Consider the following 521,512-nt stretch of genomic DNA (forward strand, 5'->3'; position numbering starts at 1 on the left):
TCTTCAGGATGGAGTGTGTCTGGCTCTCCTGTGCCAAGTGCTCCACGCAGTAATTCTCTGCACCATGCCATCGTTGGCAGGCACTGTGATACACAGGAGCACTGTCTCATTTTCTGCCAAGCGCCTGCATGGGAGACATGGGATGGCATTCACTCCTGTTCCTATTACTCCCTAGAGACAGTCTTGAATTGTTAACACCCCTGAAAGATTATGTTTCACATCACAGTTTTCTTGTCCTAGGATACGTTGCTGTAGTACATCTCTCAGTGGCATGGGGTTAGCTTGCATCATCACTAGATCGCTCCTCAGTCAGTGACTCGTTGCATTTGGCAAATCCCATTTATTATCATTCTACCTTGCTCCAGGTAGCCCAAGTCCTGCTAACCGTGCTGACAGGAGGGTAGGGAAGTTTTTTCATTTGTGATGTTGAGGAGAGGGGGTTCTACCCAAAACAGAGGGCAAATTTCTTGAACCAGCAACCTGATGAACTGCTCTGGCCACACTATCATTTATTACACTGTCCAATGCCAGTGGAGGCTTTCCCAAGTGGGCAAGTGGGAGCATCTTTTTCTGATCCTTGATACACTATCCAGTGTAACTGATCTATCCAGTTACACTGGATAACTCTCAGATCTTCTTCCCCCTTCCCCTTAAAACTGTCAATAGCATGTTCAAACACTGAATGCTATAAACTAAGGTGTCAGGATATCTTACAGTCAGTTTATCTCTGTAATATATGCTGAAAAGATTTCTTCTGCCTTTTATTATATGATACAGGTTCAACTTTTTAAAAATATATTCCTTCATTCAAAGAATAGATATTAGGGCTGGGGATTGTAAAGCTTTTTTAATACTATTTACTGCCAATTCTCTATAAAATAGTAGGTAGAATAAATATTTGTGCCTCTCTATTTAAGAGCAGGCTTGTATATGTTTTACACTGCACTAGTATATGCAATGCTGAGAGACAGTCATGGTCACCAAGGTCAGCTTCATTTCATTGCAGGATTTCCTGCATTTCTCATTAGATTTAAAACAGCTTGAGGTACCACACACCATGATTTCCATTGAAAATACTGGCTCATGGCCTATGTACAAAGTATTTTTTTCCAGTGATGGGTGAATATCAACTGTTCTTCTTAAAGAAAAAGGTAGCTGGTGTCACTATTAAAAGATAATGCTTAAGAGCAAGAAGAAAATGTAAATGGAAGAGGAAAGGGAAGGGAAGGGAAGGGAAGGGAAGGGAAGGGAAGGGAAGGGAAGGGAAGGGAAGGGAAGGGAAGGGAAGGAAGGAAGGGAAGGAAGGAAAGGAAAGGAAAGGAAAGGAAGAAAGGAAAGGAAAGGAAAGGAAAGGAAAGGAAAGGAAAGGAAAGGAAAGGAAAGGAAAGGAAAGGAAAGGAAAGGAAAGGAAAGGAAAGGAAAGGAAAGGAAAGGAAAGGAAAGGAAAGGAAAGGAAAGGAAAGGAAAGGAAAGGAAAGGAAAGGAAAGGAAAGGAAAGGAAAGGAAAGGAAAGGAAAGGAAAGGAAAGGAAAGGAAAGGAAAGGAAAGGAAAGGAAAGGAAAGGAAAGGAAAGGAAAGGAAAGGAAAGGAGGGAAGAATACAGCTAGCTCTGATACAGCTTGCTCATAGGTCTCAGCCAAGGATTATCGCTGTCTCTGGACTGCACCATGGGACATGAAGCGCTCCAGCCATGTTTGCACAACAGGAGCCCATCTTGCACCGCTGCTGACACCTGGCCCCCTGGGCAGGGGCAGAAGAGCTCGTGCTGCACCGACCCAGCCGTGACTCTGATCTTCCCACTTCAAAGGAGGAAGACTCCTGCAGAGGTCAGGCTGGCATTCCTAAACTGTTTTTCACACAACAGATGAGCAGCGTTTGATAAACCAGAACATATAGTATAATTAGGCCTCAAACAACATATACTAATTACAAACACAGAATTATGCACATTTCTAATGAGGGTGCTGGAGAGGTGCATAGGGAGAGGAACTCCAGCAAGCGCAGACGATCCCCAGCAGCCACAGCCACAGTGCAGAGGAGCTGTGCCTGGAGACGTGATGCTACAGGGGAAGGGATACTGAGGAGGAGCACGACAACCAAGCTGTTTAAAACAAAATTTTACAGTGTTTAGGCATTGTTGTAACCAGGAACAGGCAAGGGGGAAGGTTAGCCAGAACATCATGCAGCACATCCAGCTCTCTCTAACAGCCTCACAACTTCATGTGCAGAAGATGGCAGAAGGACTTGCAGTTGAGGACACAGGCAAGGCATCTTCAGTGCAGCCTGTGTTGACAGATAACATGGTCCGCTGAGGCCTGCTGTGGGTTTGCTAGGCACACCACAGAGCCTGTTAGCCCCTGGAAATCAAAGTTTGGGGCCTGTGAAGTGCTCACAACATGCTCCAGCACAGCACAAGATAGGTGTACTCAGGGTAGTTCATATCCACCAGTTCTGGTACTGGCCACAGCATGATGGCTTTCACTGTGGCTTTACAGTACGTGCTGAACAGCACTGAATATCAGCTCAAGTGGAGGCTCTCAGCTGGGGTCCAGAGTGGGACAGGGACCCTCAAAACAACCCCAACATATCAACTGTAGAACAAAAAAGGTGACGATCAGCAAAACTGGGCCTGAACACAAAGGTTTATTTTCCAGCATCCCTGTGAATAGTGTTGCTCCACCCAGATCAAGTTGCTCAGAGGGACTTAACCTGCTTTCAGGAAATCCTAAAGGTCTCACAACCAACTATCCAGCATGAGGCATCACTGCGATCCCCTTGCCACACCTGCCCCTTGTACCAGGGGCAGGGGTTACCACCAGAAGGCCTTTTACCCCAACCCTTCACTACCTTCAGATCCAGAACTAAAACTGCTATTTCAGTTTGTGCTCAGCCTTACTCTTCCTTTGCCTTACCCAATAACCCACTTCTCTGAAGGTTCCTTTGCAACCCATCCTGAGGTCAGTCAGGTGCATGTCTTGCTCTAGCAGCGGCATAAATCCTGTGTGTGACTGTGTGGGTGTTGTCACCTCCTGTTATGACCCTCAGAAGTGGGTTTACCCACACGATGTGAAGAAGGAAACACAGAAAACCCCACAGAGAAGACAGAGATCAAAGTTAGTGGTAGGATTACCAGATTTTACAATGACTCTATAGTTCTGGAATATACAGGGAAATTAATAACCTGTATGTTTTAATACAGGACACAGAATTTGAGACTATAATACAGGAAATCCCATATTACATGGCATGTCTGGCAACCGTAACGCTATTCTAGGAAAAGCAAATTTTATGCATGAGCGTGCCACAGAATTCTTCTGTGATGCTGAGTAAGTCGCTCTGAGCAGATTTTCCCTCATCCTGTGTTCCTCGATTTTGCATCCTTCCCATTCCCCTCAGGTTGCCTCCATCTCTTCATTGCTAGGGTAGCAGAAGGAAGAACAGCAGGAGCAGAGGATATTAGACCTTGCTATTAGATGCTGTGCCATAGCCGTACGTGGTAACAGGAGGAGAAATTACAGGGAAAGTCATGTTCTTCTCCTGTAGCCTTGGGACAGAGGATGCCCAGTGCAGATGGCATCTTTGGAAACCTAAGCGCCAATTTCTGCGAGGTCACTGCTGAGCAAATAAGAACTGAGGTTTCAAGAAACACATAACTTGGCCAAATCTGGCCACCTCTTTACAGATAGGAAGAAAAATGCACACTGTTTGTGATGAAATTTCCAAAAGACCTCACGGTGAAGTCCCTACCCCACATGGAAAATATAAGTGTGTTCAGGCCATTTGACATAAGTAGCTGAAAAATGGAGTCTTGTAATGGAAAACCTTAAACCAAAGAGACTTTCACTTGCCTTGCTCCTAATAGTTATATTAAAATAGAGGCCTTATACAGTACTTATTATTTGTACTTAAGGTTGTGGTCAATTTTTAAGCACCATTAGACTGAATTTAGAGGGTGAAAAAAGCTTTTGTATGAAGAAATGAAGTAATTTACACAAGATCCCATGTGAGGTTGATGGCAAAACCAGACACAGAAACGATGAGTGGGATCCTGCACTTAGGAAAGTAAAAGGAAATTTTGTGACTGATTTCCACAGGATCAACCTTTCTATACATGGTCACCCATTAATAGTCCAGATTCATTTTGCTCATCCCTGAAAGACAACTGACTCTCACATGAAATGCAAAGGCTTTTTTAGCAGTATTCCTCAGTTTAGGACAGGTGGGGATAAATAATGTTTTTATTTAACTGAAATGTCAAAAGATATTTTATTTAAGCATGTGTAATTATTCAAACTGGAATTCGGCCAGGTCACTACAGTTAGTGTCCCTCTTTCATTATGCAAAGACATTTCTCCCTGTTTAATGCTGGGTCTGACAACTCCAAATCAGAGGAACTAATTAAACTATTAAGGAAATATAAACCAAAACCTTAAAAACTAAAATTTCCTGACTTTCCCTTTATAAAAGGGAACCTGCCACGTTTTCAATACATTCAAATGTTTTTCTTGCATTTAGACGGATAATATTCTTTTTTTTATGGAATTTGTATGAGGTTCTAAAAGAAATGCCCTATGCATAGGAAGTCCACATGGTACGATTACTTTGGCATGGAATCAGAAGGTCTTTCTGGTTTGATCTTTAACTTCTCCTGAGCCTATTAAATAACTGTTAAACTCTATTTCTAGCTAGTTAAATTCCTGTACTGGGTCAGAAGCTATTTCTCACAATAAGAAAAAAAAAAGTTTAATAATAACTTGTGATGGACAGGTAGTGAAATACCTCTTTCTTCCACTCTTGGAACTTGTGGGTACCTCCAAAATACTTGACAAATGTCTGGTAACCATATCTGTCTAATATCTCAGTGTTCACTCATGTATCTGATGTGTATCCAAAGCAAAGTCAAAAGATATTACCAAGACTGCTGCAAGATGGGTATTATGAATGCACAAAACTTTCACCAAAATAAAAAAAAGACACCCTCTCTAGACCACACAGACCTTTTTGATCTCTCCTACTGCTGCCACAGAGCCAGAAATCTGAGTCTGGCCCCTGCCTGTGTGGGAAGGCAGAGGGCTCAGTGTAGAGCTCTGGGAAGTGCCACACTGAAACACGCGGTTATCTGCAATCTCCTCCCAGTGCCAGGGACGTGCCCAGGAAGAGGGGGCGGTTGGCACGAGGCTGTGCTCCAGCACCATGACTCCAGCGTAACAACTGCAGAGAGGATTTGCTAGCCAGGAATCATTAGGGTGGTCCCTAGGACAGGGATGTCCTGAGCCACCTCCCATCCAAACTTACAGCCCACATGGTCTGCCAGCCAGTCTAAATCTGTGAGAGCAGCAGTATCCTATGGCCTTACTCACCCAGGAAATCCTGCAGGCATCATGAACAACTTCTGAGGAGCAATATTAGCACATTAAAGAGAGGAAGGCTAAATGAAGTAAACACTACCTCTCATGAGTCTAAGACTGTTTAAATAAGCTTGCAAAATACTCTATTTTAAATAGGCTTTAAAGTGAAATTAGATTAATTTTCTCCATTTGAAAATCTTGATGTATTCCTGAAGATCTGGTAAATGCTTTTACATATATTCCTCAAAGAGGAACCTGAATTATTCTTTGATGTTACATTCAAGGAACACGAGAGGTCTAGGTTAGTACTATGAGGGTTAAAGGAGAGATCATAGTATGAAAAAAAGAATAAATATTAGGAGTGGCAAATTTACAAAAGCCTTATGCATGTTTCTCTCATATAAGTATTTCCTGATATTGCTGCAGATTATATATTAAAAAATAATAATCCTGGTACAATATCAAGGCTCAATTAATGTGTACTCAAACTTGAAAATTACAAAATCAAGGAAAAATTTTCTCTCTTGTAGTTCCAGGTTATCTTAAAACAAAAGAAAGTGTTCAGAAGAAAAGATTTCTGGGGAAAATAGCTGCTTCTTTGAGACAAATATATCTGACATTGTCAGGAAGTAAATCCTATTGCTGCCTTGGCAGAAAGTTTTCTTCTCCATCTTTGCTGAAGAGCCAGATTTGAATTTTCATGGTGCAGAATACAAACCCTTTGAAGCTTGTACTCTTCCAAGGAAATCCACTCCGTCATCTCACACTACTAAACTGATCTGCACTCTCTGCATACGAAAGCCCTTTGTGGGTCCATGGAGATAATCTCCTTGACTGATTTTATTACAAGCAGAACGTTCATTCAGGAAAGACGTAATTGGCACACAATGATCAAACATTATAAAGCTATTTGCAGTAAAACAAACTCCATATAGAAACTATGGAAAGATTATGTAAATAATTTATTTTAAGACGAGTCAGCTAAAGTTATGGCTAAGATCAATGGGGGAAATATGATTCTAAAAAAGCAAGATGACTACAGTCAAGAGGGAAATACTATATTCTTTTTTATATGTATAAAATGAACAGTAAGTTTAGTCATAATTGAGGTAATCATGATAATAATATAGCAGATTTGGCAAATAGCATATCATGTTTTGTAATGCTAAAGAGGCCATGCCACATTACCTTTTATTATCCAAAGATCATAGATTTGTTCAGGTTGGAGGGGACTTCAGAAGGTCTCTAGTCCAACCCCCTGCTCAAAGCAGGATCAAGACTGAATTCAGACCAGGCTGCTCAGGGCTTTGTCAGCCCTCTGTAAACCTCCAAAGACGAGGTTTCTCAACCTCATGAGGCAGCTTGTTCCAATGACTGACTGTCCTCATGGTGTATCTTTTTACTCCCCCTTATATCCAGACACCCTCCAACCCCTCTTTCAATTCAACAAATCTCTTCTTTCTCCTTTGTGCACCCCTGTGAAGAGCTCAGCTTCGTCTCCTCGGTGACAGTTCCATAGGCACTGGGAGCTGCTGTTAGGTCCCTCTGAAGCCATCTCTCCTCCAGGCTGAACAAGCCCTGCTCCCTCAGCCTCTTCTCACATGGTAAGTGCTCCAAGATCCAAACAGGTAAAAAGAACAGCATCCCAGGTGCAATCCTAAGTGCCTTTTCTTCTTTCCCTATGCCTTCAGGATCCAGGACTACTTCTATATGGAATTAATGGCTTACATACTCCTGTGTAGATATGTAGCCTGGAGGCTTTTTGATTTTCCTATAAAATGATAAAATATTTTAAGTTACTAAATCATATAGTCCCTATCAAAAATAATTGCATTGTTACTTTGCCTGTCTTCCTAGCTTCATAACCATTCTGATCACTACCATGTCAATGCTGCACTGGATACAAGACCCCAAAAGATCCATGAGGTTTCATTTACGTACTTTCAGGAACAATATGCTATATATATATGTAGATTAACATTAATTGTAAACGTTGGAAGGCAATGTCTCTGTGTGACACAGCTACTCTCCCTTTTCAAACTGCAGACAGTAAGACGTGCAGTTATCAATCTTACTTAAAAGATGAGTAAATAAATTAATCAGCAGGAAAGTTCTTGTTACTGTAACAAAAGGTCATAGGGGCATTTGCTGCATCACATTAGTCCCTTTACATCCAAATAGTACTGGTCAGCCTGTTTCCACTTTCACTTGCAGTCATTACTTCTGTGTCATGTGTGCAGAAGGTCCATGCAATTCACTGTGGAAGAAATGAGCGTGACCCACCTTCTCTTTCCAGATCAAACAATAATTGCACTCTTTCCATTCAGCCTTCTTGGCCAGAGAAAAGCTTTCCTAATGTCCAGAAGTTTCCAACTGTATGGAAGGGTCGTATCCACGGAAATTCAGCATCAGTTTCTCACAAATCCTGCTCAGTTTGTCATAGGTTATCAAAAGTAATAGATAAGCTAACATCCCCAATGGATTTCTCTCAAAAATAGGTCAGCAATCCTGACCACAGCTGCCACATTTCATTGAAACATTCAAAAATAGGTATCAGCTGCTTCCTCTGTGTACAATAAGAGCTGTCTAAATCACGGCAGTTTCTTTCACTATAAAACATCTTTTTAAAAAGAATAAGAAATGTCTCTTCAGAATTTTTTTTCTCCAGTCAATTTGGCTTTTTGCAAAAGGCTGACTCCATAAAGACCAGCATTATGTCATCGTCGTGTCTGATGGCCAAGTCTGCACTGTATACAAGGTGTTTTGGACACAGATTTTCTTCTCATCCTCACTTGAAGTGAAATCTCATTATAGTTTATGATCTGTGATTTACAAGTTTGAATTGAGTTAAGATCAATCTCAGCATATCGTTTCTGATCCAGTCTAGGTACTCTGGTTCATGTAAGTCTCCACTGACACGAGGCCAAGGTATGCAATCACTCGTTACCTATGCCATCGCCCCATTGATGAATTACTATGAAAGAAGTTGGTTCCCAGGATCCTCTGTGTCAGGGCACCATGGGGGCCGGGGACTCCCTAAGGGCCGGGAGCAGTGGAGGTTCCCGGGGTGGCAGGGCCCAGCAGCCAGAGCCTGTCCCACCATCCCAGCCAGGAGCAGGGCAGACGAGGGGTAGCCTGAGGGGCTGACATGGGTCCTGGGCTGTGGGCAGGGTGGGGAGCCCTGAGTGGGGCCAGGCAGGGCCGTTAGAGCCAATGGTGCCCTCCGGGCCCTGACACTGATACTGTCAGAGAAGCTTGCCTACAGTTCAGCTACTTGTTTTTCCTCTTTTAGTGAACACCTCTTGGGAGCACAGGAATTACGAAAGTCCCATTGCACTGCCTAAAGCTGCACTGTAACTGATAAAAGGTCATGGTGTCCGACACTGGAGCTGTACATGGCTTTCAGACGGCTGATGCTGATTTCTTGAACTTTACCTACCCTGCTTTTTGGCTGCTTCAGTTCCTGAACTACATGTCTCATGGCTGGCACTGGACTTCCTTTAGTGACTCCTAAAAGAAAAGCCCCTTGCATAGATCTTACTTGGGCATTTCCTTCCCCGTGTCACACCTGTAAGGATATATAATTCATTCCTTTCCACACTTTCCGCAGAAGGATCCCAGCTCTTGGAGTAGGACATCGGTGGCCACCTGAGCTGCTCCCTGCAGGTGTACCAGGAGCACAATGCAGGTTCCAGAAACACCATCATTAGGCTGGACTTTTCTTCAATTTGTTGGGTACAGGATATGTGCAGAGAGAAAAAGGAAATGGTAAATACAGGTTTTTTACCCTCCAGAGAACTGGACCGCAGAATCTCTCCTGCACTGAAGGAGCCTACGCCATGATGCCTCAGAGCTGATACAGCAGATTGTCGTGGTTTAACTCCAGCCAGCAACTAAGCACCACACAGCCGCTCGCTCACTCAGTCCCCCTGGTGGGATGGGGGAGAGAATCAGAAGAGTGAAAGTGAGAAAACTCAGGGGTTGAGATAAAGACAGTTTAATAGGTAAAGAAAAAGCTGCACACACAAGCAAAGGAAACGAAGGAATTAATTCACTGTTTCCCATCGGCAGGCAGGTGTTCAGCCACCTCCGGGAAAGCAGGGCTCCATCACGCATAACGGTTACTTGGGAAGACAAATGCCATAACTCCGAACATCCCCCCCTTCCTTTTTCTTCCTCCAGCTTTGTATGCTGAGCATGACGCCATATGGTATGGAATAGCCCTTTGGTCAGTTGGGGTCAGCTGTCCCAGCCGTGTCCCCTCCCAACCTCTTGTGCACCCCCAGCCTCCTCGCTGGTGGGGTGGGGTGAGAGGCAGAAATGGCCTTGACTCTGTGTAAGTCCTTCTCAGCAATAATGAAAACATCCCTGTGCTATCAACAGTTTTCAGCACAAATCCAAAACATAGCCCCATATTAGCTGCTATGAAGAAAATTAACTCTCTCCCAGCCAAAACCAGCACACAGATCTAACAGCCCCTCAACCATCCCTGCTCTGCATGAAACATGGCAGGAGACTCTTCAGAGGTGTCACCAGGCTGCTTCTGCTTTCACCAACACATGGACCTGCTGGAGAAGTATTAACATACATTGACATATCAATGTCCATTCCTTCCTTGTTTAACCACTCCCAGAGATAACCTTTCCTCCTCTGTACTACACTAGAGAGCAGTCCTAAAGGCTGAGTCTGACCATCTGTATTACTACACAGCAGCCCACAGTGGCTATCTATCTGAATCCAGATAGCTGTGAATAGTATCTTTTGCCCAGTCAATTATCTCTTGATTTAAAGCAAACCCAAAAGAGGTGGAGAAGAATAATTTCCATTCTAGCTATTCAGCCAGAAAGCAAGTTAAAAGACTAATAGATTCACCCAGAAAATTATTCTTCCATAGACCAGAGCTGCTCTATACTTACAGTTAAGCTCTCTTTTAAGATGTTAAAATTGCAAATAGAACTAAATTAATATAAGCAGAATGGAAGGAAGTAAAAGTCACAACAGTATTTAACTCCACTGTCCATAATGACTGGATACATGCTTCTGAGTGACCATAAGATACAATCATTAATCATTGGAGAAAACATGAGAACATGACTTAACTTCAAAATAAAGGAAGCAGAATGGAATGTTCTATGGAAGAATGTAGTAAAAATGCCTCAAAACATCAGAATAAAAAAATACTGGGCCTGCTCACATATACTGATGTGAAGCAGGAATAAGTCTGTTGGGACAGTGGTAATTATTAACAGGCTGATACACACAGGTTTTGAGTGAATAGAACTGGGCTGTGATTAAGTGCACAGAGTTCACTTATTCCTCAGCATTAGAAACATCAGATAATGGAACTGGCAAGGGCTGGTGTGTGAGTGAGAGGTGAGCAGGAAGAGGATAGGGTTTGAACTTTACAAAATTATACAGTTCCTATTAAACTTTTGATGAGAAGTGGTAATTTTGGTCTGGCAAGTTCATCAGTTGAGTGTTATATACTCAAAACCACAAATGGTTTTATCTATGTCCCAATTTACCAAAATCCTTAATTTCAGGGGAATTTGATATGTATGACTTTGTCTTTTGGTTTTATTTTTATGTAATCTGTAGCATTCTAACCCATAATATGTATATGCAATAGTTCTGACAGAGTGACCTTTCAAATTAAAGAGATCTTATGACTCCATGTATCTACGCTCCAGAATTCCATCACAGTACTCCCACTGAAGTTCAGGCTCCCACAGCAGATTCCCACTGAAGTTCAAGTCAGGAAGTTTTTAGATCCAAAATCTTCCCCAAGAACCAGGTGTACAAAAGCACCAGATCTTGCAGAATTTCAGGGCTCAGGATTTGAATATTAATCCATGGAAAGTTCCCCTTTGTTCTTGCTTCCACAGAAACTTTTCCTCTCAGCATCGCTGGGGTGAGATCTTGTAGCAGAAGAGAGAAGAGTAGCATGGATTAGGTCAGTATTCTAACAATAGTGTCCCTGATTCTGCTGCTGTCCTTGTACCCCGCTTTCATGTAATAAACTATCTGAGTGAGAAGACCATTAGATCCTCTAGACATCTTACATTTCATCTGGTCTTCAACCAGTTACCCCTATATTGAGTTTAATATCTTGACTAATGTTTTTCTTTCAGAAAAGCAGCCAATTTCAAACCCACTTAGTCTGGTTTTGTTTGGTCTCCACTTCCAGCTGAGGGTCCTTGTCTTCTCTCCATCAAAAAGCAGATAGTATTTTCCCCCTTAGAGGGTGCTAACACACTGAAATCAGGGTATCTTGCAACGTCTGTTTTGGCAAATGCTTTGGCTTCCAGTCACTCACCAGCAGGCCCTTTTCCCTGTCGCTTTTTGCTCCAGCCTCTGCAGTCTCACCTCTTTGAATGTGGACATGCCAAGATAGTACACACTATGCAATTAGCAGTAGCTAATTAGCTAACATGCAGAGAAGTAAAATCATGTTCTCCTTCTTACTCAATCATCACTCCTCTAGTCATATAGGGAAAACTCACACTATGCCATGCTAGAGCTCATTTTCAGCTACTTCATCTGTCTGGCCCAGAAATCTTTGCCAGAGTTGCAGTTTACCAGGTTATAGTCTACTTCCTGCAGATAGTAGTACCTGCCCTCTTTATTTCCCTGCTCTTGACCATATCAAAACACTTTTTCTGACTGAATTTACTAGTGGACTCAAGTCACTCTATGTGACTGCAGTCTGCAGTAATTAAGACTCCCACATCTTTGTGTCATTTGTAAAATTTAGCAGGATTTCAGAGTCCTGACTAATGCCCATTGTGTTACTGAAAGATAACAGATTTTAATGCAACAAGATGACCATTATAATCATTTAGTGGACTGATATTCTGCATAAAATCACAGGCTAGGAAATCTCACCCAACAATTTCTGCATTGGAACACAAATTTCAGATTTGTTTCTTCTTAGAAATATAATCCCAGGTTAAAGTGTTCATTGATGGAGCATCTGCAATATCCTTTGTTGAGTTGTTCCAATGTTTTCTTAGGATCATGCTGTTCTGCTCATATTTTGTTATACTCATGCTAAAAATATGTGTCTGACCACCTTTTTGAATTTGTCCGTCTTCATCTCTGAGCTGTTTGACCTTATAATTCTGTTTTCATTGTGCACCCTTACATTTCATTTTAGAAATGCCATGTAATTCTTCCTAAGTGATGATCATATTAAGGACCATAAATGAACACCGAATAGAGACAATATAGTGCACTGTAACATGTCTATTGTTGATAGAAACATTGCTGAAGGAAAAACAATTTTCGTATATATACTTAGCATTATATAAAAACATAAGGCTAGGCAAAAGCCATTTTTTGTCTCAAGTTTAGACCAAAGCTCTGTAGTTCAATTTGCACAAACCAGGATGTTTATAACAGTAAGGTAAAATTATTTCCTTTTTCTTTTTTTAAAGCTGTAAATAATGGTACTCGTTTTTTAGTGTATTTTTAAATTTAAAAAAAGTCTGAGATTTGGAAATATAAGTATATGTTTGTTAATTTAGTGCTTCAGTGTTAAGCCAAGGGAGCTATATTGTGGAAATATTCCTGTACAACAGAAGTAAATGGGAGTTTTTACTTTGATTTACATGTATGCAGGATGCATGTGTAAAATTAAGACAGCAGTTGCCATCCTAGATCAACCAGGAAAAGAAAAATCTGAAATTAGAGGCTGAAAACCTAACCATCCTGGCCCTTTGACATCAATACATCAACTAGAAAGAAATGTTATACCAGCTTATTGAAAAAAACCTATCGACTAAAGCCCTGATGCAAGATGCATTTATTCAAGTTCATTATTTAAGCACATGCTTAGTTTGAAACACAGGCCAGAAGCTCTGTAGGCTCTGACAGGATTTAACCAGATACTTAAGGGTCACTTAAAACCCAATTTCAAATACAGTTCTGACTCAGAACAAAAACTTTAAAGAAGAGTCTTTGCTTCAAAAATAGTATGAGCTGTCCTGCCTTGACCATGACAGTCAGAAAGATAAGGGGAGATTTCAAATTATTACTCTTAGAGATAGAAATGTTTAGTTAAACCACAAGCTACAATAAATATGGACTGAAACATGTGACAGACATCATAAAAAGAGAGTTTTGAAAAGATTTCACCGACATGCCCCCCACCAGACACAAAGTAATATTCCTCTCTGGCTGTACTTATCTTGTGAGTCTCCCCACATGTACAAACACACTCACCTCCCAGTGAGATCCTTGGAAAGCCAGTATAGGGAATATTTCTAGGCTCTGGTTCCTTGCTGTATTGCTGACAAGAGAGGAGCTATTTACAGAAGGAGGTTTTACCCCATGGAAAAAGGAGCTGCAGAGCTGAATGTGTGCACTGAATGTGTATCCTTCATCTCTTATGAAACTTTCTATTTAAGAACAAAGATGATGCTGAACCTCTTATTAGAATCGAAGTTATAATTCAGTGCTCCTGCATTTCCTCTAGAGCATTTCAGATGGCTTCATAGTAGGGGAATACTTTGATCTTGGGATTGGGTGAGACCATAATTTCAGGGAAACAAAGAAAAAAATTGGCATTGGAAATCCATGAGTCACTCTATGATATTTATAGCTGTGCTTTGCACTGGGGTAATAAATTGTGAGTAAATAATAATCATTGAAATGAAATATGTATGTGTTGGATAATATTTTCTTACTGTCACACTTTAAGTTTGATTTTGTTTAGCAAATTGTATTGATACCGAATATTTATATCATGCAGCTTTCAATTATCAGGTCATATATTTAATTTTAAAATAACACAAAGCTTTGTCTGACTTTCCTCTTTAGAAACATACTGCATTTTCCTCCATTGCCTCCCATTTCTAAATTTTCAGCTTCCACCATTATGATTAAACTGATACCGTATGTATTGAATGAATTGCTCTGAAGATTTTCATCATTCCATTGTTTCACACCTTCCCCAATGTAATCATGTGCAACCCACTCTCTAGCTAAGCCATCTTCACTGTGTCTCTACTATATGCTGGTATCACATAGGCTCTTACACTGCCTTGCACCTGTAGTGCACCTGATCACTTCTTAACGATATGCTAGTCAAAGCAAATTAATACCCTTGTGTACGGTTTGTCCTCTTTGTCTTCCCAGGCAGAAATTGTCTGGTGGGAGAAGTCTCTTTCAGTCATGATGCTCTGCTCGATTTTTTGTTTGACTGCTTAGCTTTTCATTTTCTAAGGTGCATGTTATTTTGGGTGGGATTCATGTCACCTAAATTCGGGCTTACAACATGGATGTCTACATCAGAGATGCTAAGCCAAGGTTGCTTTAGTGGGCTGTGAAAAAAGCGTGCACTTTAGGGACACAAATCCTCCTATCTGTTTTAAGTATCTATACATGAATTTTACCTTAAGATTTCATTGACCATTCTCTCCATTGACTAGAAGTGTGACCAGTTCAGTAGCAGACACTTACAGATATCTGTACTGGCTAAGAGTCCACCCTTCCATGTAGATGGAGAAGACAAGGTTAGAAAGCATTCCCAATGCAGGAACAAGGATGCCATTTGCCATAGTCCCTAATACCAAAGATGATCCTTTTGACAGCATCCAGCAGGTTCCTGAGAGGCATGTTTTTCTCTCCTGCCTAGAAAAGGTTTTGTGCTATGAATGTATTTCTCATTGTGCCACAGGAATAAAGTTTTTTATTCCAGTCTTTACCCCACACCAGCTGATTTGTAGATGAGCTGGACTAAGCCCACTGAGCCTCCTGAAGGCACAGCCAAGGCCCTCAGCCTAACCTGCTGGTCCCTGGGAATCATATGTACAGGGCAGGAAAGGGGTCTCTGTGCTCCCAGAAGCTCATGTTGGGGAAGAAACATGCTCCTCTCTTTCAGGCTTTCCTGTGGGCTGATGGATTCGTAAGAATGAAGATCAGCGAACATCTATTTGTAGCTCACATTCCTCACTCTTTAGGTTAAGTTTTGATTTTGTGTAAAATTACTAGTTTGTGTTATTAGCAGTTATCTCAGTTTGACTTACAAGGAATTAGTGCATCACTGGTTATTTTGCTGTCTCTAGTGTGTGCTTTTTCTACTTCTACTGCAGCTTGAGTTGATAGAAATATTCTGTAAAGATAACAAGTCCAAAATCTTCTCTCTCCTTCTGCTGCTGGACTGCTTGTGGGTGGATTGCCATTATACCAGCTTGTTGCCAGCATCAAGAAATTCCTCCAACATGCATGAGATGCTCTGAATGTCCAATCTGTTTAAGTAGGAAAAATAGGGGGAAGGAGGATAAAAGGAAGAATGATAACAAAATTTGACAGTATTTAATGGGCCATGGTAGCTGCTCTTAAATGTGGATATAAGAACTTTCTTCTCTGTCTGCTGTAGCAGGAGTCAAACAGAGGTAAATACTGCATTTTATATAACTGACTTTCAGCAATGTCCAGGAAATATTTGTTTGTTTCTAAATAAAGTAACACATTAGGTGACACATGCATTTTTGGAAAATACTTCTGACATGAAAAGCACAGAGTAGCAGTTTAACAGGCTTGAATTAATGCTTTCAGAGCCCGTACAATTTTCTGACCTCTTGTTCTGGACAAAAGGGAAAAAAAGATGGATTTGTTGATATTCAGTAACCTACAGTCACTACCCAGAGTACCATGTCTGAAGGTTAATCGGCAGCCAATATAAGCTGCACCCAAAAGCAAAGATGACCACTTACTTACCTTTATGGCCATTCAAAAAATCTGAGAAATAGCCCCACATTTCTCCTTGCCCTGCAGAGGGTTGTACTCCTTGTCCTCTTTAGCTTGTGCTGGCAACACTGCTAACTAGAGTGTGACCCAGCCTGGCCTCAGCTGGAAATTTCATGAGAACCAGCTTGTTTCCTCTTGAGGATACCACTGTATGGTCAGAAAAATAGAAGGTATGGTCTTTCCCATGGTGTTTTGGCACTACTGCTTGTAGTCTCAGCTGCAAGTCACAAGTGGACAAGCCAATGGAAGTGGAAATTAAAAAACAAGAACAAAAAAAATGCACACAGTTATAGAAGCTTTCTCAAGCCTCAAGAAAGGATTTGATTAAAGTGAAACCATTGTTTTGGTATCTTTTTTATCTTGTCTATTCCCTGCTCCTTGCTTGTCATATCTTTGCATGCAATGGACTCATGGCTGTGGCTGGAAAGTCCTTTTGCTGAAGTTTCTTGCCAAGCCAAGCTGCTCTGCTGAGGCTGACAGGCTTTATGGAAAAGTGACCATGCTGACTTGTGGGGAGGAGGTTTCTAAGATTGGAGGGAAAGAGAGAGAGCAGACAGAAATTTGATCTTTTTGATTCAAAAATGTATTTTTCCATGCAAATAGATTCTGACAAAATCCTTGGAAGGTTTTGTTTTCATTCCAATATAGGAAAAAAATCAGTTCTGCAACCTTCAAAGTTATCATGAAGTGGAACTGCTGTTCTCTAGCCAGCTTTAAATGCATCGTTAATGGATTTGGTTTTGATCTCGCTGCACAGGTGCTAAGCTGGCAAGACTCCACTGTCATTAGTGAGTTACCCCAGGCTAACACCTGGCTGAAATGAGATTAAGGCCCACTGCCCTTAGACTTTCTCCAATGTACTGCATGTGTTAGAGCACACAGCGCCTCTCCTTTGTTTGCAGAGGAGAAACCGAATATATACTGTGTACGTCACTTCCTAACCTGTACCTAAAGTTTAGGTGTATAAGTAAGCTGTCCCCTGAAAGAAAGTGCCAAATTTCCTATATAGTCAGTGGAGAGAAGTAGGTGTTTGTGAATGCTACCAGAGGGCAAATGTCTCTGTCTCTGCCTGGAAACTTTGCAGGCTTTCGGACTCTTTCCAAAAGAGAGAACTCAGGCAGTAAACTTCAGGATGACTGGTTCACTGGGTGCCTAAAATTTAGTCAGAATCAGTTCTTGCTTTCAATAGATTGGACCACATCTACTATGAATCTGAGGGGAGCAGTACCTTTGCATAATATGTCCATTATTAACACTACCATCAAAATTATCACTGAAGTAAATAGTATAAAAGCAGTGTAAAAGGATACAATTCCAAAACCTGCTTAACTGCAGAAGTTCGTTTCAGCACCGAATCTGTTTCAAAGCTTCTGTAACTCATGATATTATGCCAATGTCCATACCTCTGCCTAGAGTGGATTTATGTCATTAGTAAGAGGACAACAAGTTTAGCATAATGTTAAAAAGCGTCTGTAGCTTGCAAAGGGGTATCCTTGATACTGGTTGATGAACCAGTTTTTTATATTTCACAAAAATACAAAAAGAAAATCTCTAAAGCCAGAGGAGCAGAAATTCCATGTTCTTTGTGTTTAGCTTGATCCAAGGAAGCTCCAATCTCAGAAGGCCCAGTAGACCAAATAATTAATAACCCTCTCCTAAAGTACATTGTTTGTTTCTTGACAATCATAAATCTTTCAGAATTATTTACACAGTAAAAAAAAAAAAAAAGACTGCTAGAAAAGGGATGTTTTCATATTGAAAAATATGAAAAATCCTTTTATTTCATGTTTGCCTGTAAGCCAAGTCCACAGTAGCTGCATGTTTCCTTCTGTCTTCCAGGAGCCTAGACTGTTGAGTAATGACCACAAGCGCATCATCTGGTTGGCCTGACAGGTGATGCTTGTAAGAGATATCCTGCATCGATTAAGAATGGTGATTCCTCCATCACTGTCTTTGATCACCATTCATCATAAAAAATTTCCTCTTTTCCCAATATTATATAACTTCATCCAGCCTCTTCCAGCAGAACCATCTTAATCTGTAAGTAACGAAAAGATATGCATAGCCTTATAGTCTTTGAATATCATTTGCCAGTTTTCTTTTTTTTTCTCATCATCTTGGTTCTGGTCAGAAATGCATTTAACCTGACATAAAATTAAATACTTTAAAAGAAAGCTAATTTTGTAAAGTTAAGTATAATCCACTGTCAGCCTGTGTTACACAAGCACAAACTGTGTCTAAATACAGCATGTTGAAACATACCAAATTATGAAGACAAGCATAATATTAACTAAGTACTTGTTCCTCATTACCATCTTCCTTAAGTCAGAGTCCTACTGGAATATCAAGCTATTATAAACTTTTGTAAAGCATACCCAGAAAGGGGATAAATTAAATTTCCAGCAGCAGTCTTCATTTCTGTGGTTTGTGAGTTCTGAATGTTTGACTTTGCAACCTTCACAATTTTATTTGGTGTATATATATAATTATTTTTTTTACTGTACAATAATCTGTCCAGCTATACAATCCTTCCCATTCTTAAACACATTCAGGGGTCCTCAGAAGCCTCAGAAGCTCCATCACCCCTTTGACCCCTGATGCTGAGCTAACACCAGCAGCTTCAAGAAGCTGTTCTCTTCTGTGGCAGGTCGTAGGTTTACTGAATCATCTGCACAGAGACTAGTTAAAGTGTGCCATGGTTCCCAACCAGCCCTTCCGCCTCTTGCAGATTATCTCTGCTCTCTAGTGTGCCATAATCCCTTTGCTCTCCCCCACATCCCCACCATAGTGTGCCACTTCTCTTCCTGGGGAGGCTTCACTACACAATCACAAAGCTCATGGCAGCAGCAGACAGGTAGATTCATGGGCCAGGATTTTTGCCTCCTGTTCTCTACTTTTGTATTCTTCTTGCTACTGAAAACAGGAGCATGCGAATACGAGGTCACACACCCGTCAAGGGTGTGTAAAAAGTAATTTTGCTACTCAATATTACACTGGGAAGGCATTTCAAGTGTGGTCCTACGAGGTTCTGTAATGTTTACTCTATCTGATATTTTTGTTAATGATTTGGATAATGGAAAAGAGAAAAAAAATGTAGAATTTGCAGATGATGTCAAGCTGGAGGGAGCTGAAAGCTTTTAAGAGGTTAGGATAAGAATTCATAATTACCTTGATAAATTGGAAGCATTGTCTAAAATTAACCAAATGAAATTCAGTAAAGACAAATGCAATGCCCTATGCTTAGGAAGAAGAAGTAAAATGCTGGTAAAACTAGGACTAAATGAGCAGGCAACAGCACCAGGAAGAAGGTCACAGTGCAGGACAAATCGAATATGCAGGACAAATGAATATTCGTTATAAATATCAAATTTATAATGTGAAGCTGATACAAAAAAAAGCTAATTTAATTCTGGGTCTTATTGGAAGGAATATTGTATGTGAAGCAGGAGGGGTAATTATTCTGCTTTACTGCTATTGTGTCCAGTTTGGGGCACTGCACAGTAAAAAAAAGATGTAGATATACTGGAAAGCAGCCAGAGGGGGAGTAACAAGAACGATAAGAGGTTTAGAAAACTGGAGCTATGAGGAAAGGTTGAAGGAATGGGGTTTGTTTAGTCTAGAAAAGAGAAGACTGAGCAGGGACATGATAACAGTCTTCCAATACATAAAAGGTTATTCTGAAGAGGACAGTGATCAGTTGTTCTTTATGTCCATTCACTGTAGTACAAGAAGAATTTAGCTTACTTTACAGCAAAAAAGATTTTAGCTAGATATTAGGAAAGCCTCTCTCTCTCTAATGAGAGTTAAGTACTAGGACAGGCTACTTTAGGAGGCTGCAGAATAGCAGCAGAGGTTTTAACTGAAGGTTAGGCAAACATCTGTGACCTTGTGATTTGCAGGGGCTCCAAACCGAGCCAAATTTGAACAAATTTTCTCAGGCATAGCGTAAGGCACACCCCTGGCAGCAGTGCATGTTTCCTGACAAAGCCCTAGTCTCTGGTGCAAAGCAGGCAAATGCTAGCAATTGTCAGTGAAACCATTTCAACTGTTTTCGTGCAAACTGTTTTCACATGAGTTTTTTTCCTTAGACCTGTTCTGGGAAGCAGCTGAACACTCCAGATGAAACTTTACTTAGAAAAAGATTCCATCCCAGGCAAGTACCTGAGTAATTTCAGTCTAAATAGTTAATGTGGTAAATTATATGCAACCAAAAACAGGATCTTAAAATACAGAGGGTTAGGAAACCTTAATTATAGGTGGTGTTACCAAGCTCCACACATAATTTTTATTACAGTATCAACCCAAAGATCTGGCCAGGGTCACCATCCTGAGAACTCAGTGAAGGACTGAGATGAAGGAGCTATTAAAATAGGTACATGTGCTAATAACAGTCAATAAACTCACAACAACTCTTCGTCTTAAGAAGCTTGGTAGACCATTCTGTCTCTTGATATGGTCAGTCCTTAGCCACCTTCTGGAAATGGGCTTAGTTCATAAGCTTAGTTCAATAATCTTATTTTTATTATTATTTTTCTTCTGTGCTTTTCTTTGCCTCTTGATCCTGCTGGAACAAGCCGAAGTTTTGAAGATTTTTTCTTTATAAATTTAGGAGCTAGAAATACCCCTTTGAAAAGAAAAAAATAGGGGGGAAAAAAAAAGAAAAAAGAAAAAGAGAAAAAGAAAGAAAGCTGAGACCTTCACCCAAGCACCTGCCCTGAGGAGTTAGGACTTCAAGTGAAATACTATGAGACTCATAATAATAGCGTGAGAGTTGGCAATCCTACTTAAGGGTATAATTTCCATTTCTACTAAACCCCCTTTTTACTAGCAAAGTGGTCACACTGTAAAGAAGACTAGACCCCTAATATTAGGAGTAATCCAACACTTTTCCAGTGCAAAGTAAACTTCTCAGCAGTTTAACCATTTTTCAAATGCAAAACCTGTGACAGTGTCTCTGACATATGTAGGGTCACAGCTGAAATTCCATTCCCAAGCTAAAGGATGGTTGCAGTAATTGAAAAGATTACATAGGATCTTTCTTAAGATATTGGGGGGGCTGTAATTAGTGGAAATGTATCTCTGCACACTAGAGAAAGGAAGAAGGTGTAATTGTTTTACATGCTAAATTAAAAAGGGTGAAATAAGACAGGGGAGTAATAGAAAGATTTTGATTAAAGAGTAGAAAGAGTCTGAATACATGGAATATGCTTCGTTTTGTATGTTTGAACTCTGGCCATGAAAAGCCAGTTAGTGTTGGAGGCTTGTTAGAGCTTGTACCACAGCAAGACAGTAAACACGAGTGAGTGGATTTCTCTCCGGAGGGACTAGCCCTGCTGCAGCAGGTGCACCCCGAGCAGGTAACCGCAGGCACAGGCTCCCGGCTGCACCCTTCCAGCACGGAGCTGGGCACGGCAGCCAGGGACTGAAAGCCTGTCGCTGACTTCTGCAGGGTTTGGATCAGACCCTAGCAAGGCTGTTTGCTTAAGTTGGGCTACTTTGCAAGGGAAGTGTTTTCAGATGAAATCTGGCCTTTCCTTTTGACGTATATTTTGCCCAACAAAAAGGAACACAGTGCCAGGCAGCATACAATATATTTCACTGTAAGAGACTTCTGTTCAGACATCATGCCAAAATTTTGATACAAGTATTGCAGAGGTGATTTCTCTGCCAGGCCACTCCCTTCCGTTCATGATATTCTTTTGTTATCAAGTCATCTCCTGAATGAATGTGTGAAATGAACTGAAATTTGTTTTCTTGTCATGTTTGCAAAATATCCCTTGAAGACTTAGAGCATATGTTTTCACTTAAAATTATTCTCAGTGTGCTTAGAGCCTCAATCCATCATCAGAACTCACACCCACCTGTGCCTCTGTAGTTACAGAGTAGGATGAGTTCAAGGAAATCCAGCCTCCATCTGAAGGATACTTCCACAGCCAACAGTCTTGAACCAGGAGCTAACCACCCTGCCAGCACAACCCATCCCAGCAGAATCAAAGGGCATGAAATCAAGTCATTTTGGAGTTTGATTCACCCTGGCCTCCAAGGTTTTTGATGCAATCTGCTCCTAGAACTCAAGTATTTAACAAGGCTATGCAGAAGGATCAGGCAAGTGTTTGATATTTTGATCTCAGTCCGAAGGAGAAAGGACAGTCAGGTCTCCAACTACAAGAGAAGGAGTTTACTTCAGCCAGAGAGCTTTGCCTCTCCTACAGAACCAGGTTTTGGGGTGGGATGAGGCCCCTTAATTCCCAGTCATCCTTGAAGGAGATAAAGCTCCTGGTGTTTCTGTGGAAGCATTTCACAGAGGAAGTTCTGGCATGAGGTGGACATATAGGTACTTTATAATTGGGCATTTAGAGAATTTTGCATTTGTCTGGTTTTATCTTGCTATGTTCAGTGGCAAGAAGTTCAGAAATCCAAGCCCCTTTACCCACATCTGGATGGAAAATGCCAAAGGACAGGACTGGTACAGACGATGATTCCAAAAGCTAGAAGGAGCTATGTACTTCTTAAGTAAATGTCTAAATACCTAATTCCAGATGTGTAACTAAATCTTTGCTAGGATAGAAGGGTTTAAAATTAAAACGAGCTTTAAACAAACATTTTAGGGAACGTGCCATCGAAATGTTTAATCTTTTTTGGACATTTTCAAGTTTTATAGGCCAGGTATTACTTTTCTCAAAAGGTAAGTTTTCTCAGTGTTCTCTTAACCCTTGAAGGGTTTATTTTAAGTATTCTATATCTAAGTAGAGTGTCCCAGGTGGGTAGAATAATATAATATCTTCTAGCTCTACATGCTCTCCATGATTGCAAGCAATCAAATTGCTGCTAAAATTTTCAGCATAATGGCTATCTTTGCTTGGTGAGCAATTTTTCATCTTTTATTCATAAGCAGAGACCTGGAAGTTTGCAGGATTTCATACCACTGCTCTGGAATTCTCTCTCAACTCAGTCTTGTGCCTCAGCTCCATGCTGATGCTGTGGGATTTGATCCATTTGCACGGGGAACTGTGTCTAATTCCTGATGGCATGCAGCTGTATTTTACTTTTAAGGCCATATGTCTTTAGTTCTATATTAATGTTGTCTGAGATCTATCAGCTATTTGCATCATAACAAATTACTTTTTGATAGGAGATGAAATTTATTTGGAAGCACCTGTTCCTGCTATTGCAACACACCCTGTTTTCATATTAGCAACAATACTTGCTTCATAACTCACCCTTGCACTTTCATGTCAGTTGTGCAAGACTTTTAGCCTAGGACATCTTGTATTGAGATTTCTGTTCTGTATGTAACTCAGTGCAGCTCCTTAAGCATTTTGTAGCCATGAATCCTTTGTGATGTTAAATAGCATCATGGTGTACGGGCAAGTCTATATTGTAGAGGCAAACTATTCCCAAACTACCCCACAAGGTCAGTAAAATCTGTTGATGTCCACTGAGATTCTTTAGTGCTTGCAGATCACATCCATCTTCTCTCTCAGTGAGCCACTTTTTATTCATTAAATGTTGTGGCTTAGAAAATGACCTTCAGTAATGCAGAAGGAAACTACTGTGAAATGGACACCTTTTGGGTTAAAGGAAATTTTCTGGATTTGGTCAAGAACTACTGAAAAAGTAGAGTGCCTTTTTCACCCTCTTCTCTTTGAGCAAAATTTCCTTCCTCTTCCCCCCAGCTCAACCACAGACACAAATCTCAACAACAAGAATCACCTTCCAGATTCCAGTAAAATATCTATACATAGTAAGAGAGTAGATTTATATGTGGGGGAAAAAAAAAGATAAGGACAAGCAAATGTCAGAAATTTGTATATATTGGTCATTCAGTATCTTCAGAGGTATCAAATATTTAACCTCCAGAAGCAAAAAAAAATCAGAGTTTTGTCACAAGTTCACAGATTCTTACAAACTGGTGTAGATTAACTGAACAGGACTAAAGTAACCTCCAGACCATGGAGATCCTGTGCTAGCTTCTGCCTCCTCTGCTTGCATGCTCCAGACAGGGTGGGTATGTGCTGTAAGAGTCAACAGGGAGCACTGCTGTTAACTTGTGATGAGGTCTTTTTTGGCCTATTTAAAACACAGAAAAAATGTGGAACATGAAGAAGCCTCCAAAGCATTAAGTGGGGGAATATCCCCCCTGAGCAGACCCCATGGGAACAGGAACATGGTTGCCTCCTGATGACTCCTTCAGAAGTCCTTGGATGAAGCAGATCAGAGGATGGGGCTACTAACAGGAGGCACATGTTGAAGGAAGAGGAGATGTGTAGTACCTAGCTTAGAAAGAGAGCAAGTAGTTTCAGAGCCCATGCTGGCTGGGCTGACACATCCAGGCCTTGTGGGTTTGCTTACATTTGAAATAATGGGTTTTCCATGACCTGGAGCAGTCCAAGATCTCTAATACTCAGAGAGGATTACAGTACCTTAATTTAGTCAAGCATATAACTGCTGTGCAAGTCTTGGACCTGCAGCATAAGGACATCTTGCTTTTCAGGGCAAAGAGCTGCAATACAGTGCTCGCAGAATACGAGAACTGAACAAGTTTAGCTAGTTAGCTGGATACAAAATTAGCAATGGAAGTGAAAATAAGCATCTTTCTCTTTCACAAGCTCTTGCTTCAGAAGCTCTTTCATTTGTTGTTATACTGCCATCTTAGATAAAATCTCCAAGGCTGATTTCTCACTGACTGCCATCCAGGAACACTACCTGCAACACAGGATCTGGCCTCACCCGAGCTCTCTCTGAAATTAATGAGACTTACTTTCAGTTACTTTGCATACGCTCCCTCTAGTTTCCTTCTAGTGTGGGACTAGGACTTAAAATTACTTTACTAACTAATAATGGGAAATAGCAGCTATTGCCACAAAAAAAGACCCGATGCTGTACAAGTTCCAGTGACATACCTGGGTGAGGTGATTCCTACCTCATCCCTACAGCAAGCACAAGACATGTAGAAAGGATGGAGTAATGTGGTAGGCTTTTAAAATTCCCTTCCTCTCAGTACAACACACAGTGAAAGCATAATATGGGCTTACAGGCACCTGCCAAAGCTCTGACTGCTCCCTCCTCTACCAAGCTTCAGGGAAACTTCTCTAACTAGGAAAAAAAAAAAAAACAACAAACCAGAAAAGCATCCTGTTACCATACTACCATATTTCCCAGTGGCAGTACTCAGTTGCTGAGAAAGTATCAAGTCTTCCTTCTGCCTCCTCAAGGACTGGCTCTCCCTGCTCTCTCCTTGTATGCTGCATTAATGAACATGCCCTTCTGTTCCTCTCCCTCGCTGCAACCTTTCAACTCATCCGTCTGTCACTTGGCAGTAGCTTCAGGAGGGCTCTTCCCAGGGACATTTCATGTTTATTCAAGTGTTGCTGTGCTGTGAGACTAAAGAAGCAGATCTGTTGCTTCCAGCTAGATCTGTTTATTTCCCATCACCACAGCACCACGTATTCCCAAACCAAAGGCAGGATGGCAGATACCAAGTTGGAAACAAGTCAGGGGACTGTTTTCCTTTCTCATATTCCCTTTAGTTGCACGTGGCCTTTCTATTCAGGTGGTACACAGTGAATTCAAACAGGGTTTGCAGAACCCTTGTGAAAACAGCCTCTCTTTTTCTCCATGACATTGTGATTCCTTTGCTTTTACCACAAGACTCTGCTGAGCTTAATGTATAGGAAGAAAGTACAAATGTATGGAGTGAGGCCAGCCTTTAGCCCTGTAACGGAGCCTTTAGGGACCTGGTAGACCCACTGACCCCATTTTGTAATGTGCTGGACTTGCTCCTCACCAATACATTTAATTGAGGTCCAGACAGAGTAGGAGGAGCTGTATGTGCATAGTGTGGGTACCATGGGGTTATCTTGGGATAGAAAAGCTCTTTCTCCCATGTTAAATGTAGGTGGTGCTTACTGTTGCATGACCCGAGGTAGGGCACAGGCCTTTTGTTCCTCAGCCTGGCTTGTCCTATTTCCCTTGTGCTTGGAATGAAGCCTGGGTAAGGAGCCTTCTTTGAAGTGAGGTGGTACTTGTTATCCTGGCCAGACAGGAGATTAAATGAGTCTGTAGATAACTTAAGAAATTGCTTTAGAGTTCTTACTTTTTCAGGAGGCTCTGCAAGAGAGCGTACCCAGCCCACCGTTGGCTAAGCAATACCATGGCAGCTGTGCTATGGGGCATGCAAAGCCTGCTTTTGGCTACACAGAGTAAACATTCTTGGATTACTTTTTGTATTCCACAGGGTAAGAGCCTGTGCAGAAACACCTACTGAAGAGTAGTTTATGTGCTGTGACATGCTGAAACAGCAGTTCCTGCTCTCTCTGAGCCCACAAAAAAGCTGTATGTGGAATTGCTCATGGTGGCAAATATGGGAAATTAAGATAATGCTTGGCATTCAGAACAAGCTACAAGAATAGCAAAGGATTATAGCTCTCTACACGCATACAGTCCTAGGTGAGCATGTATGATATGGAGGCAACAGGATAACTGCAGAACTACCAGCAAAAATGGTAAAAACTACAATCAAAAAATTACCTCTATTAAAATCAAGCTTTAAAAAGGTGCATATGCTAAAAGGATGCCAGAAACCATTTCATTAGCATTGCAAGAAAACCCACAACTTAAACAGGTGAAATTCAAAGCTTGCAATAGTGAGCTATTCTGCATCGTGGGAATACATGAATTAAAGATTTATGTAAACACATTAGAAAATACAGACCAAAAGGAAAACTGACAGAAGAGGGAATAGCCCTTGCTGCCTGCAGTGCACACTCAACAAGGTTACAGGCTGATTGTAAAGGGGATTGTGATCAAGAAAGAATGAGAGGCTGGAGCAGTCCTTGGAACAGAGAGCTTCATCCAGCAGCGAGGGCCAGCAATCTGCTAGGGCTGTCCTGCCAGCTACGCAGTGGCAATGGGATGCACAACAACTTTGAGAAACTGCAAGAGTTAAAGAATCTCTGGGTCTGAAGTACCAACGTGGTAGTCTCAAAGACTACTCCAGAATAGAGCTAGGTCTGGACCAGTAAAGACTGGGGAGCAGCATTTAAAGTTTGAGACCCAGAAATGCGAATGCCAGCACTCTCTTGTTGAATGTTGGATTCATACCAAGGAATCAAAAGACTGGATTGGTAGAAAGAAGGTCAGCTGGCTGTGAATGGCTTATCATCAGCTCTAGCTAACAAAAGGAGCTACATAAACATTGTTTTTTCCTGTGTCTCACAAACATGAAAACTAACTTTCAGCGTACAAATTTACAAAAGCAATAAAAACCTGAAAGATCTACTGATTGCAGACATGGTTCCTCAAGTTTGTGAAACAAAGCTAAAGGTAGATTGTATACCTCCTCATCTGATTAAGAAAAACCTGTTTGCAAACAAAACATGGATTGTGGTTGCCAGAACTACAACTGAGACCATGGTAAATTATCAGACAATTAGTATAGGGCAACCCACAAGGCACACTTCCTACCCTGTTATCAGCTAAAGGAGGAGCTCTGAATATTAGATGTGATTTTATGTGCAGGCTCCAGGATAGCAAATTTTCCTGTGTAACAGGAAAGGGTATTAAACCCGCCCCTCACCCTCACACACAAAATCAACTGGAATCATTCAAATATTAGAAAATAACTGAGGATGTTTTATATTGGCCCAAATTAACAGTGACATAGGAAAGCTGGCATGTTGCAAATGCCAAAAATATAGTCAAGGCAAAGAAAAGAAACAAGCTTAGTGGTTGGTTGAAGTACCATCAAAGCAAATTAAAATGTTAATAATATGATTAGCTACGATAGCTGGTTGTGAAGCTAGGCACCAGGTAAAGTTAATTCTCAAAACCAGCAATGAATCTGGATGAACCCAGATGGCTATGGTTTTTTCTGTGGCTTTCTTTTTGCATACAAGAATAGGCAACGTATTATCACAGAACCTGAAGATCTACAACTCAGTCAAATGAATAATTCTTCTCTCAGTTAGATGCAATAAAAATGTTGTTTGTTCCTATTGTTTTATTTCCCAGGATGGCTACCATTTTGCACTCATATTGCACATCATATTGCACTCTTTACATTCTGCATCTCTCCTGCTACCTGGAATCCACTCTGGGCTACTGAGCACTGCTCAGAATTGAATGTGAGAGCTGCTTTTTGTCATCTTTATTGGCAGGAAGACAAAGTTCAAACATGTAGCTACACTACCTAAGAATAGATATACTGATTCACACCACAGGTCAATCCAGCCTATTGTCCAGTTCCAGCAACTGATGCATAGGGAAGAGTACAAGAACAAGGCAAGCATGGAGTAAGACTTCATCCTCTCTAGACCTCATCAACTTGCAGCTGGGATTTCCTTGGCTGGAAACATATCTATCTATAATGGCTCTTGGTAGATGTTTTTCTCCCATGAATATGCTCAATTGTGTTTGAACCCATGTAAACCGTTAACAACCATGGTATTTTTCAGCAAGGAGTTCCATGGCTTAACTGTGTTTCTCAATGAAACCATCTCCTTTTGTTTGCTTTGAAACTGCCCCTACTAGTTTCATTTAATGATTCCTTGTCCTTATATTTTAAAAGAAAGCAAACACTTGCTACCTACCTATAGTATCTGTTTTGTTCTATCATATGCCCCATCCTCTGGTTCATATCTTCAACATCGATCAACAGCTTAATATCCTCAAAACTAAAAGATCCATAAGCAATTGAAGCAGAAAAACTTATTCCAATTAGTGCAGAAAAGCTCAGTAAGGGAATATTTCATATCAGGACTAAATCTGCTTCTACCCAATTCCCACATAATTGAAGGAGAAACAGTACCTCTTGCCATCTCCTTAGAGGGCTTAGTTCCCATTGAACTCAGTACCTTTCAAGACCAAGCTTTGAGATTAGAAGTGTCTTCCACATCAGGTTCCACCAGGCTCAACATCGACTAGGTACAGTTCAGTCTGACCACAGGCACAGGATCTTGGACCCATCAAACAGTAACAGTCAGGGGTTTCTGGTCTGAAGGGAAAAACCTTTTCCCATATTTTTTGCTGTATTGGTAGTCAGGCACCGAGGCACAATAAAGATATATCTATGAGTGGTATAGTAGATACCTTCATGTGTCATCTGATTTACAATGAAAATAAGTAAATTAAAAGAAAAAATCTTAAAGGAAAAATACTTCTGTTATCTGAAAATAATATTACACAAGTTTCTCTTTTTGGAAATTATCCATTCATTTTCTTCATAAACATTTACTAAGGAGAAAAGTATTTTATGAACATATGGCACTCGTCTCTGTTTTGGATGTAAAAACGTCTGGTATTTTGCTGACTTCATTTCATTGTGAGTCACTGTGTAGCTTTGTATAAACACCAGGGTATTTTCATCAATTAGAAATAACTGAGATTTTCAACATAACATTCCCATATTTACTTGTGCTTGAATAGTTCTGCTAATATCCTAGACAATATACTTATAGATATATATACTGCACACACAGGATCCCTGTTCCTAAAAATTCCAGTCAAAGAAATAATGCCTGAGGAGCCATGACTCTGCCCTAAAACTCCACTGTATCCATTAGCAAAAACCCTACAGATTTTCCCTGTAAGTGAGTGTTCTTCATCAGTTAGGATACTGTGGTCAGGAAAAAGAAATAGTCTTTGAAAATCTCATTCTAATGGAAAAAAATACTATTATCAAGTGGCTGGGCTATTTCTTAAGATAATTGGAGCATATACAGAATCTAATCTGATTGTTTCAGAGAACTCTTTCATTATAATACGTTCCTGCATGTTGTTGGTAACTGGATACTCAGAGTGAGCAAATTAATTGCCCTATCAATACTCCAAGAACTAGATTGATCCTGTCCCAGTTCTGGAGCACTGCAGGAGAAAGACACCAGAAGTCCTGCCCACCTCAGGAAGCTTGTAAAAACGCTCACTTTTGTCATGATCCAAATCACTGGCACAACACAGAACCAAGACAGCAATCCAAGTCGCTGTGGTGGCATCTCTAGAAGTGGCAAAGATGTGATCACATATGGCAGGACAAGCATCAGAAACAGGTTAGAAGCAGAACGTGCTTATCCTTCTACTGAGGGTACTTTCATGGGAGATAGATGATGTGGGTTCAAATCCCTTCAGGAAAAAAGAGTGTCTATAGCCCAAGGCTCCTGGATAACTGCTCCAGCCTTTGAGATAGCAGGTAAAATGGCGATAAGAGCTGTGTGAAGCTAGCTTGTTCCATGGCTGAAATCACACTTTCTAGTCAATTTACTTCTCAATGCAAAAGGGGAGCATCTTCTCTGACCTCGTCAGAGTGAAAACAGGCACAACCTTTGCTATTTGTCCTCCCACGAGGTGACACTAGATGGCAGCAATTGAAGTGGCAGCAGGAGCTGCAGATCTCTGCGGCCCAGAAGGCACTCTGGCAACCAGCTGGCGTGGAGTCCTTGGGGCCACCTGATAGTCCCCGCTCCTCTCTCTGCCTTACTGCCGCAGGGGGTGCCACGGGGCTCGGGCAACTCGTGGGATGGGGTACAGACATGGAAACGAAGTCACCTGTGCCCTGACTTTCCTGCTTCATTTTTATTTCACGCTTTTCTCTATGCTGACTTGCCCATATCTGGTTGGTCCGTTTTGCGCCTGAGGCCTCTTTGCCTGCATTAAAATGACAGCTTTTCCCAAACTAATGTGATAGAAGGTCTATTGATAGCCAGTCTATTGTTCTGATTGCTTCTTTGGAGTTAAATGGGTTAGCTTTTGCACGGCATTGTAGAAATACTCTCAATAATGGCCCTGTTAGTAACAAGTCCAGAATCAACAAGCACGGTAATAGATTGATAATGTCTCAACTGCTGTTCAGACAATTTGTTGCATAGCTTCCTATTTCTAAAGGAAGCCGATGGAGGAAAAATCTGAGACTCTCTAAAACATAACAGCACCAATATAGGATATGTTCCTCTTGTTCTAATAAGACAAGACCTCACTGCCAGCAAAATCAGAGGCTATGCAAAGTTTAGCAAAGATGTATCAAAAGGCAATGAGCAGCAACAGCATTAGTATTGCTTTTGGAATATTCACACGCATGTCCTCTGCATGCCAGTTTTGTCCAATATCTCTGTCACAGTTAAAGCTGTCTCACTGCTCCGTTATACCTGTCTTTCCCAGGGGGGTTTATTGCCAAGTTCTGAAAATGTGTTTGGGGCTTAAATCTGGAATTCAGGCACTCGGCTTGGGAAAAGAGCATCGTTTACACAGTAATTCAGATTCTGACTTTGAGCTAGTGAAGACAAAATCCAGTGCTTAGTCACTGATGGGAACTGCAGTCATTTTATTCAAGACCTCAAAACTCAATTGCTAGCTGCAACTTCTGCTGCTGCAGTGTGGGGTAGTCACCTAAAGATAAGTGCCTTATAAGACAGCAAAACCATTTACATCTTTGGTTGAGCAATTCTGGCAGTGGCCATGCTATCTGTCTGCCAAGCCGCAGGGAAGTGGAAGGGAGGGGTGGAGACATGAATTGTCACTGTGCATAAGCATACAAGAGGTGGAAGCACTGGCAGGTGACCTGGGAGGATTACTGAGACACTGTCTGAGTATGCAGGAACAGGGTTTTGGAAGCCAAAGACTACCAGAACTTGAATCTGAGGAGGGACATAAAGGGTGACAAGAAAGGCTTCTACAGGTATATGAGCAGCTAAAGGAAGACTAGGGATAATGTGGGCCTGCTGCTGAAGGGGGCAGGAGACCTGGAGACAAAGGATGTGGAGGTTCTCAATGACTTCTTCGCCTTGATCTTTACTGGTAAGAGCAGCCTTCAGCAATCCCAGACCCTGAGACCAGAGGGAGTCTGGAGCAAGGAAGATTTACCCTCAGTAGAGAAGGATCAGGTTAGGGAACATTTAAGCAAACTGGATATAAACAAGCCCATGAGACTTGACAGCACACACCTACAAGTGCTGAGGGAGCTAGCCAATGTCACTGCAAGGCCAATCTCAATTATCTTTGAAAGGTCATGACAATAAGCAGAAGTTCCTGACAACTGGAAGAGAGCAAATGTCACTCCAATCTTCAAGAAGGGCAAGAAGGAGGATCTGTGAAACTACAGGCCAGTCAGCCTCACCTCAGCCCCTGGGAAGGTGAAGGATCAAATCCTTCTGGAAGCCATTTACAAATATGAAGGACAAGAAAGTGATTGGAAGTAGTCAGCATGGATTTACAAAGGGGAAAACATGCCTGACCAACCTGATAGCCTTGTATGTTGAAATTACTAGCTTGGTGGATGAGGGGAAAGCAGTGGATGTTGTTTATCTTGATTTTAGCAAGGGTTTCAACACTGTCTCACATAACATCTTCACTGACAAACTGAAGTACTGGCTAGATAAGTGGATAGTGAGATGGATGGAAAACTGGCTGAACTGCCACGCTCAAAGGTTTGTGATCAGTGGCATGAAGTTCAGATGGAGGCTAGTCACTAGTGGAGTACCTCAGGGGTTGGTACTGAGGCCAATACTGTTTAGTATCTTCCCATCTGGATAATGGGACAGAATACACCCTCAGTAAGTTTGCAGACAATACAAAACTGGGAGGAGTGACTGATACACCGGATGAGCGTGCTGCCATTCAGAGTGACCTTGGCAGGGTGGAGGAATGGGCTGGCAGGAGTCTCATGAAGTCCAGCACAGAGAAATGCCTAGTCCTGTCCCTGGGGAGGAATAACCCCAGGCCCCAGGACAAGCTGGGGTATGACCAGCTGCAAAGCAGGTTTGCAGAAAAAGACCTGGGGGTCCTGGTGGACATCAAGTTGAACATGGGCTGGCAATGTGTCCTTGAAGCCAGTGGCATCTTGTGCTGCATTAGGAAAATGTTGCCAGCAGGCTGAAGGAGGTGACCCTTCCCCTCCTCTCAGCACGGGTGAGACACATCTGGGGTGCTGGATCCAGGTCTGGGCTCCCAGTACAAAAGAGTCCCTTACATACTGGAGTGACTCCAGCGAAGGACCACAAAGATGATTAAGGCACAGGAGCATCTGTCATACAAGGAGAGGATGGGAGAGCTGGGACTGTTTAGCCTAGAAAAGAGAAGACTCAGGGGAGCTTACCAAGGTATACAAATACCTGATAGGGCGGGGAGGTAAAGAAGATGGAGCCAGGCTCTTCTCAGTGGTATCCATGAAAGGACAGGGGCAATGCACACAAACTGAAATACAGGAAATTTCACTTAAACATGAGAAAAAGCTTTTTTATTGTAAGAGTGGTCAAACATTTGCCCAGAGTGGTTTCCCAGAAAGGTTATGGAGTCTCCACCCTTGGAGATATTCAAAACCTGACTGGACACAGTCCTGGGCAGCCTGCTGTAGGTGACCCCGCTCTGAGCAGAGGAGTTGGACTAGGTGATCTCCAGAGCTCCCAGCCAACCTCAACCGTTCTGTGGTTGTGTGAATCTGTGATTCTGTGTCAAACAGCTTAGTCCTCAGATGTCCCTCATTGCCTTCTACACTGCAGAGGCCACCCAAACTCTGCAAGACGAGCGCTGCAGGGCTAAAGCTATGCCTGCCATGCTGCATACAGTAAGCACACACAATCATCTGCACCTTATTGTGCATGCCTGATTTGTTCGTGTTGTGATCGTTGCACCAAACAGAGAAGGCCCAACAAGAGGTCTGTGCAGAGATATCATTTTTTTAACAGTAGCAGGAAATGAAAAATCATCTTCACAGTCCAGAGACAAAGCATCTTTTCTGGCAGCTCCCTGGGGAGCTGGCTTTGGCTCACTGTCTCGTTTCCTCAGCAGTACAAGACACTGTAGGATCAAGAAAATAACAGGAAAAGATTAGCAGGCACCTTCTGGAGTCCTGTCTGTAAGATATCTGGTGCTCTGTTGGAGCTGTACATATATGACTTTTTAAAGGAATAATTGTGTTTCTGAGGAAACAATTACTCAAAACTTGCTAAAAATTACAGTAAATTGAGATTAGTCTGAATTTGGAGCTCTCTGCCAGTAAAACACCTTTCAGCATGAATAAACATTTGCTAAACTGACAGAACCTATGTGCAAAACTAATTATCACCTGCACTGTGATATTAATGGCAGACAGCATCTTGGTGATGATACTGTGCTACTTGAGACTGACAGGGCCCAGTTGTGCCAACTGACACACTTTCATCAGAAACACTGCAATATTTGATGTTTTCCCTCAAAGCTACCACAGCTCCTAAAATCCTATGAATGCTGTGAATGCATGAAAATCTCACTGAAAGTATCCAAACCTTGTAACTACTGGCAGAAGCTTGAAAAGACTCTGAAAGCTCAAAAGTCTAAATGGCAACAATAGTCTGGATTATTGGTGATTTCAGAGAGCCTGATTCATGTAATTTGAACACATGGGACTGGCAGTGTTCCTTACAGTTCCTCCTCTCAGGCACAGAAGAGAAATCATCCATCTTTGCCATTGTGGGGCTCAACCCTCTGTACAAGGCCACTGTCATCTCTTTTTTTTTGACAGTCAGGTAGGGGTGTTCTTCATGAAATGAGGAGACCAAGGTGTTGAGAAACCTCTTCTTACCATAGCTCCAAGTCATTTCTTCCTTAAATCAGAGCCTATTGTCACACACTGTCTAGCTTTATAAACTTATCATTTTTGCTAATAAATACCCTGTAAGATTTAGTAGCAGCTTCAGTGGCTCCGTGTGTTACAACTAGAAAGATTTTCAGCTTTTGGTCAACTCTCAACTTTATACTCATGATATCTTATTCAACTTCTTAAGGTTTTAATAAATATCAGGCTGTGCTAAAAATATTTTTATTTGTCAGATGGCATTTTTAAAAAAAGTTTTGGATGGATCTCTCAAACAGCATATGCTCATGCCATTTTTCCCTTTTACAAAAAAGTATCCTATTGAAATGTTTTGAGAATATTTTTGACTGCCAATGCACTATGAACAACAGGAGACCTTGCTGACCTCACCAGAGATTAATGGGTCGGAATCTGTGTCTTTCTGTGGAATGGAAGATGTCAACACTAAAAGCTCCTTTACCCCACAGATAGCTGGTCCCAGTCCTGTTGTTTTTTCCAGTCTTCAGAAAAATCCTTGGCAAGAACTGTCAAATTTCCAAGAATCTTCTCTTCACATCTCTCTTCTTTTCTTTTGAAGGACTCTCTCATCATAGTAATGCAGACCTCTTGCAAGAATGTGGGTCAGACGTGTGTGTAAGCCAAATGGCTTATGCCTGGAACAACAGCGAATGAACAATGAAATACAGCAACAAGATGAAAAAGAAGATTTACAAGGATATTTTTTTTTCCATAAATGTTTCTCACTTTTTAATTGATTTGACTCAACTGTGCAATTAGCTCTGGCCCACTGGAAGGCCATCGGATCACTTGTGGACACAATGACCTGTGCCACTTTATACACATTTGAAATTGATTTGTCAAAACTGGCAGCACTGCAGAAGTTTTTTCACACTTTAACCTAAGATAGAACAGGCAGAACTTTTTTCTTCCTTTTTTTCTCAGTCCAGATATATCAAAAAAAGCTTGTTTCTTCTAATTGACCACCTGACTTCCTATAAATGAGTGAGCATGTTGTTGCCCTCTACTGACAGGCCTATATACACTAAAATAGACCTATTACTAAGTTCTTTCAATAGTATTGGTCCTGTTAAAATGGCAAAGAGTTTTGATTTTTTGGCTGTCCTTCTGCAGGTGTGAGGCTCTGATTTATAAAATTAGACCCATGGTTTTAGTTTAAAGTCTGGATCCAGCAAAATGCCTTAGTAAGTGTTTAATTTTAAATCAGCTGCACTGCACAAACTCTTAAACGTGAACACACATTTAACTGCTTTAATAGTGAGAGACCTCATTTGGGGTGTTCAGTTTTAAGCAACTGCAGTCTGATTTTCAGATATACTCATGAATTTTGTCCTATATTATTCTTCTCCATTTTTCCACTCCTCTGATGCTCTCCTGCCTCTGGTAAGTTAAGAAATGGAAGACTACCTCTCTTCTACATATAGTTGTATCTCACCGAACACCCAAAAATCAGAAATGCCAGTTTTTAGTGAATGCAGATAACTCTAAGGATAATGGATCCCTCAAGTTAATGGAGTTAATGGAGTTAATGGATCCCTCAAGTTCTCGCCCTCATATTTACATCTTAGTTCAGACGACTAAAAATTAAGAGTTCCTATATATGAAGAACATTACAGTCAGGCAAACATAACTTCAGAAAAATGGAGGAGGAGGGGTACTACAGAATAGTCAGCATCACCTTAGTCTCTGTAAAGATATCGGAGAACTCCTCACAGGAGCCATTTTAAGGAAGGAAGAGAAGGTGACTGGGAACAACCAGCATAGATTTACCAAGGATAAACTGTGCCTGGCCAACCCAATTGCCCTCTACAATAGGATGACTGATTTTTGTGGACAAACGGAGAGCAGCACATGCCATTTGCCTCAACTTTAGCAAGGCTTTTGACATGGCTTCCCATAGCACCCCTAAAGACAAACTGGGGAGACATGGACCATGTGCAAATTCCAAGATGGGTGAAAGACTTCCTAGACTGGTGGGCTGAGAGAGCAACAGTAAACACTTTGAAGTAATGACTGTTTAAGAGCAAAGTTCCTCAAAGATTGATACCACGGCTGATATTGTGTGTCATCTTCAACAACTTGGGCAATGGCATGGACTGCACCCTCAGCAGGCTGACATCAATTTGGACAGGGAACAGGTGATACACTGGAGACCAGGGCTGCTGTTAAAGCAGGCTCAGAAGGCTGGAGCCAACAAGAACTTCACAAAATGTGTCAGACAAATGCAAAATTTTGTACCTGGGAAGAATAAACCTGATGCAGGAGAACAGACTGAGGACAGCAGCTCTGCAAGAAAGGACTGGGCTGGTCTTGGACAACAAGTTAAATATGAGCAAGCAGTGCACCCTTCAAAGACTAACCAGACATTGGCTACATTAGCAAGATGGTAGCAAGAAGACTGAAGGAAGAGGTTACCCACTCTATATGGCATTTGTGTGGCTCCATCTGGAGTATTGAGCCCACCTGGGGACTCCCCAGCATGAGAGAGATTTTGGCAAGCTGGGAATATCTCCAGCACAGGTTAGGGGGCTGGAGCAGCTGATGTTTGAGGAGAGACTGAAGAAGGTGAGCTTTTTCAGCATGGAGTACCTAGAGGGAGGTTTTAGAGAAGACAGACTCACAATCTTCTCAGAGGAACACAGGAAGCAACAAGAAGCAGCAGTAACAGGCTGCAACAAGGGAAAATCTGACTGGATCTGGTGAGGATGGTGCAGCACTGGACCAGAGGCTCAGAGACGTGATGGCATCTCCATCCCTTGAGGTATTCAAAATGCATCTGGACTCCGAGCAATCAAACCTATCTATAAGTTAGAATCACAGAATCATAGAATCACAGAATCATAGAGTATCTCGAGTTGGAAGCGACCCATAAGGATCAACAAGAACAACTCCCTGCTCCTTGCAGGACTACCTAAAACTAAATCATATAACTAAAAGTGTCGTCCAGATGCTCCTTGAACTCTGACAGGCTTGGTGCCATGACCACTTTCCTGAGGACCTTGTTCCAGTGACCAACCACCCTCTCAGTGAAGAACCTTTTCCTAATGTCCAATGTGAACTTCCCCTGACACAGCTTCATTCCATTTCCTCATGTCCTTATTAACCCTGATTTGAGCAGGAATTTTGCCCCGACAACCTCCAAGGTCCCCAGCAACTGCAGTTATCCTGTGTCCATGGCTCTAAGAATATTTTAGGTCCCGTTTCCCATAGTGCACTGTGGAGCAACAGTTGTCACAGCCAGGACCCCAAGGACTGTTAAGGCAGAGGACCTAACATCCTTCCTATCTATAGAAATGTCTCTCTAGTCATATTTGAAAATACTTGTCCTTCTTTACTGCTCTTGGAAAACAGCCAAAATCCAGTTTAACAGCCTAACTGGGAAGGACTGGGAGGAAGAATTCCTCAGAGTAGAATAAAGGAGCCTGGGATGCCACAAAGCCAGTAAAATGACCTTTTTATCTTTCCTGGTCTCCCACGGAGGGGGGTGTAAGTGCAGTGGCAGGGCATGGGCTGCCCCTGGACCCAGGGGCCAGAGCACCAGCTGGGCCACAAACAGCCCCCTTCTGCCAAGCCACCCCATGTCACACCGCCCACAGCCGCAAGCAGGTGATTTGGGTCAACCCGGCCCCTTTCCGCCATCACCATGCTCTCTCCCAACGCAATAAATAGAAAGGCTATTTTGTCAAGCCCGGCTGTTTTTATTCAGGAACTTCTCAGAGGAAGCTTGAGTGCGTAAACAGGAAAGCAGGGGCTGTTTTTACTTCACCCATCTATAGCCGGTACACGCAGGCTGACATCAGGCGAGGGCCAGCTGCACTGAGCGCACCCAACAATTTGCTCCCGAGGCAGCAGTGCCAGCGCCGGGGCAGGCACGGCCGGAGGGAAATGCGGACAAACACGCTGCCCCTCCGGAGCCACCGCCTCCCCAACACCCCTGTGGCTGCTCCAGCTGCCCCCCCAGGCCCCCGCCCATGCTGGGGGCAGCGGGGAGGTGAAGGGGTGCCTGGAGGAGCACCCTCACTCCTGAAATTCATCAGCAAGTGGTTTTTTTCCTGCAAGACTGCCAGCCTCTTGGTGCAGCTTGCTAATCATGGGGGGGCCTTGTCACAGTCCCCCAGCACCCCCATGCTCGCACGATGTGAAGCGCTGCAACCGGGGAGCACCGGGTGCCTATTTTTAGCCCTCGTGGACTGGAATTGCAGGCTGCACTGCGGATCTCCCTGCAGAAACACTGGTGGGAAGGAAAAGCGGCACCACACTGTAATTTTGTCTCTAGTGATGGGGTTTTCTTTCTAAATCCTGAGTATCAGTTTCATTCACTGCTCCAGGCTACAAGAAATACGCTTCACCTACAGCCATAATGTCTTCTCTCCTGCCTATATGTCATCGTATAATAAAATGTGCAGCAGTTTTACAGTCACTGTAGAGTTATTACATGACATATGTGTACAAAGCACACTGGCTTATATGACCACCCAAGCGATTAATAAAACTGGTTGCCTGATAGAAGTGATCTTTAACTAAAGGTTGAACAAAATTGGTCTGGAAACCCTGAGAGTAATTTAGAGTGGTTGCTTAAATCACAGAGACGCAAAGTCTGCAGGAGGTGGATCTTCATGCAGCTTTCATCATTAATGTTTTTCTCTCCATGGTCTCAACACCTTTAAATAGGACATCCTACCAAATAATATTTATGTTAATTTGTTTATGTGCTACCATAGAAAAAAAACAACTGCAACAACAGTGCTAAGGGAACAAGCGTGAATAGTAGTGAAGAAGTGCCTTGGTTATGAGTAATTTCTCTCTCTATTTTAAACATAGTGAGTAAATTCTGCTCAGTTACACCAGCCTAAATTGGAAAAAGGTGAATTCTGTGAGAATTGAGGACAAAATTTAGCCCACAGTTTCAAATTACTGCTTCAGAAAATAACAAAATCAAGTTATTAATTTTATTAATCACCCTCAGCTTATTTTATATTTTCCTTGTAGTTAGTTACATGCATAAACTGAACATAAAATTAATTTCATCATGTTTTTTACTACTTGTTAATAACTTGAAATCCATAATTGTAGTGATCTTAATTTATATCAGAGAGTACAACAACCATTAGTTCTGCAACAGAAAATGACGGGAGGTGCGGAAACAGCAAGCACTGCTCTGTCAGGACAGTACCACCTTTTGCTTGATTTTATTGTACAAATCAGATTGTAGTATGGAGTACAGTGAGATCCCTCAGATGATAAACAGATTTACCCCACGGCTTTCTGGATCTTCAATTCACTGGAAATAGAACTGCACTGAGACTTTTTGGGAGACATTAGTTTTTCTGCATTTATCCTATCAGTAAGGGGGCTTACTCATTTTCTACCCTGTCTTTAACCTGGAACGGATGAAAAATAAGGAAACAGTAAGTTTCAGGCTAGATTATTCTCTGCTGTTGACCAGCTGAGTTCATGTCATACTGGCTCCCAGTTAATGCCCAGCTGCCTTTTCTAAACTCCCCTTCTGCTTTAATTCCATACAGTCCATCTGCCAGGCAGGAGTTGTATATGATTCCCAGAGAGTCACTGGATAGACTTCAGCATTTACTAACTTTATTTAAACTCATCAGGGACCACTATAAAGAGCTGTACAGAACTAACATGAGTCTTGGGTATTTGATCCAGAGTTTAATGTTACAGTTTCCAGCAAACACACAGTTTTGCTGGGGTTTCTTTTACAGTAAAAAGGCCAAAATTTCTGGGTTTGGCAATGCAAATTGAATAGGTGACAATAGATATTGGCTGTTCCAGCTGAGTTTGAATTTGTTGAATTTATATCATGGAAATAAGTAGCCTAAGACAACTCCTCCTAGGATTTCAAGTGGTGTAAATCAAGTATAAACCACACAAAATCAGTGAAGTTACAAGCTCATGCCTGGCTGTATTGCAGCATCCTTTCCAGCTTCCTTCTGTGTCAGCCATTCAGAAGTGCAGTTATTGAGCCTCTTCTCATCCCAGCACAGGGAGACAGACTGCAGTGGCCAAGATAACATGATCCAACAAGATTTCAAGAGTCTCTGCCTTTCGCTCCCCCTGACCTCCAAAAGCCTAAGACAAGGCATCTCATCCCTTGTTTCTCTGAGTATGGAAGGGAGGCAGAAAGTGCCATTTTACTGTGAAAAGTCAATATTTCAATTTAAAAAGAAAAACAGTAAGGCAGTTCAATAGATCTTGCCTAGTGCACATTTATGAAAGCAATCAGTTTCTTTAGGAGAAAAAGTTGGGAGGTTGGGTGGTGAAACCACAGACTAAGCAGGGGAACTCCAGAACAGAGCCTTTTGCTGCCTCAGCCTGTAAACTTTGAGATTTCATAAAATCCTGCCCCCTCCAGCAAAATCAACTCATCCGCAGGTAAATAAGAGCACAGCAGCACATGGCAAGAGAAGCAATCGGCTCCTACATATTCACACAGGCTGAAATTTGGAGCAGCTGTGTTGTCAGTTCATGCACTAGGGAATGAAAGTCATGCGGCTTTTCTGGGTCTGGGAATAAGAGAGTTGCCAGTGTGAAAACAAAGGAAGACATGGTAAAAAGCTAGGAGCTACCCACAGAGTCCTGAGGTACCTGTTTTCAGAAAACAATCAATTCTGGGATGCAAGGGAAGAATTAAAAAACTCCCTGGAGCTCCACTGCAGCGTTCAGTACTGTTCCTCATGGTACCCAGTACAAATAAAATGTGAACTAAATAGGCCCATGTAAAGCATATTCAAGCTCACTTTTTCCTTTCCGTTTAGGTTTCTGTTTCAAGGTTTTTTTTCTTTGATTTCTGAATGAAATTTCTGCCTTGCCTTTGTGGCCAACTATGCCAGCCATCTAAAGGTCTCTTGAGAATGAGACTCTTTTCAAGAATTAGTAATCATGTGCGAAGAATTTTGGTCATAAATACTTCAAGGATGTTGTCAAGAATAAGACACAACTGAAATAGGAAAGTTAAAAAAAAAAAAGTAGGAGCAGTCTAACAGAGCCAACTGCTCTTCCTTCTGTCACACAGTCCTTCATGTATCCTTCAGCACAGGGCAATTCAAGAGGACCCCAATAATTTCATCTGCAGGAATAAGCTGCTGGTCATATCCTCAAGCAACACAAATCTTCCTGTGTTAATGGACACAGTGCTAAAATTGACATTTTAAAGACGTGTACATGTTACCCATCTTCCATGAACTATCATCTGTACCACAGGTAAGTACCAAAGAGATTTAAGAGACAGTCCCTAGCTAGCAAACACCACTGACTTAATCCTACACTTACAGTTTCTGAAACTACTATATGCTTTCTCTATCTGCAATGAAAAGGCATCTCCTTGTGCACTGAAAAGGAGACCATAACTTGGAAGATCGCAGCAACAGTGTGCCCATATGAATGATAACAAAATCAAATGCTCAGCCTGCCTTTGCTAGTAGTCTGGTATTCTGTGCCTCACCCGTCAATATGAATGCCAAAGGCATCCTTAAACCATCACTTCTCCTCTGCCAAATAGGCTGCGGCATGCGTTGTCACCGGGTAGCATCCTACAGCCACTGCAGCGACAGGTGTGGCCCTGCCTGGGGAAAACACAGCGTGGTCAAGCCTAAGGACCTTTGTGGGAATTCAGTCAGCCTCGCTGCAGTCCAGCAAAGTTACAGCCAAAGGCCGAAAACACAGAGATGTTACATCTTGTTTAACGCTTTTCACCTGTGAAAGAGCACTTTTTAACAGCAGAGGATCCTCGGGAAAGAGCAGCCAGTCTCTAAGCCCCTCTAAGAAAGTATTCAGCATTCCTTGCTACAGTGCAGGTCTCCTTTTCTAAACAAATATTACTTCATTTCTGAAACCCATCAGATTTCTGCTTTGTATTATTTTACAGAGACTCTCAAAGTATCCCTGAGCAATTTTGGAGTGGTGAGTTTATATGAAGTTCTCTCTGTAGCTGTGGTTCTGTCTTGTCACTAACAGATGAGGCAGAGAGATTTTTCCCTCAGTTGTTTCATTCCACCCAAAGTTCTGGCTCAATAACATACCTAAATAAAGCAGTCCTGTACCCTTTTTTTCCCCTTTATCTATTGTTATGATGGAGCAGTTCATTACTTCTGCCAAAGCTCCAGTCATTACATCATGACTGAAGTCAGATGCGAGAGAGACAGCATGTTTACTATTAGGCAAAACCTGTGCACAAAAGTGGGTTTTGTACCAGGCTTTGGCTGTGGCAAAGCAGGTGGTCACTACCATGAGAACTGATGTCTGGAGGGCAGAGAGTTCCTTTCCAACAACTAGGAGTACCAGGTGAACTGAGACTCCCTTAAGTGTCTAAAGAAATAGCCATATTTAATGATCAGAATATCCTTGCAGGCAGTCTGGGAGGCCAAATGAGAGTCAAAATCCAGGAGACACATTTACAACATCCAATGCATTTCCAGTGAATCTGATTCATACATCATAATCTGAAGGCAGAGCAAAGCACTCAGCAACTACTGCGCTGCTCAAAGTAACAAATGACTTTTCTCAAGGTTTGGGCAAGTAAATAGATGTTCTTATTACATGTTTATATGAATCATTTGAAATGATTTATTGGTTTGTTTTGTCATTAAAACTACAGGGTCTGATTATCACTCAACTTCTGCTGTATGTGTTAAATTTTATCAGTCACATGCACTTTAATTTGGCTCTATTAATGGCTCCAGCTTCTTGAGTTTGAAGAGGCCATGGGGAGTAATGCAAGGATCTATTTTAAGTCTACAGCTATTTTCTATTTTGGCAAAGAAATAACTGACAGTAAATAAATATCATGCCATCGTTTAGATACATGTAGATGATTCTGGATGACCTTACGGAGCCCAACAAAATAGGAAGCAAAAAAAATCAGCAGCCAACATAAGGAATGTGTAAAGATGAGCATAATACCATTAAATGGCTAGTAAATGGAAGCATGGCTGTATTGAGCTAACTTGAACGAATTATTTGATCACTTCTTCCTGTGTTACCTTTTCAAACTTGAGTCCAAAATTAGTTGTTATTGCTGGACTCACTCCAGCAATAACTTCGGGCCTGCTTCTTGAAATAAAACTATTCATGATATTTTATTCACAATACAGAAATTAGGCCATTTTTATATTTTTTTCACATACTTCAGTTACTAACATCTGAAGTAGATAAGGATGCATTTGGAAATCTGGGTCTTTGTGCACTACAATACATCTCTCCTGTTGTCCTATACTTCCAGTTTAGAGATGCACAGTGGCCCCATCTCCACCCGGAATAAGAAAGAGGAGCCATCTGATAACTCTTTTGCTGCTTATCTTCTGTGCTGCCTCATCAGACCTTAAAAGCAGCCACAGTAGTTAAGGCCTCCAGCAGTGCCCAGGAGTAAATACCTAGGGAAAAATCTAAGAAACACAGGTAGAGTGCAACCCCAACAAATTATTCTCTTGAATTTGGGAGCCACCACTACCTTAGAGACATCATTCCATCAGGAGGTGGCATTTGGTTCTTGTGTTACAAGAAATGCAAACAACTGTGCCATATTCACTTTCTCCTGCCCTTTGTGATTTTCTAGACAGTCCCTTCTTTCCTCCCAAGCAACGGGCCCAGTAATTAGCACTCTTTAAAATACAGAGAGCAGTTCCTACCTCTCAGGTAAACCCAGCTATATGCCATCCCTTCCTTCTCCCTCTACCCACACCAGCCCTTTGGTCCCACAACACAACACTGCTGTGCCAACACAGCCATGGCCTTTCCAACACCACCCAGTAAAATGTATCAGCAGAGTGATCTGTGGTAAAAATGTCCTGCCATCCAAAGCCCCATATGGTGATACTCCAACCTAGCAACTGAGAGGTGAAATCCTGGTTTACATCAACTAAAGTAGACATCAGTGTGTGTGTGTACCATTCTGGCTGAAGATGCCACAGCCTGTAAGGCTATGGCTATCCTTTTTTCTGATTAGACCAGTCTATGGTCATCACATGATAATAGATGCATGAGTTAAAGTGCTGCTTTAGTCTTTGAAAACATTCTTGTGAAGTGGGACTTTATTTCCCTTCAGACCATCCAGCTCCCACTCTACTCTTATTTCCACAGAGGTCTTGAACCTCTACTTCACGAGTAACCCTCAAAATATGGGAGAGTATGAAGCTCTGAATAAAGATCTTGTTCATTACAGTACAGATAACTAAACCAAACTTGATGCTTCATCTCTTCAAAGTTTGCCTCATCTGCTGGCAAAGTAAAAATAATTACAAAATAAAAGTCTTACCTCTTTCCAGGCCACCTTAATGACCCGTTAGTAGAGAAATAACTGGTTTAAAGATACACTTTTGTAAGGGTGGATGTAAGAAGGAACACATTAGATAGGGGGTGGCAGGGTGAATTTATTCTGTTGCGCAGTTTCTCTTTCACCCATTTCCCAGCTTGTCCTTATCACCACCAAGATTACATAAGTCTTTCCCCTACTAGGAATTGGTCTTGCTTTAGCTGGTAGTGCTCCAATTAATGTTATCTTTCTCTCTGGAATTGCTAGAATTCCTTAGAAATCCTATGTGGGATGATATTAGCTTATTTGGCCAATACTTTTAGAATATTTGTTTGTTTTCACTCAGACAAAAATATTCAGGCCATTATGCTGTCCAGTGCATTAGAGCTGAGCTCACTGCCTCTGCTCCAGAAGACATCAGGACTGGCAAGGGCTACCCACAGGACAAACCACCTCCTCTCGGGCTGTGCTGGTGACCTGCCCAGCACAGCCGTCACTGCTGTCATTGATGGTGCCACACAGGCAGTTCCCTTCCCATGACAGAGCAAGCCGTAGAGATACCTGAGCAAACAAAGTTCAGCTCTCAGTTACGTAAGATTGTCCGATGATAAATGCAGAAGCCGTTTATACATCTGTTCTTGTACTCAGTTCTCCCCCAAACCTTCTTTGCTCTATTTCTCTACTTAGAGGTATTGTACTGTATCCATTTGTGCTGGTTTTGGCTGGGATAGAGTTCATTTTCTTCATAGTAGCTAGTGTGGGGCTAGGTTTTGGATTCGTGCTGGAAACAGTGTTGATAATACAGAGGTGTTTTAGTTGTTGCTAAGTAGGGCTTATACTAAATCAAGGACTTTTCAGCTTCCCATGCTCTGCCAGGTGCACAAGAGGTTGGGAGGGGACACAGCTGGGACAGCTGACCCCAACTGACCACAGGGATATTCCACACCATATGACATCATACTCAGCGTATAAAGCTGGGGAAGAAGAAGGAAGGGGGGGACGTTCAGAGTGATGGCGTTTGTCTTCCCAAGTAACCGTTATGCGTGATGGAGCCCTGCTTTCCTGGAGATGGCTGAACACCTGCCTGCCCATGGAAAGTAGTGAATTAATTCCTTGTTTTGCTTTGCTGGCGTGCGTGGCTTTTGCTTTACCTATTAAACTGTCTTTATCCCACCCCACGAGTTTTCTCACTTTTACTCTTCCGATTCTCTCCTCCATCCCACCAGGGAGGGAGGGAGTGAGCGGCTGTGTGGGGATTAGTTGCCAGCTGGGGTTAAACCACGACACCATTGCTATGTCATACCACAGAGAAAATCAGAGTGTTTAACACTAGTCCTAAGAGCCAAAGCTCTTGAATACAAATCAAGAGTTAAACCTGCAGTAGGTACAAATTGATATATCTCCATTAATTCCTTTGGATCTATGCCACTACTCTGGTTTTCATCAGGATATCTAGTGGGAAAATTTTCAGATGGGTTGTTTTTTAATACTAAGACATAGCAAAATAGTCCAGCCGTAGATCTCTTCCATGGAACAGTCTTCATTTTGAAACACAGATCGTCAGCTTACTTTTAAAAAAATAATGTAACAACAGCCTTTCAGTTCACTCATGGGTTACTTTTTTTTGCTATTGAGGTTTTGTGTCACTGGATTGTTGTTTATTTGTGGGATTTTTTTAGAAAGCTTATAATTCATATATATCCACACCTTTCAAAAATCACTCCATTGTTCTTAAGGAACTTGCTTTCAAAATAAAGAACTCATCCGCATGTCCTATCCTGGTGCTGGAGTTGCTGGAGTGGAAATCAGAGCTGTAGCCAGTACACTTTAAAGCTTTTTTCACCTAACAGACCACTTAGTTTACACAAATTGCATACTTTCTGGTTTCACCTGTCCAAATTGCAAAAACAAACATCTACAAAAGAGCCAAAGTAAAATCCGAGCATGCATTCAGAAGATGAATGGCACCAAAATGCAGCTGTTCATGGATGGAGAGCATTTACACTTGCATTCAGTGCAGTTATCAATGTGACGGCTTCCTTTTGTTACTGCTATGTATTGGCTTCGATTATAAACCACCGCAGAGCTGAGGACAAAGAAAAACTTCCACATTTCCCAAATTATTTCTGGAACACATGAAGGTCAAAAGGGCAGATTTTGCTCCACACCCACCAGCCCGACACCAGTGGAGCGGCTCTATTGCAGAAGAGCAGGCTGGCCTGTGCAGAATTCACTGAGAGATTTTAAAGGAAACTTTTTGATAGCTGGGTTACACCAGTTTACCTAAGATGCTACAGGGAAAGAAAAAAACCAAATTCTGTTTATACTGGGTAAAATCTCCCAGTTCAGTAGTTACAGGCTTGAGTGCTACAGGAGATCTTTTTAATAACAAGTGTGTTTTTCTCTACTGGCTATACTTCCTATATCTCTTTGCTGCCATGAAGCTGCATCCCTTCCCAAGTCTCAAAGGACCACATGTTCTTCCTCTTTAGCCTCCACCACCTCGTTTCAAATATTCCTCTCCTGCTGTAACTGTGGCTATCAAAGCATCTCCACAGCAGGCATGCGATCAGCACCCAGGGGAACATCACAGCTCTGGAACCCCTCCTGATACTACACATGCAGTTTCCTCAATCCCACTGCATTTTTTTTTCTTTCTCCTCCCCACCTTTCCCCAGGCTCTCTCCCTTCATATTTATTGCAAAACACCAGACTTTCTACAATAAAGCAGGAAGAAAACTGAGTCCATCACTAAATGCAAGCACTGTTTTTATTCCTTCTGCCACTGGACCCCATATGCGCCTTGCATTTCACGCTGTCATGTAATGGAGGGTTCAGGTGTTTCTGATGTTGCTGCCAGGCACTAAAAGCAAAGTGATACAAACGTGAGCTAAAAAGGATCCTTCGGTCCCTAACTGCAATTGCGGATAAAGCTGGGAATTCTCCAGCACATGCCGAGCAGCTGCTGCTGTGAACAGGCTCCAGGGATGTACTTTGGTGCATTCCTGGCCTGACTTAGTGCCTCATGCTAACTCGGTTTTCAGCCACAGTCATTCTTGTACTGGCTTATTATTATAGCACTGTAAAAATAAAATGTTTGGACAGTACTGAAACTTCCTCCTAGCTGCTGCTCTCATTTGCCTAGCAGGCTACTATTCTGTATAATAGGGTGGCAGTTGTTTCCATCCTATTGCTTCTCTGATTTTCCTGTCAGATTATGTTTCCATCTAATGCCCTCCATACACCTCTAGCACAATTAACAGGGTGGGTACTTGATCTCTGAATAGCAAAAGTCACACTCAACTCAGCAGGAGTTGAGTAAAAGAAGCATTGGATCTTCTGGACTTGATCTTGTTAACTGACTTGCTAACTGAGATAACACTGAATTTTAATATTAACAATGTTCCAAAGTATTTTTCTTGCATTTTTATGTTTCTAGAAAATATCATATTATTATGTTGTAACAGTTAGGAAATATATGTTTTCACATGATTAACGACTTTGTAAGTATTTATGCACCTAAAGGGAATGAATTTGGTATGTGTTTTAATTTGGGTATTTAACAGGCTTTTCAGCATTTCGTGGAGTGAGTTTTATCTGCTCTTGACACAGATATTTTTATGGAGTGTGACACATTTTTGTTTTCTTTCAATTTCTGAATAAAATGGATAGGAAAAGAAACAACTACAAGCAAGACATTACAGTCCTCACAACTATAAATCTCTCTGGCTAGTGAAAATGCTCAGCAAATGTGGATTCCTTATTCCAGAACTTGCTCAGCAACACACTTCCAAAATATCTTCATTCTTGTTAAAGTCACTGATTCTAGTCACTCCAGTGAAGGCCTTCTGACTAAAAAATTAAGGAAAATTTAGTCCTTTATCTTTATTTGATGTTTGCATTACAGTTTTGCACCTCAGTGGCACCTTTGAGGCAATTGATACTTTCCAAAATCACCTTTAAGGAAAGACCGAGAAAAAAACCTTCTGCAAACAGAAACAAAAATACAGTTAGATGAGAGCCTGTGTGGGAACCATGAATGTCTTCTGTAATATACAGTCTTTTAGAAACAGTCCTCGGTGCTTTCCAAGCTGCGTATAAGACTGAGACCCGCTAACCCAGGAAAAGATTTGACATATTAATTATTGTTGGCTATTTCTAAACTGGGGAATGCAGGAACACTTCCAAGCTCAGTTTGACCTTGTGGTTGCAATTTGACTTATATCAAGGTGAATCTAAGGTATGCACAAGTCACCCTGCCTGGATGTTCAGTTCCCATACAAAGGACACCTGGGTGAGTATGTTGGAAGACATTCACACCACCCTACTCTGACCAGATCTGGACAAATGAGACCCAGGCCTCTGGTCAGCACATCTATTCTTGATAAGGATTTCAGGCAATGTCCTCAATAGCATCATGTTATTAATCCTCCAAAGATGCTGCAGTACAGTATAATTTTGATATGGCCATCCTTATTGGTCCAGAACAAAAGACATTTTACATATTATCCATATTGTCCTGGGCAGTCCATATCTATAAATAAATAAAGCAATGAAGATGCTTACAAAAACAGTATTGAAAAAATTAGGAGCAAGTTGGTTTTCACAGTGACCAAAACCAAACTGTAATGGAATTAACTGTATTTAAAAAGAGAAGTATTGGTGAGAGTTCAAGTGAGATATGGTCTGAGCTTTTTGGCCTGGACTGCTTTTGTTTTCAAAGAATTGTGTTTGCCTCCCAGAGCAGGTGAGGAATAGGAATGTGGAGAAGAGTGATCAAATTTCATCAGAAAAAGTACTGAGGAATAAAAGCAGCCATTACATTAATCCTCATCTTCAGACAAATTCTACTTCGTGTGAAGTTGGTGAAGGGAGTCAGCAAAAGGTGACAACAGGGTAATCTGCCCTTTCCATGTCCTTAAGCCTCTTGAAATATCCACTATCCTTGTCTTCACAAGAGTTAGACTTTTAACCCTTCAGCCGATGTACAGGAGTTACACTCTTTTTCAAAGAAGGAGGAAACTGTGCTTTCCCCATCTGGAAGGTGCCTTGGCACCCTGTTAGCATCCTGACGGCCATTTGTGTCAACGATTGCACTCACCCTCACTTTTGACTTGCAGGTAAAACCTCTGAGTCTCTGGCCCAGAATCAATTCTCTTTTATCTTGGTGGGAAGATTTCTGTCAGCCGTCTAAAAGTTAGACCCCTCATCCAAACAGGTGGCCCAGGCATATGTGATGGCAGTCCCACTCCAACCTAAATGTCTAAACTGGCTTAAGTCCAGAGAAGGCTCCCTCTTTGCACTGATTATAGAGTAGGCTAGACCACTAGCTTAAACCAGACCTGCAGCTTTTACACAGCTAATGCTGGATTAAATTAATCCCACCTCCCTGACTTGTGTGGTCTTCAGACAGCCTCCAGCCACTCTAGCTCCATTTTGTCTTGAGTGTCCTGACCACTGTATACTGAGAGCCAGTTGTACCTACATTTTTTAAGAAAATGCTACAGCACTACAGACCAGTGTAGTATCTGCCTATTGAACCATGCTTGAAGTGGTCCTGAGGCAATTTACAAATCCCTGTTCCCTTTTTAGGGTATTTTTATACAATATTTACATCAGAGTAACTCTAACACCTTCATTAATATTATCTGAAGTATTGAGGTTACTCCTGACCTTTAGTAAAAGTAGCATAAAGCCAAGAAATTTTTGAAAGAGAAGCTCAGCAGAGCCTGTTTTCATGCAAGTCGTACCTATAAAATCTCTACTAAAAACAGAGCACTCACTGACTTGAAAACCATCGGATTCTTAAACAATATCCCAATCCAAACAAACTGATCTTTAAACTGGACCTTGTAATTCCTTTTGCAAAATCAGCCCTACCGTTGAGGTACATCTGTTGAGCATGGAGTCAGATTATTTTTTCTGTGCCTGAGTATTTCAGTAAGCTTGCAGATGAACTCTGTAAGCTCTGGTGCAATTTAAAAGCTGTACACTGAATATGCTCTTTTTAGGCCCTGCCAAACTCCAGCTCACTGCAGGATTAACATATACATAGCATTCAAGCTGTAGGCTGTCTCTGAAGGACAGTTCAGCATAGTCCTTAGACTACAGTACTGCCATAACATGCCTTCTAGTCACATCTAAACCACATCAACCTTGCCTACAATTAAGCACACGTGAACGAAGGCTGGAGAGCGAGTGGGCTAGTGACCTAGTTGTCTAGACCCTCCCCAGAGACAACAGAGGGAGATAAGCACTGCCCCAGGGTAACACATCTTGGATGGGACAGGATGGGGTGGGAAGAATCACCCTCTGGAAGTACCTATTCACTGTTCCCTGTGCAAGGATTGAAGACAACTATTTCAGGATAGACCTCTGACTTTTAGATGGCTAAAGTCTGTTAAGATGAAACCCATGCATCCCTGGACAGGAGACGCTCACATTCCTGTTTTTTCAGCCAGCTTGTTTGTCTTTGCCCTGAGATGAACTTTCATTAATCTTAGAGTAAGTTGTGGCTAAGAAGTAGTTTGTGAATCTGCTTTTTATCTTTACCACCTTTCAGCTCTCATTTACCAGCTTCCAGCTCAGCCCGGGTCCCTGGCCGTGCCCATGTGCATAGGCATGCTAGCAGGCACGCCAGCACTGTTCTCAAGACGGGGCCTCAGCCACCGACCTGCATAGACACAGCCTTTGGCATCTCACTAAAGAAAGGACAATAGAAACTTTATATTCCTGGAATGGCCTTGCTTCCTTATAAGAATATCTCAAGTGATACTTATTTTCTGGAGTTTTTCTTCCTGGGAGACTACTCACTCTGTTTGTAGTCACTCATGAGAAAGGGAAGAGAAATAAATGCCATAGCGATAGGACATGAAGAAGTGTATGTAATTTGGCGAAGACTGTCTGAGTGCTGAACTCAAGTACTACTGGGGCCATAGCATTTACTAAGCTTTACATTCAGGGCAATACCCTAAGCTCTATTTTCTCTGTGTTATGTTCGTCCTGGCTATTAATAGCCTATATGACACCCATATGACCAAATAAATCTGGCCACTGTGGAGGACCCCAAAGAAGTGGCTTGGTTGTGCTGCGTGTGGGCTGAGTTTATGAGCAGGTTTTGAGGAAGCTGTTCAGGGGTTTCACCGCCCTCCAGGGAAGCATCCTGCACAGCAGCTTTCAGGGTAGGAGGGAGAGGAGAGGAGGGAAGCAAGACCCCCTGTGTGGTGGCAGTACCTCTGGCTGCTGCCGGCCCAGGGCCAGAGTGGGTCTGGGACCTTTGCAGTCCAACCCTGGTGCCTAAAATGCCTGGTCTTGGGGGCCAGGGGGAGCAGTCTCTACCCCTGAGTGAGAATTTCATTCTTTGTTTGTAATTTTACTTCATTCCATTTTGAAGCAGTGAAAGAGTAAGACAATACAGTAAATAAAATCTGGAGTTGGTTATTCAGTTTTTACTTCTTTTCAGTTTGTCTCCTAAAAACTAAGGGCAAGTTAGTTTGTTACGGCTAAGGGCTTGGATCATTAGGCTTTTACATTTTTTTTTTCTTAGCAGCAGAGTAGATGCCAAAGTGTTAATAATATTCCTTGCTAAGGTTTGAAAAAATATATTTTTTCTGCAATTAAGCAAGGTTGGGTTTTTTTTTTTCATTTTACCTACAAAACTGGTAATGGAATTAAAAAATGGTCTGTGCTTTGCCTTCCCCCAAGAGACCTTGGCTAAGTACTACTTCAGATAGCGGCAAAACATACAAGTAACTTGCTAAAGGGACTATCCCAGCACTGAATTTACTGCAGAACAAACAAATGCGACATAAGCAAATAGGTGAACTCCTGACAAGGGGCTGGGCAGGGCAAAGACTTGAGGTTTTTTTCATTGGTTTCTCTGGTTCAAAAGGCTTAATTTCTCAGCAAAAAACTAGCAGTGCATGGCCAGGCAGTAGCAACTAGGTATGTTAACTAAATAAGCAATTTTAAACCATTCAATCAAGCTAGCCAAGGGGAGTGGATGAAAAAGGTATTTTTAAAAGCTATTCTGTGCACTTGAAGTGTCTTTTTTCATTCCTCCGGTCTCCAGATTCCAGGACACGTCTTTGCATGTCACCGAAATCTAGATGAAATCTCAAAGACTGAAAATCTCTGCTGGGGGCTTAGGTAGAACTTGAGTGGTCATAAACCTTGAATGGGCTGCTACACTGGAGGAATTTCATTCAGAGAGTTCCTTTCCATTTTACTAAGTATATTTTATTTACATTTTGTAACTGTATCTTCTGCCTGCACTACCAAAACCTCTTAGCAACTTTTCAGCAATGAATCTTCTCTATAATGTGCTTTTTAAAGCTTCCTGAAATGAACTCTTCACACTGTATATATTAGAGAACTAATATTGTACTAAAACTCTCTTTTGACTGCATGTTTTTCGAAGGGGCAGAGGAGTTCATTCTTCCTATGCCTCTCAATGGTACGTATCTCACAATCATCCATCATGTGCAGATCAGCAAGGTCGTCATCAGAATGAAGAAATAAGAGTTTTAAATTGCAGTCCTACCACCTGAGAAATACCCTGGCTTTAAGACTTAGCAGAGTGTTTGCATTCCTGTCACGTAACCTTGCACATCCATTTAAGGTTAAGGCTCTGTCTGAAATATGGCATTCTGCAGGATTAGCTATACGGATCACAGCATGGCTGATGTATGGATGAAGTGGCATTTTCTTTGTACCTTTTATGTTAGAGGATCACTCTGATGCTGGAATTTTACCATCTGCAGTGTATTTTGTTGACAGTTCAGACGAGCAATGCTCATGTCCTCTAAGAAGCAAGTTAAGTTGTCAGTAGGTAAAGGCACAAGTGTATGCCATGTTGCTATTCTATGCAGATAGGCTTGGTTGGACTGGCCGCATTTCCTCAGTATGATCAGACTGTACTCACTAGCCATATAAATGTCAAGAAGAAATAAACTAATTTTGTAATGTGATCAAAAGGCAACCATTTCTGTGGCATGACAATGTTCTATGAATTATAGCTTGCATACGGCTTACTTAAAAATTGCTACCTTCGGAGGTGTTTTATATGGGAAATATATGAAGATATCATTTATAGGTATTTCAGATGAAATTAATGAAAGATATGAGCCCATGCACATGAATAGAACAAAATTAAAACAGGGGCTTCTGGAAATCCCCATGAAATGGGGTTCCCTCTCTGTATTAATTTTTCTGTGTGTTCTGGAGTAGGTTTCTAAAGGCTGCCACAACCAGCAGGCTCAGCAGTAGCCATAGTTAAGCCTGCTCAGGTAGAGGATTATGCTATGTTCGAACAGGTTCTGATACGTTCTGCCCAGCCCTGTTCTTGGCATCTGGTGTCCTGAGAGACATTAATACTGGTCCTTTTCGAGGTTACCTCTTCATTCCTCAGTCCCATACTTTTAACGTCCTTGTAACTGTCTGCCTTTTCCAGATGTAAGACAAAGCATTGCTTGAATTTGGCAGAAGAGAATAGAAACCTGTAGTTGCTTTTACTGCAGTGTTTTCTTTAGCTCTAACAAGGAGCAGGCAGTATAAAACCATATCAGCAAATCTGTTCTGTTTCAAACTGAGTCTGTCTTTTCTTTCCCTTGGTGATATTTAGACGTACTTAAAGACCATGACTAACAGTATCATATGGTTAATCAAAAGATTTTTCTATATGGTACCCACAATAAAATCTTTTCTTCCAAAACACAACAGAGAATATATACTGGACATATATGCTGCTTGTATACTTAAGCGGTATGTACTTATTCGAGCCATCACACAAGACCCAATACAAAAGCAGATGCCACTAAAAATCAACACCTCCTAAACATTGCTTCATTCCATTAGCTGAGAGACAATTTTTACCAGCACAAGGGTTCAGATATGCTATTTAGTGTAATAACTAATGGTAAATATTTATAAAAACAATCCTAAACACAGGACATATCTGTAATATTTCCTACTCACCCTTTTTCTTTCCTTTACCTCTACACTCCCACTGTCCCAAATGCCTCTATTCACTCCTCATGGATTTCAGGATCCTGTTCTAACCTGCTTCCTTTGCACTTTTTGAAGGGGGTTGAATTTCACCCACTTCATATCACATGCTTTGACACTTGGGTGCTACAATAGAAGATGGAAAGTAGGCAATGCATATTCACAGATCCTGAAACAAAAGAAAGCAGTCAAAGACATTAGAATTGTAAAACGTGGCAAAAACCCCACATTATTCCCCAAGGGAAAGGAACTATTATTTTTATCTTTGTGTGGAAGAAGGTGATGCTGCAGTCACCTAACACATTGGTAAGATTAAAGGCTGTTGATATTACTCTTTGGCAGCATTCCGAAGGTGAAAAAGGCACACGACAGTCATATGAGGAATACAGAAAGGTGGCAATAAAAACATCTGCATAGTTGCCACCCTAGCTTGGAAGTCTACTGGCAAAACACAGAAGTGTTTTTTACACTAGAAAAATCTTGAACTATATTCTGCTCAGCTATACCTTTGTAAATCCTGTCACTGAGATAGCTGCTAATCGTTTGCACTCCTGTAAGCCAAACTGGAACCCACAAATGTGTATTCACAGCTTTACCTAAATAAGAACTAGTAAACTCACCCAAAAATTACAAAGAAGGCAAAAGCCATTGTTCAAACTTTTGGGGAATAACCAGCCACTAGAAGTAATCTTAAGATTTTGTTCTGATTTTTATACTAGGCCACACAGAAATAAAGAAATTATAAAGATATATTAGGTAAAAGTGATCGTATTGCAAAAGGAGAATAAGCCAAAACATGTCTGTAAAATACTGGTTTTATTGTGTTACATGTTTAATATCTAAAAATAAAGCCTTGTTTATTCAGTTTTGATGATAACATTGACTCACCTACCACGCAGCAAACCAAAGATTTCTCTATTGCGTTTGTTTTGCAGAAGTAACTTGCAAAACAAGAAGTCCTTTTAGTGACAATAACATTTTATAATTGCAGGAGGGCTGTCATTTTTTGGATTGGAAACATAAAATAGCACTTTATGTTTACCGTGTTCATACTTATAAATGTAAGTACCCTGGAGTGGAAGACTTGAAAGGCTTTACATATAAGCTGCCTCACAGGGCATCACACATGTTCCCTCATTTGATATAAACAGCTTCTGCTTTCCCCTGGATTGTTCTTTCCTCTATTTGGCTTCACCCCTTCTGAAGTCAGAGATGTATTGTGATGATCTCTGCGTGATGAGGGAGGTCAGCCATGGCCATTTGGAGATGCAGAAGCTGGCTCTGTGCATGAATCATGCTGTAAAGAAGACGACAGTCTGTCCCTCAGCTTTTATTCAAAATTCCCACTGACTTCAGTGAAGCTTCTTGTTAACAGCAGACACTTTAGAAAAATGCAAGTGGACTAGACCTGTTGCTTCGATTGAGACTACATCTCCTTAACACAGTGAGATATGTTGCTGAGGTGCCTGGTGATATGCTTTAGGTGTATAGCCCTGCACCTCCAAACATTTCTGAGTAATAATAGGGGTTTTTAAATTTCTTCTGATTTCCTGTGAGAACAACTGCAGAAGTAAATTAACTGAGCTAATAGAAAGAGATCATTAGACTCCTTTAACCTGTCCTAGGCCAAGCCTTTCTTAAACCAAAATGTCCAGCCAGCAATAAATAAGAGTTGCATGACTGTACCTGTATAGCATTTGTCCCATGATGTGGGATGACAAGGAGGAAAGGCCAAGTACACTGAAAGCAGAGGAAAAGTTTGGAGATACAGTTAACCTGAGACCAGGAGAGCTGGATTCGGTTCCTGGCTTTGCCACAGGCTTTTTCTGTGACATCAGATAAATCACCCAATTTCCCTGTGCTCCAGTTCCTAGACATAACATCAGGATAATGCATGAGGAGGTTCACAAGGAGAAGAGTTGAGCACAACACAGGCTGCAGTCTCCTATTAGCATCTTATCATTCTGCAGCTCACACACCTGGCAAGTAACACTGCACTTGAGTCAAGCTCTGCTTTTTTTTCTTCTGCCCTCTGCTTGTCTTGTTCACCCAGCAGCAGGTCCATCTGGGCAGTGGTCAGCCCTTCCTACATGCAGTGCAAGGTCTTGCAGGCACAGTCGTACTGTGAGCAATGAAGAGGACCTGCACAGGGGCCCATGTGAAAGCTACATGGTGACACACCTGCCCTGCTCCTGTAGGCACACACACAAGGGCCATGTTTGAGTTTAGTGATGTACCAAATCGCTGAGCAAATGCCTGTGCTCAGGGTGGCTACAGCAGTAGCCACTACACAGTGAAATAGGTTATTCAGGTTTGGCGGATGTCTCTACACAAGGACCATTGCATCAGTGTCATTAGTGATTAGCACCAGGCAGGCAGCTCCCTTCTCCTGGGCCCAATGTTCCAGCTCAGAAAATAGGTGTGGGGGTGTGAAATGGGCAGTTGCATCATAAGGCGACAGCAGCTACCCCAAGCTTGCAGGTTGGAAGAGGCATTGGCCAGAACACGTTCCTTAGGAAAACTGCAGCCCTGAGTGCTCAAAAGAGGAGAATGCACGCACACCCTCAGCACAGGGGACAGGGCTTGCCTTGCAGCCTACACAGCGCCTGCAAATACATGGGAGTGAAATTCAATTGTTGAACACCACAATCGTCTCACTTATTCAGTTGGAAAACCAGCCTTCAGCCTAATCCTCCTTAGAGACTAGTTAGGAGGAACGTTTCAGCTTGTAATGTTGTCATTTTGGTTATGCACGTGAAGACAAAAAAAAGGAACAGCTTGATTTGAAGTGTTCAGCACCTGCAGCTCCTATTGACTTCAGTGAGATTTCTGACTGCTTGACACTTCTAAAAATGAGACTACTCATTTCACAGCAGAAAAGGATTCTTTTTTTCTTCCTTGTAACCAGAACTTGTGTATAAATCATATATAAACTAGGGGAAAAAAGCTTCAGGGCTGAAATCATGCAGAGAATTTTCAGCCAAAAAGTGCAGTTATCAGCATATAGAGACACAGGTATTTGTAGAAGTCTCCACTTACACTGCAATATGGTGTTCCACTGCAGTACAAAAATAGAAATGGTAAGAGTATGACTATTACTCTAAGAAGTTATTGTAGCTGTAATAAGTGATTACAACAGTTAGCAGATTGTTTTAAGACTCATTTTAACTTCACCTCCTCACTAGTCTCCCCGGGATTTTTTGTTTTGTTATTCTTTCAAGTAAGTACAAACTGTTTTTTGCCTTTTACAGGCCCTAATGTTCAACTCCATTTTTATATCTCTCAAAAACAGCAACTTTTGATTTAAATGGCTCTGAGCAGGCATTCATAATTGAATTCCACTACAATTTTTGAATAAAACCACAGATAGGCTGTTTGTTTTTTCAAGCTAAAATTAGTTGTAGCCATCAATACAAATGGTCTGCATACATGCAGGTTTGTGTGGTGGGCTGCCCACAGCACCCGCATGGTGCCAGATACAAACTTAAACTAGTAATTTGGAAGGATTTCAACATCAGCCTTCCCGATTTCCCTGTCTAGGGGCTTTCTGAGTAATTAAAGATTGCCTGGCTCTTGCTGGAGGCCACCAGTGCATTAGCTAGTATCAACACTGAGCTTTGGAAAAGTGTGGCTACCTGTATTTAGTGTCTGTATTCCATGACTTGTGAAAGGGTGACAGGGCTCATGGTAGGGAAGAAGAACCAGTCACCACACACCTTGCCATTAGTGAGGCTTTGCAGCTGCTTCAGGGGATGATCTCAAGCAAACTGGGAAAACACTAGAGGAAACTATCATAAGATGTATGCAAGTTTGATTGGAAATGCTACCTTCAGAAAGCAGTTTTCAATACTTGTCTATCAAAATGGAAGGACATCCTAAAGCAAGGTCTGGTACTGCTCCATATTTTCATGAGAGGTGTGGGCGACTCAGTATAATGTATGTTTGAGTTTGCAGACGATATCAAACTGACAGAGGCTGCACACCTGTTAAAGGATAAGCATTCAAAAGTATCTTGAAAAATAGGGAAAAAGTAGTCTTAAAAGAATAAGATGCAGTTCCAGAAGGTACAAAGTTATAGATTTAGGGAGCAATAGCAAATCCCTCGAGTATGAGAGTTTGATGGGCAATGGCAGTTTAGACAACAGTTCCTCAGAAGAATATCTGCAGCCTACAGTAGATCACAAGGTGAACACTAGTGAACAGTATCATGCTGATGTAAAAAAATAAATACACTGAAACACTTTGTTAAATTATGTGTAAAACCTTAATTAAGTTTCCTGCCGTCCTCAGAAAAAACTAAATGGGAATGTTCTGTATAGTTCTCAGCCATAAAGTTCAAGGAAAACACAGAGAAGTGGAAAGACCTCAAAGGAAAGCAATGAGAATCCCCAGAAGCACACAGTCTCTGAGGGACGGTTGAAGGAAATCAGGCTGTTTAGGGAGGAGAAATGTGGAGGGACGTCTAATAACCATCTTCAAAAACAAAAAGGTAATTGCAAAGAAGAAGCAAATAGATTGATTTCATTGTCCAATGTGGAAAAATAAGAAAGAAAAGCCAATGAAAGTCAAATAAAAGGCTGGGGAAATCTTTCTAGTGAGAAAGTTGCTTAAGTCAAGGAACAGATTGTCCTGGACACAGGTGTGGGATCTCCACCACTGAAATGGCTGGGAGGAGACTGGACAGGCATTTTCTAGGAATAAGGTGGATCCTGCCCTTGGGTGAGGAACAGAGCTTTCCATTGTGTTCTCCACAATTTCTGTGGATGCCCAAGGCATTCCCAGCCAGCTGACAATGCACAGGAAAGAGTAAGAAACTCAGCTTCCAATGACTTTTAGTTATATGTTACCCTCTAAAACCTGACAGCAACCCCTAAAATTACACCCTACTGCAAGTCTATGAATTGTTTGATATTCCACTCCCTCTAGTGTGGACTTCTTCATTCACTGTGACTTCTCGATGCAGCTGTAGTCCAAATGTCCCTGAAAAATATATTTGTGTTTGACTCTGAAGATCCTTAATAAAATAAGGCCATATGTTTGGACGGACCCGTGAAGCAAGCCTTGGGCCAGTGTCTTCCTTCACCATTAGATAACTTTATCAATATGACTTTATTATATCTAGTTTTTAACATGATAACTGAAAGCACAGTTCTTTGGATGGATGGATGCATGGTTACCCTAACAGACTGTTCATAACTTCTTATAAAAAATTTTGGTGGGAAAAAGTTCTTCCAGGAACTCAAATGCCTTCAGGCTGAAATAAAACAATAATAGCATCACAGGAAAGAGAGCAAAAGCTGCACAGGGAGGAGATAACTTAGACCAACTTCGCCACTTCTGCTGTGAGAGAAACTAAGCGTAGACTGGTGTGAAAATCTTCCTGCATCAAGGACACCAGGGCCAGGGTGCAACCAGGGGGAGAAAGGAGAGTAAAGAGAGCCAACATTACCAGTGGGAAGACAAGAGCATATGAAAATTTAAATTAGGCCAGTACCATTTATTATTGACAAGTTTTCTTTTAAAAAATACCACCTTCTTATTTGGAAAGAGCCTGAGAGTGAACAGTAGTGCTTATGGCCCTGGGGCTGGGAGGATGAGAAGGTGAGGAAGGGAACAGAGCTGGGGAGGTGGGACAAAGTCCTCAACAGGGATGTGGGTGAGCGTGAGTCAGAGCTGTGGCTGGGGGGAGGCACACACACCTCCCGAGGGCTGATGGCAGTGGCCAGCCTCCATCACTGTCACCAGGCAGCCTGATCGGGGCTGGACAGGTGAGAGCACAAAATAAAATTAATTCATCAACCTAATTTTCTCTTAGCAGCTGACACACTGCTCACTAGGAGAGGGTGGTGAGTAAGGTACTTACATAAGCATTTATAAAGATTGGTATCTAAATTATTATAAACAGGTAATTTTGTTTCCAGGCAGGAAAGGGCAGATAACTATTAAACTGAGAAACGATAAGCAAGTTTTCATGAAAATTTCCTCATACAAGCTGAGCAATGCTTGCAAGATATACACCAGATCTATTAGCAGACGGCAGTCCTGCTGGGGAGGGGCTTGATTCTCTGACCAGTCAGTAAAAATGGCCATTTCTTATCCTAAAATGATATAAAGATGGGACCACGGGAGCACAGACTCAAAAAATCCTGTGCTGCCATGTGTGTTATTTTCTTTGAATTTCTTGTGAGAATATAGCTAAATTCCCATAGAGGAATAAGCTCTTACCCATTTGGACTTCTGCAGTAAAGGATGTGCTAACACGATGTGCACCTTCTGCCCGGGGCAGGGGAATACACCTATTCCTACTTTGGTTCATTGGCAGCTCCCAGCACAGCAAGCCATTTCCTATGAGCTCTGACTCATTTTGGGAAGGAGTTTTGGGAACATTTTCTTAAAGACCACTTAGAAGGCATTAACCGGTGTAACCCCCAGCAGGTACATCTCACAGGTCCCACTCGGGGCTCGATCCGGAGAGGCACAACTCAGGAACAGCAGGTACAGTCACGGCGCAAATGGGAGCCGTGGGTACCTCACACCCCAATGCGCTGTGTCCCACTAAGGAAGAACAAACCCCTTGAGGGACCCAAGCTTTCCCCCCCTCAATCCCCTTAGCAAATACACTTTTGGTAGCACCTGCCTGCTTCAGTCCTGCATCTTTGCCATTCAGCTCCCTCGTGACAACCTGGAGAGCCATGGTGCAAGCAGGCGGTTGCAGGGGCTCCAGGTTGGACACCTTTGCTTGGGGCACCTCGGTCACCCCCTGTGGGGTGCTTGAGGGCCACCTCGGTGGACTGGACACCAAGGACATGAGCTCTTTCAGTCCCCAGCTACAGCTTGTCATCTCCAGGGCAACAGCTCATGCTTTTAGCTCTGGCAGTCCCTATAAGCCTTGTACATCAGAAGAGACGAAACCCTGTATTATAGATGTTATTCTGCTCTGGCTAATGAAAGAAGACCCCACATAGCCTCACTGGATGCTCAAAATCTTTTAGAAAATGCAGAAATCTCTAAAATTCCATATAAAAGGACCTTCCTCAGTACTTCATATTAGTGTAAGTGAATTTTCTTGGTGGTTCTATTAATGAGACTGATATCATGCTATTTTGTTAATTGTCTCAGAAAGACTTGCTCAAATAATGCAAAAATGAATTAGCCAAAATCATCATGAAGATCATAACATGTTTACTTACCTGTTTCTGTGCATCTATAATATTAACTATCCACAACTACTCAAGTTCCTCCTGGTTGTTTTCATGACACTTTGATGAACACCATGCTGTATAAGATGCATGAGCTGTTCAGCTACAGGACACGTTTTGAGAGCACGCTACTTGTTATGCTGCAGTTTGAAATGTTCCCATCATCCTGTCTGGCTGCAGAAGAGAACCAGTTGATACGGTCAATCACTACTCGGCTGTCCAATGTTGCGTACATTAGCGCTGGGTAACAAATAATGTCCAAATAATCTATTAACACAAGCCATTGATAACTAATTGGAAATCAGAATCAGTTCATAAATGACTCATAGGTAGAAATAAGGCCTATATTTGAAGTTGCTAACATTTACAACAGATAATGTGCATTCTGTTCTCAGCCACTTTCCACAGACTTCTGGATTCCTACCAATTCGTAGCTCAGTGTCTTTTGTTTTCAATTTTTTGTAAGAACCACAAGAAAAGGGTGTTTATGTGAGATAAGGCACCAAATGACTAAAATCTAAATGGTTCTCTGTCTTGTAGTGAAAATTAAGTAGTGGCTAATTTTCAAAGGCTGTAAGCAAAATATTCCATATTGCATGAACTGCTCTGCAAAACCCAATTTATGCAAGAAAATATGCTGCTGCTGTTAGATCAGTTTTTTACAGAGCCCTCCAGTTGCTCTCCCCTCTCCTTTTAGATGCAAAGCATGTAATTCCTGAAAGTCAGCTAAGACACCAAGAGACATTACCCTTTGGTAAAATCCCAAAGTGCTATATGGGGAAAGTATTTATAACTGAATATACAAACCTGGCAAACCTGCAAGTAAACTGTGAACTCTGACTCAGGGAAGCCTCATATTGTATTAATTTAATGTGAAGGGATAGTACAGAAATTTAATGAGCTTCTACTGGAAACACAGGAATGCCCATTTAATCCTGGGTTGAGTAGGTGGCCTGTCCTGCCATGCGTCTAACCCAGCAGCCACAGTCTGAAGAGAGGCGGTAGCAAATACATCAGAGGCAGGTACAGTTAGTCTTATTTTAAGTAGCTATGAAGCAAAACACCAAAGAGAACATTTCTTCCTAGCCCTAATCATATTTGTATAACTTTAAAGACTTTAAAACACGTGAAATCCAGAGGCCATAGTAATAGGGAAATACATTCTTTGTATGACAGTTTTTAAGCATTTAATATTATGCAAAGTTGCCAACATTCTAGACTTATTTTTACAAGTACATAGAGGTGATGACTACTTACTAGAGTCTACAGGATTTTTCCACAAGGGGATCTTTGGCTGAGCAAATTAATTCCAAGTCCAAAGTTTGTAACAAACAATGAAACAAACCAGTGCAATGTCACTGTGAGCTTGGTGTTGGCATTAGGATCATCACTGATAAATCCAGCTTTAACATGCTGAAAGCCTCTTAAAGAAAGCAGATTGACTTGATGATTTTGCAAAAATTTGCATAAAAATGAACATTACTACTGAGAAAATTGTTTTGTTAATTTATTCCAACTTGTAAAATCCTTTAGGTATGAAAATGTAAATATTTACCTAGCCAGAAGTGCTTTTCCTAAGTCTCTCTTCAGACAAAAAAAACTTATACAACTATTGTTTGTTATATAAAAATAGGAACCACATTGGAACATTCAGCAAACTGCTCTCAGTTACCCCAGTGCAGCCCAGTAGGTTAGGCATAAAAACTTTAGACAGGAACTGGCAGGAGATATTTCATTGCATTTGTGTGACATTCTTTAACTGGTTTTCGTACATTCCAGTTTCATGTAAATATAGCCATGTAGAGCTAATGCTGTGCTACAGGTAAATGTTTGAGACTCTGCAAAGATTAAAGGGATACTGTTAACCTCACTCTTGCCTTTAGCTGGAATATTTCCTGAATTTTTTGGAGCTTTTATGTATTTCTTCTTTAATTTAAGAGCAAAAATAACTAAAACGGTTCTTTTTCTGGCAATTCCTTGTCATTTGAATCCTAGAAGCCACAAACATATTATAGGAACCAAGTAGCCTTGACATTGTGATACTAAGAGTCTTAAAATAAAGGAGAAAGGAATAAAATAACCCCCTGAACCTCATTTTAATTCAAAAGAGAAAAAATATTCCAGGCCTGTTAACATAAACAGTATGTGCAAATATGCATAAGACAACAGCCCCTTGGTAACATTTTTCCCACAGGAGAGAATTCCAGCAAAATTGTAGGCTATGTACAGATACTTTATTTTCTAAACAAAAATTGCATTATGCCAAAAGACATATACATTTCAACTACTATTAGAGTGTAATTAAATTATGTTAGTTATCTTTGTTTGTAATACAAGGAAAAAGATTTCTGTTGAAAGCACAAGGCGCTCCTAAGTTAATATCCTTTCATCTCACTAAGTGTCACACTGTAGGTGGTCTGCAGTGCTTTCTTTATACAGAACTTTTCACAGGATTTGCTTGATTCAATGCTACTTTTTAGCTTTTGGGTCAAGTGAAAAAAATAGCAGGAAAGCCACAAGAGGACAAATTCGCCTTTCACTTACACCATGTAAATCCTGTTGAATGGGGAAAGCAGGACAAAGACTGAATACTGTGCCTTTGACATAAGGAGAAATACAAATATTTCATGAACAGGGCAACAAATGTCTTTGAAATTTACAACAAAGTAACAATTTCAGTAAAACTGCAGAGCCCATTATTTCCTATTCATTGAAAACATATGTTGATGCTGTTGCACATCAGAAACAATCAGAAGTCATTTTATTTCTTATTTCAAAGACTAAAACAGTAGCTTACTTTTTAATACATAACCAATTGTTACAAAACATCTGGTGAGCTGTACCTTTCATAGTTTATAGACAAATTCTTTCTTTAAAGGCAAATTGGAAAATTTTATGCTTTCTTTTCCCTATAAATGTAGTATTTCCTCAGCCCCTGTAGAACTCCTTTGCCTTGCTTACTCACTCTTTCCATGCCGCTGGTGGACGTGGATATTGTGTATATGTCTTTAAAAAGAAAAAACATATTTTCTGGGGCAAACTCTTCCTCTCCCCCTCTTCACCTCCCACCTCCCTCTTTTCCTTGCACCTCTCCATGTCACATTTTGCTCCCTCAGTTCATTGCCCAGCATGCCACGCAGCAGCCTCACCGGCTTGCACTGTACGGATATTAGCTCAAAGTCTTCCATGTATAAAGAAGAAAACTAGTGCCATGCCAAAAACTTCCAGTGTAAAATGTGAAACCGCCTTCCTTTAAGAAGGCGCTGCTAAGTTTTATGTACTCCGAGGTCATAAATGCTAAGATATGTTACCCGGGTCTCTCTTACTGTATTAAATCTTAGAAAGCTTTCTGCAATATTGCATTTGCCTCATAAATCTCATCCTAGAGCCAACGATCCTCATATCAGATGACCCTATTGTAATTTCAAAACTCACTTGCCAACTCATTGACATACAGAATTTGAGTTTCCCGGAGGTTTATGTAATGCACTGAGGTCAGATGTGCTGAAGTAGCAGCCTCCAAACACGCAGAGCAACCTTTTGATTGCTAATGATGCCACTAAACTAGATTATCAAGGAATAATCCAAGACGCCCAGCCAAGCCTTTACAATTGCCAAGGCCAGAAGGGCCAGGAGGTACGAAATGTCAGGTCTCTCCCGACAAGAGGAGATGCCCCTGCGGGTTACTGCAGCGGTGCAGGGACACCTCATCGGAAAGCAGCACACAGGGAGCAAGGGAGAGAGTACACACTGTACAGCATCAGTCTGACAGATAACCCAGAAAAGAGTAGAGGAATGCAGATCCATGAAGTGCAAAGTATGGGCTCGGTAATCCTCCGGTAGCAGAAAGAAAAAAATCCTGAAGAGAGAAAGATGTTAAAAATTATTCCTAAACAGGAAAAGTGCAAATGGCACCAGATCCATGTTTAGTTGTAACATGAGCAACAACCAGAGGATGTGGTTTTAGTAAAGACAGACGTTACGCAGAAGGATGAGGCAACGGTTATCTAAATACAGCAAAAGAACTTAGGTTTCCCGAAGGCCCAACATACACCAAGTTGCGCCATAACCCAAAATTTCAGCAATCAGCTCAGATATGAAAGAGCTCTACTATTGACAATTTGCTCTTGGGACCATCTGAAACAGGTACACATCAACTAATATTAACTACAGATGAGGGAAAGTAGCAATGTAATCTAAAATCCACGGACATATCACAGCTCATAACAATATAGGTAAATTTGTGGTTTGCAAGACTATGTGTTTGATAGATTTGAATGTGAAAACAAGGAACATGAAAAATAACAGGAAATTATGTTATAGGTACCTCAATATAAGAGGAAGACCTTGGAAGAGGTGGTTCTGCAGAGAAGGAAAGCATTCAACAGATGATGCCAAGAAAGGCCAAGTGTTTCATGCCTTTTTGCTTTCTGTTGTCACTAAAATGGCAGCTGACACAACTACAACAATTGACAAAGGTAAAAAAAAAAAAAGGCTAAAATAAGGAATGGAAAGTACTTAGGTGACTTGCAAATCAATGGGCCCTGTGAAAGTCACCAAGAGATGTCTGGAAAACTGGTTCATACAATTTCTGAGACATTATCAGTTATGTTTGGAAAGCTGTAGAGGACTGGTGACATTCCAAGTGACTGGAAAAGGGCAAACACAGTGCTTATTTTTCAAACAGATGCAAAAGGGCAGCTTGGAAATAATAGGCCAGTTCAGCTTTTAAGTGCCCTTTCAGTAATGGAACAAATAATTTCCTAAAAATACACCAAAGAAAGAAAAAAAGTGAAAAAAAAAAAGAAAGAGAAACTGGTAGCAGCAGACATATTTGTAAACGTCCAACCCTGCAAAACTAATCTAATTTCCTGCAACAACAGGCAAACCTGTTTTGCAGATGAGGAAAGGAGCATGGGGAAAGAAGACAAATAGTAAATGTCATATAGCTTAACATTGGTTAACATATAGCTTGACATTAGTAAAGCTTTTGACACTGCCTAACATGACATTCTCATAAGTAAGCTCAGAAGTGCTCTACTGTAAGTGCTATAATTCACAACCGAATGCAGAACCAGACACAAAGCAATTTTCAGTGGTTTACTGTCAAAAAAAAAGGTGTATTGAATATGGTCCAGTACTATCAAATATCTTCCTGAATGACATGGATGATGGAGTAAACATACATCGCTATATACATATATACACAAGAGAGATGCAGATACATTGATATATTAATATATATAATGTATTTCTGAATTAACTGCAGGTAACAACAGTCGCAAAGAGCTGGAAGCTCAATTAGGGACGGGGCTAAAGTCCAGAATTATTTTTTCAGAAACTCGATACAGATTGCAAAAGATGAGGATGTGATTAAATAAGGACAATTACAAAGTTTTATAGGTAGGTAGAAATAACCAATTACGTAAGTACAAATAGAGAATGAAAGGAAAGCATGGTTATAGGAAAGCAAAAGTGGACCATGAGTCACCATTTCTGCCAAAACCCAAACCTCACTCTGGACGTACTGGCAGAAGGGATCACTCCGAGGCAGCTGAAGTCATTCTCCCACCCTTCTTGGTACTGGAAAGGCATCAGGCAGAGTCTGAGTTTGTGTCCAGTTTGGGGCACCAGTTTTCAGGAAAACATGAGATTTTGGGTAGATTATGATTGGAGATCTGTCCACAAAAGTGGAAGAATTTGTGCTATTTTATCTGAGGGAGGACATGAGACAACATAAATTTCTGCAGAGGAAATTCTGAAAAAAATTCTAATGTTGCAGATCGTTAATAACTACAATAGATTACTCTGAAAGGCTGTGCTATCCTATCACTGGCATTACTCAACTTGTTGGACAAGTATCTGCAAGAAAAATTTAAGCGAAATGGTGCTGACTTTGAGCAAGGGAATGGACTAACTGACTTGTTGACATCTGTTCCAACCCCACTGCCTGGGATTTTGTAGCAGGTTTTGACAGTAACTACTTACATGGAATTGATATCTTCTGCCTTATCTGTGAGTGAGTGTCTGATCTTGCCTGACTGTTAATTGGCCCATTTCTTGTTTTGTTAAAACCTTGGAAATTTTTTCTCTGATATATCCATATACCATGTAGACAACCTTATGGACTCCCTTGTTCATGGAAGAGTAACATCTTTACTGCCTTTTTCAACCCTTTCCAAAAGAAGTCTGAAAAACAAGCTATGTAATCCAAAGCATTCCCTGCAGGGCCCACGAACATCTATCTGGTCCTCAGTCTTCATGAAGGAAGGCAGCCAGTTGTCCGATGTGCCATGACAGTGGCTGATGGCTCCATGGTCAGTGCTCACTGCTATCCCATTTCCCTCTCACCTTCTCCTTGCCTGAATCTGTCCACCAGCTCCATTCCTGTCCAACATGCAATGAGTTCTCTGGGGTGAAGCTGTCTTTTCTTCTCTTTCTTCACACAGTTGCTAGCAGGATGACTCCTGAAAGAAATTCCCAGGCGCTACAATTAATTCATTATTGTTGATCATAGTTGCACTAAAATTTTCTGTTTACAATTACTCACATGTAGTAATTACATACATTCTTATTTTCAGTTTGTACAAAATATACATTGAGAGAGAGAGAGGTGATATTTAATCTTTTCTAAATAACCTATTTGCAAGATTATTTCAGATTTTCAGATATGAAATATTGTGTTCCTTCTACATGAAGTACATGACTCCCCCAATTGATTTGGGGAAGGCAGAGATAAGGGAGGGGACAAGGCCTAAGTCATTTGTTGTCCTTCTTAAGTCTTCAGTGAACTCTTCTAGGGAAATATTACTCTACTTGTTATTCTTATAGCAGACAGATATTAATTCTTATCTTGCATCCACCTGCTTATCTACCACATTACAGAGGGGTCCTGCCCACATTTAATCTACTGGTTAAATGCCAGTTTAATTCTTCTATGCTGTAGGCCACAAGAAATGTGTTCAAAGGACAGCCCCTCATATACACACCACAGTATAAACAATTTAATGAAAGAGAATTTTTTGTAGGAGGAAAAAAAGTTCCTTTGCTTTGAAAATAATGAATAAGCTCCCATTGAAATGAAGCCTTTATGTATATCTTTATGTTTCTGATCTGGCAGCTTTGAAGAGCTGATATCATCAGTTTTAGAATCTGGAGTCTGGCCACCATTCTCTGAAACATGCTTTACAATGGAAAAGACCGTTTGAAAGCAAGTAAAACAATAAAGAGCAAAAAATTCAGGTACTTTTCAAAGCTTGCAAACTTTTTATTACTTTGCAACCTTTTTTCCTAACATATGAACCATTCTGTGTCTCTCACTTACCCATACCAGTGCCCCGCTACTCCGCTGCTGCATTTAGGATACTAGAGCTACCAATGGCAGAGTTTAACTGCAACTTTACTCTTCCATTGGAAACTGTTTGTGTAATTCCCACTGCGTGATGCCACGCAGTTGTTCTTGCCAGAGCTTACGCTGCATCTGCCCAAGCAAGTACATACTTCTTCAGTTCCTCTCATTTGTAAGCACAAAAGAACACTGGTTTAAGTCTGACTGCACTGAAATCAAAAGCAAACTCATATGTGGGCTTCAGCAGAGATGGGAAACTTGCTCTAATAGTGCTAATTTTTTACATGGCACTTCTCACAGGAGCCACCTCAGTTCATAAATTTAACTCTTTTCTACAGACAGAGGAACTGAGGCAGAGGCCATAAGGCTCAGCAAGCCTCAAAGGTTGAGCACTGAATTCAACAGGAGCAAAGACAGTGCTTTTCAATCCTTTCCTCCCTTGACCCATGCAGTTCACTTACCCAAAGCCGCAGCGAGAATCAGAGCTGGGGTCAGGATTAAAGTACACAATCTTTCTGCACACAGACTGTAAGCCATGACTTACTACATGCACCTGCAGGGCAGCTTTTCAGATTTTGAGCCACAGCACTCTCCAGCCCACCGCTTGTGCTGATAGTCCCTGCTGGTTCCTGGCTGGGCTGAGGAGAGCCAGCCTGACCCTCCCTGCGGACTCCCAGCGCTCCTCCTCCCATGGCAGCTCACCCTCCTACCGCCACAGGGCTCCAGGCACCCATCACTCCAAAACTGCCCCAGATGAACCTGGGGTCTCTAAACGTAAGAGTAGGTTTAAACCATCACAAAATGCACCACAAACTGAGCTTCCACAAAGGTTTAAATCATCCAAGTGCTAATAGGCTTTTTTCTCATAACGAAAAATTCAAAATCAATTTCCTTCTCCTTTTATAATCATTTCACAGGCTTCCAAAAGAGCAGAACCTGTATCTAAATGTGCTCTTGCAACTGCAACTCATTTTGACGGTCCTGAGTCCTGAAAGGCACAGCTCCTTTTCTGTACATACTGGTCAGATACATGTCAGAAGAAAGACAAAAGCTTTCAAAAGTACTCTTTAAATCTTCTGTGGTGCCAACAGGAGACAAAAATTGGATCAGATGTCTGAAAACGAAATCACAAGAAGCTGAAGAAAGACTTCTGGGGTAATCCAAGGAGACACCACTGACTCCAGCAACCCACATTCTCCAGTGAATCTCAAAGGCCCTGGGACACGGACCATCCGCCTCTGCTGATGAACTGCTTAGTTGCAGCAGAATTTAAGAGTACTGAAGGGCTCCTCTACTTTCCACAGTTAGCCTTATCCTACTGGAGCTTGTGCAACTGAAGGGTCAGGCAGCATGGAGCACAGCTCTTCTGAGCTCGCACACTAATTATCCCGCTCTCAACACATCCCTTCCTCCCACTTACACCAAGGGGGAGGGAGCAGCAGGCAGAAAGGTGGCTCCATAAATTCAGTAGATCAGAGTCCCCATGAATATTCTCTGGATTTATAGTTACAAGCAGCATCTAGCCTTGGGACCACAGGAATTAGTCTCTGGGGTCTCCACTCCCCAAATTTTGGAAGTTTGTTGTGTTCACATAAATGCTCAGCATAATGGACACTGGATTATTCCACTTGCAATCAACTTTAATAACAACCCTCTAATCCTGAGAGCAGGTGAAAAGATCACACACAGCAGGTTTCAGTATATAGCACTGTTCTCTTGTACCTGAGGTTGTTTTGTGTAACTAAGCTCAGCTCTGAGGCATCAGGACTCTGCTCTTGCCCACTGGTTTGGTATGAACCCAGAGATGACCCAAGGACCCCCATATTCCTTCTGCTCTGCATCCCACAGCAGTTCTGAAATGTGCAAAACCATCACATACTCTGTAAGAAAGGTAATAGGCCAGGCATGGCTGGATTCGTCTCCTGTCATGGTGCTGGTCTCTCCATCTCAGCCAGTCCCACCTGCCACAGTCATGGGAGAAGCACAGGCACTGCCAGAAAGCTATTCCTCTCATACATAAGACATCTAAAACTGGCCAGATATGTTTCTCTCTCACCCAGAAAGAGAATCAAGGCTCAGATGTAGACATCAACATTTGGCCACATGAGCCCCACACGCTCTCTCTGAGCCCTGACTCCCTGAAAGCCCCCTATTTCCCTCCTCCCCTTTGCTCCCCCTTCACTCAACAGCTCCTGCAGCCTACAGAAACATCAGGCCTACAAACAAACACTGCAGCATGAAAAACACAAATGAACATGTAATCCCCACAGCTTGCAACTACTTGGTGATATTTTCTTCCACCTCCCATGGATAACTCATAGCAGGACCACTTTGTGCTCTGTTCAGCTCCTGCACACAGTCCGTGTTGCTCTTTGCAGAAGGATTATGACCTTTGCTGGTAGCTCATTTGCTACGTGTATCTCTACATAGGGTGGTTGACAGGCTCCAAGCAAGGAATAAAATGGCCTGTAGTGCATCAAAGTCTGCTGGACAGCCTCCAGTGTTTTGCTTCAGCCAAAGTTCAGTGTTACTAGTTCATTTGTAGAAGATCCCTTCTACATGATCATGTAAGACCAAATTATTCTCTCAGTTGCAGTAGTGGAAATTATGACAGTAATGGATGTGCAGTGAAAAAGACGATCAGAGCTGCAGTCCCTGCTGGAATAGCAATCTTGTTGGCCATCCTCGGTCTCCCTTGCATCTCTGCTCCATGCAAATGCACAAGGCAGAGCAGCCCAAAAGGCAGCCCCAAAAAGCAGGCGCAAGGTGGGTGCAGTCCTCCTCTCAAACATGGACTAAGCAAACATGGTCAGACACTCCAGCAGAGAAGACATATCTGAAAATCTGGAAGGATGTGCACAAAAACCCATGACAAGCTGAGCTGCCTCAAAACATTTTCTGTGATTTTCCAGAAAAAGAAATGAAAAAAGTCTGTTATGATTATGGTCAGTTATTGGGTTTTTTCTTCCATTGTTCCATTGGCCTCACTCAAACACTTTCTTCTCCCAGATCTCAACTAAAACTGCTCAACCATGTTTTTCCTTTAATAATACTTCTTTTTTTTCAGAGCAAAAGTCTGCTCTTTTTACACTTGCTTTACAAGGCAAATTTGGCATACAGTTCAGTTGCGTATCCTGATGTCAGCTTATTGAAGGCAGGTGCACACTTTAATATATATGGGCACAGAGACCCCCTTCCAGACTATAAAAGAATACTGGGCATGTCCTCATGTGCAATATCTCTAATTTTTTTTATTCATAAACCTAAAAATATGAGCTGTTCTTTTGCCTATACACATTACAAGTGAGTGTGAACAGGCAGGCACCGTATTTCTACATTACACAGAGATGGTGTTAAAATGGCTCCATTAGCGTTTTTTCTAGCATATTGTCTTTATGTGACAGTAATGGGAAAAGGAAATGTTACTGTAATGTTGCACTTTCATTGCTAACAAGAGAGAATCATGCAAGAAAATGTAACATGGCAAAGTAGCTTCAGCTAGCCCAACTGCCATCATTTTATTTAGTCTGGAAAGAGGTGATACCGCAGGCTGTCAAACAAAAATCCTTCACTTACTAGTTAGCATTTTTATTGCATTCATAATATACAGTGGACAATAATGAAGAACAATTATTCTGTTTGTAATTAAATAAACATGGTCCACATTATGTCATCCTCCGAGATCTTTAGTGTGGTGTCTTTTTAATTTTGATAGGTCTATATGTAAAATGAGTCCACCTGTGGATGTTAGAAGAACATTTTTTACTTTCTAAAAGTCAAAGAAAATAACAGAGATTAAATGGTTTATATAATTTTATTCCCATTTTCTTGTGTTCACTCAAACCTCTCTAAAGGCCAAATCTACGCAGGCTGTAACCCCATTCAGCTGACATTGTGGCTGTGCCAGGCCATCTCCTGGTCACCTAGACCAAGGACCTGCTGGAGCAAGGAGCTCTTTGTCTCCAAGGCACTTGTTTATGTTCCTCTCCGTGAAAAACCAAGATAGAAGGAAAATGGAAAGAGGCAGTGGGGCTGTGCCCACGTAGGGCTTCCCTCGCCGTGGGATCAGGGTGCAGCTGGAAATCAGAAGTGCCCCAAGCTCAGATACGTCTGAAGATATTCAGCAACATATTTCTCACTGATTCCTGGGGCATCTAAATACCTTTGTGAGCCTATAAGGGCATCTACACCAGTAACTGAAACAGGTCAAAGGCATGTCCCTGGGCACCACAATTCAGTTGTCCAACCTGCTAAATTCTTAGCATGGTCTCTGATATGGATTCAGCCCACACCACCTAGCTGTGCCCAAAGATGCCCGAAGTTTGGGAAAGAATGTGAGTCAGGGACCATTCTCAGGAGGGAGCAAGAAAGCAGCTCCCCAGGTGCAGAGGAGAAGAGAGCAGAACCATATCTGCACCTGCCCTTTGGTGCCAGGTGTCTTCAGGCCCAGAGGGTGGCTCTGAGCACAGTCACAGCCTGAGAAATTCAGCAGAATGTGTTCAAAAGTGGATTTGGTGCTCAATATTTGTATCTTTTTTTTTTTTTTTTTAACCGGGGATGGATTTGAGAGCTAGGACATGTGACTGAGCAATAAACCCCTACAGTGGAAGAAGGTTCAGAGGAGATGGGCAAGGAAAATATACCCATGAAGCTCAGAGAATAATGCAAAGCAGATTACTTTATCTCAACACAAAGGGGACAGAAGGGGAGCTTTGTTTTAGATAAACAGCTATCAACAGTTGAGTGGATCAACAAGTGGTATAAATGTCTCCCTGAGTTATCCAGACCAGTATGGAGGAGTGAGCCCAATACAGACTATAAAAACTAAACAACTAACAAAAGAATTTCAAAGAGAACAATAGGCTTGAACTGGCTTCAACACAGTCATTCCTTCCCAGCAACTGGGGATGCCCAGAGTCATGACAGTGAGTCATAGAATCACAGAATCACAGAATATCTCAAGTTGGAAGGGACCCATACGGATCATCGAATCCAACTCCCTGCTTCTCGCAGGACTGCCTAAAACTAAACCATATGACTAAGAGCGTCGTCCAAATGCTCCTTGAACTCTGACAGGCTTGGTGCCATGACCACTTCCCTGGGGAGCCTGTTCCAGGGACTGACCACCCTGTCAGTGAAGAACTTTTTCCTAATGTCCAATCTGAACTTCCCCTGATGCAGCTAATACAGTGAGCATATTATATAGACCAGTAATGGGAATCACATTGGTATTGTTACTGAACTGTGTATTGCAATTGCTATATTTTGCTAAGTGTGACTTACATTAGTATTGTGTTTTCAGTATATTTTGTATCACTCTGCTAAATCAGAAATCCCGTGTAACATCAACGATCTTCAAATAACTAATTTGATATTAAACATTATGCCTTCCACATGTGGAATATCTAAAAGAAGCTGGTCAGTGAGTATCGGACTCTGCCAGGAAGACCATACCTTTTCCTTCCACATAGCAAAGACTGCAGCACCATGGAGCACCCTCTCTGAATTTGGGCTTAGTTGTATCAGCTGCCAAGAAGTTTGCGCTCCTTAATCCTTAAATCATACTAAATAGGGAACTGGGCTTCTAAGTCCCCTATGCATAAATACAAGTTATACCTATAGTCTTTGATTCGATCATCTCTTAATTCCAGTCAGTTTGCCTATGGTGACATCAACACTGTGTTGTGTTCTGGTTCAGATGGTAATTACTTTTTACCACTTTAGGAGGTTATTTTTCCCCTTCTCAAATCCAAACCTACAGTACATTTCTCCTAACTCATGGGTTGTAAGGGCAGCCCATGATAAAGTCCCGTACTTCGTGGAAAGCACAGGGCTGTACACAGCAGACCTGCCTTGGATCTCTGCCAAGGAGCAGCAGGCCCCTGCTCTGGCCTAAAATTTGCACTTGAGCACAGACATACACTCACACAGCATGGACAGGAGATGAACCTGGGCTCCAGCCAGAGCTCAGACCTAGGCTGACTCCTTAGCTGAGCATACCTACGATTACCACACCGTTACATTAGATCAAAACCAGTCAACTTCATCATAAACATTTCATCCCATTCTTAAAAGATTTGGAGGTCATCTGGGGAGTGAAAACAGGGAGAACAACCTACTCATCTAGAAAACAAATAGAAAAAAGTGGTGCTGTACTGCTGCAAAACTCAAGGAGTGCAGCCATGATGCATCAGCTCACTTCCCTACCACATCGCTTCTGTGCTTACACCTCCTTGCCCACTGTACAACTCATGTGAATGATACTAGACTCTTCTGATAAAACCTTGATGACATCAACTGTCAAAGAATGGGCTTCTTAAAAGAGCTATGTAGTTCAATATTTGTTCTTCCACTGAAAGCTGCAGCATTCCTGGTTATGCAGCTAATACATGCAGTGAGCTCCACAAAATTTTATCCCCTGCTTCATTGCTATTGCATCACAGCAGTATGATGGGAATGTCTTACTCAAAAAGCTCTGTTATATCTATTTTTTGCCTTCTTTTCCTGCATCCATTTTTTTCACTGGTAACTGAATAGGCATGTGTAAACAATTTGTTAGCTGCTCCAGTACTAAAAAGTTGTATCGCTCTTCCAGATCTCCAAGTGTTACAAAAGGAATAGCAAAGACACAGACATTAAAAATGCTTATTTTTAACTATCTGTCTGAGGCTGACAGAATAGAGATTGGAAAACCTGTTATTGTGTACATGCATAATTCATGAGCCAGAAAAAGTCGCATCCTTGGTCTCTCACCATTGATACAAAATGCAGAAAATATTTTGTAGGCAAGGCTACCTTGTGGGTATCTGTGCTCCTTAGCCATGTTAGAAATTTGTCCTTTGAAATCCCATGAATTCTGTATTTTAAACTTTGTGCTATGGGGGAAAGTGCATTAAGGCACAATTCTGCTCCAATAAATTACTGTAAAATCAGCACCTTTTCTCTCTGTTTGTCTTCCCCATGCATGTATTCAGAGACATCTCTTCTTCCATTAGTGATAATGGATACTTTTTCTGTTTTATTCCTTTTATCACTGCAGAGGTCATACTGGTAAGATAGCTATACATCATTAACAGCATTACAAAGCCAAGCACTAGCTCCCACACAGAGAGATAGAAGTACAAACTGGAGGCAATGGGGCGACATAACCCAAGTCTCTGAAAGGAGAGTTTTGCCTGAGCAACATTAGTCCTGGGACTGAGGAGGTTCAAGACAGCAGGACTAGTTTTGCTTTCACTCCCCTTGTTGCGTTTATAGATCTGATTGTCAGAGAGAGCAGAGAGAGCTTGTCTCTTCACAAACTGGGAAGTTTTTGAATTAGAAATATCTGAGTTACAATAATATAAAATGCCATGAAATCCCTTTAATCATTTTTCTGATCAAAGCTGAACACTCAAAAGTTAGACCTGAGACTGTCCTTGTCACCAAAACACTCTTTCTGCTTCCAGAGATGATCCCATTTCTGAGCCCAGCAGAAATGTCAGGCAACAATTTCACAGGCAGCTGACTCAGTGTAACATCTCGTTTCCACTAAAAAGAGGGCATTTTGCTCTTCCTCTCTGTTCACACTCCTCTCCCTTCCCTTGTTTTACTTGAATGATTTTCCACCAGAGTGGTTGGTTAAATCAGTTCACAGAAGGGCCTGATGAGCCAGCACAACGTAAACAGCAAGAAGATGACCAGGAGTGATAGAGGAGGGTGGAGGAAGGAGGGACCTTACCCTTTCAGCAACAATAAGCTGTTAAAACAGTCACTACCTCTCAGGGAACCACAGCCTAAATTAGATGTGAAGAACTGGGCTGCGTCTATCTTTTTCCATGGACTCTAGGCAGATCCTAGAGCACTGGTTTAGCTCAGACATCCGGCTTTTAGACAGCTACACTTAGGGGAGATCAACCCCCACCAGAAGCACTTGAACTGCCAAGGCAGGGTGGACTTCATTTTTGGCAAATTTGGCAAATTGAGGCAAATTTGAGCAAACATTTCAGACAGGGACACATCTTTGGGTCCTTTTCCGTTTGTACTGAGGAGCACTGCAGTGATGAAGAAAAGAGTAAAATGTAAGTAAATATTTACAGAGGACCCTGGGATTTTAGCCTCACTCTGGAGCACTCTGAGTGCAGTGCAGGCGTCCCCAGTAGGACACTCAGAGGCCTGATCGTGAACTCACATCTCTTTTCACTTATTTCTATTTTCATTTATATTTTTACAGGAAAATTAAGTCCATACATTCAACAGAGTTGAACAAGATAAGAGAAACAAGCCCACTATTTCAAAGGAGGAGAAGGCTAGTGCCAGGAATGAAGGCGTGCTGACTGGCATAGTGTGTGGTAGGGCCAGATGTTCAACAATATTTATGCACTGAAAGCAGGTCAGATAATCTGCAAGAGATGAAAATTTGTCCTTTTGACTACTCCCTTCAAAACCACTGGTCTGTGTTTAGTGATCTGATTCAAGTGAGATTTCTGTGGAAGTACTGGTGGAAAACAAGGAAATGTAATACAGCGTCTTTTGTAAGCACACATTTGCACTACAGACTTGGATTTTCTAAAGATGGAAGAAAGAACTGCATGTCAAACCTGCACCTCTTGAGGCTGTCTCAGCATAACTGCCTCTAACTTGCTGACCATCTTGGGAACTTGGACTCATAAAAAGATGTTCAGGGCATTTTTATGCCAATATAACAGTAGATCCACAAAAAGACCAGCGTGTCATACATGAAATGGAAATACCAAGAGTTCAAATGTGAAAGCAATGGAGTTCAAGTGAGCAGAACCAGAAGAAAAATAGGTCCAGGAAATGCAATAAGCACATCTTGGAGAAATCAGTCTTTTTTTTCTCCATGGTCCAAGTGCAGTTGGACTGCCCTTTTGAGGAGGTAACCAGATACTATGTGCTAAAGTGGATCGTCCTGGAAAGCCTTGTGTGGTATTTTCTGTGACTCTCATACAAAAAGTATTTGAAGAACACTGATTGAAAATCTCCTGTGCTGTGGAAGATAGTTCCAGGGTTCCATAATTCAGGCTGTATGCACAAAAATATTTGTGATTACCTGAATCAAAGGGGGCCATTCTTTATTGAAACTATTTCATTTGATGCTAATAAACCATTGATACTTTCATTGTTGAATACTGCAAATATCTTTTCCTTTTAAGCACAATCTTTTAAGAGAACTGTTTACAACATGCCTTGGTAAGAAACATTTTTCTTGGGTTTTCTCCAACCATTCTTGCTAATGTGCTAAGTTCTTCCATCCATTACCTTAGGAATAGGCAATGCACTTTAATCTAGAAGGTGGTTTCCTGTCTCTTGATGATCTGGTTCTTTAGCAAATCTTTCTGTGTTAAGCTTTGTTTTTATTACTAACTGACTACATTAGGACTTAAAAATTTTGTACAGTCGAAGTAGGTGTGGTACTATTTATAAATCAAGGGCAAGTTATGCAGTTTTCATAAGGTGGTTTATATTGCATATTTGAAATCTGGAGGTGTTTCAGGAATGTATCATAAAACCACCTTCCATAAACTGTCTCTCAGGAAACAGTAATGATAACAGAGGCAGACAGATCTCACTTTAAACAAGTTACCTCGTACCCTTGATTTACTAAATATCTGGAATTTTTTTTAACCAGATTGAAAATCTTTCCAACTTTTGAAGTCTTATCAGCTGAATTTTCAGAAGATTCACTTTACTGCTAGGATTTCCAAACACTCAATAATGTGAAGCTATATAGCCATATAAATCTTGCCTCATAAGTTTTACAGATTTATGAAAATCCTAATTGTATACCATATACTGGATAAAAGTAAAAATAATTCCATATATAAAATAATAAAAGTATACTTATTAATTAAGCTGCCAGACCCCAAAATGGTGAATTTATAACTGCCAGAAAAAGATTTGACATCTGTGCAATTTAGTGAACATGAACTGTAACTTTTCTGGATTTTACCTCACTTCTTATTTTCACAGAAAAATGTGTGCAAAGCTTCATGGCTGACGATGTGGGTGTCAGAAGCCTGAAAGGGTGAAACAAATTGGAAAAGTAGAATGAAAATATATAAAAACCTGTAAAATTACTATGTTCCCTGACTGTAGGCAAGAGCTATATTTAGATCTGGTAACCATAATGAGACATTGGTCAGAAGATGAAGGACAAATTTCAATACATGTTCATTACTTTAAAGAAATTACACCTTGGAGTAAGCCTTTTATATTGAAAAAGTACAGCAGTAAAAAAAAAACAAAAGTTTTTGTGCAGAAAGTAGTTTACCTAGCCCTATATTCTTCTGTGTTCATTTTGCTGTTATTGAATATATATATGTGTAAATAAGAAATGCCTTTCACAGCTGAGATTCTCCATTTGCTCCATCCTTCAGTGAAGCCAGTTCATAGCATCACAACTGGTTCTTGTGTGAAGAAGCCCTGGGAGGGTTTTATTTTATTTAGCTATCCTGAAATATTTTTCTTGCTTGTTCATTACCCAAGGTCTAGTAAAACCTATCTAGCATTTGACATTTATCTCATTTGGGTTTTTTGTGGAGGACCTTGAAGGCCCAGAGAAACAGCTAGGAGACCACAGATAAAACTCAGATACTGATTTTTAACAAAGCAGCATTTCTTCCAACTACTTCCTAAGTATTTGAGTTTAATGTGTTTTAGTTGACATGCAGCACACAAATAAAGTACAAACTCAATTATTTTATTCCTCTATGCAATTCTAATTCCCTCTTTTTACACCTATGTCATAATCATACTGACTACACCAATATCTATTGAAAACCACCTGGATTTGTAAAATTAAATACAAACAAACACCCATAAACCAGAAAATCAGCAGTAATAAAAATAAACTTTTCCAGATTATTTTATAACAGACAGGAACTACTCCTTTGAGGAACTCTTTTTGTGTAATAGTTTAGAGAAATTATATTATGGAGTTTAGATTATAATATACATGTCAACACAGCTTGAAATTAATATGTTATGAAAGACACCATGTCACAGCTGCTTAAAAACACTAATAATGAAATAAAAACATTAAAAATAAAAAAGCTTCATATGACTGAATCTGATCCAACAGGTCCGGTTTCCATCATGATGCACTTGACGTGGAGACAGAACAAACAGTAAAATGTCCAAAAGGAGGTCATTTATCCTCCCACCTCCTCTCCCTCCTCTCCCCATTCTCAGCCCTGTCTCCCATGGGCCAGCTCTGAGGGTTGGTTTAGTGAGTTGAACTGGAGGGGTCTGGCAGGAGGCAGAGCCAGCTCAAGTTAAAAGTCAGGAGTGGATGGTGAAGAGCGAGGGGGCAGCGAGAAGCTGAACTCTTGCCTTTTGGGTAGGATGGCCATCCTCCCTGTGAAGCGGTACCCTCAGCTCTCTGACACCGTAACGTTGCTTATGCAGACACCAGACCTGAGGCTTCAGAGATTAGTTCCAAAGTGAAGTCACAAATCAAAATGAATCAAAATCAAAATGAAATTAAAATGCACTTCAGTCTCAATGTGCCTTACAAAGAATTTGGTGACCTTACACTTCCTTAAAGATGGGAAAAATAAGACATAAGGAGGTCATTAGGGTAGAGCAGGGACCAGAACTTATGTCACCTGAAAGCTAGTCCTGTCCTCTGGCTGCCAGGCCAGAGTTATGATCGTGATTAGGGCTAAAGAGCCGAACACAGCCAGACAGGTTAATCCTGCTGCATCTGTCAGAGCCCAAAAAGGCTAGGGAAAGGATTGAAGGTGGTGGGACCTGGCCCTGCTGTTGTGACACTGAAGTTGGCTACAACTCCTGGTTACAGGAGAGCTTACATGTGACTGCCAGGTTCCAGCCTGATACGTTCCTCTCCTGCCTCTTAGCTTTGTGCAATGAGGTATCAAAAGAAACTACAAAAACTAAAGTAATGAACAAGAATCAGGTATTCAAAACCTGGAAATCCTTTCCCAAAGTTCAGGAAAAAAAAGTTGTAATCTCTTCTCCAGCTTTCATGTGATGATTTGGGCTCCCTCTGGAGAGCTCAGGAGGTGGAGGAGGAAAAATCAGAGCTGTGTGTCTTGTCAAATCACCAGTGCCACCCTACCATGCGGCTGAGAGGACTGTGACTGCAGCCGTCCTCCTCACCCTGTGGCTATGTGAAGGACAGGTACATTGCAGCCTGTCTTGGATGCTGCTTGCTCGGCAGAGGCCACCCAACCTCTGGGTACAGCGAAGGACTCGCCCCTGCTCAGCTGGGCATCTCCCAAGGAGCTGGGGCTCCCATCAAAAGGCTTTGGAGTGTTTTCTGTCTTGGTGTCTCTGTGTAACTATACCGTCAGGGCTGGTTGCTTCCAAGGGAGCTGTGGAGCTGTGGGTTAAGGGGTGACCCTGGGACTGGCGGTGCCCTCACCAGTGGGGTGCAGCCCCACAGGGGTGAGCACAGTGGGCAGAGCTGCAGGCTGGCAACAGGGTCCATCAACAGCCCCCAGCCATGGCCAGTGATGTCCTGACAGTCCGGTCAGGAGCAAAAGGAGATGGGGCCAGAGACAGGCTGGAGACAAGTCTTCAACATCCCATCCAGGAGACAGGCGGCCTACACGCGAGGTCTGAGGTCTGTGCTGGGGGCAGCGCCAGGGACAGGGCTGGAGACCAGCACTGCTGTGGTGTTGCTGGGGCAGGGACTGATGCCCCCGGGGGGCCAAAATGGGGTCCTGGGCCCTGGGCAGGGTTGAGGGGAGGGACACAGAGAGTGCTATTAATGACATCTCTGTGCAGCAGCCCATGGCTTGTCACCCATAGACGGGGCATTCCCAGTCACAGGAGCCATTTCAGATGGGCAGCGGGTGGAAAACAGCCATGCACAGGGTGCTTCGCTGCAGAGGCTGTTCATGGCTGGCCCTATGTGAGCTGTTGGGGCTGGGTTGAGCTGCTGGTGGCTGCAGGCCCTGAAACTGCTTTCGTTTGTCTGAAAACACAGAACAGAAGAAAGGAGGCTTCATAGACAGCTAAATATTTTCTGAAAGTTTTCAGACCTAAGGTCCCATAGGCCAGGTTGGTAAATGAGAAAGATGGGCATAAAAGCACATGATCTTGAAGACTAGGGCAAGGAAGTGACTGAGGTAACAAAGAAAAAAAACTCTTACCAAAAAAAAAATCTTTAGTTGTACAGGAAAAGCAAAGACATAACAGGAAGAAAGAGAAGATAAGCGTGCAAGGATGAAAGAAAATGTACCCTGCCTCAGCTGAAGAAACACTGGAGACCACCAGGCCCAGGAACCCCAGCACAAAGAGCTCTATAAGAGAAGACAAAGGAAAGAAAGGTGACACAAAACCTGAGATGACACAAAACATGGGCAAGAAGCAGAAGCATCTGACTGAGGACTGCTCACAAGGAAAAAACATTAAGCTTCTTAAGAGAATGGATCCAAAGAGCAGTGGTGTGCCAGCTGCCACACAGGGACCAGGGTATGACATAAGGTAGTTCTATTATAAAGACATAGAATGTCAGAAAGCTCTGTGTAAAGACACAGAATGTCAGAAGTGTGCTATGAAGCTGAAGTCAGAAGAACTTTAGGTGCAGACCTAAGAACAAATGCTCCCATCACCTGGAGGACTCAGATCTTCTCAAGTGAACAGTGGAGGGTTTTCTTCACCAAAGAGTCACTCCACCAGCCACAGCTGATCATGTTTTAGGCCTACAGAAGAGCTTTTCATAGAAATTAGCTTGGAAAGTAGCAATCATGAGGCAATTCTGTTTTACATACAATGGGAGTTTGAAAGTAGGCCAACAATTCAAGTGTGGCTGTTTAGGAGGGAAGAATGATGAACCCCACAACTCATCAGCTATAAAGTTTTAATAAATGGGCCAGCTATTTTCAGGTTGTGTCTAAAGGATGCCCTTAGGAAAAGCTGGCATGTGGATAGACAGCAGCACAGGCAGAGGGCTGGCAGACTGCCTTGAGGTAGGTCCCAAGCCACAAACTGAGAGAAGTCACATAAGGAGAAAAAGCCTGAGACACAGTGAGGCCACTGCATGGAGGAGGTGCCTATAAGCACACAAGGGCTGGGGAGGGGGGATCAGCCCAACAAAGGAGCAAAGGGATGTAGGAGCAGATGTGGCTGTTTAGGTATTTTGTGAATAAGTAAGCTGAAGAAATGCTGGCTTTGAGCCTAAAGGACTAGTGAACCCCGGAGTATACCATCCACCAGGCTTCACATTTTGGTGGGACTGGAGGAGGGATGGGACCCCAGTGACAGAGATGACAAAAGGTAGGAATGCTAAATGCCAGTGCTGGGGTGCCTACCCCCATGATGGGGTGCTTCGCCTGCCGATGGAGACTGTGAAGCATCAGGATGATTTTGAGGAGCCAAGTTTGGGATACTAACTACACCAAAGAGGAGAAGGGGTGCATGGTCCCTGAACGTCCACAAATCAAGGAGCAAAGGGGAGGACTCTCCAGAAATTGCATCCCAGCAAGTAAAAAAAAAAAAACAAAACAAACAAAAACTGTAAAAAAAATTGAATAATCACATTAGAAGGATACTAGGAGCAAGAAGAGTGAAAAGGAGGTACAGAAAGCCAAAAGCTCTCAGAATAACAAGAGGATTGTCAAAATGCAAGTTGAGTTTGACCTTGCAAAGGCAATGAAAGCAAATGGCCAAAAAAATGTATTTCTACAGTAAAGAAGATAGAAGGAAGTAGTTGGCTTTGCATTGAGAGGACAGAGTCAAGATAATCTGTATATTGCCCAGAACTACATGAGTATCTTGCCTTCTTTTCAGTGCAGCTGACAGTGCAAATCTGCTCCATGATCAAACAGGGAGATGCATGTGGTCATCAAAGTGGTGGCCTCCACAAAGGACACAGTTCCAAGCACTGAAAACACCCCTTGTTATTTGGTTAGGAGCAGGCAGGTGGAGAACCTGACAACCTGTCTTCTGCTAACGTTTTCACTATGGTGTGAAAACTTGAACATAAAAATGTACACATAGCATGGGATTCTGGTAAATCCATCATACCAAAAAGCCCAAGAAAGTAGGATGCACAGTCCTTAATGTGGAGGCAAAAGGAATGATCTAGACATTTGGAACCTGATAGTTTGAACTCAACACCATGCACAACTTGAAAACAAAATGTATGAAGGGAATAATTAAAGACATGGAGATAACAGAAGATGGGATAAAAGGTTACTGAAAGTATCATACCAGATTCAAAAGAACTCTTGTTCACAGAATCACAGAATCGTATAGGTTGGAAAAGACCTTTAAGATCATCGAGTCCAACCGTAAACCTAACGCTACGACGACCACCAATACACCATGTCCCTAAGCACCTCATAAAGACTAAAAAGTCTTTTAAATACTTCCAGGGATGGTGACTCAACCACTTCACTGGGCATCCTGTTCCAATGCTTGATAACCCTTTCAGTGAAGTAAAATTTCCTAAAAGGGTTCTGAGATGTTAAATTTAAAAAATAAATTTATGTGGGGGATATAATCTTTCTTTGTGAAATTAATCTGGAATAAGTGGGGATTAATACAAGAATTGTAAGGTGCACAAGGAACCAACTAAAGGCAACCAGCAAGTGGGGAAGTACCTTGCCACAAAAATGTTGGCTTGCTAATGAAATATTCTGATAACAGAAATTTGGAAAGCATTCTTATTAGGGAGGAGAATCTGAATAAACAGGAAGAACTAGATGACCTTAAGGAGTGAAGCAATTAAAATGGGATAACATTTAATGGTATCAAATGGCATGCTCTGTACCTAAGGATTTATAAAACAGATTTATGCAATAAACTAGGAGCACATCAGTTCAAAAGGTGAGGAGAACACCCTGAATGTGCTAACTATCCACAGGATCTGTTGCCAATGTAATGCAACCAAGACGAAGGTAGTGCAAACCTAAAATGTACCAAGGGCCATTTCAAATCCAATTACGAAAGTATCAGTGCTATTGTTAAAACCCTGGGAGATCATGTTTGGACTATTGTATACTGTCACAAGGAAAGATTCCTCTACCCTAGATTAGGCATCTAAAAGTTAAGTATTTTAGTATGAACAAGTCATCCAAGGCTCCTTTACATACGGTGAAAAGAAATCCAGAAAGCCATTCATCTCAGCCTATAATAGTGTCTAATACAAGTCTAATGCAATGGCTTTTGGAGGTTTCTCTCTTCTCTTTCTCATCTTTGAGTATAAGGGTGGTCAAGGCTGAACACCTCAGATGTGTGAAAATAGGTGAGGTGAATCTGGGTCAGGAACAGAGGCTAACAAGCACTGTCTGACCCATGGGATGAATTTCACCAGGAACAAAAAGATATAAATTGACTTGATAAAGTCTGAAAATAAAAAGGTGTACTATCACAGCCATGAGGGTTTACAGCCATGGTGCAAAAAGATCTAACAGGTTTTAAGATGAAGACCAGTGTTGAAGGAGACTAGCAGAGAAAGAAATGAGATTGAATGACTCCATTCAGTCCCATGGTGCTACATTTAAACCTTGCTAGTTATCAACTCATTGTTTAATCAAATTTATGCTTTACGGGCCATTTAGAGATAGTCATTCAATAGTATAGACAACTTTATGACTTCACAGTACTTGCAGTATATTTATAGCGTACTTCTTCCTAAAGTAAAACACTATGTAAACAAAATTGTCCTAGACAAGCCTGTTCATATTTGTCAGCGGCTGGCAAACCACAGTGTTTCTCAGTTTGCTAAAGTCATCTTTGTTTTACCACTACTTTTCTTTGTCTCTCCTCTAGTCACAAATTGGCTAAGATTCTGGATGAAGTTAAGTATCAGTACTAAAATGTTGTGAAAAATACTGCTTAACACACTCTAAGCAGACTTATTGTTCATGTCAATAAACGTAATTTTTTTCCAAATAACCAATATAAGTCTTTGAAAACACCCTGCAAAGTAAATGATGGGACTTCAAATAAAACTGTCCTGCTTGATATAAGGCTATTATTCCATTCCATTATTATGAATTGTGTATCAGCACATATGTTTCTCAAATACTCTATGTTTCTGCACATGTTTCTCAAATAGTGTGTGTTTCTGCATTATTTTGCAATCCTGTGACCTAGTTAGCATTAAATCATAAAAAGTTCAGCAGCTGAGTTTTATCCTTGCCTATAGAGCACACGTACCATTACTGTTTCATAAACAGAAATAAGGCATTTAAACATCCACACTATATATCCATACAGCTATTTACATTTTGCCTCTTTCTTAAATATGATAGCTAACATGTGACATTAAGAATCATCAGATTCGTGTATCCTTTCAGCGTCTCATGATTTTCAGAAAGAATAAGAGGGGGCACTAGAAGATTTGCTTATGATCACATCCTTCCCAAGCTCTAACCACGGAGCTGTCCTTTGGCCAAACAACTGAGATGATTGAACCTTTTACCTTCTGTATTTCTTTCTTGCTAATGCAAGCTGAAATATAAAACCAAGGATAAAGCCTTCTTTCTAGGTATACAGCAGAGCCCTTATGAAGACCCCAGTGGGGTGGAAAATTCCCAGAAAACAGCTAATGTATTTGCTGTGGTAGTTTCAATATTCTGCCTGAGGGTGCCCATGCTCCATCATGCCTCCCTGTAATGGCTGACCCATAAAAACTCTGCCAACCAGTTACAACTGGTGGATAGTGGAGCTATTGCTTGACCTCAGCAGTAACAAACTGCAAGGTATTTATTCTGTTTTTTTAAGAAAATCAAGCATATGTGATTGCAATGTCAGGCTCCCCTGATAACTCCTGAAGCCACTGGCCAACTTCAGCCAAATCTGGAAGAGCTTCAAAAACAAATTAAGCTCCTGCAAGTCTGTGGGGGAGTGGTGGTGAGATAGAGGAGGGAGAGCCCCAGGGTTGTCCCTCTGGAAGGGGAAGGGCAGGAGGGCAGCGCAGGGGAGCTGCAGCATTTGGTACCGTTTGCTGGGGAGCAGCAACCTCCAGATGGGTATTCTGACAAGCAAAATCCAGCACCATCTTTTACTCTTGGAAGCCAAATTCATATCTGATCTGAAAAGATGCACAGCAACCAGTCAGTCAGTGGAAAGATCTGCTTAGCTAAAATCCCCTACAGAAAGCTTCAGCCCAGGCACCGCAGGCACCGGCACCTCCAGTGTGGCCTGTTTCTCCTCCTCAGCAGCAGTGGAGGAAGAGCAGATAGTGACCTCCCTGTCTTAGCATCGCTCTTTGGTATAGCCACCCAACTGAATCACAGCAGGATAAATAGCCAGATAATATAATGACTGCTTTCCCCTTTTGTTTAGCTTACAAGAAACAAAATTTACACCCTGCTGATGTGCCTCCTCAAGAAATCTCTCACTACACTATGAAGATTGTAGTTTCTTCCAAAACTGACTTCAAATGCTACAACATACACCAGTGATACCATTTGGATAATGGTAGACTTCTGGAAAAGTCTGGAAAACTCTTAAAAAAAAACCTCTTAAAAAACTTCTGGAAAATGGTAGACTTCTGGAAAAGTTCAGCATCAGTTTTCAGAGAATGGGGTACAAGATTTTGGCATGTTCAAGGCAACCCTGTTTTACAGTATCACCAGTGAATGAGCAGATTCCAAGGAATGTTTGAAAGAAGGATCCTTAATTCCATCTCCAGTTTAATGTGACCAGCTCTTGGATGCTTATGGGTGTGTTTAAATTAAGCAGAGTTCTCCAAACCTGCAGAAAAGGGAATGCTTCTGTGTCAGCTGGATTCCCATATGATCAAACTCTCCAGGGAAGGAGGGAAAACTTTTTATTATTTCATGCAAATATTTCTTTCTGTGGAAACTAAACATATATGGATTAGCAGACTGAAATTGCTGTGAACAATTCCAGTTCAGGGACAGGATCAGAGCGGACTCCTGAAATTTATTACAAATACCAAAGGCCGAAGGGGGATGAGCTGCACCTCAGAGGTGGAAGGAAAGAATCTCCCAAGAACAAGCCACAGTCAACATGTCATCTAGGCAAATTAATATCCCTGCTCCCAGACAGAGAATTTTTTCGAAAGGGAGGGAGAAGGGGTGCTATTTTGATTTATAGGGATACTTCAGAATTCAGGGCTTAATTGTACTTTAGCCACACAAGCTTGTTTAAGATATCGCTTCTTTCAAATATTTCAGACCTTCCTTCCTTGAAAGCTCACATCTTCAAAATGACATCCAGTAATGCTTCATAAAGTACGTAAGAACAAACTGAGATAGAAGTCCAGACTGCAAACACTGAGATTAAGATCATTACCACAAAGAAAAACATAAAGCGTGTTCCGCTCCCAAACAAACAATCCGTCCTTTTTACTTCCTAATTCACCTATCAAAGATAACTGGGGGGAAAAAAACAACCCTGTTTATACCTCCACGCTGGATGCCACCCTCTGGGCGAAGGCCTGGCACCTTCCCGCAGGTGCCGCTTTCCTGGATCCATGTCAGACACTTGGAGTCAACAAGGAAACCCCTGGGGAGAGGCAGCATGGGGCAGACGGGGCTGGCGCTGGCACACGGGCTCTGCACCCGCCTCGTACCCCGGCACCCCTCCTTCTCCCTGCCCTTTGCACGCCCCAGGTGTGATGGGCAGGGGTGTTTTTCTGAGCAGGTCGTATTGTTAGAGTTGGAGGCAGAGATTTTTTTCCTGCCGTGTGTTTGCACAGCACCTAGCAGACGGGATTTGTATTTCAGTAGGGCTACTGGAATAAAAACTTGAAAATAACAAGTAGCAATAGAGCTGCAGATACTCATCCGGCGCATTTACCCTCCGAGTCCAGCAATGTTGAAAGTTCACTGTGTTACCAAGGAGTTCCTTGAATGTCACAGCTCCTTGCTCTGATAAATTAGTGTCTAATCCTAAAGGTGGCTCATTGGTTTTCAGTATTAGGCCCTTAATCTCCTTCCCTAGCTCAGGAATCTTCTCACCCTACACCCGCAGAGATCATCAGTCATTCCTTTGCCCAGAGTTACCAAACAACATCCAATTTTTTAGTAAAGATGTCAAAGTGTCTGTCTAAACATCTTCTGGTTTTGGCCTGAAACTGATATGAGTTGAAAGTGTCCAGCTCTTCTCTAAATCCTGACAGTTAGCTAACAACAAATAAGAAACAGCCCAGTGATTTACTATGTCGATCCCACATTGTTGTGCTCTGTGTTTCTTTAAGAAAGGTGTGAGTGTATGTGTAAGAGTCTTGAAATACAGTGGTTGCCATGGCAATTATCTGTGTTTAGAGAGTGGAGGGGAGTAAAGTTCCATGTAAGTGGCCAGAGTAGAGTGCAAGTTAAACATGCCTCTTTGCAGGTCTAAATTATGTACTTTTCTCCACCCCCCCGCTAAAAATATTTGTGAAAATATGCATAGATTGTCTGATGAGCTCCAAACTATTCTTGCAACAACACCAGCTTTCCCCCCCTCCCCTCAATATTCCCACTCGCCTGTAAGTCCTGGGAGAATAAAGCACAAGCCTGTGGGGCAGGGGAAAGAGGAGTTTGTCTGAATACAGACTGCAGAATTGCCCGACCGTGCTCCCATCCAGGAGTTTGCTTATCTGGTTCATTTCTCCTTAATGGGACTGAGTGCATTACTCTTAAAAAGCTAACAGATCAAAAATATAGGTATAGCTAAATGGCTGTAAATTTAATTGGAAGAGAATGTTATATAAGTATATATCATCAGGACAAATATCTCTTAGCATTTATATTGTGCTTTACATTTTCTAACTACTCTGTGGATTTGTTGCTTTTGAACAAATGTGCATTGTGCCTGGAGCTGGAAAGTCTATACTTCATAAATCTTTGTCCTCACATTCTCTCTCATTTTCATTTATCAGCCTAGATTTTTCCCCCTTTCCTCACCTTCACAATAAGGGTATGATTCCCAGCCTCCACATGCATGCACACAGTCTGTGTATTTATTTGCCAGGTGTTCAACTCTTGATGCTGGCTCTAAGGCCCTGCATGGGGCTCTTTTGCTTTCACAGAGGAATATTCTAATGCTTAAGGACAGTGATCACTAACAGAAATTGTGCAGTCTGATGGCTGCCTGCTCTGATTTCACAGGGATAGTGTTCACCTCAGACTCCACAAAATGAACGGTGATTTTCAAAATATCCACAGGCAAGACTCCATTCTGCCACCTCCTGCATACCACTTCTCCCAAATGGTCTGTGATGGACACTGTTAGGGTAACGAAACTAGAGCACACACTATGCAGTAGGCCCGTGTCAGGAGCAATGGTAACACTAGGAATAAGTCATTCTTTAATGGTTATTTAGAAGTCACATACAACACTTACGTGCTCCACTTGACCATCTAGCAAATTCAGCAAAGGAATTGATACCATGACAGTTTGACATAGACACTCTTGAAAATGTGTTCCTAGGGGCTTCTTTAAATACTAATGGGTAAACTGCAAGATGGAAATACATGATTAGGTCATTTTGAAAAAGTGGATCCTGAGGCTCTGACAGTTCCCAAGCAGCTGTTAGTAAAGGAGCCATGGGTTCCAGCAGCTCTGAAATAAGGAAAGGGAGCTGTATTTACTCCTAGATCCGGCAGTGCCACGTTGGATGACACTGAAGTAATTTCATCCCTTGGTTTCCCTCCTTTACCAGTGTTTTAAAAGTTATATTATAAGTTACCAGTGTTTTAATATAAATTACCAGTGGTTTAAAAGTTTGCTTCCTCTGCAAAAGAATGGTATTTTTTTTATTGAACTCAAGAGTAAGCTTTACCAAAGAATCAGAAATTATTTGGTCCTTGCCTCACTGTGTTTACTCTTCAGTTTTACACGAGGCAACTGGTGACACTGATAAACAATTCAGCTGATGAGGCAAGGAAAGCCAAAGATTACCAAAATATGATCACAGTTAATTAAGGTGTGTGACCAGCATGATGGCTCCACGGCAAGGTGGTTGGTTTGGTAAATATACTCCCTTCTGGTAGGCAATGTGGGAAGGGTGGCGTTTTAGGAGGGATCTAGGCAAGAAGAGGGTGGTGAACAGGTGGAGAATAGATGTGGGAAAGGTCTTTCATGATTACAGGTGTACTACCATCAGCGGAGCAAATATGCCTATGCTGGGTTTGGCTGGGGTAGAGTTCTTCATAGTAGCTAGTGTGGGGCTATGTTTTGGATTTGTGCTGAAAACAATGTTGATAATACAGGGATGTTTTCATTATTGCTGAGCAGGGCTTACACAGCGTCAAGGCCTTTTCTGCTTCTCACCCCACCCCACCAGCGAGGAGGCTGGGGGTGCACAAGAGGCTGGGAGGGGACACAGCTGGGACAGCTGACCCCAGCTGACCAAAGGGCTATTCCACACCATATGGCATCATGCTCAGCATATAAAGCTGGGAGAAGAAGGAAGGGGGGGATGTTCAGAGTGATGGCATTTGTCTTCCCCAGTAACCGTTATGCGTGATGGAGCCCTGCTTTCCTGGAGATGGCTGAACACCTGCCTGCCGATGGGAAACAGTGAATGATTTCCTCGTTTTGCTTTGCTTGCATGTGCAGCTTTTGCTTTACCTATTAAACTGTCTTTATCTCAACCCCCGAGTTTTCTCACTTTTACCCTTCTGATTCTCTCCCCCATCCCACCAGGGGGGACTGAGTGAGTGGCTGTGTGGGGCTTAGTTGCCAGCTGGGTTTAAGCCACGTCAGTCTTTTTCGGCACCCAATGCAGGGCTTGAAGGGCTCGCGATAACAACAGGTTTGGTTGGAATGTGCTAGATCGAATTTATAGCTGTTATTGCTGTTTAGCTATTAATAGGCAGGCTCCTGTGCTTGCCATGGGGCTTGCTTGCCTTACTTGTATATTAGAGTCTAGTGCTCATTAGTGGCTGCTTTTTGCTTTCACTGCTTGCTGCTTGCTGTACTGTTTATCATCTTACTCTGCTGTGCCTGGGAACATTTTGATAACAGCAATGGACATGCACCTGGGCTGGCAGATGGCCAGGGCATCGCTGCTGTTTCTGTGCTGCTGTACTGGGCAGGCTGAACTCCAGTGTGAACTTGAGTCGAAGGGACTGTGACCTGTGGATGAGTCCACACAGGAGCAGGACACCCTGAAGCAACTGTGGCCGTGGATAAGTCCACGCCAGAGCAGGTATACCTTGAAGTGTCCATGGCCATGGTTATGTCTGTGCCGCAGCAGGTATACCTCTGAAGGGATTGTGGCCCAAGGATAAGTCCATGCTGGAGAAGGTACACCTCGAAGCATCTGTGGCTGTGGGTAAGTCCATGCTACAGCAGGTACACCTTGAAGCATCAGTTGCTGTGCATGAGGTCATGTTGGAACACCTCAAAGCATGTGGCCATGGATAAGGCTCCACTTGGAGCAGGTACACCCCTAAGACACTGCAGTCTGTGGATAACTCCAAGCTGGAGTAGGGGCAAGGGGAGGAGTTCATTGCAATGTTCAACCTGATGGTCTGGTCCATAGTGACCAGGGGTGGAGACTGTAATGGAAATAGCTTTAAATTGTTGTAACCCAGGATTTGAGTTGCATGTTATAGGAATTACTACAGCAGGAACCACCTGAACCAATGGAGGAGAAGCCTTACAAGAAGCAGTGCAAGTGCAGCAGTGACCCCCACTTGAGCTGGCTTTGGTGCCCAGTAACTCCATGCAACACACCACCTCTCCTGTCCTGAGTGACCACCATAACAGATGGAGCCCAAAGTCGTGGACTAAATTAACTCAGTGGACACTTTGTGGACATTTGTGGACATTTTAAAGACATTTTATAGGGGTGGTCCATAGACTGAGGGAATGATATCTGTGTATTTTATCAAAAGATGGGAAGGGGGTGGGTGGTTAATGAGGATGTATTGGATAGTGTGGGACCTGAGCATGACATAAATAGTATGGAATAAGGGGTGGAGAATGTGCTAGTTTTGGCTGGGATAGATTCCATTTTCTTCACAGTAGCTAGTATGGGGCTAGGTTTTGGATTTGTGCTGAAAACAGTGTTGATAACACAGGGATGTTTTCGTTATTACTGAGCAGTGCTTACACAGAGTCAAGGCCTTTTCTGCTTCTCACCCCACCCCACCAGTGAGGAGGCCGGGGGTGCACAAGAAGTTGGGAGGGGACACAGCTGGGACAGCTGACCCCAAAGGACCAAAGGGATGTTCCATACCATATGGCGTCATGCCCAGCATATAAAGCTGGGGGAAGAAGAAGGAAGGGGGGGACTTTTGGAGTGGTGGCATTCCCAAGTAACCGTTACGCATGATGCAGCCCTGCTCTCCTGGAGATGGCTGAACACCTGCCTGCTGATGGGAAGTAGTGAATGAATTCACTGTTTTGCTTGCTTTGCGTACACGGCTTTTGCATTACCTATTAAATTGTCCTTAACTCTACCCACAAGTTTTCTCACTTTTACCCTTCTGATTCTCTCCCCCATCCCACTGGGGGGGAGTGAGCAAGCAGCTGTGTGGTGCTTAGCTGCTGGCTGGGGTTAAACCACGACAATGCCATAGGGGTAAATTGTGTCCTTTGCCGCTACAATAGGGATTGTATTTCCAGACCCTGAAGAATGGCAGGTCACAAGCATCACACCATCTACTCACTTGCAAAGAATGCGCTGCACCAGTTTGAACTTCCCTCGAAGCTAAACAGATCCAGTAATACAAACACTCAATTGAAAGGCTTTTCCAAAACCACCATCTCAGAAAAGTCACATTTTACAACTAAGCAATGCACTCTCTTCCCTACCATCTGATTTACTGCTCAGCTATTGCTCTTCAGATTATTCTCTCGAAATATCTAGCTTATTCAATGAGCATGGGAGCATGACATAGACTCAGTGGACAGATTGATGAGTCTGGGTGTCGTTGCTTAGAGTATCTCAGAATGTGTCATGTGCTTCTCAAGGTCGATAAAGACCCTGCCCCATAGATCCTGCTGCCTAATTGTTCTATAATTATGGTAACCTTTATGAAAGCTTAGCAATAAATAGCGCTTTCCATGAGGCTAGTTCTGTTTCAAAAAGTAATCGCTTGCATATGCACGGTATGACTGTTTCTCCATAAGCTGAAGTCACATCATCTCCTCCACTTTGTTCCCGTAGCAGCACGCAGCAAGCAGCTGTATGCTAGTCTGTGGTTTAACCCACTTTCTGAGGACACGGGCTAAATCTGTATTGTTCTGCTCATGTATATGCACGGGGGCTGAAAATATTCAAAGAAAAAAGTGCAGGAGCATAAGATGGGTGGAAAAAGACAGTGTGGCAGAGAATAAAATGTGAAAACTGTCCTGGTAACCAGGCAGTCCCCCCATTGCCTGGGGGTACCTCAGACTTACCAGTTCTGTTTTAAAGAGGCAGGTTAGAAATGCAGAAGCTGTCTTGGAGAGGGAAAAGGTCCATCTCATCTCAAAAGTATTCTTCACATTAGTGCGATTCAGTGAAAATGTGTATAGCTAACTGTCCTCTTAGACTCAGGAAAGAAGGTTTATGAAACTCTAAATGACCGTGTTAGCACAGGGCCACGTGTGGTCTGGCCCCCTCCACCATGTGCCTCCCGGGAATCCTATCCTGCCACGCTTGCCAGGACTGCAGGTCAATTTTAACTTTAGTTTACCCTCGCACCTTTGCAGCCCTCCCAAGCCAGGGATTAACCCTCTTGTGGGTGCCATGGTGGCAGGACAACCCTGCTAGATGGACCCAGCAGTTTCCTTTCTCCTGGGGGAGCCTTAGGAGCATTAGTTATGGGTGGTTCAGTCCTCCCTCCCCCTCCAGACATGAAGCTATGCACAGCCTGAGATACAGCCCATGTGCTGCTCTTTCCTAGCCCTCAACATTGTTTTAGCTTTATGGAAAGTATTACAAAATAACCTGTAGATGAGACCATGACATAAAGAACCTTATATGATTTCATTAACTGTCAGTTTCCTAAAGTCCTGAGCATTTTGGCCCTATCTTCCAAAATACCTACGGTGTGTTCTGCAAAATACTTGCAGCCTTGCAGGATAACCTCTATTTTTTTCAAGACTCTTTGCATGCTTGCAAAGTGCTTTGCTGGATTAGGCCGCAGACACTCGGGTACTCTTTAGCTCATTCGCGTGCTATAATGAGGTAGTTTGTACTAGATTTTCAATTTAGTTGTAGAGCTTGGTCCATTTCAATAAACTTTCTTCATTAAATAGGTAATATAAAGCTAGAAGCGTTATGATACCATGACTGTGAAACACCAAGTACCTGCATTTCAGTCTACTTTAGAAAAGAAATAGCGTCTGTAATTTGTAAATTTTAAGATAAATTAAGTGCAGTGAGGAAGGTATTAAAAAGAAACGCCTTAAAAACAAGTGGGGAAACTCAGTCTTTTTCATTCTGTGAAGAGATTGTGACAGCATATGGTACATAGTGGGTGGTTGTTCTAAACATAACATGTATGTGTTCGACCTAAAATGTTTTATTGGTTCCTACTTATGAGAGCAGCAGCTAAAAATGACTGATGACTGTTCTTTCTATATCAGCAGCGTGTAAAGGCCCAAGGAAAAAAAAAATCAGTCTTTATATTCATAAACATTTTTAAACAGCCATAAAACTCTGTTTAACATAATGTGTTCTCCAAGGTACCCGAAAGTTTAATGTTTCCTCTTCATGAAACCGTAACACTACAGTATTATTAATTATTACTATTATTTCTAGATCATCCTAAAATATGTCAAAAAAAAAGGGGAATAATCTTCCCTTCCCCCAGAGTTACTGTAGCTCTCATGGGGACAATATCCTTTGAGAGTATAGGTATCTAGCACTACACACCCAGGTTAGCTTACTACAAGGGAAAATGCAAGTCATGACTACAAGTCTCCTAGATCTATAGGAGAAAACAATTATATCCCCACCATCACTGCGACCCAGTACCTTATAAATGTGAAAGCTGCACAGAGAGCAAAATCTCATCGTTGTCCCCTCCTTTCTGCCCTCTGAGAGTTATTATCATGGAAGGAACTGAGGCTGAAACTGGGAAATCTTACACTGTGCTCCAAATAAGGCCAGTTTGTTACTAACCTGTCCTCCTGTGGCAGCAGTTCCTGTGTCTGAGGCCAGCTGCCAAGCATGCTCCTTCTTCCTCCCACATGAGTTTCATCCTTGTGGTCAGCTGTTTCTCGGAAGCTGAGGAGCATAATTGATATTGCAACTATCAAGCTGTGCGCAGAATGAGCTTACACAACTTTGTGAACATGCTTTTCTTGCCCTCTCCACCCACCTTTCTCTAAAGCTATGTGTTTGTTGGTAAAAACAGGATTCGGTTGTCAGTTTTATGGGTGGAGCTCAGGTGCTTCTGCAGACGTGTCTCCTAATCTGGGGAACAGACTGCACCCAGGTGACTCTCCCCTTTGAGTGAGCTCAACCCAACGCACGAGGGGCCCGATCCTTGCACCCTGCACCATCAGCAATGCCGGCGTTACTGGCTGGGAGGGACCTCTCAGTCTAAAGGGAGTCCCAGCAGGTAGCCTGCTCGCTGGGAAAGCAGAGATGTTGCGCATGTGCCTTCTGAACCTGTCTCGTCTCTGAACTTCACCTCCCGTGTAGCTGTCCTAGTGTCTATGGAGGCCCTTTGGTTACCTGGGTTCAGAAAACCAAGTCTGCCCCAGCAGGTGTGGGATAATTCCCTAAAGCTCTGGCTGTGAGAGACATGAAGCACATTTTGTGACTTTGTCCCAAAGCGGCACAGCAAATTTAGGAGGGACATGGGCTTTGGAACAAATTCAAAACTGTCTGTTTGGGTTTTGTGGCTGGTTTTGTGGGGTGTTTTTTCAGTTGGGTGGGTGGGTTGTTTTTTTCTTGTTTTTCACCAATATGTCACAACTGCAAGTCTTTCCAAGGAAAGGACTGCAGAGCCATTCAGCAGACGGTGCCTCACCCTCGGAAGGACTGGCCACTGAGAGCTGTGCAAAAGGATTCTGGGGAAAAAATTCTGCTTTGTGTTTGTGCAGTCTTACCCTTGAGAAAGGAGAAAACGCACCCAACCTGCTGTAGTAATGACTTTTATCAGAATTAGAGCATGAAAAAATCATTCTTCTCTATCTTACTGTGATTTGTCCAAGTCTGGAAAAGGAGACACTGCTGAGATATTATGTCCTTTAATCATTACTGTCATAAGAACGTCAAATCTTCTTATTCATAAAAAAACATATCCAGCCCCACATGCGGAATTTTTATTAAAATTATTTTTTTTCTATTAAGTGTTGATCTGACAAAACATTCAGATATCCTGAGTATTATGAAATCTGTGCATCCTAATTTCATTATTTATGATGTATATAACCTCAAACACTTGTGCATGCTGCTTAAAATGCCTGAGAGATTCTTGCCCCAAAAGATGCTAATCTCTGTAATACGCAAATCTCTGAGTGAAGATATGCAGACTATTGTGGGGGAAAAGCAAAAGAAAAACAGTCACAACAGAGACAAGTGTGGGAATCTGGTTGCAATAACATTATGTGATCCCTGTTAATATACACATCATCTCATGTACTTTCCCCAAATGAATTAGATAAGGTTAGATTTATATAGCACCTTTCAATTATTTTACTGATGCCAAATATGTTTACACAGGGGGTGTCTACAGAGCTACTTGGGAAACTTTACATAGCACTGCAGTACACTGGGGAGATAAATCCTGAGTATACAGGACCAGCATTATCCCTGCCTATTGCAGCACTGGGAAATGAAGTCACTTATGATGTAGAAGGAAGCGTCATGTCATGCAACACCTCAAAAGACTGAGGAGACAAGAAAGGCTGTCAAAGAGTATTCACCTTCTTAGAAACTAATCCCCCAGCTATATAATATTCAGTGATAGTAAAAAGAATCTTTTGCTTATAAAATTCACTATATTTAGGCCCTTGGTAGTGCGATTATGCAAACAGACAGATTTCAGACTCACTTTATTATAACTCAGTGGTTAATGACAAAATTTCCAGTAGTGTTTCAGAGATGTTGTTTGACAGTATCTGTATTTCTAGCAAAGAGTTTGCTCCAGTGCTTTTCTTCAGTGGGATTAAAGGAGTTCTTCTATATTAAAAGTTTTATATTTTGATGGATATTAAAATTAAAGTCATACTTCATTAAATCACTGTAATATAGGAAATGTAATGAAACATGTTTTAAATTAAATGGTTTGGAAGGAAAATCTGTGTAACCATTGACAAACAACGTTCTCTTCAAAAGTAAAATTGCAGTTTTAGTATACAATTCTTTCTGAGTCTTATATGAATTGTCCAGTTTTTCAGTATTAAAAGACTGAAGAAAGCATAGAAAGTGTTCATGTGGAATGTGTTCTCTTTCGTCATTTTTAAAGCAGTTTTGCCTAACTAGTTCAAACACTAATTTAAACTGCATAAAATTGAGAAAAAATCACTAAACATCTGCAAACAGGGAAGAACGTGATAGGTGGCATTTATTGGATGTCCTCAATAAAACACAATTATATTTTTCAATGGAAAAGGCTACGAAGCAGGTTAAATTGCCCAACTGAGTGAATGCAGTCAGCTTCTCTTGAACCAGTCACAGTGGATGAGGCCTGACATAGATGTTTGTTTTCTTTTAATAGGTTTCTCCAGGTTCTAACCATGATTTATTTCAAGTGGGAGTACTGACAGCAGTTAAAATGAGAGAAAAATCATTTCACAGTTTTATTGAATGGACTCCATCAATAACATTGAGAGAAACAAATTAATACAACAGTCATTTAAAAGCTAGTGAAAACAAATCATGCACCAAATCACAACTTTAATGATTATTTAATGATACACTGCACAAAGAAAATGTGTTGTATTTCTTCTGCCTGGTTTCCACTGGGCACCTGGTGTAGTGCCACACTGGAGATGCTGTGTGGATGAGGATGAGCACAAAACCCTTGAGATGGGCAGAGAAGAGGCTCATGGAGGTGTCCGTGGGTTATGCAGGTCAAGGAAGCTGCAGAGCCAAGGCAGATGAGAAGTGGAGCTTTGCAAGAGCTGCTTTTGGGACACATCTCTGTGCAGCAGTGCCAAGGATGGCTTCAGCACAGAAAGGAAGAGTACGTTAATGAAATTCACTGCTGACATGATGCTGGGAGGCATCTCATGTGCATAGGAGAGACTTTCTCCCTAAAGGGGTGGGGGCTGCTCAGAAGGTCTTGTCTCCAGCTCTGAGAAACATGGGCACCAGCATTTATAGCAGGCACTGTGGCTGGGTCAGTGGCTCAGCACTTCCAGAATGTGGCTGCCCCAGGGTTGAGCTACCTTCTGCTTGTGTTTCTTTCTGCAGGATCCTCTGGGATAGACTGTCTATCACAACACCAATTCTTCCTCTCATCTTTGCAGCCCGTTCAGTCAAAGAGCTCTCAGACATAACTGATGGGCACTTAGAGGAGTGTTTGTGTCAGTACTTCCCAAGCCCTCTCCTTTATCAGGTACTCAGAGTTAAGCACATGCTTAAATATTTTACTGGATCCAGGCCCATTCTCACACACGTAAACCAGACAGGGACAACTAGAAGTGGTCAAGAAATGACAGGACAGTGCTCACCAGGAAAGCACATGAATTGCCATTAAACAGGGGATAAATTGCAAGAATTTAAAAAACACTGATGCCATAATCCAGCTGTTGAGTGACCAGGTTCCCAGTGTGCACACACTTCCAAGAAAAATTAAAATATGGACACGAGGCAAGCAGTTGCCTAGTGTACTGCTGAGTGCACGGGATTTATGTCTGAGTAGTTAGTATTATATTACACTCACAAAGTAGTATCCAAATATCAGCAGCTGTGTCTTGTATCCATTATTTCCCTTCTCCCCCAAATATAAACCTTCCTCACCTTTTTAATTAGAAAAGCTGTTTATTGACTATGACATGGAAATATTTTACATGTTGTTGTCCAAAAATGCCATTATTAAATAAGCAGGAAAATATGTTTGGTGGTAAATAGAGATGACCTTTAAAACAATGTCAAGCCCACACACCCCATGATTTGTGCGTAGGTATGTGTTACTTTAAGTCGCTGTATATTACCAGTAGCGTGACATAGAAGGCTGCTATGGAAAGTATCTTTGGTTAAAGAACTGTAGGGTAAATTAATAATTAAAAGCTAAAATGCATAGTCAACTTACCTAGTAAACTAATAAATTCAAACCTGTTCATGGGAGGCCTGACTTTATATTCATGGCAACATGAATAAAAATCAATTTGGTTTTTATCTTGAAAAATATTTTATAGCAGTTGACTGAGGTCAGGACATCTCTTACTTTCTTGGCTGACTCATTCATCACTTGTACAGCAGCCTTCTCATGCGTAACAGAGAAGTACCAGTGTCACACAACAAGAGAAGTGGCACTGAGAAACCCAGGAAGAGAGGCTGAATTCACCTGTGTAAAATAATGTCATTTTTCAGAAAAGATCTACAGAAGAAAAATTAATTAGGCAAGAGTGCACCCTATCCTTCCCCCATGCCATTCCAGTGAAATGGAGGGGGTGTGTGGAGTTATTCCAGGAAATCAGCAAAGATTTTTGCATTTTATCATTGTTGCTCTTGCCATTTGTTTCAGTTTCGGTTTGTATTTAGAGAGGAGGGATAAGAGGCAGAGAAGGAAGAGCAGGAAAAGCTGTCTTTAGGGCAAAACACTTACTTTGAGTGTCAAATTATTTCAAAAGTATTGTGAACTTTTACCAAGAAGCCTCAGTAAGCTGCTTTAATGTAGATGCAAATATAACTGGGTAAGAGACCCCTGATCTCATATCTCACATGCTGGTGGCAATCCTACGTCTGCAAGAGTTTTCCAGGAGTCACCACAAGGATATCCAACCACAAAGTCTGTGCTGCTAGGCATCTCTGCCAGCACGTATTTCTATCATTATCAAGAATACAGTCATGTAACTCTATGGGCATTTTATTTTGTTAGCTGCAATGGACAGTACCTGTTGTATTTGTTTTACTTTACTTCTTTTAAAAAGCTGTGGCTGGGTGGGAGAAGCAAGGCAGCTCGTTGCCTTGGACGTTGTGTGGGGCTCAGGTAAGGGAGGGGACCCTGAGCCTTCCCAGGAGCACCCGCACGTGGGGAAAGCAGGGGAAAGCATGGGATGAGGCAGCTGGGAGACGAGGAGAGCCACAGACTGGTATTCCCCATGTGCTGACACTTGCAAAGCCATGTTTGGGAGAGTGCTGTGAGCAGCATGGAGCAGGCATCCACCAGAGATGGCCAATGGATGGATGGACGGATGGATGAGGCTCACTGCCATGACACGGACAGGCTGTATGGTGTCACAGCACCTCCAAAAGTCACCAAGCTGGTGGTATGCAGCCAAGCCTGGAGGAGAAGGCCCAACTGCAGAAACTCAGCATGCAGAGGAAGACCAGTTCACAAATCTCTTATTTTCACTTTGTCTCACCCAACAGATTTTAAGCTTTGTTTTTAAAAATTTTCCTGTTACTATTCCTGTTCAAACCACCCTGGATTTTGAGTTTAAGAGCCCTTTCCATAGTTCAGGTGTGCTCTGTCTTAGTGAAGGCTTCCAGGAAGCCTGACCCAAAAGCTCTGCCTGAGGCGGGGTCCCACCACCCTCACTCTCCATTGCAGACCCCTTGGCTGGCCAGGGTGCCCGGGCTGTGCACCACTGCTCAGAAAGCACCATGGGGATGAAGCCGTGGGAGAGCAGGTCAGACTGAGCTCCAGCACACCTGGGATCTAACCAGACCCTTATGTAAGGAAGGGAGTGTGCAGGTCCTCGTGGACAGACTTCAAGCTCAGTGCAACCCTAACACGATAGCTGAATATTTTACAGGATACTTGTACCATGAGAACCGCACATGGAGGGCAAGGGTTGATAGAAAGAGGCAGCAAGATGTAAATAAATAAATGTTCTTATTTTGTAAATGTGAGAGGTCTGTGGAGAGAGGGGCAGCAAGACTCCCTCACAAGAGACAGACCAGAGGGCAGCGCAGGTATGTAAAGGCAGTCCCTCTCAGGTACTTACCCAGAGATTTGGCAGAGAATTTTTCAACTGAGCAATTCTTTACTGGAAAACAGTGATTCAGCAAATCACCAGTTTTCACAGAAACTTACCTGTTCTGATTAAAGTTTACTCAGAAAGGGGTTCACTAGGTGAAATATGGGGACAAAGAAAGGGAAAGAGCCCTTGCAACATGTTGGTATTCAAAGCATCCAGTTAGGAGGGAAAAAAAGGTTTGGCTCAGTCTAGAGCAGAAGTTTGAGCATGAGTTTTCCTCCTCATGAGTGAGTCCAATGACAACCATCAGATCCAGGAGAGCTCTTTTTTCTCTTTTCCCAAGGAAAGCAGCAATATATCTTGAGGATATGTCAAACTGGAACTTCTTTTAAATCTCAGAGCTTCATGGGATAAGAAGATCATTTCCCAGCAAAGATATCTGCTCTCTGGTAGTTTTCTTTTCACACTGCAATGTGAGCATCACTTTGAGCAGGCACCCAAAAGCCGCAAACAGCCCATTCCCATGCGAAAGCATGCTAGCTGGGGGGAGACCACGCAGACCCTCCTGAGGTAGGTGTCCCCAGGTCCCCGCTACTCTCCAAATGTGCACATAGTGACAGTAAATTTTCTGACAGCTCTACTTGGGCAGTTTTGAATGGCGGCAGCCACAACCTGCAGGTCATGAAGGGCCAAGGAGGAAGAGTTTTAAGCTGTAGGCTGCATCTCAGCACAGGGGGCAGGGGAGCTGCTTGTACTAACCCTGAGACAATGCAAAATTGCTCCAACTTTCCCAAACTAAGAAAGGAGTTCAGAGGGGTGGTTTCTTGGTTCCACAAATGACCTGCATTTTGAACCGCCCAGCTCTCATGGTGGGCATCATGAACTGCACTCCGATGTGGATGAGATGAGCAGAAATGAGCAGAATGGCATGTGCTATGCCTCTCTCCTCTTGCCAAACGGCTGTTCCAGTGGGAAGCACCAGCTCAGGAAGGGGCAGAGAGGTAGGAGGAAAGTCCAGGAGCCAAGGCCATACCCTCCAATGCACAGCTCATGGGAAATCCAACAACAATCCAGGAGTAAAGGTTGAACCTTGGACTCCTTCAACAGCACAAGCTGTGAACAATGACACAAAGATGACAGCCCATCCTCCTGTGTCTCTGTGGCTGTTATTCCTTCACTTACCTGAAATGAGTTTTAAGCAGCCCCATGGTCAGACCATCATGGTCTTCAGTTGATAAACAGAAAAGGCAGAGATCCCGCAAAAGAGCTAGAGATTGAAAATCAACTGGACTTAAATTCTTCATCTGCTCCCCTCCCAGGCGTTTTGTTCTTTATCATGTTTCTTGTCTCAGTCACCCCAGAGATCCTGGACAACCCAACCATGTCCTCCTACCACCTCTGTTGCCTTTGCTCAGGACTTTGCTCCTTCCGCCTCACACCCCGCCACCCTCACCCACTTCCAAATGCCCCAGTCTTGGTCGTCATTTCCAAGCTCCACTTCCCAGTAGAACAGCCCTCCCCAGCAACTGAATGTCATTGCTTTTCTTCTAGAGAAACAATCTCCTCTGCAAGTCCTTCCCATCTTAGTTTATTCTCTATTGCTGCTTCCACACCTGAATTTTTTGCCCATTTTTCCTCTGCCTGTGCTAAATTATATACTCTACTGCGAACAAGGACTCATTTTATTTGCTTTGTAAAAACATCCACATACATGGATGGAGCTGTATAAATAATTAATACATGCCTTAATCTAAAGATTATGAAGAAGAAGGTGGTGATTGCTGCAGAAAGATTAATGTGAATGAAATAACTCAACCAGACTATAATTTTCTCTGGCGACCCATGAAAGAATTAACCCAAAGTAGGCCCCCTTAAGTACTTTTGCAGATAGCCCAATGAATTCCAGGTATGGCTTCACTTTGCATTCTTCATTTTCCTCTTTCTTCCAAGATATATCTGCCTATCTTATATGCAAGCATACACATATCCTTGCCTGTTCCTCTGCAGATAGTTTCTCAAAGGCCTTTCATGCTTTGGCTCCTGCTAAATAGTGTAATTCTTTTCATGGTGCAGACAGGGTAGGTGAAGAGCAGGAGGGGCAGTTACCTACATACCTTCTTGCAGAGATCTCAAGTCATACAGTATATAGCTCTTAAAATAAGGACTCAGAGCTGCAAGCTGGGTGCAGAAATGCTTGCTGGTCCTAGGCTTCTTATTTTCTAAATGTATCCTCAACCCTTGAGCTCAGTTCCTGCTGGGAAGTAGGATAGGCAGACCAGCACAGGCAAGGTCTGTCAGCAAGCTGCACAGACCTCTCCAGGATAATTTTGTCAGCCCAGCATTTTGTCCAAGTTAATGAATCTTGTAGAGGGACAGAACTCATTAACAAGCAGTAGGCTGGTAGTGCCAGCCAAGCTACACTGTTTCCCAGATCCCAAACTCAATACTTCTGTACCTACCAGCTTATTTGGATTCAGCTTGGATCTCCCTGACCCTTAGGAGACTTCAGACAAGTGGGTGGGAGCTGTGTGTGTATTGGAGTGCAGAGGTTTTTTGACCCCCAGCCAGAAAATCTCCAAGAACTCTCAGCGTGACTGCTCAGCGACCACCAACAGCAGCAGAAGTCTTAGCCGTGCTTTTTTCCTGGGGTCAGCCCAGTGTTTCTTTGGTAAACCTTCCATTTTCTCTGTCCTTTCCTCCGGGAAGCTGTGAGAACAGAGGCTGGATGGGCTGAGGGGACTGTAAAGAAGGAGGGGACACAGAAAGGAAGCACCTGTGGCTGGGGCAGCTGAGGCGAATCCAGCCAGTCCAACGCAGCTGTGAGGGGAAAGGTCTCTTTTTGCCCTTCTGTCTTTCTAGCAGTGCCTTACGAGGAAAAAGCAATTTTATAATGGCTGGAGCTTTCCGATGCCAAAGAGGAATGAAGGAAAGTTATTTAAAAGCCAAGAGCAGGCTTGCACCAGACGTTGTGGTAGCAGCAGCCGAGTGGACGATGGATACTTTCCACCCATGGAAAAGCCTTCAACAAGGAGCAGGACAGAAGTGGTTTGGGCCCTCAGTGCTGGTAAAAGAAGCTGAGCACATACAAGCCTGAGGTTTTATGCTTAAGATGGGGTCTCGGTCCTGTTAAGGACTGTAGGGTGGGAACTTGGGGAGAGCATACACAGCTGGATTAGGTGTCTCAGTGAGATGCAGCTGTGTGTTGTCTGATGACAATGACGAAATGCAGAGGACAGGTGAAGCTGGCACAGAGAAGGGCCAAGTCTGAAAGGCTTTTAGGCACCCCAGCAGGCCCTTGCACCCATTTGCCTATGGGTCCCTACATGAGCACATCACTGCCGGTTCCTGCTTTCTTTCTGTCAGTGCCAGCTTATGCCTGGGTGGAATAGTTAAATATGAAACTTGATATGATCAGGGACCACAGAGGATAATGCAAAACATTGAGAGCTGTTTCCAGCTTTGCTAAAATTCATTTATCTGGTTTTTTTTCTGGGTGAGACCTTCTGCAAACTCTGCACCACGTGCAGACACACGGCATCTGCACACCTTCCTGGGCAGAAAACAGGAGCAGAGCTTGCTGTAGGGAGGGGCACCTGCCCACCTACTGAGGACATCGTCACAGCAAATCTGTCCCTTTCCTGCCCTTTGTGAGGATGGGGAGGAAGCCCAGAGACCGCACAGTGTGGCTCCTGCAAGCCCTCATTTAACCAGGTGTCTGTTAACTCACTCTCTCCCTTCTAGCCCCTTTGAGTCTCTCATTGCTCAAATGTCACAGCTTGGTTTTTTCTCTCCCAGGATTTTGATCTTCCTTCCAGATCTTTCTAGAACTTTCCTCTGATGTCACAAAAACACCTCCAGTATTTTGAATACAATAAATCACCTAAGCCTGCTGACTCAACTTTTTGCAGCAGACATTCAACTTCCATTGATTTCAGTGGGAGTTCAGGTTATTCAGTGCTTTGCAAGATCAAACCTCAAAAGCAGCCTTAATGGTAGTCCCTGAAGCTCAGCTTTCTCCTTTGGTTTACATCAAGTGATGATTACCATTTGTTCTCTTTTTCTATAAATTTGCAAAACTTCACTAGAGATACTGATTTTCTTGCTGGTGTAATCTACCATGTTCCATTTATCAACCTATTAAAAAAAGATGGGTACAGGAATTTCTTATATGGATTAGGTGTCTCAGATAATTCCCAGATACTGCTTTTCTATTTTGCAGGTTTCTGTGCTCACCTGCAAGCTCTGCCTTGATCCTTTTCTCTGCTTGGCTCCCGCAATTGTCCAAACACACATTCCTCAGTAACAGTTTACATTAACTTCTCTCTGCTTATCCTGTAATTGCAGTGTATGTACTCTGGCTCTTTGCATTCGTGTTTGTGGAACTAGATGTATCTCGTGTGTACCTGTTTTATCTATCGTAACACCAAGAAAACAGAGACACTTTGAAGTACACATTTGGAAAGTGCACAACCAAACTGTTCATAAATATGCTGGTTAATCACTTCATCCATGGGTGAAAAAGTCTTGAGAAATGTTGGGTGTACGGGGCATTCTGTGTAACTACTTTTCAAGATCCAGAAGACAGATTAAGCTGTGAAGATTGTTCTTACGTATAATTTTTGGCCTTTTGGTTTACAACCAATGCCAGTGTTTGGGATACAAAAGAGTCACCAGCAGTAACGGTTTCTGATCATACAATTAAGTTCTCATGACTACACAATAACTGAACCATGCTGCAGTTTCAATTAACATGATGGTCTCTGTCTCCAATCCAAACACGTTGTCTAAATAGTGGTGCATTAAGTTAACTAAATTGAATAAAGAGATAATGGCATTAAATAACTGCTAGGGTGAATAAAATGCCTTTTAAATAAAATGAGAGGATCGATGCTCCCTATGTGCTTGACTATACTGTGCATTGCAGCATGCCTATCTATCCAGTTTCGGATAGAAAGGTTCAGCATGCCTATCATCTATCCAGTTTAGGATAGAAAGCTTCAGTCCTGCAATGTGCTACATGTTCTGGATGCTCCCCAGAAAAGCCCTAAGCACAGTCTTGATTTCAACCAAATTAATAGCCCCCCCAAACAAATACAGCTACGTATGCACTCTTAAGGATGAAGGCCATGGTTCCCACAACATTGCAGGATCCAGCCCTTGGCAAGGAGAAATTCAATATGCAGCAGTAAGCACCACAGGCTAACATCATAGGGAGCTGGGGAGTGGGAGGAAGGCAGGGACCTGCTCCCAGAAACAGTCTGTGCGCAGGCTCCCGTTGAAGTCAGTGATTCGGGATCAGATCAAAAGGGATTTAAGCTATAGCTGAAAAACAGATGGGGAGTTGGTGAAGTGGAAAGAGAGAGAGAGCAATTAATCCAGACAGCTGGCACGGCAGCGAGGCGGGCCTGACCACCAGCGGTGGAAGGGAGCGAGGGGAGAGCCAAGGGACGGCCGGCGCGGGAGGCACTGGGCTGCACGGATGGGCTTGCACAAGTGCATGAGATACAGACACAAGAGGCTTCAGAGCATGATTCTTAGAGTAGAAAATGAAATTGTTAAAGCTCATACTAATTCTGAAAACCTTCTCGCGCTGCTGGTGGGAACCTCAGATATCAGTGATGCCCCTAACTAATGTGGGGGCCCCCCGCTTGGGCAAGCAGGGGAGGACCCAGCAGCAAATGCCTGGCATTTGTGGGGCTCTGGAAAAGTGCCCAGGGAGGAGCAGGAGTTAAGCAAGCATGAAGTGTCCACTGTTGAAACGAGTGATCCGCAGAGCATACATCAAAGCCAGGGAGCTGGACCTGCAGAAAGGCAGCTTGCCTTGTAGAAAACAAGATGTCAGTCAAAGCATCCTCCTGTCACCTGTGTGATGGGGCTTGCACAAGTGCCACTGACACCGCAGCAGGGACATACAAGCAGAATATATGCTAAGTCCGTGCTGACATGGGGATACGAAACATTGTGAGCAAAATCATATGCAAGAACCTCTCTGCCCACAGGGAGCTGCCTGGTGCACCAGGAAGCCTGTGGGCTTTCCTGGCCTTCCTGGGAGAAGCTGTACTTCCTGGCACCCAGGGCAGTTTTTATACAGTAGAGTTTCAGCCACCACTTTCATAAAGCTGACAGTCTGGAGCCCTGCTGATTATGGAGAAAAGCTTGAAAAGTCTAAATCAAGAGCTTCAGAATCCCAGTCAAAAAATGACAATATTTACTTGTATTTGATGACATTATGGGGCTTGTGGTGGTTTGGGAGTGCTGGGGACGGGCGATACAGCAGCAGGCAGGAGGCTGAGCCACAACATCCTACCGCAAGCGTGTGGGCAGCCCGGCTGCGCTCCAGGAATGGTGCCTGGTCATCTGTGCACAACATGAGTCCACAAAGCAGCTCCTGGCTTTGGCTGTCCCAGGCAACAGAGCAAGCTCTGATTGATTGATCACATTTTAGCGGGTGGAATGATCGTTTCCGCTATTCGGTAAATATTAACTTCAGTCAGTGTGGACTTCACTTGTATTTCCTTTTTTTTCCCCTCCCTCTCTTTTTAATCAGGAATGTACGTGCTATACAATTAGTCTGTATTCGATATCAAAGGCCCTGCAGAGGGGAGAATGCTTTCTGAAGACTCATGAATCCCTTTTGAAGGGGACCCTGTGATGTGGTTGCCTGCGGTAGCAAAGACTGGATTCAGTGACCTTAGAAGTCCCCTCTGGCCCTATCTATTCCTTCCTCCCTCCATACAGTTTCATTCTGGGGTATTTTATTTTTAAATACAAATTCTTAAGAAGTTTTTGTGCAACATTTAAAAGCTGCTGAAAAATCTATTAAACCACAGATTGTGATCTAATTTGTGAAGTAGACTTCAAAATATGTGCATCCCATCATCTGATCCACTAAACCAACTCAGCTAATTCCAGTCCTTCAGCATTAGCAGCAGAGCACTATGACACTGTAAGAGCATTAAAAGGTATTTCCTTGCCTAATAAAATGATGTGCCAAAGCTAGGGAGAATTGGGAGACAACAGTACCGTGAGGATGCAGTTAAGCATGACTTCACTTCTCTAGTACTTATCACAGCAATGCTGTAATGCATTTTAGCTCAAAAACTTCAGCAAAAACAAATCAAACTACCTCTTCGAGCTTCTGGTTTCATATGGCTGCTTTTGATAAAACTCTCTAGAATTTCAGGGTCCAACCACAGCTAATTCCATTCTAACTAAGGTTTTTACTGGCTGAAACTCACTGTATAAATATAAACATTTGGTTATATGTTATTTTAACATTCTGCAGTAAAAATAATTTTTTGGAAATAAATAAAACAAAACAAACCCCATGAGTCTAAATTATTAACGGTTTATGCCAGTACAATTGCTGAAAGCAGTACAATTAATCCAATTTTCAGCAGTTGTATGGTGTGAAGTAAAGCATGTATTCTAAGCTGTTAAATCCTTTTTAGTAGTATAAAAATTAAACTTAAGCAAATTTCTTTTGTGCCACCTCGAAGTAGAAATGTTTATTTTAAATTAAAGCAGCTAAACTCAACATTGGAGGTTTTTTGATATGTAACTTAATTCTAATAAATTATAATGGCCGTTATTTTTCATACGTAGCATGTGGAACTTGTTAATTAAAAGCTACTTCCTTGTGTTAGGTCTTGATCACGTTCCAGCATCTCATACTTAATGTGCTATTAAAATCACTCTTTGACAGCCCAGACCTGGGAGGCGCTGAATACCATCAACTCCCAGTGAACTTTCTAGGTTGCTTTGCACTTTGGAGGTTTTCCTTGGGTTAGTAGTCAGGCTGGACTGTTGTGATTGTCCCAGCTGGATGAACAGCTATCCCCCCCGCTCTGCATACCCCTAGAAGCCTCAAGTCCAGGGCTGTTCCCCCACCAAAATTAAATTTTGAGTCATTAGGAGCAGGCGTAGAGTACACACGTTAGCCACGCTTACCTGATGGCTCACTGGTTTTGCTCAGGGACTCCCAAAGGAAGAACTGCAGATACTGACCTCGGACCTCAGAGCTTTTGAAAATAAAATTATTATTTTATCAGCTATGGAGAAAAGCTTCGGGGGAAACAGGCTACAGAGAAGTGCAGTTCTCTTACCTTCCTCCACTGGTATCTTGAGGACATTTATATCCTTTGGCTCCTGGCTTATTGACATCATCTTGGTACCCTCTGCCCATGTGTAGGTCCCCAACGACTGCTCCTCCTCTGCAGAGACAGGGACTCTCCAGTCAGAGTGCCCTGTCCTTGGCAATTCAGATTTAAGTCCTGACTGCACAAACCAATGGAGGAGACTCAGCGTAAAGTCTAGCCAGGTTCCCAAGATGCCTCTACTCCATCGCTGCCTTTCCAGCACTCACTGCGGCTTCTGCTCTTGTTGCATCCTTCCCTTTCAGCTAGCCCAAGGCTCTGCCAGAAGCAGAGGCGAAGTCAGGCTCAGGTATTAGCATGGCCAGGTCAGTGTATGGCATTCCCAGACCATGCCAGAGCAGCCCTGGCTTTAGTGTAGTGGACATCTAGTTGGAGTCCCTGCATAAAGCTCACCACAGAATTTACCGCAATGGTTCCTCAGTCAAGAGCAATATCTTCCTAGGGAGACTACAGACAGTATTTTAAGGTTTCTAGTCTTCATTTAAAGCCTTCAAGTGATGCATTCTACTACATGTCCTTCATGAGCCTTCCCAATGATTAATTGCCCATGCCATTAAGACGCCTATCATGACTCTGTGTTGTTCTAGCAGGTTTCATCTTTCCATTTCTCAATTCTGCAACCTTAATTATGTTTTTTAGTGTATTTTTCTACATGGCTTCCTTGCCATTTGAAAAAGGAACAGCAAGTAGTTCTTTATCTCATGCTGCTTCTTCCACGTCTCATTTACCCTTGCAGATTTTCATTCTTGGTCCTCTCTGTTGACCCTCAGTCATTCCCCGTTCACTATCCCAATCCATTTTCACCTTCCCTTTTTTCACTGCGAACCCAGTTCCTGGGGTGCTCACGCACAGTGGTCCCACCCTCTGGTCCCATCTTGAACTTACAGCTACTACCAGTGGCGTGGTGAGCACTCAATGTGCAGACATCTGAAATAGGACCTTCCAGCCCTGCCTCGTACAGCTGCTCCAACCTGCATGGTCTAGTTATTCCTTGGGCTGGAGAAGTGTGGTTACGACTTTGCAACCTGGGCTTAGCGCCCTTGGAAGCATCAAAAGCTAGATTCAGTTTCTGCTCCTCTGCTACTTAATATAAAACTATGAAATAGTGAAACAGAAATTCAAGTCTATCTCAAATCTTTTCCTGCACAGGTAAATAGCTTCCTCTCTAAGGAAAGAAACGCTGCATGAAATCTTCTCTAATTAACTCAAACTTGGAGGTAATCTCAATTCATAACAAGGACTGAATTAAAGACTCTTTGCCCTTGCAATATGAGGAGAGGGGGTCAATCAGCATCTACAATCTGCTGATGTGCCTTCCTCCCTCATTCCTGCCTTCCCTCGCTTCTGAGCAGTTCAGCTGTACTTAGCCAGGTACTCGCAGAGCTGGAAGACCAGCCGCGCCTGGCACAGCCACATACATTTCGTGGAAGCCTGGCTCTGCACACAAGGGTCCTTGGCAGCTGGCACCATCCCCAGGTCAGTGCCCACTGGTCTCTCTGTAGCTTGGGAGGGACTCTGCTGAAATGAACTTTTTTGAGGCAAACCTCCGGGTGAGTGCTAAAGGTCAGGATGCTGGCAGGGAAAATATATAGCAAAGCATAAAGGAGCTTTTCTGCGGAAGTGCTCTTGGATAAATATACTTAGTTCTGAGGAAATGCCAGAGTAGGCAGCGAGGGGATTGAAAGTCATCCCATTAACCAGGGAAGAGGCAGCAGCCGCTCGCCTGCCTCCCGACCTGCCCCGCGCTGGCAGCACCTGGCAAGGCCACCTGAGCAGAGGGGCACCCAGCTGCATGGCCCCCATCGGCCCAAGGATAAAAACTATTGGGAGAGCTTGAAAGTGCCAGCGGGATCATTGGGGATGTGCTAACAAATGAACTCCCAGCATGGACTCATTTTCCTCCAGCCACTTAGCAAGTGTCATCAGATAGCGATGATATTTGCTTGCTACTGAGCTGCGCTGGATTCAAACCCTCCTCCCGGTGCCCAGAGGGGCTTCCTGCCACCCAAAATCTTTTTTTAAAAAAGGAAAGTGGTTACCAAGATGTATTACGCATGGCAGGTTAAGATCAATGCTATCGTTTTTACCAAACAAATAGCCATGCATTGCTAAAGGTCAATAAACTGGCAAAGGAAAATGTACAGCTAGTCATAAAGAAGCTTTTCTGTGAAAGTGTTCTTGGATAAATAAACATGAGTTCTTGTAAACACTGTGTACTCTCCAGATGTAAATATTCAGAAGGTGTGCTCAAAAAGCCTGAGATGGTTCCAGCTCAGCATTTTATTAATAGGAGATGGTGAATTTTTGGTCAGCTATTAAGTACAACTTAATGTGAAAAAGTGTTTGTTTACCTAACAAGACTTATTGCTTACACCAAGCTGCCTCCAAGATTTTGATAAGAGTATTCATAACAGTAAAAGATACTTTGGATGTTAGCAAACACCTTGTGCAATATAGTGAGATTAGATACGGAGCAGGTCGCAGGACGCAGGCTGTGACGGAGAACGGGGGGGTGTGGTTTACAGAGTTCAAACAGGGGTAGGACGGGTTTGGTTGTGAGATATTGTTTCATATCATCAGAAAATTATAGGCTAATTTTCTACTTTTGCCTTTTGAATTTGAGCTTTACTCCAGCCTGGGAGTTGTTTGAACCCAGGATTTATACTTGCTGTGCAAAAGATGGAAAATTTGTTCACAGGACAGAAACCCTGCTGGGCTGGGAGGGCAAGGTGACGTGTTGTTCCAGTTCAGAAGCACACCTGAAGGGACAGGTATAAAAACTCCGGGCTGCTCCGAGGGTATAGAGGAGGTCTGAGGCATCACCGGAGCACGCCACTGAAGCAGCCGCCTCTCGAGGGCTGGCACCCTCGCCGTGGCCCCACGGGGAGTTTCAGGAGGGAACGCTGCCCCGTGGGCAGCCAGGCAGTCCAGCCTTATTAAACACAGCGGTTGTTTTCCTAACTTGTCCTCAGAGTCTTAATTACTGTTGCTCTAAGCACATCACCACCCTCCTTCCACAAAAGCTGGACAGAAAGCACCTGCTGGGGTCAGGCAGTTCACCTCCCTCCTGGTTTGGGATTGATCCTACTGTACACTTTCTGGCTTTTCTTCCCCCAGAATAACTCCAAAACCTCTAAGCAGCAAGGCTTCTGTGACCTCCTCCGCAAGCCTGGTGCTAAGGGCTGGGAGAGCACATTGCCCTTCTTTCCCCATGCAGAAGCTGGGATTGCCCATCCTGTACGCCCTCAGCTCAAAAATGGGAGGTTGGTTTGCATCTCGATGGAGATACTGTGCAAAAATAACTGTATGTGGTTGGACTCCAAACCAGCATAAGATATACATCATACATAGCACATATGCAGCCTGGGGCTTAAACACAGGGTGGGTGTAAACAATGCAGAAATGCATTACAGAGCCTTGTCATGCAAACAACACTGACATCCGTGTATGGCCTTGTGTCATGTCTCCTTCTCCGACAGGAGGAATTCAGCACACATGGCACCGGGCTCATTCTGGGACCTGGAGCCTACTTTTCCCCTCCGAGCAACACAGAGTGGTTCCCAGCAAAGGCACTGCCAAAGGGCTGAGTCTCAAAGGGGGCGGGGGGGGGGCGGGGGTGAGCCCCTGGGGAGAGTCCAGCTGTGCACAAAGCCCTTTAAGGGGGCTGGATCAGGTGTCATATAGCAACATATCCTAAGGCAACTGCTGAAATGCCTCTGACCCCTCTGCTCCGGCCCCCATCATAGCTGTTTTCCAAGCCACACACAAGTCTTCTAGTGACCAGAAATAGAGGTCATTATCCTGCGCTGTAGAAAGCTCTGACAAAAGACCATCAGAGTGTGTAACCCGGCCCCAAGGACAGCCCAGAGCAAGGCTCTGAAGATGAGGGTCCCACTGGTGCTCTCGGTGCCCACTCTCTGGTTTGGCTCCTGCTGGCACCAAGCTGCGCCACGGTCCTGCTGCTCCTGCAGCAGCAGCTCCCAATTTGCTGCCTCAGGTCCCTTGCTCCCATCCATGTCCTGCCTGGGCATCCCAGCATGCCCCCACATCACTCATCCCCGTACCCCTGCCAGGGCAGAGCCAAACGGCAGCGGTCTCCCCACAGAGCTCCCCGGCGCCGGGTGCTGCACTGCTGCGTGCGCTGCACCCCGTAAGCATCGACACTCGGACGGGTGCTGCTCCTGCTGCTTGTTAGGTGATGTGTGCTTCACCGCTTCTCTCTTTATTTGCTGAAAAATAGGGAAAGAGGAAACTAGCACCGTTTTAGTCGCAGTGTGAAGAGTTTTGCGTCGTTTCAGAGCCTGGGAATTTCCCCCAAACACACTCCCACACAGAGGAGTCCAGGAGCGGGTGGGGAAAGAGTGCCTGTGGGAGAGGAGGCTGAGCCGGCTGCCTTGCACAGCAGCCCGAGATCCCCATCATGGATGCCAGAGGAGACACAAGAACCCACCCCACATGGCACGTGTCCCGCGGGGAGGCCCGGGGTCCCTGCGCACAGCTCTGAAGTCCTCGGCCGCCAGCCCTCTTTGGTGCTGCAGCAGAGCTGGGCGGCTCTGGGATACCCGAAGCTGCTGCAAAGGGCACATACTTGCCAGGAAAGGTCTAAAAACATCTTCCACTCCTACAGCGTAGGCCGGGTCTCCTTTGCAGTGATGGTTGACCTTGGAGGACAGAAGTAGGAGGAAAACTTGATAGACATGAGGTCGGCTTGCTTTTCTTCTTGCCATGTACCGGAATGACTTTTTATGTTTTTAAATCCGTTTTTATACCAACCAGAACGGAGATTATTTCCTTACTGCTTCTCTGCAGTAAGGACATCTCCTTCTTTCTTTTTAGTCAGAGACCAAAAATATTGACCAAAATCTAAGAAGAAACTCACTGTACTGTTTGATAGAAATGTATATCTTTACCTTATGAAGGGTCATGTTACCAGGGGTCCCCCTTCAAGGTAGGATGAATGTGTGATACTGTCCCTTGTGTTCCCATCTTTATTCCCAAGATGAGAGGACTTCAGCCTCAAGGCAGGCTCAGTATAGGAAACTGCTGAAAAATGGAAAACTCTAGCTAGATCTGGAGATTTAACAGATTTGCACAAGTCCTCTTTCGCTCACGAGCTCACATTTGAATTCAAATTAATTCTTCCTCTCTCTTTTCCAAGATTAAAGCTGAATTTAGGGAAAGCCTAAAGCAAAAGCATAAAATGGAAGAAGCAGAAGCAGAGAAAGCGCAGTCCTCACAAAGAACAGCGAAAGCTGGAGAGAAAAACCAATCATTTCAGAAAGCCAGATAGCCTTCATGCACTGGTTATACATTTGGTCCCTTTTTAGATAGCTGCCTCCATCCAGCTCACAGTTGTTCACCGCCCACCTGAACATTATCCTCCCCCTCGATCTGGGGGACTTTCCATTTCTTCCTCCCCAGCACAGTTACAATGACCTTTCATCACCAGGACGAGCCGCCTTCCTCCATCTCACTGCAGATAGAAGCCACCGGGGATATCATCCATTAGCCCAGTCTCTCCTCCCCTCCTCCTCCTCAGAAAGCTGGCAGAGACTGCTGTCTCCGTCCTTTTCTCCAAAGCAGGGCTGTTCTCCCGAAAGGGTCTCCATCTCACTTCAGGCATGCCCTGGAAGTACCTGCCTGAAGCAGACTGAATTGCACCTCAGTTTGAAGCCTGACATAGCCTAAAGCAGACGGCGTGAGCCAAATCTCTCCTATTTTTTCCCCTGGATCATATATTGGTAAACTCCAGACATCCCTTATTATACTACTTTAAATCATAGCATTCAAGATTTTTTAGTTTATTGACTGCTGCCACAAATCCTTTATATACTGTGGCATAAGAGGCAGTTTTTGGCTCATTCCTCACTTCTTTATGTTTAGAGCAGAGAAACAAAGGAAGGGGAGGGTGGAGTAATCTTTACACTGTCTATTTAAAGGCAGTGATGGCTGCGTGCAAATCAAAGCACACAGCAATGGGAATTACATGGCTGGAGAAAGCAGTTGGATGGGTGTCTTCTATGACAATTTTTTTCCTAATGTGTAGTGAAGGAGAAGAGGCACACAATTCACACAGTACGCAAACTACAACAATTGTTGAGAATGTACTAATGAGAATTAAATGCTGCTAGGTGCTCTCAGATGTCATCTGAGAAACTGAAGTGGTGAGTACCAGAAATAGGTTGCCAGCTGTCCCTGGTCATATTCTTTGTACAAGAATGCTAACAGTTCCCCCTCCTATACTCCCAGGGACAAACTCTGCCATTGTGTAAATCCATGCAAGCCTCCAGCTTCTCCAGGACTGCACAGCTGTAAAAGGAATCTCAGTTTTATCAAAGGCTGAGAAAAAACACTTGGCACTGCTGCCTGCTATCAGCTACCACCTTTCTGGGAAGTGCTAGCGGACCAGCCCGACTTGCAGCATCTCACCCCCCACAGCAGGCTCAGCGTGTTCAGCACATCAGGATGGCAGTATTTTAACTCGCCACAGTATGGGCAAAAATGCCCCGCACAGGGCAAAAATGAGAGGGGTGCCAGGCATGCTGAATGTAAGTCAGCCAGGTTACTCGTGGTTGCGTGATTCCCTGTGCTTGCTCTCTCCCTGGGTGCTGCAGCCCTCTCCGTGCTGCACTGCAGCTCTCTGCTGTGCTTTGCTGCTGCTGCATGGGGAAACCCATCCAGGTCTGGCAGAGCGCAGACCCCGCTGCTGCCTTCTCTGCAACACCCGGCACAGCGGACAGAGCTGTCGCGAGGTGTGTATCCTCAGGACCTACGCCCACGTACATGTGAGAAAGTTATTTCCAACAGCCCCATCATTCTCCATGATGACGGTGCCAGCTCGACTCTCACTGTGACAGGCCACATATTTCATTTTGGAAATGAATATGCTCTGATTGAAGGCTGAACTGATTATCTTATGAACACCATTTCTTGTTCCAGACTTATAGATGCCTCCACAATAATTGTATCTGTGGTTTCAAAATTGCCTAACTGGAATATCCTCTGCCACTAGCTTGGTCCCAGCCCTCCTCTGTGTACAAAAGATACAGGAATAATTTTCAATTTTACTTATGGTTAACAGTTACTGGAAAAAAATCCCCCTTCCTCTCCTGTAGTTTCACCAATTATTTCTGCTTCACACCCCATTTCTAAAGAATTTGCCATCTATGAATATCCCCTTTCCATCTGCTGTTCTTTAGTACCCAGACTTTTTGCAACTTGATTAAGTAGCCAAACTCCAGTGTCCTACATGTTGTTTCCTTTGGGAAGAGAATGACGCAAACAAGGATTTATTTTATTTTCTGCTGTAATCCTGTTTATTTAAAGACTGTACATAAAGCCCTGCTGCCCTGAACCCAGCAGGACTCAAACCTGAGGACATGGTTTCTTTGCTCACTGACCCAGTGATTGTCCCATCCCCCAAGGCACCCCAAATTGTGTCTTTCCCCAGTCCCTTGAAGGCTTCCCCACTCACCCGCAGCCCTTGCCCCCTTCTCCACCCGCTCCCCTCCAGTTTCCATTCCTTGTCCCATACAGGCAAGCTGCCACCACACAAGTTTGCCCAACATTGGCTTCCTGGGCAGCCCATTCCACTAGCCCAACAGGGACGTTAAGCCTCTTTGGCAGCTCCCGGTGCTTTAGCAATCTGTAAGGCAAAAGCCACTTCATTCTCATGTTAAGCTTCAATTGTACCTTGTTATACCCACCAGGACCAATGAGGCTTCTCCCAGGTTATCAATTAAAAAAATATTGTCTGTATTGTATTGTTCGCCTCCATTTTCCTGATGGCTCTTGGCTGTGTTTACTGGAGCTCTAATGAAGTTCTCAGTACTTCAGTATTTACGGCGGAGGGGACAGCATTACCACGGCTGGGTAAAGCCCGACACGCTGGATGCTGTGTCAGCTCCCCTGCAGTCAATCTGACATTTTCGGAGGCAATGAAGGAAGCTTGTACTGGGCAAGCTGTGCAAAACAAGCAGGAACCTTTTCTTTGATAAAAACCTCTAACAAATGGGAATTGGAGGAAACGTTACCGAGATGTTCTTTTGAAGGTGGAAATTGCTGCCTCCTAAAAGTAAATTGCACAAAGCTGGACAAAGAAAGATAGCAAACCACGTGCCAAACTGCCACTCGGCTAATACATTACTTTCTAAATATAAAAACAACCTACTGCTTCCACTGACAGTTCAGCACATAAGCAAGAAGGGAATGATGTATAACACCAGACTGAGCTGAGGCTGCAGAAGCACATACTCATCTTAGTTTCCTTTCTGTAATTATTTATGAAAGAGTGCTGGGGAGATAGGGGAAAGCGTGTCCAAAGAAGAGGAGCAGCAGCACAGAGGTTGCTCAACTGAGCCCCTTTTCACAACAGGGGTTGTCCAAACCCATAGCTGACACCGGTGGCAGAGGGACTTCTACCCCATTCCCCCCCCACAAGACGATTTCTTGCCTTGTTCCTTTATGTAGCTGCTTAGAAACACTTAGAAAGAAATGCCTATAAGCCACTGACATGCTTGGGTAGCTTCTGACATGCTTGGCCACGAAGACAACCTGATCTCTCCCCAAAGTTATCCTGAAACCCATTTGTGGAGAAAAGCAGCATATAAAATGCTCAGATGTTCATACCCTTCCTTATTCCACTCAGCTCATTCAGCACTGCAGATAACCTTCTTCAGTCTTAACCAATGTCAAGTATAGGACACCCTGTAGATTGACAGCTTTCTCATTTTATTCCAATTCCCTAGTCTCATGCAGCCAGACAGTAAGACAGTGAGAAGAAGAAAGGAGCAGATAATTTTCTTACACTTAGTTCTGTAACCTTAATTTCTCTTCTCCAGCCCCACCAGAATGCCATTCCTACATTGGGCTTCTCTTTCCTTTTCAAATTATAATAAAATCAATTCACTTGTGTATGAAGTTATTTTTAGATCTAGTTAAAAAAATACAAATCCATCTATAACACTTCTTTGTAGTTGAATTTCGTAAAAAAACAGCTTTCTGAGAGACCATGACCCATAGTACTGAAGCTCACATATAAAATTCTCTGGTTGCCTAAAAACTTATGGAATTACATGCACTTTTGTTTGAAATCTAAAGCAAAAATTCAGATCTTGGGAAACCTTGAAGATCTCTGATCAGCTATAAGTATGTTGATGCAAAATGAAATCCTTTTTCTTTAGGGGAGAAAATGGATTCACTTTGGCCAGCAGTTCATGAACTACTAGATTTTACCCTCATGCTGCTCCAGCATCATCATACTTTCTCCTCCAAACTTCAGCTCTCGATACCTTTTCAAGGCTGCACTCTGAAACTCTGAGAACTAGAAGCATCGTGGTGTCAGTCATCAGCTCCAGTAGCTGCTGCGGCAGCTAAAGTTGGGTTAAACTGAGAACGGGAGCTGAGAGCATTAAGGGAGCTGGGAGTAGTCCTACTTTAAAGTGTATGCTTTTAACAAAGGAAGGTAACACATTAAAATAGATTTTACATGGTGCTGAATGTTAGTGTTATAAAAATTAATAGTTCACAAAACCTAAATTAGGAAGGTTCCTATTTGTCCTTTTTTGTGTCCCTATGCCAGCCAAGCACAAAAACACAGGTTACTGTGAACCTGAAGGAAGCTGAACATGAAAGCTCTTGCCTTGCCTGCACTTCAGTGACTGTTTGCACAGACAGGTTCTGCCTGCAACAGGGTCTCAGTGAAGCCACTTAGGTTTGGAGAGAGAAGAAGGCAGCTTTCTGAATATTCATTTCTCTAAATTCCAGGAAATTGTTGATACTTGACACAATTTAATGTGGCAAAAATGTAGATAAATTATTCTGATTAATTAGATATCTCCTGCATTTTGAGGCTCAGCATTGCATAACCTGTCTGGGCTAGGAATATTTGGGTACATCAGGACAGATAATTTTCAGGATCAATTTTGACAGAGCAGAAATGACAAATCTGCAGCACTGACTTCCTAGAACCTTTTCTAGTGAACAAACCTGAAAAAAATTAGTTTAGTTTCACGAGTCCTTTCAGCAGCTGGATCCCCAGCCAGCGAGAGTGCTTTGTATTAATTTCAAACGCCTGCATCATGATTCTAACATGTTCCTATGCCAAGTGGTTTCCACTAAGTTAACAAACAGAAGTATTCAGCCCCATGCTGGAAATCTATTCACATTCCAGAGGACTTGAGTGGATGGGCACCGGGTTGTCATTCACATACTCTGTCTAGCAAAACAACGTTCCCAGCGTACTTACACAGAGCAAAAGTGTTCTAGGAATTTGCAAGTGTGGTGTTCTTAGAAACAGCGACCTGCGGCCACTTCTCCTGAAAGCATAAGCGTTACTGGTGGTTCGGGGACAGATGCTCTGGGGGGAACATTTGCATTGGAAAGGTCAAACAAGTAAGGGGTGAATAGCTTCAGGAAAGTCATAGTGCTACTCTTCCCCGGGGGACATCTCACAGGCTTGTTAGCACTGGATGCAGGATGATTCATATCAGGATGAGGCAGGGGGAACTCTCACCCCAATGTCCGTCTTTCTGTCTGTCTAGCTGGAGGCTGTAGGTGAACAGGGGTGAAACCTGATGATCCCGTACAGGAAATACCATAACTATGCTAACAATAAGTAGAAAGATACTGTCAAATGGAAAACACAAGAAGACAAATCAAACTCAGGACGGAGCTGGAAGGAATGAACTGTTTGTAGCACTGAGCCCTTCGTGTAACTCAGGCTCCAGACGTGCAGGTATCAGATCCCTGCATTTCCTTTTTTGCAACTGAAATGGCATCAAAGTAGGACACATCAGATACACTGCTGCCACGCGCAGATGGTTCCCACCTTAACGCAAGTGTTCGGCCTGTGAGGGGGAAATGCCACCTCCTGTTTCTTCCAGTTTTAAAATAATGTTGCATCAGATAGTAACTCACAGATTTGCTCCTTCTGGACTGCCGTAATAAGAATGACAAAACAATTCAACATTTTGCGACTCAGTCCTTTAGACTTCCTTGTGGGTTACAGGAACTCTCAAAATCCCTCTTTGAATTTCTCCATCTTGTTTTGTCCCCTGTGGAAGAAAAAGGTATGTAAAATGAGGTAGGTAGCATGCATGGCCTTCCATGAGCTCAGACTCCAGTCTTACTGAAAATGTCTAACTTAAATATTGTCCAAATGTTACATATCCAAAATATCTTTTCCACACAGGACTCTCCTCTTGAACTGTCTAGCTGAGCTAAAGTTTTCTCATGGAAGATTCTGGTTACTATTGTTCTTCCACTGCTAGCAAATGAGGACTCCTCTGCCTCTGAGATGGAGTCTTTTCATTTTAGAGGGTTTAAAATGTTAACAAATCCAGTAAGAAATAATCCTAGTTGTTGCACAATGTGCTAAGAAGGTGGGTTTTTTTTTTTCACATCTGTGGTACATATTTTCGGATATAGTGTGTCAAGTTCAAAAAAAATATGGACCACTTTGAAATAACAGTGACCTTTGTGTATATTTATAATGAAATTATTTGGCAGAGTAACTAGTATAGCTTCCCTCTTTTTAGATACAAAAAAGAGAAACACAGACCCTGCTGAAGCCAACAGCAAAACTCTGATTGGCACAAACAGCAACAGGCGCTCACCCGTAATCTATATCATAAAACCATAATCGGCCGTCTCCATTAGGACTAAAGTAAGAGGAATGTTGTAGGTCAGGACGAAGGTGTATTTGCAGCCTGCATAGTTTCTGCACACATTAATAGTCCTTCATGAGTATTATGTTCACATTTTTCAGAATGTATTTGTGGTATTTTATTTGCTAAAGCCTGGTCGGGTGGTCACTGCTGTCTGAGACAGAAAATTATGACAGTCCTGGCCTAATCAACAAAACTAAACAGCGGCTGAGCTCGCTCAGGTTGCTTGGTAAGCCATACCTGGTCGGGAGCAGTGCTGCCTGTTGAGTATCTTTCTCTATCTGTGTTAGTTAGAACATAAGGAATTAGAGAGAAGAAAAATCTCTTTGCAAAGGATGAGAAATGCTGAGAACGCACAGTATCTACAGCAGCAGAACTGTACAGTTTGCTTAATTCGCCTCTCTTTCTGTCCCAGCAGGAGAGGAAGCTGAGTTTACAGAACGGCAACTACCTAACAGCAGGGAACTTGCTTAGCCAAATCCTGACTCATGCTGCTGGTCTTTCTTGGGGTCAGGAGCTCTGCTTTTGCTTACTCACTGCAGAAGCAGTCAAAGAAAATCAAACCTGGCACATTAGACAAGACCCAGTGTTATGCCTGGCAGCTGTCATAATGTTTGACTTGCAGGGCCGAATCATCAGCCTCAGTAGGTATTTTTTGGCAGCAAAAAGAAGGGCAAGCAAAGGGTGCCCTGAGCAGGAGCTGAGGTGAAGCCCATCTCCAAGCCTGCAGGACCCTTCCCAGTGCCCCCGCGATGCCCAGCTGCATCCCCGCCGCAGGAGCCGCCACCTCTGTCTCCGCGCTCCGCCAGCCCCTCAGGCACCGCTGGTCCAGCAGGGCTGGGTGTTGAGGACCACTTTGCGTGCTGGCCTTGAGCTTCAGGCTTCCCTGCATACCGACGAGCCTGTTTCACACAGGCAGGCTCTGAGAGCAGCAGCATTGCCCACCTCGGTGGGCTTCAGCATTGCCACCTCAGTGCCACGCGCCCGGGCTCACAGCTACTGCCTCCCCACTAGCTGCAATGTGGAGTGAGCGAGTCTCTGTAGCACTAAAGCAATAAATGTCACATGAAAGGAAATTATATTTTTATCTATTTCTCTGTGCTTTGCTTTTCAGCTACCTTTTCATGCAATTCAGATAGGTCAGTCCAAAAACTGGCAGTTCAAAAACTCCGGTAAAACCAACACACGTGAAAAAAATGGGAAAATTCCCCTAAAATGCCCCTGGTCCAGTTTCCACAGTAAGTATGGACCCTTTTTCAACTGCTTCTCCTTAAATATGTGTTGTCATGAACACAAATTAAAACCATGCCCTCTAACTGCAGATTAATTAACATTCCAAATGATTTTTTGTTTGTTTTCAGAGGAAGGATTTTGCTACTGAAGGTCACTTTGCTCTGAAGAAGCTGGGAAGAACACATTCTGCTGCACCAAGCTCTGCAGCAAATGCAGAGATTCAGTCCTGTCAACCAAGCACTTCTAGCACATCTCCACCTTTTGATATGCCTAAATAACTGGACATGATGCTCTAATCCAGTGCTTTAAAGCAGGAACAAGGAAGAGGATGAGGATTCAATAATTGCATCTCGTGGTATGAAAGGGACTTGGCTCATTGGAGGCCCCTTATTTTTAATAAAGGAGATAGGGCATGTCTGCAGTGCAAAAAATTGGGGTGTATGGGGAAATGCTGTGCCCAGTTTTGCACCGCATGTATACAGAGGGATATCAAGAAACTGGAGAGGGTCTAAATTGGAGAGTTACCAATAGTTACAACAAATGACCTGCAAGGGCAGGGGAGCATCCTACAGCTACCTGAAGGGCAGGGACAAGGAGACCTGAGCCAAGATGGGAGCAGAAAATAAACCAGGGAGAAGCCAAGGGGCTTCCAAGACTGTGTAAATAAAATAGCTACTTAGTGAGCGCTGCTGCCGTTCGGACCCTTCCGCTTCAGCTCACTAAGCAGCTATTCATTTTTCCGGTTGCTGTTTAAGTGAATTTTCCCATGACTTCATGACTTCAGGAGCAAGCAAGCTGGCTTTTATGGATCTTACAAGAGTTTTGGCACTGAATGCTCAGCCCCAAAAAGATTAGGATAAAGCATATAGTCAAATACAGGCTGTGTGATTGCAATTTTGAACAGCTGCCTCCCAAAATTACAACATGCATTCAGGTATTGGCTCATCAACTACTGTCCCCTTGCAATGATTTGGTTTGTGCAGGTTATTTCTGAAACTTATGTATAACTCATTAGTCGCAAAGTGAGAACTACCTGTGTGTTTTCATATTTTTTTGGAAGTGCCCCCATCCAGGTCTTCCCAGAACCAGGGACTAGTGCAAAATTCCCAATCCTTCCTCCTCAAAGTAAAATGGAGCAGGCAATTGCATGTGGTTCCCTGTGATTTTTCAAAGCAATTCAGGGCCAGCTTCGGCTCAAAATCTCATAGTCTGATATATTTAAGATCGCTATCAAAATAAATGTTCCCTATGAGAGATCAGGGGCTACACAAAGAGCCATAGCCTACTTAGGCAGGGTGGCAATCTGCTATTTTCAAGTGTATTCACGTGGGGCAGTTTGGTGGCTGTGCTGTGACTTTGCTTCCCAAGAACAACTGCAGGTGAGCTGCTAAAATACTGCCAGTTCGGCCAAGCTGTGTAGAAGACACTGAGCCAATCTCAGTCTTTGAGTTTGATTTATCCTGCTGTTACCTCAGCTGAGTTAGTTTGTATTTCCACCAGTTTAAATGTCAGACTCTTGGCCCAGGCTTTCTTTGGATGTTGGGGAAAGGGAAGAAGAAGGTTCTTGTGCATCTCAACAGGAGCCGTTCTGTTTGGATGAGTGACATCTTTGCCTGCGTCACGGAGAGCACACACCTTTTAGCCAGGGCAGGAACAGCAGCATGAAGCTTCATGGTCAGAGCATGAGCAGCAACACAGGTTCAATAAATGAAGAATTGCCTACTCTTACGGGAGGTGAACGGAGGGGTAGCGAGTAATACAAGATCTTGTAAGCTGCAGCTCCTGATGAGGAAACAATACCAGAAAATGCAAGTTTTCAGGTAAGATCTAAGGGTAGTTTCTTTATTTGCTTTGGGCAGGATGATTGATTTAAGAAAGGTGAATTTGTTGTCTGGATCTTCTATAAAACATAACAGGTGACAAGCTAGGTGCTTCTGATATTTCTCAGCATAATAACAATCATCTGCGATAAGGAATGGGTGAAAGCAGAAGCCTTTTGCTTCCAGCTCAATATCCAGTAACCACTGCAGGTGATAAGACACTTGGTGGTCAGTGTTTGGAGAGATTATAAAGGGAATCTTTCTCCCTTATGGGAAGCAGAAGCAAGTCAAAGTGTCAGCTTTACTCCTTAACCTTGCATCTCCTGCCTTGTTCCTAGAAGAACCACACTGCAATGGATTTCTGTTAGCCTTTAAAGGCCCTAATTTAGGCATTAGCCTTATGGGCATGATTAAAGCCTTGTCCACCCTAATTACCTGCAGATACAAATTTTCAGTTTGAGATTGGGAAGAAGAGGCAGAGAGAGTTCATGGAAAGCTGCTGTTTGGCTGGGTTTTACTAGGAAAGGTAAAATACAAAGAAAAGAGGAAAAAAATTTGTTGATCAAGGGACATGCCTGATAGCTTGAAAGAATAACACTGTGGGACATAAATTTTCCCATTTATCTTAATCAAATCTTAACTCTAGGAGAAACCCCCATTTTTAAACAGAAGTTAATTCTGAAATCAAGGGAGCTCTTGCTGAGAGAGAGCTCAGGGACATTGATGCCAGCATTGAAATGGCTTTGGTCCTGCCCACCAGTGCCACTGCTTGAGTGCATGGAGTCTGGGAGAGCTGGTCCTTGGTTCCTCTGAAGCAGAGGGCCACCGCATCCCTCCTGTACCAGCCCTTACCCCCAGCACAGCAGGAGGGGTGAGTCAAGGGCAGGGAGAGTGCCCCATGGGGCACTGTACACCCTGCCTGCCGCCTGCTGCTGCCCACAGAGACATGCAGCAGGTCCTGGGGACAGCAGTGGTGAAAGAAGCCTAAGGTTACCAAGATGTCCTGCTTCAGATATTTGATTTTTGGTTCAGGCCAATCTAGATCTAACTGTATCTTATTTTCATGTTATTTTCACCCTATGTGATGTTCACAATGTTGTTTTCATCCTATGTATTTATTTCTACAGCAGGCTATAGCTCCAATAATACATCCTAACTGGCTGTTGAAGACCAAGCAGCGACCCTAGCAAGAGGAACACCTCTTGATTGATTCATGTCTGTGACAAGCAGTATTATGGAAGAAAGGAAAACTTCAAGGCTGTCCTACCTTCTCTCACTATTAAGCCTGACTCCTTAGTTGCATCAGTTATACCGATCATACAGGTTTTCATTTCCTCCAAGCCAGGGCTTAGCTGTAAACTCATTTATGTGAAGATAAATTAAGAACAAATTGCCCACACCTTCAGTAGCTGCCTGTGGCCATCTGGGGATTTTTCAAAGAAGGAGCACAGACGTCTCCTGACACCAGGCATGGCCCCTGCTCAGCAGCCACCTTCATTGCCACCACCACAGCCCAGCACACACCTCGGCACACCAGGCTCTGCAGCGCCCGCTTATGTCAACTGCCAGGCTGTTACAGACCTCAGTGTATGGAGGAAGGGCCCCCTAACCCCAGCAAGGCAGGACTGCTTGCAAACCAAACCCCCTCTATGGTCTGAATCTTTTCAGTGCCACTCAAATTACAGAACTAGCCCTTGAGACAGATCTCTCATTAAAGGCGTGCAATGCATGATCTTCTGAAGTTGCTAAGAAGCACGAGTTATTTCAACTACAACTCATGATAGCTGGAAAGTGAAGAAGAGCGGGTGTGCTTGGGGGAAAAGGGGCAGCACACAGGCAAAGCAGGGAGAAGAAACAGAAAAAATTGTATTTCTGTATTCTGTATGTCTCTGTCCCTGTTTCCACCCCGTGCTCATTTTCCCCTGGCACCTTCCTTGTACCCCTTCTTAGATGAACCCTGCTTTCTCCATGTCTCCCTTTGCTGCGTCTCTCTCCTCTCCACAGGGACATGGCTTCCCCTGTTTCAGAGAGACCTTCCCTGCGGCACGGACAAGCGCCTCAGCCTGTCTGAGCAAGCACTTTGCCCCAGTGGAAGTTCAATCTCGCAGCTGGGCGACAGGCAGCTGAGGGGAAGGTTTAATGGGCATCTGTAGCAGGTGGGTAGTAAGCACTTTTACTGTGCATTAGAGGCTCCACATATCCATGCAACAGCTGAATATGGTCTCCAAGACTACATTTCTGTGAACAAATCACATTTTCCATCGAGAAAGAAACGGGTGTTCGGCTGCACATTGCTTCATAAGCTGTGGAGCAGTTACCTGACTATTATCACAACTGAAACTATGACTACAAGTAACACAGCTTTGAATTCAAAATTTCAGCTCCAGAGTATCTTGGCTGATTTTTAATTGGTTATTTAAGTAATGCAAGAGAGTAATGCAAAAACACTGATGTCAAGAAACAGAAATTGCCTGTGGCCAAGGCAGGGTGTGAGAACAGCCCCTTAGCAGAGCATTCAGGGAGTTCATTGTACACGAACTTTATAGATATTGAAAAAAGCTTTTGATAGGATGGCAGAGAATAGCACTTGGAAAATAATGGGACATTACAGAACCCCAGAAAGACAATTAAGAGCATGGAAATCTCTTAAGCATGAGCAAGTTCGCATTAGCTCTCCTTCAAACCCACTTGGGATAAGGGGTAACATCATGCAGTTTTCTTCTCCTTCACTGTTTCTTCCAGTTTTTTTACTGGATAAAGACTGGCTTATTAGAAATGAGAGTACACTGTACCAAATCACAGCAATTACAAAATACAAGTTCCATTGACAGTATCTGCCTCAACACCCAAATACCACAAAATGATATTAGGAATACTAAGGTGGTAGGAAGAAGCAGCTAAAAAACCCTGTTTAGAAGATAATAAAAAGGAAAAGAGCTAATACAGGAGAGTGGGTGATACAGCAGGCCATTTGGAGTGATGTACATGCACATTGAGAAGGCCAAAAGAACTGCTTTCCTCTGAAGGACAGCAGGGTGGACTGGCACCAGTGAGGAGAATATCTTTACTGGAACTGGGGATGTGTACGTGACTTTTGTTCTTCAGAAAACTGTTCAGGTCTTACAACAAAACTGACTGACAACCAAACTTTGCATCTTTAACACACATGTCAAATCATTATGATTAAATGAGTTGCAAACATGAAGTAATACAAAGCGGCTGATTAAGAGATTTCAAGCTAATAAGGTGATGTCCACGATGGACTTTAGATATTAACTGATCTTAATGGATAACAAACAAGGGCTTACACAGAACACTCTGTAGAGGGAGAAATGGAAATGGATAAGCCACATCTGAATAAACTCACATTATATATGGAACAACCTTCTAATGATCCTGTTGGGAACACAGGGGAGATAAAGACCCAAACCATCCTGAAGAGGAAGATACGAGCACTGATTCCATCTGGAGTCAAATCAAACAATGTCTCAAGGATGAAAACGCACAGAGGATCGTTACCAACAAGTCTGCTGCTTCCCTGGAATGAAAAGATGGGACTCACAGTCTTACCATGGAGGTTCTTTGTGAAGGTTTGTGAGACTACAGTCCACGAATAAAAAAGACTGATTGTGGCAGGAAGAAGAGAAAAGAAAAAATAAGGGTCCTAGCTGAAAAGTTACTGTCTTGCCTGCCAAAACACAAGAGGACCAGAAAGAGAAAATTGGCTTAACCAAAGAAGACAGAGGTACATAATTTGGCTGTAACTAAGTCAACGTGTGTAGGACATTCATAACAAGCATAAAGGTTTCTAAAAAGCCATAGAAATTATATTACGTAAGAAATATAAAGTAAAGAAGTATGCATTCAAGAGCACAGCTGTGAGGGAATATTTCAAGACACTTTCAATGTTTACATCTATTCTCTCAACAAGGGTAGGAATAATAATAATTTTAATTAAAGCTACACTTTGTGGGGGGAGGGGGAGGTTGTCAATAAAATGAATGAGTTACAACATTACAGAAATGCTCTTTTCACCTAGACTTACTGCCTCCAACGGTAAGATATACATAAATCCAGGCCCTCTGGACATGGAAAAAACAAAATCTACAGGGCATATTTTGCATGTCACCATAATTTGATGGTCTGTGATTTCTCAAGAAAACAGAAATGTGAGAAACATGTTGGCAGTTCAGTCTAATTCCAGAATTCTTTTGACTTTGCCGTAGTTGCTGCTTGTGAGTCCTGCACATAAAAATAACTTCCCTCAACCTAAAGAAAAGGGATTTTTTTTTTTTTTTTTGCTATGAGGTGAAATCCCTCTGCATCACTAAGTGATATGGACCTAAATTCTACCTTATACACTGCTCTCCGTGACAGGATATTTGTGAGCGTGAGAGCGAAGAGACAGATACAGGTTTAATAAAGCCTGCATGACTTGAGGATCATTTGAAAAGATGTCTCCTATGATAACAACAGCATACAATGTATTAAGGAACAAATAATGTTGTAGCCCTCTGTGTGATGGCTACAACAAGACAAGGTCATCCTATGGACTGTGCCAGCTACTCTTAGCACAACAGCAGCATTTTTGTAACACACGTGATCCTCGTCCTAATCCAGGATCACATGGCGACTTTCCTGCCCCAGGGTTCAGACCAGAATAACTCTGAAAAATTATACAAAGAAAGACAGCTGGACTTCAGAAATAATGAATGAAAAATGAAAGAGTCTTTCCAATATCATCAGGTAGAAGAAAACGCACACAAGCTATTAAAGATATATAACCATCATGGAAAAAAGCAACAAGACTGGGTTTTATAAACTCCTTTGCAGGTAGAACTTGATTATTATTCTCATTTTAAATTTCCTGACCATTAAAAAAACATTTTCTGCTTTCAGACTTCATGTCAAGCACACAACCGAGCTGACAAGACACCTTGTGCAATAGCATTTCTTTGTTTTTAATTGCTAATAGTCTTTTTTATCCTTGATGGATAAATTTTATAAATCCTAAATTTAAAAGATGCTAATTAGCCATGCCCTGCTCACTTCACAATGCCAAACTGTTCAGCAGCAAACTGTCGGGCAAGCCAGTCCAGCTTCTTGACAAAAGGAGATGAGGTTATACTACTGGTACTTATTTCGGCCAAAACCACCTTGTAGTGTTACGGTAAGGTGGAAGATAACACCAAGGCAGGATAGAAGTGACCTGTGAGCAACCCATGGAGAGCTCTAACAGTGTAAGAACAGAGATAAAATTCTGGGAAACAGAAGTCTTCTGGTTTCTATTCTCAGATCAGTAAATGAAATGCCATGTGGAAAAAAATACTGAGGATGATTTTTTTGGTTACTTCTTCCCCCAGGCTCCCTACCTCCAAATACGGCTGCCTACACATACACAGCTACATGACCAGGGGTTGAGTTTCCAAGATTTCATCAAAATTTCAAAGAATCCAGAACCTCACATTTCTGCAAAACAAACTGCAGTTGTAAGGAGCCTGGCCATATCCCCGTCTCCATGTTTGCTAATGTACCTCACAGGGACCTTGTGAGAATTCATTAGCTGGGACAGGAGTTCACACAAAAAGGTATTCAGCATGGCTCGCAGCCCATCTTTTTCTACTCCTATAATCATGGGTAACAGAGCTGGACCGTACATTTGCTTCTTTACTTGATACAAGAGTATGCAGAGCAGAGCATAAGCTAAGAAGATGATGCAAGGGACTCTGAAAGACATGCTGCAGATGCACCTTCTCTTACCTCCTGCCATATTCTGTCTCCAAAGAAACTTAGATACTGCCTTGGAAGCAGTCTTTTCAAGTCCCTCCTTTTTGTGTGTTTCTTAAACACACATTTATCTTCTTCCAGCGGGACAATAGCAATGCTTGACTTTTTACACCAGTGTCCCACCTCCAGCCTCCACATATTACACCCCATCATTTACGAAAGGCATCTTTTTTTCCTTCCAGTTGCCAGGCAGTTTGAGTTCTGCAGTGCTTGGTGACAATTTAAGACAATTTTCCTCTTTCCACTCTCTGCACTGCCCAGCTTTGCTAGGTTTCATCCACCCTGCTTAAGTTTGGGAGCGCTGCCTTAGACGTTACCAGATGCAGCTCAAAACCAGCCCATACAATAACATTGCTCTGGAACTCCATCACCTTTTTGCCCATGTTCCTTGCGCAGACAGATGTGCTTCAGGTGAAATGCTAATTAAATTCTTGCCAAAAAGATACCCCTCCACTTTTTGCCAATTTAGCAAAAAAGACATAGAAAATATTTATGGTTTTGGTCTTCCTGGAATTTTCTCACACCCTTTCTAGGCATAAGAAAGGACATCTTTTTGCAATCCCGTTATTACACATGTGTATGGTTATAAGAAAATGCTCTGAAGGGACATCAAGCAAATAATACCAATTTTCAAAATTCTATAGCAATGTATTTATACAAATTACAGAATTCTGTATGTATTTACACACCATTACAGAATATCAAGGAAATAACACCAATTGTTCTTTTGTTTTTCCCTCAGATTTTTCTTCAAGTGAATTTTAGTGCTCAAGAAAGGTGCCAGATGGACAGCACTAGAAAATGAAGACTTCTGTTTGTCCACAGCACAGGAGGAGCGGCACTGCAAGCCTCATGTCAGCTCTCTCCAGTCCTGTTTTAGCAGGATCACGTAAGGAGCGGGAGGGCATCCGTACCCCTTCACGCCTTGGCAAAGGAGCTAAGCAGCACTCCGGTGACGATGGCTTTGCCCATCCCCCACCAGAAAACAAACAGAAATAACTCATTTTACACAAGTGACTGAACAGAATCTGTTGTTCGCTACCCAAAACAGGCTGAATTTGACCCAGTGAACCTGCAGGGAGTGGCAAAGTGCCAGCTCCTAGACCATCCAGTCTCACAATAATGCCTATGTTAAATTACATGTTTCTATATTTACATAAAGTCAGTATTTACACACCATTATGGGTTATTCGAGTAAATCGGTTACAGTTTATTTATATGGACTGCCATAAACTCATAACATTTTTCTTGGGTTTAATCCTTTCTTTAGAAAAATACAAAAAAATAAATTAAATAAAACATGTTAACTAGTAGTAATGACTTGCCTATGACTAAAAATCCAAGTTGATTTAACATTAAGACTCAAACGATGGCCTAGTATTGTGGCCTCAACTCATAGTATTTTTAACCTTTGCAATTAATTTCCCGGTGTATGTCAGATTTACTGAAAAAGCAGAGAGTTGTAACCTCCCTTCCTTGCGGCAGGATTGATCTGGTTAACACTGAGAATGAACCCTAGTCCTGCCCAGAAGCTCGCTTCCCCATCCTACAGTCCAGCACGGCTTTGCACCGCCTGGATTCAGTGATTCAGCACCCGGTTAACCCACAGCAGCCAAAATGCCTGCAGGTCTCAGCAGCTCCAAAGGGTTAAAAATAAACACGTGAGCTGCAGTCGAAGGCTGTAAATTCCCAGGCAATAACAGTCCCTAGCCAAGTATGTCTAATGGTATCCTACAAATCAACTAACGTAATTTACATATCTTTATCATTCAAGAACAATTATAATAAAATGCCACATTTAATTTAAGATTACTGATATTGCCAGTTGAGACGTGGCCCCTCCTACCTGCTTGAGTACAGAAAGGTCACGTTCATTCAGGACACCAAGCCAGAGGTTATTTCAGAACAGAATTACATTTCAAATAATATATATCACATGGACGAGAGTGCCTTAGAGCAAAAAATTACTTAATTACGAATAGGCTACAAACTTATGTATAGCTCCTCCAAAGTACATCTCCACTCAGCCTCCGTGCCTCTGCGGACAGCCAGGGGTGTCAGGACCAGCCACGCTCCCGACAGATCCAATGGCAAAGGTTACACTCAACTTAATGGCACCAGATTCAAATCCTAAGGGATACAACTACAAAATGCATTTGTCATATGATCCTTACGTGATTTTTCTCTTTTTTTTTCCTGCAGGGTACTGGGGAAAAAATGCCTCTTCCTAAGGGTTAATTCCCAAGTGGTAACTGCTAATCAACGTGTTTGCGTGCTCCACATAAAATGCTACAATTCCTTAAATATTACATACTGTCAGCTCACTCACAGTTCATGAATATTTGAACATATTTTAGGAAAAAAGAAACAAGTCTAATACTGTCCCTCTCATTGTCATTATTGATAGAGATTTATTAGTTTCATTTTGCAAGTTTTACTTTAGGAAGGGTGCTAATATCATGTATTATGACAGTTCACACTGAAAGCAATTTTCCATAAAAGATGTTACAATGACCCCTATGGAACTTGTATAATTTCATAGTAGATAGTCAAGTGCACAAATAAACATGTTTACAAGAGTGATCCTGTTAACCTGGTTCTTGCCCTCTGAAACCGTTATGTGCTATTTGTGGAATCTTAAAATTAGTACAATTGTTGATATTACTTATGTTGTTTCTGGCATTCTGCTTTAGGAAAAAAAAAAAGCATATTTATCATTTAGCTTTGGTATAATCTGCAATAGGTTTTAACAACTAGAATATATTCCAACCCCTATATTTTCCACAGCTGTGAAGTTTACAACAATGTAAGAAGTCACTTTATCAGAGAGGAAATATTACAGACACAGAAAAAAAGTTGAAGACCCAGTTTTCTCTTTAATCCTCTGGGGGTAAGCTATGAAACAAGCAGTCAGAAGAGTGAGGACTCAGTGTCATGAGTGGTGTGCATACTTGTACAATAATACAGGCACAAAAGAGATTGTCGCCTTTAGTACATGAGGGTCACTAGAATTTATTATTATTATTACCTTTTTATTGTTGGTTTTTTTACCCATGCACCTTTATATTTACTTGCATGAATTTACCACAGGTTCATAGTGGCCTTTGCCATTTTAATGCTTACAGAGCCTAAAGCTTCCAAAATGCCTATCTGGCCTGTACATATTTCATTAAAAATAAACTCTATATAATAAATAAATATATAAAATAAATAAAATGTTGCCTTTGGAATTTCTATAAATAAATTTAACTTTTTATTTTTATTTTTTTACTAAGAGGTCTTTGCTTTAAACTCTGTGGGCTGAGACCCAGAGAGCGATTAACTGAAAAGTCTCTTGTTTAAGTAAGACTGCACCCTCCATGCCTTTGTAAAATGCAGCGTACACTTGAGCAGGCCACCAGCCAAAAATCCTGATGAATCAAAGTATGGCAGCTATGCTGATATATGACGAAGTACAACTGATCAAAAATTTAAAAGCGTGTCTATTCCCCAGCATGCATCAGGCCTTCCTCCTCCTCCTCCCCTTGGCTCCTCTCTCTCGCGCTCTCACTCCCATTCATCCTCTCCCTTTCTCTCTCTCTCTCTCACTCACTCTCTCGCGCTCCCTCTCGTACTAAATCAAGCGAGTGGGCATAGGCTCTCCTCCAGGAGGACAAACCTTTAAGTGCAGAACAAAATCAGCATGTTCCATCCAAGCCTCCATCATACATTATGCATGCGACAAAGTTTGGCAACAGTGGAGCTGATGTGATGACACAGCTAATCAATAAGAACCCACCGCATGAAACCTTTATAGTGGTTACTTTTTAAGGGCTCAAGTGAAGGAATTGTCTTTGTCAACTTTGGCTTAAAATATCCTTATATAGTTCCGGTACTTTCTCAGGGTCCACTGGTCTAGGTAAAAAATGTGTAAATTTTTGATGCCGTTTAGTCCTAGTCCCTTCTCTTGGAGTCCCATCTTTATTTAACGCAACGTAGTATCGTCTTCCAGTGTCCACGTGTTTATATAGATTTGATGAATATGTGTTATACCAGTTTTCTTCAAACTGCTCTCTGAATACACACTCCTGGGTTAATTTTTCCTATGGAAAGAAAAGAAAAATCAGTAAGGAGATAGATAGCCACAAAAATAAGCTATTTTTAAAAGAATTACTATTTTCACAGCTTGAAATCACTACCTCCTTGTTCAATTCGCAAAATGAACCATTTCAATATTCCCAGTTTCAGCTAAGTACACCTGTATTGCTGGGTATTTCATTAAGCAGTCACAAGGGTAGATAACTCTATGTGAAGCAAAAATTATTCTCCAAAAGCCTCATTGCCCAAATCAAAACAGCAACAACAAAACTGAAAACAGATATTTTAATTTCTGATCATTCCCAAGCAGCTCACAAGACATTACTGGACTTGTATAACTAATTGTTTCAATCAATCATGAGTGCGGGCATTCAGACAAACAGACATAAATAAAGAAAACTAGAACTGGTTTGCAGGGCTCTCATACAATTTAGGGCCTTAAAATCTCGTATATCCTTTCATTGCATGGAGAACTTGATGCATTTCATTAATTTAAAAAGATACAAGTTCCTACCCTTTGTTTGGTTTATTATTTGTATCACAGAACCACAACCCAAGAGAGCTTCAAACAGGAGCACAAACCCCAGGTGCTGAGATGAAGTTAGGTGAGGAAGCTCCTCCAGGCTTGCTTTACTAGGGTTGTCCTCATGTCCTGTCCTACTCATGGGACCCACTGAAGACATCAACCATTCATCATATCCCCCTGCCACAGGCTCCCACTCCTTCCAGTTCACCCACTTATTCAGTCTGTGTGTAACCCTCTACATCCTTTTTGTCTAAATAGATGGGGTTTGCTTAAAAAGCAGCCACCTGGTAACCAGATTCATTTTAGGAAGGACTCACACAAGTGACTGAGCAGGAAGACTGGAAAAAAGGTGATGAGCATGGCAGAGCTGATGGAAAGCTGGGAAAAATAAGCCTGGAAATAGTCTTCTCAGCTGGCACAAAAAATATAATAATGATAATTTAATACATTTTTTCGTAGCAAGAGTTCTCACTTGAATAGCACTCACATCTACCAAACTCAGCTTCCAGCTGAGGATCAATTTCTAATTATTACAAAGCTCCACACAACGCAGACTTCTGTGCATGTGTTTTACACACATTAAATCTTAAAACAGTCCTCTTAGATAGATACACAGAGAAGGGAAAACTGAGACCAAGGCCCAGATGCAGCAAAGCATTTATGGCACCTAAGCTGTAAATGTGTGCCTGAACACAACTAAGGAGCTCAATATCCAGTACCCCCCAAGAAGCCACCATCCATGGCTTAATCCAGGAGCTTCCCAAAACCCACCATCACCAAAACTTGCAGCTTGCCCTGGGGCTGCAGGCACCTTTGGGGCCACCTCTGCTGCTCGGGACTCAGCTCACAACCCTTTCCCAAAGTGATGTGCTGCAGCCCAGATGTTTTGCTGCTGCTTTGCATGGCAAGCTTGCTGCTCCCAGGGTAGAGCTCTGCAGCCAGCCGGGGCTGGGGACCGGGGTCCCCGCCAGGTCCAAGGAGCCCTACGCACCTTACAGGAGTCACCCAGAAACCATCCCACCCGAGGAGAGCAACCCCTGCGCACGTGGGGAGAGCAAGCCAGCACCCCTCTGCACCCCTACGAACTGGGTACTGCAAAGCCAGGGTCCTCCTCAGTGCCTAAAGGTTTGGGATTTGGAGACTTCTTCTAAATTCAGCCTATGGCAACTCCAATAGGCAAGAAAAGCAGCAAGCAAGCAGCTTCTGACTTTCTCTCTGATGGGCACTGGGAACCTCTTCACCCCTCAGGAAGGAGAAATCTGCTACAGGACCAGGTGTGGGACGTTAAACACTTGAGTATTCGCTACAGCAGTGGCCATGTCCCGGCGTGGACCCGGCTGGCTGCGGCTCGCACAGTCGCAGGAGCAGCCCGTGGCGGAGGACAAGATGGCAGTCCCGTCCCTCGCACCCTCTCCTGCAGTCCGACCAGGAAATTGCCCTCCCTGCGGGTCCAGCTGAGCAGCGTGTGCAGAAACATCAGCACATGCGCAGGCTGGCTGTATATAACAATTTATTTTAGAGGTGTTTCCGACTATAACATTCTTAATGTGCAAAGTAGCTCAAACACAGCAACACTCCATACTGGTTATAAGGAAAGGAAGCACAAATCTGTTTGCATGAAATCCTTATCTGTGGGCCAGATCCTGCAACCTCCTATTGATAACTGCCTCTATGTCCTTTGACAGCTAGAAACTGCAGCAGTAATGAATATTACTGGACCTCAGCATCAGCTGAAAGTTAGACACATGCAGTAGCCCCCTTGTACAGCCTCAGCCTACAAACTATTATAAAAATTATTCAGCTCCTACAAAGATTATCTTTAAGTAGACCTTTCATTAGTGTTTTCTTTTGCATGAGGTTTAAAATCACTTTGCTTTAAGGCAGAAGCAGATGCTAAGGGGTATTATATGCTTGGCCTATAGGTCCACAGGGAAACAGAAACTAATTCAAATTGTTTTCCTGCTCTCACAAGGCAATAGGATCACATGACAACACTGCAGAAGCACTCCCTGCTAAAAATAGCAACATTTTAGGAAGATATTTCAGTCCTGACTTGAATTCATTAATTATTCACTTCATCTGCATTTTTTTTAGTATCATCATAAATTTCTATCTTTGCAAGAACAGTACTTCCCCATGCCCTGAAGGAGAAATTTTAAAATAGCCTCTCTTTATCTGGCAGGTTTGATGGATCATGACAGTGCTGTGGTACACTTAACTAGCAGACCTTGAATAAGGGGGTTTGCATTGTACTGTGCTCTGGATGAGTTCAATGGATTTCAAGCTTACAAATTAAATCTTTATTTTACAAGCTTATCCTGGTTTTACTTTTCATCCTCTTACAACACAGCTACATCTCTTTTGTCCTTCATCAAAATTCTCAGAAATTCATGTATTGACAGTAGGCAAATACTTCAACATGAATTTGACAGAGCAATCAGGATGCAGGTTCAGATTTGTAGGGACACTAATGATCACTTTCAGAGAAGTGAAGTAATTTCTATAAATTTATCAAACCATTTCCTTCTAGGACACCTAGAAATTCTGGTTGTAGTCAGAGACCACTGGAGGAAATCAGTGTTGGTGAATTTGGATCAGGCCCTGTAAATAATGTGGGAACCAAATTCCCAGCATATCCTTCTTCTCATGCCCTGGGAGATCCTTACACTAATGGCTCATCTAGTACCATGACAGACAGAAACCAATATCCACTAGGATGGTCATCTATCTTACATCTATCTTGTGGTGATGGTCACCACAACACTACTTAACACTAGCTTACACTCACGTTTTGAGCACACATGCCTTTATTCAAGCCAATGAGCATAACACAGGGGTGAGGCTAGTCCATCCTGCCAACAAGCACCTTCTTGCCTCACCAGCTTAGGATGAGAAAGTCTTGCTGAAAGTCCACTCTCCCAGTAGGAGAAGGAGATGGTGTTTCCTGATCGCAAGTGGCTTGCATTTCCCCTTCTGGCTGTGACTTTTAGAAAGTCCCTGTATGCACAGTCAAAAAGCAAGATTTAGCCGTAGAATACAGCAATTTTTCCATACTGTTATTCTAGCAACTGACTTCTCTATCATTTTTCCAGTGCCAATACTTCCTTGCACCATACTTAATGTCACTAGACATCTTTGTCAAAGGCTGACACAGATACCAAACATACCCAACTGAAACAGCTGTGGAAAGTAACCGGCATTCCTGTGAAAGAGGAGGTTGCCTGCCTTGATCAAATTGTTTAATTCAGGGGCCAAATAAAGAGGTCACCTCAAAATTATATGAATCAGATGTTGCACCACATACCACATGTTTTCTATGAGGACTGTTCATAGAGCATTCCACTACAAAGTGATTGATTCTCATTTTACTACATTTCCACACTTTACCTGGGTTTTTTAACCTGTTATTTAACTCAGAATGTTCAAATTGGACCTTGCAAGGTCCTGCACCTGGGCCGGGGCAACCCCTGGTATCAATTCAGGCTGGCGGATGAAGGGATTGAGAGCAGCCCTGTGGAGAAGAACTTGGGGGTACTGGTGGATGAAAAGCTGGACGTGAGCTGGCAATGTGCACTCGCAGCCCAGAAGGCCAACCGTATCCTGGGCTGCATCAAAGAAGCGTGGCCAGCAGGTCAAGGGAGGTGATTCTGCCCCTCTGCTCTGCTCTGGTGAGACCCCACCTGGAGTACTGTGTCCAGCTCTGGAGCCCTCAGCACAAGGAGGACATGGAGCTGTTGGAGCGGGTCCAGAGGAGGGGCACTCCTCTGGGGGAGCACCTCTCCTGTGAAGAAAGGCTGAGAGAGTTGGGGTTGTTCAGCCTGGAGAAGAGAAGGCTCTGGGGAGACCTTGCTGTGGCCTTTCAATACTTAAAGGGGGCTTATAAGAAAGATAGGGACAAACTTTTTAGTAGGGCCTGTTGTGATAGGACAAGGGGTGATGGTTTAAAACTAAAAGAGGGTAGATTCAGACTAGATCTAAAGAAGAAATTTTTTACTATGAGGGTGGTGAAACAGTGGAACAGGTTGCCCAGAGAGGTGGTAGATGCCGCATCCCTGGAAACATTCAAGGTCAGGTTGGATGGGGCTCTGAGCAACCTGATCTAGTTGAAGATGTCCCTGCTCATTGCATGGGGGTTGGACTAGATGACCTTGAAAGGTCCCTTCCAACACAAACAATTCTATGATTCAATTCTATGATTCTAAATAACTGAATTGTGCAAAGATGCACATATCACAAGGGTGGAAACCCAAGGCAGGTTTAATTCAGAAGTCTGCTCATGCCTGGTCAGTGTTAGCAAGCTCAGAATCCCTTTTCCTTCCTACATTCTCCACCATCTAACCAGGGAGAAAAATAATTATGCTATCCTATGTCCAGGTAGATGGATTAGAAGTGAGATTGTAAATTAATAAAGTGGATTGTTACAGCCATCACAACAAAAGATTTGCCAGATTGTTTAAAAATAGATATCCCTCTGAAGCAGCTAATTGGAAATAAGTGGAAATAGGCAAAACACATGTACACTGCCCAGAGAATGGTTTCATGACTCTAAAGAATGGAAAGACATTTGTGCTGCTTAGTAGTTGAAAGCACAGTACAGGCAGGGTCCTGTATAAAACATCAATATTCTTTTTTCTTTTAAATAACCTTACAGAGCTAAATCTCCAATTTATTTTGTAACATGACAAAAGGAAACCTCTTCAGACCATCATTCCTAAAATCACAACAAATACATTTCATGTCTAGCAAACTATTCTGTTCTATGCCATGGATAGTTTTCCCTTTTGCAAACTGCTACACTGATTCAACAGGGACACTTCACAAGAAAACACCTAATCCAGAAGTCCAAACAACTATTAACAAGAAGTGTATCTGATGTAGTCAGCACTTGACCTACATACCTGCTGCACGTTATCACCGTGTTAATCCACCCTGTTTTAATAAAATCATGTTTAAATAGTCTCCTAAATAAGTTCATGCAAATCCCTCATTATGGCTATATGATATTAATAAAAACTGCGTATGTAGTGAAGAGAAACAACAAAAAAACCCCCTATTCTCTTCCAAAGTCGTTTTCTTTGCTGTTCTGCCTGCAAACACATGCATTTTACATGCAGTTGGCCCTGCCCATGCTGTAATGCAAACAGCCTCTAGAACATACTACGTTCAGCTAATAATTAACACTCATCCAGAGTTGTCATAAATAAAGGTGTAGTTTAACATTTGCCGTGGTGTTGTCTGATCTCCCATGTTAAGCCTGTTAGTCTCTGGCCGAGTGGACAACCTCCAGCCACGAGAAGCCAAACACCGGTGTCCGAGCAGCACCACTTTCCTTTCCGCGTTAGACAGCAGTGCGAGGCAAGCCCTGCACATTGAGCGTCTGACTTTGCAAATGTCGCAGAGTTTTCTTTCAACAGTTTCTCCAAGCAGTGTTTTTTTCAGAATGCTGTTTGTTTTAATAATTTGACAGAACACAGAAAAAAAGAAGAAAAAAAAGTCTGCAAAAAGGACTAGCAGACATTTTTCGTGTGTTTGTGTCAGTGCTCCTCCACGAGCACTGCGGGGCCAGAAGAGAGACCAAGCAAATAGCCAGGCACCCACGCTGCCACTCACATGCATTTCATGCCCTGTGGCACTTTTTGTAAGATAGGGAAATTCGGCAAGGTGTTCTGGCAAAACCACAGTTGGGCAATTGCATTCTCCCTACCTGAGGTCACCTTGTACTTTCACAGAGATGGAGTATTCCTCTTAGTTTCTCCTCCTAAACCTCTAATTAATTTGTATAAAGGTTTTATTATACATAAATCCCCACTTACCAAAAAAAAACCAAAAAGTGTGACTGTTCTGTACTGCTGCCATGGAGCAGTTGTGAGAGTGCTTAAAAATTAATAACTTTCATACAAAAAGCTTGTAAAGTTCCCAAGACCTGGCAGAACCTGGTGCCCTTAGGAGCGTTATCATCAAACGCCGCAGTAGCTACACAGATACAGACACCGTGGTGCTTCCATGTCCCGATGAAGGCAACAGAAAAGCAGAGCTTCCTGAACAAAGCAAGGAGGCTTCAGCATCAACAATAAAATCCCTGGAGACTGTTAGTGCAGCAGGGATTTCATTGCTTCTCCCTTTTGCCCCATTGCCCCTCTTTTCCCACTCCCATGCCCTCCACACCATCATGGACCTCCTCTGGAGGGACCAGACTGGGATCCAGCACTACGCTATCCCAGACTTGTTTACAGAGCTCTTCTGACATGAGCTGCAGGAGGATGAGATGCCAATTAAGCCTCCATCCATTTTGCCACTGCCAAATCCACAGCTCTTGCTTTTACTGATATCCACTCCTTTGAGATTTCAAGTTTGCAGCATCTGTCAAGCTTTAAGCATGCCCTTCCTGGACATGAAATCATTCTAGGAAGAGTAACCCCACTGTGCCTGAGCTCACACCTGCCAGCACAGGCTGCCTCCCAGCAGCCATGCTTACGTCCGTAGAGGTTTGATTTAGATCTGCCCAGCCAAGTGCATTAAATGAAAACTCATTTTCACCTAAACACCCAGGGTCTGCCCGTGCTGCTGTTGGAAGTTATGACAAAGCTCCAGGGACAGGCCTTGGGCCACGTAAGCTGTCACGGCACCATTTCTCTGGGAGCTGAAGAGCTTCCTTCTCCACGCCACAACGGAGCAGGACCGGGATGAAGTCAACTCTCAAAAAACAGACGAACAAGCAGGTGTGTTCCCCTCCCTTCCGCGCCAGCAGGACCGGGCCCACACTGTGCCATTTACTAGTCACACTTCTGACCTCTATTTTATTTTTGGTTTCCCTGGCACAATCAAGAACTGCAGTCATCAATGTTATCTAAGCATCTAATTCATAATGCTTGGCTGAACCCTTCCAAGAATCAGAAAGCAAGGTGGTATGCAATCTGATACGGGGGCCGGAGCCAATTTTTAAAGAAGACAGGAGAAAAGTTCCCATCAGCTTAAATGGAACTTGGATCAGGCTTGCAATGATAAAAAGGCAACATATATTTTAAAACACTAAAAGAACCATTTCAGGCACGCTCAGATTTACTGAAAGCTGTAACCTGACCTACCCCAGCTCCACTCCACAAATTCTCTTCTGTCAAAAGACAACGTGTATGTCAAACCAGGGCTGTTATCCTACAGCTACACACACCCCCTTTAGCCTGAAATACTAGTTAAGTTTTTAACCGAATAGAGATTTTTAACTAAAACATGTTTTCCTTAAATACAACTAAGATGGAGCATAGCATCAAAGTGTTCTGTCAGTATTTTTTACTTTGTTTTGTGGTTCTCTAAGCACAGAACGCTGGGTTAAAGGAAAGATAGCCCTCCTTTAGCCAAAAGTACTGCCTTTTGCAAGAGCAGCTAAACTCACAGGCTGAAAGACATTGTAAAGTGGGTGATAAAAAGTACTTAATCTGCATGAGTCTTTACACTGAGTACCACCCAAACTGGATTTATCCATTGCTAGAGAAGCACCTTATCCCTCAGCTACAAGGTGTCATAAAAATAGCAGAACGCTCGAGGCCCTTCATAAAACACTTTGCCACAGGGACCAAACAATTATGACACATATGTAGTGATAAAAATGTACGCTATGGAAGTACTTCATGTTTTATTCTTTCAGCAAGATTATTTGGTCAAGGACTGATGAACAAAAGCCCATCTCTGTATTTTGTTATTGATTTTATGTAAAGCTACCTGCTAGGTTCTAGCTCAGAGGACAGGGACATTACTGACCACAGTGTCATTCTGGATGGGGATCATCAAACCAACAAAGCATCACAGGCTATCACATTTTGGAAAGAACCAGTCCTCCTCGCTGAAATGCCAAACATCCACGGGAGTCTTGGAAACCAGTAAATTTGCCAGAGAGATTTTAAAAATCTACAGTGCTTTGGTGGGCAATGCAGCAAAGGGCTGGTGGCACTCTCAAATCTTTACCCAGCAGGACTCGATTGCATATTTGGTTTAAATTGTTTAAAAATGAGGTCTTTTAATTTCCCACCTTTTTTGGACACGAAGGCCAGCATTTCGAAGAGCTGCTGCTGAAGAAAACATGTCACATCAGCCCTTTTACACAACAGTGCTCCTCTGCTGACAAGCATTTCTCATCAGGGGTCTCTCCAGAGATGACTCTTTGGGCACTTCCCCCATTCCTTTTCCTAGAGGCAATCCCACCATAAAGTAATGGATCTAGATACACAATTTTTAGCATTTCACTTTCTGAGTAGGACAAAAAAGATTTCCCTAAGATTTCTCAGAAAATCCATGTATCTTTGGTGCTGCTATGCCCTGCCTTAGGTTCTCAGTGATACAGCTGACCCTGCGCCTTTGGAAAACGCTGGAGGAACTCAGGTGGCTCGGCTCCTCTGCGAGCCCCCTACTCCTCACACTCACATCAGTGGAGCCTGTCTTTCAATGGGCCAAACTTTAGCCATGCAGTTAATTTCAGCTTTGATGACAGAAGTTGTCAATCTGGCTGAAAAAAAAAAATAGATATATAATAACAACTTCAACAGAATTGGTGATTGAAGAGCTCAAAGACCAGGCAGTTGGTCTACCAGGTAGCAGCAGCACACGGACCTTCCAAAGAATTCAGATTTTTAAAGTATAAAGGAAAAAAAACCTGACTATTTGGTTTAAGCTTTACCACATTTGTATTTTCTAAAATGACTCAAAGGATTTTCCTGAAGTCCTCCCCAATAAGTTTCCTGTTGTGAGTCCAGATTATACACTAGATGCTGCCCTAACAAGGGCATCAGCAGGCCAAAATTCCTTTGCTATCCAAAGGCAATAAAAATTTACATGTTAAAAGACTGTCTTTAGAATGCAGACTCTTACAGGCAGGAACCCTGTCTAGATTTAGGTTTTTAAAATTATGAATACAGTAGAACTCTTACTTTGATCGGGGTCTGCTGACACAACCATAAAATTAATCGGTGGTTTTACAGGAGCAGGTCCAATTCTGCTTCTGTTAAAGTCAATAGCATTTCAACCGTAATAGAATCAAGCCAAAATTTCTCCTGAGTCACAGTTACAGTGCCTCCATAATTGTGTTAAATCTAAAGAGTAAAGTTTAGCAGATTGAAGATGCACAGCCTGGGCCAGACCTCAAAAGCATGGAGCATCCACAACAGAAGCCAAGTTTTCCTCAGCAGCAGTCATGGAACATGGACACAAAATCTGATCTTCAAATCAAAAGTAACGGCAGAGGTCTGCCTTTATAAACGGAATGAAAAAGAAACCAAAGGGCTTTATAAAAGGGGAAAAAATGGATTTGCACTGTAACAAGCTTTATTTCTTAAGCTTTTTGAACACGACACAAATGAACTGCGTTACCGCACATCACCAAATCAGCCTGAGCACATTCAAACTGCAAAGCAAATCTCAACCTAGACAAAATCCCTAACGAAGTCCCCGCAGGGCAGACTTCTTCTACTCTGTCTTTGAAAATGATGAATGGTAAAGCGGGAAAGAGTGCCACGTTCACATCCCACTGGCTCCTGAGTCAGAAACAGAGCACATCAGATCTTTATCTGATGCAGCGAATAATCCCCAAGCGTATCTCAGTATGTCACTGCTGATGATGCTCTTTTAGCATGTCACTTCAACATAGTATTCTCAGATCAACTGAAGATGCTGAACCTTTTCACACCTCCATATCATTAACACGGCTGGCTCCAGAAACATTGAGGGCTGCAGCAACTGGGGAGCTACACAACTGCAAAGAAGTGAATCTGAAGACATTCAAACTGAACATGCCCAGCACTTGCTCGCTGGGTAGGATTTGGGTTTGCAATGCAGTTATGCCGTTCTAACACCTACCCGCTGCCGACAGCACCGTACCCAACCTCTCTCCCATCCCGCACTGCAGCTGATTCCTCCACTGAGCACTAGTCCTTGCCCAAACAGGCAACAAGCCAGTGCAGGGAGCTAAACCGGCAGAGAAGCAACCCTACAAAAAAAAGGCAAGCTTTCTTCTGTGGCTTTAGATCCCTAAATTAGCCTCCTGACAGGTCAGATGAGTGCTGGTGTCAGAGCAAGGAAGGAAGCAGAAGCACACAGTGGAGGGAACCAGGACTGCCCTTTCTGGAAGGGGGTTTCTGCAAGGTGTTAGATCACCTTGGCTGGCTCCTCAAGCAGCACCTCTAATCTCCCGGTTTTGTAAGAATACAAAATTCCAGACATCTTTAATTAGGGAAAAGCAAACCATTAAATTAAGGTTCGGGTAGGATCTTGCTTTACCAAAGCCCAGCTTTATATACACACGCATGCACACATAATTTATGTAGGAGATATTCTAACACTTTCCTGTTCCAGGCTTGTAGTGAGAATCCCAGTTCAGCACAGAATTGCAGACCAAGGTAAGGAGATCACTGAGGCTTTTCTCTCATATAAAATTATCCTCAGACCTAGCAAGCATCTGGAATGAAGTCCTCTGAGGAAAATCAAAGACCTGAGGAAAACTGTAGCATCTATCCCACAGGACACTACTAGCAGGTATCCCTCTTTGGTGACAGGTGTTATAATCTGTGAAATTCTGATTTTAAGAAGACTGAAGTCTTAGTTTAATAAGAACCACAGTAGTTTCAGTTTCACAAAGAGCTTTCTCCCTGATCACCCAGTGTTAAGTGCATGGATTCACCTACCAATTCCTCCTATACCAGTACCCACATCTCAAAAGCCCCTTCTTTTCTACAAAGTCCTTCATACCTTGCTATCATTTTGCTGACTGGGTTGCAGTTTCTGGTACCTGTGAGGAACACCATTTAACAGTACCCAGCTTTCAGCAAGGCTGCCCATCCAAATTCAGAGAGAGGCTATCTACAAACGTGAAGTAGATGAGGTTGTAGACAAATCTTCCCAAGTAACTAAAGTTTCAGGGCTTTTCTCAGACCTATGCCTTCCACAAAGAAAACGTCCACAATTACAAAGCTGTTTCCTACCGTGCAGTGCAGAGAGAAAGCACTTTATGCTTCATCTCCCACCTCGCTGCAAAAATTGCTCAGGCCAGCTCAAAATCTCTCTTCCTCATGACCTGAAACTTCCTCATTATCCAGCCTAAGCTTTCTTGTTACCCATTCAAACCAATTTGTTCTTGTCCTCTATTTCAAGAGCTTTTTTCCTCTCCTTGACGTTAAACCTCAGTGTATTTACAGAGGCCAAGAGCGTACCCTCTCAGTTTTCATTCTGCAGGCTAAATAAGCCAAGATCTTCAGACTTTTGATAGTCTTTTCATCCCTCTGATCAGCCCAGTAAGCCCTTCCTGCACCTGTTCCAGTTTCAATTCATCTTCTTTAACACAAGTAACCATAACTGCACTTTGCATTTAGAATGGATCCTACCAGTGCTGTATGCAGTGGCACCGATAGAGCTCTCCATGAGCCCCATGTGTAAATATTTTGGGCACTTTAGGTCACCAAGTCCCTTCTGCGAGGCAGCCTTCTGTGCTGAAAATACTTCCCAACTTTGCAACATCTGCAAATTTCAATAACACACTACTATTTTTTTATGACAAGATGTTTAATGTCCCTAATAAAAATAGGGAATAAAACCAGACCAAGGACCAATCCATAAAAACTCCACTAATAGCTTCACTCCAGCCTGATACTTTTCAACACTCCCCACTGCTGTCTTCTCTTCAGTTCTTTCACCATCTATCATACAAGTCTCCTAACACCCATTCCACCCACTGTAGCAAATGCTCTCTTCTGCTGGGTCGTACCTAGCACAGCCCTGCAGACCAGCGCAACCATAATTCCCATTTCTAGAAAAAGAAATTCCTACCAAAAATAAAATACTAGGCTTGCCTGAAACTATTCATCCAACTTCAGTACACTCACCTTGCATGTACTTTCAGGCCCTCCTCTATTCCTTCATTCAAGTGTGTTCCTACGCCCTGAGCACAACCCAGGTCAGACTGACAGCCCTGCAGTTTCCTAGGTTGTGCCCCTGGCCAAACACAAACCACACAGCCAGAGGTCCGCAAACACTCGAGGCTGGCAAACACCTGCATTGCCTCGGAAAGAAGCGATCCCTTCCTCACCCGGGCTTGCTCCCACCTTTGCACCACATCTTGCAGTGACCTGGAGGGGAACCACTGTGGCTGAAGACAGCCCTTCTGCTTGGCCAGATTGTTTTCCAGTTCCCCGCTTCACTTCACCAGGCAGCAACAGAAACACTTGTGCCAGCAGAAGACAGGGGATGGATGGCTGGAGGGAAAATAGCCACTTCTTTTAGCAGTGGTGTCAGCTGCCCCTGCTCCCTTTGTTCATCACAAGACAGGGAATCTCCCAGCCCCATGTTACCACCCCAAGAAGTCTATCTGAAATACTGGCTAGCCCAGTTAGCAGCCACATTCAGACTATATTGCATTTACACTCCTGCCTGAATACACTGTGTTTGTAAAGACTCCTGTTCCCTTTTCATTTATACAGCTTTAAAAGTTTTTGCCTTATATTTTAGTATATGTTTCAGGGCCCCAGTTAGCTTTACTGAAGCAATTTCCATTTTATCCCTGTGCTTCTACACCCCTAAGACGTCCTTTTCTGCAACCTGCCCTTCTCCCATTCCTCATAGACCCTCTGCCAAGCACCCTCAGCCTATTAGTCTCCAAAGCCTTCCCAGCAGTTTCACCCTTGCTGGGATACCGTTTCCACAGGATTTCTGCATCTCTGACAAAGTTTCAAGTTTCCTTCACATTCAGAGCCATAAGCACCTTTTTGAGCTGGTCCTCTTCAGATCTCGAAGTTTGCACTTTCAAATTAGCTACAGGCCTGCTTCTTGCAACTCTTCTGCTTAAAGTGGATTTACTCAGGAAGACATGAGTCGCTGTCACTGCTAAAAGATACCATCAGGTTTTTGATCATGGCAGTGCCAGGTTTTCCTGAGCAACGCTGCTCGTGCGGAAAGCCTGACCACTCCTCGCAACTCAGCTGTCCCAGGAACTGCCCTCTGCCTCTCCACCTTTTGTACTATTTACCAAAAGGCACTTTATTATTTTACACACAACCAGAAGGGTGTTAAAGCTGCTGCCGTAGCTATTATCCCTCCTGGGATTTGACCACTCTCAGCCTAGAAGTCTGCGCCTTCACTCAAGGAAACTGCATTTAATTCTACCTCCAAAAATTGTTGTGTGCTGCAACTGTCCTGTGAGTTTCCAGGCTCACCTCAGCCACAGGCGCCTGCGTGTACACTGACGGACAGATAATCCAAGATTATTATTAAAAAAAATCAATCAATCTGAAGCGTATGGAATCGCTTTAGATCAGAGGTGTTTAACACTAACAGGAAAGTCTGAATGATACTTCAGGGTAATTTATTTATCTATCCTATTCTTAGATATCTGCAGTGACCATATACTTGGCCCAAATGCTGTTCCCAACATGCACCTTCAACTTGTTTATTTTCTTCACGTTGTTTCCGTGCACCTTGACCTACCATTTGAAGGGCTGAACAATTCCCCTCCCGTATTTGCACGGGAACATAAAAGATATTTTTAGAACACAGCAAAACAAATCCTTACCTACACCAAGCAATTTTCAGTAAACTATGAAAAATTGTCCCTTTTTTGTCAAAAAGATTTCTGTTCACCCGTCTCTGTAGCTGCATAGTCCTTCCAAGACTGTGGGGACCCAAACAAAAGCACAAAACACTGCAGGTGCAGCCCTGCTGGGACAATAAAGAGGCATATCGTCACCTCCCTGCACACTTACTGGGAAAACATGTTTCTTCAAGGACAGTACACTCTCTCTCCTCCTCCACCACCCTCTCCCCAGTAGTTTTAGGAGCAAAAGGCAGGTTTAGTGTCCCAAAAACATTGGGACAAACAAGTTTTCAGTTAATTTTTTGAAGGACAGCAATTTATTACCCTGTTATAAGCAGTCCTAAATCTCACTTTGCTGCACACACCCTGTAAGTCTGAAACCCAGAGGTGAGGAGCCTCCCTCCCTGGCTCCAGATCTGGGCTCTTTGGCTCTGTCCCAGCTGCTCTGTGGGCATATGAAGTCTCTCTTCTTCTACCCTCCCCTCTCCTTCCAAGCACTCCTAGCCCTCTTCCCCTTCCCCGACAACTCCACCATCTCCACTCCTGCCTTCCTCCTCCCCCCTGCACAGTTCCCCTTGTAGCTGCTCCAGATCTTCCAGCTCCCAATTTTCCTCCTGAACATCCAGCCTCAGCTGCCTTTTGCCACCTGCCAAGGACACAAGGAGCAATGGAGACACCAGCATTTCATAGAATCACAGAATGGTTTGTGTTGGAAGGGACCTTTCAAGGTCATCTAGTCCAACCCCCGTGCAATGAGCAGGCACATCTTCAACTAGATCAGGTTGCTCAGAGCCACGTCCAACCTGACCTTGAATGCTTCCAGGGATGGGGCATCTACCACCTCTCTGTTCCAGTGTTTCACCACCCTCATCGTAAGAAATTTCTTCCTTAAATCTAGTCTGAGAATAGGAGTGGGGCAAGTCCATGTCCATGGGAGGTCGGTGGGGCAGGGATGCCAGCAGTGGGATGTAGCACAGCTCTCGACTGCAGGAGAGCCTGGGACAGCGAGAGCAGCTGAGGCGAGGGTGTCCCATGGTCCTGCTGTGCTCAAGGTAGCACAGGGCTGCCTCGGAGGACAGCCTGCAGTGAAAACGATGGGCACCCCATGGTGTGGGTGCTCATCACTGCCTGCCATGTGGGTGCCAACTCTTGATATTCCCAAGGGCAGCGCTGCAGGGCAGCGTGAGGGTGGGGACAGCCCATGAAGGCATGAAGGTCATGGGAGTGATCAGAAAAACCTCCCTCACTCCATGGCACATCACTGAGGAGCACAGCTAAGACGCATTTGCTAACACTCTTGCCAGAGGTGTTGGCAAGAGCCGTTTGGCATTCAGGAAGGAAAAAGGTCTTCGAGTCTTGTCTTAACACCCTTCGGGTCCTATCTGTAGTTTGGATTTTTCCTCCTAACCAGTGACAAGCACAGTAGCTGTTGTGAAACATGATGAGTCATAGCTGCAGGCTGCAAGGGGAAGGCAAGGTAAAGGGAGAGCAGGAACAGAGTGAGATGGGAGGGAAAGCTGCTGTCACTAACCAGCCTCCAAGTCATTGCTACATGGCTACCACTGGCTTCTCTGCAGTAGCACCCACAGATATCTTCACCTTTCCCTGGATAAATCCATGGGATGAAGAGGAACTTGAGAACAGCCACCCTATGTTATACGTTGCTGCCTGAGAGCAGCATGAGAGTCACTGTGCTCTTTTAACCAGAAGATGCAGTAGGAACTGCCCTCGTAACGGTGGCAAGTTGGGAAGATTTTGTCAGGCAGCTAATCTAGGAGGAAAGCGGCACTTTGAGAAGGCCAAGAGGAACATGTCTGGATCAAGATACGCTGAAACTGCCTTTACTGTTGCCTTTCATGAAAATTGGCAGCGATCACCCATCCTGGCTGCTCTGCTTCGCCATATGTCCCATCTCCAGTGGCACCACAAATATGCTGGGAAAAATCTTCCTGTGCCAAATGTTTCAACACAAATATAGGATAGAAGTCTTTTAGGTCGCTGGTTTGATTCACACCTAATATATTTTTCATGCAGTAATTTGAATATAAATATGATAGTGTTATAGACACAGGGTATCTATTCCAGCAGTGTCAAGTGCTGCAGTACTGAATGCCTGCAGAAACACACCTGCAGGATCTACACCTGTGGGTCTAACCACAATGCTGATGTAGAGCAGGACCAAGTATTTCTTAGATTGCTATTCAGCTGTGCATGGGAAACAGTTTTCCCACCTTAGAAAACACGTTCACAGCCTCGTAAGTGTACCTGATCCATGACAAAGCTGGTGCTATTCACGGCCCTTAGTGAAGAAACCAAGACAGAGGGACCCACCTCCCAGCACAGGCAGCACAAGGACAACTTGCTGGTGCGACAGAACACTTCAACTCAAGTGACCGCTCCACTTAATTCAGGTGAAAAATTTGAACCTCAGTCTATCACGTATCAGTCTCAAAACTAATTTCAGTTAAACTGGTCTTCTCTCTCGCCAGAAAGATAATTCTGTACTGGATTGTGCCTTGCTTCTGGTTCAAACTGAAACATTTATTCCCATCAGAGAACTTCATTTTCAATTAATTGTATTTTTTTGACCAAAACCAAAAGGAAAACACTGTCACTTAAAAATGTCCAGCCAATTCTACACAAAAATCTGCTCTTAGGCCTGCCTATCTCAGTGTTTCCATGAGAGCTGACAGTTGCTGAAATATAGGCACTAGGATTGCTAGTGTTGACAAGGCTTTAAAGCATCATCACACTGAGTAGCCATTAGAGGTTATATTTCATTGGAAGTAATGTAATTCAATTACCATCACTCTTTAGTACGTCCCATCTCTGGAGGCTGACAATAAGCCATATCATCCATCAGATTTTAACCTGAACTTTGCATTCTGGCCCTATAGATTGCCAGTTCTCCATTATGAATAGCTTCATATTTTTAGCGTAATTTCTTAGGGAAAAGAGGTTATCCAATTATATTGTACATCCATCTGCCTGCCTGCCTGTCCTTCCTTAGCTTTTCAACCAGTTTCAATCAGGAGGCAAAGGTCTTCAAGAAAATTAAGTTCCTATCAGTTTTGCAACTAATCAGAGGCAGGGTAAAGAAGAGAAATCATTGGCATGTCCCACTTGGGACTGGTGAGCTATGTAATCCCTGCAAACTGACAGTCCAGTGAGCATGGACAGCTAACACTGTCTCTTTCTCCATGCAAGAAACACAAAAGGCTGGGGAATTTGTGTTACTGCAGGGACAGAAGGTCAAGGAGACCCATGTCTTGGACTGTGAGACACAAACCTCTAGGAAAGCAGGCTCCTTTAGAACTGGTGTTCATGGAGCAACTATTTTATTAATGCAGTGAGCTTAGTAATTTACAAAGAATTTGTTGTGCATATTTCTTCAGCAAAGAATGTTTTGAGTAATCACTGACAGTCAAACATATTGCAAACACAAAATACAAATCACACAGAAAAGCGATGTAACATTTGCTTTCCCAAGCCTATGCATTTAAGCTCTATCAGTAACCACATTTTCTTTTTCTTAATATCTGAAGTGTAGAGTAACTGATTCACTATGTTTATCTGTTTAAACAATTACTCTTCCTATTGATTATCAACATTACTGATTCATATTACTGTTGTTCTGCCTTTTTGCTGCCTAACTGAACCATAAAAGTACTTCACGACTTCGCCAGTTCTTTATCCCATTCATCAGCTGCACAAGGATTGTGACTTATGACAACTTACTCACTCCTCACAGGCAGCTTGTTTACATCTGTTATTGCATCCATTCCCTTTCTCTCTTCCTCTCCATCCTTCCAACCTTTTCCTCCTCCATATTGCCATTTATGCTAAATCCCTTTTCTTTGGCCTTTCCCACTCACTGGTTCTTACCATCTCTGCATCTCCCCTTCTCCCATGTCCACACATTCTCCATCCCAGCCTTGCCCCTCATTCTAACACCTCTTTTTCTGCCTCCCACGTACACTGTCACGATCTGTACCTTCTGGCTTCCTCCCCTAGCCTGCTTTTTGCTCAGAAGACAGTCCCCTTCCCCTCTCTACCTTCCCTCTCTCACACAAAATGTTACTAGAAAGGGATCAGTGAACCTGGACACCCCCATAGAAACACTTCTGCTGGACCTTCCTGGTCTCGCTTCCTCACACTCCTCCATGGATCACATATATGGAAGCTGGACTTCCCTCCTACACCTTTTGTTTTCACCTGCCCACTCATCACCATCTTCGCATGTTTCCTCCCACTCTCACTGCTGTCCCACCCAGTTCCCTTCCCACCCTTTTCCCAGTTACCGTTACTCCCCTCTGACACAGGTATCTTCAGCTACACCCAAAGCCACGCTCTATCACTTTAACTCCTTTTTGAGTGTCTCTCTTTGCAACGTTTACACCATCAGTCGACTACTGTCACCTTCTCCTCCATGCTTCTAATGAACCCCAGTGAATACACAGCCTCCCTTGACTTTAGACATCTGCTTACCCTTTGAACCTGCCATCTTCTTCCTCCAATACAACTGCTTCTCTAGTCCTTTTCAACTTTGGAGGTTGATACTTTACTGCTAAAGTATCAAAGAAGAGGTTGCCTTCTACTGTTTGGGGAGCTACCTGCTCAATTTCAGATTCCCCTTGCCCACGATCTACCCAGGCTATGAACCCCAGTGTACATCAGATGTCTCAAGTATTCCCAGGTAAGGGTCACATCACACACACAAACACACACGCACGCACACACACACACACACGTGCAGGTAGCCTGGTTTGCCAGCCTAACCCACATCTGAAATACCAAGTTTTACTCCTCTCTCACACCCGTTACTCACTCCTGCTGCCATCCCACAGGGACCACCAGCTGAAGTTTCAGGACAAGACCGCCAAGCCTCTTGCCCTCATTCCTAGACTTTTTATAACTTTTATCCACTCCTATTTCTCATTTTCTCACCCACATATGCCACCCTTTACCTCCCCCTCTACTTTCTTTTGTCAATTCCTAGAAAGCTCTCTGCCTACGCACGAAAGGCAGCGACTTTGTCTCTTTTTAGGTCTCTACAGAAAGGACAGGTTTACAAATCTTACAGTACATCCTTTAGTCTTCAGTGACCAGCTCTGGGCATCAGTCTTCATTGCTTGCATCTAAATTGTCGTCTGTCTGCATTGTTACTCATTCCTGATTTCGTCACCTTTTCCCTCTCCCGTATTTGTTATACCACCCACAGGGTCTTGTTTCTAATTAGACTGCAAGATACTTAAAGCAGAAACAGTGCTTGTACAGCACCTAGTGCAACAGGGGCTTGTAGGAGCTATCAAGTTTTTTTTCCCACAGAACATAAGGATCATGACTGCCCAAGACAAGCGGGAACTTACCGAGCCGTACAGTTCCCCTTTCTCATTCATTCCAAGGTAGAGTCCACTGTCGACTCCTCGGATGCTGACCAAGCCCACTGCTATACTGATAAATTCCAGTATACCTATAAAATGCAGGAAAAAACAAACAATGTACATGTTGTTTCCATTGAAAGATTTTTTTTTTCAGATGTGACTGATCCCTGAGCAACAAGCAGCTATTTTCAAAGGTGTTTTCCCATTTTCAGAGTTGTTTGGAGGAAGATGAGGAACAAATAAATATATCTTGAAGTACAATACTTGAACAGTGAAGTTCTCTGAGTCTCTGCTAGAATGATGCATTGCAGACAGCATGAACATACCAAATTAAAAGATTGCTCTCAATCTTTCTCATAATTTCTAAACACAAATCTAAAGCTCAGTCATATTCTGATTTGCACAACAATTAATACAGTCAAAGAAAAAAAACCCAAGTTTTTAGATTGCCAAAATTAGCAGTATTAAAGAACCTATGAAATTTGTCTTGCAAAATAAATTCTGAAAAAATACATTTGAATCAGAATTGTGAGATGAAAACAGTGTTACACAGGGAACCAACAGATCTACTTCCACGCATCAATGAATCAGGAATATGTGGAAAGATTTACTCACAGTATGATCTTCCAGAGGCTTGAGAAATGAAAATCCTTAGTATAGTCCAGAGTCTCACACATTTCTGTCTAGATTTTAACCATCTCTCTGGTGTGTTACTTTTTACTCATCTCAAGTTTGAAAATTAAAATATTCTAAACCTAAGTAATAGTGTATAACTTATTAAGTCTTCCTGTAACAGCAAGCTCACACAGACATTTGTGCACTAGAGATAAGGACATTTTGCAAAGAAGCACTGCTTCTCCAAAGCTCCTAGGTTCAGCATCAATGCGCATGGTACAGCAAGTGTCTGTATCAAATATCAGCTCATCTGGTTCTGAGGGTTTGGGGTTTTTTTGGCACCCTTCCCTGCAAATTGCTTACCTCCTTCAGTGAGGATGCTACCAGCCAAACCTTGCATAAACCTAGAAGTCTTGTGGAAAAAAATGGGATTGCTTCCTATTTGGGAGCGTTCGTGTTAGACGGTAATAATCTCACACGAGTTATCCAGCAGCATTCAGAAGCACACTGCTGCGTTATGCTACTTTCTGAGCCACAAAATAAAGCACAGAGTAGCATTTTCAAGATATTTTGTGAATTTTCATGTCTAAGCACACCACGTAACTATTTTTAAAGCTTATTGGAAACTATATTTACATGAAATAATAAAATAACATTATAGTATGTGTTGAGCCTCACGTGGCCAATAAAAAAGCACTTTTGTGGATTTTTTGAACAATTAATTTGGCATCTCCCGCAAAACAGTCGGGCACTAATCAATAACATACATGAATCCCATAAATCTAACACAGCACAAGTTGAAGCCAATAGGGAAAATTTACAGCCAAGCTAATGTAAAGATGAAATGTATTCCCTGCAAGGGACTATTGATCATTACCTTATCTATTATTCAGTACTACAAACACCATAGTGTTATTGTTTTGATAACTCTGTTTTAAGGCCTGGGCATCTTAAATTATTCTCTACAAATGCACAAATCAAAAACACTAGGAGGAAATACTTAGTAATTATGGATTTTGACGTAATAAAAAGTGGTAGCATGCTGTTTATCTGGTATATGTAGTATCTCAGATACAATCGATCCATTGAAACAATTTAAACATTCCCATTGTATCTGGACATGAAATACGTCTAGATTTCTTACTAAGTTTTTTTCTGTAAAGCTTTTACAGAACTATCATATTACCTGATACATATTACTAAGCAATTTTAACTGAGGTTAAATCTTACGTTAAGTGTGTAATATACTGTACTACAGCTAAGTTACTAAGTCTGGCATCTTTCTCATCAGTATAAATGTAGACTTTAATTGCTGTCCTCATTTCAAATATTTGGGTGCATGCTGCTTAGTGTGTCAAAAGAACAAAAAAGCACTGTCACATCCTATTGTAAGTGCAGAAGATGGATTTAAGGTACTTGGCAAAGCGCATCCACGTATTTGAGATCAGAATAGAGACTTGTTCATTTGAAATATTCAAAAGCCTATTCACAGCAAGTTTTATGTGCCATGCTGTTAAGTCCTTCAAGAGATTATCTGGGACCAAGCATGCAATCTTACACAAGTCTTGCCAGTTTAAGGACTGCATGATTTGGCCCAACACTCCTGTGAATATTTTCACTGTATAGTTTCTATAATATACAGATAGTACTTAGCACCTGAACCAGATATTAAAATAGACATTCCTCTTCAAAATGAGGCTGGATCAAATGAAAATCAGGACAGCTCCAAACTTGGAAAGCTAGGGCCCTATTTATAGCTAAAAATGGGGAAGAGAAGAAAAGGAGAGAGGAAATAACTGTCTCAGTACATGGGATGTTGAACATCCATCTTCTTGTCAGACATTGAACATTTTCTTTAATGAAACCACTTCAAGGCAAAGACCCACTCCTCCACAAAGAGGTTAGGAAGAAAGTTTTGGGGAAAGTTATTCCTGACACGTCCACATCAGCCCTTCACGCACCTTCTCCCACGTGATCCAACTCTGACCATGCTGAATGGCAGCAGGACACCAGCCTGACCGTGAAGGCCAGTCCTGCTCTCCTGCCAGGCTCACAGGAGAGAGGAAGTGGGTCGTCCACACAACGTGAGGTTTTAACTTTCATCTAGTTTAGCTCTGGTGAAGAACAGACCTACAGAAGCATTTGCCTTGGCTTTAAGCAATGAACATCCCTGCAACTACACATCTTTTTGTTGTTGCTGTTCCGCCCTTTGCACATTTTTGTCTTTGGCTATATATAGTCTTTCTTTGTATTGCTGGGTTGAAGCAGTTTAGCTTCCACTTAGCACCCTAACCCACCATCTACGACAACGAATACGGTAAACAAGCATCTCTGCCAGCCACTTCTTTGTGCGACTTCCAAGGGGAAGCAGAGAGAAGGGAAGCGGCAGAGGACCCGCAGGCAGAGCCGGTCGCTGGAGCCGGGCTGCCGTGTATTTAGCAAGCAATCATTCACCCAGGGAAGAGCAGAGCGGCGAGGAAAGCAGAGCCCCTCGGGGCTAAGAAGCTGCGGGAGCTCAGCCCGGTGGAGGGGCGAGGGCAGGGGCTTCCCCGGCGCCCCCTGCCCCCGCCGCCTCCCTCCCGCCCGCCGGCCGGGGCTGCGGCGCTCGGCGGCGAGAGCGCTCCGCCGGGATGCGTCCCGCCTGTCGCAGCTGTCACCGCTCCGCCCGCTCCCCCACATGATGCCAATTAAGAGACGGGAGCGCAGACAGCCACAGCCCCCCAGGAGGCAGCCGGGCCCTGCTTCAGTTTCAGGCTCTTACAGCGCCCTTGCCCTCCCCCCCCCCCCCGCAGCCGTCCCGCATCCCCTCCCCTCTGCAACGCTCAATAGCGAGGGAGACTGCGGGGGCTGCTCGGCGCCCTTCCTCCCCCTAAAACCTGGCCCCCAATTTCCACTCCCGGGGGCCAGACTCCTCCGCATGCATCACACCGCCCTCCCGCCCCGCTCTGCCGGCTCTCCCCGGAGACAGCACGGGGCGGGGGGGGGGGGCAGCCCCGGCCCCCCGCATCCCGCAGCAGAAGCGGCGGCCGCCCGCAGGGCCCCCCCGGCCGGAGCCGCCCCCCGCGCCCTCCCCGGCGCTGAACCCGCCTCGCCAGCCCGAGCGCCGGAGCAGGCAGGGCGAGTTGGAGAGGCGGGAGGGCGGGCGGCTGCGCGGCTCCCGCAGATGATGAACGCAGCGGTTCCTTGTAGCAGCAGGTCCCGGGGAGCGGAGGTCACCTGCTGACAAGCTTTTTTTTTTTTCCTTTTCCTGCATGCTCCTATTTTTTTAATGCTGTGCATGCAGTACTTGTGCTGACGCACAGAGGCACGCCTCTCCGCTGTTACAGAGTTCCTGAATTTACAATGACTCCACTGTCTAGCAAATGCCCTAGACTAAAGGAGACCGCATCAAAAAAAAATTTCTTTTGTCACCCAGGAGAGATAAGGCTTTGATCACCTGAGATCGCATTACGGGGGGGACCGAGCCGGGCTCTGCCGGGGAGCTTTTCTTTTAGAGATGGACATCTTGCTGCAGGAATTGCGAAATGCCAGGGCTCCCAGAACCGGGCGAGTATAGACACACAATATGGCTCGGTTTATTGTATGCAATAGGCACACATCCAACATAGCATCACAAAAGAATTACTCTTATCTGATGTCTCTCCAGAGGTGTGTGCGTGTGTGTGTGTGCGGGGAGGGGGATTCCCACAGGGCAGAGCCCAGAGAGGAGTTTACGCGCAGCCCCCGGGGTTTTCTCTTTGTCCTCATTATTCCTGGAGGAAAACTTCCTTCTGACTCGCCCCCCCGCATACACACACACACACACGCACACGCAGGTTTCCCTCACACGCTCAGAGGAGACCAAGTTAGCCCGCTCTCCCCCGGGCAGCTCCCGAGTTAGGATGCAGACCTGCCCAGGATAATCAAAGGACTTTACAATCACCAGAACCCAAATAGCATCTGCTATTCGGTGACCTCCCGACAAACACAACAGCAATGTCACGGCACCGATACAAAAGCACCAAGATCCCTTCCCCGCCCCCAAATAAGCCGGGAGCCCCGACGCATCCCATGGCTTTGCCGTGCCCGGTCTGCCCGGCCCCGGACCGAGCAGGGGCATCACCGGCGCGCTCCACGGGGGAAGAGTTATCACGAGGGTGCGTCCCGGGGCGGAGAGGGCCATCAAGCCGGGAAGGAAACAATACATCTATGTAAAGCCGAGGCGCTGCAAGAGCTGCCCCTCGGAATCGTCAGCCTCCTACAACTGCGGCTGGAAAGCCATTTTTAAAAATAGACGCCGCGAATGCCGTGGTCACCGCCGCCTTGCGAAGGGAACAGCTGGCGGCCCTCCTCCGCGGGCGGCGGGGCCCCGCGGGGTGCCGGCCCCCCGCCGCCCCGGCTGCCGGTGCGCGCAGCGGCGCGGCCGCCCTACACCTGCCGCCGGCCCCGCACCGCGCCCGCCTCCGGCTGCCCGCAGCCGCGGCGGGCAGGGGGAAAGCCGCGGCGGTAGCTCAGCAGCTACGCACGGCGTCTGCCTGTGCCGAGGAGGACGCCCGGGGGCACGACTCCCCCGCTCCCCGCACTGCGCGGCTGCCTGAAACACTTTCCGCGCTTTTTCCCGCCGGCAAGCGTGGACGTTGCGCCCCCGGGAGAGCCGCGACGCTCCCCCTCCCCCCCCGGGGACCCCGGGCGGCGTGGGAGGGAGGCAGAGCCTGGCAGCAGCGTGAGAGTGTCGGGGAGCAGCGGCCGGCGGGGGATGGAGGGTAAAGCTGCGACCATGCGAGCCGGCCCCCCCCGCCCCTTCCCTTCTGCGCCCTTTGGAGATCATCTCCTACAACACCGGTATTATCTAAACAGCTTCGCGAAGCAATAAAATACAGTTTCGATATCGTTCAACATCTGGCATTAAAATACGAAGAGGGAGGAAAAAAATCACCACCGGACTTTGTTTTTACGACCGAATTTAAGTGCTGTCAGGTCGGTTCACTCACAAGTTAACTCCTTCCAACAGCTGGGAGCGTGGCGAGCTAACCTGGCATATTTTCCTCACCCCTCCTTAAAAAACCAAAGGATCAGCTCATCCAGGCTCTTTTAGTGACTTTCGTACATTGGGTCTGCCGGGCCTTTACCAGTTTCCCTGGCAGCAAAGAAGCTGCGGGCCCTCTTGACTCGCGTGTGCGTGTGCATGTGTGCACGCACCGGCTCTCAAGAGTGGCCGGAGCCCCGAGCCCTCCGGCCCTCGCTGCCGAGTCACAAACCGCGTCCCCTGGAAATGAAATCCAGGGAATGCTCTTTCGAATTCGCTGCCGGCCTGACACGCCACATCGCTGGGGAAAGGCAGGTTTGGCTTCCCGGCGGGTTCGGGTGAGCACGGACCCCACCTGCGCTCCCTCCTCCCCGGGGCGCCGGGCACCGGCAGCGCCGTGCGGCTGCGGGGTGCGGGGCCGGGGCGGGGGCCGGGGCCGGGCTCGGGCGGGCGGCGAGCCCCGCTGCGGATCGGCGGGCGCTGCCGGTGAATCCTCGCCGAGGAGCGAAATAGGCTGGGTTCGCAAGTCAGGCAGTTACTAGGGCAGGTAATCGGCAGAGAAAACGAAAGAAAAGCCCTCGTTAATTTGCGTACAGGACGACGGCCACTCCCTTCAGGAAACTCGGTGCATTCTAAATTGTAGTGGTTAATGATTAAAACCCCTTTAAACTCGCGAAATCAAATCGTTCAGCAGAAACGTCCCGAGCAAAAATTCCACCGCCACCGCCACCACCTCCCAGTACGTATCTGCTCTTAAGCAGAACTTGGGGCTACACAAACATCGCTACCAAACACCCGGCGACTTCGGCGAGGGCTCCTGCTCCGCTGCGGTGGTGCCGCTTGTGTACATCTGCAACCCCGGACACATTCATTTTTCCCCTCGGCGGATCAGCCATCAGCACAAACCCCCTCCCCGCCCGCCTCGCACCCCCCCGCCGTCCCCCCGCCCGCAGTTCTGCCCCATTATTTCATCACATGACCCCTAAAGGGTTAAGGATAATACCTACCAAATCTGCTGTGGTCTTGCCTGGTTCCCTGGATAGTACCATTGGGGAAGATTTCTAAATGAAATCCAGTCCTGCAGTATAGCTGCCTCCGCCTGAGGATCCCCTTTAAATGGTCCAAGTCCGTGACCGCAGGCCCCCTGGGTAGCCCACCTGCCTCAGACTGACCCAGGTGGTCACTTAACAAAACCGGACTATCCACCGGCAAAATGGGCACATTCCCAAAGGGTACTGCATCCTGCACACCGAAATAGTTCCCAACTTCACCTAAGGGAGCCATCAGAAGATTCTGCTTTTAGAGAATAAGAATAAACAATAATGATGGTGCCAAACCCAGGAGATATAAGATTAGGTATATTCCACTCCTCTCCCCTCCCTAGCGCAGTTACAGAGAAAATGTTCCTTCTTCAATCCATTAAATGCATAAATAAAAGTAATATTCTGTTTTGACTGGTACAGGTTCAAGGTCAAACCAGTTAGTCTAAGAAACCACCACTTTATACTCACACACTGACATATTTATAAACATATAGATGTGTATATCTATATAAATGCATATATCCCCAGCTCTTAGCAAGCAACACGGTCTTCAGCCCATCCAACTGTAATAAAGAAAAAAATCCGTAGTTTCTCCATTTGGTTTAAGATAAGAATGACCATAGCAACTTAAATACCTAGGCGTTATAGGGATTTTTTTTTAAGATGCACAGGCTACGTCAGGATTTATGGATTCTGACTCCAGAAAGGCATGCGCTGTTTTTACTCTATAACAGACTGCATACATCAGCATGAATCCTGCAAAGGGGGAGGGGGGAAATCTCACGTTGTTGGCTGAGATAAATCCAAAAAAAAAAAAAAAAGAAAAAAGAAAAAGGAAAAAAACTTTTGACGTCCAAATCTATTATCCAGAATTCTCAGGAGGCTCAGCAGATGTCCACTGGTTTAGGATTTTTGACGATCCACAAGCAAAGCAGCAACATACAAGTGCTTGTGTCTTTCTTGGCTGGCTCGAAACAGGTGTTGCTTCTGCAGGGCTCCCTGTGAAATGTTGTACTCCAGCACTGAGCTGCAGCTCTTGACTGTGGATCTCCATCCAGCACGCAGAGTGGCGCAGGAAGAGGCATTGGGCTGGGTTTAAGGTAGTCCTGATTGCTGCTGGAAGGATTCTCCGAGGTCCTAGCGCTCCGCCCTACCTGCTGCAATACAGAGCCGCTTCCAACGCCAGGCACGGCGCGGAGCCGCTCTTACTGCTCTGCGGCAGCGCGGCGCAGGCAGGCAAATAAATAAATAAGTGGGCGAAACTTTGGGGGAGGAAAAAAGCGGCGCGATGCTAAATATACCGAGCCCGCCCGCTGCGGGCAGCGGGCTCCTCGGGAGATGCCCGCAGAGCCCGAGTCCCCCTTGACATTGGCGGGGGGAGCGGGGCGGGCAGCGCTCCGCCGGCGGAGGCCGGCCCCGGCCCCGGCCCCGCCGCTCGGCCCCGCCGCAGGGGAGGCGGAGGCGCAGCCGCCCCGCAGCGCAGCCGCGGCGGCAGCCCCGGCCCCAGCCCGCGGCCGGCCGGACCGCGCCTCAGGTAACCGGGCTGCCGCTGTCCCAAGCGGGGCTGAAATTCAGCTCCGGAAGGCAAACGGCGGGGTCGCGGGAAGTTCGGGAGACGGGAGGGGGGGGCGTCGTGGCCCACGCCGCATTTTGCTCCTTCTCCGCTCTGGCCCCCCACCCAGGCAGCCCGCAGCGCTCCCGCTCTGCCCCTGCGCTGCCGCGGGCGCAGCCGGGGCCCGAGGGGGGCAGTTTCGGGGATGCCGCCGCGGGAGCGGGTAGCGCCGGGGCCCCGCCGCAGCCTCCGCCGCCCGGGGCGCTCCGGGGCGAACCGCGGCTCCCCGCGCCCGGGCTCGGCCCGGGTTGTTAAGAGCGCGGTGGAGGGAAAGGAGAGGCGGGCGGGAGGTGGCATGGGGGGAGGCGGGGGTGCCGATGCTAAGGACGTGTTCTCCCCCCCCCCCCCCCAAAGAAAAAGAAGTTATTTAAAACCGCCAGGAGAGACCCGGCGAGGGGGCAGAGGATTTCCGATTCTTCTGATGCCGAGGATTGATGTTACTGTGGTTTTGCCGCGCTCCGACATAGCTGCGCTAATTAACAAAGGGACAGAAAGGTCTCCTGCCTTTGCAGAAGGGCTGCTAGGGCAGAGCTCAAAGACCGGGCACGATGCAGAGCCTTGCATGAGGGAGGGGACGGCTCCGGCAGCCCCTAGAATTAACTGGAAAACCTGAAGACAGGCTCTTTTGGGGCTGGTGGGGGGAGAGAGGCTGGGAGAAAAGGAGAAGGAACATCACGTCTTAGGGGCTGGGAGGAGAGGTTGCATGGTGTGAATGACGATGTGCACCGCTGAGGTGGCGGGGCCCACGAAGGTCACTGGTGGGGGCTGGAAACAGAGCTCCGGAGAATTTTGCAAGGGGGTTAATTAAAAATAATCGACTCTCTGCATGGCCCCCTGCTCAGTGGGCATGCAGGGGAGGGGCCGGCTCTCCTTGCCTTCCCCACCACAAAAGCCAGCAGCCCAGCTCCGACTGGTGCAGCCTTTCTGCATCCCTCCACTTGCCACCGTGACTTAACACTGGAGAGGAGGGAAACAGACTTCTAGTTTCCACGTCTAGCAGGGAAACTGCAGCAGGGAAAGGCTCTGTCCTGAACCCGCACGGACCTTTAGGGAACTGACACCCTCCATGCCAGTGGCGCGTGAGCCACCTCCCTTTCATTTGTCTCCATCGGTCTTTATTACTACTTGAAGGGATGCAGAAGCTTCAGAGCAGGGTCCCATCACGCTAGTTCAGTACAAACCCACAAAAAGAAACAGTTGCTGCGTGTCAGTCCGTGCATTTCAATGTGCAAGAGCAGACGAGCCCCCCAACCCCAAAGCAGGAAAGTCAGCACTCTCCCGTAAATAGTTCCATAGCATTTACCCTGTATATCGGGTTTAAGGACACTGCTCACACACGCACGCTCGTTATACCAGCGTGAACAACTGCAGAATGACTTGGGAAAAACTGCAGAACTCACCATGTCAAAAATCATTCTTCTTTATCAACTGGATCATGGCAGCACCCAGAGGCCCCGTTGAGGGCTCACAGTCCCATTGTGTCGGATACTGCAGACACATGTAATAAGAGAGATGGTCTATGCCCAAAGAGCTTATGATCTTAACCCATGATGAAAGACAACAGGTGTATACTACAGACCCATGGGGGAAGGATAAGGGAAAAGCTGCCTCGAGAATAAAAAGCAACAGGCTTGGCCAATGACAAGTGTTTGGTGTCAGAAGGAAGTTTTAAGGAGATTTGAAGGAGAACAATAAAGGAGCTTTATGGTTATTACTGGGGAGATTTTTCCATGCGTAATGGCTAACTTGGAAGAGAACATAAAATTGCTCGTTAGGAAATTGGACTGCTGAAAAGTGAAGGTTTGTGCCACTGGCAAAGCAGAGGAAATATTGCAGAGTGACTGAAGGGCCTGGTATCTGGTGTGCTCTCAGTCTAGAAACAACTGGGAAAGAGGCTCCCAGCTCCTTTCCAGTGCTTTAAAATTTACATTTCTAGTCCAGGTGAAGAGTATTATATGGAATTTAAATTTTTTCTCCAGTCCAGGCTTCAGTATTTTCTATGTTGTACTTCACACCAGCATACCTTATGAAAAATATCTGAAGGTAAAGAAGAAAGTATTGGTATAGTTACTTTTTTTTTAAAGGAACTTAAATGACAGTCCATAGAGTATTGGCTATAGGAAGTTTAGTGTTATAAAAGTGTTATCTAAGTTGAGGCTTTGATGTCTGAATTACTCATAAGTATCAAAGCCACACATGAATTATGCAGGACATCCCCAAAATTATACCCATCTGTGAGTAGGTGGTGTTCCAACCCTGCTTCACATAAAATCTAGGTGTGATGTGTAATGTCAAACTTACCCCTTACAGAAGTTTGGCTCTACTGATAGCTGGGGCTGTATTAAAAACCTACACTTTTATCCCCAAGACACTGAGGCAGGAACATCCCTACCCCTAGCTCCCCTCTACTCGAGATTCACACCCACTTCTCTTATACCCTCCTGGAATTAAAGACTGCATCTGCCACAGTGAGTCATCAGGAGCTTACTCATCAGCTTTATGCAGGATTTTAACTCCTGAGAGCAGAGCAGGTCAGAAGGATCCTGCATTTCTTGAGGAGTTCCTGGCACACCTCCTCCTCACACGTACCACGCTAAAGTGACATCTCTGGCAAGTCTTAGACATTATGACTTTTTAAAAAAAAAAACAAACTGTTTCACCTGTACTCTGCCAACCAGTTCAGCTTTACATGAACTTTTCACATATCAATTTTTGAGTGTCATTCAAAAAAAAAATCAGCCTGCCATTAAAAAATGTGTTGGTTTTTTTTTTAATTCCCCCAGATTCCATAATTTCACCAAAAGTACTGGATCCTATTCTGGACCTACAATGTACCTAACTCATTTTTTTCCCAGCCTTGCAGATGGAGAACTGGAAGACTTAGATTATTGAAAAGAGAGGTGCTACGACTTTCCCATGAAACACATGGCATTTGCCATTTTTACTCTAATGTCTTGAGTCAGCAAACTTTAAAAGCTGCTTTTTTATAAATTGAGAATAATATAGAAAGTAATGCTATTTTCAGTTTTCTTTACAAATAAGAATTTTTAGGGTACTTTGAAGCATGATATAAACCTGTATATGATAAAAGTATTAATTCATCTCACCTGACTTGAGGCTGCTACAATGGAGACATTGAGATCTGAACTACTTGTTCTTTAACGCAGAGAAATAGGAGCAATTTTAGGGCACAAATCATCTGACCTATTCTAGGCGTCTACTTTAGGATGACATGACTCATGCTCTAAAGATGCTTAATTCTTCCTCGTGTATGAAGGGAGCCTATATTAGATGTAGACTTCTACATGACAGAGGTCTAGATAGGACTGGATGGATCCCACCTGCTGCTGGTCTATACATGTGATTCAGCATTTCCCCAGAATGGCTGGTGAGGGCACTAAACTTAATATAGCTGCACAAATTAATCCTCCAAAGAAAACTCATGTCATCTTAGCAATGAAAAGTTACTGAAAATCATGATTAGATTGCCTGGAAATAAATAAAATATTTGTGAAAACCTATTAGCCATGTGATTCAGGTTAACTGGATTAACATAAGAAGTGCCTACAAGTTTAGAAAACTTGAGCTAGAGGAATGTATTTGCTTTCTCACTTCAGAAACTGTAGAAAAAATAGCAGTATTTATGACAAAAAAAGTTACCTATAAGAATCCCAGAAAACAACATGAAAGGGCCTGTTTCCCAGTTCACCAAATTTTCAGACCAGAGGAGTGTAGAACATGCAGTTTAGATGGAAAACTCCAAGAAAACACCAACATCAATATAACGATGCGATACACAGCCACAGCAGGGTATCTGATGTGGATTTCTTATAGCGTTATGGTATTTTGCTGCATACAAGAATTAGTGAATCTACGTTAAATAAGCATTGGCAGAATATGATCTTTGTGACCGTCCTAGGGAGGCAGTTACCAGGTTACATGTTTTAAGATATCTTAATTTAAGTAGAAAAGTAATAATGCCATTATTGGTCAGATACAGTCGAATGCATTGACACGGGTGCTGATACAGTCTTTTGGAATGTGTGTCCTTGCTGGTGATACTTGAAGGTAGATAGGGTGATGTAAGTGTGAAAGCTGCCAAATATGTTTAAAATTTCTCCGATGCATGTATTTGTACATGGCCTGTATCTGCTGGTTTTAGTAATGAATTGATTGTCCATGATGTTGCAAGTCCCTCCAGCTCAAGAGCCAAAGTGCCGTTGATTGGAAGGAGAAAAGGGGAAGAAATCAGAGTTGCCATGTGTGCAGGTGACCGTAGAGGCCTCCGCATGGCAAGCGATTTGTGTGGCACGGCTCACAGGACTGCTCACTGTGAGAACGGGTCTGCCGCTGCCCACCCTTTGCCTCGTGCACTGTTCCTGCCCAAGCACACACAGTGTCTAATCAAAGAGGTTTCTGCCTTCTTCATCCTCCCATACTGTTGGTGCTCATTTGCGACTGCAGGCTCGGCAGGGTTTGCCAGCAGGCTGCAGGCTGTCCCTGAGGTTCTTCCTCATACTTCTTCATACCCAGACCATCAGCTGGATGCTACTTACCAGCGCCAGACCAGAGCTGCAGCCAGCAACCAGCTCGTCGTCACCTCCCTGGGGGCAGGGAGAAGGTGCCTCCCGGAGCTCGCCCAGCTCAGCAGGAGCGGGGTGCGTGCCCCCACTTACCGCTCTGCGTGCGCTGCGGCAGGCACAGCAGCCGGGCGTGCCTTCGCCGCGATGGAGAAGGTGGTCCGTGCCAGCTCCCTGATGGCTCCATGCCCGCTTTCTGGAACGGCCAAAGGCGTCGCTAGCTTTCCCGATGGAAGCGATTACCTCTCTTATCTACGGCACCGTGGCCATCCAGGACATTTCCTCCCGCGTCGCCCAGGCGAAGGCCTCAGGCCCGCCGGCTCTCGCCGCCTCCAGGAGGCACCTCCGCGGGGGCTCCTCGCCTGAGGAGCAGGCGGCGGGGCCGCGCCTGGCTGCCTGCAGCAGCCGTCCCGGGGCGGCTCCCCGCGGGGCCGCGGCGCCGAAACCCCCCGGAGGCCGGAGCGGGGCTGGGCGAGGCGGGCGCCGAGGGCTGCGGGGCAGGGGCAGCCGCCCCGCCGCGCTTGTGCGGGGCTCTCTTGCCCTCTAGCGGGCAAAGCCAGCGGGGCGGCCCCGCCGTGCCCCCCGCCGCCGCCATCCCGGGCCAGCGCTCCCCGTGCGACGCCAGAGGCCGGGGCCCGCCCGGCAGCCCCGGCTCCCGTACCGGGGACGGCCCAGCCACCCCACTCCGGCGAGCGGGCGGACGGGGGCAGGAGGCCGGCGGCCGAGCCCAGCCCCGCCGTGCTGGTCCCCTGGCTGATGGGCAGTTGTGCTGCGGGTGGTGGACAGCCTGGCTGGGGAGCACAGCAAGAGGGGCGCACCGTGAAGAGCACCTGTCCAAGATGCCACCACCACTGCTCAGCCAACAGCGGGGAGAGGGACCCAGTGCCGCAGCCCCAACAAGCAGCACGAAGAGCTGATGAGCAAGACCATGATGGGGCAGTCGGGGGCACCATTCGTCTTAGATGGGTGTGATCCCCTCAGCTGGTCATTGTGGCTGACCATGTCCCCACTGCTAGGACCAGAGCCAGCCGAGCAACGGATGGGCCCCAAGGGGAGCATGGGGCTATGCACCCCCAGTTGCTGGGCAGACATTGGGTGCCCGCTGCTGCTGAGGAAGGGAGCAGTCGCTGAGGACAAGGGTGCCCCAGGCATGGCCCTGCCACACAGGGACCTGGAAGCAGCTCTGCAGTGAGCCCACGGCTGAGTGGGGATGGAAGTGGAGCTGGAGGCTGTGCTTGGGGAAGGGAGGACGTCCGTGCTCCTCCATAGGAAGGAGTGCTCTGGTGTACCATAGGAAGACCAATTCTTTAAGTTGTCTATCCTGTGTTTACTAAAAATTCTCCTTTTTTGCTAATGAATTAGAAAATATTTCAGTATCACCATCTCCATTATCTTCTTCCTTCCCAGATCCAAATCAGTAAAAACTTTTTCCTTTCCTACATTATTTTAAATGCACTATCTCCATCTAACAAAAGATCTTACACCATCACTAGAAATTCTTGCTTTACAAATATGTTTTAGAAAGTTTGCATTTCTTTTTGAACCTGTCAGTGAGTGACTTTCTTCCTGTAGTCTTCAGCTTGACTTTACCACTTTTCCCCATCTTGTAAATTGATTTTACACCTTTGCTCCCTCCCCATTTTTAAAATTATTTTCAGTATTATAGATTGCATTTTTGCTCTGACTGCTGTTGTAACCACTGAAGCACAACAGGCTTAAAAGTTATCCTTTCTATGAAATATGGCTTGTTAGCCATCTAACAGAATTCAGAATTTGAGTTTGTTTTCTTCCTCTCTAAAGCTTTCCTCTTCTCACTCTCATTTTAACTTCCCATTGTTTGGGAAACCCTGATACCTCGGGGTGACCGTCCCCGCTCGTTGCGGTTCTTTGAAATAGGGTAGCGATGACGAAGTCCTCTGTTTGCTGGTAGTGAATATTGTCGGGTCACTTGGAATGTAGTCACTTGGAAACTTCCACTCTCTGCTACAGTTATTATAATCCTTTGTAATATTTTGCATGCCTGTGTCTGTTTCATTTGCTTAAACGCTATCCAATTACTTTGTTGATAACTAACATATTTTGCATGGTTTTGCCTGTTGATTTCCTTAATTATTCTGTTACTATTTCACCAATGACTCAACAGTATGTAACTGCACTCTGATTCAGTGATGTGAAGGGACAGAAAATAATATGATCATTTTCTTCAAATAATTACCCTGGGTATGTACTAATGTTTTCCTTCTGACTGGCCAAGACAAAAGCATCTCTGACTAGAATCTCGCTTTGTTTCTCCTCAACTTCCTGCTTTTACAGCAAGACTGGAGACCCTTCTCTCTCGTATGGGGAGGAAAGGGGCTGCTCTGGAGAAGCCAGTAGTTGTGGGGAGCTGAGGGACTGTAAGATTACTAAGCCATTCCCCATAGAGGACTGCCATCTTCTGTTTAAGCTATTTCTGTTTGCCCAACCTGAAGAGTTTATAAAGGAACTGGGCAAAAGTATGAGAATGAATGCTTTATGTTTTGTAGAGAGTGGAATGTCATGGAAAATGCATGCCATCTTTTGGGTTTGAGAGACAGTGTCTGATCTGTTTGGTTCTCCAGTTAACGTAAGAGCATAAGAACATGGTTACAGCAGACCGGCGTACAGCTATGCTACTACCTTCTCTATGACAGTGGCAGTGGGAAGCACTATTTAGGGAGTACCTGTGTTCCTGGCCACTTTGTGCAGTCTGATCCCCTTGCTCTCCCCCAGCAACCACAGTCACCGGATTAGGGATGTTAGAAGGTAATACGCTGCATACTGCCTTTAATATCTGCTTATAGACCTGCTGTCCCTGAATTTGCCTAACCCTGCTTTGACCCTGCCTCCATAGTCTCCTATGACAACAAATTCTGGAAGTTCATTACTCTCTGTGTAAAAAAGAACTTTCTTCTATCAGTTTCAAACCAATCTCCTGTTAGTTTCATTGAGTACCTCCTAATCCTTGTGCTGTAACTGTTGAGTAACAAGTGAATAATAGTTACTCATTCACCTGATACATTCCCTTCATGATTTTGTAAACCTTACTTTTTTGCTCTCAGCCTTCTCCTCTCCAAACTGAAGCGTCCCGGTCCATGTAGCCTCTCATCAGGCACCCAGAGGTGCAAGGCTCTTATTTTCCCTTGAGGAGACAATAAACAGTACAAACATTACTGCAAACTTACGCAATATCAAGCTAAACTGAGGGATGATAGAAAATGGGCTCAGTGAGCGGGCTTATGTGATGTCTTATGTGCAGCTCACATGTAGCAGATTATCAAAATCATTTCAGCCAGAAGAATCCCAGGGACATGCTTTTATTTGCTGTCAGGTCAGTTCTCCAGGAAAACCTAAGTTTTGTGTACAGTACGTCAAATGTTTTGTGGAACCAATAAGTGCTAAATTCCTTAACAATATCTGCAATGTGACCATCATCACAGATACAGCAAGCAGTGGACCCTTCATATAATGGATCTTGTAGTGTACCAGAGAAGTATCCAGGTGTTAACCCTTATATAGCTCTGGTGAATATAGTTTTAACCATGGGGACTGTATCACAAGCTTATCTCAAGTCTTGATTGCTTGGCGAACTGCTAATGCTGTGTGCAACAAAAAATGTTTAAGTTTGACCCTAGAAGGAAATTCAATGGCGGTCAAGACATTAACATGGTGGAGTGCTGATCCTCAGACAACAGCAACATCACACGCCAGTAAATGACATGGGTTAGACTTTTTACGTTTGATGGTATTCACCATCTTAAGGCATTCAGTGCTCTTTCATCAGTGGCCAGACTATAGTCCTAACACTGCCAACTGTTAGTGAACTACTACACTGACAAGGTGAAGGGGGAGAGAAGGGACTGCACTGTACAAATTGCTATCAGGGTAATCTTTTCACATGCTGTTGTGAGCCACCAAAAGTATTTTATATATTATCCCATGTGTTGGTGAAGAATTGGAAATGCCTGTGATCTAGCAACTACTAAGGTGTTTCAGATAAGGAGTTTTTCTCCTCCAGATCTTTGTCATGCACAGCTGCAACCTATGTTTGATGTTACACAGGGAGTTAACCAATGGTAACAGGGGTCTCTTCTAGGTTTAAAATATGTGAAAAATAGGCTTTCAAGAAAAGGAAAAAGCAACCAACACCAGTGGTTCTGAGCTACTACACAGCCCTCAGTGTGACTCTCCCTCCCTCTCTCTGGCTCTGAAGGCAGTGCTTTTATGAGGGTCACCAACACACTTCTGAGTACCAGGCTGCATCTTTATCCCTTCCTGGGATACCTCCCTACAGAGGAGCAGAACAGAAAAGTCTCTACTCCTCTGCCTCCACCCCTCAAAATTCATACTGGGTTTCCACATCCTACCCTTCATTTCTCAGAAAAAACGGGACAAGGAGATGAAAAGTTCTTTACTGACAAGAGTTTGCTTCTCTGCCTTCATAGCTGCTCTTGATAAAAAACAGCTTTCCCACCCTGTTGTTTAGAGATTTCATCAAAGTCTGTGAACCTGAAATCCATCGTGGGGATTCCAGTCCCCTCCTAGCAGCTGTTATTCCAAGAGAGCTTAGAAACTCACCAGAGGGTCTGAAAAACACATCAGCACTGGGAATCCACAACTAGGATTTCACACCAGAAATAGATGCCGTCTGAACTGCTTTGCTTTTTCTAGTCATTGCAGTGAAATCACTGACAGGCAACGGGGGAAGAAACCGTTCAGGAGGTTCCTGTGCTTCCTCCGCTTTAAAGATTGCTCTACATTTGAGGAGGAGAATTACAATTACCATCAGGGATTCTCAGGGACTGGCTTTACAGCACAACCAAGCACTGAGAAGTCACTTCTGCAGATACGGACAAATTGGCTCCGACTACCTTGCCCTTACTGCAGTAGCACTGCAGCCAACAGAACTATGCATGCAAATGTTGAGACATCAGGCAGACCTCTAGTATTAGGTATCCTGCTTTTTTTAATGGGGGACAGGCTTGTGAAGAAACACATGGCAAAACTGAAGGAAAATTATCTTGCCAAGCCTTGTGTTATGCTATTTGTATAAATCTTGATATGAACAAGCAGAAGGAATTTGCTTGCACTTTCTGGAATTCATACCTTGTATTCTTGTAATCATCTGATCGTTCCAGCTCTGTATCTGGGAACCTGCTTCTGCTGCCCTGCTGAGGGCTGCTAAGGAGAGCTCAGACATACAGAGCTTGTAAGCTTGCTCCCTTCTTTAGAGTATGTGTTTTCTGGTTGTGTCTTCCAGTGGGGTAACAGTGATGACACTGCAAACCCTGTTCCTCCAAAAAACTGGAGCAGATTCTCAGCTTAGATAAAGAGGTGGTGGTGTCACCACCTTCATCTTAGGTGGTGTCACAGTACCACCCCGTTGCTGGAGCTCTGACGATTGATATGAATAGAAGCACATTTGGGTCTTTTTTTTCCCTCAGGTAAAAACCCTCTTACAGTTCTTCATTGCAAACCCTCTTACAGTTCTTCATGGCAAACCCTCAAAATTCACGGGCCATTCTCGGCCACAGCTTCCATAATTATGGAAAACTGTGGAAGTCACCATAGAAGGATAGATGAAAGCAAAGCCCGGGTACACCAAGCATAGGGAAATGAGTAAAACATCTAAGAACTGCTTAAACATTTACAGAGCCACTCAGTGAATTTCTGGAAAGAGTGTCTGCAGTCCAGCTGCTCAAAATACTTGACCCTCAACTGTAAAAGTGTGAGGACTGAGTCTTTAGTAAATATTCTTGAATAATCCTCTCTGTAGATTTGACTGTCACTAAGTTTTTCCTGCATGCACATTTTGGTCCAGTAGTCCCCATATTTTATTTATAATTTGAGTCATATGCTGCTTTCATAATTTTTTGTCTAGTCATTTTAAACATCTTTGTACAGTATTCAGACAACAAGAGCAAATCGTGTAGCTATTATTATATTTGCAATTTCCCTTGGGTGTAAGCAAAGTCTATATAAAGCAGAGTCTATCAAATATTTCAAATTTATTGCATTCCAAAGCTATTAAAAAGTTGAGGCATTAGAGTTCTCTATTAACTTAACAGTGAGAATGAAGCTTATTTCTTAGCATTTCTGAAAGGTAAAAATAAATCTCTAAGACACACAAATGCCACACTTGAAAAATAACAGCATACTGGTAAAATGCTTGAAAAGAGTCGGTCATTTATAAGTATGCTTTACAAGTGGAGTCTGTCTTCAGGAAAAGAGAATTAAATAACTGCCATTACTGAAATGATTTGAAATTATGTGTTTTATAAGGCCAAGGGCAAATATTCAAAAAACAGAGCCTAAATTGAGACTGAAAGGCTAAGATTCTCAGAACTGCTCTTTGGTGTCTCTTTTTGGGCAATTACATTCAAAAACTCTGCAGATGCCTCATATGAGTGCTCAGTAAATGAACTTCAGAAAGTACATAGAGAAAATTAGGCCCATTAAGATCTCTTCAATGTCTTTAACTATTTACTTATGTCCTAAGTAAGGATAAGGATTTCAGTGCCTGATTTTAAGCTCCCGCTCTTTTAAATTCCTGGCCTCATCTTTCTGTAGTGAGATTACACTTTCATTAATCTGTGGCATTTTTTTCACATGTGAAAATTTAAAATACTTGCTTTACATCACTTCATACCTCCTTAGCCCTTCTGAAAATTATGTCAACCACATCTAAATCACTAAAGGTTTCCTATTTCATAGGATATACAGAAATCACTAAAGGTTTCGTATTTCTTAGGATATACAGCTATGATCTTTGCTTTAGAGTATTTGGGTAGTCATAGGGGTAGTCCTGCCAGGTTATGGAGAACAGACGTGAGCTGCAAGAAGGCTGATAGGCATGGTACTTTTTTATTCATGGTACCTCTTTATTCACATGATTCTTCTTAAGCAAACTGAGAAGAAAAGCTGGTGCAGGCAACAAGACAGCAGCATGCCTGTATGCAATATAGATCACAACACAAAGAACATTAGTTTAATACTAAATTCTGCCTGTAACTGGCTTTGCAGCCTGACCTTACTAGCAATTCCTTTTAAGAGCAGTCCTTAGATAAACTACTTCTGAGTAGAAGGTTGTAAAATGATGTAATTTTTTTGCATATTTTGAACAGCATTTAAGCACAGAGATCACAGTCTTTACTCCTTTCCCTATTAAACACAGAGCAGTCTGCCTCCTCCCCCCTCACTTTAAATGGGCAGCATGGGCATAAAGCTCGCAGCTATTGCGTGTTCAGGGACTCTTCCTGACTGGGGCTGAATGTGGGTGCTTCGACCCTCAGGACTTCAGCCACCTTTGGCAGGCTGCAAATTCAAATCCTGCTTCTGTCCACTGGGCAAATATTAGGCAGCAACCTCAAACCTCCTGGAGGGAAGCTTCACACAAGTGGCTCCAGTTGCAAGTGCTCGATGCTATAGAACTGCATGAGCTTAACCAATTTCCAGCCTTACTCCAAAGGGGAATATAAACAGCTCAACTCAAGGTCAGTTATGCCTACATCATGACAAAACATGAATTCACACTGAGCTGGAGAGGAACTGTTCCTGACATTGCACTCCTTGAATATATTCACAAATGCAGGCACCCCTGCTAGTCCTAATGCTGATATTTAGAACATATGTAACCGCTGAAAATTAATATCCATTAAGCTGCATTTATGAAAAAGACTGTTCCAGCTTCACTGAGGACCAGATTGGGTATCTATTGACACAAAAGAAGGGAAAAGCTAAAATTCCTATCTAATGAGAGATACATGTCCTGGTCCACAAAACCATCAGTTTAGACTGACAGGCAAGGATTTCTCTCACGTTGCAGAATGCTGTCTCATGCTCTTCTGAGGACATCTGTTCCCAGTCACTACAGCCTAGTTGGTTCCCATCAGTTCCAGCATTTCAATAGTACTAACTGCTGCCGCATGGCAATTACTGTTGAGTCTGCAGAAATCCATCCAATCTCTTTTTGCTGACAGCATAAGCTGTAAGATTGCAGTGTCATGTGAGCTGTTTTCACATCTTGTCTTCTGGATTTTGTTTTCTCCCTCTGATTTCTTATAATTATTGAGAGGTTCTTACCCTTCCCTGCTTCTTTACCTTTCAAGAAGATGCAATCAACGCAATTCAGTCATCTTTGATTTCATCTCCAGTTCTGCTCTCAGTGTGGAGCTATCTCATCAGCTCCACATTCCACCACAGCCTTGCCTTTCATCTTAGTCATCCTTTGGTGTGTCTGTTTGATGACTGGAGCAAGAAATGCTCATTCATGTATGGAGTCCTCAATCTCTTAATCACTGAGCATTTTTAGAGCAGAAATTCTAGTATTTTGCCCTTAATAATAATACCCAGTGACCTTGCACTGGGTATTACATTTCATCTTGTTCCTATCCTTCTACTAAAAGTTCATTTAGTTCTTCTTGTGTAACAATCTGATCTGATCCTCTTCCATTTTTCTTATCAAATTTGTCATCCTCAAACTATGAGATTCCTCAAAGAACTATGTGTGTAAAACAGAGACTAAAAGAGCATGGCATTCTAGAGTGAGACCCTGTATCTTCGTAACAGCTATGGCCCTCATGCCATAACCTCGTTGTCAAAGCTACCTTCAGCATCAAGGGCTCTGCATTGTAGTATACACATCTTCTGAAATGCCAGAAGGAGTTAAGGCATCCTGCTCCTCCTCCCCTTCATGATATGAACATTCTCAGCTATGGAGGGTTAGAGCTACAGCAGAGCCAGGTGAACAGTTGACTTATTCTGTCCTGCCGATGATGTGCCACATCCATACAGAGACAATCCCCCTTCTGCAAAGAGCTCAGTAGGAATGCTCAAACCTCAAGCTCTTTCTTCAGTTAAGCTTGCTCTTTCTTCAATTAAGCTTTTCAAAGTCAAGCAAAATTTCCTAGGCCTTTTGGTTTTTTCTTTTTATGGGACCGTTATTCTCAGTGTTTGGTAGGTGGCAATGTACCTTCAGGAAATAAATACTTTATGGTATCCTGGTTCTCTGGGATACTGCTTTTTTATTCTTCTTTTACCCCTTTGCTAGTTTTAGTACAGCCAACATTCTTTAACAGACAATAAATCAAAGAGAACCACAACTTCAGATTTTAAATACATGACAGTCAGTAGAAGACCTTGGGAAAAACAAAGACTCTGCTTAAGCTTAAATTGTGTACACAAAAGCTTGCAGCACCTTTTGGAATTAAAAATCTCCACAGTAGAAATGCACTAATGTGCAACTAACAAAATAACAGGCCACATTAACACATATCTGTAAATAAAATATGATCTATGTCACAGACTTCGTTGAGGGGATTGGGAGACTGAGACTCAGAGGAGACTAATGTAAGTAACAGGAAAAGGAAAAGACTGCTTTCTGTTGGGTTTTTTTGTTTGTTTTTGAGCAGGCCTTTCATTGAGCTCTTTCTGACATGAAAACCTTGATCCAGAAGCCTTCCAAGCACAACCTCACACAGAATTCAGCAGAAATTCTGTGGATGCAGAACTCACAGGATAACATCTGGTACGCAATATACAGTGGCAAGTGCTCATATATACACATAAACAAGAGCATCTACTTCTCTAGCAGTAATTTAGAGATTTGTAGGCAGAATTGCAGTGCTAGGTTATAAAGGCATACTATAAGTCACAGAAAAATCTAAAAAGAGGACACTCTTTCCCCTCAACTGAAGCTTTGGGCTGAGGTTCTAGCCTTCATTTCAGCTTGCACAACATGTGAAAGACACCGAGAAAGAGAATTCCTCTTCCTCTTTCTCTCATCATCATAACACTCTTGATCACAACATTATTAGACATTTTTCAGGCTGCTAATTCAATGCCCGCTGGCAGTTCTGCTCTTTCCTCTTCAAGTACATTTTAATGGTATCTCATCTGAAAGTCTGGTAAATATAATAAATTTGTCTGTAACTTAGATTCCCTAGTTATTAGTTTCTTTTCAGAAAGAGTGCTGAATCTAAAGGAGAAAAAGCTGCAAATTATACCTGACAGCTTTAATGCTCTTATAACTATTTTAATAAAAGATGTTGTGATTCATCACAGATAATATGTCTTGCAAAAAAACAATTTGGGTGAACTGAGAAAATAGTGCTAATAGCTTTGCAAAACTACTTACAACTTAAAATAATTTGGCTGGCGGGGAAAATGTGGCTGATTCTGAAGACTACAAAGTGTTCCAAACTACATTAAATTTTCTCTTGCAGAACCTCTGTTTTTGTGTAAAACAATAGCAGTAATTTCTAGTTTCATAACTGCCAAGGTAATATCAAGTATGGAGAAACTAGGCAAGATACCTTTTGTGAGTAAACATCTTACCATTTTTCTGATTTGCTCAAATGAAAGATGTGGTTGACAGTAAACCCTTACTTCATATTCATAAGCCTAACACATAATATTATTACCTATGTGACAATAGGGTTGTGTATTGTACAGTATTAATATTATACATCCAGGATTCATAGGAGAAGGCAGGGCAGATGACTTTAATGACACATTAAAGGACTCAGAGAAACCAGTGGAAATGTAAAGTACAAATAATGGCATTCTTGTCCTTTGCCCCAGAACTCAATCACCTGAACCAAGCTGCATCACTTCTGTTTATGGATGTCCTGGAATTACTTGCAGCACACCTAGGGGGAGCAACTTTTTATTTATGCCAATTAGATAGAAAGCTTGAGATTAAAAAAAAAATCAACTGTATCTAGCAACAAAAAAAAAAATTAATATTATAATCTTCATACTTCAAGATTTAATATAAGAAATTAAACTAAGGGCTAGACTCTATCATCCAGAATTTTCCCATTCCATTTTCATAGGGGAAAAAATCTTTAAAGATCTATTTTGTATCATTTGCACATCTATGTACAGATTTCATAGAATCACAGAAATTTAGGGCTGGAGGGAATCTCACGAGATCACTTTCTCAAACTACAGCACTGAGGCAGAATGAAGTCTGTAAAGAACAGTCCCAAGAGATAGCTACCTAATTTGTCGAGAAAAAAAATTCCCATGAAGGGTATTCTGCAGCCCTTCTACATAGCTTGTTCCACTGCTTCCCTGTATTCATAACGGAAAGGATTTTTCCAACCTCGAAATTAAGCTGATTCTCCTTGCTTTTCCCTAAATGGCCACTGAAGAACAACTCATCACTATTCTTCTTAGAAAAGTCTTTTCCATACTGGGAGATGTCAGCACTTCCCTCCTCTATTTTCCACTGTCTAGACTAAACTAAATTGCACTTTTTCCTTTTGTCTTACACTGTTGCACTTCGCTGAACTCACTTCTATTTATTTATATTTTTTAAAGTTTAGCATCCCAGACTGCATACAGTAAACCAGTTCAGGCCTCTGGAAAACATCTCATCTAGGCTTCCTTTCCTACAAAAGGTTGGACCAGATGATCTTTCAAGGTCCCTTCCAACCTGAGCTGTTCTATCATTTGTAGTGGAGTATTCAAGTATGATGAGTATGATGAGTATCTTTCATACTCATCATGTATGACAGTACGTATCATACATGAGAACTGGCTTGAGGTCACAAGATCACATTTACGGATCTCATTTAGTTTGTAAGTTTCTTCAGATCTATGCTTTCTTCTTTGCAGTCTTCCTGTCCCATCTGGGGTTTTTTGTCTGTTTGCTTTTGTGCAATTGATTCCTCCATCCGCCTAAGAACCTGTATTTATTGCGCTTGTTGGCTTTAAGCCATATCTGCAACTTGGGAGGATCATGTTACCATTCTGATCCCTTTTTCCAGTGTATTTCCAACTTCTCCCAGCTTAACATAAATTTTGAAGTTTATAAGCGTATAGTCTAGTCACTCATCCCATCACATTGAAGAGAACTGTCCCCAAATTCCTAAAGCCTACATGAAATGCCATCTCAAATTGACTGTAAGCCACCAATAACCACTTTTCCAATGCAGTATTTTTTGATCAGTTGCCCTCATCCATCCTTACCTTCTAGTGATTTCATCTAGGCCGTATTTCCTTAGTTACTTATAAAAAATAACAGGGAACAGAGTCAGAAACCTTACTAAAATCTAAGTAAGTAATTTTTCCTGCTTCATCTATATCTACTAGGCAATATATTGAAGAAGAAAATTAGTTTGGTTTGACATGATATATTCTTGACAGAGGCACGTCAGCAAGTTTTTATCACCTTATCATGTTCTAGGCCTTTAGAAACTGCTTATTTAGTAATTTGTTCCAGAATCCAGGGGTGGAAGTTAGTTAGGCTACCTGGCTACCTTGGGTTCTCTTCTATCTCTTTTTCTAAAAGCTGTTATGTTTCCCTTTTTCAGTCTACTGTCTCCTCTGTCCTCCATGAGTTTTCAAAGATATGTGAAATACCTGGAAACGATTCAGTGCTTACTTGGGCTAGTTCCTGAATTACTTTAGAAGGTAGGTGCAGGAAATGTGAATGTATCTATCTTACCCAAGTGTCTTCTCTTTCTTAAAAATTATTTTGTTAAATATCCAGACAGCAGTAACCTTTATTCTGAGTTTTGAAGACTAGCTGACGTTTGAGAAGTGTTAGAAACTTTGGCTTGTCTGCATGATATCCATAATATTTATTACATGTGGACATCCAAATTAGCCAGATATATGGTATGCTGGCTAATGAACAAGTTTACAGCTTTGAAAAAAGTAAGTTACCAAAGGAAATCCTAACTAATTCAAATATTTAACATATTCCTTAAGAGGCAATTGCAACCTAGTAATTTTTTTAAAGCTACTACATAATGATCTGGGGTTTTGCTAGTTTGAGGTCAAAACATGATTCAGATCATGACAGCATGACACTGTTTTTGCAGAATAACTTTATGGAATCTAAAACCACTTCTGCAGGACATTCACTATTTGTTCTGGCTAAGCTATTTCTAAGGCTAGGGGAAAAACAAAGATGATTAATAAGGCGAGTTAAGTTTTAGGCTATCAAGTGTACATAGAAGTACAAAAGATAAGTTCTGGACTGAAGTCCAGAATAGTTTTGCCAGTGACTTCAAGTAGATTAAAATCTTAGAGATTGTCTCAGAGTCTTAGGGAATATAAGGGACTTTTAACTTGTGTCATTTAGATACCAAGGAACTAGAATAAGGTGCACTAAATAAGACATGAAGTTAATGGTAGAGGTTCCCAGCATGCTTTAGCCATTGCTTTCTTACATCTTCTTGTTACTTGCTTTTATTGGACCATAGTCTGTCCTGTCTCTTCAGAATGAAAGTTACAACAAATTAGAATCAGTGGAGTTATAGCTAGGAAAATTTAAAAATTAAGTGTAAGGTGGATGTAAGACAGTAGATGAATAGTAGCATAAGACAGACACAGACCTCCTTGGGTTTAAAATAAAATGTGGACCCGAAAAGTTCAGTAATGCAGAAATTTTATTTTTTAAAAAAATTGCAATAATCAACTGGAAACCATCCAAATAATGCAATATTTGCAGAAAATGTTACAGATAGCTTTTGCCTTCAGAGATTATTTCCAGCTCTGTCACTGCCTTGCTTTAAGACCTTAGACAAGTCATTTCAGACCACTGCGCTTTATGGTACCAAAAGAAGGCAGTCAACCTCTAGTGACCCTTCACAGATGCTGTAATACCTATTTCTTGATGAGGTACTCTAACCCTTCAGAGTAGCAGAGTCCCCTGTTGCTCTCCCTGCAGGGAGTCTGGTACCTCCCCAACCACCAGTGGCAGTTGAGTTTCTGGTGATCAGCAAGTAAACCTAGTTGCTGAATACACACAATATGACTTATAATAAAATAGAGATTATATAAAAAGAGATTAAGGAGCAGAGCAGACTAAAAAGAGGAGAAGAAAACAGACACAGATTGCATGGGCGTTAAGTCATTTTGATCCTACTTAGTCTGTAACAGCAACTGCTAACCTACAATTTATTCAATATAAAAATGCAATACTTATCCCTCAAACTTGCCTTCCACTTTGTCCATCCAGGTCTGGTAAGAGTAGTGGGCTCTTTTGAGTGCCGGGATGTTATCAGGTGTAACAGACAGCTGTCATGGGTACATTTAGGGTAAGACCACACCATGGACGGTCCCTGGTTTCCAGCAGGTGGCTTACAGGCTCTGCTAGTCCTCAGTCCTCCACTGCTGCCACAGCTTCCTGGAGCTTCTCAGGGCTTATGGAGTGGGAGGCTCCAGGCTGACCTCCAGTCCTGTGAGTCAAAATGGCAGTCTCTCTTGCTGCTGTGGAGAACAATAAACAGCTTGCTTTCATCAGTCACCCTCTCCCTACTCATAGAGCCCCACCCAGCTAAGCTTAAGGGCAGCCTAGCATGGTAAGCCTAGCACTCCTAAGCGCCTTCAACCACCACAGGCAAGTAGCCAGGTAGCCTCTGCAACACTGGACCATCTGCCTTTGTGAGCTCTCTCTGAGCTCTCTCTGTAGCAGATGATAGGAGTGATGTCTGAACTGACAGAGGATATGCGTATTTTTCATACAAGGCAAGACACAAAAGAGATGTAAATTCCAGTGTTCCCAAATATGGATGCTCATAAGTCTAATAACAAGTTAGTACTTAGGTAGGGTATCATAACTTCTCACGTGCAACAGCAATAAGACATTCTTCTCTCAGCTGCACCTTGAAGTAACACATCTGTGCTTCCACCTGTCATCAGGGTGGCACCCCATAATCAAACCGCGTCTGACTATCTCCTTTTTTGCCAACCCAAACAGCGTACATGCCCAACAAGTTTGATATCCAGATCTGCAAAAGTTCCTTTCCAAGAATATCTGCAGCAACAGTAAGCAGTAAATGAAAGCAGCTTACAGTATAGATATTTACTGCTGAACTAAAATCATCTCAGTTCCCCTTACAGACAGGAAGAGTGAAATCGGTATTTCTTTGGTTGAGATTCATCTGGGCCACTTTAAACATCTATCTTAGGATGAGATGAACCATGACGCAGAGATGCATACTTCTCCCCATTGACTATAACAAGGGTATAAGGCAGTTAATTCAGGTGCAGACAGCTCTATGTAGACATTGATTTTTTGCCAGACGAATCCTAGCCATGTCTTACGTACCCTTGCCATTCTGCACAAACCTATGTTACCCATGGTTTAGTCTCACCAGTCCCCTTTCCTCAGAAATAAAGTTACAGCTGATTTGCTGTGGATCCTGACCAATGCTGTATGGGTGCATCTTTTGTACTACATAAAAGAGAGAGAGGGACTGAGCTCAGGGACCGGAACCAGCACCATGCTGGTGTCCTGGCTGTGCTCTGGGCTGCTGCAACTAAATCTCTCCACTACAGACCAGATACAGGGAGGCCATACCTAAGCTGTGTGAACATGAAGACCCATAAATGCCATGAATGCCATGTGAACAGGAGACCCCCTAAGTTTTGTGAACATGAGCCGGTCTCTGTATCTTGACTTTCTACTCTTGGTATAGCTTATGCCTTCTTGGACACATGCAATTCGGATAATGCAGAGTACCAAGTCCCTCAAGACCCTTCTGTTTTCTAGAGGAGGGTCCTGTAATGGACTGGAAATCCTCTCTGGGTGTACTCAGCCAACAGCTCCTGCCTGAATGGTGCCAAGTGGGGACCGTTCCCTAAAGAGCAGCTTTGTCCACAGTTTCTTCAGAGATTTTTATTAGTGCCATTATTACTATACCTTTGTGAGTGGCTCCAACAGTCCCTTTTGATGTAGCTACAGACTAAGGAACTCTCACTAGCAAATATACCAAGACTACCCACAATATTTACACAAACAGTATAGCTATTTTTCAAGTCTGTAAGATCCAAATGCAGACATCAATGGAAACAGAAAGACTCTGCTGACCACAATGAACTTTGTATTAGGACTTTCAACTTTTTAATGAAAGGATCGCAGAACCTTTTATAGTGAAGGTATGCGTCTACCACACACTCATGCTATTAGCTTAGATCAGACCCTATACTAATTTTAGTTACTAAACACACATATTTGGAAAATAATCATGCCTTCCCCTGCTTATACAAAAATAGGTGCAATCAAAGATCATAAATGGTATTCTGAGCAAAAGAAGTAAACACTACTTAAATAATGGAATACATTACAGAAAACAGTAATTTAGAGTTTTATAATTCCTTTCTTTTTCAAAGAAATAATTATATACACTTCACCATCTTCAGCAGTATTAAAGATGTTATAATTTAAGATAACTTTCATTAATAATCACAGTAGTACTACAAAGTGTTATTAATAGTAGCTTTAGACAGTGGTCTGGGAAAAGAAACAAGAAAGAAGGTATACAATGCTGCTTCTACTTCAACATTTCCAGAAAAACATATATTTAAAAAATATTTTACAGGTTAAAATACTGATAATTCTATATTTGTTTCTTTAGTAATACCGTGAAGTAATGTCTTTGCCATCTTTATTGTATTTTTTTAACTACATAACAATCATTATTTAAAATTTTATCAGTCACATTGCATTTAAAAATATAAAGTCTGAGTCTCTAATAAATCCTTCTGTTTTTTCAAGTAACACAGATAAAATTAACTTTGCTAATCTTGACTTGTTTTATTGTACCCTTATATACCATTTCTATCCCTCTCTCTTTTTAAGTACAGAATCTATACAGTGGAGAGTGTTAGGCAACCTTAACTATAGTTATTGCTGCCAGCTCTTCCTATAAAACTTAGGATGAAATACTGGTATAATTAAAATTGATGGTGATGCTCACACTGATTTCAGAGAATGAAAGAAAAGAGAAGAAACACTCCCTGAAATACAGTAAGGTCCCCACAATAAAATTTTATATTTACATGGGAAGCACTAGTAGTAAGATTTCAGGAAATCCTACAATTAATATATTATAGGCAAAATACATACAGTAATGTATATATATGTATGTATATGAAGATATAGGTAAAAAGTCAAAATTATAGGATTTCACTTAGATATGGGTCTACCTTTTTAATCAGTGCTAGTAATACTACAGAAGAATGTTTGGAAGGGAAGAAAAATAAAGTATAACTTATTCAGCTGGAACTATGAGGAAAATATTAACGACTAAAGCGCATAATGTAATTCCATTACTTAAAATGTTTTCAGGGGACCGTGGGACCTCTATTATTGTTGCAAAAGTGCCATGGGATCTTATCATTAAAAGATAAAACAGCAGTTGTACCACTGTTCTCATCTAATAGCAAGCAAGTTCCCAGTCTTCAAAGATTTATGTATACAGTTAATTTTATGCAGTAGGAGTAGTCTTGCTTCAGACCACAAAACTTTTCAAAATGCTTAAAATTAGGCATAATATATGTAACTCTTCACAGAACTGAGACCTACAGCCTAACTTGGAGAGCCATAATGAATATACTTTTCAAATTAAAAAAAATTCATGTTCCTTCACAAGAGAGTATCAGTTTTGACCTGCATTTTTTTATTCACATAAAAGCAGTATTTCAACAGTCTGCGTATCATTTCTTTTATGAATCAAATATTTATCACAAAAAGGTCACTGCCATCTTAGAAACTGTATTTTTAAATCTTTCCAATTACATTACTAGTATCTTCAATTCTCAAATTTATTTTTTTTTAAATAAGAATTTTGCTTTCAACTTTTCTCTCAGATTTTTCAACTTGACTTAAAAAAGTAATGGTTCTGAAGTTTGAGGGAACTTGTTACATAGGCCAGCAAGGTGTTTAGCTGAAAGCTAACTGCATAGGAACAGTGTGGGAAGACGGTTAGTGTGTTAGAAAGGTCAATATAAATTAATGCTATGAGAGGTATTTGGGGACGTCTTAGATAAATTTTAATTCTTTCCTTTTCAATGGACTCTATCATAATAAGCTTTCAAATAACTTTAGCAAGTTGAAAATATTTGAAGATAAGCTATATTTATGGCCTAGGTCCTAAATGCAAAGATTGCTCTGAACTCTTATTTACGAGCTGAATTATGTTATCTGGCCACAAAATGTTCACATTTATTTTCAGTCCTACTAGTGGATGAATGTTGACTGTCTGGTAATTAGTTCCATTTCCATCAACTCCAAAGCCTATAAAATAACTAGACTTTCTGTAAACTAACAGCACATTGTCATCTTAAGGCTTCTTCATCAGAGGAAGGTATTTCAGCTTCCTTGAAACTGGTCTCTCATCTGTTTGTTGGGGTTTTTTTTCTTGTGGAGGAGGGATGGGTAGAAATCATGGAAACATTCAAGGTCAGGTTGGAGGGGGCTCTAAGCAACCTGATCTAGTTGGAGATGTCCCTGCTCTTGCAGGGGGGTTGGACTAGATGACCTGTAAAGGTCCCTCCCAATCCAAACCATTCTATGATTCTATCAATAATAAGTCTCTCTAGTATACGAAGCAGCTTTGGAAATCGCTGAAGTCAACTCCCAACCTTCACCATAAACAACCTTGGTACAGGACCTTTGAGACTCTGGATAGAGATCAAGGTATCAGCCGGCCAACTTTAACGACTGTCCAGTTTTATCCAATCACCCTGTAGTTTTCAAAGTGCACTAGGATTATTTCATTTTCTCACTTTTAACAAAACTTGTCTTCCTTGTGCTTATACCCTTATCTGCCTCAGAGTGTTTTCCTTGTAATCATAGGCAGACAGATTGCTCTCACATCTGTTAAAGTAAAATACAAGTGATATTCTTAAGAGGACCCATGTAATCTTGAAGGGGCTAAAGAAGGCCTGGCTTTTTGAGACCTTCCATTTCAGTCTTCTGTCTGACTTTGGGCAGAATTTAATCTATGGTCCAGTTCTTCACCTACAAAACCAAGCAGTGATATTTCCTGTCTTTCAATTAGCTTGTCTGTCAGCTTCTCCAGGAAAGTATTGGAAATATTGTTAGCACAGTGCCTAGCCCACTAAAATCTTGCTTTTGGTTGGAGCTTACTGTCAAATGTACATACGGTAAATAAGTCAGACCACCCCCATGCTACATCTCATGAAATGGGGTCATGTATATAAAAGGTGGCTTGCCAGCCCCTCCCTCAGTTCACAGCTGGCTGGTCATCGCCTTCCCCAATCCAGTTTACACAGCATTTGAAGTCCTGAAAGACAGACGAGCATGATGGGTGTCCTTCAGACTGGATGACTGAATCCATCTCTTAACTCGTACTCTATCTAAAATAGTAACAAAGGGTTTAGACTGAATGTAACAGGCACTAAGCCTAATGCTCTTGAGGGGACTGGAGTTCTAGCAGAGTGAATCCCTGTTGGAACTTGCTCTAACGCTCTTAAAAGACACTGAGACATGAAAGAGGACCTTCAAGCATGTGAAGCTGTAGGTTTACTTGGTATTTTTAATTTTTTACTTTGTAACAAAACTTAGAAGAAATGGAGTTTCTGCCAAACATGGTTTCCTACGAATCACAGGAGTCACAAGGGTTTTATTTCATGGTAGTATGTTTTCATCTTTTGATGTGACTTCACATTATGTTAATTATGCCTAACAAGAAATGACTGCATTTAAGTATTGATGTAACAATTCAGTGGAACATTGGATCTTACAGGAAAATTACATTCTTAAACATTTAAGAAAATATTTTACTAGGCTTTTCATTTGCTTTTGCAAATTTTCAGCAACGCAAACATCTCTAGAACAAAGTCTGAAGTCAACATGTAGAAAGCACTTGTTAAAAAAACAGGTATGTCAGCTTGCTAAATGTAATGATTTCTGCTTACACAAGAGCCAAGGAAGAGCAAAATGTGCAGGATGGGAAAGGGAGCCTCTGAACTAACATTTTAGTGCCACAGGGCATAGTAGTTTGTCACATTTGTCACCATGTAGCTCAATTTTTCTGATGAAACTCCTGTTATATTTACCAGACTGTCAGTGTCCTTTCTATAGACTACAGCAATCTTTGCTTTCTGTCATAAACTACTCCTGCAGTGATACTGCATGAGGTGAAACAGGACTATGTCTTAACAGACAAGGGTTTTCTAGCTACTTAGGCATATGTTCCAGCACCCACAAACATACCAGCCTGGTTACTGCAACACAGGTGTGAGCCATGTTAGCGCAGCAGTAGCTTTGCACTCCTGGACACTGCACACACGGGGTGAATTTACTGCAACGAGGGAAGGGGTGGCTAAGGACACTTAACTTCCCCATCAGCATTGCGTGCTTGCAGTCATATGAGAATAGTTCTCCATTCACATTGCAGTTGTATCTGTTCCAGTCGGGAATGTCATCTGAGGAAAGACAAATGACCTACTTACTCATTCTTACTCAAAGAAAAACTGAAAATGCCTGGCAGAGTGCTGAACTAAACCTGCTTACCTGTGTTGTGGTCACGTGTTCAACATCAAGGGATCTGGCATTCAGAATTCAAATCTCTCAGCCATCCTTTACAATGTTTCTGGGATGTTGCCAGCATTCATGAAGTGCTTGTTATTGGCTGATACAGAAAGGGAGGTACTCTTAATGTGTTTGTGCAAATATTCTGTGTCAAACTGTAAGACTGGGATGGAAAATATTCTCTCTGTCTAGAGGGAAGTAAAAATAGGGGACGGGAATTTGCTGCCAGTTTTACACCTCTACAGCAGAAGTGGGATTTTGCAGTGTGTGTTTGTGTGTGACGATAGAGGGATTTTGCTGCTACGTTTTACAGTATCTGGGGATTAGAAAGGATCTTTCTGTATGAGTTACTTTCTAGGTCTCTGGGGATAGGAAAAAGATTTTGCAATGTACATTAGTCTGTGGAGATGGAAACCATTCACCCTGCATGTTGCACTCTTGGGTGAGATTTTGCAATGAGCAGCCATTTGTGTTCCCCAGATAAGGTGTTTTTGAAGGGTTTGTATCCTGCTAAGGACTCAGGTGGCACATTCCTGAAGATGTCCCAAACACTTCAGAGAATGACACTCAGTGAACAACACATGCTAATGGAAGACTGGATAAATTCTGAGATGCCATTAGTTAAATGACTGAAATTACCATCTATGAAACTGAATTCATGACTCTGAATTCAGGTCAGGGAAGGAGAGTGAACTAAAATTACTTTAGTGGCGCTGATGGATGATCACTGTTTGTCAGTGGATAGAGAACAAAAAGGCATATTCCGTGTTTCAGAGCCTGTACCACAGCATTTGTAATGTTGACAACACAGTACTGGCTGTCGTATAAGAAAGAGGTGAAAGATACAGTTTGCTAAAATGGACTGAGTACTTTCCGAAGGCCTTTAACCAAAGACCAAAATAATGAAAAACTGCATGCAGCAGTTCTCTCCCCAGTCTTTTCCCACATTCACATGGAGTCCCTAGGTGAACTACTCTGAAAACATGGATACTGGCACTGGCAACCTGCAAATTACATTTAGCTTCCTCTCTGCTTTAATTCATGTGACTGTATCATTAATTTTCAGATGGCCCAATGTTTGAACGTGATCAACTAACTAATGTTTGAGTGTGATCAACTAACTCAATCTAACCAAGGCCTAGAGAGCTTTGTTAAAACTATGGTAGTGGACAAAAAAGCACTTTGAAACATTCACAGTGAATAGTTGTCTTTGACACAAGTGATTACTGCTGGTCAAGTCAATCTGTAATGCTTTTCAGTTGTCACCTCTGCCAAGACCAGTATCTTCTGCCATCTGTATTTCATGAGAAACTCTACTTTTCCTTTGAAAAGGATGTTCCAAACTTATTCATGCTTTTGTTCTTTCTCATCTGGAACATACGCAATGCATCCATACACGCCTCCAACACTTAGAAAACCCCAACTGCACAGCACCTGGCGCCAGGTCAGCCCTGCTAGTGCAAGCTCACCAAACCTGCCTCGCCTTGTACACTGGACTTCCCGCAGGGTTTCAAACCCAGTTCATGACCCATTGCTCTTCATGTACTCAGCAGTGGCTTAAAGCTCTGGAAGAAGAGTCACATCAGTGAATAACATGAAGCTGAGCTCTGTGAGGCAGAGAGGGGCACCTTCGGGACCAGAGGACCGTTACAAGCGTCGCCACTTTTCACTCCCTACCGCACAGGCAAGGCCTTCGGTGGTCCCTTCCCTGACACAAACAAAACGCCCGACCCCTGCCACCGCCTTCCCTCTCTACGAGGAACCCGCCAGGCGAGCCCGATCCTCGGCCAGGCCCTCTCCCCTTCCCGCGGGAGGGCCAGGGGCAGCTACAGCCCCCAGGGGCCCGGCCCGGCCGCGCAGGGCCTCTGCTCGCCGACCCGCCACTCCATTTGAGCTCTTTTCAGCGAAACGCTTGAAGCGGGGACCCTGCCGCCTCCCCTCACCCCTGAGGCCACTGCCCGGCCCGGGGCCGGGAGCCGGGCGCGTTTCCAAGACGAGAAGGCGGCCCTGCGGCGCCGGTCACTGCTGTGAGACCCTGCGCACCTCTGCCGGCGTTACCTCTCAGCCAGGACCGTCCCCTCCGATTTGTGGGTAGCTTTCCTCCCGCTTGCGGAGTGGGGCCAGCGCGCTGCGCTCTCACAGGGGACAGCACGATCCCCACGGGACAAGGTCAGTCCCGTCCCGTCCCGCCCCGCCGGGCGAGCAGCGAGCGGCCCTGCAGCCTCGGGCCTGGCGCTGCGCATGCGCCCTGCGGCGCCCCGTGGCCGCCGGCGGCGGCGGCGGCGGCGGCGGAGGGGCCAGTTCGATGTCGGCGGCGCCAGGGCGGCTTCCGGGAAGATGGCGGCGTGGAGAGCGGCGCTGTCGACGGGCGCCCGCGCTCCGCTGAGGGGGCGGCTCGCCGGGCTGCGGCCCCCTCGGAGCCAGCGGCGCCCACCCAGCTGGAGGGTGGCCGCCGCCGCTGCCCTGGTCGGGGGAGGCTCCCTGGCGGCGTGTTACAGCGGGCGGCCGGGGGTGTTCCCGACGGTCCTGGCTCAGGTAAGGCGGCAGCATTCTCGCTCCAGCAGCCTCGCCTCCCGCCGGCGGGCAGGGCCGGGCGGCCCGCAGGGGAGGGCCGGGGCCTGGCGCCGGACGTGGGTCCGCGGGTCCCGGGGGCGGCTGTTGGCGGGCGCGGAGGAGCAGCCTGCGGGTGGGCCGGGATGCGTGATGGTCAGACCTCGTCTACCTCAACGCCGTGAGGTAGGACCCGGCTGTGGGAGCCCTCATCGCTCAGGTGGTCCAGCAGGTAATGCGCGTCCCCAGCCCCCTTGGCAGTAGCCGGCATCAGCACTGTCACTTAAACTGATCCTGCCTCACCTCATTGACGGGAACTTTGCCATCTTCTTCAGTGGAAGAAGGCAGGGGTTTGCTTTAGCACCGAGTGTTTCCCCCGTCCGTTTGACAGCTCTGGTCGTGCAGCCTGATGAACCTCTGCGGTTTGCACGAGCACACGGCCTGTACTGAGCTCCTCGTTTTGCTGGTAACTTTCAGAGCTTATGTTCCTTCCACGATGCCTGGTCTACACGTTGGGTGCTGTTAGACAGTCGTGCACCATTTTTCCCTTTAAAAAAGAATATTTCACGAAAATAGTGCTTTTATATTTTATACTTTGTCTGAAATGCATCACACGTAACAGGAAGATTTCCTCTTAGTATGTTCAAAATGTGTGCTATGGATGTTAAAATGTAGTTTGCCTTGGAGCATCAGTGCACACTCCGAAGGTTATGTTCAAGGACAGATAGTCATTTACAAAATAATCTTTGCAAGTTCCAAAATACCCTTATGCTTCCCAACTTTATTCTTTTCATGGAGGTAGTGAACTCTTTCCCATTCTTCCGTCGGAGAAGCTACTGTCAATTAGAGTTGGTTACATATTTCAAGACTGGAAGACCTAAATGTTTTTTAGGCCAGAGGGTTTAAGTAGGATGAGGGGAGGAGGTCAGTATATGCTTGCAGTACTGTTCATCTACTTATATGTAGGAAATTTTGGAAGTGTTCAACAGTTTGTATGCTTCAGTGTCTTGTCTCTTAACAGATACTGAACAGACTGAACTGCAGGCAGGTAAATAGCAACCTTATTCCTGAGTCAAGAACAAAGAATGATTTTTTAATATATATATATTGCAGTCTTAATTGTGGAGAATTTATAAGCTGCATCTCCTTAGGAAACTCATTTTTTTAAAATAAGCATGTTTCTAAATAGATTAACTATTAGTCCTGATTCCTTGGACAGCGCATGTTAAAACTTTGGTTTTCTGTATACAGCTCCTAGTGAGGAAGGCATCTGCTATTCCACTAGAAATCCTACTGGAAATGTATCTCCTTGTAGTAAAGAGCCAACATAATATGATTTTACATTTAGTTATGTGACATTTTTCAGCAACATTGCATTATGTTTAAAAAGAGACACCAATTTCATGTATGTGTGGAACTCTTCCATAGGTAGACATGTATGTAGTTATATATAAAAAGCATTAAATGCAGGAAGTAATAACTTCTAAAGGGTGTTGAGTGAAGCAATCTAGTTCTGGTGCTGATGTGTTCATGGAGGAGCTTCCATGTAATGCATGGACAGTCCTACAAGTACTTTTTAGTTCTCTGGGGAACTCCAAAATTCTACAGCTTATTTAATTGACTATTTTTGGAGACAGTAAATTGCTGGACTCTGCAAATGTTAAGCAGTTTATTCAATTTAAACTTTTCAGTTTTCCAGTAAAAAGACTGTTGGAGATGCTATCATAGTACAGGCAAAAGTTCTCTATGTGTTGTACTCCATGTTGCTGCAATTAATGTATTGAGCTTTTTAAAACTACCTAAGAACTGACCATGCTGAGCGTGTCACTAAGGCCAATAAACTGAAAGTGGAACCGGATTGTAAAAGCTATGAGGAGCAGAGTGATAGAGCCAAAGTAGCATGCTGCAAGTCTTTTAAGCAGTTTAGATGCTACTTGTGGCTTCTTATTGACAGAAATAGGACATACTCAAAAGCAAAACAGTGTTGAAACAAGTACATCACCTTTATTTTATGTTTTAGAGTGATCTTTTTTTCAGTTCAGAGCTTGTGCAATCCTGTTAAATGGAGATACTTTTTGCATTCTAACAGTGGATAACTTTCCATTATTACTCCTTTTCATTATAATTGATCTTAAGCAGCTTTGCTTGAGATTGTGCTGGTAAACAATTCTGAGCTGTTTGTGTTGCAGTATGTTATGTAGTGGAAATGTTTGCGCATAGCTATGTGAAATATTACAGGTTAAGGCAAGTATTTGACGTTAAACAGCATAATTTTCATTATCATTGTGGTAATAAAGGAATATGTAGTGGAAATGTTTATACTTCTATCTCATCAACCAGGCCTAGCATTTGCTATTGAGAATGCAGAGAGATTATATTACAGTGCTTCCCAGTTTTCCTTGGTAATATAGTCTTCACTGTTGAATCGTAAGAATGAATTGCTGCAAAATGGGAGGTAGTTATTTAAAATACTTGACAAAGTGACAATGTATCTCCATGCTGTAAACAGCCAACAGAATATGATTTTGTGTTTAGTTATGTGACAGTTTTCAGCAGCATTGCATTATGTTTAAAAAGTCCTGTTGTTAAGACCAATTTCATATATGTATGGGACTCTGGTGTAAGCATAATTTGAGCCAGTGAGTAAATTCTTATTCTTGTCCGAAGTGAGATGTAACAACCATTAATAGCTTTGTTGCAGAATCAAAGTCTTCATTGTAAATACTTGCTATTTGTTTAGTTTAAGTAGTTGAAGTTGATAACTCTATTTAGATTTTCCATTAGTCTCAATAAAACTAGTCTCTATCAAACTGTTGAAGCTGGCAAACAACAAGTCAAAGCTAAAGTTCTGTAAATTCAGTATTTATTCTTTTTTTCTTCTAAAGATATTAATTATTTTAAAATCATAGACTAATACCTTTGGCACCTAGTTTCTTAAATCTTTATTTAATTCCAGTCCTCGCATGCTGCTGCAGTGGGTTTAATCCTGCTCATATTGGTTGTTGGCACTTCTGACTTCGGCTCAGAGTGAATGAAATCAAGCCTGTCTATAAGTCTTTGCAAAATCAAAGGTCCTGCAGGGTCAGCAAATCTGTTTTGCTTTTGTGAGTAGTATGGATAGTGTCTGTTTTATTTTGGAGTGGCTTATGTTTTGTTATTGTGTTCTAATATAATTGTTTTTTATTTTGGCAATATATTTTCAGTTGGGGGGGGGTAATCTTTTTTTGGCCCAGTTTTTTATCAGCATTTTCACTGCTGCTTATCTGTTCTGACAGCTTACATTAAGTAGGTAGCATATTAATAATAAAACTTTCTGTATTTAATGTAAGATTACCTCAGATGTAATCTTTCATACTAACTGTTGCTTTAGAGCTTCAGTAAGTGATTTGTGAGTTATTTTCATTCTCTATCTTCATTTGCTGACCTACTGTTTAGAAACGTACAACTAATATATGTTGGAATAAGTCCTTAGTGCTGATTTTAAATCTCTCCTGTACAAAGATTTTTATAGCAAAATTAACATCTTTTTTTATTTTTTATAGATACCAGGTTTTAGTTCTATCTGCACTTGTTATTTACCAGTGAAGCTACACTGACAATATTCTAGACCAGATATAGCCTGTGCTGGGAAAAACTAGATAATTTTTTTCAAAGGAAATGAGCTAGTCAGCTTCTATAAAGAGGGGGGGAAAGGGGGGGGGGTAAGAACTTTTGTTCTACCATTGTAACTTAGAATGGGGATTTATGTTGAAGTTCACTAAAAGTGTTTCTTCTGTTATCCAAACCAACACAGCCAGGTCAAAAATGTACACACTGCAGTGATAAAGTGATACAGGCTGCTTTTCTTCTTTAGTAGTCTAATTCAAATTACACAATGATATATGATTTGTAACCTTGATCAGTATTGTCTACTGTGTCTTCATTATCTCAGAGCTTGCAGTTTGCAATAATAATGCGGCATTATATGGCCTAAAGCTGTTGCAATTCTTAGGTTAAAGTGTGCTGTTTATTGCAAGTCAGCATTGCAGTCAGGTAGGTTACCTTTATCAGGGTCAAGAATCAAGTACGTGATTGCCAAAGAGCGTGCAAGTGAATTTGGAATGGCACACATCAGGAGGCTGTAGCATTTTGTGAGAGACAATGACTCCTGCCTCCCCACTCCAACTAAATTTGGAACTTGCCAAGTGACCATAGTGTTGATCTTGTACACGCACAGACTGTAAGTGATAAGAAAGCTCTGAGAAGCAGCAAGCTGCCAGAGGCAGCATCTCCTGCCCCTGCTGATTTTTTTATGGACACGTTTAGACACTAGCTTCAGAAAGAAGAATATAATTTGATTCACCCTTGAAAAGTTGCCATCCCTGTGGAGTGCTGCATTTTGTGCTGAGTCTAAGTCACTGTTTTCCAAATGAGACTGACTGGCGTTGTTACTAGGAGATATATGAAGTTATACATGTGCAAAGCCCTGTCTGGTGCCAATAAATGTGATTTTGTTTCAGCATTCTTCTTGTAGAATTGTGGGAGCATTAGTTGGTACTTAAATATTTGATACTGCTTACCTGAGGTAAAGAGGAAAACACAACTTACTAACAGCATTTTTTTTTTCTGTTCTTATTAATATGTTCTGTTACATGATGGTAGTCTAATTGGTTTTCTTTATCTTACCTTTTCTACTGCTGCTTGTGTTGCATCAGCAATGTGCTACAATTTTTTCAACATAAGAAGAGACTAGATTCCTGTCCTGGAGGTCTTAAACAAATACATAAATTGTATTTGATCATACTGAAAATATTAGGATAATGCCTATAACAATGGTTAACAAACCATTTGTGCCAAATTTTTTTGTGTCTGATATTTCTGAAATTCTCATTTTATTTAAAATGTGTTTACTGAAACAGTCCTCTTTTGGACTGTGTTAAATGTTTTATTTCACCTTGAACTACATTGAATGTTTCACCCTTTTGCGGTTTTCCAGTGTTAACAACTCTTAAGAGAAGCAAAGATAGCCACACATGGTAGTGGTGACTTTGTGTGTTGCAATGATATGAAAACTGTTACTCCAAGCAACTGTGCGTAAAATACTTCTAATGATCAAAACTGGAGCTTAAATTAGTTTTCTGGGGTTACATGTGTAACCACCACAAAAATTTATTTTAAAAATGTATTATTTTGGAACTATTGCCTAACACTGTTTAAAGAACCCAGAATACTGTAAAGGATTCCTCAAACACTAGTTTTGTTCAGGGAAGACCCTTTTGGTTCTGGCACTACAGAAAAGGCAAAATAATCCACTGGAGGACCTCTTCACAAATCCTAGGGGTACAGAGAACTTGGGAAGGGCCACAGTTCATAGGATAATCTAGGGAGAGTGCTTAAATTAAATATAATTGTAAGTTTATCAGGGTTTTAGTAGAAGTCTCTGGACTCCCAGACTTGGAAGCTGATAAAAATGGTTTTAAAAGTTCTGAAGTCCTGTCTGTGTTTCTTGGTGACACTTTGAGACATGCACTGTGTCTCCAAAGAGGTGAATGTTCAGTTAGAGTTGTTTTAGACAAGTTCTGATATATTGTGCATGGTTTTCACTCGGGTAAAATTTCCAACCCAAACTAATAGATGATTTGCAAAATTATGTCTACTATAAGCACGTTACCTGTTTAGCATATTTTTAGTTGATTGGTAACTTCCGGCATAAACATGTGTAAAATATGTTCATGGTGTTGTCAGTAGCCCTCGTTATACACTTCCAAAACAAATGTAATCCGTTGCATGCGTGTCAAAAGCAGCATGGGTTTAAATCATTTGAAGTAATTTCTTAAGACCAGTGGAAGGAAGAAGTGTGTAGCTCTGGGATTTTCATGTTTTTTTACACATCCTTTGTATCCAGGACCACTTTGTGACTTAAGTTATGCCTACACTACTTTTAGCCCACACTTTCTCACTCAGTATATTTCTGAATATTTTTTTGTAATAGATGATGTTACTTAGGAAGGTAAGCTGTGCGTAATAACTGCATGTGAAGGATTTTTGGTATTGGCAGATAAAAAGTATCATAGAATCATGAAGGTTGGGAAAGACTGCTAGGGTCACCTAGTCCAACTGTCAACCCAACACCTCCATGCCTACAAAACCGTGTCCCAAAGTGCCACATCTACACATTTTTTTAACCTATCCAGGGATGGTGACTCCACCACCTCTCTGGGCAGCCTGTTCCAATGCTTGACCACCCTTTCAGTAAAGAAATTTTTCCTAATATCCAATCTAAACCTCTCCTGGTGCAACTTGATGCCATTTCCTCTTGTCCTATCGCTAGTTACTTTGGAGAGAAGAGACCGACACCCACCTCCGTACAGCCTCCTTTCAGGTAGTTGTAGAGAGTGATAAGGTCTCCCCTCAGCCTCTGCTTCTCTAGACTGAACAACACCAGTTTCCTCAGCCGCTCCTCATAAGACTTGTTCTCCAGACCCTTCACCAGCTTCGGTGCCCTTCTCTGGACATGCTCCAGCAATGTCCTTCTTGTGGTGAGGGGCCCAAAATTGAACACAGTATTCGAGGTGCGGCCTCACCAGTGCCAAGTACAGGGGGACGATCACTTCCCTAGTCCTGCTGGCCACACTATTCCTGTTACAAGACAGGATGCTGTTGGCTTTCTTGGCTACCTGGGCACGCTGCCGGCTCATGTTCAGCCAGCTGTCAACCAGCACCCCCAGGTCCTTTTCTGCTGGACAGCTTTCCAGCCACTCTTCCCCAGGTATGTACGTGACATTTGAATTCGGTCACCAAATAGAAAAAAAAAAATAGCTTATTTCTTTGTAGCAACCATTGTCTAATCTATAAGTTACGTGTAAGTGCTTTAAATTGTGGGACATCAGCAAATCTTGCTAGAATGGGAATTTTTGTGGGGGTTTCTTTGCAGTCTGTTTTAAAAGCCTGGTTCGTGCTGAGGGAAGGACATTGCTATTGAGATGAGGTGTCTTGATAAATATAGAACCTGGGATAAAATTGCATAAGGATTTGTAGTGATGTATGGAATCGCCTGGAGGGAGGAATGTGTTTCTAAAATAAAACCAGAAAGAATATGTGCAGTCTAATCTGAGAAATATACAGGAAGATTCTTGTGCTTACTCTGTCATAAAAAGAAAAAAATTGCCTGCTTTTGTTGGATCAAAAATCCTAGAATAGTTTTTGTGTCCTAAGTAATATTTTAAAGTGTTTATCTCTGAGCCTTTATTTGATTAGAAATTAATTGAGAATGCAAATATAGCAGCACATATAATAGGTTACTAGGATGCTCACAAAGTAAAATTAAGTGTGTATAAAATAAGTCTGCAGTGTAATGCTTTAACAGGCTTTTCAAACTTAATGCAAATATTTTTAATCCACATCAAACATGCTACTCAGTGATAGCTTGCAGGCCTCAGAGAAGCCTCATATTTGAATTCAGCTGGTGCAAACCTGACCACATGGTCAGATCATTAATACCTAAAATCTATGTAGTAAAACAAGGCCATGTAAAAATCATTAAAATTACTATTGCTGTTGTGGGTTGGAGCATCTTTAAGTAAGGATTATAATTAAAAAAAAAAAAAACCAACTCTTCCCTGCTTTACCTTGTCCCTTCCTTAAAATGTTGACCTTCCATTTTTTGCGTCTTATTTTGCTGCTGGCCGTTGTTCTGTCTGCGTGACAGAACTTATTATGCTGTACGGAGTGGACCAGGACACAGCACACGGAGCCAGGTAGCAGTCCCCTGCACAGCGTTAGATTTCTGTTCTGCTTGTAGCATGGTTGGAAACGTGTTAGAGGATTTCTTGCTGCATCTTCAGGTTGGGTCCTTGAACCTTCTGCAAGATGGTGCCTTTAAATCTTCTTCCCACTGAAGAATCTGCAAAACTGGCAGCCTTTGGGGGGGGGGGCAGTTTGATGCAAGGTGCTTTGAACCTGTGACATTTCTGTACAGCAGTGCCCAGTGCAGGAGAGGCTCGTTGTTGAGGCACGGTGAGCCGCAGTCAGTGCTCTTGTCAGCTTGTAGTAGCATCCCTCTGCCAACTTTGTGTTTTACTTTCCACTGTATCTTTACTGCTGTATTTACTGTCTCAATAAATATTACCAAAAACGTTGTCTTAGATCATGACAAGGCAGTCAACTTTGTGGGTAAACGCATTAAATACTTCCTCTCCTTGAAGAGGAAATGAGTAGTCAGTTTTTTATTACGTGACTGAGATATCAATAGTCTACGGCTACATAAGAGACAGTTTAACACAGTTCATGCATATGCCTTCTAACTCTGGTATATCGTGTGAATATATTCCTATTAAGTTTTTTCTTTACCATGCATCTAGAAGTAAACTGAAGTACTACAACAGAATTGATTTGGTTCTGTGCATTTAAATGCCTTAATAATATTGTTGCCTCCTAATTAATCTAGAATGAATGAGTTTCAGTTAATAGTCCCAAAATATTATGAAAATAGTATGTGTTCAAAAAATGCCTTTTAAAACAACATTCCTCCAGTTTTTAAGCATTAATAAATATGAATCTCTACTGCAAGAAGAGCTCTTTGGAATTAGATTGCCAGCTCAGGCTACCCTAATCTTTTTTCTTTTCCTTAAATATACTTCAGTCTTTCTGAAACTGTTCCTCTTGTGCAGCCAACCAGGGTAACCTTAGCTACCTCTTGTTTAATTCTGTATTCCACTGTGTTATGGAAATACTGTATGTATCAGGTATCCACCAACCAGCCTAAATCAATAACCGAGATATTAAATATATCACAAACATCATTCTCGGCATTAGTGACATACAGACATTGTCATGTTGTGTGCCTAAAATAGAATGTGGTATAGAGAGTATGGAATCTGTAGGACCATGATGTTATAATTAATTATAGACTTAAATATTACTTATGGATGTGCATTTGTTTCTCAACCTTAAATATATGGTATTCTTTTCAGCTTTTTGAATGTGAGATATTTATATCCTGAAGTTTTGGCTTTGAAAATATTTACATTTATTCCCTTCTCTGTGTGCATGGAGATTCTTTGTGCAGGTGTCTTCATTGATACTAAAACAACATGATGTCAGATGTAATCTTAGGGGTTGAGGTTAAAATTTAACTATCTTTCATCTGATCTGTCACCTTTTACTTGAATTCAGTTTTGCTATATGACTTCAGTGATTAAATAAAATCTAACTAACATACTTTCTAGGCACTTTGATACATGTGGACAGATGGGGTGAGTTAAGCTGCACAGTTTTGTTGTGGTTTTAGCTACTGTTTTAATTGCAATGTAATAAAAGGTTAGTGTTTGAGAGTGTTTGGCTGTTTATGTTAGTGGACAAACAAACAAGAAAATGACTTGCCTGAAAATAAAAAATCTTTGCGTAGAAAGAATTGCACAAAATAATATTCTGATTTTTAACAAAGATCCCAGAGAAGAAACATTTATTTATTTTTCTGGGGATACGAGACTTTTCCTCCAGTAAATACTCTAGATGGTTTCAAAATAGATATTATAATGTTTCTTCATCTGCTTTCTTAGATGGAAGCCATGTTGGGTTTTTTTCTAAAAACTTTGAACATAGTGATAATTAGCTTTTTTTTTTGTAAGAAATGATCTGTTGTGTACAAGCAGTAGCAGCTATTCTCCTGTTGATGCTGTGTTGTACTGTTTTTCACATATATGTGCTGGATTAGTGTGAGAGCACTGTATTGCACTTCCTTGCAGACCTTTGTGTAAAGACTGTGGCTGGCTAAATATGGCTATTCCTAATAAGCAGGTCAGCATCTTGGAAACATAAGGTAGCCAGAAAAAGAAGAAATAACTCAGAATCTGGTTTAATTTGTGCTGTGGAGAAACTTACATAAACTTCACTGGTGATAGCTGTAACAATAGCATTAGGGGTATTTATTCCATCTCCTGATTTTCTGCATTGGGTACTTTTAGGTCACTAAATTTTGGTACATTGTAATGTTGTCTAATTTTCTTTTTACTATGGTTCTTATTATAAGGTTACTTAACATAACTAGGCTTAATTTTGTTTGAATAATATTCCAGAAAGACACTAGCTAAAATAATCATCAAAGATAAATGACAGATAAAACTGTGTGAAATGGTCATTCAGAATACTGTATCTCCTTACTGCTACTCCTGAAGGTTTTTATTACACTGTGAACTGAAAGACAAGAGAAGGGAGTCTTGCCAGCTTTAAACACCAAACAGGATTTAAAGTAGTTCCTCAAGGTTTGTCCCCCTTTCAGGGTAGGAGAGATTTCAAGAGTGACTGTCTTGCACTGATGGAGTCTATAAAAAGCAGTTAGCAGATGTAGCTAATAAATATTATCTTATCAGAACTGATACCTTCCCTACTCCTTTGCCAAATCAGCAGAGAAACTCCTTCATCTGCCTCCAAAAACTGCAGAGGCTAACTCTAGCATAGATGAAAAATTTACATGAAATTAAGGAAATCACTGTTTCCAGAAATAATTTTTTTTCTTAATCTTTCTTTTTTTAAAAGTAGGCATTTTCTTGATAATGCCTATTATTGGAGATACTGTAATTAATAATCTATTGACAAATTATAATGCAAAACTAAAATAAAAGACATTGAACTGCATATAAAGCTATATCCATATATATTTATAATGTAAAATTATATATAAGTAAGCATATAATAGTATGCATATGTATAAAATATACTTAAAATACAGACTGTGAATGCAGTAACAAAAAATAAATAGAATACTGTGTTGTTAATGAAGTTATGGGATTTATTTTGAAAGTTTCTAATCTAAATTGTCAGATATGCTCAGAATTAAAAGGATGGATTCTGCCTGAAGTTCCATCAAAGGCTCCTTCTGGTGGCCCTGTATGAGGCAGACAGCTGTGTGCTGCCAAGTCAGGCCAGGCTTTGAACTGGACTGCGTGCGCATGCCGATGTGAAATCTTGCCAAGGAGAAAAGTGGAAAGTTCTGTGCTGTCATATTGCTCACCATGGTGAAACGGACTTGGTAATAGTATTATATTCTCTCACAAAGTTGCCAAAATGAACTTTATTTTTCAGTACAAAAGTCTTAACAGCTATATATTGACCACGTTATTTGATGGTCTGCTTCTCCTTTTCTAAAACTGTGAAAATTAGAAGACACCAGAACTTAATGCTATAACTGACAGAAGAATTGGTTTGGGGCTGCACTACAGCTTCTCTACCAGTTCTCTCTAGGTTTGTTTTTGAAGCAACTGTGGATTTGTCTGGTAATTTGGTGGTTTTTTAAGGAAATGCAAAATCAAAATGATACTTGGCATGGAGACTAAGATACTGCTTTTTACCTTTACTTTATAACCTTAAATTGTTTAAATGCAAAGTGACAGTGGTCTCAGTAGTCTGGAATTATCGCAAAATGAAATGTTTTCCCTTGCTCATTTACCTGAGGGGAAGGCATGGGAGTATGGTTCTTACTTAGGAACGCAGTAAAGCTGATTGATAAAACGTCTGGCACCCTTTTGCACTGAAAAATACACTTGATGGTCTTAGGAATAAGGGAATACAGTAGTATCACTGCTGTATTTGGGAATAAGTAAAAAATGACAGGCTTCTGCTGAAGATGTGAAACAGCAGGAATAAACATTGTAATCTCCAAAAGACAAAAAAACCAATACGAATCATGCATCAATTTAAAACCAGGGTTTCCCAGAGCAATTTAGATGCTTTTATCTAATGTAAAGCATTAATATAAAATCTGTACTTTTCAACAGGGAACAAATGAGGAGAATTGATACTTGATTTAGTTGTTCACATTAGATGGACTTCCAGTTCTTAACACATAACCGTTCTTCATGAGATCCATCTCCACTTAAGAGTAGCTTTTTGCAGTGAATTGTGTCCACGGTAGAACATCCTGGGGAGTTGTTTGGTTTTTTTTTTAGTATTAAAAAAAAAGAGTTTTGGTACTAACATGCATAGATCAGAGAAAACGTTTTTTCAGTGCTTCAGACAAGATCTGGTTTGTCTTCCTGAAATTTTTGTGTCACTAATGTAATTTAGAGGAAGGCTTTTTTAAAATTTATTTTAATGGTGCAATTACAGCAGCTACCTAGAAATGTGGATGTGTTTTAGTAAGTTTGCAGTTGGAAAAATGTAGTCTTTCATATTCTGATTCTACAGAAATCCTGTGGTTAGGCCAGGGATGTTTCTAAGCACGTGAGAACCAACTGAGTGATGGAAATAGAGCTACTTAAACAATATGCGGATTCCATTTGTTTGAGCTCAGTTGGGTGAGCTCTACAATATGCAGATGCTTTTCTTGTGCTGTGACTTATTTTGTCTGAAATAATTTTCTTCTAACCCTCCACCAGATTATCTGGAAGTGCATGCTGCTATTTTTTTCTTTACTTAAGTGGCAATTTTTTTAAGCTCTGCAAACCCTTTTCATTTAAATTAGATGTAGCCAGACCTTCCCATATGGAAGCTTCTCAACAAAATCTTAAAATATGTTGAGATTAATTTATAATAGCTAAACATGCTCTATTTTGTGGTATACAGTTAAAATGTGTATTTTAATTTGCCATTCAAGGTAAGTTTCAGTATTATCTCAGAGCTGGACTTTGTTTTTATAACTTGGTGGTTATTGTGTGTGTGTTACTGCTGCAGTATTTCTCCTTCTGGGAAAAAGTAATTGTTAATTTTTTCACATAGGGCTGTAGTTAAGCACTTCTGTAAAGAAATTTGTGCTTGTCTCTCTTGAGCTCTCTCCAGCAACTTTCTTGAAAAGAGTACTAAAGACCTAAAAGTCACAAGTAACAGCATTTAGGCTATGACCTCAATGCTGTTACTTATGCTGATCCTACAATGCTTACTAGGGAAGGACTCAGCATGGAAAACAAAACCAGCAAAAACTAAAGCAACTCTTCTGTTTCTGGATTTTAAAAAAAAAAAATCCGTTAAAACTTTAAATTTTCAGCTTAGCTGAAGAACCATCATGGACAATAAAGAATATGAAGTATATAAAATTACTTTTCCTAGAATACAGTGTTTTCTTTTATTCTGAATATGGCTGTTGTATGGAATGTTCCTACTCAATCTCCCAGAAAAACATTGTAGGAAATTGCTGACATACTTTTTCCCAGCTGCTGTTAAATTTGGAAAACTGACAATGTCATATTGCCAAATGGTGTTGTATTGTTATTCTTTAATTTTAAGATTAATATTCTTACTTCTCTTCAGCCTCAAAAGTGAAAAACGTAAAGAAAAATCTAAAGATTTAGGTGCACCAGAAATGTAGCATGTGTTAATTGAGCAGACTTTGTGTAGCAGTAAATACCAGATTCTTTATGTGAACACCTCTATAAAAACAATCCGCTTTCATCTGTTAATATGCCACCTGTTTACTGAATGTTTATCATAGGTACCTCATCTTAGAATTTGTGATGAAGAGGTCCCCTGACAATACTGCTTCTTGAAATGACAGCAATTGGGATCAAGATGCATTGTCAGAAATAGTGATTTGTAGTCAGTTTCCTAGGTGTAAAACTCTTAAAGCAGTGTATAATGTTCCACTACAGATAGCTTTTTCTTTGCAGTGTACACTCATGCTCTGTGGCAGTGGTAGGAGGTACCACTTCCAGTATTGTAGAGTACTCATACTGACAGCAAAGAAGGAATGATTATTCTGAGAGTCATCACTTATCTGAATCCTCTGGGGGAAGGATTTGTGAGACTGTAGTTGTGGGAGTAATGGGGCATCTTTCTTGCTTCTTCATCCCCTAATTGCTTGTTAATTAGACCTTTGTGGTGGTCTGGGAGTCTTCCCTGCAGGACTCCTTCCTCCTGGCAAACACTGCAGGATGAAGTTGTGCAGAGGGTCCTGGGTCCTCTCTCCTTCACGTAGCCTGCAGGTTAGGTCACTCTCCCTCCATCACTTCCAGGACCAGCAGACTCCACGTGTGGGACTACTGTGCACTGCCGCTTGCCAGCAGGAAGCAGTGCTTGCTGCTACTCCCTCCATTGCTGAAGCAGAGGACCTGGACTGGGCTCGGGCTTGAATGCAGAAGGTGGTGGGTAATGGGAAGTAGACACACTGGCTCTGGGCCAGGCTGTGTAGGGATTAAATTCTGGATGTGGTGTTAATATGATGGAATCAGACCCTTCCGTATGGTTCAGTTGAGTGTGTGTGATTGCATATCACCCCTATAAATTCATGTTATGTACATCTGCTTCTGGCCATCAGAAATACCCAGTTGATCTGACTAGATGACCGCAAGTGGATATAGAAGTTGCTCGCAGTTCTTTGAAGTGTATTACACTTCATGCGTACAGTGTTCCTTGTCATCCTGGAGGTCATATCTGGGCTGTTATTTTGCCACTTCAGACCTGGAGATTGTCAAGCTTCCCATCACTGCATGCTTGAGGGACACTTCTAGTCCATTTAGTGTTCCTGTGAATGTGTTTGGCAAAACAAAGTTGATAGAGCCAGTATCCTTTATTAGACCAGCTGCTGTAACTGGGAAGATTACAGACGCTTTTGGTCACCACACCAAGCTGTAGAATGTGTCTTCTCTGTCAGTGAACTTTGAATAGACAGATAATGAGTTACTGATGATGGTTCAGGTTATGTTGAGGTAGCCATGAGACAGTTGTGCTGTGCTTTTGATTGTGGATAGGGTATTGGTCCTAGAGGCTGTACTTTGCAAAGAGCAGAGTCCATGAACAGTTTCATAAGAATCTGAAGTTAACACGCGGGCAACACTCATGCCTATACATCAGCTGAATAATTTTTCATGTTCAGATATTTCACTGAATGTGAGACACTTCTGCTATAGGCAGTTCATAAAAGCAGTAGTTCTGCTTTTGCAGTAAAAATGTATTTTATTCAGTTTTGGTCCTGCAATCTTTCTATTCAATATAATACTTTTTATGGTGGGAAAGCAGGGGAGGAGAAAGTGGATCTGCTCTCTTCCAGAGTTTGCTCTACTATATTTTTGGAACTGATGTATGCATAAGGCACTGAGTAAAGCACCCTGTGTTATTGTAGTTGTCTCAAAAAATGTTTTTATGCAATAAGTATATACAATAGCATAATTAATTTTCAATTATAAAATAAGTGTCTATGAAATGTCTGACATTCAAGGAAATTAAAGTGCTGTTATATACATTTATAAGCAATTTATCTCCCACATAGCCAACCTGTTAATGGTAAAACAAGGCTTTGACAAGACACTAAGTTGAACTTCATGGTAGGGTGATGGTACGGTCATAAGTGTTCAGAAATCATAAATCAAGCCTTAAAATTGAAGTGGCTGAAGATGTAAGGTTTTTTATTTAAGATCATGTGGATTCTTTTTATTGATTTTGAACCTCCAGGCTTGAAAATTCTGAATTGTAAGGGCTAGAAGTTTTTCAGTGACAGCTGAGATACTTTCTCAGTATTGTGAACAATAATGTGACTTTAATGATATAAAATGCTTTGCTAGTATTCATGATGAAACTAAGTGGCAGGATCAATGTATATGTATATCTTGTATACACTTGAGAATGAAGAGTAGCAAGAGTCTTGATGAATTCTTTGGTGGCATTTGTTAAATCTTGAGGTGAGAAACTTTATTGAAGTGCCAAGTTGCACTACTTACACAGTGAAAAACAAGCCTTTATTAATAGAAAAAAGGCTGTAAAAACTGATGACTGCTTTCTTCTTGTGGAATTCCTAGCTGGTTATCCGTTTCATATCCTATCTCCTTTCCTTATACTATAAGTTTGCTCTGTATGGCTTATTTTCTTGATTTGTTAAGTTGAGGGCTAGTGACCTTCAGGTTCCTCCAGATGGAAGGGGGGAAAGGATCACTTCCCACACAGAAGAAACTTGAGAAAAATCTAAGTATTAAAAAAAAAGGGGGGGGGGGGAATTTTCGTTACATGGAAATAATTTATCTAGCAAATATAACCTTGGATTGTCTTTGTGTCTGTTGTTTTTGTAAAATGTCTTGTATGTTGAGATCGTTGTTCATGACAGGGTTCTCATACACTGCAGCAAAACAGATATAAGCATATGTTACCTGAGCCATGAATTCTGGGTTGAGTTTTGTTGGGGGAGTAAAAGCTCCCCCTTTTTTTTGTGGGGGTGTAGTGTTGCAATTCATTTTTCTCCAATTCTCCTCCTTATCAGCATGGGAATAGCTGTGTTCATAATGCCAAGTTTGGTGTGGGATTTTAGTGGCCTTGTGTTAAAAGTAACAAGGCCGCACTTGAGCATAATGATAACTACACTAGGAAATCCTGCGCATCTGCATTTGAGTACAGAAAGCTTCAGACTTTCCTGTAGTAGTAAGTTTGCTGGAGAACTGGAGGAGGTTTTTTCAATTAATTTTTTTTCCCACTCAAAACAAAGCAGGTTTTTGTAGTCTACAACATAGGAAAATGTCTGTTTTGACAATATTAGGAAGATTTCTACTGCCTAAGACAAGAAGAGAAAGGAGAGGTAATTTTTCAGAATAAGGAGAGTCTGAAGGTTGGGATATGAAATATCTAGGCTCAAATCCATGATCTGGATAGAGCACAACACAAAGCTCAGTCTGCATCTTTCATATCAGAGGTAAGTGTCTTATCAACCAATTTATTAGGTGTTCTAGGGTGATTTTTTTTTTTTTAAGTTGAACAACATAAAAAAAATTTCTCAGATGTACTGAAACTGTGGTCTTTTCCTGCCAGTCCAGGTACTTCAGGACTTAAAACCAGTCTTACATTAAGTATATATATGGCCAATTTATAAAAAGAAAAAGCTTTGTGGAGAGTTGTCTTGTTTGTTTGTTTTTCTTTAAGTAAAAATATTTAGATTCTTATGGTATTGTTTATCTGTGATAAAAATATTATTCTTTTAGGGCCAGAGTGAAAGAGAGGCACAGAATTTCAAAGGTATACTATTTCTCAACCAGATTTGGATATAAGTGGATACAGCAAATACTCACAACTGAAGAAAAAACAAATCAATTTTGAAAGGAAATGTATCATCAGCTTTTCTCTATCCTCTCAGTTTACCAAGAACTTCCTGAAGAAGGACTAAGTTTTTTCTGAGGCTTAGAGTCAAAATAATTGTTTTTATGGAGCGTTTAAAAGGTTCACGCACAGATAACTTGGTATGCAAAGTACAGTTGGTTCAGTGTAACTCATGTAAACATTTGTGTGAACTGCATCATTAGTTTAATTCGCCTGTTTTAAAAACAGTATTAGATTAGACTTGGAAAGATAATGCAAAAATTTACCAAGTGCTAAACTGGGTTTAAAATCCTCCTTAATGGTATAGCCCGAAGTATGTATCTCAGTTGTGTTAAAGATACAAAAGTTAAAAATAAAGGGGAGGAGGAAAGGCATATCTGTGGTGTCAGCAAGGCATGTGGTAAGCTGATGTATAAAGGGAAGGTAATGGATCTGCTTGGATTCCAGCCAGCAGTGCCGGACATGGGCATTCTGCCGAGGCACATTCCGGGGCATTAAGTGCAATCCCTTCTCTGAGCGTGCTGAGCCCTCTGTGTAATTCATTTTCCCTGCGGTCCACTCTGCCAGGGGCTGGACATACAGCTTAGCTAGTTTCATTACCAGTGCAACTTCTTGGTAGTGATTTTTTCAATTCAGGGTAGCGTTTGACTTCTGAACACTTACACCGGGGTAGCTCTGTTTGAATCTACTATGCAGGCATTATCTTTCAACTTGCTGTTACTTTGAATAGGGTATTGGAATCTTGTTTCTGCTCTTAATTTCCGGTTGTCAGCAAATCATCTTAAGAAGATGGCTTTTTAATCTATGCTTTTTAATTTATAAGCGCTATTGGTGTTAGCATGCAAAATTAAGTGTTGGTGGGATTTCCTTTTAACCTCTGTCATTTTAGCAACTTATTCTGATACTACAGCTGTTTGCTACCTTATAGCAACACTGGAGGAAAAAACTGTATGATCCATTTTTGTGAACACAAAGAAGAAGAGCAGAAGGAAAAAGGAACTCTTCATCAGTGGAAGGCACCTATATATTTCAACAAGTAATCAAGCGCTGCAGTAAAACGCACTCCCTAAAGATGTCCAAGATGGAAGTTTACATCCTCCAACCTCTGAGAAGTATCATTCCCATTTTCCTCACCCGCCTAATTTTCCACCTTTTCCCATTTTCTTGGCCATTTAAAAGCAAGATGAATTAGGCGTACAAGTCCCTGTTACGCCTCCTAGAGTAAAAACTTTAAAGACATTCAGAAATGTTTGCAGGGTTGGCCTCCTACTCCTTCCTATGCTCAGAGGGATGGGTTACCTCAGATCTCCTGATGACAAGCATACACCATTTTGTGAAATGAATTCCTTCAACGCTGTCTTTGACTACCAGGATTATTTGGCCACTTGTTTTACAGAATTACCAGAGCGAACCTGAATGTATAGACTGTAGCTTTGTATGTTGATTGTGTGCACCCCATTTATAAAAAAGAAATGTTATGAAAGCATTTAACAAAATATAAATATTTATAATATTATAGCTTCTAATATCAACTTTTCATGCTAACAGCTATGATTACTTTTCATTGTTATTGAAAAGCTGTTTTGTAACAAGAAGTTTCGGGTAAATATTTAATGTCAAGCTGGGCTGAGATTAATCTAAAGCTATTAATATGCCCAAGGTAACTGTGACCTGCACTTCGTTGAGATGCTGTGCCTTGAAAATGTAAAATGACCTGCATATCTAGCATGAGTGTTTATATTAACTTTTTAAGAGCCTAATGGCCAAAATCTATTTTTAAAATAGCTTGTTTTTCTGACATGTTGATAGCAATTAATCTTTATTCAAAGAGCTACTATTACAAGCTAAACTTGTTAAATTAAACTGTTTGATTTACCTTTCACTTGTCCTGCCTTCTTAGAAAATCTTCCTACTTTAAGTGCTACATAATACTGTTTATAGTTGTGGATGCAAAGAACTAGAAACACTGGACAATGGAAAGCATATAGGAAGGGATGGCATTTTCCTTCTCTAGCATTGGGAACGTAGTGCACTGATGTCTGTCCTCCTCCATTCCCGCAGCCTTGCTTAAAACGAAGCCAAGATCCAAAAAACTTGTGTTTGATTTGATGCTGTCACTTAACATTCTCCATGATTCTAGAACAAAGCTATTTACGCGTGGGACCTAAATAGCCATTCACAGCTGCTGACAGCTTATACCATGGTGATGGTTATAGCTCCTCACCCTAACACTGGAGAGACTTCTTTTAAATATAGTATTTTGATGAACACTGTGTTTCTTGGTTAGAGCCCTTGTCTAACCCTGTTCATGTTTCACACATTTAGGAGAACTGACATTAAGCTCATCTCTGTTAAATATGGGGAGCCATAAGCACTTGAGAAGACAAAGAGTTTTTAGTAACAAAGAGATGTAATTCAGCAATAGTAGTGTGAAATGTTATAAAATGTGCCTTACACTACATAGTCTATTGTGCAAACAGGAGAGTCATGCTTCATTTTTGGCAAGTTCCTCTGGTTCTGATAGTAGACATTTTTTGTTACTGTGGTTGAACTACTCTGTGCCAGCTGTTTAACTGTACTTTTCTAGTAACTTTTACTGAGGTTTCCCAAGCATTTAGAGCGTTGGGTATCTAAAGAGAAATTAATATGAAGCTAAACCAAAGGCAGTAGTGTTTACATTGATTAAAAAAAAAATATAACACTGAGAAATAGCTTGTCTTCTCTTTCTCAACTCTGTTATCTATTAATTCCATAATCCTATCAAAATAAAGGTAAGAAAATAAATATCTGAATCTTATGTTGGTGCTCTTGTGTAGTGTAGAGTGGGGAAAATGGCCCACTGGCACTTCTGACCTGGTGTTCTCTCTTCCCAGGTAAGAATTTTCTAACTCTTTGTTCCAGTTGGCTTTTATGTTGCCTTCCTCTTGCCTCTGAAGGGCATCCTCAGCCACCTTCTTCCTGCTTTGAACTTCCAGTCTCTCTTTGTGTATTTTGATTTAAAACAAGCATTTATTTGATGAAGAATGAAGAGCAGTATCCTAAACTAAAAAATAACTATGAAGAGTGAGTTACAGACAATGGAATTGTTTTCTTTCTACAGAAAGTAGTATAGCTTAGTATCATTTTAAAGAGCCAAAATAGTGCTTTGAGTTGTCCATGTAGTAACCAAAGCAATTAACTTTTTAAAAATTTAACGAATTTGTACAGATATTGCTGTACCAACCAAAATGTAGTGTTATGTGATTTACATTTTGGAAAGTATACAGAACCATAAATTTCAAACTTCTTTTATGATAGAATGAATAATGAGCACTTGCGTATCTTGGTAAATTGGTGCAAAATGTTAACTATAAATAATGAAAATACGCACAAAATATTAATTGGAAAGGAATGTTATTTTTTAAGAGTTACTTTGTGTTGGCACTGAAAGTAATTATATACATTCTGTTTAGTTGCCTTCTGTAATGCGTTAGGGTTTTTTAGCTACCGTATTAAAGATAGCTTGGGCTTCCCTCAGTAGAAGCTTTAATGACTAGCTTGAAGCCATTTTCTTTTAAGGAATTAATATTTAGACATAACATTAGGTATGGGGGTAATTAACAGGCTTAGAATAATTAATGAATAAAATTGCAAGGACTGTAATTTGCATTGCCTAATATCAACTTTTAAAGCTTTCTTTAAAGGTTTTGCTAATTAAAATGCTAAATTGGTTTTATTTCATGAACAGGATGTGGAAAAATATTGCTGTAATTTCTTTGTAGGCTCCATTTGACTTGACACTTCATTGAAATCAAGCCTGGATTAATAATTTACTCTTTTCTCTAAGCAGATACACTAGAGGTTCAAAAAACCTCATTTGGTATTGCTTATTTTAAAACCTCTAAAATTTAATTTTATTTTGTGAATGGATTTTCTTGGTTTTATAAGAAATAAATATTTTACCTTTTAGTGTGTATTGGTGGGGAGAAGGGAAAGGAGTGAGAGATGGGCTTTTGGATGGGCTTTTTAGTTCATTTTTGTGCCAAAACCGGTTCCTCACAAGGGTGGAAAAAAAAACCTTTAACTGGGATATCAAATGCTTGCATCATGGTTGGCACGCTCCATTGATGTTCGAATTAAACCAAGTTGATAACATTCATACCTGAGAAAAACTAGAAGCACAACAGATATTTTAAGCCTGCACGTTGTACCTAACTTTCTGTAGTTTGGTGTTCCTCCAAATTCATAATTGTACTTAGGAAGTTCCTTTCTGGTCTTCCAAATCATTATAAAACATGGACATTGCTAACTGATGTGGGAGTGGCATCCCAAAGCTTCTGATCTCTGGTGTTCAATCTTTTGAAGTAGAAAAAATAATAGCTTAGAAAAACTTGATTAAAGATTACTACAAGAAAAATGGATTTAATAAGTGGTTGCTTGATTGAGATGCGACCTGTAGGGTTAGAGATGCCAGACAGCAAAACTACAGTGAAAGAGCTGGCTAAACTTTGTTTAAATAATGCTTTCAGATGCTATTATACATACAGATTGTAATCAAAATGACTGTTTTATCTAAAGCCCAGGTAGAGACCATAAGAATTGGTACTTTATAATTATCAGTAAATTGCTCAGGCTACTGCTCAGCCCAGCTAATTGCTTTCCTTTCTATACTTTATTCTAATCAAAGAGGAAACAAAAGTATGACCCAGTTTAGTAATGGCCAACATTGTGTCGTAGGAGCTGTCACGCTCACTGGTGTTTCACTGGCGAAGCAAGTTTTGTGCTACCTGTCTGAAAGAGGTGCTTTTGGTTATAAGGCAATTATCCTCCTTGAATATTGCTGGGTATGGCAGGGCCTTGAGTGGTTATTTGGGGATACCTCTTTCCCATCCCTAACAATATATTGACTGTATGAAGTTGCTTCATTTGTAGAATGCTTTTAATTTCTATATATAAATGAAGTAAATTACCAGTTGGGTTTTTTTCCAGTCTTTTAAGTATTGTCATGCTTCTAAAAAAAATTGGTGACTTTTTACTATGCTGTTCATGTTTTTACTTCAGGGATTTCAGGGATAAACTAAAAGTTCTTGCTTTTCTTGAATTACTCTGTCCGTATGTGTCTGTACTTGATGCCTACATCTTAAAAAGGATAAGGCTTGATGATTACTAACATTTTATTAGCATTGTTATGTGATGTGATGGCACGTAGCAGTTGTGAGAGAAGGTACTGTTCTCTGACACATTAATCCTGTGTTATGCCGGGCCATTCACAGACCATTCACATAGTCTTCATTACTTATCATTAATCTTCCATGTCATACTTTCTTCAAATCTTTTGCCTGTGATCATTCCTTACTTGGAGTCCATATTTAAATATACGGAATGTGGAATTTGTGAGTAATGTGGTGCCCAGGGAGGATTAACACAGCACTCTTGGTTCTTCTTGATCTGGGTTTTCATCTTAATCATTGGATTGTTTTTTCAAACCAGACAGTCAAATTCTGTTTCCTAGTTTTTCACATAAAGTCACAAATAATTGCAGGCTTTCCAGACATCACCTATAAAATTACTTATGAAAGTACAGTGATTCTTATCAGGTTTGTGTGTGTTTAAAAAAAACCCCAAACCTACGTTGTTTTTACAATCACTTGTTCTGCTTCACTCTCCTAGCAACAATTAATGGATTTAATTGGAATCTGTGAAGTGATTCGTAATTTTTCTACGTCTGTTCTTCATCCATTCAAAACCACTAGGAGATGGAAAAAAATAAAAACAATTTGTGCTTATGATTAAATATGGAAGAATTAATATATATTCTATCAATATCTCTATTGTATCGTTAATACTGTGATTCTCTGGTGTTCCTTGATCAAATACCTCTTACTGTGTTAGAAAACAAGAAATTGCTGTCTGTGTAATAGTGCTTTTATGAAAAGATTAATTTTCATTGTAGCACATGCCTTTCTCAGTACCTTTAAATAAGTGTGTGGATTGTTTTCTTAAGCTGTTAGTAGCTTAAGTAATTTAAATAACTATTAATATTTAGGTGGTCTCATTTTAATTATGAGTAAAATTACAGTGCTTTAAACTGGTATGGCAGAAAGATGACCAAAATTAGTGCTGCACGTCATTCCAAAGGACAAGAAGCAGCATTGATGCTGTTGTGTTGTGTTGTGTGTGCTTGGGAGTGAGCAAGACCTTTTTCATGCAGAGCATAGAATATGAAATTGGGGTTGTACTTGTGTTGTGGAATTGCGGGGGGGGGGGAGCGCAAATTAGTGTGTGTGTGTGGGTTGGGTTTGGGGTTTTTTTGTTTTTTTAATGCAAGGGCTTTTACTCCTAGTTTTACTCTTAGGAAGCAGTTCCAGTCATTCATATATTTTTCTCATTGACAAAACAGACCTGCACTTGATGAGCAACTGTAAAAATTACATGCAGATATTTCAGAGGACTTAGCCAAGTTGCTTGCTAGTAAAGGTGTATTTAATTTTGCTAGTAACGTTTCTAGGTATTTATAACTCTTGCAGATGTAATAAAATACGTAGATAACTTTAAAATAAAAATGTTTCCTATTGTACATACATAGAGACTTGTTATTGGTAAAGTACTGATGGTAAGTACCATTGATTAGTACGTTCAAAGAAAGCTGTGGAGCAGATCAAAAAGTAAATGGTATGAATAATAATAGAAGTCTTGAGGTCTGTAATTCTTTCATGGATTAGATACATGATATTTTGCTGGCATTAAGTTCCAAAATCTTTACTATTTGTAATTTGACTTCAGTCATGCATAGACTTGTTGACAGCTATTTACTAGGAGTCTACTTTTGCAAGAGACTAGTACCCTGCTGTGTAGCAATAAAGATACCAACATACCAGCTGCAAGAACTATTTTTCAGCTGTATTAATATGTAAGCATTAGAGAATGGGAAAGACACACACTTTGAGCAAAAGTGTGCAAATACACTTAATTTCTCATATTAATTGCTTGTCTGCCTGATTATGCTGTTTTCATTAGAGTTGTGCTTTATCTTGTATATCTTTATTAAATATCAGTATTCAAATTACTTTTTCAAGTTATCTATATTTAAAAAATGGTCCTGCCTAACAAGTCCTAAGCTATGTTTAGAGCCTGATGTGTGTTATACGCTCTTGTTAGTAACCTGAAAAGATACGTTCTATGGTTTTGTCTGTCCATGGAGGTGTTAGCGTATTTGACACAGTGCAACTCATGGTATATACCAGACAATGTAATTTTGTAAAAGACATTAACAAAACTTTTGAGTTGGCATCAAATAAATGAAAACATTTGTTTATAAACTTCTGCAAGTTGTAATGTCACCATTAGGAGAAAGCTGTGCTTTTCTTGCCTCCTGCCACACACATACTTTGAGGGTACGCTGATAACTGGGTTCACTTTCTCTGGCTTTCTGCTCTGTGGACTTAAACGTTAACCTTTCCTCTGAGCACATCAGTCCAGTCTGTTTTGCTGTATCGCTAAACTGGGAGACATGTCCAATCTAATGATTTCTTTTTTGGCATTTCCAGTTGAATTCATTTTGGTAATTAGTAGAAGTTAATGTTCTCATTTTGAGGCTGCCACTTTTAAAAGTTTACTGATTCTTTTGATCGTACGTCCAGAGCTAGGAACAGTAAACCTAGGTAACCTAACTGTTTCTGTTGTGTTGCTTTGTTTTGTTTATTTGTCCTGTATCTAGAAGCTAGCCCATACCTGTAATAGTCCTTGTCGTCTCTGTATCTTTTCTGGCTCTGTGTTCACATTTTTAAGATGTTGAAGAATTGTGTACAGTATTCAAAAATGTGGGTACACTAGTGGCGCAGTGATTTTCTTCTTTTTTTTTTTATTCTTTCATCATTTCCTGATGATCCTAGATTTGTCTTTTTGATCACTATGGGGATTTTAGCTGATGTATTCAGAGAACCATGTATGATGATTCCATTTTTCCCCCCCAACTAGTGACAGAACTGGTATCATTCATCACGTGTAATTTCTTTTTCTATGTGCTTTCTTTTGCATTTACATGGAATTTTATCCTTCAGTCATTTATACTTTTTGATCAGATTTATTTTTGATTACACCAAATAATTTTGTCTAATTGGTAAGCCTTTTGACTTTTTTTTTAACTAGCTTTCTAGATCTTAGATGTGCTGAACCACATTGACCCTTTAGGAACTCTACTGGCAAAATCTTTCATATGAAAAACTGTTCATTTCCGCTTTTGCTTTGCTTTTGTTTTAACGAGTTCTTTAATTCTGTGAGGACCTTCCCTTTTGTCCTCTGTTAGCACAGTTTGTTTAGGAGATTCCTTACCTTTTGTTAGGTAGCTTGTCCAAACTTCTTGAAAACTCAAATCTGTTCTGTCACTAAAATCACACTTATAAAGCTGCTTATCAATCCTTCAGCTACTACTAATAGTAATGACTTCCCTCTGCAAAAGTTGTTGACTCTTCCCATATACTTATCCATATGCTCTTGCTGTTTTTGCTATAGTTTTGTTATAGTTTTGTTTTGTTATAACTGTTTGTTTCGGTGCAGGCCTGACTTATCTGTACCAAAATTCCCTGACTGCTCCCAGAAAGCTAATTTTTTGTTTAAATGATAAGTATTTGACTCTGTCATTGCTGTCTTATAGTGTAGTTTCAAGGAATAAATTTCACAGCACAGTTGTTAGATCATTGGTTTCATATTTCTCTGGAAATTTTGGGTAAATACTGTCTGATCCTGACGACTTGGTGTTAATGGCTTTATCTAGATTATCTTCTGCTGATGATTGCTTAAAATGCTTTCTCTGTTCCACCCCTCTGGAGAAAGACTGTTGAAGCAACTTCCATCAGCTCTTCTATAGTGAGCATCGGGGGGGGGGGGGGGGATCAATGTAGCTTTTCTGGTACTTTTGTTCGAGCTCTTCCTTCATGTCTCAATCGCATATTTATCCTACTGATTCTTTTTTATCTTCATGCTTGTTCTTGGAACATGTTTTAATTGTGAATTGAGACAGTTATTAGAAAGTTAGTTTTAAAACTCATTTTTGTTCTACTTTTTTACAATTTCTAATTAACTAGCTAAAGTTTATGGGGAGTCTGCCCCCACCCCGTTCTCACTGCTTAGGAGCAACGTCCATTTTTAAAAAGATGCTTTTCTACCTAAAATAGCCTTCTTAATCAGACTGGCTTTTCTGGGGCTCTTTCGTTATTTTTGCTTGCTTGTTTTTAATCAGCGATATGTGTTTACTGTGAGCTTCTAACCATTTTGCAGATGATCTGTGTCACAGGCAAGCATTTACGGTTCGAGGTGCTCCTTTTAACAAGCCTCTTCATTTTCATATAGCTTACTTTTTTGAAATTTAACTTTATAAGAATGGATATATTTTTTGTTACATGAAGACATTTAATATGAATATATTACAGTTACTATTAGTGGCTCTTTGATTAAAGATGTAACTGACTTTGTGAACTGTTTGCTCCTGCATCAAAAGTTGTTTCTACTTTTTATGACAGCTTGCAGAAGGAATAATTTATGGTGTTTAAAATACTGCAATTCTCACAGTTGTGTTGTATTTACGGATCTAACAGTGAGAGATTGCAACTACTGAGTAGTTGCTTTTCTGCTTTCATAACTTCTGCAGTTTTCATTAGTGTGTACTAGTATATTAACTCTTGGTCACATGGTTTATAGTACAGCTCTTAATTTCATGCTTGGAGGATGCTGTGCTTACAGACCTGTTGGCTTTCCTGTGGATTTGTGGATAAGGGGAGAACAGGGGGAGCCATTTACTTCAAATTTGTGTGAGGCCTTCAGCACTGTATCTCACAATATTCTTGCCTCCGAGATACTACAGTCTGGATGGGTGGACAAGATGAGTGAAACAATGGTTGAATGATCAGCCTCAGAGGGTAATGGTTAATAAGTCATACTTGACCTGGAGGCCAGTGAAAGTGGAGTACTGTAGAGGTCTGTCCCGGGACCTGTCCTGTTTAATATCTTTACCAATGAACCAGAGGAGATGACAGGGTTCACTTGTCAAGTTTGCAGACAACAGCAAATTGAGGGGAACCAGTTGATACACAGACCTGCCATTTAGAGAGATCTATATAGCCTGGAGGAATGGGACAACAGGAATTTCATGAAATTCTAAAAACAAATGCAAAGTTCTACACCTGCAAAGGAAGAATTCCTTGCAGCAATACTGTCTGAGAAGCAGCTCCGTGGAAAGGGATAGCGTTTGGTGGGTTTTGGTAAGGATTTTGGTGGACAGCAACCTGAACATAAGTTAGCAGTGTGCCCTGACTGCAAAGAGGGCGAAGAATCCTGTGCTGTATTAACAGTAGATTGAGGGAAGGAAAAGGATTATCCCCCTGAACTTGGCTTTCTTTAGACAGTATCTAGAACACCACTTCTAGTCTTGGACTTTCTAGTACAAGAAAAGTGTCGACAAGCTGGAGTGAGTTCAGTGGAGAGCCACCAAGATGGTTGGGGGCTGGAACGCTTGCTCTGTGAAGAGAGGCTGAGGGATCTGGGCTGCTTAAACCTGGAGAAGAGGCAGTTTCAAGAGGACCTGATAGCATCCTTCCAGTGCCTAGGAGGAGGTCATCAAGAAGATAGAGCCAGGTTCTTCGCATTGATGAATGGTGGAGAGGACAAGACACAGTGGGCATAAGTTCAAATAAAGAGGATCTAGCCAGATATTTAAAAAAAAAAAAAAGAAAAAAAGTAACAAGTATGGTGGAGGTGCACAGTGGGATTTTATGGCTCTTGCATTAATGTTGAATTTTTGGCCCCTTTAACTTTGAACTGGTTAGCACGGTAATTCTAACTGTCTTTTAACATTGTATTTCCTAAAATAAAAGGAACAGATACTGGAAAAAGATAGGAATGTTTTGGGCTGCTGCTGTTGCAATTAGATGGTGTTCCCATTCCACAGTACTTGGGTTAGAATGTTGTTCAAGATGTACAATCTAATAGTGTTGTTGGACTGTACCTGGTCCTGCGGTTTTTGGGTTCGGTTTTTGCAACTTATCTGTCTTGATGCAGAGTAATAACATTTAGAATTATGGAATCCACAGGTAGTCATTATTTCAGCGTTAATGTTCTAGCTATTCAGAAAACAGATTTAGAGAGTTACGAATACAGACGTGAAAACAAAATCTTACCAGAAAATATGTGTAGGTAAAAACAATTCCTTTCAGGCACTTCCAGACTTGCAAAAGTGATGGAAAATATCATTAGATCTCAGTAAGTAACTTGGAGACGTCAAATACACAGGAGCCCTACCTTTATTTGTTGTGGAAAATCACATAATGTTTAATCTTTCATTTAATATAGAAACTTCATCTGGACTATTAGTGAAAACTTGCTGTTGTCTGAACTGTTCTTAACTTGTAGAGACAGTTTTATTTCCTCCGTTATATCCTCAAACATATTTTTCAATTGGAATTTGGTACTATACAATAGAGCCTCCTGAGGAAGCCCTCTTAACCTCTGATTATAGTTGTGCTAGATGGTAGCTGCCTTTTCTTAAACTTGGAATAAAAAAGTAAGATGGGTTTCACTGTTGTTCTTGGTTGCCTTAACAGAAGTCTATCACCTGAAATTCTCTGTAAGACATATTTTGATTATTGATAATTTTAAGAAAGTGATTCATATAGCTAAAGTGTATCAAAGCTTCTTTTAATTTGTGCTCTGCTGACTGAACTCCCTCACATTTCTGATTTCACAGTCGAGAAGTGTTCCTTTACTCATAAAAACATGAGAACAGCCATACAGGTTCAGCCAAGAAAGAAAAGAGGAATTGGGCAAGTGTATATGGCACTTTTTCTAGTATTCTGGCCACTTGTCGTTTGGCAGCCTAAGGAGGAACCATCTTTGGCTCAGGATTTACTGGCTTTCAGGGTTGTTTTTTTTTTTTTTCGTTTCAATGAACATCTCCAGATTTCACTTGAATGCAAAAGTTTTTAGTGTCTACAGCATAAAATGGCAGTGTTTAACAGCTGGTTGTGTCACGAACCATCTCTTATTGGTTTTAAGCATTTGGCATCCAAGACAGCTACCCCTTTTTAATGTTTCAGGTATAAGTCAAAATAGAAGCTAGAAACAGACTTTAATGTTTTATCCAAATTCTGTATTTGCAATTGAATACAGTGCAAAGTATCTCAAGTGTATAATTAAAAAGTATAAAGTTAAATTAAAAGCTTCTTTGTAACAGGAATGTTACCTTTCATAATGAATCTTATTTGTAATAACTAATGGAATTGTGAATACGGAAATCTTTCAGAAATCTAGCACAACTGATTGCAGAAATATGCAACAGCAGATGTTTATGCCGCATTCCTTTCTGTTTGTGAATATGCTTGTTCTATACAGGTTGGTTGAACATAATGATGTGCTTAGTCATTGCATCCTATCTTCAGCAGTTTTCTTAGAGCAAGAAATAACGCAGATTGCCGTTGCAAGGCAAGGTCACTTCTTGTGTTCTTTACACAACATAGAGAAAATGATGGATTTCTTGAGGTTAGTCTACATTGTGATCCCAAAATTGCAGACTAATCAAGAGATGTAGAAGCAAAGTTTAAACTGGCTTGCTGGTAGCCCGGAATCAGGAGCATGTTTATCACCACAGCATGACTGTTCGGTCCTGCTGAGAACCTTCAGCAAAATATATACTCAGGGGAAGTTTGAATTGTCTTTGATTGCATTTAACAAATGAAGAAACAGCTGCATTGGAATTGGGGAGTACTGTATGCTGTGCTGAAAACCTTTTTCTCTTTCTTTATATAGGTTAAATGATCCTTTGTCCATCTGTAAGCTTTAGGCAGCAGTTGCCAGTTTTGGCTCCAGCAATGAATGTCGAAAGCGCAATAGCCAACATGTTCTCTTTTTAAAAGCAGGTAATAGGTTCCAGTTAGGCTCCACACTACCAGAATTCTGGTAGTTTCTAAGAGCATAAGTATTATGCTTACTTTCTATTGTAATTTCAACAGAAATGCTCAGATAATTCTTAAATTTGGTAAAGATTTCAAAGCCAGGAAGGATTGCAGTTACCTGCAGTACAGCACAGTTCACCTAGTCCTTTGTTAAAGTCAAGTTAACCAAACCTAAATAGTAAGCTTTCTTAGCTAAGTGGTAGCCTTGCTAATACACCTGCACTTGTAGGGGAAGCAAAAATGATCATTTCTGTGTTATCAGGTGAACAAGGATATATTATAAATTCTAATCCTATTTTGAAAATTTATGTGGCCCATGATCTGCTGCCTTCCTGCATCCAAGAGGGCCCTAGGAAAAGGGACAGCAGTGAGCACACTACACTGAGTGTAGTGATTTAGTCTGTCAAGCTGTGCTGGGCATTAGGTAATATATTCTTAAGGGTGGCTTAGAATTTGAGCTTTCTCTGTTGAGTATAATGTTCTCATGTTGGTAAGTGTCAGTAATGATTTCATGTTGTTGAATGAATGGTCTTTCTCCATAAATTTCTGTGAGCAATTTTCTCATTTTGTTAAGAAATTAATGTTCTCTAATGTTAAAAGTGATATTCTGATGCTAAGATTTCCTCTTTTGCCCAGTTTGTCACCATCTATATTAAAAAAAAAAAAAAAAAATACTCATAGGGATTAGGGCCACCAGTATGCTAGAAAATTATTATATTAATGAAAAAATTCCCTGCCTTTAAACAGCTTTTCTACTAAAAGAACTTATCTATCATTGTCTATAGACCCATTTATAAACTTACGTGCCATTACTTCAATACCCAGCAATCGTAGTGCTTTTGCAGAATGCATTAATTCTTTTTTTGTTTGGTGGGGTTTTTTTGCAGCCCATGCATTCTTTTTTATATTGTAAAGCGTCTTTTCTGTGTCCTGAAGCATGCTTTTTGCATTGCTCTTGTTTCCCCTTTCAATGGGACTCCTTGGTCTGGCATTTGCTGATTATCAGTCACATTCCAAGGCATAACTTGGGAAGGAAATACACTCAAGCTTACCTCTCTAGGACTGTGCATGATTCTGTGTGATTTCTTCTTCCATTTAATTTGCCTGGATTTTTTTTTTCTTTTCTTTTGTCAGTGGTATTTAAAAGCAGGCTGTTGCTTGCACCATTTTGTTGAATGTCAAAGCTATGAGGCTGCTGCTGCTATGCTACAGTTTGTTGGTGAATAAAACCTGAAGCTCTTCAAAACCAGATATGTCTTGGGATGATTTGTTGCAACTAGGGAGTCTTTTGATCAGAAGTGGGGAAAGGAATCACAGCTCACCGTGAAGCAATCAGCTCTTGAGGTGGCTGCATGGCTGTGCTGCAGTAGTTCTGGTCAAGTTTGAGAATAGCGTACCTTTGTGGATCCTGATTAGTTGGTAGTGAACAACTTTTATAATGTATCGCATCTCTGTTCTTTTTAAATAGAGGAGTAAAAATAATTGAATTTTCTACCTGTATTAAATTTTTTAGTTAAAATCAGTCCTTGTTTAGCAATTTGTATTATTGGTGACCACTAGTGAACCATCTCTTTGTTCTTTCAGATCACTTAGCATCTCCTTTTCTTTGCTCTTTTTTTATTTCTGTCTGGTTTTATGCATGACTTCCTTCCATCCTCCTTGGTTAATTTACATTGAGCTTATTAACATTTGATTTCAGCTGTTAGAAAATTTTTTTTTGCTTCATGTACAGTTAGCCCTAGCTTGTGGGGAGCATTAGAAAATTCGTGTCTCTCAAATGCCCTTGTCCTTATTGCAGTCTGGTGTGGAGCTTACTTTTGACAAAATTATCTGAGTTGAAGAACCTGGCTGAACTTACATTGCTGGTAAGGGTTATGACCTGTGAAATTTCAGACATTTACATCTCTAGTGACATTATTTAACCATGAATGCCACCCACTACCTACAAATTCTCTTTTTCTGCTATCCCTCTTGTGCCATACGATGTTTTGTTGCAGTTGTGGTTTTTATTTATCATTTAAAGCTATTGTGTTTAAAATTTTTACGGAAAACTCTGTATCAGTGTTCATGTATTTCTCTACTAGTTTTCTACCTGTATAGAATCTTACTGTTCACTTATTCCTATTACTCGTATTACTTTGGATGTCTAATTAATTAATTTTCCCCTTGTATTTCCCTCAGGATCTGTCCTAACGTTTCTGAAGATCTGTTCTCATATTATGGCATATTTTGTTCCTCAATGCCTTCAAATTTTTCCACTTGTCTTCTCTTTCTAGTATTGTTTGGTCTGATTTACTGCTTCTCTTTATAGCTTTTGGAGTTGTTATTGCCATTGTTAATTCTGTGCTCCAGCAGTTCCCGCTCAACAATGACAATGGTTTAATCAAATTAGAGTGGATAACATTAATAGGTGCACTCCCATTGTTAGAAGTCAAGGAAAGAAAATACAGTTTAGTGTCTTAATTTAATATTTTACGATTCTTAAGTACATTTAGTCTGTCATTGTTACTGTGGTTGTTTTCCAGACCTTCATCTGTTGTGAACAGATGACTCAACAAAAGTAATGTTTCAAACATCTTTTCTTGCACATTTGCTATTTGTAGTGTATGTATCTTTGGAGAAAGTGGTATGTAAGTCTATAGTTTGGGATGTCAGATTATAGCAGTTTTGTAGCAGTTGAAATATATAAGTTGCCTGGTCCTACAGTGAAGTGGAGAAGACAATACAGATAAACTATACAGGGACATCTCCAGGTTAGTGGTTTCTGTGGGATTGTACGTATGTTGGTGCTTGGAGGTATATTGCTGTTCTAAGCTTGAAATATTCTCAAACACAAATTGTCTGGGAGTAAGAGATTGCTGGTTCCCTTGAAAAAAAGGGTGAAAAAACTTATGCAATTTGCTTGTCTATGTATGCCAAAGCCATATACATAGAATCCATTTCAAATTCAAGTGATGTTTTGCCAAATGTCAGTTGTAAAGAAATAGTTTCAATATAACCTCTCTCTTTCTGCACTTTATTCTACAATTTTTATTTCTAATAGAATTTTACTGCTCTGTTTCAAGGGGTAGTTAGAAGGCAAGTAAATATTTTTAAGTATCAGTTTTTGAAATTTTCCATCATATGGAAAAAATTGCTATTCTATTAAAAAAACCTGCACACAAAAATACTTAACACTATGTACTTCATAAACTGCTTGTTTATACCAATGCCGTTATTTTCCAGTTAACAGAATGCTGTGTACAGCTGTTTATCGGTAGCTCCTTGTGTAAGTGTGCTTGTGTTTGTGTATGTACACACACACAGAATAAGATAACTGTGATTTTTATCAGGAGGAAGGGAAGTAATTATATGTTTCTTTACAACTAACAGGCATGTAATTTTGAATAGAGATTGTGTTGCATTTTATTCTCACAAGCAGTTCTGACCCCAGGTTGGGCCCAAGCCCTTAGTCCCTGAGGTCGCATCAATTGGCTCTATATTATGTTAATAATTTTCATGTATATAAGCACTCTACTTTGTTGGATTTGAGAAAAGACAAGCTTTAAAAAGTCTCTCGTACACTGTTTGTGAGAGGGAGAGAGGCATACTCCCAGGTAAGGTAGTACATGGCTTAAGGCAGCTGCCTGGTGTGGTTCCAGATGTGTATGTTCAGCATTTAGGCTGTCTATGACACAGTGCGTCTAACATCTACGTTATGTATAGTGATTGGCTCGTGTATGAAGCTTGATGTTTCAGGCTCCTGATCCTGGGCAGCTAGTGTGCATTAGCCTTCTGGATTTATAGGAATTTTAGCACTTTAACCAGTTCCAGTGATGGTCTTTTCCAGTGTTACCTGTCTTAAATTATTTCTGCAAGGCATGAAAGAGCAGAGCAAGGTATATATTGCCATCTTAAACACCTTGTTGTTTTTCACTTGCTTGTTGTAGATCCTGAGAAAACCATCTTCATTGCTCTTACAGATATGGTCAGTTCACCTGTTTACTGTTGTTTATGCTTCCTCCCCAATCTGAAACCTGCATCTTCTTGTTTAGTCTTGTTATGCCTGTAGCTTATACATGTCAAAACAAAGCAGCTTTAATATTTTTCTAGGTAAGAGCAAGACTAAAATAAATTACTCTCTGATCTTTTTAGATGGGAGAAATAGATTGAGCTCTAGATATGTTTTACAATATTGAATCATTCTTGTAGCTCATCTTTGAACCTTATCTGCTTCTTTTTTTTCTTTTAAATGAGTTCAAAAATTAAACTCAAGTGTTTGTGGTTTCATGAACTCATATGTGAAGGCAACATGATATCCATATTCCTAGTAAGGATTTTTCTTCTTTTCTTGTTTTTCTTGTTTTTTTTCTTGTTTCTTGGATGTATCCTGACTAAATGCCTGAGGCAAATTGCTTCTAGATTCTGGGACAGAAGGTCCAGTACAAACTAAGAGCAAGGAAGAATTTGAAAGTTTGAGAGAAAGACATAGAAATTTCTTTGCCTGGTCTTTGTACCCTGGAGGAAGAAGTAAAACAAATGAGAATATAGCTGTAAAGGAAGAGATGAAAGTAGGACACGAATGGCAGAAAGCAAGGAAAATATAGAAGCGATAGGTAGGTAACATTTACTTCATGGGCAGACTTTCTCTTCTGTACCACGTTTCTTGGAAATGTGACCACCTCTAATCATTTTTTCACCATTCATCAGCTGGCAATTGCTCTCCCCACAGCCAAACTGTGTGAGCATTCCCCATCCTGCTTCAGGCAAAATTGACTACATTAACGCATATCACTGGTGATAAAATTGTAATGAACAGTGGAAAAGAGGGAAGGAAAATAGCCTCCTTAGCTGAAACATCTGTTTGCATAGTGGATGTCTGTGATCTTAATGAAAGGGCACTGTATCCGTTTCAAAGGAGAGACCTGCAATATCCATAGGCCAAGGCACGGAGTCAAGAAAATAGGACTAGAGCTACTGGATCAGGTAAAGAAAGAGATGCTAATGGTACACGGTTAATTTGTCTTTTGTGTATGAGGCACAAGCTGGGGAGAGGGAAAGCAAATGTCTGAAAAAGTAAAACAGTTTGGAAAGATCAGTAGATCTTTAAGAACCTGCGAGCTGGATAGGGTCCTTTGGGACCTCAAATCTAAACCCCTTCTGTAGCAGGTAAGCATATCGCATGTAATTCGAGTCACACATTGCGCAACCTCCGTTTTAACTCGTTATGGCTTGTAGCTTGTGTTTTCCTAATCTTTTAATTGGAAGACCGTTCCAGAATTTCATGTTGTTTGGGACCATCTTATTTTTAAGCTACCTTTATTTCAGGTCAGTGTTGTGCCCTCACATTAACATTTTTTAAAACTATAATCATTCTTCTTAATAAGTGATGCCTTTCCCTCATTACTTTATATTTTTATATGGAACAATTTTATCTCTTTTAGCTTTCTTTTTGCTAGGCCAAGGAAGCCAAACTTCTTTAATGTATTTCACTCTCAATACGTTCTTTGTTATAGTAATAGCTCAGCTCATCACCTATAACATTAGAAAGTGTGCTTTAGACCCTCAGGGTTTGATTTGGATTTGAATGGAAATATCTTTTTGAGAAAGAGATACTAACAGAAATCACAATAGAATCATTTTCCCCAATTATAAACTGGCAAACAAATGCTAATAATAATGGTAAAGCCTGTGTGTTCCTGGGTGTAACAGCTTCCACATTTTTTCACAAAATAGGTGTGTGCCTGCAAAGGAGTATGCTAGTTGTAGACTAGATCTTGGTCAGTGAGGACATTGTAGAAGCTTGACCAACAGTATATAGATGTAAAAATAAGTTTTAATGGAAAATAATAATAAATTTTTTTAAAGTGCATAAGTGTTTTGGTTTGATTTAGTTTCTAATTCAAACACAAACTTTGAGAAATTAAATAAAGCAGTGATTTAAGAGCATAGGAGCTCAGTTATGGAGGAAGCGCAGAAAATAGTTGGAATTTTAATACCAAACAAGAAAGAGGAACTTCCAGGGAAGGACTCCAAACATAAGGGAAGATATAAGCACCTCAAAAACCAGAAGACTAGAGCAGGAGCTTGACTACACGGAAGGTCAGAGAGCATAGTGAGACATGCTAGCAGTCAAGCATATTAAGCTTTATGAAAAGTATTTAAAGATCCTCCTATCTGAAGACAATGAAAAGGCTGGTGTTAGATATTTAAAATGTTGTAATGAATGAAACACTTGGCTAAAACTGACATGAAAAATTTTGTCTCAATTTTAGATTAGAAAAATACAATAAGATGTGATAGAAAAGGCAGGAGGTCTCTATATGTATTAGCACCTTCAAAGTGGAAGCAAAATCCAGATCTTGATATGCTCCTACCAGAATTGTCTGTATCCGAGTGCCCCTTCTACCTGACCGTATGCTCCTAATGGTGGAACTTAAGTGGGAAAAGTGGTGCAGGTGGTTATAATCCTCACCAGTTGGATTTACCTCACCAGTTTATGATTTTTGGAAGAAACTTAAGTGGAAAAAAGTCATTAAGAAAATAGGTGCAGGTGAGACACATGATAAAACACAAGGAACTTACCGTGTTTAGATGATTTCAGACTAATGCAGTATTTTTACAGTGGTTTTATTGGAGGTACGGAGGCAAATACACTGCTCCTTGGAAAAGTTCTCGCTTCCAAATTCCCTTTCTTGAGATTTTTCCCAGGTGGTGCCTAGGTGGGAAATATGAGAAGGAAGGATAAAGCCATATTAAGTCATCTGGGGGCAGTGCTGCCAACATTTGCTGCTTGAGTTAACCAGATCACCTCCTAAGTCATTTAATAGCAGCCTTATCTTTGAGAAAGGGTGCAGGATGGATTAAATACTGGAGGACTGGAAAGGATAAATGTACCAGTTGTCAAAGCAGGGAGAGGAGTCAAGGAGTCACCTTAATATTGACATCTCCCCTCCCCTCCCTCCCCACCCCCCCCCCCAAAAAAAAAAGAAAAAGTTTATCAGACTGTTTTTATGTATCTGCAAGTTAATGAAGAGATGAATAATTGCCAGCATGGGCTTATCAAGAATAAATAATGTCAAACTAGTTTAATTTCTCTCTATGATAAAACAGTTGAACCTGTGAACAAAGCGTAGCTTTCACGTATTTTGACTTTATTTAAAGGCTTTAATAAGACTGTCTTTTCTGACATTTTTGTAAGTAAAGCAGAGAAATGGGGTCTAGGAGAAACTAGTGTACAATAAGTGCAAAATTGATTGGATTAGTACTGCTATTGAGTAATTGTCAATGTATTGCTCTCAAAATGAAAAGATATATTGAGCAGGTTTTCTTTAGAGACCTGCCTGGAGTCTGGTGGTTCTTCCTATTTTTTACCTAGTGAACTGAAAGATAAAATAGAGAGTAACTGGAGTCATTCTGCAGATGACACAAAACTGGGAAGGGACTGTGCTGGAGAATAAGATCACATTTCAGAATGATCTTGCAAAACTGGAAAAATAATCTGCAAACCAGTAGGTGAAATTCGGTGGAGATGAGAAGATGTGACACTTATTCATGAATAAATCGTAGCAGTCCTTCAGAAAAGGATTTGCATTTTTTTTTATTTGATAGCACTATCCTGTATCAAAAGGTAACCCTTCCACTGGCATGTACAGATAGAAGTGTAGCCAGTAAAATGAGCGAAGTCAACCTTATTCTTAATTCAGCATTATTGGAGTCACTGCTGGAACACTGTATTCCACTTGGAGTCACATTTCAAGGAAGTCTTGGACTCCTTGGAGGCTGAACAAAGGTATCACAGGGGCATCACAGGTGATCAGAAGCATAGGAAGCATCCCTTGAAGGAAGAGTAAACCATTTTCATTTGTTTAGCCTGCAGAAGAGAAGACATAGGAGAGTGTGGTTTTGTAATATGTAAAAGGCTGTTGCAGAAGAAATAAAGGAATAATCTCTTGTGTCAGTGGTGACCATGATAAGTAAAAAGGGTCCAAACTCAACAAAGAAAGACTCAAAGGAGATATTAGAGAAACCAGATTAAATTATTGAAATGCCAGATTAATTAAGTAGTAAAGCAGATTGCCTGAGAAGGCTTTGAATTTTTATCATTGCTAGGCTTTCAAGAGCTAGTTAAAGACATGTGTAGCTGTAGTTTTTCCCACTTTAGAGAGTAAGGTGGAAATGCTTCTTTTTTTTTTTTTTTTTTTTTAAATTTGTTTCCTTAACCTGTATTTTTCTTAGGGGGGGCGGGGGGGGGAAGGGGAAGGGAAGTTCTTCCAAACTGTAGAAATCTTCTTTCTTTCAGGAAGATTCTTATTCATATTGGCCAAACTGATAAACTTTTCTCTTGATTCAAACATAATATATTTGATTCAAGAGACATTTTATTTTGAAATATCTTTTTAATGCTCTAGTAAGAATTTGAATTCTAGCAGTTGATATCCTCAGATTAGTTTTAGACAATATATTTTTGTTTGTATAATCATAGCTTTCAGGCAGAAGTCTGTCCGTCACCTTTCTCTGATTTGAATTTGAGAGGGATCTCTTCAACATGACTGTCAAGATTATTTTAGCTTTCTAACACTAACTTTACTTTCTCCGTGTCTCCAAGGGTGGTCATCTATGTGCTGTAATTTGTATATACAGAAGATGACCTGTATAGCTTAGTTAAAAATTCATTGCCGTTTTATGTTTGACAAAAAGCTAAACAATGCATTAGACTAAATTGTCCATTACACTTTTATACAAGGCAGTGTAATTATGTGAAAAATAGCTTTAACAGTAAGAATAAAATTTATCATAGGATAGTGCTAATGCATTTATATGCAATGAGAGCAGGTTTAATTATAGTACATTTAAGATTGGTATGCCAAGGGCAGTAAACTTCACAACAACATTCAAAAGTTTAATAAGCATGAAACATCATAAGAACAATGTAGACTAAACCTTCCTTGCATCCGAAAAGCTGAAATGCAAAGAAGTTTTTATTTATTGCCTCAGGTAAAAAAGTCTGTAGAAACAGATAAGTGATGACAAAGCTTTGATGTTAATAAACCCAAATGGAAGTCAAAAATCAAAGTGCGTAAACGGCTAGGTTATAAAAAGAAAGATGACAGAGTTATACCCTGTAATTAGGTGTAATTTGTGCTTTTGGCACAGCTATTTGTCCTGCATGAATGAGAGGTTGTCTCATGTTTTCTTGTCCCTGTATAATAGAATTGCAGTACGGGCACATCCCACTTCAAACCTCCCTAGGTTTGTTTTTTTTTCAAGAAGTATTTGAAAGCAGCATGTGTATTGATCCCCTCTTATGTGACTACTAGAGTTGGCTTGCCCTTCCTAGTACTTGAAAATAATCATAAGCTGAGTGTTTATAAAACACTTAGAGCTAGAAATAAAGTAATAATTTTAGAAAAATGCAACCAAATCACAAAATGAGTTTCTGCCTTGATTATAAATCACAGACTTATGTCATACAAGTAAATTACATCAAAACTAGAAAACTAATAATCCAATTAAATTATTTAATGAGTTGTTCTGTTTAGCAGCTGCATAATTGGCTGTCTCATCCATATTTTAAACTGTTGTAGAACAAATTGCTATTAATTAAATAATTTAATTTAATTGATTCCTGTTTTGTGGTATCTCTGCATGAGACATCAAATTTTCAGTGCTGAAACCTATTTTACAACCATCTCTTTCTGACATGCACTGTGAAAATTTAAAAGAAATCGTTTCTTCTACTTTCTATGTTGCAAAGAAACTGAAATAGTGTGTTGATTCAGGGAAAACTGCAGATTTTACTAATGGCTATATGTCATGACAGGTATCAGTTCTTAAACTTTCCTGTTTAGGAATAATTACTGTGGTTTTAGACATGCTAAATTCTCTGTGTCTTTATGAAATTACCACAAGGTTTGGTACTGATGTGTGGTTTTAATCTCTCTGATGTTAAGTTCACAGCTCTCATTTGGTGGGATGTGAAATACCCTCGCAGAGCACCTTTCAGTTAGCTGCGCTACGTTTAAGATTGTAAATCCATGATATGCAATGCAAGACTTGACTGCTCCAGCAGTGCAAAGCCACTTGCCAAAGCTTATATTTCTTATACATGAAAACGCATGAAACAAAATGCAAAATGAGTATGATTCTTTTTTTATCTTGACCTAAATATATTTTTGGTTTGTTTTCGATGTCTCCTTTTTTTTATTTGAAATTCAAGTCTGACATGTTCCAAAGTTGTGAAATTATTTCTGTGAATGCTGCAGTGTGGTTGCATGTCAGTGTTCGCTGGTGGCATGAGTTAGCTCTCTGCCTCTTGTGGGTATCTTTTGTCTTCTGGTACATCCTTGAAAGGGTGTGTACTTGTACTGCACTGCATAAATCTACCCCTTTCTTTCCAGTTCCTGAAGCCTTTTTCATGAATTCTACCTTGAAGGACAAACTCCCTGGTGGGGAAAAGCGCGCTCTGATGATTCAGACATTTCCTTTCTGTATGGGCCAGGGGGCCTGCAGTTTCCCTTCTGGGGGTCTGTGCTCATTGAAGGGTGAGGGATTCCTTCCTCCCACCCCAGCGTCACTCCTGACACTGTTACATGCCTCTCTTCCTCCTGATGTCATACCCTACTCCAGAACTGCTACAAACTATATTGGGGAAAAGGATTTGGCAGGTCTGTAGCTTCTTATGGTGTTAAAGGAATAATCTTCTTGTTACAAAACCAGTTATGTAAGTATTTCATTTCAGAGGTCACATTTGGTAAGCTGAAGAGGTTGGCTAAAATTTCTGGAAGCCTCTGTGGGATACCATTTCAATAAAATTTAAAAAAGCAAATCCTCAAACAGTATTATTTCAACCTCTGCCCATGCTGGCAGTACTTTAAAATATCTTCAGAAGATTTAAGTGAAAAGTCATAACATATGAACAGGATGCTACTGAAGTAACTTCAGCTCTTCTGGTGAGATTGGGTGGGATTCAGTAGAATTCCAAACCCCTGTGGGATGTGACGAGAGCAGAACTTCCAACAGAAATTCAGTAACAGTCCAGTGATTTAGTAGTTATAAAAGTAGATGCCTATAGCCAGGTTTTAAACTAGTTTTCCACATCACCATGGGATTTCTGCAGCCTTAAAACTTGAATAAAAATTTAGAAAACCCTGTATGCTGTGTATGTTCAACAAGTGCCAAAGATGCACGTTTTTCTACCTTACCTGTAAAACCACTCTGACTTTTAAATGTGTTCTGATCATTATTGGGTTTTATCTTTTATGGTAAATGTGATAGTTAGTGGCACAGGGATTAATATTTCTTATATAATCTCAGACGTTAGAAAGTTGATCTCCAGGAGAGTTCTGTAAGCGTGCTTCATGCTGACTGGTTACTTAAAGGCTTTTTGTTTTCCTCTTTTCCTCCCACTGAAGTCCGCTTTTTAATTTTATCTGTAGCTTTTAAGCTGCATTTTCTAACTGCAGTGGAGTGAAAAGATGTGACCTGTACTTCTCTCATAAGTCAAGTGGTAGAGCCGTGCTCCAAATGGCTCAGCTCATTGTCTTTTCTCCTGCTAACATTGTGAGTTAAGCTTTCCCAGACAGACTTGTTTAAATCTGTTTCTTGGGCCCAAATATCTGCTCACAATTGTTGCTATACTTGAAGTGCTGGCACTTTTTGAAAATTATCATGGTTTCTGAACTGCTGGCACTGTTCACTCCTAACCAGATGACAACTCATGTGTAGTTAACAAAATCAATTCTAAGTTTTCTTAAGCCCACAGTCTGTAGTCATAACAGTGTACCCTAGCTTAGGGTTGGTCTTTCCCTCTGTTTCTGATCATTATTTGCTTTCCCCTTTTGCTTCCCCTTTTCCCCCCAGTTAATTAGAAACTTCTTTCATGAGTCTCAACTTTCCAGATGTGTCAGAACTGAGGTTCTTGCTCTCTCTGGACTATCCCAAGCCAGGTTCAATTTTCACCTGAACCATCTCCCACACCAGCCAACAGGATATGAGGCAGGCAGTACATGGACCTCCTCTGAGCCGGAGCAAAGCTGTGAACCCCTGGTCATGCCAGCTGCCACCTTTGTGTCAAGTTGGTCTGGTTTGCGGAAGGACAGAAGTGCATGGAGCGTGGCTCCCTAGCCAGATGCCATTGCTCCGCAACTCTTCAGGTCAAACCCAGCAAGTCTGTATTACTTTGGAGGAATGACTAATAATTTATTTGGGACTTCCAGGTAGTCTTACTGTAGAGAACTTGCTTTGCCTGTCAATTGCCTGAATTCATTATTTTGTGGAAAAAAATCTGAAAATTCTTTTTTCTAAGTTTTCTGTCTGTTTGAGGTGAATGAGTTTGTGAGATTTCTCTCTAATTCCAATATATAAAACAGAACTTTTTTGCTTGTTTTTAAGTGGAGCCATTTCAAATTAAACCATAATTAATTTTGAATTAAGAATTCAAAAATGAGGGTGTGGAGTGGGAATTTAGAAGCATACTTTAGTATGACTTCTGCTGTTTGGAAAAAATGCTAGTTTATACATCTGAAGTGTTGGTATTTGACAGCTGTGAAATTTTTGTGTGATTTCTTCCTAAACTGGTATACACACAGTATGATAGTAACATTCTCTATTAAAATTAATTCTTTCCATTGTCCTCTTACTCCATTGAGGTGCTTCTACTTGTTGAGAACTGGGAAGATGCCTTAAGGTGACGGGAGAATTGGACTCCCTGTGCACAGAATTGTAGCTTTGCTTAGAGACTTATGTTAATCTTTTTTTTTTTTAAATCGTAAGATTAATCTAGATGTGTGGTTACAAAGATTTTTTTTATAATGATTGGAAGAATGTATGTAGATTAAAACTAGAATAATGGATAAATTATCCTTTTTTAAATATTTAACTGTATTTACGTTAGATTTATAGATATAATATTTCTTTCTATTTGTTCTCTCTCTGGAGTCTTTATCAGTTGTGGAGTTCTTTGTGTCTTTTTGGTGGTCTGTTTTTTTGAGTCATTAATTTGATGAATGTCAAAGCCTTGGCTTTGTTTAAAGTGTAATAACATCTGTATTTGAGAATGCATGAGGATGTTATAATCTGGAAATGACGGAAGACAGATTTGTGTTCTTTAAAGCACTTTTGTTCCAAATGATAATGACTTTTGTTCTAAATGGTACTTTCAGAGTACGGTTAGGTCAGTGACTCCAATCGTCATACCAAATCAGTTCCCTCCAAAAGATGATGATTGCTGTAAATCAGACCTGCTTAGGTCATAATTTCAAATAGATGAGGACTGCAGTCCCTGGCCCAGTGTAAGGAATTAAGTTATTCTTTGTCAGGGAAGCCTTAATTGTTTTAGGCCCAAGAACGGAAGGTGTGTACTTGAGGGGGACTAGCAGGAGTTGCAGAAGTGTGGTTGACTTACTAATTGTGACTCCGTAGTAACTTATTTTTACCACTTCAGATAGCTGTGGATTTGATGAGTAAAATTTAATGTCTACTGATTAAATTCAAATTTTTGTTAGGATAATTTCATGTGTTTTTTCTTTTCACTTTATCTTCTTTCCTGTAATGCTAGGTGTGCATTTGCATTACAGGTAAAGTAGTAGAGAAAGTGCAGTAAAAGTTTATTTGAGTAAGGATGCATTTGATCCTCTTAAAGTCCTAGGTATGGAGTTTTACAGTTGAGATATAGTTTAGTTTTTCTTAAGTGTACTGATTTAAAAAAAAAAATCAAAATACTTGTTCTGGGGCAGATAAGCATTTTTGAAACTAGCAAATAGAATTGAGAATTTTGGGTTATGTGAAGGATTCTAACAAAATGTGTTACGGTTTTTTGATATTTTTTTTAAATAAAATTAGGGATTTGAAATGAAATTATGCAAAACCAAGATGGGATTTATTTCAGAACATTCATATACTAAAGTTTTGAGTACTATATAGACAATTCGGCAAAATCAATAAATATATATATACACACATGTATGTGTATGTATATATCTGCTGATGCTTCCACATCGAAACCTGCTGAGAAAAAAGGCAAGAAACTTTCCATGGCATTTTTGTCCCAGTAATATGCCTGCCATGGAGGCAGCACCTACCTAATTTAGGATAGATTGGTGTGGTTGTCTTACCTGCTCCGTCTCTGCCTTTCCTGTTGAGAACGTTTTCTTTGTTTAAATAAAAATCCTGTCCTGTTTTAGAAACGTAAGCTTTTGCATGAAAATTGTACCATGTTTTTTTCAGTAGGCTATAACTTGGCTTTCTCATGCTTTGATGTCAGTGTTTTCTGCTTCCAGACTGTGACCCTGAATGCAGTAAAAATGTACTGATAATAGTTCTTTCAGAGAACCTTTTATTTGTTTTGGTTATGAGAAAATTTTTTTCATTGTTCCAGAAGGAAAACACCTCTATTCATCTCTGTCATTTCACCTATTCCTGTAGTTCTGTAATTTATATTTTCCAGTGTCTTTGGATAGAATCCTGGTGAGTTCTCATGAGATTTTTGCATCTGAGGTTATGATATTTAGGTCTCTCCAAAATCAGCTTTCAGAATTAGCATTTTACTGAGTTACTTGTATCTGCCAGTATTAAGTAGGCCGTAAGTATTCTATTCTGCTTTTTAAAACAATAACAAATTTTGTCCCTTTAAATGGAAGTGAGAACAGCATTATATAATTGCTGTTGTTTTTAGCTCAAATTTCTGGAGTGCACCACAAATAAAATCCTAGCTTTTCTGTGGCCATTGAAAGTGTCGAGGAAAACGTAACGACCTTGATGATTTCTGACAGACAAATGAGGGTTACTTATGGCAAGCCAGCATTGTTGAATTAGAAGCTATATTCCAAGCCTGCTTGTAAGTCTTCACAAATCCTATCACAATGGAAGCCATGGAGTAACAAAAATATTGTGAAACAAATGCCTCCTGGGTGGCTAATTATTGGCATTCTTTCCTTTTTACTCAAAGGGAAGCTCTGTATCTTCCCTGTAAAATGCTGTCTGACTCGAGAGCAAGAATGCTTTGGGGTGGGGAGCTGGAATCTCTTCAGTGGTTTATTTGTGAGGGATTTCTTATTTATGCTCTTATTTTATCGAAAAACATAGTTCTTAAAAGTAAGTGTATTAAATCCTTACTGTTAATCCTTACTGTTAATACCTTGGCTTTCTCTATTAAAATATCATGTAAACAATTATTGCATTATTTGTTCTGGTTCATGGATGTTTTCCAGTTTGAAATAAATGTTGACTTCAGAAGAACAGTTAATACACAATCTTAATTTAACATATTTTGTTTAGATGAACTAATGGAGTGAGAGGGCTTTTCAATTTATTATACTTCCTTTTTAAGTGAATGGCAAAGCTTTTCTGTTGGTTTGAAGTAAGAACTTATGATCATATTACTGTTTATCATGCGCTGTAGAGGTTGCAATTATTTCCTTTCTCTGAGTATTCCTGGATCAGCTTGATTATGAAAAGCTTTAGATGCTATAATGTTAATTAGGAAATGACAATGGTGTAATTGCATTCTCATCTTCATGGAAAAGTGGCAGTTCTCAGAGAAGGAAAGAAAAAAAGGCCAATATATGCCTTCCTATGTCTGCCTGGAGGTGGCTCATGTTATAGAAGCTTTTCAAGGAGCATGAAAAATTAGAGCCTCAAAGTTGAGACAAATTTAGAAACATTGTAGAAAATAAACTCTCTCTAGGAAGTCTAAATTTGAGCGAAGAAAAATAAGTTTCCCCAAATTATGCTTTTATATTGGCCATGCAAGTCACTAAACCCTTTCTCAATTAGTTATTTTTAATTTAATAGGCCATCACTTGTGTTCCATTAACTTCAGTCCTTTACAGAATCTGGGGAAAGATTGCTGTAAATGTGAACAATAACCATCTCTGGTGACACCTTGATGGCCTGACTTTCTATTTTTGGCTCTCTTCCGTTGTGTTGTGCTTCCTAGGAGATTAGAAATTCATTATTGTGCATCTGTTCTTCCTTCTTTGTGAAAGCTGTCAGTCCAATATTTTGATTAGGGTTATGATTTGTGGGAAGAGAGGATTTATTGTTAGGGAAGAGAGAATCTATTCTCTTCTGACTGTGCTGCAAACAGGTTTTGTTACAGCATTTTCCTGTGATGATTTTCCAACCCCCCCTGGAGAACTAAAGCAAAAAAGACAGAGATCCAGCATCTCTGACATTAGAGATGTGAAGTTTGTCTGTTTCACATAGCTTTGGTACATATTCTCAGGTTGCAGGGAGCTTTTCATTCTGTTACTTTTCTTGGTCCTAATGGTGAAGGGTAGAAGAGGTTTTTTTACTGCATGGTAACAAGTGTTTTTCTTGTTCCATGAATGTGCAATACTTGTCCTAAATCTGTTTTAAACAAAAGAAGAAAACCCTCATGTGTTTTACAAGAAAAGCTTAGTGACCCAAGTCTGATCACATCACTGGCTTGTTGAAAACTGCACCAAGGGAAGAGAATTTAGTTCTAACTTCACAGTGAAATAGCTCACCTCATCAGCAGAAAGCTCTCATAGAGCAACAGAAACCTATGGCAGACAGCTATGAAAACTCTTGCAATTTCTTCCATATTTTTGGCATTAATGAAGAAACAGGTTTATAATTTAGAAGTAATTGAATAGTTTAATCATGGAATAGATAAGCAAAAAACCCCTCCTTAATTCAAACAGTGGCTTGCAGTATTTATTTTAAAATCCACAATTAATTTACCATATGTTCATTTTTTAAGACTATTAGGATTATTTTTGTCTCTTCTCTTAATTGTGTGTATCTGTGTATGTGTGTGTATATATATTAAAATAAAAGCGTAATTGTTTGTCCAAATGTGTATGTTGTAGGCTGGTGCTTAGTAATCTCAGAGTAGTACTTCAAAATCAGTCAGGCTTGTAATTTTTTTATACATTAATAAAAATGAAATAGATTCTCTGATCTGTAATCAGGATAAATCCACTGACTTCATCTGAGATTTCTGATTTATACTAGCTTCACCAGGTTTACTAAGAGAAAAATTGAGCAGAGACCAGACAGCAAAAAGTGGGAGAAGGTAGGTGGGACAAAATGAAAATGTCCTACAGTCACTTTGAAGATTAAATATAAAAAAGCAGAAAGTTGAGTGAGGAAATCATGCTCCCTGACCTAACCTCGGAATGCAGAATATGGGGAAAATGTAAAAATGGCCTGGGAATTTCTCTGGGCAATGTCATTTAGAGAGACCAGTATGTGTGTATACACAGAGTATCACACATTTGTTACACAGTTTTTATACTTCGTTTTCAAATGTGGTAAAACAACTCAGCTAAGAAAGCAGGCTAAACAACTTTTTTAAAAAAGAGATCTTCACATTGTGCTTAATCCCTGTTTGCTTAAGTCCTGGTTAAACTAATTGAGCATAAATATGTCCGTAAAGCTGAGCACAGATTTAAGTGTTTTGTCAGATGGAAAGAGACTTAAACAAGTTTTGCATGTGTTTAAATGTTCTGAGCTGTTGTGATCTACTGAGTACTCTTACCTGTATTCCTGAGTCTAATAAAAACGCGGTCTGTTAGGTTAGAGATGTAGGGTCAAAGATGTTTGGCTTTAATGTCTTACATTCTCGTCACAACCTGTAGCAGTAGGCTGCCTTCATAGTATTAAAAAGCGCAGAAATGGAAACCTGGTGAAGTGTGTGGTATTCCTACAAACTCCTGCCCTCAACACTTCTCAACTAAATTATCATCATCAAACATCAGTATTTACAGAGCTAAGTACAAAATAAGTTATCAAGTGAAAATAGAAGAATTGAATATCCATTTTCAGCCTCTTTTACATTTAAATCCTTCTCTAAAAGAAAATTAAGGGAGCTGTGACCGCACACAAGCGTTAGAGTTGTTGGTGAAGCCTGACATGGGCAAACAGTCCTGCTGAATTGCTTAGAGAAATGGGGTGAAGGGTTGGCATGGAGTTGGGAACACAATCATAAGAAACTAGAAAAACTATAATTTGAAGTTCAGGTGAATCATACTGTTCCTTCAAATATTAAGCTGATAAAATCATGCCCTGTATTGAATGTTCTCCCCCTCTCTTTATCTGTGTGTGTGTGTGTGTGTGTATATACATATGTAAAATGCAATACACTTGTTAGTAGTGTGTGTGTGTGTGTGATATACACACATATATGAAAATCCCAATCTGGATATGTGGGGTTTTTCTTCCAGTAATTAAAATTCACCCTTCTGAGTCCATTTCATCTCCTACCTCCCTGCCCCCCTCCCCCCCCCCCCCCCAGGTATTTTCATGCTTCAGTATCACCAAATGAAATGTATCTAATCCAGGAAAGGGCAAGTACTGAAACCAATGATGATTGCTTTGCAAAAGTAACATAACTGTCAAAAGTATTAATAATTTGTGGAGTATGTCAGTTATTTATTTACTTTTGACCTTTGGAAGTAAGAAATAGTGGTTATTCTGAAGAAGCACATCTTTTTATTTTTAATGGTAGCATTTTCCAGACTCAATAGGAGCAAAAGCTCAGTTAGGAGCAAGACATTTGGAATATTTTAGTAGAAGTAACTGATTCAAGTGGATGCATATTCCAAAATGTGGTAGTTTTGCTGCCTCCCAGTCCTGCTTGTAGATGCTGTTGATCATTAAAATTTATAACAAATTTCACAGCTGCTGTTGATGAGTTAACTAAGGTAATAGCCTGTGTTAAGCTGTAACTGGATTCTCCCTGTCATCTTCACTTGCAACATTTTGAATTCTGTTAAACATTATTAAACTTGTGACACCCTGTGGCGGTGGTGAGCCATTGCATATCATGTATTGCTGCAAAAGAAGTATTTTGGACACACTTTTGGGATAGAGGCTCTGCTTTTCAAAGCTAGACCAACTGCAAACTATTTTTGGCCTCCCAAAACAGGCACTCCCCTCAGAGACAAGGGTAGAAGTCTAGCTTGTAGAAAAATATTCAGCATCCTATGTTTTACAAATAAACTTATTTGCTGGACCAAGTAAACACATTGTGTTTCACCTGTCTTATTTTGGAACTGCCTTTTTATCATTGATGTTTCTGAAACAGCCTTCTGTCTATGCACAGTGGCAGTCCAAGAAACAGCAAGGGCAAGTAGATGCTTCTGAGAGGCATGGTCTTCATTGAAATTATTTTGTAAAGCAGCTGTTAGCAATAGTTGTATTATCAACTAATCAAGTAAGGTAGCTAAGACAGTGTTGTATGGACTTTTAAATCATTATACTGACAGTGCTTTTCAGAGATTCCTGAAAGAGATTGTAATAACTATGTATGTCATGTGTTGGCAGATGCTAGAGGGTGAGTCCGTGTGGACAACTCTTACCACATCTTGAAATATTCACCATAATGTTTGCAACTCTCCACTATAAAGAAGTGTTTCCCCACAAAACCATGTTTTGCTGAAGCAAGAATTCAGTTTGTCAAAACATTGTATCCTCATCTGCTGATAACTATTTACTGGCAATTTAATGATTTTGCTTCATATCAAACCCAACAGAAATGGGAATGGGATACGCTTTTAGTGCCTCCATGGTTAAACCCTGGTGTTCTGATACATCATGGTAAAATACTTGACATTTTTTGCCAATAAATATTTAGCTTGGACAGAGGACATATAAACTGTGAAATTTTATTTATGTATCTACATGCACACAGATACTTACATACACATATATGTGTGCTTTTAGGAGGTGGGGCAACAGTTGTGCCCCAACACTTGTATGGGGCAACATAAAAGTTAATGGGCTTCTGAAGTTGCAGGTGCTTACAGTTTCCAGGTAGCTCCAGTGGCTTTGCTGATAGATAAAGGTTACTCAACCTTTTTCTTTACAAGCCTGTTTCCAGTTGTTCACAAGCGTCAAAACGTAACTGCTCACTCTGAAATTCTCTGCACCAGGAGTCAGCCTTAGAACAACCACTGAAACTGTTCAGTGAAGATGAAATGAAAGGTACAAGTGCTTTCAGGAAAGTGTCTTAAGTGCAGGAGACAGGAATGGGGCAGACTCAGATCAGGAGATGGAGGGATAAAACCAGCTGCTGAGGCGGTAGCTGCAGGGTTGGTAGAGGGATTAGCAAAGGGGAAACTGAATAGCTGAGGGACTGGGCAGTGGAGATGGGGCAGTAACTGGGGCAGGACAGTCTCTGCCAAGTCCAGGTTCTGGAAGGTCTGGTCTTGGTATGTGCCTTTGCTGTCTGTAAAATATGAGGTGTGGGGTTTTATTCCCCTCAGTCAATCAAAATAAGATCCTGTTGAATCTACCAATTACCCCTTCAGCTCAAATGGTGGAGGCACATGCTGTGGTGAGAACTAAGTGCAGTTACGGAGTGAAGGTGGTGCTATATAACAGAACTTGGGGGTTTTATTGTGTATTTTAGAGTCCTGAAATAACTGAAAGAACTTTTAGAGTTGTATCACTACATTATATACATAAGAGGGAAGGCTAAGTTATGACTGATCTAGTAGTTATAATGAAGGCAATTTTTTGAGTCTTTGATTTTGTGGCTTTAATGCTCAACAAACTGGACTGTTCGAAAACAGTGCCACTGGAAGGATGAAAAACAGTTACACTATAAAATGTAGTTATTAGAAAGGTGAAGTAGCCCAGATGCTAGAAATTGAGTGCAAAGCTGAAGAGTTGAGGAGATGACACTAAACAAAACATTCAGCACAATTCATGATCTTAGCTGTCATTTTTGTGGAGGGAAGTTGGGAAGCTCTGAATATTAAAGGATCAAGTCCTCCCTAAACTGTATCTATGTAAAAAGAAAAAAAAGAAGTAGCAAAGGTAGTTGTCTGACATAACAGATGGGTCTAGAGGATGTCTCCTTGTTTGAAAATTTGAACAATGGGATTGATAACATTAGTGCAAAGAATGATATGGGGAGTAGAATTCATATAAAAAGAGAAGGAGCTGGGTCTGAGTCATTTCAGGCGTAAGAAGATGGGCAGGCATCCAAGAGTGGCCAGCAGAGATTGGGACTGAGCTGTGGATTGAATTAGTCAAGGTTAGTGGCAGAAAGGTAATTTATGCATCATCAGCAAACCATGATGTTTGAAGACACAATAGACAAAGAGCAGCTCAAGCATTTAACAAAAAAAGAGTGGAGGGACCTGGTAATTCTGTAGTGACAGAGGAGAGGAAGTGTCCACCTTGCCTGTGTTGGCCAGACCTCACCAAGTGGGCTGCAGGCAGTAGCCTGCTCACAGACTACAGCTAACATACTGAGCAAGGCATCTCGAATTCTGAGACTTTTCCAAGCTCCCCACCTTGACCTTTGCTTACAGAACGGCCATTATATACATAGCTTTTTATTGCTTTGTACTTTGTCCACCTATCCCGCTTTGTCAAAAATGTTAATACATTATTGATTTGAAAATAATTGTGTGGTAAAAACAGTGTTTAGGAACAAAGGCCACTTAACATTAAGATGTAATGAAGAATACCTTTTAGTTGGTTTTGTGTCTTGCTGCCTTTTGCGATATGATTTTTATCTCCAAAGAGTAAGCAGTCTATTAAACCCTGCATTTCTCTTTCAAGAATACTTTGTTATGATAATTACATTCTCTTTCTAGGTTTGGCAGCTTAATGCTTTTTATTGAAGCATCACACTACAAACCTGTATTTTCCATGTGTTAGTATGCTGACAAAAGACAACTTCAGGCTATGATCAGATCCTTGCATAAGAGAATCTAAAAGTTCAAAACAAATGAGAAGACAGACTCCAGTTGTTAAATACTATACTTAAAAATCCTTTGCTCTGTTGTTAGCTGTGTTTGGTCCCTACTCTTTCATTTGGTCCTTCCAGTTAAAGACCTGTCACCAGCTCCGTTAGGTTGTTGATTCTCCTTGTTCCTAAGGCAAAAGTTGTAGGTTAGGCCTGCTACACTAAAAGAAAACTTTTGGGAGCCTCATTTGTTCCTTTTTCATCCTGATTGTAGATTGATTTAATTGTCTTTAGGATTATTTTTGTCTCATGAGCAGAGGAGTGTATTCTGTGCCAGGGATATACAGATTCTTCGTTACAGTGATGTTTTCATCTTGCATGGTTAACACAACTGACAATCAGTTTTTCTGTTGAAAAGTACAGAAAGACAAGAAGATTTTACCATTTTTCTCCCTAAATATCATTTTGCCTATGATAGTAGGTACTTACAGGTGCATTAGCTGATGGTATAGCTGTGTTTTGTCCACTTTTTCATGTGACATCTTGATCGCACAAGGCGCTCCTCAGATCTCATGAAAATGAAGGATGACTGAAGAGCAGTTGCTCTGAATGTAATGTTAAAATGTCAGTTAGAGGAATTAAGATAAAAGAGTGGTTGGTACCTGCAGGGCAGAGGGACATGCTGATAGGGAGAGTGTTACTGGCTAGCTTTGAACAGAGAAGCAAGCAGTGAGTTACACCTATGGTTAACACAACCATAGGTGTGTGGAGGACTGTAAGACCCATAAGACGAGTGTTGATATTAACATTGTTCTATTTAGTGTACAGTAAAATTATAAATTCTAGTTTGGAAGCTCATTTTCTGGAAATATTTTGTAAGCCTCCTTTTGAAGGTCGAGACTGAAAGGTCAGAGATGGAGAGATTCGGGTTTGGGGTTTTTTTGTTTTGAGAAATGGTCTGCTGGCAACTGGCTGTTTCTGCTTTAATTTGTGTGAGTTCATCCTGCTGTGCATTGGTTAGTGGGTTTATTTTATGGTCTCCATGAAATCATTTGTTGCATCTGGTATGTACTCATATAGGAAATGTGAACTATGAATCTGTATTGGGAGACATTTATAGTGATTATTGTGGAGACAGTGACAAGGATGGTTAATTCTTGCAAGATCTTGTGTTCCACAAACCACTGGAGATTTGTTACCGATAATGAGTTAGGTAAGGCTGAAGAAGTCATAAGAGTGGGGTTTGGAAAACATACCTTCCATTATACACCCTTTTCCAAGTATGTATTGGTTGTTCTCTGATGCTTTTTGTCCCGTATGGCTTCCACCATGGGGCAGTTTGACAGGTAGGGACATGTTAGCAGGAAGGACGTGAGGCAAAAATCTTCTTGTACTGCAGGAGGTTACTATGCAATATCTGTGTCCTGTTTGAAGACAACATCTTTTCCTGCTGGGATTATTTTTGTTGGGCAGAGCTTATCCTTAGGCTGGTTAGGGTGTAGTGAGTGGCTCTACTCAGAGCAGAAGTGATGAAGTTGCTGGTTTTATGTAGGCAACTGTGTTGTGCCGTGGGCTCTTTGCTTGTGGTAGCAAGGTGTTGTATTTTGCATGTCTGTTTTGGTGCCTAGGAAATTGACCTTAGAGCAGGACTGTATCAGAGGGTGATTTGGTGAAGGGAGGAGGTTGAGGTCTTTGCGGTAGAAATCAGTGAGGAAGTTTGTGGTTTTGATTCAGATGATGGAGAAAGGAATTTTGTGTGTTCTGTTTATAGTGTAATTTTGCTAGTGCAGTTACCTAGAAAGTCATTCTTGAGGTGGTCCATCAAGAAATGGCATATTACAGGTTTGCTCAGGGGCCTGTAGTTTGAAGAAGACGACTGTTGTTAATCTTTGATTGGACTACTGATTTCTGTGCCTTAGGGTATGTGAAAAATGGCTTTTGCAGATGTGATAATAGAAGAGGACAACTGCTTGGCAGTAGGTCTTGGATGCCAAGAAGGTGACTCCCACCCATGAGTTGCACTCATGTACTCGTGCAGTGGAAACCATAAAATTACTCTGATTTTCTGAGCCCTGCTGGAGATAAGCTGTGTAGCAGTTCATTTTATTAAAACCTGAAATTACAAAGAAAAAATTATGAATAAGCTGCAGTGTATTTCCCATCAGTTGCATACTCTGTTCTTGTTTTAAATATCTTTAGCATAATTTCTTTCTTGCTAACTCTTAAGATCTACCTTTTGTTTCCTGTCTATTCAGGGAAGGCTAGGTTAAGTTGCAAGGCTTCTCTTACTTGTAGCTTTGCTTTCCAGTTAATCAGTATTGAACAAGACTACAGGCACTGATTCTGCTCTTGTATAGTTGCAGGCATGAAGTAACCTCTAATAAAGATTTAAATACTGATAACTATGAAGCTCAGAACAGGTAAATACTATTAACTGATATTTTACTTTTTTCAGCTATCAAATTGGATTCATGCTTATGGCTTTAAATCAAGTACTGATTTTCTTTTTTAATTACTTTATAAATAGCTGTTAGAGTTGAGCTTTTCTGAAGCCTTTTGTGAGTGTCTAAAGATTAATAATCACAGAAATTTTTAAAATAGCTAGCTGGCTTATTTCTAGCATGCTTTCTTTTGCAGATGGCTTTTGAAAGCACTCTGTATTTAAAACCCTAGCATGGATTTAGAATGGCTTTGAAATAGTTTTCAAGGTGGCAGAATAGAAGGAGTGTGACATGACTACTTAATCTCTAGCTGGGGCCAAGGGTTCTTTTTACATAATCCCATCATTCTTACAATATGTTAATGCAATGGATGGAGTAACTGACCAACGGTTGCAAAAACAATTTACAATAAACCGATTCTCCATAATTTGGGACTCTAGTATACAAGAAGTTGGTTTTGAGGAGCCTTGTTATTGGTGAATTTAAATGCACTTGTCCTTTTTTTATTATTATTATTATTATTTCCTTTTCTTCTTACAGATGACAATTAGGCTAACATTGGCTTAAAGGTGAAATATATATATAGCTTTAATGTTCCTTCCACTAATGTTTACAACCTGGTAGCATGAACTGAATCATCAACAGGCTGTAAAATCAGAATACATATTTCTTTAAATAGTGTGTTGAATCTGCTATTCCATCATAAACAAAACAAAACACTTATTTTCTAATGTAATTGTGACTATAAGGTGAAATGAAAACACTTAATTTTACAAATTTGTACATTGGCATTCACTTTAGTTGTGTTTCATAAATGTTTGGTTTGGTACAAAAGTCTACATTGCGATTTTCACCACACCTCAATCTTGACTAACTAATTCAAGTTTGTTTTGCCAGATCATTTCTGTGAATCTAAGTCAAGATCAGTAGGTTGAAAATTGTCTAAAGAAAAGAAATCCACCTGAACCTTAAAAATCAGTTCTACAGAGGTGATTGAGTTTGTGCTTTTTCTTTAAAGATCAAACTTCCTGTAGTAATTCCCATATAATCCCTGTGTAGTTAAATAGCACAGTAGTCATAACATGCTTGAAATGTATGCAAGGCATCAGCCCAAAAGTTTAACTCTTAATAACAGAAGGATCAAAGAACTTCACTGACACAATTTTATTTTAAAATAAAACATGATACAGACATAAATGTTAGTCTGAGTAAAAGGCTTTTATAGCATGCATTTTGGATATTTTATATTGTAGATTAAAACCAGTTCTCCTTGTCTCAACCACAGAAAGAAATCTCACACACCTTCATCATCCTAAAACAAATGTCATTTCAGTTTGTTCACCAGTTGCTGGGTCTGTGCTGGAAAATGATGCTTCTGAGAAAAGGGAGACGATCTGTGACATGCAGCTTCTTTCACTCTGTGCAAAAATAAAGTGTGTATGTTTGAAAATGTGCTTTGATGTCTTAAAAAAACACTCTTAACGGAGGGATCTTGTATGTTTTTAACTTGCCATGTAACTCAGTAATTAAGTAAACTTCCTTTGAAAGTAACTATGTTGCTGTAGGGTACTGGAAATAATGGAAGCTACAATATCCCATTAGTAATTTGAGTGAATTATAAAGACAGCTCAATGGATTTTTCCCGTACTGAAATTTGTCTTTAGAGAGCCAGTTGTGTGGGCTTACACAATTGGCTTGTGGTCTTTAGACAACTCCTGCTAAGATGAACTAAATCACAAATCTACTTAAAGAAACTGACTTTAACCAGTGTCATTTTTTGGTTCATTAAAAGTGAGATGCTACGTTTGTAGGAAGTTTGCATCCACTTCTTACAAGCTGTTATTCTGAAATGTCAAATTATGAAATAGCTTCTGCTATGGTGAGGTGTATTTTGTCCCGATTCTTAGAGATTTTAAATTTCTAGAAGTGTTCCGCATCATTAAAGTAGACACTCTTTCTTTTTCAAGCTAATGCAGTGTCAAGTTTACATTTTAATATTTAAATTAAATACTTCCTATCAAACATTTAGAGACACCTTTCAATGTTGAAAGTGGGAACTGATTAATCAGTGCAGAGATTCACTTTACTGTTGATGACAAGCGGAATATTTTTTTCTCTGTTTTGCAAAAGAATATATTGCATATGCAGTGTGATTAACTGCCAGGTTTTGTAGTTTAGTAAGTTTTTATTCTGCTAGAGCACAATGTCTTATTCTTATAAATAGTGGTAGTATGTGAAGAGAGTCCTAACAATTCCCAGGTACAAAATGATTTGCAAGGAAGGGAGGAAAGGATGTGAATTGCTTGGAGTTCTTTATTTGAAATGATGCTATGTTTTTTGATACGTACAAAGAAACACAGTGCTGTCTGTCAGGCACATGAGTCTGATTTTTATTTTTATTTGTTAATTTTCCAAGCTGGGCCTTTATCTGCCTGTCAATTGTCCTCTCATAGTGTGTTTGAAAAATAGCTATTATTCTTCACTCATACTTAGCTTACTGTATTCTTCAGAGGCAGGGACACTGGTATGTGTCCATCAGAACTAATTTTTTAGTAATTTTTTTTCTGCTTGCAGGAGATTAAAAATGTGTCAAGCCCACTGGGGAGGTGCTGTGCCTGTGAGGTGTGCTGCTTCTCTGGCTCCTCTTCTCCTGAGCCCTTTTTGGCACAGAGCCCCTCTCCCCCTCCTCGGGCAGTTAGCCTCGCGCTTCTGCCCATCCTCATTGCCTGCTTCCATGTAAGACCATCTCCCACCTTACTCTGATCCAGGATTTGGAAAGCCTTAAGATAAGTGTGCAAGAAGAGGGACCTTTTCAGTTCTTACAGTATCTCTTACTAACAGGGTTAAAGTCTGGCTCAGTCGGTCCCTGAGAGGTTCTTTCCCCCTTGTTTTATTAAAAAAACATTCTGTCTTGGGATGTTACAAGAATAACTTTTTATATTTCTGTTCGCAAATTTAGGAGAAACTGCAAATGTAATGTGAACTTCTGTTATAGATGAGAGAGTCTATTGGGCAAGTAATTGCTTGGTAGGACTGGAATTAATAGAAAAAAATATGTTACAGTGTTTCTGATACGCAGTATTTGTCTGCGTCTTCTGTGAACCACTGGTAGGCTGGGATCGGTTTCCTCTCACAGGACAGGAGAATGATCAAAGCAGGGCCTGCAATGCATGTAAAATCTGCTGTCCTGCCACAGCTGAAAGCACTGGCACGAGAAAGTTGGGGTGAGCTCTCGCTGGTCAGCTGGACAGGCAGGTTTCCACATTTCCACAGGGTCCATGGAGGTCTGCTGCTCAAAATCAAACTCTTGTTTGCAAGGAATGCCTTCTTTGCTGTGCCACTATGTGTGAAGTTCACTTACTTGAATTTTTAAAAAATTAATCTTTCGGGCAGGATATTATGCTGGTTTGCTAGGTTTTTAAAGATCATTCAAATTTTAATTAGTCAAACTATACAGTCATTTGGAAAGTAATTCACAGTTGGTGACTGGGCCCTTAGAAGCTGGTAAAACATGCTGGCTCTTTTGTAATGTAACTGTTAGTAATGGAAAATAAATTAATCCATAAAAATGGATTTTCATTTTCATTTTTCAATTTAATATTTAACATGTAAGATATATAAAAAGAGATTCTATGTTCAGTATAACAGATACATATACATTTATCTTCTTTTCTCCTGAGTAAAGAGGACTCTCTTTAGTAACCCAACATAGTATGTTCCTGTTTTTCTAGTACGTCAAAAAAAGGTGCAGCAACTTTTCCATACTTAACAGAAATTACACAGATAATGTGTTTTTTAACAGGGAAGTTGAGATAAAGCTTTAGAAAACACCACAGAGAAACCCTACTTGGAGAAGTCGGATGACAGGATAGGTCCCTTCATTTCCTAAGCAGGAAGATGGATAGAGAAAAAAAACTCAGCATAGCACAGGGTCTGGGCATTTTAAAGGATTGTGCAGACAATGTGTAACATGAAACTGTTTCATTTGTATTCTCAGAGAAATCCAGAGGTAATCAAAACTGCTAACACAATGAGTTTTGTTAAATTTGTTAGAAAAAAAGAGTAAGAGCCCTTAAGACTGCTTTGAAGTTTTGCTCGCACACAGTATAGCATCGTGATAGCCATCAGGTGTAATAGGGACAAAAGGGACTTTGATCTTCTTGTCTTTCCAGAGTGGACTACCTTTTGAGGCAGGATCTCAGCTTTTCTAGCTTAACAGATGCTCAGAGAAGGGATTAGCTTCAAATTTATTTCCAGATTATACTTTCTTATTTCAGACTTTGTGCATTGTAACTGCATTGTCAGTTTTGTAATTGAAGTCTTAACTCCTTGCTACAGTAAATTTTATGGTTTTCTGCTTTGGTTGCACGACAATTTAATAAAGACACTGTTCTTAGAGAAACATAATATATGACTGATGATGTAGCAGAATCTCTCCAGTATAGAAAAGCTGAAATAGCTGCCTGACATATTGTATGTCCACTCTCAAAGTGCTATATGTAAAACTCAGCAAAATTGATTTTCACTTTCTCAGCACTCATGCTCGGGGTCATATCTATCACAAACGGCCTGTTATTACCTTTCCTATCACAGAGTGAAATTTCCCTTGTTGCAGTGTATGAGAAATGTTTGCTTTCCTTTTTGCTGCAATAAAATATTAAAGTAATGACTTGCCAGTGTCTTATAATATATACTTCACTACATGAAGGGTTCCCAAAATTCATACCAATGGAAACTCAGATACCAGTGGCCTTAGGAGGAATTTCTGGCTTTGTGCTACTTCACGGGCATCTGCAGGAGGGACTCGTTGCTCCATGTCATCAGCATCCTCCCCTTCAAGTTCAGGACTACAAACTCATGTACCTGTACTTACCCTGATTTGTTGATGTGTGGTAGCTGCCAGTGTGAAAAAAGCTTTGCCTACACACTTCAAATGGTCCAGGTACCACTTGTGCTGTACGTCTGTCAGGTTGGGCCTATGTTGAGGTAATTGAGTTAATTCAGCATTTAAAGATTCTACCTGGATGCCAACAAATTTCAAATATATAGCTCACTGTTTCTATTAAAAATCTCACTCCCTAGCACTGCCCGAAGTTGTAAGTGGATGCAGACAGAGAGTCTTATCTTAGTACACCTCTTTATGGAAATGTCCCCTGATGCCACTTCTGGTAGCGGGTCTTTATTTCCCCCTCGGCGTGTTTCCTTTACCCTAGCAGCTTCTTGCATCTTATATTGTGAGGGTTATGAGAGATTTATTTTCAAGTACTGATACTGTTAGAGTTTGTAAAGTATTGTTTACTCCTCCAGATAAAGTTCTTTGAAATGAAGTTTGAAAGCTATATTGTCATGGCTTGTTAGTGTGTTCAAATAGTAAAATGTTTATTACATTTTAAGTAGTAATTTGTTGCAAAAGATGTGATATAACACCATCTCTATCTTTTCAGCTGAAGAGTCAAAGCACCTTTTCCATAGATCATGCAGAAACTCTGTAGTATTCATTTCTGTCTCCTATGACTGTGAAGAAAGTCTCCAAATATAAACATGATCAGTGCTCTGCTTATCTTCTATTTTTCTAGATTTTCTGAAACCATAAATCTGCAGGAATGGTTGTTCTTTTAGTCATTTAAATGAAGTGCTGAATGCTGAAAATACAAGTGGGGGTGATAACTATGTGGTTGCTGATCAAAGCGACTAGAGAGAGTGCAAGTCCTATAATGACTCAGGTGATTTTTTTTTTGTTGTAAAGTCCCCAGGAGCCCGAGGCTTAACCATGCAAGATAATTGTACTTTGAACACATGTAAACTCACCCTGTGTTTTCCATTTTGACTTTTTTTTCAGATGCACCTGGTGGTTCCTGAAAAGATAAGCAAAGGACTAGACTTGGTGATCTAAGAGGTCCTTTCCAGTCCTATATGTTCCTAATTTTTCTATTTCTCTCCACTGTTACATTTTTCTTCTTTTTCTCCTTTTGTTAGAAGCTATTTAGATGGAATGGAGATTCACCTCCCCCTCCCCGATCTTACGAAACTGTGCTCCTTGGGTTCTTTTTGGGGTTTTGTTTTTTTTAAGACAGAGATGTGCTTGCAAGTCATTATGCTAAACAAAGGAGGAGTTCCTCTCCAGTTTTTCACCCATTATAAAACGTTAATTGGCTACAGAAAAGAATTTAAACACAACGAGCATGTCAATCTTGGCTCTGTCCCTTGGGACATTGGAGGACGGCATGCTTTCTGCACTATGCACAGTCTCAGATTTTAAAATGGGAAAATGTATTGTCATTATCAAAGATGAGCTAAAAAGGAAACAAAATATGCTATTCACAATGCTCATTATGGTGCATCCTAATACATGTTCTTCAATGAAAAAACACTTAAGTAGTAGGTATGCTTTGATGAAGTTGGGTATACTTTTAGGGGCTTGGTAGAGGGCAATGTCCTGCTAAGTGGGTGTTTCAAAGCCAGTTTTTTGCTTTCAACAGCATCCTATTTAAAACAGTTGATTCTTTACCAAATAAGCTGTAACTACATCTATTTTGATAGTGATATGGGTGTAACAGCAGAATGTTGTCACTGTGTTTGCAGACACCATTGGAGCGCTCTCACTCAACAGCTGGACCTGAAAAATCCCTTAAGTCAGTCATACGTGAGGCTTGAAATCTGTACAACTACTTTGTTCATAGTTACAAAATCACAGTGTGAAACAGTGGGTGCAATCCAGTGTCTGCAGGTTGCATGGTTTCTACTACAGCTAAGATGGGGATAGGTCCTGTTGGACAGTGAGCAGTGGTACCACCCATCTGTCAGCGGGTCTCTCTTCCTTTCATTGCCTGGGTCCCTGGGGTGGTAGTACTCGGCAGGGCGCAGTGATCTTGTGTGCAATGGCAGGCTGTAATTGTGTCCGTCCACTGACAACTTCGAGTTTGGAAGGACAATCATCATCTGCGTATTCTGCTGAGATGTGTTTTTACAGTGGTATAATGGGTCATGTTCACACTTCCAGTCAAAACCAAAAACATTTAGTCATCTAGCACATTGCTTGGAGTGGCAGCTGATGGCCGTGACAGAGTTGTATTTACTCTGAGTTCCAGACAAATAGGGTAGAATAATGAAAATGAAGACAACTTCTTAGTCCAAGACATAGGGAATATTTATGAGCAAGTGTCTGAGGGAAAAGAATTACAAAAGAGCAAATGACCTACTATTTCATTTTAAGCAAAAGAAAAAAAAATAAAAATTGTACATTGATCACTGTGATTTATTTTAGACTTTTAGAAAATATAGCATGTATAAGACCTTAAAAATAATAGTAAACAAAAAAAAAACAGACCAAGACAAACCTTTCGGAAAAATCAAAACTCTCTGTTTTTCTCTGGATAATGAATGTAGGAGTTAATGCAAGATTTCCTGGTGGGTTTTGATAACTTTGGGATTAGAAAAGTAGAGGACAACATTAATTCCTGATATAATTCCTTTGGTTTTTGACCAAATTTATCCATAATTGAGTAGTGCTTGCTTCTAGGATGTGTCCTCAATTTATGCTTCCATAAAGAAAAACAAAACTAGTTTTTAATGTGGGAACAGGTTGGAATAGGCATTTCTCATTTTCTTCTCTGCCCACAGAGCTACAACTGCTGTGGTTGCTGTGAGCTGGGTATTCTAGTCTTTTTCCTGAGTTATGTCAAGAAAGTGATAGTGCTTGTGATTTTTATTTTCCTCAACAAAGGTTTCCTGCTTATTCATATGAGCTGTAGGCTACATATGAATGGTATTGCTGATTTCTGTACTCTGTCCCATTTTTTAGTATACCTAGTTAGCAAAGAGTTAAGTCAGATTTATCAGAGGATAAATGAAATTTTAGGTGTCTGAATACTATACTAAATACATCTTTCTCTGAGCCAGGAGGAGTCTAAGGTAACAGAGTTCTCACTCTTTAGGCTGGATCTGGAAATGTCATGAGCATGTAGACAGCGATCTGTGAACAGTGTTCTGCAGTCTTTGAGCTTAGGACCTGTCTGTCATCCCAGACATACCTTGCTTAACTATTGTTCAACATCCAAAGAGAAATTTAGTCTAATCTCAAACTAATTAATTTCTCCTTGTTTGCTGCTGTGGCCAGAAATTACTGTCTCTACCTCCTCTCCTTATACTTTATTTTCTGAGAAATGAATTTATATCTAGCTTTCTCTAGTGAGGCTTCTGCCTCAGTATGGCTTTCAACTCCTTCTTGGGAATTCTTGCACTTTTATTTAACACCATAAGTAATTTTAAAAATGGCACTAATGCAGCACTTCAGTGCCCCGCCAGCGGAAATGGTCTTTGCAGTTTGTAAACTGCAAGGAAGGGGGAGAGAAAAGATGTTAACCAGTCAACTTCTCTGTTCATTGGTGTTCTGTATTATAAAGGATGGTTGAACTTCTTCTGTTTGGAGATAACTTATACTTAATGGTTTCCAATAAAACATTGAAATGTTGGCTCATATTAAAAAAAAATAATAAAAATCTACTTGAAATTAAAAAAAAATGCAGGAGAAAACTGCTTCATCAAATGTCAGACAATTGACAAGAATTATAGTCAGGTGGCTCAGATTCTGCAGCCTTAATGGATTTTTGGCAGAAACCATAAGTAATAATTAAAGAAAAAAACCTCTAAAGTAATTTTTTTCAGTCTGTTTAAGCACAGACTGCTATTTCAAATTTCTATAAATAAAAAGCAGAGCACATTTAATTTGGGAGTTGAAGATTACTATTCTGCAGCATTTCTGTAGCGTAGGTAGAACTAGCGTGTTGCCAAATACTGATGCTCTACTGCATGCAGTCTTCAAAGCTAATTCATACCCCACACCGTTTTTGCCATCAAATCAGTACGAGTTTATATCAGGTTTTAGATTTAACTAGTATTTGTTCTTTTAAAATCATTTTCTTGTAATGCCCCAGGAATGGCATCGCAGGCGTATCATTTATGGTTCTTTAAAACATGTCTTTGATAGTCTCAAGTGTAAAACTACAACAGCCATACTGTTTTATGAAAGAGGAATTAATGGCAAAGAACAGGGATTGGATGGAAGAAATGACGGAAACCTGCAAGTTCTGTTAAAGCTTTCTCTGAGCTGATAGCGCGGCGAGTAACAGGCACTGTAGCACTGGTAAAATGTTCCCTGACTTGATAGCCTGAAGAGTAGCAGGTGCTTCAACTTTGTTATTTCACACTGGAAGAAAAGGGTGATTATATAGTGATGCTGGAGGCTTTCAGCTACTAGGTGAGTTCAGTAGACTTGCCCGTTGAGGTAGGGGGTGGTAGAGCATCATTTAAAATATGAATTGTAAGTCCACAAGCTTTGAAATGGAAATACTTGTTGCACTAATGCAATGCAAAGTTCTGCATCAAGCTTCCAGAGTTTAAAATTCATGAGGAAGTGGCAATTTAGGACTTTCTTTAGAGGAGAAGCAAATGTACGGAAAGACCAGGCTGTACGAGTGCTAGCAATTTATGTGATTTATCTGCCCTCCCCACATACACCCACTGAGTTGGTCAGTGTTCTGAGTTGCTGTTGAGGTGAGATGAGCAAAGACTCCTTTAACATTACATCAGTAGTATAATTAGGAAGGAAAATTAAAATCTTTTAAATATTATTAAAAATTGTCTTATAACACACATTTTGTTATTTTAAGTTCTGGTAGTTTTTTTGCAACTAGAACCTGGAAACAGCTGTTGGATGTTATCTTAAATAGGCAGAGTTTGTGGATGTTTGGTGAACCTAGTTCCCACCTCCGTCCTCAAGGGTTCACAAGAACAAGCCATGAATCTGTCACAGATCCCAGACAGAATATCACTGACTATTCAAGACTGAATATTGAACTTCAGGTAAGTGTGATTTGAAGTGGCAGGATTACATTTGGGAATATAAAAGGAGGGGTTTTGTGGCAGGTTTTTTTCATGGCAGCTGTATGAAGCTGCTCAGAAGTGTGGAGTGTTCGAAGTAGTCCCAGCAGAGATGGATTATTGGAAAAATGCAAGTGAGGTGGGCAAAGCTGCCTGATAGATTGCAAAACCATATGATAAATTATAGTGATCGCATGCATATGGCCCCCATATAAGTAATGTATATTTGTGCACAGAGATTTATCCTCCCCACCACCTTTTTTCTGTAGTAAAATTCAGAGCAGTGAATTAGGAACGATACAATCAGATATAAAAGGATTTAGAACTGTTTAGGTGACTGGGCCAACAGCTGGCAAATGCGGTTCACTGTGGAAAAATGTAAAATAATTAGTCTGGGAGCAAGAAACCAAAGGAAATACAGTGTGTGCTGCAATGGAACAATCATTCAGCACACTGACTAGGAAAGGATTTGAAGGTTATTGTGGAAAAATCATTGAAACCATGAGGCTTGTGCACAGCTGCAAGAAAGTAAGTTACTAGGTTGTATCAGAGGGATAAAATACAAAATAAGAGGTGATACGGTTACAGCAGTGTTAGGCTCCATCTGGAATACTGTATATAGTATTGGTCAGTGTGCCACACAAGGAAGATATTGTCTGGGAAAGAGTGCAAAAGCAGTGACAAAGATAAGTATTTTATGTGTAAAGATTAGGGAAAACGATCTAGTAAAATGGATACATATATCCTTTTCCCTGTACAAGCTTAAAAATTAGGAGTAACCTTAAAAATGGGGAAATAGAAATGGACAACTTAGAACTGCACAGAAGAAGTGATAGGGATCTATCTAATTTCTGAAATTATTTCAGGAAGTCTGTTGGTATACAGAACATACATAAGTTCTATAGACTTCATAAGGAGAATTAAAGGGAATGACAAACTGATAAATCTGTGATTGAGTTTTTAAATTTGAAGGCAGGCACATTAAGCTGTTTTCCTTTCCCTCCCTTCTTAAAGGTTCGTGACTTGGATGACCATAGTTTTCAGACTTATTACAGCTTGTAACTGGGAGGGGGGCACACAGTTTGTATCTGTGAATTATGCTTCGGTGTCTGCTAAGACTGTTTTCAAGTACATTGGGGAGCACCCAAATTCTTTATGCTGTGTATTAGGAATAACGTGTTCTTTCTGCTTATGCTTTTCTGTATTTCAGAGTCCTGCAACTAGAAGTTAAGGCTGACTGTTTAGTGCCTCTCTAATGCCATTTCAGGATAATGATGCACTTGGAAATGTGTTTTAGAGCATTTGCTGTTTTGTCAACCTTGGTTCTTCCATTAAAAAAAATGGGGGCGAGAAAGCCAAGCATATTAAAGAATATGGCATTCAGAGTTTATGTAAGTGGTAAAATTATAGTTAAGATGAGAAAATATGCTAAAGCAATTAAACTATTTTAAGTAATAAAACTCTCCTATTTTTTTAGGGTTCAGCACTTGGCTGGGTGGGATGCTTAGCTCTTTTTTTTTCTTTTTTTTCCTTAATGCCTAGCTCTTGCAGGAGCAGTAAGACAGCATGTGAATAATATAAGGCATAACTCCAGAAACTCTCAGTTCTGTGGAGAAAATTGCTCCACAGATTTGAACTTAGCTATCTGCATCTTTGGATCTAAACCAAATGCAGCAAGTCACTGGATCGATGTTTGAGAACGCAATTTGTCAAACTTGGTGTAAATTGTTAACTCCTCCTGGGAACCTTTTCCATTTTGATACCCTGCTTTGAAAATTTTGGAGTTATTTGGTCCCAGCTGCTTCTCTGTTGTCACAGGGCTGCGGCGATGAGGACAGTTCTGCTGTAGTCTTTGTGTTCGATGTGCTGGGGCCATTTCTGTTTCAAGGCTTCTGTGGAGGTACACAACAGCCCAGCACTCAATATTTGATGTTGTGATTCTACTTTTTAGGTAGATACTCATGAGACTGGAATAGACTACCTCCAAGGCAGGCGCCCAAATTCCTTATGTGTTACATATGCATTACCAAGGGAGTGGAGGAGCTCAGAAGGGGAGTTTTGAAGCCCAGGAGCTTTGTAGATAGCAAAATGAAACCAGTGTGAATGGCAGTAGTGCTTCTGCTGTTAACTCTGAATGATAATTTAGTGCAAGTTGGAAGGTAGCCTCTCATTTAAAGCAAGTTGCTGCGTGTTAGATAGTATCATACTTCTGTGAAAGGCAGCTGACCCTTTCTTCTCAGCTCCCACTGACTTCCAGACCACCAAAGAGCCTGCCATACACCTACTGCTGACATGTAGCAGTATGTGTGTGCATGTTAAAAGAGATCTTGTGGGGTCGCGGGGCTCTTCATCTCGCAGCTCTATGCAAGTCCTGCCATGTGTCAGCAAAAATCTGATCGGGTGCTGCTCTGATTGCTGGGGTGTGACAATGCTTCTTCACTCATCTCAGTTGGGGTGGAGTGGCATAGGCACAGATGCTGATTTGCTTATGGCAAGGCAGATTTAGGTAGCTCCTAGCAACATGCAGAAACAGAACTTGGAGGACTTCAAAAATTAAATAGTAACCTTGCTATCTGCAGTATAAAGGCCTCTCTTCAGCTTTTCCTCATAGGTCATGATTTGTACACATACTTATTACTTTCAGTTTTATTTCCCTTTCCGTTTCCATCATCCAAGTCACTAATGAAAGTATTGGTTAGAACAGGGCTTAGGGCATTTATGTGATGGCTCCTAAACTGCCAGTGTAGTCCTCAAAGATAACCTGAATATATTGCCTTTCTGTGCTTAATGCTCACACAGACACAGACTTCGTATATGTCATCAAGAAGGTTCTTCATTATGTTGTCATCGGTATCATAACCAAGGTGTCACTTTTGCGGTAAAAAGCTGATTTTAACTTTCCCATAAGCTGAGCAGTTTGCTTCCCAGTGTTCTTCCTCTGCCATGTCAGAAATCTGCTTTTAGTCATCTGACCAGGAACTGTCAGCAGATTAGTTTGTCAATGGGAAAAGCTTGGTGCTGCATATTAAGACAGGCTCGGCAACCAGATCATATTTACAGTAGCTTCATATGTACAAATGTTTGATTTTAGGATTGAGGATAAAAATAGAAACCAAATTCCTATTACTTTTTTTTCCTCTCATTTTTTAAACTACAACTTTTACAATATGGATTTCTAAATACAGGTAGAATCACTTTAAAGCAGGTCATTAAAAACTTTGTGACTTGCCAGAAGCAAAGTCAAGCCAGTGGTACCTTTTTTTAATCATTCAGTATCTTTAATGGTATGTAATGATGGGACAGCAAATCAAGCATGGTCTGAGAGGGAACCATCTGCAACATCTCCTGTAGGAGGCTCCACAAAAAGAGCAAACTGACTTTCTTTGAATAAAAGCTAGAAACTTAAACAGAGAAGATTCAAGCAACTAGAGGAGACAAAACAAAGACATTTGTAGACAGATCTCCTCTGTCTTCTGGGTCCTTGCAAATGGGTCCTTGCTTTCAGCAAGCTTGATGACCAAGAGGCAGCAAGCTCTGCCTCTTCCCTGCTTAGTCCTGAGGAAGGTCTATCCAAAAGGCCGTACCTATGCTGTTTTGCACTACTGTAACTACACTTCAGAACATCTCCAGCCAACAACAATTTCCTACGTGAAGACTTAAGCCCTTCTGGGAATGTGTTATTCTGTTCATGCCATTGCAGGCACAGTGCTGAATTAGAACTGCTTCTTTAGATAAAGTTCCCCTGGTGAGTGTGTCCTGATACCCCAGAGTGTAGTCAAAGCCTCGCAGAAGTTTACTATAAACTGGTACTGTGTGAGAGATTCATACTACTTTACTCTTCTGCATTTACATACCTTTAGATACCTAACTGAGGAAGTTGCTCTTTAAGTCACTCCGGAATCAGCCGGAAGAAGCAGTCTCCTCCCAAGGATCTCTGCAGTTTAGATACCAAAAATGTATTCTGTTATTAACACCCCTCCCAATTAGTGGTTGAATTCAGGAATAAATCTATATCAAAGATATATTTTAAAATGTTAATCTTGAATAATTAAATACAAGAAAACCTGTTTTTCAACCACATTGCTTTTGACCCACTTTTGAAAGCAACGTCACTTCAGATTGTTTCCAAGAGCTAGAGAAGAGTGGCATATATAATCATTAGATTCAGGTCTGAAGAGCTTCAGATGTTACTTTAAAAACAGTTTGGCAATCATAAAACTGCTCTAGCTGGATCAATGAGATCAATGAAGTGTGAGAAAGTAGATCCGTTTTGAGTAAAGCCATGTATAGTTTAATTTGAAATGTGCAGCTGCAGTTTTGCAGAAAACAAAATGTATAGCAAGCACAATGCTCTTATTCAGCTTAAAGTTCAAGCATTTGTTTCCAGCTATCAATTTACAGCTTAAGATAATGGATTTTGGCAGTGTGCAGAGCTATTAAGTAATGTTTATTAAAATGGATAAGAAAAGACTTAAGAGGTGGCCTGTAAAAGAGAATTTTTAAAGGACTGGTTAGTGGAATAAAGAAATAGCATTTTCTCCTAGAAGTAAAGTTTTATGTCCCTGGATAGGTCATTAATGAAAAAGAGTGTGGTGATATCATCTTATTATTTAGTACAGTTTGTGAAGTGATATGGAAACTGTACTTATGGAGATTTTTTTCACCTCTGCTGTGAGGCTGAAAAACTTATGTATGTTAAAGATCTATCCTGGAGAGAGAAATAATCAACTATATTTAAGTTTGCCTCAGTCACAAAACTAGCATATAATTTGACATGAACTTGACATTCCCAGGGTCTATTATCCATTGTGCAATTCTTCACAATAGGCAATAGATGTGTGAAACTCCATGCCAAAAGTCATTAAAGTCACTAAAAGTTTGCATGGACTCAAGGAGATGTTGGGTAAGTGCCAGAAAGTGATATAACCAAGGGTTGTTAAATACAAAGAAATCACATCCAGCTCAGGATGTCCCTGAGCTCAAAATAGATTAATATTGAGAGAATATTTTTATTCCTTCCTAAGCATTTGCTTATGGCCAATGCTTGAATTGGTGCAGACACACTGCTATTAGATTTTAAGTAAAACATCTGACTCATTCAGATGCTTTAACCTTGCAGACACAGAGCAGAAGGAAGGAGAAAGGATGTTGGATGAGGTGAACCTTTGGTCTGACCCAGTGTAGTCATTCCTCTATTCTTCTGAGACCATCTCTGACCAAATTCAGGAGGACATTTAAATGTTTTCTCAATACTTTCAAGATAGGGCTTAGACATATGCGTGAGTTCAGCTCTGAGCATGAGCTTAAGTCCTACTATATATGTGTGCATTTATTTGTTTTTCTGAAGAGAAGTGCTTTTGAAATCTGTATATCTGCTAACAGGTCACAAAACTGAAATGTCCCGACTGGCAAGTCAAAGCTATGGAGCACTACAGAGCCTTGGACAAAGGGGTGCTAACTTTCTGCATTTAGAAGCAGGGTATCTGTGTAACTACTTTAAATTAATATTTTATAATGGAATAAGCTTTAATGTCTCATATCCTCCAAAGATTTCCCCATTAAAAAAATCTAAACATTACTGAGTTTACCAACTGATTTTTATTTGGACTGACTTCTATTTTCACTCTAATTTTCATGAGCCATAAAAACTGAAGACATGATGATATCCAAGCTAGCTATGGAGTTGATGCAACTGTGTATGTCTGTTTGCGGTAAGGGGTACCCTGGGACCCCGTTCTTCCTTGCAGTTCTTCCCCAGAGGTCACCTGCCTAAATGCAGGTGCTGGCAAGGAGAGTGTGAGCTTGACTGAGACTGTGCCCTAGATACAGACCTAAGCAATGTGCGTTTGTCTTTCATTGTCATTCAAAATGAACAAGGTGTTTCCTAAGCACAGCGAGAGCAACCCTGTAACTAGTTTCTACCCATCTCACTACTGGCTTCAGTGCTAATTTTTTTTCCCCCAGAACTGTTTTCAAGTTTGGTGGTTGCAGAATAAATAGCATCTCCCTATTCTTGACAAATATGGGGTACCTGTGGTCTTCTGACGTCAAGAAGCAGGAGTCTTATGTGGCAGAGAATGGGGCAGTGAGGGGGACATGACACGACTAGGTATATCATCGTCTTTTTCCTTTCTTCTTCCATTCAATTGCATGGCAAATGTGGCAGACCAGCACATTTAACAGAATGAGCATCTCTGACAGTTGGTCTCAAGAGCCTAGTGTTTGATGATATTTACCTCAAGTTTCTCTATTAACTGAGACTGTATTTATTGAAGATCTTAATGTAGGATTGTTTGGCTTCCTATTTTAAATCTTAAAAAGCCTAATCTGTTGTGCAATGTGAGATTGAGCACCAGTTAGCCTTACCTCCCTTCTTTTTTTCTTTCCAGTAAGGAGATCGTTGGGAAAACATGGAAAAGGGTGGCACAGAGAAATAAACTTACTTTAAGTGAGTTACATTGTAAAACCTTTAGCTAAGTTGTTTTGACTGTCCAAAATTAATTCCTGTCTTAGTAATAAGCCAATTAACAAAGGCCAGAGTTGGATTTGAAGAACTGTTTGGTGGTGTTGCTAATATTGTCACATTGTCACATTTTAGTATTACATTGTCACATTTTAGTTTTGTAAAAAAGAAATGGCATTACTATCTCAGATGCTATAGATAAATGCATAATATCCCTATTTTTAAAATTAATCCAATTCTGCATTTTTATGGGTGTTCCAACTAGCCTGGTCTTTGCTCTTAACCTGTTCTGGGCTCTTTCTCTGTCTGCCATCCTGAAATTTTGTTGCAAATGGTGAATTAGCACATGAAAGTCATTCTCTCTGAAAAAATATTGTGGAGAATTTCAGCAGTGTCTTGAATTAGAAAATATATTTAGCATGGTAAACATCCTGTCTTCGTTGGTTGTGTCAGTTATTTCCAGCATAAGACTTTAACAAATCAGTGGAAGATTCAATATATTCTTTTACTTAATACATGTTGGAATAGGTGTCTAGCTACAGATCCAGAATGAATCTGGTTTTCAAGGGTGATAGCTAGTACTAGCTAGAAATCAAGTCATCAATTTGTACTTTGAAATTGTGAAATTATAGTGCTGGCTAGTGAATCTTCTCAAGCAGAGCAGGGGGAAACTAACTTGCATTATTTTTAGTTACTACTGCAAACATGTACAAATAAGCAGTCTGTCTTTAAAAAATGTGGGCATGCCTGAGGTGTTAGGATGTCTGAGAAATTGTTTTTTATTAAAAGAGGTTGGACTCTAGCATTAGAGTTGGAATGTAGCATTAATATGACTCAATCTGAATTTTACACAATTTCGTCCCTCTTGAATTAAATGCTGTAGTCAAGAAATTTCACAAAAGAAGTCTGAGATAAAGATAATCTTAAAAACTTTGAAGAGGAGAAGAGAGAATTGCATCAGATGGAGTTCTGGACCTCCCAAAGAAATGTAATGTTGTGCAGACTATCTGCTTCCAAGAATATGGCAGCTTTGATAAATGAAGCAACACTGATAACCACTGAGGTCTTGAAAAAGAAAATCAGCAGATGCTTGATGACTTGCTTAAATGGTACTGCAACCTCTACAAAAGCCGTTTAAGATGCAGCCAGGATGACTGAAAACAACTTTATCTCTGGTACAGAGGAACGTAGCACAGAAAAGTGGATGACCTACCAGGTACAGGTTTTTGCTAGATTCAGATGCTGCAGAGGAGAAAATTGTAGTGCTGCATTTTGACCTTGCCGTCCCACTGAAAGTGCAGCAGTGATGAGCTTTGAAGGGAGGATTGAGAAAACATACTTGAACTTCCATTGTAGAAGGAAGGTTCAAAATTAGAGGATGGAATTTATAAACACTAATAAAAAATGAAGGGTCATTACAACTCTGCTGTAATCAGGAATACACTGGTTTTACACTCTGCAGTGGCTCCAATTAAAATAAATATTTGTCAGTGTTACCTTATTCACGGTGTTTCATATTGAATTAATTTAAACTTTCAGGATAACTGTTACTGAAACAACTGAATGTAAAAGGGATTTTAAAAATTTCTCTGATGTAAATCTAATGTCCTGGACAATCATCTCCTTCATGCCCAGTTTAGAGGTAGTAAGACATTTTCTCTTTGCAGATGAAGTGTGTGTATAAATTAATGAATGGAAGCTTCTGTTACCTGCTGTTGGTGCCCTTAACTTTTTCTCATTCGTTCTGTTTTCTGTGGTTTTTCTGTTAGAGGCTGTCAAAAACTGATTTCAAAAGTTCTGATCTACACAGCAATCTGCTGGAACTTTTAAGATCATTCTTACCAATTTTAAGTATGATGCATTTTACAGTCCATTGAAAACTTAAAATGCTACACAAATCTTTGAGCAAATAATGCATGCTTGGTTCAAAGTAAATATGTCAATTTGAATAAGCGGAATTCTAGATTTCTGAATTCTTGCTTGAACTATTTTGAGTTTATTGTGAAAGTTTTAGTTTTGGAAGAGGATGTTCATGAAAATGTTAAATTAGAAAATTAGAATATCAGAATTTAGACAAAACTTTCAGTGTGGTTTCTGTTTTTCTGGACAATAAGTGGCACAGCAGAATCGTGCATCATACGAGTTTCTTAGCTGTCTCTCTTCATCCAGTCTTTCCATGTGTAATCTCTGTGTCAAATGAAAATGCTTTAGAAGAAAAATTCTGCATAGGTAGAAAGTTTAAAAAAATAAGCAGGACTAGGAAAAATGTGTCTGGTCATTGGTAAATACAATGTGTTTTAAGACATGCAAGTTTTACATGTAACATTGTCACAAGATCATTGACTCCTACAGAAAACAAATCATTTGTTTAGAAGTGAAGTCAGCAGCTTTATGGAGAAATAAATATAATTTTACAACTTAATTACAAAGTAAACATTTCTTGTGGTTGCAATGACTTTGTTGTTATTGTTGTATTAATCTTACAGGACATATGGATGTTTGTTTCAGATCCCTCCTGGGACCTGCTAAATCCTCTGAGCATAACTCTGACCCCTCTTCTAAAGAGCTTAACTTGTTAGCCATTTTTCATCTATGTGACTAAACCCTTAATAAATAAACAAAAAAAAAAAGGAAAGGAAAGCTTTAAAGAGGTTCTGTTTTCTTTCTTTTACATGTTGTTATTGTCTGATTAATTTACCTCTGTGGAAGTTTTATCTAATAGTGTTAGTTCACTGTATTTAAAAGTGAAGAATTTCACACTTCCCAGATGCTGTTGAATGCTTTGGGAGGTTTGGTGGGGGGTAGTCTTTTTCTATGGCAACCTAATCAGTTAACTCCCCATCACTTATGGCACCTTTTTAAGTACCAGGCTCTCTGAGAACTGAGAAAACGTCTTGGTGTAACATAGGTAACAATGGGATTTAAAATCTGATAGACTTTTTGTAGAGTAAAGAGTGTATTGTGACAGATTCAGCTAAGTATTTATTTTGTTTTCAGTTTGGTTGCTTATGCAGAAGAACCTGGAGCGTTCCCCCCCCCCCCCCCTTGTTTCTTTTTGCCATTTGCATGTGTCTTTAACTTGTTATAACAAAATTTTATTATAAAAGGGATGGATAAAAGCTTAGAAAACATTTCCCCCCCCCAGGAAATTTTCAAGCTTCCAGGGGAGCACTAATGTGATTAGCTCTGAAATGTGATTAGCTCTGTAATGTTCATATTATCACTGAAGGGAATTCTTACTCTTTCTGAACACAGTTTTCCTGTCTTTCCAGCAATCTGTCACATCTGGGATTCTTATATATTTATTCTTAAGGGAATAATATTTTTTGACTATTGCCTACTATTTGGGCTCTTCTTTATTTTAAACAGTGAATTTTTTTTTTTTTTTTTTTTAAATTTCAGAATATTTATAGCAAGCACTTGTGTAGTTGCATGCCCTCTTCTCTTTTGTTGTGTTTTGGTTTGGAGGGGGGGAGTATTTAAAAAAAAACAAAAAAACAAAAAACAAAACAAACCACAAACTGTAAAATTCCTTATTCCTTTACCAGTAAATGTTTTTATGTAGCTTTGCTGTGTAAAGCCATCATACCAGTGTACAACTGGTACATACATGGGTATGATGTACAGTGACCTACGATACTGTTAAATACATGTGTGGATTAAAACAAGAGCCTTAAAGCACCACCTTGTAGATCTTGTGACCAAGGAGATCTCTCTTTCCATGAAGAATAAATTCAGGGCTCCTGTCTCAGCTGAGCACCAGCCAACAGAACTTCAAGATTCATAGTATTTTTTAACTATCTGAGTTTTCTTTATGTCAAAGCCTTCAAAAAGGGAGACACTGAAATTTGGATAAATTCATAACAACTACAAGTTTCTTTTGAAGTATTTGCAAGCTGACTAAATAGAAGCACTCATTTACAGAGACCGATGACAGCTAGCATATATGATGCTTGCATATTTAAGATTGTAATCTTTTTTTTTCATTCTCTGGTAGTATAATATAAGTATTTTTAAGCCTTACGTAGGCATCCTGTTTGATTGGTTTGAGTTGTATTTACTCTTCTATACAGAAACATAGTTCTTTAGTCCAGGAAGATGAAATCACAGGATATTTCTGCTTTGGGGGTTCTTGTCCTTGGCAGAGAAGTAGTTGTAAGTCCATAGGTTCTGCCGCTGCATGGTTGGTTTTGATCAGTGCTGTTAGCATGGTCAGCAACTGCAATGCAGGGTGTATTTCCTGTAATGTAATCCCAGTGTTGTGATGAAAATTCGCTGGCAGGGCAAGTCCAAAGTACCAAGGTTAAAAATTATCAGGATTCGCATTTTAATGCATAATTACATTTGGCACGCGGCGTGTTTCAGTGCGTGATAGGGGAATCTAAGGCTGTTCTACATCTACTTTTATGGAAGGCACTGTGCATTCGGCCGCTGTTTAAAACGTTTTGGATGTGCAAGCATGTTAACAATAGCGCTTAAACAAGATAGGTATTCTGAAACGTGTTTTGAAAACATGCAAGTGACAGTCTGATGACAGGGAGGCAGTTTCTTTCACAGTGTTTCCCTTGAAGTGCATATATTGTCTGCAAAATATCATGCCGGTGTAATACCTTTTCGGGAATGCTTTTGGCACATTGTTGCAAACGTAGGGTGTACAGAACTATTGGAAGTGTATGTAACCATTGACAGAGACACTTTGAAGTTGTTTTAGAAAGCTTATAAGACCAATTCTGGTACATTTCTGGTATTCTCTTTTTTTTTTTTTTTTTTAAACTTTTCTCCTCCCATTATCACTAAACTCCCTACTATCTTAATTCCCATTCCATTGTATTTACCACTTTGTGCTCAGCCCTTACACAAATTATGGTAGCCATCTTCTTTCTAGTCTCTTTTGTTCACACATAGGCATGGATATATTTCAATCTGCACAACATTAAATGCTAACACAATATATCTGTTTAATTAAAAAAAAAAATTTCTTGAAAATTTAACGGCTTTGGCTTTTTATTATGTAACTCTTGACTGTCTTCTTACATATTGCTACATCAAATCTAGTTCCCTTATCCTCAGCTTTTCATCTCTTTAATTTTTCTTTTGAACCTGTACTGCTTACTTTACCTATTTGAAAGTCATCTTCCCTTTTTGTCATCGTCTCCCAGTCTTGATTTTGGATATACATTCTCTTAGGTCCTTGTGCTTAGGTCAGGCTACTACATCTACCATTAAACAGTTTATTTTCTCCTTTAAATTCTTACTTATAAGCAGTGAGTCCAGAATTCATCTGTCTTCTCATTCAGAACAAAAACTGGTGTAGCATTCAACTACCTACTATTAAAGCAGCTAACTTTTTTCCTGTCTGTACAGTTATTACAGGACCACGCACTATGACGGTAAAAAGCTTTTAAAGCTGTAAAGCATCAGGTAAATATATAGCACCGTGCAGTTGGCATGGGTTGGACTGCAAAAATTCTCGCAGTTCGAAGTTGTACTTCTCAAACTCAGACCTATATAGTCCCATTTTGAAGGGCGTGCAGTTAAACTGAACCGCCATGTAATAAATGGATTATGCCTTGACGTAGTTCAGAACAGATCAAGTAGACCTACTATCTGAGTTACCCAAACAAAGCAAGAAGCTATTTGAGAAGGGCATATGGTTTCCTTCTACAGCACAAGCACATGTAAGAGGTAAACTGCTATTAACTTGAAAAGTCCTGAAGATCTGCAGGCCCAGGGTAAGCAAAAAGTTCAGATGGCTTAGAGCCTCTCCCGGCTGCTCCTGAGAAGGTGTGCCAAGAGACATTCCGTACATCATTTGAATTGAGAAAGGGGAGGAAAAATAAAGATATTATGGCATTTTTGAGGCAAATAGTTAAGCTCCATGTATTGATTACTCATTTGCACATAGCATCTTTCAAAAATATCTAGCTCTTCTTACCTTTAAAGATAAATGTATTCGTGTCTTCACATTTTAACTGCACTTTAATGTGCAGTGATTGACTGAAAAAGATCAGTGAGAAGTAGGTACAACACATTTTTCACTTAAATCCACTGACTGTCAAATACAATAGCAGTGTGATGAGCTTTCTGAGAAAGCTGTATGAACATGTTTCCTGGGCACATTGCCTTTGAGGTGTCTATGTGGTCCCCCTGCCGCTCTGTATGTATTTAGTACTCCTGCACCAGTGTGTTCGAGCGGTGTGTCAGCCTCGGTAGGGGAATGTGTAAGCAGGGTGGTGTGATAACTTGCAAGTTGAGGTGTAAATGTATGGTTTGTTAAATGAACTGGTTCTCCGGCTTGTTAGAGCTTGGGCACCTTATCTGCCTTCGTTATATTCTGTTAGTGGAAATGTGTTACTTTCCGACTTCTCTTTAAGTTTATGTATAAATATGAGCTCTGCTAAGGCTGAAATTTCTAGAATTTAATAGTGAAATTAAAAAAACCTTGTAAACTGAGACTGTTTTCTGTGTTAACCTTATATTTGGTTTAATTCTCCATTTGGTATGGGTTCTAGTAACAGCGGAAGACCTGCTCTGTGTGCACCAGTTTAGTCTGAACTCAGTGAAATACAAAGAGCGGGAGAGAAAAATTAAAACCAAAAATATCAGGGGTTTAGATGCAAATAAACTGTTCAGCTGCTGCTTCAAACGTAACCGTCACTAATTAGTACTAGCACAGCAGAATTGTCTGAGCAGCTATTTGAAAGAAAGAAGGGGAGTGGCACCTGTTAGTCCATAGAAAGGGCTTCATCTAATTTTGGAGTATTTATATTCAGCGGTGTTAAGCGTAGCCAGACATAAGGCTATTGCATTCTCATTCTCCACTTGTCCTTCTTTTAGCAGTCTGGTCTCTGTCTCAGAAGTAGCTCCTGAGAAGGTATTTTAATCTTTTGTCCATTTCATATTTAGGGATTTCAAGGCTGTTAGAGCTTTTAGTAATGTAGTTGTTTATTTAGTTTCACATTGCTAAACAGTCATTCAAATACTTAGAACTTATTTCCAAACAGAAATCAGTACTTTTTTTCCTCTTCTTTCTGGACTTACTTTGCATCCAAGCTTGCAGTTTGGTCTGCAAGGTCAAAAAATGTAACATTGAAAAAAGTAATACGGATCAATTCACTTCATAAGAATGTTTTGCTTCTGCTCTTATGTCTTCAACTTGATGTTGGTTTTGGTGACTGGTGCATTTGATTGAGACTCTGCATAATACATGGGTCACGTTCTTTATTGTGAAAGCACAAACTACTTTTGCATGTATTTATACAAGCTTTCTTAAATATTACAATCCTGAGCTTTCTGTAAGTCACATATTTCTATCAAATGGATTTCTTGTCAAAACCCTTTTTCATCTATAAATTATTGCATCATATGAAACTTTCAAACCTTGAGCTTCAAGCATTATCCTCTGTGCATTCAGCATGCATGCTGGTATGTTAACATGTGCAGCAGGGTTTGAGGTTAAGTTACAATTTCTGTTATTTTGATCATTTCAAATTGGATTGAGTTGAAATTGAGATACAATAATGACACAAGTTAACTGCAAAGTTTTCATCAGTCTTACAGAAATTTGATATAGAGTTGCTAAATCCATCTGTAGATCTAGTGTGAATTAATGGATCCAAACCTAAGGCTCCCAGAGAGCCTGCTGGCACCAACTGGATTTTAATTACATCCCACACATTGGTTTAGTTATCCTTATAGCAGGTAAAATGAGTGGTGCAAGTTAACTCTTCCAGATCAGGGAAGAAAAAAAATGCATTGATCCTCTTTTTTTGGCCGGGGGGGGGAGAACTTTTATAGCTTAATTTTTTTTCCAAGGGAAAGGGAAAGTGGAAGAAGTTGTATAGATGATGGAGGAAAGAAAGGAAATGAAAGGATACCAAGAGGCAAAATAAGTACATTATATGGAAAGGAGTAGAGTGAAGAAAGAAAAAGTATGTTGGGAAAAATTAACTGGGAAATGTAGACTATTTTATAAGCAGAAAAAATTAAGATGGAAAACATATAAAAGGTGCAGGCACATCAAACCACCAAATTCTGTGCAAAGGGAGAAAATGTAAAATGAAAGAATGTGGAAGACATAATTTAAGGGAGAGATAAGTGTATATGCTTATTTTAAGTAATTTCTGATTCATGATCAGCTGCAAATATTTGTAGCTTGTAGTTGAGTAGCTGAGTTTGTACAACTCTTCTTACATGGCACTGTTTGTAGTTCAGTTTGTAGTTGAGTAGTTGAGTTTGTACACAACTGCTTACATTTTGAATGGATGCAGAATTTGCTTACAGTGTTACCAAAATCACATCACAGTGATCAGCAGTGTTAAAAAAATCACAGGTAAGGGTTATCAAGGTTTTATTTATGTAACCTTTCATTTTTATTCAATGTATTTTTTAAAAAAACGTTCAAAGATACAGTAAATATAAGGTTTTTACTTGACTTAAGCTTGCTATTTTTCACACCAAAAAAAAAATTAAGCCAAAAATTGAACACCATGAATTCTGTATCAGCATGCTAAATTAAGAGACTGATAAACAGATTCATTACATTAATCTGAAAATTAATTGTAAGAAGTAATGTTGTTGCCCTTAGGCACTTCTCAGTGCAGGAAGCCAAGAAGGAAACCATAGTCTTCGGTAATGCTTACAGACGCCAGTGGCTGGTCAGCCGCTGATCCCTTGCCATGTCAACTGCACTTGCATCCTTCTAGAGCCCTTTTTATGTCATTCAATTCTAATTTACCATCAACTATCATAGCTTTACCATGGACATGCTCAAATTGGCATTGGAGGCTTGACATAAAACCCCAAAGGCAACTAAATTCCAAGTTAAAGCTGAAACTTCATTCTTAATTCACTCAGTTGTGCGGGGGTGCTGTGGAGCATGTGGGAACACCCAGTGTTTGAAGCCCTGGCTGTACCCACACACAATAGAACAAGTTAAGGATGGAATTTCAGCCCAAGCCTTAACGTTAATGCAGCATAGCTCTTTCTGGTTTGATTTCTTCTTATATGGCACTGTTAAAGACAAAAATAAGCCCAAGTCAATCTCAGAGTCATTTCAAATTATGCTTACAAGAATCTTGTGCAAGCAATAGTAATAGATTCTTCTCACCCATTGCCTCTCTCAGTAAATTTGAATTTTTGCATCCTGCTTGCTTTGACTTTGCACTGTTGGAAACTGCTGAGGTGTTAGATTGCAGATACCTTAATATCTAAAGTCCAGCCTTAAATACATAATTGTTTCCTACAGTATACCTGTCTTTACTTGAAAATCATTTTGTGGAATAGGATTAAAGAGGAAAACTCCGCTTTTTGCCCTGTACATGCATTTTTATGAGCAAAATGAGCTTTCACAGTGTTTTTAGAAATGTCAGGAATGTCAAATCTTTTTTATCTGAAGGACTCCTTGGATGACTCAGGAAAAAGTACTTGGAAATTAGTCAGGACTTAATTGAAGTGGGAAGAATACTGAATTGTTGAGAGAGGGTTTGCTCCCCTATGCATGCTTTAGATTGGTACTTTAAAAGAAGATCAATCTTAATTTTAAGTGATTGAATCAGCGTTTTCTTCAAAGCATATTTTTTATTCAATCTGTGGTCAGGCATTTGGAATACTCATTAGAATAGTTATTTGGTCATTTATCCCTTCTCAGAGCAAATGAGAGTTATGCTTCTAATCTTTTTTCAAAAATCCATAGCTCTCTACTACTGCCCATGTATTTCCATACTTTGCCAACTGTCTTTGGGTGGTCCGGCATCCCTGCTTGCTGAAGACCTGGAGAGAGACTTATTGGTGAAGAGAACAATGGTAGAGGAGGGGGATACAGCTTTTAAAAGAGCATGTAAGCTGCTATTGTAGACTTGTCTATATTTTACACTTAGCCACATGACATGGCCTGTACCTGATTCAGGATGCCTGTGTCCCCTTTTCTGAAACAGTAGATCTGCTTTTGCTCAGGATTCAGGACTGTCCTAAACCATAGTTTCAGGAATAACTTGATCACTGGCAATAGTAGTCCAGAAACAGCAAACACTTTGGTGGAAAGAAGTGATACAGCTAAGCAAAGAGTTTAGTAATGATGCTCCAGAACACCTTCTGAAATTATTATTTTGATTTGAAGAATAATCATAGTAAAGTGTTATGCTCATATTGTCTATTTAGGTTATGAGAGTGGGTTTGTGTGGTGAGATGGAGAACTGAGGCAGTATGAGGGTCATAGTTGGCAGTGTGGCTGACGAAATTGTGATGACCAAGATATGAGAAAGATGTCACTCAAAGCTTAATTAAATGCTGGCAGTATGTTTAAGGAAGAAATTAAGAAGAGTAAGAATAAGATCATCAGTACTGATCTTTGAAGGGCAAACATCCAGCTGCATTCAATTTAATTAAAATTGCAGAAATAATTGTACTGAATATTTTTGTCAAATTATAAATTATAAAGCTTGCACCAGAGCAGTCATCACTTTTTCAGTATCGTTACAACTTGGTTGTGAATTTCTAGTCTCTGATGCCAAATGTAGCAGGTTCAAGTCCTTAATTGATATTAAACCAATTTGAACAATATTATTGTTGGTTTTGGAAAACATTGTAAGAAAGATGGCAATTAAAAGGCCTTACGTCATCATGATGTGCTATTTGAGTATGTGGCCGCTGATGCTACCTACCTTCACTCTGGACAGTAAAGATTCCTTACGCACTTTCTATCCTGGCTGAAGTGTGTAAGACCGCTGCTGCCACCTCTTCTCCTCTGAGCTTCCACCCTCTGGTACGTTTGCCCAGACTTTCAGTCTCTCATGCAATAAAAATGTGCAAACGTGTTTGGTGGGAAGGAAGGACAACTTTTTCTGTTGTGCTCTATCTCTCCCTTCATCTTCTGAACTGTCTGTCCAGACAGCTAAAAAAATCCCTGTAATTGCACTCCAGAACTGCCATTCTTACCACTTGTTATAAAGGGAGCCTGGATTAACCACATTTAATGGTGGTGCTGGTGGTGTAGCTGTACGAAGCTCCAGTGGAGAGCCCAGCTCAGTCATCTTGATAACTTCTGTGTAGTCACTGGCAGGTTGCTATTAGGTCCCCCTGAAGCTTTTCTCTTCTCTGGGTTGAAAAAGCCCAGTTCCCTCAGCTTCCAGATGTTCTGTAGTAAAAAGGATCTTAATAAAAACTTTCAGATTATTTTTTTCTTAGGTTTTGTGCAGATTGCAGAGCCACTTGGGGAAATTTCAGTCTTTATTCTCATAACTGTCAAAGGGGGTAAAACTTATTCAGCATTTTTGAAATATTTTGATAGGCTTTTTATTTTGTCTGTACATATTTCTCTCCCAGACCTTCACTGAGGTCTGCCTTGTGCTCCTCCATAAATTAAAGTGCAAAGTAATGGGATATGAGATAATTGCAAACATTTTGCTTTCATGTTATACTTCTGCACTCCTGATTGTTGCACAGTCTTTTCTTTTTTTTTCCTTTAACATTAACATACATGGAGTATGCTGTAGAGACTGTCACAGTAACCATACTAAAATGTGGGGGGAAAGCAGAAATAAAGATACCTGTCATCATAAAGATGGCAGGTCAGCTTTGCAGCTGGTATAAATTGTTTTACTGCCATTGGAGTGCCATGAATTTTCAGTCTGAGGGCCACATCTGTTCAGAAGTAGTAAGCAGTTACATCTGAGCTGTAGCGTAGCTCATGCTGAGCTCATGCTGGTGTCCAGAGGGGTCAGAGTGCTTTTAGCAGACACTGAGCTTCTCATACAGTGACAGGACATCAGGAATTTTGCAAAAGCTTTGAAAACAAAGTAGGAGATGGCACAGCTGATGCACTTCATCCCATAAGGTTTGCTTATCTCATTTGTGCTAGTATTTGAAGCTGACTTCCGTAAGGAATGACCCATGTTCTCAAGGCTGTTTTGCAAATCAGGGATGCTAGTTGCATGAAAAGAAAGGGGCTTGATGAATCTTTAGTCATGCGTTATTGTAATTCTGATGGGAATACGTTCTCTTCCAAATACAAGGCACTCTTCAGAGTTAATAGGTGAACTTGTACCTATCTCTTTCAGTTAAAATTGTGGATTGCTGAAATTCAATGCTTTGATATCAGTAACAAGTTTAGCTTTAGACAGAATTCTGACAAATACGGCAAGACTTAAACTTGAAAATCCAGTTGGTTTGAAGATGTTGTAGGATTAGCTCTTTACTTCTTGTCTAAACTTTTTATTTTGTATTTGTGCAGAAAGATTGCTTTTCATTCCATAATTTTAGTTAAAGGACAACTGTGAAGCAATTTTCCATTTTTTTTTTTAAATTAGCCATTGGGCAAAAATTGCTCATGTTATTATGAGGAGATGATTTTAGTAAGAAAGCTGCATGTTAATACCCAGCAACTATGAACTATTCATTTGATATCTGCAACATTTGTTGAATCTTGTTAACTAAGCAATTATAGAGTCACTTGTCCCCTGAAGTTTTAAAAAGAATAAAGCTAAAGTTCTCATTACATTAGATTTATTTTTAAACAGTGTTTTCTAGAACGTACAGATCTGAATCATAGAACAGCAGCAGTGCAGCTGCTGTTGTAGGCCACGATGAAACTCCCTACTGCGTAAGAAGTTTAAAGCAGCGATATTGATACAAAATGGTCATATCTAAAACAAAGTAAACCTTGGCTTCAGATACTTAGAAGTAGCCCTCATTCTCCTTGCATATCAGAATATGACTGTTTTAATTCTAAATTATGAGTATTTTGTTTTCTTTCTTGTTGGTCCCCTCTCCCACCGCCTTCATTGAAACCCAAGGTTTGCGGGAAGCAAACATGCTACAAGGGGAAGCTAAAATTGACTGTAACAAGGTGCTGGTATCATTCAGTGAAGTATTTTAACAAGTGCTTAATGCTAACACAAAGGTGCAAGGCGTGGGATTAAATTGCAAGTCGCAGCCTTCTATTTAGAACTATAATTAAGTATAATATAATATATGATAGTAATAATTGTACCCAGGCTATGGCCATAGGTTTGCCAGTGGTGCCCCTTGTCTTGAGATACCCAAACTGTATGAACGTATGGTCCCCATATCCAGTTAGGGATCATGGTGGGTAGAGAAAAAGGAAACCTAATGACATGAAGTTGAAATGCTCCATCCTCTTCTCTGATGTCTCATTGTCCACTGAACTGTTTTTTCATGCTTTCTTCAATGGACTGGTTATTGGCCACAGCTTGAGGTCCACTCTCCTGTTACCAGAGTGCTTCACTGCAAAGCAGTTGGTCGTTACTCTCAGACCACACTGGGTCCCATTATTTGGAGCTGCCTGTATCAATATCAGTCCTCTCTCTCTTTCCTCTGCCTCCTAAGCCTGATACTAAACCTAATGTTTTTTATTTTAACTTCAGAGCCCTGTCTGAACGCTAGAAGCTGTTGTCCCAAAACAGCTTGTATGTTCATTGTATCAGCTAGCTCCCCTGCTGTCTTTGCCACTTCATACCAAAATCCTGGGATGTTGTCAGCTGGGTGGAGGAAATATAACTGCTGGCGCTTGATTCTGCAATTGTTCAAACTCAGCAGTGGAGACTGAATTAGCAGTCCCCATCCTGGAGGAACAGCAGGTTAAAACTGAAGTGTCAGAAATCTGATCACAGCTTTTAAGTGGTTCAGAGAGTCCCATTCCCTTCTTGCTTGCCCACTCCCTGGATGTGTGCGCACAAACACGCAGGCACCCCATTACCTGCTATGCTATTTGCAAATATCTGTGCACGTTCCTGATTTTCGTAATGACCTCCTGTGCAACTGGGTACCTGTTACCTTCTGTGTCACTATAACCAGTGCTGACTTCAGCAAAACCAAGCAAGGTGTTCCCACTGGTCTCCCCCCTCCTCCGTTCACATACTGTCTGCCTGTCTGTGTCCCACAGTTCACCCCATGAACATGCTCAGCACAGCAGACCCTGTGTTTTAACATCAACTGGTGAGACCCTCGCTGCACCTGCAGCTGGTCTGAGTGTAACCAGGAGCCGCTTGCACTGCCCTGTCTCAGGAGTCACCCAGTTTGCAAAATGCAACATACACCAGCACTATACTGGACTGCTCAAATGCCACACAGTCTATAGGAATGATCCAGAAACTGAAAACTGCATAAACAAATAGTGATCGTTTGCTGGAAGATGTGATGCAGTGCCTCGGTAGGCCGTGCCCTAGGCTGTACCTGCTCATCTGCGTCACACACCGAGTAATGCCACAGGCACTGACCTAGCTGCAGATCCATCTTGCTGTTTACTGACTTGTTTCAAGTATGTTCAAGTTGGGACCTTGGTACTTAGCCTTGGATTTTCTTGCTTTTCCTTTATTTTCTCAAATTCTAGATTTCTTTCTCAAATTTCTAAAATTGAGTGATACTGCTGGTGGTAAAATTGTTCCGCGGTTAATGTTCAAATACACACATGTTCTGAATTTTAGAGTGTCTCGTTTTCCTGTTGTCACTTACTATCTCTGAAATCCTAAAATGTAACATCTCTGTTTCACTTTGTCTGTGTCCTCTCTTGCTGCCAGTAAGTGCTGTTACTACTCATCAGAGTGTTGTCAACTTGTATGATTTCGATCGTGAGTCTCTCCATATTTAAGGGGAGGGGGAGTTGGAAGTTTTTTGTTTGCTTGACTAGTCGAATCTTTGGGTTTGGTGATAGGATCTCTGACTCTTTTGTCAGTGTTTTCATTGCTTTTCCTGTTTTTCTAACTTCTCTGAAAGATAGGGCCATACTTAAACTGGATCATCATTATTCTCCCTTCTTAGGAGTTGCTCCACAACTTGATAATTAACTTCAAGAGTGGATCATTTGCATGGATGCAGAGCACATTTCAACCTTTGCTGAGCCAGTCACTAAGCAGGCAAAATACTATTTGCTTTTTGGTCGGTTTAGTTTTTTGTTAAGTTAGCAAGCTGAATTTGGCTCAACAAGAGTCCAACAAGTAGCAGAGCTGGCAAACGAGGAAGTGCAGGACCACATGGCCCAGAGCAAGGGAGTGGGAAGCAAGGGCAGCCTTTGGTGACAGCAAGCCATTCATTTGGCTCAGCTATGTTGTTAAGGCATGCTCTCAGTGAAGCCAAAAAATACTTTGAATGTCATATAAGCATGTCATTCATTAGGGTCATGCAATAAAAGCTTTAATTCCTGGTAGTCTCTTCTTGTAGCTAGGCACAAAATATTGAGGTTAATCAAGATCACGTATAGGATTCTTTCTAATTGCAGAGTTGGTTTACAAATGCAACCATCTTTTGCATGGATTCTTTTTGTGTTTCAGAAGGAAGATGTCATTAATGCGGAAAGGGACGAAAGACTGTCTCTTCGGAAGCATCGCTTCATGCATTTTGCATCATTGGAATATGAAGGAGAATATTACATGACACCAAGAGATTTCTTGTTCTCAGTAATGTTTGATCAAGTTGAACGTAAGTTGTTTTCTCATCATTGTATTTGTGAGGGAAAAGAAACTTGCAGGTCCCCTTAAAGATGTAATTTGCAAATCACTGGGATAAGATCCTTTATCTGACATAAATCAGCAGAAGCCAATTTATAAATGTTGTGCATATGGATTCTCACAGGCATCACCACCCTTTACACCTGTGAAGTGAGGCTGATGATTTAGAAATCTGGTGATTTGATGATGACATTACTTCTCTGCATATTTTGCATGTCTGATCAGTATGTAGTTTCTCAATTACTTACATGCCACAAAAAATAGTAGGACTGTAATATAATAGTGTTCATACCATTCCTGGCCCCATTATCTGTCTATCCACTTCATCAGTAAGTACTCTGTAACCTTTTTTCTTAGAAGAGGTAGTGATGGGAGTGACTTGAATGAGTGTAATGAAGCATTGACCTCAGCTCTAGGTTTCTGTTTTCAAATCTCCTCTGGTTTATACAAAACCTAGTTAAGAACAAATCAAAATTGTATGCATGTTTTTAAAAAAGTACTTTTAAAAGCAGACTTTCTGAGAAGAAGATAGGACCAGCACACAAATAAAAAGTGCATAGGTGGTTGTCCTCCTTTCCTCCTGGTTTTCTGGCCTCATTAACTCGTCCCCATTCCTTAAGCTTCTTTTATCTGTCTTTTATATAATCTTCTCTAATTTCCATGTTACAGTAATTTTTTAAAATGATAGATGTTTTTTCTCCAAAAATTTGGCTTTTACAGCTTCCCCAAGAATTTTTTGCTTTAGAAAGGTTAAGTTCTCTAAGTTTCAGAGAGGATTGTCACTCAGAGGACAAATACTCTGTTAGTACATCTCCTGAGGGAGAGGGGGAAACCCCAACTTCAATCATTGTTTGCTGCAGTCTGCACATACTGACCAGGGGAGCACGTTGTCTAGCAAAAGCCATTTATAGCCTGGGATGCTCTGCCCAGCTAGCAGCAAATGTCCGTGTGGCTTGGGGGTATTGAACAGGAAATACAGAAGGGAATCCAAGGTACTGTGGAAAGGCTTGAGAGACGGGGAGGAAGGAGACCTGAACGCACTTTGATTCAAGCCTGTGGGAAACGTGGGGCAGAACAGAGTTTACTGAGCTGCAGGTGGTCAAAGAATTGGATACAAGAATCTGTAATAAAAGAAGTTTTCTTGTGTCTGCCAAAAATCTATAGGTTATAAGGATACATGGCTTTACTGCTGACACACAACTTCTAATATTATACAAAGCTGAATATAAATCCTTAGAAGGACTTTATGACTTTGAGAGTCATGGAGACTCTCAAAATAACTTTTTTTTAATATATGGCTAATGGAAAGAGTTCTTTGCCCTTCAAAATTTAGGTCATTAAGTTAAAAACCTAGAAGGGATTTTCTTTAGTTTTCCAGCCTGAAACACAGTGAATACTGAAATTTTCAGTTTTGAAGGTGTGGGTTTCAGACAGTTGTCTGTGAAAGCAAGGTTAGAGAGATAAGTGTTTTTCAGTCTTAGCAGTTCATACATATTAATTGGTTACTCCAACTATAATAATACATGTGCAGATTTTTAATGAAGTGGTATGTGGGTAAGATTTATTTGTAATGCAGCCGAGTTAATTTCAGTTACTTTGCTAATATGAGTAGGAAACAGCGTTAAGCAGAAAAGAAAAAATAATGACAAGAAAAAAATACGTGAAAAAAAAAATCTTTGCACTAGTGCATATTTAGCATTTCAAATTGAGGTCAGGCTTACAACAATAGCATCATAGACAGTTCATAGAAAAATGTTAATACCTGAATCTAATGCTCCTAAACATTTTTTTTAACCATCATTATGCTACTTTGGTCAGTAGCATAAACGCAATGGTAAGAAATTATCTTCAAGTCATATTGCTTAGGATTTTAGGTTTTCTTGTAACTGCAAACAGACATAGCATTTGTTAGCAGAGAAATATGGTGGTTTAAGTATTTTAAAGGCAGTGGTTTGTTCATTGTGTTTAGAAGAGTTTCATGCAAAGAAAATAAACAGACCTATCTCAAGTGTCTGTCCAGGTGTGTTCAGAATAGATCAAGATGGTGAACTTCATAGCAAAGCAGCAATTATATTTGGAAACTTTCTGCTTATATCATAAAATTAATTCCTTTTCACCCTGAACAGTGGTTTTAGAAAGGAAAACAGGCATGCCACCACTAATCCTAGAAAGTCCTTCACTTACTGGCATACTGAGATGCAATTTTAACATGTGATACTGCATACAAATGGTGAGTCTTATAATGCTGAACTTAAAGCTGCAATGATTGGTTATTCTCTACCTATTTTTTATTAATAACTAATTAAAAAAAAAACCTCTGAAAAATTTGAAGCACCCTGGCAGTACCACTCATCTTCATAAATATTTGCTTGGGGTTTGCCAATTGGTTGCTGTATATAATAATATGGAAGGCTTAGGACTGTGCTGAAGTTTTGTTTCTGCTGTCTTTTTTACAGGTAATAGCCAAGAACATATGACCAGCCTCACAAGCAATTTAGCTGTGTAGACCAAGAAATATTGCTGAGGTTGATCACAACATTCTGTTGCTTTGTTCCTATTCAGAGATAAACACTCCCAAAGGGGAAAAAGGCAAGCGAAAAGAGGGGATGAGAAGCAGTTATGGGTTGGGAATCGGGGTCCTTGTCCAACAGCCTTGGGGTTTTTTGCTCACTGGTGATTGTCATTGGAGAATTACTTTGAAATCTCCTGTTAGTTTTCAAGCATAATTAAATTTAGACGAAAGTAAATGTGGTGTTCTGTAAACCAGATGAGTTGTTGGTGCTAGATCAAAAGTGCTGATGTTAGAAAATACCAAAATATTTTAGCTATGTCCAGACTGTCAAGTGAATTCCTGTACCCAGTTGGGTGGAATTTATTACTGAAGCAAAAATCTTAGGTGTGCCCTTTGACAAGGTTGCAAAACATGCAATAAATTATGATTTATTATAGAACACTTTCCCAGATAAGAAAACAGATGAACTGTGGTGCAAATATATCAACTGTCATCCAACCCAAGTGATCTTGAACCCTGCTTGGTAGACCTTAGTTCACTAGCTCTGCTCATTTGTTTCCTGGTACATGGGTTTCTCTATTACTCATTTTCTTTAAGGTAGGCCAAAAATTGTGAAATCTTGGCATTCCTGTTGCTTAAATCACACCTGCAAAGTTATTTACTGTCAGGGTGATAATGAAGAAAAATATTTACAGTCCTGCCATCTAAGAAGAATGAGCTGATAACAAATGCAGAGTTTTCTGACAGACTTATTTTGTTCTGCATATTGACAAAGCAAAGAGCTCTACAAAGGAAGAAAGGCACCATCCAAAAAAAAATGTGCTTGCTTTTAGATGCAGCGTTTCACACTGGATTACCTTTGTAAATATTTGCCTAATTCTATTACTGTTAGTTATTTTATGGAAGGAAGCAGCCACCTTTTTATAAACAGTGGCAAACAGTAAATGAGAAGTGGTAGTGTGGCACAGCATTTGTGCTGGTACAAAACACCTACAACAGTGTTTTGTACCAGTTAATGCAGTGTGTACTAAATGCACCATTGAGATTTTTGGATTCATGGCTATATGCCCTGTAATCTTGTGTTAAAACAATGTTACCACAGGGATGTGTGGCAAACCACTGCAAAACCAGCCAAGTTCTTCTGGGTAATCTGTGGGATGTTCATGTAAACCATCATAACTGATGCAATGATAGTTTAGTGAAAAAGTGTTTTCTGTTACTCTTCTTATCGTGATGTAAAAACTTCTCAATGTCTAGTAATATCTAATAAGAATAATATGAACTTGTGTTGCATGAGAAATTCTAGCGTTTTTAAGATAACAGGTATAAGAAGGATAAAGCTCAGCTGACTTACACTGAATTTTCATTGCAATGCAGGATTATTTTTAAAACACCCTTCCAGCTTCATGTATAAACTTGTGTTTTAAACAGTTGTGCATACTTAGGCTCATATTCCAGATTATACGGCCAATATTGTGTTAGAGCTTCTCCATGGAAATATCATCTCTGGTGTGTTGTTGTTGTAGAACATATAAGAAAATCTGTATTAAATTTTGAAAAGGACTACAGATACAAGAATGCTTCAGAAAATGAAGATTTTGCAGTACATTAAATCTGGACTGTGTTTATGTTCATTTTTCTGGAGAAGATTATTTGAGAAATACCTTCCTCTTTCAAGTAGAAGACAAATGTTCAGGTTAGCTTGTCTGATAACAAGTGATACTGATTAAATAAAGATCTTGATCCTTCTGAACTCATTCCAGATTTAATGTATCATAGCATCTTCACATCCTGAACCAGTCCTTTATCTGCGGTAAAACAGTTTTTCCTGCGTTCTATAGCACCAGGGTGCCAGAGGCAGTATTTCCACAGTAGAGTCCTACCTGTCAGTGAGTATTAGCATGTTGTAAGTTTGCTGGGAGAAGTTGTTTGGGTTGGTTAAGCTTTCTGTGAAAACATGGTTGGCACAAGGTTGTGGTATGTTTGCAGGTTTGATATGATGTGTGGCTTCATGTTGTCACAGCATCAGCGTGGTCATGACTGTGAATGAATCTGAGGAAAGGATACAGTGCAAGGGTGCGATGGCTAGAAAATTGAGTTCTCCATTGTCCTTAGTGGAGATCAGTGCTGGTGCAGTCAGTGGTATTTGGAGAGCCAAGAGGGACCAGCCAGCAGATGGGCACTTCAGAACGAGCTGAGTCAATCCTTTTGTTTCTGGATCTTGAGTTTTTGTCTCTAGTGGGAGTTCAGATGCCCATACTTCAGTGTCTTCATTTTGACCTGAATTTCATATACAATAACTGATCAGACTGATATGAGTCATGCATGAGTGTCAGATCTAAAACCTAGGATTCAGAGCCAAAGACTAAGATTTAAGCTTGTGTAAGTGGTGAAGCTCCATATGGGGAGTGAGGATTGAAATGTTATATGGGGAGCCATTGGCACAGCTGGGAACTGAATTCAATCATCCTGAATTTCTAATATGTTAACAAAGAGATCGTTTTCTCTCTCTCTCTGCATTTAGTATTTTTTAGCACTGATAAGTTGTTGTTGCTCAAATCCTCCAAACACAGTAGAGAACTCTGCAAGCTGGGATATGCAGGACAGAGACGACCCCTTGCCCAGTGCTAGATGGAAGGTAAAGCAAAGCAAAGGTGAAGAAGCAGCATAATGATTTAAGGTCATTATATGAATCTCTTCTGAGTTTTAGAAAAATGAAACAAAATCAGTCATTTCTAGCCAAAGCTTTTTAGTCATTGTTGTTTACTCATTTGTTAAAGTGGGGTTATGAGTGAAGGAAAGTAATGTTCCTGTTGAGGGATCTGCACTCACAAGCAAAGATAAGCAGATTGATGAAAATTTCTGCTTCTGTAACTAGCCCATACTGTGAATTTTTCATCTTCAGGTATACTTCATCATCCAAACAGCATTAGGAAATCCTACCACAACCCTAAGAAAGCCTTTAAAGTAACATATTGTATACATTTGGCCTTTTACTTTCCCTTAAGTGTCGAAATACAACATTAAAATTGATGTTCTGGATAAAATATTAGATCGTTTTGGATAAAATGTACCTCAGCCAATTGTTGGTAAATAGATAAGCTAAATAAGATTTTTTTTTCTTTTTTTCTCCTCAGCAATAGTATGTTAACACTGATAACTTAAGTTACATAGGCTGTCTGATGCAACAGCAATGATCTTCATGGGATTGGTTTATCTAAAAATTAATTTGAAGGGAAATAGTTCTTTATCTAGAAACAGTAGAAATACTGGAGAAATTCCTATAATCTTGATAACGTGTATTTATGTCTGGTCATAAACTTTGTTGTGAAATCAAAATAAAGACGAGTGCATTTTCGTAGCAGTTGCATCACGAGGTACTATGTAACAGAATTGGAGATAGGGTTCTTGAGGGGAAAAGGGGTCTTCCACCCCGCAGCAATCAAATCTGGTCTGTTGGCCAGGCTGCTTTTTTGGTGTATTAACCACGGGCCACTGCACTGACTTATTTGTTTGCTCTCATTTTTCAGAAAAACTTGTTAGGTTGAGAGTCAGAAAAATAGATACAAGAGGTGCTGCGATTAGAGCAGAGGTGTTAGGCGAGAGCTGGCTTCCAGCGCTGTAGCCCCTGCAGCAGGGAGGAAGCATGCACGGTCACATGGGGGAGCAGGAGGAAGGATTGAGCAGTGGTGTTTGGAGGAAAGGGAGCCATGGAGCAAAGTCACTTAAAAAGCAGCAGGTTTTAGCATACCATTGCACAGGGAGAAGGTGTCCTTTTTTTTCCCCTGTTCCATTTCCATGCCTTGAACCATGTTACGAGACAGTGCTGAAGGTACCCGGGATACATTCCTTGTAAGGTCAAATACGAAAATATATTTTTGACCCTTAAAATTATACCGACATTGTATTAATTACATTTGTATTTTTGTGGTTATGTCTGCATGAGACAACAGTAAGGTTATAATAAGCTTGTGGCTTTGTTGTGATTATTTCTTATTTTTCCCTTTGTGGCATTACTGACTAGCTGGAGAATGACACAGAATCAGAGTTCTTACCTCGATTGACTGCAGTGCTTACTGATTAGGCAAAAACTTTGGCAAGATGTTTTGTTTTGAAAATACATTACTAGCTATTTAGCTTTCTGAAACACAGTTCTTAATTAGAAGATATATTGCAACTTCTCAATGAATGAAAGCAATTTTTTAAAACTCAGCACAAAAATAGTACCAGTAATAAAAGTGGTCAGGCTTCAGCAGAGTTGCGAGCAAGAGGAAAGTGGTCTCAACACACATCTTGAAGGATTTAGTTATTTAAAGTGTGAAAGTTATTAGTTATTTAATGGCATCTGAATGGAAAACAGATTCCTTGAAACGAAAGAAAATATATTGTGCGCATACAGAATACTTGTAGTACAAGTAATGGAAAGATCTGGTTATTAATAACAGGAGTCTGCTTGTTGTATAAACACCGGCTGCCTTAGAATTTCAGAAGTCTTGCAACAGTTTCTGCTTTAGTCAAGTATTCCAGTTTTGTGACATGCTACCGTGATATTTAAAATACTTAACAGAGAAGTCACTTTTCTTTTTTTTTTATATGTATGAGCAAATTTCAAGAACTTGTATAATCATTCTTGCTCTCTGAATATTTTTCCTATTTGTAAAGATTTTTTTATTTTTGTAGAACACCACACACTATTTCAACTACATTTATAACATACTGTCAGCATACCACAGAAATATCTCTGGGATTTTTTTCTGCCACAGGTTCTGAATACTTTTTGACAGATTACTTCAGTATTATTTTTTTAATAAATTCAGTGGAACTTAATCAGTTCTGAAACATCCTGCTTAACTGGCACTTAAGTCTTAACAGATGTAGCGTGAAAATCAGACTCAATGAATTTTTATCACTCTTAAATGTATTTTAATTTCTTGCAACATATGTCCTTAACACAGACAGGTATTGGTTTGTACCTAAGAAGTACAATCTGTTTTTAAAATTCCTTGGGTTGCATTCGGATATTTAGAACTGATGGGGATCTGGCGGACCCTCAGTGGATGATAGCAGGTGCCAGTAGTGCAGGTCAGGCTCCTGCCAAAATCTAGCATGCGTTCTAGCCTCACATTTTCAGTTGTTTGTAACTCTTTCAGTGCTGGTGGTTCGGTGTTTTTCCTTAGGCCAACGCTGAATTTTTATTATATTAGTCATCTGATTTATCCTTTTTTGACACAGACTGATTTTTTTTCCCTGCATGTTCTCATAAGAAATGTTACGCTATGGGTTGGGTTTTTTTTTTAATATCTAAGGTAGAACCATCAAGTATCAATCACTTTCCTTCTAGGCAGTAATAACGTGCAGCCTGCTTTGGCAGATGAGAGGAGCTGTCCTTACAGCTGGGGTCTCCAGGGAGACCTTTGAGAAGTTCCACTACTCCCTGTTTGGAAAACACTGGCATCGATTTCCTGAGGGAGAAACTACGCAGGTTATGCTCTCTTTTTTACTCCCCAGCCCTGCACCTGCAGTGGGTTATAGCACAAATTGCACTCAGTAGCCTTTCTCATCTACTGTGAAACACAAGCAAATACCAAGCTCAAAGACTTTTTTCCATGTGTAAAACACACAGGTTTCTCTTGTTAGAGCCACCTGCTTACATGGCAGTGCCCTCTCTTGAGCTTACCAGCTTCATTACTGCAGAGGAGAATACAGCCAAGAGCCAACTCTTAGTAATTGAATCAATCTTCCAACGTTGGCCAGTCCATCTGGTCTAGCTCTGGTCCTCATGCCACCATCCGTAATGCTGGCGAGCACCTGGTCATTCTGCTGGCTATGTCTTTAGTTAAGTATCTTTCCTCTCAGACCTGGAAAAGGCTTGTGTACCTGAAAGCATAAGGATTTTTCAGCCATAGCTAACAAAAGATACCACGTTTTCCAACAAACCCTGCCTTGTTCTTACCAGATGAAAGGTAGTTCATCATCGTTCATGGGTCCAAATACATCCTAATTGGCCATTCTTGGTTTTTCTAGTTAGCTTATCAGTATATAGAAAATGCCAGTATTCTGGGACTTTGTTCACCAAGAGCTGCAATCCTACCTGGCTTAATAAAAATTTAAAAATGGGCTCCTTGTATGGAATTTGAATATAAAACATGGCCAAGCCAGCTGCTGTCTGACTTTATCCAGACTATTTCAGTTGTCTTTCAGAAGAGCTGATGCTTGAAGTCTTCAGTACGATACAGCTCGTTTTCCCAAGTGCTAGCCTTCTTTTCAAGCCTTTAATTCATGTCCTTTGCGCCAATACCTCTGATAACTGCTGGAACTACTGGGACAGTGGAGTCTTGCTGCTGCATTGGTATTAGCAAGCGCTAAGTAAGTCATGTATCCCACCGGAGAAACTACCAGTTCCAGAAAACAGATGACTTTTGTCTTTTTTTGTTCCTCTCCAAAAGTTTTTTGGTTTTGGTTTTGTTTTTCCTGGAGAAGAGTGAGGTGTGTTTGTTCTTAACTGTGGACTGGTTACAAACACTTGTGAGCCTGACAGAGCAGATTCTTATAATAGAGAATACTAAAATTATTCATTTTGTCTCATGTGGATGGACATCTGCTTTTCCATTGGGACTGTATTTATCTACTGTGTCTGACAACTGCACAGTCACCCACACCCTGACATAGCAATTATTTCTCCTCCATGGATTTTTTGGTGATAGAGAATGTGAGAGCTCACTTCTGTTTTGCTGTCACTTTCTTGGGAGAAAATATAAAATCTAATGTTCAAAAATTTCATCTGTTTCTCTGGCTTTGTTCAAGTTGGCAAAAGAGAGCAACTATTTAGCAGAAAAGAGCATTTTTTGTGATGTATATGGTGGTAAAGACAGTCTCTGCTGTTGAAAAAATAAGAGGGGCTTTTAAACCAGTATGGTCAATTTCGAAGTACAGCGTGCAACATAAAATGACTTTACTCTTTCACTAAAAGAAAGCCATCTATTATTTGCTTTTCATTTGTACCTACTTTGAGAACTGTAAAAAGCCTACTTAAAATTTGATTCAAATTTCAATTCAGTCTCTTTCCTCTGCAGCTAAAATAAATGCTCATTTCAGGAGGACAGTCCCTATTCTTTATGTCCAGTACTGCTGTAAGAAGGAAAAAGGATATTTGCTTAGTCGTACCATTGTAAGAATGGTACTTGTATTTATTACCACAGCTCACCTAAGTTAATGTGTTATATCTTGTAGTGTGTTTTTGAGAATTTGTATCGTCTATTAGGGTGACACGTAATGGCTTAGCCCTTGTTTTTAGCATTTCATGGCTAAGTATGTCAGAATTTATCATATATATTCTAAAAGTCAGCTCCTATTTTAGCAGTTTAAAAACTTAAAATATAGACCTTTTATAAATTTTTAATGCTCAATTTAAAATCATTTGTAACCACTGCTTATATTGGAAAACAGTGACACAGCATCTCCTCTGTTGCTTGAAAACTCTTCTGATATCCAACCTAAAATTAATCATTGTCTGTTTAAACCCACTTGCTCTTGTGCCAACATTTCCAATTACCTAAAATAGGTTTTTTTTCTTTTGAATCTTAACCCCATGATGCATTATAGATAATTATAGTACCACTCAGTGCTGGTCTTGTTAGGTTAAGCAAACCCAAGCTTATTTTTATCTCCTCTGGCTGGGTAAGGAGCCGTTCCATAGCTTCATGTAGGAAGCTTTCTTCTGTGCTTTTCTGAATTTGATTTCTTTTTATAAAGCCAGCTTCATTCCCTAGCTCACAGCACAATCTGCTAGCAATCACTATGGCCTAAGGGATGGAACAAGGATTGAAGTCAGGAACTTTTTAAATTAATACTGTTGCTGAAACATCTGAATTGTCAAACTGCAGCTTCAGTCAAGGAGAAAAATGGTACAAAGCAATGCTCACTAGAGCAAAGCACTTAAACTTGTGCAGCCTGTGCTTTACTCACAATTGCTACATGCAGAACCGCTTCCAGCTCCATAGGTGCTTTGGTCCTCACTTGTAGCTCCATGTGCTTGCTAGGCTGAGGGTAGTACAGTAGAGCAAATTATTTTCTGTGTTCTTAGATGAATAAAGTTTTAATGTAATCACAGAATCGTGATTAAGACAAAAAAAAGAGAGATCTGGCAAAGAACATCCTTTTGGGAGGTTGAGGGCTTGATGCCTCCAGGTAATTTACACCTTTGCACCGGAACAGGAAAAATTGTTCATTTTTTCAGTCCAAGATTGCTCTTGTAGGAGCAATTAGTTTTGTCAGAGAAGCTGAGTATGGCAGGAGGGAGACAATGCAAGGATAATTAGAGGCAGTGGACACACAGAAGCCCAATATGCTGAAGGCTGCTACAAGTTAAATGAGATGTTAGTGGGAATTTTGATGTGAAGTGTATTTATGCTTTTAGATTTGTCTCCTCCATTATCTTTACTGAACAAATATTTCTGTTCTATTTCTGTTTTGACAGACCTAATACAGGGTTTCCTCTGGTGCTTAATAAGATCAGAATCCTTTAGAAAATCTGAATATAAAATTAAAGCCAGAGTAAAGCCAAGTATCTTTTTGAGGTTTGCTTCATCAGATGATTTGAATTCAGGGGAGAAAGCTTTTTTCCTGGGCAAATAAGACAATTCTAGAAAAGAATAACTTCATTTTTTTGAAAGAGGCTATTGATCTTCTTTGTCTGGATTTTTTTTTCTTTCTGCCAAACTTTTTTCTTTAGAATGTGAGTTTGAAGTCACAGGGTCAAGAGACGGCTTATCTTTGCTTCTCTTATTCAGTCTCCAAACTTCACCCCTTAGTGCGGAGGAGGTGTTCTAGTTGGTGCACAAGACTTTCTTTTCTACTAGTAGGGAAGGCTGATGGACATCGTGTCGGTAATTTATTAGTAAACGTACTACTGGCAGCATTTATTTTTTTCTAACTTGCAAATTAACCAAACTGGTTTGGCCATGGCAATAAGGCATGATTAACATCTGTTTTTAAGCTCTTCTATGATTTCTCATTACTTTAGTTCTCTCTGATCTTTTGGGGGAGTTCTCAGAGTTTTCATGATCCTTTTCCTCTTTCTATTACCACCTTATCTTCTGAATAAAGACAACATTTCAAATTTTGTTTTATGTAACTTTCTTCTTTCTGGTACTCTCAGAAACTAGCCAAAACTAGATTGCTCCAGTAGTCATTTTGTGTGGTAAAAATAGGATAAACTTTTCTTAGCTTAAAATACAGGAACATTCTGTTATCACTTACATACCCTTGGAGCCCCTGCTGTAGGAAAACTTCCCAAACATCTGTTAATTGCTATGTGACAGATGTTAATGATGTATAAACAAGTCAGACTCAGCAGGGGCTGTTACTGGTTTGCTCAGAGCTTCTGTATGTGCTAATAACAGAATGAGCTAATCTTAGAAGTAGAAAGAAACTCCTGGCTAATTTAAAGGTAAAAGCGAGAATGACGTGGACCATCAGCTGAAGGAAAGCAAGTCAGCCACTGAAAGGAACTCCGATTAAGCATGAGAAGGAAGAAAGAAAGAAAAGCTAGAGATTGCAATAATGCCTGAAACTGGAGAGTTATGGAAATAATGAAGTAGGGCTGCGTAGGATTAGTAAAATGCCCAACGCAGTAGGCAGTCTGTAGGAAGATTCCCAAACATGGTCATTAGAATGTCCTTATCATCTCACGGTGGCAATTGGAAAAAGTAATGTCATCATGGGGGTCATCTGCATTAGAATGGCCTCCCTAAAATTTTCATGTAAGGTTGCACTTCAGAGCCTTATAAAGGGAAAAGGTTCCTTCTGGAAATTCTGACATGACAGGATCAGCTTAATTCAGCTCTGAATAGCAATTCCCTTTATCACTAGTCATCCTTGTAATCTCCAGGAATCTAAAATATCTGAAGTTAAGTGCTACAGTACTGCACCTATGCCAAAAGTCTCTTCCCCTAAAATAGCACTTTTATTCTTTTTTTCTTTCCTTATGCTGATTCACTAACCACTAATGGGAATTAGTTGCAATTATTACAATTCTGCTGAAAAAGAAAGTGATGCATTAGGTTCTACTAGAATAGACATCCGGTAATTCAGTTCATCCTTTTAATAAAACTAATTGCAAAATAGATATGTTGCTTTGGTGAGTGTTTATTCACCCTTTTCTCTCAATGGATGATGTCAGGAGAGTTTGGGAGGATGAGGAACAGATTGATAATACCATCAATTGCAAAAATACAAGTATCTTGAGTAGAACCATGGAGTATTAGGAAGTGGATCCAAAACAACCTTGTTTACTTTCTTTTGTTTAGATTTGTCATATGTTTTAGAAGTTCCACTTACCCACATTCAACACAGGTGGTAATTAATTTACTAAAGCATTTCCAAATTTCTAGTAAAGAGGGTGATTTCATCCCTTTTTGTCCTCTTATACAAATGTATTTGTTGTTTCTTCAAGAAAAGTCTGCTGCAAAGCAGAGGTGAATAGGAGCTAGAGCTGCAACTAGGCCAGGTCACCCCATGCAGTAACTGAACACCATCTAGTGGGTGTTCCCTTAATCCTTTCATTCCTAAGCAGAATTTATATCGGTTATAATTTACAAATTAACTGTTCTGTAAACTCAACAGCAATGCCCTCAGACATCAAGTCACTGTAAATTGCATGTTCATGAATGGGGCTTATGTTCTGGAAGATAAGCATAATAAAGTTCTGAATTTTTGGGGCGTTTACCATGCTCTGGACAGCAAGACAAAATGTCCCAGGCCTTGAGCTTAAACACAGAGCTCTCATTAATGAAATTACCAACATAGAATTGTTTCCTTCCAATAAAATGCTCAAATTTGCTGTTAATTCCAGTACTTAGTGCTTTCATGTCTTGACAAAGAAGGCAAAAATGCTGTCTCTTCCTTTGTAGGTCGCCGGTGAGAATTGAAGCCACGATACAGTCTTGAACTGCATGAGAATGTTGTTGCCTTTGATATAAGCAAGGGGAAAAAATCCTAAAACTCCATATGAAACCTGCCAACTGTTGCTTGTATTTGGTGTTAGTGTAGGTTACAAAAGCACCTAAACTGATACTTTCCTATTGCAAAGTTGGTCAGGTGACTGTAATAAATTAGAGAGATGTCTTGTATTCATAGCCCTTCTAGAAACAAATGTCTGCAAGCATATTCAAAACCCAACTGGACATCATCTTGGGCAACCTGCCCTGACTGTCGCTGCTTTGAGCTTTTTCCAGTTGTCACCGTGAGAAGATAAGGACATTCTAATTACCACAGTGATCTCCAGAGCTCCCTTCCAACTTCAGCTATTCTGTGAATGAGGCAATTTCCCTTAACCACAGGGGAGCCCCACTTCATGGGTCTTCCCACAAGCCTCTCTGAAATTCCCAAGACCATCTTTCACAATCACCAAAAAGGTGCTGTTTGTGCTATATTCCCTACAATTGTTACTACTGGGAAGGAAATAAGAACAGTAAGATGTTGGAAAGGATGTGTTTAGTCTGTGGAGGATGTAGAGCAGCCCTAAAGGAGTCAAATTCTAGACATTTGATGGAAGGACAAGACACTAGGAGAATGAAACAGGAGCAACAATTACCACCATCATGAGAATAGTGCAGCAATAGAAATCGGGCATCCTGCTGATGAGATTTCCAGATTTCACCATAGCAGCACAGAAGGACATCAGCCATCTCTCTCTTCCCCCCCCCGCACCCCCCTTTTTTTCTTCCAAAGGTCTCACTAGGGGTTGCTGGGATGTGATGAACAAAAAAGTTTCCCAAACTGATACTTCTAGCAAAATTCCATTGTACTTTTCCAATCAGCTGTCACCTCTTGGAACATTTTTTGCAATATTTCTAAGAACTTTTACTGCATGTTGCTCTAGTGGAAGTAAATTAAACTTTAAAAGAAAAATACTGTTTTAACAAAAAAGAAAGCATTAATGGTGGTGTAAATAATTTTGATATGTGATCGGGTGAAACAGGAAAAAAAAGTGAGCTACTATATAAACTGGATCTAAATAGCTTTTTATATTTACAGGACTCTTGAGAACCCACTCAATTTATGTGAAATGTCAGTGCTCCCGATACTTACCCACTGCAGTAATTTAAATTGGCTTGATGCGCTAATATGTCAGCTATTTACTGCTTGGACCCAAGTGCTATAAATGCCCTGCATCTGAACAGAATTATGGTAGCAGCACTGCATTTTTCATGCTGATACCATGAATAACTTCATTTTTTTCACAAAATATTTCCAGTTTTAATTTTTAAATGATATCAAGTTATTACATTTTATTTTTTTCTGTTCCACTAGGAATAAGCAATATCAACAGTACCCTAAAGTTTGTACTTGGATGAGTAAGTTTAAGAAAAAGCAAACTATTTCTTAAAAAAAGCAGTTGAATTAATGTCACTATTGTCTTTTGAACCCCAAACTATAGTTTAATATTAATACTGTCTTTCGAATGTGTGAACATGTATTTGTGTGCACATAAACTGATGAGATAATGCGTGAGCAAAAGTCTTTTGGGAGCAATAGGACAAAGTAGGTGACCCACATGGTCATTTCTGGCCTCGTTATCTGTAATTCTTGCATGTTGGAGTGTTCGTTACATACCAAAGTGCAATAAATAAACCATACAGTTACTTCATATAATTTGACACAGTTTGATATGATTTGCAGTTCCTGCCTAGGGGATAAATTGCATCAAAGCAAGAAGGTGAAAAAGCTGGTCCTCTCTGACACGTGCCCTCTTTTTCCTTATTCCAGGGTTAGTAAGGTAGCTTTATGCTAGTGATAAATTCCCACACAAAGTATGAATTCTTCACCTGGCACCTCAGTTATGTTTGCCAGCAAGTGAACCAATCTGTAATAATTAACAGTCTTTAATATTCTTGTGCTTAGTCTTTAACTGTATTATATTTTTTTACATTTTGTAAGATGCATGTGAAAAGTAACAGTTTGTCATGGTAGGGAAGATCTTCAGATATATGGAAGAATACAAACTGTAAAGGAAGTGTCTGAATGAGATACGATAGGGATAGTTGCTACAGTGGTGATGGTGGTTTTATATTGAGCACATAAGCTTAAATCAAGTCTTACACAGTGAGGTAAGAATCAATTTCTGGTGCTGTTAAGGTGTTGACCTTTTCTTCCTTCATTGTGATTGTGGGACGATAATTTGCACACAATTTTTTTCTGAATCCAAATTAATCTCTGCTTACAATTAAAATGCAATTTGCTCAAGTTGTGCATGCAGTTAGATTTTTAACTGTATCATTTCATTGTTGTTGTTCTTACCCTACTTTATTTGTTCTTCTGATTTTTGTTATACTTCTCTTCTGCAGCCGCAAAGTAGATTACAGAGCCCGTAGGCCAGGGATCATGACATCTAACACTGTCTAGTGGAGGAACAGAATTAAACCTAGGCTATCATAATAGTTTATCTTCATCTGTTGTTAGTACCTTAACCTAGCATGTGTTCTGGCCCTATAGTATTTAAAAAACTAGTCTTTGTTAGCAGTAGGAGATGACAGTATAAAGCATAGCGATGCTACAGAAATCGTCTCTTCTTTATTTCAGGGTAGGATCAGAGTTCATTAATTGAGTCTTCTTGAAGGCTTAGTCTAGCTTATGCTGTTCTCTTTGCTAGGTAAGACTGACTACCATTTTAGGCCTAATACTAGGAATATTTCTTGAGTTGAGGCTCTGCCTGCCTGCTCCTTGCGGAAGGTCCGTGGTTTTGTGCAGATTCAGGAGACGCCATCCATCCTAAAAGTCTGAACTGCATAACATTCTCTGTAGGTTAGCAGGAGTCATTCTCTACCCTTCTGGTTTCAGAAACATGTATTATGGATACAGCTCCTTCCAGGTATTCTTAATTGTTGTTTATAATACTTTATTGCTCCAGTTATGCAGCCACTCTGCCTCTTGAACTGTAGTACACTTTGCCCTTGTATCTGATTAAGTTCTTAATAAAACAGAGAATACGTGCCTTTAGCACTGCTAACATCAGGCTGATAGATAGGAGGTTGGAAAAACCAGATTACAGATATAACAAATACAAAAAGCAGTCACGGTGTGAGTTACCTGGTTGTGTGCAGAAGGATACATCTACTCAATTTAGATATGTAAAAGCTGAATGTCAGGTCAGAGCAAGTGATTGTAGCATCTCTTTAAAGTTAATGGAAGGAAACAGCTAAGTCCAAGGCCTGTATTAGACACCTATCTCAACCTGGAATATATTGCTCTTTTGCTGTATCTGTTTCTCTCTCTTGACTATAAAGGGAGCCTGGGGTCATTAGTCAGGATGAGGTTTGTAGACAGAGATAATATCTTTTATTAGACCAGCTGCTGTAAGTTGGAAAAATTAGACAAGCTTTTGGGCATATGAGCTCTTCTTCAGATCTGAAATAGGAGCAGCAGATTTCAAAGTTAATTATAAACCCTTTTCTACGTATGTCCTTACACCATCATAGTTACAGCAAAGCACCGCAGAGATCACTAACTCAGATTTAGGCATCTAATTTTTAGACATCTAAATGAAGCCAGAGGAACCAAGCGTGAGGTGCTTATTTGGGAGTTTGAGGACTTGCATTTCACGACACATTTTTCCTCTGGATGCTCCCTCCAGTCCTGAGCTCAGAACCAGCCCAGAGGGCTGTCAGTCTCTCCTCCTGGGGAGATGCTCATCTGTGATTGCGCTCTCTGCTTGGCTTCTTGCTGCTTGTGTGTTACACATGAAGTCTTAACTCACATCGCATGCTTCTTTTGCAGCCAAGGGCTGCCGTTACATGCCTGTTAGACTTTTCTGGTGTTTTGGAAGAAATAACTTTCTGTATGCTATGTATCATTGCAGTGCAACTGTTGTGGTAAGCTTGGAAGTCTGAACCTGTTCTCAGCTTTTCCTATCTGCAGTTTGGATACATTATTAGAAAGAGAGCAGATCTGGGAGCAAGTCGCTTTCCCTGGATAATATCTAAGGAAAAACTGTTCCCCTGCCATCCCCAAAGACTCCTGCTACAGTCCCAGGGAGGACTGAGCTGCTCGCGTGCTCTGTAGCAAGCACCACAAAATCTGCTTTTACCCTGATGCCTTTGGTTATTTTGGAACTCCTGGCACCGCTGGTAACTCAGTGCCACTGTCTCTTTAACAGTTTTTGAAAACTGGCTTATCTTAATTTTTCAGTCTGTTTCAGTTTCCTAAAAGACTGTGCCATCCTTTGATGTTTTCTCCCTACATCAGCATCCCACCCTTTTTACCCCAGGCTGCCTTACTCAGAGAAACCTTCCGGTATTGACTGGCTCTGATGCAACTGCTCTTCTGAAATGGAGATTTGCCAGCACTGGCCTCGGCCCAGGACTGTATATTTCTCGTTTCCTCAGAGGAACAATTGCTCTAAATAAAGACGGATGCAAAGCTTGTTTTGTAAAGCACATCAGAAGCTTCTGTTATTGCAAATTGCCTTTTCCACTGGGCATACCTGGATTTTAATTCAGGTGGTTCAATTCACTAATTCATGTCATTGAAATTACTTTTATCAATTTTCTTTCGATGGAGCAATGCACTAGTTCAGTAAAAGCTTTGTAGCTGAAGTGGATTCTTAATTCATTTAAACGGCATGCTCATTTATTATTCAGATATTGGTTTGCCAGAAGCTATCATAGGAATCTGACCACTTGGTTTGTCATGCTTTCAAAAAGCTTTTTTTTTTTTTTTTTTTTTTTTTGCTAACCTTGACTTATCTCCAGTATCACCAATATTTCAAAAGGAGGCCTTAAAGAACTAATTCCTGGCTTGAATTTTTGCCCTTTTCATTATTGGTTTCATTAGCAGTAAGTACTTTATAAATGCATAGAAGAGCTTTAAAGAGCTGAGAACGTAAAGAAGGCAGGTGAATAAAAGACGCCTTGTTGAGATAAGGTATTTGTCCAGTGTCATAAAAAATATCTGAGAGAGAGCTGGGAATTAAATACAAGCTATTGAATTTCAATGATCTTCTGTTTTAGGCAAATTTAAACAAAAATTTGAACGGAGTCTCCCCAAGGAAATAGACGTACACGATTCATATCTAATGCAGCTTGCCAGGGCGCAGGGGCAGGATTCTCAGAGTTCAGCTTGTGTGAAAGCTGATGGCCAACTAAAAGGGAGAAATACAAGTTCTTGTTCCCACAGCAGGCAAGGCTTGCAGGGTGGGCTCTACTGTAAAGGCCACAGCATGAGCTGCGCACAGTGGGTTTGGGTTTTAAAATGCTCTGATCCTCACATTATGACTGCTGAAATCCCATCCAGCTTAAAAGGTTCGTTTCACTCATCATTTTGCAGAATCAGAGTTTGGTTGAATTGTAACATGTTTTCTTCTTAATTTTTCAGGAAAAAAAAAATTGGTTTCCTAGTACCCCAGTATGACTTTGAACTTGCCAAGCTTCAGCAAAGATAGCAATGATTGTCATCTAAAATTAAAAAACTTGAAGGACATTTTTTTTTTTTTTTACTTGTTTATCACTGTGTCTATCTGAAATGGAGCTAAAAAGAGATCCTGGTCAAACCATCTCAGTGACTTTGCTGATAAAAGGGACAGGAGTTTGTTGTCCTCCTAGGAAAAGATAGCTATTTTATACTGTTCTCATTTGAAGGTAAGGCTGTGGAGAAAGGTAGTTTCAGAAATTAATTTTCATTTCCATATTACAAAAATAGAGCAATCTTGCAGACATGTAAAAATATGCTTTCTTGCAGATAGTAGTAACTTCTCTACTTTTGCTTTGGCGTTTGATTATTGTTGTTATAATGGTTGATCTTAGTGATTTTGTTCATTCTTTGGCTCTAAATGTCTTTTGTCAGATCTAAGCCTTTACTTAGCTATACAGGTGTAAATGGGTGTTACTGAGTGCAAGTGGGTACTTGTTTAATTCAGCCCTTTCCTAATGTTAATCCTAGCATTGATGTCAGGTCCATTCTACATCTTAGTGTAAAAAACTGATAGATGATGGAAACACTTCTATTGTAAGAAATGTATGTGACAAAATACCCAGGTTTGCCGAGGGCAAATTAAGGTTGACGTAGCTGCTCTTGGCAGTGTTTTCTTAATTACAGTTGTCAGCTAACTGTCTTGGCTAACAGCACAGAATTCGTGTGCTTCTAAGTAGACTCGGTATTCATTCAACTTAAAAACCTAAAATGGCTTTTTGTCCATGAAAGGTGTGTCTGTACCTCGTTGTTGTTTCATGGATCTGCTATAGATGGTCAAAATTAGATGATAGCATCTGTAAAATATGTAGAGACCCTTGAAAATACTCATTGTCCTTTAAGCTGGAATTCCATCACAGTCTTGGCAGGTCTGTAGGAAAAAAAAAGTTGTTTTTCTTCTCATTCATTCAAGTTCAAAACAATAAAAATTCCAAGTTTCTTTTTCTGATACCAAAGTAACACTGTTACTACTACAAACAAGTTTTGTAATATGTCATTAATTTACCTATTAGTAAGAATCTATCAAGGTAAAAGAATAAAACTATAGAAAAGTGCATCATACAGATCTTTTACTTATTAGATGAAATAGTTCCTAATAATTATAACCATTGCCTGTATTCCTCAGAGGGAGACTTAGATCCTGATATATTTGTAGTCATGTGTCAGGAATGACAGCACCAAGATTTAATTGATAGAAGGGAAGAGGCGCTTTTTTTTTTCAGTGTCCGAACTGGCTAAGAAAACTGTTCATACCTTTGCAGTGCATTTTCTGCAAAGAGGAGTTAACCTTCTTTTCCTAATTATTGTAGACAAGGCCTTAAAAGACCTGGTTCCTCAGAGGGCTACGCATTTCATATGGTAGCATGCGATATTAACAGCTTTCCTGGTTGGTGTTTAAGGGGATCTCATTGTTAGGAAGTGAATAAGTGGAGAGAATAAGCGCCAAGAACTAAATTAGTATTCAAGGAATATTATGAGTGCTACAGTAAAAGTAGCTAATGTTTCTAAGTGAAAACTGATATTTGAGTCTTCACGGATGATTTTATATGGTGACAGTACCAATAGAATATAACTAGATTTAATTCTTAGAAAATATTCAAATGATTATTGGAGGAAAGTGCTTCTACAGTTTAAATTATTACATTATTATAAGATTGTATTCTAATACTTTACACAAATGGCAATATGAAAAATAACACTAGGGTCCCAAATGTCAGGGTTTTTTAAAAAAAATTCCTGGCCTACCGGTACACATGCTTGCTGGCATCTATATGCCAGTTTCATTTGACTAGGTTATGAAATCTTTCGATTTTGAAGCCCATTTGCGAAGAGCACCATTAAAAGGCTCCACATTTATTACTCTGCTGTATTTACTACTTAGAAAAGTAGAGATGTCTTTGTTTATCTCTCAATCTGTCCCTTTCCATCCTGCCTTTTTTCCTCTTTTATTGTAGCAGCAGCCCCTTGTGCAGTCAGCCATGGTGGGGACCGACTCTCACCCACCTCATTCTGCCCCTCGCCACGTCCTGGGGTGATGTGACTGTCCTCCTCCTCTTCTGCCACGCAGCAAAGGCTTCCTCTTCTCCGCTAGCCCTTTCACTCATGCCAAGATTCCCCAGTCAAGGGTAGCATGAGCACCTCTGTGTCGTTGTTACTGTCTTTTCATCTCTGAAGCAGGTCAGTCGGCATGTCAACATTTTAAACATCCTCTGGAGGGTGGCCATAGCTGAATGCAAGAGGGCAGATGCTGATGGCTGCCGCAGCCATTTGTATGAGATCCAGGCAGTTGCAGTTGTGACTGTGGGCTGGTGAAAAGAGGGTCCACGTCTGCAATAGATTTTCCTTTCCTTTCTTAATTTTTATCATGGTAGGGTAATTCTCATTGAGGATATGTTCCCTAAAACTGGGTAGCTGAAGTGTTTCAGAGTTCCTGTGCTGAATACAACATGAAGAAGAGAAACACGGGCTTAACCAAGTGTAGAGCCTCACAAACTTGGCCAGCTAGTGTCTCAGCTGTTGCTGCCGGTGCTTTCTCCTTACCTCGCATCAATTATTCATGCCTGTGCTGTTCCAGCTCGCAGAGTTCAGCTTGTCTCCCTTCATCATCCTCCTGGATGCCGGCAAAAGGCTACTGCCCAGTACGCTGCTGCGGTAGCAGTTGCTGTCCCAAATGCAATGCTCTTGGGGCCACCAGGAGAAAGGAATGAGTGGAGCCGCTGTTAACCAAATAAGAGTGCATGGCTGGCTTCAAAACAGACAGCTGCAGAGAGCATTTACAGTGAAAATCGCTGTAGAGTGGGTTTTTCCCTTTTTTCTTTCAGATACTGTTTTTCGCAGACCTACAGCCTGACATTCCCTCTTTGTAAGGCTTCTCGCCATGTGGGTCTCCCAGAGACAAAAGAACTGCTCTAGTTTAATTCAACATTGAAATGTGCTGTACAGAGGAGGTGACATTTCAAAGCTGAGATCTGAATGACTTAATTTGCTAAATAGCCATTAATTAAAATGCTCTGCAGCAGTGAACAGTGTTGAACTGTGGTGTTACATCGCATTGCTCAGGACTCAGCCTTGCTGGATATAGGGATTTTTACTTGCTTTCCCAGACTGTTATTAGTGTGACTTCTTTTATCTCAAATGAGGCAAAGCAGAGGATTTAATACTTCCTTTGAGCTAGAAGGTATCTATCTGTGTAGCTTTATATATGTGTATGTGTGTAAATATATGTACAGACATTGCACAAAAATGTATTCATCCACAGTAACAGGTGGTGCTGGCAACACCTGTTGCTGGGGTCACTCAACACTCCAGTATTAAAACCCTAATTTTAGTTGCTTGTAACTTTTGTCAAACTTAAACATTTGGGTTGCAATGTTATGTGCCAGGTGTCTGCCTTAGGCTGATTTGGGGGAGGCGGGTGGGGAGAGGAATTTATCAGCAAAACTGTTACTGCCAGTTCAGGGTGCAGAGGCGAGGGCACTGTTTGCCTGTGCTGAAAAATGAACTATTGCTGGTTGAGATGTTCCAGCAGCTTCCCTTGTCTGAAGCCAAAAGTTGCCAGTGGAGACCCCCTGCAGCTGGGCACGTCTTTTGCCAGCATTATGGAAATTCGCTGTTTTACTGAGAATGCACCTCTGTCTGGCTAAATTGTGGGCCTGTGAAAATGCTTGGTAGAAGTTTGTTGACAGCTCCTCATCAGGCTGCCTCCATCATGTCCGTTTCCAAGCAGCAGTGCTGCGCTGGTAACCCTTTGGATGCAAGATGCTTGTGAAGCAGCAGAGTAAGCCTTGGAGTCTGAGCGTGGAGCAAAGCAGGCTGCTGCACGCAGGGGCACCAGTCCTCAGAGCAAATGCAAGCAGCTCGGCTTGTGCTTACACAGCGCGAATAAATAGGAGGGAATGGCTGGCTGGAATCCAGAGAAACTGGTGATGAAGGAAGGGAGCGATGGGCTGAGAGTGGTAAGAGTGAAGGACACGGGGTTTTAAGAACTATATGAGGAGAAATGCTGAAGAGACAGACTGGTGCGATAGGTCAGATAGACAGAGAAAGGATGGAGCACAGCTCCTGCCAGTCCATGACCACAGGATTTCTGTGGTCCCTGCCTAACCAGCTGAAACGTTCCACTGATAATACATCGCAGCTCCTCAAACGGGTGATTTACACAGGAATACAACCTGTACTGCTGCCAGTGGGTCCCTTCTTCAAGTGTACAAACTTGAACCTACTGATAAACGCTTAGGAGTTTGCGTGGTTTCATCTGATGCTGTTTCAGGAGGCAGAGTTGTTCAATTTACTTCTGCTTAATAGAAACATCAACATTTTCATTCTTTTTTCTCTTTTTAGTATTTTTTAGCTTTTGCATACTCAACCTGCACTTGAAGGATTATTATGTGTGTGTGCAAATGCCTTTGTAGATGCTACAGTTGTTTCTTACTGTATAATCTTGCTTTGGAATCTGTACTACGTTTGTAGCTCACAGTATGCAAAATCACACAAGTCAGTCAGTCATAGATACCAAAGTGGTCTGTGGTTTCATCTAGGTTGCAAGAACATTTGAACAGACTGCTCATATTATTTTTAAATGTTGTCCTTTCTTGATCATTGTGGGAATTTTGCCTGCTGCAAAATATTCTGTTTCATATTACTTAGCATTTTCCCATAAAAATCTGAAGAAATGCCACAGAACCTGATCAAAGTTTAAAGTCAGTTTGTTATTGAATTATGATGATTTTTTTTTTATTATAGGTAAAGCCTCAGCCAAGAAACTGACAAAAAAGGTAAGCAAAATGTTCCTTTCCTTCTTCCAAAGAACTTGCATTCTTTCTGTTACTCAACTGGATAGACTTCTCTTTCAAAACTGGCTTTATATTTTCTTGTTTGTGTCTTTAAAGGAGGTAGATGCTGCACTGCTGTGTGTTGCCAAAGCTAAACCAGGACCGACCTTTTTTAGAGAGCTTGGTGATAAAGGTAACGAGCACTTTTGATACTGAAAAATACATCTTGCTTTGTATCTCATTATATGGTATGAATTGAATGTATTTTTAAAGAAGGTTTCATGGATTTGACTTCATCGCCATCTAGCCAGTAGCTGCCTCCTTGGCAAATCTCTCAGTTATGCAAGAGAGAGTAAAGAGGCAGGGCTGGGAATGGAAAGCCTTCTGAGGTGCAGGAAGAGACATGAAAGAAATCAGAAAGCCTACTGGGAGAAGAGAAAGGGGCTAAAGGGATGACTTCAGCACAAAATGGGCTTTTAAGACTTGTTGTTAATAAGCTACTGTTTCACTATATAACTTAAATGCATGGAAACTAAGAATAAAAATACAATTTGTATCTAGTTATGTAAAGTGGCATCCCTGATTCCAAGAGCAGTTGAACTTATTTCTCCTTCTTCAGGAGCTCGGTGGCCCTTCACAGCACTGATGTGCTTCGGTTTCTTTTCACCCAGCATTTCTCTTTATGTAGCCCGATATAAAGTGGAAAACTCTGAGAGCTGGGATACTGTTTGTATAACAACAGGGAATTAAAGAACACCAAATAAACACCTTGTTAGCATAAATTAATTGAAGGGAGAAAACAAACAAGAGGATCAAGGAAACCAAATAGATGAGTAATTAACCATTTCACCAGTAACAAAGACTGAAATCCACAAACTAATGAGAAAGACCGACAGCATCTATTCACAAACTTTCCGTGTCGTAGAGTTCAGCCTGAATCCCTTGTCCCATGGAATTTTCTGGAAAATAAAGCTGCCTTTGCACTGCTGCAGTTCCTTGGCAGGCATGAGCCACGCTCTCTCCATGCGCAGCAAATCCCTGGGCATGGATGGCAGCTTGTGCAAGAGAGCAGCCCTCAATCTCAGCCTGCAGCGTTTCACCTGCACTTTGGCCTCATGGCCTCCTCTGCATGCGGTTCATTTCTTGCATCCTTGTGCAGACAGGGAGGGGTCTTCACCTCGGTGCCTTGCTTGTCAGTCCGCTCCTGCAAGCCCCAGCATACCCCAGCAGCCCTGAGACATCTCTGAACAAGCTGAACAATTTTTTCCTATCCTAGGAAGTCTGGATTTTGTATTGAATAGTCATTCCCTGCCTTTTCAAATTACTAATCATCATGTGCTTTCCCAGGATTGGGTTTAAAGGATTCCCAGTCTTTAATTCTTGGATATTCTTTCTCTATCACTGCGTTTTTAGAGCCTTTCTTTTTCTAGTGGTTGACACTGCAAGTCCCCAAAGCACTCTGCCTGGGACAACCAGGAGTCCACCAACAGAAAGTGAAAACAGCAAATCAGCACAGCCTTGTTTTCCCACACCTCTCCCAGCTGACTGCTTGGCAGAAAGTGGTTCAGTGATACACTCAGCCTGGCATCTTTTGCATTCTGGACAAGGCATTGATCTCCCCTTGCTTAGGACTGTGGGTCCGTATACTCTGTCCTTCAAAGGCCAGGTAGGAGTTTGAGATGACGCAGGAACATTCAGTGCAGTCATCCATATGTCTGCACAACACATGGAATTTTTACAGTTTTTAGTCCGATGCCTCTTTAGTGACTTTGATGCTTTTGCTTTGAGATGCATTATTATTACAGTTTAAAATGTAAATATTTATGTATTAAATACTGCTTTTACAAGAACCAGAATAATGAATCTACACCTGTTCCACTGTTTAGCTGAGATTATTTTAACTACCTTCAAATTGTTATTTAAATATCAAGTAGAGGGAAAACTGTCATCAGTCCAGTTTGTAAAATGTAATGCTAGGGTATTCTGCCTTCTAGTGGGCAGTTTTAAAATTCATGTCATATTTTGTGGGTATACTTATGATTTATTCAGCAATAAGAATATTGTACTGTCAGCATTTGCTATAAAGTTTGAGGGTAGAGATTTCCAGGGAGGGATAGGGAAGGCTCATTTAGTGTTAGAAAATGACAGCATTTTGCCAACGCTAACTGCGAATACTTGGCTGCAAGTATGCTGAGTCATTCAACAGTATGTGAAGCTTATCTTTTAAAATTTGCTTGGATATGAATATAATTTTCTATGGTTTGTTTGGTTTTTTTCAAAATTTGTTGTATAGCATCTTTTAATTTGAGTAACTTTGTAATGATTACTGTAGAATAAAAAGAAAATTACCAAAATATTTAATTTACTTTATGGATAAGGTAAATTGGCCATTCACTGCAGGTAATAAAAGGACAATAAAATTAAAAGAATTTTTATGGAAATGAGTCCACAAGTTAAAAAATCTTATCTCAAATTATTTTAGTATAATCAGTCTGCCAGAAAATGTCAGACAGGCTGTGGATCTGCTTTAAGGCACTGAGACAGATTTTAAAGTACAATCAAGATTTTTTTTTTTTACATGTTTTTATTATATTTACCTTTTTGCCTGTTTCACTATAGTGACTTTTCAATCAGCGTACGATAAGCTGATGAAAACAGAGTCTGTGTCTCACCCCAGCATTTCTTGCAAGATTCGTCTTTGTTCCAGCCCTCTGCAATCCGAGGGAATAGAGCCATCAAGCTTCTCCCTTGAGACAATAAGAAGGGTGTTGTCTTTAAATTGGTCTTTTCTTTACATCCTACCATTTCCATATAAATTTTGCGGATTATTTCTGCAAAATTTTATAAGGTACAATGTTCCCTGTTTACCCATATAGCTAAAACTCTCCAGGCACTCAGCATTTTGTGTCTCAATTATTACAACTGTTTTTTCCTCTGACTTTAACAAACATCATCTGCCATGTTAATATCCGTTCAAATGCTTCGATAAAGCTGTTTTTCTTACATGACTCCTTTGAGTGTGTCATCTCTTCTTTTGTGTCCCAACACTGGGCTCTCCTTGCTCTGTTTTATCTAGCATAAGCTGTTTGTCTTCACCTTCCAGGTCTTCCCTGGATTATCCCTGTGCAGCACACCTCCAGACAGCTGAGAGGCAGACTCCCACTTCTCCTTGGTCACTGATGCTGGCCTTCATCACTTGCTGGTTAAATTTTCAGGCAGGGATCTTTGTGCTGATACTGTTGCAGTCCACAGCTGGGAGGTGTTTTCTATATAGAGCTGAAAAGTTACCTAGTTGTCTGTCTTTACATTCTTCCTTTAAACATTCTTTTGCTGTGACACACACAAAATCAGGGAGCAGGAATCTTAATTGCTGCCCGTCACACTATTTGCTTGATTTCTTTTCCTCCCCTATTTGTTTCTATCCATTTTTTATCTTGTCTTATACTTAGGCGTATAAGCTAAAAAAAAATGGGGTAGGAGTTCTTTCTCTGTTTGTTTGGTTTCGAATTTGTAGAAATCCTGGATACTTTGTCTAAGAACTCGATTCCAAGTTTTACAGCAATGCAAATAATAATTTACATTCTTGCAATGGCAGTAACCCTAAAACTTGTAAGCAAAACTAAATCTTTGAGATTAAAGTATTTTTTATTTCCACAGTGTATTGTATGACTGTAGTACTGTGCTGATTTACACATGATGCATGCTGGATAATAGGGTGAATAGCCCTATTTTGATGGAGAGGAAGACTAAGATATGGAACCAGAGTGAGTTGGCAACAGGATCAGCATTAGACCTGTCTTTAGCTAAGACTTGTTCATGGATTTTCAGACTCTTACATTCAGCAATTTACTATTTCTGGTACTTAAAACTTGAAAGTGTTAAGTCACTATCTGAGGTCAAATACAAATGCAGTTGGTTCTGCATAGTAATTTATCAGAAGTTAATTGTTTATCACTGAAGCTTAAGTGGATTCCTTATCTATCAATTAAATAAATATTAATTATAAAAAATAGTTTATCTTTGCACAGAAAGGCACGTTTGAACTTAATTATTTTAAGCAGCTTCAGCATTATACAATGTTTAGCTCACAAGTTAAAAGTAGCTCAGTTATTTTGAAAAGTGATTTATAAGAAAGCCCTTTACATATTTTCTCCAAACATTATTGCAGGGCAGATGGTTCAGATTCTGTTGTTTAACCATCTTCGTTATGCACTCTCTCTCTTTAGCTCATATGCTCTATTTTGACGCTATCGCATCTTTGTGTTTGTTCAGGCTTTTCACTTAAGGCGGTATTTCAAAGGAAAACACTGGAATTTTCCTTCAAAAGGGGGGAAAATACTTTCACCTTGTAGAAAGGACATGTTCCTATTTTTAAAAAAAATAGAAGCCTCCTCTTGGCACGCAGCCTGGCAGTGCTATCAGCACAATCTAGCAGCTTGGCAGCTTTGCATGTTGCCATGTTCCCCTTGAGAATTAGAGGGAAGCTATTCTCCGCCTTCGTGCGCCTGCCAAAGGATGGAGGACTTTGATCCTTCAGGGTAACGTTAGAGTAGTTCTCCTCCCAGGTACTAAATGTGACAAAACGCATTTAATTTATTTGCCTTTTATATAAGCATTGAATGTTTTCAGTGAGAATCCAAAGATTTAGTGTAGGCCTTTTATTAATACCAAATAAACCTTACTTTCTTGATTAGACATGAACATTGATGAGTCTCTGGATAGGGAATTTTACCTTCAGAGCACTAAAAACAGAAGTAAAAATTTTATTAAATAATAATGTGGCTTACTTTAATAACCTATTTAATATGATGTTAAACTAAATTTTTTATATTTATAACATTCGATCTTTCAAGTCTTGCTATAAGTATATTTTCTTTTTGCAAGTCATTTTTTAACTCTTCTATTTCAGGGTTGATATCTTATGCAGAGTACCTATTTTTGCTGACAATCCTTACGAGTAAGTATTATATATTTAAAATACATATGTGTAAATAGTCAGTTACTAACAGCTTTCCAGGAACTTTTTCTGATAATTTTTAAGTTCTAAATTTCTACATTATAGTAAAACATAAAGAACTATTGTATATAGAGTGATAAAGCATTAATATAAATAGCTTTAATCAATTCCAACTTATTTCCATACTGTCATCATTGGTCCACAGCAGTACTTCAAAAATCATTATAATCCCTGCACTATGGGATCAGTAAAGTCTTTCAAGAGACTTTGAGAGAGGGGAGACATTGGTTACAGGACTACACAATAAGGGGAGGAAGAACAGTGGGAGAACAGAAATAATTTGTCTTCTGGATAGTAGTTTTAGTCATTTTGGACAATGAGACGTTAACATTATAGCTCATGCAGTGGTATAAAAAGCTGTTGTGGTGTCTGAAAGGTTGTTGCCTATTACTCATGTTCAGATATGCAATGGATGATACACATAAACAGCAGACTTCTGCAGTGTCTTTTTGTTTGACTTTTTAATCCTTTTTTTCCCTCTCTGTTCCTTTTTGACTTTATTTCCTCCAAGTATTTTGCATGTATTTCTACCCCCTCCTTTGCCTCCTTCCTTTTTCACTATCAGAGACTTTCTAAAAAAACTTGTTTGGTACTTGCTGCATCTGCAAACAGCAAGCATTTTTTGATTGTGCATGGAAGTGATCTTGGATTTTCTGGGTTTCCTCACCCATACTTACTCTGTGCCATGCTTGCCACCTCCCTATGCTGTTCTGATAAGTGTAGATCATGCTGGAAAATACAGAGATTTGAGATAAGGTGTGTGCAATGAGCATTACGCAGTGAGACCCATAGACTAGTAGTGAAGTAGTCCACATGCATGTCCATGTAATAGTCCACATGCAGTCTTGTTTGACTGACTTATACAGGTCTAACATTTTAAGCAAGGGATAAAACCAGGCATACTAGATCTCATGGTATCAGTGGATGGGGAAAGGTGAGAAGGAAGGAGTCGTTCTTATCCCAGTGGATTGTAGATGCTCGAGCCTCATCACTTCCATGGCTGTGAGTCCATGGCAAGGGCTTAAACAAATTGACAAATTTTCCTTTGCCCGGAAATCCACTCTGTCACAGTGTAGTAAGAACACGTAGTGTTGGTCTCCAGAGTCCAGTCTTCACAGACAATGACTGTCAGTACATACCTCTTGCAGAGTTTAGGTAGGCCTTTTACACCTTATGTCATTTCTCAGCAGAACTGCATCCATTCCTACTAGAAACTTCAACTAGTACACAATATTACTTAGTATATATAAATTAATATAATCTGTTTACCATACAAATGTACTGTTTCACCAGTAGTGACTGTCCAGCGCCACACACAACTTGAACATGAGTTATAACGTGTTCAAGTGCTTTTTACAATCAGAAATAATATAAGAGTCTAGCCCAGTTAGAAAGCTGATTTTAAAATATTTGTTGCAACTCAAAGAAGAGGGATTTTTTTAAAAAAAAGAACAACCACATTATAACTTGAGAAGAATACCTTAATTAAAGTTGCAGAAATAGGTGCCAAAGATTGTATTTCTTTAAAAATCTGTGGCAGCTGAAAGTAAATTCATGCTGATTTATTGGCTGCAACAATTAGAAAATTGAAGCAGTATCAGAGCAAGTTGTTCCACTTCTCCAGACAATCAAGTAACATTATTTTTTACAGAATTTATATAGGAATGTATTGAACTGCAAAAACAAAGGCACCTTTTGATGCAGGATAAAAATGCAGTGCTAATGTCGCTGCTTTGGTTACACAGAGGGTTATCATACCGGTCAGTTTGAAAGCAAATGTCAACAAGTGTTAGTGCCTCTGTCTTTGCCTAACAAGTATCCCATGTCAGCCCCCAGTTACACAACCTGTCTCTCTCGCTAGTGAGAATTAATGTGAAATTTCTCAAAGCAGCCATTAATATTTAAATTACTTTTTCTAAGTCACCAACAGAGCAATAGAGAAACAGGAAACAGTCATCAGGTTTCCAGAGTCCTGGTTCCAGGGCACTGCTGACCAGACTATGCTGCCTGTCATATAAAAGCACCATCTGTAACGACACTGAACTTGAAAATGTTATTTTGCATCAGACAAAGGCTTTATTTTGCCCCCTGTGATCCCCTTTTCTCTTTTCTGTGTGCCTTGTGTCATCATTATCTTTTTTCTTCCAGTGTTGTACTGAATTTCATTTCTAATTCAATTCATTTCATTGAATTTCAATTGGTTAATGGAGCTTCTGGTGAAGGAGCCCAGGAACTGAAATTGTCACTTTGACTCAAAGCTTGATTTCAGTTAACCAGTCACACAAGTTGACAGCTTGGTCAACGTAGGAATAGTTGCAGGGGAAGCACCTAAATCTAACCTGCACTCACAGCTATGATGAAGCTCTTCTGTTCAGATTTTTTGGAATTTTGCCTGATTCTAATTAAATACAAATATATGTGAGGTAGTCTTTGAACTATGCTTATTTTACGAACACATACCTTTGGGGTTACATCATATCAGATAAGTATGTAATCTCTGAACAGTATAAGCAGCTTCAGGTCCTATATTTTCAGTAACAGCTCTCTTTTCTGAAAATGGCAACACAGATGGTATGAATTACTATTAAATACATCAATTATTTTTATTCTCTAAATATGTTATAGGATAGGCTCTTCTTGCTTTTGTACTAGTAACACAAAGTTAGTGTGTCGCATTTCCATGGAAAGGAAGCCATTTTTGATTATTACAACCCAGTTGCTGGGGAAGGGCTGTGCTATGCAGATTGCAATGGTATTTATAAAATATCCCTGCATCACAGGGTTGCTGCACAGAGAAAATTAGTTGGCTGCTGAAGATATAGTTATTCCTAAACTGTAAAAATAGTACTTTCTTTAACCATCTTGTTATCATTTAAAAGGAATGGGATATTTCTTTAACTTGTTCCCTTTGCAGAAAGATTCTCTAAAAAAAAAAAGCAAGACTTAAAACTTTACAGGTTGGAGCTGGAAGAATATATTTCCAAAAGAAAAACTCTGAAGACATTAGAATTATTTAGAGATACTGCTTCACTGGCCTCCTGAGTCCAACGTCGTTCTTGGAAACATGAATATATTCTAGAAACGATAAGTCTGTGGCTTTCATATTAATGCCTGACTTGACTGGGTTGTGGAATTAATTCACCTGCTCCAAAAATTACTGGGATAAGTGCTTGCTACTGCAGTGAACTGTAACTACATTTCAGCGGCATGCTGCTCCTGTGTGGGCCTGCTAATGAGCAAGGCCACCTCCTATAAGCAAAGTAAGATCAGGAAATTGTGGGAAGGAGCTCAAAACACACTGTGTTTTTATAGCGCCTGCAAGACTCAGAGCTCATTACATTTTTTGTGTTGAAAAGAAACATCTACTCAGTGAAGGAAATGCAGGGTAAAATTGCATAAAATTCCTGGAAAAAATCAGCTTGATGGGAGTCATACAAAACATGCTTTTGTCCAAAAAGGCCAGAAAGAGTAGTTTATTACTTCTGAGTAACATATGAGTACATTGTTTAGGGAGGGAAGAGAAGGGAAGAAAAAAAAGGCCTGGGGCTAACACAGCAGGAGCAGGAGCAGAGCGTGCTGGCCGTGATTACAAGATCAGTCTGTTTTCTAGGGAAGACTGCAAATACTGGCATATAGGAATGCATGCAAGAAGTACCTGAGGAGTACACTAGCTCTTTCACACAGTTTGGTAGTAATTATTGGTTTCTCAAGGCACTTTCCAGTCTTCTCACTTGAAAAGGAGCTCTAATAAACAAAGCAGAGCTAGACTTCAGAAGTGTCATGGGATTATGGAGACATCTATAGAGAATATCTAAGACCAGGATAGTAAGACATAAAACAGTTTCACAATCATTGGGATCAGATGGACATTCATGGCTGTACTTAGGCACTGCTGGCACTTCTTGCTTTGCCATTGCATTAATTATCCCTTGAAATGGTAGTAAAAAGGTGTTTTAAAAGTTTGCTAATATTGGAGGAGGTACATATGGTTTACTGGAAGTATCACATACATGCATAACAATGGAGAACTGAACCATAGGCAATATTCCTTTTGCATTAAATATTTAAGTACTAGTGTATATATATGTGTGTGTGTGTTTACAATAAAGTTATTTCGCAATTTGTTGCAGAACCCCAGACTGGATTTCAGATTGCCTTTAAAATGTTGGATACAGATGGCAATGAACAAGTTGAAAAGAAAGAATTCTTTAAGGTATGTGTATTTATATGCATATTCATCTAAAGCATTTAAATAGTTCCATGGCTTATATTTGCTAAATTAAGATTCATTAAAATCTTCAAGCCTATTTTTCAGTCCAATCTATGATGACATACTTACTAAAATACTTCATATGAAAGGAGCACATGCGAAGCATTGCTATAGAAGTACTACTTATATTTGAATCCACTTTTATAAATGTTACCTTTGACTTTTATCTAAAAATCTGTTACTGGGAAGGTAGGATTTGGTGTACATCCCTTAATCCCATGAGCTAATTTAAATAATCATCTGGAAAAGTCTTTTATTTTCTAAATATTTTGAATAATTTTTTAAATTCACCATCCTCTCTTGGTTTTTATTAATTTTGTTTGCTGTTGCACAGGTTTTTTACCAATTCACGCTTTGGAAAGTAACAGCAATTTTTCCCATATTTTGTATAAAATATGGGGGAGAAAGGCAGATGCTTATGTATAAAGCTTATGCTATATAGCTTATGCTATTTTGTATAAAATATGGGGGAGAAAGGCAAAGAAGAAAATCTTGCTCTGATGCTTTCTATTCTTCTAAAGCAGAATAAGCTTAATTATATAGCTTATTCAACTTTTAAGTATTTAACAGGAGACTGTTAACTAAATACTTCTTATCAAAAGTCAAATGTAGAATTAACAAACATAGTTTTTAATAGACTCCCTCAGCTTAACTCAGATCCTTCATTCGTATTGGAGGTGACCAGAGAGACAATTTTATAATAAGCTGAAATGGCTACTACAATGCAAATTATTTTCTGTCATTAGGATAAAGTTAAAGATGATCGTTAATGCAAGAACTCTAGAGAACCATAGGATCTAAAACTTACAAAGATGCACCTGTTGATAGAGAAATTACAAAAATTTATTTACGTGTACTTTCATAGCCTTAAACTCTGAATTAATGATACAATAGCTATTAGCATGTGTTCTGCACTGATAGCCATTTTTTCAGTGAATGGTCTCTTAGCAAGATTACAATTGATGAGTCATACTTAAATATATTTTAAAATATTTTTAAAATACTTTTCAACTTAGTAGTACTATTTGAAAATGATACTTGAAATTAGACCTATTCCCAAGACTGTTCCCAGAAGCCCCTAACTGAGCCTGCAGATACCCTGCACTCATTTGTTGCTACACAAAATCTTTTAAGCTTGAAGAATGTTCTCTGTTAAAATGTTAATTATTCTGCTGATTAAAAAGAATTAAAATTCTAACTAAAGCCTTTATTTTTAACCTACTAAACCTGGTACAATCCTAGTGAATTGTTATCAGAGTAGCAGTGCCCTTGTTACCGAAATATGTCTGCTATGGCTGTATTGTTCATCTACAAAACAGTATGTTACCGGGGAAAGTAAATCCATGAACACAAGTGAACGTGTTCAGCCTGTAGTGCCTCTGCACCAAAATGCCATGTTAGCAGTACTTCCTTTAAATAGGGACTGTGTCAGTTAAGCACATAAGGAGATTCTTGCAGAAATACAGCACATCTCTCTTTGGGAGATGTACAGTGTGTCATATATTTAATATCCATTACCCATTTCAGGTAATTCTAATTGAATTGGCCAGTGTGAACAACAGAAAGTCATCAAAAGTAAAGGTGAAAACATTATATAAATAATTAAAAATAATTTGATTCCTGTAGAGGCAATCAAATTAAATGAAAATTAGTCTAGTTAGATTGTTAGTTTGCATTTTCTTTATGGGCTGTATTGATAAATTAGAGTGATAAATTGATAAATTAGATATAGAGTGGTAAAATAAACCCATATAAATTGCAATGGCAACTCACAAGTATCATTAAATTCAAAGAAGTCCCACAGGATGCAAGCCAGTCAAAAGATGAGTTTTGTCACATGACTGCTTGCTTAACATTTATAAGTGGTGACTATTTTAAAGCAAAACTTGATTTTTATAGGTTAGGTTTAAAAATAAAACTTTTGGAATGTAAGAATCTGGAAAAATGTGTGTGAGTTAATCTCTGTATACTCTAGTTCTGTATGCATCATAGAAAGCTTCTGTATATCTAATAAATCAGTAAATTGTGTGGCTGATCTGTCACGTGTCTTATCCCAGTTGGCATCTCAGGAAAATAAGTCTGAACTATTCTATTAGTTATTTCCACACTATATTTGACAATAATATCAGGAAATGTATGTAAGGAAAGGGCAGTGGAAAAGAGTAGCGAAGAAGCAGTAATTAGGAGGCAGTTACTGTAAGCAGGATGTGATGGGAACAGAAATTTCAGTGCTACTTCAATCTCTTGCTTTGTCACCTCTACTGATAAGACATCTATGCACGTCTACATTATCTGTTGATCTAGACTGTAAATTCTTTGAGGTAAGAACTTTGCCTTTTTGTTTGCAAAATGTCCATCATTCTTTGAATTGCATATATCTCAACTCTCACGTGTTACTGGATAAGCAGGCACAAGATGTATCACATGAATCATTCAGGAAAGGGAAAAGGGTGAGAAGCAGACTCTACAACCCAAGTCCTTGGTGCCTGCAGCACGTGATGGAGATACGCTGTTCAGACCTGTATGGATCAGACACTGAAGGAGTGTGAGATGCAGGATTTCCCAGTGGATTCAGTGCTCTTTGCTAACATAAATGAGTGTTCAGGAAAGGAGATTTTGAATGCAATTCCATGTTTTGAAGGAGAGAGTTTATCTTGTCCTCCATAGCCTTTCCATTTCTGTGCACATTTTCCTCCTTTCCAGTAGGAGTTAAAAGTCTGTCCCTTCCTAGGGATAGACTCTTGTTCTCTCTCCTCCCTACTTCTTTGTATTCAAGCCTGTTTATTTTTAATGTCTGCTTCATCCATGTTTCAGTGGTAAACATTCACAATACAAGAGACATTTCAGTGTTAGGGCTCAGAATCACAGCAATCTGTATTTTGAGGTGGGCATCCGCAAGGATTTGTTGCTTTGCCCTGCAACTCCAGGGTGAAGAAGACATGGTAGAAATGGCATGTTCACAGATGTTAGTTGCCATCCTTTAATCAGCCCCTGCCAGAGTGCAAAGAATCATTTCTCAGAGCTGTATTATCTGCATCTTTGTGAGGACAGTAAGATACTTCTGTGAACTCTGCACTTCCAAGACATTCACATGAGACTTGGTGAGGGGGATTTCCAGACGCGCACATAATAACCCATGCACATTAATCTGAGACCTCCCATCAAGAATAAGGCTACCAAAGATCCCAAAATCCCCAGCAAGTGAGGAATTTCCCTAACTCTGTCCTGATGAAAGATTTCTAAGTAAAATTAATGACAGTTCAAAACTATTGGGAATGGAGGTAGGGTAACTCTAATGGCACATGCAAGAGCTATGTGACTTTCTAGACAGACTGTCTTTATACAGTTATTCTGGATGGCAGATACCACAACCATGAACAGATACGTTCATCTAGGGCTGAATGAACCAGCACCTGACACTGTCAGCAGTTGTGGTGGTTTGGTACAGAACACCTCTGCAGTCCTAGAATATCCACAAGCATTAACTTCTCTTAAGCAACTCGAAGATGCAAAATCACCTTTTTTGTTTTTTTTTTTTTAAGGCTGACATAGCTTTTCTGCCAGCTCTTGTCTTCTTCAGAAGAGATAACTTCTTAGTATGTCTTTAGTAAAGAGGCATCAGTTGTGCATAATAGGTCTCATTATCTTTGAATTAGCCATTAGTATCTTCCAGTGATGAACAGGTATAAATATTAAATACAGATAAATGTTACATAGAGCAGTTGAGTATTGGAGTCCATTTCGTGAGGGCAGAATTATTCTCCCTCTGTGAGTCATTGCTGCACTATGCTGGAAAAAATCTGCAAACTACTGGAAATAGTTTCAAGCACTATAAGGATTTATATACAGTGTAAGAAAACAATAAACTAAATCTTCCAGAACACTTGTGAAAAAAAATGTATACTGTGTGTCTGTGTTCTTTAGTAGTCTCTGCAGATTTTTTTGAGTCATTTAAAAATAAAATCCAAAAGAAAAAAATATCGTATTTTCTCTTGTTTGGAAAGTATTTGCAGTTGTATTTCTTGTGTGTGAGCAAAAGATGGATTTTTCAGGTAAGAAAAAAATGTAATTTTTCAGTGAGAATATGGATGAGCAGTTGTGTTTTTATCCAGAGCTCTATATTGCTATTTTGCCATGAAGAAAGTCATAATGCTTTTACTGTATTAGTCAATTGTTTTGTAAGTGATCAAAAATAAAAAGAATTTGGAGAAATGTGGAAGAACTGGTACTGTTTAATTGTCTTGTTACAGTATTTATTTTGATAAATACTATCAAGGCATGCCATTTAAAAATAATAATAGAAAGTAACTATCCTGAGGAACTCAAAAACTGAGGCTATAAAAAAAACAGAACAGGCAAATTAGTCAAAATTTTAAGGCCAAGGGAAGACCTTTGGCAACACAAACAGTTAGGAGTTTTTTCCTACTCACTACTTACAAGCCCATATTGCTTCTCTGAACAACATAACAAAAAAAAAGAAGAAAATAAAGCCCTAAGAAGAGATTTTAAAACCCCACAAAATAATGGCTATGTAAATTTGGTCATGGATTTTTTTCCCCAGTTTTAATAGGCAGGTTGAGGAATCACTCAGAAATGTTTGAGAAGCAAGCCAGCACCTTCGAAAACCCTGAGCTTTAAAAGCATCTTTCCTAAAGTCTCCAAATCCAGAGCGTTCGGTGTAAGTCCATATCTATACCTGAAATGTAATAAGTCCCTTGTTCTTTCATTTTTGCTGTCCTTTTGAGGATTCATGCAAATGTCTGTGAAAGGTAGGTATACCTTGTGCTATGTTCAGTCACTCATTCTTGTGGCAGTGTTGACCTCCCAAGCTAAAATACAGTCAAAGAAACCTTGCAGCTGAGATATACTTGAGGTGCTGCAAACTGATGCACTTTCTGTGTTACTGTAAAGCTCTACTTGGGACAGTGGAAGTTACGTTTTGAAATGTGAGTCATTTCAGTACTTCTAAAAATCTTCTTAGCTAACACATTCAAGATTCATTTATTTGTGGGGTGGAGGAGAAACTCGAAGCACATTCTGCTTAATGCCAGTTCTGAAAATACATTTGCTTATTTAATTAAATTATTCTTTGTTGTTAGTTGTATAGTACCTCATTTGAACAGGTATGCTTTTCATTTCTAGAAGATCATGTCTGTAGCAGAACTATGTAAAGCTGTCTAGGAGGACAGCATGAAAATCACAAGATAATTTTTATTTCCCAAATGACCCTGGATGTTATATCCCTGAGTTTCAAAATCTTATTGAGTGAATGCTAAGCTTTTAGTGCAAGAAAATCTCCTCTAAAAATAGAGTAAGCGCTGGGTTGCAAGAGGTAGATTCATATGCTCTGCTTGGCTATATTAACCACAGTAGATAAGACATTTCTGGGAAAAAGTGTGTCTGAACAGCAAAATATCCTTAAGTATGCAAATATTTTGTCATGACTAGCGAATCTTGCAGAAATGTAATGACTTTATAATTAAGAAAGTTGAAATTAATACAAGTTTCTGAAAACGGAGTCTGTTGTAACACCAAATTTGTAATTTTCCTGTGGTTTTTTCATGTTTTAATGAATATAGCTACAGAGAATCATTGGGAAGGAAGATGATTTGAAAACAGCTGGAGACGAGACAGTATTTCGGGTATGAAATAGACATACATTTTTCTTTACAAAAGCATTGTCATATTTCCCATGAACTTTGTTATTTTTTCAGAGTTTTTAGATAAGTCTATAGGCATCAGTATTAGTGCTTCAATTAAATGAAAGTGCATGATTTGTGTCAACTACTTTCTAACTGGGAAAGAAAAATGTTTGTTGTTTCTGAATCTCCTGATGAAATGTATGCTATTAATGTATTTTATTACTCTGTGGTCACTCCATTATTTAGGTTCTGTAAGCCTCTGTTTCAAAGTAACTCTCTTCTATTTGTGAAAAACTCAGAAAATACTCTGTATTGCCGTATGAGAAAAGATGGCTTTCCAAATAGAAATTGATACCTTAAACTTACCTAAGTGCTGCTGTTGCAGTAATATCAGCTTATTCTGAGTTCGTTTGAAATGTAATTGCTGTCATTGAGGTGACAAAGGCAAGGATTACTTTAGTTGGGTCCACTTCCAGAAAGAAATGGCTTAGATGCAGACAAGAAGAAACAACCTTAGAGTATGATCTTCCAGCTGTGTTAGAAGTTTCACTGGATTGCAGACCATTAGCAAATGGCAAATACAGCTCGTCAATGAAACGAGCAGGTAAATTCCTGCTCTCTTCTGACTGTTTTCCTCTGAATCGTGACAGTGTAACCTACATTCTTCCCCAAGTGGAGGCTTTGCTAGCTGCCATCTCTTCTTCAGTCTCGCTAGTACAGAGACAAGATATTCTGTAGCCTGGATGAGATTGAATGAGACTGAAAACAGAGAGGGCGAAGTCCTGAGCATACTGAAAACTCCTCAGAAGAAGCTGATGAACCGGGCCGAAGGAGGGGGAGAGTACAGATGGATTATCTCCAGCTATTACTATAAGGTGCTGCTTGCATGAGCAGCACTACTTTTGTTGCGTGCTTAAATTGGATAGTGTAGCTGAAGGATATTTTTCTCACCACAAACTTGCTTTCAGTTATAAACTGAAAATGGGTAATTAGGCATGGGGCAGCAACTACTCATGTTGGAAGCATTCAGTAAGAAATTTATACAGGGCTCTGCTTTATAAACCTATCATGCATCAGCAGTTTCTACAAAGAGTTGGTCCAGCTCATGTTCTTTACTTTTTCACCTGCCTGGGGAAAAAATTGAAGTGACAGTATTGCTAACACCTTTTATATTTAATAGGCATAAAGAAAAACTGTCTTCTGCTGCATAAAGGTTTTGCTCCCTCAATATGCATCCAGAGTCCAGTTAAAAATTGTTTGACTGACTAACAACCATCTCCTTTCTTGAATCTTTTCATCAGTCACCAGATTAAAATAGCTAGGATTAATAGGGTTGTCTGCTCCTCAAAACCAATTTCAGTTGAGTCTTAACTGCCATGACAGTGAAAGAAAAAGGATCTTTATTCTGCATGAATGCACAGCTATAGTATAAAATTTCCAGAGAAACTTTGATACAGTTGGACAGATTTAGTTATAAACACATAAGCTTATTGGGAGCCAATTAAATACCTGAGCCTGAATGTCTATTTTGTTTTTTGTCTTGCTTCAAATTTTGTCTTCAGAGTTCTCCATTGAGAAAAATCTGAAGTTATTGTAACCAGAAAATAATATTTAATACAGTTTCTTAGCAGATGATAAATTGAATTATAGTCTGTTCAAAAGCAGAATTAAATAGCTTTGGGGAGTACAGCTATCCTGAAATTCTTCTAGTCTCTATATTTCTACTTGGCAAAGTCCAAATTATCACTTTTGTTCTAATTTTTATTTTCTTTCCTGTCTCTGTCTCTCACAAAAGAAGTTGATTATCTTTATAAGCAGTGAATCTGACTATACAATGTAGTCAGTACATATGTTTTTACCCCTTATTTTTAATAACTATGGCATAGTATTACTTTCAAGCAAAGCAGATAAAGCATAAAAATAAGGTTTTTAAATTGACTATGTTCTTTGAAAGCTGAGATAATGCAACAGAAGTTTGGTGTTTAGGATAGTTTTTTATTTCCACAACACTTTCACAATTTGCATATGAGTTTGCTGGTTTTTCAAAGTAATCCTCGTCTCTGATACCAGATGGAAAATGTCACTGACTTATGAAAATAAGGTATAAGTGGTAGTCTGCAACTTTATTTAACCACCAGGTATACCCAGGTATGTTCCCTGTCCAGTGTGTAGACAGAGGTCCCAGTCATTAATTTACTGTATGGAGATACCACTTAATACTCATTGAGATACTGTATTAAGAAAAGGAAAAATAGTTCTTTTGCTGTGCTCCCAGGGTGCTGGTATCTGCCTCTTTTACTGAGATTTTAACTTACACATCTAAAATTCAAAATTTCACCACTTAGTAATGGCCCTCAAATGGGATTGCAGTGGACTTTGTTATCAAGATAAATATATTTCAATTGAGGGATTTTCTTTTTCCAATATTATAATTGACACTGGAAGAAAAGCCAAAAAATCTGCCCAGCCTTAACCAGCCCAGTCTTTTGGGAAGTTCCTTGCTGACTTTTGCAGAGCAGGCAATCTGATTACTCATAGCACAGGCATGCATGCACACAGTGAAGGAGAGATGCAGGCAGACTTACAAGACTGGCAGCCTGGTTCCTTCTAACTAGACTGGAGAAAATGGTGCAGAAGTCGATAGAGGCAGTGACTGTCTCACCCATCTTCCCATAGGCCAAAGGAAATGCTGCACCGGGCTTCCTAGCACAACTGTTCTGCTCCACGTGAGACATCCAGCTGAGCATTTGACCATGCTTTGTGGAAGAGGAGAGGCAGACTCCTTGCCTGGAAGTGGTGTAGAGTGTTACAGGAAAGTGCATGAGCTAGAAGAGCTTGGTGTATTTTGAAAAAGGTGTTGCCCAGTAAACAGCACTAGTTCCTTTTGTATTAATGCCCTGAGTTCCTTAAAAGGATACTCTAATAGTGATACGTGCATTAGCGTTCTGGTAGCAATAACAATGCTAGTGGTTGCAGATATCTACTGTACAACCCAGTCGTCTAGATTAGGAACTTTGCTCTTGGGCCTTTCAATTTAGATTAATGAGTTATCAAGTAGTTTCAATACCTCTAATTTAATATGCTTTGCGTAATGGCTAAACTTAGAAGTTAATTTTAGCTATTGTTAGGAAAGGAATGATAATACAGAATGTTCTATATTTGTTCTTAAAATGGAATTCATGTTGGGAAATAATATGTGCATTGTCTCATTTCCAAATGATTAAACATATGCTTCTGGATTCCATAATGAACATATTTTCATACAAAGTATCTCCTTTATATGTTTTGTTTGTTGTTTGTTTTTTTTAATTTAACTAGTACTTGGGGACACAGCTATTAATCTCTTTTAAACAGAAAAGTTTTGCACTAAAATTCAGTCTCACTATAAGCAGTGTATTTTTAGACCCACAAATGGATATTTTGCTATTGATGGTGTATCAGTTGTTTTAACCTGTCTACTTTTCTTTCTTTATTATTCATTCACACATTCATCACCACTTAGCTGGTCAGCACAAGATTTTACACTTGGACCTTCAGACATTGGAGCATTGTGATGTATCTCCTCAGCCACAGAGACTGTGCGGGCCATCGTAACCTGCCCACCTGCTCCCTAGAATTTCTAATTAATTTGAAGTTTTCTACCCATAGCTTCAAAGTCTAAAGCCCTGGGCCCAGAATAACTAAAGACTGCCTAAACTGAAGGGAGGAAAATGGTGGTTGACAACTATGCTCTTCTGGTGCACTAATACTCTGTAACAGAGGTGCAGCATATCTGTGCAGCATGTTGAATTTTGCCAGAATCTGGTCCAAGACTAAAATTAATATCCCTCCCCAAAAGAGTGTGTCATTAATCTTGTCACCTCTCAGTTCATATGGAATGCACATTTTTTTCTTGACCTGTCTTCTCCAGCATAAATGTGTATGTTTTGTATCAGCAGATTAACATTGAATTCCGTTGAAAAGCTTTTAGATTCTTTAAACCAAGGAGTATTGCAGTGTTCCTGCATGCTTTAAAGGAAGCTCTCCAGGCAGGTAAACCCCCTAAAGAACCAAGCCATGTGGCATCAAAATATTAAGCTATTAAAAAACTGCTGGGTCATTGTTTACGTCACAGACAAGGAAATTATTTTATTTTTCCACATGACTGATGACAGTATAACCTCAAAAGAGACAAAGAAACATGCTTTCTGACATCTTTCTAGGTACTTATTTTGCTAGTACATTGAATTTGGCTTGGATAGCAAAAGTCGCTCCCTGAAGGAATTCATCTGGAAGCCTGTTGTCGTCACAGTAGCATTGCTTTCCATTGCACAGATGTGTGAGGCAAGGCTATCCCTTTAGTCTCTGCTACTTAACCTAGTCTGAAGGGCTTTAAATTATATAGCTAGAGAAGCCAGATAGCAGTGTGGGCTCCTGGGAGGCCAGGGAAAACACAGCATTTGGCTTTGCACTTACAGCTCTAGTCCTTGATTCAAAACAGTAAGAATCTGGTCATAATCTCTGAAGGCTACATAGTGCATTTGCTTGTAAAGTTAATTGGAATAAACTGGAAATGGTGCACAGAAGCATGCTCACTTGGCATTTTGTGATAACTGAAACTTGGGATGGCACATGGACTACCCAGGGATGCGTTCGGGCAGCAGGGTGGAGGAATTGGACAGAGTCCATCAGGAGTCACTTTTAGCGCTGAGAGCAAGGAGGTTTACACATGCTGAGAATGGGTGTGCTCTGCCTTTGAGGCCAAGTCCACGTTAATCAAAATAGTATGCTTCACTGAATGTAATACCTCCTGAGGGGGGTCCTTGTTACGGATTCTCTACTTTTTACAGAAATTAGTATTTTTAAAGTGTGGTGTGACGGGGAGGCAGGGCCTGAATTCTTGTGAGGGGCTGTCCCCAACTGTGTATAGAAGCTGCTTTTCCCAGCTGCCAGCAGTGCACCGGTCAGGCAGCCTGAGGCTTCACAGTGCAACAGTGCCGTTCCCTGACTGCTTGACGCAGCAGGATTTGGTCCCTCTCGACCTGCTGGCTACAAGACTGGTTTCAACCTGTTCCTATTTTTTTCATAAAGTATCTCCTACAATGTCTGCTCCCAGATTAGCTTTAGCCCACTTGGCTGGAAACCATTTTTATTCTGTACCTCCTCGTGAACTGATGCAGAGCCGTGGGTGACGCACTGAAAGCTGAGGACGTCCATGAAGTTTCATCTTCTTCCTTGCTAAAGGCACTAACAGTACAGCATAGCAATTCCATGGCATTAGCTGTCGTTAAAAAGCAACTAATCCCCAGATAATGGGAATGCTGGATGTTGTTGAATGCTGGATATAAGCTGTTTATTACTTAGAAAATGCTCCATCAGATTTCTTCTCAGATATTGTCTGTTACACTCTCTAGAAAAAAAACGTGCACAGTTTACCCTGTCTGTATCAGACCAGATGTATTCTTGAATCCTACCTTGTAAGAAAGTGCCTTGCAAAACATTAAAAACTTTAGTATGGATTTACATTATTAAAGCTGATTCATCATAAAATGATACATGTTCATTCTGGCGTTCACTTGAGGCTGTCTGGGCTTTGCCAAAAAGGACTGCTTTTGGAGATCTGGATCTCCTGGTCCTCACTAGCTTGCCTGTTCACAGTTCTTTTGACTAGCTGTACCTGGCAGGATTCATTTCATAATGGATACATCTTCTAAACCTTCTTCCCAGAACTGAGCTGTAGGATATATCCCAACATCTTGGAGACTCTCAAAATGACAGAAAGGTTGATGCTCTTGAGCTATGTTTGAGGCTAGGCTGCTTAGATTGAAGGCTACATTGCCTCCAGGGATAGGAGCCTGGCATGATGAATTGACTGACCTAGCAGCTGAAAAACAAAGAGCATTTCAGAGAAGTGGACTCAGAAGAATTTGCAAAGAATTTAGTCTTACCTTTGGAAAGATTTGGGACATCACTAGCAAACAGAAACTAAGACATTGTTCTCCTTGACCCTCCTCTCTTTTCTGCCCCTGTTCTTCATCTATTCAGTCTCCTGTCTTAACCAAAAAAAATTTCCATCCAAAATATGTATTATTTTTACAATTTCTATTGAAACAAGACATTGCACAGCAAATACCATCTCCCAGGAAGCAAGTAAGAGAACAAGGAACATATTACAGATTTTAATCATGGTGAATGCTTTCCAGTCATGCCTCAGGCAAATTCTGCAATGAAAGGTGGCAAGAATCTAGAGACAGTAAGTCTATTAACATTTCAGATGAGTTTTGAAAATCAGTTAGGTACATTATTCCGAAAATCCTGTCTCACTGTGTGATAAGTTTCTTCTCAGTGGCACTTGTTGCTACTTGCTGCAGTATCAGGTCCTAAACGTCAAAAGCTCAGTGGGGAGCTACAGGATTAAGTAAGTCTGTGCCGGTGACTCAGTGTTTGCAGCATCAGGCTTCTACGTTAACAGTCTGTGTAATGTAATAAGGAAATAAATGTTGTGTTATCTGATCTTGCTTAAAAAGGAATAATTGCATAATTCAGCAGTTTGTGGTGCTTTTGAAAAGCGTACGAGGTGTTAACGTTACTCTAGGAACATAAGCTTATGTTTGTAATATGTACACACATGTTCATTAGTTCATATAGACTTGTGTGGCATCAGAGCTTGGTCTTTGGGATTCTCCGTGTGAACCAACAGTCCCAGGAACATGTCTGAGCTCCCCAGTTGAGATATGTGTCCCTGTCCCATCCCATGCTTGTATCAAGGTGAGACTCAGAACATCACCATCCCTTCTCCACTCTGTGCCTCAGCTTTCTGTAAAGCACGCAGCCCAAAAGGGTGCTGTGCTGCACCCTCCCCAGGCTGAAGCCACCAGATACACCAGAATACAAACTTTCACTCAATTTAGATAGTAGCTCTGTGACTCAAAGCCTGGTCCTTTTTACAGCTCTAGGATTATGTTACTATTCCATTCTCATTGCCAAGAGAGACATTCCAAATGTAAGTTATTCTTTTACCTAAGCTCAGGAGGGTGAGGTGTTGGAAATATTAATAGAGCTCGCATTATCTTCTAACAAAGATTTGTCATGTCGTTACTAATTTATACAGTTCAGCAGCAAAAGCTCCTAATGATTCTGTGGACAAAAAGGAATTATGTACTAACATGTACTTTAATTTAATAGCATTAACTCTAGGAAAAGCAATTTTTTGAAATTTTACCCTTAAGCTGTAGTCTCTGTGGTCTGCTATTGCATATTCTATTTTAAAGAAATGTACTGTTTTGTAGTTTTAAAATACATTTAACTCTCACTAACATAGTGTTTGGACATCTGCCAATTCCACTTTGGAATTTCAACTGATAAAGAGGATAGCCAACAAGTAGGTGCATATTTGTTATAAATCCAGGGATAGGCTTTGTCATCTTAGATAAGGTGAGATAGGTATTGTTTGTATGTCTTCTTCTAGCATATAACTAGAGAAACATGAATAGAAGAAAAAAAACTTTTTCTGTTGCAGACTTAGTTTTAAAAAGGTTATTTTAAACCTCATTTTTCAGTTTGTTTTCAATACAACACTGATTTTAGTATGGAGTAATTAAATCGGAAGCCTTCAATTGCGTAATGAGTTCAGTTTTAAAAATTACATCAGCAAATTTGTTTCTTGCATTCTTCAAGTCTCTTTTAAACATGTAAGCAAAAACCACAAAAAGCAGATTAGAATCTCACTGCAGTGAGAAATATGTGGATTCTTCTCTGTTTCTTCTTAGAAAACTCTGCATTCTGACATAAATAGTTTGGGTTTGAATTTCAAATAAGCATACATGAATGTTTGACTTTTGACTTTCAAAAAAGCATATACCAATGTTTATGCATCAGTCTTCACAGTAATCTGAAGTGTTTAAACTTTAGAAGGATGGATCTTGTGGGTATTTAAATATTCTTTGCCTGCAGTTAAATAATAAAGTTCAATAAGTACAGTTTGCATATGGCTTGAAAAGGTTTTTTTCCTAGGTTCACTCATACATAACTCCTATCACTGGCATTTAGTGAATTGTAGCTTGCAGTAGAAATGAGGAATGTTACCTCTTTAACTATAAAATAACTGTGTCACATATGCAGTAAGCATGAAACACACAGTGGACTAATGGGACTTGTTATTGATGATGCTGAAAGCTAAATAACCATTAGTATTAAATCTTATGAATAGACTCTTGTCTTTCATCTTACCTCTTCAACCAGATAAAAGACACAGAGGCTATTTAGATGTCATAAGAATAGTTTGTTGAAATCCCTCCAGACTTACAAAAAAACCCTCTCTCTTCATGTTGCTTAGTGTTTTGTTGCGTTCAAAGAAATGCCAGTATGCTAGTGCTGAAAGAAGAATAGAACAGAAATCCAGCATTCTGTGTGGTTTTAGGCTTGTTAAAGATGCTGTTGAGTTGAAATAATGTGCATCCTTTTTCTGCAGAAATCTCTTAATCAGATTTTAAAAATATATGGAAAAGTCACTAACATTGAAAATTTGCAAGAAGCCTTGTAAGACCATATTGTAAGAGAGCACTTTCAATGTTTGTATTTTCCTAGTTTTGTTTCTTAGACTATCATGAATGTTTTTAAATGGCTGTATCCAATTAGAAATATCTGACTAAAAACTTTTTTACGAAGATGTTAACTTTATTTAAAGCCTCTATTCACCTAAGTATAAAGGTTTTTAAAGATTTAACTAGCAACCTTCTCAGTTCTAATAATAAAATACACTGAAGGTGGTTGTAAATTGTACTCATCTTTCATACAGAATATTTAGAAGCAGAACATATAATACACTGTTACCAGTTGATGTGAAAGAATTATTCAGCTCTGAGATCCTGTGTGATAGCTTTGGGAATAGTAATTAAATTGCAAGTATCTCTTGTGAAATTCTAGTTAAAATAAATATTTCCAGATTTGTAGGGAATAGATATTAATAATCATACAATGCATAATAATTAATCATACCGTTTTTGTTTTATAGGGAGTACAACTGGAAAGCTCTGGTGTTAATACCATGTTGCTGGTACATTTCTTTGGAAAAGAAGGAAAGGAAAAACTTCACTATTCTGAGTTTTTCAGGTATTTTTTTCAGCTAGGCAAGCCTAACAGCAACCAGTCCTGTTCCTACCCCCTCTACTTTGCACCAACACTGGCATTAATCTGACCTCACACTGAGCTGATTCAGAAAGTTAAGCAGATAATCAAGCAGGAGAGTGTTCATGATTTTGCATGTTTCGATTTCTAGTTTAGCTCCTTGAGTCTGCTATCTGCAGGAGGAGTTGAGCACCATGATAACTCCAAAGCAGCAATGGGCCTGGAGGCCGTGAGGGTTGACGCTACCATTCTTGGCAGCTGTGCGATAGCATACCTTTAGACAATATGATTCATGAGTATTATTCTTTTTCCTGGTCAAATCACCAAAAAAGTGACTGCTGATCAATTAAAAAAGCTTTTCTGAGCTGAGACACCTCCTTCCCCATTACAACTGTCATGGTAGGCTACAGGCAACTTCTCTGCTTGTTTCAAATTCCAGCTTCTGTTAAAACTTTACCTGTGCCTTTTCCTTTACCCTTTGAACTACTTTTGCAATGGGACTACACAGATGCTTCGTGGCACTTATGTCAGAACTGAGAATTGACTCATGGCAAATACCACATCAGACTGAAACTGCAGTGGAATACCAAGTTGCCATTACTGCCGGAAATGTAGCATTGTATACTCATCTATTTCACTGTAAGCTTTGCAAAATCAGAAGTTAATAGAAAGTTCTAAGACTGGTGTAGGGAATCATTCAGTTCATATGTCATATACATGTCAGAAAGATGGTGTAATCCTTGTCTACATCAGAGTAAATAGTCCTGCTGTGGTTGCTTTCGACTTGAAAACCCAACCGAGTATCAGCTGTTAGTGCTTTAATTGGATGAGATTCTTTCTTCCAATGTTCATTTCAATCAGTAATGATGACCACCACCTACACAGCATCACAACTTAACTGGTTAAAACTCTCTGTTACTTGGGAGATCAATTTCTCCTGTTAGTATGAACTCCAGATGCATTTTGCTATGTGAACTCGGGCCCTGAATCCGCATGCACAGTATTTCTTTGAGATAAATGGAAGTTAAAAGATGCCTCCAGCTCCCTTTTCTATAAATACCACAGATCCTCTCAATGAAGGAAAAGGCAGAGAGCACCAGTAAAAGGTTGTGTTTGCATATACAGTGTAAACTGAAAAGCCTCAGGTTTTAGATAAAATCCTACATTGACCCAATGAGGCATGACATTGATGAAACTATGTACCTAGTACATTCAGAACGCGTAGGTTAAAGACCTTTGCCTACCACACAGATAGAGGCCTGTAATCAAAATCAAACTCCCACGTCTTGCTCTTAAAATTTGTGGGATAAGTGTAAGGTTTAATGCAGGTAATTTTTCAACAGTGGCAGTTATGTTTCGTAGAGCTGGAATGTGCCTCTTTATCACTGCGTAGACACTCCATCTCAGTTGCAACGTGACAGTGAAGTTTGTTTAACACGCAGAAAGGTGAATAAAAGGATCACTGTCTTTTTAACCTGTGTGAAGATATCACCTTTCACATGATTTTATTTGCAAGTAAATCAAGCACATCATTTCTGGGTTCCTATTGTTCAGAGAAAATGTGATTTCTATCTGATGGCCTCTCATAACATTTTACCTTACGCGGGAAGCTATTGTTGGCTGTTTGATCAAAGTGCCACGCTGTTTTTACAGGAGATGACTGATGAGCTGTACAGACATAGATCATTGTCAAAAGCAGAAAATAATGATGGCAAATGCTTTTATCATTTTCCAAGTTCTTGCCTAGAAAGCTTTTCCATTGATCAGTGTAGTACCTACTAGAAAGTAGGGGTGATTAGGTTTGATTAGGACACACTAAAACTTGTCACATTAGTTAAATACACAGATATTGCTGTGCTGTAGAGTCCTTGAAACTAAAAAAAAAAAAAAAAAAAGGGCAGGAATGCTTTCTTTGTGAAATTTCACTGTATTTACATGGGAATTCAGAAAGCTGAGACTAGTGTTCTCACCCCATTAGTTACATATATTTTCCTCATGCTTCCTCCTTTTCACTTTGGCTATGTTAAAAAATCCTTTTGTAAGTGTGCAACCATCTGTATCTACACCTACACCAGTGATGTCTGACCCTTTTAGCCCACAGTCAAAACATTTAAAACATGTTGGACAGCCACAGTCAATGTATCAGGGCAATTAAATTGCCTTGTTCTCCTTTCTTTTGCATTTAGATGGCACACAGAAAATGGAAACCATCTACATCTCTTCAGGCAATGTGGAGCTGATGTAAGCCAGCTCTTGTGCCTCCCTTCCTACTGCCCCAAACACAGGAGGCACACTGATTATGGGGAGGGGAAATGGTTAAGCATGCTGTGCTCCATCTGTCTCCACCTGGTGCATGGTTCTTTGGAAATCATAGGTAGGCGATACATACAAGGACAATCCTCAGGCTGTTTTTTACTCGACGTAAGGAGTGAGACCATGAAACAGAATATCAGTTCACTTTTCAACCTTTCTTGGGCTGCTGGGAGCATGAAAGTAAAGAAGTAACCTTTTCGTAGGTATTTTGTGACACCAGTCAAGCTCTTTTCTCACTATCCTCCAGAACATAGTCAAACCAGCAACCAAAGCTGCTCCTTTTCATTGTCTGCTGAGCAGCGGTGGTGGGACTCCCTTCGTTCTGCAGGGACTGCTTAGAAGTAGTGGAAGCAATCCAGGAAGCGCACCATCCTATGTCTTTCCCATAGTAACAAGGTGGTTTCAGAGATCTTAAGGTAGGACTCAAGGAACACATGTTCAGCTCCAGACTGCTACATGATTTCTTGCCAGTTGTATTGTCCTTAACAGAAGGACAACATGATATTTATTAATAATAATTCACAACTTCAAAAGCAACAGCTTGTTTCCCTGGCAAAAGTTAGAAAATTTAAATCTGAATTATTCTGGAGTATGTTTATGTATATCACTAGTAAAGGTGGTGCTTCCTGGTCGAATGCAGCTGGAATCATTATTCTCCTGTATCAGGTTTAAGAAAACATAAAACAATATGCAGCAAACCTAAAATCATGTAACACAGAAAGGTAAATTTAATACAAGTTGTAACCAGGTGAGACTTTCTTCGCAGAAGATCTGAACAAATTTCTGTTTCAGGTGACCACCACTCAGTTTTACATCTCAACAATAATGTCATCTTCTAATACCAGGCCCCATCTTATAGAATGTCAGATTTCAAACATGAAGTCAGAAGTTCTTTGGGATTCCAGGCTTTTTTTTTCTTATGCATAGCAATTTCCCCTGGTTTTTGAGACAGACATAAATCTTGGTCTTTTCCTTCCAAAAAATGTTTCACTTGTGCTTTAATTTCCAGCTATATTGTATGTACTATTTTTTATTCTGAGTACAAAACTATTTAGTTTTCTAGGTATAGCAAATATTTCTTCTTGACAGCCATTGGTTTTTTTCCCTGAAAAAGTCCCTTACTGATCTTGTTTAAGTATGTCTAATCCCAAATAAAAGAGGAGACAGTAATTCACTCCCTAAAGTTTACGACTGCTATTATTTTTTTCTGTAATCTGTCCCCAAGCAAGCTTAAATCTCTCACAATCTCCTTGAAGGAAAAAAAAAATAAGAAAGTGCAGAGAGTATGGAAAGAATATTCACAAAACTTTCTGATTGTTGTATTTTTTTCTGGGGTGGCTTACAAAAAAGTACTTCCCGGTATGGTTAAACAATAGGCATCTTTTAATCATATAAGGAAAATTAACATTTCAAATCCAGTTCATGGTATTTTCTTATCTGGTTTGTTGCTTCCAAATTTCTTATCAGTTAATAGAATTTTGCACCAGAAATATTCTTTAATCATGGTTTCTTTTTTATTTTCTGCTTTAGCTTGAAGGTCACAAATTGTATAACCCTACACAAAACATGCCTTTTCCCTACCTGTCCTGTTTCTTTCTTTCAGTATTTTGAATTCCTTGGTACATTTCATTTGAAACCTTTCATTTAAGAAACCAGAATGATCCAGGCTGAACCACACTGCTAGTGCTGACATTTGTCTGGTGCTGGTCTGTGTTTGTGCCAATGCAGGGTCTCTTTCAGGTAGCATTGTCAACCAGTAGTGCTTTTGCTGTGATGATAGCTTGTATGTTTTCAGTGATTTTCATCTAGGGATTTGGAAGTGCTTTGCAGAAATGATTGCCTCCTTATTTGTCTCTATACCTACACTTGTATCTATGCGTTCGTGTATGTATATAGACCCCTAATACACGTAGAGATTACATCTCGTGCAACCAGGATCAGACAGAGAGGAAATGGAGATGGGAACAAAATCTGGCTTCATGATGGTATATTCCTATCATAACTGAATCTGAATATTTCCCAAATATGTAGTAATGATGTTGAGAAGAATCCTGTTTCTTCCTTTCCTATATACTTAGCAAAGGAATAGCTTGATGAGTTTCTACAGAATGGTTATAAATGCAAGTGAGTAGTTTTGTTATGTTTGGTTTGGAAACATTGAGGACAGTAAATCAAAGGGGGTTTTGCCTGTAATGTTGAAAATTGTGAGATTGATTAACTGTCTTACCACTTGCAGAACTGAATTTACAAGCATAGATCTAAATGTTCTCTAAAGGTTAATGGTCAAGCCCTTATTAGATTTTCTATATTCTGTTTGGAAAGTCAGATTTGCAAAAGGGCAACCTTGCAGCTGGTTTGCAACAGTCCTTTGGTGCAGAGAGCATTATCAACTCTTCAGAAGGACTTCAGTGTCCAAAGAGGAGCCAAAGCAGAGTACAAATGTCGGGGTCGTATATCCACCACTATGTTGTTAAGTTTCCTTCCTATAAATCAGTGCAACAAGAACTAGTGAGTTCTGTATTAGCGTATTAAAGCTCTACACAGACTTTCAGTTCAGGTCAAGAGGTATAGGAAGGAAAACTTTCCCTAACCTTTCCTTTTGTGTTTCATTCTACTGCTTTATGTTCCTAGCACTTCATTGCAACATCTCAGGTTGGAGGGAGAATAGCTGCATTCCTGAGGTCTCCCCACTTTTATTACATTTTCACTTGTATTAAAACTGAGTTGCCAAAAAGTCTTGAGAGACTCCCTCTTTCTATAGATCTGTAAAGCACATTACAAAATGAGGGATAAATCCTGATAAGGTTTCTGGATGCTCTTGTAACACAATAACAAATTTGGCCATGGGCCTTCAATGTGGGTGTTTTAGAGAATGTGGATAAAACAGGCTATCTTAAAGAAAGTACTGTCTGTTCCCAGCCTTTTCCCCATCTCGTAAATTTATGATTTACCTTTCCTTTTTGTTATTTGGAAACTTAGGGCTTGCTTTTATTCTCAAGCTACTATAGCATAAGAGTATTTCTAGTGTAATTATTTTTTAATTGTAGAGCACATCCCCAATCAGAATCCTGTTCCCATAGCTGAATTATGGCTCCCTTCAAAGTCCCCAGCCAAGCTCCCACTGACTTTGGGAGAGCAGGAATTTCATTCCTATGCTTGTTTTTCCTAACATCTGGAGAAATTTTTAAGGAATTTCCAGCTGAAACTCATCACACCGTGATCCAGAAGATAGAAAAGCAAGTATCCCTAGTGGTGTCTTGGCATTTAAGTATCAAGTTTTACTTCCTAACCAGAAAGTTATTTTTAATAACTTTTAATAATTTTCACTTAAAAAAAAACTCATTAGGATTTTTAACTCTCACATCTGGGAATAAGAGTGACCTAGAATGCTGATGCGATGATTCATAGTATTTTAATTTTTGTAAATGGGAGACTATCACATATGAATTTTAAATTGCACACTTCAGCTGCTGCTCCAAGTAGCGTTTGGTACAGCAGGAAATCTTCCCAGTCTGGCTTGCCAGGAGCAAGCCTACAAGTCGAAATGAAATATCCATTAATATTTTTGTACCTAAATAAGTAATTCCTGCTCCCCTCCCTAATCTGAACAGTGCAGCAAGATGCACAGCTCTTGTGCCACAAGAAGGGTGCAGTGTCATTGCCCCAAAGCAACTGGAGAGGGCAAGAACCTAGGCCTGAGAAAAGGCAGTGGAAAACCCACAGTGGGGCTGGGAAAATATAACACTTCATTTGCTGTCCAACTAGAAGGGGGTGCAGAAGCAAGAACACATCAAAAATGCCACAGCCAAACCCTTCACTTTCCTCTTTGGCTTTGCTGCACCTTTCAGGTGGCTGATGTGTGTAGCTAGGTGGGCCACCTGCTCCTTCCTCAGCATGTAGAAATGCTTGGACTTTCAGCTGTCCTGCCTTTATTGGGTATGGCTAGAGGGCAGGTCACTGAGGGTTTTCTGCTTAAGGAAATGCAATATTTAGAAAAGGTAGAAGAATATGTAGTTTGTCATCACCTGTGGCTACTGACCAGTACAGCAAATGACTGAGCATCAGCTCCCCAAGATAAATAACTCATACTTTAAATAACAGACCTGAAGTCTTGCAAAATGTGTCCACCTTTCATAGATTAAAAGCCAAGAAAATAAAACACGTGGTGCTTCGTTTCCCTACATCCACGTTTTAGGCATATGGCTGAAAGTGACCTCATTTTCAGCAGCTTCTCCTCCCCTAAACCATATGTCACATGGGTTGGAAACGACAGTCAAAGATGCAGTTACTGTTCTGCATGGTCTCTTCTGTGACTTCCAGCCAAGCACAAGCCACACATCCCAGATACCATCTACTCCTTGCCATTGATGGACACTCCCAAAATGCAGCCAAGTGGCCCTCGTCTGTCTCTGCTGGACTGACTCCATGCCTGGCCTATATTCCTGGTCCATGCCATTCTCTCCCCTGCAGCTCAACCTCCTTTCCCAGGATGCAGGGAGGCTCTTGCAGGCGGTACAGCAGGACTGCTTCTGCCAGCCCGCGCTGGCCGGTCTCCCCAGCACATGCTGACTGCTGGGCTGTCCAGAGGCAGCAGTCATCTCACAAGTTACAAGGACAGGAGCTGCATCTGAAAACTGAAGAGTGGTTTGCAAGCTGTGCAAGTGAGCTCTCACTGGTCTGTAAGACAAGGGGCCTCCCCTTCACACTGGTGGCACAAACAGGTCCTTTGGTGTTTCATCCCCTTGTGAGAGGGAGAGTTGGGGGACTTGAAAGTGAGCCAGGTCTTAAGGTGGACTGTGGAGGAAGATACCTCAGTGTTTGACTATGCTGTGGAATTCTTGTAACCCCCTTTACTGGACCAGAAAAATGCCCATATAAAATGTGAGAGCATATCATACCCCTCCTCAGTATTACCCTACTAAAACTGTAGCCTGGAACTTAAAACCACTTCCACTGTCAGGCTTTCATTTACCTGCATGTCCTGAGCCATGAAGCATTTTTTGGCCCTTTATTTGCATGTGCAGCTCTAATTATTACAGGAAAAAATACAAGAGTGCTTATGCTGCAAGAGCAGTCTTTAGCTAACCCCTTATAGACTTCAGTGAGCTTCGAGCTACTAATTGTCCAAGTGATCTCATTAAAGAACTAAAGATAGCTGTGCGGACTAAAATGCCGTAATTTCAGGGGAAAGAATTCAAACCCAGTGAGGCCGTGCAAATACTGATGAGCAAATGAGCCTCTACTGATATTTGCTACATAGACCCTTAGCGGTCCTCTTCTCCAACTAACTGCTTTGTCCCAGTCCTCATAGAATCATAGAATACCAGGTTGGAAGGGACCTCAAGGATCATCTGGTCCAACCTTTCTTGGCAAAAGCACGGTCTAGACAAGATAGCCCAGCACCCTGTCCAGCTGAATCTTAAAAGCATCCAATGTTGGGGAATCCACCACTTCCCTGGGGAGATTATTCCGATGGCTGATTGTTCTCGTTGTGAAAAATTTTCCTCTTGTGTCCAATCAGAATCTCCCCAGGAGTAACTTGTACCCATTACCCCTCGTCTTTTCCATGTGACTCCTTGTAAAAAGGGAGTCTCCATCTTCTTTGTAGCCACCCTTCAAATACTGGAACATGGTGAGAAGGTCTCCCCTAAGCCTTCCTTTCTCAAGGCTGAACAAACCCAGTTCTCTCAGCCTTTCCTCATGTGGCAGGCTTCCCAGTCCTTTGATCATCTTTGTGGCCCTTCTCTGGACCCTGTTCAGCCTGTCCACATCTTTTTTGCATAGCAGGGACCAAAACAACACAGTATTCCAGGTGTGGCCTGACAAGCGCTGAGTAGAGTGGGATAATGACTTCTTTATCTCTGCTGGTGATGCCCTTGTTGATGCAACCCAGCATCCTGTTGGCTTTCTTTGCCACAGCAGCACACTGTTCACTCATATCGAGCTTGTTGTCCACCAGGACCCCAGGTCCCTTTCCACAGAGCTGCTCCCCAGCCAGGTAGATCCCAGCCTGTGCTGCACTCCTGGATTATGTTTTCCCAGATGCAAGACCTTACATTTGTCCTTGTTGAACTTCATAAGGTTCTTGTTAGCCCACTCTTCCAGCCTGTCCAGGTCTTACTGCAGGGTAGCTCTCCCTTCTGGAGTGTCCACTTCCCCACTCAGTTTGGTATCATCAGTAAACTTCATCAGGGTACGCTTGATCCCATCATCCAGATCACTTATGAAGATATTAAACAGCGTTGGGCCCAATCTCATTCCCTGGGGGACCCCACTTGTGACAGTTTGCCAGTTTGTAAAGGAGCTATGTACCACCACCCTCTGGGTGCAGCCTGTCATCCAGTTCCCCACCCACTGCACAGACCACTTGTCTAGACCATAATGCATCAGTTTCTCTAGGAGGAAGCTGTGGGAAACCATACCAAAAGCCTTGGAGAAATCCAGGTAGACAATGTCCACCACTTACCCCACATCAACTGAGCAGGTTACTTTGTCGTAGAAGGCGATCGGGTTTGTCAAGCACGATTTGCCCTTGATGAATCTGTGCTGGCTTTTCCCAGTTATGTGCTTCATTTGATTTGTGATAGCCCCCAGGAGGATTCGTTCCATAACTTTCCCAGGGACTGAAGTAAGAGTGATGGGCCTATAATTTCCTGGATCCTCCTTTAAACCCTTCTTGTAGATGGGGGAGACATTAGCCTTCTTCTAGACTTCTGGGACGTCTCCCTATCTCCACAACTTCTCAAAGATTACAGAGAGCGGCCTCGCAATGACATCTTAACACCCTCGGGTGGGTAACGTCAGGGCCCATCGATTTGTAGGGGTCAAGCTCCTGTAGTAGTTCACATAACAACTCTTCCTTCACTGACGATGGGTCTGTGTTTGCATCAATTTGGATTTTTGTTCCCAAGGCCTGGGGCCCAACAGTGCTGGTAAAGACAGAGGTGAAGAAAGTGTTGATAACTTCTGCCTTTTCAGCCTGTTGGTGACTAATTCACCTCTCCAGTTTAACAGCAGGCCAATATTTTCCTTCTGTTTCTGCTTGTTGTTCATACCTGAACAACCCTTTCTTGTAGTTTTTGACATCTCTGGCCAGTTTCAATTCAAGCTGAGCTTTTGCTTTTCTAACTGCATCTCTGCACGCCCTGGCAATGTCCTTGTAGTTCTCAACAGGTATGTGTTTGCTTTTCCATCCCTGGTACGCTTCTCTTTTGGTTTTAAGCAGACTCAGAAGCTCGCAGTTAAGCCAAGGGGGTCTCTTGCTCCGTCTACTTCCCTTACCTTTGAAGGGGATGAACTGTTCTTGTGCTTCCAGGAGTCCATTCTTGAAAAACTCCCAGCACTCACTAATTCGTTTATCCTCCATGGAAGCTTCCCACAGAATCCCTCCCAGCTGAGCTCTGAGCAAGCTAAAGTTTGCTCTTCTAAATCTAAAACCTTTGTCTTAGTACTAACCTTCAGCATGCTCAGCAGGATCCCAAACGCCACAATATTGTAGTCACTGCAGCCAAGGCTATCACTAACTGAGATATTACAAGGCAAGTTTTCTTGGTTTGTGAGTAGCAAGTCCAGCAGTGCCTCATTCCTGGTTGGCACATCTAACATTTGTATGAGGAAGCAGTCCTCTGCACATTCCAGGAACTTGACGGATGACATGCGAGCTGCTGTATTGTTCTTCCAACAAATGTCTGGGTAGTTGAAGTCACCCATAAGAACCAGGTTCTGTTGACTCAAAGCTTGCTTAAGTGACCCAAATATTGCTTTGTTGGCCTTATCGTCTTGGTTTGGAGGTTGGTAGCAGATGCCTACTGTAAGATCCCCCATGGAGACGACCCCTCTGATCTTGACCCAGAGGCATTCGATAGGGCTTCCACGATTGCTGTAGTTGACTTCTATACATTCAAGGTTCTCCTTAACATAGAGCATGATGACTCCTCCTCTTCTTCCCTGCCTGTCTTTACGAAACAGCCTATAGTTATCAGTCGCAATCCTCCAGTCATGTGAGTTCTCCCACCATGTTTCAGTTATTCCTATGATACCATAACTTTCTGACTGGGCGCGGAGCTCCAGTTCCTCCTGTTTGTTCCCCACGCTGTGTGCATTGGTATACATACACTTGAGGTGGTTGGTCTTCTGGTTCTCATCTTGGGAGGCAGCTAAGGAACATTTGTCGCTGCTCTGGTTGGCCTGGCTTATTCCCCAGTAGGTTGCAATGGCATGAGCATTGCCACTTTGGACCCCGCCCCCCAAGTCCTTCAGTTTAAAGCCTGCTTCACCAAGCTGGCCAGCCTGCTGCCAATGATTCCCTTGCCTCTTCTAGACAGGTGGATCCCATCCCTCCCTAACAGGCTATAGTCACTGAAGAATGTCCTGTTGTTGTAAAAGCCAAAACCCTCGTGATGGCACCAGCCACGAAGCCAGAATTTGATTTGCATTATATGTCTATTTCTGGCTGCACCCTTTCCTCTAACTGGCAAAATGGAAGAAAAGATAACGGGCACCAATACTTTTTGCTTGCACCCCCAGGGCTTTGTAGTCTTCCTTGATTCTGCCCAGGTTCTGGCTGGCGGTGTCATTCGTGCTCACGTGAAAGAGTAGCAATGGGTAGTAGTCTGTGCTCTTGACAAGTTGTGGCACCCTCTCAGCAACGTGTCGGACCTTAGCTTCCGGAAGGCAGCACACCTCCCGTGACTCCCTGTCAGGCCGGCAGATGGACACCTCAGTGCTCCTTAACAGAGAGTCACCCACTACGAGCGCTCGTCATTTCTTTTTGCAGTATCCACTGTGTGCTGCTGGTACAGTTTCTTCTTGCAGACCTTGCTCATGGGTGTCTACAGCTGTTAAAGCTTCATATCTGGTTTTGGTTGTAATGCTGGAGGATGGGGTCTGAAGCAGAGTCCTGCTTTTGTGGGTCACCAGGGTCTAAGGTGCCTCATTCTCTGTGGTGTCTGCCACAGGAGCATGGTTCTGAAACCACTTATCTGTCTCTGTCTCAGCCCCTCTAATACTGCGTAGCCTTTTGTTTCCTGCATCTCAGCCACCTGACACAACAGATCATCAACCTGTGCACATCTTTTGCAGGTACTTGCCTTTTCGCCAGGAGAAGGGTCTGGGCACTTGTTGCAACCTACCATCTGTACTGAAGTCTCTTTCCTTACCAGTTCTACCTGAGTGGAAGCATCAGATATCTCAGGGGCTTTCTCTGTAGAAACACTGGTTTTAACTCTGAGGCAAGTACCCACCATTATGGCAGAGACCTAGAGCACTTCCCTGGGCTGTGGGCCTACGAGCAGGGTGCACGGCCCTTCTGCGCAAACTGCCGCACCCTCTCCATCCCTGTTTGCGTGCCCTGGTCGCAGCGCGGCCGGTCGCTCCCTAGGGCTGTTTAAATCTCCTGCGGTTGTTCCTGACAAAGCCCAAGCCGTGTCAGCCTCTCTCGCGAGAGCTGCCAGCTCCTGGCAGGGCTCTCTGCTCTCCTCGGGTTTCCCTGGCTCCGGGGTCCCCCCTGTACACCTCGACCTAGTGCTCAGCTACAGAACTTAGCATTGCCGCAGCTGCATGCCTCGCCGACTGAGTATTTCATTCTTTCCTGTCAATAATTCTTGCAACTTGATAAAGCAGGGTTCTTTCAAAGTACTGAAGGGATTCTGGCAAGCATCACTGTGTTTTAACCTTTATTTATATTTTAAAATTATCACTGTTTGAATTGCCCCATTTCTGAAGGGGAAAGTACCAAATGGATCACACAGTATTGTCTTTTACTTTCTCCAAATTCATATCAGGCCAGAAGAAACGATAATGGCCACGTAGACCAAACTGGGGAAACACAAAGCTACAACTCTGCTTACAGTTCTGGCTGTGTACCTGCAGGTTGTTACTTGCCTCTCATGCTACTTTTTTTTTTTCTTCCTAAAAGAATGGGTCTCTCCTAAAAACCTTGATGTTCAACCCTTTGTTTTTCAGACAGCTCTCTTCGGACCTTCCCGATCACCTGCAACGTCATTTTCTGTGCTCTTCCAAACTCTGTACACGTCAGTTGTAATCCTCTCTAATCCATCCTCTAGTGAGTGCAGAACTGATTTGCCGAACCACTCTTTGCAGTTATAATCTTTGTGGCTTTTAGTCATCTTTTCCTGCAGTAACGATTTCAAGTTTCCTCTTTCTTTCACCTTTGTATTTATTAGGGCTTCATCTTTCTAGGCACTTTCCAACCTTGTCATTCCTCTCTTATTAATACGAAATTTCATAAATCATGTGTCAGGCCTTTAGTTACCATGTCCTTTTTCATTCATTCATTATAATACTGCCTTACCAATCATTTTATCTCATTATCTGCACAGTTTTGAACATTAGTAAAAACTATATGCTAAATGTATCTGTAAATTATCTTAGCAGCAGCAATCTATGAATGCAGACTTAGAGAGCACCCTACTGGTGTCATTATTGAAATGCAGCCGTGGAAACAAATCTGCACACACAGGTAAAATTAAACCAGTGACATTTTAAACAATGATGTCGATAGTATCTGTGATTAAGAGTTAGTGTCTACTACATTTAGTAGCTATGGTAGTAGTAGTGATACAGTGATGCAAGTATCAACTGTTGGATAATATCTGTTTACACTTAGATTCATGGAAAATCTGCAAACAGAAGTCCAAGAAATGGAATTCATAAAGTTTTCAAAGGGTTTGAATGTCATGAGAAAAGAAGACTTTGCAGAATGGTTACTGTACTTCACCGATGAGGAAAACAATGAAATTTACTGGCAGAATGTGAAAGACAGAATTGAGGCAGGAGAGGTTGGTACATAAAGCGTGCTTTGTTTTGCTTCCTCGTTTGTACGTAGAGGTTTTCATTTGAATATGAGTATCTAATAATGTAACTAGTTTCCAAGTGAATTATTGAAGCTTTTGAATTTTATGCAAATAAGAACAATTATAATTTGCCAGATGAGAAATACAAATATTGACAATGAGTAAGCAATCACACCTAAAGACTAGGTCCCACCAGATTTACTGAAATAGATTTACTGGGGTTTGAATGTATTATTCATTATATATCATCTGAATTCTGTGATACTCTAGAATATCAGTTTGGAAGAATTCAAGACTTTTTGCAAGTTTACAAACAATCTGGAAGACTTTTCTATTGCCATGCAGATGTTTACTGTAGCCAATCGTCCTGTTAAACGAGGTAAGTACTGCACACTTTTTGTATGTATTTTTTTAAAAAGAAAAAATGCATTATTTTACAGAATCAATGTAAGTAAGTTATCCCAAAGTAGCACTATGAAGTCCAAAAATAGTATACTGCTCTTTATTCTGAATTAATTCTATTTCATGAAAAAATAATAATATAAAGTTCCCAAAATGTTTTGATTTGTAAGTTCTAATGTGCTATCATATGCTGAACTGCCCACAGCAGACTAAAACATAGAATCATAGAATGGTTTGGGTTGGCAGGGACCTTTAAAGATCATCTGGTCCAACCCCTGCTGCCATGGGCAGGGACATCTTTCACTAGTTGCTCAAAGCCCCGTCCAACCTGACCTTGAACACTTCCAGTGATGGGGCATCCACAACTTCTCTGGGCAACCTGTTTCAGTGTCTCACCACTCTCATCATAAAAAGTTTCTTCCTTACGTCCAGTCTAAATCAACTCTCTTTCACTTTGAAATGGTTTTGCCTTGTCTTGTTGCTACAGGCCTTGGTAAAGAGTCTCTCTCCATCTTTCTTATAAGTCCCCTTTAAGTATTGAAAGGCTGCAATAAGGTCTCCCTGGAGCCTTCTCTTCTCCAGGCTGAAGAACCCCAACTCTCTCAGCCTGTCCTCATAGGAGAGATGTTCCATCCCTCTGATCGTTTTTGTGGCCCTCCTCTGGACCCGCTCCAACAGGTCCATGTCTTTCCTGTACTGAGGGCTCCAGAGCTGGATGCAGTACTCCAGGTGAGGTCTGACCAGAGTGGAGTAGAGGGGCAGAACCACCTCCCTCGTCCTGCTGGCCACGCTTCTTTTGGTGCAGCCCAGGATACGGTTGGCCTTCTGGGCTGCAAGCACACATTGCCGGCTCATACCCAATTTTTCATCCACCAGTATCCCCAAGTCCTTTTCCATAGGGCTGCTCTCAGTCCATTCTAAATTCTAGATTAGGAAGGATTTATTGAAACAATACATGCTTCAGTATTCATGGTAACAAAGCTTTTTTCTCATAGTGAAACTAGTTTTCTGAGAAAACTAAACAATAGAAATCTCTTCTTTTGCAGGGTGTGTAGCATTTTGCTGTGTTTCACTTATGCCTCCATACGGCCTTCTCCATGTGCTTATGTAGCATTATTCAATCATGGCTGTGAAAAACAAACAATGTAGTACTAAAGTGGTTTTTAAAATAAAGATTTGGAGGAGGGAAGTTGCTTCTTTCCCATATAGTAGAAATAGGAGCAATGCAACAAAAGTTTCATGAACATACAAATGCTTTTTGTTATAATCCTGAGGTTGTAACTTACTTGTTATACTTGAAAGACAGCTCTCATAAGTTATTTGAAAATAGTAATGTAAAAAGTTCCTACAGAAATTTGATGAGACATTAACATTCATTGAAATAAATATTTGATGAGTTCATATGAAAAAGGTGAGAGAGATGTGAGAAGACAGGAAGAGAATTCAGTATTCTTGAGAGAGAAATGTGAAGATTGTTTGAACCAAGGAAGGCCAAAACTGGGAGGGAGGAGTTACAACTTGTGACTTTCATCACTAATTAATTCAGCCTTCAGGAAGACTTTCATTTCCACCGCCTCTCCAGGTGGCTGTTCTAGTGCTTAAGCACTCTCATCATGAAGACTTTTTTGTGTTAAACCGTTGCTGCAACTTACAACGATTGTGTCTTACCTCCATGCACCTTTGAGAAAAATATGGCGCTCTCTTCTCTATAACCCTTTAGAGGTGGTTGAAGGCTGCAGCGAGATCCCCCCTTACACTTCTGCTCTCCCTCAGCTTCTCTTCTTCCATCATGTGCTCCAGTTCCCAGCTGGGTTTGTGGCCCTCCTCTGCCTGGTTTGACAACATCTTTCTTCTGTGGGGGACGACAGATTTTATTTGCACAAGGTGTATAAAGAGTGGAGAGAAAAGAGGATGAATTAATGGTGAAATAATAGTCATAAGTGAGATACGAGAGTTTAGCTCACTTCCCCATTAAGTATCCCATTTTTAAGTGCCAAAGGATGATGAGGCCAACAGTTGGTGTTGACCCTGCTAATGTTTCCTTGTAAAAACTCATTCCTAACCAACAGACAGTTGTGACTCTGTTTATGCACTGAACCATACTGTGATCGAAAACAGTCAGCTCCTGAGGTAACTCACAGATGTTACATGTATACATGTCTAATCCTTTCCTGAATCTCACTAAGTTCTTTGTCTTGCTGTTTGCATGTGTGTGCATCTGTGTATTCACACACATACGAATATTTACCTAAAAATAAGACAGTCCTTTAGTCCTTCCTTTTATTCTAGATGTTTTTTTCTTCTAAGTTAGCAGCTCATCTTTTCTCTTTGATAAGGTGGCCCTTCTTGGTTTGAAGATTATTATGCTCCACCATTTTAGAAGAGCTTTCTCCTTTTCTTCATGTTCTGTTCAAAGAAGTGCAGTGCCATCTCTGGATTTATATTTAGCTTCAAGAGCTGAAACAGTCAACATCTTTTTAAAGGCAAAATTAAGACTGTACTATAAGCATCCTGTATTTTATTTCCTTTTCAAATTGTGGTATATTCTTTTACAGGAGGATTTTCAACTTAATTATATTTAAACCAGCTGTAAATTAATCAACTCCATTTATACAGGAATTGTTCAAAGAGGCAAAGATGGGAGCTAAGTCAGGAGTGCTCTTTCCTCTAGTAAGCTTCAGAACTAATCATAATTATAGTGCTATTTATAAACAGCACTTGTTTAGGAAAGTAGAACCACATTATTACTGTATTTATGACTTAGTTGGACAACTTGCTGTAATAATCTACAATACTGCTATACTTTAATAACCCTCCAGTCCCTCCTTGAAATTCACACTTCCGTGATGCCTTCAAAAATGCATCAAATTCATGTGTTGTGATTGTGCTTGCTATCATAAACAATAATCGTTTCACTCTTACTATCTGCTATTTTACGGCAACCCCACACATCTCATCTTCCATGAGTCAAAACTCCAAATTCTTTACACCACAAGACCAAAAGTGGGGATAGTAGGTATTACTGTAATGCACATGGTACTGTAAAGAGAGAAGGCCAAAAAGCTAAAGAGGAAAGTAGATCTCCAGAGAGGTATGACAGCTTTTTCTCCCATAAATCCTCATAAAGTCATCCATCATAATTTAAGAGAAGGTAGCCTACTTCTTTAAAAAACAGAACTACAGGTATATAAAGCCATGTGCTGTAAACAGTGCGTTGAGTATTTGATGGTCTGCGTTTCTGCAGAGTTGCTGAGGGCAGAGCTGCAGAGTTGGTTGAGGTGGAGCATATCGTAAAATACTGTTCCCTGAGGAGTTTTCTTGCAGAATGAATTGCTGTGAAACTGGTTTGAGATAAAATGGTAGTAGTTTTTATGAGACCATAGTGAGGCAAATGCTTATCACCCATATGCACAGGTATCAGCCAAAAGTATGTAAGTTTTCAGCATGCAGCTATTTCTAGCAAAAAGTATCACTCTTACTGTTGCTTGAGAAGTAGTGCATTTCAAAAGTTTATTATACAATTAATAAAAATTGTGTTATGAAAGATGAAGCAATCTCAAGAATGCATGAACTGAGGCCTTTTAATAGTCTACTAGTTCACACATCCCAAATTCTCCAGTGAGAATACCCATGAGACATTGTAAATTGTACAGAATCCTGCTATTTATGTGCTTTCCAATTTCTTTACAAGTTCACAGTCACTTATGATGTAATATTATGTCTTTACTAGCTGAGTTCAAGAGAGCAGTGAAGGTGGCAACAGGACAGGAGCTCTCAGATAATGTTTTGGATACCATCTTCAAGATTTTTGATCTAGATGGTGATGACTGCCTGAGCCATGGCGAGTTTCTTGGAGTCCTGAGGAACCGAATTCATCGAGGTTTGAGGGTAACAAGCTGACAACATTGTTTTTAAATACCACAGATGATTGCTACAGCTGTCTTGTTAGCGCTTGTAGAAACACAAGCAGAGATAGTGAATAGAAAGAAGTTATATTTTAAACTGAAGATTCCTTACTGCTTTTGAATCTGGGAGGAGTGCTGCCACCAATAACTTGTTATTATGCATGTGAACTATGGGAGCGGCAGCATTGTATTACATATTATATTTACACAGTCTGCAAATAAGAGACTGTGTAAAAATAAATTTGTGTAAATACTAAACATACTTTAACTTTATTAACAGGTACCGCAGCAGCAAGGCATTCAAGGTTACTGGAAGTGTGTGAAAAGAGAAAGCATTAAAGGAGCCAAAGAAGTGTGGAAGCAAACTGGGAAAAGTCCTTTTTAAAGCAGTCCATTGTTCTTTTGCTATAAATGTTGTTATTTAGGGGGGGTTGTCTGTCCTGTTTACATAATAGCTGAATCAAAAATACTCTTTTTTTTTTTTTTTTTTTACTATAGTTAAACTTTCATTAACCCAGTTTCTAATGCAATAATTTTATATCATTCTAGTGCAATCAGTTTGGTTTACAGAACTGTTATCACTTTTGACCTCCATACGGAAGTACTCTTGTTCTAGGGAATAATGTTGTTTACTCCTCTGTGGAGTCTGACCCTGCGCTGTAGCTTACAGGATACACAGGATTTAATAGTGGCCACCGGCAGGAATGTCACAGCAATATTATCTCCTGTTGGAAGAGTGGACATCATCTCAGTTAGCCACTAACACAGCAGTTCTCTTTCCCCAGCAAGGATAGAGGTCCAAAACATGAAACCACTTGCACAATCCATGCAAATCAAGTTATCCTAAATCAAAAAGGAAAATTCACGTGGTTCGTTCCCTCATTACTGTGAACTGCTCATGTGCTAGTTCCTGGTGGATGATTCCACCAGATCCTGTGTGGATGTCTGGTTTGTCTACCTTCATGATATTAAACTGGAAATACAAGACTGTTGATACAGGCTTGAAAAGTTGTACATTGATCTAGAATGTGCATTGAGTCTCTCAGACCTCTTCAACAAATAGTATAAATGAGAAGCAAAAATCCTCATTCTATCATAAACAGCAGTAGCTACAATTTGAGTCATAACCATGTTGCTTTAATTGTATTGCAGAAGGTGAACGTGTAACAAATAGTTGCTTTACCTTAGTAAAGGTTGTGACAGGGAATGCTGCAGTATCTCAGAATTCAACGTTATAATAAGCAAGTGTTGGGGGAAAAATAAGTCCAATTAAAAAGTAAATAAAAATGTTTATTATTCCAAAATACAAAGTTAGACATAAGATCTTAAACAGTAAAACAAGGAACACATCAAAATTAACATTTAGCAATTACAGATGAACATTTTTTAGCTATAACAGAGTGTGCATCTGTGTATACACAGGTGTGCATGTTACATGTTTTTTCTTTCTTACAGCCTTAGGAGCCTGTAGTCCCAGGTCCAGATCAGTCTTCCTGGTTGGCCACTATATATAGGAAATAGACTTCTATGTAAAGCTCTCAAGGTTCTTCCTCTTTCCCCCTCCCAGCTGTCTGACTTGTCGTGGCAGGGGTGAAAGCTTAACCTTTCAAGACAGGTTTGTGATAACAGACTCAAAAGATGGACTGGGGAAATGTCTCAAGAAAAACAACCAAGACATCTCAGCACTCTGTGAGGAAGTATCCATCCCTTTTAAGCATGACACTAGCTATGTTATTCTCAGAGTTGTACATAAGCTCAACAGGAGGTGTTTTGTTGTAATTTCTTTGGGGTTTGGTGGGGGGAGCCTTGAGAAGAGGGGAACCTTCCATGATAGGTACCAGAGCAGCCCTCACTCAGATGATGGACAGGAGACACTGCATTAGGAAACCATGAAGATGCCACCTAAGGAGTACTGAGATTACAGAGAATGTATTTGGTATGTCAGTAGCTGTCAGGCAAGCTTGTGCTGAGGAGGAGTCCTCCCACCTGAGCCTCGGCACAGTGGTCTCATGTAGGGAAATAGAGAAGCTGGCAAAGCAGCAGTGTGCTGCTCTTCCCTCCACGGCCTTCACTTGGAGCTTTAATTTAAATTGTGTTAAAGAAAAAATGCTTGTATTCTTGTCATCTGGACGTGCACCCAGAGTCACCCACCAGAACAAAAGCATGCCTATGTGGGCATCCTGAGACCTGTCTAGAAGATCAGGCACCAGTGACCACCAAGGATCCCTTTACTTCCCCAGAAAACCATCAGAATGAAATAAAATGCAGTAAACGCCTCAGCCTCCCCCCCTCAAACTGAACTCATGCACTGCTCTGGGGGCAACAGGAAGTCAGATAGCTGGTTTACCAGCTATTGTGTGTTTGGAAGTTGCTTGCTGCTTCTGGTGATGGGAGCTACAAGAAGGAGATGGCTAATGGGAGCAAAGGCAAGGCAGTGGGACTGGCATCAAAGTACCGCAGCCAGCTTCACATCACCAAGTAGTAAAGGACACAATCGAGCAAGACACGTCTGTATCACAGAAGTGTGTGTGTTCACCCAAAGCGTGCTTTGTTCCAGCTCTGCCTTTAATGCAAGGCTGCCTTTTACTTGCTGCTGTTAATATTTTGGCAAATCATTTTTACTTTGGAATGGAGATTATTCTTTAACATTTTATTCTCTGTAATGTTAATAGGTTTATGACGTTCTTTATTGCTTTTGTGGTTTCTTTTGTTTACCAGTGACTTGCTTCCTACAAGCTGTTTGGTTTTCTTGTGGAAAAATCAATTAATTTCTCTTTAGTGTATCTAGAAGTTTAATTCCTCGTTGCTCATTTGTATCTGGGTTTGTGCAATCAGCAGTATCTGCTTTCAGCAGCAAGTTACTAAAAATGGGACTTCAAGTTTTATTTTTTAGCAAAAGCTTTGGTGTCAAGTTCAGAGGAAAAAGAGAACAGATATGCTTATTTTTAAATGAACTTTGTAGTAAAAAAAGAAATGAAATTATTGACTAGGAATTAAAATACAGTTATGAAACATTTTCAGAAGGTATCCTGAAAGTACAGCCAGGAAGGAACTCCTTTGAAGGCCAGGGAAGACTTGTCCATCAGGCTTGAAGAATCAGACTCTGTTTAATTTTATAGTCTATTTTTATTCGTCTTAACTAAAAGGCTTTACAAAACCGTCTTAAAATAATTTATCATGTTCTCATTTCTCATAATCGTAGGTTGAAGGAGCTGTTTACGTAAGTGTTTAGATTGACCTTGTCTGTTAAGGAATCCATCGCAGTTTTAGCATTAGATGTTTTAGTTCCTTTTAGTAGCTGTACAGTATTTGCAACCTGTCTGTCAGCATTACTCAACACAATTTAGTTAAAAGTTTATGCCAGCTGCCAATCTATCAGTTAAACTTATCAATTATGACTTTTTTAATGTTAGGAACTCTTCCTCTGGACAGAAATATATAGAAAAACTAAATAAAATTAATTTTTTTAAAAATCTCCAAAATTGCGTCTGAATGTTATATGGAATAAAGATTAATACATTGCACATTGCAGAAGTCTCAAAAATTGATTTAACGTATTTCGAAAAGATACACAAGGGTGAGTGCAAGTCATTTACAGCGTATAACTCAGAGAATTTTAGTTGTATCCCCATAACAACACTTTTTACATTTCTTTCGGTTTGTTTAGTTTAAGATAATTGTTTAAGAACATTTATTCTTCATTTCTAAAAGAAGCAAAGGCAAAAATGCAGTGTGATATGCTAGACCTAAGAGAAACTCATTGGTTGTTTCTAGAAATTAATGTTGGTGTCTCAATTTATGCAAGCCTCTTTCTAAAAGCAAAACTCCCCCTGGAGTCAAACCAAGTTGGTGAGTTTTAACAAAATAGTCAACAATGAAGAGTGTATATTCTGCATATAAGAACTGAAAAAGAAAAGTTTTATCACCATGTTATTTGGCTGCGTCAAAAGCAAATCTCTGATTTACTCCATCTCCTCCAGTGTATTGTCTCCTTTCAGGGTTCAGACAGGTTGCCAGTGATCGTGCCTGGAAACAGGCCAGTGCCTGATCTGAACTCAGGTATCATCAGGATGTGTTGGCTTGTCTGTTGAACCAGCTATTATTGAAAGGGTGAACAATATGTTCATCCCTAATTTCAAGCTTTCGGTGGAGAATACATAAGGTTTTTATAATTTTAGGAATTATAAATGTTTTGTCTCTGGACTCCAAGGTGTCTCAGAGCTCATGGAATTTTGGGTGTAGATATCAGACCATTTCTTGGCTCTGAAGAGTTTACAGATTACACTTGAGTTATCTAGAAAGCAGAGATGAGACAATAAGATAAACAAGCCAGGCGGGGGACTGTGGTTTCATGGCACTTCACATGTCCAGTGTGTACAACAAAAAAGGATCACTGCCCAATAAAGGGCTAGAATGGGAACAAACCCAGGTATTTAGAGGAAGTAATTTAAAATTCAGGCATATTGACCATACTTTGACTTAAGCATAGAAATGGATCAATTAATGTACGTTGGAATTTTAAAATACAGTTTTCTTCTCAGGCGAGAGTTCTCATGGGAGTGTGCAAGCATATCTCATGCCTTCAGATTTAATCTTTCCTATAAAACAGTCACGGCTGGGTCAGGAAACTACTCCAGTGCAGAAAAAATCTTCAGTCCTTCCGAATAGAAAATACGTGTCCAAATGATGTTGTGGTCATTATTAGTGAGATCCAAGTTGACCAAGCAACAGCTCCTGTAAGGCAGCTGGTCACAAGGGAAGCACGAAGATGGAAGTGGTGGATGTAGACACAAACTGTTAGCCCTCAGGTGACCATAGAAACTCCTCCTAGAGAAACTGAAGATGCCGCCCAACAAGAAGTGGAAAGCCCTTTTCAGGACAGGAAACCTGAGAGGCTTGAGCATGCACAAAATTAATGGGCAGACAAACAAGTGCATGTCTCTTCACTCTCCTGCTATGTGAAGGTTTCCTGCTGGCTTTGTTGATTAAACAATTCCTAGTTGGTTCAGTAATATAAAAATTACGCAACATATGCAGAGACAGATTTCCCATTAGGCTGGTATTGGCTTAGTTAGTAAAGTTTCCAGTTCATTAACCAGAGTGCCCTAGCACAGAGCTCTGCTCGCCGCCCTCGGGAGCCACGCTGCTGCTCCAGCATGCTGGCCTCTGCAGGGAAGCTGCTTAACAGTGCACCCACCCACGTGGTTTTAGAAAGAACACCTCGTGCCCTGAAAAGCAAAGCGCAATGTTTTCCCACACCCGCATACCCAATGTGAAGCTTGTCCTTTCCTCTTCTGCCCCTGGCTGAGGGTGGCCTGCCTTTCCACGCTGAGCCGGTGGTGGAAGTTACATGGAAGGCAACAGGCTGCGGGAGCACGGATGCTGCACCTTGCGAAACGTGGGGTTTGTGTTGACCCCATTTCAGACGCATGATTTGAAAAGCTGGGAGGAGGGGTACTCTGTAGTTAATGCAGAGAAATGTGTGGGTTTTTTTCTCGTGTTTCAGACCCCAGCTACCTGCTCTGAAACATCCTCTGGAGGACCTGGCCTTTCTCCATGTACTGCAAAGGGCACACAGAAGATGGGCTTCACTGGACTAAACTTGTACTTTGTGAATGCTGCCTTTCTTCATCGTCTTCAATGGCCCCCGAATACAAGTACTTGCATTTGGACATTTTTTGTTAAATTGACGTGCTATTTTATGTGAAGGGTGAAAACTCTTCAAGAGGAGCTGCTTTAAAACTTTTATTAATTTGGACCTTAAAAGGAAGTAGGTTCTGAAATCAGAACCATCCAACAAGCAATTTCCTGGAGAAAGGAAGTACTACAGGGGAGTTGTACTGCAACACTGTATGCTTCAGGTCCACTGCTTTAGGGAAATTTGTCAGTTTTAATATTACCCCATGGAGTAACTAGTAGCTCTAAATCACCCCCAAGAAAACCAACTGTTTTTAAGACTTGTCAATAAAGTGTTTTAACATTATCTTCTTTTTTCAGGATACAGATTTTTTTTTAATTATGTGGTATCTTACTGTGTTTTAATCTACTTTGAAATTGATACTATTAGAATGAGTGAACATTACTAAAAACGTGTGCATCTCTTAAATAATGCACCGAAGGTAATTGCTAGAGCAACGGTAGCTGAGTCACAGGACAGACAATTACATTCACTGTTGAAGGATAGCAAAATGTGATGCTTTGCCACTAATCTTTAGAAAAGGGGATTTCAAAAGAAAAGGAGACTAATTAAATGATAGGTCCTAAAGTTAAAAGAAAAAGAGTTCTTTTAAATGCTATTAGAAGAAATGATAATTTAGGAGACATGAATATCACTGAACAAAAGGACACTAGGAAAGCAAGGAATAAATCAATATGGCTGAAATTAAATTTTTCAAGATGCTGTTTGAGCAAAAGCACATCATAATTATTTAGAAATTTGACCTAACGCAAACAAGGGCAACTAATCACTCACAGCTGGTGTGTACAAGATTATGTGAGCTGTACTGGAATGTGAAGAGCAAATACTTACACAATCTCGGTTGGTTTTATGTGTATATCAGAAACATCAAGCCTCCAAAAAATTGATTTGTCTGATATTACCAGGAGCAAATAATAAGATTCCTAATGAGACAAATTATCATTTTGCATCAGTCTCCATCTAAGAGGCTGTTGGGATGCTTCTGCCTGGGGACTGCATGTTCCTGGAATTTAAGATGAGCTACTCTGAGAGGAAAAAAATGCAGAAGCAAAATGGAGATGAAATTGTTGTAGATTATGATGTCTAAATAGTACAGAGAGAACTTCTGAAAAACTGGAGTGTTTGCAGTGTCTTGCTCTAAGACATCTTTCCAAAAGCATAGCAAATGTTGGTAGCTGTATTTTTAATTAAAAATGAAAGTTGAAAGGGATGATACACTAATTTATAGTGCAGTAAATTTTGCCACCTGTTCCTGCCAACCTGCACAAACTATTTATTGCAAAAAGACCAACAAAAATCTGGAAGACTGTGCAATAGACCCTAACTGGTACTGAGGCTGCAAGGGGAAATGTTTCACTTCTCATGCAGTTCTTTCTGTGGCTAAAGCAGGTGGGCAGCCAGAAATGGAGGTGTGAAATGTGAAAATGGACAGGGGACACCTTTTTTTTTCCCCCCACTATTTTACAGTTACGGGATCAGATGCAAGTGAGGTGAGCAGCCATTCCCACAACATGGCATCCCCAGTTGCTCTTTGGCTTCCCAGAGTCTGCTCCAAGTGTCATCACTTGTCCCTCCCCACATGTGAGGCAGTGGAGTTTGCATGAGCTGCAGTGTGGCCATTTGAAGCCAAACAGGCGCTCGGTGATTTCTAGCAGAGCTTCCTTCCATCCTGCTTGGTTTCTTCTCAAGAGGTCCTTGTAAAGACATCCCAGATGACTTTGAGAAGTGGAAGATGTTAGTTCCTGCCAGCTGTGCCAAGGGGCTCCTCATGCAGCATAACTCCTCGGTGGGGGGGACTATCTGGGAATGAATAGTCCCTCTCTGCCACCTCACAACCATGATGTTGTCCTTGTTTAATCCAGTTTCAGTTCAGTTCTTGTCAGTATGGAAACGTTGCACAGAAATGTTACTGGACAATAGTTGGTCAAAAATCATCCGTCCTGTCCTAGCTTTATGCAGCTGTCACTGGCTTTCTGTCCTACCCAAGGCATCTGTCTGACCCAGAACAGAAATACTGGCCAATGTCACGGCTTCCCGCTTTGCCAGCGTCAGATGCCTTCCAAACCACACACGGTGGCTGTTCCTGCAGCTCAGTACTGACACGTGCTAAAAGGGGGTCATGTCAGCACACACGTGGCCCTGCCGATACCCCTGCGGGTGAAGCTGGAGTCAGCATCAGCAAGGAAGACTGGGATAGGGAGAGTCATATTGGATCACCTCACGTCTTCCCTAGCACGGTGAATCAGTTAGTTACTTACTTACTAGTTAAGCTTTTTATTCATGGCTGTGCTTCTTACTCTTCATGTTAGGAACTGTGCTTATTGTGAAGGGTCATGGGATTTTGTTATGAAAGTTAGTGGGAGCGGGGACAAGAGGAGGGTCAGCGCACAGTAACAGCCAGCCCCACACAGTACAAGCTTGGTAAAAGCTCTTTGTAGCTTTACTTCCCAGGTCCAGCTCCCTTCCCTTTAGATTGCAGGCTTCAGAGTACAATGTTTATTCACTGAATACACTACTAAGAAACTAACACAGCGATTAAATGATTAAAAGCACAGACAACTCTAATTATCATTCTTAAAACTTGCAGATTACACCCAATGATATTGCATTAATCCTATCCCCCTTGCCTCCCCACGGCTGAGTATCAGGGTGCAAGCCTACCCCTCCTCACTCCACCCTCTCACACCAAGTCGTTTGGGCAGAGAGCTGATGGGGAGTCCAGCAGGGCTGTCCAAGGGGGTTCCCCACAGTGTCCTGCTGGGTTCGGGTCTGCAGGTGAGCATCCCTGCAGCGTGGAGGCATCCACACTCCTACCGTCAGAAGATCCCCCTCCGTTGTTCTTACCTTCCCCATTTTCTCTATTTCTGGACCCACTTTTTCACGGCCCTTGTACCATCCTTTCTCCACCCAAACTCCACAAATAAACACTCGTGTTATCCTCCCACACTACCACTAGCAGCGAGTTACGCACATACAACCCTCGCTGTTACCAAATACCACTGGAGTTCCCATTCTTCCTCCTTCCCACCCACACATGGTGATACCCATGGTGCTCCACAGCACCATTGGTAGGTGGTGCACGGTGCTCCACAGCACCATTGGTAGGTGGTGCAGAACATACATGCTGTGAAGTTGTTCACTTCCCACAGTGGTTGGGTAGACTTAAGGTCTTACTATGTGCACACATTCCTCTTATAAATCAGGTTCCCACAGCCCCATACCCACAACTTTCAGTAGGCTAATGCAAGGTTTTATATCCCACTGTTCATGCCCCTCCTTTAATAAGTCCCCAAGCCACCATCCCATTGTTGAAGATCCATCCCACTCCCAAGACAAAAACTGACACCACTCAGACACAGGATGTCTCTGCTGTATTGCCCATGAGAAAGGAATTAACTCCTTACAAAATGCATCTAACTACTGGTTCACTGTTTCAGTTGCCAGCAGTTGTGCTTGGTACAATAAATAGCCAGCAATACTGTTGAGTTGAATGCTTCAGAGGTATTTTCCGTGAAACTGGCAGTCCCTTTAGCCACATGCCACTTTTGGCTGTCCTGGGTGGTTATCGTTTTTCGCTGCATCAAATAACCATCCCAAGTTTTTTACTGAATTACTTTGTATGGGATTTAAAATTACACACACACACCCCACACCCCCCCGCTCCCATCTTCCTGAGTTTAGCTGAGAGCATTTCAATATCAAATGAATTTAGGACTGTTAAATGTCAGATGTGCCCATACCTTCTGTATTGTTTCCATGATGTTTGCCAGGCAGTATGCCAGGCAAGTTTTGCCAGGCAGGCAGTACAGAAGAGGCACACTTTGCATGTAGTCCAGAATAATTAATTTCTGACGTTCCATATTTCTGACATTCCTAATTTCATCCCATAATTTAGAGGATTAATACCAGATTTTGTTTGGATATGCTCAGTGGCCCAAACTAACCTGCAGCATATATAGGCTGATATAACTGCATCCCTCTAGTATCACTTTGGTTGCAAAGGTACCGCGCAGACTCATGCAACTTCTGCACCTGCCCCATATTGTGCTCCAATCCAAAAAATTAATTTATTTGTTCCATTTTTTTGTTCATTCCACACCCCTTCAAAGGTAGAATTGGTTACTTCTGAGAGGATTATTAACAAATATTCATTACTAGGACACAAAGCATTTACATTTGTTCCTATTGTCTTAAGGCTAAATGTTAAAATTCCCTTGAGAAGTTTCCCTTGAGGGAAAGCACATGCCAGCAGCTGTTGCATGTTTTTACACCTTTAACAAACAGAATGAAGATTAGAGGAGGTGGAATACTTCAACAATGCTCCTGATGTGCTAACCAGCATATCAGCCCAAGATTTTCCTAGCTCATGTTAAATCCAAACTGCTCTATCCTTGTTAGTACTTCTCTAGAGTGACTACTCCCCATGACCAAGATGCCATCCACGTAACCAGTCACTCCTCCCACGCCTTCCAGCTCTCCGTCAGGAATGGGCCAGACCAAGCTGTTCCACCAGCTCTTTCCCTCTCCTGTAGTCCCTTTCTTTAACAGCCCTTGCATTACTACATACAATTTTGCAACTCCCTTCCTTACCGTCCTGATCCTGCTCCCATGTTCTAGCATGCTGTCCTGCTTTCAGCTGGGATAGAGTTAATTTTCTTCCTAGTAGCTGGTATAGGGCTGTGTTTTTGATTTAGCATGAGAATAATGTTGATAACACACTGATGTTTTAGTTGTTGCTAAGTAATGTTTACATTGGTCAAGAACTTTTCAGCTTCCCATGCTCTGCCAGGTGCACAAGCAGCTGGGAGGGGGCACAGCCAGGACAGCTGACCCCAAGTGACCAAAGGGCTATTCCATACCATATGACGTCATGCTCAGTATATGAACTGGGGGGAGTTGGCCGGGGGGCAGCGATCGCTGCTCGGGGACTGGCTGGGCATCGGTCGGCAGGTGGTCAGCAGTTGTATCACTTGGTTTTCTCCTGGGTTTTGTTCCTCTCTCGCTCTCTCATTGTTTTCCTTTCCATTACATTCCCCCCCCCCCCAATTATTAAACCGTTCTTATCTCAACCCACCAGTTTTCTTACTTTTGCTCTTCCAATTCTCTCCCCCATCCCACCGGGGGGGGAGGGTGAGTGAGCGGCTGTGTGGTGCTTGGTTGCTGACTGGGGCTAAACCACAACACATGCCCATACACTTAGAGTTGATCCCAAACTGATCTCCATCTTTCTGTGGTCCCTGGGCACATCTCCCTGCTCCACTGTTATTCTGTATATGTCAAGATCAGAGCTCACTGCTTCCTTCCTCTGCCTGAACACCCCGATGGACACACCACACATGCACCTTTCCCCACACACGGGCTGCTGCCGCTTGGGCATTTGTCCAGGGCGTCCCCTCCCTGTTAGCTGTTAGAGGCTCAGCCTTCTGAATCCCCGATCACCCGTCTTAGGGCTTTTTCCATCATCTCATCAGCAGGCAAGGCCATAATAATTGCCCCCGCCTTCCGTCAAGGCAACCCTATCGCCCTCACCACCCACTTACCCTCTTCGCACTCAAAAGGACTACGTGGTCCCAAAGCCCGGGTTCTGCCCACCCACATCAGCCGCCCCCTTGCTGCTTTTTTCCAAGCCTTCTCCTTTCGGGACACCCCTCTCCCCATGCCGCACTTCGGGGCTGTTAAAGCCTTACCCGTCGCCCTGTGGATTTTACCTTTTCAGCTACTCCCGGGGCCGGAGAGCTTCCCCACCGCCGCGGCTCCCGGCACTGCAGGGCGGCTCCGGCCCCGGCCCCGCCGGTCCCTCCCGCCGCCGCCAGGTGGCGCCAGAGCCCCGCGGGAGCCGCCGGGGCCACGCCGCTGCCGCCCGAGGCCGGGGGAAGCGCACGCAGCACAAGCACCCTCCGGTTTTGAAGAGAAAAGGGGTTTTTGTCATGCCACGGGCTGTTCCAACCCCGGGATCTCCGGCGACAGTAATGCTATAGTCAGGCTAAAAGTTTCAAGCATTAAAAACGTCCACGTTAAAGAGGAACAGCCCCGCAAAGCAGCGCCTGTGGCGCTGCCTTTCCGGAAGGTCGTGGTGCTCCCCGCAGTTGTTCAGAAAGCAGCAGAGTAAGTTATTTATAAATAAACATTGCTGCATCCAACAAGCTATTTGAGCCCTGTAAGTACATGGACTTGGGGAGCAGGAGGAGGTAACAGCCCGGCAAGGCCCCGGGTATGGCTGCCCGGACCCGTCCCGGCGCCTTTGTACCCACGATGGCTGGCACCGACCCGCCCGCCCGGCCAGGACCGCAAAAGAGCAACGCTGGGGTTTAAGACCATTTTTTATGACTGGAGGAGGATCCCGCCCAGAAACGGCTCCGCCGGTGCAGGGTGAAACCCCCACGACCGACCCGCCCTGTGAGAGCGGCACTCGCTCACCTCCCTCCCGGCGGAGGGCGAGGGGCGGCGGGCGGCGGCAGCGTAAACGCTGGGACGTTTCGGTGCCCGCGGGAAGGAGGCGCTGGCGGACGCCGGGGCCGCCCCTCTCCCGCCCACTGCGGCCCGCCCAGGGCCTGCCCGCCCGCCCGGGGCCGGCTCCGCAGCGGCGGCCGTAGTTGCAGCCGCCACCGCCGCTCGTTGCAGCGCCGGCGCCGATGCCTCCTGCGGCGGCCCGGCAGGGAAGATGGCGCCGTCCCACGTCCTCAAGTGTTGCCAGAAGGTGCTGGCCTGGGTGCCCGTGGCCTTCATCGCCCTAGTCGTGGCCTGGTCCTACTACGCCTACGTGGTGGAGCTGTGTGTGTGTGAGTGGACGGGGAGGGTCGCGGGCGCCGGGAGCTGCCAGCCGGGCGGGGAGGACCCCTCACCACCCGCCTCCTCCGGGGCTGCCTTCTCCCCTGCGCCCCGGCGGGATTTCCTTTCCCCTCGCCTGCCTCAGGCTTTCCTTCAGGCGGGCGAGAGGAGACCCCCCCCGCCTCAGGCGCTCTCTCTCTGGAGCCGGGTTTACCTGTTGTCCCCCCGCCTCAGGCGCCCTCCCGGGACCGCGGGCGAGGACGGCGGGAGCCCGCCCTCAGCTGCCTCATGGTGGCGGGGTCCCGGCTCGCGGTCGTCTGTGGAGAAGCGAGGGACGAGGACGGGAGAGAGGAGGCCCAGGCGGGGGTCCGGGGCCCTTCGTTTGGGGACAGGCCCCTCGGGGAGGCGGGTGAGGGGCAGAGACCCCACAAGGGCTCCGTGGGGGCTGCTGGAGCCCCCGTGGGCTCTCTGCCCCTCATGTCTCCCCGGGAGAAGTTTCCCCTCTCTATTTTTGTGCTGTTAAGCCGTTTTCCTGATGTATCGAATAAGTCTTTGACCACCGTACGGGTGTTATTTATTCTCCCCCCGTCCCCTTCTAATTAAGAAGCCCGGTGTCATTGAAGCATAATGAGGCTGAAAACATCCTGCTTAAGTGGGCAGGGGAAAGGATTTAGGGCTTATGGGGTTTTGTCAGGCCGCATCAAGGCTTTCTGGACGACGGCTCAGCGTTATGTAAATCTGACTTGCAGCCGGTGTTGGTCAGGATGATATTTACCCTTTTCTGTCTTCAGGGGGAAACTTCAGTTCAGGAGGATGTTGGCTTTCTCCAGGCAGGATAAACGGAGGGGCACAGTGATGCACAGTATTTGTCAGACTTGGTAAAACTTGGAAGCAGCATAGGAAAACTAAGGAGCATTTGATGTGTTTAAGTAAGGAAGCTGAAATGAAAAACCAAAAGTATGAAGAACTATTTTAAGCTACATATAGGTCTACCTAGTGTCTGTATGTCCTTGTACTTCTTACTATTTGTGTAAAATATGTGCTTTGATATTCCTAGCTGGAAATAAAAGACTTGCATATACTTTATATCTGGGCAAACTTGTGAAGACATCCTTCCATTAGAAATAATCAGTTACTTTTTTTCTGCAAGACTTAGGTTTTTGGATACCATGGGCATTCAGAAAAGTGATTTCACAGCCTTTTGTGTTAGCTTTACGTATGTGGACTGGAACGTAAACCACAGGCAAAAAGTTATTTGGACTTAAAATAGTAGAAATATAGTTGTAAAATAATGCTTGTTGAGATATTACGTGAAATGTGACATGAGAGTTGCAAATATGTCAGTGTATCCAAACTTGCCAGATTGCTATGGTTTAGTAGTCTGTGTGAGTAAATAGTACTGGTTTTCGGGGAAAATCATGCTTAAAACTATAAAAACTTGGAACTAAATTTTAGACAGTCTTTAATACTGGAGGTCTGGGGCATTGGTAGTTGTTACAATAGTCCTGAGAGGGGCTGTGTGAAGTTATAGACTCACAGGTTTTACAGGTGCGACATGAAGGTTTTCTGTACCCATTACAGTCTGACCAGTATGACAAAAAGCAGATTAGAGCTATGTGTTTCTTCTCTTAAGCAAAGAACGAAACCTCAGAGATTAAGAGACTTGCCCAGGGTCTCACAGGTGGCCTCTGGCCAAATTGGGAACAGAACCTCGACCTCCCAAACCCCAGCTCTGTGTCTTGATCACAGAGTGGGTCAGGGCTGGGTGCTGGTGAATAATTTCTCCTTCGCAGCCATAGAGAAGCTGCAAAGAGCCCTTCTGAGTTCATTAGGGTTTCATTGGTGTGAAAATTATTGAAAGGGTTGGCTCCTGTTTATGCGAGAACTTTCACATCTATAAATCTGGTTTCTAGACGTCTGGTACTTCTTGCTCGCAAATCGGCTTTATTCTTAGTGTCTGCACATACAGACTATTAAAAAGTGATTGTTTAATAAGAAAATTACTTACTGTTTTTTATTACTGTCACTGAATTTTACAGTTGTTACCTGTCTAAATCATACTTGGTGACCAAGGATTTTATTTTTCTGTGAGCTTTTTCTGTTGTGAGTTTTGGTTTTTTGTTTGTTTGTTTTTAACCTGTTGAATTTTGTTTACACTCTTGATAAAAGGTTATCTCATCAAGGGAGAGGAAAGGGGATTTGTGTTTGGGGTTGGTGCTTTGTGGTTTTTTTTCCTTTGTGTGCTTTTCAAAAGAAAAGCTGCAGTTGAGTTCAAACCAGCATAGGGAGAATTTATAGTGGAATACAGGAGTTTCTGTTTCTCTTGGCAGGTATGTTTACTTTCTCCCGGTGTTCCTTATGTTTTGGTTTGGTTTGAGAACTACTGCACTGTGAAGAAGAGCAAGGATGTGCCTTTAGTGCATGGCTAACGAATTAGGTGATGCTGGCCTCTGCAGATGTTCACATACGGCGGGTGCAGAAGCAGGGCTTATGGCTTATTGCACTTCTGTGGCTTTGGCAAAGGGCACAATATGCAGCTGACGTGTGCCTCAGTAAAGACAGATGGAGGAAGGGAAGCTTTAGAAAAGAGGAGATACAATAGAAAATTTCAAGTCAATACTGAGAGTGAAAGGGAAATTGAAACCCCACAGACACCAGTGTTTTTTCAAAGGTTATTCTTAAAGATTAGGTAACTTAAGATGTGAAGCTAACAAGGAAACAGGAAGAGAGAAAGCCTTCATTCCCCCAACTATTTCTTCTTCCTGGTTTTTATTTTTATCCTTGTTGTCCCTACTCATGTATTAAAGTTAGTAGATCAAGTGGGAAGCCAAGCTTAATGTAGTATCATAAAAGATTCCTAATAAAGTAGAAGATGGTAGAGTAAAGTTGGGGCTGCTTCTTTGATCACATCACCCTTTTCCTTTGAGTTTAGCTTCTCTGTGCTGCTTGCCCCACCCTCCTTCGCTGGGGTGCTCACGTATTGCTCAATGTCTTGCTTTTGGTGTCTGATGGACTCAGTCTTACTCTGTAATGCACTGCTAGTATGTATTTACTTGGTTATGCCTCTTCTATAACCCTAAATTATATTGCTTACATACTGGCTGTGATCACTGAGGAGGACTGGTGTGGGTGAGATGAAAGGAGATTGATGAGCTAGTCTATTGTTTTCCTCCTGTGGAAGCTGCCAGCATTGTTGTATCTCTCTGAAGCATTGATGTTGTATGCTGGTGAACACTGGCTTATTTAGACCACTATTGCTGTGTAGTTGTGATCGATCCTGTAAGTTAGTGGAAAAAATCTGTGAACATGTGTAACTGAAGGAACTGCAAAAGATTCGAGGCAACATCTCACTCGTGTTTTTTTTAAAATGTTTTGAAGCAGAAAAAATGAATGAACACTTTCTTACTAGATTATTTCTTCTTTTCACATATAACTTGCCCAGAGCTCTGTTTGCAAGAAAGCACACCTAGAAATACATATGGGATGTTGTAAAATAGCTTTTCATTAGTTTAAAACCATTTCATGTGTTCCTCCTTGTTATCAAAATGTGTTTTGCTTTTAACATTGCTTTTGTAAACAATGGCTATATTATGCTGTTAGTGACTTGAACTGATTGTGTCTGCTTACCACATCCCTCAGAAGCTCAGAGAGAGTGGAGCTCTTCTCTTGTGGTTTGTTTTCACTTATGGCTGACTTCCATCTTATTACCTATCCCAAACGTTTTTGTAGATGACCAGCTGTAATACAGACTGGCTAGAGGATGGTCAGAAGACACTGTTTTGACACGCATAGTAGGAGTTGATGGGTGAAGCCAGGCTGTTTCCTACAGGCAACCCTTTTGCTAAAACACTAGCAGAATTTGGTAGTGCAGTCTGCACTGAGAAAAAGAGAAAGAAGTTAACTTTGGCTGAGCTGTTTGCAGATCTTAACTAAGGTGTACTGGCTGGTTTTATATTAAAAAAATAATTTAAAATCTATAGCAAGAACTATATGTTCTGAAAAGCACAGTCCTGGCTCTTCTCCTGGGCTGAGAGTTGTAAGGAGAGTGGCTTGTTTTATGGATTTACTAGTCTTGTAAATGTATGAGTGTTTTCATGCCAAAGTGTGGAAAAATGTGATTTTGAAAGCTACAGGAGTAACTAGTTGTGTGTTCTTTTCATAGCATCTACTTCCAGAAAGGTTTGCCTTTTTTTTTTAATACAGTGTAATGTCCAATGTGTCTAAAATCCTGGCAAACAAAGCAGTTTGTAATTTAGAATACATAACTTCATGTTAATGGTACAAATTGAACTCCTTACTGTTCCAGGAGGCTGCAATAGCTCTTGCCAGTAGGGAAATAGCTCTAATTTTCCCAAAGCACAGTCCACATGAGAAGCACATGGTGATCTGCTGTAATGCTCCCATTTGAAGAGTCTGTTGCATAAACAGAGAGAAGGTAATTCCATCTGCCTCCTCCAGAAGAAATCTCTACTGAAAACACTAATGCAGTAGCTATCAAGCAATGGCAAGGTGATATTAACAGCAGTGTGTCAGTAACTTCTGATTTCCAACTACAGAAAAAGCTAAAGTATCAGCACTGAAGTACAACATTTGCATGTTAAGCATGCAAAAAGCATTCCCGAAGGAAAAGAGGGTTACCTTTCAAGAAAAGGAACAGCAAATTAAAAAGGTTAGATCATTAGTAACAGTTAACTATGTTTATGTGCCTCTCATCAATTTCAAAATAAAGAAGTTGAACCGCTTTGGATGCACTTAGTTGTGTTGTAGTGTCTCAGCTGAAGCGTGCATATTACCATCTTAAATAAGAACCTTTTCTGTTATTATAAATAAGTAGAATTCCTGTTGAGCTGCTCAGACTGGATACAAATGTATTGGAAAACTAGATGCTCAGCTTGAGTAGAAAAAATTATCGATGTTCTTATATGGTGCTTTGCACTGTATTGGTCATATTAGTTTATAAGGACGGGTGGGCATGTGCCCTTTATATGGCATGAAATCTGCTCTCTTGGCAGTCCTCTAATGAAAAATGTTCCAAGAGCAACAGAACTAGTCAGCCTGGTTTCTTGGGGAGTTGTCTTGTGTCTGCTCTTCCTACTCTTCTGCCAGCAGGAGGACACCATCGCTCTTCTCCCTCCCAGCCCTCTATCTGCAGTGCCCACCCCAGCCCTCTGTCATCAGTTTTCCTCTGTATCTGCTAAACCATTCCTGACAGCTCTGCAGTAGTTGGCATCTTTCCTTGATCCCTAGTTACTATTTGGTCAAAAAGAAGTGTGGTGCGCTGGCCAATTTGGTGTTGCTTAGCTTGCCAGGGGGCCAGGCAGAAAATGAGCACCTGAGCTCACAGCAGCTATTTCCTACAGGGAGTGTGCGCTTGTCTCTTCTACCCATGCAACAGCTTTGGTGAAACTTACTGGCATATATTTAGTGTGAGACCTCCGCCGAGCTTCAAAACTTGGCCAAAATTGGTCTATGGGCAGGGTGGCTTTGGAATAGGGGAGGGAAGAGGCTTAGGGAAAGCAGGGAGCTGAGCACAAGTATCTGAGCCGAAGCAGGAACTCTTGCTTGTGGTGTTACTCTTTTGTTGTAGCTGTGATCACTCATTGCTGCAGCACTTCCTGATTGCCTTTTAGATATCGACCATAAAGCTTTTGTTCTTGGTTTGAAAGGGCTTAGATAGCATGAGTATTTAAGGTTATGAAGAATAACTTCTCTCAATTTTTTCTCTGGTAGCAACAGTAGGAGCTTTCTGTATGCCTTTAGAGTTAGAACAGTGAACTAAAAAGTTACTTTCATTTTTAATCAGGGGTTTTATGTTACTTCATCACTTACTAGTCTCCCAGTTTTCCTGCAAGACATTATGGGTAAAAGGACTAGAATTTCAAGTGCATGTTTTCAGTAGATGTTGCTTTGAGGTCATTGACCCTCTGCATACTGTGAGCTTCAGGTTCTGCTGTCTATTGAAATATAAATAATTAAAATTTTGTTCTCTAGCAGCTCATATTTTTATGAGTTAATGTAGACGTGCTTTCCATAATCAAAGAATTTACAGTGGTACAAAGGTGGGTATCTGAGCTGAGTTCTCGTACACCTGCAGCAGGTGAAACACTTGGATGGCACTGTACCTGCTTTTACTTTTGGAACTTAAGACTGCCTGTGAGGGGAAAATGGGAGTAGGAGGAGTCCTAGTTATCTGTCTAAAATTGTGTCTGTAAATACTGAGGGTTCATGGGGTTCATTTTTCACGCATTCAATACGTCAGTGTTTATCTAACTCTTTTTGTTCAACAGTCTTCTACAACTGGTAAGAGTTCATGCTGGTTTAACATGTACTTTCCTTACAAGTGTTATAAACTATAGGTTCCTGGGTTTCCTCAAACAGCTTTTATGGAGTTTTCAACTCGGTTGTTAACTCCTTCCCACGCGGTGCATATTCTTCCTGTAACAGGACAAGAGTATCCATTTTTCTCTCACTAGTATGTATGAAATTTAGTAGAAACATTTGAGAAGTAACCCCAGGCCACTTTTCTGTGTGAGCTGAATCTCCACCAAGGTGAATCAGGTATAAAAGTGATAGAGATCACAGTAAATACATTTGCTCTTTTAGCCACTTCCCCAATATTACCTCCTTCTGCTGTCACTAAATAGTTTCCTGTAGGATGTGCTTAACTCCTCCTGCCCTGGGTCAAGAAAAAAACCCGGACTTCTCCTCCTCTTCTGCTCCCCCCCCCCCCCCCCCCAATCCTCAGTGGAGTGCCTCCTACGTAACCTTTGACTGTCTTCTCTTATCTGTGCTAAAAATCAAGTTCCTCCTCTGCAGCATTTCAAGCCTCTGCTTTTCCTTTTTTTGAAAGACCAAATGGCTCATCCATTCCTTATTCATGTTCCCTTTTGACTATTAAAATTGTCATAGGAGATTGTCGAAGAGTACTGGATCACAAGAACAGCATGCTTTGCCTTTGCAGTTTCCACAGTGCGCTCTCCGATGCTATATATGGTGCCGCATTGTCTTAAATGTGAATCACAGAACCATTTTAATCATATGATTTAGAGAGATCAAGTGAGGATTTTATGCAGGGTTTTTTTGTTTGTGGTACTTCAGTTGTGCATCCTGATGTGTGTTTGTCTCCAGAGTGGGGAATTCTTATGCATCTCTCGTGAAGCGCTAAGCAGGGAGATAGCTCCTTTTTCTTTTTGGGGTTTTGTTTGTTTGGTTGGTTGGTTTTGGGGTTTTTTTAGCCTATTTGGGACAAAAAAATGTAGAGATGGAAGTAATAATTCATCTGGAATTAGGCAAGCTGCTGCTGCAGAGACAATGAAACAAAATCTAGATTAAATTTAAGTAACCTTGAGAGGAACAGACATGGTTTGTCTGAAGCAACCTAAACAGACAGTTATTTTATAAGCTAGTTTGCAGTTGTCTGTGGTAGACTTAAAACTTATATTAAGTGCCTCAGCTACTGTCTTGTCATAGTGTGAATGCAGAGAACCTGTTATTGTACCGTTCTTCTTGACAAGTAGTCATTGCTTTTAGGTTTGTCAAGTTTGGATTAAAAAAAAACAGAAGTGTAAGAGAAGTATTTCCACAATGCTGGGATCGATGGTACCTTAAGGCTTTCATGTCTCTGGGTTTATGACATGCAGGTTTACCCAAACATTGCAAAGGAGCCCAAAACAGAGCAAAACTTGGTTTCTGTTCTGTTTTGAAAAATCCTATGTAACTAACATGCAGATTTTTTTTCTAGTATCCGGAAAAGGATGCAAGTTGTGCCTAGGATTTTTGTGGAGATCTTTTGTATGTGTATATTTTTATCAGTTTAATCTATTGCTCCTTAAGTTTCATGGGTTTTTTTTACATAATTATATATCTAAAAAGCTTGAGTTCAGCCTCGTAATTGCATACAGAGATAATTACTTGCTGTGTTGCAGGGTAGATACCTGCTGAGATAAAGCTAAAGCAGCAACTGGTGCAGAGGGCAGGTTTGAACTTTTTAAATAATTCTTAATTTAGACAAATTATGAATTTAGACAAAGAGAAGCTTAAAGACCATTGAGCACTAGATTCAGGCATTTTCTTTCTTTTTGTGTGGCTCTTTTTAATTGACATTCTCAAACTTGTAAAGATCCTATGTTTCTCCCTTCTTCCCACACTTGCAGAGCCACTTGGGACACCCTGTTGCCAAGAAGCTGTTAGGAGTGGAAACAGGGATCTGTTTGCCATCAGAAACGATGGTCTGGGAGAGCTGTTGGGCACATACAGGGCATCAGGAGCTGTGCTGCCATGCCTCAGCTGCCGGGTTTGTGATAGTCTCCCTTCCTACTGTGTGACAGTGCTCTCCTCTTGTTGCACAGCTTCTCTGGAGTCTTTAGACAAGTGTCTGCACCTCTTGATCCCCTCCTGGTTCATGTTTCTGTGTGGCTTCTCAGGAGGCAGCAGGTTTAAGGGTCTGGGTCACCTTGCAGTTAGTCGTAGGTGTTTAGAAGTAATCGCTTTCCTGATCTAACTTTCCATCACTCTGTGTGGTTCCTCACTTATGTGTTAAGCCAGTGGCAGTAATTTCTTGTTCTTCACAAACGTTATTTCCCACCAGTGTACCACTCTCCAGTACTTCGCCTGCAAATGTAGATATTCTTGCAACTGTATTATGAAACATGATATCCTAGGAAGATGACAGCAAAAGTTAATTCTCTTAGTAGGTGTCATGCATACATCAACCTCTACTCGTTTCTTGCTAGGCAGTTTGCCAGTCTTGCTGTGTTACATCCAGTGCTTTGCCATGGGAGCCCTAATGCATCTCTGAGGGGTAGTAGGCAGTACTGTTTCTTCCCTTGGCACACGTTGCATTAGGATTTATAGTATTTCAGCTGACCGTTTTACAGAGTCCTGAATTAATGCTTTCCAAGAATATGTGGTGAACTGTCAGCAGGCAGGTGAGCTCTGAGTATTTTATTTTTTTATTGGAAGCAATATTTACTGAATGAGAGCTATATGGATGATAGGCTATGCTCTTTTGTATGCTTGCCTCTGTTTACTCTGCAGTACTTTCTAAGTTTTAGTATAGATCTTCTGGAGTATCCAGAAATCCCTTTGCAGAGGCTCATGCAGTCTTTGTGCTGTCACTTTTCCATGTTCCTAAGTGGTCTGGTAGTTAAATGAGACCTGGTGCAGAAAAAACATGTCCTTCTGATCCTGTCCTCTAGCCAAAACTTTCTGTCCTGTTGTTCCTGATGTTTTTTCCCCTCTGCAGCACCTGGTTCTTTTGTTACGTTCCTGGGGAGTTGCTGGTTATGTCTTCCTTTTTGCAAAGAAACTACAGGAAGTAGCTTTAGCTACATTCAAGGTTTGTCCCAAGATATTTCAGTCCAAGTAAGGTTTAATGAGTGACATTTTGTTTTGCAAGAAGAACAGGCAGCAAAGCTTTCAGCATCAAAAGATGGCAGCATTTGTTATCAACCAATTTGAGCCATGTAGGGACAGATTCTCTAAATCACCACAAGGAGTCTTTGCACCTTTGTTTATTCCATTATTATTTTTATTATTAAAATACTTAAGTATTTATTAATATTTATAAGTTTGGTATGTTAAAGACATGAATTCCCCACTATTAAACTTTCCCACAACTAATAGACATGTTTTTAAATGACATGTTTTTCAAAACAAAACTTCCTTAAAGGGCCTTATTCAAAAGCTTGTCTTACTAGTATCTTGATGGAAGTTCATGTAAATTACATTACTGGCTGCTACGTTGTTAATGTGTTGCTGGCAGAAAATTAGGTGTTCTTATAATAGGTAGTTTCATATTTAATCTCAGGTGGCAAATACCAATCAAACCTGGCCAGTGCTACAGACAAATTGAACTTAAAACTTCGTTTGAGGAATCCAGTGACCTAATGCATGAGAGGTCAGCTTGCTGGGCAGTTTGATTTCTCCCATTACCTGATAAACTTGGCAGCAGCAAAATCCTTCTCTCAGAAAACAGAGTGCCTAATACTTTGTAATGAGGTTTACAAGGAGGTTTTTATCCACGGAGTTTTGCAAGGAGATTTTATCCTAACATTTGAGGGAACACTTGTTGCAAGCAGGGTCAGTAAGTAAGTAAGGAGACAGCTGATTTTGGAAGAGTGCCAAGTGCAACGAAGGGTACCTGATTAACAAAGTGGATCCCTACCACCTGCTGATAGTCCTCACAGCTGGGCGATGGTTCCTATTTGCAGGTCACAGCAGCTGCGTCTGGAATTTTTGTTCCTCACGAGCTGACACCTCTGCTCTCCTGCTGTCATACCTCACAGATGTATGGAATAGCTAAATAAAGGCTGTTGCTCTATTTTTATCTGTCTAGAGTAGAAGTAAATGGACTTACTAGCAGCTTCCTGAGCCATAAGACACTCAGCTTTGAGTGACCTTAATATTCAAGGCAGGTATTGACTAGCAGTCACAACCATGAATTTGTGAAGAGTGTTCTTTTATCGAAAAGAAATGGTAACTCCTTAATTACCTGAAAAATTATGTTACAAAAATGAATTGTATGTTGTTGGTTTTTGGTTGGGTGGGTTTTATTGTTTGGTTTGGTTTTTTACTTTAAATATATTGATGGTTTCTAGTATTACCTGCAGAACACCTAATCTTGTGCAGTGTGTATAAGAACTCCGTACAACGTATGATACTAGCACTCTGTCAACACCAGCTGATTATTCTGTTTGTCTCTCCTATCTCTTGCAAGTGTCCTAGTAGTGTCTTAACTACAGAATCACTGGAGATACTCCTAACACAAAAAGCCCTTTCACATATCCAGATACTTGAGTGTAGCATTACTATGAGCTTGATCTGGCCAGCCTGAGTGTAAATACCCCTCCTTCAAATGTAAAGGTAATTAATTAGTGGTGTGGACATAAGCTAGCTCCACTCAGATGCTTCTCAGTTTCCATGCCTTTCTGCCAATTCTGTTTTTTCCTATTCCTCTGATATGCCAGAGGGAGCGCAGCTTGCTGACTCGTGCAAGTAAGAACTCTCTTTGTCTTTCAAGAAGAAACCAGACTTTCTTTTGGCTGTGTCTGATAGCTTAAAGGCAATATTGGAAACAATTTATGTGCAGCACTTCCAAACTACTGAGTGATAAAGCTGTTATTGTTACGATAAAGTAGAATTTTTGGGAAAGAATTGAATGAAGAAAGTCCAATAATTCGAGTAAGCAGCTGAGGAAAGTGTGTAGAAGTAATGCTAGGGTTTAAAATCCATCAAAATGTAAATAGAATGAGCAGTGGCAATAGTGATTAAATAGCTGAAGAAAATCAAGTTACGTTAGGTTTCTTCGGGCAATTACGGTAAATTGGAAGTGAATAGTGCTTCTCAGGGAGTAGGGCTTTTCAGGGACAACAAACCTGGTATGTTGCTGCAGCTGAATGCTAACTTCATATGCAGAAAAAGCCTTTAGTTATTTGGGCTGATACATCTCTTGATACATTATGGTTCTTAGTGTGGACACAAGTGTGGGACTGTGAGGTTAAGACCTGGCAACATGTCCTCTTGCATGCTAACCAAGTGTAACTCTTGGTTTTGAAATTATTTAAAACATGCAGGTACCCTCGGTGAGAAGACCATTGGGAGACCTTTGGTATAACTTTCAGGAATATTTTGTAGAGGCAGAGGTGAGGAGCCATCTGTAGGATTTTGTGGGTTCCAGAAGTCAGCTGCCTTCGTAGCTGTGTTTTTGAACTGTGGAAGTGGTAGCATAGAATTTACTGTTCCCAGAATATACAGCAGAAATCTTTTCAGTTGTCATAGCTTAATTCATCGCTAAATGTAACTCAGTACCCAAGGAGTATCTTGCATTGATTATGCTAATTTCTGCTGTAGCCTTGTTTGTATTTATGCATGTACTCTCTGCATTGAGGCTGAAAAGACCTTGGCTAAATAAAAAACTCCTTTATTATTGGGATAAGAGAATGTTTTCTGGGCAGCAAGCCTCTGACTGCTCTAAATTACTTGTTGTAGGGAAAGAATTATGTTAATATTGTTTTAACCATACAACAAATCATAACGATGGCTGGTAACAAATAACAAAAAAGGTCTGCAGCGCAGCTTGAACTGCCTTATTTGAAATATTAATTCATTTTACCTGTCCCTGTGATAATGCTTCTTTGAATCCTGTAGCAATGGGCATGGCGATCATGAACATAGAAAATCTGGTGGCCATAAACAACAGAGTATCCCCCTTGCAGCAAAGTGTCTCTTCCCTGGCTGCATTTTCTTCCTCCATTCTCCTCCCACCCCAGATTTCTCCTCCCCACGCACTCCCTGCAGTGCCTTTGAGGGCATCATCTTGTGATCACTTGAAGTCACAGAGTAGCTCACTCAAGTGATGTTGCTGTGCACAGTGTGTGTGAGGAGTTTGGGCTCTAGCTCATGTGCTTGTGGAAATGGCTGCACTGCTTTAAGGCATCAGTGGCCCTGGCAGGGTTTACTTTTCCCTCTGATGACTGACTGTGCATAGCCCAGGACAGCGAGAGGCCATTCACTGCCATTCACCCTTCATCACTGCAATTCCCTGCTGTTTGTGGTCACTCAAAGTTGCCTTCATTGGTAGCTCAAACCTGACCTGAAGTGTCTGGGAAGGCAAGTGCTCGCTTTTGCTATGTTTGTCTGCCATAGGGGAGTGGGTAGATGGTTAAGAGGAGTAACTTCATACACCCCTGCAGCAAGAGTTGTCCACCACAGGTCGTGCCTCTGAAACAAGCATTGTGTTAGACCTGGGCGATGGTGCACCCGTGCTGCAGACCAGCCCCAGGCAGCGCTACTGCTGCGGCATGCAGTGTGGCAATGCATGCTTCTTCATGCCGGCGCAGCACGAAGGCCTGTGGAGCCACCTTTCCTGCCTCACCGTTCTATAAAACGTTACTTTCTGAATTACCTGGCAGTGCATTGTGGGGAAACCTGTGTCCTATTCCTGGGGATCTGGAGTAAAAAAACTACATCAGTCTAGCACCATATGAAGATAAAAGTTCTAGGTTCATATGGCTCAAATTTCTGTAGAGGACATTCATTCCAGCTGGTGGCAAGTCATGTGTGCAATTCCTGGGCCCCCATAGCCTTTCAGCAGGGACCTGGCAGCATCTTCCTGCGTTGGCTTTTGGCTACGTGATGCTGTCAACTCAGTCGTCTTGAGTCATTTGTCTAAAAACAACTCCCTGCTGCTTAGGGAGGAAAGCGCCTAGTGGGTGCCTGCCAGTCAGGAAATAAGAAATAGCTCAGTGTGGAAAGGTCACAGAATTACAGCTTTTCGAGAACAGTGGATAGGTGCTAAGGTGCTTCATGCTCTGGCGCTGCCCTGTATCAGAAGTCAAATGAGTATTTGCTCAAGGAAATTCACACACTGTCTGTCCCACTTGTGTCAGTAAGTAATGTTTCTACCATCTTGTGAGTGATCAAGGTCTGCATTTGCAAATGGGAATTACGTTACCATAAATCTAAGTTATCCTTTCAATTAAATGCCATTCTCTGAACAAATGAGAAACTTGGGATAATGTCAGTGGTGCTTGCCTTTGCAGATAGGGTAGTGCCCGTGGGGAGTTTCTGTTGAGTTTCAGTACTGGTAACTTCTGGAAATGTGTGTGTACATATTTTAACCCTTTTCCTTAAAAACTGAGAAGAGTTAAGGCTGTACATCTGGTGAAGGGATGCAATTGCACATTTATCACTCTTTCTTCCCACCCATGAGGAATGTCAGCCAAAATGTGAATGTTACTTTTGAGATTCGTGGAAAGGCTGTAATACCCGAAGTATGACTCCTGCTAGGAGCCATCGTGGGAGGGGACAGGGGGACATAAACATAGCACATCAGTAACAACATAGTTCTTTTCCTTTTCTATACTTCTACATTAGTTGCAGTTGAATTTCTTGCTCTGCAAGGAGCATATCTGGCTTTGATTGGAATATGCCTTTTAGGGAAGTAGGGAGATGTGATGTGTGGGTTTTGTAGACTTGTGGGGTTTTTTCTTCCAAGGTTGAAGGTGAATGTGTCATCTTCTAGCATGCCTCTTGCAAGGTCTTGGCAGATCATTCCACCTCTGTTCCTCAGAATAGAGAGATTTGGGTTTTTTCCTATTATGCAGTGGTTTGGAAGGTGCTTGAACACTTCATAGCAATCCTGAAAATAAGCCTGAAACTGAAAGCAAACCAGCTCCCTAAACATACTTGTTCTTCCAAGATGTTCTGGGAGGTTTCCTTGAGGCAGCTTTAAAAATTCTCCAAAGCTTTCTGAAATTTGCATCTCTGTCAGTTTGTACTCCAAGAAAAATTCTTCCAACAAATGACATTTTCCCCCCAGTCTCATTTGTTACACAACTAATGATGTCCCTATGTCTGCAGGATTGTTTCCTGTGATAATCTATAGGCTTCCTCCTCTTTCATTCTTGTGACATAGGTGAGATCAAAGATAACAGACAACAATGGAGGGAGGAGTATCTAGAAAGATGTGTAATGAACAAATGGGGTCATGAAGGAAAAAGTGTCTTTGCTGCCAGGAGTGATGCTAGGTGTCTAAATCAAAACTAAGACAACTTCTTTCTCTGTTAAAGTCAAATCTGGAATTTCTGCTTGTCCTCCAAGCTGACCAAGTTAAAAACTACATTTGAACGCAGCCTAATAAAAAGTTGTATTGTGTATTTTGGAGGTAGTATTCTGTAGAAAGTGAAATCACGTACTTAGTTTTGTGTGCTTCATATTGCAGTGACCCCAGAGCGTTGGGAGGTCCACTGTATAAGCTGCTCAGTGGTGCAGGACCAGCTAGCAGAGCATATTGGGCCTGTACGTCCCTGGACAAGCTGCAGCAGCATGAAGTTCAGTGTAGGCCCGTTTACCTCCCTTCACAGGCAGGCTTTGCTGAGCTCCTTCCTTAGTCAGACTGATTTTGGAAACCCTGAGGTAGCCAAGGTAAAGCTCTGCGCTGCAGTTGGACAGCCAGGACTCATTTACTTCATTCGACTTGCTTGGTGCTGTAATGCTGAGATGTTGAATCCTTTGAAATTATGAGGCCATAGTGGAAACTCATTGTGCGTGTGAGCACGCAAGTGCCTTCTTCTGAGCTCTTTGAAGTGAACTGCAGCTTTCACTGTCTAGTCATATTTTTATCCTTCCTTAGCAATATCTTGCTAGAACTTTGTAAGTCTTCTCGAGAAACCAGAAACTTAATATTAAGAAGCCAATCATAAGAATATTTTTGCTCTTATTTTTCCTTTTGTAGCTGAACAATAGACTGATATGGGGATATATTTTAAAAGCCTCAAAAGAACAGCTGTTTTACAATGCTTATGTTTGTGAAATATGGACAGGTTTGTGCTGACTGCAGTGCTGAAGGCACTAACTTGTGCTTATACATCTAATCTAGTGTATAGTGCTGTTGCATCCTGAGGTTAACATATAAATCGTATGAAGTGCTTATTTTGTTAAAAAAAAAATCAATAAGCAAAAAGACAGTGCAGCTTTTTCCCCCATGCCCCAAACAAGAAACCATGTTTTAGAAATGTTTAAAGTGAAAATGGTATTAATTTAGCGGAAGGTAACGGCAGTATCTAAGTAGTTAGAAGCAGTAGAGGAGAAAAGAAATAGAGAGCTAAGCTTATAACTTAAAACTACAGGCCAGGAGTGGTGGGCCACAATGGTAATGTCTTGTTCTGTGGGTTTTTTTTCCTGAACCAGAGTTCAAAAGCTAGAATTGATTTCTTGATGTTATAAAGCTGCTTGTTATATTGCCACCCTAGCAAATACTTAAAGGACTGTTTTATGTAAAGATTAAATATTAACTTGCTTAAAGGACGGCTTTGCTTTGTAGTATAAAGATCCTGTAAAACTGTTGATTTGCTATTTGCTGAGTGAATTTGGACTAGTAGGATTGTTGTTCATTTAATCTATCTGACAGTGGGAATAACAACGGTGATAGGGATAGAAACAGAAACACTTAACTTGCACAAACTTCTGAGGCTAAAGAGAACTGGCCATCTTTTAATTTTATTTCATTTGAGGATGATAAGACAGGATGAAAATCAGAAGTGTTTCAGTGTTGGCTTTTACCTCAAACTGCAGGAGTTTGCCAAACTAAAATTGTTCTGCACAGTCTAATAACTGCATTCTGACCTAAGGGACCTAGGTACGAAAGAGAAAATTATCTTCCTGGTGCTGTGAAGCTTTAATTAATTTTTATGAAGTTTATTTAGGGATCTTTTTGATGAAGTCTCACAGGTGATATAATCTTAAGCTGTTTTTCTGCCTGTAAAGACTGTTCATTATTTTGAGTCTTCAAACATCAAATTTGGCTCACAATTCTGTTTTGTACCGAGAGCAGAAATGAGGCTACAGATTCTGGAGTGCTTTAACCAGAATTACTTACAAAAAATTTCCTGTAGTTTTATAGATAACAATGTTCTCCCATCCCATTAGAGGATAATTAAGAACTTTTTTATATTTCTTGTCTAGGGAAATACATGTTTGACACCATTTCCCACAGCATTCTCCTGGAGAAACTGGCTGCTCATGGCTTGGACAGGCATATGCTTCACTGGGTAAAAAACTGGCTGGAGGGCTGGGCCCAAAGAGTTATGGTGAATGGAGTTAAATCCAGGTGGTCACAAGTGGTGTTCCCCAGGGCTCAGTATTTGGGCCAGTCTTGTTTAATATCTTTATCAATTATTTGGACGAGGGGATTGAGTGCACCCTCAGTAAGTTTGCACATGACACCAAGCTGGGCTGGAGTGTTGATCTGCTTGAGGGGAGGAAGGCTCTGCAGAGGGACCTGGACAGGCTGGATCAATGGGCCGAGGCCAATTGTATGAGGTACAACAAGGCTAAGTGCTGGGTCCTGCACTTGGACCACAGCAACCCCATGGAATGCTACAGGCTTGGGGAAGAGTGGCTGGAAAGCTGCCTGGTGGAAAAGGACTTGAGGGGTGTTGGTTGACAGCTGGCTGAATATGAGCCAGCAGTGTGCCCAGGTGGCCAAAAAGGCCAACAGCACCTTGGCTTGTATGAGAAATAGTGTGGCCAGGAGGAGTAGGGAAGTGACCGTCCCCCTGTACTTGGCATTGGTGAGGCCGCACCTCGAATCCTGTGTTCAGTTTTGGGCCCCTCACTACAAGAGAGACCTTGAGGTGCTGGAGCGTGTCCAGAGAAGGGCAACGAAGCTGGTGAAGGGTCTAGAGCAGAAGTCTGATGAGGAGCGGCTGAGGGAGCTGGGGTTGTTCAGCCTGGAGAAAAGGAGGCTGAGGGGAGACCTTATCACTCTCTACAGCTACCTGAAAGGAGGTTGTAGCAAGGTGGGTGTCGGTCTCTTCTCCCAAGTAACAAGCCATAGGACAAGAGGAAATGGCCTCAAGTTACACCAAGATAGGTTTAGGTTGGGTATTAGGAAAAATTTCTTCACCAAAAGGGTTGTCAAGCATTGGAAGTGGCTGCCCAGGGAAGTGGTGGAGTCACCATCCCTGGAGGTATTTAAAAGACGTGTAGATGTGGTGCTTAGGGATGTGGTTTAGTGGTGGACTTGGCAGTGCTAGGTTAACAGTTGGACTTGATGATCTTAAAGGTCTTTTCCAACCTAAATGAGTCTATATTTGTCCAGCTGTGTGCAAAGGTGTTTAATTAAGATATATGAGGGGCCAAAGACAAAGCTTAATCTAAAGTACTTTTAGTTGGTTTTTTTTTTAAGTTGACCAAACAACCCTACTCAGCAAGCTTGTTTTAATTTTCACTTTTTAAATGATTTTATCTTCTCCTTGTGTTATTGAAGAAGTTTTAACTGGAGAAATAACACATTAGTAAAATTTGAAGCAAAAACACTCACAGGATTTGCTTTAAAAATAATGTGACTTCTGTAGCATGAAGTAGTACTGAGACTGTATCATGACACAACTGGATCTGTTCTTATATTTACATGCATACTTTGCAGGTAATTGTGTGCTTCAGGTCTGTTTTTCTGTGTGGATTGTGTCCCTGTTTCAGAAACATGGGAGGAGGATGTGCAAGTATGCATAACTAATATGAAATTAAGCTATTCTTTAGGATTGACCTCCTTTAGTTTGAAGCCAGCTTTGTTCTGTTCTAAATGGTAATTTATTCCTTCTTTAGGTGGAAGGAACCGGAACCTCTTCCATTAACTTTGTAGAGGCTTCCATGGACAGTAGAGGGTGCAGAGTGGATATTTTAAGGAAGGGGGAGGGAGAGAAGCGGGGGAGGGGGGCGCGGGGGGGGGCGTACACGACACAACAAACAAACACACATCTGAACAAAAAGGGGTCACCTATACATTGAAATCCCACCTCATTATGTCTCTTGTTGACTATAAAAAGAGGCATGGTTGCATAATATAGTTGCAGACCATTTTACTATAGGTCCCTGCAGTTAGGCGAGACACATGCCACCTCTGTGACCAAAGTCACCCTTCAGAAGGAGGTCTGCAATGCATGCTGAAGCCTTGCAGATTTAAGACTCTGTGCGTCATGAAAAAGCTCTTCTGAACTGGCACACAGACTGATGACTGAGAAATGTCAGAGCTGAGAGAGGAGACAATGTGGAGTCAGGTGAACTGCAGTAGGCAGGGTGTGCTGTGTTAACCTTTTGTTCACGCTGATGATTGGAAGCTTAAATTTGCTGTATAAGATAGAGTTGGGAAAATATCCTTTCCTCATTGAATTTCAGAAATTCAGTGTCTAAGGAAGAGATCCAGCAAGGGAAGTGATAAGAACAAAGTGAGCCAGTAAGTACAGCAGCTCTCTGTTCATCATCTTATCTGAACTGATGAATGAAGTGTGAAAGTTTTGGAGAAGCCTGAGGGCAGGAGGATGTACTAGTCAGGCAGTATAAAAGGTAGATTTGAGCAATAGAATTTGCTGTTGGGATAAAAGGAGATGAGGATATAGGAGAGAAGGAAGTGGAGAGGTTTTAACTATGCCTGAAGAATTTAGGTCAGGGTAAAAAAGTCAAAAATAGCATGTGATGGGAAGAGAGAAGCAGTGGAAAAAAAAATAAGAAAGGGAAGTAGGTTACATGTAACACAGTTCCACAGGGACTTCTGTAAGAACTTCTTTTATTTCATTTTCTGCTTTCCAGCGTTACACTTGTTGGCCTAGTTGTTGACATGCCTCAGAAAACTTTGCTAGGTGCATATCTGAAGGGGAATATGCATAAATTATGATCTAGTTAATGTCTGTGAAAAGGAGTGTGCTTGCTTGGTTAGTGCAGGGAACTGGATCTCTTCAGCTCTTCCACTGACTCAACAAGCCTCAAGGGCTGGCAGGAGGAATACTAACTCCTGTTTTACCCCAGAGGTGGGTAGGGAGGCTCTACTAACACCTGAAGTACATTTTGGAGCAAGTCAGCTATCTCATATCTCACTTCTAGCCAAACATCTGATTCAATATGGATTTACTTACCATATATCTTTTTTTTTCTCTTCCAGTTACTATTTCTTCAACTGCAGAAAAAGGTAATTTTTTTTTTTTAAGATGTGAATAGTTTTGTTGCACGCAAGTCTTAAGGGACATAGAATTTAAATGTACTCTTCTATGTGTAAGCTCTGTGTAGCGAGTAGATTAGTGCCAAGAAACAAGGTAAATATTGTGAGGTTGAGTCTGTTTAGCTTCTAGGACCACAAGCTTGGGATGATGACAAGACCTGTGAGTAACGCAGCTATGATTTAGGTTTGCAAATATTTTTAAATGGGTACCTTCTAAGAACAGAAAAAGAAGGGAGAAGGAACTGCAGTAGATCCACAAGTCCATTTTCTGTTTATTCCTGAACACACCCTGTGACCTGAAAGACTTCTGGAGGAGGAATAATTGTTGTTCTACTGCTTGCTATCTTCGAAACAGCTTACCAAATTCTTCAGAACTCCATTCTTTAGGATTGGTTAGAAATGTGCAAAACACAACCATTTCAAAGGTGGCTGCACATTATAATTTTAAATTTGTAGGTCAAGTGGTTAAGGCCTTATTTTGACTAACTTTACTTAAGTCTTCATATGGGCTTTGGCAAGTATATGCCACAGTGGGTAGTACTTCTAGAGATACAAACTGACCAAAAAAATCCATCATTCTTGCTCTGCCACTTCTTTTAATTGTGAACAAAAACTAGTCTAAAGGATGATTCAATTCCAGAAGTTCAAAATACAGGGGTTTTTATAAAACTTTTTTTTTTCTGTAAAAATACAAGTGATTGATGGGATATTTGTTTGGGAGTTATTTCAGCTTATGGGGGGACATGAGTGGTAGATTAAGCATAGATTTGCATTTTGACTATCCACAGAGGGCTGTCTCCAGAGTGTGAGACCATGGGTAAGAGGCTCTCCATCTCTTAAATATTTTTTGCAAAAGAGCATAGAATTTGAAGCTAATCTGGCAGTTTTCTTCCTGGTGGGGAGCATCCCCACCAGGTGAAAGGAAGGAACCTTGATGGAATCTGTCTTCTTTCATCTTCTAATGAAGAGGTGAAGGAGTGGGAAAACCTCCAAAATAAACTGTAAACTGTTCAAGATGGGAGCTGTGTCTTACCCTGGATTTTTACATCACATTGCAGAGCTGGGCTTCACCTAGACTTCACAAAATTCTACAGATTGCTGCTGTGCTTTACTGTTGACCTGTATATGAATAAGATTTACTTTCTAGTTTCTTCTGGAAAGGCAAGATCTATGTCTCAGTTAAGGAAGCCTGGCAGAGCAATGATGTTGGTGTTGCATAGTCAGATCTCTGGCTTAATACAAATGCGGTGCCTGTCTGACTGAAGCAGGTGCTTTTAAATCTACCAGAGAAGAAAAATGCTTGATTAATTAATGAGACTGACAGTATAGTTGGAACCTGACTGTTAGGCTTTTAATAGCTGTCACCTGTATGCTTTTTGCACATTCAATTCTAAAGCACGTCACAGGCATCCTGCATGCATGAATGTCTTTACCATGGAGGTTGATCTTAAAATGAGATGTGAAGTCTTTTTTTCGTTTGAAATGAAAGCTATCATAAGTTTTATAAAGTTCTTATAAGCTAATTCGCAATAGCCAGGAAATAACAGAAGAGTCAAAAGGCCAAAGTACCAGTAACATTGCTATCTAAATCAATAATGTGCATCTTAGCAAATATATTTTGCTCCATATTTCAGTGTACTGTGTTCACATCCTTTTACTGCAGTACTTAATTACAACTTTTGTTTAAATAAGTGGCGATTTCTTCACCCCATTAAGGCTAATTTTTTCTTTGTAATTTCACATTCTTGTCTAGATTTATATCCATTAGGCTAGGGGAATAAAGGCAACTCTGAATGTCTCTTAACAATATAATATACTTCTGTTATATATTATTACTTCTCTGTAATCTGACTCTGTCTTGGAAGTAGTGTTAAGAATGATTCAGAAAAGGATGTTAAGGGCAAGTCTTAGGAGGGCTTAGCATATTTTAGGAGGATGCTAAGAGCATGTCTTAAGACATTGTCCTCCTGAGGGCATAAATTATGGTCTAATATGCATCGGTGCCTTTAAAGAGAAGTGACTTCACTTGGTCACAGCATGGCACCGAGAGTCCTGGATTGCCTTAGCTTAGCCAGGATTTCTTCATGACTGAGTCTGGCTAAACTGGCAGATATTGGGGTTTGAGGTTTTTGACGTATTTTCCGTCTAGCTTGTAATTACAAGAAAATGAGCTGAATAGGAATGAAGCTGGTTTATATTTGTACTGGAAACTGATGCAAGATGCTTTAGCGAGTAGTCTGCAGAGGAGATACTGCTACCCAAAACAGTGGGTAGATGGACTGCCAAAGCAAAGCCATCAAAAATGGTATCTTCCTCTCGTTTCTTGGGGAGCACTGACAGGACAGACACCTGTAATCGCAGTAGGAATGGCAGCACAGGAGTGGGAAAAGAAGCAAGAATTTGTTCAGTGCAGGACCAGTATGGACTCCTGATTGCAGGCTCTTTCTCCTCTAGACTGGGTGGTGTCCATCACTGGAACAGCTGTAAAGTCTTGCTATTCCTTCAGTTGTCCCAGTTTGGCTGCTGAGGACAGGCCCTTGCTTTTAATGACAGTGACAGATAGCAAGATCTTAGTTATTGCAAGAGTGCAAGAGCACTTCAACAGCTGCCTCTTTCTAGTAAATACTGGTAGCACTGGCACAGATCTGTACCCTTGCTGCAGCCAGCCTTGGTAACTGTTATTCTGTGTGTTGTTGGGGCATTTACAGCCTGTGACAAGACTTTGAGGTTCTGCTGTTTGAAGTATTGTGTGTGCACTAAAAATAATCCTTCAAAAGAATTTGAATTCTGGGGGCGGTTTTTATGGGCAGAATAGAACTGTTTACTGTGTAAGTTAGTTTTCTTGTGCCCTGCCCTCCCTCTATCTCATTTCCTCTTCCCTTCTATTCAACTCTTCTCACCCTCTTCTCCCCCAAAGCTCTGATCTGTGCAGCTGATTCCACTCCAATTTTGTGTCTGTTTCTCTTCTTTTCCAAACCAGTTTCTCATGCTTTAATTGCTTAACCACATTATGTTTGAATGTGTATAGTATGTTTTCAATAAAAGACCATTTCTAATTATGCAATGCCTAGTACAGTGATACACGAGTTCTTTCCTATCAGGATTATAATTTTAGGATGGCTTTAGAAAAAGGTTTTGCTTCTTACATTTTCAGTCAGCTCCACAGCTGCAAATTTGCCAAATGTCTCTGTAAGGTTGGAGGAGTCAGAGGCAAAGGTAAAAAGCATAACTCCCTGAAGAAAGCTCAAATATGGTTTGTTTGGGTTTTTTACTGTAACAAGCAATGAAAATCCTGAAAGATGATAAATTAAGACCACGTCTTCTGTGACTGTGCACATGCATTTTCTGAGCTGTTGGAAATTCCCAAAGTTTCAACTCTGTTCTGCCATCCATGAAGTATGTCATATGGCTTCTTAAAGGACTCTCTTTATGTGCACAGGAAAGTAGGTCAAGTTTCCTTCTTCCTGCAAATGAAGATAATATAAGTGAAGATAATGTAAATATTTAGTATGACTTCTTTTCTAAGGCTTGCTGTTCTGGCACAACTGATCTGTTTCCTCTTGACAAATAGTAAAAGAAACTGTTAGAGGAAACAAGATTGGAAGAAGCTTCCTGGGTCGTAAGGTCTGGGTCTCTGGTCTTTAAGGCAACCATATCACACAGACCCATTCATAAATTGATTGAGCTCCATACTAAAGCCACTTAAATTTTGTTACCACTGTGGTTATAATAGAAGGACTCTTCCAGATTATATTCCTGTGATGATTTGAAAGAAGATACTCAGACAATTTTTAACTCACAGACAGCTCTCATCTCAGAGTGCAGTCCTCTCCAAACCCCTGGTTTGGAGTTTTTACTGTCATTGATGACCAGTGCCTTCTATAATGGCACAATACTGTGCCATTCCTATTAGAAGGAGAAATTAAATTGAATTCTGTAGGTCAGTTATCAAATACTTTAATCTAGAACAGAATTGTAGCATCTTCTTTATCCAAAAAGGTTAGTCGCTTACATGCCACAGGTGAAGCTGTGTTCAGTTCTGGGTTGTTCCGTTTTGTTTGTTTGTTTCCCCTTCAAAGTCTGTTTTGGAATCATATGTAAAAGCACATTATTTCCTTCAGGAATAGCAACTATCACATTTGGTGATTTTTTTAAATTTTTTTTATTTTTATTTTTTAAGTGAGCACTCCTGAGTGCTAAGTCTACCTGGGGAAGAGGGTTTGATATAACTTAATTTTATCGGGTGAGTCACGGTGTAGTAGTTTAGCCCTCATCAAAGATCAGGGATTTTATTTCTTGTTCTTTTCAGCTATATTCACCAAACTCTTATTTGTATTTTATTGCAGTTGTCTACCTTGTGGTTTTTCATCTGTCATTTGTCATGTTTGTATGGTCCTATTGGAAGACAATTTTCACATCTCCTGCATCCCCCTCTAATGAGGTAAATAATAGAAAAATGTCAATGTCTTCTTTATAAATAGCTGAACTGTTTTCAGTGATGAAACTTGTTTGCAGTACTGCATGATTCACCTTTCGCTTCTCATTATCTAAAATAGAACAGCGTGACAGTGTATCATGAATGAAAATTATCAAATTAGTCTTAAAATACTGTATACTTTGTGTAATGACATTTCCTTATACAAAATGCACATTTAATTCATCACAAGTTTGACAGTCATGCACTGTGCTTTGCTATGAAGTAGCTTGCTTGAAACCCGGAATTTTTAAAACTGATAAATCAAATACAGTGACAACATTTTTATATTTCCATTTTAGGCAGTTTTGGGTAAGAAAAAGTGGTAATGCAATGTATTCTTATAACCTGGAGGACTGAACCACTTCGTAGTAAGTCAAGGGTTAAAGTTTAGTGACGATTGAAAAGTAAATCCATAGAGGAGCTTTACATAATGGCAAAAGAATGTATGATGACTGTAAGAAGTTTTCTTCTGAAAAAGAACAGTATTAATTGCAATAAGTCTGAAATTGATTACCTTGTTTTCTGTTTTCTCTAAGGTGTGTGTATGTAAGGATTAAATACTGGCACCAAATTTAAAATACTTCCCTTCCTTGGTTTTATAAAGCTTTTAAATTGGCTAAACTGTTTGAGTTTTTGGTTGCTCTCTGGGGGTTTTTATTCTATTTTTGGCAAGACCGACTTTCAGTGCTAATGTCAACCTTAAACATTTTTTAAAAGATTTAAAATCATGCTTCTAAGGAAAAGCAAACAATGCTCTGCAGTGCTTAATTATGGCTTAGAGATCTGTATCTTAGAAAGCTACAGAATATAAAGTGAAAAAGCTAAAGACTATTCTGCTGTTTAGCTAAGCAAAAAGAGTAGTACGGAATTGTGAAACCTAAAAATTCAAAGGGACTTGTCTTCAGGGTGGTTTGTTTTGGCTTTATCTGGGATGGTTCTGCAGGAAAATGATAAAGTTAAGCAGGTTAGCTAATTAAAATATGGTTGGAACAGTGTTACTCCAGGTTTTGTAAAGCTGTATGAACTAGAGCTGCTCATAAAGCTAATGCCTAGTAACTTTTACTGTCTGCTTGGATTCTTCAGTAATAGAAAACTTCTGACAGTACTTATCCTGTAGTTACAGATAGTAATGTTGTAGCAAGCTTTTCATATTCAGTGAGTGAAAGGGATGGTTTGGGCATATGGCATGTAATGAATATTTCCTATAGCAAGTGTGGGGGTAGATCAGTTTTAATACAATTTTCTTCTACAGATAGCTTTAAAAAGCAGAAAAAACAACCCACAACAACAACAAACAGCAAAAAACTCACACCAAAAAACCCCACAAAAACCAACCAAACAAAAAAACCCACCACCACTTTTTCTCTCTCTGGGCAAGCCCCTTCTGCTCATGTACCAGTGAGTAATTTATGCTGGTTTTACTTAAAACCAAAACCTAACTTCAGAATCTCCCCATTGTATGAGAGTGTAAATTTATATATTTTTTGTCATTCAAATTAGCCATTCTTGCAAAACAAATAGCATCCTGTGATCTTACTATTGAACTAAAAAAAGATTCTGCAGCTGCTGTTGTCTTAGTGTAATCCCTGTACATTTGTCATAAGAAAGAACAATCAACATTATACAAGATCCAGAAAGAGGAAGGAAACAAAGGGACTCTTTCTGTTTTCAATAAGAACTGCTGGAACCTCATTAGAAATTCTGTTAGCTATGTGGTAACAGACAACTTTTGAACATATCCTGCCATTGTCCAAAGAGACTGTGGTCTCATGGCCCTATTAATTTCTGAAATTAGAACAGAAATACAGCTGTTCGGAAAACCAAAATCCTATCCAGGATTTTTGGAGTAATATTATGATGTTACTTGGACAAATTTAAAAAGTTTTAAATCTTGTGATTTAGTTCCTTTTCTGTGCATTAATGGTTTGCCATAGAAATGTCATCTAGAGGTAGTATTTCATGTTTAATGCCACCTCTGCTTGATTCCAGGTCGTGGAGACAGGCTTTGGGTCACCTAGCAGACTCACAAGGGCAATAGGGAGGAAGGCACATTGCACTGCTGTTTGCTGGCATGATGCTTCATATCTGTCTTAAACTTTTTATGTGAGCATCTCCAGTTTTCATATTTGAGTAAATATCTAGCTTAGAGATGGTTATTAAAAAATTAGGTCAAACTCTTGGTGATGATTGAAATGTTAAAGTTTAATTTCACTCTTCACATAGATTGATCCTAGTTTCTGATTATTTAAAAGGAGATTGTTTCATGTTTCACCCTTGAATGGTGGGTAGGCTCAATAACTGGAATGTAACAGGAGACTTAACTAGATTCTGTGAGATATGAGGCAACTTATTTGCATTCTGGGTTAGGAAATAACGCAGAGAAATTGCAGCAATGTCTTGCTGCTTCCTTCTTTCTGTAAGTGGAGTCTTCATTGTTGCTTGCCAACTGACTGTAATCCAGAAGAGGAAAAAGTACAGGATGAGAGGAAAATCCATGTGAAATAATCATATACATGTTTTTGGTAGGAAAATATGGTCATATTAAACCACACTAAGCCAATTTTTGTTCCAGTTGCACACACAGCATTTTCCACCCGCTACCATGAATACTTTGTCTATGTGTGCTCATAAAAAGGGCTCTTGTAGTCCATGTTGGAATTTCAGAGCTTAAAAGTGCTTCAGAACAGAAAAATACCAAAGGAAACAGTGAGTTCAGCTACAACTCTGCAGGGGCTTGTCAGCACACTGGGTTTTGGTAAGGCACATAATTTCAGTGGATACAAAACTAAGTGTTTCACAACTGAGTAAAAGCTTTCCAGGTTCTTCTGGTAAAGCTTTACATTTCAGTGAGGCTTCAACAGGAATGCTCTTGCTTTACTCAGAATTGTAACTCTCTCTGAAACTGTACGGGCTTTGCTGAAGTTGCTTTCAGTACAGCTCATGGATTTTGAGACTAGTGCTGACTACTCTCAAGTAAAAATTCCAGTTAAACTCTTTCAACTTCTGTGCTATGCCATGAAGCTGCCTACCCCGCCCCCCCCGCCCCCAGCTTGTACCCCTCTCTAAGTCAGGGAGAGGAAGGTAGGATAAGAGAACTTTAGTGCCCTGTAGCAGCAAAGGACTGTTGCACCTTCCTCTTGTTCACAGATCATGTAAATTGAACTCCTGATAAGTGTAAAGGAAGAGTTATATCTTAAAACTCCCCTGAGTCTCTGGCTTCCTTTGTGTTGAAGGGAAAATGTCATAGGTAATGGAACAGAGATAAAGATTATTTTCTTTAAAATATGCCCAGGACCATCATGGAGTTTTGAGGATCTCCTGTAATTCCTGTAACATTCTGTTTTTCTTTATGTGGGGTTTTTTGGGTCAGTGGGTGGGGTTGTCCAAAGGCATAGGATAAGATACATGGGGTCTTTTCCTTGGAGCTTGACTAGAACACAAAGTAATAATTAATCTCTTCCCTTCATTCCATTTTCTCCCTTCCTCCTAGTTCTGCCTGTCAAAAGCTGATAAAGAACAATATGAAAAAGAAGAGAGACCAGAATCCCAGCAGGAGATTTTGAGAAGAGCTGCTAAAGACTTGCCTATCTATACGACAACAGCATCGAGAGGTGAGATATAAAGATAATTCTGTGCTCCTGAAGCTGCCAGTTTAATTCCGTGAAATTCATTTGATGTCACTGAATGAACAATCTGTTAAGCACATATTGCAAGGGCCATGACCTTGTTTTGTTATTTGTTTGGGGTGGGTTTTTTCCTCCCAAGAGAAACTGGAGTCCTTTGTCTGGGGATCTCAACATGTAGCCAGTATTGGGGGGGAGGGGGGGAATCCACTCCAAGCAAGCGGATAAATGACACCATTTATGTCTAATCGTGGCTATAAAAAATAAGCACAGCAGAGAAATACAGCAAATTCAAGTTTTTACTCAATTTTATAATCATTTATATCCCCCTTTTAAACTGCTTTTTCTGAGTGGTATCAGTTCAGCAGGAGGAGAAACATCATACTTAAGGCTAGAATTTAAGAACGAATAAATGTTGTTTCATTCCCATCTGTAATTCAGTACAAAGCTAGTTATGGGCTATTTCTGTATTTGCCTTTAATACATATAGGCATTTTTATTCCAACTTATATATGAAAAATCTGTGAAACTGCTGTCTTATACATATGTATATTCTTTAAAAAAAAAAAATCTAGCTTTTATATGTATATATATGTGTTTCTCTTTCTTGAAACTAGCAATGCTGTAGAGTTTTCCAAAAACATAAACTACTCAGAACAACTGTTACCAAAGTTTACTGTGACTTTCCAAACAAAGTCTAAGGACACCTGGCTTTTTTGAATACAAGCCTCCCTTTCAGGGAATCCCAGTCTTAAGTTCCTGCAGTGGTCTGGGAAGCTCTTGCCAGCTCTTAGCAGTTCTGCTTAGCTGTAGGTGTTGGCTTTCCTCCTTTCAAACTGCCTGTGCTGGTCTCTTATTTCCATTGAGAAGAGTCTGAAGGCTTGTTTAAAAATATCCAGGAAAGATGAGGAAGAGCTAATTTACTGAACAGTCTGCTAGATCACTGTTTGCTGAAGAGGACAGAGAAAGCTAATGCAGAAAGTTGGCTTGCTGAAAGAATGTAGTTTCACAATGGGATGCCCGAGTACCCTGTCCAGAGGTGAAAGCAAGCAAGCAATAGGGGATCAGTCTCAGAGGATGAAGGATGGGAAGACTGGGGAGCCAAAGAGTAAATGGAAATGGACTCAGTACAGTAGTAATCGATGAAAAGGTTTTAAATACTTTCATTTGTTACATTTCTTAAAAAAACCTCAAAAGTGCATATCATATGAGAGTAGGCACATGAAGGTCTGTGAGAACAGGTGTGGCAGGGGAGGGCAGGAAGCTCTTTAAGATTCAGTTCATGTTAAGGGGGAAAACCTTTGTAACATTAAATGAGTTCTAATGACTTGACCCTTGCCACTTGAATGCAGCAATCAGATACTGTGATCGATGCCAGCTAATCAAGCCTGACCGCTGCCACCACTGTTCTGCATGTGACGTGTAAGTTACTGAATCTGAAATGATGGATTTTCTCTCTCCTGTGATCATCGCTTTAGTGTGTTCATGTCTTCAGTGTGTCAGGCCTTGCATAACAGCAGGTTTTACTATTTGTTCCTCTTTGACCCTCAGTACCTGGATTTCATGAAAGAGCAAAGTTCCTCCTGTTGGTGCAATATTACTATTGCAGCCCCATTGTCCAAAGTGGCAGAAGTTTTTAGGAAACTTGCTTGTAGCTTTGTAAAACGGTGCTTATATTAAAAAAAAAAATAATCTGTGATTGAAAGTAAGGAAAGGCAGGTCTGAGATACTAGCACAGTAAATGCTTATTATAGAACTGTTATTGTATCTTGCTTCTGCAGCCTTGAAATGGATGTGTGCTACTAATAATGCTAAAAATCTTTATCTCAAAGATTGACAGTGCAATTACATGCCTTAACCATTTCAAAGACATCACTACTCTATTCTCTAGCCTCATTCTGAATCATCAGAGAAGTCTGTAAGGGCACTGAAGACTGAGGCTATGAGTGAGACTTCAGTAGGCTGAGCTTGAGGAAATCTAGTTAACTGAAGAACCTAATACACATCTTTTAGCTAAAATCAAATTTATTAGCAAATACAGTGAATGTCTGTGTGTCTGAAATGTCTAGTATCTGTCCTTATACTAAAACTGGATGAAAAGGGCATGTGGACTATTCAAATTACCCACTGTGCTGCTCTTTTCCTCAATTAGCTTTAAAAAACAAGCAAGCAGCAAACAAAAGAAGGTAGCAAAAATAGCCCTAAGGTAGACTTAGTTGAAGGGAATGCCAGGCTAACATACCTTATCCACACAACTCTGAAGGGTCCTTTGGATTTGTTTTCTCTCCATGTGCACATAAAACTAGTGTGGCTTAATGAACTATTACATGGTGTTGCTCAGTAATGGTCCCCAGGTTAACTTAAGAGACTCTCTTCATAATTCTTCTGAATCTCACTTGGTCCTTGTGGGCAAAAGGATGGCTATAATATGGAGAATCGGCATGATTGAGAAGGACTTGAAAAAGATACAGTGGGGCAAAATACTTAAAAAATAAATAAATAAATAACAACCCCTGAACCTGTAGAAGCTAAAAGTATGTCTTAGAAAGAAAATGTATTTTTTGCTTTAATTTACTGGAAATTATCTCTTCCAGATGTGTATTAAAAATGGACCACCACTGTCCATGGTAAGTTTATAAAAACAAACAAAAAAATCAGTATAATAATGATTAATTAGATCCTACATGATGAATTAGGTGCTGCTTCAAAAATGCAACTTTGAAGTAAAACTTGATTTTCACAGAATTTCTTGAGGCTTTAATAAGTGAAAATAAATCTTGTTCCTAATGTGTGTTGCAACATAGAGTTGTAGGCCCAGTAGCCCAAATCATGCAGTTTCTCCTTATGTAGAGAAACCCTAGTGTTAACGAGACCTATGAGAAATGGCATTTCTTTCTTTTGTTTAGTTTGGTATTGTTACCAGGAGAGGAGATACCCACTACACTGTGAAAAGCGTTCTTGATTCTAGATGATATGCAAGACCCACTCAGACAGTTACTCTTCTGCAGTTTGTATCCACTGGTAGTCAGTAAAAATATTATCTGCTGTCACTATAAAAAATACTGCTATCAGTAGTTGACTTGAAGGTGGTTTTGTAACCAAAGCAACATCCACTGAAATTGATGGAGTGGCTCATATTATCTTCTGCGATGACTGCAGTTAGTTCATAGTGTGTGAGACGCTTTCTATACAGACTGTATGTATCATACGCTTTGCCAGCTCATGTCCTGTCCTGTAGAACTTCATGGGGGGCAAAATTTATGTGAGGGGCCCAGATCATTTGGCCTGAGGAAAGAGACTTCATTCAAAATGGTGGCTTAAAATGCTTCTGAAACACTAGTGTCAGGCTGTTTTGGACATACCACTGACATCATACGCATGTTATGCTCTGCAAAAGCTGAATGTATTGTTTTTTATTTTATTTTATTTTTTGTATATCATAGTAACCTCTTTTTCTTTCCCCTCCTTCTAGGGTGAATAATTGTGTGGGATTTTCTAACTACAAATTCTTCCTCCTGTTTTTAATGTATTCCTTACTGTACTGTCTGTTTGTTGCTGCTACAGTCTTGCAGTACTTCATAAAGTTTTGGACAGTAAGTTCTAAGGCTTTTTTTTGTTGTTCATTTGTTTAATCCTGCATGTGTTATTGGAGGCTGCATCAGCATGTTGTCACTCACCATTTACTCTGTTCCATAGTTCATTACCATTAACAGCATCAAAGTGACTGAAGCAGGAGAACCTTCTGAATATTAATGAATTAAATGTATTACACTGCCCAGGATGAGTAATTGGGGGAAGAAGTTCCAATGAGGACACTGTGGAATTTCTCTGCTCCATCAAAACCGAGTGGCACAGCTCAGGTTTTTTTGAGACTATTGGATATAGATATGTAGATACAGAAAGAACTGGCTATATCAAACAATTACATACATATATGTGTGTGTGTGTGTGTATACGTATATATACACACATGTATATATAAAAATACTGACAAATGTGAAATACAAATAACAATTGTGTATTTTCCTAGACTTGTCTATGGATAATCTGCTACCAGATAAGGCAGATTAATTTCTTGGGAACTAACCGAGCTCTGTTTTGGAGTCCCTACATACGCGTGTCTGAACATCATACTAGTGGCCTTTATTGATCTGATATGGGTAGAATGCTAAGATATGTACAGTGTTAATGATATACATCTTCCTTGCAACTATTATCAGTTGTCAAATGATAGATACACATACATGCATCTTAGTAGATTTAATAACATTTATGTGAAGGGCAACCATCCTTGTACGTCAGTGTTATATTCCTCCTATCAGTTTTGTTCCAGTCACGTTCCAGGCTGAACAGAGTGTCTTCTGGTGTTGCTCCCTTTCATGTCCAAAACCTTGTACTGTGCCTTCCTGTCTTTAGGCAGAAGAGCTAGCATCAGAATTCCCTTAATCAGTTTCCATTAACTAGCATGGGAAAAATCACTGTAAGTGGAAGGCTCTCCATCACATCTTTATCAGTAAATAACAGCACATATTTCTTAGATGCTAGTTGCTGTCAGAGTAACTGGGAACAACAGTCATTATCTGTAGCTGTAGAAATAATCTTTATTGGAGCAAAAAGATGTTGCCATGTCAGGGTAAGAGAAGCTTGATCATGTATTCAGAATAGCTGTACTTTGAGACGGTTGGCATTAGACAGGTAAGATAAATGTGCAAAAAGTATGTTTGTTTGTGTTCATCTAAGCCTATGGGTCTGATCTGCCAAAGTACTATCTTTCTCTTAGTTTGTCAGTTCTGTATAGCAGCCTGTCACTGGAGAGCAAGGAACTACGTGGGAATTGAGCTGTCAGTGTCATGTGAGATGAAAGCCATAAATGTATTTATCAGTCATAGCTGTGGCTTGACAGGTATTTCGAATGAAATGGTCTGATTCTGCTGTTCAGTCTTGCTTGACTGTAAATAGTTAAATTTCTAATTTGTGAATGTGCCACTCCCAAACATCTGCCTGGCTGCTTTCCAGTGCTTTGTATGCAATTTCTAATGAAACTGTAGGAGCACTCTTACGTATTTACCAGTCAGTGCTTAAGCAAAAAAAAATGACAAATTGCTTTGTCACCTCACTTCATAACTGTTAGTGCAACAAAAGTCCGCAGGACATCTGACCACAATGAACGTTTAATACCAGCATTTGCAGCAAGGCTCTTCCAGAGCCTGTCGGACACAGTATTGAAGTAGACCCTTGAGCAGGGGAAGTAAACTTGAGGGATTTTTTTTTTTTTTAAATGATTTAGTTGTTAAAAATGCTTCCTGTAAGAATGGGCTACTTCTGAAATGTGACAATAGACAATGTAGGTGTGTGCTTGCACTTGTTGCTTTCATTTCCAGTTACTTCCAAGACAATCTGGTGATGCCATGATCTTATCATTAGACTAGGTCTCTGACTCACTTTACTCATATTAAATCACTCATTCCACAAAGCTAATATTCCTCTCATATTATAATAGCCTGACTAGAGTAGACTTCCAGAAAGAGGTGGCAGCACCATAATCATATAGGCTTGCAAAATTTAGTATGTCTCTAGTATGTAAGCTTTTAGGTGAGTGCTCTTGACTGCAGAATAGAGTCCTGGAAGCTTCTCTCTACATTTGTATCCAGATCAGAGCAGAGTACTGCTGAGACGTGCTGTCTGTAGACTGCTTCAGTGTATTGCTAATGCTCAGCGTTGTCTGCTACAGCATCAGACAGATTATTGTTTTGACATTTTCTGTTGAGGCTCTAGATGTTGTTTTTTCCCCCCAAAGCTTGACTATCAGAAATGTTACAGTATGCCTTCAGAAGGTAGTGTTTCTTTTTTGCTTCCTCATAGATGTTTTTCAGGAAAGTGAGTAACAAACTGCTGTATGTATCCAGTGTTGGGATGAAAGATGAACTGCTTCTTGGGGAGTATAGCCTTGCTCACTTCAGAACTTGTAGTAATGAGGTTATGAAGGTGTATGTGCTAACTACACAAATTTGAGAAATCAAATTGCATTGTTTTGCACTGTTGATAATAGAGACACAACATAGAGACACAACACACATATGCAGATACTTGCAAACATTGAGACATGCACACCTACCTAACTCTTCTGTTGAAGTCTTTGTGTTTCCCACTTGCACATGCAAGTCTCTTACATAGCATCTTTCATGGTTTATGCAGAAGTGCTGAAGAAAGATCTTGATGCTGTTCATACAGTGGTGGAACAACCACACTGGCTGTAAATGTTTACCACAGGCTTACATGCTGATGTGGATGTTAAAATCTGTTTTGTAGATCAAGGGAATGTGAATGACTCCTCTTTTAATACTCATAACTACTTTTCCTATACTCACAAAATTTTTATTTCTACCTAGGAAGTTGTTAAAGATGAGCATATAAACCCTCAGTTTAACCAAATGTATTTGACACAAACACCAGCACTGGCTGAACGCCCAGTCCTTGATGCCTTGTTTACATAGTGCATGGTGGTACTTGCCAGTGTATATTTGTATCTACTCTCATTCTTGCTGCACTCCCTCCCCCTTGAAACCTGAAGTGGCTGAAACTGGGTAGTCAGAAGAGGTAAATGCTCCCTGGGGATCATGCAGATTAGTTGTGTATAATTCAAAAAATCCTTCTCCAGGTTATAGAGCTACTGTTCTAGGAAGCTGCAACTGAAATAAACTTACATTTTCTGGCCCACAGAAAATGCAAAGACTAAGCTGCTACTGCTCTTTGAGCTTCAAAATCAACTGGCCTGAGAATTATTTATAGGGAACTGGTTTTGTTTAAATATGCAATTCCAAGAGAGTCATAGAAATAGAAGTTACAAAAATTAATTAGGAAACTGCGGAACACTGCAGTGTGCTCTGAGGTAGGAAAAATCATAGCTTTAACATGAAGCTTAGGAATAAGCAGCAATTGGAGTACATATTTTGCTAGACTTGATTTCAAGGGATCACAAAACACAGTATGTCCCTACAGCAGGGGGAAGAGGGACTGTTGCACAAAATGTCTAAGCAAAACTGCATCAAAAAAAAAAAGGGCAGTAAATAAGGAAACTGAACTTAATGGCAGTTCAGAGAGCTGGACTCTGCTATCATTTGCTTACTGCAGCATGATCTGATGGTAGCCAGCATTTTTGAAAATGCTGTGTATATCTGCCCGACTCCAAGGTAGATGCTTGGGTTCTCCCTAAGCTTTCTGCACAGATTAATGTAACTTAAAAGCCATACATCTTGCCTACAACAGATTTGTTAAGCGCTAGCATCTCAGCTAAGACAGCTAATACCACTCTTCAGGTATAAAGTTCAGAATTTAAAAGCTAATTTAAACTAAGCTTCCCTGTTTCTTGCTTTATTTTCTAAAATACTGGTTCAATTTCAGATGTTACGCTAAAGATACATCCACAAACATATTTCAGTATTGAAGGATATTGGGAAGAAGAAGAACTGTACTGATGTGTTATGGGTTCTTTTTTTAAACAATGAAAATCATGCAAAGAATGGGAAAATTTTTTTTTATGATTTTGACTGAAACTACATCTAATGGTAATAGATATGTTCTGAAGTAGGAAAGATTTTGTAATTTATAAACCATTGCTTTATAACTCTGGAATATTCTGAGCTTTTCAGGCCTTTATGAATAGTTTCCTCATACAGACTATTCACATAAATGTTACTTGTGATGGAAACAACTAGTAAAGAATGCACCTGGCGTAGCCATGCTGTTCAAGCTGAGGAACCACTTGAAAGTGATCCAGCCACAATCTGAGTAGCAATACTTCTATGCTTTGGTAGAAAATTTCATGCCTTGGAAGTTCGTAGTGTGCTGTTATGTACTTTCTCCTCCATTCTCTTGGAGAACGGGGACTAAGGCTGCTGATGGGTCTTGGAACTCGGCACATCCGAGAGCACATGTGCACACCAACCATTTCGTTCTTAACAAAGCCTGTGCTGTTTTCAAACACTTCGTCTTAACATAATACTAGTGTTTAATAAATTGTCTTTGTTTGCGCAAAGCTTTGCCACAGGAAAGCTGCAGAGAATTGTCCAAAGGTAAAATCCAATATTGCTGTAATTATTTAAATACTGTTCCTACGATAATTTTTCAGTCATTAGTGGTAGCTATTTACACTATCACAGAAGGAAGGAGACTTGTAATCTGTTGTCTCTGAATATAGGCAGTGTACAGGGATATAGATATGCCTATGTGCCCTTGATCTTAACTGAGATGTGTTTTAGTCTAAAAAAAAAAAAAAAAATCAGCTGTAGATAAGTGGGCATACTGAAGGAGCTAATGGAAAAAGTAATGGCAATAATGCTAACTAAACAGCTGAATTAAAACAGCCTCTCTGCTTTCGTAGTGCTCTTAAAGGTCAACTACTTAGAAGTACTGTGATTTTGAGAATAGAGAACTGGAATAGTATTATTACGAATCCCATTGGCCTCTTGAAAGTGCAAGCCTAAAAATAGTTGGGGTTGGGGGTGGAATCGACTGTCCGATATGGGTGGGAGGTTATTTTTTACATGGTAGTTGTACTAAAATTGTTGTTTTTCACGTAGATCTTCTGGTTAATCACTTCTGCCTGGTCAGACATGGCAAATTTATTTTGCTAGGTACATGCTGGTTGTTGCCTAAAGCTTAGAGATCATCAAAAATTGAAGATCTGTGCCAGGTCTTGTCTAGGAGTTGTTCAGTCTTGGAAACACAAGATGACAGCCATTTTCCTTGTACATTCCTTACACCAGTTCAGAAGTAGGTTCAGTATTATTACCTTGCCAGGAAGGAGTGTGGATGTTTTTGTTGTATTTTCTTCCCTTTAAAGAAAGTGATTTTGGACATGTTTTCCCTGTGTCTCTTTGGCTGTGGCTGCACAGTTAACATTTTTTAGTACAGGAAATTTTTTTCCTTGCCCCCTATTATGCATTTAAAAACTAACAGATGAACATATGCTCTCATGCTACTAAGCACAGGTGGAAGGGGTACCCATCAGCTTTAAAAGTTGTTGTATACCAGTTCAACATGCCATGAAAGGAAAGCCGGGCTTGTGCATTTTTTCCTTTGTGAAAAGTGAGGTGAAAGACCTATAGCAGAATGGGTGTGGCAGAAAATGTATAGCGACAATACTGCATTAGTTGCTAAAAAGTGTTAATCTATTAATCTCTTTCTCTCTTTCTCCTCAGAATGAATTGCCAGATACCCATGCAAAATTCCACGTACTATTCCTTTTCTTTGTGGCAGCCATGTTCTTCATCAGTGTACTGTCACTCTTCAGCTACCACTGCTGGCTAGTTGGCAAAAACAGATCAACCATAGGTCAGTTAATTGCAATATGGAACTGTTCCTTGTCCAGAAAACAATAAGTCGATGCAAATGTGAGGCCTACAGGATATGCCATCACATATAAACAGAATTTTTAAATAGTGTGCAATAAGAAGCATATTTGGTGAAAGTAATTAAAGGTGAAACATACACGAAAATGAAGCATGTGTGGGGGTCCTCTACTCGACCCAAGCATTTGGATTCATGATGAATGTTCATTTCTTTTGTTTGTATTTTTGAGATCTCTGAGGCACTGTGCATTTTTGTTGTGTTTTTATATAGTGTTAAGTATGTAACACAATTGCTACTTTCCAGTAACCCTGTTCTAATACTTTGAGTAGCTTGGTGGCCCCAACCACAGTGAAGGCTCTACTGTTTGTGAACATACTACATTTTGAACTAGATCTAAAAGAGTATTTTTAAATCCTGTGAAATAAAATGGACCTCACTATTAGGAAGTGGCTTGTAAAAGCAGTGCAATAAAAATGGAAACACTGATGCACACTTCCTAAATAGTAAAAGAGATTCCTGTAATTTCTATGCCTAAGTGTTTTAAATAGCATTGACCAGCATAAGCAAGTTACATGCATTAGTTAAAATATCTGAAGTTCTTGCTAAAGCATTTTTGAAAGTCTTTTTTGCAGGGTTGGGGGGGGACAGGGACTGGTGGGTATTTCCACAACTGAGTAAGTCAAAATCTTATACCTTTCAATGGAAGTTAAATTTCTATCCTCAAAAATAAGTGGGTTGATTAAAAGTGAAATAATTTTGAGCTTGCTAGAATTTTTTTGATGGAGGAAAAGGAATTTTTTTGATTGCTTGACAGAAGGGTTGTTTGAGTCCTTTTTCTTTTGACATATCTACAGCTAAGGAATATTCACAGTCTCTTGTCTAGCTTTGAAGGAAATTTTAGCATGTTCCTTGCCCAAAAGTCAGTGGTCATAACTGGCAACACAGTCAGTACTTTATTTACTTTCTGGATCATGATTGTAAAAAGACAAGCTGTTGGTATGGGAGGAGCAATGAGTCCTCCCAGTTCTTGGCCAAGGGTGTAACCGGACTGACTAGAAAAATGGTGGTGGTTTGCTACAGTTCGTGGTGTGTCTATGTTTCTAATGTAATCGATCTCATCTTTCTCTGATACCATGGGATGCTCTTAATTCAATTTCAGACCTTGGCAGAAGTGGAAAAAACTATCCTGTATGGGTTTAGGTCCAGTAGTGCATAAGCATAAGGTAGATTGCTTCTAGAAGAGGAATTCTTCTGCTCAGAAAGGCTTCACAGGCCAAAGAGAGAGCTAGCCATCAATGAATAAGGGATGTGGTATCTTTGGCATGCTGATGGTACTTAGCGCTCTCAGACCTTATGTTAAATGTGAAGAGAGAAAGATGACTGTTCTACTTACGTGACTTTCTTACCTTTCATTTCTAATTTTGTCATTAACCCCGTGATTTTTTTTATGCTGATTACTTGAGAAGACTCCCCCCCCTCGCCCCCCCCAATAATACACATCAAGGTCGTCTCAGCTTGCCCAACACTCTTTTCGCAATAGAGAAGTTTGAGTCTGTTTATTCATCTTTCCTGACTCCTTACTGGTTTAGAGATACTGCATATTTTTCTTTTACAGAAACATTCCGTGCACCCACATTTCGAAATGGCCCTGATAAAAACGGCTTTTCTCTTGGATGCAGCAAAAATCTGAGGGAGGTTTTCGGAGATGAAAAGAAGTATTGGCTACTCCCTGTCTTTACCAGGTATTCAGTCTGAATGGGAATGAATTGGGGAATAAATTGATTCCATGACTTTCACCTTGCTTCCCCTTCTCCTAAAAAATAAAGCATAACTGAACAGCCAACTTGTAAATCCTGCACGATGAATATTGGTGTAGGGAAAATGTGCAGGAGAAAACTGAGCAAACTCTGCACAGGCTTTTCATTCAAAGACAAGGGCCTCATCGACAAGGGCCTTCTAAATATGAAAGTTTGGAAAGCTCTGAAAAGTGTATTTCAAAAACTGTACATCTTTTGGTGGTAGTGTTTGATCATAGAGCAGAAATCAGCAACTCAGAGGAGATCCAAATGCTTGAACTTCAGCTGCATTGAAACAACATCAGTTTAAAACACCCCCTCTTACCCCTGAAAATGCTTGACAGGTTTCCTTTTGCTGTAGATGACAGTTTTGGTATTGAAAGCCACCTGAGAAAGTGCATGTAAATAAGCAGCAGTGCAAAAAAAAAAATTCTGATACGATGCAAAATACTGGTTTTAAAACTTCAGCTGAGCCAGTGTTAGGGAGTTGCAGACAAGCATCAGAGAAGCTTGATGAAGCAAGACTGACCTCCTGCCCGCTCCCACCACTCCCAAAAGTCAGCAGAACGAAGTAGGAGCCATGTTTCAACACTGCTTTTGGGGGGCTGTGTATCTGTTCAAAATGTTGGTGAGCCCATTTGTGAAGCTGAGGTCTGGGAGCAAACAGCAGAGGTAGTAACAAGATCTTAAGTTGCCTCAGTGGTTTGCTCCACTACCATGACTTTTCATGTGATTAAAGACAGAAGCTATATTGTAGATGGATCAGCCTGGTTTGCCACCACATTTTATCCTGATTAAACTTGCTTTAAAAGAAGGCTTAGTTAACCTCAAAATGATGAGCAGAGGGGAAAGCATGGCCACCAGAATATTATTTATGCTACAGCTTCTGGGGTTGTAAATACCAGATAGTCTCACTATGCATGCGCAGTAGTTTGGGGGAAGACTAGGGCTACAGTCTACAGAAACACAGTGATGGTTCTGAAATACATAGACTAGTGCTGTGCTCAGTAATCCATACTGAGTGGTAGGGTGGGAATCATTTGAGCTCCAAGATTTAATTAACTGATCATCTGGCTTAGTGGTAGAACTGCCTTGCTCAAGTCTGGAGTTTAATGCTGCACTCAAGTAATTGATCTGAGCCTGTAGCGTTTGCCTTTTGCATGGGTACTTGTTCAGTTCATTTAAGTCAACTACAAACAGTGATTTGAATCTTTTTCTGGTTTAGTTTGGGCGACGGGTGTAATTTTCCAACTCGTTTGGTGATTATGGATCCAGAGCAACTTACTGTCTCAAGCCAAAATGAACCTGCCAAAAGGTAACTATAGCATTTAAGATACTGATTTTGTACTGTTCTGTACTTCATCTGGGAAAAAAAAAATGTTTCAAAATTATTTGGTAATTTTTTTATACTTCTTGTCATCTTCAGAGTGAGTTTGTAAGTCTTCAGAGAACGACAGAATGGATCAAGACTAAAAAATGGTGCTACTTGATGCAGAAAGTCTGTTTCTTGGTTTTGACCTATAACAGAGGATATGGCTCTAAGAAAATAGTAATACAGAAAGTAAGAGAGCTTACTGGCTCTTAACGACAATCAAAAAAGACCTAGGGAAGACCGAATAATGGTCCAGGGAAAAAAAATGTTTAAGATATTTTTTGGAAGGAGAGAAAGGCAAGGTATTATTTGTATTTCTCCTCCTCCAGCATGCTTAAACAAGGGATGCTGAGACATAGTTTGCAAGAGAGGTAGATAGCTGTGGCTGTTGCTGGTTTTTAGCACTGGAAGGTTTTTAGCTCATTACTTTTTATCCCTCCAAATTTGCATGTTTTGTATCTTCAGTGTATTTTCAGGAAGGCTGCTTCAGATTCAAAGACACAAGAGTATGTGAAACTTCTGGGGGTGTTTACATTTGCCATTTTAGAAGCCTTCTGTATAGTTTGGTGAATTTGTAGCTGAAGGTTGTTGTCAACAGTGGTCACCTGAGTTAGCAGGCATTAGGGAGGATTCAAAGGCAATACTGAGAAGTTGCTTCCCATGCCACATAACCTGTGGAATTTACACAAGAGCAGAACCCTTGTGCAAACAGCAGAGTATCCTTTTGCATTAGGAAGATGTTCAGCAGAAGGCCCTAGCATTTACTGATGGGATAAGATGGCATTAGCTTGTTTTTCCAGACAGTACTGGTTAGGTTTTCTTTTTAACTGTGTGGCAGTAGCATTGTTGTCAGTATGCCATTTCTTGTCTATAAACCTGTACTTTTTTTCCATTAGAACTGTGAGTGGCCTATGTCAGGTAAGGGTTTAGACTGATGACTGGAAAAAGCCTGTAGGAGAATTGGGGTTGGGGGCTGGGGGCCATTTTTAGTTGTCAGTGTAGGGTTTTTTTGTTTGCTTTGCTCTTAAGTAACTTCACTACTCTACAAATGTCTGAAATAAGCAGCTACTGCTATTACAGAATTCCTGTTGGCTTTGCTTACTTTGCAGCTCTGGAGCCAATCAGTCCTTTCCCACTCGACCACTCAGTGAATCACAAAATCGATTGCTAGCCAGTGACAGTCAGTGGGTGGAAAGTGGCCCTGAAGAGGAAAATGTTAAATCAGGTAGCCTGCACCATAACACTTCTGATGATTCTATGGTTTTGTTTGTGGTGGGTTTTTCCTTTTTTTTTTAGGCCTAAAAAGTCCTTAGGAATTGGTTGGAGTCAAGTAGAAGAAAATTTGTTCCATAGAATCAGGTCAGCATGTTTAGAAGTTAAGGCTAACTTATGTCTCATGCTCTGCTCCAAAATGAGTTATTACACCAAGGTAATGGATAGATAATTCTCATTTTTGTACTTCCTGTTCTGAGATTTTGGATCTTTTTACGTTTGATTGGGGGGGGAATATTTTCCTAAAATAAGAACAATATGATAAATAGGCTTTCTGGTTTGAAGTCTTTGCTATTTGTTGTGCAAATCTGCAAAAACACATAATTGAGATTCTCTCACATTTTAGGTGCAAAAAAGCATATTATAGTTTCAGTGGAAAGCTGATCTCAGCTTATTACTAACCAACCATCTCAATGAGAAACAGGTAAGACCAACATAATCAATTGCTGTTTCTGTATATGTATGAGTAAAGTAAAATACTGACTTTTGACTACAAGATGTCTAGTCATGGAATGCAGAGGAGTCTTCTGATTTTGGATGAGTAATAGAAAAGTCTAAATAAAACTCAGGATGGCTGTCCAGAACACAAGAATGGGAGTAATGCTGCAGTGCAGGAAACATGGGCTCGCTAGATCGGAGATGAGTCAAGACTAATCCTGTCATTTAGATTGAAATAGGTAGTGCTGGATTTGTTACCTGACCAGGGAAAAGAATCTCATCTGCTAAATAGGCAATTTCAAGATGAAGTGCTGTCTTGAGGAAGCACTGTTCTTAAGGAACAGCTCCTTAACTGTCTTTTTCTTAATTGTATATTGGTGGGCAGCGCTCCGCTCTTATACTTTAAGAAGCTGTGTGCACACAAGGAAGGAAGGTCAATAGGTAAATATAGGTGTCTGCATACGGACTGCTTCGTCACGCTTGGAATTGACAGCGATCTTTTATGTAAGAGCTCGGCACATGCTTTGCATTCAGGAAATACAGTGAGTGCTGCTGCATATATGAACTTCCCTTGGTGTATTTCCAGTGACTAAATTAGACTTCTTTTATGTTGACTTCATACTGTGGTGAGCTTATAAGCTCCCATTAAATTTTTCTCTCTGGAAGAGAAACAAATCTTATTTGGACAACTAGCAACCGTAGATGCTGAGGGCCGAGTCATTCACCCCTCTGCCTTCCCCCCCCCAACCTTCTTTCTTCTTTAAAAAAAAAAAGGGGGGGGGGAGATGGAAGTTGCAAGGAATTCCCATTTTCTTTGGAAAGAAAACACAATATTTGAGTTTTGTGAGCTCAGTAGTTTTAGGATCACTTAAATTTTTTTCTTTTTCTTTTTAATAAGCCTTCTGACCTAGAATCATTGTTTGGGGCCGGGGGGTGATTTGTTTTCAAGAAAAAAAAATCTGTCTAAAAGGTCTTTGTGGGGGATGGTGTGATGCTTCAACTGATGTTGGTCAGACTGTTTGTAAACTCATACAAAACCAAAATTAGACTAGTTAGTGGTACTTCTGAAAAACCTACTCAACCATGAGAACCCACCAAATGATGAGTTTTCCCTTTGCAGCCTAACACTTTATACAAATGTGCAAATGAATGTCCCAGCAAGGGACTCCTTTCAGCCTCTAGCTATATAAAAACTAATCTGATCTAAACAGGTTACTAAGGCTTTTCTATACTTTGTAGAAAGGAACAGATATCTTCTGAGAGCAGTTCATCCCAGCAGCCTTTGATAGGGTATTATAGAAAGGTCTTAATCTTTCTTTCCACTGACCTAGAGAGGGAGCATAAGTGACTGGCTTAGGCTAGACAATTAACTGGTAATAGTTTGGGATTAATTTCCTTTTTATACTCCCTCTCTTCTAAAGTCAGGCCAAATTTAATAAAGGAAGATTGTGTACTTTGTGTCACACTTCACCAAACTGCTGTAGTTTTAAAAGTTGTATAAATAAATAGTACATAATTGCACCCAACACAAAAGCATTTTGGTATGTATTATCTCAAGTAACGGTTAACTCAATAGCACAATGTTTCAGCCGTTCTGAGTTCAGTTGGATTTGATCACAGTTTCTGTAGGCCAAGGTGGTTAATTCCAGTCCCCCTGCAATTGTAAGCAACTATGCAGTAGCTGTGAGATCCAACATCTGTTCCAAGCGCTTTCATATACCCTGTAACAGACTGATAGTTGTATTTTTCAATTTTATGCCTATAACACGCAGCAGAAGCAATCAAAGTTATGGCTGATGAGTAAAATTCCCAGATTATTCTAGAGAAAAGAGCATGATTTGCAAAAGAAGGCCAGTCCCCCAGCCTCATCTACGCAAATATAATTTGTGTCCCCATATCTATCAATTTAATTCAAAATGAATGAGCAGTTCTTGCCAATCAGGGATACAGGAGACTTTAGCCACAGGTCAGTGGTGATGGATTGATGTTCTTAGTGCAGATAATCTTCTAAAACATAAGAGGTTTAAAACAAAACAAAAAACCCCACACCTCCCAGAAGGCTAATTATGAGTTGAAGTTACCTTAACTGCTGTCCTGAATCAGGAATCTGTAAGTTACATGTTACCTAGCTGCATTCTTGTAATGCACTATGATCTGTTTTTTCAAAGCTAATGGTGTAATTCCACTAATTACCTGTTTTGTTTCACTAGGTTTCTGCAACACATTTTGTGCTTGAATATTACTTAATTTTGTTTGGAAGAAGTTGATCAGTAAAAAATGGAACATGAACATTTTAGGAAGAGAAAAGAAATTCAAGTTTCTGCACAGTACAATGGAGTCTTGTAAGGACTATTGCAGAGCAGGGAAGTTAAGACAGATGCCTTAAGATTCTTAATGTGCATTTATGCAACACTGAATTATATACTGCTACCAAAGGGCCAAATCCTGAAGTGCCCTGCTTGGATGCAAAAGGTCCAGAGTGGGAACTATGCATTTCTGTTATGCTGCAGTGGTGGGGGTAGATTGCAGACACTCCTACCTCCCCACGGGCAAACTTCATACCTTAGGCAGTGCAGAATTCACTTCCATAGCAGGTCTCCAGGGTACAGAAAGAAAGAAAAGAGGAAAAGAAAAAAAAAAGGGGGGGGGGGGTGTGTCAACATAGAGCCGTGATCATAGCTCTCCAAGTCTTTTGGGACTGAGGATTCCTTCTACTAGCTATGCTTTGGAGCAAGGCAATGCCAACAACGTAAAAGCCTTTTACTTGGGTGTTGCTTTTTTGCTATAGGATTGAGCCCCCCTCGTCATTTTAACTTGATTTATTTAACCATATGAAGAACAGCTCAAAGAAGCAAACTCAGTTTTTAGTTGAGAAAACATAGGTTATTACTTTCCAACAATTGCCTATCAGCATACAAAGCCAGTCCAAAAATGAATTAACAATTGTTACATTTTCTGTTAATGTCTGCAGTGTTCTGTATGAGGCAGTAAGAAAATGGTAACGTACCCCTGAGAAAAACCTTATTGCAGTTGTGTGTTGTTAGGAAATGGAACTGGAAGAGTATGGCTTTTTCTATGGGACTCTTGATGGTTTAGAAATACTGTTTTATACTTTTGTTTTATCTTTTTAATAAAGGCACAAGTTTTTATTGGTTCTAAAGTACCATTTAAACAAATATCAAGTATTTTGAGAAAATTAGTGTTGGATCATACATCTGTGCTAACACACTGAAAATTTGTACGCTTTAGTCTGCCACTTTCAAGTCCAGTTTAAGTGATGCTGAAATTGCTAAAGATTGAATGCTTTGTGCAGTGATGTACGTGTTCACAAAAGACAAAATGTGTTTCCTGTGTGAGGAATAAAGTCCATCCTAACCTCAAGACCTACAGCAACCAACATGGGTTTTTTTCCCCCTCACTGCTCTGTAGAGAAGACTGCTAACTCATCATTGTGTGGTATTGGAATTTTGCACCTGGAAAAAGTGACAAATACTGTTTTCCTGTCTGTAACTTTTCTGATGTTCAGCTGATGCTGATTACAAATAGACGTGAGCCCATTTGATAAAGACTGAAGGTAATAGCCAAGTTGATCTGGACCAAAAGAACCTGTTCGGTTTCTCTCCGAGTGATTGCTACCTAAGTCAATATGTTCATGATGGAGATATTAAGGCATCAAATATACTGTAAGGTTTAAAACAAGTATTTTTGGTCTTTGGAAAGAATACATTTTTCTTAAATATTAATGTTCTAGGACAAGAACACTTTGAGAACCTATGAATGCGATTTGGTCACTGTGGGGTGTTCTTGAGACAGAAGTAATGGTGCAAACTTGCATGTTTTATAGAAGTTGCAGAATGTTTCTTCAAACTTTGTACAAGAAATTTTGCATTTGCTAATTTCAAAACTTACAAAAACATTTGCTACATATTAATCTGAAAGGTTTAGCTTTTTCTTCTCAAATGTTAAGTGAGAAGCGCTCATCTGAAGATAAGCTGTCAGCAGTACTGCACCAGCAAAATTTCTTGGGGAAGACAACAGAGACAGAAGACTGCCAAGTTCACATGGCTCATTCTGGATTTGCAGCCCCAAACACTGGTGGAACTGTAATGGAGGGCCCAGGATATTATCTGGCGTTTACTGCGTCAGTGTATTACAGCTGAGATAACACATACGTGCACAGTCATTGTCTAGCAGAACTATAAGCAAAATCTAGGTCTCTAATATGGTAAATATCACTGATTCAGCAATATGGTCTCTGCTCCCCCCCACCCCACAAAGTGCTCCATACACCCCCATATGAATGTATATATACTGTAGGCTAACGTCGGTATAACTTGTTTGATTTCTTAAGTCAGGATAGTTAATCTACAGAAACAACTGCAAATAAGCAGACTGGGCTAACTCCATGTGTGTTCTCGAGCAAGTGCTGGTCTTCTGAAACCAGTTTTTTGTATATCTGATAGACATTTTTGTGGCTTTTCATGAAGAGCTGGTGTTTCTGACATCTTTATGCAGATCACAGGTACATTTTGTGCCACATTTTTCTCATGTTTCAGATGAGAAAAGGAGGAGAGTAGTGTGCTTAGGGTACTCTGGAGGCCAGAGTTACTGTTGGAGTAAAAGCAGGCATTACTGAAAAGTCATTTTGACAAATATGAAACATAGTAAAATGATTCAAATATGATTAAAAATTCAAATTCACCATGCCCAACCCCCTTTCATCCCCTCCTGGGGAACTGGTTACTAAGAGAAACCCCAGACTGATATAAAGGAATTAAGTTCTCTAAGGGAATTTTATTGATTAACTCTAAGGGCCCACCAGTGAGTGGGATGGGGGGGTCAGGTTTTCCTGGCAGGCCCTGGCTGCAGAGGAGGTATCACATCTAAGGTGGCAGGATGATGTCTTCTGTTCTGTCTTTCAGAGTTCTGTCCTGACAGCTCCCTAGCCATAAGCAAGGGCACTCTGTGCTGTATCAAAGAGTAGGATAGGCACAATGAGGGAGCAAGCCAGGAATTAAAAAGCCAGGAATTAAAAGAGCAGCCCTACCTGTTCAGGAGCTCAGAAGGGAGATGGATCCTGAGAAAACAACTGTTTAGGGTGCTGGGTCACGTTGTACATGCTGGTTTTGTGCTTTAACCTACTCTGTATCAGCAAGTCTTGAAAATACCTAGATTGTCACAGAAAATAAAGCCCTTAAGCTTTTAGATCCATCAAAATAATTACTATTGCAAGGCATAAATAGTATTGTAGTTACTGTAGGATAGTTGACATTGGCTGGAATTAGAAGCTATGCTTTAGTATTTCTTACTGCCTTTTTCTTTTAAAAAATCCACATACACAAGTCATGCACACAAAATGACATTAAATGCCCAGTATGAGGAGAGAAGCCTGACATAGGGCAAAATTTCAGTGTGATTTTTCCTCGAGATTTCTGAAATGTCTTGAGATGATAAACCTGTCCCTGTGAAGATGAGGGAAGGAGATCCATAAGTAGAAAAGAATATTTAAAACTATACAGCTCATACTGTTTTTTTCTTATGATGATTTATTCACAGACTATACAACATGCACATCATTGCTGCTCCTACCAAAGGCATATTATGGGAAGAGGGCAGGAAGAGGTGTAGGTTTCTGTCATAACTGATTTCTTACAGTATTATCCTGAGATTGCAGTGTCACAAGTTAGATGCATTATAAGCCTTTGACTGGAAACCTCCACTTTAAATGTTCAGAGGGTTATTTTAGAGGGAGTTCAGGCACTTTTATTTTTAGTGATTTGAGTAGAAATTATGGTAACATTTTTGTTAAAGCTGTCCACTGAGTGTGGAATTTGCAGGTACCAAGCGACTTTTGGTATGCTATTCTTAGAAACTGGTCCTGTTCTCCAGAGTGCTAAATGACTACAGTTTTCAGGTACTGTTTCTTCCCTTGTTTGATCTGGGGTGGCTCTTCTGTGTTGTAAATAATCTTCTGGGGTTTGGAGGGTTTAGTTACATTCAATACCATTCGATGGCCACTCAGAGAACTTCTTGATCTATCCGAAGTATGGTCCAGTTGTAGCTCACCAGAGCCCCAAGAGGGAAAAAAAGCAGCATCGGCAGCAGCGTTATTGTGTGGCAGATTTACTAAGAGATGCATTAACTCTGACATAAATTAACCAGATCTGCCTAGATCTGGAGCACTGACTGACCCTATTTATTAAAAACTAAAAAAAAAACCAAGCCAAAACCAACTTTGAGCTTCATAGTATATGTTCTCTTAGGACACAGTCTAAAATTGTACGTAATTGAGGGATTCAGGTATACATTTACAGAGGCTCCAAATAGCGGCTAGTTTAAGTGCAGATCAAGAACATGTCTTTCACAGTACCTAAAAAAATAGCTAGGTATGCAACATCAGAGACTCTTCTATCCCTAAATGGCACCAAAGAGAGCAGCTGCATATAAAGTGATGTGTTATAATACTGCACACATTTACTACACTCATTTCTATCAATTTATTTTGTATATATAGACAGCTTTTTATATACATTTTTCTTAATTACACAAGTATGAAATGTAATGAAGCTGCAAGTTGTAGTTAGTTTTAATGCTGGTTAAAACTGGTGTTTGGCTGTTTGTTTTCTGCAGCAATTACTTGAATCTTGTTTCCATTAGGTAGTAAAGTCTGATAATGTTTACAGGATTGCTTTCTTTGTTTTGGGGGGGTTTCCCCATCTTTCTTCCTATCCCCTGCCCCAAGAAAGACAGAGCACATGCTCAGCAGTCAAGCAGCTGTGTTGGGGATGAAGTATTGGGATCACCTTTACTGGCACCAAAGCATTAATGGTGACGTGCAGATTCCCTTCTGTTTACATTGCTTAGCTGACAACATGCTTAGCATGTTCCTCTCTTAATTTCTCCTATCCCTTAACCTGTTGCTAGCATCAGCTTTATTGTGAGAAACTTGTATCTTTCTGAAAGACAATTTACAATCATAAAGCTATCACAGAAAGAGGCAGCATTCCTGTTGTTAAGTCTGCCCCCTCTCCCTGTCCTGTTTTTAACTTAGATGAATGAAACATCCCTGGGTTATCTCTGCAATTATTTTTGTATTTGCCAGCAAGGGTCATCAACATTTGCACTAACCACAACGTCCCAGCTGTTCTACTTCCACATAGTTATTTTTAATTGTGCTGCCTTCACTTGTAATGAGCTGTATTTAAGTTTGAGGTGAATTGTAAAAGATGTATGTAATAATGACACATCTATTGTATTTTTTTGTATGTTACAGATAGGCCTAGTCCTATGCACAGAGAAAACATGTTGCCATTTATAGTTTCATACTTGAAGTAACTTTTTAAAATGGGCTTTTATAAATGAATTAAATACAAAATCACATTACTTTGCCTGGAAGTTCCTTCATGTTTTAATTGTATTGTGCAATTTCCCCATATGTATACTTTTCCATAAATGTTATCTTAAGCCATTTATAACCATTGAAAGTGCATTCAAGATTTTGTACATCAGCGTTCAGACCTGTTCATACTTCTCTGAAGTATAGTTCATGTTTAAATAAAGAAGTTGTACCAGTTTAGGCCTCTCTTCCAAAGTGATAAAACGTGAATGGATTTGACACTTGAATTCATCAGTGACTGCAACATCAACTTAATAAAAGTATGTGAAAGAATCTGAAAATTGCTTAGCTGTAGCATGTGTGTATTAGGTCAGCAAGAAAAACTGCCTACCTGGGAAACATTTTGTACCTGTTCCACAGTTCTTGCACTCCAGCTGCAACAAACCTAAGATTACACTCACTCTTGACACATCTTCCAGGTCACTCACTCTTAAGAGGAGAAATAAAAAAAACCTCTGACTTGTGGCTGACTATATTCCTTCAGGATACTAAACATGACTTAGAAATCAGATTGCCACTCAAACAGGAACCAGCTGTGTTCCTTTTAGATCAGAAACAATCTCTGTAAGAGAGGGCAGTAAGTCAACACTGTCGACTTCTGTCAACACTGACATGACAGCGACACTGCCATTTAAATTCAATTCTTTCCAGCAAGTTTAAAAAAACTGGAACATTTTACAATCTTCCATGAGTTCCAGCCTCATACACCTAACTTTGTAATTCTAGTTCATCTTGGTCCTTGCACCTAGTGCATGCCTGGTGAAATGAGCACTAGGTAAGTAGCGTCAGTTGTGTCTCAAGTATTGATGTCTACAGAATTACCCCATCAGAAGGGAGAGTGACCAGTAAGAGCCATCTGGCCAGTACCAGCAGATAACCCCTTTCAGCACAGCCGGTGTGTTCTCCTAGCTTTCAAAAGGAAATAGTTAGAATCATCATCGTTGCACTTGGTAACTCACGCCATGTTATGCAAAACCCCTGAAGAACAGAAGGCAGGCAGATGGTAGAGAGCCACAGAAAGAACTGTCTTTTTCTAAAGAGATAATAATAAGAAAACATACACTGTTCTGTAGGACTGCTTTTAATGTAAGACTTTTTATACCGTAGCAAAGTCTTGTTTGTCATCTACCCTTATACTGAATTACAAAACTACCATACTAGGTACAACAGCAGACCCCATGGTACTGCATAATACATGCCAAATATAAATACGCCGTATTATTCAAGATGTCCACTTTCTCGACACATTTAAGTGGTTTAAATGATTGCCGATATATCTATGCTCAGGAAACTTGGCTTTCATCAGGCTTTTGAAAGCTTCCCATTTTGCACGTCTCTCTTCTGTGTTATGTTTGTACTCCTGTTCCCGTGTCAGGTAAGGCCGACTCAGCCAATATTCATTCTCTGCTTCAATTTCCAGCCTTCGGATCATTGCTTGCTTCATTGAAAGGGTAACCACTCTTGGTCGCCTGTATTTTCCAATCCATTGTTTTCCAGGAATTCTCTTTCGGAGTAATACTGTTGTTAAAAACATTATGCCTTAAAATATAGACAAAAATACAAAATACTCATTACATTAGGGATAAAATTTAAAAATTCAACAGGAAAAATGAAAAATCTGCATGTACTTACTCCACTGCCTTTTAGCTGGCTGTTTTGAAGTTTGAAGTTCAGAACCCCTGATGCTCACAACCAACCATTACGTGCGTTAGCCAGTACAATGACAGACATATTGGAAACTTAAGACCCGAAAAGGGAAACAGAAATCTTGATTTAGCTAGAGTTTACTCAGTTATCCTTATGTTGAGATTAAAGCATGTCCTCCATAAATTACTTATGAAGGATCCAGTCCCAGATACTACTAAACAAAGGATTCACTTCATTCATTCCTTCTTCAAATAGCAAACTGTGTTGTCAAAACAGAGAGTATTTCCAGGTCTGTCTTCTAGATCCAGATCTGGCCTTTCCTCAGTATTAAGTTTTGAACTACAGTCTCTTCATAAACTTATTAGTATACAATTACTTAGTCTTGTATTTTAACTATGGGAAATTTAGTTTGTGGAAGAAAACAATATCCTATATTAGACCAACAAGTGTATGTAGAAAGCATGAATACAGTTTCCAACACAATGCCAGATGTAACAAAGGAGCAACAAAGGCCAAGCTACATTTAGGTTTGACACACACGCTCTTCATTAACCTGTTTGTTAGTCCTAAACATGCCTAACTCCTAGGTCTCTCATTACACAGTATTTTCATCAACTAGTAAGTCAGCCAAGCACTTCAACACGGCATATAACAGCACTACTGCTGAAAAAAGCCACCCCGCTATCCCCTGTTCCCATGGTGCAACTGCACATCGTTGCTCCACTCTCTGATCCAGGTTAGAAGTGAAGCTGTGGGGCTTCGCGGGGGCATTGCTGCCTCAGTCTCTGGTCCCCCTCCCGGCAGGGGAGGGCAGAGCGGAGCTGCCCGTCTCCACAGCAGCGCCGGCTGCTCCCCCTCAGGCCTGTGCCAGCTGCAGCCCCGACAAGGGATCGAGACCGACGTGCGACGCGGCACAGCTACCCACCGGGGCTCTCCGGTGCCCCAGGAGCTACCCGGGCCGCTGGGCACCCGACAGCTCTAGGCGGGGTTCAGCCCGCACGGCGGAGTGCTGCTGCCCGGGGAGAAGGATCCCCTGCCCGTTCCCCACCAGGGCTCCCCACCGGCAGATGCCGGTTCAGGGCCAGGCCAGCCCGAGCGAGACCAGGGCCAACCTGCCAAAAGACACCCCGCACTCCAGGCGAAGCATTATGAGAGGCCACAGCAGCACTCCGAGCCCTGTAATTAACGGGCCCCTCCCCTCCACCCTCACTCACCGACTCCGGTGACGGCTCCAGCCCCACGGCGGGAAGCAAGATGGCGGCGGGCGGCGGCGGGCGGTCCGTCTCGCGAGAGCTCACGGCGGGCGGGCGGGGCCTGGCAGCGCCAATGGGGCGCGCGCTGCCTGCGGTTCGAAGCTGGTGGCGGGCAGTAACCGTCCCGTCAGGCAGCGCACGGCCGGGCTCGCCTCGCCTCTCCCTCTCCTCAGAGCCGCGCACAGCGGCAGCCCCAGCTCCCGGGCAGCCGTTGGCGGCCGTTCGCGTGGTCTGGGGCTAGTCGGGGGGAGCGGGCCCTCTCCGGGTGGCGCTGGTGCTCCCCTTCCCCGCGGGCGATGGACGTGTCGAGGGACTTCTTCGGTAAGCTGCGCGCCCTAGCCCTCACGCTGGAGAAGGAGGCGAGGCAGCTGGAGCGGGCCCTACGCAGAGAGGACACGGGTAAGCGCAGGCCTCGCCTCCGTCCTGGGGCGGCCGAGTCCGCCGGGGCCAGGGTCGAGGCCTCTCCCGCTCCTAGGGCCGTAGCCCAGCTCCTGCTGGCGTGTCTGTCCCATCCCTAGGCGGCAGGACCCTGAATCTGGAAGGTGATCTGGAGAGTTGCTCCCCATGACTCGTGGTGATGGGCGTCACACCTGGACGCTGAGGCTGGTGGCTCTGCTGGGATAGCCCGGGGGCGAGTGAGGCCTGTTGTACCTCGGGAGTCCTTGGTTCGGGTTCCCGCCTGCCGTTGTGCCCCTACGCTCCTCTGGGCGTGCGGAGGTGGGCCGATGGCTCCGGGGATGGGCCTGGGAGCAGCTCGGCAGGGTATTATTTGGGCTCCCCCTCTTATCATTGTCTCTCTGAGCTCCTTTAGGGAGTGTAGGTGAGCTTTTATCACGGGGAAAAACGGGACGAACGGGCAATCACATTCTTGCATTTACTCTTTTCATGGATTGAGACAGGAAAATGCATTTGCAGGGCTTGTTCTCTGCACAGATAGCTTAAGCTTCTAATTGGATTTATTGCTGTGCTATGTCTTGTCACATAGCAGGCGTTCTCTTTTACACTATTTGCATTAACCTTGATTTCCAGTGAAAGATGTAATGACTGCTGTATGTGTAAGTGAGCAATAGTAACATCTGCCCATGTGCAGATAAGGCAGAAGAATTCAGCTTCTTGTTGATGTATGTTTTTCAGTGGTGTCTATATCACTTTTTTCCAATTTTTATTATTATGTCAAGTTCAAGCTCTTTAACAATAAAAATCTAGGATAAATAATCCTTGATAGCCCAGGGATCTACCTATCATACCAACATCTGCTAAACATTAATTTTTACAGTATTATCTGCAACAGTAAAATGGAAGCCTGTGCAGTTTCTCTGTGTAGTTTAACATACTGTGCAAATTGCAGTCTCATGCTGTGCAAAGTACCTGATGTGAACTAGTTTCTCTTTGGTTTTCTCTATCTTGATTCTCTTTCTCTAACATATGACTCCAACATCTCTAATGTAGGAGATTACGTTCTGATGTAGAATGTACTTGCATGCTAAAATACTAATCCCCCTTTTCTCTTTCCAAACTTTTTTATGTGAACATGCATATCAAAGACTATGAAGACGAATCTCCAATAAGAGTTTTACATGACCTCCATTGTGAAATCAGGAGTCTGAAGGTAACATCTTAACTCACTTCTTTCTTGAAAAACTGGGGGGGTGTTCCATAAACTTACAGTTCTATTTTGATCATTAAGCCACAATACAACTTTGTTAGCAGTTCTGACCCTTATTTTTATTCATTTACCTCTAAGTCCTCATAATGGCTGTGGATGTCGTGGTAGTGCCCAAAAACCTGTGGCTGACTTAAAGTAGATTTAGCAGTGTTTATTAGTTTGCAATCACTGTTGTTGCTCGGGTCAGCAGGGGACAAAGGTAACAGGGAAGTTGTAGCTGTGCCAAGGCATAGGTATAGGGGAGAAGGATTCAGGAGCAGCAGCTCCCTACAGAAGAGGTATGCTTGTTTGTGTTCAATGACTAGCACTTAGAATAAAGAAAATCTTCACAGCAGTTTCAGTACCTTCAGCCATTCAGTTAAACTTGTGAAGAATGGTTTGTTATTTCTTTAACAGAAGTAGCAAAAATGGGCTATAGAAATGAGCAAGTGTAGAAATAATTGAGAGGTAAGCTAGGATATAAACTTGACGATTACCATCTGCTCTGCACTAATTCTTTGTACATAGGGAGTAAGAGGCCAAATTAACTGCTGTTATCTCATATTTTTATGGAGTAAAAGCATATAATTTTCTTTGAGAGGTTGCCAGTAAGTAGTTATCATACTGTGAACTGTCATCTTAGTTTAACTTTTGTAAGTTTTTATACGCTCATACCCTATATATTCCTGATACTTTGTAACCTAGTTTTCAGGTACAGATAAGACCTAAATTTGCTGCTTATCCTCATCTGAATTGAAATTCAATACTTATTCCCAAAACACTTCATGTGTAAACAACTACCATGTGGTGATTTGAAAACCAATGTTTCTACGTTTCCCCCCACCCCCAAAGGAAGATGTTAATGCCAGTCTTGGTAAGAGTTGCTCTGAAAAACAAGCAATTCATGACTTTATGAAGGCAAGTGAAATACTGATGCAAAGAAATGCAGCAGATCTTGGAAAAATAAGAGAGCTGTTCCAGAAATATGGCTACAAACCCTGTGTCAAAGACTCTACAGGTAATATTTCTTGGCAATACAGTATGTGAAGACAAATGTAATTTTCTAAAATGTTTCCCTTTAGCTATGTGTATATTTCTATTAATTAAGAGATTGAGTACGTCTATGTTATTTGCTTTACAATAATATCCAGAGGGTAAAAGATTCTCTTGTGATTGGTGCCATAAGAATAAATGAAAATACAAAAACTTAAGACTTAGATCTGGCATGCTTTTAAGTTAGTGTGTGGAGTTTTTTTTCTCCAGTAATAGCTGTATTCAGAAAACATGTTAGCAAACATGTTTTCATAATCCAGAGAATTACGCTGCTTCAGCTTCTCGTGCATGGGAACCTATTGTAGATGCATCTAAATTAGTTTGTATTCATATGTGATGATTCCATCAACTTAAATCACCATAGAGAAAATATTAAAAGAATGTGCTCTGTAGCATGAGACGCTAGACGAGAGACAAGAGAAGCATGTATGGGGATTAGGTGATGTGTGGCAATCTATGAAGCAGTAGTAGTTTGATCATTGGAGCAGGGGAGATTGTTAATCCAGTCAGAAAGTGCACACACACCTGTGTGAAATTCAGGTATGCCAAATGAGTTTAAAATACTACAGCTGTCAGTTAATACACATACCCCTTTTGGTATCAAGGGCCCAATCAATCTTCAAGAAGCCTTTGGCAGGGCAAACCTTAGCCTTCCCCAAGCATTATCCAGTCATTACACAAAACAAAATTGTGGTTGTGGACCATATTCACCTCCGAGTTAAACTACTACAACTGTTTTACAAAGATATGGCAGAAAGCTCTGTTTTTATAGTACCTGCCTTCCTGTCCTCTCTCTGCCTTAAAGGTCTTTAAAAGAAGACTCCAAACAGAGCTACGAGGTTAATTTATTTTTTGAGATGTATTTTCAAGCTAAGTGTATCTGAATATGTAATACCAATACACATAAAAAGGTAATGCCTCTGCCATATTATTTTAAATAGCCTTTTTTCCCCCCCCCCTGCTTCTTACATCATGCAGAAATTCACAAATTTTGTGAATTTGTACAGGAGTGTACAAACTACACGTTTGCTTATTTCTGCAGTGGACTCTTCTTGATACCTAAAAAGCTACCCTCTTTCATGAGTTTTTAGTTGCTGCTTCAAAACCTTTCTTCAATACTGTTTTTCTGAAGAATGAGGATTCTAGTACTGTGTGCAGCCTTTGCTCTTTCCCCCAAAACATTTTCAGTTCTATACAAATTTTGTTTTCATTGTCATTTATGTTGTACATTTTTAATGAATTTCCACTCTTGCACTGAAATAAAAACAATATATTTAAGATTATCGCTTCCTGCCAGCTCCATGCAGGGAGATGAATTCTATTAAAAATATACTTGTGTAAAAATATTTCAATTTAATTTTTCCTAGAAATAGTATTTATCAATAGAGTGAACTTCAGTAAATATGTGACCTATATTGTAAATATAGCTTAGCCTGATATAAGCTTTTAATATCTGTTGTAGCTTCAGGTTCAGTGCTTTAAAATGAAAGAAGGAATCTATTTTTTACAATAATAAATAAAAAATTTTGAATTGGGGGAGAAGTCCCAATTTATTTTATACATTCTTAAAACAGAAACTTCTGACATAATTTTTAAAATTATTATTATTACTTTTCTCAAACAGAAGAGGAAGAAGTAGTTGACAGTGATTCGATGGTGTCTGTCCAGAACAAATCTGATGAAGAAAAAGCAGATGATGTACCTCCTCTTCCTGCTTGTACTGAGAAGCCACTGGTGCCCAAAGACCCACTGCGTAACCCCCAGCTTTCTGATTTTGGTCTTTCACAATATGCCTTCTCCAGGCCTTGGAGTGCAGTGAAAGGACAACGTGCAACAAATGCATACCAAGAAAATTCAAAGAGCAGGACTCCACTAAAAACACAGACCCCCTGTATTTTGCCCAAAACACCAAAATGTATGCTAAAGATGGATGATTATGAGTGTGTAACACCAAAACTTGAACACTTTGGCATTAGTGAACATACCATGTGTATGAATGAAGATTATACGATGTCGCTTATTCATAAAACTGCTCAGACAAGCAAGAAGTGAGTAAATTACTTAAGTTCAGATTGTTTCTCTACTGAATTTTCTGTAGTTTCTTTTTGCTGTACTAACTTCTTGCTGCTATGGCCCTTCTCTTGTTCTTCAAGCAGGTGATAACGTTGTTATCTACCAGCTGGTTAGTCCTGTGTCTTTATTCAACCCTCTACATGTCTTTTCACCTACCCTTTGCAGTGCCAAACGCTGCCGTGAAAACACATCTCTGATATACTCCGTTCCTTGACAGCACCACAATAAGAATCTTCCATACACAATCTATTTACAAAGGGAAAATGCACAGTATGTCTGATCTTTTGCTTTCCTTAATCTTGGATTTGGATTTGAGGATGTGTTGTCTGCAGTAGATATTACATAGCCAATTTAAAGGTTTCAAAAGCCTTAGGGATATAGACCTGGAAAAAACTTCTAAAGCATTCAGTAAAATGTCTCATTATAGAAACGGTGTATTATCTCTTACATTACGCAGCCCCACCTTACAAACAGTTAGCTCTTTTTGCTCCAGTCTTCTGTTGAAAAGACATCTCCAGATTTTCACTGTTCTAATTAAAATTAAAGAAAATAATTTGCAGCAGAGAGGTGTAGAACACCTTAGCAGTAGAAGTATTTTTCTATACTTCTAAGGTAATGTAAAGGTGGTTAGATCATGTTTTTATAGTTAGTATTAGCAACATGTTCAATTTTAAAAGCTGACAGTATTTAAAAAACTCACTGTTCTCCAGCTAAATATTTGGTATTTAGAGAAATTACTCCAAAACCAAGAACCATATTCAAAATAACTTATGGAAATAATAATTCAACTTTTTTTTTCATTAATCCCTGATATTTGCAATGTAGGCAGAGGTGTGAAGTTCTTCAGAACCATGCCAGCTTAAGTGACTTTGTCCCCCAAAGATCCAGTTTACTACAATGGTTAAATTTTGAGTGTCTTTTTAACTTTAAGATTACTAGGGGAAAAAGTGAAAGTGAAAAGATAAATTTTCTTTTAAAATAGTTTTGGGATCTCTCCTTTTGAATAGTTATGTACATACTATAATGTCTATAAAGCTTTATAGTGTTGGAATTGTAATAACAGGAGAACTGTTACTGAATCCTGAAAGATATTAATTAAAAAATCATTCCCTCTCAAATAATATTTTGAAAATAGTTTCGGCTTTTTGCACAATTTAAGTTATTTTGATATCTGTAATTTTTTGTGGTTTTGTACTACTTTATCTATTTAATGAGAACTGTTTTAAATGTGATCTTCAGCTTTAATTATGGCTGTAATTTATAAATGGATACATCCACAAATGTAGATTCTATTTCTGTGGCTTTTAGTGAAACAATTAGACAGTTCACTAGTGATATTTATATATAACACACCAAAAAAAATCACACTAGCAGTCTTCCATACCCCTAGTGATAATATTAAAATTCTGTTGAGAATTAGTTACAGCATGATTGCTCTTTAACACATCATCATTATTAATGACCAAAACAGATGGACATACACTAATTGTGACTAAAGTTAAAGCTGTGTGTGAATTCAGAATTAGTGGCATATGTGAGAGGTCATGACATTTAAGTCAGAGTTAAAATGTTGTTTGACTGTCTTTTAGCTTATTTCTTGTTTATTTTTCAACATTAAGTTAGAGTTAGCTTGTGGTTTGATCAGAAAGGTTGAAACAATTAAACAGCTTGTTATCTCCAAAAAGCACTCATCTCACCTCTTAGTGAGAAAGATCAGCATGTTAAATGTGCAGAACACTAAGTGAGAAAATTTAAAAAAAAAAAAATACAAGAAAGATTCTTCTTCCCCCCCCCCCCCCGGATAATATGCAAAATCTCTTCCCTGACGATCAGATAAGCAAAAAACTAGTACAAATGAGCTAGCCTTATACCTATAGTTTCCAGGTACAAAGACAGGTAATAATTCTGACTTTCTTGGAGACAGCCCTGCCCTCTCATATCCCTTGCTTGTGCCAGCCAGGTCTTGTACCTAGCTGAAATGTATCTAGCAGCTGTGCATTATGTGAAAACCACTTTGAAAATTCATCTCAAAGTTCTTAAAAATATTTAGTAGACCTCAACTCCCCCAACTTTGTTTTTCAGGTTTTCAGTTTTGAAGCAGCTGAAAAGAACAATATATGTTGGTGCACCTACTACAAAACTGAAACCAAAAGTAATTAGGAAAGAAAAGGGAACAGAAAAAAGTGTCTGAACAAAAGTGTTTATTGTTATACTTGTTCTTCTTCATCATAAAAACTAAAAATCATGTGGTTTCAGCTATCTATAATATTTCCAAGGCAAAACTGACTTGGAAAAATTACTTTTTTTTTTAAATTCAAAATTTGAGGTATGTTCATGTAAGTAAAATATACTGCCTCAAATTGATTTTTTTTTTTAAGCTTAGGCTTTTTGTAGAGGAGCTCTATATCTGGTTCTCATAATTAAGATAACTTTTTAAACATTTAAAATAATTTTCTTGTAGACACACTTTTGTGTAGAGTTTAGGTAAGCTTCCACTTTTTGTCTGGTATTGTCTCTTAACTGCCTACACCCTTCTTCCACTTTTTGTCTCGTATTCTCTCAACTGCCTACGCCCTTCTTCCACTAGAATATCTTGGATATGAAAAAATAATTTTAAAAATTTCAGTTTCTAGTTTTATGGAATTGATATGAAATGGCTTTTCACTCTGAAGTCAGCTAGTGACTAACATAAGTAATCTTATTCAAACTTAAAAATTGAATTAAAAATCTTTTAGTGTTCACAATAACGTTAGTAGGTTAAGAGCCAAAAAATATTTCCTCTTGTTGTTTAGAATTTTGTAGGCAACAGGCAATTAAAAATAAAATAGACTGTACCCCTAACACAGAATTGATGATCATCTGGGACAAAGAAAATTGATCCTACCCTCGATGCTTTTTTGTTTTGTTTCATTCTGGGGTTTTTATGCCTTGAATTGAAGTCTCAGTGTATTTGATAATTTGTGGATGGACTGAACATTTGCATGCTACAGATTGCTGCAGTAGAATCCTAGATGAAAAAATCTATGAAAAAAATCATCTTTGAGGAAATGAATTTTTGACTTGCATGTTGATGAACAAATACTAGAAAAATGATCAGGTTAACAGTATTCCTTTAATTGTGATTTCTTCATACCACTTGAGAGCTAATTGAGGGTTTGGTTTTCAGGTTGGTTAAAAAAGGTGATCATGAAGTAAAAGTACCAGAAATGACACCCAGGGAAATCATGGTTACTCCTGTGCCAAACCCAAAAGTTACAGCTGAGAACGGTAAGTTAAAAATATTTGAAATAAATATACATATGCATTTTTTTACATAACGCATGTGTAAATGCATGGTAAATACATGGTAAACTTCTAAACTGTGTTTCTTGTTAAATATAGTTTAATTCAGGCCCAGTCATTGTATGAGTACTAATGTCTAGATAATGAAATGTTGGTGGCTTCTATGGGGAAGTTTCTCACTTCAGTATAAACCTTTGCTCATTCTTCTACTCATATCCGTCTAGAATTTTGCAGAGGGATCCATCATTTTGTAACTTCAACTTATCCTTATTTGAAATAAAAATACTGTTTTGCCAACTTAGCCTTTTTTTTTTTTTGAGAATACCCATTAGATATGTTTAAAGATAGGAAAGAAGCTGCTTTGAAAGAGGCTAACGAGACAGTAACTTAGATCTTTCAAGAGTAGTGCTAAACCTTCTTTGAGAGGAGATGTAATATGTTATCTTGAAAACGTGTGAAGATCTTGGGACAAACATAGTGACAATTTAATATATGAGAAGCTAAAGAAATGTTAGATTTAAGTTGGGCTTTTTCAGTTATATTCAGTAGTGGGACTAGATTTATTACTTTTTTTTTTTTTTACAATTGTATTTGCTCCTCTTACGGAATTCTGTAATTTGGATGGTTCTTCGTAATAAAAATATCAGCTAAAATGATAGAGGTGTTTTAGAATATGCAAATGTATGAAAAGCTAACAGACTTAGAAAACTAAACTGGGGCACTGGAACTGATATTTTTATATGTGTGTGTATGTATATATTTTTATTTTTGTTGTGTCCTCCCTCCCTCCCCCTCCCCCCCCCGGCTTAAATTCAGCAGCTGACTGGATGGCTTCTCCTATGATACTTGTGTTCTGTACTCCTGATGTGAAAATCCCTTCCAGAACAAATAGTACAGTATTATCAAGGTCACCAGCGACAAATGAACTGCCTCTTCCCAGTCATACAGGAACACCACAGCTTCCAGATTTTGAAACAAGATGGCTAAAGACAGAAGCTAAGGTAGTAAATAGCAATTATGTACATTTTCACACACATTTTACCATAAGCAGTTTTTCAAATGTCAGTTTGGGATTCTTTTCCAATACTACTTTTTCTTATGTCATTGTAGAAGATCTTTCTAATGATAATTTTGTAAGAACATGTATTAAATACTTTACCTAAGATAAGTAAATTAACTGAAGGCATTTAATACCTCTTTTGCAGCAGGTAAAGCAGGGGGAAAAAATTGAGTCGGTGACAATGAATGATGCAACAGATAAACAATACATAGAAGATCGCATTCCTTTTGCTGTGAGCTCTGATGAGTATCTTAAACATTTTGGAGACCCTTCTCCTCCCAAAATAAAACACTATGACCACTTACTCAATACTCCTCCACCTCCAGAAATAACAAGGATACCAGATGATGTTCTACAGGTTAGCTAATACACTTTTTTTTTCCCCTAAATAGTTTTAATATCAAAATAGGAAAATTAAAAGGGCTTAGTTCTATCAAATTTTGTTCTTGAAAAAGGAGTTCTCTGCTACTATTAAAAATGTATAAATTGTAATCCTATTTTGAATTCTTAGGTAATTCTTTTTATTCTCTTTTAATGTTTCCTGTAGATTCTGTCCAGGTATAATCATAAAGTAGACTCTTCTAAAGCCAAGGAAATGGAGACCAAGGCAGGAAATACTACAAAATATGAAAGTAATTTCACTGATTACTGCAACAAAGAGAACAGGTATGATTATATTTTACAAATTTGCTTAAGTAATTTAATTTGGAGGAGCTACGAAGATGCTTTAACGCATTTAGAAATTCATGCAGCTGCTTGCTCTTCAGCTACCAAAATAGCTCTTGTTGATGTGACTAAATAACTATTCTTTGGCATGGTATCTGACTGCCTTTATTGTAAACAACAAATATGATAATTGATTGTGTGTTTGAATCCTCCCAACTTTAAAAAAAAAATAAATGAAGGTAGATTTTTACTGTTTTACCTGTAGGTATATTTTGCTTCATGGCAATCAAAGCAACAGTGAATGCTTTCTTCTGAGTAAATTTAGGCAATAAAACTAAGGAATGGGAGAAAACTATATAAGTAACACGACCAATTTTACAGTTGTTTTGGCAAAGACAAAGTTCTTTGTTCATAAGGTAGTTTTGCATTTCAATATGTGAGATGAAATTAGTCTACAATAAGCATGAGTAATCTTCGAACAATGGAATAATAGCTTTACAAAGAACTTGATAGATATGAATAGAAAGAAGTTTTTTGTGATAACTTGATCAACTGTAGATATTCCTGATTCAATGTAATGTGTATTACACTTGTTGATTATCTGTTAAACTTGGGGTCAGTACAGATTATTTAGGTAAGAGGTACAAGGAACATGTATGGAGTCAAATAATAATCACAACAACCCAGAACAAGACTGATAAAAGTAGGTATCTTAATATACTTGGAGTTGGAATCCATTTGAGTAATCAAATAGGGCAAAGCTCTTACTTTAGCCGACCCTTCCTTTTTTCTTGTCAAAATAATTTTTAAAAAAGTTTTCAATGTTTATGTCTTCTGCTAATTCAAAATATGATTGAGATAAGTTCATGAACTCTTCTGGATATATTTGCAGAGGATATCCTGGATTTTTCAAGCCAAACATCTGAAATCAAGCTGAAAACCATGTTGAGAGTGTTTCACATTCATGGATCTGATGACTGAATCATAACAAGCTCAAAAAGCAAAAGAAAGCACCAGTGGGAGGAAAGAACCATACAAAAGAAAAGCTTTTTCAATGGAGAAAGTTTGATGTGGATAAACATAAATATTCTTCAAAGATGACTGGGGTCATGTGCGAGGTAGTACTTCAATTGTTTCACCTGATTCTCATGTTTGTTGTGTATGCTTGTGTTTGTAGTAGGCTGTAGAGAAGTGTAGTTAAGTTGCAATAAAGGGAAAGTCCAGTATATTGCCCCAGAAAGGGGGTGTCTCTGGCTGTTCTGGTGACACTGTACATCTTTTCAGGGCTGAGTTTGAAGTGTAGTACTTCAATCGTGTTTGGTATCTTCAACAGAAACGACTCTTTTTTTTTTTTTATGTGAAGAGTAACTCCTGCTTTCCTGTTTAAAGCACTTCTATGCTATTAGTCACTTCTGCAATACTAAGACATATTGTACGTATTTCTGCATCAGGCACTCTGTTACCTATTTGATGGACAAGTATTTCTTATGCTGCTGCTTCTTTCTTGTTATAGTTTTCTTACACTGACATCGTATTGGGTGCTATACATTTCTTTTCCTTTTGATAGCCTTTCTGTAGCCCTGAAAGGTGACTCTGGCTCCAATATGAATTATTTGAAAATATATTGTGCGATTGTTACTGGTTATGTGTATCTTTGCTGGAAAGATTTGCTGGCAGGCATGTAGGTGATTGCTTACTCTCCTGCGCTGCCGCCATGTGCGTTCTGTAAGTGGTGGTGTCACTTCTAAATGTGCACATCTATCCCTGTAATAGCTGACCAAGCTTAAGTTCTCAGAGCTGTTGGGCACTTTTTTGGTATCTGGTAGTCATAGTAATTACGATGTTTTTCTACCAGAGATTTTACTTTTGTCCACAAGAAATCCCAGCTACATATCCTTGTTTGGAGCCAGTTTGCTGTTTCCAATGTCAGTTCTTCCTCTGAGTGACTCCAGGACTGCTCTTACCAGCTGTATGTGGTCTTCCTATTGATGGCTAAAATTCTGTCATTTATGTGAGGGCAGGCATGCAACACATGAGAAGGAAGAGACTGTCCCAGGAGATGGGGAGAAGTGTATGCTTGTCTGAACTTTCTGAACACAGCTCCGCATTTTTTTGAAGTCCTCAGGTTATGCAAACAGCTAGAGATGCCCAGAAGTATTTCTCCAGTTGCTTAGACAGACTTGTCTTGGCTAAAACCTAGCAAGTAAAGGTGCCTTTTTCCTGCTGTTCCAGTCATTGTCCAGGATAAGCATACATCAAATTAACTGGAGAAGCTGATTTTTCTACTGTTTCTGGCCTGAGCACACTGTCATTTTTCTGTGCTAGCTTCTGTTTGAAAATATGTATGTATTATTATGTGTCGGTCTTTGAGCTTGATCAACACTTTGGAATACTAAATAAATCTGTCTCAGATGCTTGGTGGCTGCTTGGAAAACTAATCATCTGCTGCTATAAAAGTACTTACTTGTTCTACCAAACTCCTTCAGAGAGTGAAGGCCAGACCTGCTTCCAGCATCTTCACAGACTAAAACCACTTAATGGGCTGGATGCTAGTTGTGGAATGTCATGGTCTTAAAAACGTACAAAGTATTCTGCTGCAGAGCAAGAATTTTTCAGCCAGACAGATTTACCAGCACTAAGTAGGAGGGGTTTCACAGCCTGCATTCTCCCTCTACAGCACTTCATAGCTACTTTCTTGCCCTGAAGCAAGCCAGATATCCTGAAAGACTCCATTTAACATGAAATGGAACAAGCAGCACTACTGTCCTGGACCTTGCTGTAATCCTGTCCCTGTTTCCCCCCCCGCCCTCCCCCATGAAATTCCCAAAAGGGCTTATAAATGTCTTTTTCCTAAACTCTTCCCTAAACTTTCCCTAAACTACCTAGCCATGCTGGGGTTCTCGCCATAAGCCACTTGCATCATCAAAAACTAGTTTTAGTTCTAGTTTTAGTTTGTTGTACTTTACCTTTGAAAACCTTTTAGGTTTCAGTAAGGCCTAAGCAGTAGTTTGAGTATTGGGCATGGGGGAGGGAAAAGTTGGCAGAAGTGAAGCATAAGCAGTGTTGGAAACTGATCTGTGTTCAAAATAAGCTGGGGAGGGAAATTTTCTGGTTTGTCTTTTTTTTTTTTCCCCCCTACCCAGATCAGTTCTCTCAAGCAGGTGGCTGTGTGGCCATCTGATAAACTGCACAAGTTCAAATACTGTAACAACCAAGGATGTAGCCATGGGGCTGGAGGAGTATAAGACTCCACTTAAGGCAGTATTGCTGCTGAAGAAAGGCTCGTCTTGCTGCACACTAAAGTAATACAACATGTCAGAGTGGGAACAATGCAAATGAACTTAAAACAAAAGTTACATGTTGGTTTGTTGTGGGGAGAATCTGATAACAGCATTGGCCTGTCAGAAAGTGCAGTTTGGAAAGACAGTAGCTAAGTAAGTAGCTGACACACTAGTTCTGTAAGGGACAGTCATCACCTGAAAATATGCAAGATTGACTTAGTACGGTTCTGTGTTGTGCTTAATTTAGTTTAACTGGGGGCTGCTTCCACTAGAGGCTGTTTCACCAGTTCTCTTGCACGGAATCTAGGGGTTGTGCAGTTTTATGATGGACTCCTTGCATTTGCTGAGCCACTGAAAGACTAATTAATTTTGTTTTCTCTTCTAGTTTGTCCTTCCCAACAGTAATCTCAAACTTAGCTTCTGCCTGTGTGAGCACTAGATCAGATGGAAGGGAAGGGTGAGAATGGGATCACATCTTCTAGCAGTAGCCTGCAGTCAGAAAAGATTGAACCCAGCACAAAATTGTGCTTCACTGTTTAGGGACATCTGGGGGAAGCAGCCAAAAAAGCATAGCCTTTAGTTTTCCTTCATTAGCTGTGGTTCTTAATCTTTTTTCACTTTTTTAAGTATATCAAATGTGTCAGCTAACAGAGGCTTCTCTCCATAATCCCATTTGTTGTCAAGGGAATGTCTCGACTGTTCTGCCTAGGAAGCCCCTTAAGGTGGTCAGTGCTTTCTTAGCTTGGAAATATTTTGCCTGAGGTTAAATACAAATATGGATCTTGCAGTGAAATGAAACTTCCCAGATGGTTGTCAAATGGATAAATGACAAGCGTCGTTTTTAGTGCTTCCCGTTGTGCTTTTATTGATGTCTTTTTAAATCACTGGAACAGTAACTGGAGTCCAGGCTTCCTTGGTTATTTAAAGCATCATGGATGCTTTAAATTTTCTGTAAGATGTGATATTTGCTTTGTTCCCTGTTGTCATTATTCAGATGTTCCAGTATTTGTGGTGGTTGCGTGTGCTCCATCAACAGCTGTAGTTGATGTTAGAGATGCTTTGTATTTTGGGAGTACCTTGTTTCCCCATGGGACAGTAATGCAGACATTGTGGCATTTATAAGGAGCAATGACAACATCCGGTGGCCACACTATGGAATCACATGTACGTTAGTCCACAAGAATACAACTTTTGACCAGAATACATCAGTTAATGCTGGCTACGTTATCTATCAACTTAAACGTGAAACCTCCTGCTGTTCTTACGGTAATACCCACTTTTGCAAAGGGGCAGCTGACGACATGGTAGGGAGCTGACCAGGTCCATTAACTTCTTTGATCTTGTCTTGTGTAATTCAAGTTGAAGAATTTTTAAAAAAAAAAAAAAAAAAGGCACAATGTGCACACATGGGAAATGGTCCATGGAAGAAAATGCTCTGCTACATGGGCATTTCTCCTGGAGAGAGACCAAGGATAGTTTGCAGAATACCCAGCAGGAAGGTGTTCAAATACTTGAATAATTTTTGGCATAATGTATTTGTGGCTTAAAGCCCAGTGGTTATGCTCCCTAATGATTGCTTATGCAATTGTTGTAAACCAATCTATGGCCTTGCTGCACAGTCCCGCCTTTCCTTTCCCCTAGCTGCAGATCCCACGTTCTCAGTTGTGGCTGCACGGGAAGCCATTCCTGCTTGCCCAGCCACCAGGAACTAACTGTTGTTTTCCAAGGTTAAATTATTCATGGACTCTGCATGCTGACCCAAATCACTGCTCACCTGCAAAGAGGTTGAAGCAATAAAAGGGAAAGAGTGGGGGGAGCGGGAGCCAGGACATCCCTCTTCACTGGCAGTTTAAGCTGCTTGGGGAATTGTATCCTGTCTGGCTGGCTGCTTTAGTAAGGTTTCCTGAGGCTGTTGTTCCATGAGAGCTTCCATGGCAGCTGAAGCAATTCCTCTTCTTCACCCCACCACCCATCACCGCTTCCCCCTCCCTCGGACAACTGCTTGGGTGGTTGTGATGAGTTAGACTGGAGAGGACACAGCTACTATGACAAACCTCACCTTTGGAAGAGGGCCCTATAGGTGCAGGGTGATGTTCGTTCCTGGCCATGTAGGCTGTTGTGATGTGGTGCTGGTGGGACTGTATTTCAAACCTTTAGTTTCAGGCCCCTGTTAAAGACCCCCAAGTCTCTTCAAGCTTGAAGACACTAACTCATGTTTTTCTGCATGCCTGAAGCATGGGGTGGGATATTCATGCCTCAGCCAGCACTAAGAGGAGCTTACCCAGAGGTAAGCCCTTGAAGCTGTCACTTGCAGTGTTCACTGGATTTTCTTGCTGAGTGTTGAAGAGGTCAAGTGAGTTTTTGGGCCAGGATGTCTCTACTTAAGCCTGTCAGTTCTGTGAGACTGGAAATACCCCAGGGAGGGTCCCAAACACCCCGGCTCCTCTGAACCCAGCCCTTAGCCGATTTTTTTTATCTCCAGTGCCTTGCTCTAGTATGCCAGCCAGGCATCCCCCCTCATCACTGACAGGTCTTTGTGGCCCGGCATGGCACCAGCTGTGCAGGACATGACAAAACTGTTTTACAATTCACATTCCTCAGGGTCCTGTTCTGTCGAAGGACCTGATGCTTTTTTTTTTTAACCCAGCTGATCTGCTGTAATGTCTAGACACAAGGGCTGAGACAAGAGCAGCAGGTAACTGTATTTGGGTTTGGCAGTTTGTGTCTTGGCTGCCCTGGTGCTGTTCTTTGAACATGACCATAGCTGTTGTCATTCATTTGTTCTGACACAACAGGGTTTCTGAGACCTTCTCATTTTTCCATGCTTTCCATAAAATGTCAGAACTTGCTGATAATGCTTAATGTTTTCCTACTGCATCACAACTGTTTCTCCTTTTGGCCAGATGTATAAAGCAAAACTTAAGCCTCCACAACTGCTCCAGTCGATGGTGAACATGGTGCCGGAGTGAGGAGTGTGTCTGATGCAGCCCTGCTTATTGACAAAGTGTGTGTATGAGCCTTGTCCTTGCCACTTAACTAGGGAGGGAATTAACCCAGATACCAGTTCCTCCACCAGAGACGCAGAAGTGCTGCGGAAGAACTTTGATAAGGGTCGTGCTGCCATTGCAGGGAAGGAGATGGCTGCTCTTCTGAGGCTGTAGCCTCTGTTCTTTTACATACATATGTATGTGTGTACACACACATGCAGGAACCTGTAGTGGAGGGGTGGTGAAATTGGAAGGGGACTGTGGAAACAGAGCCCTTAGTTTAAGGCCTGAGCATATCAAAGAGGAATTCCCCCCTCCCCCCCCCCCGTTAAATGAAAGCCTGGCTAATAATCAACAGCAGCAGTATTTACATAAGGTGTAACAAGGTAATGGTGGGGGGTTTCTTGGTGTGAAAAAATAGCATTTTTGATACACCTTTTTTTAAATGTATTGAATTAGTTTAGGTGGATAAAATGAGGAAAAAAAGTTTTAGTTCTAAGAACCCAGTTTGCTTGGGGAAGCAGAGCAGAGAGTCCTTCAGGACAAACAAAACCTCAACAGGCAGGAAAGGCACACCAGAAGGAACACAGAAACATAAAGCCATATCTATGGGAGCAGGGCAGCCTGCAGTAGCTGCTACTGAGGGTAAAAAAGAGAAATTAGGGGAAGTTGCCTTGGTTTTGTAGCTGGGTCCGTTTGACTGTGCTGCACCCCACAGACGGGGTGCAGGCTGCTTCTCCTGGCCCTGCTGGTGAGCCCAGCTCACCTGACTTGCTGCTGCAGCCAGAGGGGCCGGGGATCACAGGGGCTGGAGACCTGCATGAGTTGCCCAGGTGTTTGTCACCAGTTAAAGGAAGAGAAAAACCGAGCCCCTCTGAGGTGAGGCCTGGAGGGACACCTGCAAAGGAGGGGGAAGGGTAGGTGTGGTATCCCTGGAGGGGCCTGGGCAGGAGGCAAGAGCTGCCTGCTGGCTGTGGTGCTGTGTGTGGGGTTTACCTCTAAGAAATGACAAAGTCAGGAAACCTTTTTTGAAAACTATTGTCCTAGTTCTTCACCTTATGCAGCTGTGAGATAAAGAGCTTTGGAGGTGTGGTTGCTGGTGAAAGTGCAGACATGAAACTGAGAGTCGTGTCTGTTAGGGCTTTAAGCATCCAAAAAGAAAAGGGAGAAAAAAATCTTGTCCAGCTGCCTTGATGAGGGACAAAAATTCCTCATGAAATTGCTGCATACAAAGCAAGTCCTGTGGATTGACAGATCTGGATGTAGTGTTGCTTCCTGAGCATATGGGATTGCTCACTGTTGTTGAGTTTTGAGACCATGCTTTAATTTCCCTGAACCACAGTGCTGTACATATTTTGCTCTTTTTAGGGACTGACATCCTTCCTCAGCTTTTATAGTAGCTTTGAAAGAGACTCACACAACCTCATTACTGAGTAAATTCCCTCCTGTGCGGTAGGAGCTTAGCAGGTGACAACTTTCACTTACCATTCCACCTCTTGCAACATCTGCATAGCTGTACCTGGTGCTGTCTGCTTTCACAGCTGCTCGCTGTATCCTGATGTCTGAGTTCAAAACTGCTGCTGTTGGCCTTCATTGTGTAGTGGGTTTTTCATGTAGGGAACCCCTAACCCTAACTGCACTCATGTCTCAAGTGTCTTTTCCCATAAAAAATAGGTACAGAAAGTTGAACGCTCTTTACTTCTGTATTACCTTTCTGTGTGAAGTGCAAGTGTTGGAGGGCAAATCTCTTTCTCGAGAGGTGTTTAGCCCGAAGCAGCCAGGGAAGAGGTGAGATGAGGTTTATACTTCCAGTCATGTGAACTCCACACCTAAGCAGTCAAGCTGAAGTATTTGCTACTGTTCATTTCGCGGTGATTTTGCTTCATGGGCCACCACATATAAAGCCAGTAGGTTGTTCTTCTTTTTCTCTGAAGTGTGTGAAGACCTGCCCCAGGCTGGGCAGGCATAAGCCCTCACTGGGCCCTGCCCCCCATTGCAGCAGCAAAGCCAAGCCACCTCCCAGAGCAGCTGAGTCACAAACATAGGCTCACTTGCTGCTGTTGCCTTATATATTGACTACCTTTAACTTTGCTTTAATTGCATTTAAGGATAATTCTCAAAAAGCAGGACACACAAATGGGGAAATGCCTGTATTCCTGTGTACCTCTAATGGCAGGTCTGTCCTTGCCTTTGGTAGAAGGCTGTGCAATTCTGTAAGTCCTGCAGTAACCAGCAGGTAATTGCCTCACTCATTTTGCAGCATGGATGATGCTCTGTGGCAAGCAGGACACTTAGCAGTGGTCTTCACTTTTCTGTCTGCCCAGGTCTATAAAGTGCCAAAAACCAGATGGCTGATCTGCTGGCCATGACCCAGCATGCAGGCAGCAGGGGTCCCAAGCCTGACCAAACCTGACCCTGGTCACAACAGCTCAGTGACTGTGTCACATGTGGGCTCCTCACAGCAGCAGTATCGTGGAGAGCCTCCCCCTTGCACCAGTGGTGACTGCCTTCACCCTGACAAAACATCCCACCCGTCCCACCTCTGGCCATGCTAGACCAGCTCTGTTGCCACTTCCAGGCTCACAGTCCCTTATAAAGCAGCATTTAAACTGTCTTTTCTTAAGCTCTCTTTGAAAAAGGGTGGGAAGTGCTTTTCAACCTCTTCAGTCTTGGGGGGGGGGAAAAGTGACTTGGATGCAGGTGATTCTGCAATGAGGGTCATTCATGAAGGCTGAAATTGCAACTCCCTAACTTAGAAGCCAGAGAAGGGGGACAGAAGAGGGTGAACCAGGGCAGAACTGAACCTAAAATCCCTCTGGCTATACTACACAAAGGGATTCCTGAGAGAGAAAAAAAAAAAAATCACAGCTCATGAAAGAAGGCATGCATTGTCCTCAGCAGACAGGAACACTTACTTTGCTCTTAGCCTCTGCTCTGCTAAGGCCTTAAGTGAGGAAGGTGAAGGCCCTAAGGAGCAGCTACAGCTTCTTCTTCTTCTCCTGCCTTTCTCAGCACACAGGGGTACAACGTGCAGAAAACAAGCACCTGCCTCTCTCCGGACAAGCTGGATGCTCAGCGTCAGCCGGCAGAGGCACACAGCCCAGGGACAGTTGGAGCATGCTGTAAGACCAGAGGCACCTGCGTGTCTCAAGATCTCCCCCTGCAGTGACAGGAGAAACTGGCAAGCACTGAGCTATGGGAAGCCACAGGCCCCATCCTCCAGTCTTGCACTGATTTGCTGGGAGATGGGTCACCCCTTCTTTCTCCTGCTCCTTAAGAAGGTACCAGGCAACATCAGCTGCTTCCCAGAGAGTAGTGTCCATCACACAGACCAGCCTTCCAGTTTCCCCATGGACAGCTGAGACCCCTTAGATATCCCTTCCCCTATTTTGAGATTCTGGAAGCTGGCTACCAGACATCCCTGACAAACTCCAGCTTCATCAGTAACTTTTAACACAGAACAGCCTTGAACCTTGACACCTCACTGCTCCTTGGTTTTGCCCTGACACCCAACAGGTACAGTAAATTGAGAAACAGTGCTTAGTACAAGCTGCAAGTATTTGTGAAAAGTCACCTTACTGAGGGCTAAGCAGTGAGAGTTACCCAGCTGATTGGTCAGTATAGCGTCCAAAATCATATGTATTCATTACATTAAGATAACTAAGGGAAAGAGGCTGCAGTATTCACCTTCCTTAGAGTTCTGGAAGCCAGAATTGGGCATTTTTCTCTTGGCCAGTATACACCGACAATATATTGTTTGTGGTCAACAGCCCAGGAGATCTCAGTATGCCAGCCAGGTGCTAGAGTGCAGGCTTGCTGCCCGACTCTCAGTTCATCTAAGCTGCAGGCAAGAGCACCTCTGGGCAGAGCACCTGCCATTGTATTTTCATTAGGAAATAGTTCTGCATGCTCCTTACTCAACCTCCATCTGAGAACACTAGATGTCTTCTTCTATTCCCCTCTTCTAAGACAGTGGTCCCCACAGTGGAGTGCACACAACAATACAAAGACAATCTACAAAGTAAGTGGTGCAAACAAGTGGGATACAGGAAGAAAATATTTTTTGTACCATCAATAAATACAAATTAAAATATTTAAGTATTTCATTTTTTTCATTTCTGTTTTTGTGTTGTTTTAAAATGCACATAATTAATATATTAGTACAGTAGTAGATGCATAACAATTTTGGGGGCACACACTCAAAAATTTTTTACTGATCAGGGTGTGTGATCAAAAAAAGTCTGGAGACCACTGTTTGAAGCAAAGCAAGACCTTCAATGACAGCTTTACACCCTCCATTTTTTAAGACACCAGCTCCTTCAGAACTCAGGTAAGGCTGATGTGCAGGTGTGCTGAACCACATCTTCCTCAGGTAAGTTCAGCAGCTCCTCAGTATGCTGGGATACACTGGTGTCACGGAGGCCACTCCCAATCCACAGACTGGCATCATCTTGCACAAGACAGCAGCCCCTGGAAGCTGTAGTGGTCTGCCCTGGCTCCCCTCTCTATCCTGCAGGAGGACAGGCAGCCTTGCACAGCGCATCCCTGACTTGCCCTGTCAGCATATCTACATCAGCAGGGAGCTAACACTGAGCTTGCCTGCCTTCAACCATGCCACTCGCATGCTCATCCTCCAAAACCTAGCCAGCAGTGGTTTAAGAAATCCTCCTGGACAAGGAATCCCCATGAGGCCACCTACCTCTGCTCAACAAGTCCCAAAGTTACCAGATAAAGGCTTTGGCCCTCCTTTCAACTTCTGCTTAAAAGCCGACTTCCAAATTTCGCTGCAGAAATCCACTTAAAAAAAGAAAAACAAACACACAACAAAGCCAAACACTATCAAAAAACCCACACTATCAAAAAGATTAATAACATCAATCTTTATTCCAAACAAGACAGAACTACAGAACACCTGTAATCCTTCTGGTCGTATTTTATGGAAATCTTGAAACACTGGACACACTGACTTACTGTTCAAACTATAACAATCAGGGATAGGATGATGGCACTGCTAAAGATAAGTGTTTCTTCTAAACAAATAAACTAAACGTTAAGGTTTAAAAGTTAACTTTCATTTCTGATGCTTAGCTTTGTCTTCAGGTGTTCTTGCTTAGCAACAAAAGGAAAAAATAAGCCTGCTTTAGAACAGCAAGTAGGAATAAACAGAAGATGTAATCATACAAAGAAGTGATAGTTTAGTACGGTCTCATGCGGCTGGATGGGGGTGGTGCACGATTTGGAGGAGTAATTGCTATATCCAAGTAGTCTCCTATCTGGAATTTCTGAGACTGCAACGTCATGGAATCATCTGTGCCCTTCCTGCCCGACATGGTACTGCCGATCTCCTTCACCCTGCACGCAGGAGAGAAAGGGCAAGGTAGTTATCAGCAGCAAATCTCTCTACATGTCCAAAACGGGAACTGTATCAGCTCGTGACAACCTTCCCATGCCATCCTCTCCACTATATTTAGCATTTAGCTATGTACACAGGATGCTGGGATTTTTCCCCTCCAGTACCAGGTGCACCAAGACAAGCTACACCAAATCCTCTTTCTGATGTGGCAGAGGTGGGGAACCTTCTACCGTATTAAGTTAAATACTAGAGAGAAGCCCTTGCCCCCTTCCATACGCACACAGAAAAAGACCCCACAGATTACAGAGCAGAGGATATCCACTGGTTGCTGACAAAGGTTAGCTCAAGATGGATACCTGCAACGAGATCACTGCTAAAACTCAAACGTGTTTTCAGATACAAGACCTACCACGCCTCATATCACAGGAAACAAAGCTTTACCTCAAGCTGTAGGTCTGTGTTCTGGTTGGCTGCCAATACAGCAACCAAAGCATTCAAGCACACAGGTTCATTGTTTTGGGAACACATTAACAACAATGGTCACCAAGCAAAATTTAGAGTTTGTACTGGTCATCATATAGTCTGTTATCAAGAACTTCAGAAATTTGATTTGTGGGTTCTGAACTTTAAAATCAGTGTTAATGAAAAATAATTTAGTGCTCTGGTGCCTGAAGTCTTCCATTATCCCAGAGAGGAAATGCCATTTACCTATATCCAGGCCTCTTGAGATCTGTAAAAACAATGGCAAAATTGAAGTGCGTGCCCTTCTTCCGTGCTTCTGGGTAGACTTCTTTCACTAAGCTGGTCAGCTCTTTCAGAGTTGCATCCATCCTACATTAAACAAACAAACCAAAGCGGTTCACATTCTCAAAAGCAACAACAATTTAAAAAAGCTTCCCAAAACCCATTTAAGGTGTAATCAATATATTGCTACAACTTAACCATACATTTCCTTGCCTTTGCATACTTTGTGTTGATACCTGTAGATGAGTAAGACCTTGCATTTCGGCTATGTAGTGAGCCACGTACTGAGCTACACGACATTCCAAACAATACATTTTGATCTAACGATCAAGTGACAAGAAGTTGCTCTAGTTATTGATTATAACACCTTTCACGACTTACCGTACACTGGAAACAACATGGTCTAGTGCAAATGTGGTTCTAGCTGTAGTAGTTTCTAATTTACTGCAATATTAGACAAGTCTCTTCACCTCTGTGTATGTTTCAACATCTGCTTTTGCACGTCTCTCAAAAGAGTTACTATTTAAACAGCAGGGAACTTTTTTTTTTTAAGTGCATTAATGCATTTATACAATGAACACTGTAAGTATTTCCTCACCAAAGTTGGTGTCTATGTTAAAATAGCTTCTTGAATACTAGAGGAAATGTAGAAATAAAAGAAAAAAATCATGAATAGTTCTCCATTTCCATCAAGATTTCCATTTCTGCCCTAACAGGCAGCACTCCTCCTTTTCCCAGCCTTCAACCAGATCAGGGCTTAAGCTCATTTCTAGAATTTCAAGAACAAAAGGACTCAATCATCACAGCTAAAGCGGCTCCAATTATACAGACTGAACACTCACCCAAGCTTCGAGCAACCAAGGAGCAGTGTGTTGACAGACAATGCCCATTCTGACTTCTGCAGATGGCAAACAGCTCAGACACCATCAATAGCCTGGACCGAGTCCATAAATCCCATTAAGAAGTAAATTAGAACTGCATGCTTTGCTAGCCACAAAAATGGATTTATTCAACCGTATGACATACATGTTATAACCCTAACAGACACCTTGAAGGAAAAGCAAGACTTAAAAAGTAACATAATTCACTTTGAAAAGCATTCTTCAAAATACTATAAATGAAAACTAATGTGCTTGCAACACAGACTAAAGCAGTTCTCCAAACTAAATTTGAAGGCAATAAAAAACAGCTCTCTGTTAAAGCACTGCTACCTGACCATACAAAAAGACACACAGTACTCCACCCTCAAGAGGCTCAGACTTAAAACCAACACACTGCTCACGCAACAGTTCAAGCGTTCTAGGACAGCTACTTCTACTGAAAAAACAGGGCTACCAGAACAAAATTTAAGCATTAGTTAAAAGAATTGGGTTGAATAGATTTGTTGTGATAACCAAACCTACGCCACAACACAAGCCTCTGGTTACATACATCAGTAACTGGGAAATTCAACCGCAGTAAGTTTCAGTGTGCAGCAATCAGCACTTAAGTTGTGCTTCCATGGATGCCACGTCTAAGTTGCCATGGCTATAGACAGAAGCGCTGTATTTCAGCAGCAGCTGCCCCGCGGAGCTGCCGCCAGAGCGGAGCGCACAACTGCCCTCATGAAAACTTCCCCACGTTTCCTGCTTTGAACAAGGCCCATCGAACTCCCCCGTGCAGCTGGGCATCAAAGAGTTCAAGCCAGGCAAGCTCCCCGACACCGCTGGGAGCTCCCACCCGGAGAGCCCCGCTCGCCTCCGTGCCCGAGGGCCGGGCGGAGGGGCCCGGGCCGCCGCCGCCGCGCACTCACCAGGTGTAGATCTGCAGCTCGCTGGAGGGCACGTTGCCGCGGGAGAACTCGTCCATGCGGTGGTGCCGCCCGTTGTTGGTGGTGAAGACGCGGAGCAGCAGCGGGCACGTCTGTGGGGCGGGGCGGGGCGAGGCGAGGATGAGGGGCCACTCGCCATCCCCAACCGCCCCCCCCCACTTCCCCGGCCCGAGGCCTCACGGCGTCGCCATACCCTTTCCCCCACCCCGTGCCCGCCCTGCCGCGCCCGGGAGCGACACAGGAGGACGCGCGGCACCACCCCCGGCACCTTTTCCCGGTCGATCGGCTTCTCCGGCTCCTTCTTAATCTCCTCCTGCGTGACGCGCGACTCCACCGCCATCTTCCTCGCCGCGCAAACAACCGGATGTCCCGCCGGGCGCCTCAGAACTCGCGAGAGGAGGGAGGGGGCGGTGACGGCCGCGGCGGGGCGGGAGGTGGTGGTGGTGGGGGGGAGTAGCGCGCAGCGCATGCGCAGGGGCAGGGCGGGAGCGGCGTAAGGGCGGCCGTCAACAGCGGCGGAGGCCTCGGCCGGGGTGGGCCCCGTGGGGCACCGCTGGCTGGAGCCCGGCAGGGGTCCGGGCTAAGCGGCCACTGGGCGAAGGGGTGGTTTTCAGGAGGGGAGGAGACGCGGCCGCGGGCTGCCCCACCGCCGCGGGCTACGGCTGTGCGCCCCGTCCCCGGGGCCTGAGGGGAAGGGTGGTCGGCGCTGCCCGAGAGCGGCCCTCAGCCTCCCGCCCGCGGTGGGGGGGGTGGTTCCCGGGGTCCTGGCGGCTTGGCCCCCGCAGCCTGCCCTCGCATCGCCACCGCGCGGCAGCCTGCGAGAGCAGTGCAGCTGTCCGCTGCTGCTGTGCGGCCACGGGCTGCCCGAGTCTGGTTGGGGGACCCGGTTGTAGCCGAGGCTCTGCTAGGTCTGGCAGCTGCCTTATTGCGGGGCAGCGTGATGATTGGTAGTTGCTGGACAGGACTGTACGTGATTCTTCCTAAAACCTGTAAACATCTGGGATAGAGTCGCTGATCTGAGCGCAGTATTGCACTCCTCGGACTCCGATTTGGCAGGGGTTAGGATGTGCTGCCGTAGGCTTCTCTCCTTGTGCTGCTCTGTGTTGTGCTCGCATATTCTCTGAAGCATTGCCTATGTTTTCCAATACTTAGAAAAGCTTGCAATAAGCTACTGATACTGATGCCTCTTGGAAAAAGCCACTTCTTTCTACCTGGAGACAGATTTAAACAGATGTCTAACATAGGTAAATAATATAATCAAACACTGTAACTAGCAGTAGATCAAAATTAATTAGAAAGGGGTAAATCATATTTAGAATTTAGCTTCCCTTAATATTACATTCAGGAAACATCAAATGCATATGCTTTCCATTTACGGTCTTGTTTTTCCAATAATAGAATCTTGTATTAGGTTAAATTTGAGTCTGTGGTTGTGTCTTACAAAATAAGTAGGAAAGAGATCTGTGTTTCTGGTATGATAACTTTTTTAAATGTTGAGAGTTGGTTGTTACTCGTATTAGAATCAGTGGCTGTTTGTTTGTTTTCACAGAATTTACAGTTACATTATTTCCTTAAGTGCTGTGGATTTATTTCTCATTTCAAGAGTAAAGCAAAATTAAATTCTTCTGTAAAATGATGCAGAAATGTATGTGCTTACAGGTGCAAAATAAGACTTGTAGAATTGCTGAGGCTGGAAGGGAGCTCTGAAGGAGCCTGCCTAGTCCAAACCCCTGCTCAAAGCAGCATCAGCAAGGGCCGGTTGCTCAGGGCCAGGTCTGGGTGGGTTTGGAGTCTGTCCAAGGATGGAGACCTCTGTGGGCAACCTGTTCCAGTGCTCAGTCACCCTCACAAAAAAAAAAAAAGTTTCTTTTTCTTCTTATATTTAAGTTAAATTTCTGGTATCTCAGTATGCACCCATTGCCTCTTCTCCCATCACTGGGCACCGCTGAGAAGCCTGGCTCTGTCTTCGTTACTCCCTCCCGTCAGGTACACAGTGATAGGAGCCATCCCTCTCGAGGCTGAACAGTCCCAGCTCTCAGCCTGTCCTCATATGACAGGTGCTCCTATCCCTTACCCGTCCCATTTGATGAGGTATTATTATAGTGTGCCTATACTGCTCATATAATTTTCTGTTGATGCTTGCAGCAGAGTACAGCACAGAACTACGTGCCACTGAAGCTGTGTCTCCAGGTCGCCATTCTGCAATGTACTTCTCTGAGTGAGGAGGTCCAGAGTGAATTTACATCTGTGCTGGGTTGCTTTCCCAAGTGTAAGTCTAGTATCAGAGAGAAATAAATACAATAAATTCTGCACTATGAAAAAAGCATATGTTTGTTAAGGTGTTAGAACTGTTGAAATACCTGTGCTCTAAGGGTGATGTGGTTTGATTTCACGTTTCCAAATACTGTAGATACATGTTTCCAATGTCTTATTTATTAAAAAAATATGTAGGGGAGAAAAAACTATAATAATATATTCACCTGTGAGGTTTCTGTGTACATCACAAAGAAGAAAAAGAGTTATGAGTCCATACCATTAAAAAAAGGAAAAAAGGCTCTTGCAGTTCTTGCAGTTATATTAGAATATAACCAACAGCATTTGGTTTAAAATGTTGATTTATGGCACACATAATACAAGACAAGAGCACCAACAACCTGTTAGAGTTCACCCTTAGCTTTTATTAACTTCCTTTTGTGGTAGCCTGGATAGTATTGTACAGTTTTTAATCTGCATTAGGTTATAGCATATCATCATTTTATTACCAAAGGGAATGACTCAGCCTTTCCACCTTTTGCAGGATTTGATTTCCCAGGCAACAATACAGTTTAATAAACTGCTAAAATTAATTATATCTGCCCTGATAATACACGCTTCGGGCTCAGTATGTGAACTGCCATTTCCAAAACAAAGGAATTTATGCCTATGATCAGGTATCATAAAGGAACAGCTGTAACAAATAAAGCACAGTTCTGTTATGAATCTAAGTAGTTCCTTCTGCTAGAACTTTTTGAGTGCTTTATTTATGTGAAAAATGACCTAGTGTGCTTGAGTTTTAAGTAAATTCAAGCATTACTTACTTTATTATTGATGAACTGTATTAACAATCACAATTTATTTTCAGTCTAAAATCTTAAATTCTTATGTTACGTATTTGGAAGAGAAAGCTGGCAATTATGTGGAAATGAAAATGCAGTTATGTGATCTGTCACCTGGACTGCAGGATGCAGGTTTTACTGGAGACGGTACTGTCTGGTTAAACAAGGCATAAGACTGTAAACTGGATTCCCACCAGTTTAGGCTGAGGCCCCACGTGTACCTGAGTTGGTCTAACAGCTCGCTCTTGCCAAAGGAGGGGGATTTAGCTCCCCATTGCCTGTCCTTATTCTCAGGCATGTGAGGGTTTTTTCCCTCCATTCTGCCAGGTGTGGCCCTCACTGGATGCTTCCAAGAATAGGTTAAATTCCCTAATTTAAGATAAAACTATCCAGCTGGGGGCTGGTTTTCTGTCAGTTTGTTGCATTTGACACTTTCTAAGCTGATGCCATGGTTGCTAGACCTGGTGCAAGAGGAGTGGTGGAAGTGCGTGCCCAGGAGGAGCTGGGAGATGGAGGGAGAGAATAGGAATGGAATAGGGTCTGTCCCTTCAGTGGCAGAGAGACAGTTGATGGCTTCACCCTCCTTTCACATTTTCTTAGGTTTTGGGGGGTGAGGGGTCCCCTCTACTTGTCAGGGACGCTGTGTTCTGTGCAAACAGTGTATATATGTGCGAACACGTACATATAGTGTATGCTATGGAGGAAATGACAGCTCCTCACTGAGGTAGTGAGGCAGAATAAAACTCTATGTACAAGCAAGTCTCTAGCCTTTATTATTGTAAAGGAGATACCCAAAATATGAATCAAACATTTTTAGATATGAATGCCTGTAGAGAACTGAGACAAATGGTCTCAGAAGTGTGAATTGCCTCTTTAAGAATTGTTAACACTCTTTCCTGTTTAAGTGGTTATTTAAATAGTGAACTTTTAATTGTTTATTGGAGCATCTAGGAAAGGTATGAATGTGATGGCATGTTGGTGCTATTAGGATATGGGACTGGGCAAAGCTGCCACAGCCATTTAGAGAATAGCATTGTGGGTCAAGTAGCCTGTTGGCCTATGAAACACTTACCGTAAGTAAATAGCGATTGAAAGGGGAAACCCAAAAGGAGCAGTGGATATTGTGTGACTTAAAACTTTCTAGGAAGAACAGAGAAGGCGATAGTAAATAAAGTGTCCTTGTGAAGGTACAGAAAGGAATGGCACAACTGGGCCTGGGGTATCAACCATTGAGGTAAACCTCCAAGGAACTAGAAACAGAAGACCAGAACAGGGAACTCTGAACATTTCAGACCCATGAGTATATTGAATCTCAGTTCAAAGCAGCTGAATTAGCCTCACTCTTTGCAGCATGCTGTGTTCAGGTTGCCAAGGCTCCCAGGACTTCTGGCTTATTGGCTGCATTTGTGAGTTCTTCCTAGCCAGCACTACATACTGCTCCTTAATTTTGCATGGTTGTATGTGTACCCCGTAAAGCTTGTTTGATAGAGGGCTTGGTCTTTATCTTGATAGTGGAAGGTTCAGCTACCCTGTTCTGGCAACAACACAATAATCTTTCAAACATCTTTACAATCAGCCTAGTGAGCAAAGTCTCAAACGGAGGGAGCTGCTACTGCAAACAGGCTTTAACCGGTGGTGTAAGAACACCCGTCGCATTTTCTTTGCAAATACGATGATTGCTGGTATTTCCTACATTTTGTGTCACGGTAACATCACAGATCCGTTTTATGTTCTGAATGCTTCATGTGCAGTAGATTTCATTCCAGTGTTTTAATTTCCTGTATTTTGTACCAAAGTTAGTGTAGATTTCAAGAACGCTGTAGTGCTGCTAGAAAATTCTACTGTTTTCATTTAAGCTTCAGTTCTTGTTCATTGTCCTGTTTTGAATTGAGATGATTTGGGCTCACAAAATGTACCATAACTGCTGGGCATCTGTGGTCCTATTCAACTTGCATGTGAGCCAGGAGGTGAGTGAGACAGCGTGGTAAAGATGAGCAGGCTGTTAGTTTGCAATGTATAAAATGACTGTCGCTGTATATGTAAAGCATGTGGAGACCCTCAGGCAGTACCCTAATTCAGGAGCACCAAGACTTGAGTGCCTGGGAGGAATCTATACTTGTGTATAGATTACATATACGTTTTCTTCTTTTTTCTCTCTAAAGTCATCAGAATGACCCCAAATTGATAAAAATGCTTTGAAGATGATTTACTACTACACAATATTGCAAAATTGGTATTTAACTGTTAACATGACAGTAGCAGCGGTCCATCTGTGCAGCCTTGCGCGTGCTGCAGGACCCAGGTGTCGTGTGCAAGGCAGAGCCACTGGTGTGCCTTGTAGACAAGCTGCCTCATACTTGCCAGTGTAAGACCCTGTTTATAGTTGTTTGTGATGTTGCCAAAAGTTACAATTCTGCCATTTGGATGGAACTTTTCCACATCAGGTGTTTCCTGAAAGAGCATCCTCAGGATGCTTTTTTTTTTCAGTTTCAGAAAAAATGTTTCCAGGAATGATATTTTAGGCAGATTGAGTGTTATCACTCACATTTCTATTATTTTTTGTTAATTTTAAATACCTACAGCAGTTTGTCTGAAAACCCGCAGCATCCACCTACTTTTGAGAAAGAAACACAGTTTGGCAGAGATGCTTACTCCTGTGTCAGAAATGTTCTCATAAAGCAAATATATTTGACTGAACTCTAATCTTTTTTAAAAACTTTTATCCATAGTCAGCAGAGACTATGCTGACACAGAGGCAGCTAAATTGTACCTGATGCATCCAGGTGTGCAGGGGAGTCAGAAGGATGCCCACAGTGCTCCTGTGCTCTGCAACAGGCCTGGGCACGGGAACTGGGAACAGTGGGGCTCGCTCTTTTTTTCCTTAGGGTGCTGCTCCCCGCAGTGGGCACTGATAAGGGCCACAGGATGTGACCCTGCCCGTGTCCCCTGAGCAGTGAGAGGAGGGAGCTGGAGAGCAGCTCCACAGCACTTCAGGCCAACCCAGTGCAAAACTGTTTGCAAACTAAATCAACAACAGGGTGTGTGTTACGCAAGAGAGGTCCAGCAAAATTTGTAATGACTGCTTGAATTTCACCTGGAAGAGACCAGAACAAACTGGAACTGGTAATTGTCAGCAGAGGAAGACAGAATTCAGTTTCAAGTAAAGAAAAAGTCCTGGTCTGTCACGTAGAGTTATTTTCTTCTCTATACAAATACACGTGAAGGTGTGATGGTGAGATGTACTAAATATTCCATTGATTTTTCCTGGTGGGATAGTAGACTCAGTTACAAAATATAAAATTAAGGAAGAAATGTTGCCAGAATCTAAACCTGGATTTCATTAAAATGTGTTGTCATTTGTCTATAAAATACATCTGCTACAATGTTCCAGAAATTTTAGACACACAATAGAGTAATAAACTACTTTTATAACTTGGGTAATACTCTACCATAGATTCTTGATTTCCCCCCTACTGTTTGTATTAAATTACCTCAGTACAGAAACGTTCATACACTGTAAGGAAGGAATAAATGGGTTGTCATTGCAATAAGTGGAAATTTTAAAAATTGTGTATGAGATGTGTGTTATAGAGAGGACAACCAACATCAGAAGTTTGTCAGCCTGTAATTCACTGCAAATAGTTAGGTCGGCAGCGTGGGTCCTTGCCTACGCTCCCTAGTAGCTATGTTTCCCAGTTGTCCTTCACTGGGGCAGCTCCACTACTGACAGCAGCGGTGGGAAACCCGGTGTGAAGGTTATTTTCATCGCTGGTGCTTTTCCCAGTTGCGGCTGTTGCTGTCCCAGTTTGCCCTGGGAACACGGAGGCTGCCTGGCCGGCAGCCCCTGTGCCGGCTGCTCGGAGGGCAACAGCACTATCCTCAAAACACCCCACGTGGCAAAGCCAGTGTGTCCCCTTGCAACATCATTGTCTGGAAGAGGTGTCCTTAATATTGTCTTCTACGTTTCCTGTGCAGACAAATCCCTTCCCTGGCTGCTTCCTGGATTAATGTGATCCCGTCCTTGAACACGACACAAGAGTCTGAGAAGGGGGTGAGTATCTCCTTTGGATAGACACAGTCCTGCTCATGCTTTGGTGGGAACATTTCCATGAATAAGAGTAACAGATTAGGTTGGTGGTTATTCCAGTATCTTCCCCCAAATATTTTTCCCTTCCCATGGAAGAATAATATTAAAAGACTCAAGCTTTTTCTCCTGAAGCAGAAAATTCCAAGAGGTCTGACTGAGTATACCAAAGTACTTGTATTTTATATGCAGCTCCCTGGCTATGCTGCTCTTCAGCTTGCAATACCTCTCTAGAAGTTTCCAGTCTGTGGAGCACACAGTTCCTATTGAAAATAGTAGATGGATAAAGATGGATCCCGGACACCCAGAACATCTACTTGCTTCTCTGTTTTCTGCCCCAGGATGATGGGTCTTAACACAAAGAATCTCCCCGTGTCTGTGGCATTTCACACCAATTCTTTAATGACAATGGAGCTGCTGATAAATAAATCCTCTCTTGTTAGCCGCAGCAAGAGTCATGTTTTATCTGGTTTTGTTCTGGGGCTCACAGAGCCCCGCAGAAGGTTTATGAGAGCACTGCGATATCCTTCATAACAAAGGTTGATGTCGTGTAAGCCATTGCATGTGTCCTGCCTCCAGAAGCATCACCATAAAAAGTCGAGCAAAACTTTCCTCCAAAATAAGTAGTTCCATGTAGCAAGCCTTGTCAAGCACAAAGCAAATCCTCAGCACCCTGAGACAGCCCAGCTACATCACAGAAGTATCTTTTGTGGCTCAAAGTGCAGGTCAGAAAACACAACTCTCTAACTTTTTGTTGTTGTTGTTGTGTGGGGTTTTGTTTGTTTGTTTGTTTGTTTTTTTCCCCCCTGAGTGGCCACTTATGACCAAAATGTTCTGGCTGTGATAAATTACCTGCAACATTTTGAACAGTGCAATATAAAACCAAATTATTTTCTGAATGCTATGTCGTATGTATTGCAATATCAATCAACTCGATGTTTTTTAAAGAAAGGAAATGTCCATCACTGGAAATTTACAATATGTGAAGTTTGAGCCCAGAATGAATTCTGACAGCTTGGTTACCATAAGCTCCTCAGAGACACAGTGCTTAGTGGAAACACTGACATAATCTTAATGATAGTGGCGGGAATAGTGCCAGTAAAACAGAATGTCCTGTAGGCATAATGTAAGGCAGAATCACTTCGGCTCCGCAGATCACAATAGCTTTGATAGAAAAGTTGTGGGTGCCTATTCCTTTGAGTAACAAAGAATAATCGTAGTATGTACTGCTGACTGTTGTTATCAGTTGTGTTATATTACATTTTGCACATGGCAAAAGATGCTGGGGAAATTTAACAGACGTGTTGTTGCAAAGCTATGAAGTCTTGCTGCAGAGCAATGGAGGCATGTTGGGGTTATAGGTGGGTGGTCATAAGGGCATGGACAGAGGTGCACGCTACAGCCAGGGTGCTAGCAGGAAGAAGTCACTGCTTTTACATTTCTTGCTGTTCCTTCCCCATCAGCTCTCTTGGCAGAGCCGGTCATGATGAGCTTTCCATAGACTTATTACAATGAAACACGTTAGCAAAGACTTCATACTTAAATTGTTTACGATAATCTCATTGCTCTTGCCTGGAATGGGCGAGGAAGGGTTCACACAAATGGCTTTTCTGGTACATCAGTGGGCCAGAGGCCATGGTGATAAAGGGCATCCTCTTGCAGTGGTTCAGCTGGAGTCAGGAGATGACATCTGTCCATAACCTGGTGCTTTCAAATGACAAGCTGTACGATGTGACATTTTATGTGACAGCGTGACAGACTGTGACATTTCAGATTGCTGTGAGCAGTGCTCTTTTTTTGTGTTTGCAAGAGGTATAAGAAAGTGCAGCACTCCAAAAAATAAATAAGTGGCTCACAGAATTGCTGGGGGGAAATTCCTGCAAATGAAGAAAGAGGAAGGGAAGAAAGAAACTATTTCAAAAGAAGTGGATTGGGAAAAAAAAAAGACCTTAGATTGACACTACTTCACAGTCAGCTTTATGCTTTGTTACCTCTGTTGCAAAGCTAAGAATAATTCAGATTCATTTCTATAAAACTTCAGGGCATAGAAGAGCAAGAGATATGGCTCTTCTACACCTTTTAGATTAGATTTGTTCAATATGAAGCAAGATAAAATATGCTCTGGTGTTTTATTGGGCTTGAGGAATGCAAATGCATAATAATTACCAGCTGATACACCAGTTTAATGCAGGTATTCAGATTTTAAAAAGACCATTATCACTTAACATTACCTTTAAAATAGAAATCTCAGATTTTTCAATGAAACAAATACTAGAAAAAGAGACAACTTCTGTGAAGGGAGATTAAACTCTCAAATACAAAAATTGCAAAAATTCTATTACTAGATGTACAGATAGATTCCCTGCCTGAGATGAACAATTAGCTAAGCATGATATTTCGAAAATATAAAAGTGAAATATGTAGAACACAGGGCACGGTTATTGCTAAATTCTTATGTACAAATTCTGATGTATGGGCCAGATCTTAAAATGCTGTTGAAGTACAGCAGTCCAGCTGCTGATCACTTGTTTCAGACTTGGGTCTGGCTTCACCCAGAAAAATACGGAGCTACTCATCAAACGTGCTTCAACCATCAGACGTGAAGGAGATTCCAAAAGGATTTTAGCCAAGACCAAAGATGAAATGATATGCTGTAGAAGTTATTAATTGGTTTCTGATTAGAAACCATGAAGACTTGTCAGAATGAGAGACTCATGAGTGTTCCTCCATCTTGGGCTGCAAACGAAGGGGGAAGATTTGTGTATTTGTGTTAACATAGCTTGTAGTTCTTCTTCGAACTACGGCCGGCGGATGCAAATGATTTGGTATACAAAGGCATTACACATTTTTCACAAGTCTACGTTTAGATGGCAGATGAAATCTTTGGTCAGCCATGGAGAAGTTCGCACTCCATCTTGCACTCAGGGATGCCTGGATTTGGATGAACACTTTTTCATCCTACATACTTTGAGCACTTTTCTTACATTGCTAATTTTTAGTGGCATCTGTGGTGGAAAGCCACCAAGAATGGGCTGTGCACCTGCTGCTGGGGGCACTGGAGCTTATTCTCCTCCAGCTCTCTGCGGGGTGTGAGTTGTACAGCTCCTCTAGCTCTGCACACACTGGATGCTGACAGCTGAACTGCAGGAGATTTTACAGTTTCTTCAGGCTGCTTGAATGAGTCCTGGTTTCTTGCTGGGACGGCAATCCCATGACCCTGGCCATCGGGATCAGGGCTGTGAGTGGCTTTATCGTTGACTAGCTGGCAGAGATTATTTCAGGGCTGTGAGTGGCTTTATCGTTGACTAGCTGGCAGAGATTATTAATAGATGGTAAAAGGTACTTGACAGCAGCTGGTCATTGGTAGGTTTGAAAAATGTCAGGTGAAAGTGTTATTGGTCCTACCTGTGTGTCACTGACAGAGCATGAGCAAGGCTGCAGGGACACTGCTGAAATGTGGGAAATTATACTTTGTGCACACTGTTTCCTGGCCCAGCCAGGAGCGAAGCCAAAGCTATGACAAACAGCAATGCAGTCTTTTATTAATACCATAGGTTTTAAAGAAAGACTCCCAGAAAAGATGAATCCCTCTTTCCCATCTGTAACAATGCATATTTAATCCCAAACTACCTTTTTTTTACTTCAAACTATAAACAAGCCCTCTGACTTCTCGGGGAGGAATGTGCAGAACGGCAGGCTCTCTGCTTGACGGACATGTGAAAACTTTCGCTCGCTGGAGTGCCGTAGCAGAAGAGGGGTGAGACGGGCACGGCGCAGGCGGGGTGTCCGTGCGCAGGGAACGTGGCCTTGGCCGGTCCCCGTGGAGTTTGCTAAGTGGCACCAAGGCGTGTGCCTGTCCTGCCACACCAGCACCGCCATAGGGGACAAACCAGGATGTTAAACTCCCCTCACTGAATACACCGTTCAGCTCCTGCGCTGTCCTCATTCAAGTAAATAACATGTTTCCCCCCTGAAATTATTTTGCATTTCCCTGAAGGGTTCTTAAAATATCTGCGACACAAAGTGCAAAGGAGAAACTCCTGGAGTTTAGTCCTGCTGAGGGTAAGGTAACAATATAAAGGACACGAGGCAAGGTACCATTTCATTGTGCTTTACTAGCGCTGGTAATTTACATCTCATCGCTTTCAAGGCCTCTGCTGGTAATATTTCCTTCATCTAAGAATAGAGCTTAAAGGTATTTTAAGAATTCTAGTTGTCATACAATTAATAGCATAACACTTTGTTCTAAGTAAAAAGATTTGCTTGTTTTTGAGCAGTAACAGTATTTTGCATGTAAAAAAAGGGGAATGGGGAATGTTTTATTGCCAGCACTTTTCCTTACAGGGGGATGAATCACATTCTTGGCAACCAAACTCAAATTCACAAGAATGCTCAGTTTGATCAACTTCCTTCAAAACACTAAGCTCAAAGTAAAGAGGAAAAAAGAGAGAAAGAAACTTGGATGGGCTTGGATGCGGAAGACATTACAAGATGGACATCCAGGCAGGAAGACAATAAATCTAGTGTACAAATTGTTTTGCCCAAAGCAAGTCACTGACTTGCTGTTACAGGAGGGTCCAGTCTAAATTAAGAGAATACTGGAAGGGAAAAAAAAAACAAGGAGGAAAAGAGCCAGAGAAAAGAAAGAAAACCCTGCCGATCTGGCAGACATGGTGGATGTTGTGTCAAACATGAGTTTATTTGCTAACAAAACAATGTGAAATTTCAAGAAAAATTACCACCCTTCCCTTCAGAATGGAAGATTGTGCTGAGAAACAAAAGAGCAATGAGAATACGGTTAATTTAGGTGTGGAGAAACTGCCCACGTTCAGGCTGCGGCTTCACGTGACAAAGGCTGAGGATCGAGGGGGTCTTCTTCGGCAGCAGCGCAAGGTGAAACAAGCTGTCCCCTGGCTTCTCCTTTCCACCCATGCAGTGGACCCTGCTGAGGAAGGGATGGCACTGAAAATAGTCGCTTTTGGTTTTATTCTGATGGGTTGTCTTTCAGCTGGATCGGTTCCCTGGGATGGTTCACCCAACAGCCACAGCACAGCACCAGTCTAAGGCACATTTGGCCCTGATGGTCACTTCTGCTCGGAGACAGTCAGATGGCAGCTTCAGTCAGACCAGCAGAACTGCTTGTTGGCTGAAGTAAAAACAACCCAAGCAAACCCCAAAAGGTTATTTAGTCTGGAATTCCCCTTTTTCTAGGTCAGGTTCTAGGTCACCCTGTGGTCATGCAAACAGCTGTGTCTTGGTATAAAAGCATGACTGTGAGGAGTGGTGGAAGACAAGGAGGGAAGTACTGCTCCGTGTTTCTTCTGTGTATCTCACTTGGTATCTCTTGATTTCCCCCCATTCTTCACCCCAGTCCTCTGCCACCCCGCACCTGCGGTGCAGCGCTGGGGCTGCAGCAGGGCATAGGGCAGCAGCACCTCAGGATGCTTAAGATAAGCGTGAGTGTGTCACACCCTGCAGCCAGCACAGGGCTGCTGTGCTTCTGTCCAGGGTGTCCCCCCAAAATATGTGTTCACTTAGTGAGCTTAATATGGGGGAAAAATCATAACTGGGGAAGAATGAGAAGGTAGAGGCCCCGGAGGGCTGGGCCAGGCCACAAAGGATGAGTGTGACTCGAAGCAGGACCCAAGATACTGCAGCAATGTCGGTGTCTAATTCCCTGGGCATCACACAGTTGCTGTTGTATGTCTTCAGGATCATAGTTGCAGCGTGTTGCCTGCTTCTGTCATGTTGTGCAGTGCCCACGCAGTAAATCCAGTACTTCCTCTCTGATTCTGTAAGCAGAGATGTTGCTTATGTGTAGCAAATTGCACACTTTTGGGACACTGTGAGTTTACTGTGTATTCACCAAGCAACTGCATCCCATCCATAGAATAAGATCAGTGCTTCCTGGTGTGGTTTCCTGCACATAGATTGTACAATAGGTCAGCACAGGTCCTGGGGATATGTCCAGTTTTTCCACGTGTAGCCTTCCTATCCAAGCTACGGTACAGACAATCCTCAAAAATCTGTGCAGGCAATTTTTCTGGGCAGCAAAAGAAAAGACCTAGCAAATCTGGACACAGGATAGCCTCAAGTCAGAGCCTCCAACACAACATGAAACGCTGCACCAAGCTGCCAAGGAGAAATGTGTGGAATCTTTGCGCTGGAGTTTTTAAGACTAGACAAAAATCTGCCATAGTGAAGAGGGACAGCCTAAACTAGATCCTTCCCAGCCTTACATTCTTGTGATTCCCTGTAAGGAAGGACTGGTTTCACTCTCCCCGGCATGAAGAATGGCAAGCATGATCTGTTCTCTGCTCTGCAACCGGCTCGCTCTTTCTCCAGCCTCTCGCTGGGACCAGCACGAAGCCCAGGACAGACACTACTTTCAACCCAACAGGGCTGGACACTGAGAAAAGGGAGATTTGTACGCAATGAGTCTGTGTAGTCATGCATGAGAGAAATTGTGGTGGCAATGGTGTTCTCTCATAGTAATGCGGAGCAGGACGGAAATGTGATGAAGGTTTTTTTCAGGATTAAAATAAGCAGAACAAGAGTCAGTTGTTGTTTTGGGGAACAGGAAAGCAGTTGCTGTCAAAACGTTTCACCGACTTGGCAAAAATGCCAAGCTGGCTCTGCCTGCAGCATACATGGACTTCAAAGGGCTTATCTTGAATAAGGATTAGTGGGAGCCAGATCGCTGGTTCCTACACGTATTCAGCTGAGGTTAAATGATATGCAAGGCTATACCCCAAGGGTGTGTTTTCCTTCTGATGCCAGCCAAGTTGCTGACACCTCTGCCTGCAGGTTTGTGGGATCAGTCTTGCTTTAGCTGCTTACACCCAGAGGGAGCTCAGTTCTGACGCAGGACCAGGAAGAGTGGGTCACAGTCTCACAACCGGTCGCTTCAGGAGTGCTGCTCCACAGCGGGAACGCTGTGAAACAAATGGTCAGGCCCCTGCTCCAGCGGTGAGCCGGCCGCTCAGGAGGGGCGTGTGGTTCTCAAACAGGATGCAGGCTGAATAACCCTCCATTCCTGAAGAGGGTGGTCCCTGAAGGTCAGGGCTGCCTTCAATGGTGTGGCAGTGTGAGAGGAAACTGCCTCAGAGGGTGCTTTCATAATGCTCAGACTATGAATAAATTCAGCCTGTTGTACTCTGGGTTCCCAAGTGTTAGTCATCAAAAATGTGAATAGGAGAATAAGGTTAGGAAAAGAACAATTCTCCAGCTGAACTTTCGTTACAGGATGAATAGGGGTCCTCCTCCCCCCACTCTGCTTTGATTTCAGACAAAGGGCTTTGCACCCCATGCAGGAGTTCTCTTTGCTGCCTGGGATGAACATATGGATGTAGGTGATACAAACCCAGCAGGGCCCAGCTCACAGAATCACAGAATACCTGAGGTTGGAAGGGACCTCTTGAGATGATCCAGTGCAAACCCCTGCTCAAGCAGGGTCAGCTGGAGCAGGTTGCCCAGGACCATGTCCAGTCAGTTTTTGAATATCTCCATGGATGGAGATGCCACAACCTCTCCAGGCAACCTGTTCCAGCTCTGAATGGACAGGCAACGACTGGAGACCTGATGTCAGTATAGATCATTCTGACACTTTTTTGCCTTCATGGTAAATTATTCAGTAAAAGTACAATCTTAATAAATGTATTTGATATTCACTCACTGACTCTGGTTCTGGTGAGGCTGGGTATAATGATGTGGGCCAAGGCTCATCCATGCTTTACCTGGTTGCTTAATTATGAAAAGAAGACAGTCAAAGAGATGTTCGGGTGCTACATGGGATTAGCATCCTGTGGCCCCATGGGAACACTCCTGGTTCGGGACAGAAGCAAGCATTACCCCAGTCAATGCTGTGTTAATTTAGTGGAAGGAGGACCAAGGGCCTTTGAACCTGTCTCAACAATAAATCTGGAAAAACGATGGAGATTTTTCGTCCTTTAAGACACAAAGAGTTTTCTGGGAATATTTGTCCGTTAAGCTCCAGAAAGTAAGGGGACAGACAGTGTTGTGCTTTCTGTTCCCATGCTTCCGAGCCAGCACTTTGCCCTGACCGTCACTGTTACCAGGGCATCTTCTCAGTTCTGGCAGGAGATCCTATCTGAAATCTTAATTGAGGCACATTTAGGCTATCCAAGGCAGTTTTATATTGCTCAAGCTAAAGTCACTGAAATGTTTTAATTAACGAGCAAACACAGTCTGTCGCTTTCCTCTGTGTGACGCACAGAAATCTGTCTGCTTCCTCCCCAAGTACAGTACAGCATGTCTAAGCCACTGGCTACTATAATTACAATGCGGTAAGCATTCATATGGCACTATAAAGGTGAATTGGGTGCTTTGCAAATACAAAACCACTAATCTCATTCCCAAGGAATGCAGAGTCAAACGTGGTCAAGAAAAACCACAAGGCAATTGTCTTGATGGAAAAAATGGATCCTGCAGAGACCAAGAATCACCAGGGCAGGAGGTCTGAAGGACAGATCTGGAGAAGGGGAGTCCTGGGGCTGAATGGCTGGATGCCACTCAGAAGCACTGGAGTTTCTTTTCTCATCTTCCATGGACCTCATAGATGACCTTTAGGAGTCAAGGAATCTGTGCACGAGTTCTCCTCCCTGTAAAATTGATATGACTTCAACTCATGCAGCTACCAAAATAAAGGTGGGCTACAGAACGGAGGCTGGGAGGAGACGAGGTATTGTGGCAGGAGAGCATCAGGAGGCACACAGGAAGCAAGAGAGGGAACAGGGGAAAAGGAAAGAAAACCTCTGAAGAGTGAGCAGGCAGGGAGGCAATGACAAGATTAAGAAGCAAGACGGTATCCTTCAAGTGTCGGGGAGGAGAATGTAGATTAACAGCCTTTTGGTTAGACTAAAGGGAGCACAGAAGAGCCTGAAGATAGCTGTCAGCGAATTACAGTAGCTGAAGCAAGTAAAGGCCACAGCATGGAGAAGAATTGTAGTCATGGTGATAGAAAATCAAGGGCCACTTCAAGAAGAAGAAGATACTGAGACAGAAACTAAAAGCTTCAGATTAGACCTTTAATAAGAGAGCGGTTATATGAAATAAAATGAAAGAAGAGAAAAAATCTCCCCAAATCCAGACAAAATAGAGGAAATACTGAAAGCAGATTTAGAGAGAACTGATGCTTTTATATTGGAAAAAAACAATTTGAGGTAGAATGAATATGTAATAGCAGCAAGGACTTCAGGAGAAGACATTAAAAAACCCACAGGGATATGAAATCGGACAGTCATGGACAGAATAGAAAATAATTTCCCCACTAGAAAGGTGCAGGCAGAAATGATCGGGTGCGCTGGGGAGGAGGGTGGTGTGATCAGTAGTGCCATGTTTCAGGAGCCACCAGACAAACAACTCCAACTACACCAGTACCACTGTTTGGTGTCACCCACTCTGTGCACACACCTCCTCTCATTTGATGAGATGAAGGTTTACTGTGATGTTTCAAATGGACACGAAGCGATGAACAGCAATAACTGTGAAAGTGGCCAAGAAAACACTCGTTGCACACAAACATGGTCTTTCCTTGCATTTCACAACATTGCACAAGGCTTCTTAAAAAGTAACTTCTAAATTTGCACACCCGTATTGCTATGCACACAGGGGATGGTTAAACAGATCTGGTGTGCATAGAAATTCATGGCGTAGCCTGAGCCCGCGCTCTTGCTACATACACACCAAGGGGCTGGTATTGCAGAGAGCGTTAGAGCATCTGGAGTTATACGCAATTATATGAGAACTGGAAAATAGATGGAAGAGCTGATTTTGTTAGGCTAAAGGGAGTACAAAGGAGTGTGGAGAGTAACTGTAAATAAATTACAGTACCTGAAGCAAGAAATGGCCAGAGCACAGAGAAGATTTGTAGTCATGGTGATACAAAAGCAAGGGCCACTTGAGGTGTTTTGCATGCTGTCATGAGATGCTGCTTTAAAATAATTTGTTGTGACTTCTGTGTCTGTATTCACTTTGATTTACAGTATAATAATATTACTATTCATGTGTTTAATCACATTACAGTATAATAATATTACTATTCATGTGTTTATCACATTCCAAGATTTATGGAAGACTTTACTGATTTAAGTTACAGACTCGGAATGGTGATTCTCATTATAACCAAATTCTGTATTTTAATGATTTGCAAATCACGGATTATCCAACCTGCAGTTTTAGTGACTGGTGATGAATAAAAGCTACCCCTGACATTCAGAACCTTTTTTCTTTAATCATGGAGTTGAGATTTTTATGAGCTCTAGCACAGTATGCAAAGCTAACATACAGCAGAGACTGAAAGAAAATAGCTAAAAATTTAAAGTATGTTTAGGACTGCTGTGGAGCTCTTTAGACAAACAAGTGTGTATTCCTGAAGTGAGCTAAAAGCAGTGGCTGGTGTGGGAAGAAAGTTCAAAATAGATGTAGGTTGAAAGACTGTGTGGAAGACCAGGAGACACACGGTGATAATGATAGTCATCAAATAGGAACATGTGGTGGTGAAGCATTTTTAGAGTGGAAAGTCTTTCAGTTTGGACACTGTTTTCATGTTATATTATTCCGTGATGATACTCTAGTAGAGCATTGTGGACAGTTGGGGATTTTTCACAGTCTCCTATGCAGGGGTCTCTCAGAATTTTCCCCCAACAATTTTGTGGGGGCTGTACTCCTGAACCTGATTTCCGTAAAACTTTATCTTTAAAATGGATGGGTGGCACATACAGATGACAAGTCCCAACATGCAATTTTCTGTTTCTATTGCAAAGGCCAGGCGATAGTTACCTCCATCCTTCCACCCTGCTTGTGATTATGCCAACTGATCTGTGGGATTCGGGCCAAGTTATTTTATTCATGCAAGTCACTCACTTCATAGACAATAGTAAATACCTTCTCTCCGTTTTCTGGTGTCCTTCTTTGCTGATAAATGTATGTAAACAAGCGCAAAGCACACAGGATCTCAGCTCCCAGGGTACACAGAGGTGTGACTGTAGTTTTTCCTCTACTCAGTATCTTTTTGTCTCCTCCAAGAAAATATGCGAGGTTTGTTGACTGGAGCTTCTTACTTTGCTTTGAGATGCCTTGCCAAGTTGTATATTATCCCACTTCCTTCCTGCAGGCAATCCAAATAGGGGAGGCTTCCCCTGGAGCCCTGCCCCTCACAACTGCACCACACAGCTGCTCAGCTCTCAGGACCTCTCTTACAGCACCAGAAATGCGGCGGCTGAGTGCTGGGCTCAGCAGGAGCTTTGAGAACGTGCCACTGCTGTGGGCAGACCTTGAACAAGAGAGTGCTGCAACCCCACTGTGCTCTGAGCTCAGGAGATGCTGTGAGCCAGCGGCTGCCGCCTCGCCCTGCTGCACCATAGGGCTGCTCAGCGCCGTCTTGCAGATGTGACAGGTGTGCCAACATAAGGCCAGCTCAGTTGGCACAGTCACTATGAAAAGCCTGTTTATTTAGGAAAATGAGACGCAGCGATAGGCTTACAGCACCACTGGAAAATTACTGTGTGTCAGAGAGAGGCTAAGCAGTGAGGATCTGAATTTTTGCAGACTATCTAGGGCAAGACCTAAGTCTTACAGGTTTCCCCTAGAGCTTTGTGTCCAGGCAATAGCCTGGAGCCAAGAAATTGGACATCCCCTCTGACTCTTCATGTTTTCCATCCTTTTTAAATGTTTGTTTGCTGACAGTATGATCTAGTTGCTGATCATGATTCAGGAGATGAGGATTCTGGTCCTGGCTTTGCCATTGAATTGCTGTGTTCCTTGTGAACATTCATGAAGCCTAGCCATGTTTCTGTGTTCAACTTCTCTGTCCATCTTACCTGTAGAGGTGTAATCTCTGCTCTGAAGAGGTGGTCCTTTATTATGTGTTTTTTTAAGAGCAATTGCAGCCTTCCAAGGCACCATCACGTATAGCAAGATTAACTGATACTTGCCCCATGCTCAGCTGGAACATCCTCATTTAGTAGCTGTTCCACACATGTGGTTGCCTTGCGTTAGCATGGTCTTACTTCTGTTTCTTCTTTTAATTTATGGTCACTTCTGTCACCTACATCCCATACTCGAATACAAAAGCAGACTTTTTAAAAACAGAGGTACAAATAGTCTTTTTAAAAGCTCACTGCTTCTGTCTATAGCTGGCATCTCTCCCTCTTTCCACTGTGGTCTCATTCAGTGTATCTAGAATATATGAATGCACACAGTTCAATCTCTTACGGTTCGACTTCCATGTTTTATAGCGGCTCACCCTTTTTATCTTGTGCATTACTGATGTCAATCTACAATCTGTCTAGTTCTTTTCCTCTGCACTATGTGTCTTTTTCTTATCTGTGGTTGTACTTCCTTGCCCATCTGTACTATTATTTTAATTGTCTTTGAATACACATTAATAGCACTTCTGAACACATGCCAGTGCCCATTTTTCTAACCCATCCCTTCCTTTACTCTGTTCCATGTCCAGTTTTCTCTCAGAATTTAACCAGTTGAAATTTGTTGCTGTTATATTTTTTTTTCCTTTTGAGCTGATTTAGTCATGATAACAAGGCTTACAGGGAAAGATCCAAGTCTTGTTGAAAGATCTGATCCAAAGCTCATTACCACAGTCAGTATTTTTTTTATAATCTTCCAACTACACTTCCCTGCTTTTACAGACTCTGGCAGATCCAACAACATCTCAGAAGAGGAATGGTTTCCTCTGAGTCCCACATCTAGCCCAAACCACACATTATGCTGGGAACCCAAAATGTGTTCAAACAATATCTAATCTGACACTTTCTTGTCCTTTTCTGAAGTATCGCTTTTCCTTGTATTGCTTTTGATAAGGCAGCCTCTTAAAAGTGCTAACTTCTGACTCAGTTCTACCCTTTAGCTGGGAGAGAACCATTTGTATGTTTGTAAGCTGAGGTGGTTATAGCCGTCTAGTTTTATTTTCCAAGGATACTGGACTGACAGCATCCTGTTGAAATCCTTTGTTAGTACATTTACTCCCTCTAGCCATACCCTCTTGTCCTTCCTTAGTACAAGAAGGATCTTGATAAGTTTCTAAGATGTGGACACCTTGAGGCTTTCTGAAATGGTCTTGTTTTTTTTCTCTGAGAAAGGTTAGGAGTAATTGTGGTAAAATGCCTGTGACTCAGTCTGGTTTGCAACCAAATGGACGTGGGTTCCTAACTGAGCCTGAGGATGTGAGTTGTGTGCATCCCCCTGCTGTGACTGCTGCATCTGTGTGACATTTTGTCTCCCTATTGGCAATTAGCTATCAGTTTTCTCTGGCGAGGTGTTTAGTAGGCATGTTTCTAGTGGTGCTTTTGGGGAATGTGACAGTTAGCTTTACTGACCAGGCATTAATCGCAAGCAGGTAACTAACTGAAAGCACCCATTTTCAATAAAGTTTTGTTCACTGCTAGTTTGGGCTTCATTTGAGTAGATTGCGGTCTCTGTCACATGAGTCATTTTTGTCTCTTCTTCCAGGGTCTTATCTAAAGAATCTCAGATTTCTCCTATGTATGAGCTACTCGATGGACAAAGCATGTGTCATTTTATACGGACATAATAACTTATTTCTATATTCTCAATGAAATGAGACACCTTTTTTTCTGCTTTCTAGATTTCAGATTTTCCATAAACCAAATATATCACAGGAAATAGGAGATTTCTTCTCCCGCACTCAAAGTTGGTAACAGAAAACAACAAAACACTGGATTCAGGTTAACAGTTGAAACATATTAAAGACATCCTTTCCTTGATAAACTCACTTCAAAATATGTGTCATTTATTGTAGAGATGACAATATAAATTCCTTAGCAGCCAAGAGTTTTTAAATTGATAGATCAGTCTAATGCAAAATCAAATTTGATAGGTACTTTAAAAAATATGTAATTTTCTCATGGGAAGAGCTACACAGGACTTTAATGCCAGGGCTTCTAAACAGGTACAGGAAATTACCAGAGAAATAAACATAGCTTTCTTTTAAATTAACACTACATTACGACGCTGGGCTTTGAGGCATCAGTTTAACATGATGATAGCTCACAGAAGGAGCTATTCATCCAGGGATTTTCTAGTCTTTCCAAGATGTGGGAATCATTCCTCTTTCCTTACAGACAGGGAAGCTGAGGTGGAGAAGTGAAATGGTTTGCTGGCAGTCCCAAAGTGGGACAGGGAATGGAGGAAAGCTGATCTATGCTGTCTTTGGCTCAACAGACCTGGCTACCACCCCCCCTCCCAAATCAACATGAAATGTTTTAGTAGAGTATCACCCTTCTGAAGCCTCGGATGGTCTCTTATGGTTGCAGGATGCCCTTGCACTGCTGTGTGTATGTGTGCGCAGGGCAGGGGACAGTTTGTAGTCTCCATAGGCTACATACGAGGCTCATTCCTCCCCATGTGCTCTGGTGCTCTTTCCCAGCCTGTACTCCTCTAGGAGCTTCCTAGCCCCAAACCCCCACCTCCCTACCAGTGGCTCCGGGAACTCCTTTGTATTTATTTTCTTTTCCAGAGTACTGGAGAAGAAAAGTGCCTCATTTGTTCCCTCCGGGTAGGGGTTCCTCACAGCTCCCGCCATTTTTTTCCTCCCCACACAGGCATTTTGGGAAGCTACCCTTGTCCTCGCCAGTTCCAGAGTCCCTCATTTTCTGCACCACGCCAAGGGCTTTGAATGTGCGCGTGTTCCTCCCACACCTTTTCTTTCTGTCTGGAGGGTGAATCATTCAGGGCGTCTGCGGCAGGAAGGGCAGAGCTGTGGTGGGGGTACTGTTATGCTGGGAGATGCTAACAGCTACTGCGCCAGGCCTTTGATGAAAAGATAATTACAGGCCAGATTGATGGTTGCTGGATGCCCTCACCAGATGCCAGGGCTTCATGTGTCCTGCATTACCCCCTTCTCATTTTCTCCAGGATCAGAAGGGCACTGCCTATGGATGCCTAAACACTTTTCCTAAAATTTTGGAATCTGTTGGCTGTGATGTCCAAAAGCCATCTGCATGGCACCTGAACAAAGTGATGCCATCAAGCTGATTGCAGGGACTTGAAAATTTGGCCAATTCATTCCCAAACAGAGAGCACAACTGGCTCGCGCTGGTGAAATTCCACACAAAGTCACAACATTCCTGCAGTCCCCTCAGGCGCTGCCTGGGCTCCAGCTGCAGTCAATGATTGATACGAATTGTGGGGCTGGGGGCAGAGTACATAGGAACGTGGGTCCTTGTGAAATTCAGAGTTTTGAACCTTCTCTGTGAGGGTTATAAAGGCAGTCTGAGCATCCAGAATGCCTTACCCAGTTAACGTGAGCCTGGGTTCATGTTTCCTCTGCAAAGCTGAGGCAGTTTCCCAGTCAGATGTGTCCTATTTCGCCTACTTTGTGCTGAAATCGAATGTATTTCTGAAGTACCAGCTCTTATGTTTGCTACACCTTTGCCACCCAAAAAGGATGCTGTGATAAATCTCAGAGACATGCCCTGACACAAAAAGGTATCTAAACCATAGTTAGAATTTGGTTAGAGTTTATTTTTTCACCCACCCAATTATTGAAGCAATGAGCCTAACTTGGACTGCCACAAATGTAATTTTGCGTCACTGTTAAACATACATGCTATATTCACATATAGGTTGTGTTGTCTGTACTGTGCTGGAGGACTCAGAACTCCTGTCTCTGTTTTTGCATTGGTGATTTGGAAAGAATGATTCCCCAGTATGATTCTGCAAAGAAAAATCAATATATTAAAACAAGAACCTTTCAGTGATGTTTACCTAAGTCTTTTTTCCTTGCACATCATTCATTTTTTATCACAGTGGTTTGTTCTAGACATGTTGTCCTAGTGAAGGATGTCACTGTCAGCAAATTCTTTGTGTCTGTATGTTCATACACACCTATGTTCACATGTTCATAATAATTTCATGTGTGTGTGTTCCTCTTTTTGAAAAGACTAGCAGAGAACTAGACATTGCTGATGATATTCTTTCTTTACCTTGGTTTTTCAAGTTTTCTGAACGAGTTCAAGGTTTTATTGGCTACCAGTACCATGTAAAGAAAAAGTTCGTCCACCCACATCACAATTCTTTGGTTGCTAGGAGTCTTTTTAGCAGCACGATTTGGTAATTGGTTCCAAATACAATAGTTTAGAGAGAGTCACACTGTGGCCCAGCTAACGGTGAAATGAGTACGGGGAGGGGACAAAGCAACACACAGCATTAGATGCGAGGGGATGGAGCTGCACAGAGCTCCCGCTTCCCTCACTGTCTCAGGTGGGTGGAAGGAGAAAGAATGTGAAATGGTGGAGACGTGATCCCTCCCACCGTACCCACAGAGCGGGGCAGACAGCTGCTCAGGCAAGTCAGGAGGCAAGTGCTGTAATCGCCATAGATCCAGCAGAGTCACTGAAGCGGAGCCATGAGTAAACACACTGACCCTTACTCATGGTAGATTATTATCTCATGGTCTAGTCTGTGAACGGATTTGCTCGTACAGACAAATTGTGTTGTTCTTTTTATGTAGCATCTTTCCTTCTGGAGATATCTTACTGTGTAGAAGATAGTTGGGAGGAAAGACTTGACTGATACACAGTAATCTCCAAAAAACTTACAGAGGTCAAATCATGTTTTAACAGAGTTGTATCATGCTACAACCCAACTGATTTCAATTTCCTTAGTATTTTGAGGAATGTGATTTCTAATAGTTTGGGTTTCTAAAGGCTAAAAGCAGAAATAGTCTACGGAGTCTCCTCACCTGTGGCGGACCAGCTGAATATGGGTACTTTCTAGAGAGCGGATTCAATCCATCTGTCCTGTACCTGCTGCTCTGCTGGTGGGAAATCAAACCCAGCAACTCTGTGCAAATGCATGAAATTCAGAAAGTGCAGCTGGCTGGAACCAGGAGGTGAAATAGTGCAGCTGAGTTTCATTCCTAGATGGATTGGAATGCAAAAGGAAAACAAACAGTTCCAAAGGAGAAAATAAATGAAAAGATTCTGTTTTACCTAGATTTAAGAATGTGGATGACAACCAAATCTTACGAAAGAGCGTACTAGCACAGAGTAAGCAATTTTTATCTCGATGCTGTTCCTTTAAACTAGCCTGAACTTTGTTGGAAAAAGGTCTCAAGCCATTGGGCAATCTCTGGTTTGGGCAATCATGTTGCTATGCTTCATCGGTTAAGCACAGCAGTAATTCAGAAAATGAAGCCATGCTGCATCTGTCATATCATTTAAAATTTACTTCAGTTTTGCAGGTATTTGAAGATTGCAAAATGAACTACATTACCCTGTAATATTCTCCCGACGTTGGAATCTGCTCTGAACCTAATGGGTTTCTTTAGCTCCCCAGAGTTGGAGGTTCCCCCCCCCTTTCCCCCCGCAATATATTCCAGTCAATGACACTATTGAAATTCCAACAGTAATTTATATACAGTAACTGGCTGCCCTCAGGTGAGACGCTAAACAATTTCTGTGCACCAGGCTGCATTTTTCTCATGAAATGTAGCACTCCATTGGCAGTCACTTCACATTCATCCCCTTCTCCTCCCAAACCGGCATCATTTATAAGCACTATTGACAGTTTGCATGGAAGGCATTTAAAAAAAAAAGGATCATGATAAACAAGCTCAGAGAAATATCCTTAGACAGGACTGTCCATGAGTAATATTACTTACAAAAATAGTCCCCATGGCTTGGAAAAGGCTGTAAATATAGCTCCCATCCTGGAAAGACAGTTATGCATAGACTTCACTTTACATGTGCCCTCGATCCTGTTGAAGACACTGAGACTAGTTGCATGATTAAAGATAACCATGTGTCTTAAGCATTTGCAGGACTGACATTTTCCCTGCCAGAGTGCCTCTACAATAAGCACCTCCCAGCTTTGCAACAGGACTTTGAGAATTTTGAAGTTTTATTTCAGGACTGCAGGCTTCTTCCATGTTAATGATCTAGACATCCGCATATATATAAGCAAGTTTACTTTTTGTTCTTACTCTGTATTAGTATTCCCTGGTTATGGCTAGTGTGCATATCCCTCATGCTAAGGGGTCAGAGGCAGCCTCCCAGACCAAACATTGCTGTATTTGTGTGTGTGTGTGTATTATTTCTTGTTGATAACTGTCTTTATTAAAGACCATAAAGATATCTAAAATCAGAATATTCCTGCTTTCATGAAAAACAGGCTCATATCCAGGCAGCTCCATCCATAATGAGGTCAAACACGAGCTTTGCATCCAAAAATCCTTTGCAGCTTGGGTCTGCATTTTTGATCCAGATGTGAATTCCCTGGCTGCCCTCCTCTGGGACCTCATAGCCCCCTTGTCTCCTTACCGTAATGAAAACACATGAAAAATAAGTAAGCCCCCTCAAAAAAAAAAAAAAAAAAAGCAAACCAGAAACCAAAAGAAAAGCCCAAACAGGCATTGATAGTCCTGCCACTTTATGCACGTGCAAATGGTTTTTAGTTCAGCATGGAAGAAATAACGATAATAAAAGATTCTCACCACAAAACTCACACTTAAAGTCAGTTTGGGGCGTCCGGCACGCGGGCGGGCACCTCCAAACCTCAGCCCTTTTCACCTCAACAAGCAGGGGCAGCGCCATCCCCTCACCACCTCAGCCACCCCTCTCCCCGACACCCAGCGCGGGGTTGTTGTGAGGTGTGTGGGGGGGGTGGTGTGAGGGGAAAAACTGTCACAAGCTGCCTGTAAACCTAGGGAAGGGCACACCGAGGGGACCGGAGGGCGGAGGGGAGGCGGCCTCCCCTCCGCCCTCCGGTCCCCTCAGGGTGCCACAACCCTTAACGGCCCTTCCCGCCCTGCCGCCCGAGAAGCCCCTCCCCCCGCTGGTATGCGCCGGGAGGGGCGGGGGGGGGGGGAGTGGAATGACGCGGGCGCCGCGGGTCACGTGACGCGAATGGAATGCCAACAATGTAGCGAATGTCCCGACTGCGCCCCGCACTCGGCGCCCGGGACGGCCAAGGGGGAAGATGGAGAGCGGCCCGCGCCGTCGGGGTCGCCGCCGCCGTTGAGCCGTTCCGTGACGGCCCCCGGTAGGCGAGCGACGGCGCTGGGCGCCCCGAGGAGGTGAGCGAAGGGGAGGGGGGGGGGCGCGGCGCCGGGATTTCCCCTCAACCCCGGGTGTGAGCGCTCCCCCACCCCCACCCCCCCCCCCAACTGTTGTACCCTGAGGGGAAAGTCGTGTGGAGAAGGGGGGGGCGCGAAGGCGGGTCGGTCCTTGAAGCGGGAGTGAGTGTCCCGTGTATGTGTGTCCCTCCCGGGGGCAGCCTCGGCGCCCTGCCCGCACCCTCCGACATTTTCCGGACACCCGTGTGACAGCCCAGCCCTGTCGGGGGGGGGGGGTGCTGCCCGCCTCCCTGAGGCCTCTGCCCCAGGCCGGGCAGCCCGGCTCCCCCCCCCACCCCCCCGCCGTGGGGACCGGCTCCGCGGGGTGCCCCAGCAGGCCGGAGCTGCTGGTAAATGGCCGGAGTTTATTTTGGGAGCTTTCTGCTTGCGAAAGGAGTGGGTTTGGGGCTGGAGGAGAAGGGGTTGGGGCGCCCGCGTTCCCCGGGGGTACTCCCGGCCGGCACGGGGGTTCGAGGCGACGAGCCTGGGCCAGACCCCGCCGGGGAGGTGTTTCTGGAGGCGAGGGCCGGGGGGAGGCGAGCGGCGGCATCCAGAGCCTGCGAGGTCCCATCTGGCTGCGGCGGGGGCCCTGCTGCTCCCAGTCAGTTGAAGGTCACTGCCAAAATCGAGCACTTCGCCACCCTCTCTCCTACCTCGTGAGTGGTGTGCGTGTTGAAATACCCCCTTGCGCGGCAAAGGCACTCGCGCACATGACGCAAAAAAAGCTTATTTGGAGTGTCCAGGCTCTGCGGTCAATTACTGCTGGTCTGCTGTGGATGGGGAAGGTGAGCTGTTTCCCACAGCGCTGGATTGGGCTGGTGCTTATGGTTGGCAGTGGGACGTGGGCACAGTTACTTTTGGACAGTTTTGTTAGCAGGAGGAAGGAGAGGAGGAATGATTTTGGGGAAAATCCTCACTTTGGTTCTTTTCACTTTCGCAGTGTGCCCACTTATAAAGGGGAGCACGGTTTGTATAATAATGAAATTCCTGACCTCCTCCTCCCCCCGACAATCTTAGACTTCCAGTTCAAAGTGGACGGCCCCTGCTTCCATGAATTTGTGATCCAAAAAACCCAAAGTAATACCTGTAAACTGAGAGAGGGAAGGCAGTTGTAGCAGTTTCTTAAAACTTTACTCCTTCATTCTGCAGCAATCGCTAGTTCAGCTTACTACAGTGCCTGCACGGTTATAGACTGGGAAACAGCTCGCCAGCTTGGGATTTGGGACTTAGCTCTTGAAACACAGCTGAGCTTTAGTTTCTTGCCTGTGTCCCAGCTCCACATAGCCACTAGCACATGCAGCCTGTTGGTGAGTGAAGAAACAGGAGACTGAATAGGTAGTGCTGCTGGGACGACAGACATCAGCATGTAATTTCAGTGTGGTTGGTTGTTTGCTGCCAGAGCAGCTATTGGTGTTTCTCAAATGGTGAAGTATAATCAGTTATTCAAAAATTGTTCTAACTTGATGCAATTAAAGTATTGCTGTGCTTATTTGAAATATTATGTCTTCAGGATAATGGACAAGCTTCTAATTAGTGCAGAGCATTTTGGAAGAAAAACCTTAGGATTGTTTAGTCAGAATGGCTTGAAGCTCAGAAATAATTCTGAAAAATCATTTCTTGTGATGGCAGGAAGGCTATTCATACATTCATGCTGTAGGCAAGGTGCAGATTAGAAGGATTTGGAGTTTTCCAAATCCAGATGTACAGTCAGAAATGCTTAGGCAGAATTAAACACACTACATATCTTTTAAAGCATACAACCCTTTTATTTTTTGCTAAAAATGCAAATCACAGGAAGATTTTAAAAAGCAGGCAGCTTGTCTTTCTTTGTAAATCATCTGTAATATTTAATGTTCCGATTTCTTGGCTTATCTTACATATTTGGTTAAAAAACCCTTCTGCAAAATATGAAACACGTTTGCAGTTAGCTCCAGTACTTACTGTTGTTGCTGTTCTCATTCATGCTGTCTAAACGATCAACGTTTCTTTCTGGTTTAGCAGTACGGTAAATGTAAGCTGAGGAAGTTGCCAGCTGGCTTGACCTAGCATTATTAGACTCAAGCTTAGGCTAAAGGTCACAAAAGTTCTTTATGTGAAGCATGTGTGTAAGTGGGAAAGCAGTCCTTTGCTGCAAAAAGGTGGGGGGGTTGCAAGCTTTTCCAGTGCGTCCCAGGCCTGAGGATTGGCACAGGGACTGAAAAAGAAGAACAACCCGGATTCCTAAACCCAGCCATATGGTGCCTGCTGCTGTCAGGAAAAGAAAGACAGTTATAGACCAATTAATTGCTCTGTATCTTTTAAGCACTAGCTAGTTATGATGTAATCCTAAAAAGGCCGCAATACTATTGTTTTGGGTTTTTTGAACAAGGCTATGTATTATCTTTTGCTATATTCTAAGTAGACAAAATTCTGTTCTTGGGATCCTTCAGTCGCTTTTGTCTTCATTGAGAATAATGAAAACTTTATCTGTTATTGACTAATAGCTGATTTGTTGTTTCTGGAAATATCAACATCTAGATGAACACCTTTAGCATTTCCCTTAAAACAAGTGACAAACCCTGTTCAATGTGCATGTGGGCATTTATGCCATTCTTGGTCCTGTATGAGTTAGGGTGGCAGGATATCCTTAGAGAGTACTGAGTGGAAGAGCTCAAGACCTCGAATATATTATCGGTGTCTTTTAGTTAACTGAGCATTTAAATCTTAGCAAAAGAGGTTGACGTGGGTACCCTTCGTTGTGTGTTCTCAAGTAGTTTGATCCTAGAGCTTTCAGTGTAGAGCTCTACCACCTTTCAGCTAAGATGTGGATCTGGACTGATGTTAGACTGTACAGAAATTTCCTGTTAGAGGAGTATATGGCATGTGTCGTAAGAATGTAACATGTAGACCATATCTCAAATGATTAATCATCTATGCTCCTGCATTTCAAACTGGTTCACCAGCATAACGAGTCTGGGGTCTGACTTCGCTGTTGCATTTCAGTCCTTGGTTGTAGCGGAAATCTTGAAGTGGACTCTGTCGTAATGAGGAATTGGTGATGGGCTTCAGAGGTGAATGTGTCCAGATTCTCTTGGCCTTCACAATAGTAAGCTGTTTGCTTGGCAGTGAGAAGTGATGGTAAATGTATGGAAATGGTTGTTTTGTTGGGAAATACTATAGCTGTCACAGGAAGGGTTATCGCAATGAGTTGAGTTTTAGTATGAGCATGTGAAAATAAAGAACAATACTTTCTGGAGCAACTCTTTCCAATGATGATTGTGCTATGATCAGAAGTGAAGCGCCTTTAAAAAACAAACAAACAGTTGACTTCTGAGTGACCAAGAGGAACATACAGTGTGTTACCATCTTCTGTATTTGCGATTTGAAAACAACTGAACAAAATTCTAACCTTCCCAACAAAGTGGTTTGAGCACCATTCAGGAGTCACTTTGCAAGTGTTAATATCAGCAGCAGAAGCAAACTTGTGTAAGCAGCATCAAGAGCAAGATGACATTTCTGATTAAGCTGTCTTTTAAATTCTCTTCCAAATGCACAATTATTTAATGTTTCTATTATGGTGATGCTACAAAGACTTAGTTAAGGTTGGGATTCTTGTGGTAACTTCATGCTGCACGGAGATGGCAAGTTGCACAGGAGCTCAGCTGTGCTGCATAGTTGTTCTCTGCTGCATGTCAGAAGAGGTGCATAAAGCTGTCTCAAAGTCTTCTTTTTTCTGTGTTGGGATGCTAACTGAGCTGGTTCTGCCTCTTCTGCTGTTATTGAGTAGCTCCATCTACCCCTCTTTCCCCTTTTTTCCCTATAAGGCACAGCTAATGAAATATCATGTACCCCCCCCCCCCCCCTTTTTTTTTCCAGTTCTGGGGAGAATTCTTGCCTTCAGGCTTTGCTAAGATATTCATGTGGAAAGGCAAAATATCTTGTCTTTCTGTTATTCACTCTGTTATTGAAATACTAGAAGTTGCTATGGTTAGAGTCATCAATATTTCCATTATAAATCTTTTTCATAAACTTCTGAAACTGAGCTCAGCTAGTGTAAAACAAAATTTTAAGTGGGGGAAAAACATTTCATGAGCATACTCTTCCCTAATTATGAAATAGGATAGGCTTGTCCAGGATTTGGTTATGCAATTGGGTGGGAAACTTGCTGCAGTTAGGTACTGTAAAATTCTTAAATTTTGTCATTTTTAAGGGTTTTATTTTCATTTACTTTGAAAATGAAACTTTAAAGAAAAATGGATTATTTATTGATTACATTGAGAAAGTCTTTTGGAATCCTATTCTTGAAAAGAGATAAAGTGAAAATCATTAAAGGGAATCCAGCTGTGACAGCTTAATAAGTTAAACTGGTTCACTTTCACTTGATTAATTGTCATGCTGTCCCTTCAGGGGCATTTACAGTATCAACTTAATTGCATGTACTTTCTCTTCTCTTTTGTTTCAGACACTGTCACTCTGCAAAATGATGATTCCAACGATTTTCATTTTCTGTAGGAAACGTGAAGATCGTGAGCTGAAGTAAAACGTTGGCAGAAATTTATTGAGAATTTTGCCTTTTCTTTTTCTCTTCGAAGGATTATGTTTACAAGGAATTGACACCATCAAGTGACACTTTTTTGGAATAAAGTAATTTAAAAAACCTAAGAATAAAGCTGTATTTATGCTCAGAGAAAACTGGATTAACAATGAGGCCAAAGACTTTTCCTGCTACGACATATTCTGGAAACAGCAGACAAAGGTTACAAGAGATTCGAGAAGGTTTAAAGCAACCGTCCAAATCTTCAGGTCAGGGACTACCTATTGGACCTGGTAGTGAAACTTCTCTGGACCCTAAGATTTTAATAGGGAAGGATGCTGCAAGGCAGCAGCAGATGAGACAAACGCCTAAGTTTGGACCATATCAGAAAGCTCTACGAGAAATTAGATATTCCTTGCTGCCTTTTGCTAATGAGTCAAGCACTACAGCAGCTGTTGAAGTAAATAGGCAAATGCTCCAGGAACTGGTGAATGCAGGTTGCGATCAGGTATGTATGAGTTTGGAGGGGGGATTGTCACTGCTTTCAAAACGAGTTTACACTCAGGACTGAGGAAGGGATTTTGGTGGAAGTTATCAAGCTTGCCAGTTGACAAAATGCACCAATTCTTCTGGCAGTTGTGTTGCTGTATGACTAACAGAGTAGATGGACTTGCTGTTGAGAGACATGCCTAGTATGGGGTTGATTCATGTTAAAGACAGTCATGGTGACCTCTAGGATTCTTTTATGGTTTCTCCAGTTGATGTATAAGGCTGAACAGGGTAGCTTGTCTTTTTTTCTTTTTTTTTTTTTCTTCTTTTTTCCCCTCAATACTGGAACAAGCCTTAGCTATGAGTAATAGGGTGGAATTTTGTATAGCACATCTAAGCTCAGTTCACTGTCAGAAGCAACTAGAAGAAATGACAGAGACAGTATATGGTCTTTGAAGAAGCTCACTTGCTGTTTGCCAGAAGCAGGTGGAACTGGCTGGAAGTTCAGCAAAGCAGCAGTGGTTGGGTGCACACCTTTTCTTCCTCACCTTCTCTGCTTCTATCAAGAGGCGGTAGCCGTGTCTCAGATAAGGGAGTTGGCACAGAGATGCTTGCTTTTGTCATTCCAAGATTGATGCTAGAATGTTATCTTAGTTCAAAGACCATTCACCTGGTGCAGAACATGGTTTTGTGTTGAGCTGCATTCATCTTGCATGTGCTTCCAGTGTTGGTATTGACTTTCACATCTGTCCAGGAACAGTTCAAAATTTTGCTTTTTAGAGATGAAGTGCTGTTTTGGGTTCAGATTCTGATTGTTGTAGAAACAACTTACTTCCTGTGTGATTGAATGGCAGTTGTTGACAAGCTGAAACATTTCCATTTATAGTCCTTCATATAAATTGGAGAGATTTAAAACTGAAGTGCTTTCAGTGGCATTTCCTTGATTTTAAAAACTTAACCTCCATTCACTCATGGCAGAGCGTGAGTCTCTTGGCTCTCCTAGACCATATTCTGAATCTGTATAACAAAACTAACATCATGCATTATTATAAACAGTCAGCATTTCTCTGGAGCTATATAGACATTAATTAGTGCTGTTTCTATTCCGAAGAGTTTATGCTATGTGAGATAATCAGAGCTAGAGTAGATTGCAGATCCAATGAGAAGTGCTGCAGTAGAACTAAACACTGCCTAGTCCAGTGAACCAAGATGCTGTACTGAATTATTTAACTGGAGAAACCAAGGACTTTCTCTGATCTTAAGCATGCCATGAAAACACAGTGTTTTTTAGAACTCTACCCTCTAAATTTCCCTAGCTGTTTAGGATGAGAACACTCCCTGTGTGTATGAGCCAAGGTTAAATGAGCACAGCTGGATTCTGGATTGGAAATGCACATTTGGTAGGTTACATGGACAAATCGTTCATACAGAACAGGCTTGTTGGACTGAAATCTTGGAAGGTACTTTGAGCACACTACAGCACAGAAATGTTAAGCCAATGCATAAAACAGAAGTACCTGAGCACCTGTTAAAATGTCTTGGTATTAAAGGCAGTATAATGCACTATATAATGTAAAGTTTTTAATATCTTTAGCTATTTTGACTTCAATGTTCATACAGTGGTATTGCTTCTTACAGAGCGCTGAGAATTAGTCCAGTTCTGACTCTGATGTGGAGATTTTTGCTGCCTCCTTAAATTTGGCTGCATGTTTTTGGTTGGTGTGTTGTGGTTTTTTCTTTTTTTCCCTCACTGGACATGATCCTTCCATCCTCACATTTAGCTTTTCTCCCTAGCTGTGATTTGTTGCCTGGAGACAGCATTATTGGGCCTATCCCTTAGGTGTGTTTGGCATTCAAACCTAAGCATAAGCAGGATCACATTTGGCTAGAGTCCACATAGGGGTTCCAAAACTGGAGTCTTGTGGCTAAAAGTGCTGGGTTTCCTAATGTGGGTCCAGGCTATATGAAAGTTGACTGTCCTGGAGAGTTGTGAATGAATGGAGCTTCTTGAGATAGTGTGAATGGTATCTGGCCCTGGGGATGGCATGGTTAGGCTGACAGACTTGATTGCTACCTCTGGATTCTTCCTTTCCTCCTGGTGCCTTAGCTGTTTTGAATCAAATGCTGAACTGTTTCAGAGCATGATGTGTAGTAAATCAGCCATCCGAAGCTACCCTGTCCCTGCTTGTGAGCCAAAGCCTTTAAATGCCTACCACATGGACATCTTCTGTAGTCCTGTAGGCAGCTAACAGATCTCTGATTGAACAGAGAAGTGAAGTCAACTTCAGTTTCTTTGGGGATGGTTTTATTTACCTCTGGACCCAATGCTGTGAGGCTGGTAAATGGGCGTTGAAGCCCCTCCTCCCCCCATCTCAAATGCCAGGAGCAAATGTTTAGAGGTTAAGGATTTCAGTCCATGAATAGCTAATGGTCTACTTGAGCCTTCCCCTACAGCAAGCCTGCAGAGTGCAAGATCTTACACCTCCTGGTCCTGCTTCATGGTACACTAACCAGCTGTTTAATGGCTGCAAGTGTCCTGAATTTGGCTATTTGTCATAAGAAGCTCTAATCACGGGCGTTCTAGGAAGTTGCGAAGAATGACTACGGCACCAGACTTCATCTGGATCTTTGGATAACTGCTCATTGTTCAGGTCACCATAAGCCACCTCCAGCACGGCTAATTCCCTCAGGTACTGGATACCTCTCTCCATGGTGGTCCACTTGCCTGGGCAATATGTAACATCTTCCTTGAAGAGATATCTTGCCTTCATACCTGACAGGAGCTGCCTCCAGAGGCTGAGAGCATGTGCCCCTTTTCCAACCAGGTCAGCTGTCCTGGTTGTGCCCCTTCCCAGCTGCTTGTGCACCTGGCAGAGCACGGGAAGCTGAAAAGTCCTTGACTAGTGTAAACATTACTTAGCAACGACTAAAACATCAGTGTGTTACCAACATTATTCTCATACTAAATCCCAAACACAACACTATACTGGCTACTAGGAAGAAAATTAACTCTATGCCAGCTGAAACCAGGAGAGATGGCTTTAACATTATTCAGTTTGATCTTATGTGAATTCCATTTTCAAGTTGGATTTGCACCAACGCTTTCTGGTGTTCTAGATGGAACACTGGAAAGTAATCCTACCCTTGTGGGTCATCTGTTCTGGTGCACACCATGCAAGGATCGTGATTCTCCTTCAGTCTGTTTATTGGGCCACAATAAGGATTTTTGGAGGGGTGAAGGGAAGCAGTGACAATTAAGTAGGAAGGAGTATAAATTTTAGAGGCTGGGGAAAGGATACTTCTATTTATTACTCTTATTAGCTCCACTCATCTAGCATATCTGTAGCATGGTTAGATTTTAACAACAACCATTTTACATATTACAAGAGATGTTGCGTATTAGGTAACATAAAGGTAGGGTTTGTAGCTCCCTGTTCTGCCTAACTGACTCTAAGTATTAAGATGAAATTGAAATTGGTTTAATTAAATAAAAAGGAAACATCATAACATTTTATTACTTTATTCTTGCTCTATGAAAGCCCCACACAGACAGGAAATTGGTTATAAGCTGGTTGGTAAACTTAAAGTATATAAAACGCAGTGTAATTCATGAACTAAATACAAAATTCTTGTGTCTTTCAGTTACAGTCATCATAGATGATGTGTGTGAAAACTTTTTTTTTTGATTGATTAGGAAGTTGCCAGTGTCCTTTTAAATGACCCATGTTCTTTCACTTCAGCCATTGTGTAGCTTATGATTTTGTAGTGAAATCTGGCCTCCAAAACTTAATGGGGACTTTGCTGTTGACCTGAAAGAAGCCAGGATTACACACTTTTTTTTTTTTAAGAGATACAAAACAAAATTACACACATAATTAGTCATAGTTCTTCTCAACCAAATGGAGTAACTTGTCTGTTGTTTGCTTAAGTCATCTTTTCAACAGTAATTATTTAGCAAGTCTCAATCAAAAATAATTAGTGCAGCATAAATTGTTTTGAAACTTGTAGAACATGACTGCAAAAGGCCAGACCCTTTTTGTTGCAAAAGCTTGAAGCCAAAAGCACTGCTAATACACTGTTCTTTAGTAAATAAAACTCCTTGGGCTTGGAAGTGTAACGTGCAGTCACTGCAGAGGGACAAGAGCATGGAGCGTCTGTCCTGCAGGCTGGTAAGCCGCTGGAATCACCTGGGGCAACTGGATGGCATGGCGTTTGGGGTGTGGTGGTAAATGCAGCTGCTGTTGTGGATTGAATTTTTCTAATGAATAGATGCAATTGAGCATATGATCAGTGACATTCCAGCAACCTGAATGGGCTGTACTGTACTTCCTGTACTTCCTTAGAGCATAAACAGCCACTGACATTGTAATGTAGAGTGGGCTGCAGCAGTTCTAGATGAAATGTGGAACGTTACACACTTGTCACTTCCCCTCCCTCCCCCCACAGGCAAACTTCTTTTCTTTGAGCAAGGGTGAAGATTACTAGACATAGCTTGTTTGGGCAGCTGTTTCTAAGAAAAAGTTAAGTTTTAGGATTTTTTACAGGCTATGTACCTCCAGTAACATGCATCATGTACTATACACTTGAATAACTGTGAATCTGTGAAGCAGGGAAGTCCTTATGCTTCACTTTTTCCAGAGGCTTTTATAAATCTCTCTGTAATAAAACATGTACACCCCACCTGTGCCAATATCAGAACATTCCGAAGGGGAAGATCTGGCCTTTGGACACTAATTATAGTGTCTTTCAAGGAACTGGAATGGTGTTTGTGGGTACTGTAATGTGTCTAAGAATATCAAGCTGACCATCCTGTCATCTGTGTTACACTGCGTTCATGGAATTCACTTTGTAGAAGTGGGGTGGTTTTGGGTTTGGTTTCTTTTTTAATTCTCCTTCTTGCATTCCAGGATTCTTTTGATCTCTTCATGATGGATTACATCCTTTTGGTTTAACCCATTTGGCAAAGATTCTACCCTGATTTGGGAACTGCTGCTTGATTTTGGGAAACTTTGAGAACGGGGAATACAGTATTTATCTCAATTTGAACAAATATTTGTACTTCTTTAAGCAAGGGAAATTCTGCTATGCCAAATAGAGCCTGGGCAGAAAGTCCTTTTTATGTTTTGCGTGTGGAATTAGTATTCTGTTTTTTCTTTTCTCTACAGGGTTTTAGGTCGAGCTTGTTCATGTATAATCCATGTGTCACCTAGCAGTGTGTACTGAGCAGTATGACTTTTCATCCTATTGGAGTGATGAGAAGAAGCAGATACAATGCAAAGTTTTGGTTTGGTAACAGGCAATGCATGTCCGGAGTTCTGCTTGTAGTAAAATATCTGTTGCGATGTATTTGCTAAGAGGACAAGTCTAAAAATACAGTTTGCCTTCGAGGTGAACAGCAGCAAATTTTGTAATAGCCCTGAGCAAATGAGGGAATTAATTTCATAATATTGGCCTGTCCTGTAACAAAATTTTGTCTTCTGCTTGGGTAAACTTTACATGTGTTAAGGGTTTGTTTGCCCAGCTATTTACCAAAACCTCCAGGATGAGCATCTTAAGTCATCTTCTGGGTGTTTTGGGTCCAGATTGTTTTGTTAATGAAAAATTAAGAATGATCTGTTACAAAATTGCCCAGGTTATTCTGTGGGATGTATGTTAAAGGTGGCAAGAGTCATTATAAGCTATGTTGTAGGTCGGGAGGAAATCGGTATTCTTGGGTTACAAGGAGAAAAAAAGAGGCCTTCAAATGAGGGCACTCACTGCTGAATATAAGAGAAGGGTTTTATTTTAGCAGCCGAAGTAGATTTGATAATTCAGGCCAACAGTCTCTTGTGTGTTCGTTTGCCTCCCTCATTTGAAGGTGAGTTGTTCACTCTGTCTTCTCTTTGCTAAATGTGTTCAGAGCTTGTTTTGTAACCTTTTTCTATACTTCTTCTCTTTTCTTTCTAACCTCCCTTTTTGGTTTCAACCTTTTTCTCATTTCTGAGAAGTTTCCAGTGTCATCCAGTGTTCTTCCATCAAAGCATGTAAAGGAATGTGTTTTCCCACCAATACGCCTGAAGTTAGCCCCTTAAGTCATTTCAGTTTTTAGCTGCTTCAGAACAAGTCAGTCATAGCTTTCCAGGGGCTGAAAGCAAGAGATGAGGATTGCTCTTGAGCTGATACCTGCTGACACCTCTCTCTTCTATCCCATTTCTCTTGTCTCCAGTCTTCCTGTGTTGCTGTCACTTCTTCACGACGCTGTCTTAGTAAATATACTTAAATCCTCTGTGTCATGACACAGTTCCTGCAATATATTTGGGAAGGTGCTCTTGGCTTTGTTGTGTGTGACTGCAGCTTAGAGTATGCTTTTGTCCTGCAGAAGGGAGAAAAAGAATTTTGTCTTTTCCCTTGCATTTTTGCGGTGGTGGAAATACTCCTTGGCAGTAGTAGGTGATTGCATGTGCTCCTTTACATGACAAGATGTGGCTTCTTGGCAGCTGGGCAGTAATATGGCAGTGAACAAGACTGCAGTATGTTTTAAAGTCTGCCCTTTATTTTTGTTAGTCTGCTTTCTTCTTTGGCAAACTATAGAATAAATTGCAACTTGGTAGTAGGATTATGTTTGAAATGACAGAACAGGAATCAGATGCCAGACTTCAGCTGCAGATAAGTGTGAATCTTGAGTTATGTTAAACTAATGTTTCCCTATTCCCCATGTCAGATAATCATTCTAGAAACTTGGGAGTTAATATAAAGGTCTAAAATTATATATTGCTGTAACAGGGTGCAGGATTAACTTGCATTGGATACTTAAATTATATTTATTAAAATATAATTGCCAGAAGAAGGTCGAGCTATGCATTTTTCCTTTTTATAAAAAAGGAAATGGCTTCATCACAGTCACTAAAAATTCTGCTTAAGCATTAACTTCAGTCTCTGAATAAAAAAAGCCCTTGTGACTAAAAGTAAAGATTGCCATTATTATAACAGGAAGTTGATATCACAATAGTAGTAGGGTGTAACTGTTCCTTTTGCATTTTTTAGTTGTTCTCAGCCTAAATCTCTGCTGTTCTTTTCAGCTTGTATCTGAGAGGAACCAGTGTGATTTTATGCTGAGACTGAAAAATAGCATCTTTGCATGGGGGGATAGGGTTTTTTTGTTTGTGTTTGTGGTTGGGTTTTTTTCTTTCTCAAAAAAATGGAATGATGCTTTTAAACTTAGATTTCAGTAGGAGGACTGGATGCAAGGCTTTTGTATGCTACAGGTCTTAGAGGTAATCCAAGATGTGCATTTGGAACTCATTTAATTCAACCTAGGAATGCTTTTCTGATAGTTGCTAAACTAAATAAAAGCTTACGTTAAAGCTGCTAATTGAATATCAGTAGAATGCAAATAAAAGTCCATTTCCACTTCTCATGTGATATACAGGCATGTGCCATACTTGTGTGGAGTGAGGGGTTTTTTTGTATTTTCCTTTTTTTTTTTTTCCTAAAGCATGGCCGAATATACAGAGTAACTTACAATGGCAGTCCTTTTTCATCACTTTTTTTCATGCTGTACCCACAGGAAAAATTATTTTGCAGACATTTTGAAATTAGTTGATCAGCAGAACTGAAACTAAATTAACAGCAAGAGAAAAATGGGGAATTTCATCTGTACCCTCTGTAGAAATACTAATACCGTCACCAGGTACATGAGCTTATAGTAATTTAAATTACAAGAGTGTAGCCAGGCATTCGATTGCATAATATAATCTGATAAACTGAAGGGAACTAAACTACTTTTTCTTCCATTTTATTTATAAAATATCATTGCCAGATATTGTCATATTTGCCCAAGGACAGAATGAAGTTACTGTGAGTGTATTTTCTGAAAGTATGGTAGTATTACAACCGTGTGTCTGTTTTCTGGAAATATTCAAGATGCTGTCTGAATTCTTACCAGACCACTGTTGGAAGGAGAAACAGTGACCAGCGCAATCATGCCCAGGAGGTAGGGACTGAGGATTACACCGCTGTTGCTCTGAAGGTGAATGGGTATGTGCTACAAAACAGCAGAAGTGCTTTTTGGTTGTGAGGTTGATCATGTCACTCTCGAGCAGGCCACAGCTTGTTGGTACTCCTTTGGGCACAGCATTCAAATCCTGCTCAGCAGCTGCTTGTGGTGACTCCTATATAATGTCCATGTCCCATGTGTGTTGCCTGTGTATCCCCCAACCTACCATAAATCAGGCTCCAGTACGTATATTCTTTGTTCTTTGGGCACTGGCCGTCTCTGACTTGCAAATGCATGTAAGCAATGCTATCTAAAATAGGCAAGGAGACATGAAAGAGACCTTCAAGTTGAGTTTTCTTGGTGGTGGCAGCTGCTATTTTTCTCATTTGTTGGGTATGTCCATTAATTCCCCACCATTGCCTCTTTTTTTCTTCTTTTTCTTTTTTTTCTTTTTAAATCTCTCTCAACGAACAGCTGGGCAGGCCCAGGTTTTCCTTTATTTGACTTACGAAAGAATTCTGGCTGGAGTGCAAGCTGCCTCACTATGGATATCGCTACTCTAGAGTAGATGTTTTACAATCAAGTACTGCTGGAACAAATGCAGTTTGCAGTAGTGAATTCTAGGAGGGACAGACACCCTGTCTGTTTGCTTAAACCTACAGATGTTTGTGTTAATTTGGGCCTTATCCTTACATAAGTCATGTGTACAGCATGTGAAATACATTCCACTTTTTTCACTCTTTCTGCTTATGTTCATAATGTAATTGTGAGCGTAGCCTAGATGTGGCATTTTTATGTGGCTTGGAGTTGAGACTTAGAGTGGGAAATGCTGGTCCTTATTTCTGGGTTTTCATCATTCCGTAGCTTTTTGGAAAAAAATAAATTAAAAATGCCTCTGATTACCAAAATAGAGGCTGAAGTCGCTGTGGCATTGTGGTCTTTGGTGTTATCCTAGCATAGCAGTAGCAGGCTCGTATTGTCCAGACTTGAGAGGGATCCCAATTTCCCATCTTCAGAAGATGCTTAAATAAAAGCCTGGTGAAAGTCAACCAGTCAGCCTCTTGCTGTCTGCCTGCTCTACACATCTGCTGCTGGTCACCCAAAATATTGTTGCTACTGGAATATTTTTGACTTCATGTTACTTGGCAGCTGATGTGTCTTCCTTGATACCATGTGGCTTCTGCTGAGGTGGTTCTGTCAGCTCTGATCCTGATGGGGTCACCCAGCTATGGTTGCAGCACAGTAAAACTGTTTTTGTTCTAATGGTCTTGTCCTGCCATCTGGACTGTCACTGGCAGTTCATGAGAAACTTCTCGTGTACAAATTGACATGTAGAAATTAGGTTTCACCCAAGAGATGCATGTGTGCATATATCTATTATGATGACTGCAGTGTTTGCATGGTACCAGCTATTTATGAAGAACTTCATCCATAGGATTTGGTGCTGCACTGACGATTTCTTTTTCAGTCTAAGTAAACAAAATTCTAATGTTTGAGGCTGTGTTCTGCTTCCCTGCAGTGCAAGAGATGGATTTTTCCTGATGAGAAACTTGTGCTCTTCATTTTAACTGAATCCAAGCAATTAAAAATATTTCCCCAGGGAGGTGAAGGATGAAGAGAACAGGAGAGGATATGAAAATACTTAAAAAAAAAAAAAATAATTATTTCTGGGTCAGTTAATTTTCAGAAGGCCGAAGCCAAAGAACACTGTGTACCAGTAACTTTGTGAATCAGGTAACAGCTATGGCAGGGACAGCCTGTGAAAATAACTATTTTCTGTATGCTTTGTCTTGTTATCAGTGTATATGTGCGTGTGAAACTTACTGCAACACATATTGTCTTCTATGCCTTTAGAGAAATATAAACACAATGTAAATGGAAAATTGTTGAGATTTAAATGTAGATTGCTTCAATGACCAAGCATTTTGCAACTGTTTTCTATATCCTTCGTTACTCTAATGCATGATTTGTAAATTACTCATTTCAGCTAAAGCATGCAAAGATGCAGTGTATTACTCCTCATGTACATAAAATGCTAGAAAGAAGACTGCTGATACTAGGTGATAATATTAGTTAAGTTCTTGCTCTTCAGAGAGATTGACTTCAGTAGGACAAATAGCAGTGTAAAATTACTCCTGTATAAGTCTTTATATGGTTAGGTTTGGATTTTAGCCACCATTTATGAATCCGTTGGATGTGGGTTATTTCAAAACAGAAGAAAATGTCAGCACAGACTTGGAGATCATCACTGCTGCTCTGCAGCTTCCTTCTCTCCTTGTTTGTTTTGTTCTTCCACTGTATCACCTCTTAAATATCTTCAAGCCATTCAAGTTTATATTATACCTTCCTTTACCTGTTGTCCTATTGCATTGTTTTTTCTGCTCTGTTGGTTTGAATGACTTACATTCAACACCTCCTACATGCTTTTCTCCATGTGCCTCTGAATACCCTAAATTACTTAATTTTTTTTAAATAATTGCAAACTGTTAAGAAATAACTCTTCTGTAACTTCAACCTTATTTTTTTAGATTTGATGTGACATCCTAAGGAATTACAGATGCAACTGTAATGTGACTTTGACAGCATACCCCATATATTTTCATTTCTGCATCTTTCTTCCATTCAGTGTCAGGACTCCATAGTCTGTGCTTAAACTAGCCACCTGTCCCATTTGTGCTTTTCTTCCAGCTTTGCCACAGTCACTGTTCATTCCATGTTCCTGCCAGATGTCAGCCTGATTAAGGTGCATAAAATCTAATTTAATCAATGTAACTGGAACTTTGGAAATATTAATATGTGCAGGATATCCTGGTTCACAAAACCAGAAAAAAATCTCTGTCTGTCTCAATTAAAAATATAAAAAGTTGTGGCCATATGACAGAGGTCTTTGAACCAAGACAAATCCACTCCATATTGGGCTCTTTTTGTCCTGGCTTCAAATGAGCACTGTATAATTTTCTCCAGAGATGTGCATTCCACCTTGGTGGAGCCTGTTTTTTCTGATTGTCCAGCACAGTATCTCACTTGTGCTTTTAGATGATCCCCTGATTGTCTGTATAATGTGTGCTGCACAGACATGGTAGTGACCAACAGGCTGTGTGCTGGAGCAGGGTGGAATTCATCTTTTTTTTTTTTTTTTTTCCAAGTGCTCCAGCAGTTGCTGTGCTGGAAACTCACTTCCATCTCCTTCCTGTGATCATTTCTTGCACTTTGGCCATCCCTTGCATTCTGAAAATCTTTTTATTATGTTCTATAATGCAAGCACTAAGTTCATTGAGTGCTTTCTTGAATGTGTGTTATGAAGAACCTGTGAAACATATGTGTGGTGTAGCAGTCATGCAAATGGTGGAAAGACGATGTTGATGCAGTGCTCAACAGTGCAAATCAAAGACCTAGAGCCTAGAAGGAGTTTACAAGTGGGCAGAAGTCATCAGTCTCTGCCAGGGCACGTGGTGAGCCAGCTCCCCCATACTACAAAAGCAGGACCTCACTGGGAAGTGCCAGCAAATTCAAAAGCAAGCCACAAGAATTTTCATTTGCGTTGGTGTGCCTCCCCCCACCCCCATCTCTCTGTTTACTGCGAAGTGAACCTTCAGGGTTTTTAGCCACATGAAAGTAACCTAGAAAAAGTATTTTTCAGTACTACTTTGGTGCTGTAAAACCTTCTGTAGCAAATCAGTTCCACTTTTTCAGGAACTTCCCTGTGGCTCGTAAGTGTTAGAAATTGCTGGAGGTTGAGAACTTGCTGTTGCAGGCCCCGCTCTACACTTACGCAGAAATGGGTGCTCAGATTTACTGCCAGGGAGAAGCTGTTTCCTCCTGAACCTGGAACACCTCTGCTCAGGAGGCAGAGGAGAGTCTGAGCTGCAGCATGGTCTGTGGCAGAGCTCCGGTGTTGGAGGTAGAGCTGCCTTCTCCCAGATTCCTGGGAAGGTCAGAACGTCCTGCTATGTGTTCAGCATCTCCAGGAACACTATTTTGGGCAAATAGCAGTGCTACGTGTTTAATAGGATTCCTTGATTTTGCAAAGAGCCATTTTCATCCTCTTGCCTCGTGGAGGAGGTTTTGTGCTCCCAAGCTCTCCACTGTCTACTGGAGTTTGAACTCAGTCATCACCCTGCCCTATGTGGGCCAGACAACAGCAGCTGTAGCATTAGCACAGCATGTTGGGGAGGGCAGTTATCTTACTTTCAGCTATGTATAAAACTTCCTTCTCTTCCTCTCTCCCATTACCTTGAAATAGGACCATTGCCCAGCACTGGGCAAAACCCTGAGTCAAACTAGCAGGGCACCATCAACCCTCCTTGCACAAAAAGTTTTGAGGCCATGAAGTTGGGGAAAACCCTGCCACTAGACCACAGATCTGGTTTGTTTTGCCACTTTCACATAGTAGTTTTGTGGTTTCCCAGTCTGGGAAGAGGCTCAATGGAACTAATTTTTTACTTCCCCCCTCCCCCCCTTTTTAATTTTTTTTTTTTCACTCTCAGATCGTGGCAGCTAATGGATAGAGGAGGTATTACTGCTGAGGTTTAAACTCTGACAGGAAAGTGATAACTGACAATCATGAGGGCAAAGGGGAAGCATAACAAGGATGAAGTCCCTGCTAAAAAGCAGGAACTGGATGTGTGAGCAGAGAGGATGTTTGGCATTTACTTGGGGAGGAGGGCAATCAGGTCACAGAGCTGGTAGTGCTGAGTTCAGCCATTAGTAGCAAGCTGGTTGTTTTAATTGGAGGAACATTAGTGCTAATGAAGTATCTGCCTTGAAAATTGGATGTAGTTTTTGAGGATGAAAATCCTAATCATCCACACCGAAGTGCTGTTTTGGTCTCTCAGCCCCCAAGCTGCCTGCACGACTGAAGCCAGTGTGTGTTCAGCAAGGGCTTGTGCTTGGATATGAGGAAAGTTCTTTTCTTCAGTTCTGCAGTGTGGAAGAAACAGCAGCCTGAGCCAGAGCTGCTCCCTGCACACCAGGGAAAGCAGCATAGGGTTCCCAGCAGTGCCCCCCGACAGTGAGTGACTGCTGCTTGGCAGGCACTGCAGAGGAGGAGAGGCGTCTTCCCCACCTTCCCACCCTATTGAATTTAAAAGCTCCAGGTTGCCTTGCTTTCCTCCTCCCCACTTCCCTCTTTTCAGTGTTTTTTGTGTGCTTGCTGTCATGCTTAAGTCTTGCTTAACCCCTCATCCTGCCCACATGCTCTGCTCACAAGGCTTAATTGCTTTTGTACTTGTAGGTAACACCCTCTTCTGTTCTAAATGCCTGGTTTCTATGCGTGTTGCAATGGCTGTTCTTGCTTTTGGGAAAATAAAGGATTTGCTTTTCATGTAAAAATAGCTTTATTATTTCCATACGCGAGTAGCAGTTGGGGCAGGCATATTTCCAGGTCAGCCTGGAGATGGGGTTGGATAGTGAAACCCTCTGTTCCAAAAATGGGCTGGAACCGGCAACGGGTCTTGATGTACTGAGCAAAGCTAACTGGCTTGGAGAGAAGTGGGATCCTTTTTTGGGTGCACATGTAACATGCTGGTATTCTGTGCTACGGAAGGGAGCCAAGCATTGACATAATGAGCACTTTACTCTGTTAAGTACTTACATTAGTTTTACAGTTTTCTCATACTCATGTTCTTTTGGTAATTGTAGGCATGGGTTTTGAATAAAAGATTGCAAAGGAAAGTTTCTTAGGGCATAGTCTGTAACTACAAGTGCGTAGACTGAGCAGAAGGGATGTTTGCAGGAGCAGTCTGTATTATTCCACAAGATTGTGCTCAGTTGGGTACTGAGTAAATAAACAGTAAATGTGCAAATCTTGGATACATGTTGCTCTATGCTTGTTTAGTTAGTCCAGCTGTACTTCGGATTTTATTCTCTATGGTAGCTGTCTTGTGAATCTTCTGGCTCATTGCCATGTATTTCTAGATTTATATGAACATGATGTGGATCTTTTTCATCTTTGTGTTTTGCTAGTTCATATTTTTACTTCCTTCAAGCATATTTTAGAGGTCTCTTTAAGGCTTTTAAAAACTAGTCAGCTTGAATTTTCCCTTTATCTTCACAAAAGTCACTACAGAAGTAAGAAAAAAAGCACAGAAGGGGAATTACAGGCAGCATTAAAAATGTTCCTTCAGAACAGAAAAGCAGATTTAACATGAATTAAAAACTCAGCTCTGTTTCAGAGTTGCAAAAGCTCTTTTATTCACCAGAGAACTGTTAAAGCTAGTAATTTTTGGCATAGTATCGGTCAGGGAAGCGTGACAAAGTGCAGTGGAATGCACTGAGCTGCGATCCAGCTTGTAGTGGTATATGACTTTAGTGTATGGAGCATTGCAGGAAGTGCTGGGGGGGTGGGGTGGGGAGGCCTTTTCATTTCATCAGCTACTGAGTAACAGTGTTCTCCTTCCGCAGACCCCACCTGCAACAACAGAGGGTCCCTTGGATGCTTGGGTCAGACGACAAAATGTGAAGAGCCTGCACAATCTCAGTTTCTGGTAGAACTTGGCTCTGTTCTCTGAGCACTGCTGTGCAGAATGCAGTGAGATGAGAAAGCTGGGAAGAGTAGTGTGTGTGGGATTGCAGATCAACTGTGCATATGTCTAGACTGGGACCATATCCCCAGCCCCACCGTGCTGGAAGATGATGATTCTTGGGATGAAATTCTATCCTCATTGAAATCAGCAGTAAAATTCCTATTGACTTCATCAGGCCAGAGCTTTGCTGCTTATTTTGAGCAGTAAAAGAGTCCTCCTCTTCCACCAGTACACACACATGCTAAGTTCATTTACTTAGACCTAGGTTTTGGCAAGATTTTGGCCTTAAATGGAAATCTGTTCAAATCCATTTAATATCAGTAGCTTGGATTTCAGATTACATAGACGATTAAACCCAGCTATGTATGATCATTAATAACTAGTTAAGATATTCCTGTAATTTGAAGCATACCTGGTATTTTCCTTCTTTCTTCTCTAAATTATGATGCTGGTGTCCACAGAGTTTTCCAAGCATTTGCAATGACATTATAAGAACACATGATGGTACCTTTCCTGGCAGAAGAGGATCTTTGGTCTATGACCTGCGTGTTAGAAATTGGGAAAAGCTTGGTGTGGTATGCATCATGTTACCAGTGTAAATTGCTAACAAGAGTTTTACTGTTCACCTTGGGTTTCACATTTGCATTGCTCCGTTACAGTGATAATCAAATACAAAGCCACTGTTATACTGGCATTGCAGTAAAGCCGTGTGGTGCAACATCATTGCAAAAAATGAGATCTCTATGCAGAAGACATTACAACCTGAATTAGTGTTCCAAAGGTAGGGGTATAGAAAGGTTGCAGCACATAGAAGATAAAAGGGTAATGATACTCAGTGTTTTTATTGTGCGCATAAATATCTGTGTCATTCTTACTGTCTGCTTACTTAATGTTCTTCAAGAGGAGGGCTTGAAGTTGTATTGAAAATGTGGGTAAATGTTCAGAGCAGGAGTAAACAAGTAGTCAGCTGGTGGGATGTCCCAGCCTGTATGCTTTACATTAGAAAGAATGCGGAAGTTGCTTGGCCGATAGATCACTTAGATGGGAGCATTGTAATACTCATTGAAAGCTCATTTGGTATTTAGGATATAGATCCTATTTAAGATGTAGGCTGTCAGATTATTACAGGTTAGGGTACTTCTACTCTAGATTGTTAGCTCTACCCTTTTGCAGAGACAAGCTGAAAGTTGAAAACTGACTATTAAAATTGATATACAAGAATCATTATAGTCATTCAAGTAATGGGCTGCATGTGGAACTACTATGATTATATTACTGTTTTCTTTGCATGGCAGTACTTCAGATAGTTCCAACATCTCAGATATTGCATGTTCTGGAACATAAATCCTACAAATTTCAGTTGTGGAAAAAAAAATGCCTAAATTCAGGTTTTCACACATACTTCTATATGTGTTATATATATACACATACTTCTAAGCTTGCTTATCATTGGCCTCTGGTTAGTCTCTGAAAGTGGTGGCAGATACTGGAAAGCTTGGTTAAAAATAATTAATCATAATGTCGACAATTTTAAGTGCTGATGGATGCCTTGGAGAAAAGGAATAGAGAGTTGCAATGCTTGTTACAGGAAGTGAATGTTGACCTTGGAAGCAAAGTGTCTTCTTGAACGCTGCTGTTCAGGAATCATTGCCTCTCTAATGCTGTGTCTCACAGCATTATCCAAGGCAGTGTGCACACAGACAGGAGCCCAAGTAAGATGCACACACAGTAGAAGTGAGGAAAGAGCGTTTCTCTGGAGTTATAGAAATTACTCCAAGTCGACCTCTTGGAATTTACTGGTGTAGCATGAACTCGATCATCAAAATACAGACTGTCTCCATGTATCATTACCATGGAGGCTTAGCTTTGTTTTGGGCTTGGCATGCTCAAAGAGTATGAACACAGATCTTCTCATGAACCTGCAGTGCAGTGTGATGCAATGACATCTGTTTAACAGTACTTGGCAACACGCACACAGGTTAGAAACCAGTAGGAGTACTGTCTCCACCCAATTCTCGTAGGAGAAATTTAGGAACTTGGAAGTTGATTGCCTAACCAGATACGTATCCTTACCTTTGGCAGCTTTGTTGAACAGGTGTGTAGAAACTATATTTTTTTTTACTTCATCCAGAAACTGTTCACCAGTGCGCTACTGCTCATTGTTGAGTCTTAGTTTCTGGGACTCTGTATTATGAAGCCTCCCTTCCATGTGATGTAGTGTTGTGCTTGTTACTGCTGGTGTTATCCTGTCAAAGCACTGGCCAGGTTTCCTTCTGCATCTGAAATATTGGAGAAGAATTTTGCCTAGCGTGATTTTGCTGTAGAACTCACTTTTAAGAATATGTTTTCTCAAGGCAGAAAAGTGATTACTTGTCTCTGGTTTCTTAATATTTTGCACCCTTAAAGATCTCAGAAGAAACATTGCTGTCTCTGAATATTATTCATGCAACTGAGCATGTGCTGTAATAATAATAATAATGAAGCCTGAAGAACAATTGCCATTTTTTCTATCAAGTGACATGGGTTGAGAGCATTGGAAAACAACAGTCTCCTAGAAGTTTGAGTAAAGACTTGAAGGAGGGAGGTGAGGAACGTTGATCCACTGCCAGGATTACTGGGAACTAGTAAGCAAATATGTCAACACTGTGTGACTTGGTCAAGGGAACGGTTTCTTGATCTGCTTGAGAAGCCTCAAGCTTCCTCCTCAAACTTCAGCTGTGGAGGAAGGATGAGGGGAATTGTGTCCTCTGCTCCGTTTTCCTCCCTCTCCTTTGCTTCAGTCTAATCAAGTTCAGACTTCTTTAGAGTTCAAAATACTGTATTTTCCTAAGAAATATAGTTGTTATGGAATAGGTCCAATATCTTCTAGAGTCAGTGTTACAGGGTTTTTATTGGCTTGATAGTGAGATTTTTTTTTCTTCCTCCTGTGGTTTAAAATTACTTGTCTAACATGTTGATTTATAGCCTGTCATGTAAGACTGTTTCCCCTTGGCTGTATCTTTTTAAGATGATCAAATGTATTTCTGAAAAATGTCCTGTTGTTGCCTTGAAATATTAGGTGATAATTGCACAAGTAAGAGAGGGATTAGCTTGTTAAACCTAATATGACACCAACACACAAAATACTGTAATTAAAAACTTTCTTAAGGCAGCATGGGGGGGAGGGGGGAGAAAAACCTTATGGTCTGGGATATCACAAGCATATTCCATTCACCTGGGAAGTTTGTAGGTTGGTGTGAAGGAAGGAGAGGAGACTCCTGGGCTGGGGCTCCAGGAGAGCAGCTTTCGGTGGTACTGCCAGAGCTGACCATCTTCCCGCTCGTTCCTCCCCAGTTCATTCCCGCAAGCTGTGCCAGCACAGTGTTTGTGGAGCTGAGCGGTGACTGATCAGGGAACTGATCCAGGTCAAAAATAAATTTTTGGGGATGGTGGGAGGTACACGAGCACAATTGGGGGGTATGGCAGGGGGCACAGAAAGGAGCAGAGAAGTTGAGAGTGGTGGCAGCTGCCTTGGCTGTCAACCACTATCAGAGGAAATGCTGAGAGAAAGCTCAGCCTGCACTTACATGCTCTCCTTCCAGCTGTGCTCCAGAGATGGCCATCTGCTCAGTGCTGTCTCTACTTACTCTTCCTCTCACCCAGGTCTTACTGCCCCAGTGAGCTGCTGTTGGAGTTAACCCTAGCTCACTTGGGTCAAAATGAGCTTAGTTAGCTTCAACAGCTAAATCATAGGTCTGTGCTAACTCAGCTGTCTCTGATGGTGAGTGGACCGCAGTGTGGTCAGGCAAGAGGGAAGCAGGTGATACCTCGGGCATAGGGAGCAGTGACAGGCAGCCAGGGACAAGGTGGGAGTAGGTTTCTGCTGACACACTTGCAGCTGGAAGATAATATGTGAATACTAAGTTATGAATGCTGAAAGCAGTGATATGGTCATTTTTCATGTTGCTGCGGCTGATTTCATTGATGGCTAATGGCAGGTTCGTGGGGAGATATTAATGTTAAGGGGATGGCATTGAGGAGGATCTTCCAAAAGGATTTCTTTTCTTACAACAACCTAAAATATATATCACAGCCTTTGCATGTAAATGGAGCAGAGCGAGAAAGATGCTTCTTCAGTACTCTGTCTTGACTATTAAAGTGTGCCACTTGGCTGGTAGCCAACAGAAATAACATCAAGGTAAACTGAGTAAAGGTACTGCCAAGGAAATACTAGACAAAAAGAGGACAATTTAAGAGACATATTGTGGAAACCTAGAAAGAAATGGTTTTATATTTTCAAAAGATACTTCTGAAAATAATTATGCAATAAAAGCAAAGCCGGGTGACTATTCCTTTCAGTTGTTCTGTTCAATATTATCTAATATTTCCTACCCCTACTCTTCTATGTTTAACTGGACTTGGATGTCTGCTTGTAAGGTTCTTCTAGGACATCGATCAAAGTGTGTGTTACCAACTGGCTTTATTTTTATTTATTTATTTTTACACTTCTCTATTCTCACTGAGCACAGAAAAGGAGCGGTCATGTGAAACATTACCATGGAGCAGAAGCAGTCTTTCATTTTCTTCCTGCTCTTGGTCAGTTTTGGGGACACCAGTGGGCATTTTTCCCTCCCCCTAGTAGCTCCTGAGCTGAGGAAGATGCAGCTGCTCTCTTGGGGGAATTGTTTGCCTCTCCGTGGAATCTTGTCCCGGTCAGCTATGTGCTAAGAATGTGAATAATTTTGCTGCGGCTGCTTTACATGTAAAAAGCCTGACCTTAAGATATTTCATCCAGCTGGGTTTTTTTCTTTCTCTTTTTTCTTTTTTGCCTCTAGCACTGGTAGAGTTGAGAGTTTTATCTTGCAACTGCAGAAAGCTGCAGTGACTAGCAGTCGTATAAAGTGTTTAGTACAAAGGGGTATTTTTGTGGTCTTAAAAATCATTAAGTGGCAGTCAGTGGTGTTTAGCAATTCTTACTTTTGGACCTGTAGTTATACATGTGTATTTGATAGAGTTAATGAAACTAAGCACTGCATGGAGACTTCTGGAAAATGTCTAATGAGATCCCTAGTGCTGCAGAGTTTGAGTATATTGTATTACAAGCTTGAGTATATTGATTTTAAAATGTTAAAAGCTGAATGCCTTTTTTATATTTTTGAAAGAGAATTTTTAAAAAAGATAGCATTACAATTAATAAAATTCAAAAATACCAACAAATTTTTAAAAAATAATATTGTATGTAAAAGTTCTACATCTTCCTACTCTTTGAACAATAAATATGCCAAGTTGTCTTGCCCAGCACACTTGCATTCTGTGTGTGTGTGTATGTGTCTGTACTGAAAAATATTAGGAACCTCAAGATAAAACCCAGATGTTTCTTCAGTCACATGAGACATGCTGCGTTGGACTGTGAGGCTGAGAGAGAAGTAGCCTTCATTTGTCTCACAATGGAGCTATATTTCTTGGATTTATTTTTTTTTCTTTTTGACTGTGCATTACTGCTTGATGTCAGTTGGGGTCCCATTGTGGTATAAATCCTCAAAGGAGAGAACAGTTCAGTGGTAATGCATTCCAACCAGATATCCTGAAGGTTTTATAGTTCTGTTAAAGTACTCCCCAAAGAAAAACTGAGGGGACCAAAACTTTCCTAAACCTCTAAAGGCCATATTGGGAATATGCTTGAACCTTGTCTGGAAAATTATGTTAGTGTTTGACCTTGAATATGAATGGGCGACTTAATTTTACTGTCTTTACTTGAGCCACTTACCTCATTTTTTACCTTTACATACCACTTTTACTTGTCTTTACACAATTTTTTTGTGCCTTGGAGAAGAGGCTTTAAAACAACACTTGAAAGTTCTAGTGGTTTAAAACTGAAAAAAAAAAAACATATAAAGTTACAAGAAAAGGAGGAGAGAGGAGTATCACTTTAACATTTAAAGTTTTATGAAATATAAGGAAACTTCTAATGCCTTAAGTAGGCAGCACTCAGTAAAAATGACAGAGGCACCGTTAACAGGGATAGATGCAAAATTCAGTTTGTAGAGTTGGGTATGGACAAATGCAATAAACAGTACTAAAGCACTGCAAATTTGCAGCACCGTGTGACTTTCTGGGGAACAGCTGCCTTTGGCAGCGCAAAAAGCTCTTCTAGTCTTTGACACAATTTTTTTCTGTGCTTTGGGGCTTCATTCCTGGACAACAAACCTCATAACTCGTCTTGCTGAATCTGAATACCCAGTTTACAAGTCCATCTTATCCACTTTGGCTAAGAAATCATTTGCAAGCTCTGTGAATATTTGTAAAAATCCTCTTTTATACATAACTCAATGTGTATGTATCTTCATAGTAGAAGGAAGAGCAATGGGAAGCACTCATCTGAGTGTCTGTGGCCACTGAAAATAAATGCTTTGATACACAAATAGCATTATTGTAAATGTAATGCCAGCCAAATGCATTTTTGGCTAACGCCTGAGCAATAAAATCAGCAAACGCATCACTTGCTGCTAATGAAGAGGAATAAGCTCATCATGAAACATTCACTGAACTGCTATTCTATCCAGCTTGATTTACTTGCCCTGATAGAGTAAGAAACTGCTGTCTCAAAAAAAAAAAAAAAAAGGGGGGGGGGAGATGTGGGTGCTAGTAGGAAGGAGTCATGCTATCATTCTGACAGCCCCGTATGTGAAAAGCGGGTCTGGAGGAGAGCAGGGATGGCCTGCTGCCCTTGCAGCAAATGTGCCCTGCTTACTAATAAGTGTAAAATACTAAGACTGCAAAACAACCCACCTGAAAGAAAGAACGTGAAAGAACACGATTCCAAGAGATTACTTAAAAGAGTTTATATAGTGCTTTTTAAATGGCAGCTGGCCTTTGCACAGCAAGGTGCTGCTTTTGCTGGAACTGCCATCTTAATATATTTAGTCATTTAAGATGCATTATGTCAGGAGTAGGTTGTTTATTGGTTTTGTTTTTTACGATTGCATGCCTTGAGTGTAGGGACACTCACTTGGACCCCCAGAGAACAGAATAGTGTTTAAATATTAAAACAGTGCCATTTTTTATTAATGGCTGGATTTCATGCATGAGGATCCTGGTACACAACTGGAAATGAAGCTATACTGGAGTGCCTTTCTGAAAACAACAGTGCTGTTCTGCAGTGTGGTGCACCTTTCCTTCAAGGTTGGGTCCAGTTCTGCCTCAACTTTGAAGATGCCTTCTGTGCAAGGAACTTTACCGTGTTCTATGTGTGTTGACACTATGTGAGATTTTAGTGGAATCAATAAATTCCTGAAGCCAACTTGCTAAGATTTTTTTCCCCAGGAACTTGTATTGGTTCTTTGCTGGGTGCTGCAGTGTTTATTAATATTCTCAAATTGGCCTTTAATACTTATATTGGTATTAATGTCAGCACTGTTGGCCAAATTTGCATGTTTCATTAGGCTGAGTCAGACAAGGGCAGAAGCGGAGTAAGGAGGAATTAGTCTGGCTGAAGTCTGCCCATTCTCTTGGGTGGGAAAACTTTCTGATTGCATTGGTGAAATGCACAGCACCTGTCCTGTTCTCCTGATGGTTTCAGTAAACCTTATGAAGGAGTGATAGGAAAATGTTTCCTGTCCTTCTTGTCTTTTCAAGCTGAATTCTGTCTTTAAATTGAGTTTCTGGATCCATTATTGCTTTCTGGATGTAAATCATACCAATCCAGAAGAAGGTTTCAAACCAAATAGTGACTTAAGTATTTGAAAATTCTTGCCCCGTGTGTATCTTCCTCTTAGTTATAAAGGCTGTAACACCTGATACTGTCTACTAGCTTTTGGCAAACCCTGCTACTTAGTGCTGCTGAAAGGATTCTCTGCTCTTTGCATCAACTCAACTGCGTTACCGTTAGGGTAAAGAAAGTAGAAGACAGGGAGATGGGAGGTATTGCATTCAAGACTTCAGCAACTTGAATCAAAACACAGAGGTTTGGTAATAAGCTCTCCACTGGCTTGGACTTCTCTGCCCTGTACAAAGGATTGATTTGGAGTACCCAATGGGTAACTCATGTTCTTTGAGTCACAGTTGTAAGCCTCGGAGCTGGCCCAGTGTCGGGCTTGCTATGAAAAGGGGATGGCATGTTTGGTAACACCTCTAGTTATTAAAAAATCTGAACAGGAACCTGGAAGGGATTCTCAGTGAACATTACAGGAAGATGATGATACTTCTTGGTTTGGGACAGCTCATTTACTTATATTTGAATTTGTTTTCTAATTGCCCTCTATTTCCTTTTTTTCAGAGTTCAAAAGCTATTGTAGGGTGGTATGTTACCTTTGTAATATTAAAAGTATTGATGAATAGTGCTGTGGCTTGGCTTGGCTTGGCTTGACTTGTGGGAACAGGAGGGACTCTTAAGCCGCACTGGTTAATGCAAGGCATATTGCTGAGGCACTGTGTGACAGAGTACAGGTCACCGCAGTGGCTGCCAGTCAGGAGGGACAGGAGTGAGCTGGAGCCGAGGTTGAACCTGCTACGGACTGTGTCCAGAGGGTGGGAAGTTCCCTGTTCCTGTCACCAAAATGAGGGGACTTCCAGGAAGTATAATAGCACCTTTGGAAAGGAGTGATGTACACACTTGCATGTGTGTGCATGTGCATTCACACATGCATGAAGTAAGCAAAGCTCTTCCGTGCTGCTCTTTAACATAAACCTGCCAATGCAGTAATTTATAAATGCTGTTTATATGGCATGATTTGGCCTCAGTATAAGATTTCTGAATTAGCACATAATAGTGCTCCTGCTTTGAGTTCCCTCTGCTGCAGTGCTGAGGAAAAATTAGGAGAGATTTGTACAACTTTCTGTCTGTTGATGCACCCACCATGGGTCATTTGGTTAGACTGAACTCTAAATAGTTTACATAGCTCTCCAATGAGCAGACTTAGAGAGTAATGAGGAATAGTTATGGCTGTATATACAATTGTTTGTTCTGTTTTAAATTAGAAATCCTTTTGTAGAACAGGATTCTTCCCTTGTGTTTGTGTAGAGCTCAGTGCAGTGCAGAAGGCTTCAGGTGCCATCACAGTAGAAAAGATTTTGTGCAGCTAGGAGATGCCTCGAGCAGCGAAGATGTACAAATACACACTTTCCCCTCTCCTTTATTTTACCATAAATGCAAACCTGGCCTGTGAATTGTGGTAGGTGGATAGTCCTGTAGTACTACATGTGTTCAAAACTGAATGCTCTATGTGCTCATTCCTTACACAGCTCTGTTCTGATGCGAGATCTGAAGCAAAGTGTGTGTTTTCCAGATTGGGGACTTTCTGTACTCAGGGAGATATTACTGCTGCCTATTACTGTTGGCCAAGTTTGACTGCTAAATCAGGAGCCTGTGCTCCTTCAAAAGTTGGGGGAAAGAGTGGGTGCCTTCAGAAGGGGGTGCTAAAGCCTCTGAGGTAGGCAACAAGTCACCACATATCTTGGGTGCTAACAGTGTCACACTCTCCACCAAATATGTAGGGAAACTAGGCTTCTACCACCAGCTCTTCAGCCACAGATCTGCTTTTTCCAAGGCCAGGGGGGACAGGGAGAACAGGTTCTTTGTCATTGCTCCTCAGGTCTATCCATTAAGCTGCCTCTGTGATGGGGCTCTCTGCACTCTGCCCCCCTTCCTCTTATGCCTGTGTCCTGGTTGGGACAGAGCAGCTCAGGTCTGTTCTTGCTTCCCAGCTGGCTTGGAAGAAAGGAGAAAAAAAAGTGGTATTCATGATGGCTTTTGATTATTCTCACTCCCTTTCCGTTATTGTTGTTAATGCCACTCTTTCCTTGCCTGTTTGTAATTGTTCTTTCATTGACCCTTGAGTTTCATGCAAAGTGCATGTTTGTGGCCTGGGGCAGGACCTCTTCCAGCTTCCTGTAGGCCTTCCCTTTCCAAAGCCTTTCCAGAGTGCCTGACGTGCTTCCAGAAATGCTATAGTAAATGTGTGTGTGTGTGTGTATGTGTATATATATATATATATATATATATATATATATATATAAAATGAAATTACTTGTCTTGTCTGACTGGTGACACAAATAAGAGTCTTATTTCTTCATGAAAGAAGGTGTCGTGTCTTTTTTAATACATTGTTTTCAAAGGGATCACAGGCTTACTTGAAATTAGATTAATGTCAACAAAATCACACACACAGACATGCACACATTATATAATATCTACATGCATGTCTGTACGTATACACACATACTCTCTGGAACATCAACAGGAGTTGTTTGATCAAATGTTCTGATTGGATTTGCAAATTGACATTGCAGTGTATATGCATTTTTTCTTTAAACAGTTTGCATCTCTTGAATAGTTCAGCAGAGCTTCTTGAAGTGTTTACATATGCACTCTTTGTCTGGAGATGCCTTGTTATAAATACTCCCTTCATTTTACAAGCATTTGATTGGAAATATGTTGAGCGACCATGCTTGGTTTATTTCCAAATATCTTAACTTTGGGACCTTGGATTGGCTTATAGCCTGAAGTTCATATGTCTCCTTTTCATGCAAAGAGCCATATTTGAACAACTTGTGGAACACAAGGACTGTAGTGTAAAATGGCAGGTGTCCTCCATGAAACACCTGGGGCCAAACACAGTGTGTCTTACAAGGAGCTGCAGTGGGGGAATGTACTATATGAGTTCAGCTAAAAGAACAAAAAAAGGCAAAAAAGAAGTTATATGCTGCTACTTGCATAGTGTTGAAAAAGTATTTTGGTGTAATTAGTGCCTTTTGAGACACCTGCTAAGGAGCTATGTCATATTTTCAGTTACTGTTCTCAACTCTTGGTTTTTTCTCCCTTGCCCTTTCCAAGTTGGTAAAGATGTTATGGTGGTTGTTCTTTATAAGTACGCTGCTGCTAAGTCTATAGTGTATTTTTTTTTCTCTTGGAGGAATTTAAATAGCTTTGATTAGTCATGAGCTTACGGAAAAGCAGCTGGGAAAAAAACAGTAGAGAAGTGTCATGATGGCCCTTTTATTTTGATTTTTTTGTGATACTTGTGAAAGAACTTTGTATTAGCTGTAGGGCTAGTAAAATACAAAAACTAACGTGATATATTTCAAATGTTGGTTTCATTTGTCTGGTTCATTTGTTTGCTTTTTAATCTTCCAGAGCTGTTTTAAATCTGAAAAGATACTGGAAATATTTTGAACAGCTACAGTCTTGATCATCAAAAGATGCTTCTCAATCTCTAGTTACTTTTGTTTTATTTTGCCTCATTTCTTCCATAGCTACAGGAAATGTGCCATGTCCTGTGGCTTAGAGGATTAAGGTAATCTTATTTCAGCATTGGTTGCTGGTGGTAGCGATATGAGGGTTTCTATCCTGGGACCCAGGAGAATTGACACTTTAGCCCTCCATCATCTTTTTGCCTACTACTCCAAGTTGAGTATTTTGTGCTGGACTTAATTTATTTAAATAAGTTGTCGTACTGCCATAAACACAACAATAGCAGGACCCCATTGTATTGGATGTTGTGCAAACACAGAATAGTAAAGATGCCTACCCTCTGTAGCCGACTAAATCAAGACTAAAAGAGTTTGAAGGCAAGCAGAATGAGCAGTGGCATAGCAGTGAATGTCATGTTAGTTTTATTTTTATTTGTTTTTCTTCTGATAGGACATTTACCAGAGCATTGTATCATTTCCAAAATCCTCCCTCTATCTTTTGGGCATTCTCCCTTTGTTTGTTCTTCAGATATCCCTTGGAAATGTTACATAAAAATCTTCTCGTTAAAGTTGTTCCTTACCTGTTATTCCCCATTCCTAATTTACAGTTCAGTTATTTTTTTCATATGTTGATGTGATTTAACTTAGTGAGTCTTGCATTTCATCACCTTTCCATATTCTTTTTCTGTCTGCCCCAACTTTATGTACTACAGGGTGTCCCTTCTGCATACTTTTTCCATTAATGAGTCTGGTATTAAAAAAAAAGGAAAGGAAGCACTGACAATGTGAAGTGGGAAGGCACAGTCAGTGTGAAGCAGGGCTGGAGCATCCGACCAAAATAATGGATGACCGTAAGGGCTGGAGTGCTACCAGAACTGAAAATAAATTCAGGAGCACAAAGGGTAGAAATGCTGCAAGCAAGGACTAAAAGCCACTGTTAAAGCCCTAAGCTCAAACTTCCTCTGCTGGAATCAACAAAGAAAAGGAATTACTTTACCACAAGGATAGCTTTTCCACCACTGTTTGCATGTCATCAAGAATGGTGTGTGCAGCTCTTAGCAAAACCATGTCCCAGTCTGATCTTTCTTGATACAGGCATGGGCTACTACAGCGATAAAGAGAACGAAGAACCTGTTTTACAAGAGAAAACTAAAAGATGTGGTTTGTTTAGCCCAGGAGGCCAAGCTGCAAGCATCCCTTAGGATGAAGAGGGCTCGCTCTCTGTAGATAACAGCAGAGCTGCTGAAGTTAAAAGACAATCAAAACTAAAGGCAGAGGGGATAAACAGACCCTGCGTAAATTAGGGTGAAAGTAAGAGGAAGGTTTATCACTGCCAAAGCAGTATAGCTCTGGAGGAGCTTTGTAACAGGAGCAGTGGGAGCAGAAAACGCTTAACTAGCCTTGGGGTAGATCTCCGTTAGTTTCTGAATGGGTTACGTGGTTTATGAATGGACTAAGTGATCCTGTGGCAAACAAGTGGGCACTCAGTAGGTCTCTGCCAGTGCTGATTTCCTCCTGCTTTTTTGATATACTAAAACTGAAGAGCACTAATGATTCTCAGGATAGCTTCTTAATTATGTGGCTAGAATATTTTAATCAGGGTTATAGATAGGAATGGGAATTTGTGGGCAAAATTTAGCCCCTGGTGTTAGCAACCTGAAAACAGGCAAAACAAAAGTAGAGTACAAAATTGGATGAAGCATCCAACTAGAGAATAACTACAGATAGAGAATATTACAAAATAGGGTTCTCTGTTCCGTGAGGCTGCAGCAATCCTGACAGATCATATTGTACACGTTGTTTCCTGAATTTCTTAGGTTTTGCATGTTTAAAATCATGAATGAAAATTCCCACAATGGTGGGCTATTGCAGAAAGGTTTGTAATCAATTCTGGATCATCTGTTCTGGCATGAGCCTTAGTTTTTTCCCTTCCGCAGGGAACCTGTATCTGTTTCCTGCATCTGTCGCCCATCCTTCTTTGTGAATGGAAAGCAAGTAATTAATTTTTGTTGTTGTTAGCAATTAATTACCCTTGCCAAATCTTGGAGGACCTATTGTCTCCTTCAGACACAATGTTCTTGGGAAAAAGTCTTACTTATTGTAACCTTGTGCAATCTTCATTTGGATGATAAATACATCTTGGCAACGAGGAGCTTTCTGAATGAAAAATGTTGCTGGACAACCCTGTAGTACAGCAAGAACGCAAGCCTCTGCCAATGCTGGTGGAGTACAGCCAGGCGGGAGGGTAAAATGGGGAAAGCCTTTCACATTGCCTACAGAGCACAGAGATGAAGTCTGTATATGCGCACATCCAAATATCTGTTTACCATCAAACGAGGATTTTCCCTGTTGAGCATCTGAGCTCAAAGGTGGCCTTCCTTCTAGCAAAATCTTGAAATCTCTTGGAAAGCTGCCTTCTACCAGTGCGAGACTGGGGAAATAACGGAAAGCATGTTGACCGTGCAGCTGTCTGGTTTGGGTAGCCCACTGTAGGAATTAGCTGGGAAACGCCCCCCCTCCCCATTTTTCTCTATGAACCCACAAATTTGGGATCCTGCAGAGTTGCCTCAATCTGCTTTGTGGTTCATGGCCTGACTTCAGTTTTCCATTAGAAAACTGTCCAGAACCACAGCTGACCACTGAAACCTCATTTTAATATTGCAGCTGTAACATTAATTACAAAATCATTAGTGTTACATTTTCCCTTGCAGCTTTTCACCTTTACTTTCTCTGGTTTATTTTTTCACCAGTAGCTAGTGATGTCTGGAAGCAAAAAGGTGCATAAATGCCCTGCATGGAGAGATGTTTGAATCCTCCGAAGGGAATACACAGAATGCAAAGAATGAGTTGGGGCCGGCACTGCTCTGTTCCCTTGTGGTTTATGCGCGCGCTGTCAGTGGCTTGTGTTTCTCCTTGCAGCCTGACAGCTGGCTGTGGGGTTAGCAGAACACAGCCAGCAGCCAGGTTTCTCAAACCATACTGTGGCTGACAGCATTTGGCCTGGTGAAAAGGAAACAATCCGAAGCAGAGGCCTGATGCAGCGTACCTGGCACTCAATGGAAATCTTTGTTGACCTCAGTGGGAGCTGGATTTGATCCTGTGCCTACTTGAATGTTTTGGCATTGGATACGGCTCTGAGCAGATTTTTTTTTTCATGTCTCATTTCTGGTCTTTTTTTCCTTCTCTTTCTAAAACGTACTTACCTTAGAGTGGCGTAAAATCAAGACAGCTCTGTCTGTGTCAGTGTAGCTGTGCACTTTTTTCCTTGCCCAGTGTCTGTCCTCTTGTTTCCTCAGCCCTTCTACTGTCTGCAGTATCAGTTTGCAAGATTTTGGCACTGATTTCTCTCCTTCTTCTTGAGCCATTCTGCTGCTTCTGACAAACACCCTCCATCTCATTTAAGCCTCTGCTCTCCCAACAAGTGTAACTACTGACACTGCTTAATCCATCTTCTGCCCTTCTTCCCATCCTTCGAAACAGTCCTTATATCGATTTCCAGCAAATGCAGCCCAGGCTCCGACCCCTGCCGCCAGCAGGGAGCCAGCTTCCCCTTCAGCAGGCTCCTGGAGGCCAGCCCTTTGCTGCCTTGTCCCAGCCACGCTCCCTTGCTCAGCAGAGCTCATCGCTGCGTTGCATATAGGAATGCGAGGGCCACCATGCCCCATTAGCCAGTGGCTGGCTCGGGCACAGAGCACACCCTGCATGAGCCTCAGCCATGCATCAGCTTGTCCCCCATCCCTAATGAAAAGCTGCTGGAGTGAGCGGAGCCCTCTTCATGTCACTGCCAGAGAGGAGAGAGCTGTGGGCATGGAGGATGGCGATGGGAAAAACGATGCAGAGGAGGCCAAAGGCCAGCTGTAACAGTGCTGGAGCTTCTTGTTGCCCTCCACTCTCCTGGAGTACTGTATGCCTCCAGAGGGATTTGTCTCTTGGGTGGAGAATTATTATTATATGCGATCTGCCTCTGAGAATAAACCCTTTCCTTTTGTATGTGGAATGTTTATTTTTTGTTGGTCACTCTCCATTTGCTTGGAGATGATGCAAGGCTTTTGTGAACCAGCGTCAGAAGCTGGGGCTATTTTGTGTCTCATGATAGCTACGGGGAAAAGGGCCAAAGCTATGGGATGATGTACAGGGGAATCACAGGTGTTCTTTTGAACCACAAAAAAAACTTACTTCATTTTTTCCAGCAGTACTGTAAATGCTAAGCAAACAGGGTATGTAATGAGAAAACCCTTTGGAAATGAGGAAACCCTTTGGTGGGAGCTGACCTAATGAAAGATAAGAGGCGGTGAGCTGGAGCACAGGGCGGCTGCTACACTGGGGGCTTGCAGGGGTGAGATTGCCAGCAACACATCTGCCAGTCCCAAGCTCTTGCTGGCCCTCTTAGGCTATCATACAGTCCACAGTGAAATGTATTGGGCTTTTCCCCTCCCATTATTCCCACTGAAGTTTAAATATTAATCCCCTAACACATCTGCTGAAGGTAGAACTTGCAGCTTCAAATAGACCAGTGTCATTTTTACTCTGCTTTTCTGATATAAGCAATGGCAAAAGAGGAGGAAGTAGTGCCACAGTATGGGGGGGAAAGGGGGGGATGATGATATCACTATGCTGGTGATAAAAAACTAACCTATTTTAGCCCCTTTGAACTGTATACAGCCAACACAGCTAAGAGAGGGAGAAGTGGATTATATGGACTGTTGTATTAATCATTAAGATAATTGCTTACCAAGCATTTATTCTCTTGGTATTCCATTACAGACAAAACAAAAAAATCCCCAACATCCAAGCCAGCCCAAAGATCTTTCAATCTTGCATATTGAGCACATTTGATTTAGGGAACTTTACGACTTGTGATCTAAGGCTAGATCCAGCTGGTGTAAATGGGCAGAGTGTGTTAGCAGCCCTGTGGAACTGGGCTGTAAAGCCCAGAGTCCCTGGATGATGAGAATGCTGAGCACTAGGATGCGAATTTGCTAATACTTTAGAAATGTATCCAGAAGAAGAAAAAAGAAAGAAAGAGAGGAAAAAAACATTGTGGGAAATTCTTTCCTTCATACATAATAGTTTTCTGTTGATTTAAAATTGCCCTTAGTAATGTGTTGATGCCAGTGAAATATTTCAGCTATAGGAAATGTGAAACCAACTACTGCCTTTCTATGAATTATGAGTCATAAATTGTATGAAAAATATTCAAACTTGCTATAGCTATTCCCCAAGCAGAACCTCTGAGTAATGGAGAAAATGCTGCCATTTTGGGGGGAGTAGGAGGGGACTGAGCTAAGAGAAGCAAAATGCCAAGTGCCAGCGTGTGGCTCTGTGCTAAGTGTGAATTAGTGTCATCTGAGATGATCCTCCCTTGCTAAGTAAACAATTAGTGAGTATGTTACATGTACTTGCAGTTCAGTCAAGCAAAGTTGCTCTTTGCTCCAGATAATACGGGAAAGGGGCATACATGTTGAGGCTACCCGACTACTAGCCAGTGCACAGAACTGCCCCGTGGGAGAGCGGTGCACTTGTGCCAACCCAGGCATTGCATCTGCGGTCGGTAAGCTAAGCCAAGAAGGCACAAACTTGATCTGATTCAGTGCTCAGTGGGCAGGTTGTGTTGACAGAATTCCCCTAAAAATGGCACTGCAGTGGCAAGATAATAGGATACTGACATTTGCAGGCAAGTCCTTCACGGTGACATTAATTTCATCCAACTTTAGCCATCTAAGAGCTAGGAGTCCAGTTCAAGTTAGTCCTCTAATATTCTGTCACCAAAGGTCAGCTTACCTCCTGTTATATCTGTTTTATGAATTGCCTTTTGGAGGTGATTATAGAAAAGTTCTCAGCAACTACTTTCAACTAAGTATTAACTTCTTGATGGCTGAAGTGCAGTGATGCAAATTCAACATTAAAGCTCTGGATTTCAGTCTCTCCATCATTTCAGAAAAGACCACCCAGCCTTGCAAGGATTTGTGAATTTTGCTTTGCAGCCAGAGGCTAGAGTCATTGTTGAAAGGTATTCTATATACCTGAGCTATAAGTAAATGTATAAACAAACTCTGGAAGAATGTGACTTGCTGGCTGTAGAGCAGGGGACACTGACCATGGTTGTGTTGGAGTAGTTTTAACTACAGTCTTCATATTCACCCCAGTTTTAGTTTTCAGGTTGTGTGTCTGGCATCCGTATTAATTTCTCAGTGATGGATGTGTGCCCAATAAAATACTGCTAAAAGGACTAACAATGTGAAATGCAGTTTGGTGTGCTAGTCATTTTCCAAACAGATAGTGAATGATGTCCCAGCTGTAGTGAAAACAGCAATCTTTCCCATTCATTCTAGTGGGGCCAGGATTTGCTTAGCAGAAATCAGTCCCTGCCTAATTAGCTTCTTGTGGCATCTGTGAAACCTTAAAGCTTTTACTGTGTTCAGGTGTGACTAAGAGACATGCTGTCAAACACCAAAAGCTAAATATTTCGTCCTATGTCAAACTATGCTGCCTTTTCCGGATTTGACTCAAAGTTTATTTTAGGGAATCTTAAAGTACACATTTCAATTTGATGCTTCTTTAATTGCCAGAGTTTGGGTAGGTTGTGGGTTTTTTTATTTTCTTCTTTTAATTTTTGAGTTGTATAAGGCATGCAAGTGTTTTCAAAATATGAGTTCATTTGGCTTCAGGCAGCTGTGATCTGGTGTGAATTATGAAATGTTTCTATAAATGTAAGAACGCTTACTGCTTTCTAGCCTGCAGTACAGTGCTTGGGTTTTGTCTCAATGTGATTCAAGTCTTATTTGCTTCATACAGGAGATGGCTGTCCGAGCACTGAAGCAGACAGGTAGCAGAAGTATTGAAGCTGCTTTGGAGTATATCAGTAAGATGAGCTACTTGGATCCTAGAAATGAACAGATAGTACGTGTAATTAAGCAGACCTCACCAGGTAAGCATGAACTTTTTAAAAAATTGTGTTCTTCTTTCTTGCAATAAGCTATTTTTTAAAGTAGAGTCGTTGCTGGTGAGAAGTAGTGGATTGGCAGTATTCAGTACTACTCCTGTAGGAGACAGTGACGTGAACATGGCACTGCAAGGTGAGCTGGACTGGAAGCTTAACACAACTCACCTGCTTTGCAAGAGCACTTTATAGTCCACCTTCTTAAACACAAAGCTATTTATCCTTCAGTGCAAATCACTGCAATCATCTCAAGTTTACCGCAAAGTAAAAGCTTGCACGTAAGTAATTGCTATGGAGTTGTGAGATAGCTCACTTCCCAGGAGTTCATTCATGTTAACGTCCTTGTAAGTACACTGAAGAAATAGCTTGGGCCAAGATAACAGCAGCTTTTCCACTCATCCCTGCTAGTCTGCTTCAAGTGTTTCATGTAAATTAGCAAATGGGAGGATATGGGCCCTGCATATGCCTCATTAGCAAACATCATACCACAGCTGACAAAAGGCCTTGCAAGAGTTGTTGCCATTCAGGTAGTAGGACTTACAGCACTGCAGAATGCTTTTGATCTGTGATCAGGATACACTCTGGTTTGGATAGAGTTTGTTACTTTTATCTTCTTTCAGTTTCAAAAATTGGCCAAGCAGACAAATAACCATCCTCTGACTGGCTGAACCTGTGTGATCACACAGTGTTACATGCTGCAGAGGGGTTAGTGGACAAAGGGTTGAGCGGATTGGAGAGCTGTTGTCAGGGGCCTGTTTCATTGAACAAGGAACTTCTCTTGTGTCAGTGGCAACAGTGAGACTTAACAGGTCTTGTCTGTGTTGGACTAGTTGAAGCTAACATCCATTCAATCAATCTGGTTACAGTAGTACAGACCTCTTAAGTGTGGTCATGAGTTTACTGCGTGCAAGTGATTTCCACATGGCAAATTTCTCTTCTTGGCCACCTCAGCAGCACCTTCCTTCTTGCCTCTTGGTCAAATTGAAGATCTTTGTTGGGAAGGGTGTTAAATTTGGCGTAGTTGATAGAGAAGCATGTCCAGAGATGAGGAAAGCTGAAGAAGAGAAAGCCCATTCAGTTTACAAAGAGAAATCCCTGGATAGGAAAGAGGTCTTCAGTAAAGCCACTTCTTTCCTGGGGGACCCCGAGAGTAGCCACATATAAGGAAGACGGAAATGGGGAAGGACCTCATTTTCCAGGTGGTCACTCTCAGGAATGGAGCTTCAGATGTGGTGGGAAAGGGTGGTGGTTTTATGTAAGGAGCAGCTCAGCTGCCCTTTCTACCAGTCTTAGACTTCATGTTTTATTATTTGGGGAAATTCTGAAAAACAGTAAAAAAAACATTTCTGAGAGTGTTACCCTGCAGCGTGACCACCTGACAAAGTAGTACAGGCCAGTTTGCTATTTGGAGAGCTTTGTCCTCATACATGCACAAATGTGGCCTCAACTGGGCCTTAAGAGAATTTAAGATAACTTTGACAGAATTACTGAACTATATTTTGCTTTATATTATAAAGGCTTTATTCCTTAAAGTGAGAGAACACACCCAGTCCTAAAGAGCATACATTTCCTCTAAAAGAGCTGAAAAATCTTTCTAAGCTAACATTTTAATTACTCAGTTGTCTTTCATTTGCATTTGGTTTTGCTTTCTTAACATTCTAATGCACGCAGCTGTTTTGAATACTTAACCTTTTGAGCTGAAGATCCACCTTTGCTTTTAGGATACACAGAATGCAAAACTTAAATATCATGCAATTGATGTTTGCCTGCCTGAGGTGCCACAAAATCATATGGATTTGTTTGGTATGGTATTGTTTGTGCTAGGATAGCATAGGTCTCCTCTAGTTCATTAGGAAGCATGTAATGCTACTTGGGAACTTTTCCTTTGCAGTTTGAGAATTTAAATCTTCTGGTTTTGAATTCTGAATATTGATGTATGGAAGTAGATCTTCAAATTATTCATTTTTGTCCGGTTTTAACTTCAGTAGTAAAGCTAACAAGAGTTTCAGCGTACTGGCAAGACTCAAAACTTACCAGATATTACTGTGCAACAGAGAGTTATGTATAAAAGCAGATGATCCCATGAGTATAGTTGATTAATCTTAAGAGTGCACTCTGATCTAAAACCTTCACAGGCAAGAGAGAGTCATAACAGTTACCGTGTTGGATAGGCATGTGTAGAAAAAAAAAAATCATCTGCAACTACCACATTTGGTATATTCACAAATCCAAATATTCCTCCGTCAGACCAGAAGAGACTTACTGATATACAAATTGAGGTGGACACCATATCTCTCTTGACATCAGCAAGATTCCTTGCACAGCTGAAGTATGAGTCCCAAAGGAGGACAATTATTGCTGCTACTTTCCTTCATGGCTTCTGATAGGGAAAACCAAAGTCAGTTTGCCCCTGGGGCTCAGCATGAATCCTACTGACAGAGATGACAAATGGGTCTTAAGGCTGCCTCCCACCTCCAGGCCAGAGTAGCCACTTCTTAGGATGCTTTGGATTGCCACAGCCTCATCAGTGCATCTCACTGTGTCCCAACAGATGAGCTATCAGGGAGTGCTATTATAAGTACAACCTCGGTAAGCATGGCCTTGTGTTATCACAGGAGAAAGAGCTGTTGAATATAGATTTCACTTTAAAGAACACTGATTATTTGTCCAACTTGATGCCATTTCAAAACATTGTATTGTTTATGAAAGTGTCATTTAGTGTGGGGGCAGCCTCTTCAGTGTGCAGAGATGGTGCATCGACCTATTTTAATAACATGCACGTCCTTGTGTGTCTGTCTATAGCAGGGCTTGTGTGTCAAGGTGAGCAGTCAACAGCTATGCTCAGGTGTGCTGCATCTGGCCCAGATGGGACATGCTGTAATGCAAATAATAGGAAAAGCTTGCAATCCAGTGTTCAAGCCTGTTAGCTCAATACGGCTATTCTTGCAGACCTTGTGAAGTCAAGATTTTAAAAGGAAATTGTTTAGGCATAAATGGGCCAAGTCCTGTGATTTGTCAAAGCTAAAGAGCCAGAAGGGGAACAAAAAACCAGCGACAGCACAGTCTCCCCTTGTCTTTTTAGCACAGCCAGTGCTTTATACACCTGCAATTTGTCCTCAGATCAAAGAACTGATGAAAAGTGCCATTAACACTTTCAGTGTAGGAACGCTGATATCTTGTCTCTGCACATTCTTCAAGCTAAGATTAACATGTTGACACCCTGAAAGATTTGCCTTCCAAACAGATGGAAGATGAGTAATATGAGGGGATACTCTGTGTCCAACACATTGGACAGAATACAGGACAAACTGTATGATGCCTTTGTTGTAAATGAAGGAGAGGCAAATAAGGATTTTTGAGGAGAAGGATGGAACAGAGAGATGTAAACAAGATCCCCAGCGTGAGCAGTGAGCTCACCGTACAGAAGATGTGGACTATGTGATGACCTAGTAGCTTATAGTAATGTTGACCTTAAGTTGTATTGACAGTCCTTCGGGGAGCTTTTTTTCTCCTGTTGGTGCTGTACTTAACCTCCTGCTCTGTAGCTTCCTCCTGTCTGTGAGTAATGACTGGTAATACTGGTCCAGCTTTAAAAACCAGGCTGTAGTGTAATCTGGTGATTTCATAGTTAAGGAATTTGTGCTTCTATTTTCATGATTTGATAGGATTCCCTGATGATTCCTGGCATGAGCAGTGTTGTGGGCCAGTAGCTCGTTATCAGTAGTAATACTTGGCACCTATAACTTTAAATGTTCAGAGTGCTTAATTTAGATTTTGGAAGGTGTTTTTATAACACATACTCCCTACGCAGCATGCATGCGTGTGTGTGTGTGTCTGTCTGTATGTATAAATGGATGAGTAATGCAAAGTAATTGGTTTACCTGAATTGTTTCCTAACATTCTGCTGTGTTCTTTTTATAAAGGAAAGGGTATTGTGCCAAATAATGTAACCCGCAGGCCAAGCTTCGAAGGATCGAATGAATCTTTTCCGTCCTACCATCAGATCAGTAATGCAGCCTATGAAGGGACAGGCTTTGGAGCAGAAGGTGCAAATATGCTTACTGAAGTTCCAAGGCCATACATGGACTATATAATCTCTACTTCGCAGTCTACAGCTATGAATGCTCCTGTACAGCGACCCTCTGGAGTAGGCACTCACAGCACACCAACAAGCCATCAGCAGAAAACATACCCTGCAAATATCGAGTCCTCTGTGATCAATTATCCAGTGGCGAATCACAGCAGTCAAGCTTTGCAGCTGCAGGCATCCCATGGCTCCAACAGCCAACATTACAGTAGGCAGCACATGGTGGTGCAGGGGGAACCTATGGGGTATGGTGTTCAGCGGAGTCCATCCTTCCAAAACAAGATGCAGCAGGAGGGAGGATACACCAATCTCCCAAATAAAGGGGCAGTTGTTCAGAATAATTCTGGTCATGCATTTCAGCAGGCACCGGCAGGCCTGTATATATCACATTCTCATCACAAACAGACAAGTCCGTCTTCTCATCAAATGCATGTGATATCCAGAGGTCCAGCCTTTGCTAATGATTTTTCAGACAGTCCACCACAAAATCTATTAAATCCATCTAGAAATAGCCTAAACATGGACCTCTATGACATGAATAATCCTCAAGTTCAGCAGTGGCAGGCAGCAACACCATCACGCCGAGATTCTTTACAAAATCCAGGAATAGAAACATCTCCACGGCAACATGTATCCTTCAGACCCGATGCCACAGTGCCGAGCAGAACAAACTCCTTTAACAACCACCAGCAACAGCCACAAGTGACAGTGTCTATAAGACAGGTTCCTCCAGGAAAACCTGATCCTTCAATTACATCTCCAAATACGATCACAGCAGTCACATCTGCTCATATTCTCCAGCCAGTGAAGAGCATGCGAGTGATGAGACCCGAGCCTCAGACTGCAGTGGGACCTTCCCATCCTGGCTGGTTACCTGCACAGGCACCGGCTGTGGATGGCTTGGAGATCATTGAGCAGCACGTGCCACCTGTTGGAGCAGCTAATGCCTATCAGCTAGATGTGGATTACGGTAACCAGGAACTGCGGTGTCCACCACCACCGTATCCCAAGCATTTGTTACTTCCCGGTAGCTCTGAGCAGTTTGATATCAACTGCTTATGCATGGGCGTAGAGCAGACCCTCCGTGTAGTCCCCAGTTCAACATGCAATAAGGCTGAGGAGAACAGTGAGCGAAATGATAAAAGCAGCAAGAACACTAAAACTGAAAAACCCAGCAAGGATAAAAAGCAGATTCAGACGTCTCCAGTGCCTGTGCGAAAAAATGGCAAAGATGAGGAAAAGCGAGAATCCCGAATAAAGAGCTACTCACCTTTTGCCTTCAAGTTCTACATGGAGCAACATGTAGAAAATGTCATAAAGACCTACCAGCAGAAAATTAACAGAAGATTACAACTGGAGCAAGAAATGGCTAAAGTAATTCTCCTTGTTTTGTTATAATAAAAGCTAATGGGGTCAAATTGATTATTACTATTTTTAATCAGTCAAAAAATTTATAAAGGCAGGCTCCACTGGAAGTAGTAGGTATCCAGCACTTCCCTATACCAGACTATTTTAACTTAGAAGCATGGATGCAGGTCTGTGAGGCTGTTTGAAAAACCTGAGATGTGAAATAATAGATCTTCATACCAGAAAAGTAAAATGAAGCAAAATCCCCCATAGCAGGAAAGTAGTAGGTTTGCTTAGGCAGGAACTCAGAAGCCAGGTCTGAGGCTGAGATAACTCTGGCGATACTTTGGCAGCTCTTGCAAAACTCTGAAAAAGGTTTTCTCTTTGCTCCAGTTCTTCCTCCCGTGTTCTGTGATAGCCATTTGGTGAATCCAAAGCCATAGTTCAACTTGGCAGTGTATTCACTGTGCCATGTTTTCAGCTGAATATGTAATACTTGACTGGAAGTTGTCTGTTGAACACACGTAAGTAATAATATCGTGCAAGTAATCATATCTTGGCCAGCTTGAACTGGTCTTGGGACCCTTGCTGAAATTTGTTCTAGAAGCAGGTCTCAGGGACGTGGACTTTTTTGAGTGAGCACGCTTCTTTCATGCCTCATTGTAGCTCTAAAACTAAGCTGATTCACTGATAGGGCTGCTTAAAACAAAGCTGACAAGTTCTGATGGTTGCTCTGGCAATTTTGTTTTTAATTTTTAAATGTGGAAGAGGTTTTTTCCCCAGGCATGACTAGGATATGACTAGTTGACTTTTGTATTTAAGGATGAACTCTAAGAAAAGCTATTATTAACGCATAATGGATAATAATTAACTACCCAATCTTCCCTAGCACAGTCAGTTTCCAGAGTCAATTAATTTGATGCTTACATTGCTCCAGAAGACTTAGCAGTTTTGTTTGTTGAGGTTAAAATTAAACAAATATGCTTCTAAAATCTCTGAAAGGTCAGCGTTTTAGTGACAGTTAATAGTTTGTCCTCATTGCAAGTACAGATTGTGTTGCACTGCTTGGATTTAGTGAATATTTTCCTGAGATTGAGATAGGGAATGATCTCTAGAGAAGTAAAACAGCAGCTAATTGTGTTAGTTCTTCTCTTCTGACTCTTCAGCTTTCCCTCACTTCATAACTCAGAGATAATTCAGCTATAAACAAAAACAACTCCTTTCCCTAGCAACCTCATCACTGGCTGGAATAATACACTCAGAAGATTTTGGCTATCTGAATATCACATTATTCTAGAATTAACCAAGAACACAACACACCAATTATTTTACCTTAAAACAGTAAACACTTCCTTTATTATGGATTGATGTACTTGCCTTACATTTTAAAAACAGTATTACTTGTTTGATTTGGCTGTTGCCTTCAGTCTGAAAATTCATCCTACCTGTTCTGCAAGTTTCTGCAGACCTCCTCCATCTTTTATTCATACAGATTTCATTTTTATACCGTGGGGATCTCACTGCATAGTCTGGCTGCCCACATTCATCTTTAAAGACCTAGATTGCAGATGTGAAATTAAATCAATCTAAGCAGTGGGCCTGTGAGTGTATGCTTGGGTCTCTAGCCTGCTAATCAGTCAGCTTCAACTCCCTCCACCCTACTCCCCATTGCCCCTTCCCACCAGGCACTAATCTTCCTCTCAGAGTGCTTCAGCTGATGCCAGTTAATTCAGGATTTTGGAGATGGGGTATGCAGAAAGAAAGGGGCATGCTGCGGAAGATGAGTTGTCAGAGGATCCTGGGGATCAGCCCAGGGGCTTCTGCTGGTGGAGGCCACCAGTGGCTCTCAGAAGAGGGACTGGCACTGAAGTTGCCGGAGTTGGCAGTGTGCAGGCTCTGTCTTGAAGGGTGGGGAAAGTCTGGTTGGGTACTGCTGCTTCTCCCTTTCTCAGGAGGTCTCTCCCCACAGCTATGTGAAATGTTACTTGCAGTTACTTGGAGGCTTTCTGGGGACAGGAGGTAGCTGGACAAGCCAGCTTTTTTACAGCTTAGGTGAAGAGGGGAAATAATTTAAGGGGGGAAATAGCACCAGGGTCTGGGCTGCAGTGGCTGGGGGGAGGCCAGAGCTGGGGGTTATATGCACTTATTTTGTGAGAGAAAGGGGAGAAGTTTATAGAACAGATGGTCAGGAGATCTACAAAACTTGAGAGTGGAGGCTGTATGTGGCAGAGGAAGGGAAATAGTTTCTAAAGAAGAAGGTTCCCAAGGCACTTGGGAATATATAGGTCAAAACCAGCTTCATAATTACAACACAAAAACCAACAGTCAAACAGCACTCAAGGTAGGAACTGTTAATGTGAGTTGCCCTGGAGAACCATTCATGAAAAAAGTGGACTGCTGCATCTAGGTTTAAGTTTCAGTTTAAGTTAAGCTGTACTGCAGTGCACATACATATAGTGGAGTGCAGTGGCAAAGTGCACATTTGAAAGGTGTAAACCAAATCACATGATCAGGTTTGCTGTGTTATATTCCCCTCTCTGACAGTATTGCCCCCTGCCTCTTCGTTCAGTCAAATCAGAAAGGCAGACTAATCTCAGACACGGCAAATTCAGGTAACAAGTTAGGGCACAGTGAATTTGCCAGTATTTCAGAAATACCTCAATAGACAGATGAGAGTATATCTATCTCATGAATATGTCTTTTCTGGTTCTTGGTTAATCTTTCTGAGAAATGCATTTTGGGAATGCTAGTTTATTGTTCTCTTGCTATATGAATGTAACAGTACTAGCTCTTGTGGTTTGCTTTCCTTTGTAAAGGCTGGCCTTTGTGAGGCAGAACAGGAACAAATGAGGAAAATTCTCTACCAGAAGGAGTCTAACTACAACAGACTTAAAAGGGCCAAAATGGACAAATCTATGTTTGTGAAAATCAAGACTCTGGGTATTGGTGCATTTGGAGAAGTATGCCTGGCCTGCAAAGTGGATACCCATGCCCTGTATGCCATGAAGACTCTGCGAAAGAAAGATGTGTTAAACCGGAACCAGGTGGCTCATGTCAAAGCAGAGAGGGACATACTTGCTGAGGCAGACAATGAATGGGTGGTTAAACTCTATTATTCCTTCCAAGATAAAGAGAACTTGTACTTTGTGATGGACTACATCCCAGGTGGGGATATGATGAGTCTACTGATTCGGATGGAAGTCTTTCCAGAGCGTCTGGCTAGATTTTATATTGCAGAGCTCACTTTGGCTATAGAGAGTGTGCACAAAATGGGATTTATTCATCGAGACATCAAGCCAGACAACATTCTGATAGACCTTGATGGACATATCAAACTGACTGACTTTGGACTGTGTACTGGATTCAGGTGGACTCACAATTCAAAATACTATCAGAAAGGTAGTGTTCTTAGGCTTTATTTGTGATGGTATTGCATTATTTATTTTGAAACAAACTGATACCTCTTGGCAGAAATGCCAGCTCAGAAAACAGAGGTGTGTACATTGACAAAGGGTCAATGACAATATGATGTGTCTGTCTCTCGCTAACTCAATTAATTTGTTTCCTGTCCTTTGTTTCCAGTACTGTTTAAATCCCTATCAGTAATCTGGCTGACCACTGCAGTAGCAGCAATTTTTCAGCTTATACTTGTTTGGAGGGTGAAATAATTTGATGGTGAAGTAATTCAATCACAGATTTAAAGTAGTCCACACACCTCCTGTGTGTGCCATTGAGGAGTATTGGTGTCTGTTGGCAAAAAGGCCATAAACAATTGGTATAGCTAATCTAAATATACTCCATTGTTCAGTATCTCCCATATGGGAGCATGCTTCCTTGTCCTGAGACAGAGACATTTTGCTGGTTATGGAAAACCAATTGTGAAGGGGAGGGGCAGAAGAAAATGCCTTGGGTTTAAAGTTTAAATGCTGTTCTTCAGTGAAAGTAGAAGATGGCAGAACTAGATCTAGATAAATACTTTTCTCTGTGTGTTGTGTTTTATGACCATGAATGTAAACTTTTTCTCCCATTTGAAAGGGAGCCATATCAGACAAGACAGCATGGAGCCCAGTGATCTTTGGGATGATGTGTCCAATTGTAGATGTGGAGATAGGCTGAAGACATTGGAACAAAGAGCTAAGAAGCAGCATCAGAGATGTCTAGCCCACTCGTTAGTTGGAACCCCTAATTATATTGCTCCTGAAGTCCTGCTTCGTAAAGGTAGATAACCTGTATTTTTCTCCTGTTTAAGTGACGATCAGTGCTTTGAAATACTTTTTTTTTTTTTTTTTTCCTTAAATAAGCTTGCTGCTTTGGAAGATTGTCATTCTGAAGGCCCCAAACACTTAGCTCAGAGTAAGGAGAACAGATTTCTCTACACGCTTCACTGTTTAGCATCACATTGCTGACATTGATGGTGGTCATGCTTTGTGTGTCTGCGTATATCTACACTCTGAGGCCTTTGAATGAGACTGCTAATAAATGTGTCAGATGATGTTGGCAGTGATATTGTTCAAGTATAAAGCAGATTATCTGTACTCATGGAGTATGACTATGACAACTAGCAAGTTTACATAGACCAGTGAGTAGCCAGCTGATGCTTCTGAATCACTGATTCAGACAGGCCAGTTAAATATGGATGATGTAAACTTGTGGAAACATGTCCTCCAGATTCCCAGCCAGAATCTTGGGGAAACCCAACAAGAAGTCGTCCACAATTTACACTGGAAACCCTGCATTCAAAAGCTTGGCTTGAGGAATTTAGACAGTACTTGGCGGCTATCCATGCAGAACAGACATGGTCACTGTAGTAAGGAGATTAGATGTTCAAAAGTTGTCTGCAAGCCAGATCCTAAGCCTGATCTTTCTCAAGTTGAGAGATTTCGCATTTGGACCCTACATCATCCAGTGACACTAATCTCCATTGAAATCAGTGTTTAAATCCTCCATTCCTTTTCGGAGATCTCAAACATATACCTTATTTGTCTTGTCACAGCAATTAAGTGATTGAAATTGTTCATGTGCTTGGAACTTGCTCAGAAAGTCATCTATGGCTTTCTTCTGTCTCTACAGCCAGGGTGTGTCTTTCAGCAGCTTTTCAAACTCGTGGTGTCACCTCCACTGAACCTAGGGGGGACGTCAGTCACTAAACCTTTTTGTTATTCTTTGAGGTCCAGTTTGTGCTGTGTAGTGACGTAGTTATGGGACCGGGCACGAAAAAAGATTTCGTTCTTTCTAATTATATGTAATCACCACTCACTTTTGTTGAGAATTAAATTTATTCAGAACGATTCCCAGACAACAGGATTAGATCTTTACTGACAGCAGTAGAATTTAGGTCAACAAGCAGAAGTGACTTTGATGAATGTGGATTGGGAGTCCTTTGGTTTTAGGTCACAGATTGTTTGTGTGAGAAAAGACAGGAATCTGCGCTGTATGTTTTGATACTTAATTGCAAGTAGCTCTATATACATTCTCCTTGGTGGGTGGAGGACAACCTTTTGACTTGCCTTTCAGGATACACTCAGCTCTGTGACTGGTGGAGTGTTGGTGTGATCCTCTTTGAGATGTTAGTGGGACAGCCTCCTTTTCTGGCTCCTACACCCACAGAAACTCAACTGAAGGTAAGTTGAAGCAAAATTCCAATCTGTGGTAGCAGAATTGTAACCTTTTCCCTTCCCTTCTCCTCTGTGCACAGACCTATCCCCTCTTGTTTTACTAGAGAAAGGAGCAGTGATTACAAAAGCCTGATTTTAAATAGTTCTGTGCAGGGGCAAATCCTTTCCCAATCAATGAAGATACTGAATATCAGACTAGAACTGACTTGTCCAACTGCATAGTTATTAATTTTATGAGTCTCTCAGCACAATTCTGATTTCTTAAGCACGAGTTCATCCATCAAAATTCCTTAGAGTGCCCTGTCAGATTTGAGTAAGCTGATATGCCAGTGATAATTACCCTTGGCAATGTAAGTGTTTCAAAGTCAAGCAGTGAGTAGTTTTTTATTACAAAGGATGTATCTCATGACCACTTCTCCTAGTTTACATTTTGGAGACGAAATGAAGTAATTCCTTGAAGTCATTCCATGAAGTCATGTGTAAACTGAATATGTTCTCAAGTCGGACTATGGGAGCATTCAGGAAGGAATTTGCCTTTTTTTAAAGTGGAATTGTTCCTTTTATCTGCTATCCAACAATGTTTCTTGATTCATTAAAGTAATTATTAACAGCCGATGCAATCTAATCATTGGGTTCTTGAACCTCTAAAATAGCTATACAGACTGTGAGTTGACTAGTTATGTGTATACTTCTGTACAGTTAATGTTGACAGTCCAAAGGATTCTGTTTCCAGGATTAGAAGTTGTTTAATACCTTTCTTACCCCCAGGTGATAAATTGGGAAAGCACACTGCACATTCCCTCACAGATCAAGCTAAGCCCTGAGGCAACTGATCTCATCACAAAGCTCTGCTGTGCTGCTGAGGACAGGCTTGGAAGAAATGGAGCAGATGATATTAAGGCCCATTCTTTCTTTCACTCTATGGACTTCTCTACCGATATCCGTAGGCAGCCAGCTCCCTATGTTCCAAAGATCAGCCATCCAATGGACACTTCAAATTTTGATCCAGTTGAAGAAGAAAGTCCTTGGAACGATGCTAGTGGTGACAGCACCAGGACATGGGATCCCCTAGCCTCTTCCAATAGCAAACACACAGAACACGCTTTTTATGAGTTTACTTTCCGAAGGTTCTTCGATGACAACGGGTATCCGTTCAGGTATCCCAAACCTTCTGGAATGGAAGTTGGCCAGTCTGAGAAACCTGATGTAGAAGACAAAGGTGTGGTGGATCAGACTGGAGCTTGTCAGCCTGTATATGTGTAAATTATTGTATAGAGTACTCCAGATAAGACTAATCTCAAATCCAGTAGGGCCTTTAACTGATCCTTTAGGAGCTGATCCTGCAGCGCTTGTTCAGGTGTAACTTCAGCTGAGGCTGGAGTCGTCCTGGGGAGTCAGAAGCTAGCAGGGCCAGGTCCTAAAAATGGCACTCTTGAAAGTTCAGGTCAGTTTTACTGTAAATAAGTTTGTTGATAATTACACTTGAAATCCTGGTCTTCACCAAAACCTGCAAGGCCAGCAGTCTATCATTTCTAGGCCTATTTTTATTTGAGGTCAGCGTCCCCCTACTCAGATTAACATTTACAGACTTCTGCAACTGTCAGCATTATTTTTTAAATGAATAAAGAGCACTTATATTTTGTTTATAGCAGGGGTTTTTTTCCTACTAAATTATAGGGATTAACTTTGACAAATCATGCTGCTGTTCTTCTTTTCTACATTTTTATTTTATCCATAGCACTTATTTCACATTTAGGAGGATGCATAAAGCTGAAGAACATGTGATGAAAGGTCTCTGTGCAATAATGTAAGAAAGAAAAAAGAAAAAAAGAAGAAAAATGAAAAAAAAAAACAAACCAACAAACCTGCTCTCTAATTTTCTAAATTTACTGATGCCATTGTATTCGCACCATGATTTTTGTTTATTATATGTATTTCCCACATTTCAAAATTGTGACATAACCTTAAAGCTGCTTTATTTCCTTCTGCTTATTGGAGTGTAATAGAAAGTGTGAGCAAGTGACAATTTGGGTGTGATTTCATTGTCTAGTGTGTGAAGAATGTTGCATGAGCAGTGTTTTTCTATTTGAAATGGCCTTTTCTTGCCATTCACAGGCAGGTCCTGTGGATCCATTTTTACTAAGGGTCTGAAATTAGACCATTTTAAACCGTGTGTTGATAATGTATTGTGTGGGTGGTTTCCTCTTATGATTGTATCCAATGTTAATTTCGTAAAACAGATTGCAAAGGTTATAACTGAATAGTGATTTTGTGGTCTGATGTAATAGATCATTTTAGTAAACATGTATCATTGGCACACACGTTTCCCCACAAAGGATCACTAGCAAGACCATTATTACAAAGCTGATTTGTGGCAACAGTCTAAATAGGGCTTATTCACGTAGCATGCAGCACAGTGTCCATTGCTCACTACTAGCAGAATGCAGAGCACCAATACTAACATACGTAGCTCGATGTCTTCAAAACAGAATGTCTAACGCTGTGCTCCCGTAACACACTGAGATCCTAAGTGCGAAGAGGCTGATGTTGAGCGCGTGCAGCCCCACAGACATCTACAGAGCCTGGAGGTACGTGGCTTTTCCAGACGTCAGATCCCTGCACCTGGCTGGCTGTGTATCTGTTCAGGATCCTAATGTTTTAGGCACTGACATCCGAAAATGTTGGCATTTTTCATAGGTCATTCTGTCCTGTTGTCTATAGGTAAAAATGTTGCTGTGATGGAGCACAATAGTCCTTCATTTCTGTCAAATTATAGGCGTACTTTGAAGTATCAATTCTTAACTATGTTAAAATACACATTTTTCTTATATGTATAAGTGAGAATTATTCAAGGTGATATCAGAATACTAAAGATAATTAAGCCATACATATTTGCATATATATTATATATAACTAAATAAGTAAACACACACAAAAATCCTTAATTCAGATTAGTGTAACAGTCCTATTTAAAGTGATTGACATAATAACATTTGAGGAAAACACTCCTTTAATGTGTTTTTGCTTTATTTTATTTTTAAATCTGGAGCTTCATTATTTTTTCCGTATATTATTCCACATATTATTCCTTAATGTTTTAGCATAGCATATCCTATCCATTGTTTAGATATCTAAGCAACAACATATAAATTCATCAGCCTAAACTAAACAAAAATGATTGTGTATTTGTTTACATTTGTATGAAAGGAATGTTCTGAGGTATGCAGTGCTTGTGTTGTGACAGTTCATGTAAGATTCAGTATTACTGCTTTTTTATATAGTAATGCCATTTTTTGTTATTTACATCTATCTGACATTCTTTCATGTGGTAGGTTCTTTCTCAGGAACTCAATTTAACTGTTATTTATTGATATATCATTGCCTTTGAAAGCTTCTACTGGCACAATTTATTAAAAATCTGAATCAAAATCTAAAATGCGTTATGTGTTCTTGAAAAGGATGATGATTTCTGCCTATTTTAAGGCAGAATTTTTAATGGATTTGGTTTTGTAATGTTAGTGATGGGTTTGAGTTCTAAATATGAGATCCAAATCTCACCTCTCCTGCAGCATTTGATGTGGGATCTCTGGGTACATTAAGACAATTTCTTCTGTCCTCATGGCCCGTGAGAATAAGGGGCAGGACTCCCAGGTAAAACTTGCTTTGGTGTGACCAGGTCAGTAGATGGCATAAAATTCAACGCAGTCACTTTCTCTGTAGTGGTGGCTCTGCCAGGGCAACCATGACCAGCGCACTTGCCCCCTCTGGCTGTTGCCTCTGATGTGTTTCTAAAACGCAAATAATTCACCTGCAAATACAGAATCTTTGCAACTAAGCCAAACAAGAGAAGCTAGCCCAGAAGGAAACAGGTGCTTCCACAACGAATGTATTACAAATTAGTATTACAAAATCTATGCTGCAGGGAACAGGAGCCAACTCCCCTTTCACCTAAAGAAGAACTGATTTGAAAAACAAGTCTCTTCCAGCTTATCAGGTGCTGTCTCTGGAAGGCTCACATCTTTCTCAGACATTTCAGGGGTAAACAGAAACTTGGAGTAAATTTTATAGAATTTGGACAAGTAAACAATATGCCGTATATTGGGACTGGCTAAGCAGTCTTGGTTCTGCTGAACTTCCTGTAAAAAGCATCTAGTATCTTCTTTTAAGAAGTTATATCAATTCAATGTTTGCTTAAAAAAAATCTATTCCTTTAAAAAATAAGCAACAAAAAAATCCCTTAGATGTATTTACTCCTGACTGAAAGTAAGGAGTTTATTAATTCTGAAGTAGTGTTATTGGTTAAGGCCACAGGTGACATTTGCGATCTAATCCTAACTTTACTAAGTCAAGGCTGAACCTGCCACTGATCTCAGTGAGACAGGAATTTCATTCCTGGGTTTCGGCAAAAACAGGTATGCGTAGTAACACCACTTACTGTGTGTACAAAAGTAGAAATAATTGCCTCAAAAAATGTAAGTAATTGCTGTTTCCAGAATGGAAACTTTACAGTGCAAGGGTGCCAGCGGCACAGGAACAGAAAGGGCCTCTGCAGCCTTTCACACCTGTATTCTTCAGTGCAGCCAGCTTGGCCAAGAAGCAGCAACAATTCTTGATAAGCCTATTATTCCTAGTTGGATGCAAAAGAGCTAGTAGTAGAAGTTACAACCAGGTACCTAGCTTGAATAACATGAAAGCTAAATGAGGGAGAGAAGCATTTGGCTTTTAAATGGAAATGGAAGAATGAGGTTAACTGCAGGAAGCAGGCGATAGCCTGGAACTTGATGGAAAATCACTCTCATAAGAAAATTCTGTTCTTTTCCCTGTGATTTTTGAGGTATGAAATAACTGCCTTAAAGCTTTCCTAGAGAAACTGTAATGAGAAGAGGAATTTAGAACATACAATTTGGTTCTATCCCCGAATGCAGAAACATTGGCAGAAAATGGCAACTGTTACTAAAATTATTATTGGAATTAAAAATACTAAATCTTTCCCACAGGAAATAATCTCAGGAACAGATAATGTAGAAATAGCAACCGTTAAAACGCACACAAAAAAAGTGTAAAAATGTTTTTCCTGGCAAAGAAATCTGCTGCAGCAGGAACATGGAAGTTGTGCCTTCCTCTGGTTTCTGTTCTGAGTAGTGAATGAGCAGTGAGCGGCACTCGGTAAAAACAGAGTCCTGGGCTCATTCTTACCAAATAAACAGGATCTGATCCGTAAAGCTGTGGTCACCTTCTGCAGGTGCAAGCAGTAGCACCAAGCCCTACAGAAGATCCTGGAGCCTGGTGACATGGACAATTTAAATTCAAATGGACTGATGGACGCACTGACTTGTCAGCTCTTGTGGTTTGGAAGGTGCCTTTACTTCAGTTCTGCGAGGTGAAAAATACCTGTGCCTGCAGCTGTTAATTTTTAGATATGTGAAGAAAATGGGGCTTCAGGAGGCAGGCCTTGTGTGATCTTAAGTAGTTCTTAAACTTCAGTGGGGCTCAAAAAATAGCAGGGTCTAAGGCATACCTCATCTCCTGGTCTTGGTCCTGGGATCCCCATGACCCAGGAAAGCCCCAGGCACTTGGCCCCCTTGACTGTTGTAAGAAAAGGGGGAATTGAATGCATAAGGGGTGCACGTGGGTGAAGGAAAAGAGCTGATCGTGTTGGATCATGAGTGGCAGCCAGGAAAAAAGACTTTAAAGGTGGTCCAGCCTTGCTGCAGCATGCAGCGGTTACCCATGGAGGCATGTGTGTTGAAGAGAACGTTTAAGCCGGCACCTCTGTCTTACACTTTTTGGGAGCACACAGCACACAACGCCCTCCTCAGAGAGTCCTGCTGGGCAGGAGGGAGCCTGCACACGTGGTCATGTAGCGAGCCAGACCCACAGCTTTGGGTCATGCTGTACGGGGAAGAAAGAGGCTGTATTGCCGCCCAGCTCCCACACCGCCTCCATCCACACCAGCCTCCTGGGCTGTTTTAACAGAGAGCAGAACGATAGCTCCTACAATGCTGCTGGTTTGCGCAGCCGGGTGCCCCAAAGGAGCTCGCCATGTGCCATAAAGTGCTTATCACAGATGGTGAGTTTTCCCCCTCAGCTCCTGACTCTGCTTCTGAAGGCTGCATCAACTGTCCCATAAATATGCTTGTCATAAGTAATAGCTTTTCTGGTTTTTTTTTCTTACTTCTATGCTGTTGGGCAGCTATGGGGGGGTGGGGGTGGTGTCTTTTCTTTTTTCAGGGCAACAGTTGGCTGCACAACTCTTCTCCTTTCCAAAGGGAGCACTGATAGCTTTCTATGGCAAGAGGGGAAATTGGGCTAGAAAGGAGAAGGATCTCAGTAACGTGGCAAGTCTGATAGGATCTCATTAGTAATGCAAAGTGTGAAAATGAAATCACCGCTCCTGAGGGCAGTAGCTCAGCCTCTGGTTGTGGTAGCCTCATGGTCTGATGACTTACTGTGTCTTTTTGATAATTGCTTTCCATGGCATTGGTCATTCTTGGCCTTAATAGCAATAGTAAGCTCAGCTTAATAACTGCCTGTGGCTTTCATTGGTCTGATGACAGAGTAGTTAATTTCACTAAAAAGATACCCGATTGTGCTGAATAATGCAACCATCAAAAAGGAAGGAAAGGAACACACATTTACTTTTTATGTGTCTAACTTTGCTGCTGGGCCCTCGACACATGGACAAACGTTCATTAGCACATTCTTAGGAAAGGCTCAGTTGTCCAATGAATATATACATTCCTTGCAGGTATGTTCATCAGCTATTTATAGTGTTTGGTTTTAGCTCAACATTGGGGGATTGGTAAGAGGTTTTTTGGTTTGGTTTGGTTTTCTAGACATGAAATCTAACAGATTAGAAAGGTAAAAATTCAGGACTGATTTACAGGATAACAGCTTCAAAAGCATCTGCGTAGAGCATGGTTTAACCTGGTGTTACGATGAAACTCCAACAGAAGGAGTTTTTTTAAAGGAGGAACTCACTTGGGTGGAAACTGGGGAGACTGCAGATACCCACACCGAATGGGGAGTGACAGAAACAGCAGTGGGTATCGAGGCTGGCTTTACAGCTGCATTTGCTTTCGATGGGGCCAGGGGTGAATAAACAATAGGACCATAGAAATGCCAGTTGGAAGGGACCTCTGGAGACCCGCCGTCCAACCTCCCACTCAGCGTGGGCCCACGGCCCGCCCTGGGTCTGGCCAGCCAGCACTTTGTCCAGCGAAAGCCTCCGGGGATGGCACATCCTCCCCCAGCATGAGGGACTGAGGCTTGGCAGGGCAGGAGATGGCTGTCACCAGCCAGATCTGCTGCTCTTCAAGGCCCTCAGAGAAGCCTGGCAGTGGGGATTGCATGGTTGTTGTTCTTCTTGGCATCGTGGCACTGCACAAAAGCCTCATATCGCCATCGAGCATTGTACCGTAGCTGTAGGAATGCACAGAGAGAGGGTCCAACCAAAAGACCTTGAAAGAAAGTATGGCTAACGGGCTGCATGAAGGATTCCGAAGCTGTTGAGATGTTGGTGCACATATCATCTCAGCTACATCCCCAGCCTTTGCCCACCACTGAACGGAGCCATGCACAGCCAAAACACGTCTCACCTGAAAGGGATCCCTTTCAGAAAACATGCACCCACATAGCCGTAGGTCAATGGGGTGACTGCCAAAGACCGGATGCCACTTCACAGATGGAAGTGCCAGACGAATGGCAGAGCACTGGTAGGTAGGGATGACGACGATCTGCTGCAAGCCTTGCGGGACACCTGTGGCATGTCACCAGGGGAGTATTGCCTTTGCTGTATTCAACTTCTCAAAGTATGCCTTGTCCCAGCTGTGCAGTAGGACTGTAACACAAGTCAGTGCTCTGCCCCCCAAATGCTTAATAGTGGAGGAATTCTCTAAATAAAAGTATCTCCCAGAAGAAAGTCGTCTTTCCGTTCCCAGGGATCGGGTGGGGACAGGCCATTTCCCTCAGGGAATTCTATCTGTGTCACTGAAGACCAAGTCACTGGGCAGAAAAAGGCAAATTCAAATCCATAGTGGGTTTTTTCCCAAAGAAAATGCTTCTCATAGGAAAATATTGGTTTGACAAAATGGAAATATTTGGGGGGAAATTACTGGTGCATTTACAATCATACTGCCAAAAAATGATAAAAATATTTGTTTCCAGAAAATCAAAGAAAAAAAATGTAATAAAAAGGACAAGGGCTTGTATTGTATATAACACATTATATTCAAAATTATAAAAATAAAAATGAACTGCTGAGACTAGGTCATTTTGATGTTTCCAGAACAGATTTTGGAAATATAATTTCTTGGAAATTTCCAACTGTGTGTTCCAATTTAGGCCTAAAGGATTTTTTTTAACATTCAATTTCCCACATAACAGGACCTGCCAATTTAAACTAGTTCTAAAAATAACAAAAGAGGTCAAACAAATCCAAGTAATATCTGGAATTAAAATGAACTTAATTGGCAACCTCATCTCGCATGTAACTCTGATGTCATCAGTCTTCTTGTCCTGTTTTTAAATTTAATCCATATCCTAGCCAGGGCCAGGAAAGGGGGTCATGGCAGAAACGGTACTGAGGTTGTGATGCGCTGGGCCAGAGTCTGCACCGTCCTTCAGCGGAGGGTGTCACATGCTGGGGGGAACAGTCCATGTGCACACACAGCAGCACAGTCGTGGCACCCTGCCTGACAGGGGGTTTAAGCCACGCTGCTGGACTTGCACCACAGCAGCCGATTACCTGTGGCCGAGCTGATTGCTGGGAAGCATCGCTTTGTAAAGTGCCAACACGAGACAAGCAAGCGCTTATTTACCCAGGCTCGTAGCTGAGGGTTTGACATCGCTGCATACAGAGTTTTCTTTAGTTTATTGAAATGCTGTGGTTTGCTGAGTTGTAAGTGTTTTTTGTTCTATTATGATTCAGCTCAGGGTAATGGTGGTCACTGGAATCGGTGTCCCAAGTGGCTGCGTGTTTGCAGCAATGCAGAAACATTTTGTTATTGTTGTTTTCAAAATGAACCATAGCCCAGATCTGCTTTGCAACTTTCCCAATGGAAGGTAAAAAGAGTTATAGATGACAAGACATAGTGGTGTGAAAGCATTTCAGGGATGGCAAGCTTAAGGCATACTGACCTAAGGCCATGAGCAGACTGGAAGGAGTGAGCATGTTGCAAGGGCACGACTTCGGTGTGGGCCATACCTGTTCTGACAGAAGTGGACCAGGGACCAATCACCACTCCTGAAGTACCAATGGGCTTGTGTCCACACCGACTGGGACTAGTGTCCCATCCCCCAGGGATGTTTTTCTGTCCCCACTAGCTGGGACAGCCTAGCTACTCACTAGTAGCTGAGTAGTGCAGATGGTCACAGCCCAGGAGATTTGTCATCTTGCGGTTACAGAAGGACACAGTACGGGGGACATGCAGCCATCCATGGGTGATAGCCAAGCCTCCGTCCCCGCTGTCACAGATGAGCATGGCACATGGAGCTCCTGGCAGATGTCAGGCTGAGCACAGCACATGATGCCCACGGCGAGCAGCATTCTGGGGCACCTCCACCTTTCCTATCCCCACAGGCTGTTGCTGTTTGACAGAGGGGCCTCCTGGCGTTCCTTGACTGAAAACAAAGCCCACATAGTCATGGCAATCAAAAGCAATCCCTGCCATATGTAGCTCCCTAGCCAAAGCCAATTGCATGTTCCTAACAGTCTTGTACTTGGCCCTGGTAGTTAATACAGTCATGACCTTGAAGCCTAATTACTCAAAGTCACAGTAAAATGAAGAACCTCAAGCAGGTTGGAGGCGACGTACTAGAGGCAGCCTGCTGAGTGACTGTGATTGCAGTGCCTGTGTGTCTACAGTGCTTTACTCTTGTGTTTGGTCTCTATTAAATTGAGTCTACTTCAAAATCTCCTATGCAGGGTGAGAAACTTGGTGGCAAGCTGCAAAATTATAATTGCTCTGTGTGGAGGTTGCTTGGAGGGATTTTTAACAGCTGGTTTGGGAATCAGCTGATTTAATAAGTGGTTTTGCCAAAGCAGTGTAAATTGCTTCCAGCACATTCCTGCTTTGGTTCCTGCTCCACCTCAGCTGTAAGACACCTTGAGGTGACCTTACGCTGCCCTAAGCAGCCTGGTCTGAATTCAGCATGGGAGGTTGGACTAGAGACCTGCAGGGCCCCTTCCGACCCAGAGGAGTCTGTAGCTCTGGGCCAAGGATGGCCAGGACCTGCTGGAAGCTCCCCCAGCCAGAGGGTGGAAGTCTCAGCAGCAGAAAAAAGGACCAATAAATAAGATGGAAGACAGTTTATCTGGAAGGAAAAATCCTCTTTTCTAGCAGCTGAGAACCAGCATGGAAAATGAAGCACGGCTGTACCCAGCGAGAACAAGAAAACAGTGATGATTAGCGAGCCTTGGAGTAACTTTGTGGTTCCCTGCTAAGGAAGTCGTGGTGCGGTACAGACAGGCCAGCCCCAGCGACAGCAGCTGGAGTTCAAGGGACAGGGAGGACACTTTCCAAAACAGATTGCAGATCTCTGTTTCCCCCCCCCTCTTTTCTAATACATTTAAATTCACTTTGCAGCTAAATGACTGACTTAAATTAAATGATTAACATCCTCACTCTTACATAAAGCTTCCTCATCCCTTTATGATGAATTTAAATGTTACTTTGCATTTTCTGAGTGTCAACATACATAATCAGGCTTGACTTCCTTTTGAGAAATATCAATAAAATAACAGCTTCTACTGTCGGGCTCTGGCACGGTTCCCAGTTATTGAGCTACTTGAAACAACATTTGTCATTGCTAAACACCATTTTTTAATAGAACATGAAATAGGCCATAGAAGTTTAACTGCTGCCCTCTTTTGGATAGGATAATTCCTGCTCATCTCTGTCGAGATACTCTACCACCAACAGATACTGAATTATCTCAGTGTTGGGAGCACAGTGATGGAATGGTTTTGTATACAGCATAATATCCTTTAATACCCCAAATTCCACATGCTGTTTGTACCTTCCTTTACAATTAACAGTGGCTTGCCTATGAAGGACTTCTGCAGTCAGTGATGGTTTCTGTGTCTCCCTGTTCTTCTACAGTTCCTGTGGGCACCGAACAACTCCATGCTGCAGGACACTGTGGATCACAAACTCATATTGTCAGCATGAGTTTTAATTGCTTACAGAATACCAGGGAGAATAGTGTAGGTTTATCCTGTCTCTATAGCCTGATTTTCAGATGGCTTTCTCTTGCACTGGGAAGCCCAGAGTTAATATGTACTTATATTAACATGAACATATTGTGCTTCTATTAAGACTCTTTCCCCTAGTGTCTGTATTTTTAAAGCGAATAACAGCAGTTAAGTGGTCACAAGGGGGATACCAGTATCTGTCAGAGCAGATACTGGTAAATGTCCCAAGACAAAAGCAGTAGAAATGTAGAGGCAGAGAAGGATGTTTACAGCCAGGTGAAAAGACATTAAAGAACACCTGTGCCTTTGCAAGTCAGCTTCTAGTTTATTTTTAAATCCTGGGATATGAGGCAAAGGTGAAACATGTCCCTTTGAGTCCCTGCACGGGGCAGCTATAGCTGATCAGCCCCCATGAGAAGAAGCAAGAGGTGGCCAGTGTGGAATCAGTGGAGATTTTGGGGGAAAATGCCTGTCCCAGGGTGGCATGCTCTCCTTCCTCTTTCACACTTGCTGTCAGCGGACAAAAAGTGAAATGAGGGGCGATGCAGGTCCAGAAAATGTGTTGTTGTGTGATCCCTCCAGTCTGCCATTGCCCTTGGCTTCACTTTTATCACTGAGGTTAAGCAGAAGAGATGCAAAGGCTTGTCACTAGGATTATTTTCCCTTCCCCATCACAGCTGTCCCTAATGGACTCTTGAGCAGTGGGTTGAAAGATGGATGTCTCGTGTCATATCTTTGAAAGGAGCTGAAACTCAGTTCCTAAAAGGTGCTTACATGCATCTGATTTCTTAGTTGCCTCTTGTCTCAATTAGACAGCTCTGGCAACTCTCAGGTCGCTGCACAGCTGCCACAAAAGCCCCCCTGAAGTCCAAATCCCATGGGTCCCTGAATTCATGGGACAAAGATGCTCAAACACCAAACCTCACCCCACTCCTTACAAGCTGCTGAGGGTCCTTCTTCAAGCTGATGCCAGGTCGTCACAAAATGAGAATCTCAACCTAGACAAGGGACTGCTTACCTGACCATCAGAGCCCATTTTGTTAGACATGTTCTGGGTGTCTCTAAGGTAAAGGCTCGCTAACTGTGTCTTGCTCGTTAGGGTACTGGAGTGGGCTGTAGGATGAAGTTTCTGCTTCACAGCAAGATTTTTTCAGTTTCTTTCTTCCATATCTGAAGGCAGATGCTACTGTATAACCTGTACAAATTTATATTGAGATTTTTTTGGTAAGTGCGTGTATTCATCTTTTAAAGGAGTGTTTTATTAACTGGAAATAGAGTTGGTCCCTCTATAGCTTAATATTGCTATTTATACAAAATAAAACATCTCTAACATGTGAAATCAAGAGAGCTTCCATGATGTGACAGCCAGCGGTCTGATGAGATGGACTGTCACAAGAGGGGTGAGAGGAACTTCTGGCTCCAGGAGAGGCAGAGGTCCAACATGAGCCCCTCTCCCACCTCCAGCCATGAGGACACTGACTATGCTCAAGCGAAAGCAGCTTCCTATTTGTTCACAGGTGAGAAAGCTGAGCTTTGGGTGCCTACTGCCCAGGAACAGATGCAGATCTCTGGCCAGAGGTACAAAACGGGTGACATAAGCGCTGGGTTTTTTCTCCATATGAGACTTGGCTGTCTCTGGTGGCTCCCTCAACAAAGGACTGTATTTATTATAAGCTTCTAATAAGACACCCAGCTCACCTTAAGAATTATTTATGGGACTTGGCTACGTAATTTAAGGTTATAGAAAGTAAGTGACACGACAAGTTCAGGCACTGATGTCCCTTTTGTTGATCTACTCTTGGCAACCTTTACAGCTGAGGCCTGGATGTCCTCAGCAACCGCTGATGCTAATGAGAGCTGAGAGCATCCCATGATCTCACTAGATTAAGCACTAACCTTAATAACTGCTGATCTAAACGTTCCCACTCCAGCAGCCAAGGAGAGGAAAAATGCTCTGGAAATTTAGTTTAATCTCTCAGGACGAGTGTCCCGTGTGAGCCTTGTCCCCACTGCTGGACCATCTCCTCACAAAACGCCTCAGCCACCACCTTTGAGGGACTTCCTGATACAGTGCTAAAAACTCATCCTAAATATTTAGACATCATCCAGTCTTCACGTAACTACAACCGAGTTAACTGTGTAAAGTATTTATGTTCGTGATGTTTATCACCTCATGAACTGGGCAGAGAGGACTTGGCATTTACTCACTGTGGAGCCCACAGGCTAATCACGTCCCACGGGCTTGATATGTTGGGAAAGCATTTTGTAGAGTAAAACGTAATGATAATAATTCCCGGACCCTGTACAAAACAGAAGCCAACAGTCAGCGCTTCCATACGCCGCCACGCAGTGGTCAGACACACGCGAGCTGCAGTTGGTAGGGGCCATCTTGTGGTAAGACACTCGTACAGTCATTTTAAAAAGGTCCATAAGGAGATGCCGTTAGGTTAAAAAGAGCAATTTCAGCTTCCCCCGACCTTTTTGTGTTACTGATAGTATTTTAGTAACCCGAAAATTAAGATGGCTGTGTGATGATAACAGTTTCTGTTAAATGCAGACTGGGCAAGGGCCTTCACACAGTCAGGCCCCAGCAACAGGCTGAGATGGAATGCAAAGAAAAATTGATTTTATCTTTTTCAGGTGGATTTTAGAAAATTCTCAGGTTTTAATCTCAATTGCCTGGCAGTTTTAAAAATGGTATCGAATAATATTTTTTAAAATAAATACCATAGTTATGACAACTCCACAGAAATGCTAAAACAAAACTATAGCAAATTTGTGAAATACAGGCTACTGCAGTTGGGGTCATCATCTTCGCTCTGGAGCAGAGTATCGCAGGCCATCGTACAGCCAATCGAGGAAGCGAAAACAGTGGTGTCAGACCTGAATAACCTTTGAAACTGGGATGGAGATGCTCTGCTCCTGCATATTTTGGCCAAAGCACAAGAATGCGTGCAGCTCGGCTTTCTTTGAAGCAGAACCAAGACAACTGTTACCTCAATAGGTGCTTAAAACAAAGTTACACCATTTTGTAAACAGCAGTAAACTGGTTGTCTTCTGGAATTTTCCAAATATTAAAAAATAGTAAACAAAAAAGTTCTTTTTTGCTTTATTTCTTGAATTTTGCTAATAAAGCCTTGAAACAGAATTATACCATGTATTACTCTAATATATTGTTCTCATTGTTGCCTAGGCTGGATCATTACTTACCGCTTATTTAATATTGATGTCTAACAAGTGGCACTTACATATCTGTTTTTTAATACTCGGTTTTCAGAAAAGCATCTATTCACAGAGTTGACTATAAGGTAATCCTCTGCTTCAAGTAACTGGTGACAGCAAAATATTTGAAGAATAGTTCCAGTACAAAAACAGAAGGAAAAAGACACCTGGAAAGGGCTCTTATCTTCATGCCACAGAAACTGGATCAATCACGGCATTACTCTTGGGACTGCTATTGCTTGATGAGCCAACCCTACCCTGCTCTTTCTCAGTTTGGACCCCAGTTTAGGGGTGATTGTTGCCAGCCAACTCCCTTTCCATCCGTGGTCAGGCAACAGTTAGGACAGACTGACGTTGGGGAGCAGCTCACCTGCATCAGGTGAGGAGGAGTGTGCACAGGAGCATTGCTCAGCTCAGACAGGAGGACACAGTTTTCCTTTTGCCTTTAGTTGTGCTAGAGCGGCTGTCCTGCCTCCCTCCACTATTGCAAATACAAATACAGCACCCCTGGAGTAAGTACAGCAATGCCTTACACAGAAAGACAACATGAGGAAAGGAAGGACGGGATTCAAACATAGGCAGCTGGTGTTCTCTTAGGCAGCTTCAGGTAGCCCATGGACAAGTTCACCAGCAGTGTCTGGATACAGTCCTGAGTTAAACAGGTCATGGAGGCTGAACCATCCTGTGGCTTCTAGAAGAGATTCCTCTAGTCAGGCATGCTGTTGATCAGCTGGGAATTTTGCACGGCTGCTACCAGCACGGGAGGAAGCATTTTGCTAAAACTGCTTCATGAATAGAGAGGATAGATCCCAGGGTGGGATCCCATCCTGCCCCTGGGATCCCACCTGTCTCTGAACAGTGTCATAGTGTTTCATGAGAAGTTGCCTCCAGCAATGACAGCTGTTGAAGGGATCCCTCCAGTGCTGCTCGTACTCCATCCCGCCTCTCCCTGCTCGTTCTTGCCATTTGCCACAGTGCCATACAATGCAGCTGCCATCTCTCCGAACACCCTGTGTGACAGCGGTGGCCAGTCCCGTTTCGTGAGCACTATCTTCACCAAAATATTTGGAGTAGAGAAACTAGATGCACTCCCTCTAAATAAAGGTGGAATTATTTGCAGGATTGGCTGAAAACAATGAAATTGCCTGTTCTCAAACAGAAGTTAATGCAGTTGCCATCGTTATTCCAAGATTTCAACAACTCTGAGAAAAGATGACTGATAGGTATAGCTATGTTGGAGTTGGTACATCAGCCTCCAGTGCATTTCCCGCCAATTTGGTAATAACCACTTCCTGGCTAATAAACACAGTTTCAGAGTTTATTTGCTTTAATCACCTTGGCCTTCCACTTCAGAGTTCATCCAGCCCAAAACAATGCTCCTGCATTTCTTTTTCTTTTTTTTTCTGACATCCTGATGTCAGAACTACAGCTAGCAAAGGAACAGGACGGGGGACATTGCACTGCTGGATCCCAGAAAAGGGAGCTACTGTTAGTGGCATTGCCTGAACTGTTGAAATGTTCCTGTGTGGGATCGTACAGACCTGCTATCATCTGTCGTGATGTGTTTCTTCCCATTTTTCAGCATATTAGCACTGATACACATTTTACTTAGATTACTCTGGATGGGTTATTCCTAAATGCAGCTGCTGACAATGTTATACCTATGGTAGCAAATAAAACAAGTTCTGTACTAACAGCTTTGAAGAATGGAGGGAGTCAAAACAGCAGCAATAGAACAAAGCAAACACAGTCATAGCTTGACTCCTGTCACACTTACTGTCCCAACATCCCAACAGAAAACCTCCTTCGGCATTTTGTTCAATGCATAAGTCCTTTGAATGCTCAATAGAAACAAACCAAATCGACCTCAGCATAATACCTTCTTGTTACAGATGTGGCATTTCTCCCTCCTTTATCCATACCAAAAGTTACGTTTGGATGATACCATTTTCTCTCTCTAAGACAAGGTAAAGGACAATTTTTAGTCAGTTTTTCTGCACAAAAAATGGCACTTCCAAGCCTTACAAATGTCTGGCTGCACAGCACTTTACTGTGCCACCCTGAAAACTTGACCCCTCTGGCCTCTTGAGCAATTGGAGTCTGAGGGAAACCATCCTCTGAGTAAATCATCAATAATACTACCTTTGAGGCTAAGGAAACTGTTTATCTATCTCAGTTGTTCTAGTCATTTAGGCAGACTGTTTACTCTGATGCTCACTTTCAAATGACACATTATCTAGAA

At 41.3% G+C, this 521,512-nt stretch overlaps 7 protein-coding genes and 5 long non-coding RNA genes across 28 annotated transcripts; 6 read left to right on the forward strand and 6 right to left on the reverse strand.

Moving 5' to 3' along the window:
- Positions 1–67,462: 67,462 nt before the first annotated feature.
- Positions 67,463–96,621, reverse strand: LOC140648640 (uncharacterized). 2 transcript variants are annotated; one of them, XR_012041303.1, is made up of 3 exons: positions 96,498–96,621; positions 68,500–68,615; positions 67,463–67,862 (listed from the first exon to the last, which is right to left on the reverse strand). It is a non-coding gene; the product is annotated as an uncharacterized lncRNA (long non-coding RNA). The 2 variants fall into 2 exon arrangements; XR_012041304.1 differs by lacking the exon at positions 96,498–96,621 and adding an exon at positions 96,351–96,417.
- Positions 96,622–121,550: 24,929 nt separating this feature from the next.
- Positions 121,551–128,988, forward strand: LOC140646488 (uncharacterized). The gene is made up of 5 exons (XR_012040461.1): positions 121,551–121,643; positions 123,355–123,478; positions 123,602–123,828; positions 125,054–125,293; positions 126,421–128,988. It is a non-coding gene; the product is annotated as an uncharacterized lncRNA (long non-coding RNA).
- A 2,823-nt stretch (positions 128,989–131,811) lies between these two features.
- On the reverse strand, positions 131,812–162,684 carry FGF9 (fibroblast growth factor 9). Its single transcript, XM_072850498.1, has 4 exons — positions 161,930–162,684; positions 161,259–161,547; positions 154,617–154,720; positions 131,812–135,162 (listed from the first exon to the last, which is right to left on the reverse strand). The coding sequence occupies exons 2-4, from the start codon at positions 161,533–161,535 to the stop codon at positions 134,917–134,919; spliced, it is 627 nt and encodes a 208-aa protein (XP_072706599.1). The 5' UTR covers positions 161,536–161,547; positions 161,930–162,684; the 3' UTR covers positions 131,812–134,916.
- An 11,356-nt stretch (positions 162,685–174,040) lies between these two features.
- Positions 174,041–190,039, reverse strand: LOC140646487 (uncharacterized). Of its 2 annotated transcripts, XR_012040460.1 has the most exons (5): positions 189,862–190,039; positions 187,786–187,903; positions 187,486–187,697; positions 181,460–181,730; positions 174,041–174,454 (listed from the first exon to the last, which is right to left on the reverse strand). It is a non-coding gene; the product is annotated as an uncharacterized lncRNA (long non-coding RNA). The 2 variants fall into 2 exon arrangements; XR_012040459.1 differs by lacking the exon at positions 174,041–174,454 and having other exon boundaries at positions 180,504–181,730.
- On the forward strand, positions 190,030–344,889 carry MICU2 (mitochondrial calcium uptake 2). Its single transcript, XM_072850497.1, has 12 exons — positions 190,030–190,338; positions 275,973–276,120; positions 299,869–299,900; positions 300,015–300,090; positions 304,807–304,854; positions 309,045–309,127; positions 314,764–314,826; positions 323,819–323,916; positions 336,872–337,043; positions 337,329–337,437; positions 341,191–341,348; positions 341,646–344,889. Exons 1-12 carry the CDS (start codon positions 190,045–190,047, stop codon positions 341,748–341,750), a joined length of 1,386 nt encoding a protein of 461 aa, XP_072706598.1. The 5' UTR covers positions 190,030–190,044; the 3' UTR covers positions 341,751–344,889.
- Positions 344,890–353,587: 8,698 nt separating this feature from the next.
- Positions 353,588–403,386, forward strand: ZDHHC20 (zDHHC palmitoyltransferase 20). Of its 3 annotated transcripts, XM_072850503.1 has the most exons (13): positions 353,589–353,842; positions 373,270–373,296; positions 377,673–377,767; positions 381,294–381,414; positions 382,779–382,848; positions 384,021–384,053; positions 384,899–385,019; positions 390,627–390,759; positions 392,393–392,519; positions 393,799–393,888; positions 395,055–395,170; positions 395,564–395,641; positions 397,866–403,385. In XM_072850503.1, the coding sequence occupies exons 1-12, from the start codon at positions 353,725–353,727 to the stop codon at positions 395,599–395,601; spliced, it is 1,089 nt and encodes a 362-aa protein (XP_072706604.1). In that variant the 5' UTR covers positions 353,589–353,724; the 3' UTR covers positions 395,602–395,641; positions 397,866–403,385. The 3 variants fall into 3 exon arrangements, with proteins under 3 accessions (XP_072706606.1, XP_072706605.1, XP_072706604.1); XM_072850505.1 differs by lacking the exon at positions 384,021–384,053 and having other exon boundaries at positions 353,588–353,842; positions 397,866–403,386; XM_072850504.1 differs by lacking the exon at positions 373,270–373,296 and having other exon boundaries at positions 353,588–353,842; positions 397,866–403,386.
- Positions 403,387–404,116: 730 nt separating this feature from the next.
- MRPL57 (mitochondrial ribosomal protein L57) lies at positions 404,117–406,005 on the reverse strand. Of its 2 annotated transcripts, XM_072850507.1 has the most exons (3): positions 405,913–405,943; positions 404,684–404,790; positions 404,117–404,590 (listed from the first exon to the last, which is right to left on the reverse strand). In XM_072850507.1, exon 3 carries the CDS (start codon positions 404,583–404,585, stop codon positions 404,274–404,276), a length of 312 nt encoding a protein of 103 aa, XP_072706608.1. In that variant the 5' UTR covers positions 404,586–404,590; positions 404,684–404,790; positions 405,913–405,943; the 3' UTR covers positions 404,117–404,273. The 2 variants fall into 2 exon arrangements, with proteins under 2 accessions (XP_072706608.1, XP_072706607.1); XM_072850506.1 differs by lacking the exon at positions 404,684–404,790 and having other exon boundaries at positions 405,913–406,005.
- Positions 406,006–406,066: 61 nt separating this feature from the next.
- SKA3 (spindle and kinetochore associated complex subunit 3) lies at positions 406,067–416,956 on the forward strand. Of its 3 annotated transcripts, none has more exons than XM_072850502.1 (9): positions 406,067–406,350; positions 407,496–407,560; positions 408,449–408,614; positions 410,274–410,697; positions 413,889–413,989; positions 414,821–415,005; positions 415,213–415,422; positions 415,612–415,730; positions 416,623–416,956. In XM_072850502.1, the coding sequence occupies exons 1-9, from the start codon at positions 406,248–406,250 to the stop codon at positions 416,654–416,656; spliced, it is 1,407 nt and encodes a 468-aa protein (XP_072706603.1). In that variant the 5' UTR covers positions 406,067–406,247; the 3' UTR covers positions 416,657–416,956. The 3 variants fall into 3 exon arrangements, with proteins under 3 accessions (XP_072706603.1, XP_072706601.1, XP_072706602.1); XM_072850500.1 differs by having other exon boundaries at positions 406,070–406,350; positions 415,210–415,422; XM_072850501.1 differs by having other exon boundaries at positions 406,070–406,350; positions 414,824–415,005; positions 415,210–415,422.
- Positions 416,957–426,863: 9,907 nt separating this feature from the next.
- Positions 426,864–430,280, reverse strand: SAP18 (Sin3A associated protein 18). The gene is made up of 4 exons (XM_072850508.1): positions 430,174–430,280; positions 429,888–429,997; positions 428,060–428,182; positions 426,864–427,350 (listed from the first exon to the last, which is right to left on the reverse strand). Exons 1-4 carry the CDS (start codon positions 430,243–430,245, stop codon positions 427,194–427,196), a joined length of 462 nt encoding a protein of 153 aa, XP_072706609.1. The 5' UTR covers positions 430,246–430,280; the 3' UTR covers positions 426,864–427,193.
- Positions 430,281–430,373: 93 nt separating this feature from the next.
- LOC140646494 (uncharacterized) lies at positions 430,374–437,616 on the forward strand. Of its 5 annotated transcripts, none has more exons than XR_012040464.1 (5): positions 430,374–430,438; positions 431,058–431,149; positions 432,051–432,174; positions 436,976–437,051; positions 437,277–437,616. It is a non-coding gene; the product is annotated as an uncharacterized lncRNA (long non-coding RNA). The 5 variants fall into 5 exon arrangements; XR_012040465.1 differs by lacking the exon at positions 430,374–430,438 and adding an exon at positions 431,793–431,891 and having other exon boundaries at positions 430,446–431,149; XR_012040463.1 differs by lacking the exon at positions 430,374–430,438 and having other exon boundaries at positions 430,446–431,149; positions 431,793–432,174.
- Positions 437,617–451,984: 14,368 nt separating this feature from the next.
- On the reverse strand, positions 451,985–455,790 carry LOC140648644 (uncharacterized). 2 transcript variants are annotated; one of them, XR_012041306.1, is made up of 4 exons: positions 455,590–455,790; positions 454,747–454,794; positions 453,826–454,002; positions 451,985–452,798 (listed from the first exon to the last, which is right to left on the reverse strand). It is a non-coding gene; the product is annotated as an uncharacterized lncRNA (long non-coding RNA). The 2 variants fall into 2 exon arrangements; XR_012041305.1 differs by having other exon boundaries at positions 454,747–454,842.
- Positions 455,791–455,995: 205 nt separating this feature from the next.
- LATS2 (large tumor suppressor kinase 2) lies at positions 455,996–508,284 on the forward strand. Of its 5 annotated transcripts, none has more exons than XM_072850510.1 (8): positions 455,996–456,159; positions 460,640–461,219; positions 493,661–493,793; positions 497,729–499,266; positions 502,056–502,638; positions 503,275–503,457; positions 504,754–504,860; positions 505,623–508,284. In XM_072850510.1, the coding sequence occupies exons 2-8, from the start codon at positions 460,881–460,883 to the stop codon at positions 506,115–506,117; spliced, it is 3,378 nt and encodes a 1,125-aa protein (XP_072706611.1). In that variant the 5' UTR covers positions 455,996–456,159; positions 460,640–460,880; the 3' UTR covers positions 506,118–508,284. The 5 variants fall into 5 exon arrangements, with proteins under 5 accessions (XP_072706611.1, XP_072706612.1, XP_072706613.1 ...); XM_072850511.1 differs by having other exon boundaries at positions 460,690–461,219; XM_072850512.1 differs by having other exon boundaries at positions 460,770–461,219.
- Positions 508,285–521,512: the final 13,228 nt, after the last annotated feature.

This window comes from Ciconia boyciana, chromosome 1 (genome assembly GCF_034638445.1).
Source record: "Ciconia boyciana chromosome 1, ASM3463844v1, whole genome shotgun sequence".
Lineage (NCBI taxonomy): Eukaryota > Metazoa > Chordata > Aves > Ciconiiformes > Ciconiidae > Ciconia > Ciconia boyciana.

Bases quoted from the DNA above. Each gene is read 5' to 3' on its own strand.
- FGF9 (XM_072850498.1), bottom strand. From the start codon at position 161,535: ATGGCTCCCTTAGGTGAAGTTGGGAACTATTTCGGTGTGCAGGATGCA. The intron at 154,721-161,258 runs GTAGGTATTATC...TGCATTTTATAG, and splicing joins GCAAGACCACAGCAGATTTG to GTATACTGGAATTTATCAGT. The intron at 135,163-154,616 runs GTAAGTTCCCGC...TTCTTTCCATAG, and splicing joins AAGGGGAACTGTACGGCTCG to GAAAAATTAACCCAGGAGTG.
- MICU2 (XM_072850497.1), top strand. From the start codon at position 190,045: ATGCGCCCTGCGGCGCCCCGTGGCCGCCGGCGGCGGCGGCGGCGGCGG. The intron at 276,121-299,868 runs GTAAGTTGTTTT...TTTTTATTATAG, and splicing joins AATGTTTGATCAAGTTGAAC to GTAAAGCCTCAGCCAAGAAA. The intron at 337,044-337,328 runs GTTGGTACATAA...GTGATACTCTAG, and splicing joins ACAGAATTGAGGCAGGAGAG to AATATCAGTTTGGAAGAATT.
- ZDHHC20 (XM_072850503.1), top strand. From the start codon at position 353,725: ATGGCGCCGTCCCACGTCCTCAAGTGTTGCCAGAAGGTGCTGGCCTGG. The intron at 377,768-381,293 runs GTAAATAATAGA...CCTTCCTCCTAG, and splicing joins CTGCATCCCCCTCTAATGAG to TTCTGCCTGTCAAAAGCTGA. The intron at 382,849-384,020 runs GTAAGTTACTGA...TATCTCTTCCAG, and splicing joins CACTGTTCTGCATGTGACGT to ATGTGTATTAAAAATGGACC.
- MRPL57 (XM_072850506.1), bottom strand. From the start codon at position 404,585: ATGTTTTTAACAACAGTATTACTCCGAAAGAGAATTCCTGGAAAACAA.
- SKA3 (XM_072850500.1), top strand. From the start codon at position 406,248: ATGGACGTGTCGAGGGACTTCTTCGGTAAGCTGCGCGCCCTAGCCCTC. The intron at 407,561-408,448 runs GTAACATCTTAA...CCACCCCCAAAG, and splicing joins GTGAAATCAGGAGTCTGAAG to GAAGATGTTAATGCCAGTCT. The intron at 415,006-415,209 runs GTAGTAAATAGC...CCTCTTTTGCAG, and splicing joins GGCTAAAGACAGAAGCTAAG to CAGGTAAAGCAGGGGGAAAA.
- SAP18 (XM_072850508.1), bottom strand. From the start codon at position 430,245: ATGGCGGTGGAGTCGCGCGTCACGCAGGAGGAGATTAAGAAGGAGCCG. The intron at 428,183-429,887 runs GTGAGTGCGCGG...TGTTTAATGTAG, and splicing joins GAGCTGCAGATCTACACCTG to GATGGATGCAACTCTGAAAG. The intron at 427,351-428,059 runs GTAAATGGCATT...TCCTGCGTGCAG, and splicing joins CTCAAGAGGCCTGGATATAG to GGTGAAGGAGATCGGCAGTA.
- LATS2 (XM_072850510.1), top strand. From the start codon at position 460,881: ATGAGGCCAAAGACTTTTCCTGCTACGACATATTCTGGAAACAGCAGA. The intron at 493,794-497,728 runs GTAAGCATGAAC...CTTTTTATAAAG, and splicing joins AATTAAGCAGACCTCACCAG to GAAAGGGTATTGTGCCAAAT. The intron at 503,458-504,753 runs GTAGATAACCTG...CTTGCCTTTCAG, and splicing joins TGAAGTCCTGCTTCGTAAAG to GATACACTCAGCTCTGTGAC.